A 410390-nucleotide genomic window follows, 5' to 3' on the forward strand; every position below is an offset into this window, starting at 1 on the left:
GGCCGGTCCATGGGGGCAGCGGCCCCACCCGGTGACAGGGAATAGCCAGGCGGGGAGGACTAGGCTGGCTGCACCCCTCGCAGTGCGTGTAAGGGGCTGTGGGACTTTGCCCCCCCCCCAATACAGGGGTGTCCCCCCCCAGGGCTGCCCCCTCTCCCATCAGCCCCTCTCCTAGCGCTGTGGGGAGGCCTAGGCCTGGAGCAGCGCCTGGCACCCTCTCTCCACAGGGGGGCGCCTCCTCCACTGTGTCCCGATTCAAGCAACGCGCCCCGCCTCCGAGGAAGGGCCCCGCCCGCCCTGAAGCCTCGCTCCGCTTTCGCGGGTAGTTTGGGACGCTGCGCTGGCCGTAGCCAGAGGGAGGCTTTTTTCCCGTGGGCGCGCGAGCGCATGCGCTGGGGGACGCGTCGCGGGCGCCGCCATGGCCGCCGTCTGCGGGAGGTTCTTAGAGCCGGCGGTTGTGAGGGGCCTCGCTCAGGCGTCCGCCGCCCGGCCCGGAGCGCGCTGCCGTAAGGAGCCGGGGGGAGAGCGGGCCTCTCTGGGTCCCCGCCGCCCCCCATCGCGGGGACGCGCCTGGGTCCTGCCCCCTTCGCAGGGAGGAGCCGGGGTCCTGCTCCCGCATCCGGGTCCCCCTTTATGGCGGGGCCGCCTGCCCAGCCCGCTGCGCCCTTCGCAGCCGCCTTCGCGGGCGGGGATCCTCCCGTCAGGAAGGGGAGCTTCCAGCCCCTCCCCCTTCCGAACGCGTCTCGCGCCTGTCGCGCTTGCTGCGCCCCCCCTCCCCCCCCGTGGTCGCGGGCTCCTTTGTCCCGCGTGCAAAGTCCCGCGCGCTTCTTTCCTCCTTGACAGCTGCGCGCGTCGCCCTGCTTCTCTGCTGGCAGAAAGCGGCTCCGGGTGGGGGGCGGGGGCAGGTTTTGTTCTGGCTCGGGCCTGGGCGTGGGGGGAGCCCTTATTTTTATTCCTCGCTCTGCTGTGGGCTGTACAGCCATGGGCCGGTTATGTAGTCCTGGCTGCTTCACTGGTGCGATGAACATGCTGCTATCAGAGACGCATCGCTCGCGTACCTTGCAACCAGATTTTAGATGCAATCGCTCTGTAGAAATGTAAGGGATTTACTAGGTGCTGAGCTGATACGTATATTATACGCTCTGTGGACAGGCATTGCTGCAGCGGGGTAGCCTCTGTCGTAGGGAGTCTGGGCCTGCTGTGGACAGAGGCTGCTTTGCAGCAGCTTCCCCTGCACACCTCTATTCCTCCCCTCCCCCCACCCCGCACTGTTGCCTCTGATAGAGGCAGCAGTATGGGAGGGGGGCAGCTTTTAAGCTAGCTCCTCTGAGTCCAAGGAGCTGGCACACACGGAGAGCTGCCTTAAAAGCTGGCTTCTTGCATATATCGGCTTCTTCCCCACAACATGCTGCTGCCTCTTAAAAGCATGCTCCTCACAAGCATTAGCTTCCGTGGAGCTGTCTTCCCACCCCCTCTGTATAACCACTGAAAATTTCAGCAGTTACAAGTAACCCAAACTTTAACATTCCTACTTTTGACTCATCTAAAACTTGTATTAGTGTCTCACAGTTTCCTTCTGTCAAATGAGCCTCTAACAAAGAATGTCATGATGTTTTACTATTTATTTAATATGGTACTGGAGGAACAGAGGAAGCACTCTGTGAGTATTCATACACATAGGCTGTGTCTAGACTGGCCAGTTTTTCCGGAAAATCAGCCGCTTTTCCGGAAAAACTTGCCAGCTGTCTACACTGGCCGCTTGAATTTCCACAAAAGCACTGACGATCTTATGTAAGATTGTCAGTGTTCTTGTGGAAATACTATGCTGCTCCCGTTTGGGCAAAAGTCCTTTTGCGCAAAACTTTTGAGCAAAAGGGCCAGTGTAGACAGCTCAGATTTGTTTTCTGCAAAAAAGCCCCGATTGCGAAAATGGCGATCAGGGCTTTTTTGCGGAAAAGCGCGTCTAGATTGGCACAGATGCTTTTCCGCAAAAAATGCTTTTGTGGAAAAGCATCTGTGCCAATCTAGACGCTCTGTTCCGAAAACTTTTCCATTAAAAGCATTTCCGGAAAATCATGCCAGTCTAGACGTAGCCATATTGTATTTTGAAGGGTTGAGAGTTATGGGGTTTGCTTTTACTTCTGGTTGAAATTCGTTTCTTTTCAACACCATCTTATTTTTTTCCCTTTCAAGGATATTTTTCTTCTTCTGCGCTTCTGAGGGCTAACAGTGGAGAACCTCCCAAATTTCAGCCACCTCCAAAGCCAGTTATTATTGACAAAAGCAAAGTGGTGGTAGAGAGAAGGTAGGGCACTATGTTGTTTAGCACGTTGCTTAATTTCTTGAAAGTTGCTGCTCCCTATCTTGGTCTTCAGTCAAGTTATTAATGATATGAGCATTTTCTAAAATCCACTGAGCACCATTATGCAAGGTATCGTAAATACTGCTAACTTTTGGCAGAGATAATGTCAAAATATGTGCTTAAATATTTTTCTCTGAGATTTGTATCTGCAAAAATAGTGATTCATGGGTAAGTGTGTGTAGTGGTAAACATACATGTAAATCTAGGCTGTGCTTTTTTTGAGATTGATTATATTAAATGCACGTGTGCCTTCACACAACAGTCTAAAAGTATACATGACTGGAAGTTGAGACCCCTGGTTTATCTGCTGCTGACCTTCTCCTTGGGCAAGTCACTCTTTGTAAAATGTTGCTGCCACTGGTGCTTGCGGGGAGACTACTTAAAAGAACATTAGTGTAGAAAGGGCACAGATGTTTGTATCACCAATCTGCTCCGGGCAACATTAGGTGACAGTGATTAAAATGTTCCTACACTGTTAGTGATAGTGCCACACTGTGAGATTTCCCAAAGAAGTCTGGGGTATAATCAGTCTAGGAATGGGGAAAGTTTCTTAGAATCAAAACTTTGACATCTGTGGGCATCCAGTCCATCTCCCCTTTCCATATCTGTTCAGATCTTGGCCAGTCATCTTGGACTGATAAGAGTTTTCATCACTTGAAACTGTCAAAAGGGGTAAGATTCTGTGCTGCATTTCTTAGAATCATAGAATCATAGGACTGGAAGGGACCTCGAGAGGTCATCGAGTCCAGCCCCCCGCCCTCAAGGCAGGACCAAGCTCCGTCTACACCATCCCTGACAGATGTCTATCTAACCTGTTCTTAAATATCTCCAGAGAGGGAGATTCCACCACCTCCCATGGCAATTTATTCCAATATTTGACCACCCTGACAGGAATTTTTTCCTAATGTCCAATCTAAACCTCCCCTGCTGCACTTTAAGCCCATTACTCCTTGTCCTGTCCTCAGAAACCAAGAGGAACAAATTTTCTCCTTCCTCCTTGTGACACCCTTTTAGATATTTGAAAACCGCTATCATGTCCCCCCTTAATCTTCTTTTTTCCAAACTAAACAAGCCCAGTTCATGAAGCCTGGCTTCATAAGTCATGTTCTCTAAACCTTTAATCATTCTTGTCGCTCTTCTCTGTACCCTTTCCAATTTCTCCACATCTTTCTTGAAATGTGGCGCCCAGAACTGGACACAGTACTCCAGCTGAGGCCTAACTAGTGCAGAGTAGAGCGTCAGAATGACTTCACGAGTTTTGCTTACAACACACCTGTTGATACAACCTAGAATCATATTTGCTTTTTTTGCAACAGCATCACACTGTTGACTCATATTCAACTTGTGGTCCACTATGACCGCTAGATCACTTTCCGCCATGCTCCTTCCTAGACAGTCGCTTCCCATCTTGTATGTATGGAACTGATTGTTCCTTCCTAAGTGGAGCACTTTGCATTTCTCTTTATTAAACCTCATCCTGTTTACCTCTGACCATTTCTCTAACTTGCTAAGGTCATTTTGAATTATGTCCCTATCCTCCAAAGAAGTTGCAACCCCACCCAGTTTGGTATCATCTGCAAACTTAAAAAGTGTACTCTCTATCCCAATATCTACATCATTGATGAAGATATTGAACAGTACGGGTCCCAAAACAGACCCTTGCGGAACTCCACTTGTTATCCCTTTCCAGCAGGATTTAGCACCGTTAACAACAACTCTCTGACTACGGTTATCCAGCCAATTATGCACCCACCTTATCGTGGCCCTCTCTAAGTTATATTTGCCTAGTTTATCAATAAGAATATCATGCGAGACCGTATCAAATGCCTTACTAAAGTCTAGGTATATGACATCCACCGCTTCTCCCTTATCCACAAGGCTCGTTATCCTATCAAAGAAAGCTATCAGATTAGTTTGGCATGACTTGTTCTTCACAAACCCATGCTGGCTATTCCCTATCACTTTATTACCTTCCAAGTGTTTGCATATGATTTCCTTAATTACCTGCTCCATTATCTTCCCTGGGACAGACGTTAAACTGACCGGTCTGTAGTTTCCTGGGTTATTCTTATTCCCCTTTTTATAGATGGGAACAATATTTGCCCTTTTCCAGTCTTCTGGAATCTCCCCTGTCTTCCATGATTTTTCAAAGATCATAGCTAAAGGCTCAGATACCTCCTCTATCAGCTCCTTGAGTATCCTGGGATGCATTTCATCAGGACCTGGTGACTTGCTGACATCTCACTTTCCTAAGTGATTTTTAACTTGTTCTTTGTGTATCCTATCTTCTAAACTTACCCTCTCTCTGCTTGTATTCACTACGTTAGGCACACTTCCCGACTTCTCAGTGAAGACCGAAACACAGAAGTCATTGAGCATCCACGCCATTTCCAAGTTTCCTGTTACTGCTTCTCCCTCCTCACTGAGCAGTGGGTCTACCCTGTCCTTGGTCTTCCTCTTGCTTCTAATGTATTTATAAAAGGTCTTCTTGTTTCCCTTTATGCCTGTAGCTAGTTTGATCTCATTTTGTGCCTTTGCCTTTCTAATCTTGCCCCTGCATTCCCGTGTTGCTTGCCTATATTCATCCTTTGTTGTTTGTCCTAGTTTCCATTTTTTATATGACTCCTTTTTTATTTTGAGATCATGCAAGATCTCCTTGTTAAGCCAAGCTGGTCTTTTGCCATATTTTCTATCTTTCCTACACAGCGGAATTGTTTGCTTTTGGGCCCTTAACAACGTCCCTTTGAAATACTTCCAACTCCCCTCAGTTGTTTTTCCCTTCAGTCTTGCTTCCCATGGGACCTTACCTACAAGTTCTCTGAGCTTATCAAAATCTGCCTTCCTGAAATCCATTACCTCAATTATGCTGGTCTCCCTTCTACCTTTCCTTAAGATCATGAACTCTATTATTTCATGATCACTGTCCCCTATACTGTCTTCCACTTTCAAGTTCTCAGCTAGTTCCTCCCTATTTGTTTAAAATCAAATCCAGAACAGCTTCTCCTCTGGTAGCTTTTTCAACCTTCTGAAACAGAAAGTTGTCTCCAATGCAGTCCAGAAACTTATTGGATAGCCTGTGCCCCGCTGTGTTAGTTTCCCAACATATGTCTGGATAGTTGAAGTCCCCCCATCACCACCAAATCTTGGGCTTTGGATAGTTTTGTTAATTGTTTAAAAGAACACGTAGCCAAAAGAGATTTGGTGCCTTCCCTAAGGGTAAACCACCTTTTCAGCCCTCCGTGGTTGACAGCAGCCCTGTGTGGCCAAGTTATGGTACCTCACTGAGCTACCAGATTGACAGGAGCTCTGGCCAGAATCTCTGCTGTTGTAGGGGCATTGCTAGGCACAGCACACAACAGGGTTTCTGAAGCAGTCCTCAGAGGACCACTTCCATCTGTCGTCTTAATTTTCTCTGTCAGGCAATTCCAGTCAGACCCAGGAATTTTATAGTCCCTCTATGCATTTCTGGTCCAATTAGCCCATGTAAATGAGTGAGGGTGAAAATCTCATCTGTGGTGTGTCTTGTGGGCTCCCATCTGCAAGAAGCAAAAGACATCTTACAGCTGGTTTCATGTACAGTACTATTCAGCCATGAGCCATGCAGTGTTAAGTACTCACTATTAGTACTATTAATTACTTTAGTACTACGGTGAATTATAGGTTATTTCTGTCTTGTATTCAGAAAGGTTTTGACTTCTTCACAGGTTCCTGAGTCCTGAATTTATTCCACGCAGAGGGAGAAAAGATCCTTTAAAATACTATATTGAAAGAATTGACATGATACGGAGGCGAAAAGTTCTCAACATTCCAGAGTTCTATGTTGGTCAGTAGCGTCATTAAGATTTTTAATAACTTTTCCAGTTTTGATCATTGGTATAGTAAAAAGGAAAAAATACATTAATGGCATATCTTTATACCAGCCGTGCCCAACCCGCAGCTTGCAAAAGCCGCCTGTGGTTCTTTCCCCCCAAATGTGCGGCTCATGAAGCCACTCCTGTGCCCTTCCCCCCAACAGCACCCGCCTCCTGCTGTGCTCCCCCCCAACCCCCTCCCCTCCCCCGGCGGGCTGGCTTCCCTGTGCTTACTTGGTTGGAGTTGCAGGGTTTTAAAATTGCACCAAAGATAGCAGCAGTCTTAAAGGGACAGCCTCCTTTTTAAAAAAAAAAATTTTTTTCCTTGACAATTCTGTTCTGGGTTCGTTGGGGTTTTTTTTGCTTGCTTGACAATTCTGGTGCAGCTCTTTGCATTTTTTCCATCGCTGTTTTGGTTCTCTTTGTTAAATGGGTTGGCCACCCCTGCTTTATACAAATGTTACTGTTTTTGTTGTAATTGAATGGCAGTGTAGGATCAATTAATAGAATGCATGATTGATACAGGTTGGACCTCTTTGGTCTGGCATCATCAGGTCTTGACTGGTCGCAAAAGAGGGATTTTACCGAACCAGGGGAGAAGCCCTGCTACTGGCCCCTCAGCCCACTGCTCCTCCCTTGCTGACTGCCCCAGCCACCTGCTGCCAGGCTACCATGACCAAGCTCTCCTGTCGGGCTCTTATGTCCCCAGTTCATGTGGCAGGCTACCAGGGCAGCCCTGGCCCCTCCTGCCACTGGCTGGGAGCCCAGGACTCCCTGGTCCAGGAACATGGGAGATCCAACCTGTAGCAGTATGGCCATGTGAATTCAGTGAAAACACAGGTTATTGTTCTGGATACAGAGATCCTCTATGCATTGCTTACAACTTTACTGCAGGGCTCAGGTGGTCCAAGAAACTTTTGACTAGAACGATCCCCTTTGTAGACAAAAGCAAATAGCTTTAATTATGCGAACTAAATCTTTAAAGGCAAATAAATGTTATGTGCTTAGGTAAATATTTAACCCTACACTTTATAAATTCAGTCTGGTCGGAAGATTAATTTAGTTGAGTGTCTTTTAATAGCTGTGCTTAAAATTTGACCCCTTTTTCCATGTTCCAGGATGATTTACTGACTAGTCTCTCCTTTGGACAGGAAGCATCCTTTCTGTTACCACTGCAGATCCATATGCAAGTGACAAAACCAGCCGTTTTGTAGGAATTTGCATTCAAAGGGGAGGAAAGGGACTTGGTGCCACCTTTGTGCTTCGGAATGTTATAGAAGGACAGGGTACGTCTTCATACAGCTTTCATTCTTCCATTGATTATTGAATGGAGGAGCTATATATAGTATTTAAGCTATATATGAAATATGGTGTAGTATTGAAATCTAGTTTGCGGTTGGGATGGTATTAGAGTATTAAAGGAAAATCATTCTCTTGCATTCTGCTGTTAGGTTTAAAACAAGATGCAGTGAGACCCTGGTATACAGCATATCTCAGCTGCTTTAAAATCTGGCCCAACTGGACTAATCTCATGTTTCAATTCCGGTCAAAAGTAATACCACTACTAACTTCATTTGTGAACTGACTTTGTAGTAGATGGATTTTTAATATTATCCTTACAAAAAACACTTTGTTTTGTAGCATCAGCCAGGGCCCAGCTGAGAGTGAGGGCCATTGTACTAAGCACCATGCAGAGTAATGCAATCTAGGCGTCATAGAGTTTAATCTTGATTCTCTCTTGTCTCGTATTCGCCCTACATCACCTCATTTGTAATCTAAGTTACATTTGACCCTGCGTTTCCATAACAGAAGATCAGTGTGGCAGCTCACTGCATCATCCCTCTCTGTTCTGGTGCACTTTTAATACTGCAGGGCAATTCAGGCATTTCTTTGTCTGCATTACTATAAGTATAAGCAGGAATTAGACTTTCCTTATTTTACCCAAAATACAGGAACTGCAAATCCATGTTTGTGGCTCCCTCTTAAATTCCATACTTTAATTGCCTCATCCTCTTAGGCGAGTCTAGACCACAGACTTTAATTTTTGTGAACAAGAAATGTATAAATACTGTACCTAAAAATGGACCCAATATATAACAAATCACTGTCCTTGAGTAATAAAAGGATCTGAAACACTGAACAGCAATATGTCAAACCCAGATTAATTTTTAGGGCCTCCTGCTTCTCACCTACAAGTTAAGTTATTGTTTTCTTAAGGTGTTGAGTTTTGCTATGAAATATACAATCCTCGAATCCAGGAGATCAAGGTCCTGAAACTGGAGAAGAGACTAGATGACAATCTGATGTATTTACGGGACGCTCTTCCTGAATATAGTACATTTGATGTTAACATGAAACCTGTGCCCTATTCACCTAATGATGAAATTCCTGTAAACCAGGTACGAGTCAGGGATTATAAAAGTTTGGTGGAAAAATGAGCAGGTGATTCAAGTGGTTGCAATAAAACAAACACTTCATGTCTGATATGTTAGCTTGAATCCAGCCCTTTAAAGCCATTGGACAGTTACCAGTATCACATATGAAACAATTTTAGTTTTACTGTTTTTATAATGAATTAACGACAATGCAGTTGAACTATATGGCATCTTTTATTTTAACAAAGAACATGGACTGATGGGCATGGAAAATACACAAAACTTCTACAGATAGTCTCTCTAGGCATATGCAGGGTGTTATGTGCAGAAGTTTTCTCCCTGTTGTATGTGTTCTGTAGATGCATCTTAGATGTGTGCCTGACATCCATGGGATTACTTGAATATTCAGGTTCCCCCCCACCCCCATAAAATAACATGATGGAGAAATGCTGACAATGTTTGTCATGCTGAGGGTAGAAACTTAGTGGATGTAAAGTAGATTGTCTCTTTCCAAGAGACTTAAAGAAAACGGATACATCTGCTATCCTCTTCACTAGCTTAGGAATACTAGAAGAAGGCAGAGGATACATAACCACATGCCAGATCAAGTATGCAATGTCCATCATGACAAATTCTGTATTCTGCCATACATGATACCATCTATTAGAGGATTCACCATCTTCTGAGTTTAATACTTATCTACTTTAAGTTCTTGTATAAGCTTTATCTCTGTGCTAAAAGCAGCATGACCTGTATTTGTCTGTGTAGTGGATTGTGCAGTGATAAGGACTACTCAGTACATAAAGGCATTGACAGACTACACAGGGAAGCCAAACTAGAGCGTATCAGGCAAAAAAAAAAAAAAAGTTTGACTTTAAGCATGAACATGGGCATCTTGAGGATGATGAAGTGTGGATGATTTAACTGTCCAGTAACAATAGTTCCAAGTGGGAGGAAATATTTTAAGTGATTATGATAAAGTAAGGAATAACAGTCCTTCTGAAAAGGCAAAATAAGTCACCTTTGGTCAGAAATAGTATTCAAAACTAGATTGAAGATAGATGAGCCTTGTTTATAGAACAGTTGTGTACATAGGCATGAAATGACTAAGTTTTGGCAGGAATACATTCCAGTTATCCAAACTGAACTGATTAGTAGCTCTTCAGAGCTGATCTTACAATCAGACTTGGCTTCACTTTTTCAGAGCAAAAACACTCATGCCAAGTTGAAAATGCATCCTAATGCAAAAAAGTCAAACTTCAATGAAGACTGTATCATATATATTCTTTACTTTGTTTCCAATCCTAGCTCAAGGTCAAAATGAAACCTAAACCCTGGTCAAAACGTTGGGAACGACCCTACTTTAATATTCAAGGAATCCACTTTGAACTCCCTGAAGAAATTATGGAAGAAGCACAAAAGTTGAGCCAGCCGTGGATAAAGTTTGATATGCTGCGAGAATACAATACTTCAGAATTAGAGAAGAAAATATGGAACGAAGTGAATGAAAAGCTAAAAAAGTGATGCTGCTTTTATACAATAGACTACTGAGGGAGGCTACTTCTGAATTTAATATATATTTCCTCAATTGTTTAAGACTTATGTATATATCATCAGAATGTACAATAAAGTTAATCTTTAAAAAAAATGCTATCTTTGTGTAGACTGTATATAATATACTTTCCCACTTTGGAGTGGGGGGCAGTGAGTCCCATTGTGTTCAGTAAAATCTTCAGAAAATAGCTTACCAGAGTACTATGTTTCTCCCCTTTTTCCAGCATGCTCAATTTTCACAACAACAAAACAGGCCTTCACTATTAGTTTTCATATAGCAGCAGCCCATAAACACCCTCAGGTGGGTAGTGGTGTGGTTGCCCTACTGGGGTCAGGGAGTGGTTGAAACCAGGTCTGAGGATGTCTTCACAAACTCCTTCCAATCAGAGAGAATTTTATAGGTAGCCAGTCAAAGGATGGCTTGCTGAGGCAGCCCTGTTGTAAGGAGCAGCTGAGCAGAGGACAGTTCATCCTGTCTAGTTAAGGGGGAAGGACTGGTTCCCTCGGAGGAGCAGCAGCATGGACGAAGCAATGCTGGGCAGGCTCAGAAGAACTGGAGAAAAGTTCCTGCCTGATACCTCCCGGGTTGTAGGCCTTGACAGGTGTGCCAAGAAGGTGCAAGGGTCACAGGAAAGTGGTCCAGGGAACAGGAAAAGACAAGGGGACAGAAAGGCAGATGGCTGCTGCCAGAATCCCTGGGTTGGAACTCAAAGTAGCAGGGAAGCCTGAATCTCCTCCTCACCATTCTTCCTTGTATTGCACCTAGCCACATTGGAGAATGGCCTTTACAGACTAGCTTGCTGCTAGGCATGGGGCTAGACTTTGGGATTGCAGTTGACCAGAGTGGCATTTGTACCAAGAGAGGATGCTGCCAGAGGGCAGTGTCCTGAAGAAGGTGACATGACTATTGGGGAATAGAACAGATAATGAGCAAGAAACCCACTCTGGTCAATTGACCCAAACCACTAAGGTGGTATATGTTCTTTCAACTAACCTCCCTCCATCATGAAATTGTTTTAAATCTATTTGGCTGCCTAAACTAACTTTCCAACAATTGCTGCTTTAGTAAACTGTCTTGACTTTTTCAAAATTCTCTCAAGATATATTCCTGTCCTTTGATAGCCAACTGCCTGTGTGATGGTGTTGCTGTGTTGTCTTCAATCCTAAAACACATGCACACTTTCATACCTCCTACTGTAGTTAGAAATGTCTGACAAGTTGATGTTCATAGAACACTAGAAAAGGAAAAGACCTTGAGAGGTGATAGTCCAGTCCCCTGCCCTCACAGCAGCACTGAGTACCATCTAGACCATCCCTGATAGATGTCTATCCAACCTGCTCTTAAATATATCCAGATTTGGAGATTCCACAACCTCCCTAGGCAACTTATTCTAGTCTTTAGCCAGCGTGACAGGAAGTTTTTTCTAATGTCAAACCTAAACCTCCCTTGCTGCAGCTTAAGCCCCTTGCTTCTTGTCTTATCCTTAGAGGCTAAGGAGAATAATTTTTCTCTTTCTTCCTTATGACCCCCTTTGAGAGAGTGGTTTTCAGGTGGTATATCCCCTCTGTCTTCTTTCCAAACTAAACAAGACCAATTATTTCAGTCTTTACTCTAGACCTTTAATCATTCTTGTTGCTCTTTTCTGGACCTTTTCCAGTTTCTCCACATCTTCCTTTAAATGTGGTGCCCAGAATTGGACACAATACTCCAATTGAGGCCTAAATAGTGCAGAGTAGAGCAGAAGAATGACTTGCTCACAACACTCCTGTTAATGCTTACCAGAATCTTTTTTTTTTTTTTTTTTTTTGCAACAGTGTCACACTGTTGGCTCATATTTAGATTGTGGTTCACTATAACCCTTAGGTCCCTTTCTGCAGTACTCCTTCCTAGCCAGTCCCTTCCCATTCTGTATGGGTGAAAGTGATTGTTTTCTCCTACATGGAGTACTTTGTATTTGTCCTTATTGAACTTCATCGGATTTACCTCAGACTATTTCTCCAGATCGTTTTGAATTGACCCTATCCTCCAAAGCAATTGCAACCCCTCCCAGCTTTGTATCATCTGCAAACTTAAGTGTACTCTATGCCAATATCTAAATCATTGAAGATATTGAACAGAACCAGTCCCAAAACAGACCCCTGTGGAACCCCACTTGTTATGCCCTTCCAGCAGGATTGTGAACTGTTAGCCACTCTGAGACCAGTTATCCTGCCAGTTATGCACCCACCTTATCATAGCCCCATCCAAGTTGTATATACCTTGTTTATTGATATCATATGAGACCATATCAACTGCCTTACTAAAATCTAGGTAAATCCTGTTCACCGCTTCTCACTTATCCACAAGACTCATCCTATCAAAGAAAGCTATCAAATTGGTTTGACATGATTTATTCTTTACAAATCCATGCTGGCTGTTACCTATCACCTTATTATCTTCCAGATGTTTGCAGATGAATTCCTTAATTACTTGCTCCATTATCTTTCCTGGCACAAAAGGTAAACTGACTGGTTTATAGTTGCCAGGGTTGGTCTTATTTCCCTTTTTATAGATGGGCATTAGATTTGCCCCTTTCCAGTCTTTTGGAATCTCTCATCCAAGTAATGTCTTCTCCTTCCTCGAAAGATGAACCTCATCCCTGCTTAGCAGTCTTTGGAATAGCATCCCGTAGTAGAGTAAACCAACCCCCTACCAACACCATCTTCGCAGCCAAGCATTCACCTCCAGTATGCACTTCTCTTGCCTGGGCCCCTACCTCTTCAGTCTTTCCTGTCAAAGAATACTACCTGCACTCCAAACCCCCTCATCCATACTCTGAGCAGATCAAGAGTGACTACAGGGCTCAATGTCACACCTTGCAGTATCATTAGTGCCCACATGGATGAGTAGCATGGGGTAGTAGTCAGAGGGCTGAATAATCCTGGACAATGACTCTAACATCTCAGATACAGGCCCTTGGCAGGCAGCATACCTGCCCCTCAGAAGAGAGCCCCTCAGAAGAGAGTCTGTGACCACCATTACCCTGCGTTTCCTTGCAGTGGTGGCAGCAGACCTCCCAGTCTTGCGGGTACAAGGCTTCTCTTCTGCTGTAGAAGGTGATTCCTTATCTCCCATAACCAGAAGAGTGAAAAGGTTCTTCAGTACCATGGTGGGAGGGCTGGGAGCAAGGGTGGAGCACTGCCTGCTACCAGAAGTGACCAATTGCCAGCTGTCCCCTGATCCATCTCTTCTCCCAGCAGTGGTATGCCAGCAGTCTTTTGTAGTGGGACAGCTATCTCCACATGAATACGCTCCAGGAATTGCTTGTGAATTCGGATACACCTCAGCCTAGCTATCTCCTCTTGTAGCTCTCCCACCTGCTTCCTGAGAGATTCCACCAGGAGGCATCTTTCACATTGAATGGTTCCTCCAGCCTGGATTTCAGTAAGGGAATTGCAATCCACAGTCCCTGCAAAACCACACCAGGATCTGGGTAGAGACATCTATGGTCAGGTCATCTATCTAGCTACAGGCATAGCAGACAGGAGCAGTGCTGGTACAGGTGTCGCAAGTCTTCCTAACCATAGTAGGCCTCCTTCTTAAGCTTTTCGGTTGCTCTGCCTCTGACTTTTAAAAACTGCTCACTAGGTCAGGCCTAGCCACACGGGAAGGCTGATCAAAGGCAATCAAGGGAAGGATCAAACACTGCCAGACACACAATCCCAACTGCCATAGTAACTAAAATTACCTGAAATCAGAATCAAAATTCAAACAGTCAAGCAAACTCACACACACCAAATTCTATTACCCTCACGTGGCAGCCTGTTCAGTGGCAGGATCTCTTGCTCTCCCTCTTAAACTCCCCTGTCTGCTTGCTGAACAGGAAGGCAGGATTACATCTCAAAGCTAAAAGTTCAAGTAAGCCTTGAGTGAAAACATTAGGTATTTGCAATGAGTCCAGCTGTGGTAAATGCATCATCAGTAAACCTGGTAGGAGCATTCCAAACCAGGGCAGTCCCTGCCTCAGGAGCATATGGACCAAGATACAAGGACAGAACACTTCACAAAATCAGAGTTGGCTGCTCCAACTTTCTAGTTGTTTAAACACTCAAAAGCCAGGTTCAGGCCCTCATGCTTGGATTCTAAAACATGCACATGACCTGGTAAGCCCTACTTACTTCTGCTTTAACACTGCTTCACAAACTGTAAGATGATTTGATTCTCCTCTTCTCCCACTGAAAGAGATAGGCCTGTGCTCTCAACAAGGCTGATACATAAAATACTAATTGGTATTAGGCATGGGTTGAAAGCACATTCTAGAGAAATGGGAACACCCCCATGTTAAGCACATTGGTGTCCCCATGCTCCTCACTTGATAAGGATATTCTGACCCAGGTTTAGGCCAGAATCTAAAATGCCAGCATTGATGCATAGCAATGTTTGATTGAACCACCAGATGCAAGGTGATGGCTGGTATCTAAGTAACATCAGTGGGTAGCAACCCAACACATCGGAGTGATGTGTAATTTGTGTCTGAACGTGTACAAAGTTGTGCCTTAGAGGGGCTGGGTTTGTCCAACCAAGAGGGCAGCGAACCCTGCCACTGACTGAGGTGGTCCATTGTCAGGGGGTACATATGCAGAATGGTTCATCCGAGTTTGATAACACTTACTGTACTTCATTTGACAATAAAGCCTGGCACCTTTGATTCTTATCTGATTGTGTGGTCTTTGGGGGCTTTCTTGGAGTCCGATTACACACAATACACAGGAAAAGCTCTCATGAGCAGCCAAACTTATCACTGGAGAGAGCAAGACCTCTTGGGATACCACACTGGTTACTTCTGACACCCACAAAAACAAGGAGCTGTTACAAACTGTTTGGGTGAAGGAGGCAGTTGTGACTTGGGGCAGGAGACGGGGGTGCAGAGTTTTGGAATGTGACCTAGGGCAGGAGGAGGTTGTGATCTACAGCAGGGTACTGTGGTGCAGGAGTTTGGTTTGTAACCTAGGGCAAAAGGGGATTGTGATCTGGGCAGGGGATTTGGATGCAGGAGGGGGGTAGAGGGTTTTTGTGTATGTGGAGTGGGGTGGGGGGAGAGCAGAAGGCTGGGGAAGAGGGGCTTGGCTGCCAGAGGCAGGCTCTGGCCACTTACCAACCAGCACCCCAAGCTGCCTGCCTGCAAAGCTAAATTCTTGAAGAGCTTGAAAAGTTTCTCAGCCAACCTGCCTGCCCCACACCTCCACAGCCACGTACTTGTGTGAAAAACTGAGTCAGAACAGAGGGAGCTAGTGCTTCGTGGCTGCCAGAAACCGGCCAATGGCATTGTGCTGGGGGCGGGAGTCACGCCTGAAGCCTTCTCCCCCCTCACAGTTTTTAAAGAGAAATGGCTCCCCATAGCATCCGTGGGCTGGATCCAGTGGTTTGGCGGGCCGGATGCCGCCCGTGGGCCGTCTTTTGCCCAACTTGGAAAACAGAAAGCACATTACATAGACCACTTGAAACTTCAGAACAAAGTGAAACATGCAGCTATCAGTTACACAAATTGGAATTTATCCTGGCTATCACCATGAGCAAGTACCCCTTACTCATACACATGTGATGAACTCTTTCTTGATCCCCAAAGACCATCTTTTATATCATCCAAAATAGCATGTCGAACACAATCCAGGATCCTAAAGTCAATGACAACTTAGAAGGAATGTTACATCTAGAGCAACAGCATCGACATTATCAAGTGTCTGTTGTGTTGGATGCTGTAGAAATACACAGGTGGATACTGCTCATTCCCTGAAGAACTCAATCTAATTTGAGACAATACACCAACAAATATGGAGGGAAGGCAGGGAGGACAAAGACAGTGAAAGCACATTTATATGGTTTAGTTACTGCCTAATGTCATAGTTCCTGCTGGTAAAAATAAGGGCTGCCAAGCAATTTAAAAATGAATTGATTTAAATATTTTTGAATGTTTTCTACATTTTCTAGCCCGCTGGGGGGGTAACGAGCCAGTCTGGCAGACACTGGGTCAGGTAGCAAGGTCAGCCACACTCCCCTTCCCACCCCGAAAGACCACAGAGGTTGGCAACAGAGGAGCCAGAACTGATCTCCCCTGGTTTGGCAACTCCTTCCTTCAGGACCTATTAGGCCCCAAGGATGCTGGACCAGGGAGGTCCAACCTCTGTACTGCTTTGTAGAATCCTACACATTCCAGAGAGATGCTGCTTAAATCCTGTTAGTATGGCAAATACAGTGAACACCCAGAATTGAAATTACTTGTTTAAATAAATGTGAAACTAAAGGCAAGACTAACAATTTTATTTTACAAAGTAACCCCATTTGAATGGGAGTTAAACATAAATCAAGATTAAAAATAGTATCAAGTCATTTAAAGATGATATTTATTTTACAAAAATAAATATCCAGTTTTTAAAAAATGTAAAAGCATGTCTACAAGGAAAAAAAAAAATCAAAAAGGGCTGGTTCCTATGGGAAAAAACACCCCCCCACAAATATGACATTAAATACCATTTGAGGAAATATAGATACAAATGACTGTACATCAGAATTCTAGATTTCTATAACCAATTTTTTCAATTCTATGGTGGAATGACTTGTTATGTACATTCAAAACTCACTACAAGACAGATTATTTTGAAATAGACTGGTATGATAAACAGGACTGTATGTACATTGGGGGGGAAGCAAAAATAGGAATCAGCAAGATTCTTACACACCACTCATTTCTGAAAACTATGTGAAAAATTCACATTGAAATAATTTCTGAAGTTGCTACAATAAATGACTCGTGCATCTCCCTGCCACTAATTAAAGTCTGTATGATCCTAAAAAAGAAACTTTGAAGAAAAATAAGACAAGAAGTAAGCCTAGGGCCGTGCACATTTACTTGAATACAATCTACATTATCATCTGAATTATAAAATATGGTATACAATGGATGCCATCCTTCCACTATGATGTTACAAGTGTTATATTTGCATACAAGGTATAATACAGATAGGTGCCTGCTATCCTTAACCTTCTCTTCCAGCTGTCTCTGTTATTCTATTGCTATTATTCAGTTAAATCCCTCCTACAGATCTCCATGATGGTCGTTGAGATCTCACCTGAGAAGGGGCCTGGTATCCTCCTTGAGACAGAGGGGTATTATACAACACTGCCCTCACAGTTCAAGACTGGAAATTCTACACACGACCGTTTACTTACAGTTTACTGATTCTGAGACAGATTTTTCAGATCCTTTCACTAGTCTTTAAAGTGACACACAAGAGAAATCAAGCATTATCATCCCTGTGGCAGGAACTAAAACTGCTCTATTTTGAATTAAATCCAGAAAAAGCAAGGTCATTCAGAAATTAAAATTACCATTTCATCTTCAACTAATTTGATGCCAACCAGTGCAACATGCATTGGACCACATTTGCATTTCTGCTGCACCAAGTATACTCACTAATCACAGTGGAAATTTTGGATACACAAGAAATATGGAGGGGGGAAAGCCTATTACTTTCAGGGCCTTTTAGTTTCTTAAAACATCTAGGCTCATCAAGGCAGAATAAAGTTAAAAGGCAGTCCTAATTTGTTAGTTGAATTGTTCAAGTGAAACCTTTAACAATATTTTAACTTGATCTTTATCTTGCTTCAAAGAAAACCCCAAATGGCTACCACATTTTTAAGTTTTGTATTCTATTCCTTTTACTGGAATTCTACTTTTCTGATAACAGATTTCAGGTGTTCCAGTTTATATTCTTCAATGAAGTCCTCTGCAATATGCAAGGCATTGACTTTCACCAACAGAAGAATCAGGTCTCTTGTTTCATCACTAAAAAAATTAAAAAAGGGTTTTATATTGAAGTATATCTCTCACACACACACACACACACACACACACACTATTGATTTTTCAAAATCCAGATAAAAAACTACACTGGAAACTAATGACATTTATCCTAGGCTATTGGTTATATTGCCACATATAATTACACTGTCCAAAGGCTAGGCAGGAACAGCTAACAAATGTGTATCTTCAATTTCTATTAGATCACATGTTTTTTAAATTAAACTAATCTGATTAGATAGTCCATATTTTAATAACTGCATTCCTTAGCAAATCACACACTAATAAAGACACCTCAGGGTGTGCAAGATACAGAGAATCTCAGCAGATATCATAATGCCTCCTTTAGCAACAAAATTATGACTATTTCCCCAATTCTCTAGAAATAGATGGACCAGTGTTAAGAACAATGTAATATAGGTCTTTACATGCCACACTATTACCAGTAAGTGCTACACATAATCCTTTCCCATTATTCTGTGTTCATTAAATCTTTTGTAAATTTGCTTTTGATTTACAATTCTTCCACACTTCACAATAATGCATACTCATTTGAGAAAAGATCAAAATATATACCACTACAAGGCCCCTTTTAAAGTGTACCATTTAAATGTACAGACATACAAAAGTTAATAAAACAGACATACACATTATATAGAAATAATTCTGAAAAAAAGGTAGAATACCTGCAGTTAGTCTTATACAGTATGTGTGCACTTTGCAACAAATGTTGGCTAAAGTTTGCCAACTGAGGGAGAGTTGATCCATTTTTAAGCTCTCTGAACCATCTTTCTGGGAGACATGCAACTACCTGTTTAGCCAAAACATAATTTGGAAAAAAGATCAGACAATCCTTAAATGCATTAATTCACACTATTTTAACTCACGATTGTTTCGCCTATAATTGGCTTCATTGTTGTAATTATTCAAATGTTTTGTCATATGTACAGCCAGATATTTAAATTAGGGATGTAAAATCTTGGTTATCAGTTAACTGGTTAACCAATTAAGCGGGCTCCTGTTCCTGGCTCCCTCCTTCCACCAAGCATGGGATTGTCGATTCCTGACACCCTCTTCTCCCTCCCCTGGTGCACAGAGTGGCCAGCTCCTGATCCCTGCAGGACAGCTGCTCCCAGGTACCAGTTAACCAGTACCCTGTAAGTATCACTTGCTAACCAGTAACCCATTCACATCCTTAATTTTAATGGAGTATTGTTATTCCTGGCTCAACAACTTCAAGAATTTATAGGCTGAAGTTTCTTCTAAAACATTTTATGTATCTCAGTATGGAACATCAACAAATGACTGAGAAAATGCCGAACAGAAACCTTTCCATTTTGCTTTTGATACTTGTTTGTGGGCATATATTAAAAAACTGCCTAGACACATGGCAATTATATCTAGCCAACATAATACATTATTAATTATTTTAATATCAATTAAACAGCTAACTTTTAGAGCACATTAAGCTTGAATTAAACTTTCTGTTCAAGAAATGGGAATCTGCCCAATTCAAAGAAGCCATCGCCTTCTTCAAAAGGTTCATTCAGAAATCATTTTGTAGCTAGAGATATACAACTCCAGTTATTAAACTTTCATTAACAATCAGCATCATGAAAATACTTATTCTGGAGCCAAGGGATTAAATCCTTAATTGCTAATATATTTTTGGAGATGGTTTATTTTATACTTCCTGCTTTGTAACACTTGGAAGCAAAAAACAAACAAACCCAAAACCAAAACACAACCCTCCCCTCCCCACACCGGACACACACACCAATTTCTATCCCCTCAATAGTGCTTTAGAGTCAGACGCCAAAAACAAACCAGATGGACTTTTGTTTGGCCAAATCTCTCTATTCATTAGCATAAATCTATTGCACCAAGAAACCATACAACTTGCTGAGTAGAAGGCCTGAACCAGACTCAAAGGAATTCAACAGAGGTCTTTCAATTTCTTCAGTGGGCTTTGAAACATCACTAGCATGCTATAGGTTACATAACTAATAATAGCTGGTTCTATAGGGAAACACAAAAAAGCTCTCATACTTAAGTAACAGTATTATTTTATTTTGAATTGATAGATTTTTGGAAAAGATACTTGGAAGGAGATCTTGGCTCCTATAAAAATCAATGGCTAAACTCTCACTGATTTCAATGGGACCGCGATTTCACCCTTAAGATCCAAAAATGTTTTTTATTGGATCACAACAGTTTTCAGATTTTGGGCATGAATATTTTGACTGTCTTTCTAAAGTCATCAAGAATTTAGAAAGCAACCTTAAAAAAAAAAAAAAAAAAAAAAAAAGACACTGAATGGTCTGTTGCTTATTTTATCTTCAGACACCGATCTTTTTATCATGAAAACTTTATTCAATAAAAGTCTTTTCCTGTATATAATTTTTACCTTGTTGCATTTTTCCACATTATCTGGCCCAGGTGTGGCATTAAGGAGTATTAGAAGGAGATAACGATTCAGCAGCTTGCCTAATCCTAACTCACGTAGTGTATCTTCTGGTATGATTCCATCCCAAAGAAGAATATTAGAAAGCAGCTGAAATTATCGAAAAGCTTAGAATAAGAACACTTGGTAATAAGAGGTAAATTGAAGTATAAGACTATAAAGAAATACTTTGGTTATACATTTACATGGGACCACATGTGGGCCCAAATTCCCAGTTAGAATTTCTCTCAACTCAATCTTTTTAGATTAAGAAAATAGGTTGATGTGTTTGAGCATGAGATCACTGGACTGCACACTCACATCAGAATGTGCGCTAGATTTATCGAGCTCCAGAAGTGCATGTACTCAGCAAAGGGCAAGGACTTGGAAACTGACATGACGCACAGTCCCAAGGTCACTAATCTTGTTCACCTTCTCAAATGGACTTTTGAAGTAAGTGATGGAGAGGAAATATTCAGGGCAAGAATGATTGGCTGAGGTCTGGGGTGAGATTGGGAAGATCTGACATGTGTGTAAATGGATGGATAAGTAGATTCAAATGGCAGGGCATTCATTTATAACCATTATTTCACAACTACTTATCCTTGAACAGCACACATTCCTGAAACTAAAACAAGAGGCATACAGAAAGTGGAAACTAGATCAAACTATAAAAGATTAATATTAAGAAAACCCAAACACAAGCATGTTCAAAGGGTCAAGGCAACATGAGATTACACTAGGTAGGGGCATAAATTAAGGTAACCAAAAAATATTTTACAAATACATCAGAAGAAAGAGGAAGACCAAGGATAGGGTAAGTCCATTACTAAATGAGGAAAGAAAGACAAGTGCAAAAAATGCAGCAAAAACTAATGTATTAATGCAGGGGTGGGCAAAAGGATCTCCACGGGTCATATCCGGCCCATGGAGGCCCTGCTGCTCCCCCGCCCCAGGCCAATTAGGGCCTGGGGAGTAGGTGAAACCTCCTCTCCATCCCTGCCAGGAGCACATGGTGCTTTGAAACACTGCACACTGCTTGCAGGGCAGGAGAAGAGCAGAGAAGGCTTTGCCCTAATAGGTCTAGGGGAAGGGGAGCACAGGAAGTCTCCTCCCATGCCAGGGGCATGTGCACCTAGGGAGAACGTGGGGGGGGAGAGGAAGGCACTCCTTCACCCCCCAGACCAATCATTGTCTGGGGGTGGGGAGCCCAGGAGTATCTTGGCCCCGCCCCTTCTACTTGATACCCCACCGCTTTCTGTGCAGCCTAGAGCCACTTCAAAAATTTCCAAAGTGGCCCCCGGCAAAAAATTATTGCCCACCACCCCTGTATTTCAGTTTGCCTTTGTGTTTCAGTTTTCCTAGAAAGATTAGTGGTGATCAGATAACTAAGATAGTGAACATCAGTGTAAAGGGAGTAGAATCTGAGGATGAAAACAGGGAAAGAACAAGTTAAGATGTATTCAGACAAGTTAGAGGTCTTCAACTCAGCAGGGCCTGACAAAATACATCCCAGTATACTTAAGGACTGCACTGAGGAAATCTGAGCCATCTTTGGGAACTTGTGAAGAACAGGAGAGATCCCAGAGGACTGGGAAATGTACTATATTTGCCCTAGCTAGAACAAGGAGATTGAGGACAATCCAGGAAATTATAGACCAGCCATCTTAACTTCAATACCAGGAAAAATAATGGACCTAGAAGATAATATGGCGATAAGTAAAACAGTCAACATGGATTTGTTAAGGACAAACCATGTCATACAAACCTAATATTCTTTTTTAACAGGATAACAAGCCTTGTGGATAGAGTGAAGCAGTAGATCAAATTTAATAAGGTTTTTGATACTGTCTAGGGATGCTAAAAAAAAAAAATCGTTAACCAGTCAAACAATAGCACTTAACCAGTTAACTGTTTTAACCTATGACCTGCCACAGCCATGAGGTCCCACCAAGGCTGCTCCGACCTCCCATTGGAGTTAACTGACAAGGGCTGGTGATTGGTAAGCACACCAGTAAGCCCCAGGTTTGCTATTATGCTTACTGGTTAACAAGTTAACATCTCTAATATAGTCTTAAATGACGCTCTGATAAACAAAGTAGAGAAATATAGCCTAGATCAGGACTGGACAAAATATGGCCTGCGGAACAGATCCAGCCTATTAAGCCACCAGATCCGGCCCACAGACACTGTGGGGAACCCCTGCTCCCCTGCTTGTCCCACAGTCCTGCACACCGCTCACAAAAGTGGCTGCAGGGCCATTTCTCTTTAAAAACTGGGGGCGGGAATGCTTCAGGCCTAACTCCCACCCCCAGCACAATGCCATTGGCTAGATTCTGACCAGAAAGTGGCCAATGGGAGCTGCCTGTTTGAACAACAGGCAGCCATGAAGCACTAGCTCCCTCCCTTCCAGCTCAGTTATTCACAGAAGCACATGGCTGGACAGCCTGTGCAGGTGTGGGGCAGGCAGGCAGGCTGAGAAACTTTTCAAGTTCTTCAAGCATTTAGCTCTGCAAGAAGGCAGGTTGGGGGGCTGGCTGGCAAGTCTGGCCAGAGCCTGCCTCTGGCACCCTACCCCATCTTCCCCAGCCCTGGAATTCAAAATGACCTTGACAAAAATAGTCTCAAATAAATAGAATGAAATTCAATAGAGACAAATACAAAGTACTCCACTTAAGAAGGAATAATCAATTGCACATATACAAAATGGGAAATGACTGCCTAGGAAAAGGATGTGATCCACTATAACCCTCACAAACACCATATGACTCAGCAATGAAATATTGCTGCTAAAAAGCAAACATTATTCTAGGACTTATTGGCAGGAGTCCTGAAGCCAAGACATGAGAAGTAATTCTTCTACTGTCCTCAGCACTGTTGAAGCCTCAACTAGTGTACTGTGTCCAGTTCTGGACACCACACTTTGGGAAAGATGTGGACAAACTGGAGAAAGTCCAGAAGAGAGGACCAAAAATGGCAGAAGGTCTAAAAAACATGACCTATGAAGAAATTATAAAAAATTGGATTTGTTTAGTCAGGAGAACTGAAGACCAAAGGGAGACATGTTAGCAGTCTTCAAGTATGTAAAAGGTTGTTATAAAGAGAAGGGTGGTAAATTGCTTTCCTTAACTACTCAGGACAAAACCAGAAGTTGTGGGATTATGTTTGACATTAAGAAGAACTTCCTAAGTGTAAGTATAGTTAAGCACTGAAACTAGTTATCTTGTGGAATCTCTGTCACTGGAGTCTTAACAGTTAGACAAACATCTCTCAAGGATGGTCTGGTGTAGAAATAGTACTTAGTCCTGTCTCAGTGCAGAGAACTGAAGTAGACAACCTAGAAAGTCCCTTTCAGTCCCACAGTTCTATGATTTCTATTATTTCTTATTGAGATCTACATATATCCTTCCCAATACAAAGCCCAGGATATCAGACTTCTCTGAATACTTATTTCTTGGTTAAGCACAAGCATGAAATCTCTTAGCGCAAATGATTTTTCAGGGATAAATTAGGTAATTTTTGTTTACCTTTACAGCTGACCAAAACCGTCTTTCTTGGAACTTTGATTGTGGAGACAGTCTGTCTTCCACAGCACTGGTCATGGAAAGGATGACAGGAAATTGGTAAAACAACAGATTAATGTTTTTTATTTAGAAAAAATATCCAGCCAATTGATCTGTTCTGAATACCGACGGGTGTTAACTTTAATTCTCAATCTAAGCGAGCCTCCACAACGAGAAGACAGGCCTCAGCTCTGTAACAGAACTTTAACATTTGGAACCCATCACTAGTCTACTAACATTAGAAACTGGAAACACTTCACCACACCTGATATTAGACTGACATCTCTGTACAGAGTCAAACAGTGGAGGGCAGATATTCTGCGAACTTCCTAGACCAGCTTTTGCAATGCATTTCCCCTAGTTTCCAATTCTCTGTGTCTCCTAATAAGAGGGATTTCCATTAACTCCAGGTTGTGAAATACCCAGAATATGGTGATAAATCTAATAAAGCAAACAGGATTAAAGCAAATTCTAAAACCAGCTAGGTATTTTTCTTTGCTGAGAAAAGACTTAAGGAAAACAGTAACAATTCATGAATGTGAGGAAGATATGTGCCTCACCAACATAAGGAAGGGCCCCACAACCTGACTCAATGACGTGGTGCACACTGGAAATTGTAGCTATTTCAGGAAGCTTTCTATTTCATTTGTTTCTTATTCATGTTGACTGTATATTAAACTAGCCCCTCAATTCCAATGAAGTGCTGGTAGTTACAGAATTAGCCTTACCTTTTAGGATACAGAGGAATAAAAACATCTTCCTCTATAGACTTCTTCATTCTTGAAACAACTGAGTTTACCATAACCTATTAAAAAATTGAATTACCACTGAAATACCAATGCTTCCACACACAAACTTTTAAATGATAGCTGGTATATTGTACAATATAATTTCAAAGACAGCATTTCCCTTTATATGAATGATATATCTATTATAGACAAATATAGTTGCCCCCTATTTTATTTTTTTTAAGCTATAGCCATCAACTGGCTACAATTTTAACTGACAGTACCACACTCTTTGACCATTTGTCATTGTGGTGTTCTGAAAGATAATTTAATTTTCCATTTGCTTCATGTTATTTTACTATGATAGCAAGATGATTATACATAGACTATAAACAGGAGCAGAAGACAGTGGTACATCATTCCATAATTGCCCTATTCAGCACACACAAACACACACCCTGAAGTTTTGGTATTGGTCACTATCAGAGACAAGATACTGGGCAAGATGGATGATGGTCTGAGCCAATATGGACATTCTTATGTTCTTATAATTACAAAATGAAACTGGTGATTAAGCAATAAACTCATCACATAGAAGAACTGAAAAACATTTACATAACTGTGTCATGAGCAATACCACAGAGAGTTACTTTTTTCACAAAAGGTCTAACAGCTTCATAGTATTTCTACACTTAAATTTAAATGTGGGTAATTTTTAAGTTTTATTTTTTCCTTACTTTATTCAAGACATCAACATTTTCAGAAAAGAAACTACTATGTCTCAAAGCAGTGATCTGGTACACAGCAACACACATGGGTTTTCATATTCAAGATCTGATTTTCTATTTAAATTCACCAATTTTATGATGGTGTAATTCTTTGCACCATAGGAATGAAACTAGCATAATGAAGTAGAGAATCATGAACTCAGAGTACACAGTTATAAAAGAGTACACAGTTATAAAATAGTTAACATTAGAGATCTTTTTCACTGGTGGAATTATCCTTTTCTTTAAATAAAATAATATCCTTCCAGAAAGGAAGCCACTTTGTGAAATTTTAACAGGCTTTTAAAAAAAGCGTTTCTATAGCTCTAGTGTAGTTCTACAGAGTGAAAAAGATTTGAGCTCTGAAGCATCCTTAAGATTTTAAACAGTTAAAAGTGTTTAACTTTCATTGTATTTTTTTAAATCAAATGCAAAGTTAGGTTCTTGAAAAGCTTCACAACACAGTAAAAATATTACAATTATGATTAGCTTCTTCCTAATCGTAGTCACATTTTTTCCGGTAGCAGAAGTAAATTTCTGCCCTAAGATTCATACCTCTCCTAAAAGGGAACAGCATTTGCACATTTGAGAGCAGAACAATTCTGGCTTTACATTTTTGCTTATTACAGGTGACCTGCAAAGGTTAAATCAAATCCCAGCTACATTAGAATTACATGATGAATGCCCGCAACAAGGGGTAGTAAGAATAATCAATTATTTTTACATATACCATTTTCTTCTGGTCTCTTACAGCACAGTGCTTTTTACCTGTTTTGCTTTACTGGATTCATTTTTGGAAAGGGAAAGTTCTTCAAATATATTTTTGCAGAGTTGAACTAGGCTGACTGTTTGTGAAGTCGACAAAGGATCCCACACATGCTCTACAAAGCCTGAAAAAACATGCACCATTTCAGAAATTATGCACAAGGGTGGTTACTTGCTTGTTTTAAAATGTAATTCTAAACAGGCAGTAAACTTAATTTGCATATAATTGTCCACCATGCAAAAGATAATGTTACTTCATTCTTTCCAATAAGCATAAATAGATTGGTTTCATTAGATGCTCTTATGCCTTGTGATACATAAGCAAACCCAGTCTTTCCACCTGTCTATCCAATGCAGGGGTGGCCAACCTAAACCTGAGGAGCCAGAATTTACCAATGCACATTGCCCAAGAGCAACAGTTATGTCACCAGCCCTGATCATCTCCCCGCCACCACTCTCAGCACATCCCGCCCATTGGAAGCCCCTTCTCCTTTCCTCCCGCCCACTGTGATCAGCTCTCAGTGGGAGACACTGGAGGGGGGGAAGCATGGGTGTGACAGGCTTAGGGGGGAAGGTAGGAAGTAGCAGGATCCTAGGGGGAAAGAGTGGAGGGGGACAGCACCTAGGTCAGAGCTGGGGGTTGAACAGTGAGCACCCTTCAGCACAGCAGAAAGCTGGCACCTGTAGCTCCAGCCCTGTATTTGATGCCTATGCAAGGAGCCGCATATTCACTTCTGAAGACCCGCATGTGGCTCAGGTGCCACAGATTGGCCACCCCGATCTAATGCCACATTTTACCCTCTTTTATAGTCTGTTTCCTTGACAGCCACATATTTCTAAGGGTTTTCTCAGAAGTCATTTGTTGTCCTCTTTTTCCTGTCTTCCATTAGGTAGTATCCTATCAAGGGCTCATCTAGGAACACAGTTTTTTGACATCCAAACACCACACTCAAATCAGCCTTCTCAAATCATTGTCTCTATAGTCTGCTGAGCACTCTTCTGTAATACATTGGCATTGGTCAGTTTCATCTCATTGGCAGACCTGAATATTCCTTGCAAGTATCTCTCAAAGAATATATTACGTTTCCAGTTGTTGTTTCTAGCATTTGCCGTTACAAAAGCATATAACTGTGGATATTACAACAGCTTTGTATGACCTGGTTCTTGTTTGAAACTCCTTATTTTTCCAAATACTTGCCAATCTTGCCCTTCCAATTCTTGCTTCCACCTCCTTCTAGAGCTGGCCATCAGCAATCACTGCACTTCCAATATAGACAAATTAGTTCACCATGCTTTTATCTTCACTACTGATCTCATATGTACTATCATTGCTATCAGTGATCATTACATTTATGTTCTTTCAGCTGATTCTTAATCCTACTTGGCAGCTTCACACTGGACTTTGGTGGGGATCGTTTTCAGAGCATCACCATCTGTGTCCAACAGAACCATGTAATCTACACAGTCAAGATCTTGAAGTTTTCCTTTACTTCAATGTAATTCCTGTATCTCCCTTCGCTGTTGCTTTTCACATCATTTAATCTATCATGATGCAGAAGAGGAGAGGTGATAAATGCACCCCTACTGCATTCCAATGACGATGTCAAACCAGTTGATTTTTTCCACTTTCTGTCCTTACAGCATTTTGAATCATCATGCAGCATCTCATCCAGGAACACTATCTTTCCATGAAGCGTGTTGCCACAAGATCGTCCAAACATTTCTGTACGACTGCAGTCAAAAGCAATGGCAAAATCTAAAGACGTTCACGGCTAATCCCTGATGTTTGTTTTTATATGGAAATGCTCTTTTCCTTTCCACTCTTCTCTAAGAAATCTACTGTTTGAATGACAACCTCCATACTTATAATATGCTTGACACTACCGCCCCTTAGCCTCATCCTAAAGAGTTATATAACATTTTATGTGCTGCAACAAAGACTCTAGCTTTACCATTATTATTAGCTACATATTACTGGTTAAATTAAGCAAGAAAGCTAAACATTTAATTTTCTAGTTATAGTTAACATTATTGAGGTCGTCTTAATATACCTGTAATTTTAGGAAGAATAATTTTCTCAGTGATTGTAGGCAAAATTGTTTGATCGGGGTCATCATTTCTCTTTGGTTGTGAGATAACTTTGGCATCACTAAATTCTTCTATAGCTCTGAACCAGGGCATCTCATTCAGAGAGATGAAATTCTGGGTAAGAAAAACAAACAGTGAGAGATAGCAGGCCCCGGAAGACTCACAAAGCATTTTGTCAAAGTATTTTCACCGATGGTTTCTCAGTGAAAATTCTTTCCCATGACAAGAAGGGCAAATACAAAAGTGATTTCACTTTATAAAGAAAATAGTGAAGAATTACCTGAACTGAGAAAGACCAAAAAGGTATATTAAAAAGATGCTGGCTGCAAAGGCAGATGAGATGGTACAATAACTAAGCAAGAAGGCTAGGAAGCAAATGAGATTAAAAACTTCGAAATTTTTGTAGATTCCAATGCCTGTGACCATCTCTTTCTGGCTTTCTATATCCCATGCTGCATTGAACTCTTCCAAAAATAATTCCTAGAGCATCTCTTTTAGGAAAACATCCCATCTCGATTCTAAAATTGCTATGGTTGAAGAATCCTACTACCTTTAGTAAATTGTTCCAGCGGTTAGCCATTACTGTTAAAAATGATCTCATCTGAATTTGTCTAGCTTCAGTTTCTAGCCATTGGATTGTGCTGTAACTTCCTCTGCTAGACTGAAGAGCCCATTATCAAATATTTGTTTCCCACAGTTATTTACAGACTGATCAACTCAACCCTGAACCTTTTCTTTGTTAAGCTAAATACATTGAGGTTCTTAAGCATCTGTCTATAAGCCATGTCTTGAACCCTCTCCTGTTCACCAATGAACTTGATGAACTGTGGAAACCAGAACTGGATATGGTATTCTAGCAATGGTCACACCAGTGCCAAATACAGAGGTAAAATAACCACTCTACTCCTACTCAAGATTCCCCTTTATACACTTAGGTATTGCATTAGCGCTTTTGGCCTCAACATTGTGCTGGAAGTTCACGTTCAGCTGATTATTCACCATGACCCCAAATCTTTTTCAGGGGGTCTGTTTCCCACAATATAGTCCCCCATCTTGTAAGTATGACCTACATTCTTTGTTCCCAGATGTATGACTTCACTTCTAGACATATTAAAACACACATTGTGTGTGTGTGTCCAGTTTCTTAAGTCATCCAGCTTTCTCTTATGTCTGTGACCTATTCTCTTATTTGCCACTCCTCCATCTTTGCATTATCTGAAAAATTTATTGGTGACCATTTTTTAATTTTTGGATTACTGATAAAAATGTCAAATAGCGTAGAGCTAAGAAGTGATCCCTACTGCACTGCACTCACACACAACAATGTCCCATTTGCAATTACATTTTGAGATCCATTAGTTTTTATATCAATGTTATATGTGCAATCTCAGTTTTGTACTGTTCCTGTTTTATAGTCAAATGTCACGTGGCACCAACTCAAATACTTTACTGAAGTCTGTATGTTACAACAATACTATTACCCTTATCAATCAAGTCTGTGAGCTCATAAAATATCAATTTAGTTTGATAGGACAAAATGGGTCTCAAGGACGTCTGTCTATAGGAGTTAGATCTTTTGTGAAAATCCCTGCCAGACTTTTCAAATACATGGGTAACACAATGCATCTTTACTGATTTTTAAAATAGACATTGGAAGGCATCTTCTGGGGGCATGACATGCCAAAGCATTACAGTACCATTCTACATCTTTACCTCTATTCTATCACACAAAATACCAAAATGATTCACACAAACCACATCTGGCCTAAAATTTGCACTGTTTATTGAAACCTGTTAACTCATGCTCTGGCAGACACACAGACACAGAAAATTACAGTTGTAAACCCTCACCATAAACACTCAGATTCCAGTCCCCATGTACAAGTCTGTTGAACAGCTATTAGATGCACTCCAATACTCCTGGAGGAATTCTGCATTTCTGCATACATACATAATTAATGAGCCATATATATTTTAATATTTTTCCCCCCCACAGAAAAAAGTTTCTGCTGAAAAGTTGCCGCAATTCTACTTTTTGCCCACCAGAGCGCGCTGTGGTGCTAGAACACAGCAGTTGCTTCCAGCTAGTTAGGGTACAGAGTCTTCTTCACCATACCTTTTGGAGGAGGGTCAAGAGACAGGGCCTATAGGAGACACACAGCATGGGGCTGCTGGAGGATCAGAGAGGGGCTGGTAAGGGGTGATGGATTTGGACAGGGCTGAGTGGGGCTAGGTCTACACTGTAGCTTTTTCCACTCCCTTTTCTGCCATTTGGCTCCATCTAGATGAGGCTATTTAGCCTCCTCTTTTGGAGGAGCCCTTATTCCTCGTAGAATGAGGTATACAGGGCTCCCTGAAAGAGTGCATTAGCTCTTCCACAAAAAAAGTGTAAGAACAAACGCATTCCTTGGACACGGCAAAGTTTTTCCGGGATACCTTTTGGTATCCCGGAAAAACTCCACACTGTACACATACCCTGGGAGTGGAAGCACATAGCCACAGAAGGGACAGAAGCCAAGAGCTACAGGGGAAACGGAGATGACTAAGTGGGAATGCAGGAACATGTGGGCAAGAGAAGGGAGGTTCACTGCTCCAAGTGGAAGAAGTGGCTGAAGGAGAGCAAAGAGCTATGGGAAGGAAGTACAGGGACACAGTGTAGAAGGAGTGGGTGTCTGAATGTGGGTGTACAGACTTGTGGCAGGAGGTGTGGGAAATACAGTTTTGTATTGTAGCTTCAATTAATTATTAGTCAAAATTTGTATTAATATGCCTAGTAAGGAATTCGTTTGTCAACTTTTTTTTTTAAATCTTTTTAGTTGTCTGTATTGTTTTGTTTTTGTTTTTAATTTTTACGGGGGACAAATAATGACGAAAGGATCAAGGTGTGCGGGTCACAAGTTTAAAATAAGGGAACCAAATGGGGACACCGAGCAGAGAATCCCGGACAGCGCCCACTGCTCCTCAAAGCTGTCTGTATTGGTAGACATACTTTCCAACAAGTATTTTGAAATAAGTTACCAAAAATAATTGAAACAGGTATGATTATATTATGTTATTATGCAGAAATTGAAAATATTGTGCATATCATTTTTAATTTTTTGGAACAAAAATTCCTCGGGAGTAATTCCATAGGTAACAGCTATTAGAAGTGATGCCAAGAGATGAAGGCAGGTCCCTACAGTAGTGAGGCCCCATATAACAGGGCTTTACAGATTAGAACTAACACCCTGAAATGCTCCCCAACACAAGTGGAATGTTAGTGAAATATATGTATAAGAAAATACACCATACCAATTGATAAGTGATAAAATTTATTGGTAAACATACCTCAAGAGGATTCCAGCCTATTAACTGAATTCTGATTAATGGGTTTAAGAGTTTAGGTAGGCATAAACTAATGTAAGCATCATAATAAGAATCAGGAAACTTCTGTCTCCACTGCTGGAATTTCAACAAGATATTTCTGATGTTGCAAAAATCTGCATGCACATCTTCACAGATCTTCTTACTCTCTTGTAAAATATGATCTGTGGATAAAATACATTTGTATATAGAGAAATATTACTAAAATATTTATGGATGCACAAAGTAAAACAGAATACACATCGACACCACACTTGGACAATGTATCCATGTGATAAACTGCTTTTGTCATGAACCTTTGACACTTCTAATTAGGGCTGTTGAGAAATCCCAGTGAACTCACATGATTAACAAAAAAATTTAAAAACATTATGATTAGCCACACTGAAACAACAGAATGCCAATTGAAAAGATATTTTGGATGTTTTTCTTCATTTTCAAATATTTTGATTTCTACTACAACAGAATACAAAGTGTACAGCGCTTAAGGATGTTAACAGGTAACTGGTTATCTTAGCCCTGTGCAGGGCTTGAAGCAGCTGGGCTGGAGTAGGCCCCCTCCACCAGTTACCCCAGTTAATTAAATGGGATTTTACATCCCTAACAGTGCTCACTTAATATTTTGCATTATAAATATTTGCACTGAAAAAAATCATAAAAAATAAATAGTATCTTTCAGTCTACTTCATACAAGTACTGTAGTGCAAACTCTACTGTGAAAGCACAATTTAAAGATATAGACTTTGTTACATAACTGCATTCAAAAAAAAAATGTAAAACGTTAGAGCTTATAAGTCCACTTGGTCCTCCTCCTTTGTAGGAAACATTTGAAAATATTTAAATAAATGCTTTTTTTATTATTGTTTTTAATTGCACGATTAATGTTTTTAATCTCTTTAGTGCCCTACTAATAAATTCCAGGTCCCTGAGAAATGTCTGTTTCTCTATTTTTTCAATAATTTCCCCAAAAGATGTGGTCCTCCCGCAGCACTCAAAAAAAAATTATGTGGCACAAAACTCAGAACAGACAAGGTTTAGTTTTGAACTAGCAGCAGATTTAAGTGATTAGTACCTTGAAAAGCTCTATACCAAAAAGCAAAGGGGAAATAGATTCACAGTTATTCTGTGCAGAACTTGCTTCTAACCTTAGGACGCAAAATTTCAGTCTTTGAAACCACATTGTGATTATCCATTGGAATAAACTATTTTAGAAGTGCTGTTAGTTATATTTTTCCTCTCCCTCTGAACCTTGCATTACTATGCTTAAGGTGATTAGAGAAGTCTTTTTGACTACAGAAAACAAAGTTTCTACATTTCTTTAAAAATAAGCAGCACACAACATACATGGTAGTTTGACATCACATTTTGTCAGAACACTTTTGGGATAACCTGTATGGCTATCATTTAAATATAGGCTTCACTATATGCAAACAACGTGGCCATCCCAAACTCATACGACACAACCAATGTACCACACCATATTCTAACTAACAAACAAAACTTTTAACTTAAGATTCAAAATTATTTCAGGGTATTTCCTCACTATAATTGCATGACTCAAGAGTTTTCAATTCAGGTGTAGTAAAAAAAAAAAAAAAACACACCAACATCCTTTTTCAAAAGCAACTTATATTTCTCTTAGAGACATGAAGGAACTTTGCTCAATTACAAGGCAGTCACTGACCTTTGTTTTTCTGAAAATCAGTCATCTCTGCTGGAGATACCTCATCATCACTGGACATGCCCTCATGGTGATCAGATTTTCCAAAACTCTCTCTTGCTTGCCTTCTGCATGTCCTATATTTTGCAATGAACTCACATTAGATATAGATATGCTGAAGGGTCTCTAAGGGTGTGTCTAGACTACATGCCTCCTTCGACGGAGGCATGTAGATTAGCCAGATCGGAAGAGGGAAATGAAGCCGCGATTAAAATAATCGCGGCTTCATTTAAATTTAAATGGCTGCCCCAATCTGCCGATCAGCTGTTTGTCGGCAGATCGGGGGAGTCTGGACGCGATGCGCCGACAAAGAAGCCTTTCTTCATCGGCACAGGTAAGCCTCGTGAAACCAGGTTTACCTGTGCCGATGAAGAAAGGCTTCTTTGTCGGCGCATCGCGTCCAGACTCCCCCGATCTGCCGACAAACAGCTGATCGGCAGATCGGGGCAGCCATTTAAATTTAAATGAAGCCGCGATTATTTTAATCGCGGCTTCATTTCCCTCTTCCGATCTGGCTAATCTACATGCCTCCGTCGAAGGAGGCATGTAGTCTAGACACACCCAAAGAGAGAACACTTTTTATGAAGGCGGATTATTTTACAATACAAATGAAGAGGGGAAAAATTCAAAAGGAAACAGAATCAATACTGAATATTACAAAATATCTGTTTTTACTGTTAAAGCAGAACTAAAAAGTGGAAAGCATGCACAAACTGGTTTTGGAAATTGGGATTAATATCAGGACACTTGCCACTGGCAATGTGTGCACTCAGTAGGATCTTCTAACCCTTCCTCCTTTAGCCTTCTATCCCCACTTCACCCCCAGCTTTTCCAACATCTTCTACCACAACCCCACTCCTTAAATACTGAACTTCAGGTTCAGCTGTATCTATGCTGGACTGTAGTATAGCATTTCTTCTAATAACTGTAGTGCAAAATAGGATATGACACCATACGTCACAAAGACCATAAAACCTAGAACTGGGGCACTCAAGACTCAGCCCATGTAAAAATTCAGAGGTGTAGTTGAGTTCCAATGTAGCTATCAACACAGAAAGGGGTTATATCAGGCCTCAGATTCCAGAACCCATGTATCTTTTTCTGGAAAATGCTCACTTGTTTAAATGAAATTTTTCACATCAATGTAATACTTTCATTTATCACTTAATTGTAGGGATGTAAAAAACTAGTCGACAAACATGTTGACTAGTCGCTTCCCACCTCCCCTTGCTGCCTCTATCAGAAAAAGGCAGCAATGTAGGGGGAAGAGAAGGGGTTCTTCAAAGCACCAGCACCATGTGGAGCCCAGGTTCTGCCACTTTGAAATTCTGGGTGCAGCCCGGGCCAGCTGGGGACCCCACGGCTGCACACGATGTTTCAAAGCAGCAGAGCCCAGGCTTCATGTGGCGCTGCCACGGGCCCCATGCTCCTCACAGTGCTTTCACCTTTGAAGTGTAGCAACAGCTGTAAGGTTGTTGCTACACTTCAGAGTCGGAGGTGCCCTTATCGACTAATCGAATAGTCGATGCAAAGTGCATCAACTATTCTATTAGCCAATTAATTGAAATTTTACATCCCTACTTAACTGTTCTACATATTTACCTAAAATGAAGCTGCTTTTTGTATTTTCATATATTTTAATTCTAATGACAATGCTTCTTCAATGTGCACTGGTAGCCCCAACTCATCATCTTATTTCAGGTTAAAAAAAAGTTTATTTCAAAGCTTTCAAATACTTGTTAATTTGTTTTTTTAACAGTAAAGTTCATCTACAGTGATAGTGATCTAGGATCTAACATTAGATCAAGAAAATTTCTCATGAGCTGAGGGGAAAAATCTACTGATTGGGCAAGATGACTTAACTAGTTATTAGCATCTTCAGTTTGTGCAATTCCATTATCTTCAACCTACTGATATCATGGTGCTTTTTGACAGCATTTTGGTTTCCCAACACAATGATCTAAAGTTTGTTTCTACACAAGTTCACAACACCGATATTCAATAACTGCTTTTCCCATCTCTCATAAGAAAGTACATTAGGTTCTGTGGGGACAACAAAACCATAGATGCTTAGATCCCAAGCAAATTGAGAGTGAAGATTATTATGAAGTAACATGTAAAAGTGTATTCCAAATAGTCCCGCTTCTAAGATTTGGGAAGCCAACTAGTTAGTATTCCTTTTGGTAATTAATTAGACAGAATCCAAGAAAAATATTAAATAAAAGTTTCAGGGTTAGAAATTCTGCATATTTACATTCACCACTATATGAAAAATAAGAGTTACTCTAACCATGTGTGATCAAAGTTATATGAATTTATGTTTTATAATTACCTTCGAGACTCACACTCTTCCAGGAGTAGTTGAGTCTTTTCATCATGTTCCAAGCAGTCATCATTTGACTTGCCATTCTTTCCTATGAATAGGAACAGTTGCATTACAACCCGGACTGGTTTGCTATTTCCATTTTCTTAAATACAAAATATTTTTGTCCATACTATTATTTTCCCTTTATATAGTTTCTTATTTTAGAAATGACATGGAAAAAAAATTTCATCAGTAACCTCTGAAATGTTAAAGCAGAACATCATTACACATAGGTTTGCTGACTATAACAATCTGATATGCCAGCTCCTAGATGTAACACAGTATGGGGGCAGAGTATGAGTGATAAAGTTATAATGCATATTGTTGTATAGCAGTGGTCCTCAACGCGGTGCCTGCGGGCACCATGGCACCTGCCGGGCCATTTACATGCGCCCGCGGAGCAATCTGGGCTGGCCCCACCCCCGGGCATGCAGCAGGTGCCAGCCCCGGACGCATGGGCGGCCCCTGCCCCGGGGTCGCGGCGCATGCCAGTGCTGGCCCCGTGCATGCAGCGCCTGGGCGGCCTCTGCCCCGGGGTTGTGGCGCATGCTGGTGCCGGTGGCCTGCGCGGCCTCTGCCCGGGGTCGCAGCACATGCTGGTGCCGGCCCTGTGCATGCGGCGCCTGGGCGGCCCCTGCCCGAGGTCGCAGCACATGCCAGTGCTGGCCCCTGCCCAGGGTCGCGGCACATGCCGGTGCTGGCCCCGGGCGTGCAGCACATGCCTGGCCCCGCCCCCGTACGCACGGCGCCCAGCAGCCCCGAAACGTTGGGAATCACTGTTGCATAGTATCTGTTGAAGATAAAATGAGTGTCTTATTGAATGTGCTGTATACCTTCAGCACTGTCAACAACAGGGGTGGGCAATAATTTTTTCCCAGAAGGGGCAAGGCCAGGATGCTTCGTGCTTCCCTACCCACAGACCATGATTGGTCTGGGGGTAGGGGAGTCCCTTTGCCCCCCTTTCCCAATAAGCACCCATGCCCCTGGTGGTAGCAAGAGACTTCCTTTGCTCCCCCACCCCCTGGTCAATCAGGGCCTGGGGTGGGAGAGCACACAGAGTTTTTCCTCCTGCCTTGCCAGGAGCCGTGTGCTTCAAGTGACGCATGCTCCTGGCAGGGGAAAGGAAACTTCATGCGCTTCCACCCGTCCCATATGCCCCAATTGGCCTGGGGGTGGAGGAGCAGCAGGGGCCTCCATGGGCTGGATCCAGCCCATGGAGACCCTTTTGCCCACCCCGGTATACAATGAATGCTAGAGACTTCTCCCAGTCAGTCAAAACTGAAACTTTGCAACAATTTTATTCCAATTCTAGTCGTTAATCATTATTCATAATACTTACGGTTAGAATATTTGGGTTGGAACCTAGATCTAGTTATAAAAAAAAAAAAAAACAGCACTAGTCTAGTCCTACACTAAAACTGCCTTCTGTTGCTGTTGAGTGCTCACTGTGATCGAGTCCACCAATTGTTTCTAGTCTGATCTCCTCTTAAGCCAGTAGAGAATAGCCTGATTAAGCTGGAAACATTTGATACTTGGGCTACTCACTTGTCACCATCTGTGTGCTCTCACCCCCCAACTCCTCAATTTCTACTCAAGAAATACAAAAGCTATAGTTGCTGAAATTTTTTTTTTAAATGTCATACAGGTTTAAATGTCCCAGGTCCAGCACCCCTGGGACCAAACCAGTCCTGGATGAGGGATTTTGCCAGACCAGGGAAAGTCATATCTAGGCCTCCACCACCACCATGGTCTCGCTGCCAGCCTCTCCGCCAGCTTTCCCTTGTTGCCAGCTCCCTCGCTGCTGAGCTCCCGGCCCCACGGGGCAGCCCCTTGCTAGGGTGTAGCTGCACCCCTGGGGAGCAGCCTCACTTGGCAGCCTGGCTGCCTACCAGCCTCACTGGGCAGCTCCACCGGGCAGCAGTGGGGCTGCTGGTCTCTTTGCTGCACTGCTGATAGCCCCACTTCCCAGTTCCTCACACCACTGCCAGGCAGCCCCGCTGTCAGGATCCTGGCCCCACGGGGAAGCTCTGCTGCCTCCTAGTCCCAATGCACGGCTATGCTGCTAGCCTGTCAGGCTCCTGGTTGTGCTTACAGGCAGCCCTGCTGCTGGATTCCCAGCCCTACTGTTGGGCAACCCCACTGTCCTGATGGGTAGTTTTGCCGCCAGGCAGCAGCCCCGCTACTGAGCTCCAGCCACTCTGCCTCCTGGCCCCCTTCCAGCGTCCCTCCACAGTGTTACCACTGGGTGGCAGCCCTGCTGCTGGGCTCCAGACCCACTGCAGGGCTCTTAGCCACCAGCTCTCCACTGGACTCTCTGGTCCTGGAACATCCCTGGTCCTTCTAGACCAGGGATGTTGCCAGACAAGAGTGTCCCGGTTAAGAGAGGCTGAACCTGTACTAACTTGATAGCAGCTGGATACAAGTAGATTCATTTTTCAGATCCTCTTGCCTACGTTTCAAGAGAATTATGGCTTGTTGTTGAAGTAGCATCTGCATAGCTGCCTCCAGTTCATCAATATGAAGTAGCTGAAATATATTCAAATGAGATTATATTTTTAGTTAATTAATAGAATTACAAAAGAAAAGATGAAAGTGTGCAAAAGCAGAAGTAGTTTCCCCCAATTATTTTTATACGTAACAGTGATGAAAAACCAGATTAAGAAGTTTCTGTTCCTTTTGATTAGACCTTTCAGGCTCAGTTCATGCTAAGCTAAGAAGTACTATCTACTGAGAGGTCTAAAGAAATAAACAGAATACTTAGGTAATGTGTTCGGTTTTTCTTCTAACCGCTGCTCTTACAAGCTCAAAAAAGTTTCTGGGAATCAAGCTGCTGTCTTCCATCCATTTTACACACGACCAGTAAAACTTCAGTAGGCCAAAATTTCACCTTACGTTATATTTGTATTCAAATTAGGCAGTCAGATACCCTTGCAACCTCAAAGCCTCCTGCAGGCTTACATAGAAGTAACTGCCTGGAACCTAGGAAGCAATTTGGTTCATGATGCAGAAGATGGAATAGATACCAAATTAACCTTAGCTATGCTGGGCTTTGCAAGGACAGAAGGAATAAAAATCTTATTCTATCAGAACATCCATCCACAAGAGACTGTGAAATCTACTAGTGGTCACAAATCCATCCTAGCATGTTTAAAAAAATATGGCCCACCTGGTTCATTTCAGATGAGCGTTATAGGCCCAAGTTACACTCTGAGCTAATTAAAAATAATCAGTTGTCAACACTCACTCAGCTGTTCCAGTACTAGGAAAATAGAGAATTATCTTCCTGTCAAGAGGAATTAAGAGTATTCTCTCATCCAAAACAAAATTTCAGCTACACCAGACTAACACGGCTACATTTTTATCACTACTCTCACCCAAAAGGTTTCAACAAGACTGCTGTTAAAGCTTTAATTTTAAAGTATGGTCTCATTTCCTTTCACCATTTAATCATTTGAAATAAAGTTATGAAATGGGCAATTTTGTTTTACATTTAAGATTTTTGTAATGAATACCTTGCTCATTTTGCAGTTATTCTCTCCCTTTCTGATATTTAAATTGAGGTCTCACAGGGAGCACCTAAATTCTATATACAGTAATGCAGACTACACAGCAGTAGCCACCCAGTAAATAATGGTAGTGTGTTCTTTCCCGCACCCAGATTGTAAGCAGCTTTGTTTGTCCTCTCTCTCTCCTTTAAACACACATGGCAGTTATGATAGGAAGGCTACGGCACACAGGTGTGCTTCAGCTAGTTAAATATAGTACACACAGGTGGTGTAAAAGAACCCTCTCCCTGCCCTGCTAATACATCTTGATCTAAACTTGAAACATTAACTCCATCCATTCTGTAATACTGAACACTTTCCTTTGAAAGTTTTGAGACACACGTAGCTGAGGACTTAGGTGAGACCTTCAATTTAATTTTAAATGTTACTGAAAATAGCATAATTTACTAACTCTGTGTGTGTTGACATATCCTTGTTCTAGCCAATTATTTTTATTTTGGGAAAAAAAAACCTTGTATTGCTCTGCCTACAACCAGTTCTAAAATTAATCCTCAAGCCATCTGTCAAATGACAGAGCTGCTGAATAAAGTGATGACAGGAAGAGGATATTGAGAAGGGATTTTTTAAAGTTATTTTACGTTAACAGCAAAAACCCTATGACAATAATTAAACTGTACAATCGCCACCTTAAGTTTTACTATCCCTCCCCCCCCAAAAAAAAGACAAATTGAAAAAAAAAAAAGTATTTTCCTTAGTCTTTTTTTATAACAATTGTAAGCACTATTCACAGATGTTTTTCTAAATTGATTGAATCCCTTTAATATTGTTTCTCTATACTTAGTGCCAATAAAACGCTAACTTCTAGAGGAAAGTGACTATTCTATTGGCTGAATAGATCATAAATCTCATTCCATCTCCTTAAAAAGTAGGTACCTTTTCATTCAAACAGTCTACAAGATTTTCCATGTAAGTTTTCATAGATCTATAGAATTTGTAATTCAGAGCTGCATTTGAAGCTCCCTCTAACTCCTGGATGGTATTCTTTGAGCTTTCAATGTTCTGTGAATATTTTTCATACTCTCTCTGGTGAGCACGATGAAGGTCCTGTAATGATGTTATTCTGAAAAAAAGAAAAACACTCAAACATTTGTAAACAACTTAACAAAAACTGTTTGCAAACAAGTTAAGCCAGTTTCTCCCTCAAACATTTTTATATAGCAAACCTAATTCTAGGTTATTAATAATAGTGCTTACTTCCATTAGCCTCACTCAAAAAATCACTAAGAATTAATCATGACAACATTTCCCAATGTGTTCAACTGTTTTCATGTACATAGGTGGTAGCTTAGATGTCAATGACAATACCTCATTGTCAACACTCTTGACTATTTCACTGTTCATATAAAACAGGAAACACCTGATATTCTGAAGATCCGCACTCCAGCGTCTGCTCATTTTGGGCAGACCTTTAGCAATGCAATGCAGGACTGAATGTGGGCTGCCATTTGTCTCATTTTCCTGAAGTGGTATTCAGCTTCCAAGTTTGAAAAACTAAACAATGTGTCAAAAAAAGTAGTCATTATGATTAACTATCTAGTCAAATAATACTAAAAGGAAACAATTCTATCACAGTTAAAAAAAAAATCATGTTCAGCCTTTCTGAAATTATGCATATTTTAAAACACATTATGATTGAATTAAATTATTTTCTTATCCCTGCTGGCTTGCAAGAAGATTATCTAATTTTTTACATTCCTTAATATCTTCATTCTCTTTTCTGAATTTTATATTTAAGTGAATCAAGAATTGAACTGATCTTCTCCAGGAAAGCAGGCAAAAAACATTACCTGCTACATGATTCTTTAAGCCAGTTTAACCACAATTCTTAAAACTGATGTCACTGGGGCTCTGCATGGGTGCACAGGTTTCTCCATGCATAACTCTTCACAGGAAAAGGACCTAAAATTGGTGTTAAGATTTCAACTTTGTGTAATTTGTGTATTTGCTTAATCTCCCACAAATTGCATTACCAACAGTGTCAGCAACTGTGGGGATGGTGCTGGCAGAGAAGAGCTGAAAGCATTTTAATCAACATCTCATCAAGCCCTTCTCACAGCATGCTCGCGTGGCTTTGGGGTAGGGGTGGGCGATAATTTTCTCAGTTGGGCTACTTCATGAATTTTGATACATGCTCAAGGGCCAGCTCCCCAGAAGGAGCAGAGCCTCAGGCGGATGAGATAGGCAAAAATCAGGTCAGGGGCCGAAGCCCGCTCAGCAACGCTAGCAGGAGAAACCTGGGAGCCTCTCAGCTGCAGGATGGAGCAAGGTGGGGGAAGGGGCAGCCGAACACATGCTGTTGGCTGTTAAGTATGTGCTCTGTTAAACAGCTGGGCAGGCCAGAGAGAAATACTTGGCAAGCCAGATTTGACCCCTGGGCCTGATTTTGCTCACCTCTGCTTTGGGGTGAACACCATTAATTAGCATACATTAGTACACCATCACATGACTCTGCACTGGTACTAGTATAATGGAAGAGAGTTTTAACAAAATACTGCACATAGACACTGCCACAGTATTACTACCAAGCAAACCAAAAAATCTTAATACTGGTCTGGGTATTGCAACAAGTTCATTACACACAAAATAATAATACTAAGATTCTCTAGTATGGGGAAGAGGGAATCGAACAGACGTGACAGTGAGATACACTGGTTCATAAAAAAAGACATTAATGCAGCACTGTATGTAACACAGGATGCTCAAAATTTACATTTCACACTAGCAATATTTACCTTGTAGTCAGGTGCTTCTTCACAACTTCCAGGGACACAGGTGGCAGTGAAACAGAGGGATCAAACTTTATTTTCACAGGCTGAGATTTATGTAGAGAAGTGTCAACATTTACTCCCTGTGAGAATCAGCATTGTTAATTTTTATGAACTTGTTTTTCTCTGGAACTGTAAGCTTTAGCAGGTCCAGTGATTAGAATATAATGCAAGTTGTTACTCTGTTCATAGTATAATACCACATTTCAGTGCTGAACACAAAATTAGATTTTTCTGTGCAAAAGGTATACTTAGATAAAGCTGACTATCCAGACATTTCTTCAGTTTGAACTACATGATTTTCCTCTTTCCATGAGCTGATAATCCCTGTAATTTCCAGCACTGTACAAAACACTTCCCTCCTGAAACCTAGTAGGTTGGCCGCATTTTTTAAAGATGTTTCAATATCATCTTTACAGCCAACAGTAAATACATTTGTGTTTTTTCTTTATATTTTGTTTTAGAAGAGAAAGTTGTTCATGGTGTACCATTCTTTGATAGGATAACAAGTCTTGTGGATAAGGGAGAAGCAGTGGATGTGGTATACCTAGACTTTAGTAAGGCGTTTGATACAGTCTTGCATGATATTCTTTATTCTTATCAATAAACTAGACAAATACAACTTACCGTATTTTCCGGCGTATAAGACGACTTTTGATGCTAAAAAACATCCCCCAAAAAACGGGGGTCGTCTTATACGCCGGGTATACGCCGGATGTCCCGCCGCCAGCTTCCCCCGAGGCTTTGCAAAGCCACGGAGGGGCTCCGGCGGCGGGGCAGCCCAGGCGGGCCGGGGCTGTCCCGCTGCCGGGGTGTCCTCAGAGGCTTTGCTCCCGGTGTCCCTGGTCTGCTGGAGACGGTCCCCAGCAGACCAGAGGCACCGGGAGCAAAGCCAAAGCAACAGCGGGGTGCCGCGCTTCTGAGGCTTTGCTCTGGCAAAGCCTCAGAGGCGCGGGACCCCGCCGCTGCTGCGGCTTTGCTCCCGGTGCCTCTGGTCTGCTGGGGACCGTCTCCAGCAGACCAGGGACACCGGGAGCAAAGCCAGGGAGGCGGAGGGGCGCTGGGGTATAAGACGAAAAATCTTTTAACTAAAAAATTAGGGGGTCGTCTTATACGCCCAGTAGCCTTATACGCCAGAAAATACGGTAGATGGGGCTTCTATAAGGTGGGTGCATAACTGGCTGGATAACCACACGGAGTTATTAATGTTATACCTTTCCAGCAGGATTGTGAACCAAGTAGGGTTCTGCAGGGGTCTGTTTTGGGACCGGCTCTGTTCAATATCTTCATCAACGATTTAGATAGATATTGGCATAGAAAGTACGCTTATTAAGTTTGCAGAAGCTACCAAGCTGGGAGGGGTTGTGACTGCTCTGGAGGATAGGGTCATAATTCAAAATGATCTGGACAAATTGGAGAAATGGTCTGAGGTAAACAGGATGAAGTTTAATAAAGACAAATATAAAGTGTTCCACTTGGGAAGGAACAATCAGTTTCACACATACAGAATGGGAAGCGACGGCCTAGGAAGGGGCACGGCAGAAAGGGATCTATGGATTATAGTTGACCACAAGCTGAATGAGAGTCAGCAGTGTGATGCTGTTGCAAAAAAAAGCAAACACGATTCTGGATTGCATTAACAGGTGTGTTGTGAGTAAGATACGAGAAGTCATTCTTCTGCTCTACTCTGCATTGGTTAGGCCTCAGTTGTGTCCAGTTCTGGGCACCGCATTTCAAGAAGGATGTGGAGAAATTGGAGAGGGTCCAGAGAAGAGCAACAAGAATGATTAAAGGTCTAGAGCAGGCATGTCCAAAGTCCGGCCCCCGGGCCAATTGCAGCCCGTGTTCCGGTTTAATACGGCCCCCCAGGTAATTTGGCAATATCTATCTTTTATGGCCCCCAACGAATCCATATGTATTGAGATGAATACATTGTAAAATCTCAGTTAATGTCAGTTGGTCTAAATCAGTTATAAATATATTTGGACACAACATGTATACTTGGTGTTATGTTCCTGTTCATATTTTTTGAACTTAAAAGTTGACAGACAACCTTTATTACCAATAATATGTAATGTACTTTACAATGTTCCTGACATATATTTCAGCTTCCTGGATTTTTTTTTCATCTGGCCTTCAGATATGAAAGGCAGAGTGATTTAACACCTGTTTAGATTTGTGATCCATGTGACGAAATGAAAAGTATTCCATTTGCAATAAACTTTGCATAAAATAGTTAATTTGCATTTAATTTTAATGGTTCAAAGAATGTCAGGCAAAATGGTCAGCCCTCACGCATGCTCACTTCATCAAATCTGGCCCTCTTTGAAAAAAGTTTGGACACCCCTGGTCTAGAGAATATGACCTATGAGGGAAGGCTGAAAGAATTGGGTTTGTTTAGTTTATAAAAGAGAAGAATGGGGGGGGGACATGATAGCCGTTTTCAGATATTTAAAAGGGTATCACAAAGAGGAGGGAGAAAACTTGTTCATCTTGGCCTCTGAGGATAGAACAAGAATCAATGGGCTTAAACTGCAGCAAGGGAGGTTTAGGTTGGACATTAGAAAAAAGTTCCTGTCAGGGTAGTCAAACACTGGAATAAACAGCCCAGGGAGGTTGTGGAATCCCCATCTCTGGAGATATTTAAGAGTAGGTTAGATAAATGTCTATCAGGGATGGTCTAGACAGTATTTGGTCCTGCCATGAGGGCGGAGGACTGGACTCGATGACCTCTCGAGGTCCCTTCCAGTCCTAGTATTCTATGATTCTATAACGATGGTTCCTTGAGATGTGTGTCCCTATGGACGCTCCATTTCAGGTGCTGAGGGTACTACCTACAGGACTCGTGCTTGGTCCCGACCGATCTTTTGGATCACCCGGGAAATGAGTTGCAATGATTGGAAAGATGTAAGGGAGTGGAGCTTCCCATTTCAAAAGGAAAGCATCACCAAGGGATCCCTTGCCAAGGCCTGCCCTGGAGCAAAACAGGTGACATTTGCGGGTGTGATGGGTCGCAAAGAGATTGATGTCAGGGTGGTCCCACTTGAACACCTCATGGAGGAAGACTGTTGTTTCAACTCCCATTCTCATCAATCTGAGAACACATGACTAAGGTTGTCCGTAGCTTCGGTGCATAAGGAGTTGTATCATGCTCCACCTTAATAGTTGATGTAGTACATGCACATCATGTTGTCCGTAAAAGTACAGATCATCTTGTTCTGAATATGTGCTAGGAAGTGTCGGCATGCATATCGCACTGCCCTTAATTCGAGAAGTTTGATATGTAACTTGGTCTTTTGGAGGGGCCATTTACCTTGCACAATGTGGAAATCTAGATAAGCTCCATAACCCACGAGGGAGGTGTTTGTAGTTATAGTGACTGTCAGAGCTGGCTGTAGCATGTTGCGTGATTGTGTCCACCATTGCAGGGACACAAGAACATCATGGGGAATGGAAGCTGTCTTGTTTTGAGTTCCCCGAAGGGAACCTAGACTGTGGCCAGCCCATGCTTGGAGACACCTCATGTGAAGCCTGGTGAATTGTACTACATACATCGTAGCTGCCATATGACCCAGTTTTTGGAGACCGTTCTGTATGGACAGGCCCGTACTGTATTGATGAGAGCGATGATTAGGTCTACTGTTGTGTGTGGACAGGCCCGTACTGTATTGATGAGAGCTATGATTAGCGAAGAGTTGCTCTGGGTATGCTGGAGTCTAATTGAGCCCCTATTAACTCTAGGATTTGTGAGAGCTCTAATGTGGATTTCTGGTAGTTAATGAGAAAGCCCAGGTTGCGCAGCAGAGTAATAATGGTGTGGAGCATGTGTCTTATGTCATGATAGCATGTCCCTTTGATAAAGAAGTCCTGTAGGTAGGGGAATATTATCACCCCTATGTGATGGAGGTATGCTGCTATGACTGCTAATATTTTAGAGAAAATCCATGGCACTGTTGATAGGCCAAATGGGAGGACCAAGTAAAGATCATAATTGATGCCCGCTGGGAATCGAAGAAAGTATCTGAGCCACATGGATAGTTATAGGAAAACAGGTTTTCTGGAGGTCAAGGGCTAAGAACCAGTCTCCACTGTCTAATGCTGGTATGATGGTTGCTAAGGTTACCATTTTGAAACTTCAGTTTGACATATTTGTTGAGTTATCTGAGATGAGGATGGGCCTCCATCACCCCTCTCCCTCCCCATCTTTTTCTGGGTTAGGAAGTACTTGGAATAGAATCTTCTTCCCTGGAAAGGTAATTAAACTGTCTCTATTGCTCTGATTTGGAGCAGATGTTGAACTTTTGTCTGTTATGGACTCTTGTGGGAAGGTTCCATGAAGCAGGACGGGAAAGGAGGGCGAATAGGAGGGACAGAAGTAAAAGGAATGGAGTAGCCCAGATGGACAATCTCTAGCACCAATCGGTTGGATGCAAGCTGGGCCCAAAGATAGTAGAAGGGCCGAAGCCGATGGTTGAACGGAAGGTTGTTTGACACAGATGGTATTACCATGGAGATTTTGTTAGACCCCTGACCAAACCTTCAAAACTGTTTGGAGGTAGAAGGTTGGTTTGTTGAGGATTGGTGTTAACACTAGGTCTGTGCCTCTGTTAACTTTGTCTCTGTCTGTAGTTGAAGGACCTTTGTGTCTGCCTGTAAACATCTCTAGATCAAGGGTAGGGGTTATACCTCTGACACTTTTTGGGTGGAGTGTACATGCCTCGAGTCCTGAGAGTTGTACGAGAGTCCATCATATGTAGGACTGAATCAGTTTTGCTGGCAAAGAGGTGGGACCTGTCAATGAGGAGGTCCTCTACCTTCAAGTGGTGTTCTTTTGGTATGCCCAAAGCTTGAAGTCAAGAGGCCCTACATATTACTATGGCTATTGCCATGCTTCGGACTGCCGAATCTGCTGCATCAAAAGCCACTTGAAGCATCGTGCAGGCTACTGTATGTCCTTTTGTGATGGCTTGAAGCGGTGGGAATTTCTGATCTGGAAGGAACTCCAGAAGGTCTTGTAGCTTTGAGAAGATTGTGCGGTCATAATCTGCTAGGAGGGAAGAATAGTTGGCTACAAGGAGTTACAGGGTCACCGATGAATATACGTTCCTACCAATTACATCTACGCACTTATGGTCCTTATCTTGCAGGGTGGTCAGAAACAATGGGCATTTTGACCTGTGGTGCACCACATCTACCACCAAAGAAATAGGAAATCCACATCTTTCACTGGCACAAAATATTTCCTGTCCACTCTTATTCGTGGGGGTATCGGGCAGGGTTTAATATTGCCTTATCAGAAGCATGATCTTGGATGATGTAGATGGTTGCAGCATTATCAGTAGTCTGTGTTGTTTTTCTTGGACCTCCTGGAAGTCTATTTCCTGAGCGCTAGCAACCCACTTAAACAGCTCTTGGAACTGCTTAAGACCATCCACAGGAGCAGGAGTGATGGTTATGACTGCCTCATCCCGAGAAGAGGAGGAATTGTGAGGATGGGACCTCTGCTCCTCTTCTGCCACGTCCTCATCCTTGTCCAACAGTGGTTGTTTAGAAAGAGAGGGATTGGTATCCTGACTGGAGGGGGGGGGGGGGGGAAATCTAGTAGGTCTCCTCACCAATGTAGAAGGAGCTCTATAATGGCTCCTGTGCAAGGAACATATGTGCCACAGTGGCCATTGTGGTCACATGCATGTGACAAGGCCAATACTGCCCATACAAATTGGGCGAAGGCAGTACACGTGTGGATCTGGTGTAGCGTGGATTTCATGGGGGACGTCTTTGGGTGGGATAGGAGCATTGGGATGAAAATCTACTGCCCCATGGTCCCGTGTCCAGATCACTATACGATTTTGATGGTGCAGGTGATCCAGAAGAGTCGGTTAATTGGGAAGGGGAGGCGGGAGAGTGTGGCACTGAGAAAACCTCAGTGTCTGCATATGCTGACGGAGTTGAAGCCGAGGCACATTTGGAGGTTTCGTGCAGTGAAAGCAGTAAAACAATTGGTGCCGAGGATGGTGTCAGCATTGGTGCTCATGGTGGCGGCACGTTAGCACAGGATGGCATGGTCTCAGTCCCATCTTCAAGGCCGCTTTCAGTGGCACAGTTGGTGCCATATCTGGCGTCACTGTGGTCGGTGTCTTATGTCTTGGTTCCGACTGGGCATCCTTATGTGTCATGCCGTCTTTCATTGGAGTGGTGCCAGAGGTGCTGGGCTTGTCGGATGTACTTACTCTAGCCATGCTAGGCACCAAAGGCAAAGATCTGGCTGGAGATATCCTGACCCTTGATGTCAACTTTTCCAACACAGAGGAGGGACGTATCTTTGCTAAGGCAGAAGATTTGTCCCTGTCTGGGGCCTTTCCTGGGAATGGTTGCCCCCATGGGATGGTTGAAGAGACTTATATAGAAAGGTCTTGAGATGATTTTCTGTCTGTCTCACCTTTCCTGTACTGCAAGCATGGGCACTTCTGAGAGAGATGGCCTTCTCCCAGGCATTTTATACACGATGAATGTCCGTCAGAGACCAGCACTGGGTCTTGATAGGACTTGCACTTCTCAAAGATTGGGCAACCAGGCATATTAGAGAGGGTGGCAACAATGGCAGGAAAAACTTTTTGGGGGGAGAAGAGAAGAAGAAACAGGGTTGAAAAGACTTCAGTGGTAAGGAAAACTAACTAATCAACTACTTTGTTATTGTAGATCGAAAAAAGGTGACTGCTTAGAGCTCCATCTACTGCTGAGGAAAGTAGAGAAAGAACTGAGGCATCGCACTGTGCATGCAGTAAACAGACACCAATCATATGAGAGGGAACTACTGCGCATATGTGGTGCAGCAGGGCACTCTCTGCTCACTGGTGCAAAGATACACCAGACACCTGAAGTGGCACACCTACAGGGATAGTAGTTGAATTATATTGTTATATGCAAAATTTCTGGGAATAATTCATGATCTCCTCTTGCACTTTAAAGAGTTAATATTGACGGACTAATACATGTAAGCATTATGCAAGAGACTGAATATGTAATTTACTTTTATCCTAAAGTACTGCCTAAATTGTGACAATAGGCAAATACTTCCAAATTGTGTCATGTAAATTGCATATAATTGTGACAAAAGGATTTAAGCCAATCACAGCTCAGAAAAGATGTTCTACATTCTAGATCAGCTTCACTTTCCAAATGGATTATGGTCTAGCCCAGCGGTTCCCAACTGCTGGTCTGCAGACTGGTGGCGGTCTGCAGCAACCTGCCAGGCCACACCCCCGGCAGCGCACAAAACATTTTAGGCCCTCCACCTAGAGGGTTCAGGCAGGCCACGTGGCTGTCCTGCCCTCATTATGCTCCAGCCAGAGCTAGAACAGGGTGAGGCTATTCCTGCTGGGGCAGACTTGGCAGGCTGAATGCGGAGCAAAGGGGGGCAGCTGCCTGCCACCATGTGGCCCGGCCAGCCAGCCAGCCACAGTGTTTCCCCACCAAGGCTGCCCTAGCAGGGGCAGCCTCACTGTACTCCGGAAAGATGAAGAGAGGTAGGTTTGGTTCTTTTTAATTTTTGGTTCTTTGATTTGATCTTTTATGGCAGTTTTGGCTTCTGCAAAAAGGGGAGAATAGAGTTTTTAAAATTATAATTGATAATACAAGTGCTGAAGGAATCGACCGGGCCACGCGCAGTTTAACCTGCTGCTCACAAACAGGAAGGAACTAATAGGGGAAGTAGATGTGTGTGGCAACCTGGGAAGCATTGATCATGAGATTGTCAAGTTCAGGATCCTGACCAAAGGAAGAAAGCAGCAACACACACACCCTGGACTTAAGAAAAGCAGACTTGGATTCCTTCAGAGAACTGATGGGCAGGATCCCCTGGGATGCTAACATGAACAGGAAAGGAGTCCACGAGAGCTAGCAGCCTTGTTGAAGGCACAGGAACAAACCAGCCTGATGAGCAGTAAGAAAAGCAAATATTGTAGGCAACCAGATTAGCTTACCGGGGAAATCCTTGGCAAGTTTAAACACAAAAAGGAAGCTTATAAGAAGTGGAAACTTGGACAAATGACAAGGGAGGAGTATAAATATATTGCTCAGGAATGCAGGGGAGCAATCAAGGCGGCAAAAGCACAACTGGAATTGCAGCTAGCAAGGGATGTGAAGAGTAACAAGAAAGGTTTCTACACCCTTATTGCTAACATGATCAGAGAAGGTGAGGGGCCCTTACTGGATGAGGGAGGTAACCTAGTGACAGATGAGTACTTCAGCTTTTCCCACATCAATGCTTTTTTTGCTTGTCTTCACAGACAAGCTCAGCTCCCAGATTACTACACTGCGTTACCTAGTGCGGGAAAGAAGGTGGGCAGCCCTCGGTGGAGAAAGAACAGGATAAGAACTATTTAGAAAAATCTAGACACACACAGATCCATGGGTCCAGACTTAATGCATCCTAGGGTACCGAGGGAGCTGGTAAAATGTCATTGCAGAGCCTTTGGCCATTATCTTTGAAAACTCGTGGAGATCGGGAAAGGCACCAGATGATTGGAAAAAGGCAAATGTAGCACCCATCTTTAAAAAAACAAACAAACAAACAAACAAACGAACAATCCAGGGAACTAAAGACTGGTCAGCCTTACTTCGGTCCCCAGAAAAATCATGGAGGGAATCCTCAAGGAATCCATCTTGAAGCACTTGGAAGAGGGGAAAGTGATCAGGAACAGTCAAAAATGGATTCACAAAGGGCAAGTCATGCCTGACCAACCTGATTAGCTTCTACGATGAGGTAACTGTCTCGGTGGACATGGGGAAGTCAATGGATGTGATATATCTTGACTTTAGCAAAGCTTTTGATACCGGTCTCCCACAACATTCTTGCCAAGAAGTTAAGGGAGTATGGATTGGATAAATAGACTGTAAGGTGGACAGAAAGCTGGCTAGATTGGTAGACCCAACGGATAGTGATCAACAGCTCAATGTCTGGTTGGCGGTCGGTTTCCCCAACCGAGTGGAGTGCCCCAAGGATCGGTTCTAGGGCTGGTTTCATTCAACATTTTTATTAAGGACCTGGATGAGAAGATGGATTGCAGCCTCAGCAAGTTTGCAGATGACACGAAGCTAGGGAGAGAGGTAGATATGTTGGAGGGTAGGGATAGGGTGCAGAGTGACCTAGACAAATTGGAGGATTGGGCCAAAAGAAATCTGATGCGGTTTAACAAGAACAAGTGCAGAGTACTGCACTTGAGACGGAAGAATCCCAAGCACTGTTACAGGCTGGGGACCAACTTACGAAGTAGCAGTTCAGCAGAAAAAGACATGGGGATTACAGTGGATGAGAAGCTGTATACGAGTGAACCATGTGCCCTTGTAGCAAAGAAGGCTAGTGACATATTAGAGTGCATTAGGAAGAGCATTTCCAGCAGATGTAGACAACTTATTATTCTCTTTTATCCAGCACTGGTGAGGCCACATCTGGAGTATTGCGTCCAGTTTTGGGCCCACCAATATAGAAAGGATGTGGACACATTGGAGAGGGTCCAGCGGAGAGCAACTAAAATGATAAGGGAGCTGGAGCACATGACCTATGAAGAGAGGCTGAGGGATTTGGGCTTATTTAGTCTGCAGAAGAGAAGAGTGAGGGGGGATTTGATAGCAGCCTTGAACTTCCTAAAGGGAAGTTCCAAAGAGGATGGAGAGAGGCTGTTCTCAGTAATGACAGATGACAGAACAAGGAGCAATGGTCTCAAGTTACAGTGGGGGAGGCCTAGGTTGGCTTTTAGGAAAAACTATTTCACTAGGAGGGTGGTGAAGCACTGGAATGGGTTACCTAGGGAGGTGGTGTAATCTCCATCCCTAAAGGTTTTTAAGTCCCAGCTTGACAAAGCCAGGCTGGGATGATTAAGTTACGATTGGTTCTGCTTTGGGCAGGGGACTGGATTTGATGACCTCCTGAGGTCTCTTCCAGCCCTAGGATTCTATGATTCTATAATTGGCCAAGAAAACTTGAACCTTTCACAGTATATGACGTTTCAGAGGTAATGCTGGAATTTTAAAGGATGGAGATGCCACAACCTCCATAGTCAATTTATTCCAATGCTTCACCACCCTGACAGGAAGTTTTTCCCAAATGTCCAACCTAAACCTCCTTTGTTGCAATTAAAACCCATTGTTTGAAAACTTATCATACCCCCCTGAATCGTCTCTTTTCCAGACTAAACAAACCCAATTATTTCAAATCTTCCGTCACAGGTCATTATTTCTAAACCTTTAATATTTTTTGTTGCTCTTCTCTGGACTTTCCATCATTTATTTCTCTACATCTTTCCTGAAATGTGGCCCCTGGAACTGGGCACAATACTCTAGTTAAGGCCTAAACTGTGCAGAGTAGAGCAGAAGAATTACTTCTCATATCTTGCTTACGACACTCCAGTTAATGCATCCAAGAATGTTTGCTTTATTTTCCCACTGTTGATTTATATTTAGCTTGTACTACTAGTTCCCTTTCTGCAATACTCCTTCTTAGGCAATTCCTTCCCATTTTGTATGAGTGAAACTGATTGTTCATTCTTAAGTGGAATACTTTGAATTTGTCCTTATTGAACTTCATCCTATTTACCTCAGACCATTTCTCTAATTTGTCCAGATCATTTTGAATTAAGACCCTATCCTCCAAAGCACTTGCAACCCCTCCAAGCTTGGTATCCTCCAAACGTTTCGAGCATACTCTCTATGCCTTTATCTAAATCATTGATTAAGATACTTAACAGAACCAAAACCAATCCCTGCAGAACCCTACTCATGTCCTTCCAACATGACTGTGAATCATTGAGAACTACAGCTTGAGCTTCTCTAGTACCGCACTCTCAAAACTGGCAACATCCATGGTCTGGCATGCTTTAAGTTATCCAGATGTCCATTTCTCATGGGTGTGGTCAACTATTCTGCAGTACCAGAAAGTATGTTTATAGCCACCAGTCCTGGCTCTCAGTGTTTTGTGCTATTATTTAGCTTTAATTTATCCCCAAATGCCTTTTAAGTAAGCAGTGGAAGCATCAGTGATGCTGCTAGACAATACTAACTTCCTGTGCTTTGGCCAATTCTCTGGTTCAGCACTGGTCAGGTCCTGAAAGTGCACTGTAGCCACAGAAAATGGCCTTTTAACATTCTGCCTGTACATCAAAGCCAATACTTTAACTCAGAGTTTCATTCTCAGACATTTAGCTGACTCAGATTTTTTGCCTTTCCAAAAGGTTTCCCTTTGCACATAATACTGTGGATAAAATACCTTTCATTTGAGGCTAATGACAACACTGTTCCTCTGATTAGCTAGCAAAGAGAAACTGCTGATTTGCAGTACTGCAATCTGTGTATTTCTATTTTCCTCCTACCTAATTAATTAGGATGCCCAATGACCAAAGGAGCTCAGTTTGCTTTGGGAGCAATATTAATCTTGCATAGCAGCAAAGAGCAATAGCAGTGACAGAAAAAGCATGTCACCTGTGGGAGTTTGACTGCTTTCTTTAGTTGCTGTTCTTCCCACATGTTTTGTGTTTCATCATCTTCACTTGCTTCATCACTCTTGGATCCTGGAAATAAAAGAGTCATATGACTAGAAGCAATTTTTCTCTCCAGCTTTCCTTTCTATGCTCTCTCCACAATCCCCCATAATATTTACTGCTTTTCCTACAAGTATTACTGGGGAAATCAGACAGGCAGAAGATCACATGAGGGATTTTCAAAGTGGGACTTACAGTCTAAAGCAGGAATAGACTTGTACTGAAAATTAAATCCCTGAGAATACAGTTTGTTAACAGTTGCTACAGAACCAATGCAAGCATAAAATCCTGTGGTGTACAAACAGTTTTATTTGTAAAATAGCCCCGTGTATCTATTGTATATTTGAAAGGGTCAGTCTGTCTGTTCAAAAACTCCTCCTAAATGGTAAGAACTAGGACCACCAAATTCAGTATATAGCTTCTCTTGTATCTTAAAACAAAGTAAGTGTTTGATTGTGCCAGGAAAATAGGATGTACCTGGAATGGGATTGCTTCTACTAAAGCCATACAGGAGAGAGACAGAATGACCAGACAGGTGAAACATCCCCTCCCAGCTGGAAGTGCTGCAGCTCCTAGCCTCCCACTACCTAGGCACCCTTTTAGGGAGTAAAGAGGGCTCACACACCTCTCCAATTCCTAGAAGAACATTGCTAGCTGTTCCCCTTTGTGAGAGAGCAAGGAGAAAGTGCACAGTTTTCTGCATTCCTCACTCTGGCTGGGGAGTACAGGGGCGGATGAACCTGGACCTGCTCCAGCCAGGGGATCTGCAACCCTCCCCAACTGTGGCCACTGGAGCTACAGAGACTATGGAGAGGCACTTATGGCCTCAAGCTACTGCAGAGAGAGCACTAGGGAAGTCCTCTCTCCCCTGGGCATCCTGCATACTGAACCCCTCATCCCAAAGCAATGATTTAAATGAAGAGAAACAAACATTTTGAGTTAAGGATCCAAGGTAAATCTTCTAGTAATAATAATTTTTATATATATTAATTAGCAGCAGATTTAAGACAGAATGAAATATTTCTTCACACAACAGTCAAGCTGTGGAACTCCTTGCCAAAGGAAGTTGTGAAAGCCAAGACTATGACATAGTTCAAAGAAAGAACAAAAAGTTCATGAAGAATACATCCATCAGTGGGTTCAGGATGGGCAGGAATGGTTCCTAGCTTCCATTTGCCAGAGTGGCCAGGTAAGGAACACATGATACGGGACTGTTGGAACAACAGACCGACCGAGGCGCCTGAAGCTGGTGAGGAGTCATACAAACTAGGGATCAAAAGGCTAATTGGTGGGTCAAATTTCAAGGCACAAGAACTAGTGAGGTGACAACATAAAGACAGTGGCTGAATGGAAGTGGGGATGCAGGGGGATGAGAGGATGCAGGGAAATGAGAACAGAGGAGATAGCGGCTAGTTGAGTTGCAGTGCAGGGATACATGGAGACAGGGGCAGCTATGCCTGGCTGAATGGAAGGGCAGGGGAGCATGAGCGGGGAATGTGAGTGTAGTGATCTATGGAGACAGGGCAGAGCTGCAAATCTGAATGGGAGAGGCTAGGGGCCAGCCATAGTCTTCATTGGGAAGACTCCCAAATTCCATAACTATCCCATCCCTTTCCCCCCATAAAAAGGGTTCCATACTTTCCCCACCCTTATCTGACAATCCTCTAGGCTCACTCCCAGACTTCTTCCCAGCAATTACTTCCCTCTCCCTCAGCTCCTCCATTACCCCCTGAAGGCCCCAAGTCTTTGCACGCTTCTCAAGAGTGCAGAAAATAAATTTCTGGATTTTTTTGTTCTGTGTTGTTACAGTCATACTTGCTAGCAGGTATTTTAAAATAAAATTACCATAATACTTGTAACTGACATCATATTGTTATTTTGACAAAAAAAATTCAGAAATTACTACTACCACCACCACCAAAATAGATAACTTGAGGATGTTTGTAAAAATTACTACACATAAATTTCCTTATTCTCCACAGTTAAACACAGCACTCCCTTTTGGCATTTTAAAAGTGTCACTCTTTCAAGTACAACCACACTTTTTACAAAGCTTACATTTTGGTCTTAAACTACTTGACTAACTCCTTCAAAAAGGTATGGTTTCTCCAAAAGCAGACATTTAAGAAATCTGATCTTTTGAAGGCTGAAAACGAGCTGAAGAAAAATGAAGAGGAGCTATGGATACAAATTACCTGAATTAACAAAAGTGTGACAGTACAGCATAAAACTGATGTATAAGGTCATTAACATGGTCCAAGGAATGTACATTTAAATAATGTAACTAATTTGAATCTCTAAAGCTAACAATACATGTAGACAGGAAAGGCTTAAGCTGGAGAGAAGTGACTAGAAAAAATATCACATTAAGCAACACTGAAAATGATTTTAACAAGTCTAAATGACCAAGAATAAATAAAACGTAAAACATGAAAGTATAAAACTAAGACAGAGAAGGAAGGCAAACTAATCCAAAGGAGAAAGACAACAAAGCACAAAATCATTTGATGAAGCTATGATAATGGTTAGGAAAATTTATTCAGCAGATTTTTTTTTTTTTTTTTTTTTAAACACACTATGCTCTTGATGAACACTCATCCACTACAAGAGTTCTACAGACATTAAAAACCAATTGTATAAGGTTAATCTGGATTACTACTGTATACATTGAACAGGGCACAAGAACTAGAACAGTAAAATCTTTATAAATATCTTATTTGTAACAGTGTTGATTAGTCAAAATATAAAGTGCTATATCAACCATATTACCCTGAAACTTAGCAGTCAAATAAGACACTATTCCTGAATGCATAAAAAGTCATATTGAATAAAAATAAGTCAGTAACTGTGATCTACTATATATTGAGAGGTGGTCTGTTCAAGAACTCCTGAACAGGAAGAGATAGGACCACCCAATTCAGTATACAGCTTCCTCTTATCACAACTTAAAACAGGGGCGGGGAACCACAGGCCCATGGGCCAGATGCAGCCTCCAGCTTGCCTGGATCCAGCCCTGAGGCTAAGCATTAGGGAGCTCACACCAGTGTTACAGCCCCCACCACCCACCCACAGGGCTGGAGTGCACAAAATCTACTAGCCTGGGCCCCCCAGGGTGTGGTGTGCAAAGGGAATATGGGGAGTGTCTTCCTTCTTCTCAGTCAGGGACTTCTCACTTTGCTTTTCACTTGTGTGCAGCCCCCGACTGATTTTTCTGTGGGTCAGCAGCCCCCAACCCAAAAAAAGTTTCCCACTCCTGACTTAAAACATAAGGTGCCAGGAAAATGGGTTGTGCCTGGAATGGAATTATTTCTCATAAAAACATATGAGAGCAGGGAATCGATAGGACTCAAGGGGCAGATTTATGGAGGATGTTTCACCAGCTCAGTTTGTTGCGCTATGTGCTGTGACTTAACTTTACCAAATTGAAGGGTGCCACACTACTTCACTATCACAACTTTCCTTGTTAAAAATAATTGTACCCACACAACTCCATACTTGAATTAACCACTCAGCATTGTGGGCAAATATCCCATGAATCAACGTTCCATCATTCAGTCCTAAATTCAGATTATTCCATGGTGCCAGCACTATGCCTACCAGAAAGAAACTATAAGAATGCTACACTTCAGGTTTGAATTAACAGACTGCCATGCTTAACAGACTGCTATCCATTAATTTTGGCAGAACAATTTTCAAGTATAATGGACAGAAAACTGAGCACTGTAATCATGACAGAAAAACACACACACACGAACGTGATGCTAACGTAACACCACTGGAACGGAGGCATGGTCAGACTAAAATGCACTAACTCCTGTAAGTGGTGCACTCAAAGAACTCTCCTTCTCCGTGTCCAAGGACTGATTGTTGCAGGTTTTTTGAAATAACAGTCCCCCTATGGTGTGTTCTCAATAGTCTGCAGAATACTGGAAGGTCAGATACAATGCTTGACCTTTATAATAAAAGGTATTCCATCACAGCTGTCTACCTCGTGTCCCTTTCTAGAGACATTCTATCCATTCTGATCCTTTGAGAATGCTCCAAGAAAGTATTCCTCCACAACTGTGCCTTTGTGGCTTTCTTCGCGGCTCTCTGCTGGAATGAGTTCAATAGCTCCTGGAAAGAATCTTCTCTTGACATTTGTCCCTACTCCCCCTTGAAGATTTTTTCAACCATTCTGCAGATGATAGCTCCCTTCTTCACGTGGGTCAGGAAATTACAGGTGCTAAGGAAAATAAGAAAAAGCACAAGTACTTACTGTCCCCACTCTAATCACCATGCCAAAAATGATTCTCTCTACAATTTCAAAATGCTATCCCAATCTTCTCTTCCCAAACTAAGGTTCACTTCTAGACAGTAAGTTTCCCCTCATATAAGCCCCTTGTAATAAAAACTAAGTGTTTGGCTGGCTGCACTGGTTTGGAGGGAAGCTGTATGATTCGGTAGGTTATTAACTGCACGTGCACCCGTTCAAGGTACCCTTTCAGTGGAGGATGTTACCCTTAGATGGAGTCCCAATAAGAACAAGAAAGGGGTCTGTCCAAAAAAGGCAACAAGCAAACCAGTGTTTACTAAGATACTGTCCCTGCGCCAGTGTAGGAGCTGAACAGAAACAATAGCTATAAGAGCAATCTCTGGAGTTAGTTTTCTCTAAACCATGCAACAGCTGATCAGGAGCCACACAGGCAGTCAGGGATGTGACAGGGAGAGGCAACTCCCCTGACCCAAGTGCTGCTGGAGGCAAAGGGAAGTCCTCTCTCCCTCCCAGGGCATCTGCACCTCAAACCCCTTATCCCTAGCCCCACTCCTGAGTCCACATCTATAGCCACAACTCTCACCTCCATCCCACACTCCAAACTCCTCAGCTCCACCCCTGTCACACATCTCCATACTGGAACACAATTAATTCTGTGCATTCGTTAGGAGTGGTGCTTTGCCTTACACGGTGCATGCCAAAATGAAGCACTACTAAAATGAAGCACTACCTTTGCCTTATATTCGCTTTTATAATGCCTATAGATAACCATAAGGTATACCTTTCAAAATAAAATTTTACAGTAACTACTGTAAACCCATTTTCAAACTACACTGTTCAAATGACTGCAGCCTGATTTGGGCCATTTACCACATGAATCCTCAACCTTATTAACAACTGAGTGTATTAATGAAACTGTTATAATAAAACACATCTGCCATCCAGTGCATTTTTAGTTCCCACAGTGCAGACATCTAGAGCAATATATGAGGGAGTGCAGATTGTGGGAGGGAGAACAAACAGGACACAGCTTAGGAAAGGGGTTATGGAGCCAGAAGGGCGGCCAATGGCTGTGCATCTTGACACCACAAATAAATAAAATCCCTGATGCACACACCATTTTGAACATGCTATGGACAATGTGTTAAATGCCAAGTGGTGGAGAAAGGTTCCTAGCTTCAACCCAGCATGGCAGCAGACAGCTGGTCTGTGGAAAACAAAAATAGTATTATTCCCCCCCTATAATCTCCTGATGTAATTCAGGTCGTATTGCTTATGGGCAGAGCTCGACAAATTATATATTACTCGCCACAGGCGAGTAGATTGTAACTCGGAAGAGCCGGGTTCGGGCAATCTGCACATGCGCAGAGCGATCTGCGCATGCGCAGATTGCCGGACAGCATGGCTCGCCGAGCCCTACTTATGGGCACCACTCTACTCACGAGCATTTTCAGGCTGGCAGATCTCTCATCCAAAGGGCTTTTAATACATTCTTGTGTAGTGTCCAAATCTGTTGTGTCATACATTTCTTGGGTGCTCTGAAGAGTCCTCTTCCTGGTTAGACCCCAAGGCATGCATGAAGCCGAGGTTGCTTACAGTGGCTTTCTGGGTGCCGAACATCCTGTCTCGGGTGCTTTGTGGAAACCTATCCACCACGTAAGTTTTGGTGTCAGTGGTGATTTCACTTGCAAAAATGTGGTCGAGTTCCTCAGAGTATAGGCAGGTGATGGGAGCATTACCAGAAGTTCTGTTCTGTTCCCTTGTTCTCAGGTACTTCCTTCCGCTGGAGCTCCTTTGCTTTGATTTAACACTAGGACCATTTCTAGGAGTGCCGCCTTGCCTTCATTTGCTGTGTCTTGTATGTGGCTGAATTCCAGCGATTCTCCTCCGGATGGGATTGAAAATGTAGCTCTCCAAAGAGGGCACTCAAGTCCAGGATTCTGCACATATCCACACAGAAACTTGGCAGAGAAGACACTACTTTAAAGGAGTATTATGTGAACTCACTATTACCTGATATAGAAACAGGGGCATCCTTGGTTGCATGCCACCATTTAAAGTGAGAGAGGACATCTGGTTAAAATGATCCCAGAGGAGTGGAGGGCACAAAGGTACAAGAGAAACTAGTCCAGGAGTAAAGCAATGTAGTGGGATAGTAGTTAAAGGACTGACAAAAAGACAATAGTTAAGAGTATATCCATCCAAACTTAAAGAAGGCAAAACTCCCTGCAAAGTGCAGTTACTCCAGTTCCAAGGATGATTATTACTGTGATCTAAAATGCCAAGTAATTCACTTTAAAAAAAATGATGTTTGTGGACATAAAGTACTGTAAAGTGAACTAACAAAAGTTATTTAAACTTACTCATATAGACAAGCCCTAAATGGGCTGTGAGGGTCTGCATCACCCTTTTGCAAATGGAGCCTAAAACTGCACTCTTTTAGTGCATTTCATATTCTTCAAGCACTTGAAAGTTTTGCTATTTTTATGTTTTGGTAAACAGGTTTAAACTTACCTATATATTCAGTCATTCTCTGCCTAAGAGTTTTTGTTTTGGGAGCAAAGTGGAGAATCTTGTCACGATCAGAGTCATCTTCACTCTCTGTATCACTGCATTCGTTTCTTTGTGAAACTGTCACAGGATTTGATGTGTCCAGTGGAATGTAGTCACCTTGAGTCCTGGCCAACTGACGTTTCCTACGAGCAACCTGGATATAAGCTGCATCAGGCATATTACCTGCAATGAAACAGAAAGAAACTGAAGGCAAGTGACTATGAAAAATTCAATGCTACTCCTCATGACAAAGTTAGTTACAGAATGCTTTTTCTACAAAGTATAGTAAAATTTCAGGAGTTTGGGCCTTTTTTCTACAATAATTTATGTTAATAGTAAATTGAAATAATTGCCCATGTTATTTCTACAATGTAAGAGGCACAACTTGAAAGACTACAAATACTAAGGACCATTTCCACATCCCTACCTCCCACATTAACTTTCCAGTAGTTTTCAAAGCCTCAAAACAAAAGGTCAAAGTAGACTTAAGTTGGAACAACTTAAATAAAAGTTTTAAGTTGTGCCATAAATGGAGCAGTACAAGCATAAACTCTTTGCTTGTCCTAAGTTTCAAAAATATAATCAAGGCAAAATTATTGAAGTGTGCTTAAAGGCTGCAAATTTAATTTCTGTATTGCTCATATTTTAACTAGTAATCTAGATCATATATGAAATTTTAAAAAGGATTATTAATTCAGAATTAAAAAAATAAAGTATTAATCTTCTGAACATGCATCCTTACTGTCCCATTTATTAAAACTAAAAATACAAGGTCAGAAAGGGCCATAATCTTGAGCCCATTATTTCTCCTCTATCCAAATATCTAGTCATGAATGATGTATAGTTGAGGGGTTTTGATTTGTTTAAACACGTGGTTATAAAATTAAAATTTTATATTTTTTATTTCATTACTATAAATATTATGGGATTGTCTAGCATATCATCATGTTGAAGTTTTATCCCAAAAGACAAGACTGACAACAGACCATACAAATCTTAAAAGTCTGAGGGCAAATTGATAGCACAATCACACCAATGTAACTCTGCAATAAAATGTCCTCAATACTGTGATTTCAGTTAATGTAAATAGACATTCGTGTATCAGCACCCAGTGTTTTAACAGCACTTTGAATATTCTTCAATAACTAAGACTATCTACAGTACATAGTCACAAACCTGCTGATAAACTCTTCCTTTTCAGTGAAGCATTAGATTGCGTTTCAGAGGCTGAACTATTGTAATCCTCACTGTCTGATGAGAAGTGTTCATCCTCTTCTTCTGTCTCATATGTATCCGCAATCTTGATTACTCTAGACTCTGATTGGAAGAGGTCTGCATTCAAGGAGAAAAAACAAAAACTAGGATTATCATCTCAGCTGCTAGAAATGTTGATAGCCAATTTTAAAAACGACAAACAGTCAAGCACTGACCATGCAAAGACTTATGTGCTTAATTTTACACAGAATAATCCCACTGACTTCAAAGATATAAGGTAATATTTTCCTTACAGCATAGAATTTAAGTACTTTTTAGGATACCTTTTATTACTGCATCATGAAAAATTCATGTATTTTTCATTTCACCTGAATTTAGGACAAATTGTTGATTTTAGGATATTCTTAACATGCTTTATATCTATCAAAAGGCCATTGCAGTATACAGGTTAGACCTCATTGGTCTGGCACTCTCATGACCTGACTGGTCCAGAATGAGGGATTTTGCCAGACACGGGGAGGTCAATTCCAGCCTCCCTTGTCAACTCCACTCCTGGCCCCAGCTGTTGACTCCTGGACTGGCCTCTGTTGTCTTGTCAGGCTTCTGGCCAATGGCCCATTTGGGCAGCTATCCCCGCAGCTGCAGCCATGCCCAGCCCAGGCTACCCAGAGCTAGGGCTACCCCACAGTTGCCGCTGGATCTGTCCAGGCTTCCCAAACCCAGAGCTGCCCCATGGCTAACCACCACCAGCCCCACTTCTAGCCAGTCCTTTCTGCTGCCTGAATCCTTGTTACTGGGACTCTCTGGTCAGGAACATGCTAGATCAAGGAGTCCCAGTTTTTAAAGTTCCTATCTATGGTACAAATAGCCTGTCAGTATTTGACATTTGTTACCACATCTTCATTATAATTCCATAAAATATATATTCAATAATAGTAATTTACTGAAGAAATTAGGGCTGTTAAGCAATTTAAAAAATTAATCACAATTAATCACTCAATCGCATGCACCTCCCATTTGAAACGCTGCCGTGGAGTTTCAACGGGGCAGCACTGCATGGAGCCTGGGATCAGGTAGAGTCCCCAGCTGACCCCAGACTCCATGCAGCGCTGCCCCTCTGAAGCACCGGGGTGGAGTTTCCAAGGGGCAGTGCAAGGCAGAGCTCAGGATCAGCTGGAGTGCCCAGCTGTCCCTGGGGTCTGCTGCCACAGGTAGCCCAGGATCAGCTGGGAGTCTCCTTTAAAATGCCACCTATTTAAAAATAACACATCACTGATAGGGAGTAATTTAAGGATGCAATCCTGAGAATACTATGCAGTTATAATCTCCATTTACAATGGGAGTTTCAGGCTGTCATCTCTCAAGGCCACCCTAAGTGATCAATCCTACTCCTACCAAGTCACTGGGAGTTTGGCAGATGGCTTAAATAGATACAGAGTCAGACCTATGCTCGTTATGTGTTTAGGGCTGTATATTTAAAATTCAATGTTTTTCAGCCATAAACTCATTCTTGTAATGTATTAATACAAGAAAATGCATCTGATAACACTTCTGTATCACCTTTCCTTTATGAAACAAAAAACAGGACTGTGTTGCACTTTAAAGACTAACAAGATGGTTTAATAGGTGATGAGCTTTCGTGGGCCAGACCCACTTCCTCAGATCAAATCGTGGAAGAAAATGGTCACAAGCAATTTAAAAAAATGAACACATATGAAAAGGACAAATCAAATTTTAGTCTCAAAATGTTTTACAAAGAACTAATTTAAATACCATACGTAGCTAAATATTTACCTTTGCTTCTTTCAGCTTCTCTGCCTGTGGAATGTGGGTTTTCCTTCTTTTGCAATCTAAACGTTATTGTGTTAAGTGATGGCTTCTTTATTTTAAAGAGTTCCTCATCCTCTATATGACAAAAAAATGAAAGTAAGTTGTAAACAAAACAAAAATATATTTACAAAGTCACATAACCACATTTGAAACGGGGATATAAAAATCCAGCCTGCCAGGCTGCTGGTTAACCACTTACCACTAAACATTCCCACTCAACCCCTGAATAGGGACTCAGGTAGCTATCCTGAGTTGCCATCCTATTATGACCACATTGCCGTTTTTAGAGCACTCATTTGAGCAGAGGTAGTGCATGTCAGTATACCTGCACTGGCTGTATATACAACCCATATACAGGGGCAAGTCCCAGCAGAGACACCAGAATTACTAAAGCGAAAACAGGTCCGAGTACCTGAGACTGTCTGAATGATTAAAGCCGAGGACTGGGCACTAGTCCTCCTGGAGAGCTCATCCAAGCCCTAACACTTCGGTTTGTCCACCCTGGAACGTTAAGGAGGATGAAGGCAAGGTGTAAATTCAAGTGCAATAGCTGGCCTTAGCCATTATTAGGTCAAAGCAAGAGGACCCAGGGACTCAATTATGATGACCAGCAATCCTGATTTTACAAGAGCCATCCTGATAGATTTCTGTCTAAGAAAAAGCCCTAACACCTCCCATCCCATCCTGATTTTGCAAACTTGGTATCTTTAGAAATCAACGAGGAGTCCTGTGGCACCTCAAAGGCTAACAGATTTATTTGGGCATACATTTGCATGGGTCAGAAAACTGTCAGATACATGGATGAAGTGGATTTGACCCACAAAAGCTTATGCCCCAATTCATCTGTTAAGCCACATCTCCATTTGCCAGAGGATCCACTCTCTGGCGAGCAATCCTCCAGGGACTGATTTAGTAGGTCTACTAAAGACTGCTAAATCAGAAATGGTGGGTGCCCTGTCTGCGCCAGTACAGGGGGAGAAACATCAACTCCAACTCCACAACTCACAAAGCTGGAGTTGTGTATCTTGCATCCATTTTCTCCGCCAGCGTAGACCTGGGCTTAGTCTTTAAGGTGCCACAGCAGCGAGGACGTGCCCTCAGTGTTTGATTTAGCAGGTCTAGCGAAGGACTGCCAGAGCGTGGCTCCTCCTGCAAGTGAGGACATGGCCTGACCGGCTACCCCTCTGAAACGTGGTATCTAGTCACAAAGGTGCGGGGGCCAACCTGGAGCCCATTCCCCCAGCGGTAATGTAACACAGGGATCCCTCCCTCAGCCCGCGGCGCACTTTACCGTCCCGCTCCTCCTCAGCACGGAAGCTCAGCAGCGTTTGCCCCCCTCTGGGGCTTGCCCCCCGTGACCGGCCTCGGGGCACTCCGCCATCCGCCTCCTCCACCTGATCCCTGATGTCCCCTACTGGCCCCTCTGCGGGGGGCTGCTGCTCAGCGGCGGGAGAGGCGGGCTCGGCAGGGCCCCGCTCCTCATCCTCTTCGCCCCGGTCCCCTCCAGGCTCCGGCTCCGCCTCGGGCTCCCCTTCGCTGCTGCTGGACTCGGCTCGTTGGCGACGCCGGAAGTTCCGCGGGGGCCTCCTGAACATTCTATCCGGTAACGGGCACAGCGCGCGACAAGGCGCTCACCACCGATGGCGCGAGACTACTCCAGAAACCTACTTTCCTCCCCTCCCCCCCCCCTTCCGCTCCAATGCGCACGCGCAGCATCACTCGTCGGTAAAGAGCGACGAAGAAATAGCGCTTGGGAAAAAAAAAATATGACCACGCCCCCTGGAGGATCGGGTGGGCGGAGCAGAGTAGGCCGCTCTCCAGTCAGCCAGGGGGAGGTGGATCCTCATGTGTTGGGGTGGCGGATTGGGCCGGGGGTTGCACCTGTGCGGAGGGGAGGCCTCCCGCGCGGGATGAAGCGAGGCGGGGCCTGGCGTGGGAGGGGTTTGGGGCGGAATGGTGTGCGGGGAATGAGTCAGGGCTCATTTTCTCAGAGGGTGGCACAAAGAGGTTACATTTGTGAAGAATTTGCTACAGTGAAAATACCATAAAATAATGAGAACGTTACCAGATAATAAATCAATCCTGTATTCAGTGCAGAGCTACTCATTCAGCACTGTATGAAGCAGCTGTACAATGGAAAATAATCAAATGAAGTAATTTGACTAAAGACTATTATAATACATCCACATAAGGGGGCTGAATTAAGGGCTTGTCCATTCTTGAAAGTTAATTCTGATGTGTTTCTGTTTCAGAAATAACTTTTTCTAAAGCTGTACAGGATTGTTTAGCTGTCCCAGCTTACACTGCTTTCCTTTTGCATCATGTCTACACAGTGTGATGGCAGTGTTTCTTAAGCACAAAAATATGTACAGACAACCCTTATCTTAGTGCAATGTTTCACCACTATGTTATATGCATTCTGCTAGCTTAACAGTGCATTGTGTTAGGACTACCATACATCCGGTTTTTCCAGGATATTGTTTCTTTTTGAGCCTCTGACTAGAGGGATTTTTCAGACAACAGGAAATGGCTGGGGGGGTTGTACAGCCCAGGCTGCCACTCATAAAGATCCATGGTTGGTCCCCTTCCCAATTGGTCTTTTCCCTGCACTGGCAGCTGATTAACCCATTCCACTGCAGTCACATCTGCCAGATGCTGCTGGCCTTGGCTCTCATCCCTGCTCACAGGGACTTAGGGCTATTACTTCATCCAGGGCTTGCACCAGTCACCTGAAACTATGATGGAGAATGACACTGCTCCCTACCCCCAGTGAGTACCTGTGCTGCAGGTACCTGCTCCAGTTTCCCCAACTGGACCACCTCCTTTCAGCTTACCCCTACAGTATCCTCTTTTTTGGAACCTCAAATATGGTAACCCTATGCCAATGGTCCCCAACCTTTTGGGGCGGCCGGGTGCCCGGAGGTGGGGCCACGCATGCACCGTGCGCCTGGGGCGGCACCGCACATGCGCCCGGGGTGGGGGCTGTGCATGCGCTGCGCGCCTGGCACCGCGCGCCCAGCACTGCACATGCAGTGTGCGCTCGGGGCGGGGGCCACATATACACCAGACAGTAAGGGCGCAAGAATGGCTCGGGCCAGCCATGGTCACTAGGTGGGCGCACATTAATGCCCCGGCTGGTGCCATGGCGCCCGCAGGCACCGCGTTGGGGACCACTGCCCTATGCTATAAGGTTCCTACTCAGGCTCTGAATCCAGGGGGGAACTAATAAATTCCTGGGATTCCTCTCCTTTCATCCCATCATACCACTAGCTTTTGTAAGACAGCTCCATTGTCAAACAATGGCTGTCAGGGAACATAGAAAAAATATATTGTGTGAAACACATGGAATTCTGGTAACTGCTGTTCAGATAGCCAAAAATATTTTGGCCTTGGAAAGGGTTCAGAAAAGGGCCACTAAAATGATTAGGGGTTTGGAATGGGTCACATATGAGGAGAGGTTAAAACGACTGAGACTTTTCAGTTTAGAAAAGAGGAGACTGAGGGGGGATATGATAGAGGTCTATAAAATCATGAGAGGTGTAGAGAGGGCCGATAAAGAAAAGTTATTTATTAGTTCCCTAAATAGAAGAACTAGAGGACATCAAATGAAATTAATGGGTAGCAGGTTTAAAACTAATAAAAAGGAAGTTCTTCACACAGCGTGTAGTTAACCTGTAGAACTCCTTGCCAGAGGAGGCTGTGAAGGCTAGGACTATAGTAGAGTTTAAAGAGAAGCTAGATAATTTCATGGAGGTTAGGTCCATAAAAGGCTATTAGCCAGGGGATAAAATGGTTTCCTTGGCATCTGTTTGTCAGAGGCTGGAGAGAGATAGCAGGAGACAAATTGCTTGATCATTGTCTTCGGTCCACCCTCTCTGGGGCACCTGGTGCTGGCCACTGTCGGCAGAAAGGATACTGGGCTAGAAGGACCTTTGGTCTGACCCAGTACGGCCGTTCTTATGTTCTTATGGGACTGGGCCATCTCCTCTCCCCAAAGGTGGTTCTTATTTCACCCTGGATTGATTCAATAATTAATGAGTTATTTCAGAGAGTATTATGAAGACAACAATTCTGATGAGGAATTTCATAAGATCTTCTCAGTAACAGTAATCACACTTCTTTAAAGTTCAGTCATGAAATATGTAGCCACCAACTTTCAGTGCAATTGAAATAAAAATGTAGCCCTAAAATATATTATGGTTTTGTTCAAACTATTTTGCACACCTTTATACATCAGATTTATACTTAATAGAATTGTCAGCATGTAGCTGCGAACAGTCATTCTCAATCAGTAGTACATCAGCTCTGCATGCCTCCAAGGGTACATGTACTACTGACTGTTGTAAAACTAGGCAAATATCTCTAGATATCTCTTTAACGGCTGGATATTTGCCTAGTTTTACAACAGGCTACAAAAAGCACTAGCAAAGTCAGTAGAAACTAAAATTTCATACCTATAATGACGTGTTTATACAGCTCTCTATATACTATGTACTGAAATGTACACATAATATTTATATTCCAGTTGGTTTATTTTATTAATTTATTTTATTAATTATATGGAAAGTCATTAACAGTGTACTAACACTTTTGCATTTTTATGCCTAATTTTGTAAGCAAGTAAGGGAGGTGAAACTTGAAGTATGCAAAACAAAACAGACTCCTGAAAGTCTGGGAAGGTTGAGAGCCATTAGTCTAAAATGTTGTGAGGGGTGTACCTAAAGTAGTGCAGTACAGGAATAAGTAAGACCCACCAGGATTGGGCTGTAGTCTTCAGGAATTAATCTTTATTTACATATTAAGATTTATGATGTGTGAGAGATCTCCAGGAATACATCCAACCCAAACTGGCAACCCTAGAAGGCTACTATGTTAGATTCATGGGGGGATGGATAGGCAAAATTCTCTAGTTACTATAAACATAACTGTAACAACAGGTCAAGACTCACTGCCATGGCACCTCCTGCAGATCACACTGGGAATTAGTTCTGTCCTCAGCAGGGCACTCCATTCTGGCCAGTGTCTCTCTCCATGCTCTCCCTGCGCTCTGCTTTCGACCCACTTCACTCCCAGGACCATAGGACACTGCCCACCACACTGGTTTCTCAACCCCTTTTTCCCCTAGGTATTATCAGCAGTCCTTAGTCTCACATCTGCCATCATGGCCAACTACAGTCTCACTTTAGTCCCTCAGCTCAGGGGCAAGCCACAGTCCATAAAGGTCACTTCTCAGTGTGACTAGGTGCAGTGTAAGGACCCCAGACCCACCCACTACTCTAGGTCCCAGATCAGGGACCCTCTGGCAGCAGTCTTGTCCTGCTTTCCTCCTCTCTCCCACTCTACTGCCTTCTGTTCCCTGGGCTACTTCCCCTGTGACCCTTGCACCTTCCTGGCCCCTGTATCAAGGCCTGCAGCCTGGCAGATATCAGTCTGGAACTTTTCTCCTGCTCCCCTAAGCCTGCCTACCACTACTTCCTCTATCTAAGATGTATCCTACGGAACAAGTGCTGCATCCTCCCTAGTCATCTTCCAGCTGCTTACTGTGCTCCTGAGCCCTTATTCCTCAAAAAATGAGGTATACAGGCTCTTGAACAAAAGGGTTTTTTTTCCCAACAAATGGCCCCGTCTACACAGGGCTTTTTATCACAAAAACCTCTTCCCCAAAAAGGACTGGAAGATATGCAAATGAGAGCATGATATAGGCAAATAAGCACTCAATTTGCATTTCCTCTTCCACAAAAAACCTGCAGTGTAAACATAACCTGAGTCTCAGGCATTGGTTCTATATTCAGGGGCATTTTTTGCCTTTATGCCTTGGCTCTGCACCTTAGGGCCTTGTTAGTCACTATGCTGTGGCACCCCACCCAGAGGCACCGTGAGCCTGTATAACCTATGATACTTTATGGGGAGTACCCAGTTACTGCCTCCCCTTAGCATGTTTATGCCTCCTGGAGTCGCTCCCCAACTTCACTGGTCTAGGTACATCCCATTGTCTCTTTACAAGTTAACAACAGATACACTCTAACCCCCTTTCCTCCTCTCCGCCCCCCCCCCCCATCTTTACGGAGTATTCAGACCCTACTCAACTGGATACTCACAGTATTCACTACTCCCACAGGAGCGGTACAGTTTATCAGTGTATCAGTTATACCTTAGATCACAGTTTCATGTAGCACACTGTGATTATATAAGTTGATAGTTAAAAAAAAAGTTTATTTAACAAAGCATAGAGATTTTAATAAGAGAAAGGAGACATATTGGAAGTAGATGGCTTCATATAAAATAAAATCATAATACACATTCCAGAACATAAACTTATTTATCTAGACGCTTTAAGCTGTTTTACAACAATATTCATCCGAATTCCTCCTAGCATTATAAAGCCAGGCTTGACTGTGATTTTTCCTTTAGGAGATAAGTCATGCTATTGGCTTGCCTCTTTGGTGGAAGATATTATGTATCTCCCCGTATTACCTAATATACCATCCTGATGTTTTGGTTTTAGTCATGAACAGGGCACACCCCTGTGGATTTATTTCCTTATAGATATTCTCTCTTGTAGATTTTGCAATCTTACATCAGGTATCTGGCTTGCTGTGCAAACAGACATCCATTGCAAGATATACAGTGCACAATACACACGTGACCAGAGACGACAGCCCTCTGCTACTTGGCTGTCTGAAAGAAATATGTCCAAGGTATATCCCTAGTGACATGTCTTACTTAACTCCTTTAAGAACATACTTTTCAGTTTAGATATATAATTCCTGAAATATTACCTTTACATGCAACAGTGACTGTTGGTAGGGATCTCCCATGTCACCATTTGGTGAATTATTAAGGCTACAATTTAGTCACAGTATTCAAAGATTCTGTGACTTTACTGGACCTCCCTGACTTCTGCTCCAGCTGTCAGCAAATGAAGTCAGGCCTAGAGGTGGGGACTGTATGCCCCTACCCTGTTGCAATTAGATGGATGGCTGGAACCAGGATCCTGGAGCCCCTGCCCTGTAGTTTGCTGGGGACTGCAGCCAAACTGGGCTCTCCTCTCCCGCAGCTGCTGCCAGCTCTGGAGTGGGAGCTGTGCAACCCCTGTGGCTGTGCTCCCTCTACCCCTGCTGTGACCCAACCCATGTCTTTTGTTGGGGACTGCATTGTGGGCCGCATGTCCCCCTCGTGCGTCCCATGGCTGTACCCCACCCTTGGCTGCAGCTGTGCCCAGCTCCAGAGGAGAGGTTGGGCACCCTCTATGGTTGCAACGCACCACAACCTACAGCTTTTTTTGGGAGGCTGCGCTATAGCCTGGGCCGTACAACCCATTCCTGAGGGCTGATGTGACAAAATCTTAGCCTTAATTATGATGCATATTTCCTACCTGAGAGATCCCCGTGAAACTCTACGCCCCCGTCCTGTGCCGTTTGCCAACTGGCACCAAGTTCCTGGGGTACGTACCTTGGCTTGGCACCCAGGGCCCTGTAAGCCCATATCTCAGGCCTTGGTCCCACACCTGCCCCTATCTTGAGCCTGGGACATACACCCTGGGGTGCTGTTAGGCCCTTCTATGCCTTGGTCCCACACCCAGCTGCTGTCGGCCTGATTCAGGGCTGGCCCCGAGCCCAGAGGGGCTGCTCTCACTTAGTCCCTGGGCCCCCTCTGGGCTCATCCCTAGGGCCCCGGTCGCACACCTAGGAGCCCCGCTGCTGGCCCGTGTCCGCGGGCAGCTCCTGCTCCCTCCCCCTCCTGCCGCAGCTCGCCTTCTTCCTGCGGGCCAGGCCCCCGCCTCCGCCGCCATGTTGTCGGGCTGAAGCCGCCGCAGGAGGCAGAGGGAGCGAGCGAGCGCCGAGCAGAGCAACAGGTACCGCGCTGCCCGGCTGCGGCCTGAGCCGTAAGGGGCCGAGGGAGCAGAGCCGGCTGGGTGAGCGGCCTCGGCCCCCGCGGGGGGACGGCGGGGTCTGTGCGGAGGGTGGGAATGGGGCGCTCTTGGTGGGGGGCCGAGGAAGCAAGGTCCGGGGGCACCGGGTCGTGAGTGTGTTGGGGGTCTGGGGAGAGAGGATTTGGGGGGGAGACTTGCAGGGAGAGAGGATTTGGGGGGAGACTTGCAGGGAGAGAGGATTTGGGGGGGTTCGTTCGGGGGCCACGAAGAGGGAGCCGATAGGGGTTGCTGTGGGTTGGGGTAGGCGGCCCAGGGCGGGAGCAGGTAGGAGAGGTAACATGTCCTTGTTTGGGGGGGGGACCCAGGGAGGGAGCAGGTAGGAGAGGTAACATGTCCTTGTTTGGGGGGGGACCCAGGGAGGGAGCAGGTAGGAGAGGTAACATGTCCTTGTTTGGGGGGGGGGACCCAGGGAGGGAGCAGGTAGGAGAGGTAACATGTCCTTGTTTGGGGGGGGGGGGACCCAGGGCGGGAGCAGGTAGGAGAGGTAACATGTCCTTGTTGGGGGGGGGGACCCAGGGAGGGAGCAGGTAGGAGAGGTAACATGTCCTTGTTGGGGGGGGGGGGACCCAGGGCGGGAGCAGGTAGGAGAGGTAACATGTCCTTGTTGGGGGGGGGGGACCCAGGGAGGGAGCAGGTAGGAGAGGTAACATGTCCTTGTTGGGGGGGGGGGGACCCAGGGAGGGAGCAGGTAGGAGAGGTAACATGTCCTTGTTGGGGACACACACCCAGGGCGGGAGCAGGTAGGAGAGGTAACATGTCCTTGTTGGGGGGGGGGCCCAGGGAGGGAGCAGGTAGGAGAGGTAACATGTCCTTGTTTGGGGGGGGACCCAGGGAGGGAGCAGGTGGGGCGCCCTTGCTTGGGAGGAACCCAGGAAGGGAGCAGGCGGAGGGGGCGTTGGTTGGGGGGAGCGCTGCTAGGGGGTGCCCTTGATTGGGGGGAGTGCAGGAAGGGAGCAGGGAAAAGATGTGATATGTCCTTGGGGAGGGAGAGGGAGTCTAAGGGGGAAACATAGGGGGTGCCTCTGATGGCGGGGTGGGGGAGCTCTCAGGGAAGGAGCAGGTAAGGGTGTGCCCTTGATTGAGAGAGTCCTGGGGAGGAACTCTAGGGAGCAGTTTTGGGGCTTTTGTGAGCAGTAACCTGAGGGGAATGGCCTGGGGAACACATGACTGGGATTTGAAGTGTTTAGTGAGGTAATGTTTGTGGCTGCTTGTGAGTGATTTAAAGGGCAGAATGTGACCGTATGAGACCATGATGCAGCCCATCAGTTCCACCTCTAGTCTGTTTCATTTGTCAACTTGGAAACCTTACCTGAGAGATTTTTCCCCCTCTTCTTTGAAGTTTTCTCTGGGGAATGGGGTTGGGATTTAGTCTTCTCCAGTGTAAGCACCTCTTGCATAGTATAGCAGGGGAGACAATCTTTGATTTTGTTCATTTTATTTAGCTCACATCACAGTGAGCAGCTGGGTGCTGCAAAAAAGTTTCAAACCACAGTAACTGAAAATAGAACCTTAGCAACAGAAGGGGCAGTGGATGGGGAAATGTTTCAGGTTTGTGGTTTTTATTAGGATGAACAGACACTTCTTTTGCATTAGAAGTTCTTCCTCTCTAAAAATAATAAAGTACTTATCTCTTTTATGAAAAGTAATTTTTTTTAACAATCAAAGCTCTTGTGAAGATCTTGCATTTTACCCCAAGGCTCCTTTTGAATACAGCTGATAAGTGCTGTGTTCAGTTTCTATAGGTTTTACACTTACATTTTAAAGGCTGCCAGAAATGAGTGAGGATTGTTTACAAATTTCCCCCACACATGTTCTCTCTGATTTGGAAGATGGAGGAGTAAATTACTGATGCTAGAACACTTTGATGTGTTTCTATGGGAACTAATTTTCTTCTCCTAAGAGTTGGTTTCATTGTTTCACTAGTAAAGTGTGGATGGCAAATTTTATAATCTGTGTATATGTGTTATAATCTGTTGAGAAATAAAGATGGTTAATAGGTTCAGAATTAAGTAAGAATCAAAATACAGAATATCTGTGCCTTGAGAGTTTACAGTCTATAAGAAGATAAAACATTGGGAATGGATGAATAGATGAATTGTACTGGGAACCTCAGAGAATGGAATAATGAAGATTATTATAATTATTGGCTTACTTCTTAGGCTCCTGTGAAAACCTATAATTAGAAGAAATTAAGAACTGATGAAAACTAAATTCCATGGTTAGTGCCTTAGTAAATGGTGTCCTTTTTTTCTGTCTGTTTATGACATTGTCATTTTATCTCAGGAAATTAAATGTTGCTACCATCTAGGGAATCTGGTTGTGCTTTTTAAGCATTAATATAATGTGAATAATAAATTTAAAATATATGATTTGCAGATAGTGTCATACCACTCACAGGTAGCAAAATTTGAAAGTAGATTTTACTTTTAATAATACTTAGGACTTCATCTAAAAAGCGCTTTTGCAAATATTATTCAGCTCTTATGAAATCTATGTTAAGGCAGTATGCGGTGTTACTCTGATTTTATATAGGGTGGAAAGTAAGGCACAAAGAATAATTTAGCTAAATCTATGTAGAGTCAGTGACAGAACTGGGATTGAAATGCAAAGAGTTCTTGGCTCTTTTTTTCTGTTTTCAGAACACTAGATCATGCTTGTCTTTGTAGAGCAGTGGTTACCAACCGGTAGATCTTGGAGCCTCTGACAGGTGATCCCGACTGGTTTGGCGGGGAAGCTATCAAGCACTGGTACTTCAGTTGCCCCTCTACTCAGTGTCATGCTGCACCTGCTCTCTGCTTTGGAGCTGCCCTCCCAGCCCCCAAGCCTCCTGCTTGCTGTTCTGGGTGTGGGCAGGAGAAGAGGGAGGGCTCTGATGTCAGAGTGTCCCACTTCCTCCCACTTTTATACCCTATCTACACAGAGAGAAGGGGATGGAGAGAGCTTGGCAATGCAAATTTCTGTTACTCTCACACACTGTGTGTGTCTGTCATTCTTACAAACACACACTGTCTTTCACTCTCATCTCCTGACCCAACACATACGTGGGGGGTTGTTGTTATTTCATTTACTGCTTGCAAAATGTATTGTGTTTGGTTTAAAAATTGGTCTGTGCATTTCATAATTTTCATTTCTCTTACGCTTAAATGTAATTCTTTGAGTAGTGAGTTCTGAAATGCCTAACCTGTTGTGGCTGGAGTAGTTATCCCTGTGGAAATTGCTGCTCCTGGAAGTCACTGGCGTGTCCCTGCTGCCCCTGAAAAATCAAAGCAGGGGGTCTTCACATGCTGCTGTTGCCTACAGACATCACTCCTGCAGCTCCCATGATCACTAATGGGGAACCGTAGCCAGTGGAAGCTGTGGGCTCAGAGCCTGTAGATGAGGGGCATCGAATGGAGCCATTACTGTACATGCCAGCAGCTTTCAGGAGTGGTGCAGGGCCAGGGCAGGAGTAAGCCTGCCTTCACTCCACTATTCCACCACCAGGAAGCTGTCTCAGTTAAATGGTGCTGAGCTAGATCGTGCATCCTGAACCCCTGTCCCAGCCCTGAATCTTCTGCACTCAACCTCCTGCCCAAGACATGAGTCCCTCTACACCCAAACTCCTTCTCAGAGCTTGCATCAGAGCCTGCACCCCAGCCCCCTGCCCCAGCCTGGTGAAAGTGAGTAAGGCGGGGGGATGGAGTGAGCAGGGTGAGGCCATGGAGAAGGGACGGAGCAGGGACAGGGCTACAAAGAAGGGTTGGGAAGGAAGTGCGGCAAGGGTATCTGGGTTTGGGGTAGATCTTACATTGCACTTAAATTGAAAAAGTGATCTTGTGGTTAAAATGGTTGGAGACCACTGCTCTAGAGCCTTTTGTGTGACTGCTTCCCCAAAATTAAAGACAGACTCCAAGACTGCATCTGCACATGCAATGTTTGGATCCTTAATTCTTCATTGGTGTTGCTGTGATACCTACATAAATTGCCATCTGGCACTGGTTAGGAAAGTGGCAAGCTGAGACTTCATTTTTTTCTACTCCTGCATCCTGTTTGTCTGGTTAGTTCACCTGACTGACATGGAGGCTATGTCTGTGCCGGCAGTTGAACAACAAAACTTCTGTTGTTCAGAGATGCTAAACCTCCTCCCCCTCTCCTGGAAAACAAAAGTTTTCCCATGATAAATGCCAGTGTGACTAGTGCATTATCATCAGGAGTGCTTCTGCCTTAGGTTGTAACCTCTCTGGGTCAGTGTCTATACTTGCATTCAGGACAGAGAGGTCTTGATGCTTTATAAGGGTTCCTAGATGCTACTGTAATACAAATACATAATAGGTTATAGTGATAGCATGAATGAAAGCTGTACTGTATATAAGGTTTATGAATATTCAACACCATTTAATTTAATCTGCCCCCAGAGGAGTGCACCAGTGATGCACTGGGAACTGATTATTTTTCTCCTTAATGACAAGGTCAAATAAACCAAATTAGAAGAGGACTGTTACTAATTTTGAACACTGTTAGTAAGAAGGCTTTTGTGAGTTTGGGATATTACCCTAACAAAGCCCATGTAAATATCTACCTAGCTTAGTTTTCAAATATTATTTTTTTTATATTTCCATCACATTACTATTATATGAACTAAGTTCATTTTCATAGTAAGATATGAACTACTGAATATGAAATTTTAGTCCTGTTTGCCATAATAATTTTACTTGGCTATTTAACTTGCATTATTATTTATGTATTATAAAACTAAGTGCTCAGAAGTATACTGGGTGTCATTCGGCCAAATGGAAAAAAATAAGGAACACTTTCGGTGTTCAACTTGTGACTGGGTGCTGATTATGAGCACCCAGTCTCTTTAAAATTAGATTCCTTTAAGTAAGTGAAGTTTAATACCCCAGAATTTATTTATTTATTTATTTAGAATTATTTGGTTTTGCAAATCTTGAGCATGAGCTCTGCCTTGAAGAGCTGATGTTTTAATTGTCAATTTAGAGACAAGAGCCCTCATCTTGCTGATGGATGTTCTCATTTAGATCACTTTGCAGAATAGGGGCAAAAGGGATGAGAAAAGGGCACAATATTAGACTTTTAAAAATATAATTTGACTCAGCACTAGTCCCAACTTTTTGTTTCACTCCATGCCCTAAGTGTCTCCAAGGTAGTTAGTTCTATCTTATTTGTCTTGTAAGGAATTTTACTTTTTCCTATTTCAGTCTCATTGTCACTGTAGCCATTTCTTCATTTTACTTTTAATGAAAAAATTAATACTTTATATAGTATTATTTGTTCAAATCTTGCCTTTTCTATTGTTGTTTCTGCTTAGCCTCAGCATTTTCTTTTTAATTATTTTCTGTTTTCAGATTATTTCTTTTAACTCTTTAAAACCACTTTTGAATTCAGCACACAGCATCTGTCTCCATAGTTCCTAGATCAGGCCTAGGTAAAATACCCTCTGCGGGCTGGATGCAGCCCGTTGTTGGGATTTTGTGGTTCCCAGAGAGTGAGGTGCTGGGCAGAATCAAGGGTCTTCAATTCAATTCAATACTTTATTCAGTGTGCACAAAGGGAGAGCCCCTGGTACTAAAATCAGCCAGAGCCCCTCGAGCAAGGAGCCCCTCCCCTTGCTGTTTTATAGCACATGGCAGTTACAGGTTACATAACACAGACTTCTAAACCAATCAGATTCAACCTTTCCATATATGGCTTTGTTTGTCACATGCTTGTACTTCTCCACTCCACATGTTGAGTTCACCCTCCTCCCCTTGGCCTTTTCTAGGCTGTTGCTAGGGTGGTGAGCCACAGCATGCTTCTTTATGCATACCTACTTTCCAAACCACATTTTGTTTAAAATGAACACATGCATACCCTTCAGCTCCCCCATTTGGTTTTGGGGCTAAGAACAATTCTTAGACCCCACTAACACCACTTCCTTGTATTTATTAGGAGCTATAAGTGACCTTATCAACACTTAACTGCAGTTTTGGTAACAGAATTAAACAGTACATTCAACCTTTAATACATAATGATATCTACACTAAAAGTAATAATAAGTTCCCATATCCATTGTGAAAACACAACTGAAATCCATCCCCAGGGAATCTCTGTTCCCACAATAGCAAACTCTTCTATCCACTGAATCACTGTAATTGCCTTAGCACTTCTTTCATAATATCTTCCACAATAGGAAGAATGAGATGTTCAAGCCAGGCTTACCTTCCAAAGCTAAATACCCAAATCCACACCAGATAGTGGAGTCTTTCTTCACTGTTATATCATCCATTAAATTAAACATTACATGCACCATTAAGTCAGGTCCCAACATTTGAGATAAGGCTTGTCCTGACTCCATGTTTCTTATATGCAAAACCCATCCTCCCAGGATGGAACATTGGTCCCATGGGAAAGCTATATAGTTATCTCCAGTCATTATTACATACTCAGCTATACAGGTGTCTATGACATGAGAATGGGAGTGAGTGGAAGGGCTGAGCCTCCAATCCAGGAGACCTACCCACAGGAATTAACACCTCTCCAAAGATGGAATGATCATTCCAAAATGCCCGTTATCAATAGAGACCACTCCCCTGCCATCATCCAAGGTGAAGACATTCAGTCTTTGAGAACTGCGGCTCTCACCCAACAGGGCACCTGTGACACGAGCAAGTCTCCTTTCAGGGCTGCAACTTTCATGTTAACACCATGCCAGTATGATAACACCATTCCAGACCAATGCTTGCTCAGACATTTTAGTAGTTTTTAATAGATGGCTGAGTACAACAGTGAGGACCTAACCAACTATGTTGCTGAGTTAAGGTGATATCTAATTAATTAGACATGAGCCCTATTCTCACCACAATAAACTGTCATCCCTGCTACTAACAAATTTTCAACCCAGTCCCTATTATGAGATTTGATAGCTTGAGTAATGGCATTTACAACTGATCCAGTGGCTCCTCCCCAGGTGACTACATCAATAAAACACTTAACAATACTGAGAATGGCCCTCAAGGAGTCCATAAGGTAAACAGAGATTATTGTGCCCTATGTTGAGTGTCACCCTTGTATACTTAGACTCGTGACAGGTGCACCCAAACTGGAATTCCAGTGACCCGGGCCGCTGAAGGAGTTACCAGGAAAACCATGTGAGGTCCAGTCAAGGCTGGTTCAAAGGTTCGTTTTCTATAGGCTTTCACCAGTACCTGATCATCGGGCTGCACCTCACATGTGTCTTCTTCGCTAGCCTTTGGGTCTGGTTCAGTTCAGGGGTCCTGTGAGACACACTGAGATAACAATTAGCAATATTCAGCAAGCTGGTCACCCATGACATACAACTCCCCCGCTCCAATGCACAGATTTCCTGGTGTCCTCATCGCCCGCCCTGTCAGCATTTCAAAAGGAGATAAGGAATGTGGATTAGTAGGACTGGATCTCATATACATGAGAACCACTGGTAAATTGGTGACCCAGTCTTTCCCTGTAGCAGAAAACATCTGTTTGGTTAGTTTGTTTGTAATGGTTCGATTAGCTCTTTCTACTAATCCCGAACTCTGGGGATGGTAGGGACAGTGGAATTTCTGTTTGATCCCCAGTGACATGCATACTGTTTTCATCACCTTCCCTGTAAAGTGGGTACCTTGGTCACTATCAATGAAGCATGGAAATCCCCATCGGGGAATTATTTCGGTCATCAATATTTTAGCTACATCAGACGCAGTGGCCTTGGCCACTGGGAAAGCTTCTACCCGCTTAGTAAAGTGATCCATGATCACCAGAACATATTCTTTCCCTCTGCACCTTGGCAGGGGTCCAATGAAATCTACTTGTAACTGTGTGAAGGGCTGTGTTGGTCTTGGCTGATGTTGCATTTTCATTTTCACTGTGGGAGCAGAATTACATTGAGCACATGTTACACACCTCCTCACATAATCATGCACATTTGTATTAAGCTTAGGATGCCACCAGGTGTCCGACATCCGGTGGATCACCCTCCATGCTCCATCATGTCCCAACATGTGATATATTTGTATCATAGTTCCCATCAGCACATTTGGTAACACTAATGTGTTCCCTGGGCCTCTCCAAGTGTTATCATCACACAGTTTTCCCCCGTTATCCATCCATAACCACTTCTCTGCCCTTGGTGCAGCGTGTTGGATGTCCTGTAATTCAAAAAAGTTTGGGGTTTTTATGAGAGGCTGTGTTGCAGCAATCAATTGCATCTCTTTACCTTCCACTGCTGCTCGTTTAGCTAGTTCGTCTGCCCTTCGGTTCCCCTATGAGGGTCTGTCCCTTTTGTGTGGGCCCTCACTTTTATCACTGCTAATTCAGTAGGTTTCTGCATGGCTTCATGAAGTTTCTCCACTATTCCCCCATTTTGTATTGGGGATCCTGCACTCGTCAGGAATCCCCGATTTACCCACAAGTTAATATAATCATGTACAACCCCAAACGCATATCTAGAATCAGTAAATATTTTTACAGCATGACCTTTTGCAGCTTCACATGCTGCAACTAATGCCTGCAGTTCTGCTACTTGTGCAGATGCCACAAGCAAACTGCCGTGTGCCACCAGCTGTCCATCTTGAGTACAAACGGCCCATCCTGTGTGTCGCTTGCCATCCACATGGAAGAACCATCCACGTATAGGCAAGGGGCACCAGGTATTTCAGTTCTTTTACCAATGGAAGGTCCATGGGCTCTTCCTCAGGGCAACAATGATGTGGGTGTCCCTCATCTGGGGTAGGCATGAGGGTGGCAGGGTTTAACGATGATGCTCTTTGCAGATGTACCGAAGGCATTAGCAAGCTCGTTTCCCATCGAGTCCATCTTGCCACATGGACTGCTGAAGATTTCTTCCCTGATAAAATAGCAAGGACAGCGTGAGGTACAACAATATTTACATCCTGTGAACCAATAAGTGGTGTGGCCTGATTTAGGGCCATAGAAGCTCCTTCCACTGCCTGAAGGCATGGTGGCATTGCTTGAGCGACAGCATCTAGTTTAGAAGAGTAGTATGCTACTGGGCGCTGTTTGTCCCCATGTTTTTGCGTTAACACTGCTGCCATATGTCCCTCACTGACATGGATTGTACAATGTAAAAGGCATTAATGGATGAGGAAGTCTCAACCCTGGGGCAGTACTTAGCCTTTGTTTCAATATGGTAAATGCCTGTTCACAGTCAAGTGTCCATTCAGTTGCCTCATGTGGTCCACCAGCACCCTTCAGGAGATGATTGAGAGGCTGGACAATCCTTGAATAATTGGGGATTTGAGTTCGGCAGAAATTGAATAGCCCCAACACTTTCCTAACTCCCCTGACCGTAGTTGGTCGTGGGCATGCATTAATAGCCTCAGTGCGGTCAACAGTTAAACGCCTGTACCCTTTGGATATTAGGTACCCCAGATATGATACTTCCTCCTTTGCAATCTGAGCCTTTCTAGCATTACCGTATTTTCCGGCGTATAAGGCAACTGGGCGTATAAGACGACCCCCTAATTTTCTAGTTAAAACATAGGTTTTCGTCTTATACTCGCCATATAAGACTACCCCCCCTTAAGAGGCCAACCGGCAGCACCCCAGCGCCCCTCCGACTCCCAGGCTTTGCTCCCTGTGTCCCTGGTCTGCTGGAGACGGTCCCCAGCAGACCAGGGGCACCGGGAGCAAAGCCAAAGCGGCGGCGGGGTCCCGCGCCTCTGAGGCTTTGCCAGAGCAAAGCCTCAGAAGCGCGGCACCCCGCCGCCACTTCGGCTTTGCTCCCGGTGCCTCTGGTCTGCTGGGGACCGTCTCCAGCAGACCAGGGACACCGGGAGCAAAGCCTCTGAGGACGCCGGCAGTGGGAGAGCCGCAGCGCGTCTGGGCTGCCCCGCTGCCGGCTTCCCCTGAGGCTTTGCAAAGCCACGGAGGGGCTCGGGCAGCGGGGCAGCCCAGGCGCGTCTGGGCTGCCCCGCTGCCGGCTTCTCCCGAGGCTTTGCTCCGCGTCTTCCTGGTCTGCAGACCAGGGAGATGTGGAGCAGCTTTTCTCGCCCCGGAGTACATGGGCGGCGGGACCACGAGGTCCCGCAGTCCGTGTCCTCCGGGGCAAGAAAAGCCCCGTTCGTACCTGCAAGTCGGGGACTGCCTGTATACCCGGCGTATAAGACGACCCCCGATTTTTGGGGGATGTTTTTAGCATAAAAAGTCGTCTTATACGCCGGAAAATACGGTACATTTTACCGCACTGTCTGCCAAGTGCTGCAGGATCACTTCTAAATCTTTCATGTGCGTTTGGCGATCTGGTGAGGAGATAAGAAGATCATCAACATACTGTACAACACAAGAAGCCATGTCTGGCAGCTTTGCCAGCACATCAGCTAATGCTCTATGAAACAAAGTAGGTGAGTTATGAAAACCCTGGCTTAGGCGAGTAAAAGTATATTGCTTCCCTTTAACAGTAAATGCAAACCAAAATTGACTGTCAGGGTGCACAGGACATTTTGCTTTTACCATGGTGAAAACATCAAAAGCACGTAGGCCTCCCACTACCATCCACTCCTGCACCTTTTCCCAGAAGGGTAGGTTTGGGTTATTAAGCTGCAAAGATGGCAATTCTTTTAACATGCTCCGCAAGTCAGATGGACTCATAGGAGTGTGCTCTAGGCGACTAACAGTAGCAGGGTCCCCTTCCCCTTGATTAGGATTAGGGACAGTGTGCACTCTCACTGGAGCCATAAAACCAGACTGATATCCCCACATTCCACATGTAGGGTCCAAAGGTGCTGAGGGACAAGATCTCTTTTCCTGAAAGGCTGTTTCTTTATAGTTTTTTGCTTCTGTTTGCAGTTTTTCTACCTCTGCTTCTAACTCTCGTACCCTTCCTTTTAGCATATCACACTTTCTAACCAGCTGTTCATAATCAACAATTAAACACATACCAGCCATTTTGTCCTTTGATAAATATTGTGGTTTATGCACAAAATCAGTGTTGCCCACTTGTAATGGGGGTTGGTCATCCTTCTTTCTTTCAGTCATACAGCCAAGATATCTCAACAAGAAAACTAATAAACTTACTACTACAATAGTTATAAAAGCACTAATTAAACGCTCTTCATATTGTGGATCACTAAATCCCTTCATCTTTCCCTTTTTTTTTAACCTAAATATCCTCCAATCTCAAAATCTTTAAATACAATTCTGTTTACAAACTAATAACAATTTGCAATTAGGAGATCTGGGCCAGCCAACACATTAACTAGAGGTACTTATGGCTATACCTGCCCCTACACTAACTGTTGGTCCTTATGGCCTCTTTGATTTCCCACTTCAACAATACTTAGAGGAACTTACAGCTTAACCCGCCCCCACACTAAGTACAGTGTCTTAAGACTGCAACCAAAATGTTACAAAACTGCAACAAACTCCTTAAATTCTCCAACACCCAGTTTCACTTACTACAAAAGGTGTGAGTCACCAGTCAGGTCAGGGACACACAACCAAATGAAAAATGAACAAAATCACCCTCTAACTTGATTGTAGGTCTTGATCCTGAAGGATATTTCTCACCCTGCTTGCTGCGCCAAGAAACTGTTGGGATTTTGTGGTTCCCAGAGAGTGAGGTGCTGGGCAGAATCAAGGGTCTTCAATTCAATACTTTATTCAGTGTGCACAAAGGGAGAGCCCCTGGTACTAAAATCAGCCAGAGCCCCTCGAGCAAGGAGCCCCTCCCCTTGCTGTTTTATAGCACATGGCAGTTACAGGTTACATAACACAAACTTCTAAACCAATCAGATTCAACCTTTCCACATATGGCTTTGTTTGTCACATGCTTGTACTTCTCCACTCCACATGTTGAGTTCACCCTCCTCCCCTTGGCCTTTTCTAGGCTGTTGCTAGGGTGGTGAGCCACAGCATGCTTCTTTATGCATACCTACTTTCCAAACCACATTTTGTTTAAAATGAACACATGCATACCCTTCACCGTCAAGCCACCAGATCCGTCCCATGGATGCAGAAGAGAGCATCAGGCAGACTCCCTGCCTGCCCCTATGCTCTGCTGAGAAACAGCTATGAGTCCTGGGAGAGTGAGGAGAGGCTTCATACGCTGTCCCTGCCCCCAGCACAATCCTATTGGCTAGTTTCTTCCTCCCTCTCCTCTCAGGTTCCTAGCTGTTGGAAAAACCATCTGGTCCCTGCATCCAGTTTTAGGGTGGGGCAAAGGCTGCTAGATGGAAGTCAGGCAGTCAAGTGCCCCAGCCAGAGCTTGCCTCTGGCACCCCAATCCTTTGTCCCCCTAACCCACATAACTCAAACCCTCTGCTCTCCCTCCTGTCACCATATCTCCTCCCAGATCCTGCCTCCTAATCCCTGCCCCAGGTCACAACCCAAACCTTCTGCTCTCCCTCCTGCATCCATATCTCCTCCCAGATCCTGCATCCCAGTCCTCTGACCCAGGTCACAACTCAAACCCCTTCCCCAAGTCACAACCCCCTCTTGCCTTGGATCACAATCCAAACCCCCTCCACTGCCTCATGCAACCTAGCCCCCTTCCTCAGGTCACAACCCAAACCCCTGCATCCTAGTCCCCTAACCCAGGTCACAACTGCCTCCTTCACCCAAACTCCCTCCTAGACACCACACCCTCTCCTGCACCCCAATCCCTTATTGCAAGCTCCCTTCTGCACCCAACCTCCACCCCAAACCCTAAACCCCATTAATATACAAAAGTTCAGCCCTTGACCGCTTTCCAAATTCTTGGAGTGGCCCACCATAAAAAAGTACTGCCCACCCCTGTCCTAGGTAATGGTCCTTTCCATTTCTCTCCATTCTGTTTTAACAGGAATTAGTGGTGATGAGCATAGTGTCTAATTTGGAAATACCCTAATGATGTTGTGTGGCTGAGCAAGTGAAGGACCTTTTTAAAAGCTACATCTATACTACAGAAAGATGATTTAAGCTGTGCAGCTCCAACTAAGTGAATAACGTGGCTAGTCACAGTATCTTGAGTTGACTTACCGGGACTCTACACTGAGGGGGGAAGAGGGATCGATGGGAGAAACTATACCTCCCTAAGGCCATAGATGCTACAGTTTTACAAATAATAACAACAATGCTCTCTTATTTGTTGCTAATTATTTTTGTAGATGTTTATTCCGCAGGTGGTGAATACAGATATATAGGATTAAACCTAGTGCTCAGGAATGTCAGTGGAAAGGTATATAAATTGCTCTGTTAAAAAGCGGATTCAGAAACATTTTCAGTTAGTAAAATAGTACATTATGGTGTATTTTTCTTGAGACTGGGGATTCCTTTATTTTAATTCCGGCTGTAATACTGAACAAGTTACTTAACCTCTTTTATTTTCTTTATCTGAAAAATTAGGATAGAGAAGTGTTTTGAGGTGTAGTTAGTCAGTGTTTGTTAAAACACTTTGGAGATGAAAAGTGCTGTCTGGATGATAATTTTTATTTATGCTTCAGATTTTAAGGATAAAATTAGGGCATTTTTGTGCAATTACCTCTATTGTGTTACTTTTCTCTGTGTACTGTTTTGTTCAAAACACAAACAACATTGTTGATTTTGTTTTCGTTGTGACTATTTGATTATTTCTATAAAAACAGATGTTTTACTGTATTTTCAAGTTTAGTAGTTATGTAGAATATCATTCTGTTAGTGCTGTGGGGCGAGCAGTTTTTACAAGATTAAAAGGCTTGAGGAGTCCATCAATAGCTCTATGTTGCTCAGACCAAGAGTGCAATAAAAGATAGATCAGAAATATAGTATCTAGTTTGCATATTGTAAAAATTGTTATGTCTTCGAAGTACCTAAAACCATCCCCAGTAATGATAATACAATTTATCATGGATAAGCTAAATATCTCCTATAAATGAATGAAGAAATAATGGATTAAACTCGTTTATTAGTGTATAGCTCGGAACAGCTTTGTACATGCTTTTTAGAGTACTATATGGAAGTCAAATGAAGCAAGATGGTGAAAGTAGCAGCACAATACATTGGGGTTATGTAATGGCAAAATGAAAAAATAATGTTTATTAGCAAATTGACTTTTTATTTTGTGCAACTTTAAATAGGTTTCAAAACATTGCTGCTGTAATTAGTGATGTGAACGGTTAACTGATAAACATCACCCTTACCGGTTATGATTAACTGGCAACCCGACTGGGCTGGAGCAGCCCAGACAGGCCTGCTGCACTGTGAATAGGGGGCACTCCAGCACAGCAGGGCTGGTGCAGGTCCCCACCCACTCATGGTGTGATGCAGTGGGCTCCGACCAGAGCAGTCTCCACCTGGCTGGGCCCGCCACGAGGCAGGTAGGGGGTATTCAGTCTGTCTGGAGCAGCTTCTGCCCATGGCAGGGGACTGCTTCAGCCCTGCCAGCCCATCACACCATGGATGGGGCCCACTCCAGCCCAGGCAGGCTGGGACAGCTCTGTGCCCACCCCTGTTCAAGTGGTTAACTGATTAAACGGGATTTTATATCCCTAGCTGTATGTGAGTGCAACTTCATTGAAGTGATGATGGCCTACCTACCATAGCAGTGGATATTAGTAATATTTTAGCTATTAGAAATAGTAATTAAATTATATTAGTTGGTAATTCTATTTATATTGTCACCCACTCACCTGCAAATAAAGCTTGTGAGGTATTTGGCATTAATCGTGACTCATGTTATTTATATGTAGTTAAGTAATTCAGCAACATGTAAACTTATGAAGTGAATAGTGGCCGACAGCAGGAGATGAGTGTCATTCTCTTGTGAAACATCCCCATCAATTCTAAAAATATGACTATTGCAATGCAAAATATTTTCCATTATGACTCTCAGCATATAATGACATTACAAACCGCCTGTTTCTTTTTTTTTTTTTTTTTTTTTTTTTTTTAAATATACTGCCTTTAGCACAATTTGTTTTGGAAGCCAAGAATCCTGATACAGGTTGAACCTCCATAGTCTGGCACCCTGAGGACCTGAGTAGTGCTGAACCAGAGAATTTGCTGATCCACAGGAGGTCAATATTGTCTAGCAGAATTACCAACACTTCCACTGCTTACTGGGATCTTAGAAGACATTTACAGGTAAATTAGAGCTAAATAGCAGCACAGAACACAGAGCTAGGATTGGTGGCTGTAAATAAACTATGGGACTGTGGGAAACTTGGCCACACTCATGCTAAATGGACGTCTGGCTAATTTAAATCATGTTGGATCATGGATGTTGCTGGACCAGAGTGTGCCAGACTAGAGGGGTTCAATGTGTAGTTTAAAATAATTTATTTAGAGATTTTCAAACTACCCCTTTTAAAACACACACACAGAATCGTTTAGTGTAGTCATATTGTTACGAATTAAGGTCAAAAGTTTACCATTCTGCTGGATGTGTGCTCTTGGTGCCAGGACAAGCAAGGTATCAGGTAATGTACTTAAGACTGCAGTACAAGATAAAGTGGTACCTAATCAATTACATAATCTTAAACATATTTGCTGTTGTTTTTAATGGTTTAAGTCTTTTATACTGGGGTGGGCAATAACTGGCATGTGAGCCGGTCTTGGTTTGCTAGAGTTAGCCGCTGGCAGGCCACCAGATGTTTTGGTTTTTTACCTGAGCGTCCGCAGGTACTGCTGTTCACAGCTCGCAGTGGCCGTGGTTCGCTGTTCCCAGCCAATGGGAGCTGCTTTATTAAGAAAACATCATCAGTTCTTCTAATTTTAGGTATGAATCCAGATTTAAATAATTTTTCCCTAAAAAATGCTTCAAGAATTTTATAAACAGCACATTAAGATTATCCTTTTGAAATGGTGTGCATAGAAGACAATCCTCCATATATTTTTCATGTGTCATATCTTTTTTCTGTTTAACTGAACCAAATTCCTTTGATCCACAAATTATATTTTTTGAACTCTTTTCTGGGACAAATGTTGGAATAACAAATTGGAGAGCAGATCTGTTGCATCTTGAAAAGAAAATAGTGTTGTGATGTGCTTCATGGTATTTGCTTCCCTTTCAGGAAAGACAGATATCATTGTTGCTTTACAGCTTTCCAGTGTTAATTTCTGCTTGTGAGAGAGTAGAAGGAGAGACAAGAATAGTTAAGCTAGTAAAAAAATGCAATCACTGTACCTACTGGTAGGCAAACTGATGGTATTACTTCATGTGTTTTTATTGTGTGTATGTAATTGGTTCCTGTTGCTTGGCTTATGTTTTGGCTCATATTTGATCCAAATAATTAACTTGTTTGTTGATTTATTAACAATTCCTTGTTTGTCCAGGCCTCATCTTTGACAAGTATAAATGGATATTTCCTTAAAGAAAGTAAAACCACTTTTCGTCCTGTTCTTGAGCTAGCCATTAATTCTGAGTAGCTTATTTTTCCCCACTTTTTTTGTCCAACTACACTGTCCCAATTGGGATAGCTCCAAATATTTAAGAAAATGAAGAGAGATGTAAAGGCCTTTGTTCAAAAAATCAACGTTTAATGTAGGTTGGTTTCTTATTCTCACTGTGTGCCAGTTAAAATCATTACAACTCTGTGACTCAACATAATAGCAGGAAACAGACTAGCTGGTTTAAAAGTGATACTGCTAAAGAATCCACCCCCTTATTTTTTTAAAATTATTTAGAATGTTTAGCATCCATGCTAGGCTCAGATACTTCAGCTACTTAATACTGTAGTTCATATCAAGGATGTTAAATATTGGTTCATTGAATAGTTGATTAACCACATGAATTCTTATTGGTTACTTGACTATTCTATAGTCCCTGGGGGCGAAGCTGGCAGCCAGTGCTCTCCAGCCTTACTCCCGAGGAGCTCCCCGCCACTCCTCAACGCTACTTCTGTATCAGAGGCAGCAGTGTGGGGTGCCAGGTGGGAACTGGTCCACAAGGGGAGCCAGTTTAAAAACCAGCTCCCCTTGCAGTCCAACTGCCTGTTGCCCTGTGCTGCTGCCTCTGATAAAGAGGCAGCAGCGTGAGGTGGCAGTAGCCCCGGTCTAGGGCAGGGTCTGAGCTCCCAGGCCCAGTGTGAGCCGGTCTTCCTGCCGGCCTAGCAGTATCCCCTCTTAGATTTTCCAACTGTATGTGGAGTGAGTTTTGGCTTATGCACCAATATTGAGGTCATGTGACTGGTTTGGATGTGTGCCACTGTGGCACCCAGTTTATTAACATACACATGTTCCCAGCCACCAGAACAGAATCCCCCTTCCCTCCTCCCGCAGTGCAGCATGTCTCATTCCCAGCCCCTTTCCCGCCACGTGTCCGCAGCAGGTCCCGGTCCCCTGCCTCACGACGCTGTCTGTTGGCCCGCCCTCTGGAGCAGCCACCTGCCACACAAGTGATACTACGCAGCTCTCCAGAGGAGGTGGATGGGGGAAAAGCAGGAGCTATGCCACCCAGTTCCTAATACCCCTGCTGCAGCTCTGCACTGAAAGTGTAAGTCCCGGACCCAGCATGAGCCATGAGCTGGGCTGCATGCCCTCCCAGTTTCTAATACAGTTACATTCAGAGCCACAGCACGGGTAGTCCTGGGCCTGTTGCAAGCCAGGACTGAGCCGGGCTGCAGGCCAGCCTGATAAAAAATTTACTGGCAGGGATGGAGAGGGAAATGCGTATAGTCTATAGCATTAACCTATAAGCTTTTGCTTGTCAGTTAATTGGCTAATTGAGTACACTATTATATCCCCAGTTCATATCAACATTTACAATCTATAGCACACTTAGTGGACTACCAATGAAAATTTAAAAAACTGGCCTCCCCAGCAATAAGCCACTACTTCCACATCCCATCAAGCCACATCACAAAAAATGAGCTTTTCAGCATGTATAGAAGTAAATTAGAGCCATGCTCTGGTTGAAATTGGAGACCAAATTTCAGTGCCAAGGAATCTTCATGTAAAGCACACTGTCAGTAGCTCTCTGTTTCCCTGCACACATTTTACTAAAAAACAAAGTTAATTGAGACTCTAGCTAGAACTGTTCCACTACCTGTAACCGTATGTCTTGATTGTATTGCTAGAAATGCATAGAGCAGCGGTTCTCAAACTTTTTGGGCTCCGGAGCCCTTTACATGCGTGTAAATTTATGCAGAGCCCCAGCGGTCCACTGATTGTATATGCTGTACCTATCGACCTTGGCCGCATTAGAGTTCCAAATTTTGTGTGTGTGTGTGTGTGTGTGTGTGTGTGTGTGTGTGTGTGTGTGTGTGTGTGTGTGTGTATATCTATATATCTATATAAAAACTCATGTGTGTTTTATTCATAAATAATAACCAAATCATTTACTTGGTTGAGAAACCATTTCTTCTAATGTCCCTTTTTTAAGCCACTGATCCATCCTTAATATAAATAAAATAATATTGTGTGTTAATTGAGTCAGTTCAAGGCGATTCTCAATTATGATTTTGAAGGCTTTCCAGTTTGTCAATCTCACAGAGCCCTTGGAGATGTCTTGCGGAGCCCTGGGGCTCCTCGGAGCACAGTTTGAGAAACACTGGCATAGAGGGTCTAGTAAAAATGAATGAAGAATTGTAACCAACTATGAACATGTCAGCACTAGGGATGTAATAGTATATTCGATTTAACCAATAAGCAAAAGCTTATAAGTTAATGCTATAGACTATACACATTTTCCTCCCACCCCTTGCCAGTAAATTTTTTAGCAGGCTGGTCAGCAGCCTGGCTCAGTCCTGGCTTGCAACAGGCCCAGGACTACCTGTGCTGTGACTCTGCATTTAAGTGTATTAGGCGCTGGGAGGGCAGGCAGCCTAGCTCAGTCCTGGCTCATGCTGGGTCTGGGAGCTCAGACCACTTCCCCTGGGACAGGGGCTGCCCAGGGACTATAGAGTAGTCGACTAACCGATAAGAATTCATGAGGTTAATCGACTATTCAGTTAACTGATATTTAACATCTCTAGTCAACACCTTAGAGACTAACAAAAAATGTATGTGGTATCAAGAGCTTTTGATATCAGAGGTATCCCGAAATAGTGCTGCAGTATAAACGTAGCCTGAGAGTGCTTTATAAAGTCTGCAATCCACGGAAGCAGGAATTTTAAATTTTGAGAAGACATTATACAAGCTGGAGAAGAACAGACTTGTATGAGTGATGACAATTGTACTAGCTTTTTCTTTTTTACATCATACCTTGCTTTCATGAGCTAAGGCTAGTGGGTTTATATAAGTAAACACACTAGATCTGTTTTTACTCAATCACACTAAGAACCTAAGGCCCAGGGGCCAGTTGTGGCCCCCCCCCCCCCCCCCCCCCCCCCCCCCCCCCACTTGCCTGAATTCAGAGCTCGAGGCTCTCCCCAGCATTGGGATGCCTATGCTTGTGCTCCAGCCTTCCTCTCCCCCTTCCCCTATCTGCCCGCAGAGCTGGGGCACATAAAATCTTGGGGGCCAGGGCCCCCAATGCTCTGGTGTACAAGTTGAATACGGAGAATGTCTTTTTCCTTCTCAGTCGGGGGCCACCTCAGTGAAGGGGTTTTTTTTGTTTGTTTGTTTCTCATTTGTATGCAGCCCATAAATGATTTTTTTCCTGTGGGTAGCGCTCCCTGACCCAGAAAAGGTTCCCCACCATTAGTGTAGACCAGTGTTTCCCAACCAGGGTTCCATGGAACCCTGGGGTTCCGCAAACCATCGTCAGGGGTTCCATGAGAAATCGTGGAATAAATTGAATAAAAAATGTTTTTCTTACAATGTAAGCTGATATATCCCAAATAAATTTTCTTGACAATAATTTAGCAATAGTTGAATTGTGCTCCCCGCTGTCAACTTTTTCTGGCCAAGCAAACGTTTTCATAGGTAAGGGTTCCTTGGGATATGAAAATTTATTTTTGGGGTTCCTCCACGGGGAAAAAGGTTGGGAATCCCTCGTGTAGACATACTCATAATGGCTCTTGGAGTCTTAGGTCTGGTACATGGGGACACTTAGGAAAGTTAAAGCAATTCAACTAAAAGTGAGAAGTCAGTGCCTGTAAATATAAGTGTGATTAAATCCTTACATGGATGCTCTTCTTCAGGGGTAAAGTGCTCTTAGTTCTCTGTAAACCTTCTTTCAACTTCCCCAGTAAAATAAACCCTAATATCACTTTTGCTGTTATAATATTGTAACTGTGTCTACACTCTGACTGGACAGAGCTCTGGCAGAAGTATGTAGTGTAGACATAGGCTTAATAACAGCAGCATTCTTCGTAAGATTATTTTATCCTTGAATTAATGATATATAGTCTAAAAACCCTTGTTAACAAAATAACCATAACATTTATAATAACCAAGAGTCCTGTGGCACCTTAACAATTGATTTGTTTCTGTGATTTAAATCTATCTCGTTCACAAAGACAAAAAGAGTCACATGCATAACTAGCTTTGTGCACTGTTGTAGCAATGTTGGTCTTAGACACATGGGGGAAAGGCATTAGGTTTTTTAGCCAACTTCTGTTGGTGAAAGAAACAAGTTTTTGAACTTATACAGAACTTAGCCTACACCGTTTATTATTCCAGGTCAGTATGTTGCTAGTACGTATTGGCTGCATCTAGGCTGGCAAGTTTTTCCGCAAAAGCAGTTGCTTTTGTGGAAAAACTTGCCAGCTGTCTACACTGGCCACTGTGAATTTGTGCAAGAACACTGACTAACTAATGTAAGGCAAACTAAAATGCTTTTGCGTAGGACGGCCAGTGTAGACAGCTGAGAACCGTTTTGCGCAAAAAAGCCCCGATGGCGAAAATGGTGATCAGGGCTTTCTTGTGCAAAACCGCCTCTAGATTGGCACGGACGCTTTTCCACAAAAAGTGCTTTTGCGCAAAAGCGTCCGTGCCAATCTAGACGCTCTTTTCCACAAATGCTTTTAACGGAAAAACTTTTCCATTAAAAGCATTTGCGGAAAATCATTCCAGTCTAGACATAGCCATTGTGTTTCCTATGTAAATCAGTTAAATGGCAGCCCCTGGGGTTTGTGTTCTTGCTGATTGATACTGCACTGTCCATTTTCCCCCTTCAGTTATGTTGTTCTTTTAGGAGCTGGGTGTCTGAACACATGGCTTCTAGAATATTTATCAACCTGATTAGAAATGAACTGATGTGACCTAACTCTATTCCTGCTTAATAGCAGGTATTATGCTATTTTTTTCTTGAAAATATTTGTATATGAGTCAATAGAAATTAAATATTAGAAAAGCCTATGCTATGTAAGTTTCACATAGCATAAGAACAAGTAAAAATATTTTGAGTGTAAAAAGTACTTTTTTTTTCTTATTTTAATTCTAGCTTTTTTTCTTACCTCTTTTCTCCTTCACTTTCCTCTTCATTTTCTCATTTCAAAACTTCAGTAAGTGTTGGGAAAGAGTGGAGAAACTGCAGTTGGGTAGATTAGACTGAGAAAACAGAATTGCTACTGTAAACTTTATGGTTGGTCAGGTGGTCTATTTACAAGAATGAGTTCTGTTAACTACTAACTTCAGCTTCCTGTTTTCATTATGTGTGATGCCTTATGTCAAAGACATTAAACTTCTAATCAAAAGGTGCGTAAGTTGGATTACAGTTATTGTAAGCTTCAAACTTTGGTTTGATGGCAGTCTTCACTCTTTACTGGTGTGAGAGAGTTCATGACTTTGTTTGTCAAGACATGTCCTTTAACCAGCTGCTCCATATTTTATACTCCATGCTTAGAGCACTTAAGAGTTAATGTTCGCCAAACAAAATTCCTTCTTCCAAAACACTTAAAGCAAACCTGACTTTGTGTGGAATATTCCAGTTGTGAAGGTCATTTTCTCTTCTGTTTGTTATAACTTGCTTGTGATTTGATTATAATCTCTTCTGATTAGGGATTCTTGTGTTTGTTTGGCATATTTTATTACAGATCCGTCTGTGATATTCTGTAAAGTGTTCTTTGGAAATTTCCAAGTTTTGTTATAATTTAACAGTTATCTAGAGTAATTTTTAATTGAGAAAATCCTGTGTATTTTTAGTATATTTCACTGGAATTCACCATCAACTGAGAAGAAGAGGAACTGCTGTATTGTGAAGGATGCTAGGATGTAGTTAATGGTGACAGATGGATTACCAGACTCAGAATTTGTGAAAGATCCACTTTGATTTCTGGAGTAATATCCACATTTTAGGGACACTGCCTGCATATAGTGGGAGGTTTTTTGGGGGGTTTTTTGGATGGCAAGCACATTCTTTGTATCTGAGGAATTTGGCTCTGTGAGTGGTCTCTTTGGAAATGTGGGGGTGGTAGAACTATTTGGGCTGCAGTGAATTATCCCTGTCCCCTTCAGATTCCTGAGGAACACTGAGGCCTCAGCAATAATTCAGGCAAATAAATAAAATGAAGAACAAACGTTGATAAAGACCAAAGATAAATGTGTATTGCACTTAGAAGCATTTATGTCAGACAACCCCTTGGCAGCCTGGCTGTAATGGAGCTATTATACACAAGAAGTAAGGATGTAAGAACTAGCTCGACTAGTCACCCTCCCCCCACAACTCTCCGTCCCACTCCCTCTTCTCTCCACCTCCTGACAATGCCACTTGTAGCAGTAGGGCTTGCTGTGCCACTTTGCTGAAGCTCACAACTGCACCGCCTAGAGAAGGGGTAGGCAAAAGGGCTTCCACGGGCCGAATCCAGCCCACCAAGCAGGTTTATCTAGCCCACAGACATCCTGCTTTTCCCCCCGCCCAGGCCAATCAGGGCCTGGGGACAGGGGAGTGCACAAAGTCTCCTGCCTTGCCAGGGGCACACGACACTTAGAGTCAACCCTGTAAGCATGGTGCTCCTTTGCAGAGCCGGAGCAGGGATCAAGAGACTTCCCATGCTCTTGCTTGCCCCCAGACTTTGATTGACCTATGAGCCAGGAAGCATGCAAAGTCTCCTCATGCAGGCACCTAGAGGGATTCGCCAGCCGTTCAGAACAGCTGGCAGTTCTCCTGGGGCGGGGGACAACAAAGACTTCATCACTCCTCCACCCCAGGCCAGTCAGGGCCTGTGGGTGGGGAAGCACGGAAGTGTCCCGGCCCTACCCCCTCTGGGACAGCCTGGGGCCATTTAAAAAATTCTGAAGCACCCCCACCCTTCACCCCTGGCGTTGTGGTGAGCTCAGGCTATGGGATAAGAGGAACAGAAGGGGAGGAGTCAGGGACTAGCCATCCTGGGCAGGAGCTTGGGGGCCAGATAGAAGGGTCTTGCAGACTGGATATGAACCTCGGGTTTTAGTTTGCCCCCTTCTGATAAAGACTGATCCTTCTGCCCTTGCAGATCCCTATTGTATTTTACCCCATTAATTCCAGGTGGGCTCTTCACACACTCATTCCATTGCAGCCTATCTCACCTTACAGTTCTTTTCTAGAGTTCTTAAAAGTGTAGCTTGTTTTATAGAACTTCATGTTCTGTAGGTGCTTAAGAACACTATAATTTTCCAGCTGAACATTTGCAAACAGGGAGCAAGTGTCCTTTGTTATTTCATTTTTAGGACAAAGAGACGTTGGAGGCAAACTAAAAATATACAAATTCATTTTATTTTTTTTATCCTCTTGGAAAAGTTTTCACTTTTCTTTTGTCTTCTGGTGGTTTTTCTTCACCTGATCCCTGCTAGCACACTTTGTGTTAAAAACAGAATATAAAGTATCTTGTGATACTACTGTTAAAAGGGTTATATAACAACTAGTTGTACTGTGCAGTTCTTTACTCACTGGGCAGTTATATAAGCAGTATATAATGGATTAACGTTAGATTGAAGCATTGGTTTTCACTCATTTAGGGATGGATGATCTATAATAGTATAAATATGGCTATGCAGTGCACAAACCAACCAATGAGGGTAAATTCTTTATCTAAATTCATTATGTAGCTTATATTGTAAATATTGTATAAGAATATACTTGTAGAGTACTGGTACAGAATGATTCCTAACATTTTCTATTTAGTGTATAAGTGTAGTGTAAATGCTCTACACTCTGCAAGGAAATTGTTTGAATGCTTCTGGTTTCTTGTAATCAATAAAAGAGTCAACCATGCTAAAGTAAGCAATGCTATTTAGAAAAAAATGTTTCTGTACCTTTCATATTTTTTAAAATGTATTTAAACAGGTATTTTTTATCACTGAAGGGGGGAGCGCGCATAATAGTTATCAGAAATGTGATACAGAAATTAGAATGTTAAAAGCATTAGAACCCTGGGGTGATGAGTAACTATACTGCAGGACTCTGCTATTCTTGGCTGGTGTTGTTTCATGAGTTTCCCTGCTGCCCCCCTGCAACCACTCCATTCTCAAATTTGTGATTGTATTATTTCATATTAAAAAAGCCACTTTGTTATGAAGAATTTCACATCATATGTACAACTGCTACAAAATATTTCCAGGTTTAGATTTTTTCTGGCTCTTTAGTGAATGGTAGTTTCTGCCTTTAAAATTATATTGTGGGGTGTTATGATCTATGTCATTTTCCATATCAAAATGAATTGTATCTGAAGCAATGCCCTGTGTATGTTGTCTTAATCCTTTGAATGTTACCGATCTATAAAATAGAGACAATGCTTTCATTTGCAGAATGTTTTGAGTATTAGTTACTGTTTTGAAAATATAAAGATAAAAACATAATAAATAAAATGTTAAATACTCTTGCAATCTGAGACACAGCATTTTAACATTTCTTATTCTGAAAGTATGCTATAGTAAGAACCCCTCTGATACCACTTTTTGTTCTTGATACCATAACAAAAATAATTGATGTTATAATAATATGTAGTTTCATATGCTGGACAATAGACTGCTGCATGGTTTGATTAGAAAGGGGTAGGGAACATTTTTTGGGTCATGGGCCGCTGACCCATAGAAAAACCAACCAGGGGCTGCACACAAGTGAGAAGCAAAAAAACAATAACAAACCCTCACTGATGTGCCTCCCCCCAACTAAGTAGAAGAAAGACATTCCCCATATTTCCCTCACACACCAGAGTCTAGGGGGGCTCAAGCTAGTAGATTTTGTGTGCTCCAGCCCCATGAAGGTCTGGGGAGGAGGAGCTGGAGTGCCAGTGCAGGCTCCCCAATGCTGGGGGGAGGGGAAGCCCTAAGCCTTGTAGGCCAGATCCAGGCAAACTGGAGGCCACATTCAATCCCCGGGCATTAGGTTTCCCATCCCTGGTGAGAGCTAGTTATTTTACAGACTACAGTATGCAAGGTCATTTCCAATAATTATGCTTTTGTAAGTTCTGTGGAAAGTTATTTATCCAGTATTTGAACTATTGAATTTCATTATTATTCTTTTTAACAGCAGTATTATTTTCAAGTATGACAACTATCATTTTAATTTTGATAAATATTAATGTAAATCATAGAAGTTCAAGTTGCAAAAAATCTTTTAGGTTGTTTCTCCTTCCAGTAAAGGATTATTCTGAACAGTATATGTTTCAGTGTAGTGGTGGTAATTTGTGTGTTTTATGCAGTACGATGAATACCATTTATCTTTTAAAATGTGCTTCTAGGTTCCAGACTGCAATGCATAACAAACAAAAAAAATCACCCATCTACAGAAATCTCACACCTACTTCGAAATGTAAATTCAGTTTGTTCTGTATCAGGAACCAAGAAGGACACACATTCCCTCTGCTCAGCAGGAGTACTAAGCTGCATTCTGCCCTTGTTGCATTATTAATGAGACAATGTTTTTATGTTGTAGATGGCTGAAAGCTAGCAAGGCGTATTCGGGACCATGATGGCTCAGTTTCCCGCAGCCATGAATGGTAAGTAGTTTGATCTTGGTTAAATAATGTGTTGGGGTTGGAGAGTGGTTTTTTTTGTCTTTATATTAAATCTCAGCATTATTAGTAATTAACTGATTGTAACATACATCAATATTTTGGTCAACTTGCTGTAGTACATCTATTGTTGCTTACAGCATTTGATTTATAGTCTATATACTCTAGGAATTCAGCACGTTTCTACTGCATTATAATTAAGAGTTAGATATTCCTGAAGCATCTAGTTACTTAGGTGACTTAAGGGGTAATTACCCACCAATATGTGACTGTATTTTGAATACTGAATAATTTCAGATGAGTAATAAACTAACTAGCCATTAATTAAGATAATAAGTATTTGAGTTTATATAATATGACATAAGATTTTGACATGTTTTAATTTAGATGTGGTAAATATTTGGTTTAAACTAAAATATTTCAATTAATTGATTGTTCATAATCAGTGCAGAATGTACTTAAAATATTCAGATAAGCCCAAATATTTTCCCTCTTGATTTTATAGTCTGTTATCGTGCCAGATAATGCAGAAGCTCATGGGTTTTTTTAAGTTTCTTTAAAGAAACTTTAAAAGATGATATGCAACTTCTGACTATGTGATCGTTAACTAGATCTTTCTGTTTCTATGCTGTATTACTTGGTAACTAACTTCATTGCTATAATTAAAGTAACCCAAAAATGAAAAAAAAATGGTTGGAGGCTAGGAATGGAATAGTGTAATCGAATAAACAATTAACCAAAAAGCGGGAGCTTATCAGTTAACGTTATCGGCTACATGCATTCCTCCCCCTCCTCCCTGTGGCTCTGCAAATATATATATTTTTTAACAGACTGGCCAACAGGCTAGCTCAATCCTGGGCTTCCTGCTGCAGCTCTGCATTATTAGTGGACTGGAGAGGCAGTGTGCAGGCAGGCTGGCTCAGTCCCGGCTCATGCTGGGTCCCCAGTCCTATAATAATGCAGAGCTGCAGCAGGGATTTATGCTGGGACCTGGCGTGATGCAGGACTGAGCCAGCCTGCCTGTATGCGGGCTTCCCAGTCTACTAATAATACAGAGCTGCAGCGGGGTGAGTGCTGGGACCCAGCACGAGCCAGGAGTGAGTGCTTTCACTGCTAACCCTTATCGATTTATCGTGTAGTCGACAAAATTTTTGTTGAGTACATGATTAACAAATTACTTAACATCCCTATTAGAGACAAGACATACTATCTGCCAAGTGGGTGGAAATCTGACCGTCGGGTACAAGTGTTCAGTTTGTTGTTTGAGGAGATAAATAAAGACTCGGGGTATGTCAAGAATGCAAGCTTCTTTTGAAAGAGAGCATCCACACCTCAAAACTGGATCAAAAAATCGAAAGAAAGCCCTGATTGCTATTCACAGAATGGCCACCAGGGCACCTGTGCTTTTTTCGATTGGCTCGTCTTTTGAAAAACGTTCCTGTTATGCGTCCACACACGCCTTTTTTTGAAAAAGCTCTTTCGAAAAAGGCGTTCTTCCGTGTAACTTGAGGATTACCAATGTCGAAAATACCCCTGCATTCTTTCAATTTAGTTTTGTAAGAATGCGATTGCAGTGTGGACGTAGTTGACGTTTTTTTTTAAAAAGGGCAGTTTTTTCGAAAAAACAATGTAGTCTAGACATACACTAAGAGTTTTTGGTAGCGAATTTAGAAGTTCACAACTATCAAGATGAAGTAGGGTAATTAGGATATGGTGTTTTACATGGAAAATATTTTGAGTCTTAACTAGAGGACAAAAATTTAGTTATACAAACATTATAAATATTTTCAATAAAATGTTTAAAACCATTAGTATAGCACTAGCTGGCGTTATCCCGTATTGCTTGGTCCCGCTCCCTGACGGTCAATTCGCTCCCTCCCCCTCTCCCTCTCTCCTCCCCCCCCCCCACCAGCCCTGCTTCCGGCTGGCCGCTTCCCCCCCCCCCCCCCCCGATCTCTCCTGGCCAGCCCCGCTGCCCCCTCCCCTCCCCCCGACCAGCTCTGCTTCCCGCCGGCCGCCCTTCTCTGGCCAGCCCCGCTTCCCTCTACAACCTCCCCACCCCCCCGCGACCAGCTCTGCTTCCTGCCGGCTGCCTCTCTCCTGATATCCCCCAGCCAACCCTGCTGCCCCTGCACTCTCCCACCAGCTCTGCTTCTCAGGCCCTCTTCCCCCCTTCCCCCCCCAGCCAGCCTTGCTTCCCTCCCGGCCAGTTCCTCCCCTCCACCCCGATCATCAAGTGTGTCTGTTTTGGTTTTTTTTTGTTTTGGTTTTTTAAGACTACCTGATAATCGTAGCCGCAGGGGGCAGGGCAGGTGCCCGAGCCATTGTGTGCGTGGGCATGGGGAAAGTCCCGGATGGCGCTGGGGGCTGCAGGCAGCGAGCACGTGGGGGTGGGCGGGACTGCAGCGCAGCGGGTTATTTTTTTATCTTTACGGGTTGAGATTGGGCCTGATTGGGTCCAAAAGTACCTTAAAACCTTCTCTTGGAGGAAAGGTTATCCCATGCAAAATTTCGTTGCGATAGCTCTTATAGTGTCCAAGTTACTAGAGCACAAACTTACAAACATTCTACTTTATATAGTAGATTAAGCAATACATTGTTATACTGTACATGGCAATTATCGCTACATCAAAAATAGTGTTCCAGTTGTGGTTTAGAATTAATATAACAGTAGACGTTAGAACAAAAGAAATCCACGTCTTGTGAATTCTTAGGCAAAACAAGAGGGCTGCCAGATTGTCTTCACACTTCCTTGGAGAGATGGGACAGAGTCCTGGGTTAGTTTTCCTATTGTTGGACTTCTGTTGTTGTGGTTTTTTTGGGGGGGTGGTTTTTTGGTTTTTTTTTAATTTTGAATTTCTGGTTCTTTGGCAGTATTCCCCATCCCAGTTCTTATTGAAACCATTACCATGATTCAGAGCTAGTTTACCTCCAGTCAGTGTCTCCTTGCTATCCCAGTGGTGAATTTGTGCTTAAAGTTAATGCAGTCCTATGCTTTGTCTACTCACATCATGCTCCTCTCCTCCTTTTACTACACTTAGGCATTGGGAGAAGGCTACAGGGGGCAGGGAAGCAGCACAGAGTCTGTAGATGTCAAAAACTTGCTGGTTTGAGGAGCTGAACTGCTTCTCAGTCTATAGTGGAGCAAGATTTGGTCCTCCTTCTCTGTTCTCAAGGGAGGAACAATGGCAAGTAAACTTAAGGAGATTTCTCTTAAGAGTTTGCTGTCTGCTTTATGAAATCTGTGTTATTAGGTAAACCACTTCCTTGTGCAGCACATCTGAGTGTGTGTAGCTGTTTGTTCATACTGTTTAATCAGAATTAAGTTCAGTTGAAACAAGTTAGGTGGAGAGAAGTTTAAAGTCTTACTGAAATTTCATGGTAAACATTGAATAGCCTTTTCTGAAGAAACAGTTCTGTTTTTGTAGTCTGTATTCATATTATTTGTCATTTGGAGAAATGGGTTGTGCCCACGAAAGCTCATGATACTGTCTATATATTTTTGGTTGGTCTCTAAGGTACTACAGGACCATTGTTGTTTTTTAAGTTTAATTATTAATGGTGTTTTCTTAAAAAAGCTGCTTCTACCATTTATTCAACTGAAGTAATTTGAATTATGCAGTTAATCCCAGTGCCAATAAAATCTCATACCGCATAAAAGTGGCTGCTAAATTAAAATAATTCAGAAGTTTTTATATTGTTACAAGTAGTCTTGGTAGAAATAGATTAGAGGGAGAAGTGCAGGTGAGCTGGTTAAAGATGTATGACATAAGTTACTGTAGTGGTTGTGATTTATATACCACAGGGATCACTTCGGAGTGGTGAGCGTCTGTTCTGGGGAAACAGTGTGGTCCAGGAGATAAGCTCTTGGACTGTGAGATGTAAACCAATATCACTGAAGTGACACGCACCATGAAGTGAAGTGTGTATGCTGATTGTACACATTAACTGTGAGAACCATGCACTCCTTATATATCCAATTAGTTGTCACACCCAAGAAATTCTAGGTATGCGAATGCAGTTAGCAAAACTACCCTATACTGGGAGACCATCATCTTTACGACAATCTTGCAGCCCACTGAAATGGAGGGCCATTCACGCAGCCCCCTTACTAGCCTAGATTGCCTATTGCTGGTGTAGGTTGATGGGAGAATTTTCCTGTTGATCCAGCTACTGCTCAAGTGAGTGCAGTACCTATACCAAGGGAAACACCCTCTCTCTCGGCATAAGTGATTACTTCATTGGAGTTCTAGAGGCATAGCTGTGCAGTAGTACCACTGTACTTGTTCTTTTGTAGACAAGCCCTTAAAAGCATTCAGAGTTTCTAGCACTAAGTCCTTTATGTCTCCTTGTCAAACTGCATAAGTCTTATGCAGATTGTCCAGGTGGATCTTGAATGTGTTCCAGGACTTTGAAATAGACAAGCTTCCTTTGCTTATCTATATGTTTCTTCCTTCCCACATCATCCCACCTCTTTAGTCTAAAGCCTCTAAGGAAGGAGTAAGATTGAGGATTTTGGATTCTTAGTCCAGGCTTCCTTTGTCTAACCTCAAGAATCCTTGCAAGTATCAAGAAGCTTTAATATTATGCAGCGGTGGTCTTCTCAGAAAGTACAAGTCTTTCTAGAAAAGAGCTGTTCAACACTTTTTTTTTTAAAGCTGTCAATGAAATTAAACAAGACAAATCTGTTTGACAAAAATAATAAGAAAGTTAAGGTAGTCTTGGTAGAAATAGATTAGAGGGAGAAGTGCAGGTGAGCTGGTTAAAGATTATTTTAATTTTGCTTAATATAAAACAGCATTGTTTACCTTTGAAGGATTCTGTGTGAAAGAATGTTTGTCTGAATGAGATACGGTGTGAAGGTCATCATTATAGCCAGATGGTCAAAAGAGAAGGGGGAGAATGTGGGGGAAGACAAACTGTAAAAGACAGACATTCCTTTCCCACAAATAAGCAAAATGGGGGCTTTTGTGGAGTAAATTGTAAAATTCAGCTTCTTTCCAGTTTTGATTACTAGAAATATTATGTAACTCAACTTGAGGCCTTTGAATAGGAGGGGCTTTGTAGAATTGCCATTATCAATTTCATATGGGCTAGTGTGCCATTTTTCATGCATAATATTTTTAAAGAATTAGAACAAAACCAGTGCTTCATACATCTTAAAACAGCTTGGATTTCTAAAACCTTATAATTGAATTTTGATAACATATTTGCCTTTCATGAGCTATCTGCTTAAACGAAGCACGTGAGATCTTTTATAGGGGAAAAGGCAGTGCATCGCATTTATTGAGAATACAACAGTTGCATATGCTTTTCAATCACACACACATCAAAACATTATACATACACAGTCTTGCCAGATATCATAGTTACCAGTCCGGAGTCTGTGTCAATCCAGTGGCCAGCTAGATCGAACACATGGTGGGAGCAGGGCTTTTGTCAGTCGCGATCTGATGCTTCTCTGGTGATGGTGGCAGACGAACCCAAAGTTCCATAGCAAAGCATCCTGCTTTTATAATCCTTTTCTCTGTGTAAAATCAATGGATTCCACTCTGTCAGCCTGTGACCGGAATGTTATCTTGTTGATGTCAGCTGTTCCCAAACATCTCTTGAAGGCTTATCCTGTCCTGGATTGTTAATCAGTTGTTTTTAGGGGTGCCCGCCCTTCACCTTTAGAGCTGTCAATTCTGCCAGTATGATCCATTCTTGACCATGGGTATGCACTGACGATTTCTCAGCTCTTCGCAGTCTGTCTTTTACAGTTTGTCTTCCCCCACATTCTCCCCCTTCTCTTTTGACCATCTGGCTATAATGATGACCTTCACACCGTATCTCATTCAGACAAACATTCTTTCACACAGAATCCTTCAAAGGTAAACAATGCTGTTTTATATTAAGCAAAATTAAAATCAAAACAATTCACATTGAAGGCCCGGGCCTTCAATATTTTTAATCTCATTAACAATATACACAATATGAGATCCTGTCTCTTTACTTATTAAAACTTTAGAGCAAGGAACTATAGAAGATAGGGTATGTCTACACTACCAAGCTAGTTCGAACTAGGGTGGTTAATGTAGACAACCGGAGTTGCAAATGAAGCCCGGGATTTGAATTTCCCGGGCTTCATTTGCATATTGCCGGGCGCCACCATTTTTAAATGTCCGCTAGTTCGGACTCCGTGACCGCGGCTACACGCGGCACGAACTAAGTAGTTCGGATTAGGTTTCCTATTCTGAACTACCGTTATTCCTCGTGGAACGAGGTGTACCGGTAGTTCGGAATAAGAAGCCTAATCCGAACTACCTAGTTCGTGTCGCGTGTAGCTGCGGGCACGGAGTCCGAACTAGCGGACATTTAAAAATGGCGGCGCCCGGCAATATGCAAATGAAGCCCGGGAAATTCAATTCCCGGACTTCATTTGCAACTCCGGTTGCCTACATTAACCACCCTAGTTTGAACTAGGGTGGTAGTGTAGACATACCCATATATACTTAACTAAAAATTTGACTTACTACAATATTAAATATGATTGTATATATTACCTTACATTACTAAACCTAAGATAAGAAATATAAAAAGAATAAAACTTTCAATCCTAACAAATAGTTAAAATTTTGTGTGAATGGAAGAGAATTTATGAAAAATCCAGATATTAATCAGAGTGGTGTGACTGTTCAAGCTGTGATATGTTATAACCTGCCAGTATTAGAAGTGCTTTCATAGACCAGAACTTATTCTTTGTGAATTAGTAAATGGTTCAAACTAGGGATGTTTGTGTATAGTTGTGTAAACAATTAACTGATAAGCCTGGGTTTATTGGTTAATCCTAACGACTACACGTGCTTCCCCCCCACCCCTTGCTGCCTTTATATCAGAGGCAGCAGGGAGAGGGGAGAGTCGGTGTCAGTAGGGAGTTGACTTTTGAGATGGCTCCCACAAGCACCAGATCCTGTGGAGTTGCATGCCTCTCCAACCCCGTGCTGCTGCCTCTGATAGAGAGGCAGCAGGCGGAGAGGGTGAGGGGGACAAGGGCGCTGGTACACATGGGAAGCCGCTCTCCCCACCCCCACACTGCTGCCTCTCTTAAAAGCTGGCTCCCCGTGAGCACCAGCTTTGTAGAGCCTCCTACCCTTTCTTCCCGCCGCCTCTATATCAGAGGCAGCAGCGTGGGGCAGCAGGCAGCATTTTTTTGTAATAACCTTTGGTTATGTGTTTGACTTTTTCCTTGGGAATTTTGGCTAAGTTTAGTTTTGTTGAATGAAAATTGAGAGCTGGTGATAAATTCCCCCAAATGAAAGTTTGTCTCACAGTTGGCCATGTTTTAAAAATAAAATTTAATTTTAATATTTTCATACTATGTAGTAATATCTAACCATTGTTTATCCCTCCCATATGCATATCTCTTCCTCTTTTGGTGTAATTAGGTACTTTGAAAATCCACCCCTTGGTTTTGATCTGCATAGCACAACAAAAAGAACAGATGTTATAATTATGGCAAATGTATAGACTAACAGAAGAGGTGTAATTGTCAGTTTAGGATGGTGGTGTTTTATATATTTTTTTTCAAGGCTATATGAAACTGTATGCTGTCAGGAATAAAAGGTTTCACAGAAGTGATTTTTGTTTTTTGTTTTGTTTTAAAGCAACAATTTTGATTTTACAGCGTTAGGGAGAAGTAGTACAAGTCCTGCAGTTGACTGTCCTGCGCATTAACCTTTCAAGGCTTTCCTGCCTGAGAGCCTTTAAACAACATTATTTGTTTACCAGTGTACCAAGGAAATATTTGGTTCACACAAAGTAGTATGAACAACATGTTTCCTGGCTAAATTATGAACAATCAGCAGTGGAAGGAAGCTGCTGTGCACCAGCTTTCAAAAAACAGCACAGATTGTTTCAAAGCAGAGTATAATACAAGCCAGATGGTGAACTGATTCACCTAAGACTTATACGTTTGGGAAGAAAGTTTCAGTGTTTCAGCAGCATTCTTACCAAAGAGAACAGCATGTGTCATTGAAGCTCTTGAGCTAATTTTATCTCATAAAAACAAGGTTTAATTTCCCATTTGACAGATTTTTTTTATTTTTGAAATAATATTTCCGATATATTTTTTAGGAGGACCAAACATGTGGGCTATCACTTCTGAAGAGCGAGCAAAGCATGACAAGCAGTTTGATAGCCTTAAACCCATAGGAGGATATATTACAGGTTAGTACGTGTTATACATTCATTTGTATGTGCACTAAAGTACCTATGTAAAAAAGACTGAAAATGTGCATTCTTGTTCAGCCATGCTGTATGACTGATAACCATGCTGCCTGATCCTAAATCACAGGTTTTTATTATAAAATCTTTCAGTCGTAAGCTTGAAAAAAATGTTTTGGCTGAAATCTGACACAGGTCTCTGCAAAGGGGACATGCTTATTAACCTCTCTACTAAGGTAGCCTTTTGCTGTCAACCCATTCAGTTTCATAAGCTAAGTAGAGTCCAGCCAGCTCAGGGCATGGATGGAAGGATGTCAAGGAAAATGTATTGAAGTTTCTGCAGCTTATGACATTGCTACTTCCTCAATCACCATCTTTCCCTTGAATGGTGTTGACGGGCACTGTGTTGCTGGAGTTTTAATTCTTTGATATGAAATATAAAATTAAGGCCCTGACAACTTGTGTTCATAAAGTAGTCTATGGAATTTATCACAACTGAGTATTAACCTCTCTGTCTTCCCCAAATTCCAGTGTGAATAATTGCATTCTACCTTCCAGTACTACCTTCCTATACTCTCCATTGTACTGAACATTTCTTACCTTACAATGTAAAAATCTACTGTGTTCCATGCCAGAAAATGCTGGAATTAAATAGTGAATACTTTGGTGTTTGTAACATACTTTGAAATGAAGAATTATTTTTTCCTGAATAAACATGAATGCTAAATCTTGAAAACTGACTAATGTTCATACACAAAAACTTCTGAATATCTATGCATGTATTCAGCAGCGTGCGCCATACTGATAGGTCTGAAACTTGATGTGGATTAACATGCAGATCATATCCCTTCCTGGAAATACTGAGTAATAAAAGTCTATCTGATGGAATTGTGTGTTATACACAGAACTGGGTTTATTTTTGAAGTTTTCTCCTGTAGATGGAACAGATTGAAATACAAAATATTTACTATTCTTCCCCTTGTTCCCACTGCCACCAACAATAAAAAAAGGAGTCAACAAGGCTGAGCCTGAGTACTCCATCCTTTACATTGTGCCATTATAAGCTCTTGGCTTTTGTTTGTGATACATAAAACAACTATTTATAGCTATTTAACCCATTTCTTGGTGCCAAGAGTACAAAGTACATTAGTATATGAAAATTGCCATTACGAAGAGCGTGTTACGCAGGTCTTACACTTTCAAAGGATCTCAGCACCCATCATGCTGAACTCTTTTGAAAGTTCTGGCTTTAATATCTGTGATTTTATTGTAATGTATTACTGTAAAGCTTGTTTTCCCCCTCTTTTGTCACAGGTGATCAGGCACGTACCTTTTTCTTGCAGTCAGGTCTACCGTCATCAGTTTTAGCTGAAATATGGTAAGGTGCAGTCTCTCTCTCTCTCTCTCTCTCTCTCTCTCTCTGTGTGTGTTCTCTCTCTCTCTCTCTCTCTCTGTGTGTGTGTGTGCGTGTGTGTATATATATATGTGTGTGTGTATAAATACACTGAATTGGATTGAAGGGTTGATGCTTGGCTCACATGTACTGATTTTGGTTTTTATGGTGCTAAAAAAAAGACCATTTTCCAACTACATTATATAAAGAGTCAAACAAGAATGGTGCCAGAGCTCATTTATTTAAATATATAATTGTCATTATATTTAACTCGCAATCTCTGTTAAAATAGTGGAAGACGTGAAACGGAAATGGAACTGAAAGTAAAAAGGAATGTGATTATATAAATTATAAATAACAAATAATGACATACAGCTTTGATCACATTTCTTATATAATGAGGGTTTAAGGAAATACAGTACGTGTACACTTTTACGTCCTGGTCCGGCAGTTTAAGACCCAGTATGACTCTGCTTGAGGGAATAGATCTGCTTGAGCAGATCTGGTCACAGAATTGTGGCCACTCTTGCCTCTTAATCAAGCATTTGATCTTACAGAATACTACACACAAAATTAATGCAAAATGGTTGTCCACAAGCACTGTCACATGGATTAAAAACTGGCTTTACTATCACAAAAGATAATGATAAACAGCAGGATATCAAATTAGAGGAGCTATCTAGTGGAATGCCACAAAATTCATTTTTAGGCCTTACATAATACAGTAAACTTCCGATAATCCGGCACCTATAGGACCCAGGGGGTGCTGGATTATCAGATATGCCGGACTATCGGAAGGGGGGGGGCTATGAGGGGATCTGGGGTGGGGTGGGGGGGAAGCCACCCCAGACCTCTCATAGCCCCCCCTTCCAATAGTCCGGCTCTGCCCCAGGTGTCCCTGATTCAGCCGCTGCTGGTCAGTTTCAGCAGCGGCTGAATCGGGGACACCTGCAGCAGAGCAGCTGGAGTGCTGCCTGGTTGGTCTGGTAGCACCGACCCTGGGCATGGCGAGACCAGCCCGGCAGCACCCCATCTGCTCTTGGGGATGCCTGGGGCAGAGCAGCTGGGGTGCTGCTGGGTTGAGCCCGCAGCGCCGCTCCTTGGTGCTACTGGACCAACCCGGCAGCACCCCAGCTGCTCTACCCCAGCTGCTCTGCCCCAGGTGTCCCCAAGTCAGCCGCTGCTGATACTGACCAGTGACTGACTCCAGGAAGCCTGAGTCAGAGCTGCTGGCCCGGACTTCCCGGAGTCAGCCGCTGGTCAGTTTCAGCAGCTGCTTAATCAGGAAGCCTGGGGCAGAGCAGCTGGGGGGCTGCCGGGTTGGTCCCACAGCGCCAAGGAGCGGCGCTACTGGACCAACCCGGCAGCACCCCAGCTGCTCTACCCCAGGTGTCCCTAAGTCAGCCACTGCTGATACTGATCAGGGGCTGATTCCAGGAAGCCGGAGCAGAGCAGCTCTGCCTCAGGCTTCCTGGAGTCAGCCACTGGTCAGTTTCAGCAGCGGCTGTATCGGGGACAGCTAGGGTGCTGCCGGGTTGGTCCCGCAGCTCCGAGGGGCAGCGCTACAGGACCTACCCGGCGGCACTCCTGCTGCTCTGCCCCCGGCTTCCCCGATTCAGCCGCTGGTCAGTTTCAGCAGCAGCTGAATCGGGGAAGCTGGGAGCAGAGCAGCTCCGATGGTCCGGGTGCCCGGAGCACTTCTGGGTTCCTGATAGTGCCGGACCATCAGATGCCAGACCATCGGAGTTTTACTGTATTATAAATAATATGGAAAAAGAAAGAATAGGTTAATGATTTTGTGGTTGATACAAAATTAAATAGTATTTGAAAGACAAGTAGAGACAGAGGAATCAGAAGTTACTAGAGAGATTTAAATATGAATAAGAAATAATAAAATGAGATTCAGTTTGGTGGGGAGGGGGAAATGCATGTGAATAAATTGAAAGTGGAAAATAGCCCAAACACAGGGAAAAACCAACAAAGACAAAACCTAAAGTTCTCCTTTGTGTGTTGTCCTTGTGGATGCTCCTCTCAGGTGTCAGTGCGTCCTTGCGCTGGTGATCATATTTTTACCCTAACAGTTCCTTTCTGCGCCACGCATACACAAATTTGGCATTTTGTGATTTTGTGTCCATTAGCTGTGTGCACAACGTGAGTCCCCAGTTCCTTTTCTACCATCCTCAGCAGAAGATGGAGTTCCTCAGCCATGCAACCTCCTCCTTAAAAGAAAGATTTTTTTGTGTGAAAAATTTCAGTTTTTAACTATGGTTAGTCACCCTTAGTCATTTTTTTCTTAGCTTAACCTGTTCCCGCAAAAAAAAAACCTCAACCCACAACAAAGTCCCCCACCCCTTTTCTTATCTCTCTCTCTCCACCCCCAAATTGTTTAAAATGTTGGGCTCTCCCAGGTTCAAGAAATGCGACTCCTGCAGGGATCGCAGGCCCATTTCTGATGGGCATGCTTCCTACGTAAGATGTCTGGACGAAGGCCATGTTGCATAGAAATGCCAACACTGCCAGAGAAAATTGTGAGAGCCAGATAGGACAGGGAGATGAGGCTCAAGAAGATTCTGTGGGAGTAGTCCCTCCAGCCATCAGACCCTCAGAAACCATCACCCGTTGGAACCATCAACTCTGAGGAAGAGAGCCCATTTATCTCCGCCCCGGAATGCCCATAAGTCCAGGATGTCACCAGCATGGTTAATCCCTGTGGTACTGACAATATCCCATGCTGCCCATTTGCTGGTTTCAGCAGTGCCAGAGATAGATGGAAAGTGCAAGGCAGAACCATCTGAGAGAGTGGATTTGGAGACAAAAGTAAAAATGAGCTCCTCCGCACCAACCGGCATGAGCTCCCGCCTGGCACTGAAGACCAAGTCGGGCATGCCTCCTCCCCCAGCACCAGTGGAGACGATGACATTGACTCAGGCCATTCCTTCACAGCAGACTCTGGCACCTAAACTATCTTTGGCACTAGAGACTATGACAAGCAAGACCTATAAGAGGTCTAAATCTCAGCACCAAGCAGCACATGTGCTGGCAACTTCACTACTGGAACACACAAGCAAGTTGCCACTACGCTTTCCGATTCTTAGGGAGGATAGTCCACAGTGGCACTGAACTGAGGACATTTCCTTTTTGCCTACACCGTCCTCCCTTTGCACCAACCTTGGCACTGAAGATGGGAGTAGGTTCTCATCCTCACATTACTCTCACTTATGTAGTGCTACCTTAGCATTCAGGCAGGAAAAAGACCAGCTAACAACGACCTCAGTAACCCTGGTTTACCCATCCGTGGCAATTCAACCTCAATTCTACCCTCCACAGTGGCTTTCATTGGATGCGTAGGCTCAATGCTGCTCACCGCCACCACAGCACCACTATCAACAGGATATAGCTCCTTCCACTCCAGCTCACCTAGCAATCCACTCACCACCAACTCATCCACCACAGTCACCTTCTGCAGTGACACAGACAGACCCGATGGAGGAGAAGGATGACATACTGATATGGAGGATCCATCCCCGGTGGCCCAGTCTTCTTCATTCTCTGATTAGGTGGTCTTTTCCCTCCTCCTCTTCACTGGTGGATGACCTGAAACAATTCCACGAATTGTACAAGAAGGTTGTGAACTTGCAGGACATTGTGTTGCAGGAAGTGCAAGAAAAACAGCACAAGCTGCTACAAATATTACAACTGGCATCTTCCTCAAAAATCGCTCTGTCTATCGATGAGGCTATAATGGAGCCCTCTGAGACCATATGGCAAACACCTGCTTCCATTTCCTCCCTACTAATACCAGGGTAGATAGGACATATTTCATGCCTGCTAAAGACATGGATTTCCTTTTTTACCATCCCCAGCCCAATTCACTAGTTGTGGATGTGGTCCATCACCTGTCAAGACAGCCCTAATTCAGATCCACTCTCCAAGACAAGGAGCATAAGCGGTTCTTCTTCGAGTGGCCCCGTGGGTGCTCCACTCTAGGTGTCGGGTCCTGTCCCTACGCTGCAAATCGGAGAGCTATCAGAGCCATGGTCTGCCGGACTGCGCATGCGTGGCTGCCTGATGGGTAGGAAAGATTTCAGCCCTGATGGCAGATCCACCTTACAGAGTTTTCTCCAGACCCAGAATTCCTACCAAAGGTAGTCTCCTCTTTCCCTATTAAAGGACCCATTTAATTACTCGCGTTTTATCCAAAGCCTCATAACTCCATCAGGGATGCAATCCTGCACACCCCGTATGTACGCCAAGCTGTGGCATTCTGTTTGGACAGAACAAGACAATTCTGAACATCTACTAGATTTTTTATACCTTCCTCTGAATCCTCTAAGAGATCAGCCATGTCAGCACAACTAATATGTAAGTGAATATCGTCTTGTATCCACACCGGTTACAAGCTTTGCACCAAGTGTCCTTGCTCCCAGAGGATCGCTGCTCATTCAGCCTGAGCAATGGTGACATCTGCTTCCATTCTTCACAGTGTGCCCCTTGTTGACATCAGCAGGGTGGCTACTTGGTCATCCCATAATACTTTTGCACAGCATTATGCATTACAGCAGGGCCAAATTCCAACTGCCTCTGTGGGCCTCGTTGTCCATGCTACCACTCAGATGTGACTCCAAAGTCCTCCACCACCTAACGCGGATACTGTTCTATATTCACCTGAGTGGAGCACCGAGAGGGACACCACTCGAAGGAGAAGAAGTTGTTACTCCCCTTGTGCAGTAACAATAGTTCTTTGAGATGTGTCTCCCGTGGGTGCTCCACAATCCTCCCTTCCCCCTTTCTACTTTGGAGTCTGTTTAGCAATTCTTTGGCAGAGAAGGAACTAGGCATTTGCACCACACACGCAGCAAATGAACACTGTCACGGGATGGCGACACTGCATGCGTGGTGCGGGAAGGCACTGCTGGGGTAAAAATCTCTGATTGCCACCATGAGGACGCACCAATGCCTGAGTGGACACCCACAGGGACTCACCTCTTGAAAAACCATCATTACTGCCCCCAACCCTATAGTTGGGTTATAGATATTTAATTGTATTTAATATTATAAGATCATTTTCCTTGCATTAATCCCTTCGGGTAGGGCCTGTTCTCCAAGTCCTCTCCCTCCAAAGTAGGGATGTAAAATCATTAAAAAATGTAGCTGTGTAACTGCTAAAAATCCTAGGAGTTGCACGTACTGTGGCCTCTTTATACTGCAGAGCCCACAGTGAAGCCTCCTCAGGAGTGGGGTCGGTAAAGGTTGCTGGGCCTTGCTCCTGAGGAGGCTTCGCTGCCTCTGCAAATGGAGCCGTATGTAATCTGAAGTGGGGGGTGGGCGGGATCTGCCATGGACAGGGGCTGCTAGGAGCAGTCCATGTCTGCAATGGGCCTTGTGGGGCTGGAGCAGCCCCCTACTCCATCCCTACTCCAAAGTGTTTTGTTATGTACCATGTATTATATTACATGTTAACATGTCTTTCTTTTTAACATCCACCACTTCTTGAGTTGGCATCTGTTTAATCTTGATCTGTTAGAGTCTAGACTTTCTTACCTACATAGCTGTCAGGCCAGTGATTGGCATGAAAAATAATCTGAATCTGCGCTCTGTCATTTTCATTTAAGGAGTCATAGTCTTTGTTTATGGGAAATTTTTATGATCGGCTTTGAACCTGAGACCAACACTTCTCCTTTTTTAACGAGACTTGTGATTGGCTGTGGCAGAGTACTATAATTTAAGATAGCAGCTGAAAAAAGCCATGGTGGTTTTCAAGATCTACGATTTTCTAGGGGTTTGCATATTGTGGAAGGTCATTCAGAATTTTTTGTAAAATCAATAGCAGGTCAAACTGAAAAAGATAGCAAACAAGTAGAATAATAAGGGAATAAATTAAATCATATAGACAGTTTTGAGTGAGGAGTTTTAATGTTTCATTTTCCTCTGTTTTTTAAAGGGCTCTCGCAGATCTAAACAAAGATGGGAAAATGGATCAGCAGGAATTCTCCATAGCTATGAAACTCATCAAACTAAAATTACAAGGTCTACAGTTGCCTATGGTCCTCCCACCTATCATGAAGCAACCTCCAGTGTTCTCTCCATTAATTTCTGCTCGCTTTGGTACATATGAATATTTAATACATTTTCTGATGTTGAGAGAGAGTCACCAAAAACAGAAACAAAAAATTATTGAGGTACATTCATATTTATATCTAACAGATGAGATCATTGCAGATTAGTGATTGAATTTGACTGTCCCCTCACTTGACTAAAGCAACAATGATTGCAAAAAGGATACCCTGTTCTAAGGAGCTTTGGAAAAAAAGGTTTCTCTGAACATATTGAAGAATTATCCTTTAATTTTGGATATTTAATTGCTTATTAACTGCCTGCAATGTAATTTTCACAAGAGTATTCAGTGAAGTCATTACCCTTTTGGCTTATAAGATGCATAAAATCTGTTTTTACATGTGACTTACAGGCTGTCCTCTTGACTTAGAATTATTTCCCCTTCTCCAGGATGCTAAATTCTGCTCTTCTACAATTATGCTTGAAAGCTAGAGCTAGACAAATATTTAAAATCTTTTAAGGAATAGTTTTATTTGAAACATTTTTGAAGTTAATCAGATGATTTAATTAATAGTACTCAATCTGTTTCAACATTAGCTGATGATTTACTCTCTCAGTGTATTCTGGGCTTCTGTGTGTGCATGGCACTGTATATTGTGAAGCATTTATAAACCAAGTAATGTCTGCTATACTACAAAATATATCCTATGCATCAAGGTGTGTATACATATTATAAAAGTGTATGTGTGTCTGTGTGTGTACGCGTGTGGATGTGTACATAAGTATTTTTAAATTAGCTAATTAGTCCTAAAGTATGTGGTTACATATCTTTACACAAATAATGACACTTGTAATTATGTTTCATTTACAACCATGTGATAAATTGCAGAGCCATGCAAAAATTAATTTATCACACATTGTTCACTACTTCATATAACAGCCATAGTGGATCACCCCAAAGATCCATCTAGTCCAATATCCTGTCTTCTGAAAATGGCCAATGCCAGATGCCCCAGAGGCAGTGAAAAGAACAGGCAGTTATCAAGTGATTCCTCTCCTATCGCCCATTTCCAGCCTCTGACATACAGAGGCTAGGGACACCATTCCTACCGCATCCTGGCTAATAAAGTCATTGTTGAGAGATCAACCAATACTTATCTAGTTCTTTTTTTAATCCTGTTAAAGTCCTGGTCTTCACAACATCCTCTGGCAAGAGTTCCACTGGTTGAATGTGCACTGTATGCAGCCAGCATTTTACCCATTGACCCATCTTCCTTAGTACTCAGTGCCCTGAGTAGCCAGAGTGGGTAGGATTGGTGTCCCTAGCCTCTCTTTGTCAGTGGCTAGAAATGGATGAGGGGAGAGGGATCACTAGATGATTGCCTGTTTCTGTTCACTCCCTCTGGGGCATTAGATGGACCTTTGGCTTGACTCAGTATGACCATTATTGTGCTCCAAAAGCTTCTTTTGGAGAAAGAAATCCATTAGCTAGAGACATTAATTTTTTTCACCAAATGTGATATTCTTCTCCAAGAATATTGTAGATAAAGGTTCAGGGCAAGCAGAATTCAGTCCTGCAACAGTGACAGCTTTTCTATTCATAAATTGTCACAACTTTAAAGTCCATTATTTTATTTCCCTGATGGGTTAGAAGTAAGAGGCTTATAGGGAAGTCATTATAGGGTGAATATTGGAAACATTAGCTAAGTATATTTTGAGCATATGTTGCTTTTTTCTTAATTTGTGCTTCTTTCTACATGCAGCATACTCTGTGCTTAGAAAGCTTGAATTAGAGCTGTTCAAAGTGTGGAGAAAAAAGATCTTACCATTGAATGTAAATGTACATTTTAGAGAATAGGCAAATCTGCACACAAGACTGTCTCCTACGTTTTGTTTGTATAGCATTTACCTCGCACCAGGAACCCGTTCTTAGTTGATGCCTCTGGATGATGATGCAGAATTAAATGCTTACTAATCGTTATTTAATTTTTCCTTCAGGAATGGGTAGTATGCCAAATCTGTCCATCCCACCATCTGTACCTACAATAGCACCTTTAGCTCCCATGTCATCATTGACCTCAGTGACTTCGATTCCTCCCTTGGTTATCTCTGCTCCCCTGATTCCTTCTGTCAGTACATCATCGTTGCCAAATGGAACATCCAGTCTCCTTCAGCCTTTACCTATGTCCTTCTCTTCAAGTAAGTACAGTTCAGTAATATACTCAGTTTTGGGCACAGAAATCTAATTCTGAGTTTAGATTATTTTTAGATTGGATAAACAGTTCTTATCTTTTTGTACCGAGAAAATCTACATTGTACTTAACATTCAAATTGTGTAAAGCAGATTGTAACTCATTATTAGTATAAAAATTTGACATAATTTAGTTGTGCTTCCCTCCAGCAAATCTAAGGCCTTTTCTATCAAATGATTAACAACTTCTAGCTATTTATTTTTCTTTTTTGTTTCAGCATTGCCTCATACTGGTTCTTTCAGTCCCATGGCAGGAGGGTTCGGTGGTACTAATATGCAGAAGGCACAGTCTCTGATCGATTTAGGATCTAGTAGGTATGAAACTTAAGACTTAAAATGTCATATATTAGACTTTAATAACAAATGCCTTTTTATAAAAATTACAATATAACAATTCATATTTATAAATAGAAAAATCAGGAGATATGTGAACTGCATAGATATGTATAGATATGATATTTTTGAACTGATTCAGATATAAGAGATAACTGCAGTGAGAGATTAATTTGAGTTTGGGTACAAACAGTTGAATAACATGAGCAGTAAATGTATTAAAAGTACTCAGAGTGGGATGGGATTTTTCAATTTTTTTTTTTTTTTTTTTTTTTTTAATGGAGATTGCCTATCTCCTAGAACTGGAAGGGACCTTGAAAGATCATTGAATCCAGTCCCCTGCCTACACAGCAGGACCAAGTACCACCCTGATGAATTTTTGCCCCAAATGGTCTCTACAAGGATTGAACTCACAGCACTGGGTTTAGCAGGCTAATGCTCAAACCACTGAGCTATCCCTCCTCCCCAATTTGAAGAAGCACTGTCAAAAAGAATGAAATGGAGCAGTGTTAAAAAAACAAAAGCAAAACAGACAGTCCAGGAATTAGGTGTTAAGAAAATTATGTCAATATTGCAACATGCTCTTTTATGAGGAAGTTATGTCTAGAAGATTATCTATTGCAAACATTTATCTTTTAGGACATTTTGCAAGTGATGGAGATCATAAGTCTTTGTTATTGGGTTCCTTATTTGTTTGTGTCAAAAGCTTTTAAAATAAAAGTTTGGTCTCTAGGGCTGAGTCTTTATTATCTTTACCCCCCTAGAGTTCCTCACTCTTACAGATAGCAGATAGCTCCACTGGAATACTTGTGAAGAATGGGCTCCACACATCTCATGATATGTCTAACTCTATTCAGAGGAGGTTTATGCAATATAGTGGTTGAAAGGTTGAGAGTAAATCAACACTCTCACAATTGTTCTCTTCAATGACTCGGATCCTATGGTAGCAGCACTGCAAAACTTTAGGGGGGAAAAGTGTAGTTCAGCTGAGGCCATTTGGTTTAGGGTACTGATTGCAGTAACTTTGGAAATGCAGATGTTTCCTTTTGGGGATGAGTCAGTTCATTGTTTGAATTTTATCATACATTCATGGTTTTATTTTTGGATTTAATTTATGTCCTCACTTAAATTTGCTTCTTAGTCATTGTCCTTAGTTCTCAAACTACTGCTGGGAGCTTTTACGGGACTAAGGGTATGTTCACCCTGTTTGCCATAACTATTGGATTTTATGTCCTCATATTTTTTTAAATACTGCTCCATACAGTTTCTTAATATGTTATTTGTAGATATATTACTTGAATGTAATGTTTTCAGTATGCTAAACTTTTCATTTCAAATAAACATTGCTCTAAATAAAAATTCAGAGCTGCATGTAATAAGTATGATTACTCTGTTTTCATTGCATAGTAGAAATGAAAACCAGGGTTTTTAAATTATATAATATTTCTGCTATAGAGGGCAGAGACAGGATTGGAGCTTTTCTGTGTTAAGTGCTGAACAAACTAATGGGAGACAGCCCTGTTCCAGGGAGAATACCATCTAAAGCCTGATTATTAAATAATAGAATTTAGAATTTTGTATTTTTGTCTTTTTAACATCTATATTGCAGTTCAAATTCTTCCTCCACCACTTCACTAACTGGGAGTTCACCTAAGATTGGATCCTCAGACTGGGCAGTTCCTCAGGCTTCCAGATTAAAATACAGGCAGAAATTTAACAGTCTTGATAAAGGCATGAGTGGATATCTATCAGGTTAGTATAGTATTTGGAGTTGAAAAATATACCCGTGTTTTCTAATTATTAAACCATAAAAGCTTAATGGGTAAAATCCTATGAAGTTAATCTGAATCTTACAATTGACTTCAATTGATCCTGAATTTCGTTGTAAGTAACCGTATGTTTTCCTAATGTAAACTTTTGGCCTGAATCTCACTGAGACACAAAACTTCCTTATAAAAGTGTCACTAGATGAATAACTTCCTGTTTAGCTTTTATGTGTGTGTTAAATTCTAAGAGTTCTTATAGTGTATAAGTCAAGACAGTTTCACTTTACTAATCTGTAAATGGAAGTTTGGGAATGTCTCATAGGCCTGCATTACATTTGAACTTTGCTGGTTTCAGAGTTTGTGCTTCAGGTTCTCATAACCAGTTGGCCTTATCTTTGCTCCGCTCAGTCATTTGGAGATATTTTTCAAAACTTGCCGCGTCAACTAAAACATTTTTAACAACATTTAAGATGACACCAAGACCATCAGATATAGTGTTGCAAACCTAATCTTGTTCTTGAAGGCAATTTCATACAATTACCCAAGAGCAACATCCCTTTGACCCGAAAGGCTGTGGTTTTTTGTTTTTTGTTGTTTTTGCAGTTGGTGAGTGGTTGGGTAAGTATATCTGTTGGAGAGAATGAATAAATAGTATTCTTTTTGAGTTTAGCAGTCCTCCCTAAAAGTTTGAGAACATGCTACAGATTATATACTGTGGTTTAGATAGCTTTTAAACATCTTAATGGTACAGAAAAGATGTAACCTGTCGTTTAACCAAAAGCTCTTCTATATAGCAATTTTCAGTCTGATTCAGTTTTTGCTTCACCTTGCATTTGTGCCTCTGTTAATCAAGAATGAAAGCTATGCTACAGTCTTTGTTGTAAGGAAGAATACCCCTAACAAAGAAGAAAAAAGGCTGAAACTGTTTCTAGTAATGTACTAATTATCTTGCTCAATTGCGTTTTGTAGAGAGAGCTCAGTCTGTAAACATTTAGGTGAGACACAAGTTGAGTGCGATACCTCTTCTATTCAATCAGCTTTTACTGAAAGACACAAGCTTTTGAACTCTACAGGTCATCAACAGAAGTTGGTCAAATACAAGAAATTATCTCATCCATCTTCTCTCTTTCATATCCTGGACCAACATATCTACAGGGCTATGTTTCACTGGTCCATTTTGGCATTTTAAAAAGAAAGGGTGTGTGGGTCAATGCTACTACAAACTTCACTTGAAGTGCTTTAATTAAACCACTATTTTACATGTGTGCTGTGCTCCTTATGTTGGCAGAGTGTATCCACACTAACAGGTCTTGTGTGGACACAGAGAGCAGTGCACTGTGGTAGTTACCACAGTGCAACTGACTGCAGGGTTGATTGGAAAGAGTTTAATAATATATGGAGATATACCTGTCTCAGAGAACTGGAAGGGACCTTGAGAGGTCATGAAGTCCAGTCCCCTGCCCTCACAGCAGGATCAAGTACTATCGCTGATGGATTTGCCCTAGATCCCTAAATGGCCCCCTCAAGGATTGAACTCACAACCTTGGATTTAGCAGGCCAGTGCTCAAACCACTGAACAATCTCCTCCCCCTTCACCCCATGTTTTTAATGTGGCAGGTACAGTGTCACATGATGCCAGCCACTTCTCAACTGAAGTAAGGATGTTAAAAGGTAGGTAGTTGACTAACTGTGTAGTCAGTACAACTTGTATCGACTACATGATTAGTTACTGCAGTTTAAATGTAATAGGAACCGGATGCACAGGCAGCCCGGCTCCTACTACATTTAAACTGGAGAGCCACAGCGGCCCTAGACCCAGAGTGAGCCGAAACTGCTCAGTCCCAGCTTGCACTGGGACCGGGAGCTACTCCCACTGTGGTGCTGCATTTTAAATGTAATAAGAGCCACCTGACTCTTACTGCATTTAAAATGCAGAGCTACAGCAGAGGTAGCTTCTGGACCCCCTGCAGACAGAGCCTCAGCAAGGATAGATCCCGGACCCTGCGCGGGATGTGGAGCAGCCTCTTTTGCCTACGGCAAGCCTCTTTTGCCCGTGGTGAGCCTGGGCCGGTCACAGGCAGAGATTGCTTTGTGGCAGCCTTCTCCCCTCCCCAGTTGCTGCCTCTAGGCAGCAGCACGGTGAAGGGACGGGGGGGGAAGATAGCATTGTGGAGACAGTGCTGGGGGGAATCAGCTTTTAAGCTGGCTTCTCCCAGCACCAGCTCCTGTTCCCTCCCCTGCTGCCTCTCATACAGATCCAGCAAGGGGGGAGGGGAGAGGGGCGAAATGCGAGTAGTTGACTCGACTACCTGATAAGTTTAGGCTTATCAGGTAGTCAACTATTTGACTAGTAACTTACATCCCTAAACTGAAGTGTGAGAGGGGTAGGGAACAGTGTGCGACAGGGAGTGTGTGTTGGGGGGGAGACAGAACCTGTCTTGAGTGTTAAGAAAGTGTGCGAGTGATTGTGAGGGGGTGAATATAAATGTGAAATAACATGCATTAGGTAAGTGTGTCTCTTTAAAGTCCAATAGTAGCCTGAGCAACAATCCTGGGGGATGGGAGCACTCCATCCCCCATCAGCCCCAGGCTTTGCACAGCTCAGCAGTCTTCCTGCCCACACAGCAGCACCCACAGCCTGTCCTGCCTGCTTGCTGATTACACAGTAATGTGTCTGTGGTTCCTTGGAGTTCTCCCACCACCTCTTCAGCTATCACAAGTAGCATCTACAACAGTTGTGTGATCTGTCTGTGCTGAGGAATGTCAGTGTTTCCCAGAGCTTTGAAAGGGGAGGGTCATATGCCTACAGGGTAGCATTCAAAACAGTGAGTGAGCAGTGGTCACACTGAGCATTGTGGGATACTGGGAGAGGTCAGTTATGTCAACATAATGAATGGCAACATTTACACTGATGCTTTGTCACTTCAGCTTTGCTACAAAAAGTTTTAGCCTCTCATCAGGGTGGTTTTATTTTGTTGCCAAAAGTAGCTCTGTAGTGCATCCACTTGCACTGTTTTGTCAGCAAAAGCTGCCTTTTGCCGACAAAACTGTGTACTATAAACAAGGCCTTAGTCTTCACACTGGATTATGGAAAAACAAGCAGTTCTTATTTCCGTAACACCTTCATTACATCACATTACTGAGCAATATAGAAGAGGGAGAAGGGTCCTAAAAAAGAATCAAACAGCTCAAGAAACTTACATTGGCTTTGGCAAGACTCAGTTTGGGCGTAAGGGTCTGCCTACTTGGAACACAGGTTTATGACCTAAATTTGCAGCTGTGGGTAACATTCACTTTAGGATTTTGAAAGACCAAAAGACAGAATTAACTGAATAACAAAAATATGCTACTTATTATTAGAGCCACTCTTTTGATTACCTACAGGTCAGTCAGTGTTGTGGGATGGTTAAGGAATAATCCCAGTATTTATATTTATATATCATTTAGCATGCCATCCTTCCTGGACAAAAGCAAGGGGGCTCAGACCTTACAAAGTTTGAGGTTTTACAAATCTTTCACAGTGCTTGGGTTCTACAGACTAGCTTGTTTTCTCACTTTTCCCCCCCACTGTAATTTAAAACAGTGTGCCCAGAGAGGTAGCCCTGTTCTCCCCATTCTTTTTGCAGATACAGGATTTCTTAGAGACTAACAAAACATGTAGATGGTATCAGAGCTTTCATGGGGACAACCCACTTCTTCAGATGAATGGAGTTATTAAAGGTCCAGTTTCTAAATAAAAAGAATGAGTAGTTCTGTGGCATCTTAAAGACTAACAGATTTATTTGGCATAAGATGAATCTGACAAAGTGGTTTTTACCCACAAACACTTATGAGCAAATACATCTGTTAGTCTTCAAGGTGCCACAGGACTCCTTGTTCGTTTTGTATATGTTTATGACATAACACACTGTGGGTTTGAAAATTTGAGCTAAGTGTTACACTTATGGGAAAGGAGGACTAAAGGCAGGGAGAAAAGAGAGAGTAGTGAAAACATGCAGTGAATTATTGTATGATGCTCAATTCATTCATTCATTTCAGCTATCATGGTAATAGCAGTGGTTCTGCAGGCATCCAAATATATTTAAAATAACTTCTCACAGGGTGGGGGATTTTAAGCACCTGTGGACAACAACTTTTGTCAAGTAAATGCAAGTGTAGACACAGCCTTCCTCTCCACTCTTTGTAAGGGACTTGGATCTAAAAGTGAAAAGTTCTAAGTGTTTTTTTCCTGTAGATTGAGGGTTTCTGCTCAGCAATCTATATAGTTCATTAGTAGAGGAAGGAAAATAGCCTCCCCACATTAACAGCGGTAAATGTTTGCAATTAGCTACATTCTATATATAGCTGTGAAGTTCACCATAAAATATTACAACTTAAAAAACAACACATTGTCTTGCAGCACCTTAGAGACTAACAAAACATGTAGATGGTATCATGAGCTTTTGTGGGCACAACCCACTTCTTCAGATGAATGGAGTTATTAAAGATCCAATTTCTAAATAAATAGGGCATGGCAGGGGTAGAAGGAAAAAGAAGGAAAAAAAGAAAGAAAGAAAATGTTACATTTGTGCTAGTTCATCTGTGGTGGGATTTACTGAATGAGAAATATTGGCTCAGGACACACAATATTTCTTTACACCATTTGTAATCATTATGACTGTGGTTTGTGGGTTTAAAAGTTAACAGAAGTAATGCAGTATACAAGCTACCAGCATTAATAAATCATCAACACAAACTGATGAAGTAAAAGTAAGAATAAATGTGGGTTGTCCCAATTTACAACATGTCATATAATATCCGTCTTTTGTTCAAAATAGATTTATATATGAAGATTCTTAATAGTTTAATTTCCTATTTTATTAAGGATTTCAAGCACGGAATGCCCTTCTGCAGTCAAATCTTTCTCAGACTCAGCTGGCTACCATTTGGTAAGTTTGCTCATTTTGATTGATAAGAGGCTTACATTGTTGTGGTAGGGAGTGTTACCTGTTCTCTGCCATCAAGAAGTGTTAAAGGAACAAGGTTCATTTAAAAACCATAGACTGTAAAACTCAGTAAAATGTATTTTCCTATTTTGCTAATATTTTATTACAAATTTACTATTTTAAAAGTTCAGTTTACTTTTCATTGTATTTATTATTTACAATATTTAAATCAGCAGACAGCCATGGCCAAAGAGCTCGGACCCCAGCGGCAGCCAGGGAGCTCAGGACCAGCCCTGGCCGCGGAGCTCGGGCCCTAGCCACAGAGCCAAGCAGCTGTGGAACACTGCACCAGTTGTGCAGCTGTGGCCGTGGTGCTCCAGCCTCAGCAGCATTGGGGCCAGTGGCATCAAGAGAGCACTGAGGGGCTGGGGCGGCAGCAGGGGCAGGCTGGAGCCTAGCCTGGTGGCAGCACGGGCCATGTGGGGAGGGACCTTCTCTGCTCTGGCAAATCCCCTTATCCGAGACCAGTCAGGTCCTGCATGTTCTGGACCTGCAAGGTCTAATTTAGTTCTTTTTTTGAACTCTATTGCTGTCTTGGCCTTCACAACATCCCTTGGCAAAGAGTTAGCGGACCCCCTCCCAAGGGGAGACAGGGCTCATACGCCCAGAGGGGTCCACCAGCCTTATCTGCCCCGGGATAGGAACCCCTGGGGGGAAACTTGTGGGGAAACCTGACTGTCTGCCGCCAGTGGAGTCGCGTTGTATATCAAAGATGAGGTAGATTGTAAAGAAATAAAAAGTGATGGAATGGAGAAGACAGAGTCTGTCTGGGCAAAAATCACATTGGGGAAGAAAACTATCAGATCCTCCCCTGGGATAGTGCTTGGGGTGTGTTATAGACCACCAGGATCCAATTTGGACATGGATAGAGACCTCTTTAATGTTTTTAATGAAGTAAATATTCATGGAAACTGCGTAATCATGGGAGATTTCAACTTTCCAGATATAGACTGGAGAACAAGTGCTAGTAATAATAACAGGGCTCAGATTTTTCTAGATGTGATAGCTGATGAATTCCTTCATCAAGTAGTTGCTGAACCAACAAGGGGGGATGCTATTTTAGATTTGGTTTTGGTGAGTAGCGAGGACCTAGTAGATGAAATGGTTGTAGGAGACAACCTTGGCTTGAGTGATCATGAGCTAATTCAGTTTAAATTTAAATGGAAGGATAAACAAAAATAAATCTGAGACTAGGGTTTTTGATTTCAAAAGAGCTAACTTTAGTAAATTAAGGAAATTCGTTAGGGAAGTTGATTGGACTGAAGAAATTATGGATCTTAAAGTGGAGGAGGCCTGGAATTATTTTAAGTTAAAGTTGCAGAAGCTGTCAGAAGCCTGTATCCCTAGAAAAGGGAAAAAATTTATAGGCAGGTGTGTTAGACCAAGCTGGATGAGCAAGCACCTCAGAGAGGTGATTAAGAAAAAGCAGAAAGCATATAAGGAGTGGAAAATGGGAGGGATCAGTAAAGAAAGCTACCTTAATGAGGTTAGAGCATGTAGGGATAAAGTGAGAGAGGCTAAAAGTCAGGTAGAGTTGGACCTTGCAAAGGGAATTAAAACCGATAGTAAAAGGTTTTATAGCCATATAAATAGGAAAAAAACAAAAAAAGAAGAAGTAGGACCGCTAATTACTAAGGATGGAGTGGAGGTTAAGGATAATCTAGGAATGGCCCAATATTTGAACAAATACTTTGCTTCAGTCTTTAATGAGGCTAATGAAGAGCTTAGGGATAATGGTAAGTTAACAAATGGGACTAAAGATAAGGAGGTAGGGACTAAAGATAAGGAGGTAGATATTACCATATCCGAGGTAAAAGCCAAACTTGAACAGCTTAATGGGAGTAAATCGGGGGGCCCAGATAATCTTCATCCAAGAATACTAAAGGAACTGGCACATGAACTTGCAAGTCCATTAGCAAAATTTTTTAATAAATCTCTAAACTCAGGGGTTGTACCATTTGACTGGAGAATTGCTAATATAGTTCCGATTTTTAAGAAAGGGAAAAAAGTGACCCGGGTAACTATAGGCCTGTTAGTTTGACATCTGTAGTATGTAAGATCCTGGAAAAAATTTTGAAGGAGAAAGTAGTTAGAGACATTGAGGCAATTGGGACAAATTACAACATCGTTTTACAAAAGGTAGATCGTGCCAAACCAACCTGATCTCCTTTTTTGAGAAAGTAACAGATTTTTTAGATAAAGGAAATGCAGTGGATCTAATCTACCTCGATTTTAGTAAGGCATTTGATACAGTACCACATGGGGAATTATTGGTTAAATTGGAAAAGATAGGGATTAATATGAAAGTTGAGAGGTGGATAAGCAACTGGTTAAAGGGGAGACTACAGCGGGTCATATTGAAATGTGAACTGTCAGGTTGGAGAAAGGTTACTAGCGGAGTTCCTCAGGGATCAGTTTTGGGGCCAATTTTATTTAATCTTTTTATTGCTGATCTTGGCACCAAAAGTGGAAGTGTTCTAATAAAATTTGTGGATGACACAAAGTTGGGAGCTATTGCCAATTCAGAAAAGGATCGGGATATCATACAGGAAGATCTGGATGATCTTGTACATTGGAGTCATAGCAATAGGATGAAATTTAATAGTGAGAAGTGTAAGGTTATGCATTTAGGGATTAATAACAAGAATTTTAGTTATAAGCTGGGGACACATCAGTTGGAAGTAATGGAGGAGGAGAAGGACCTCGGAGTCCTGGTTGATTATAGAATGACTATGAGCCGCCATTGTGACATGGCCATGAAAAAGGCTAATACGATTTTGGGATGTATTAGGCGAGGTATTTCCAGTAGGGATAAGGAGGTGTTAGTGCCATTATACAAGGTATTGGTGAGACCCCATTTGGAATATTGTGTGCAGTTCTGGTCTCCCATGTATAAGAAGGATGAATTCAAACTGGAACAGGTACAAAGAAGGGCCACTAGGATGATCCGAAGAATGGAAAACCTGTCTTATGAAAGGAGACTCAAGGAGCTTGGCTTGTTTACTTTAACCAAAAGAAGGCTGAGGGGGGACATGATTGCACTTTTAAAATATATTAGAGGGATAAATACCAGGGAGGGAGAGGAATTATTTAAGTTTAATACCAATGTGGACACAAGAACAAATGAATATAAGCTGGCTAGTAGGAAGTTTAGACTTGAGATTAGACGAAGGTTTCTAACCATTTGAGGAGTGAGGTTCTGGAACGGCCTTCCAAGGGAAGTAGTGGGGGCAAAAGATCTATCTGGTTTCAAGATTAAACTAGATGGGTTTATGAAGGGGATGGTTTGATGAGATAACATGATCTTGGTAGCTAATTGACCATTCATTATCAGTGGGAAATAGGTTAATGGAGGGATGATAGGAGTTACTATAGAGAACTTTCTGGGTGTCTGGCTGATGAGTCTTGCCCACATGCTCAGAGTTTAGCTGATCGCCATGTTTGGGGTCGGGAAGGAATTTTCCTCCAGGGTAGATTGGCAGAGGCCCTGGAGGTTTTTCGCCTTCCTCTGTAGCGTGGGGTACAGATCACAGCTGGAGGATTCTCTGCATCTTGGGGTCTTCAAAGTATTTGAAGGCTTCAATATCTGAGATATAGGTGAGAGGATTATTCTAGGAGGGATGGGTGAGATTTTGTGGCCTGCACTGTGCAGGGGGTCAGACTAGATGATCATACTGGTCCCTTCTGACCTTAAAGTCTATGAGTCTATGAGAAGCCACCTGGCTGCAGGAAGCGCTCCCAGAATCCGACCACTGGCTCGAGTTTCGGCAGGGGCAGGATGAGCTTGTGCAGACTCAGCTCCTGGGCCTTGAACCAGAGGCACCACAGGGTGCATGGCTGCTGCAGTCATAGCTTCTCATCGGGTGTACAGGACACACATTTTAGTATGAGCCCTGATCTATACAGCCCCCCCGATCCTCATCTGCTCTGCATTGTAGGCCTGCGCTGAAAGTTCATGCTGTAAAAGGTCTAAAACATTTGTTGCTTAAATATTAAAAAGTTCGAAGCTGTTACAGAAAATAAGCTGCAGTTTGGTGTTAGCTGTGTCAGGCCAGGCCTTGAAAATCACATGTTGTCACCTGCTCCACCAGGGGCTGGACCAGCAGTTCTTCTTCCAGTCCCTCGGCCATACTGAGAATGCAGTGCAGCGGCCATCCCACCATGTAGCCTGCCCTGCTGAGCCCCTTTCCCGGCTCCGCCCTGTTCTCTCCCCCCCTTCTCTCCCCTGAGTCTTGTGCCCCTCACTGCGCTCAGCAGCCACTTCAGGAAGCACAGCAGATTGAAGGTGCTGCCAGCCTTGGCTGCTCCCTAGGCACCGCCGCTCTTATGCTGCTGTCGCCCGGCCTGGCTGCCCTGCTTGAACTCCTGCACCGCTCAGCCCCTGGGTCTGCCAGGCCGCTGTGGGGGAAAAGCTAGGCCTGGGTAAATGCTTCCTGGCCACACCAGGGGCTTCGGTCAGAGGCCCCCAGTCCATGGCAAAGGGCCAGTGGACTCTGCTGGGCTGGGGCACAGGCTGAAACACAGCACCCAGTGGTAGCCAGGGAGCTCTGGCCCATCCCTCTGCTCTAGCCCTGATCACGGAGCTCCATCCTGTCCCTCCGCTCCAGCTCCGGCCACAGAGCTCAGTCCCGGCCACTGAGCTCCAGTCCCAGCACTCTCTGGTGGCATCACCACCACACACACTGCCTGCTGTTCAGGAGTCATGCACAGCACCATCACCTGAAGCAGCCTCTCACTACTTCCGTTATCTTGTCAAGGAAAGGGAGGGGGGACAGCAGCACATAGGCGCTTCTGGCTGCATTTTGAGCCCCGGGGCTTTCTGGGATATTTCACAGCTTTATGGGGACATTGGGACAGGAGATTCAAATTGGGGACTGCCCAAGACTTATGGTTGGCGTAATTATGGGCTGGAGCTTGCCTTTCAGCACTGCTGTGAATAAACTTCACCTTCCCGGAGGAATCCACAGAAACGTGGTGGATTACATTAGCATTAGACAAACTGCTTAGGCACTGTTCCCTCCCTGTTTCCCCTTTGTTCAGGAGGAAGTTATTTGCATCTTGTCTGCACTAGCAGCAGATAACACAGTGTCTCACAGTTGTGTGGTGCAATATGAGGGAGCTGTGAAATCTCCTCTTCGGTGTGAAGAATTAAGAGCTATAGCCCAGGTAGCATCTAAGTAGGTCCGTTAATCCTTTTCACAGGTAAATGCTCCAAATCACAATTTGTCCCAAAGTCAATAATTATTAGGGCTGTTGATTAATCACAGTTAACTCATGCAATTAACTAAAAAAACATCATTCACAATTAATCAGTTTTAATCACACTGTTAAACAGTAGAATACCAATGGAAATTTATTTAATATTTTTTATGTTTTCTACATTTTCAAGTGTACTAATTTAAATTACAATACAGTGCAAAGGGTACAGTGCTCACTTAATATTACTTTTATTACAAATATTTGCACTGTAAAATGATGAACAGAAGAAATAATATTTTTCAGTTAATCTCATTCAAAGTGCAATCTCTTTATTATGGAAGTGTTACATAACAGCACATGAAAAACAAAATAATGTAAAACTTTAAAGCCTTCAAGTCCACTCAGTTCTTCTTGATCTGCCAGTCCCTAAGACAAGCAAGCTTGCTTATGGAAGATAATGCTGTCTGCTTCTTATTTACAATGTCATCTGAAAGTGAGAACAGGCATTCTCATGGCACTTTTGTAGCAGGTCTTGCAAGTTATTTATTTTTAGCCAGATATACTAAACCAGGACCACTTAACTTTGGAAGTCCCGGAGGCCACAATAATACTTACAGCATGTGTCGAGGACTGCAACTTAAATGCGGTTGCATATACATGCAAATATATATGCAAATAGCTTCTTTCACACTGATGGGCATGAATACAAAGATTAAGCCTTAAGCCACAACGCTGGACCCAGACATGGCCAATGTAAGCCAGTCAGCACCTCTCAGGCTCTGCCCACAAGGCTAAGCAGCTAGAACTTCCCACAATGCCCTGGCACTCCCGGCACCTCCTCCCTGGTGGCTAGAAATGCTGACACCCTGTACCCATCTGTTCCAGCCAACCCATCTGGTTGTGTCATTCAGTGCTCACTCCACCTGGGAGACGCCTCACCGTTGTGGAGTGTGTTTCCCAGCGGAGACCATGTTCAAAGGATCCCACCCATGGACCATGTGTTGAGCCCCACATAAACCAAAACTGTACTGTGGGCTGCAAACAAAGAGGCTGTGGGCCGCATGCAGCCTGCAGGCCGCATGTTGAGTAGCCCTGTGCTAAACATTCGTATGCCCCTTCATGTTTTGGCCACTATTCTAGAGGAAATACTTCTAAGCCAAAGACACTCATTAAAAATAATAATGTGTTCATTCAATTTGTGGCCGAACTTCTCAGGGGAGTATTGTATGTCTTCTGCTCTGTTTTACCTGCATTCTGCCATATATTTCACATTATACTGGTCTCAGATGGTGCCCCAGCACACGTCTTTCATTTTGAGAACACTTTCACTGCAGATTTGACAAAACTCAAAGAAGGTACAAAATGTAAGATTTCTAAAGATAGCTACGGCTCTCAACATAAGGTTTAAGAATCTGGGGTACCTTCCAAAATCTGAGAGGGACTAGCAGGTGAGCATGCTTTCAGAAGTCTCAAAAGAGCAACACTCTGATATGGAAACTACAGAACTCAAACAACCAAAAAATAAAATCCACTTTCTGCTGGTGACTTCTGACTCAGATGATGAAAATGAACATGTGTCAGTCCGCACTGCTGTGGATTCTTTTTTAGAAGAACCCGTCATCAATATGGATGCATGTCCTCTGGAATGGGGATTGAAGCGTGAAGGGACATATGAATTTTTAGCACATCTGGCACATAAATACCTTGATGCTGGCTTCAGTAGTGCCATAGGACTAGTGCCATTCTCACAGGTGACACTATAAGCAAGAAACAGGAAGCATTAACTCCTGCAAATGTAAATTTGTTTGAGAAATTGGTTGAACAAAAAGTAGGAATAATTGAACTTACAGGCTCTAAAGAAGGGGTGGCCAACCCATTACAACAGACGAAGAGCCAAAATAGTGGTGGATACAGCACAATGAGCAGAGGGAAAAGTTGAGCCCCTCCCCCCCCAAAAAAGAGGGGGAGGGAGGTCAGCTGCGGCCCTTTTAAGAACAGAGTAGCCATTTGAAGGTGGCCATTTTGAAGTCTGCACCGGCATCCCGTGCAGACAGAAATATGCTGCCTCTTGAAGAGCCGAAGAGTGTGGGTGCGGGAGCCACAATTTTTTCTTTGAAGAGCCGTGGGTTGGCCACCCCTGCTCTAAAGTTTTACATTGTTTTATTTTGAATGCATTTTTGTACATAATTCTACATTTGTAAGTTCAACTTTAATGAAAAATAGATTTTACTACAGTGCTTATATCAGGTGAACTGAAAAATTCTATTTTTCTTTACAGTGCAAATATTTGTAATCAAAATAAATATAAAGTAAGCACTGTATACTTTGTATTCTGTTATAATTGAAATCAATATTTTTGAAAATGCAGAAAACATCCAAAAATAGTACTGCATTATTATTTAACAGTGTGATGAATAACAATTTTTTAATTGTGATTAATTTTTTAATCACTTAACATCCCTGGTATTAGGGAGAGAGCCATTTGTAACATTGCTCATAGGGGGAGCTGGTTAGTAACCAGAAAAAAAATCACCTTTTTATTAACTTCGTTTCTGACTTTTTGTTGGATTCACATTCTCCATTTCCTCATTAACACTTTGTGGCCAGCTCTGCAGGACTGGTTTTGTCTGCTCCATCACACATTTCTTTAAGGGGAGGTCTTGGCTTGCATCTCTGAGGGTAGCTACTTGTTCCTTTCCTTCACTCCTCAGCAGTGTTTTATTTAGGAGAATGGCAACGAGACTAGTGTATATGCTGCATATACCCTTAAAGCAGGATTTGGAGATTAGGAGTACTTGATCCTGTACCTGCCAGTTGCATGGAGTGCTGGAGCAGCTTGCTCTTGCTCCACAGCATTATCAGCTGAATTGTCTGCTCTTGAGAGAGAATCCTACACGAGGGGTCAGAAGGAAAGAAGGAGCTTGGTATGAAGTTTCCTTTTCTAGTATCAGGGCATAAATCTGGATAATGCTTTGTATTCTGAGAAAGGAACAGTTGAAATAAAATGGATGCTGTGATCCTGAGGGTAGAATAGCTTGAGCATGATACAGGGTTCTGTTTCCAGTTCTGCTGTTCATTTGCCATGTCATCTTGTGCAAGTCACTTAGCCTTTTTTATCCCCATTTTCCCCACTTATTTACCTATTGTGTTGTGATGTCAACCTAATTAATGTTTGTGAAGTGTCTTTGCAATCATTTGACAAAATAAGCTGCATAAAAGCCGATTTTTATTACAACTGTAAAATAAAATAATAAAGTTTTCTTTTATCCAGTGTTGCTTTTATTAAAATGAGGGATTGAATACCACCAGTTCCACCTACAAGATGTATGCTTAAGAAATTGTTCTATAATAACTAATATCAGTTATCTCTTCCAAATTATTTTCAATCAAACAACACCATTCTCTTATTTTATTTAGGTCACTAGCTGACATTGACAGAGATGGACAGCTGAAAGCTGATGAGTTTGTGTTAGCCATGCATCTAACTGATATGGCCAAAGCTGGACAGCCTCTGCCATTGACCCTGCCTCCTGAATTAGTACCTCCTTCTTTCAGGTAGTACCCAAGACAAGGATACATGCTCTTAATGCAGAGTAAATGTAAAACATATAGAATAGTCTGCATTTAACTCACCCCCAAAATAACTTCTCCCCTAGAGCTGGAAAATATGCCGAAAATGTTAACGGAACTCTGCCATCTTACCAGCAAATGCAAGAAGAGGAGCCCCAGAAAAAACAGCCAGGTAAGAAAGATTTTGCGCTTACATTTAGAACATACGACTCTTCTTAGAGGAATGCTACATCTTTTTGAAAGTAATAGGGGGATAAGGAACTACAGCATAACTATTTCAGGAGATGCATAGAGGGAAGGTTGTCTTGATGCTGTCAGTTAAAGGCATTTAAGAAACATCTTGAATGTACAGGTGAGGGGCTGTATTTCACGTATAGGAAATATCAGACACATAAGTATTAATTAAAAGCTTCACAGGGGTAGCCAAGTTAGTCTGTAAATAGAAAAACTTTAAAAAACAATAAATAGTCTAGCAGCACCATAAAAACTAACAAACGTGTAGATGGTATCATGAGCTTTCGTGGACATAACCCACTATTTCAGATTTTTGTTTCATCTAATACCATGATGCCATCTACATGTTCTGTTAGTCTTTAAGGTGCTGCAAGACTATTCATTGTTTAAGTTTTTCCATTATTAGTAATGAAAGTCTTGCAAAGCCTTCTGGCTGAAACATTGGAACGCCACTGCAAAATTCCGTGTAATTGAAAGTTACTGGTACTTGCCTTATCTCCATATTAGCTCAAGATTTTGAACCTAAGAGAGCTTGATTTTGCCACAGTATCTTCAAGCAACAGGTAGCTTACTGTGAGCCATAGTATCAGACTACACTCCTGCCTGACTGCTACTGCCAGGAGGGAGTAGTAGAGGCTCCCTCTTGGTGGCAGGGAATATGAAAGGCTTATTTCCATTTTGGGAGGAAACCCTAAATTATTCCACCCTATCACACTAGGGATGTGAAGGTTTAACCAGTGGGGCTGGATCAGCTCCCCGCCTACCCTGGACAGGGGGCTTCTCCAGTCCTGTGGGGGCCCACCCTAGGCAGGGACTGCTCCAGCACACTCCATAGAAGTTTCTGACCACCACAGGCCTGTGTGCTCCTCAGGCAGGGGTTGCTCTGGTGTCCCAGCTGGTGCAGCTCCTACCTGTGAAAAGGGAGTGGGGGGGGACAGTCCAGCCAAGCTGTGGGCAGGTGGGGGATCTCTGCAGCTCACCCACTTGCCCCCCTTTAATTGGTTAACCAATTATATGGGATTTTATATCCCTGCTCCACACTTTAAAAAAAAATCCATATTGCAGTTATTGACAATGATTTTTAACAGTTTGGGTCTGAGAAAAATTAAAGGTAATCTCCCCTGTGTGCTAACACATGTTCTATACAGTGAAGAACTGTTTAAAAAGATGAGTTGTGCAACTGTGTCATTTTCCTATTCCGTGTCGGTATCCAAGAAAGGAGCCCCTCAATTAGTATGTAAAAAGTCTTTATAGCTATTAGTATTAAATTGTATTCTGCTTTAAAACAACCAGTCCTACTGAGCCTCTTGTTGTTGTTGTTGTTATGGAAGGTCAATAAGTTTTACCACAGAACATTTCTTTTTGCTGTCAAAAGTTATGAAATTTGTTGTGATGCCAAGCTGTGAAAATGGTAAAAATGTCTATGTTGTGAAAGGAAGATTGATACTTTAACACTGCTCAGTTTAAGGTGCTTAAATTATCCATGGTGCAATGTTCTCATCTAACCAATAAGAAAACATGCTAGTCATTGGCATTGTAAGAGAGGACCAGACTTTAGATTATTGTTCTATGTAAAATAATGCTAACTGCTGTCCCTTATTTTAGTAACATTTGAGGACAAGAGGAAAGCAAACTATGAGAAAGGAAACATGGAACTGGAGAAACGGCGTCAAGTCCTACTGGAGCAGCAGCAGAGAGAGGCGGAACGTAAGGCTCAGAAAGAAAGAGAAGAACAGGAGCGAAGAGAGAGGGAGCTGCAGGAGCAAGAGCGGAAAAAGCAGCTTGAACTGGAAAGGCAATTGGAGAAACAACGAGAGCTGGAAAGATATAGGGAAGAAGAGAAGAGAAAAGAAATAGAAAGACGGGAGGTTGTTTTCTTAATTTTATTTACTTTTAATACTTAAAGTAGTACACATCCACACTCAGTGAACACAGTTAGTAAAGCTATTTGCTTGTCCACTTGGGAACTTGTGCTACCACTAGACAGACAGGCTTGATTTAGTTGTTTGAGCATAGGATTAAGAGCCAGGCCTTTACTGAATCTAGGCTTGGGCAATGATCCTTGTGTGATCATTGCAAGTCATTTTGGAGTCACTGTCTGAAATGTTGTTCCTACTGTTGTTGCACATAACCCCTAACGTTGCTAAAACTCAGGTTCTCCATCGAGTGGTGTTCCAGTGGTTGCTCCACTCAGGTCTTGGTGCATCCTCATGCTGCTGATTGGAGATTTTTGCTCACCAGTGCCCCTTGTTTCGCATCTGAGAACTCTGTGTCTCATGCTGCTGCTGTTCATTAGGTGTGCGTGCGGCATGAGCCTCCTTCCAGTTCCTTTTCTCCTGTCCTCGCAGTCAGAACAGTGCTCTCCTTTTCTGACAGGAAACAAATAGCATAGTTAGTTTAGTAATAGTTCATAGTTTTCAACGTTTACTTAAAAAAAAAAAAAAAAAAAGCTGCCACGTGGCTTTTTTCCCCTTCTCTACATGCTGGACTCTCCCAGCTTTGAGAAATGTGACTCATGCTAGGACTCCATGCCTATTTCGGGTGGACACATGTCCTGCATTAAATGTCTTGGAGAAACTCATGCAGCACGTAAGTGCCCACATTGCCTAAATATGACAGCAAGAACCAGAAAAGACTGCGAAATGTGGCTCAAAAACCTCCTCTGAGAGAAATCCCTACAATAATTGGGAGATAAGTCTGAGGAGACACGGGGACAGCAAAAGTCTGTTTACGGGGTGGTGAGCCAGCCCTGTTGAGGCTCTCAAGTTTTGCAGGCTTGCCTGACACACTCACTGCCTGCACTGCCCCAAGCCTCCCATTCTCTGGTGCTGTCAGTCTCTGGCTCCACAGAGAAATGCAAGACCACATCAACCAGGAGAACTGAGTCAAAACCACTTGACACCCGCCAGTGCTGTTAATGCAACGGTGCCAACAAAGCCTCATATGCCACCACCGCCAACTCCCTCAGGCACCTCTGCACTTCCTGAACAAACTGTCTCTGGGCAGCCCGAACCTAAATGCTCCCCAGTACTGGAGCATAAGAAAATGTCATAAAAGACACATCACTTACAAAAATTCCTCACAGCCAGGTACGCCACTGATACAAGGAGCCTATTCACCACGTTCCCTGGTGTTGTCTCTTGCCAACTTGCACAGGCACATGGCAGAAAGGGTTCCCCACTCTCCTATGCTGCTGTCTCCATGAACTGACCACGGTAATGGGCAGCGAAGCAGATTCTCATCATGCCATTCATCCCCATTAGGATCAGTGGCTTCCTGGCATTCATATCGAGATCATTCTCTACAACAACCACTACACTTTCTGTGGCTTAACCAACCGTGAATGTATCCTCCACAACACTTTCAGCCTCATAGTGGCCTCCTTGGGAACCATGGCATGGGTATCGAGTACGTTCTTCCCATACCTACTGCACAAGGGATGCATCCCCTGCATTGCCACAACACATGGTTACATGCTCCCCAGCTACATCCGTGCATTTGTCGCCGTCTCACCCACCCTCAGTGATAACACTGAGTGACTCAAATGACAATAACATCTTACTCGGATTCGGAGAGCTCCTCGACTGTTCCCAGATTCACCAGATCAGATGAGGCAGTTTTCCAGGTATCACCCTCTCCTCCAGCAGATGACCTAAAACAATTCCAGGAATTATTTAAACAAGTGGATCAGTCACAGGACATTACACTCCAAGAGGTACAAAACAAACAATACAATTTACTCATGCTACTGCAACCAGCAGCATCCTCAAAGATAGCCTTACCTATTAATGAAGCTAGCTTGGACTTCTCAGAGGTGCTTTGGCAAACTCCAGCCTCTATCCACCCAATCTATCACAGGGCAGATAGAAAATATTTCATCCCAGTAAAAGGCATGGACTTCCTCTTCTCACATCCCCTAACCAAATTCACTAGTTGTAGACTTGGTTAATCTCAAGTCCAAACACCCACAATTTAAGTCTACACCTCGGGACAAGGAACATAAACAGCTAGATATCTTTGGCCGCAAAGTATACTCTTCCGCCACCCTCCAATTTAGGATATTGAATTACATAGCACTCCTGGCTAACTAGGATCATGCCAACTACACTAGACTGCAGGATCTGGTACGGCATCTTCCTGAGAATAAGAGACCATTATCAAGAAGGGCCTATCCATAGGAAAAACTGCCCTCCAGACCACAATGGATGTGGAGGACACAGCAGCTAGGGCCACAGCTACAGCAACAGTAATGCGTAGAACAGTGTTTCTTAAACTGTGTTCCGTGGCACACCCCGTTGGAGGTGTGCCACGGAGAACAACAGAATTCAAAATGGCCATCTTTAAAGGGTCAGGCGACTTTTTTGGGGGGAGGGGGGATTCAATAACTCCCCCCCCCCCGACTCTTTTTTTCCAATAACTCTTTCCCTTTCACCCCAACCTTTTTTTTTCCCCCTCAACAAAAAATCCTTGGTGTTCCTCATAAAAATATATATATATTGTTTGGTGTTCCTTGGTCTTAAAAAGTTTGAGACACTGGCATAGATCCTCATGGCTACAGTCATCAGGAGTCCCAAAAGAATTACAATCTAAGGTGGAGGACCTCCCCTTTGTTAGAAACCAACTGTTTGCCACAAAGACAGATGAAGTGCTACCCTCAATGAAGGACTCTTGTACCACATTCCACACTCGGGGGGTGTACACTCCACCTAACAAGAGATGCAAATACATCCCCTGCAAAGGGTCTATAACTACTATAGACAACTGCAGAGGCCATACAAAAAAAGGCCCAAGCAATGCTCCAATAGGAGGAAGACTCAGCATAATCAGTCCTCTAATGCTCAATCGACTTCACACAAGAGCAGATTTGAAGTCTTTGTCAGGGGTCTGAGCAACCACCCCGTAGTTCCAGTGCATCCAAATGTCACCTTCCATCACTGCCTGAGACCATTCTACCAAGAATGGGCCAACATTACTACAGACAATGTGGTCCTAGAGATTATCAAATCAGGCTACACAATCCCCTTTACATCTATACCCTCTACCCAACCCCCTACCCTGTCCCTCTTTAGGGACCCATCTCACAAGCCCCTGCTTCAAGCCAACTGGCAGATGTGGTCAGTCCTCCTTCTTCTACATAAATGACTCCAATTCCCACCACCGTCTGGTGGGTACTGCTACTCAGTCACCTGAGTGGAGCACCCACAGGGACACCACTTGATAGAGAAGAAGTAGTTACTCACCTTGTGCAGTAACTATGGTTCCTTGAGATTGGTGTCCATGTGGGTGCTCCACTACCCTCCCTTCTTCCCCTCTGCTTGGAGTCCTTTAATGGATTTCAGGTAGAAAAAACAGAGGGAGGCTCACGCCACACGCGCACCCAACAAACAGCAGCAGCACAAGACGCAGAGTGCGCAGGTGCGGCGCGAGGGGCACTGCTGAGCAAAAATCTCCAGTCAGTGGCACAAGGGCGCATTGAGACCTGAGTGGGGCCCCCAAAGGAGGACATATTTGTAAGAACTATCGTTACTGCACAGGGTGAGTAACTACTTCTTCTCAAGACTATTTTATTTTTGTGGGCCTCATTTTCTTTTACAATTTTCTTTTTAAAACCAACCAACCAACCAACCAATCAACCAAAAAGTAACCCAGAACTAGGCTCGACTGAAGCTTAAAGCTGACATTACTTTGCTTCAGTCCTATAGCAACTCTGGGCTTATTTGGTTTGTCCACAATTCCACTGCATCCACTTTGTGACCAATTATGTTAAGGGCCTCCTGGGTCATGCTGAGCATTATCAGTTCCCTGCACTATTCTGTTAGTCAAGACCATTAAAGTGAAACCCAATTTGTATCTGAATTATACATTATATTGTACACAATTATCTTTCTCCAGTTGATTATTCTGGCAATTTCTCCTCCAGGGGGAATTGAGATAATCAAGATTGTAGGATCGGGTCTTCCATTCTTACGATTATGTTTGATATTTGAAATATATAAGATTGTGCTTTTCGAGCAGAATTCTTATGCTTTATTACTTGCTACTCATAAATAGAGCAGAATGGCAGATTACTTTGCACATAGTGTAAGCAAACCTGAATGTATAAGGTCTAGATCTAATTTAAAACCAGCCAGCCTTTGTACTGTTCCTTTTAAGGATATTGTAGGGGGCCACCCTCGTCCGTGTCCCCTGTTTCCCAGTCAACACACCCCTTTTGACGTATTTGGGGTCTTCAGGTTTATTAAATTTTTTCGTCTTACAAATCCCTTAACACGATTTGATCACCCTCTACCTGCTAGGGAACAGGGTTAGGGCCCGCCCTCGCTCCGAACCCCAACCCAGGGCCCTAAGGTCAGGACTCTCGTCCTTACTTAGTGGAGGGGGTAGAAACCCCTAAACTCCCCCGCTCTCGGGGTCCACGCCCCTGCCCTGGGCCGCTTCTTCCCCAGCCGTTGTCCAACACTAGCCAGGGGACCCCAAGTTAGAACTCACCCAGGGCCTCCAGAGTCCTGACCCACCTGGCCGCCGCTGCGGGGCTCCAACTCCCCTGGGATCCATTCTCCCCCCCTCCGGCATGGAGTCTGCTTTTAAATTCCCCGCCGGACACGGGGGGGAGTGCCCCCCCGACGTCATCACTCCGCACCACCCCTGGGCCTCGTGCAGATGATGTCACTGCGGACATCATCACGACCGGCCCCCAAACCCCATGAATGTGCTCCCCCGCGTCACCGCTCATTCGGGGCGCTGCCACTCCCCGCCTAGGACTCCCCCCGGCGCAGCGCAGACCCCGCTTCCCCATCTCCGCGGACACGGGGGAGTTTCAGGGAGGGGCGGGGCCGCCCCGCCACAGATATCATTTAGGATTAAAGATGTTTTAATGTGAGCACTGACCTGTGGAGCCCCCAGCACACTGTTATAAAGGACAACAACCTCCACAATCCAACAGGTAGCTCCAGATCACCTCTTTTCCCAACCTCTTTCTGTATCTAGGAACAGAAAAATGTGACAAACCCCCTACTTACACACACACACACTCCCTGCTGCTGCCTGCCCCTTCTGTGCACAACCCTGTCTCCTCCTTAATCATCTTCTGCTCCCTCTCCCCTCTGTCCTCCAGATTTCTTGTGTGGATACAAATAAAATCTGGATTAAGGATGTTAAGAAGCAGGTAACTGGCTAATTGTGTGGTCAATACAGAGGGAGCAAGGGTGGGAGAAGCGAGTAATCACGTAGTCACTCGACTGTCCAATAAGCCTAGCCTTATCGGGTAGTTGACTTTTTGACTAGTCGCTTACATCCCTAATCTTCATTGCGGATTACAGATCAAATAGGGAGTTGAGCCTGGCAGATGTGGATCCACATTTTGTGTATGTATAGATATCAGCAATTTGAGATTCTAGTCATGTAACTTGTTATCTATAGGCAGCAAAGCAGGAACTTGAGCGCCAGCGACGGCTGGAATGGGAGAGAATTCGACGCCAAGATCTTCTTAATCAGAGAAACAGGGAACAAGAAGAAATTGTCAAGTTGACCTCTAAAAAGAAGAGCCTTAGTCTTGAATTGGAAGCCCTGGTGAGGAATGCAGTGTATTAAACATATTTGAGTTATGTGCAGTATTTTTAAAATATGCTAAGGAAACCTTTTTCAAGAAATTTTTAGTGTAGGCTCAGCAATCAAAGCACTTGTTTTCTAATAATTTTTCTTAAGGTACCTTTAGGTAGAAATTATCTTTTCACAGAAATTCGTTAAACTTTTTTGTCATTTTGTTTTGGTTTTTACAATATGTGATTTAAATCTTTTTTGTTTTTCTGTAGAGTGGCAAACATCAGCAGATCACAGGCAGACTGAAAGATGTTCGAAACAGAAAACAAATTCAGAAAAGTGAGCTGGAAGTTCTAGATAAAAAATGTGATTTGGGAATTATAGAAATCAAAGAGCTACAACAAGAACTTCAAGTATGTGATTTCGTGTTAGACCTAGACATCGCTTTCATTTCTCTGTTGATTTCTCTTTAATAGTTGTGGTATCAGTAATGTGTAGGAGCATCAAGGAATTGAATGATTAGGGTGCAGAAAAGAAAACTAAGTAGAAATGGCCAGTGAATGTGGTTGCATAGTGCTCACTAAAAATATTTATAGCATTAGAGAAATCACTATAAACATTCACGATCATTGAAATTAATTTTACAGGGCTAGAAGTGAGGTTTTGACTGTATTTGCAGTAGTGTGTGCTAGTTTACCCGTGATCATACAGGAAGATATTTTTGCAGTGTTCAATAAGATTCTTACCTGGTTTCTCCCTCTTCATCTACATTTGACATTTCTAAAAAGAAGTAAAACTCCCAAGGATGTTTTATTGCTCTCACTTTTCCTGTGAAGGTGGTAGACCTGTGCAGCGCTCTTTCTACAATATCTCAGTTATTTCCAGATCACTAAATTAAGCAACTTAGTGGACCATCTATGGAAGATGCAGCAGCTGATGTTCCTCAAGTCATTCCAATGGACGTAATTCAAAAACCAACCCCATTTTTCTCCATGATTAAAAAATTAGGTTGGGTGTTAATTTTAAAATCTAGGGTTTGACTTCTAATATTGTGCATTATTTCATTTAGCTAAAGCTCACTTGTTCTCAAAACACATAGTTCAAGTGAGAAGTAACTGGTACTTTTTCATTGTGAATTGAGCCTTCTGTTGACTATACATGGGGTTAGTATTGATGTTTTTTACACTAATTGCTAGCAGTTGACTGCTGTGGCATACCCCTCACAAGGGGTACGTCTAGACTACATGCCTCTGGCGACAGAGGCATGTAGATTAGACTACCCGGCATAGGAAAATGAAGCGGCGATTTAAATAATCGCCGCTTCATTTAAATTTACATGGCTGCCGCGCTGAGCCGATCAGCCGTTTGTCGGCTCAGCGCGGTAGTCTGGACGCTCCGCCGTCGACATCAAAGACATTTGTCGACCTCCCAGGTATGCCTCATCCCAGGAGGTATACCTGGGAGGTCGACAGATGCCTTTGATGTCGACGGCGGAACGTCCAGACTACCGTGCTGAGCCGACAAACGGCTGATCAGCTCAGCGCGGCAGCCATGTAAATTTAAATGAAGCGGCGATTATTTAAATCGCCGCTTCATTTTCCTATGCCGGGTAGTCTAATCTACATGCCTCTGTCGCCAGAAGTCTAGACGTACCCAAGGTGTTAACATTGAATTCTATATGCTAAACTAAAGCACACAGTGTAACTTGGTTTTGTTTTATTTCTCAGACACTGAAAACCTATTAGTTAATGACCAGTTAGAAAGAATGCTTGGAATTTTTTTCTAAATTCTTATTCAGCCATAATACACCAATGTTATGCTAATATACTTTAAATTTGTTCATTCCAACTGTTTTAAATTTGCATCAAATAATACTTAGTGTTTTGCGTGAGAGAGAGAATGAATGTATCAATGCACCATGGTTCAGTTTACTTACTTCATGTGATGTTGAAAAAGTGTTTGTGGTTGGTGCCATGTAAACAGATATTAACCTTTCTTAAAAATACATTGCACCTCTTTCTTATATATTTATAGGAATATCAGAGTAAACTAGTCCATTTAGTTCCTGAAAAGCAGTTATTAAATGAGAGAATAAAACACATGCAGATGGACAACACTCCTAGTAAGTGTCTTCAAATGAACTCTTTACTCTGTATACCAGCTTTTCTTTATTCACTGGGAAGGCTACCGACTGTGTTGTTGTTAACCTTCCCTTCATAGTTACCATAGCTTCAGCAAGTCCCAACCAATACTCAGAACTGTTTGTTGGCCCTGCTTTCCATCATTTCCTACATCTAACAAACAAGGGGACAAATATCTTTTGATAAGAAAAGAAGGCTACAACTTTAAACATAGACAATACACACTATAGTACAGGCAGGAATTATGTTTATTGTTGTCCAGATTTTCCTTTTGCTTAAAATAGTGTAAAATCCCAGTTTTACACTCCTGTTAAATGAGTATCAAATGAGTGCCTGCCCTCAGGAGTTGCATCTAATCAGACTAATACAATATAAAGAGCAGATATCCTACAAATATTAATATTAGAGTTATCTTAGTGCCTCTAAGTCTCAATGCGGGATTAAGGTCCAATTGTACTGGAAGTTATTTGAGAATATTCTAGTGCAACAAACAAGCGATATTAGCAAATGGCTTCTGAAGTGGGAGTGAAAGTAAATTAAAAAAGAAATATAAATGGTTATTGAAAAGTATGGTAACACGTATAGAATGATTGTAAAACTACTTGATCTTTTCTACTCAGATGCAGGAATCAGTTCAGTGAACAAGAAGTTCTTAGAAAAGGAAGAATTATGCCAAAGACTTCGGGAGCAATTAAATGCTCTAGAAAAGGAAACTTCTTCTAGACTCTCTGAAATGGATGAATTTAACAATCAGCTCAAGGTACATGAATTCTGCAACTATATTATCTTTATTAAGAAGCAATATTTCACCTCATCCTAGTCACCAGACTTTGATTTGCTATTCCCCATGCTATGCCTTCTCTGAACCTCTTTTCCAATTTTATATCAAAATAAGCATTGCTAAGTATCTTCTAGCAAATCCACAATTAGAAACTAATTCAAAATGGTATTTTGTGTAATTAGATAGTAACATGCCCCCTCCTCCCCGCCCTCTGCTTACTCCTGCTCTGCATGCATCTTGTTTCAAAGGCACACATTGCTCATACTTATTTCAAAACAGGTCCTAAAGTACAGAAAAGTTGAGCTTGCTGAGTACCTTGCAGGTTCTGTCCCTATGGCAGAAAGGTTTAATGGCTACCATTTTGCAGACGATAAATGAAGTGTTCTCATTGTTTAACTTTTATTGGAAGAAAATACTAAATTTGCTAGCACCACACATGGGATATTCACTTTTGGCAGCACACACAGATGCTTTTATTTCTTTAACTAGGAGAGACAATGTGCAGAGCGTAATTGAAGGAGGACATGTAATTTATATGTTGTCAGCTATGCAACAAATGTGTGCAACTTTCTGACAGAGGTGTTGCCACTCTGCTTTATTTGCTGGCTTATTCATAGTAGCATTGATGTAAATTTTAGAATAAATTGTCTGATTTCCCTTCTGGCTAGACGAAGGACACCACTGCATCTGTTGAAGAGAACTGAAGAGGAAACTTTCAGACCTTTTTTTTTTTTTTTTTTTTTTTTTTTTTTTTTTTTTTTTTTTTAAATCTAGAAATGATATCCACAATATCAGTGCTTGCATTTGGTATCTCATGTGTGCTGCATGGTTTGCTGGTTAATGAGAGCAATTCTGTTATGATCAGTGACTGCATCAACAATATAGTCTTCCCTAAAATATATTTTTAAAATCATTACAAAGTTTAATTGGCTTTTTATCTGCCTTATCTTACAGTGTGAGAATATGGATGATTCTGTTCTTCAGTGCCTTTTGTCTCTGCTAAGCTGTCTCAACAACCTCTTCCTCTTACTTAAGGTTATTTTCTAATCTTTGGCTCTTTTGCTTTTAATTATTTCACAGTTTTTCTCTGTTTGCCCTTTCTTTTGGGGTATAGTTTCTCTTTAGCATTCAGCTGAAAATCTTTGTTTAAACATAAAACTTTTCTAAATCAGAATGAATTCTTTTCTGCTTGTTTTAAAATCCTTCTGCTATCTAACAGCTTAAACTTACTTGTTTTATAAAGCAAAGCCAGAAAATACTGATGTGTATCTTGCTTAACAGATTCAGTTAGCTTTATTACCCACATACTGTTTTTTTCTTTTCAGATAAAGTAATATCCACCAAAAAAGTAATTTTCCTTTTTAATAGAAGCACAATTTCTTCCTTTGCATATTCCCCTCTTGCTGTCTCTTTCATGCACAGAGAATGTCTGCTATGAATCATTTCTGTCATTCATTTGGTCTGGGTTCAGAAGAGTCCTGAAATTGCATCAATGCCCAGGTTAACTATGGTTGCCAACTTTCTAATTGCAGGAAACAGAACATTTTTACACCACCCTCTGCTGCCCTGCCCCTTCTGAGGCCCCACCCTCTCTCTGTCCATCCACTCTCCTTTCTGTTCATCCTCCCTTCTGAGGCCCCACCCTCTCTGTCCATCTACTCTCTCCTTTCTGTTCATCCTCCCTTCTGAGGCCCCACCCTCACTCATTTTCAGTGTCCTGGCTGGGATAGAGGGTTCAGGTGCAGGAGGGGCTGAGGACTGCGGGAGGGGTGAGATCTCTGGGGTGGGGCTGGGATGAGAGGTTTGGAGTGTGGGGTGTGGAGGGGATTTAAAGCTTGTATAGGGAGGGATGAGAGCTCCATCTCTGGGATAGGCCTGAGAATGAGGGGCTGGGGTGCAGGAGGAGGCATCAGGCTGGGCGGTGGAGCTGAAGAGTTTGGAGCATGGGAGGAGGTTCCGGGCTGGGGCATGAAGCTGTGGGATTCAAAGTGTAGATGGGAGTTCCAGGCTGGGGCAGAGAATTGGGATGTGGGCAGGATGAGGGCTCCAACCGGGGGTGTGGGATCTGTCGTGGGGCCAGAAGTGAGGGATTTGGTGCACAGGAAGGGGTTCCAGGCTGGGGCCAAGGAGTTTGGAGTGTGTGAGGAGGCTCAGGGTTGGTGAGGGGTTAGGATGAGAGCTCCAGCTGGGGTTCAGGTTCTGAGATGGGGCTGGGAATGATGGGTTTGGAGTGCAGAAGGGGCTCAGAGCTGGGGTGTTGGATTGGGATGCAGGGGGGATAAGGAGTGTGGCTGGAATTAGATGTTTGGGGTGTAGGCAGGGGCTTTGGGCTGGGGTGGAGCAGAAGAGTTCAGAATATGAAAGGGAGTTCTGTTGGTATGCTGGGAGTGTGGGATCTGGTATGGGTCGGGAATAGGAATTAGGGTGAAGGAGGGGACTTTGGGCTTGGGGTCAAACTGAGGTGTTTGGAGTGTGTATGGTGGGAGGTATATGGCTGGGCTGTGGAGCCAAGGGGTTTGGAATGTGGACGTGAGTTCCCTGCTGGAGCCAGGGGATTGAGGTGTGGGCTCCAGCTGGGGATGTGGAATCTGGTGTGGAGCCAGAGGGTTTGTAGCATAGGATATGACTCTCAAATGGGTTGAGGGGATTGGAGCGTGGGAGGGATGCCCTGTGGGTCAGGAGGTTGGAGTGAGGGTCCCAGTTGGCGGTCCAGGTTCTGAGGGGTTGGGGATGAGGAGTTTGGAATGTGGCAGGGGGCTCAGAGCTGGGGCGGGGGTTGGGATGCAGGGAGTGGGACAGGAACTGTGGCTGGAATGAGAGGTTCTTCTTCGAGTGCTTGCTCATGTCCATTCCAATTAAGTGTGCGCACGCAGCGTGCATGGATTCCAGAGCTTTTTTCCCTTAGCAGTACCCGTTGAGCCAGACAGGGAGCCACCTGGAGTGGTGCATATATACCCCTGCTGGCCCTCCACCCCACGGCGGTTCCTTCTTACCACCCGTGACGGTAGCTAGAGCATTGACTAAATAGCTAGTCTCAACCCTTAGCTGGTGTACATAGTTTTTTCTTTAGTTGTTTGAGTTGTTTTAGTGTAGCTAGTGTTAATAGTTTTAGATAAGTGAGAGGAGAGTGCAGTGGCTCCAGGAACTCCTGTATGTTTTCCTCCCCCCCCCCCCCCTTTTCCATTGATCCACAAGGTCATTCTTAGGATCAGGAGTTTCAAGGCCTCGGTCATCATGCTAATGCCGGCAAGGGCCTGCCAGCACTGGTTTACCACTTTCCTAGACTTAGCAGTGGAAGAATCGATGCTGCTGCCAATAGTTCCATATCTGATCACACAAGACCTCGGGGAACGGAGGCTATGCCACCCAATCCTGTTATCCCTCCATCTCCTGGCCTGAAACCTTCATGATTGCTGGGGCCTGAGGCAGCTTTGCTCGGAGAAGGTGCAGAGGGTCGTTTTGGAAAGCAGAAAGCCCTCCACCTGGGCCGCGTATGTGGCCAAGTGAAAACACTTCTCCTTATGGACCACACAGGCAGGCATAGACCTGAGGGGTGCCCCAGTCCCCCTCATTTTAGACTACCTTCTTACCTCAGGCACTAGGGAGTTCACCTGGCTGCCATTGTGTCCTTTCTCTCGGGGGAAGGGGGCAGGACGGTGTTCACAAATGAGATGGTGAAATGCTTCTTTAACGGGATTGACAGGTGGTTTCTCTATGTGCGCTGGCCCGTACACCCACCTGAATTTAGTCCTGGTGAGACTCATGAGCCTCCCCAGTTGAGCCCTTTGCCACCTGCTCTTTAAAGCACTTATCATGAATGGTGACTTTCTTAGTGACGATCACTGCCAGGAGGGCATTAGAGTTGAGAGTCCTCACATCGGAGCCCCCATACACAGTTTTCTTTAAGGACACCCTACAGTCCTCACTCTACATTCCTTCCTAAGGTAATTTCCCATTTTCGCATGATCCAGGATATCTATTTGCCTGTTTTCTTCTTGAAACCTCACTCTACGCCCTGGGAGCAGGCGCTGCATTCTTTGGACATCAGAAGGGCCATCACATTCTACATAGAAAGGACAACAGAGTTTCGAAGGTCTCCACAACTCTTGATTTCCATAGCTGAGGGGATGTGGGGCTTACCAGTATTAGCACAGTGCTTATCCTCTTGGATCACTTCCTGCATTAGAATCTGGCCAGCGCCTCCTCCCCTCTTATGGCCCATTCCACAAGGGCTCAGGCGTTGTCAATGATGTTTGGTGCACAGGTGCGCCTATTCTTGACATCTGCAGAGCAGCCACATGGTCCTCGACTCATACATTCTCAAGCCACTACGCTTTTGCGCACAGCAGGCCAGGGATGATGCGGCCTTTGGGAGGGCTGTGTTACAGTCCATTTCAGTCTAGTCTCCAACCCCACTTCCTAGGATACTGCTAGGGAGTCATCTAATTGGAATGGACATGAGCAAGCACTTGAAGAAGAAAAAACGGTTACTTACCTTGTAACTGTTGTTCTTCGAGTTGTGTTGCTTGTCTCCATTCCAAATCCCCTCCAGCACTACTTTGTCAGAGGACTCCAGTAAGAAGAAACTGAGGGGGAGAAGGGCCAGCAGGGGTATATATGCACCGATATAGCATATACCTCCAGACCAGTGGCACTGCTATGGGCACCCGCATGGCCCCACAATACGCCAACATTTTTATGGCTGACCTGGAACAACGCTTCCTCAGCTCTCGTCCACTTACACCCCTTCTCTACCTATGCTACATCGATGACATCTTCATCATCTGGACCCATGGGAAGGAGACTCTGGAAGAATTTCACCATGATTTCAACAGCTTCCACCCCACCATCAACCTCAACATGGACCAATCTACACAGGAGGTCCATTTCCTGGACACCACGATACAAATAAGTGACGGTCATATCAATACCACCCTATACCGAAAACCTACCGACCGCTATACTTACCTGCATGCCTCCAGTTTCCATCCCAGACACACCACAAGATCCATTGTTTACAGCCAAGCACTGAGGTACAACCGCATATGCTCCAACCCCTCAGACAGAGACCTACACCTACAAGATCTTCAACAAGCATTCTGTAAACTGCGATACCCACACGAGGAAGTTAGGAGACAGATTGACAGAGCCAGACGTGTACCCAGAAGCCTCCTGCTACGGGACAAGCCCAAGAAAGAAACCAACAGAACACCACTGGCCATCACCTACAGTCCCCAGCTAAAACCTCTCCAACGCATCATTAGTGATCTTCAACCCATCCTGGACAATGATCCCTCGCTTTCACAGGCCTTGGGAGGTAGGCCGGTCCTTGCCCACAGACAACCTGCCAACCTGAAGCATATTCTCACCAGCAACTACACACCGCACCATAATAACTCGAACTCAGGAACCAATCCTTGCAACAAACATCGGTGCCAACTCTGCCCACATATATACACCAGCAACACCATCACAGGACCTAACCAGATCAGCCATACTGTCACTGGTACATTCTCCTGCACATCCACCAACGTAATATATGCCATCATGTGCCAACAATGCCCCACTGCTATATACATCGGCCAAACAAGACAGTCCCTACGTAAAAGAATCAATGGACACAAATCTGATATTAGGAATGGCAACATACAAAAACCTGTAGGGGAACACTTCAGTCTTCCTGGACACACAATTGCAGATCTAAAAGTAGCCATCCTGCAGCAAAAAAACTTCAGGACCAGACTTCAAAGAGAAACTGCTGAGCTACAGTTCATCTTGAAGTTTGACACAATCAACTGTGGATTAAACAAAGACTGTGAATGGCTTACTAACTACAAAAGCAACTTCTGCTCTCTTGGAATTCACACCTCCAGATCAGCTGCTAGAAGTGGGCCTCATCCTCCTTGATTGGATCCACCTCGTCATCTCCAGCCTGGTCCTGGCCTGCATATTTATTCCTGCCTCTGGAAATTTCCACTACATGCATCTGACGAAGTGGGTCTTTGCCCACGAAAGCTTATGCTCCTACACTTCAGTTAGTCTATAGGGTGCCACAGGACTCCTCGTCGCTTTTGCAGATTCAGACTAACACGGCTACCCCTCTGATACTCGATATAGCAGTGCCACTCCAGGGGGCTCCTGGTCTGGCCCAATGGGTACTTCTCAGAGAAAAAAGCTCTGGAATCCATGCACGTGGTGCGCGCACACCTAATCGGAATGGACATGAACAACACATCTTGAAGAACATCAGTTACGAGGTAAGTAACCGTTTTTTCAGGTGCAGGAGGAAACTTCTGAGTTGAGGCCTGGAGCCAAGGTGTTCAGAGTGTGTGGGGGAAGACTCCGGGCTTGGGAAGGGGGCTATGTGCGGAAGGTGTCTCAGGAATGAGTCAGTGGGATAGACTCTGGAAAGGGGTTCAGGGTGGAAGATTGGGATGCAGGAGGGGTTAGGGCTCTGGCTGGGGATGGAGGATCTGGTGTGGGGCCAGGGATGAGGGGTTTGGGGTGCAGAAGAGGGCTCCAGCCTGAGGCAGGGGTTTTGGGCATGAGAGGGAGTTGAGGTTTCAGGCTCCAGCCAGGTGGCTCCTAGAAGCGGCCAACATCTCCAGTTCCTAGGTGGAGGCGCTAGAGGGTTTTGCATGCTGTAGGCTCTGCCCCTGCAGCACCCATTAGCCAATGGCAGCTGCTGTGCCAGCATTCAGGGAGGGATAACTCATGGAGCCTGCTTTTGATGGCCCCCGTGTTTGGGAGCTACAGGGACATATCAGCCACTTCTGGGAGCCACCCAGAGCCAGGTGGCTGACCGGTGCTGCCGGGGTACTTTTTCATCGAAAACCAGATGCCTGGCAGCCTTAAGGTTAATATGCATAATTCTGTAGTAAGATGCTTCCAAACCACCTTGTTTAACCTAGTAATGAAGCTTTTGTACCTATTCTCCTTTACACAAGGGAAATTCATGCTGTGGTCACAGTACTCATTTGCTTACTGTATTTTATCCAGCTGTCCATTTTGAATATCATATCCTCTCCTTTCCTTGTAAATTGCTCTGTGACTTCTTTAATGGACCATTTGGTTTTGGAACAAAATTATACTATTTTTCACAGTGAACCTCAAACTGTTTAAAATGAGAAGAGAAATTGTTCCCCACCTTTGTCAATGCAATTCTGTATTATAATTTGCCTGTTGCAGGTAATGAGAATTAGTTTGTTGCTGCAGAAACTCACTGTGCAACGAAGGTTATCTTTTTCATATTAATTACGTTATTTTGACAGTTGAACTTAGGAAATGTCAGATTTTGCAGTGAGAATGCAGTATTCCTAATTACTCTCTTTTGATAAATGTCTGATAGGAAAGGCCATTATCTACCTATTCATCAGTATGTGTATTTAATGTACTGTAATGTGATTCTTAAAAATTAATTGTAGCGACATACAAATATATTAACAACCCATTAACGTGTATCCTAGATAATTGCTAATATGTTCCTTTTGTATATTTAATTACTGGTAGTTTTAAATGATTTGGTGTGAAAAAGTTCATTATAAAAAGACACAGGGGAATGTTAAAGTGGGGGCAATGGGAGTGTTGTTACTTTAAAAAAAATACTGTTAAAAGCATTAAAAGGCATAGGACCATATATAGGCAGAAGCTAGTAACTATGTGTTTATATTTTCCAATATTAATAAAACTATTGCATTTTTTCACTAGTGCACCAGATTCCAATTTGGACCTGTTATCCAAAGCTCTTCCCTTTATTTCAGTCTTTGGTCTGAGCCTATTTATAGGAAATATTGTAGTCTGAACTTTTCTTTGCACGTGACTGTATTTGTCTTAGTTTTTAGATTGTATTGTTATTTTAAACAAAAGTTCTTTGAGTCATAATTATAGAAAAGATTATATAGTTCACCCATAATTAGTACATTTTTATCTGTATTTTTCTTCTTTTTGTAGCACTCTTCTGTTACACTAAAGCAGTGCATAGTAAAATAAATACTAAAGCATAGTGAAGGGAAGCCTACACTTTCATCTTCATCCGGGGGGAGGGGTAGCTCAGTGGTTTGAGCATTGGCCTGCTAAACCCAGCATTGTGAGTTCAGTCCTTGAGGAGACCATGTAGGGATCTTGGGCAAATCTGTCAGGGATGGCACTTGGTCCTGCTATGAGGGCAGAGGACTGGACTTGATGAACATTCAAGGTTCCTTTCCAGTTCTATGAGATGGTATATCTCCATATATTATCTTAAGGGATGTACACCAAAATTTTCTAGTGTTGTTTGTAGTTTAAACAGTGTGTCCACCAGGTAACTATACAGAGATAATTTGAAGACAATTTGCTGTACTTCTGGTCTTAGATGGCCCAGTATTTAAGTACTTAATTTAAAATTCCCACTCATTTTTCCTGCATCATATTTGCGGTTTCCAGCAAATGCACGACTAAAAGATGGACTTCACAAGCAATGTTCCCTCTAATCTTTTCCATCCATGTGTGGATTTTTTCCATCCGTGTTTAGAATATTTTTTTTAATATGTGCTGAGGTATGTGCAAACGTGCACCCCCAATAGAAACACAAAATCTAGTTGTGGGCACTCAACTAATCAACTGGGCGGCATTTGAATTTCTCCAGTGTGGACGCACAAGTGCATAGCTCACAGGGAATGCTGTTCGCAAGTATAAGCAGCATAAAATAGTTTGCAGATCTGCCAGCTATTTTACATCCTCCTGTTTGTTTAACTTGCTTTCTAATGAGATTCAACATCCACTTTTAACTTTAGATTATCCTATTTGTATTAGAATTTGGATCACAAAGCATTAAAGTGTCTAGTTACTTTCCTAGAAAAATGGACTTCATTGTCAGTCCTTTGATGTGCTTTATTATGTTTCCTTATTAGGAACTGAGAGAAAGCTACAGCACACAGCATTTAGCCCTTGAGCAACTTCACAGAATCAAAGAAGAGAAAATAAGAGCTATAGAAAGAAAAAGAGCTGAACTTGCACAGAAAAAGCGGCTGGAGGATGAGGCTGCAAGGTAATGTGGTTTAAAAACATAAAAAAACCTGACAATCTAGTTTTAAAACAAGATAATGCTTTGGTGGGCTTAAGATGTTGATAGCAGCAGTAGCCATAAAATTGAACTGATTAAAATATACATCCTGATTAAGAAAGCAGAGTTGTTTGTACTAAGTTTTTGAGTTCCTTTCCTCATCTATTTGCTGAGAAATGTTATTCTCAAAGATTGATGTATCAAATAACTAGAGATTCCATTTTTGTAATGGGGCTTTTTAATCTCTTCTCCACTTAAGCTGCCATACACTTAAGATTATTTAATCACATTTTATACCTTGTTTTGTTGTCATTTGTACATCAGCTTACTCTCCTTTAAAAGCACTTCCTACTTAAATGAACAAATTTAGTTGCTTGTCATTCATACCCTGACATAGGGATGTTAAGTTTAGATTTATTAACTAATCGAATAGTCAGTGGGATTTCCATCGACTATTCTATTAGTCTATAAGGGCGCCTCCGCCTGTGAACTGTAGCAAGAGCCCTGCAGGGAGCTTTTTAAATGTACAAGAGCTCCGGCAGGACTCCTCCACTGGCCCCATGCTCCCTGCTTGCCTGAGCCTCTGCGGAGTTTCTGCTTTTGAAATGTACAAGAGCCTCGCTGGGGCTCTTGCACATTCAAAAGCAGAAGCTCTGCAGGGAGCACGGGGCCAGTGGAGGGACTTCCAGTGAGGCTCTTGTACTCCCATTTAGGCTCTTGTACATTTCAAAAGCAGAATCACTACTGTAGAAACGGAAAAACAACAAATGGTCTGGTAGCACTTTATAGACTAACGAAACATGTAGACGGTATCATGAGTTTTCGTGGGCAGAGCCCCACCTCTTCAGTAGAAACGGCGTGAGCAGAGACTGCTTCAGTCCCCGCTCACACTGTTTCCTGCTGTGCCTCTACCTCCCCTATCCTCCACAGACCTGCTGCTGAGGGTAACCAGCTTTTAAGCTAGCTCCCACCAGCTCCTGCTCCCCCCACTTGCTGCCTCTCTCCAGCAATGGGGGTGGGGAGCAACTGGTTGCATCACTAGTCAACTATATGATAAACTTATGCTTATCAGATAGTCAACTAGTCACTTACATCCCTACTCTGACAGTATAATATTCTTAGTCCCTGATTATTTATGGAAATTGGAGGGACATTATGACAGTCTAATGTCAATATGATGATCTTGGAAACTTTGTGAATGTCAGCAAGTTTCTAGTTTAAAGGGTAAAAGACTCAATTAATCCTCTTTGCAATTCCCTTCCCTACCCTTGGCCTAATTGATTCAGTAATCTCAAGTAGCAATGTTGCCCAAAAGTTTTTTCAGTTGTCTGGTTAGCTGGCTGCTCTCACATGACTCTGATCTGAATATTGCCATAATCGTGATGGCAAGATTATGATTAGTTTTTGGTCTGCAGTGAAGGGACAATAGAAACTGAAGGGGAAACCAAAGAGGGGATGAAGAGATCCTGATGGGGATGTTGGTAGGTGGGATAGGGAGATTGGGGAACAGGGAGCAAAAGAGAATACTAGAGCAGGAACAAGAAAAGATAGAAAGGGATTGCTATGTCAATTGTCATTTCTTCTCTGCATTCTGAGTTTGGGGAGTGAGCAGGGATCTGCTCTTTCCCCTTTTGAGGTTGGGACCTTGAGTTTATTAACATATTGATATTATCAGGTTCATCAATCAGCATTTCTCCACCGTACTCCAGAGAGAAGGAAAGCCAACACTTCATGTGTTAGAGCCACCCTGTCTAAATTCTAGTCATGGCTGTGCCTTGCTTGTGGTTTTAGTGGCTCCAAAGTCACTAACTGTAGTTAGTCCCATAAGCACGTTGTCACTTATCTATACATTTATTTTATCCTTTTCATTAAGGAAAGCAAAACTGGAGAAGGAGAATCTATGGCAGGAAAATGTCCGAAGGGAAGAAGAGGAGAAAAAAAAGCGATTACAGGAAGAGCGAATTCAGGAAAAAATTCAGGAAGAAAAGCAAAAAGCTGAGGAGGCAGCTGCCCAGGTGAGACAGGAGTCCCAGCAGCAAAAACTGTCTGAGGAAAAACATGAGGAAGAGAGGAACAAGTTAGCAGAGATTCAGAGAGAAGCAGAACAAAAAAGGCAGAGACAACTGGAAGAAGACATAAGGAAGCGAGAACAGATTGCAAAAGAAGCCGAGGAGAGGCGTAAACAACATGAAGAAGAGAAGAAAAGAAAAGATGCAGTCAACTTGCAAGAGTCAGAGAAACACATTTCAAAATTGAACTTAAATGAGAAATTTGCAGACTTATTGAAACAGACTGAGGGTAGAAATCTTAAACCAACATGGAAAAGTGAAGGTAAACTTCATTTATTGATTTATTTTTTGTTACAAATGTTCTTTGTTGTCTTGAATGAACATTGTTACTTCATATTTTAGACATTTTAATGTAGGATAATGACAGTATTGTAGGTTATGAATTTAAAAATTGTCAGATGACCAACAACCATATCTACAGCTGGGGTAAATCTGTTGATGTCAGTTGAGTTATACTGAGTTACACCAATTTACACCGACAAAGGGTCTGACCACAAATCTTTCAGTGCTTTCAGTCAATAAATCCTGGACATTTAGAGCAGTAACATTTTAGCTTTCTTCCACTTGGTGTTTGCAACAGAAAACTCAGCTATTATGAGCTGAGATGCTCATAATATCTTATAAAACAGTTTTGATAGTTGTCATAACCAGAAGGGCTGACCAGCAGCCTGGGAACTAAGGGGTTAACCTAGCCAGGTATCTGGTCAGGCAATAGTAATGCAGGTAGGGGACTCAAACTGGGACAAAGGAATTTTTAACTTTTCCCTCCTTTGCCTGGGTCAGAGCAGTTTTCTTCCAGGTTACAGGGAGATGGGAAGCCGTTAACTAACTTTACTCTACTTACATATTGTGAAAAGACTTTTCTTGTAGAGAGAGAGAGAGATGGTCTCAATCCTTCCCCCTCTTCAGTCAGAGGGTGTGTCTAGACTACAGGGTTTTGTCGACAAAAGTGGACTTTTGTCGACAAAACTAAACCTGCGTCTACACTACCGCTGAGTTCTGTCGACATAATGTCGACAGAACTCAGCAGTTTTGTCGACGCTGGTAAACCTCATTTTACGAGGAATAACGCCTTTTGTCGACAGAGTTCTGTCGACAGAAGGCGTTAGTGCATCTAAACTGTTCTTTGAATCTACACTGCCATGTCGACAAAGCAGCTTGCTTTGTCGACAGAACTGAATGTAGTCTAGACGCTCTTTGTCAACAGAAGCTTTGTTGACAGTATCTGTCAACAAAACTTCTGTCGACAAAAGCCTGTAGTCTAGACGTACCCTTAGATGTTTCCAGCAGGTATCTTAGGTGGTAAGTGGTGGTCTCCTGGACTCTGGAAACTCCTGCAGTTGTTTAGTTTTCCCTCTTTATATTCCTTTTATCCAGGACAGGAATTATTTGTGTTCAGTTCAGATTTTTCTCACCTTGAGTGGCAAAGTAGCAGACCAAAATGGGTTCCAGAATCAGGTGGCCTGACCGCATGTCTTCGTAGATTTATAGTTTGGGCTTATAGGAAAAACAAAGCCATTTAAAGGTTGTTGACTTGATCATCCTAAATTATCATTAATAGCTTTTACTAGAATACCTGGACTAATAAAACAGGTTTCCACTTTATCATTCTTGTATGTGAAATTAGAAATATTCAAGCACAAAAATAGATTATACAGAATCAGGGGATCACAAACTCTTGAATGACCTGTTTTGCATAGAGCATCTTTGAGTTATGCATTTTCATATTCATATGCTAATTTTTGTAAAGCATGGAAGCCTTATGAAAATATTGTGCATCATTCAACTGTTATTTTTCACCATATGCTTAGACTATAAGGTCTTTCGGTCAGGGACCATCCTTTTGTAAAGTGTCTAGCACAATGGGCCCTGAACCAGCTTGGTGCCTCACTATTGAAATTCCAAAATAATAAATACGAGTAATACTTTTTCTTCTATCAGGTAACATAGTCAGTGCCTCAGAATCTAGGAATTCAGTTGCCTTGGTGAATTACAGAGCTTTATACTCATTTGAAGCAAGGAATCATGACGAGATGAGTTTTAATTGTGGGGATGTAATTCAGGTAAGACTGACAGTTCATGTTAAACTAACTGCAAAAATCCTTGACACATGCCTTCATAGAAAGTTATGGTTCTTACACATTATAGATCTGTTTGAATTTACACTATGTGCTTCTTTTTAGGAGGTGGTAGTAGGATTGATTTAAGCAATATGTACCTTTAGAACTGACATATTATAGAGGAGTTAAGGACCAAGGACTGGTATGGACTACTATGAAATGCCCAGCTTTGAAATAATTATTGCTGTTATAAATTTTGTGAAAGGAATAATAGGAAAAATATAATTAATCACTGCTCTCCTATTTCTAGTATGACATTTTGCAGGTATGCATATAAGGTGGCAAAGAAAATTTGCCTACAGCAATGCAAAAATAGTAAGCATTGCCATAGATAGAAGTGTATAAAACATTATTATTCTTGATGCTAGAATTATTAAATACCTGACCTGCCTGATTTGAATAGGTTTGAGGGTTTCTCCTAAAGAATTAAATATCTGAATAGTTTTCTTGGTTACGTTATCTGACTGGTGGTGGTTCAAGGAGATGCAGATGTGGTATGTACACATCCAGTGCACCAGAGCGAGGGACTTTCACCTAACAGTACTCATAGAGGGGGCAGATCTCACACTTTGTGGCTGTTGCCCCAACCCCTCTCAGTTTCTTCTCACTGCCTGTGGCTGGAGTCAGAGTTCAGTGTGGTTGTAGTCTCACAACCTCACATTTAGTTTTAGCCTAATTTAAACAGTGTCCTTCCTGTGGAGGGGTGATCCCCAACATTGACCTCTCTTTGCCCACATTCAAGAGCATTGTTCAATGTGTACATTGTACGAAAAAGGACTCAGGTGCAATGTGCCCTTTAATTTTTTCCATCTGTGTTCAGAATACATTTTATGTGCACTGAGGCACATACAAATATGCACCACCAGTAGAAACATACACTGCCAGCTGTGGGTGCTCTGCTAATCAGCTGGGTGGCATTTGAATCACTCCTGAGAAGCAATCCAAGCACTCAGCTTACAGATGACACTGTTCGGGTGGTGCACGCTCTTCATCTTAAGTAGAACCTGCTTGAATAGGCCATACAGCCTGATCCAGTGTCAAAACCCACCTCAGGTCAAAGATTGCTGTTGGGCTTGGAGAGTAGTGCTTTGTTGAAGGAGAACAGTTCCTCCTCCTCATTGTCCACACTGAGGAAGAGGTCTCATAAGACCAACTGAGACTGCTTCAGGTCACAGAGTGTATAAGAAACCTTATACCTTTTACTCTGGTTCCAGCCTTCGGGTGTCCAATGAGTCTGGTACAGACTGTGTCCATGTCATCAGGAATCTACCTACCTCCTTTGCCTTTTGCTCCCAACTTCATTGTGGTCAGGACTTTTCCCAAACCATGCCATCTCTGGCTCCTATGTTGGAATAAGCCATTGAACTTTCATGTCTGTTGGTACTGTGTCCAGACACTATTCTCAAGCCAATACTGGAAATGGTGCTAGGGACGTTGGCACCTAGGGACGTTGGCACACTGCATTTGATGCTGCAGCTGTTGACATTGACACATTTGGGCACTCTGAGACCACTGTTTTCACCAGGACCAACGCTGCCTGTGGCACCACTATGCTCAATGCAGATGGAACCAAATTCATCAGGGCAGTGCTCTGTAAATTGTGCACTTCGTATATGTATCCCTAGCCAGAGGAGACTTAATTTATGTAAAAAATTGTTGCCTTATTCTGTGTTTCTATCATGCATAGCACAATGAAATCCTTATGTTGTTTAGGTCTGAAGTGTTACTGTAACACAAATAATGCTGCTAGTAATCATAGTAACTTTCTGACAAACTCAGTCAATTTCAGATGCATGTTATGTCCTCTCTTTATCCTTTTAAATAAAACAACTATAAATATGTCCCCAAAGGTTTGTTATAATACAGAACCAGCAGTTTATCCCTTTTCCCATTTAAAAAGTACTTCTGGGCTTTATAGGAGCAAATAGTCTTGTTATACAGTTTGGGATAGTGTTACTAGGCAGTGGGATTCTTAGCTTTTTAAAAAGGCTAAATTCTAAATGGGATGATAATCCAGATGATAAAGTCTAATCCTTATGTCCAAAACTTTTTCAGTTAAATCTGTAGAATTGTAGATTGTGCTAACAAAATAAATGTTTTGTGTGTCTCATATTATTGGTTTGCTTTTTTCCTAGGTTGATGAGAAAACCATAGGAGAGCCTGGTTGGCTATATGGGAGCTTTCAAGGTCATTTTGGCTGGTTTCCAAACAACTATGTAGAGAAAATACCAGAAAGTGAAAAAGCTTTATCTCCTAAAAAGGCCTTACTTCCTCCTACAGTATTTTTGTCTACTACCTCAGCTTCTCCAGAGTAAGTTTATGTACAGGTTGAACCTCTCTGGTCTGGCAGCATCCTTGGTCCGGCAGGCTGGTGGCAGAAGAGCCAGTAGTGCAACTAGAGGATAGGGAGGCGGTGGCTGGGAGCCTGCCCAAGGAGTGGAGCTGGCTGGTAACTAGGGGGCTGATGGCCAGGCCTGGGCTGGGAGCGGGGCTAGGCCAGAAGTGGAGTCTTGCTAATGTACTTTCTAAGAAAAATTATGTACTTGTGCTAAATTTGCAGACCACTTTCACCAAGTAAATCAGCAGAAGACACGGATTACCATAACATACCTTTCTCAAGCCTAAATGTCAACACAACATGGCAGAAAAAATCCGCTTTTACTCGTACTGTGTCCCCAGGATCTGTTTCTCCTGTTCATGGACAGGTATATTGCTGAGACTTTTACGTATTTTAGGTTCATGTTACAATACTGATATACTTTTGCTTAGAAGAGTCACACTTTTTCAACAATTCATTTCAGTAAATAAGCCAAATTCCTAGTTGGTGTGAATTGACATACCTCTGCTGAAGTCTGTGGAGCTATCTTAATTCATTCTACCTGAGGAGGATCTGGTTGTTAAGCTAACTCTGTCTTCATTTTTTTTCCAGACCATTTGGGGATTACTATTTGTATATACATTTCCTTTCTTTTTCTACCAAAACGTATATTTTTACCCTAGCCACAATGCTACCAATGTGTGGGCCCTTCCAGAGCTACTTCCAAAGGCATTATATTTCTTTGCAAGCACTGGAGCCAACATTGTTTCGTAGAACCAGATATTCATCTAAGATATTTCTAGCTTAATTGGTCAAGTCCAGAAACAACTCCTGAGTCCACATGTCACATAACCACAAAACGTTGCAGTCAAGACAGCATGACGTTGAGCTAGCATTTAGGAATAAACACACCTAGAGAACAAAAGATGATTTTTGAAAATTGCACAAAAATTGTTGATTAACATTTGTATCTTTATTTGAACAGGGACAAGCTGTGGAGAATTTAAAAGCACAGGCACTTTGCTCCTGGACTGCAAAAAAAGATAACCACTTGAACTTTTCAAAAAATGATATAATTACTATCCTGGAGCAGCAGGAAAACTGGTGGTTTGGAGAGGTGCATGGAGGAAGAGGATGGTTTCCTAAATCCTATGTCAAGATCTTGCCGGGAAATGAAAACAAACGAGAGGAGTAAGTGAGACTGTTGGTAATTTTGTATTCAACAACTTCAAATAGAGTGAAAAACATGGGGACACTTTAAATTATGGGAACGGAATAGCATGCATGACCCACACCATGCCATTGTGGGCTGTAATTTAGCTAGCTTTTACAAGCTAAGTAATGTTGGGTCTGCTCAGTAAATGAGAGATCTTTCAAGCTGAATGCTAGAAAACAGTGATGCCTGGTTATTCTACAAGGGACATGCTTCTTCCTCTTGATTCAGTATCTCAGCCTGATGGTATCAACTGCTGCTGAGGGTATCAACTTTTAGTTGATACACCAAATTAAGAGGCCTTTGCCATTAATCACTATAAACTCCCATGGCACGTCTTGAAAAAACAGTGGTGCCTTTCCTAGATGGCAAAAGTAGTGAAATTTATCCGAGTATTCAAGTCAACAATTCAGTTAAGTGCTGAAAAATTTTAACTGCAGATTGATAGTTGAAGTGATCTTAAAGTTCTTTGTGATCTTCTAGAGTAAGGCAAATTTTAAATAAGTGTTAAGTTGTTATACAAAACTTTATTTTAGGTGTATGTCTGGAATATCACAATTTGTGACTGAATTCTCTAAATCTTGTAGCTTAAATATGTAAGTCATCTCTATGATTAATTGAAGTCATATTTTTTTGCTCTAATGGTAAACCTAATTACTTTTAATTGAAATTTACCTTTTGCTAATAATATTATTGCACTGTTTCTGAGATTCCCTAGATATGACCTATGTAATATTTAGGAGATATTGAAATAACATTAGTAACTACTTGCAACAGCTAATTAAAAATGTGATGGACACACCATTAGTAATATATGCCAATTGAGAATGAAATAATGCTTGGCTGTAATTATTTGTGTCTCAAAGAATCTGAAAATTACACTGTACAAAATCTTTATTACTAATTGAAAAATATTTTGTTAAACTAGCCAGACTAAATCACTTCAATCTTTGTCTGCAGATCTGAAACCATTTATGCAGCTGTAAACAAGAAGCCTAGTACATCATCTTATACAATTGGAGAGGGTAAGACTGCAGCTGTAACGTCAGTTATGAACTTATAAAACTAACTTGTTTAGTAGCATGTCAATTAATAGTGGATATGCACAGAATTAGACTTTGATAAAGTCTGTGATTGTTATAGAGTTCAAATACAGTTCTGATACAGTTATGTATGTTTTTTATATTAGTAAGTTATCCATTTTTATCTTTGTATGCAAGTGGAGAAAGTATAAGTTCAAATGGGTAAAGTAATTTGTGAACTTTTTAATTTGATCTGTATAAATTTTCCCACTCTTTAAGACTATACAGAATATGTAGTCAAATATCAGAGGGGTAGCCATTTTAGTCTGAATCTGCAAAAGCAGCGAGGAGTCCTGTGGCACCTTGTAGACTAACTGAAGTGTTGGAGCATAAGCTTTCGTGGGCTTATGCTCCAACACTACAGAATATGTAGACTCTGCTTAGAAAAGTTAGTCAGGCTTTTGATCTCTATCATGATTATCCGATATTATGGGGTCCCCCGGGTGTATAGAGGGTTTCCTTTTATAGCTTTTCTGAATATAAATGATGGTGCTGAAGTGTGGTCCATGCTGAAATCTCTCACATATAACACTTCTTGAACCGTGATCTGTGACCACTGATGATCCACAGAGAGCTCACTGTTCACATGATACTAACTCTTCTCATTTCCATCTGCTTAATTACATTCAGACACTAAAAAAATTACTATTCCACGTAAGCAGTTGGCTGTGATTGCTACATTTGTCACAGAAATGTTATGTGTAGAAACAATTGCAAATAGAAGGTGAGATGATAGATGCAAACTACTCGCATTTTCCCCCCACCTTGCTGCCTCTATATCTTAAAAGCCAGTTCCCCCAAGCACCATCTCCATAGTACCACCTGCCCTCCCCCCCACACTGCTGCCTCTATCCACGAAACAGCCTCTGCCCATGGTGAGCCCAGGCTTGCCGCGAGCAGAGGCTGCTCTGCATCCTGTGGAGCAGCCCCTGTCCATGTGGGGGAGGGAGGTCCCATTGAGGAGCTGACACACACACACTCCCGTGGACAGGAGCTGCCTTGAAGCAGCCTCTGTCTGCAGCGGCCCAGGCTGGCTGTGAACACAGGCTGCTCCACCAGCAGCCCCTGTCTGCGCAGAGTCTCAGCTCCCTGCTGGGACCCTTCATGGACAGGGCTGCTGAATCTGGGACTGAGCAAGCCTGGCTCAGTCCTGGCTTGCACCGGGTCTAGGAGCTATCCCCACTGCAGCTCTGCAGTTTAAATGTAATAGGAGCTGGGCTACCTGCGCCCCTGGCTCTTACTACATTTAAATTGCAGAGCTGCAGCGGGGTAGTTACTGAACCTAGCACAAGCCAGGACTGAGCACCTTCCCTTATCAACTAATCGTGTAGTTGATACAAATTGTCTCTCAACATCCTTAATGCATACCTGCCTCTCAACATCCTTAATGCATACTATGAAGTTGCTTGAGAAAACGTCATGTGAGAGATTTTAAAAAAGTGACTACTATGCCTCTTGTTATGTTTACTGTAATAGAGTTTTGATAAAATTCAGTTTAGTTTGGCTGAAACTTGATTACAGCTGAAACACTAACATAGTTTCTCTCTCTCTCTCTCTTTGCACAGAGTATGTAGCACTGTATTCCTATGCAAGCTCTGAACCTGGTGATTTGACTTTCACTGAAGGAGAAGAAATACTGGTCACTCAGAAAGATGGAGAATGGTGGACAGGAAGCATTGCTGACAGAACTGGAATCTTTCCATCCAACTATGTCAAACCTAAGGATCAAGATGTGAGTGTTTCTTTTGGGTTTAATAGCTAAAGCAAGAAGGTTTTATTTTGTCTATGTACATTCACTGTATTTTCCTAGAATTTGGACTTTGAAAAACAGGCTGTGCCAGGGCTGGGCAATAACTTTTGATGGGGGTGCCACTCCAAGAATTTGGAAAGTGTCTAGGGCTGGACTTTTCCATGATACTAATGGAAGAGGTGCAGGGTCTAAGATAGAGGGGTGCAGAGCGGAGCTTATGGTAAGGGAGTTTGGATGAAGGAGGGGGTTGTGACCTGGAGCAGGGGCTGGGGTACAGGAGGGGATGTGGGGGTTTGGGCTGTGTCCTGGGGCAAGGGATGGGGGTGCAGGGATTTTTGGTTGAGAGCTGGGGCAAGGAGTTGGGGTACAGAGTCTGGGAAGGGACATGGATGCTTTTCGGTTAAAAAAGCATTTGCCATTTTTTAAATTAGTATGCTTAGTAAAGGGGAAGAATTCAGAAAAAAGTTATTTGTGGCAAAAGAAGAATATTAAGAAAGAAAGAGCAATTTGCAGTAAATTCTGCTGCTAACACTGCAAATTAAAAATCTTGTGCCTTTTGATTGTAGGTTTCTGGTACTGCTGGCAGAACTGGAACACAAAATAAGAAACCTGGTGAGCCTGATGTAACTTAGAAACTTTTAGCTTATGGTATTTTTTCCTTCTTCACTAGTCTTTTTCTTTCTTCAGAGATTGCCCAGGTGACTACAGCTTATGTTGCATCAGGGACAGAACAGCTAAGTCTAGCTCCAGGACAGCTGATACTTATTCTGAAGAAAAATGCTAGTGGATGGTGGCAAGGAGAGTTACAGGTAAGAAAGGAAAAATAATCTTCACACAGTGAATAACAACAAGTACAATCTTTGTGATTTTAGTAATTAAAAGTGAGAAGCTCTTAAATCCTTTTTCTCACATATAACTACACTTGAACATCTCACTGCAAGTTAAAACCTGTAATGTTGGGCCTGTTTGTGTCATGGAAAATCAGTATTTGTAAACCTGGCAGAAGGGTCCAGTATTGGCAGTTAATAAAATGTAAAAATTAGAGTCAGAATAACTCTTTAATCAAGCAATACTAACTTTGTTAAAATATTAAATAATCCTCTGATGAAACAGTGGGAACTCTTAAAAGCGGGGTGAAAGTAGTGCAGTATATTATAATTCCTTGAATTCACAGAACACTTTTCTCCCAGAAAGCACTGAAAGATGTCATAAACTATCCTCAAAGAGCACAATATCATTTAATATCATTAAAATGTTACACGCCTTTGGGAATAAATTGGCAATGCAAAAGTTAATGTATAATCTATGCAAGGAAATATATAAAAATTAGTGTACTTGAACCTTTTTAATCCAGCTACCCTGAGAAACAGTATATGCCAGTTTAAAGAATTTGGCAGGCCAGGGAGGGCGCTGTGATGTCTGTGCATAAGGGTGTTGGGAGTTGGGTGCTTACTGGCACCCTGCTCCCAGGGACATGTGACTTTGCGCCCCACGCTGCTCCCCGGCACTGAGCTCTGCTGCATGGGAGTGGCGGGGAAAAGCCTTAGTGGAAAAACATCACTGCACTGCCGTTCCCCCAGCTGAGGGGCGGGGAGCAAAAGTGCACAGAGCCATTAAATCGAACGTTTAAGGTGTCCCCATTGCTGTGATAAGGAGTAAAGGAAGTTGATGGGAACATTTCTCCCCTCAACCTCCCACTGTAGGAACGGTGCCGAAGTTTGACCTAAGGTACATTGTCTACAGCTACAATATTTATGTAGCCGGAATTGTATACCTTAAGCCGAGATTCCCCTGTAGTGTAGACCTGACCTAAGTTGAGAAGCTGTGAGACTAGAGTGTTCATTACAATTCACTGGTCAGTTGCTTATTTAATTTGCAAACATTTTTTATAGGCAAGAGGGAAAAAGCGGCAGAAAGGCTGGTTTCCTGCAAACCATGTTAAGTTGTTGGGTCCAAGCAGTGAAAGAACTACTCCTGCTGCTCTCTCAAGTAGGAAAATAATCTCATTTATATTTAACTTTTAATAATTTTATTTAACTCTTTCATTTACAGTAAATAACAGTCTGGCTGTGTCTAGACTGCTTTTGCGGAAAAACTTGCCAGCTGTCTACACTGGCCGCTTGAACACTGACTTCCTACTGTCTGAAATCAGTGCTTCTTGCAGAAATACTATGCTGCTCCCGTTTGGGCAAAAGTCCTTTTGCGCAAAGCTTTTGCGCAAAAGGGCCAGTGTAGACAGCTCAAGATTTGTTTTCTGCGAAAATGGCGATCGGGGCTTTTTTGCGGAAAAGCACGTCTAGATTGGCACGGACGTTTTTCTGCAAAAAGTGCTTTTGCGGAAAAGCATCCGTGTCAATCTAGATGCTCTTTTCCGCAAATGCTTTTAACAGAAAACTTTTCCGTTAAAAGGATTTGCGGAAAATCATGCCAGTCTAGACATAGCTTCTGTGTATAACGTACTGTGTATAGTGTAATAGCCTGATTAATTGCTGCCTGTTATCCTTGTGGGGTTGGTTGTGATGCAGTCAGTATTGGGGACCATTGTAACTGGCTCTGAACAAACACAGAAGAGAACATGCTTTGTCCCAAGGAACGTACAGTCTAACAGACAGCTTCTTCAACCAAACAGTACTATCTCTGGCGCCTGTCCTGGGCTGTGCTATCTTACTTTATAGCTTATTGTACTGGGCAGATACCCTTTGTTTCTGTCCTACAGAGGAAAGACTGTGTCCAAAAGTACAGGCAGTCCCCGGATTACGTACAAGATAGGGACTGTAGGTTCGCTCTTAAGTTGAATTTGTATGTAAGTCGGAACTGGTACATACTGTAGGGGAAACTCTAGCCAAACATTTCTCCAGAGCTCAGTTTTATTCTCCCACACCTCACTTCCCTCAGTCCTTTATTCTCAAGCTGAGGTGTCTGCTGAGAAAAGCTGCTCCGCGTCTCCCTGGTCTGCTGGGGGGGGCGCTAGCTTCGCGTCTCCCTGGTCTGCTGGGGGGAAGCAGCTAGTGCGGGGTTGCCTCACCCTGTTTGTAAGTAGGGATCCAATGTAAGTCGGATCCATGTATCCCGGGGACTGCCTGTATGTAAGATTCATCTAATGCTGTGAGATTTTCAGCCTTGCTAACTAGTGAAAGTAGACTGCAACCTTGCACATCCTGGTGTATGCTAAAAGTTCATATCCTACTCTTTGGGGATGCTGCTTCCACACACTAACAAGACTTCTGGGAACTTTTACTGCTATTGACAATACAGCTACAACTGTGCGTTATTCTTCTTCTAAGGATGGGCAGACAAATTTTCACTCCTCATGGATTTTTGATTTGCTACGTAGGTCTTGATAAGAATATTTTTCTCTGGTTCCACTTCCTCAAAGTCTGCAGATTCTGTAGCATCTTCTGTGTTTGTACAAGAACTCCACAGGCATCCATGATCAAAACCTCTCTCTCAGTACGTCTACACTGCACAGCTGTTTCAGGATACCAGAGGTATCCCGAATTAGCTATCCCATGTCTACACAAGCCCTGCGTCTACACAGATATTTTTCGAAATAATGGACACGCTGTTTCGTCATCCCGGTAATGCATGAGGGATAAGAGATGGCTCAAACTAGCATGTTATTTTGAAATTTGGTGCTGTGTGGATGCGCCAGATTTCAAAATAAGCTATTTCAAAATAGATTTGAAATAAGATATGCAATTTGCGTAGCACAAATTGCGTATCTAATTTCGAGTTTAGGATGCTGTATAGACGTACCCTCTGAGATTTAGCTTTTAATACATTTTGAGTACACAAATTATTTTATAATTCACCATGGTACAGGAGGCCCCCACTTTACGACGGCCCGATTTAGAACCTCCCACTCCCTGCACTTACGACTTTTTCCGTAAGTGCAGAAGGGGCCGAAATACCCCGACTTACGTCCTCAACCCTGCATTTACCATGGCTTACGACGCCTGTCAGAAATGCAGGCTCAAGTTACGATGCCCCCAACTTACGACACTATCCTCGGAGCCGATGGCATCACAAGTCGGGAGCAGCCTGTATTATTAAAAAGGGAAGATAAGGCAGTCCAACTGCCCCTCCAAATGGAGATGATAATCTTCTGTGTTTTTTTTTTTTTTGTCTGTCTTTGAAAATTGTTTTAGTCTCATTGATATTTTCTATGGGCTTTATGTTATCTTAACATTGACTTACCTTATACTAGAAGTTCTGCTAACCCCTGTTGTGAATATTTTTTTCTTCCTAGCATGTCAAGTGATAGCAATGTATGATTATGTGGCAAACAATGAAGATGAACTCAGTTTCTCCAAAGGGCAGCTCATTAATGTACTGAGCAAAGATGATGCAGACTGGTGGCAAGGGGAAATCAGTGGAGTGACTGGTCTCTTTCCTTCGAACTATGTGAAGATGACCACAGACTCTGATCCAAGTCAACAGTGTAAGAAATATTTTTTGAAAGCATTTTATCATTTGCATTTCTAAGATTTAACATTGAATTATTGTGTTTAGAACTATTTTATGATTAGAATTAGGAGCCCTATGACTTCTAACATATGTGTAAGTACATCAGAACTTCACTCTTCCACTTGACAGGTCTATACAAAAATATTGCCACTCCATTTCTCAACCAAGGTTCAGTAGCAGCAGTTTTGCTGTGAAGTCCCTAAATAAGCATTACACATGTGATTCATTAACCTTGCTTTTAAATTGTTCACAGTATTTGGTAATTTACAACGAATTTCTCAGTGCTCATGTTCCTCTTCTACTGTATTTGATTTTTTTTGTCTTTGGATTTCTACAAAATATGAAAAATACGTCTGATAAGACTGTAGGTATCTTTGGAATATATTAAAAGTACATACCAACTTAAAAAATAAACATAAGAATAGCAGCTTTCCCAAACCATAAAAAAAGAAGAAAAAGATTCAGAGCCTAGCCGTGAATCCCAGCCTACAGTGTATCCCTCAAATTATCCCTGCTTCTTTAAAATCTTGAGATAAAAATGGGCTTTGCAAAATGTCCTCAAGATCAACAAATGTGGATTATTTGGGGGCAAGCTGTGTAGCACAAATTTTCTAGCACAAATTTCTGTCGTTAATGTAAAGGACACATTATGTTCTCTTTCTAACCTACAACCACTGTAAAAGTTCTGTCTTTGACTTCTCATTCTAGTACTTGGTCACTAGAATTTTCACTTTCATCCTGAGTCAGGGACAGCATGATTAAATCAGTTTTGTCATCTGGACCCAAGGCATTAGTAGCTCGGAACAAATCTTGATGGCTTTGTGATGCTTCACAGGACCAGGACTGCCAACAAAGTAGGAGGAAAGCTGCCCCACGGCCCGACGATTTATAAAGGCCCAGGGTCCTGGCTGCCTCTGCCAAGGTAGCGGTGTCCAGAAGCCCCAGGCCTTTTAAATTGCCACTGGAACCCCCGGTGGTGCTGAAGAGCTAGCAGGGGCACGCTAGCCCCTAGCCCCATCTCTTCTGGCAGGCCTGAAGCTGGCTTCCCAGAGGGTCTTGTGAAGACTCTCCTCAGCCCTGCCTAGAGGTGCCTTACTACCACAGTCTCTAGTGTGAGCAAGTCTTGTCTGTGTCTGTGTCTGTTGGAGGGGGTCAGCTCACTAACTCCCCTAGCCATAGCCAGCACAAGTACTGCATCCATGTCTTGCAGGCTCTGCCGTTTCGCTGCCAGTTAGATGTCATAGTACTCCCAACCATTGAGCCCTCCCAAGTAGGGATGTTAGCGTGTAGTCATTTACACGGTTAACCAACAAGCCTGGGCTTATTGGTTAATACTAATGACTACACACACACCTTACTGCCTCTGTATAAGAGGCAGAAATGGGAGGAGCCAGAAGATAGAGACAGATGGTAGAGAGGCAGCAGCGCGAGAGGCAAGGGGAGCAGGCGGGAGCTGGAACACACAGGAAGTGGCTTTCAGGATGGCTCCCTGCATGTACCGGTTCAGCTCCTACAGAACTGCCTCCTTCCCCTCTCATCCTCCCTGCTGCCTCCCAAAAAGGCAACAATGTGGGGGAGAGGCAGGCGGGAGCTGGTGCTCTGGGGGAGCCAGCTTCAGCTCCTATGTGCTCCCCCTTCCCCCGGCATGTAAATGTGTAACAGCTAAAAAATCCAGTGGTTACACATTTACACAAATACACATTAGTTAACACCCCTACTCCAGAGTAGCTCTCTGGAATGTGTCGCTCCTTGCTCATTAGACACTCACAGTGTTCACAAATTCATGTCTTCTAAGGAAACAACAAACTCCAACTCACTAGTTTCACCTGAGATCACCATTCCACTGAACACACAGCACATCTACTTGATCTCACTGTCAACATATCCAAGTCTGTTTAACAAAGCATAAAGATTCAGATAATATCAACTAGAAATATTGAGACTAAATGGTTACATGTAAAATAATCATAACACACATAAGTTTGGACTTTTTAATTAACTAAATATGCTCACTTTTTGTAGAGTACTGCTCGTGCAAAATCCTTGCCACACTTACAGCTAGGGTTCGCTGTGGTTCTTCTTTCATGGCAAAGCATGCCTCCTAGGCAAAGGACCTTTTGTGTTTTCTTGTGCAGTCAGATGTATTCTAACAATCTCTTGTCTTTAGTCATTACCAGGACATCCCATGCTGTTTGTTTCATGCTGTGGATCTCTTTGCTTATTGATTTTGTAGTTTCTTATTTTTCCTTTGGGTCACTATGTATTTAGACCTGCAGTGTGAGGCATACAATATACAAATGACAAGACAGCAAGACAGGTATCTGCTGCTTCTTGCCTGAAAGGAATATTTCTGAGGTATGCCACCTCCTGGTGACCTGCCTTAATTCTAATACCTTAAGAACATAATTTCCCTTATACATACATAGCTGCTTAAATATTATCTGTACATATTCTTTGGAATGATTATGATGACTAGTATAGAGATGTTAAATTTAGATTAATCAGCTAATCGAATAGTCGATGCAATTTGCATTGACTATTTGATTAGTCAATAAGGACGCCTCCATCCCAGCAACCCCTGGGGCTGTTGCAACACTTCAAAGGCAAAAGCACTGCAGAGAGCACAGGGCCAGAGTTCCCCACTGGCCTTGTGCTTCCTGCAGCATTTCAAAGCGGCAGTGCCGCATGGAGCCCAGGGTCACTCCCCAGCTTGCCCTGGGCTGCATGCGGCATTTCAAAGTGGCAACACTGTGTGGAGCCCAGGGCTCCACGCAGAACTGCCTCTTTGAAGCACCCTCTCTTCTCTCCCCCCCTCCCCCGCCACTTGCTGCCTCTTTCTGATAGAGGCAGCAAGGGGGGAGGGGAAGTGACTAGTCGACTAGTTGTTCACATCCCTAGACCAGTGGGCTGTTGGCTCTTGAGAATGACTGTTCATGCCACTCTTTGGAGAACTCTTATGCAGATATCTGACCAAGAGGATCTCTTTAAAATATTATGCACCCTCTAGGCCACTATTTCTTAAACTTTTTAAGACCTAGGAACACCAATTAATAATTTTTTTTAATGAGGAATATCAAGGATTTTTGGTTGAGCCCCCCCCCCCAAAAGTCGGGGGGTGAGGGGAAGGGTCAGGGGAACGTTATTGAGGGAAAAAAGTCACCTGCCCCTTTAAGGGCAGCCATTTTGAATTCTGTTGTTCTATGCAGCACATCTCCAACTGCCTCGCAGCACATCGGTGTGCCACGGAACACAGTTTAAGAAACACTGCTCTAGGCCACCTGCTAATTGGCACCACAAGTTCCCTGCATCATAGGTTTTAATATCTCTTTTACATACCTTACCCTGTCTCTTCAGTTATTTCTGTTCTTCTCTTGATTGGGCAGTGGCTGGTGCTGCAGAATATCAAAAGTAAAATAAATCATTCACTTCTGGTGTTGCATATGCTACCATTTGTAGTTGTCCTACCATAGAAAAATCATCCATAGTTCAGAGTTGATCTATATCTAAATAGCACAGAGTATAAACTTATGTGAATAGACACAGGTTCAGCATTAACATAGTGTTTTGTGTTTTGTTTGGATGAAGTGAGAATCTCAACTACTTGCCGCACTACTTTAGGGCAGGTAAAACCACCTGTGACCATTAAAAATTAAAAGGAATTTTCCAAAAGTATGAAGATGTTACCCCAACTGTCCTGATTGTTTCAGTTTAGATTAATGTGTTTGACCTACCTATTTTCCATGCCCCTTTCAGCTAGATATAAACTGATCTTCGCTTCCTGTTCTCTGTAATGTGTTTTTGTGTTGGTATGTGTTGTTCAACAGTGCCTATATTTCATCCAATGGAGGCTGTGGGGCATATGGATTTGAGAGACAGGAGTGTGTTTAAAGTAATGTGGATGAAATACAATAAGTAGGTGTTGAGATCTTTATGCATATTGTTAATTTCAACAAAAATAGTCCTGAAATTGGGTCATAATTAGACATTTTATATGATGACTAAGTCATTGCCAAGCTGCTAAATTGGTTTCCTCCCAAATGTTGGTCTTGAGTAACAGCATCCCACACAGAAACAATTGCCAGTCATGGACAACATTTCTTTTGGAATTGGGTAAATGAGAGAAGGCCAGTGGCAGTCAGCAATCATCAAGAAGTAATCCTGTTGATGCTTTGAGGTTTAAAGGAACTTAATCCTGTACAAGAATTAAGTGCATGTTCAGAAATTACAGTTGAAGTCTTTTAGCAATTTCCTGTGTTTAAGCTGAGTGGAACCACACATCTCCTGGACATTATATACCACACAACATAGCCAACCTTGAAAGGGAAAATGCATGACATTTTTCAGTGGAATTTGTGATGCAAGTAAAACTTAAATGGGATTTTTAGTAGGAAAAGTGAAGGGGCAAATTTAACAAGTAATATTAATGTTATAGCATCGTATTTATAAAAGCTTACACTTTTGTGAAAATAAGTGTAGTTGTACTGTGTCATCCATAATCCATATTCTCCCATGACTAGTAGGGAATGTAAAATCCCATTTAATTGGATAACTGGTTAAACATATTGTTTAATTGGTTAACCAATTAAAGGAGGGTAAATGGTGGCAGAGTCTGCTCCAGCCCATCCAGAGCAATAATCAGAAGAGCAATCCCTGTTCTGAAAGCATAAGGAAATAGACCTGACAGTGTGTTAATGTCTAAAAAAAGAACCAGGTGACATGCAAAAGGAAAGGGGATCAGGAAGTGGTCCTGGGGGAGAGGTGACACTTCTAAATTCCTGCTTAGAATGTGCTCTTTAAAAAAAAAAAAAAATTGTTATCTTGAGTAATTGTCTGCAAAGACCCAGATTTCAATACCCAGTGTCAAGAATCATGTATCTAAATTTAAGCATACACATTCCTAATGTGATCGTACAAATCATGTGTTTACAAACAGGATTGGCCCGAGACATTCGCATGCCTCGGGCCCCAGGAGCATGGCCCCGCCCCCAGGAGCGCGATGCATGCGCAGCCCCGCCCCTGGGCACCCGGCGTATGCGTGGTGCTACTCCAGGTGCGCAGCGTATGCATGGTGCCGCCCCTGCCCGGCGAAGCAGCCCCACGCGGCCCCCCCTACAATGGGGCACCTCAGGCGGTAGCCCGGCTGGCCTGTACCTTGGGCCGGCTCTGTTTACAAACATGGTCAGCTAAGCCTCTAACTTGCTATGTGTGCACCTACCAAATGTGTCTGTATACAGCAGGTATTTGCATGGTTAGGTGCACACAAAGGCAGGCATCTGTGCAAACCTCATTCTGAAAATCCAGCTATTTTTTCACTTTAGTGTTATATTTCATCTATATAAAATTTTGTAGAGCTGTACAAAGAAATTTCTCAAGTCTCTGATGTCTACAGCATGTGATTCAAAGAAGAACATGGAGGAAGAGTTGAAAATCACAACAAAAATTTTAAATATATATAATTTTCTAACTACAGAATTGCATTTTTTTTTAAATAAGCTTCTTTTGCTTATTTAAATCTGCTGCAGAAACTAGCATAAGTGTGCTGTAGAACTCAGTGAGGATTCTTCCCACAGAATTTGTTTGTTGCAGTGTGTTCAGATCTTGTTTGGAGATGAAAACCTCAAAGTGAATATAGCATGAGAAGACTAGTGTATATTTTAAAAACAAATGTAGGAATTGAATTGTTAGCCTAAGTCTTGTAGCCTGCAAATTTTCTTTCATTTTTCTCTTGGCACCTGTTATAATCAGTGAAAAGTGATGGTATTTGAAAGCGGATAAGCAAATCTTACAGATAATGCATGGCATTTTGGAGCAGCAGGTGAATAGAATAGAATCTCTCTGATTTTTCAAACAGTTGTCCATGGGTAACCAGATGTGTTCTTAGTGACCTGCAGAATTAAATATTTGAGAACCAAGCTGAATGCGATTGTGGTGGTATTGGAGTTCCTTGTGTTGCGATGACCTTTTAATAGCCCACACCCTAATATTTGAACAAAGTTGACCTAAATTAGATATAGAAAATGAAGCTGTAATTTCTTGCTGTTAATCCCATAGGTGAAATCTTGGCTCACTTGATGTCAGTGGAAGCTTTGTCATTGATTTCATTGAAGCCCAGATTTCCCTCACTATGTTTTATATCCACATAACTTAATTAGCAATGCACCAGGAGATCTTTCATGAGATGGTATTTTTTAATGAATGGGTTGCAGCATATTGATGAGCATCTGTTATTGCTGGTTGATGTTAAAATTATTATTAGGTATAAATAATTATTGACGTATGCTTACAAAATATGGAATTGAAAGTATAGAAAGGCATGATGTTTTATCCTAGGAAAGTTTAAATGTTAGTCATTCCTTTCTAACCTTTGAGTGTTATTCTGTTGTCTTTTGTCCTTAGTACTTTTGTTTCACTCTTTAAATTTGTTTTTGTGTTCATTTTATCCTTCATTTTTTTTTTTTTTAGGACCCAATGTTGTCTTCCAGTGTGAAAGCACCTCAGAGACCCACTATCCAAGTTTGACTATAGCGTGGAGGCAGGGTGGACAGCCCTGATCAGATATCTGACACAATCCTTTTGCTTCGGTTGAAAGATAGATCCACACAAGAATTAGTTTTTTGTATTTTATAATCTGCTGTTACAATTAATTTGTAAAACCAGAAAGGATAGTGGGTCTTTGTGTGGCTTTCACTACTGTCTGCTCTAGTTTTCTCTGGTGTTATTTCCTTTTCTGATTGATAATCATAGATCATTAGCATGCATATCAAAGTATCCCTTGCGTGGTGGGATTTCAGACACACAAAGACCCACTATTTGCACAAGTTAGCTGAGCTGTTTTATACAGGCAGATGTCTTCTTGTAATGCTGTAACATGCATACTTTGCAGAATTAAAATGTTTGTGGATTACTGCTTTGACAGACTTTAGTTTAATCCTGGACACAGTGAGTTTTTTAAATTGGCAGCATATATGATTCACCAAAAAAATAAAAATAAAACCTTGGCCTACCTTTCTACACTACAGAGTGCCACTGTGATTATAAGTATGCCATGTGGTTTAGGTTTTAGATCATAGAACTGTTTTGTCAGATTCAGTCCAGCCTTTCAAGTGGCCTTTTTGTGAGGAAAGGAGTTTAGAGGTTGAACAGAGGGTATGTCTAGACTACATGCCTCTGGCGACAGAGGCATGTAGATTAGACTACCCAGCATAGGAAAATGAAGCGGCGATTTAAATAATCGCTGCTTTGTTTAAATTTACATGGCTGCCGCGCTGAACCGATCAGCTGTTTGTCCGCTCAGCGCGGTAGTCTGGACGTTCCGCCGTCGACATCAAAGGCATTTGTCGACCTCCCAGGTATGTCTCATCCCAGGAGGCTGATCGGTTCAGCGCGGCAGCCATGTAAATTTAAACAAAGCGGCGATTATTTAAATCGCCGCTTCATTTTCCTATGCCGGGTAGTCTAATCTACATGCCTCTGTCGCCAGAGGCATGTAGTCTAGATGTACCCAGAGAATGTTTTCATTTTGTTTTCTTCTCTCACCTCATCACAGTGGCACTATGGGGCATTTTCTCTCAAGATAAGGGGAAGCTAAGATAATATAATTTGTGGGCTGGCCTCAAAGTTGCTTTGGGTGGATGTGTCCTATCCTTTGACAACCACCTTCCTTCAAACACTTTACCATTGTAACACACTTGTTGTTATTAGTTTTAGTGAACAGCATCCCCTGGTCTTACCACAGTTGTACCATGCTGCCGCTGTGCTGTCAGGTTCACTAACTTACCTTCATGTTTTATTTTGTTTTTGTTTTTTTAATTAAGAGCTCTGGTACAGAACTGAATGTCTCTGAAGACTGGTAATTGGATACAGAACTTTCATCTCTAGGACACTTGTTCATATCTAGCCCAGGTCAATAGAGAATTAAAGTTTTTATGATATGATAGATGTTCTTGTTCCAATTATAAAATGAATGGTCTCGGTCAAGTTCCTCCTATACAAGTGTCCATGAGAAAAGACGCTAGTAGACACACTAGTCAGCTTAAAGAGGAAGGCCAAGAATTTGAATGGGCTAGGAAATTGTACCATCCTCTCTCCTGTTCCAGAGGTAGCTTGTCCAGGTCAGGATTGAGAAGCATAAGTAGCAGAATGTTGTAGGAACACTTTTACTGCCCATGCTGTCTCTTCTATGTGGATAAAATAAGGAGGTCTGTCTCCAGGGCTGTAAGACTTACATCTTTTAGCAGCACTAAATTACTTTCAAAGGGAAAAATAAGTTAGCAAATAAGATTTCCTTTAGTTGTGTTTTTAAAATGAAAGGGTCTATTTAATGGAAGACCATTCATCTAATAAAACAGTTCTATGATCCATACCACACAAAGAGAATTTCTAGTATATATAGTATTAAATTCAGTTTGCTTCCTGAATTTGGGATTGAAATAACAAACATAGATTATGCAATCTGAAATTGTTTACAAACTACCGTAAGTTTACAATATATATGAATGTTGTGAGGTACTATCAGGAAAAAGTGTTAATACAATTGCAGAGATTTAAAAGCCTTCTTCCAAAAGTTCTATAAAAGGATGAAATATGTATTTACTATACTTTATCAAGGAATGTATACGTGTCCTTTAGGTCAGAGAGATATATTTTGTGCAATACAAATTACAGTAAGGTGCCTACATCAAACTATAAATGGATTTTTATTCCAGTTGTATTTTGTCTCAGTATTTTGTTATTGAATTAATTAACTTTAATTAGAGGCAAAGAATCTGCTAATTAATTGCTCAAATAGCAGTGTTCTAGCTGACGTAATGTCTTTTTCATGTTGAAATTAGATGTTTAGGCTGTTTCTGTTAAAATGTGCCAGTTGCTTTGTTGCCTTCTCTTAATTTTCTGAATTTGCAGATCTGTTTAATATAGGCAGAGTTGTGCTGTTATATAAAAATGGTATCAGAATGTCACTTATAGTATGCTAATATCTGGGTGCCTTTGTGACTATCCATTTTTTAAAATTCACAATTCAAGGTGTTATTAACCAGAATGGTTAGGTCAGGTCTAATGCCCTAGTAAGTAATAACATTGTTTCTTTCATAGCCAAGTTTGAGAGTTAAATGGGTGAGGTAATATCTTTTATTGGACCAGCTTCTGTTGGTGAGAGAAACAAGCTGTTGAGCCCCACGGTGCTCAAAAGATTATCTCTGTCACAAACAGAAGTTGGTCCAATAAAATATATTACCTTGTCCTCTTTATCTCTCTAACATCCCGGGATTGACACTGCTACAACTGCACTGCATAGAGCAGAGTTTTTTGAGCATCATCAGTGAGCACTACACTATAAAATATGGAAAAGGCCGCAGTCCCTTCCTCACAGTATTTATCTTCTACATCAGACAGATTTGTCAGGTTAAACGTGGCGCACAAGATAACTGTGTGCTTTGGTCAGATAATGGTGCAAAAGGCTTTTTTAAATACACGTTTTAAATTACTGGTAAGAAGAGGCTATGCAGAATACTTATTTTAAGGCAAGATTTAAAAGAACCCTGCTGTATCAGCATAGGTGTATCGAGGAGAACAGCTTAGTTTAAACAGATTTTAGCTTTAAAAGTGAATTTCCTTGTTCTTGTGGGTTTAATTTTGATGCTTAAAACTGTTACCATTTCCATGGTTACAGTGTGATACAGTCTTTCTCAGGCACAAGCCTGGAGAGACATACAGGTTCAGCCACCATTCCAGCCATTTAAGAAAATTAGTTGTAACAGGTCCAATCCCTCCTGACACAGAGGATGGATGGCATGACTGGAGCCCTACAAGGATGGCATCAGGGAGATTCCTCTACTAGTGGAACTGGGAGGAACAAAAATGTTACTGTATCTGCACAGTGTTTTCAAAATCTTTAGGCATCTAGTTTGCAAATGTTACTTTCAAAGCCAAATTTCCTATCTTTAAGTCAGACCCAGACAGGTTGATTCCCTGCACTCAGACACAGCCCAGGATCCAGTTGCAGGGACTGATGTCTGAATAGTTAATGTTTGTGAGGCATTTTGAAGACTTACATAGTGCTATAAAAATGCTAGGTATTAATAATTTTTATTACCTCTGGGATCATAAAAAGGTAGAAGTTCCATTTGTAGAAAATTCTGCGTTCTAATAATAATTGAAATTGCCCCAGCAATGAGTGAATATTTACTCTGAACCCAAGGCTTTTTTCACCAAAGTGGATCCATGAATGATTTATTTTCATGAGATTATAAACTCTTGTAAATAGAAGTCTGTTATAGGAATGCTAACAGATCCTTGCCCATAGTGGTGCTGACTGCTGCTATAGCATAATGACACTTTAATGCAACAGAACTATTAAACTGTTACATAATGGTGTGTGTTGCCTTGAAATATCTTTTGTTCTTTTCAAGCTGTAGTATTAACAGTTGGGGATAAATGTGAAGACCATGCAAACGCAGGCTATGCTTGGCATGAGAAAATTGTTCATCTTTGTTTTTAAAAATCCATAACTATGCAAATGTATTTTATTAAAAGGACACATAAAAGATGTAGCTTGTGTGTTTTGTGTTTTGTTTAAATAGCGTAGTGAAAAAAAAATTCTGTCTGTTAGCTGGCATGGTTTAGCAATTTTTTTCCCTGTATGGAAAACTAAATCCTATTCTACTTACGTTTAAAGTGCAGGGAAGTGTATTGAAAGGTTTGATCCAAGAGGGATAGATTTAAAATTGCCACAGAGATTTTTCCTAGGGCCTGGTTCCTTCTCCCCCCACTATTCAAATTTTTTCATGTTAGTAAACTTTACTCATTGCAAATATTTGACTCACATTACTCAAATGATTAACTCCATCATGATGATGGATGATTGAGTTTATTTGACATTTACATAGCAAAAGCTAGCAAGGATTGAAAAATGAAAAAAAATAAAATGTCTGATGTGGTGGTTCTGGCTGATGTGCTATATTAATGTTAAAGCTCATCCTTAACCCTTAAAATGACAATTGTAATGGTTTACTATCTTAGCAAATCAAAGATGAGGAAAAGTCAGAGCAGCTGCGCAAATCAGTAGGAGCTCTTTCTTTGAGTTAGCATTAGTGATATTGAAATGCAAGTAGGTATCCAACAGTGCAACTCACCACTGTCCAGCACGCTGTCTCAGAGGAAGTTTTGGCAGTGCACAGCGTGACAGCAACTGGGGTGTCAGGTTCCCATCATGCCACTTTCTGCACCCCATAATGCCAAATGCATCCCGTAATTTTCATCATGAACCTGCTTGGAACTTGTCACCATCCACCATCTCTGATGGAAGCCTGGAGCGTGCACAGCTTTGCACCCTTATCAGGAGCATTGCAAGCGTAGGGCACACAATCCTCTAGCATTTGCAGAACCTCAGGAAGAGCCATGGAGACTATGGCAGTTTTCTGGACAGCAGATTTTTGTGGCATATAACAAGAACCAATTCAAGATTGTTACTGACAAATGGTGAAGTTCTGCTTCTGGACTCCACCAGACAGTGCTCGTTTCTGGGATCACATTGTGAAGTAGTCTTGGGATGACAAGCAGTGACTACAGAACTTTCAGACGGGCAAGACTACATCCCTGAATCTGTGTGCAGAGCTCATCTCAGCCCTCTAGTGCAGAAACACCAAAAATGAGAACTGCACTGACAGTGGAGAAGCCAGTGCTGTTTGCATGGTAGAAACAGGCAGCCCTGGATTGGGAAATAGTTTTGGAACTGGAAAATACACTTTGGATGGTATTGCCAAGCAAGTGTGCAGGGGCTAGTCATTGTCTTCTGCTTGACTCTTAGCAGTGTTCAGGACACAATGAAGAATAGTGATAGAAATGTAGCCGTGTTAGTCTGGGGTAGTTGAAGCAAAATGCAGGACAATGTAGCACTTTAAAGACTAACAAGATGGTTTATTAGATGATGAGCTTTCGTGGGCCAGACCCACTTCCTCAGATCAAATAGTGGAAGAAAGTAGTCACAACCATATATACCAAAGGATACAATTAAAAAAATGAACAAATATGAAAAGGACAAATCACATTGCAGAACAGAAGGGGGATGCGGGGGGGGTAGGAAGGGGGAGGAAGGAAGGTAAGTGTCTGTGAATTGCTGATATTAAAGGTAGGGAGAGTGGGATGTTTGTGAGTTAATGGTATTACAGGTGATAATTGGGGAAACTGTCTTGGTAATGGGTGAGAAAGTTCAAAGACTTGTTAAGTCCTTGTTGGCAAGTGTCGAATTTTAACATGAATGACAGTTCAGAGGATTCCCTTTCAAGTGCAGATGTAAAAGGTCTTTGTAGCAGAATGCAGGTGGCTAAGTCATTTAGAGAGTGTCCTTTCTGGTTAAAGTGGCAAGAAACTGTTTTCTCTTTGTGATCTTGTCTGATATCTGTTTTGTGGGCATTAATCCTTTGGCGAAGTGTCTGAGATGTCTGTCCAATGTACATAGCAGACGGACACTTTCGGCACATGATAGCATAGATTATATTTCTGGATGCGCAGGAATATGTGTTCTTGATCTTATAACTCACTTGGTTAGGTCCAATAATGGTATCAGCAGAATGAATATGTGGACAAAGCTGGCAACGGATATTCAGTAATGGGGTTCGTGAACTCTGGTGGAGTGATTGCTTGCATATCCCTATCTTTTTCCCAACAGACCACCTCGCCACAGAATACATCAGTAGAAAGGGCTATTTCTGTAGCTTTGCAAGCACTGATAGATCCCTGAGGATGCTTCACCAACATCAGTCTTTGCTTCTCAGGGAAGGTCTATGAAGCTCATGCCTTTAAGATCTCAGGACTTTTTGGAAAGGTACAACCAGGAGCTTTCATTCCCAATCGGAGTTAGCATTGGTGATATTGAAATGCGAGTAGTGATCTTGGAGGATCCAATCTACCTTTTGCTCCTCTGGTTCATGAAGCCATGCAATGGTCTCCTCGACAGCAGCAGCACCTCTACCAGCTCCCCAACTCAGAATGCTGGCTGAATGTGGGACGCCGATGTTGTTTACTTACAAGTTTGAATCTCTGTGAAAAAAAAATACCCCAATGGTTATAGCTGCCTGCTGCATTTTGCATAATACATGTGAAGCAGAGGGGGGAAGATTACCACCAGGATTGGCGTGGAGCGGCTGTCTGAGTGTGACCAGCAAAGTACAAGGGCTTTCAGAAGAGTTCAGTGCAGGGCTATATGGCTAAGGGAGGCTTTGAAAGAGCTCTTTAACAGCAAGACACAGTAATGCATTATATTGTAAGGTGCTCTAGCAGTTTCTGAAGTGTAGGGCCTCATTAGGAATTGTGCTTGGTGTACATCTATGAATATATATCACTGATATTCTACCTAATCATTTTATGGTGCTTGCTTTACATTTATGGTTAATATACAGTGGTTATCACTGATCATATGAGTTGTGTCACAGTGTACAGTAAAAACTAAGTGGGTGCTTTCAGTACCATCAGACATTCTGCAACATATGCTGGGAACTAGTAAAGGTGAAATATTTCCCAAACAGTAGAGTTTATATTAAGTAATAAAAATAGTTCAAAAATGTGCAAGTTAAAAGCAAATACATTTAATCCTTAATGAATGTATGGCACACATCTTAAAGAAGAAGGAACAGTCATATGCATTTTGGATACACACACATCAACAGTTGTTCTTACAGGTAAGTGTATGCGAAGTTGTGATTGCCCTTAATGTCTCCTACTGTAGAGTGGAGGGAAGAAGTTTTGCTGATGATATATGGAATGTTGAAGGGAGTTCTCCACTGAATGCAAAGGGAGGGAGGCAAGCCCATGATGATTGAACTTGTAGATCCACTACAGTCTGTTTGCTGCAGGAGATGCCGCTTAGTGTCCTGGTGAATCTCTCCTGTTCTTGCACTTTTCTCCTTCTCATTCTTTCAATCTTCATACCATCTGCAGTATTCATCCCCCAGGTGTTCTCAGTTTGTTGTCTGATGTAGCAGTTTCTCCTTCTTCCCAGTTTCAAGTGTTCTGCGGGTGTGGAGGGGGAACCCTTCAAAGCAGTAACAGCTACAGATAAAACACACAGACCATTGTCAGTACAGTCACAACGTTAAGATTCAGAACTCCCATCCCTTCCTACCCTAAGGTTTTAAACAAGACATGCTGCTTAGTACTTCTGCTTTAGAGTGCTGGTGCACATTACCACTGATGGCACCAGCTGTGGTGAGAATAGTTTTCTAGGGGGCAAGAGATATGAGGAGGGAATTGCTCAGTTGTGTGAAACTTGAATATAAGGCCAGTGGCACTGAATGCTGACATCATTTTCCACAGGCTGTGGTGATTTTAGTTGCTGTCTCACTCCTGAGGGTAACAAAGGCACAGAGAGCACAGCTGCTGCTGGCATCCTGGAGCCACCCAGGCCTGTTTGCTGCTAGCTCATTTATTGCAATGATGCCTGCCAAAGTCCTCGCAGACTGGTGTGAGAATGAGTTCTAGAACATGAGAACCGCCATATGGGTCAGACCAAGGGTCCAGTATCCTGTCTTCCAACAGTGGTCAGTGCAGGGTGCCCCATAGGGAATGAACAGAACAAGTCAACATCAAGCAATCCCTCTCCTGTCATCCATTTCTAGCTTCCAAGAACCAGAGGCTAGCGACACCATTCCTACCATCCTGGTGAATAGCCATTGATGACACTATTCTCCATGAACTTACCTAGTTCTTTTTTGAGCCCCATTAAAATCCTGGCCTTCACAACATCCTCTGGCAAGAATTCCACGGGTTAACTCTGCATTGTATGAAGAAATGCTTCCTTTTATTGTCAGTTGTTCCAGGGACCTGCTACCTGTTTTCATTTGGGGACCCCTAGTTCTTGTGTTATGGGAACATGTAAGTAACTTTTCGTATTTACTTTCTCCACCCCAGTCATAATTTTATAATTTTCTAGCGTGGAGGAAGAAATAAGGCTGCCCCTCCCAGAACCCTTTGGGAAAAGATTATTAGTGTGCTGCTGTGAAAGTTTTATTGAGGTTTCTCAGGAGGATTGAGGGAACATGCCTGTGTACATAAACCAACTGCTCTGCATCCCTCTTCCCCCTCTTACTAACTCTACAGGGCAATAAGAAGCAGATAACAATGCTGCCTCTCTTTGTTATACTGCTACCTCTTCTCATATGAGTACATTAATGAAAAGTTAATAGCATCCCAACTTAGCAGGACACAGCTATCACTGAAATAAAAATACAATTACACTCTTATCTGAGGTTCCATCCCCTGCATCAGTTTTGTCTGTGTTTAACTGTAAGGACTGGCTGGACTGCAGCATACTTGCCAACAGGTCCCAGCTCATGGAATCGCTAGATTGCCAGTCACATGCTCCCTTTCCCCCACTGCCCCCGCATCTTCCTCTTCCTCCCCCTCCTCATCGCTGCTGCAGGGGCTTACGATTCTGGCTCCGTGGAGGTATACACAGTGGTGTGTAGGGTGCTGGAGTTGCCCCCAAGTGTGGCATGCAACTCTTTGTAAAAGAGGCAAATCTGTAGCTTGGCACCAAATCAACTGTTGGCTTCCCTGGCTTTCTGGTATGCCAGCTACAGTTCCTTTGCTTTCACTCAGCACTGCTGCTGACCCTTGTTGTATCTCCTCTGCTACATCCCTCCAGGCAGATGTAGATGGCCACATTTCTACAGCTGGTCTGTAACTAAGCTTGCATTGCCTCTTCAAGCCCAGGTGATCAAATATCTCCCTTCTACTCCAGACAGGAGCACATCTGGAGCATGTTGTCAGTATGGTCATCTGGGCAGTCGCACATGACATTGAAGTTTCTTGGTGTTCTTACCAAGATGGTCAGTCAAAACAAGGCATTTCAGAAATTTGCAGGGTTGTAAAAGGGTGAGGGACTTCTGGTTCCCATGAGCCTTAAGCAGTAGCATTCACAATTGTGACCAGAGGAGTCAGTGTTGGGCATTGTGGGGCAGCTGCTGGAGGACTGTTCAGGTCCACAAAGGTAACTATTTACATTCACACTGATTGACCATGTCTCATTGCCCTTTGAGGAGGTGATATTACTGTGTTGGTGTAATAGAAAGCTCACATGGGCAGGAAACAGATTTAAGCATAGACATGCGCAGCTGGGCTGACGAAAGTGTACTTTGTAGCATAGAGCAAGCTTTAGTAAATCCTGACAAATGGCAGAAAAGCACTGTCAATGTGACTACCCTTTGACTTCCCTAAGGTCTGTATGTTGTGACCCATCAGAGCTGGAACTGAATGTCACAAACATCAGGAAAGAGTTGAAAACTCAGACTGACAGACTTCAGTCACTTAAAGCCTTGGTAGGTTATGAAACATCAGTCCTTTTAAAACTCACTTTGATCTGATAAGTGATTTGATTTCTCTTCCCCTTTAATTCTGGCTTGATTGTAACCTTGACAAACAGCTAAAACCAAACCAAATCATATACACTTTTATGCACCTGCTTACTTTACTTTATTACCATGAGTAGGTCCAATTGATTTAATGAGAAATAAAAAGTAAAACTAAGCATGTGCTTGTTTGCAGGACCAGAACCTAATAGAGTATTGCCAACCAGAAGCATTTAAAAATCACAAGTTAGGCTCCCCCAAAATCATTAAGTTGTCTTTAAAAACACAAGTTACTTAGGAAAAAATATTTTTGGATGCTTATTACTGGCCTTAGGTCATTAAGTGTTTAGGGCAGGAGTGGAGAACCCTCACTGACGTGGTCCCTGACTGATAAGGAGAAAGACACTCCTCACATTCCCCTTACACACCAGGCGAGGCCCAGGCTACTAGATTTTGTGTTCCAGCCCTGCAGGAGGTGGGGGAGGAGGGGATGGAATGCCAGTGCAGGTTGCACAATGCTGGGGAGCCCTGAGCCTCAGGGACCAGATTTAGGCAAGACGGGGGCTGCATCCGGTCCCCAGGCCTTTGGTTCCCCACGCCTGGTTTGGGGTTCTTGTTCTGTATCTTCTTTTCTGCAACCACAAGGGCTAGAAGTTTTTAAAGAAAATTGCGATTCTTCTCCTGATTCCAGAAGCTGAGTCTCTACAAAAATACTGTCAAGAGTTGGCAATATTGCTAGTAATAATAATCCTATATCTTATATAGCTTTGCTAATTGAATTGTTGAAGCCGAGAAAAATGTATAAAGAGCACCAGTGGGAAATTAATCAGTTATCAAACTGAGGTCCATGGAGCACTTCCTGGTGATCAGCACAGAACTGGCTAGTGATATAGTCCTCTCCTGTCCCCATTCCTCTTCTCATAGTTCTTATGTATTACACTGCATTGAAGGCAGCTAAAAATGTATTGTTTTTTTAGTACTAAATTTTCATTTAAGTAACTGTTCTAATTGTCATGAGGATGTTGCATGATAGTGGTGGGTCTCTGAGACAATCTCTTTGTAATAATGGAATCCACAATATGAAAAAGATTTAAAATACTCCAAGTTAAAATGTTTGTGATATAAATACCAGCCTTTTAAAATGGGTTTTTAAACATGATCTTGTCTCTTTATGTAGAAAATAGATCACATTTGTCCATTTTCCCCTAAGTCTTTTATTTTCTTCACAAGCCCAGTGACAACAGGGAAGAGTAGGATTTCTTGAACATGGAAATAAGTACAGCTTACATTGCCAGAAATTAATATTCCACTTGCAGGACTTCTCTCTCTTTGTTGGGTGGGGAACCACAGTAGAAGAAAAAAAACTTTAACACAAGTTCCATGTAACTGTTCAGAAGTCACAGTGCCTGGAATAGCATAGTGGATAAATACAGTATTAGCATTATTAAAATCTGTCTTGCTTGGTTATGTTGAAACTGAGGTTTGTCAATTCAAAATTATTCTATCCTCAAGAACTGGAAGATGATTTTAGGGCACTCAGTAAATGAAGACTCATCTCATGCTTCCAATATTCTTGATCTTATAGACATTAGTGGCTTTTGGCTTATTCAGAATGGTATTAGTTCTCTCTTACGCTGATGCCCTACCGCACCCCCAAACATATACTATAGAATAACTCTACTGAACTTAGTTTCAATGGAGAAGTTTTTGTAGATATCTGGATTTTTGTCCTAAGTGACTGAACAATGCTTTGTCTTTCCAAACTTTTTGTTCATCTAACAACTGATGGATTTTTCAAGTTAATTGGGAAGTTGTTTGCTTTTTTCTTGTATTTTTGGTGCATATATTAGACCTCAAGTCTATTTTATATGATTATTTTCCAAAACCACTGTCACTATATTTATTAAATTTGTAAAGAAAAGGAAAATTAAAGGTTGGGATAGTTTTGATGTTGGATGGACTCTAGTAATACAGAAAGTTTGGACTAACAGTTATTTGCCTAGAATTAAATGTTCATGTGTTCTATTTATACGTCTCTCAGATTCAGCCATTCATAGTATAAAATCTCTACTCTCTGCTTTCAGTTTATAAATTAGTTTTAACCATCCAAGGCATGTGGCTGCAGTAATATGCAGTAGAACTTTGCAAATTTGTACCAGTAAATCAGGCATCCCATTGTAGATTGATGATTTCAGTAAACAAATAATTAAGGGCCCAATTCCACAAATTACTTAGCACAGAGACTGGAGAGAGAAAATATTATAATTACATTGTATTATTCTAGAATACTGTATTCAGTACTGGTCACACAATCTCTGGGTTTGTCTACATGGCAATTAGTGTATGGAAAGCCAGGCTATCTGCAGCCCACTAGCTTGTGGTGCACTTTCTGACTATCTGGACTCTATTAGTGTGCAATAAAACTTCCACAGTGCACTCTGACATGTTCTCATGTGGACAAACCATCTGAAAGAACGTTGCAGAGTTCATTAGGGTTCAAAGAAGGACAACAAGAATTATTAGGCATGTGGAAACCTATCTTTATAAAGATTAAAAAGATTGGGGTGGTTTACATTTAGAAAGAGTCGATTAAGAGGAGCTATGATAAAAGTATGTAAGATAAAGGATGGTTGAGAGACAGGAGATCATAGAATCATAGGGTTGGAAGAGACCTCAGGAGGTCATGGAGGCCAACTAAATCATCCCAGCCAGGGTTTTGTCAAGCCAGGACTTAAAAACCTTTAGGGATGGAGATTCCATCACCTCCTTAGGCAACATATTCCACTGCTTCACCACCCTTCTAGTAAAGCAGTTTTTCCTAATAGACAACCTAGACCTCCCACATTGCAACTTGAGACCATTCTCCTTGTTCTGTCATCTGTCACCACTGAGAACAGTCTTTCTCCATCCTCTTTGGGACATTCCTTCAGGAAGTTGAAGACTGCTATCAAATCCCCCTCACTCTTCTCTTCTGCAGACTAAATAAGCTTAGCCTCTCCTTGTAAGTCACGTGCTTCAGCCCCCCCAATCATTTTGGTTGCCCTCTGCTGGATCTTCTCCAGTGCATCCACATCTTTTCTGTAATGAGGGTCCCAGAATTGGATGCAATACTCCAGATGTGGCCTCACCAGCGCCGAGATCAGGAGCTGTCTCACGTAATCAGAACAGTTCAACATTCAATTAAATTGAAATGCAGCTAATTCAGAACTGATAAGGAAAGCTTTTTCACTCAAGCCTTAATTAGAGTGTGGAACTCATTGCCACAGGAAGTTGTTTTGGAAAGGAATTTAGCAAGATTCAAAGAGGGATTGGATGCTTTTATGGGTAACAAGACTATTCAGAGAATTATGATAGTTAATGCTAAAGAATAGTTTTGTTGGGGATAAAAAAAATCTCATGCTTCTGTATTTAAATCAGTTTTTAATTATTAGCGATTAGGATGAGATTTTATAGGGTCACCAATTATTGCACATTTGCCTGCTATGGAGTTCTTGCTGCGTCTCTGAAGTGTCTGATTCAGTATAGTTGTTCCAGTCTACGCTTGTGCTCAAATCGAGCTCCGTTGAGTGAAGTGCTTAAACACATGCTCATCTGCTTTCCTGAATTAGGGACCCATTGAATAAACTTGATCATTTGTTGTTGTTTTTGTAACTTAAGGCTACGTGGCCATGTTAGTCTGTATCTGCACAAACAATGAGGAGTCCTGTGGCACCTTAGAGACTAACAGATTTATTAGGGTGTAAACTTTCGTAGGTAAAATCCACTTCATCAGATAAATTGGGCTACAATGTATTGTTAATGTTAATTAATAAGTGCAGTTGAGTTCTCATTATTGAATGCTTTATCTATACTAACAAATGGTTTAATGTAATGTAATGAAAATAAAATATCGGTATTTTCTAAACCATGGAAAACCTGAGATTTCAGTTACCAAAGAGCAGTAACTATTTTGGTGCTGCCATTTTAAAGCCTGATTTTTCAGAGTTTCTGATCACTGGCAGTTCCTATTGACTTGAACTGGAGTTCTGGGAGGAACTCAATGCTTTTGAAAAATCAAGGAATAAGTGACTACTGTGTATGTTATAAAAATAACGAAGAACAAGTAATATGAGACTGTAGCACACATATCTATTACATATTCTTAAGACAAAGAGTGAGGCCACTCTTTTGTGAGAATTACCAGATTTTCATGATTTGGCAAAGTAAGCATTACTGACTGCATTTTCTATGTATTATGGGTGAGTATGATTATAGCTTCATTGAAATACATGATGCTGTTGCCATTTATATAAGCTGAGCATCAAGCCTTATAGATTTAATTGGACCTAAATGATTTGAAATATTTTATTTTTCCAGGGTGTGCTGATCTCCACACTCTTGATACTATGCAACCAATGGAAAGGAAAAGACAGGGCTACATTCATGAGTTGATCCAGACTGAAGAGAGATACATGGATGATCTCCAGCTTGTCTTAGAGGTGAGAGCTACTTGAAAACAAAAGGTATTTTAAGCAACTGTCAAAGCAAAGTCTTTTATCTTCAGTGCTTCTTCCTTATTAGACAGTCTTTATGACACTTAATTCATAGCTGAATTGCGTAATCTTTGCAGTCATAGATGTGAAGGCTTTGATGTTTTAACAACACACAACATTGTAGAATATGTTTTCTCATATCAACTCTTCAGGTATCAAAAATTGCTGTGTTTTCTAAAAGAAAGCTGCTAAGTTTACATTGTAAGAACAATGCATTTAATTGCTTCTGTCTGTCATTTAGCGCATGTCTATGCCATGCCAGCAAAATGCTCTAGAAGGGCATAATTTTTAGAGTTTTCTATTATACTGTGTTCCAGCTACCCCATAGACTCAGCTGATGTGGTGCAAAACATCCTACTTTACATTAACATAGTCCTGTGGCCTACGTTAATGTAACCTAGTTAGGTTCTACATGGGGTAGTTAGTGTTCTTAATATAACACACCCTTTCTGGCACAATGTGCTGCACAGACAAGCCCTTAGGGAGGAATTGCCTGTGGCTTAAATAACCCTGCAAGTTCTCCTTTGCTACTGTCTTCAGAATATTTGGAGGAAACCAGTGTATCGCCAATACCTCACCAAATTTCATTCAAGCAGGTTAATGAATTGCTTGCTCGGAGATTACATTGCTGCTTCAGTATTTATGTTCCTCCCCTAGAAAAACATCCCTTTCTGTCTGGCATTACCCTCAGTTCTGGGCCCTCAAGCAAAAAGCAATTTAAATACTTTTCCAAATACTGTACTGTGTTTTCTTTCACATGAGTAACTCTTTTCTCCTAATGGCCCGTCTGACTTAATATTTAGTTTTTATGTTTTACTCTTTACCTTCGACATTGATCTGAAGCACTCAGTTGTTATGAATTATTCGGTTTTGGAATGGACATGAGCAACACATCTCAAACACCACTTATGTCTTTTCTTCTTTGAATGACTACTCGTGCATTCCAAGTTAGGTGATTCTCAAGCTGCTGTCCAGCAGAGGGGTCAGAGATGGCTGGTCTGCTGTCTGCTACACAGCTCTTCCAAATGTAGCATCCTCTCTAGCCTGCTGTTGGATGGCATAGTGGGATGTAAACATGTATACTGAGGACAATGTGGCTACTCGACAAACAACTTGGACAGGAACATGAGCAAGATAGGCCGTTGACAACGCCTGCACTCGAGTTAAATAGTCAGACAACTAAGGGGCTGGATCTTTTGCACAGTCATAACAAGTGCAGATACAGACCGTGATCCAGGAGGAGAACCTCTGGGTGGTGACGGGGAGACCCTTCATCCTAGCCACTACAGTAATAAACGGAAAATAGCAGGAATAAAACCCCTGCCTTTGAACTACATAGGAACCTCCTCTACCTCGAGGAGCGTCTGCACCTCCTGTCATAGTAGCTGCTGGTAAGAGGGATAGAGTAGGGAAATGAGAAGGAGAGGGGGATAAACAAGAGCTGGGTAGAATATCCCACTCTTACCTTGTCTATAACCCATCTGTCTGATATGATGTGTCTAGGCATGGTAAAAGTGGGACAAGCGGCCCCCAAACATAGAGACAGGGCCTGGAAGAGGGAGAGGTACATTGTCCTTGGGTACATCTCTAAAAGTTCTTCCCAAGCCCCGCTGACTGTCTGGAAGACTGGACCTGGTTATTAGTGCCCCTATTCTCACTAATACTGGCACTTGGGGGGCGATCATGACTACTTCTACTACCCCTTCTATTCGGCTCTTGCGTCTGATGAGGAGGGTAGTTGTGTGGCAGCGATGTCTGTTTGAAATACCTACGCTGGGTTGTAGGACGTTAACTTAGCCCTTGTATCTTTTCAACTATGGAGCCTGGAATCAGTTGGCTCTGCAAAGAGGATAGAACCTTCACACGGAAGGTCCTGTATCATATTTTTTACTTCTGGAAGGATCCCAGACACCTGCAGCCATGAGTTCAGCCTCAAAACAATGCCCTTTGACATTGTACAGGAGGTGGAGTCTTCCGCATTGAGGGCTGCCTGAAGAGAAGTCCAGGAAATCACCTTCCCTTCCTTAACATGGGCAGTAAACGTGGACCTGGAGTCTGAGGGCAGGCGCTCCTTAAATTTGTCCATGGTTGCCCATGTATTTCAATTATAGTGACCCAACACCGCTCGTTGATTAGTTATCTTCAATTTAAGGCTACCTGACAAGTAAACCTTCCTCACCAGAAGGTCTAGCTTCTTGGAATCTTTCGACTTAGGAGTTGGGCCCTGTTGACCTTGGCATTGTATGGCATTAGCTGCGTCCACCACCAGAGTACCTGGTTGCGAATGTGTATATATAAGTAATCGTACCCCTTGGAAGGGGTAAAGTATCCCTACGGTGGGATCTCTTCCTATGGCCATTGACAGGGTACCCCTGCTGACAGAGGCCATGGACACCGACCTGGAATTGACCATCTGTGTCTGGTGATAGGCCCAGTGGGTCCAGAAAAACCACTGTGGAGGTACCTCCCAGTGAGGAGGCCATTGCACCACCAACTCTTGCCTTCTCTCTGGTTGGCGATGGATTGAGGTGTGCCGCCGCTTCAACTGGCTAGTCTCTGGTTCCGACTCTGACGTAGATGTGGCACCTGGAGACCACAGGGGAGCAGTACCATGATGCACTGGTGGTCTCTGAGAAGAGATGAGATCACCAGGAGGACTGTGCCTTGTACAGGAGCCATACCGGGATCAGTGCCGAGGTGAATGTTCTCCACTGAGAGAACAGTGCCATCTGGGAGGACTCGGTCTTGTTCAGGAGCCCTCACCAGATGGTGCCAAGGTGAATGGTCTCGAATTGGCAAACGATGCCAATGGTGAAAGTGACCTCCTTAACGTAGGGGGTTTTCTCTTTCAATGCACCGGGTCCGGTATTGGCGATGGTGCTGGAGAAGCAGGTGGGGACTCTCTAGGTGACACTGATCATCCCAACGTTAGCTCAGTGAGGTCCCGTGCTCATTTAGAAATGGGTTTTCCACTCTTTTGTAACTAAGTTTTGGCCTGTGGGAGTCCCCCATGAGTATATTAAATGGTGACTTTTCCATCTTGTCATTATGCTTGAAACAGGAGTATTGTTTTGATAATAAAAGTTCTTTCTCTTTTATTAACCTGGTATTGGTTCAGTTCTGTGTCCTGGAAAATCTCTCTCAGGATATCTGCAGGCCTCTGACTAGAGGGCAGCAACCACAGACTGCAGTTTATATTTTCTCTCTTTTTCAAGCTCTTTGGAGAAAAGAGCTTGGGGTGCCCTAGGGTTGGTTTCAAGTGTCCACCCCTGTTTGTGGGTTCAAAAGCACTTGATGGTGGCAGCGGATTTTTTATTAATCCCCAAAATCTAGATTTTTAGGATTTTGTGGGGAAGTTTTATACCAAAGCCTGGAGAGAGAAGGTTTTGGGGTACTTTTGTGTGCCTCCACTTCTGCATTTATCTTGCCAGAGTGGGGAATCAGCCTTGACAGGGGTACTTCAAAGCAGCAGCGCCACACGGAGCCCGGGATACAGGCTCCATGTGGCGCTGCTGCTTTGAAATGCTGCGGCAGCGTTTCAAAGGGGCAGCGCCACACAGCAGATCCCAGGTTCAGTGTGATGCTGCCCCTTTGAAATGCCGCTGCAGCGTTTTAAAGCGGCAGTGCCACGTGGAGCCCGGGGTCAGCTGGTGACTCCCTAGCTGATCCTGAGCTCTGTGCGGCATTTCCACAGAACCTGGAGTCAGCTGGGGAGTCCCCCGCTGACCCCAGGCTCCATGCAGGCACTTCCACTTTGAAATGCACAAGAGCCCTTGCTAGGAACTCTTGTGTATTTCAAAGATGGCATGGGAAGTCCCACTGACTCCAGCTCCATGTGGGTGCTTCCGCTTTGAAATGCACAAGAGCCTGGGAAATTCCATCCACTACTCAACTAGTAAATTAATCGATATCTAACATCCTTTAACATGCAAAGTTCTGAGCAAAGATGGTGGTTCTTGGACAGGAGCTGTGCAAGCACTAGGAGAGTATGCTGTCTTCCTTGGACTCTGATTTGACTAAATTTTTGAAGCAAGTATGGTCAGTGGTTAGGGCACTAGCCTAGGAACTGGAAGAGCTGGGCTCAGTACCCAGCTCCCCCATAAACCTCTTATGTGACCAAATGGACCCATAGAAGTACCTGAGAGAGAGATCTAGATGGACAGAGTTTGCCTTTCGGAACCAAGCGTTGGTGTTGGGCTGAGATTCCTGAAAGAAGGGGTTAACCAGCATGCTAGTTAACTGTCACTCTTCCAGGGCTGTCTGTCTATGTGTAAATAAAATGAGTAACATTTAAATATATCCAGACTCTGCCAATGTGAAGCCCACATGGAAGATTTTGCCACCCGCCACCACTTAGCAAAGAGGTGATTCCGGTGTCAGAGTAAGACACTGGTGTTTGAAGAAGGGGCAAAAGTAGGAACACACAGGAAGCATCTCTAGCAAGTGATCTGGAAAATGTTCCATTAAAGAGCTTATTTGTCTGCAGTGGTTCTCAGGAGAAATTAATGGGTGGGTACCACAAAGTTGTGAATGAATCAGTGCATTATGTTTCAAACCACTTGAAGAAAAAACAACTGGCCGTGTTCTGCTTTCTCTGTGCTTGAAGTTGCTCACTTGTCTGTTCTTTGTAGGTTTTCCAGAAACGAATGGCTGAATCAGGCTGCCTCACAGAAGGAGAAATGGGACTGATCTTTGTTAACTGGAAGGAGCTCATAATGTCTAATACAAAGTTACTTAAGTGAGTACAGCTAGCATTTGTGCCTCCTAAATGAGAGCCCACTACTGTTCAGTCTCTCATCAACGTAATTATATCTTTTCTCACTCCACTCCCTAGGAAACTGGTTTTATTGTAAAGTCTGGTGAACGCTAGAAAATGAGGTTGTCATAACTACATCACTCAGAGGTGTGAAAAAATTCACAACCCTGAGCAGCAGAGTTATGTTGACCTAAGCTCCTGGGTAGACGGTGGTAGGAATACTTGGTAAGAATTCTTCCATCAACTTAACTATCGCCTCTCAGGGAGATGAATTGCCTACTGATGGAAGAATACCTGCTGTCAACATAGGTAGTGTCTACTCTGAAATACTGTTGCATCACAGCTATGCTACTGTACCATTGTAAGTGTACACACAAGCCCCTAGTGTTTCTGCTCTTGCTATTTATTTCCGACTTGATAATCCTGCAATGTCAATTCAAAGCATTTAAGTATAATGTCACAAAGTGCGAGTTATGAGAGGAAAAGGAACAAACAGAAGGAGATGCATTTTTTTAACAGAGATCCTTAGAAATAGAGGATGTATGTGAGAAATGTATAAAATATGTTTTCAGTGTTTTCTGGAGTGAATTTTTGCAATGATAAATTTGTTCATTATTTACTGTAAGGTGGGATGATATGCATGTATGGGGTTAAATCGGACTAGATCAATGCCTCTCAAATTGGAGATCTGACCTAAAAGGTGATTGCAAGACTACTGTAGAGGAGTCTTGAGAGTGGTGGCTGCTGGCCAGGTGCCCAGCTCTGAAGGCAGCAGCACAGAAGCAGAGATAGCATGCTATGCTGTGGGTCAACACTTTCTTGGGGGGCGGGCATCCCAGCCAAAAATATCTTCAAAGGGGGCCAGCAAAAAAGGTTGAGAGCCCCTGGATTGATGATCGTGATGGCCCCTTCTGATCTTAAAGTCTCTGAGTCTGTGGAGGCCAGTGGCTGCACTGTTTGTCCAAAAAATCCTTGAAGAGGAGGGAGAAGCATTCCTGTTTCAGATATCACTTCCTCGTCACACTGCATGCATTAAGCAAGTCTCTCAGTACAGCATGTAGTGCCGGCACTTGGATTTAATACGTTCCAGGGCCTAATGGCGCTGGAGGTTTTTTCTGTAGGAACTCAATGACAGATGGAAATTCTGAGGCTCCAGGACTTCTGAAATACAGAGTCAAACTGTGGAATTTTCTCCCCTGCAGAGCCTTGCGAGTGCGGAAGAAGATGGGAGGAGAAAAAATGCCCGTGCAGATGATTGGGGACATCCTGGCTGCAGAGCTCTTGCACATGCAAGCCTACATCAGATTCTGCAGTTGCCAGCTCAATGGAGCTTCCTTGCTGCAACAAAAAACAGATGAGGAAACAGAATTCAAAGACTTCTTAAAGGTATTCTGTTCATTCGCTTCCATTTCACATCCCTATGGCCTTTCTTCTGATGGCAGGGCACGTTCAGAAGCCTGTTCAACCAAAGGTTGACTTGTCCAGAAAAAAACCCATGACTTCAGAATCCTTCATGCAGAGATGCAATCCTCTGCTTTTCTATGGATCTGATATGCTAGCCCTGTTCGCATTCAGTGTACCTCAGTGTTGGGCCACATGCAGCTGGGCACCAGCGGGCCACATGCAGCTGGGGTTCCACCTGCAGCCTGTACACCCCCAGTTTGCCCTGCCCCACACATGCCTCTCTCACACTGGGGCACAGGAGCCCCACACTTCCTCCTCTTCACCCTCCCTCCCAGCACTTTTAGAGCATCATGAATCTGCTCATTCATGCTCTGTCCCCGCTCCTCCCTCCCAGAGCTGGAACACCATTGAGACGGAGGGCCACTCATGCAGCCCATTCACTAGTCTTGGTTGCCCTTCGCTGGTGTACATGGTTTACAGTAGCTGTAGAACATGTCCTTCAGTCTTGCTTCCTTGTCAATATTTTATTCCCTTTTCCATTCCACTGCTTCATATTAATTCAGCATAGTTGCTGCACCCACAAAGTTAGTGCTTGTGTCTGCCTTACTTTCAAGGGTCATGCTACAAAAGAGGTTGGAGTTGATTGATTTGCACTGCAAGGCTTGCTGTTTTAAACACCCTGCATAACTTAACAAAATCAATGTGCTGTTTTGGACTGTGGTTGCTGTCCATGTAAGAACATTAGCGCCAGAAGGCTAACTAAGCACAACATTACATAAAATAAATAAGAGTAAGGAACTGCTGCTGCAGTTCATCTGATGAGCTATCTTTGATGCAGGGCAATAAGCAGTGAAGGAAAAGCCATTTGACACTGTGTCTGTGTGTGACGTAGTGGGGGTACCTGGCTGGTTTCTATGCTGCTGGCTCTGGGGGAACCCCCACTGGCTGCCGTGGGTACCACGACCCAGCAAAACAGGATGAGTCACTATGCAAACCAGTGGCCAGACACCCCCCATGGAGAGGAACAAAGGAAGGTGGAATGCTGGCTTGGCTGGGGGGCAGGGCTGGAAGTTAGTGAGTGGGTTGCTGGCTGTCGGAGGGCATGGAGGAGAGCCTAGGAGAAGGGGCTGGGGTTTAGGGGCCAGTCTCCCCCATCTCAAGGGGGCCTGAGGCATCCTAGCCCAGTTCCTGTACCAGATTACATCTGTGCTGCGCTGTGCTGGAGGAGCAATAAACCACCCTCAATTCCACTGGCTGGTGCAGTCTGTTTGTGCCATTTCGGGGTGCAGGAGACGGGGAACCCCCAACGCGCCGTCACACTGTGTTAGCTTTTAAACAAGCTTTCCAGGATCCTTACAATAAAATTATAATTTACAGCTGACTTAGGGCTTTGATGACTACAGGAACTGCACTTTTCTGGCTTATTTAGGGTTTGTCTGCACTGCAGTTAGCCACCCACAGCTGGAGTGTGCCAGCTAACTTGGGCTCATGGGGCTGAGGCAAAGCAACTGCTTAACTCAAGTGTAGACATCAGGCTCAGGCTGCAGCCCAACCTCTGGGACCCTCCCACCTCATAAGGTTCTAGAACCTGGGTTCCAGCCCAAGCCCAGACATTTACACCACAATTAGAGAACCCCGTAGTCCAAGCCTTGGGATCCTGAGTCAATTGGCATGGGCCAGCCACGGGTTTGTAACTGCAGTCTAGACTGTAATTGCAGTCTCAGTAGAATGACAGTTCTACAACGTGCCATTAGTTCTGAATGTAAATGGACTGTGATGTTTCACCTAGGTGAGTTCTAGGATTTCTTGCAGAAACTAGGAAGCTGCGTTCCATCAGGCACTGTTCAGTGCAGTGATGCAAATAGTTATTTTTATGCCTTGATCAATAATGCAATGTTTGTTAAATGTCTGGATTTCACCATAGAAACTGGCCTCTGACCCACGCTGTAAAGGAATGCCGCTCTCCAGTTTCCTGCTGAAACCTATGCAGAGAATTACACGCTACCCTCTGCTCATGAAGAGTGTGAGTATCCCGGGCTTGTAAAATTCTGAGTCCTGAAGTATTTTAAATTTGATTTCAAGAGCAGGATAACTGGAGTTGCAAAAAACAGAGACAACATTGCTAGGTAACAAGGACTTCTTTATAAGCGTATCTATCTGGACCCTCTGCCCCTTGTGCGTGTGCTTTGTTGGGGAGGGGCAGCTTGCATGTTCTTATGATCCCAGGAGTTATGCCAGCGGGAGCTTAGTGCTCCTGGTAGATTCAACCAAGCCGGAAAGGTCAAGGGGAGAGGAACCAGACTAAGCATGCACACCGGTTCTCTAGGATTGGGGATTTGGCTCAGGGCTAATAGCCCTGACCTAGAAACTTCTCAACTGTGTGTGATGGCTTTCCAGAGTCACTGACAGTGACTTGTACGATTGCCAGTGGTGAAAGCAGAAATGAAGCTATTGACATGAAGATGAAAGTCCTGAGTGCCAAGATTAGGACAATATGGCGCTGGACCATTGAAGTAGAAATGAAGAGCATGGATTACGGTTGGGGCACTATTGAGAGGCTGGCCGGAGGCAGACAGAAGTGGAGGGCCTTTGTTGCTGTCCTATACGCCAGTGGGCATGAAGGGCGATGATGATGATATCTGGCCCCTAGTCTTACCTCGGCACTATCTCTGTTTCTGTTTCCTCCCTTCTGATCCTAACCAGATTCTGGAGAATACACCAGAAGACCACCCGGACCACAGTAATCTCAAGCTTGCCTTGGAACGCGCAGAGGAGCTGTGTTCTCAAGTTAATGAAGGAGTGCGTGAGAAAGAGAACTCAGACAGGCTGGAGTGGATACAGTCACATGTCCAATGTGAAGGACTTGCTGAGGTAACTGGCTAGTACTTGGGTAGCTGGCATATATAGGACTATATTGCACCTCCTTGTGACGTTAATTTACACAGAAACTTGGTAGGAAAAAATAAGTGCTAGTGGTACATTCTGCCACCTCTGATGTCTTCCCACTTGTGATCTCAAAGGGAGATGCCACTCCGTAGATTACATGGCTAGCCATAATATGATTATCCCTCACCTTTCTTGCATGCTTTGAGTGGCCATGCAATTGCTGACATTTTAAACTGGTCCCAGTAAGCTTCAGTTAATACTAATTGAAGCAATTTCCCACCTTTCAGATTTCGTTCAACCTGCCAGCAGAGTGGGGCAGATGTTCTTACATGGTATTATTCCTTGTCAACATTTTTGAAGTTTTTCTTCAAAACAATAAGAATCTAGAATCTATTTTTAAACCTAATTCTGGAGCACAAGATGGCAGCCACTAGGGAAATGTTGCTCACTGGCCCCGTCAGACCTTGGCATTTGTGCCCTTAAAGCCTTACACCAATGTTTTTTATTGAGAATAAGGATGAAACCGTTACAGATTATAAGGCAAGCCACTTCTATTCAGACTTGCTAGGATTCTTTCACATGAAAGGTAAACTATGGGGGAAATATACAATAGTTCTACGTGTATTAAACAAAACAAGTAGGATTTTAAGGGTCAGAGGAACCAACAATCTGTTGACAATCAGGAAGTGATGCACATCATACCCAGCTGTTTCTGCTACTCACATATTGATTATATCTTTCTTAGCAACCAGTTTTCAACTCCATTACAAACTGCCTGGGTCCCCGAAAGCTCCTGCACAGTGGAAAGCTCTACAAAATGAAGAGCAATAAGGAACTCTATGGCTTCCTCTTCAATGACTTCCTGCTCCTTACCTACATGGTCAAGCAGTTTGTTTCTTCAGGGTCAGATAAACTGTTCAGCCCCAAGTCCAACACGCAGTACAAAATGTATAAAATGGTGAGTGAATTAACAAGCAAATCAGTAGTTCTTGAAAAATGGGGCCTGATCTCAGGAATCCTGCTCTCTTTCTATGGTGATAAGTTACCTAGTGCTGCTTGATTATTCATGATTGCAGTGAGTATTGCAAAGTCTTGGTTGTTTTGGGTGTAATCAGGTCTAGTGACAGGCTTCACGGGGCCCTTGTTCTTAAAAATGTGGGCCTCTGTGTCCCACCTCCATATACATCTCAGGAAGTGCTCCCGAGGAGGGAAGGGAAATACCCATTTTCTGATGAGGAAACATATGATGTTGAGATGATTCCGTGTTTTGCCCAAACCCACACATTAAGTCTGTGATAAAGATGGAAGTAAAAAGCAGGAACTCCTGGTTGCCAGTCTTGCTGTGTCACTGCTTACACAGCTCTTTCCTTTTCATAAAGCAATTTTCTTACATAGCAAAGTGAGTTTTAGGCCTGTATTCGCTGGTTTATCTCTTAGTCCTAGACAGACTTTCTAAAATCCTTTAATATAGTTCTCTCTGTTTTTCTGGTGTCCTCAGAGAGGTGTTCACTTCCTTTAGCAGAAGGAGATGTATTTAAATGTCATAGTTTTGTGTCTGCGTATCAAAGTGAGTTTGCCACAGTGAGGTTTGCCTTTCATGCATGTCTTTCAGCCTGTTTTCCTTAATGAAGTCTTAGTGAAATTGCCAACCGACCCTTCCAGTGATGAGCCAGTTTTCCATATCTCCCACATCGACAGAGTCTACACATTAAAAACAGACAATATTAATGAGAGGTGAGTACTGGAAATGCTGAGACTTTGGGGGCCTTGGTGTGCCCTGTGCAACAAAAGAGTGTTTAAGCCAGACTCACCAGTGGCGCGCTCTGCAGCTTATGGGCAGCAGTACATCTACCACGTTACTCCTCTGTATGTTAGTGTGGCAGTCCTTACATCAGGGGTCTCAAACTCATGGCCCATAGGCCATCTACAGCCTAAGCATTTTCACAGTCCAGTCCAGGAGTCCCTGCCGCCCAGAGAGACGGTGTCTGTACTGGTCCCTTAAGCTCTGCCCTCTCCCCTACTAGGGATGTGAACGACTAGTCATCTATCTGATAAGCAAACGCCTCTATCAGAAAGAGGCAGCAGGGTGGGGGAAGAGCAGGGGATGCTTCAAAACGGCAGACACATGGAGCCTGGAGCCAGACTCTGGGCTCTATGCGGTACTCCTGCTTTGAAACACCCCCTGCAGCCCTGGGCCAGCTAGGTACTCCCCCGCTGACCCTGGGCTCCATGCGGCACTGCTGCTTTGAAATGCCGCAGGAAGCATAGGAGCAGCGGGGGACTGCTTTCACCTTTGAAGTATAGTGACAGCCCCTGAGGCTGTTGCTACACTTCAAAGGCAGAGGCGCCCTTATCGACTAATTGATCTAAATTTAACATCCTACCCCCCACATTGCAGCACTTTTTCCAAGAGATGTGGCCTTGGGGATAACTGGGGGAGCCTGACGCAGGGCGGCAGCAGAAGTTGAACCCCCTGAAGTGGAGGACACTCAGCACATTGCTCTGCTTCCCCATGGCTCCCACCACTGTGTGTGGGGGGAGATGTAATAAGTTGCAAGCGGAGACTGCAGTAGGAGTCAGCCAGGAAAGTGGACGGTGAGAGCTGCCAGACACCAGGGTACTGAGAGGACCCTGAAAGAAGCTGTAAGTGGTTCCTGGGAGCAGGCTGAAGGCAGGAGAGCAGGAAGTAGGGTTCACTTACAGACTTCCCCAAGCCAGAGAGCCAGATCCAGAGGACTGGAGGGAATGAAAGTCACAGCTCCTGAGTGAGGTGCCTGCTGATGTCTAAGCTGAAGCCGAGGGCCAGAAAGTGCTGAAGGCAGGGGAGCAGCCAAGGCTCTTATTTACTAGCATCTCCATCCTGGAGAGCTGGAGCTGGGGGAACAGAGAGCCAGGGGGAGAAGAGGGAAAGGGATTCTTCCCTGGAGAGAATGATCGCCCATAAGTAAGTCTGTGGGGTTTGCTCTGGGAAGAGGGGGGTTTGCATTCCAGTTGGAAGGACAGGGTGGCTGTCCTGACAAAGGGACAGAAAAGGGCTGATGGATTCCGGGGGTGGCAGAAGACACCGGCATGTGCTATTTACTAGCTCAGTGGATGAGATGTATTGGGATTTGACACACCACTGGCACTGCGGTGCTACATGGGCTGTGTTTTGGGACTTACATTTTGGACTCTACACAATCAATGTTTTGTTATAAACTCAGCCCAAGGAGGGGCATTCTTGAGACAGAAGAGCCTGGTAGGGAGTTACTGGGGTCTTTGAAGAAGGGAAAGGAAGGTGGTCTGCGACAGGAGCGTGCTGCAGGCTGGGGTTGCCCTCTCACAAACAGGTTTGAGGGGGCATGGAGCAGAAGGCATCAAGCTACAGCAAGTAGGCAGAAGAATCTGCGCTCACAAGAGCACACTCCCTCCGAGACCCTGGAATGGAACCCAGAATCCCTGAGCCTCACCATTCCTTGTCTATCAGCAAGTATCTGTGCAACCCATTGGCAGTGTGTGTCCAATGCCCTCTAGTGCTGTTCCATACAGAGGATGATAACTCATTATTGCTATCCATAACTCCATTAGTGGAAGAGACCTGTGTGTTGAATCGAAAGCAGTGTTTCTCAAAGTGGTCCACAAACCTATTCTGAGAATGCTGCCTCCGGGCCACTCTGGTTTCTTTACTTTCCAGCTCCACTGCTAGGGAGTCTCACAGCTTCCCTTGGCTGCAGTTTATAGCCTAGGGGAGCCGTGGGAAGCAGCAGCCCAGGTCATGCTGCTTCCCGCAGCTCCCCTTGGCTGCAAATGGCAAACGGTGGCTGCAGAGCTGGTAAGTAAACACACTGGAGCAGCCCGGTAGCAGCTTTCTCAGAGTAGATCCACAGGCCACTTTGAGAGACACTGATCTAAAGGGTTCAACCCTGCTGCTGACGTGTGTCAATATAATGCCAATTAGTGGGATTACTTCTTTTAATTTGCTTTTTTCCAAACATATGAAATAATACACAAGCAGTCACGTTAAAAGAACATGAAGGATGCAATTTCAAGCACTCAAAAGTTAGCGATCCTGTGGAAGAAGTAGTAGGTGATCACATAATTAAAAGCTATATCAAATGCAGATAATTCTAATTTTGGCATTTCCAAATTCTCGAGTGCTTGACTTTGCAATCTGAATAATGCTGTTCTTCAAGTGCTTGCTAATGTCAGTTCCCAACAAATACGTGTGTGCTGCATGCCACAGCAGCTGGAAGGTTTGTCCCCTAGCAGTATCACTTGACACTGAATATAGGTCGCTGTCAACCCACCACCCCCTCGGTTCCTTTTTACCGCCTGTGACAGCTAGTTGGAACTCTTGTGCTTACTGCTTTGCAAACACAACTTCCCTAGTTCTTGATATTTTGTTTACATAGATTTAGGCAGTTTCATTATTAGTTTAATTAGTTTTAGGTTTCCATTGGGCGTGCACCATTAGCCCCCTGCCCTTTTCCTCAGTACTGGTGTATGCCTCTGTCACTAGGGTTTGAACCCTGTAGAAGCTGTTGGAATCTCATGCTAACGACTGACCCGCACACTTCTTGCTTGAAGTGTCTGGGGGAAGGCCACCTCAAAGAGCACTGCAAAATCAGCCAAGAATCCAAAAGGAGAGGGATCGGTGCCTCAAGTTGTTACTAATGGAGGCAGCGTTGCTCCCACATTCGGACCCAGCACAGCAGAGCTGTCACCAAGCACATGAGGTGCAAGGCAATGGTCAGCACCCCGCTCACACTCCCCAGACACCCTTGCAAGAAGACAAGGGCCAAGCAGGGGGGCTCTGCCACGCCTAGATCAGTGCCTAAAGATCCTGCCACCATGAGATCCGCTTCAGGCCTTGGGAGTTCAGCCTGGACTACAATAAGGTTCTTGTCCACTCCTGCCCCTTCTAGGGACCAGCTGAGTCCAGATGCTCAGCTCTTCCAGGTCTGGAAGAGCTGGGACGTAGAGATGCCATCTACACCAGAGGTGTTTGAGGTTTCTAAAGACTTAATTGCCATTATGGCACTGCCTTCTTCCTCAAGACCAGACAGGTGCCTGCATCCATCTCAGCAGCAGCTACAAGACCTGCAGTGCCTTCCGGGGTGGGTGATGATGTCATGCCAGTCACCTTCACCTGAGCGCCGGTCTTCAAAGTCTTTGCCAACACTGTGGTCAGTCATTTCCTGAAAGGCCTCAACAGGCTATACGTGCATGGCTGACAGCTGATCCTGGCATGGGACCTCATCCTGGTTCTTCCAGACTAATGGGGCCACCTTTTGAATGGCTGGCAATATGTGCTCTGCTGTACCTCTCATACAAGGTGGGTTTTCAGGTAGCAATCACACCAGCAAGAAGAGTGTCAGAGTTAAAGGCCTTGATATCAGATCCTTCTTACGTCATGTTCTTTAAAGACAAGGTTCAGCTAAGGCCACACCCAGCTCCTTTTTCTAAGGTTGTTTCCCATTTTCATGTCAACCAGGACTTTTTTCTTCCAGTTATTTTCTCCAAGCTGTGCTCAGTCAGCAGAAAGCAAAAATTTCACTCGTTGGATGTTCGCCAGACTTTAGCCTTTTACGTTGTGAACCAGACGGTTCTGGAAGTCTGTTCAACTGTTTGTCACTGTAGCAGACAAGATGAAAGGGCTTCCAGTCTCATCACAAAGGATTTTGTCATGGATCACATCTTGGATCACGTTATGACCACAGTACCTGCCCCTCCGGTAACAGTGGATTCCACCAGCAAAAACTTTGGCAGTGGCCTTCCTGGGTCTTGTTCCAACACAGGAAATATGCAGAGTGGTAACATGGTCCTCCATTCATACTTTCACTGCACATTATGCAATTACCCAGCAGGCCAAAAAGAAATGCAGCCTTTGGTAAAGCAGTGCTGCAGTGGGAAATATTTCAGCTCTAACCCTAGTAGTCACCTGCTTGGAATTGACATCAGCAAGCACTCAAAAAGAAAATTCAGTTACTCATCTCATAACTGTTGTAGACGGAGCTTGATCCTGCCTTGAGGGCGGGGGGCTGGACTCGATGACCTCTCGAGGTCCCTTCCAGTCCTATTATTCTATGATTCTATGATTCTTCGAGTGATTGCTCATGTCCATTCTGTGTCAGTGTGCACACACTGCATGAATGCATTGTCGGATGTTTTTTGCCTTAGCAATACCCATTGGGCCAGCAGCCCCCTGGAGTGGCATTGCTATATCAGTGAATATATACCCCTGCTGGCCCTCCACCCCTTCAGTTCCTTCGTACCACTCGTGATGGTCATTGGAACATGCTTTGCTCTTGCTCTGCAAGAGCCTCTTAGCAGTTCTCACCTGTTGTTTCATATTTAGTGTGTTAAGAACAAATAAACTTATAATCTCATTCTAAATAGTTATAAATAGTTGTTAAGCGTTAGTACTTAGCTGGTAGTTACTTTGGCGTGGGGCTCGCTTTGAGTCCCCAGTGTGTGCGGCAGGGCAGTGAAGTGCCAGAAGCCTATGCCCTGCGGGGATCCCCATGAAGCCTGCCTCAAGTGCCTCAGAGAAGCTCATCTGTCCCAGGCGTGTAAGATCTGCAGGAGGTTCAAGCCACACACCAAAAGGGAAAGTCTCACCTGAAGATCATCCTGATAGAGGTGGCTCTTCATCTGGCACTGACGTCGGATCCAGCACTGGTGACCCATAGCGCACTGGCTGCGGTGCGTCAGCGCCCAGCCACTCACGTGCCTCTCCAGTGTCCTGTAGGCCTCGGCACCATCCCAGTCGCTGGTGCCTCAGAAGAGGCAAAGGCATTGCAGGGGCAGGTCTCCACTGAGACATGTACCAACCGTGCACCCCCGGCGGGGCACCTAGCACCAGCGAGCACGGCACCTGGACCATCGCATCTGGTTGGCACCATTCTAGCCCACGTTGGGACTCCAGCCCTGCAGTGTATACCTCCCAGAGCCCTCTACACCGGACACCTTCAAAGCTGTGAGGGATCTCAGGAAACTTACCTTGGCACTGAGCCCAGCAAGGCGCATGACACCAGACGGCACTGTGCCATAGCCGTAGCACCAAGTGCTCCAGCACTGGGCACAAGAGGACATTGTGCAACTGCAGTGCTGACCTCTCTGATGCCAGTACTGGGCCCCACACTGTCTCCAGTAGCGGCACTGACCCCTGCTCCAGGCACCAGAGCCAGCACTGACACAGGAGCTCCAGGTGGCACCAACCCTGTCACTGGGCCGTCTGGCTGCTGGCACCTCAGTGGTGGGAGGGCTGGCACCAACCCGTTATTCCGCTGCCTTCCCCTCAGCATCACAGTTGGCCAGGACCGTTATCAGCTTACGGCCCTTCCCTTTGGCCTTTTTATGGCCCCTCGACTTTTACAGAATGTACGGCCGTAGTCGCCGCTGCCCTGAGAAAGTGTGGTGTCCGGTGTTTCCTCAGACCAGGTGCTGGCCCGTATTGCCTTGGAGTGGAACCTTTTCCTGGAACTGGGCCTCCTCCTGAAAGTAGCCAAGTCTACCCTGGCCTCCACCCAGGTTATAGAGTTCGTGGGCACCCATCTGGATTCTATGTCAGCCACAGCTTCCTTACCCACATACCATTTTCTGATTATCAGAGAAGCCATCATGGTCAGGCAGGCGTTTCCGAAGACCACAGCCAGCAACTACAAGCGCCTCCTGGGGTTTATGGCCATCTGTATTTATGTGATTCAGCATGCTAGGCTTTGCATGCGCCCACTGCAGTTGTGGTTGGCATAGGCCTACACCCAGTCCTTCCACTCATGGGATAAGGTGGTGACAGTTCCCCCGTTGTCCTTCTCTCCCTGGACTGGTGGACCCAGGAGGAGGTGGTCTGCGCCAGAGTCCTGTTCTCCAGGCCACTTCCAGTCCTTCGGTTGGTGACAGATGTATCCAACAATGGATGCACACAGTGCATGCACACCTACATGGAATGGACACGAGTAGCACATCTCGAAGAACAACAGTAACAAAGGTAAGTAACCATTTTTTCTTTAAAATGGTTTGTGCATATCCAGCCCAATACCCACTCTCCAACCCCTCTGTCAGAGTGTCCAGCAACAAGGACCTGGGGAGAGGATTTTAGACTTGGCCCTTTATTCAGTGTCGTGAAGGCATGCCCCAGCAGTGCCTGAATCAACCCAATGAATACTGCTAGAGGAAAACATTTTTGGCTGCTGTACACCCGATGCAGCACACCTCATTGGAATTAACCTGAGCAACACATCTTGAAGAACAACAGTTGCAAGAAGGAGAGTAATGGTTTTCTTTTAACCTAGTGGTTTTGGGTGTAATATCCTACGTATTGGCTACTCACATGTGCCAGCCTAATTTTTAGGTCATATATTTTTCCTGATACATAATTAGCACAGGCTTCTCTTTGTCTAGACCAACATACTGTATTAAACTGAGTCACCCTCTGGAAAAGGTTTAAATTACACTACAAATGTTTTTCTCTCTAAAACTGATTGCAAAAATTTCAATCTCCGTAAGGTTCACCCCACTGATCTCTATTCGTCCCACATACCAGCTAAGAAGGAGGCTGGTATGGCTGCTCTGGACTGGGTCAGGTAGACAAGAGACCATTTTTCTGATGATTTCCCATGATGGGGGCAATGGGCCAAGCTTTTGATAGGTTCTCACACTACAGAGATGGCCACAAAGGCACCTTCACAAAGCCCATAAGGTGGGGGCTTATCTTAACCTTCACTTGGATAGACTCCAAGAGCTCAGCTGAATTGATATATCACTATAAAGCAGGTTTCCCAGTCCCTAATCATTCTCATGGCTCTTCTCTAAACCCTCTCCGGTTTATCAATATCTTTCTTGAATTGTTAGTACCACTATTCCAGCAGCAGCATTTCTTCTTTCTACTTCTGCTTGACTGTCCCCTATTTATGCATCCCAGAATCACATTAGATTTTTTGGCTATAGTGTCACAGTAGGGTATCATGTTCAGTTGATTATCCACTATAACTCCCATGTCATTTTCAGAGTTGCTGCTTCCCAGGATAGAGCAGCAACTCTAAGTATAGGCTACAGTCTTTGTTCCTGGGTGTATACCTTTACAGTGATCCATAATTTTACATCAAATGAATAGATGATGTTGGGACCCTCCTGATCAAGGATACCTAAGATCAGGTTAACTCAAAAGAAGGGAACAAAAAATGTAACTTCAGTTAGAGGCAGTAAGTTTTATTAAGTGTTCCTGGAATAACGGAAAGATTCATGGCTCTAAAGTGACTCTGAAGGGATTAATTTTCACAGGACGGCCTGGGTCCAAAAGATCAAAGGAGCATCAGAGCAGTATATCGAAACCGAGAAGAAGAAACGGGAAAAAGCTTATCAAGGTACAAAATGTGGGTGTTGACCTGAAAGGATGCAGGGCTTGCATGTTCCTAGAGGGATTTCAGAGTGTTCTCTTGAGGAAGCAGCTTCCAAGATGGTTGAGCTAATCTCCCTCTTCTAAATGATTAACATTCCACTGAGAGTGTAGGTGCTATTGCACGGTTGAGTGTGTAACTTGTGTATTAATCAGGGTGTCTACATATTAACTGTTCCAAATGGGGCAAACTAAGGTAATATTGTTGCCAGTTTTATTTGTATCATCTAGTTGTTTGTTAATTCTGATTTTCTTTTCCAGCACGCTCACAGAAGAGCTCAGGAATAGGACGCTTGATGGTACATGTGATTGAAGCCACAGAGCTGAAAGCTTGTAGACCTAATGGTAATAATTTAGGGATGGAAGGCTAGTACATTCAAAGAGGGTTAAGAGTTCACCGAGTCAGGAAAAAGTGCAGATTTCAGTGACAGCCTCTGAAGGAATTAACCTGCAGGTGGCCCTCAGGGATGCAGTGAGGTAATGTCTCTCGGCTGTACTAGTGAATAGATGTTGCCTAGCCCAAGTTTTTGGGATGGGAGTCCTGTATGCACCTTCAAACAGTAGTCACAATAGGAGAGAGGTTTTTGTATTGGGCTGTACATTTAGTAAATCCAGCCTCTGAGGAAGACTTACTTTGAAGAATAAGATGAACAAGTGACACCTGAGCAGAGCCTTGGCTGTGGTCTGGCTCTTTTGTGTATTCCTATTAATAAAGACTCTTCAGTGCTAGATCTGCTTAGGGAAAAGCATTTCACCGTTTGTTCTGTGCTTAGGGAAAAGCATTTCACCGTTTGTTCTGTGCTTAGGGAAAAGCAATCCGTATTGTGAAATCAGCATGGGGTCACAGAGCTATACAACCAGGACACTGCAGGACACTTTGAACCCGAAGTGGAACTTCAACTGTCAGTTCTTCATTAAGGACCTTTATCAGGATGTGCTGTGTATCACCATGTTTGACCGGGATCAGTTCTCACCTGATGGTAGGTATAAACATTTTTTCCAGACATGGAGAATTTTTTGATCATTTTGATTGTGCTGCATGTTTTCCTCCCAAATTGCCAGAAGGGCTTAAAGTGTGGTTCCACTCTGAGAAAAAGACACAATTTACTCAACAGATATATTAGCCCTGCAGAGCTAACAGTTCTGGGCAATCAAGCTAGATTCTATTCAATCTCCTCCATCAGCAACAGAACTGGGTTTTTTTTTTTCCACCTGTCTAACCCCTGCAAGAAAAGGTGTCACTTGAGCACAGAATGTGTTCCATTCATTGCTGGTTGGATGCGTGAGAGAGAATCCAGTTTAAGTCTCAAATCCCAGGTTCCACAGGCAAGGCTGGCAGTGGGTTATATAAGCTGAGCACGTTATGAAAACCATTAACTCACAATAAACGGGGGACCTCCCAATGCCATTTTTAGTTATTTTTTTTTAGGTAGAACCATACTTTTATACACACTGTACAACTGTGTACTCTGTTGGTAGGCAAAAGATTCCTACATTGAACACTGTATCCTTTTAAACGCTCGAGTAGGACTGTTATTTGGAACTATTATTCGTGCTGGAGAGAATAAAATATATAAATCTAATTAAAAGTGGCTGAGTTCAGACAGTTAAACTCCTTGGTTTTCTTCCTGGCACCTTTCTGTGTGTCTCCATGTATAAGATGAGAATATTTTGTTTTGGAAAGGGATGATATCAGATATGAAATTAGAGAAATGGTCAGAGGTAAACAGGATGAAGTTTAATAAAGACAAATGTAAAGTGCTCCACTTAGGAAGGAACAATCAATTTCACACTTACAGAATGGGAAGCGACTGTCTAAGAACGGTTACAGCAGAAAGTGATCTAGGGGTTATAGTGCACCACAAGCTGAATATGAGTCAGCAGTGAGATGCTGGTGCAAAAAAAAGTAAACATGATTCTGGGATGTATTAACACGTGTGTTGTGAGCAAGACACAAGAAGTCATTCTTCCGCTCTACTCTGCACTGGTTAGGCCTCAGTTGGAGTACTGTGTCCAGTTCTGGGTACCGCATTTCAAGAAAGATGTGGAGAAATTGGAGAGGGTCCAGAGAAGAGCAACAAGAATGATTAAAGGTCTAGAGAACATGACCTATGAAGGAAGGCTGAAAGAATTGGGTTTGTTTAGTTTAGAAAAGAGAAGACTGAGGGGGGACATGATAGCCATTTTCAGGTATCTAAAAGGGTGTCATAAGGAGGAGGGAGAAAACTTGTTCATCTTGGCCTCTGAGGATAGAACAAGAAGCAATGGGCTTAAACTGCAGCAAGGAAGGTTTAGGTTGGACATTAGGAAAAAGTTCCTAACTGTTAGAGTGGTCAAACACTGGAATAAATTGCCCAGGGAGGTTGTGGAATCCCCATCTCTGGAGATATTTAAGAGTAGGTTACATAAATGTCTATCAGAGATGGTCTAGACTGTATTTGGTCCTGCCATGAGGGCAGGGGACTGGACTCGATGACCTCTCGAGGTCCCTTCCAGTCCTAGTATTCTATGATTCTGTGAACTGATGTTTGTGAAGCATTTGAGATCCTTGGATCAAAGATATAAGAGCAAAGTATTATTGACATTTTTAATGCTGTACTTTTAGAACTTTATCTATCAACAAGGCCCTTTGGTCTTCTAAGTTGTGCAGGATGAATATAGCCTGCTGACTTGTCCAGGAGGAAGGCCAGGACAGGTCTGAATCAGGGAGTAAAGAAGTAAAGATTGGAGAAGGAGCACTCATGCTTGCTACGGTGTTATTGTTTAGAATGATTCTCTCACTTCTTGTTACTGGAAGTTACTACACCTATACAAATTCCAGATGTACATTACAAACAAATGAACAGCAATGGGAACAACTGAATTGCCTAACATGAGAATGTCTGAATGGCCATACTGGGTCCAGCTAGCCCAATATCCTGTCTCCTACAGTGGTCAGTGCCAGATACATCAAAGGGAATGAACAGAAGGAATGAACAGAACAGGCCAATTATCAAGTGATTCATGCTCTGTTGGCTAGTCCCAACTTCTGGAAGTCACAGGCTTAGGGACTCCCAGAACACAGGGTAATCTAAACTAACCTAGTCTGCTACGGGAAGTAGTCATGGCTAAGGAATTCCAAAGAAAGTCCACTAATACTTTGAGAAACTCTTGCAGATCTTGAACATCAGGTGATGATCCAAAAGGTCCTTCTCAGTTCTGACATCTGTGATAGGTGTCCATTTCTCCTCATATTACATAGATCTTTTGAACCATTCTAAATGCTAGTGCTTTGTCTTGTTTGCTCAGGTTTTCTAATCTAAGATGTATAGCTAATGCTGTTCACTTACGTTTGTTCAACAGATTTCTTGGGTCGCACTGAAGTTCCAGTAGCAAAAATCAGAACAGAGCAGGAGAGTAAGGGACCAACAACTAAACGTTTACTGCTGCATGAAGTTCCAACTGGTGAGATTTGGGTCCGCTTTGATCTGCAGCTCTTTGACCAGAAAACACTCCTCTAAGAAAACATTTTTATTTTACAAAGGACAGACAAAGCTGACAGCTTGGCCACCTTCACCAGAGCTGAAAGCATTTTATAGACTACATCGTTCCACACCACTTACTGAGCAAGAATTCTTATTGCATGGTCACTCCTAATTGTACGTTACATATGATTTCTTTGCTGCATCCTAAGTTGCTGGTGATCTATGCAAATGCAAAATTTACTGTATGTAATATACTGTAGTTCAGTGCCTTTTTATTGATTAATATTAAATTGTTGAGTTCAGATGCCAATGTTTCCGTTTTCAGGGCCATTAAAAGTATTATATATTTTGGCATCAAAATGTATGTATGTATAATGTTACCACTTAGTCTAATCTATATATTGAAGAATGGTTTAGTTCAATGCTAAAATCATTCCATATGAAAAGTGATATACACTGGAATAGTCCCTTCTCAGGGTGTTAATTATAGGAAGTAAATGCTGAAGCTTTTGCACTTGAGGAGGCTCTAAAATGCTGTATGTTCCCTTTTTAAAAATATAATCAAGTGTGGTTCTTTACTTGACACAGTTCTGCACTGAATAAGAAATTGCAACTTGATTTTTGTTTCTGGTTTGGTTGTATTAATCATTTCTGGCAGAGACAATGTGGTTAAAAAGAGTATCAAAATGATTTATTTTCAATACTGTGATCTACAATAGCATGGAAGAATATTTTTTAACTTTTAATTTTCCTAAATTATTTGTGTAAAATTACTTGGTTTTGCAGATCTCCGTGGGATGTGCATCTTTATGCTTTGTCATTGCCAACATGTATATACAGAGTGAAAAATATAAGTTTATTAATGTAATTTGTCTACATATATTTAGAGATGCATATTGATTTTTTTAAATATATTTTATTGTACAGGTGAATGGGAAATAATGGGAAGTAACTTACAAGGACTAAATTTAAGGAAAGGCTATTAAAATTTAAATTTTGTGTGATATGGGAACTGCTCATCCAGTAGGGTTTGGTAGAACTGAAATTTGTTGAAAGCAAAATATTCTTCCTCATATGAAAACCAGGAATGGTAAAAGCACGTTTGTCTTTCAGTGTTTGACAAATAGTAAACATGTTATTGCATCCTTAATTTGCCTTGTGGACATTTAAGCATTGCATTCAGTTCCAGACAATGAGTGAATTTGTATCCCACAGGTGCTACAATACCTAATAATGCCTAACAAAGTTTCAAACTGATGACCAGCCTGAATGCCCTTTCTTTAATGGGCTTAACGCAGATCCTCTGTTACTTTTAACAGTTTTCTGTGGTTCAATATTTCTAGTCTGAAATAAAAAAATAATCTTGGCACTTTTGAGAGATTGTCTAACTGCTTGACAAGAATCATATTTGTTTTATACATCTTCGGGGGCAGCATTTTGCTATGAGAAAATAAGGTGTGACTGCTAAAGCTTTGCACTTTGTGTTTAATAGCAGCCTAACACTTGTGAGTCAGAGATAATGGCCAAATATTTTAAAGGTATTGAAACTATTTAATTTGTAGAAATGTGGCAGAAGTTTGAATGGAGAGAATGGTAAGTATTGGTCTTCCAGGAATGTGGGCCTTCTGTTTCCATTCCAAGTGGGGGTAACTCAGTCTTTCTATGACCATTTGTTGCTAAACAGCATCTCTGTTTGTGCACCTTGTAAGTCTCCAGCAAGCTTTCAACTATGTCATGATATTACTGAGCAAACTTTATTTTATACTAACAGAGGCCTGTACCTTTATTTTAATTTACAAAGTTTTAACAGTGAAGTAAATACCAGCTCCAACTGTTGTTTGAGAACGCTGTTGAATTACTACAGAAGCAACACTTACCTATCCCTCACCAAACTGGCCAGAGCAAATTATTCAGATATTGACGATTTGTTTTTGAGATTCTCAATGTGCATCATTCTACTAAAAAACAAAATCCAGAACTAGTAAGTGAATGTTGGTCTCCTTCAGGCTTATGAAAAGGACATCCCAGGGGGCTGCTTTCCCTAATACCTTGTCACTGCATTTTTTGATATGAGGTAAATCAGACCAGGAGTCATGACAGAGCACCATATGTAGTAATGTACTGATTCTAGACATGTCCTTTCCTGTCTTGCTTGTTTGTCTAGTTAGGCAGTCTCTGGGATTGTTAAAAAGACTGTATTATGGCAGGGAAGATGTTGGTGTTTTATTTCTGTTTTCAGTTACAAGCAGTTCACAGCATTGCAATAAACTTCAGTGTTTAGTATTAGCATCTATTTCTGTGCAGAGACCATTTAAAATGAAGCCCCTACTATTTTGCCTTTCTCAGCTTTTTAGTCTGTATGGGTACTGGCACTGAAAATCCATATACAGCAAAATAGTTTACATTTCTTTGGGTTTTGTACTGTTATGCAATAGGGACTTCAGAAAGGAATGGTTAGCAAGACAGTTTTATTGCACTTTGTCAAGATGACTGGCAAGTGATCAGTTGCTTTGGCAGAAGGTCCTGGGCACACATCCCAAATCTAATTTTCTAGTAGATGTACATCTCCTCTTTCCACGGGGTGGGAGGACACATGCTGTTAGCCCAGGCCTTGAAGTCCAGGGTGCCAGTATTGTGGTTTCTGTTCACTCTTTGCCTTTAACAGAAATCAGATTGGTAACAGCCATTAACATTTTGCCACAGATGAATGATTGCTCCAAGTCAAAAATACTTCTGCTCTAGCTATTTACTGCACTAAGTCATTCTGGTAAATGTTCTCTTAACAGGAAAATGGATACCGTGAGTGGAACCTGCCACTAGCTACAAATTCTCTCTGAACAGGATGCTGGAATAAAACTTAGGTACAGAAACAGCCCATAGGACTGACAATGTGAATTGATGGGAGAAATGTTGCCCAGTAACAGTCCCTATGGCCAGAGGCAGGTGACACTGTCCCTAGAGCCAAGGGAGTGGGGACACAGCAATCAGGAAGGTGGCAGAGAATTGGAGACAAGTGAGAAGGTTTTCTAAGAGCCTTTAGGCACATGCAGGTGAAATCCTCATCTGACTCTGCATCCTTTAGCAAGAGGCTAAATCATTGGGTTGGCCTCTAGGCCTGGTCCAGAGCAATGCAGGAAATGACTCAGCACAGCCCATCTCTAGTTCAAAGCTCCCCTGCTCTTGAGACACTAGAATAGGAATTCCAGGTGGGGCTATGAGGAGAGCCAAACAGATCCCATCCCACACTTATGTACACTGACACACCCCTTTCTTCTCCAGGAGACAATCCAGCCCCTTTCACCAACACTAAATTCACTAAATGTATAGAAATAAACAGACTTCACCAGTAAAACCACCTGAATTTGCTCCTCCAAGCACTTAGATTTATGACCGGGCAGGACTGAGGGTCTCTCCTTTTGGAGGTCTATTGCCACTCAGCAGATTTGTTAGACTTTACCTCTTCCTCTGGCGAATCTCACTTTCTATGTATCCTAGGGGTATTTTCAGCCACTCAGCCGCATCCATATTTTGCCGGCCCAAAGGAAGCAATGGCAACTTTGCCTTACATAGCTCGTTCATTTCTTTGGCAGAGTATATTCTTCCTGTGGGGAGTTGAACAGTAACTAATGTGAACAGCAGTAGGCTGGCTAGCCAGAATGGCTCTCACTGGGATGTGAAACACTTCAGCTATTATTAAATACCTGTCTCACATTGCTGGATAATCCCGCCCTCCAGAAACTTTCCTTGTATCTCTTTTAACAGTGGATCATGTAAAGGTGGAGTTGAAACCTATAACAAATGCAGTATATCATAAGCTTGTGCCAAGAAATGCACTGTCGTGTGTGGGGTTCAGAATGGCACACACGAAAGTTACATCTCAAAACACCCTGTGTCATTAGCTCTTCTTTATGGATGCGAAACTAAGGCACAAACCAGTTAATAATCTGCTTTTCATAGGGATTAAGCAGCCCCCTAATGCTGTGGCAAATTGAGAATACAGCTCAAGTCCCAGTTCCCTGTGCTAAGCACCCTCTCGTTGTGTCTCCCATGTTCCAGGATCTGTACAACTATGACAGTGTTTACAGGTTGCTAAAGCATTAGAAATGGGGATGTAACAGTGCTCCAGATGTTGTTGATGATAGCCCACAGCTGGATTGTCAAGCTCTTTGTAGGAAACTAAATTCCCATAAATAATAAGCTCCATGAAAAGTAAGATTATTCATCTAGCAAGTCAGGCAAGCAAGCATGATTCAGTATTATATAGAAAACACGGCCAATCTACTGAGACACAACAAGCCACGGTCAAAGGATTTCCGCCTAGGTGATCCTGTAAATTGGAGTATTGTAAAACAGAAACACTTCTGAAATATTTAAACTCACCCAGCTGACTGACATCAGCTGTCAAATTCTCCTTGACTTCAATGGCAGCAGAATTGGGACCCAGTTTTGTAAATGCAAATAGAAAAGCCCAGAGCCAAACTGAACAACCATCGTGAGTACTGCCAACCATAAGCAACAACTTAAACAACAAAGTTCTGCAACACCTTAGAGACTAACAAAAATGTAGATGGTATCATGAGCTTTTGTAGGCATAACTTATTTTTCAAGAACAGGCAGTGGTTTCCACATTAGCCATTCAACTTACCCCTGATCAGAGAATACATCTCAAATCCAAACTGTACCTTCAGATAGGTGGCATGTGTATTCAGGAAGAGAGGGTCATACTCCGCAGGATCGTAATCATCTAAGACCACCTTGCCCTGTGTGGGAAGCAAGCATTAGGTCAGGTCACGGATGATGTTGCAGTGATGGCAGCATAGCAGTGTGGAGTCCCAGCTAGCACAGATAACATGTACATTTACAGAGCATGGTGGAGATGGAGGAGTCTGGTATTTATGCAGCTCCAACTTCCTGTCCTCAATTGCATGCACTATTTAATGCCATCTTTTGCTTGTATTTTTTTATTACTATTTATAGCACAGTGACGCACGGAGGCCTCATCTCAACATGTGCTAGGTGCTGTACAAACACATACCCAGTTACCTCTCTGCCCTGGAGAGCTTACAGGCTTTCCTGGCTGATCCTACATAGAAGTGTGGATGGATGCACAAGCATAAGTATGGCATCTATGCTACTCTCTAAAGCATTGGTGCACACTCCCCTCCCTGTCCTGGCTAGTGCTTGCCAAACTGTTGTGAAGTGCAGTGGAGCTCCCTTCCTCCCCAGGCCATAGCTCAGCAGTTCAGCGGGAGATGGAGGTGACATCGACTGCTGCTGGAAGAGCGGAGAGGTTTGAAAAGATAGGCCCTGATACCAGCCTGGTGCAGGTGAGCAGACCCTTCTCTTCTGCCAACTGGCCTGAGGGAAGCAGAGCCGCTTCTATCTTCAGGCCATGAGTGGCCATGTCACCATTCATCTGCTGCCCATGGGCTTGGCTGTGGAACTGGCGGGGAGGGGAGAGGTGAGCGAGTGGGAAGAATGGAAGTCAAGGAAAGGCTGTCTGGAAGACGGGATGGGGGGAAGGAGAGGAGGAGCTTGGAAGGCCAATGGAGGAACAAGGAGAGGAGGGAGGGAGGAGCAAAGCTGTGGGGACAGAACTGGAAGAGACCTGAGGAGAGTGAAAGACTGAGTTGGTGGCACTTGGGAAGCCAGGGAGGGAAGAGACCGGAGGATAAGAGAGGGAGGCTGGAGGAAAGGGGGGAAGGGAGGGAGCGACTGAAAGAAGTGAGGGAGAACAGAGGGATGAAATAGGTAAGAGCAGGGAACAGGTGGTGGGGGTGAGGAGGAGACTGACAGAAGAGTAAAAGGGAAGGGAGGAAGCATGAGGGAAGTGGAAGAGGATGGGGGAATCTGGAGAAAGAAGCCGGAGGATGGAGGGTGAAGGAAGGCACTAGAGAGGGGCATTGGATTGATGAGCGAGTGACAAGGAGATGGGGATGCAGGGGGGGCAGGAGAAGGAGAAGGCTAATGGCAGGGAGAGGAAGGCAGGAAGAAGGAAACAGACAAAAAGGGAGAAAACATCAGAACAACAAAGCCTTAAGGTGAGCCAGCGTCAGGGATTTTATCTACACCACAGAAATGTCTCAGTCCCTCAAAAAGATTCACAAATGGACACAATGAATGCAAATATATGCAAATTAACACCCCACTGCTATAAAGGGCCATGCACTCAGGTAACCAAGAATAGGGGATTTTAGAGGGTTCCCAGCCACAAGTTGTAGGGTAGCACCGAAGCCCCCAAATTCATGGTACAAGAGGTGACCTGGGCTATTTATTTACATCATCTTAACCAGAGCCATGTCTCAGGGGCCTCAGTTTTTCCATCATGTGTGATATTTTCCTTCCAAGGGTCTCTGTTTTACATTACTCATACCCTGACAAGGTAAAGCAGGTTATATAAGCATCACTCCACCTACCCCTGCCAGGCAGCCACCTCTATGGCACAGTTTATAGACATGGAGGCTGTGTGTAGGCTGGCATGATTTTGCGGAAATACTTTTAACGGAAAAGTTTTTCCGGTAAAAGTATTTCTGCAAAAGCGCGGCTAGATTGGCATGGATGCTTTTGTGCAAAAACATCTGTGGCCAGTCTAGACGCGATTTTGCGCAAGAAAGTCCCGATCGCCATTTTAGCATCGGGGCTTTTTTGTGCAAAAACAGTTCTTCCCTGTCTACACTGGCCCTCTTGCGCAAGTATTCTTGTGCAAGAGGGCTTTTTCCCGAGTGGGAGCATGAAAGTATTTGCGCAAGAAGCACTGATTTTGTACATTACAAAGTCAGTGCTCTTTTGCAAATTCAAGCGGCCAGTGTAGACAGCTGGCAAGTTTTTACGCAAAAGCACCTGCTTTTGCACAAAATCTTGCCAGTCTAGACGCACCCGGAGAATACTGTACACAGCTGAAAGTGCAGGGTAGAGACAAAGTCGGCAGGCTGGAATTGCCTCAATTGGGATTGGGTGAGGCACTCTAGTATTTATGAAGAAGGCTCTGGTATCTTTAACAATCACAAGTGACCAGCGCCTCACTCAGCAGCATGGGGCACGGCACCTGGATCATAAAGTCCAGTATCCTGCTGTGCAAGCAACCCAATCAGTTAATGTTCATAAACTTCTCAAACTGCGTCTTAATATCCATTATAGTAGCTATCCCTACTGGGAGGCTGCACCAGAATCTTCCTCCTCTGATGGTTAGAAACCTTCTTTTAATTTCCAGACTAAATTTACTCATGATCAGTTTATAGCCATTTGTTCTTGTGTCAACATTGTCCTATAGCTTAAATAGCTCTTTACCTCTTGGATGTATTGATAAAGAATAATTATATCCCCTCCAATCTATTTTAGCCTCCTCATAAAATATGCTCCTCATTCACCTGACCATCCTAGTACTCCTCTGGACCTATTTAAATTATCTCCCTTGAACATGAGTGAAGAGACCTATTCACATTATTCCAGATGAGCTCTCACCAGTGCCTTGTACAATGCCATTAGTACATCTCTACTAGATTGCATTTTCCTTTTTTATGGACACATTACATTGGTGACTCGTAGTCATCCTGTAATTGTCCTTCTCCGCCTCTGTTGCTTCTAACTGATGAGGCCCTGTTTACAGCAGGAATTCTTATTTAGTCCTTAAATGTATTATTTCACACTCTGTACTTTTTAATTTCAACCCAATTCTATTACTCTGGTGATATAGGTCATCCAATTCTTCCTGTATAATAACTACTTTGTATTGACAATGCCTCCCAACTTTGTGTCATCATCAAATGTTATTAGCATATTCTCATTTCTTGTGCCAAGGTCATTAAAGCAAATATTATATAAAATCAGTCTCAAGGCTCATTGATGCTTGAGGAACTCCACTAGTAACCTCCTTCCAGCCCATAGTTCTCCTTTCAGCACAACCCATTGTCATCTTGTTTTAATCAGTTCCTTATCCATCTTCTCTATTAAAACTAATAATTTCTCATATAGCATGCAGCAAATGCTTTACTGAAGTCCAAACAGATTAGATCTGCTGCAAGTCCTTGCTCTTTCAATGTATCTCACACAAGACAGATATCTGGTTATGTGGCACATCTTACCTTTGGTAAAATTATGTTGAATTTTATTCCATTTTCCCTTTACCTCCATATCTTTATTTACTCTTTCCTTCGCAATTTGTTCTAAAGCCTTACATACATACTGAGGTCAGATTAACTGATCTATAGTTGACAATGTGTCTCGTTTTTCCTTTACTTAAATATAAGTTATGCTATTCTCCAATTATATGATACCACCCAGATTTGATAGATTTATTAAAAATTCTTGCTATCAAACTAGCAATCTCATATGCCAGTTTTGCTTTCATCTCTCATATGGTAATTTCTATTTCTATATACTTCATATTAATGTTCTATATTATCACTTTGTGCCATATGTATATTATCCTTAATCTTCACACTAGCTTCACTGCACAGATGCCCAATTTCTTCCTTTCTTGTTTTCTTTTCATTTATGTGGCAGAAAAATCTTTCAATGTTTTTATTAATTCATTTTGCAAAATCTAACTCAGCTTAGTTTTTGGCTATCCTCATTTTCTCCCTCTACTTTTTGACCACTAAGACATAAGTTTCTTTTTTGATCAATCATTATTTTTAGGGTCTTTGCTTACTCCTAATAACCTTTTTGAGGTGATTATTCAACCAGTTACGTCTGGAGTGCTGCCCTACAAGTTTTTTCCCCTTGTTTGGGACTCAAATTCTAAATTATTTTTTCACCTTTGACCTTAAGAAAATTCAATCCTACTCCACATTTAAATCCCTGAGCTCTTCAGAGACGTTGATTTCACTAATTATATTTCTTAAAGTTTCTTGAGAAACCTTAGTTACTGAATTCTGACCTGTTTTTGACAATCCTTCTTTTTAATTTAAACTGACAATTTGTGATCACTTGATCCAAAGTTATTTTCTACAACCAACTCTATGATGTCTTCAAATCAAGTCTAAAATAGCATTATTTCTTGTTGGATCAGTGGATATTTTGTGAAGATATCTGTCATTTATTACATCCAGTTCATGAACCAGAGAATGAAGTAAGCTATTCTCTATTGAGAGATACTCAAGTGTTAACTCCAGCAGCAGCTGCCATGTGTGTTCAAAGCACCCACTAGCACAAAAGATTTACAGTTTCTACCCTGTGCATAATTGGTTTTGAACATTAAACCATTAGAAACAATGCACCAAGTCACTGAGGGTTTTTTCACCCTTGTGCAACATAAAGTAATTGGTATGACACTATACTTTGAAAATTCAGTTACAATACTACATTGAGGCCACCTCTGCCTATCATCCTACTGTTTCACAGGACAGGCGAAGCACAGCAAGTGAGTGCTTCCCCATACTGCTCTGTCAAATGTGCTGCAAAACCCATCCTAGAAGAACTCTTCAGGGTGAGAGAATAGTTCAGTCTCTGTTGACCCATTCAGTCCTTGGCCTCTTCTGGGGAGGACTGTTTAGCACATGGTTTTCATGTTAACTTTTCACAGACCACTAAGTAAAAACTATCATTTTCTCACTACAGCAAATCCAGTTTGAAACCATTTCTTATGTACTTGATACATTGGAGAACCCAACCGTTCAGATATATTTGGTAACACCGTAAAAATATAGCAGTCACTTTTAACCATAATTATGTTGATATCACAAAAAAGATTAATTACAAACAGGACGAATGCAAATCTCCCAAGTGTGCCACAGTGCATCACACCTTTTGGTCATCAATGTGTAGTTTTACCAGCAACCCTCAATGTGCAAGCCTTCCAACGATAAAATCATAACTGATACCTTCTTATTACGGTAGTAGTTTAAATATAGAGTGAGCTGCTTTCGTTTCCTTTCCTCTATATCTTCGCTTGACTGGCTGTCAACTTTGTCCTCAATTTTCTGCAGCAGTGGCTGTGAAACATGTTCAAACCATTTCTTGTACTGAATTTCCTTCCTTCTCAGCTCTAAGAAATCTCTATGTCTCAAATACTTGTCCACCTCCTACATGACAGAGAGACAGAGAATATTAATACATTTAGGTAACTTATTAGGAATTAATCTTTCAGAGATATCAGAAGTCTACACAGAAAACAGAGTCCACAGGAACAAACCACCAGCAACAAAATGCAGATGCAGTGGGGAAAACTGAAGGGCAGGTGGAAATGGGCAGTTAAGTGACCAAACAGAAAGATTCAATATAAAATGTTGATCTTATAAGGCAGGGACTGGTTACAAGCCGATATTTAGGGTCCCATCTTCAGTGTATACTTCTTTCAGAGGCATTTGTGGTGACCTAGCAGAAGGGGGAAAGGGCACCAGTAATTTACCATACAGTGATTTATCATTTAAACGAACTTCTGTACCTAATGACTGGAAGATAGCTAATGTGATGCCAATATTTAAAAAGGGCTCTAGAGGTGTTCTTGGCAATTACAGACTAGTAAATCTATTGTCAGTACCCAGAAAATTAGTTGAAACTATAGTAAAGAATAAAACTGTCAGACGTATAGATGAACATAATTTGTTGGGGAAAAGTCAACATGGAGGAAACGTCAACACGGTTTCTGCAAAGGGAAATCATGCCTTACTGATCTACTGAAGTTCTTTGAGGGGGTCAACAAGCATGTGGACAAGGGGGATCTAGTGGGTATAGTGTACTTAGATTTCCAAAAAGCCTTTGATACAGTCTCTCGCCAAAGGCTCTTAAGTAAAGTAAGTTGTCGTGGGATGAAAGGGAAGGTCCTCTCATGGATTAATAACTGGTTAAACGATAGGAATCAAAGGGTAGGAATAAATGGTCAGTTTTCAGAATGGAGAGAGGTAACTAGTGGGGTCCCCCAAGGGTCAGTACTGGGACCAGTCCTATTCATTCTAAATGATCTGGAGAAAGGGATAAACAGTGAGGTGGCAAAATCTGGAGATGATACCAAACTGCTCAAGATAGTTAAGACCAAAGCAGACTGTGAAGAGCTTCAAAAAGATCTCCCAAACTAAGTGATTGGGCAACAAAATGGCAAATAAAATTTAATATTGATCAATGTAAAGTGATGCACATTAGAAAAAATAATCCCAACTAAATGTACAATATGATAGGGTATGTCTACACTACAGCGCTAATTCGAACTAACTTAGTTCGAATTAGTTAATTCGAACTAAGCTAATTCAAACTAATGCATCCAGACTAAAAAACTAGTTCGAATTAGCGTTTTGCTAATTCGAACTAGCATGTCCACATTAAGTGGACCCTGAACCGGGCTTAAGGATGGCCGGAAGCAGTGCCGGCAGGGCATCAGATGAGGACTTAGAGCGTGGAGCTGCTGCCTCAGGCTAGCCGAGGGCTGTGCTTAAAGGGACCCGACCCCCACCCCAGACAGACAGTTCTCAGGAGTACCCCGCTTGCAAAGCAGTCCTGTTTTGGAGTGCACTGAGTGCCCACACAGGGCACATCACAGCACTCGGCCATCAGACCAGCTGCATTTACCGCAGGCTGCCATCTGGGGAGAGGGGGCAATTGGGGGGCTGCAGGAGAGCTTCCACCCCCAGAAGCCCGCAGAGCCAGCCCAGTCCTCCCCATCGGGGGCTCATACCCCATTCCTCCCTCACCTCCTTCCACTTACCCTTCCCTAGCCCCCCTTCCTGATGTACAAAATAAAGAAAACGTGTAGTCAAAAACAGAATCTCTCTTTATTGAACAAAATTTGGGGAGACTGGGAAAAGGAGGTGGGAGAGGGGAAGAGAGAGGGTGGGAGAGGGGAGGGCAACTACAATGATGAGAGGTTTGGAACAGGTCCCATATGAAAAGAAGCTAAAGAGACTGGGACTTTTCAGCTTAGAAAAGAGGAGATGGAGGGGGGATATGATAGAGGTCTATAAAAGCACGAGTGGGGTGGAGAGGGTGCATACAGAAAAGTTCTTCATTGGTTCCCATAATAGAAGGACTAGAGGACACCAAAGGAAAGGAATGGGTAGCAGGCTTCAAACTAGTAACAGAAAGTTCTTCTTCACAAAGCAAAGAGTCAGCCTGTGGAACTCCTTGCTGCAGGAGGCTGTGAAGGCTAGAACTAGAACAGAGTTTAAAGGGAAGTGAGATCAAGTCATGGAGGTTGGGTCCATGGAGTGGTATTAGCCAGGGGGTAGGAGTGGTGTCCCTGCCTGAAGTTTGTGGAAGGCTGGAGAGGGATGGCACGAGACAAGTGGCTTGGTCACTGTCTTCGGTCCATCCCCTCCAGGGTCCCTAGGGTTGGCCGCTGTTGGCAGACAGGCTACTGGGCTAGATGGACCTTTGGTCTGACCCAGGACGGCCATTGTAAGCTCAGGGCTCAGGGTTGGGGGTCTCAGTGGACCACCTTGATTTTCATGCACACCTGTTCCTGGGTGGCCAGGCTGGCAGCTCTCCTGCCCTAGACGGCCACTTTCCTGTGCCTAGTGTGGAGGTCGTGGACGAGGTCCACGATGTCTGCACTAGACCAGGCGGGTGCCCACCTCTTGCAGTCCCGGGCAAGCTCCCGGGAGCCGCCAGCCTAGTCCCGGGAAGAGGAGGAGGGCTGGGGGGCATCGGGTGGCTGGCTCGAGCTGTGCCATGTGCAGGGTCTGCTGGCTGGGTGCTGGCAGGCTTGCACCTGGCACGGGCACCGTAGCCAGCCCGTGCCCCTTTAAGGGGCTCGGGGCCGGGACAGGGGCATACGAGTTTCCCTGGTGTTGGCCAGAGTGGCCACCAGGGAAAGCTGGGGAGGGCTAGCCTCCCACTAGTTCGAATTAAGGGGCTACACACCCCTTAATTCGAACTAGTAAATTCGAACTAGGCTTAGTCCTCGTAGAATAAGGTTTACCTAGTTCGCACTAAGCGCTCCGCTAGTTCGAATTAAGTTCGAACTAACAGAGCGCTAGTGTAGCACCTATCAAAGTTAATTCGAACTAACATCCGTTAGTTCAAATTAACTTTGTAGTGTAGACATACTCATAGAGACTAATGTAATTACTACTCAAGAGAGAGATCTTGGAGTCATTGTGGATAGTTCTCTGAAAACATCCACTCAATGTGCAGTGGCAGTCAAAAACGGGAATAGAATGTTGGGAATCATTAAATAAGGAATAGAAAATAAGACAGATAATATCTTATTGCCTCTATATAAAACCACGGTACACCCACATCTTGAATACTGCATACAGATGTGGCAGCCTCATCTCAAAAAAGATATATTGGCTTTGGAAAAAGTTCAGAAAAGGGCAACAAATATTATTAGGGCTTGGAACTGGTCCCATATGAATGAGTGTATGCCAGCAGGGCTGGGCCAGGTAGAGGAGCAGCAGCACGCAAGCGGGGGCAGGACCTCAATCCCACGGCTCTGTGTGGGATCTCTGTGCTACCTGATGGAAGCGGGCAGGACTCCCCCACCTCATTGTTTCTTTCTCCCACAAGCCCCTCGCATTCTGTCGAGGCCGGGGTGGGTGGAGCAGCAGCAGTGCATGTGTTGGGGGCAGAGTGGCTTGTTCCCACTCTCTCCCCGCCTGCACGTCCCCACATACAGGCATTGACTGGACAGGTGGGAGCAGCATCGACATGCACTCGGGGTGGGGCCTCAATACCACATGGTTGTATGTGTGTCCCGGCTCTGCTCGAGATCCCTGTGCCACTTGGTGAAGACAGGTGGGGAGCAGGGGCAGACATGAGTGGGGAGAGTAAAAAGAGTGAGAGCATATTATTCTGATCAGGAAGCTATATACCAAGAATGGGAAACCTGCGGCCTGCGGGCCAGATTTGGCCCACAGCTTGCCTAGATTCAGCCCATGACAGTCCCTACTCAACAGGGTGAGCCCAACTTGCTCTCCAGCAGCCCCCTTCTACACATTAAACCCCTCATTTTGGCCCCACATCAGAGCCTATGAAGCCCCACAAAATCTACTAGCCCTGGACCCCCAGAAGAGTTAATATGGAAGCCTGAGCCTTGGCACCCCACCCTCTCATAGGGCTGGAGTGCCAACCCTAGTGCCCTTAGTTTCATGAACGAGGTGAATGTCTTTCTTTTCTGCTTACCAGTTAGGGGTCACGTCCATGAGGAGGGTTTTTTTGTTGTTGTTGCACTCTCATTTGTGTGAGGCCCTCAACTGATTTTAATGTAGATCAGTGGTTCCTTACCCTGCTATCTACCCTCCCCAGGTGTACAGCCTGGACTGGTGTGAACCCTTACCACCTGTTCAATTAATAGTTAAACAGGCTTCATTTAAAGTCTGTTTCTTGTTAACTGTGGTAGAGCTGTGTTTCTTCCACTCCTGCTAAGAGTTCAAATCACTGAGAGCTGAAATCACTTTGAGATTGATGTGCAGAGGTCACAACCAAGAGGGGATGGCAGCCAGCAGGTGATGGCAGTGAGGTGCCATGAGCAGCCAGCAAGGTGGTGAAAGAGAGGCCTGTGCAGTGAATAAGATGCCTCTTTATCTCCCCTCACCCAGGATGGGAGGAGTACTCTACAGATGCACCTCTGAACTCTGGGTCTGCACTGACCAAGAGTAGCAACTGTGAGTGGGGGGCAGAGAAGGTTTGGGCATGTGAAAGGAACATTTAGGTTCCGGGACTTAAGAACCTGAGAGTAAAAGGATACAGCCCAGCCTGCTAGGAGTGGGCTTTTACTCATGTTTATGAACCATGTTTATAGTGTTTTCCCAAATTAATGCCAAGTTACTTCCCTCCCTTTTATTAAAAACTTATTTGCTAAACTCAGACTCTGTGCTTGTGAGTGGGGAACAATTGCCTCTTTGAGGTGCCCAGTGGTGGTGTGTGAATTTCCCAGTTTACTGGGTGGGGGACTCGAGCTGGTGTTGGATGGATGAAGAAGAGCCCTTAGATATTGAACCCAGCCCTGGCTGCTGTTGGCTCCACCTGGCAGAAAAGTTACACAAGGACTTAAAGATATGGGGTCTAAATTATAGTGATGAGAATACATTTACTCTAATTCATACTACAATATTTGGCTCAAAGGTCACATAACTTGTCTTAAGATACTATCAACAACAGACATTTTACAATCACCTGTTGATGGGCAGGGAGATTCTGACATCCATATGTTTCTTGTGTAGTTATCAGGATATAGTGAAAAGGACAAATATATATTTCTTACCTTCACAAAATAATTCTCTCTGTCCAAGATGGACTGGGTGGCAGCAATAATATCTTGGCCTTCATTAGATACTGCCTAACAAAATACCAGCAAAACTAGGAAGTAAAAATACTAAATAAAAATAGTAATTAGGGTTAACTCTGAATTCAAAATATTAATAAGTACAGTAAATTAAGTTCTATGCTCAGGAAAGATGGAAGTACTGATTGCACTGTGTTTAGATGCTCAGATGAGCATGGGAAGGAAATGCAGATAATAAGATAAAAAAGGACCGATAACATCAGTTCAAATATGAGAAAGAATATGGGAGAACACTCTCCTGAGAAGGAAATCTCCTAGAAAGATTTAATCTTATGGTGCATTTCCTTTTTCCTGTCCCAGATTATTAACCCATCTGTATTTAAACCCCATATATTTTATTTACGCAAAGTTCTTTCCATGACTCCCAACTAAATACCCCCATCTCTAAGATCAATCCACAGCCATGAAAATAAGAACAGAGAGGCGGTGTTATCACCACATTGTCAATTACAGCACAGATCAAACTAAAACTAAAGTCTAAATTTATAACTCTTCAATTGAACTGAAGTTCTTAATCTAATTTTTAAATGAAAAGTTCCTAAGGCCTAATCTAGTTGCAAGTACCCTTATTAGCAGTCTCAGCATAGAAGCCAAGGAAGAACACACAACAGAGACTGAACAAATCTCTCACTCTTAGGGTACGTCTAGACAGCACCCTTCTATTGGAATAAGATACACAATTTTACTATGCAAATTGTGTAGCTTATTCCGAGTCTAGGTCGAAAGAGCTTATTTTGAAATTTTGTGCTGTGTAGATCGTACCAAATTTCAAAATAAGGCACTATTCCAACAAATCCCTTAACCCTCATGGAACAAGGGTTAAAGGGATGCCGGAATAGTGTGCCTGCTATTTTGGGAAATAACGGGAGCATTTAAAGATGAAGCGTTGCTATTTCGGGATACTTCCAGTATCCCGAAATAGCGCCGCAGTCTAGACATACCTTAGAGTTGGTCCCTCAAGAGCATGTTTGAGGCACACAGACAAGGAAGCGATAGACTAGAAAGAGGACTCTGATCTACAGGACTATCAATTCATCACCTTTTACAAATACTAAATTTAAAAAAGATTAAAAAAATCTACTTTTTACATCAGAGATTCTAACCACAAACATTAAACTTCATTTTTAAAAATCTACGATAAATGTTTCACATTTCAATGAATTTGTCAGTTTCAGACACACACTGCTCAGGGTACTCTGTATAGGGATCATAGCTCTGGTAAGGAGCTAAAGACTACACTTTACAAGTTACCACAGTGTAATTAACTTAAAATCAATTCAATTTCATTGATGCAAATTGCTAGTGTAAACACATGCAAACTGACTGAAACCTCACTTACATTGGCTTAGTTTAATCAACCTACTTAAGGCTTACATTAACCTGCTATATGCAAGGTTTAAGCCAGTTTAAGTGTATTTACATTAAGGATTTGCATTGATATAACTGATCAATTATAAACCATTGTAATTACACCAGGACAACATTTGGAGTATAGACCAAAATCACAGAGAAACTGAAATGCTATTTTTCCTTCATCTTGCTGCTTTTCATGGCTACTGCAGATAATTTCACAAGACAGCTCTATTGCAATTCCCAAGCTTGACAGCACCACTTAAGAATGAAGTTTTAGTCTTAATTTAGAATTTCCTGGGTTCTGTTTCCTAGGGTATGTCTAGACTACAAGGCTCTGTCGCCAGAGCCATACAGATTAGTTTACTAGACATACCCAAATGAAGCGGCGATTTAAATAATCGCCACTTCATTTAAATTAAAATGGCTACCGAGCTGAGCCGATCAGCTATTTGTCGGCTCAACGTGCTAGTCCGGACGCTCCACGGTCGACATCAAAGGCATTTAACCACCCCGGTAAACCTCATCCCACGAGGTATAATGGGGCGGTTGACAAATGCCTTTGATGTCGACCGCGGCTCAGCGCAGCAACCATTTTAATTTAAATGAAGCAGTGATTATTTAAATTGCCGCTTCATTTGGATATGTCTAGTAAACTAATCTACATGGCTCTGGCGACAGAGCCACGTAGTCTAGACATACTCCTAATGTGCCAATGGTAACACATTAGTGATGGAACACAGCTGGTGTTTGGAGCTGGCCACTCATCTTCCATGATTTGTCAGAGTTCTATACTATTGTACATCCCAATGTTTGTATAAATCAGTTTCTTTTTTTTCCATGCTGCAAAACCACACAATGTAGTTTAAAAAGGCATCTGCCTCACCCTTGTAGACTGGCTTCATGCTTACTGATGGGAGAGCAACAGAACAATGCATGGAGCAGGAGCCAGAGCCAGGGAGCATCAACTACAGACAACCAAAGGAAGTAGAACTCCATATTCCTTAATAAAATGAGTGCCCCTTATTTGGGGCATTCAGTATGTAACACTAAACCTGACAGACCTGTATTATATATGGGTCCACCAATGCACAGTAGGGGGAAGGCAAAAAGGGCAATTGCCCTGGGGTCCAGTGATTCAAAGGGGCCTGGGGCTCCTGGCTGATACCACTGTTACTGCAGTAACCAGAACCCTGAGCCCTTCAAACCCTATGAGCCGCCATTGTGACATGGCCGTGAAAAAGGCTAATACGATCTTGGGATGTATTAGGCGAGGTATTTCCAGTAGGGATAAGGAGGTGTTAGTGCCATTATACAAGGCATTGGTGAGACCCCATTTGGAATACTGTGTGCAGTTCTGGTCTCCCATGTTTAAGAAGGATGAATTAAAACTGGAACAGGTACAAAGAAGGGCCACTAGGATGATCCAAGGAATGGAAAACCTGTCTTATGAAAGGAGACTCAAGGAGCTTGGCTTGTTTACTTTAACCAAAAGAAGGCTGAGGGGGGACATGATTGCACTGTTTAAATATATTAGAGGGATAAATACCAGGGAGGGAGAGGAATTATTTAAGTTTAATACCAATGTGGACACAAGAACAAATGGATATAAGCTGGCTAGTAGGAAGTTTAGACTTGAGATTAGACGAAGGTTTCTAACCATTAGAGGAGTGAAGTTCTGGAACGGCCTTCCAAGGGAAGTAGTGGGGGCAAAAGATCTATCTGGCTTCAAGATTAAACTAGATGGGTTTATGAAGGGGATGGTTTGATGAGATAACAGGATCTTGGTATCTAGTTGACCATTCATTATCAGTGGGAAATAGGTTAATGGAGGGATGATAGGAGTTACTATAGAGAACTTTCTGGGTGTCTGGCTGATGAGTCTTGCCCACATGCTCAGGGTTTAGCTGATCGCCATATTTGGGGTCGGGAAGGAATTTTCCTCCAAGGTAGATTGGCAGAGGCCCTGGAGGTTTTTCGCCTTCCTCTGTAGCATGGGGTACAGATCACAGCTAGAGGATCTCTGCATCTTGGGGTCTTCAAAGTATTTGAAGGCTTCAATATCTGAGTTATAGGTGAGAGGATTATTCTAGGAGGGGTGGGTGAGATTTTGTGGCCTGCACTGTGCAGGGGGTCAGACTAGATGATCATAATGGTCCCTTCTGACCTTGGAGTCTATGAGTCTATGAGTCTATAAATCGCTGCCGGAGCGCAGCACAGTGCATTCTGGGCAGCACTGAGCTGCTGGGGGGAAGAGAGCCGCACTCTGGAAAACACTGAGAACTGTCTGCCCCTGACTCTGCCCCTTATGCCCAAGGCATACACCTTGCTCAGTGGCTTGTGGGGGCTGTCAGCACCCCTGATTACATAACTGCAGGCCACCTTTAGTAATACTTTATAGAACTCTTTTCAATTCAAACACTAATTATATCTATATAGCATCACTGAAATGCAGCTACATCTGGTGTGGAGGGTAGCAACTAACCCTGACGTACAACAGTGAATGGATGGAAAATGTTGCCTGGGGATGACAGACTCCTCTTACAAAAACTCTTGTCTCTTACAAAAATGCCTAAAAAAGCAGATAAGACCCCTACTGCTAAGGTCTTATCCCAAACACCCACACACAAGAAACTGCATGGAACTGAATGAAGCGATCACAGGATGATGATGGGACCAGGCGAATCCTGCTGACCCTCAGGCTGCAGCAAACCATTTCAAACTAGAGATGCTTAGACCATGTAAATTACCTTTCCACCCCAAAATAATTCTAACTTGGTAATTTTTTGTTCCTCTTTGCAGAGTGGCAAACCATTAGACATTGTCCATTTGGCAGAAATTTTACAAGACATCGCAGTTAATTACTTTTTCCTCATTTCTGCCAAAATACAGCTTCAGTCTTACCTGCACTTGAGAAAAACGCTTCTGCGTTAGCCAATGTTTGCAAGATTTTTTCCTCTCAGACGCGCTGCTGCCAAAAGTGCTTGGTGGTGTGCTCCTAGCCGGGGATGAGATGGCTCCCTGAAGAGATTTAACAGAAGGAAAAAATCTGCATAATAAGAAGTTTTGGTTTATGAACTTCACGCTGCCCATCTTTCCACCTAAGTAATAAACTCAAATTCCTTTATAATGGGGGTCTCAAACTCACAGCCTGCAGACCATCTAAAGGCCACAGCATATTTGCAATCTGGCCCAGGAGTCCTGGCAGCCTGGGGGCTGTGTCCGTCCCTGTCCCCAAAGGCCGGTCTCTTCCTGTCACCACCCCACCCTCTTTTCCCCATTGTCTCCCAACTCCCTGAGGGACATGGCCTTGGGGGCTATCGGAGGGGGGCCTGGCGCAGGACAGCAGCAGTGCCTGGCCCTTACCCAGAAGCTGCAGGGAAGCAGAATGAGTGTGCTTGCCAAGAGTGTTTCCCTACCCCTTCCCCTTTTGTCCTGAGTGAAAGGGTTTAGAGCAGCACAAGGGAGCTCTGGAGTAGGGGCTTTCCTGGAGATAAGAGAGGTGTGTCAGAGCAACGTTCGAGGCAGAAGGGACATATTAAGGCTGGGGCTGCAAGCCAGAGCACTGCAGAGATGCCAAGAAGGGCTGCCACTCATAGGCAGCTACAGAGTGGTTGGCATAACTCAAACAGACCCTGGAGCAGCCTGCTACATCAAGGACAGTTTCTGCTCATGGAAGAGCTTAGGACTGAAGGACACAATGGTGTCCTAAAACTCCCTTTGTTCCTTCTCCCTCTGGATTACAAAGTTCTGTGCTGGCCCTTTACAAGTCTGTACCTGTTAGAATCTCAACTTTTATGTTTATATTCTTCAAAGCTGGATAAATGTAGAAACTCCTGGAGTACCCCATTAGATGTTGGTTTCATATGTCCCACTCTAGGGTTTCACAGGGTAAAGAAATGAATTGTTACCTACCTGTTCCGGACTCTGCAGGTCATACTCTGCCTGGGACCTGGGACATTTCAGATTTAATAACCAGTGGTTCTTTGAACCATCCATGTTAGACACTCCTGAGCAGGGCTAGAAACAGTATTAAAACAAGTAAAAAGATGTTACAAGTCATAGCACACACTAAAAGGTTATTTCTTGCAATGCAGCTAACCAAGTTACCCAGGAGTTTCTAAATGCTGCCAGAACATTTGCCTATATGTGCATATCAAAGCAAGTCAAATTGAAGAAGATAAAAAATGTCGGTTTTACAGTCAGATGCACCCTCTCACACTGTCTACTGTAATCTTCCGAACAAACAAGTTGGTTGATTTTGTACTCTCAGACAAAGTTGTTTCAGTAGGACACAACAGTGTTTGTCACAACATCATCTCTGAAGATTTTTTTTACTATTAAATTCTATCATCTTACATTTACAGATGCACAGTGTTCCTAGGCACTTTGAAACCTCTACTGTGCTTCATCTTGGGGGTGACCACATTTTTACGGGCTGGTGAAGTGATTTCTGAATGCAAAAAACTAATATTAAAGCAACACTGATGCTATGAGATCAAGCTAGGAAATTCCAAGCTATAGCCTAGCCACTTTGTGTATCTTGTCTATTTTATATATAGCCAAGACATCAGGGGCTCATACAACTGCACATCCTCTAGAGCCAGCAATGCCCCTCTGCCATGTATATTGACCAAACTAGACAGTCTCTGCAACAAAGGATAAACAGACACAAATCAGACATCAGGAATGGTAACACACATAAACCTGTAGGGAAACATTTTAACCTATCTAGACATGTAATAATGGATTTAAAAGTAGCCATTCTTCTACAAAGGAATGTTACCACCCAATTACAGAGAGAGACTTCTGAACTAGAATTCATTTACAAATCTGACACTGTCAACCTAGGCTTGAATAACTACATTAACTGGAACAAAAGACAGGACTATGCAGCACTTTAAAGACTAACAAGATGGTTTATTAGGTGATGACTTCCTCAAATCAAATTGTGGAAGACAATCAGAGGAAGTGGGTCTGGCCCACAAAAGCGCATCACCTAATAAACCATCTTGTTAGTCTTTAAAGTGCTGCATAGCCCTGTTTTTTGTTTCAACAAGACCAGACTAACATGGCTACATCTCTATTACTATTCTACATTAACTGGTTAATGCACTACAAAGCCAATTTCCCCTGCCTCTGACATTATCATTTCACATAAAAAACCATAAATGGGACACATCCAGCCTACTTAATTAGCTTAATTAACAAAGTCCTACAATTGACAGGTAACTGCTTTTGCTGAAATATATATCAGTGGTTCCCAAACTTTTCAAGCATATGGACCCCTTTTCAATCGGTTAAAATTTTATGGACTCCCCAAGGAGAGCAGTGGGAAGCGGCAGCCAGCCTGTCCTTTGGCCCATGCTGCTTCCTCAGCTCCTGCCCCTTTCATCACCTACCCATACACAGAGGATATGGCGCGGGAACTCTCCTGGCCAAAGGCAGCTCCTGCCGTGGCACTCTGCCTTAGCTGGGCATGGAGCCCTGGGGGAGAAAGAAAAAGAAAAAGAAAAAGAAGGATTGTGCCCACCGCAGGACTGAGAGAGGGCAGATAGCTGGAGCATAAACAGCAGCACAGATGGCAGCAGAAGGACAGATGGTGCCTCCTGGTAAATCAAGATCCCATCCCAAGGTGGAAGGTGGAGCGCATGCAGCCAGTAGTGAGTGGCGAACCCCAGGAGAGAATCGACTAGAAAGTCCCAGTCCTGCACTTGGCCTGAGCCTTGCCTTGCTATGCTTTTCCTAAACTTTCTGAGGACCCTCTACATTACCATCGCAGACCACACGTTGGAAAGCACAAATTGTATATCTCGGATTCTGTTATTTCCATTCCAACTCATCTGATGAAGTGGGTTTTACCCATGAAAGCTCATGATCCTATATATTTGTTAGTCTCTAAAGACATGTCTACACTGGGGAGTTATTTTGAAATAACAAGAAGAGTATCCACACTACCAAGCCTATTATTTTGAAATAATGGGCTTGTTATTTCGAAATAATAACTCCTGTTTGTGAAGAGGAAAAAGCTTATTTCAAAATAGTTATTTTGGGAGTTATTATTTCAAAATAACTTATTTTGAAATATGTGTAGACATAGCCTAAGGTGCCACAGGACTACTCGTTTTCTGTTTTATAGCATACATTACTAAGAAAAAGTAATATATTAAGGTTTATACATAGCGGCTGTGTCTTTTCCATAAAAGGGATGCAAATTAGACATATCGCAATTGCAAATGAAGCGGGGATTTAAATCCCCCCCGCTTCATTAGCATAAAAATCGCTGCCGCTTTTTTCCAGCTCGGAGCTTTGCCAGAAAAAAGCACCAGTCTAGACGCGGATCTTTCGGAAAATAAAGCCTTTTCCGAAAGATCCCTTATCCCTCTTAAAATGAAAAAGAAAATGAGGGATGAGGGATCTTTCGGAAAAGGCTTTATTTTCCGAAAGATCCGCGTCTAGACTGGCACTTTTTTCCGCCAAAGCTCCGAGCCGGAAAAAAGCAGCATCCATTTTTATGCTAATGAAGCGGGGGGGATTTAAATCCCTGCTTCATTTGCAATTGCGATATGTCTAATTTGCATCCCTTTTACGGAAAAGGGATGCAGTCTAGACACAGCCAGCAAGTAAATAGGATGTCCACCACAGTACAGAACATCTCCCATTGGCATACTTGAACAAGGCCAATAGTAGCAGGGGAGACTTGAAGACAAAGGTGGAAGCTAAGGGTGTCATCATTGTCTCGCCCAGCACTTCAGCTACATCACCCCCATTTTGGGTGACTTCACAATATATTAGGTTCAGATATTTGCTTGCTTTCAAGCTCCAGCCTAAATTTCTAGCCTTGCTCTCCTTTCACACTCCCTGCTATCATCTTTCCAACAGTGGAACCTGCCTTGATATCCTTTGGTCTCATTTCACAACTGCTTTTTTGCTTCTTCCATTCTGCCCTATATATTTGGGACACCCTCCTCAAACTAGTTTGCCCAGTCACCTCTCTCCCGTCATTCAAATGCCTTTGGCTGTTGAGGAGAACGGAAACCTTAGAAAAAGAGAACATGAATCTGGAGCAGTGAAATGATTCCACAGATGGCACCCTCTTTCCAGATGATGTCATGGTACTCTCTTGCAGTAAGGATGCTCCTCTGAGGGAGAGGATCCCAGTTGTTAGGAACGGGCATCTAATAATAATTGGGAATAAATAAATCATACATAGTGGGGTTTGTGATGACAGAGAACTGAATCATGAAGTCTACCAGGTGTGAAGCTTGCACATCTTTGAGGCATCTAGATAAACCTATTTATAATGCTGGGGAGGAGCCAGTGGCTGTGATACTCACAGAGGTACCAATGACATATGGAAAGTAGAAGAGAAGTCTTGAAGGGCAAATTTAGACAGCTAGACAAGAGATGAAAGTCCAGGACCTCCATGATAGCATTCTCTGAAATGCTTCCAGTTCAATACACAGGGTCCATTAGAAAGGCAGAACTGTAATGTTTCAATGAGTGGATGACATTTAGAGGGGAGATTTAGGCTTATAAGGAATTAGGAAACCCTTTGAAAAAAGAGGAGCTTGTACATAGAGTGGGCTCCTCCTAAACTAAAAGAGAAGCAGACTGCTGGCATATAAAATTAAAAAGGTCATAGAGGAGTTTTAAAACTAAGGCCTGAGGAAAAGCAGACAGGTATGAAGGAACACACAGTTCAGACTGTTTCACGAGACATAAAGGATCTGACAACAAAGGGTTCTGGGGTTGGCTGATCCCCGTCCAGACTACCACGCTGTGCCGACAATCAGCTGATCGGCACAGCGCGGCAGCCATTTTCATGTAAACGAAGCGGCAATTATTTAAGTCGCCGCTTCATTTTGCTATGTCTAGTAAACTCATCTACATGGCTCCGTCGACGGAGCCATGTAGTCTAGATACACCCTAAAGTTTTACACTGTTTTGTTTCTGATTGCAGTTATGTAACAAAAAATATCTGCACTTTCACGATAAAGAACTTTCACTACAGTAATTTTGTGAAGTGAAAAATATGATTTCACTTGTCATTTTTACAGTGCAAATATTTGCAAAAAACATATAAAGTGAGCACACTGTACACTTTGTATTCTGTAATTGAAATCAATATATTTGAAAACAGATAAACATTCAAAATATTTAATAAATTTCAATAGGTATTCTATTGCTTAAAAGTAATTAGAACTGTGATTAATCATTAATCATTTTTAAAATGAGATTAATTTTGAGTTAATCATGTGAGATGACTGTGATTAACAGACAACTCTACAAAACAGTAAAGACTGCTGAATGATTAATATGCAGAATCATTAATATGTACTTAACTACTTCTGAAAGAGACACTATATCCTCTGTACCTGCAAAGGAGTTGAGGGTGCCCAGGTTAGCCAATCTTTTGAAGATTTTCTTTTGCACAGAGTTCTTATTGTTCTGATCTTCTTGGACACTGATGGTGAGATTCCCTGGACAGGCTTAAAATAAGAAAAACACATTAATATTATACTGTCCAAACTTAAAAAACTAATCATGCTGACCTCCCTTCAGCCTAGTTACCTAAAGCAATTTTGCTTACAACAATGGCATAATAACAATCACGTAAGACTCTACCCAGTGTTTGACAGGGAAAGGATGTTTGAGCATGGAAGAGAAGAAATGTCTGTCCTTGTTCCATGGCTGGGTTCTTCTGTAAGAAACACAGAAGGGGTCCAGTTGGAGATAATTCTCCATGAGAAGGGAGGATATATGAAGTAGCTTTAGGAAGTCATCCTCCTGTAGATATCTGCCTGTTACAAGGACCAGGAGAGAAGGATAGATTCTGGCTTCACAAGCTTTTCTAAATCTTAAAGACTCAGGTTGAGATGAAGTCTTAGTCCTCTCTTATACTGGTCTGTTTTTGTTTTGTTTTGTTTTTTTACTCTGGCTATGAGAAGCCAAATTTTCATGTTTAATATTAGCCATGGGCCTAGTTACCTGAGATACTCACAGGTTTTTTAATTTAGCAGATTCTGGACTGAGAGTATGATGCTGAACAAAGAGCTAGATGAGGGTCTGTAAGGGTAGGCTGGAAAGAGACAGATCTGGAGGTATGTGTTTACTTGACACTAAGAGATAGTTTTCAATTTAAAAAAAAAAAATAAACATTTAACATCCACTTTAATTTTACATAGTACAGAGAATAGTTTCACCCTAAAGAATGGTAAATGCTGTTTCTGTGAGGCTTTACCAATATAAAGGCTGAGTATAACACTGGGGGTACGTCTAAACTACATGGCTCCGTCAACGGAGCCATATAGATTTGTTTTTTTGGCAAAGGCAAATGAAGCCGCGATTTAAATGATCGTGGCTTCATTTAAATTCACATGGCTGCCGCGCTGAGCCGACAAACAGCTGATCAGCTGTTTGTTGGCTCAGCGCGGCAGCCATGTAAATTTAAATGAAGCCACAATCATTTAAATCGCGGCTTCATTTGCCTTTGCCTATCTGTCTAATCTACATGGCTCCATCGATAGAGCTATGTAGTCTAGACACAGCCAGAGGCTACGTCTACACTGGCCCCTCTTCCGGAAGGGGCATGTACATTTCACGAGTCGTCATAGGGAAATCCGCGGGGGATTTAAATATCCCCCGCGGCATTTAAATAAAAATGTCCGCCGCTTTTTTCCGGCTTTTAAAAAAGCCGGAAAAGAGCGCCTAGACTGGCCCCGATCCTCCGGAAAAAGTGCCCTTTTCCGGAGGCTCTTATTCTTACTTCAAAGTAAGAATAAGAGCCTCCGGAAAAGGGCGCTTTTTCCGGAGGATCGGGGCCAGTCTAGACGCTCTTTTCCGGCTTTTTTAAAAGCCGGAAAAAAGCGGCGGACATTTTTATTTAAATGCCGCGGGGGATATTTAAATCCCCCGCGGATTTCCCTACGACGACTCGTGAAATTTACATGCCCCTTCCGGAAGAGGGGCCAGTGTAGACGTAGCCTGAGTGTCTAGTCTACTCTGCTTAGCACAAGAAGTGCTAGGGGGACATAGACCACTGATTCAAGCAAGATAGACATCAGCTGGCTGTTCTTCCTGACAGGTAAAGACAAGAGCAGAATGGGCTGACCATAATTACAGTCACCATAATACTGTAAGTGATTTTAACCACATTGTTCTAGCCATAGGGGAAAGAAGTTGGATTTTCAACCTCACCCTGCTCAAGCACAAGAGAGCAGGAGCAGGAGTGAACTAAACATCCCCCAAGAAGTCAGGGCTCCTAGAGCTCTTCTCCTTTCACATGGAGGCCTAACAAATACTACACAGAAACTGGAGGGAATCTTGAGCTAGTAATTTCAGATATTAAGTATGGTCTCCTATTGTCCCACACTTAGCTCTGACCCTGTCTAGCCCTATGGATGCAGAAACCAATTTCTTGCATTGCTCACCTGTTCTAGCACTTGCACATCATGCTTGTTTTGAGATCCTGGACAATAAACCCTTATGAGCCAGTCTTCATACAAACTTTTCCTCCTTGTCTCTATAGATGTTACTGAGTCAGGCTGGAAACAACAAGAAAATGACCATGAGCAAATGAAAACTAGAGCGCAGGCAATAAGTGGTTAGTTTTCAAACACTGGACAAATCAAATTTGTTGTGATGGAAATGACTAAAGCATTTCTAAATTCTGAAAGAAAGAGAATTACTGTCAACATGAATGAGATTTAAACAAATGTCAGTTTTACAATGAGTTGCTATCTCTGCAACCTCAAAATCAAGTGGGTTGCAATCATGATGTTTCTCAGATCATTTTTTCAGCCCTGGAAATAATTTTGCCTAACTAAAAATTCCTGTAGTTACAGTTGGTGTAAGCCTCCTATTTTACTATTTGTCCTAAACTGTTGTTTGTTCTAGTGCTTTTCTAAACTGTTCTGCCAAAAGCTATATATTTAAGGATGTATTCCTACACCTGCTAAGTTTCTCTCTTCAGTAAATCCACAACTTTCTGCTACAAAGGTCTTGTAAGTTAAAAAATTCACCTCTGGTCAAAACTGAATTGTCTTGGACTCTTCGAAGAAAAATGGTTTAATAACTGCAGTGACTAAGTACAGGCAGTCCCCGAGTTACGCGGATCTGACTTATGTCGGATCCGCAGTTACGAACGGGGCCCTTCCTCTCCCTGGTCTCCAGCAGACCAGGGAGAGGAAGCAAAGCGGCGGAACACGTGGCCAGCTGACAGCCATGACGCGTCTGGGCTGTCAGCTGGCCGCGTGTTCCGCCGCTCTGCTCTGCTCCCCCTCTCCCTGGTCTGCAGACCAGGGGGACGGGGAGCAAAGCAGAGCAAAGCCACGGAGCCCGAGGGCAGCAGGATAGCCACGGCGCGTCTGGGCTGTCCCGCTGCCCCCGTGCTCTGCGGCTTTGCTCCGGACGCCTGTGGTACAGCAGCTGGGGCGGTGCCGGTTGGTCCCGTAGCGCCGCTCTGGGCGCCACTGGACCAACCCAGCAGCACCCCAGCTGCTCTGCCCCAGGTGTCCCCAAGTCAGCAGCTGCTGAAAATGACCAGTGGCTGACTACAGGAAGCCCCTGCCCCGGGCTTCCTGGAATCAGCCGCTGATCAGTTTCAGCAGCAGCTGACTTGGGGATGCCTGGGGTTCTTAAGTTGAATCTGTAGGTAAGTCAGAACTGGCGTCCAAATTCAGCCACTGTTGAAACTGATCAGTTTCAGCAGCGGCTGAATCTGGACGCCAGTTCCGACTTACATACAGATTCAACTTAAGAACAAACCTACAGTCCCTATCTTGTACATAACCCGAGGACTGCCTGTATCAGAAGACTAGTATCCTTACCCACATACCTGGAAGTAACACCTGCCCTGAATATTCATGCCATGGTGATTAACAAACCAGGGCTCTGCTTTAACCCGCAAGGACACTGTTTCCATAGTTACTGCAGGCTGTTTTCAAACACCTCAGATGTTTTCCGACTTGCAACTGAACATAAGAGCTAATTTCTACTGTAGATAGGATCCAACACTACGAACTGCCTCTGGAAAGGGTGCAGACAAACGGCATACTGTTTTCCCTTCAGGAAACAGACACAAGCAGGCAGCCAGGCATTACACTAATTGGTATTTCAGAAAGGTCTTTAGCCTTGTGGAGTGCAGTGAAGGATGGAATGACAACAGTCACATGGATCACATTAGCGAGTCCACGGACACTCTCTCAATGACTTAACCACCTGCATTCTGCTACAAAGACCTTTTACATCTGCACTTGAAAGGGAATCCTCTGAACTGTCATTCATGTTAAAATTCGACACTTTCCAAAAAGGACTCAACAAACATTTGAACTATCTCACCCATTACCAAGATAGTTTCCCCAATTATCACCTCTAATACCATTAACTCACAAACATCCCACTCTCCCTACCTCTAATATCATCAATTCACAGACACTTACCTTCCTTCCTTCCCCCCCCCCTCTGCATCCCCCTCCTGTTCTGCAATGTGATTTGTCCTTTTCATATGTGTTCATTTTTTTTTAATTGTTTCCTTTGGTATATATGGCTGTGACTATTTTCTTCCACTATTTGATCTGAGGAAGTGGGTCTGGCCCACGAAAGCTCATCATCTAATAAACCATCTTGTTAGTCTTTAAAGTGCTACATTGTCCTGCATTTTGCTTCAGCTACCCCAGACTAACACGGCTACATCTCTATCACTATTCCCCAAGTGAAGTGACTGCAAAGTGCCCCAAGAGTGCGATCCATGTACCCTGCCTCAGGACTGTCTTTATGTGGTGGAGAAGGACATCACTGACCAGGAAGGAACAGCTGCCTGCTCTCTGGGCAATGATCCCCCTCCCTCCCATTAAAGAGAGCCAGTGCCAGCAAGTGGTTAGAGCAGAGTACAGGATGCCTGAGATCTACGCCCAGCTCTGATGCTGGCTGTGGGCAAAGCGATTCTGTCTTCGGTGCCTCAGTTTCCCCCCCTGGGTAATGCTGCGCTGGGTGCCCACGCTCCGAGCCCGACTTACACGGGCGGGGTCCTGCGGGTCCAGGGATGGGCTGGGCACAGATGGGACTCGCCCCTGCTGTGCAGCTGTGCTGCCTGTAGCCTCCATGGAGCCTGCGCAAGACTCCCCCGCCCGCCTGAGGGGAAGGTGTTACCCGCTCTGGGTGCCCGGCAACCCCTGCCCCTGGGCGCAGCTAGGGCCGCCTCACCCACACCGGTGGCACTGAATCCCTCCGCCGGGAAAAATAGTCTCAAACGTCTCCTTTTAATCACCTGCAGGGCGGGAACGAATCCTCTGGCCCCACCGACCCTGAAAGAGGTGAAACAACCTCTCCGAGCTCGAGCTGCGGGGCGGCGAGAGGCAGCGGCCACAGCTCGTATCCCTCCGCCTTTGTGGTGACGCGTCCCTCGCTCCCATGGCAACTCCAGCCCGAGACGCTCCAGAGTGAGGGACAGGGCACTCCACCAATCAGGAAAGAAGATGGTCCGACCCAGCGAATCAAGGTACGGACACAAAAACGCCCGCCCTCCAGTGGAGTAACTTGTTGCGGTGCTGCTACTAGGTAAGGAGCCGGGTCGCCGTCCGCAGCGGGTCGGACGGTGGTTGGAAGAGCGGGGAAGGTGACGTGCGGGCGGGCCCTTATCACAGAGACGTTTAAAAACTAGCCCGCCCGCTTCTCTGCAGCGCGGGCTCGCAGCTGGTTGGGCCGCGCAGCGCTGTTGTCACCCGCACTTATCCTCCCCCTGGCCTCGCTCCTAGCCTGTCGGGTTGCCAGGTGTCCGGTTTTCAACCGGACCGTCCAGTATTGGAGTTCTCTGTTCAGGAAACAAATTGAGAAAATAGAAATGTCGGGTAGTTTCTACATTAACTGTCATGTCGATTGTGATGTCATGTCGAGTGTGTCCGGTATTTTTTGAACCCCTCTGGCAACCCTATTCCTAGGGCACCTGCTCGCTCAAGCTGCAAGCCCCACGGACCCCCAAGCCAAATCACTGGAGTTATACCTAGAGGCTACGTCTACGCTACAGGCTTCTTGCGCAAGAAGCCTTTTGCCCTAGATTTTTTGCACAAAAACTTCTTGCGCAAGAGCACACCCACACCTCAAAACACATCCGTTACGGCTCCTTCCCCACTCTTGCAGGATAAATGCAGAAGTGGGGGCCAGTACGTGTACCCCAAAACCTTATGTACCAGGTTTTGGTATAAAACTTCCCCCCCCAAAATCTTAAAACCCTAGATTTTGGGAATAAAACTTCCGCTGCCACCACCCAAATATTAATAAAGAAATCAGGGGAGAGACCATTTGGGGAAATCTCACCCCTAAAGTAAAAAGCAGGACACCACCATTAATCAATACCAGGTTAATAAAAAGAAAAGAGAAAACTTTTATTATCACCACAATATTCCTGTTGCAAGCATAATGACTAGATGGAAAGGTAACAAAATATACTCATGGGATACGTCTACACTGGCCCCTTCTCCGGAAGAGGCATGCAAGTAGGAATAAGAGATCCTCCGGAAAAGGGCTTTATTCCGGAGGATCGCGCCAGTCTAGACGCTTTTTTCCAGCTTTTCCCCAAGCCGGAAAAAAAGCGGCGGCCATGTTTATTTAAATCCCGCAGGGGATATTTAAATCCCCCGCGGATTTCCCTATTCCAAAGTTCTAAATTAGCATGCCTCTTCCGGAGAAGGGGCCAGTGTAGACGTAGCCTTGGAGAAACTCCACGGGCCTAGAACTTAGTTACAAAGAAAAGCCATACATCTTTTAAAAAGTGCACAGACATCAGATCCCATACCCAAACCATAAAACAATACAACCTAACAGATTTATCTAAACTTTATCCTACTTACAGAAAGTGAAGAAAGAGTCTTTGCTTGGAAGGGGAAATAGTGTCTGTCCCCCTCAATAGCTGGAGAGAGCTGCCCAGAACAAAGGAGGGAAAAACCAAAAATTCCTTTGTCCCGTTTTGAAATTCCTACCTACATTCCTATTGGCCACTCCACCTGGCTAGGTAAGGGACATAATTAACCCCTTAGTCTGCTGACTAACCCTCATGATCGTGACAACATTGCTTTTGAGCAAGAGAGCGTCCACACTGCTGGATGCTCTTTCGCAAGAAAGCTCCGATGGCCTTTCACAGAATGGCCATCAGAGCACCTGTGTTTTTTTCCATCCACACTTGCCTTCTTGCGAAATAGCTATAGCACTAGAAGCAGTTATGCCTCAGAAAAAGGAGATTTACCTACGGCAGAAAAATCCCTCTGTTCTGCTGTTTAACTGCACATTTAATTGCTCCAGAGCTCATTTGAGGTGTGGATGCTCCCCAGGTTTTTACGCAAAAATCTTGTACTGTAGACATAGCCTGAGCTAACTGCACTCTCAACAGCCAGTTGTCCTGCAGCACCGTCCTTAGGGTACGTCTACACAGCAACATTATTTCAGAATAACCAACGTTATTTCAAAATACCTTAGTCTGTGTCTACATAGCAGGCAGTTACTTCGAAATAGTATCAAAATCCTGTCAAGCTGGAGGACTTCTTACTTTGACTCCTGTGACCCTCCATTGTACAAGGAGTAAGGGAAGTTGGAGGAAGAGTGCTCTATTTTGAAATAAGTGCTGGGTAGATGCTCCCAATTTCTAAATAAGCTCTTTTGAAATAAACAACCAATTGATGTAGCTCAATTTGCGTAGTTATTTCAAGTTAAGCCCTGCTGGATAGCTGCATCCCTAAGGGACTAACAAAAATATATACATAGGATGTGGCTACACTGCAAGGCTTAACTCGAAATAAGCTACACAAATTGAGCTACGTCAGTTGTGTAGTTTATTTTGAAATAGGGAGTGTCCACATAGCACTTATTTTGAAATAGAGCACTTTTCGTCCGACTTCCCTTATTCCTCATACAATGAGAGTTACAGGAGTCAAAGAAGTCCTCCAGCTTGACAGGATTTTGACACTATTGAAATAACTGCCTGCTGGGTAGATGTGGACTAAGTTATTTCGGAATAGTGCTAGTTATTTCAAAATAGTGTAGCAGTGTAGGTGTGCCCATAGTATCATGAGCTTTCGTGAGCACAACCCACTTCCTGAGAAGAGATCCAGACACACTGGAACAGGCTCCCATGTCTGGCTAGTGGACCTCTGTAGCCCTTGTCTGTGCCAGTTGGAAGGGCACAAAGGTGGTTTAGTTCCTCTTCCCTGGGCTCCAAGTTGTGTGCTGTGCCAGAGGCACAATGACATGGAGTTCAGCAGGCCAAAGCCTGTTAGATTTCACATACTCACTGGACTCCTGACTAAGCAGAACACTTTTTCAGTAAAATGTTTCTTTTAACATAAAAATAAATCTACACTGGATAATTCATAAAGCTAGAAAGGATCGTTAATTATCCCCAGGGAGCAGATAAGAGAACAAACAGCACCTAACATTTGTGTAGGCCCTCATATTGCTTAATGCACTACTGGAAAGTGCTCAGATGCTACAATGACAAATGGGATATAAAAACCTACACAGAATAGAATAATACAGTGGTTTTCAAACTTTTTCCCCAGTTAAAGTAAATTTTTGATGCCTGGGACCCAACATAATTTGAATAGTGTGTGGACTCTGGGGTGGGGCTGAAGATGAGAGCTTTAGGGAAGACGTAGGAATGGGCTCCGGCTTCGAGGGGAGTCAGAACTGGGCAGAAAAGGCTTACCTTGAGCAGCTCCCAGTCAGCAGTGCAGTGGTGGTGCCACGGCAGACTTTTTGCTTTTTCTGGCACTGCAGACTGTGCTGCACCACAGAAGCAGTCTGCAGCAGGTTCCTGGCCAATGGAGGTGTGGAGCTGGTGCTTGGGGTAGAGGCAGCCCTGTTCGCTCCCCCGCCCACTCCTAAGAGATGGGCCTGCTGCTGGCTGCTTCTGGGGAGCAGTGCAATCTGCGGTGCCAGGAGAGGCAGGAAGCCTGCCTTAGCACCCACACTGATCACCTAACCCCTTTCAAGCATCAAGACCTAATGTCTGACATTCATAGAATCACAGAATCCTAGGGCTGGAAGAGACCTCAGGAGATCATCAAGTCTAGCCCCCTGCCCAAAGCAAGACCAACCCCAACTAAATCATCCCAGCCAGGGCTTTGTCAAGTCGGGACTTAAAAACCTCTTAGGGATGGAAATTCCACCACCTCCCTAGGTAACCCATTCCAGTGCTTCATCACCCTCCTAGTGAAATAGTTTTTCCTAATATGCAACCTAGACCTCCCCCACTGCAACTTGAAACCTTTACTCCTCATCTGTCACTACAGAGAACAGCCTTTTTCCATCCTCCTTGGAACCTCCCTTCAGGTAGTTGAAAGCTGTTATCAAATACCCCCTCACTCTTCTCTTTTGTAGACTAAAGAAATCTAAATCCCTCAGCCTGTCCTTATAAGTTATGTGCTCCAGCCCCCTAATTATTTTGGTTGCCCTCTGCTGGACTTTCTCCAATGCATCCACATACTTTCTATAACGGGGGGCCCAGAACTGGATGCAATGCTCCAGATGTGGCCTCATCAGGGAATAATCATTTCTCTAGATCTGCTGGCAATGCTCCTTCTAATGCACCCTAATATGCCATTAGCCTTCTTGGCTATAAGGGCACACTGTTGACGAGTATCCAGCTTCTCATCCATTGTAATCCCCAGGACTTTTTCTGCCAAACTACTGCTTAGCCAGTCAGTCCTCAGCCTGTAATAGTGCTTGGGATTCTTCTGTCTCAAGTGCTGGACTCTGCACTTGTCCTTGTTGAATCTTATCAGATTTCTTTTGGCCCAAACCTCTACTTTGTCTAGGATGATCTAGACCCTATCTCTACCCTTCAATGTATCTACCTCTCCCCCTAGTTTAGTGTTATCTGCGAATTTGCTGAGGGTGCAGTCCAGCCCCTCATCAAGTCATTAAGAAAGATATTGGACAAAATCAGCTCCAGTACCGACCCTTGGGGCACTCTGCTTGATACTGATTCCCAGCCAGACATTGGTATTGGTTTATCACTACCTGTTGAGCCCAACAATCTAGCCAGCTTTCTATCCATCTTACAGTCCATTTCTCTAATGCATATTTCCTTAATTTGCTGGCAAGAATACTGTGGGAGACCATATCGAAAGCTTTGCTAATGTCAAGGTATATCACATCCGCCACCTTCCCCACGTAGAAGACAATTAGGTTTGTCAGGCATGTCTTGCCCTTGGTGAATCCATGTTGATTATTCCTGATCATTGTCCTCTCTTCCAAGTGCTTTAAAATGGATTCCTTGAGGATTCCCTCCATGATTTTTCTGGGAACTGAGGTAAGGCTGTCCAGTCTATAGTTCCCTGGATTGTCCTTCTTCCCTTTTTTTAAAGATGGGCACTACATTTGCCTTTTTCCAAATGTTCGGCACCTCCCACAATTGCCATGAGTTTTCAAAGATAATGGCCAATGGCTCTGTAATCAATCATCCAGCTCCCTCTGCACCCTTGGATGCATTAGATCTAGCTCCATGTGTTTGTGTATGTCCCACTTTTCAAAGTAGTTTTTAACTTGTTCTTTCTCCACTGAGAGCTGCCCACCTCCTTCCCATACAGCCTGGTACTGTAGTCTGGGAGCTGACATTGTCTGTGAAGACTCAAAAAAAGCATTGAGTACTTCAGCTTTTCCCACATCATCTCTCAGTAAGTTACTTCTCTCATCCAGAGTCCCACAACTTCCCTGACCACCCTCTTACTGACCATGCCTGTAAAAACCCTTTTTGTTATCCTTCACATCCCTTGCTAGCTGCAATTCCAATTGTGCTTTCACCTTCCTGATTATATCCCTGCATGCTTGAGCAATATGTTTATACTCCTCCCCAGCCATCTATCCATCTTGTAAGCTTCCTTTTTGTGTTTAAGCTTGCCAAGGATTTCATTGTTAAGCCAAGCTGGTTGCCTACCATATTTGCTTTTCTTACTTTGCATCGGGATGGTTTCACGACCCAGTACTGGGTCATTACCCTAAGTTTCTAAACCACTGGAATAGTATTTAGAGTTAGACCATCATACATGAGAGATTGATCCCATGTATTACACTACGTTAAATTTCACACACTTATCCTTGTATTGAGCCCAGTATCTCCTGTATATTTGAGAGAATTTGTCTATCTGTGAGTCCGTTGGTTCAAGAACTCCTCCTAAACAGTAAGAGCTAGGACCACCAAATACGATATACAGCTTCCTCTGATCATAACTTAAAGCAAGATAAGGGTTTGGTTTTGCCAGGAAAATGGGTTGTGCCTGGAATGGGATTGCTTCTCATAAAACCATACAGAAAAGAAACAGAATCATCAGACAGGTGAAAGTGGCTGGTTGGGGGTGTGCCCCATTCAGGACTGCCCAAGCCTGCCATCCTCAGGTGACCCCTTCATTAGGGACCAAGGGGAAATTGCACAGTTTGCTGCATTTGTCACTCTGTCTGGGAAGCGCAAGGGGCAGATGAATCTGGACCTGCCCCTGACAGGGGACATGCACCCAACCCTCCCTTAGCTGTGCCTACTGGAGCTGCAACAGCCATGGAGAGAAGCTTCTGACCTGCCCCCAAGCTGCTGCAGTGAAAAAGGGTTGAAATAGTCCTCTCTCTCTCTCCCTCTCTCTCTCTCTCTGTGGCAGCCTGCATATGAAACTTCTCATCCTCAGCCCCAAACCAAACCAATGATTTAAATGAAGAACAAAAATTATTTGAGTTAAGGACCTGAGCAACGCCAGGGAAATCTCCTAGGAAGAACACAAGAACAGCCAAAGGTCCAGTAGGAGGAAGATCAGGCCTCTGAAGCACATCTGGAAAGAACTGAACACCCATCTATGTCTGATTTCTTTCACAGAACTGAAGGAAAATGAACCAAGTTATTTCCTTGCTCGATGATTGCCTCATCAAAACAAAACATGTAGAGCATGCAGCCATCATCAAAATAAAGGATGGAAGTGTGTGGGCATCAACCCTTGGCTTTAATGTAAGAAAATGGAAAATGTCTTAGCAAATGATACTGAAAGTAAAAAAAAATTTAAATGTACCCTATTTTGTTACGGGTGAGAAAATGAGTTAAGGATAAGAGAGGGGACTGTTTATCAGGACTGCTGTGTTTGATTAAGTATTCTTAAGTCTTCCACTGGCTGCGTGACCTTAGGCAGTTTTCATACCTGCTGAGCCAAATGGACACATTTCTACAGTATTTACCAAGAAGTGGCATGTGAGGTCAAATTTGTTGTAAGAATCTTATATTAGATCTTTGGAGGAAGAGTGTTTTATTGTTAGAACTCCATTTCTTTAGTGCTTTGGACTGGGTCAGTCACCTTTGATTCTGCTAGAGATGCAGACATGTTAGTCTGGTCTAGCTGAAACAAAGGACAGGACTATGAGACACTTTAAAGACTAACAAGATGGTTTATTATTGTTGTTGTTTCTGCTGATTTTATTTTAGGATCAACAAGGTAGCAAAGAAGACAGCAGAATAGAGCAGTACAGTACTATATCCTATGATGAAATTAATGCTTCCCCTGTCTACTTTGATTTAATATTGTGTTACATTTGAACAGAGGGGGTCAAGTCTGCTTATTTACTTATATGGTCACATCACCATAGTGTCTGTGCACTGAAGTGTCATCCATAGGACAGTAGCAGTCAGTGAGGGTCGAAAATGCTAAAATTCATTTTCACTCTAGAAGTGTGGTTGGTGGAGGGAGACTGGGGCAGATTCTTGCTAGTGTAGATTCTCATTGTTCTATTGATCTCAATGGATTTATGGCATTTCACACCAGGGAAAGATTTATTCTCAGGTTGTAGCATGCAATGCTCCATCTTGATTTGAAAAGCTCACTTGCTGGAGTTTCTCAAAGCTACATCTATATATTAAAGTAGAGATAATTATTATTTACATGTGGGATCTGTGTGCCCAGTATTGTGCAACCACAGAGTCCTCTAATCCAGAGAGTTTTTAAAGTAAGAGGCCAATCCAGTAAACACTAGTGGGCATATTGCTTACCATGAGTAGTGCCACTCTAATCAATGGGACTACTCATGGGGGTAAGTGCAAACATTTGTGAATCAGATTCTAAATCAGAGCCTGAAAATACAATTCATTCATACATGGACTAAAGCCCAGTTTCAAAGTTCTTCAGCCATTTTCCTTTGTTGTGTCATAATCTATTTATGAAACCATCTTTGATTAATTATCAACATCGCAGAAGAGGTGTGTTGATTGCAAAAGTGTGTTCTTTTTATCAATTTAGCTGCAGCCACAGACTGTCCATGTCATCATCCATGCTTTCTTCAAGAACTTACTGCAAGTCAGAAAGGAAGGACTTTACTTCAAGGAGAAGCATTATAAATGCGTCCGAGCAGATGACTGCTCCATGTATCTTAAAAATGTAAGTTGGTAACATTTATGGCAAATAGGCCTAAGCACTGAAGAAAGTATTTAAAAGTTTTCCACTTTTGTTCCTATGTATGTTAACGCGCAGAGTCAATTAGAGGTTAAACAAAATGTTTGCCACCTTTCTATCCACAGCACCTTCACAATATATGGAGCAAACAAATAAAAGCATAGCACAGCATCTCTACAAGGAAAATGGTAATGATATAACCTAGATTAAACAGAAATTAGTGCTGTTAATCACAGTTCACTCGTGATTGAGACAAAAATTAATTGCAATTTAAAAAATCAGTTTTAATCACACTGTTAAAATAGAATATCAGTTGGTATTTATTAAGTATTTTGGATGTTTTTCTACTTTTTCAAATATATTAATTTAAAATACAACAGAGAATACAAAAGGTACAGAGATCACTTTTATTATTTAATTACAAATATTTGCACTGAAAAATGATAAACAAAAGAAATAGGATTTTTCAGTTCATCTCACAAGTACTGTAGTGCAATCTCTTATCACAAAAGTGCAATTTACAAATGCAGATTTTTTTGTTACATAACTGTATTGAAAAACAAAACAATATAAAACATTAGACTGAGCTTAAAAATCCACTCAATCTTAGTTCTTGTTCAGGCAGTCATGTAGACTATGTCTACATGGTAATATTATTTCAAAATAACTAGTGTTACTTTGAAATAACATAGTCCACGATTACACAGCTGGCAGCTATTTTGACATGTCAAAATACTGTCAAGCTGGAGGACTCCTTACTCATTTTATGAGGAGTAAGGGAAGTCGGAGGAAGAGTGCTCTATTTTGAATACCGAAGCACCAAAACTCGAAATAAGCTACACAAGATATAGCTCAATTTGCATAGCTTATTTCAAGTTAAACCCTGCTACGTAGACATGCCCTCATAGAATCAAGGTTATTTATATTATGTATGCTTCCATACATTATTTTCACTATCACCTGAAAGTGAGAACAGATGTTCTCATGGAACTTCTGTAGCCAGCATGGCAAGGCATTTATGTGCCAGATATGCTAAATATTTGTATGTCCCTTCATGCTTTGCCATTCCAGAGGACATACTTCAATGCTGATGCTTGTTGTTTTTTTTAAAGCATTATTTAAATTTGTGACTGAACTCCCAGGGGGAGAATTCTATGTTTCCTGCTCTGTTTTACCTTTGTGCTGCCATATATTTCATGTTACAGAAGTCTCTGATGATGAGCCAGCACATGTTTGTTTTAAGAACACGTTCCCTGCAGATTTGACAAAACACAAAGAAGGTACCAATGTGAGATTTCTGAAGGTAGCTACAGTACTTGATCCAAGGTTTAAGCATCTGACATGCCTTCCGAAATTTTAGAGCAGGGATGGGAAACGTATGGCTTCTTGCTGCAGGCAGAGGAGAGCCCCAGGTCTCGCAAGCTGAATCAAGGCAAGCCACCAGCAGCATCTGGCCAGTGGGCTCTACCAGGCGGCGGGAGAAAGCAGCTGTGTGAGTTGCTGTTCTCCTTCCCCTGGCTTGCAGACTCCACACTTCACTCCCACTGGTCAGGAATCACTGCCAATGGGAGCAGTGCGGGGGGTACCTGCAAGTGTAGGGTGGTGCAGAGCCACCTGTGTATCCCTGGAGATGCAGTTAATGCACCAATCCCCTGCTCCCTCCTGCACCCCACCACAGCCCCCTTCCACATGCCTACACTGCTCCTGCACCCTACCTCCTGTCCAGACCCCACATCTCCACTCCATTCCTGGACCATTCCTCCTGCCCAGGCCCCCCACCACACTCCTGCACCCTTTCTCCCATCCAGATCCCACAACCAGGCTGTGTCTACACTGGGCCACTTATTCCGGAAAATCAGCCGCTTTTCCGGAATAAGCTGCGAGCTGTCTACACTGGCCCTTGAATTTCCGGAAAAGCAACGATGCTCTCCTGTACAAAATCAGCTGCTATTCCGGAAAAACTATTCTGCTCCCGCTCGGGCATAAGTCCTTATTCCGGAACACTGTTCCGGAAAAGGGCCAGTGTAGACAGCCCAGTAGTCTTTTCCGGAAAAGCGCGTCTACATTGGCCACAGACGCTTTTCCGGAAAAAGGGCTTTTCCGGAAAAGCAGCATGCCAATGTAGACGCTCCTTTTCCGGAAAAACTGAAAACAGAATAGTATTCCGTTTTAAGCATTTCCGGAAATTCGTGCCAGTGTAGACACAGCCCCAGTGTTGCCTCTAAGCTATGCAGCAGCTTCATCCTATGTATCTCTGACCATTTTTCTAGTTTGTCCAGATCATTTTGAATTTTGACCTTATCCTCCAAAGCAGTCGCAACCCTTCCCAGCTTGGTATCATCTGCAAATTTAATAAGTGTACTCTCTATGCCAATACAGGCAGTCCCCGGGTTACGTACAAGATAGGGCCTGTAGGTTTGTTCTTAAGTTGAATTTGTACATAAGTCAGGTACCCCATGTGTCCCCGATTCAGCCGCTGCTGAAACTGACCAGCAGCTGACTACAGGAAGCCCGAGGCAGAGCTGCTTTGCCCCCGGCTTCCTGGAATCAGCTGCTGATCAGTTTCAGCAGCAGCTGGGGTAGAGCAGCTAGGGGACCAACCCGGCAGCGCCCCAGCTGCTCTGTCCCAGGCGTCCAGATTCAGCTGCTGTTGAAACTGACCAGCAGCGGCTGAATCCAACACGCCTGGGGCAGAGCAGCTGGAGTGCTGCTGGGTTGGTCCAGTAGCGCCGCACCTCGGCGCTGTGGGACCAACACGGCAGCCCCCCAGCTGCTCTACCCCAGGCATCAGTGAGAAAAGCCTGGTCTGCTGGGGTGGGTGCACTAACTGTGCCTCCCCCCCAGCAGACCAGGGAGACGCGGAGCGGCTTTTCTCGCCACGGAAGACGCGGGCGGCAGGACCGCGGCGCATCTCGGCGGTCCCACCGCCCACGTCCTCCGCGGCGAGAAAAGCCTGGTCTGCTGGGGGGGCGCAATAGCCTGGTCTGCTGGGGGGGGCGCACTCCCCAGCAGACCAGGGAGACGCGGGCGGCAGGACTGCCGAGATGTGCTGCGGTCCCGCTGCCCGCATCCTCCGCGGCTTTGCTCCGTGTCTCCCTGGTCTGCTGGGGGGGGGGGGGGGGGTCCCCCAGCAGACCAGGGAGACGCGGAGCAGCTTTTCTCACTGCGGAGGACACGGGCGGCGGGACCTCCCAGACGTGCCGCGGTCCCACTGCCCGCGTCCTCCGCGGCTTTGCGCCGCGTCTCCCTGGTCTGCTGGGGGGCCCCCCGCAGCAGACCAGAGAGATGTGGAGCAGCTTTTCTCGCCGTGGAGGACGTGGGCGGCAGGACCGCGGCGCGTCTGGGCGGTCCCGCCGCCCGCGTCCTCCGTGGCGAGAAAAGCCCCGTTCGTAAGTAGGGATCCGACATAAGTCGGATCCACGTAACCCGGGGACTGCCTGTATATAAATCGTTGATGAAGATATTGAACAGAACCGGTTCCAAAACAGACCCCTGCAGAACCCTACTTGTTATGCCCTTCCAGCAGGATTGTGAACCTTTAATAACTACTCTCTGGCTGTGTCTAGTCTGCATCCCTTTTCCATAAAAGGGATGCAAATTAGACATATCGCAATTGCAAATGAAGCGGGGAATTCATCACATTGGATGAAAGTGACCATGAAATCATAGAGTTCATGACTTTATGGAATGGTAGTAGGGAAAACAGCAAAATAGAGATAATGGATTTCAGGAAGGTAGATTTTAGTAAACTCAGAGAGCTAGTAGGTAATGTCTCATGGAAAGCAAGACTAAGAGGAAAAATAACTGAAGAGAGTCGGCAGTTTTTTTAGAGAGACATTAGTAAGGGCCCAAAAGCGAACTATTCCACTATGCAGAAAAGATAGAAAGTATGACAGGAGACCAGCTTAGATCAACCAGGACATCTTATATGATCTAAAAATCAAAAAGGAGTTGTATAAAAAGTGGAAACTAGGTCAAATTACAAAGGATGAATATAAGCAAACAACACAGGTATGTGGGGGCAAAATTAGAAAGGCAAAGGCACAAGATGAGCTTAATCCTAGCTAGAGGCATTAAGTGTAACAAAAAGATGTTCTACAAGTATATTAGGAGCAAGAGGAAGATGAAGGACAGGATAGGCCCATTGCTCAGTGAAGAGGGAGAAAAAAAATAACAGGAAACTTGGAAATGGCAGAGGTACTTAATGACTTCTTTGTTTCAGTCTTCACCAAGAAGTTTGATGAAGGAATGCCTAGCAGCGAATGCTAGTGGCAATGGGGGTAGGTTTAGAAGATAAAATTAAAAAAGAACAACTTAAAAATTCCTTAGAAAAGTTAGATGTCTGCAAGTGTGGCAAGGGCCCCTCTTACCCAGGCCACCACTGGGCTGGTCTCTCGCTCCTAACCACAGAGGTTGGGATTCACAGCAGGTCTCTGTGGTAGGGAGCCAAGCCACACCTCCTCAGACTCCCACCCTAACTGCCTCCACTTACTGCTGTTGTGGGTTTGGTCTCTGAAACATCTCTTTCTCCTCCACCTCCCTTCCATCCTCTCCCCTCACCGTCCAACTGCTGAGGCTTTTAAAGGCCCTCAGTCAGTCAGCAGAGGAGTCAGCTGGCCCCAGTCAGACTGAGCCAGCTCCGTCTCAGCTGCATCTAATTGGCCTGCAGCTCTCTGCTTCTACTTACAGGGGTAGAGATACAGCCGTGTTAGTCTGGTGTAGCTAAAACAAAAGACAGAACTATGTAGCACTTTAAAGACTAACAGGATGGTTTATTAGGTGATGAGCTTTCGTGGGCCAGACCCACTTCCTCAGATCAATTTGTGGAAGAAAATTGGCACGACCATATATACCAAACTGATACAATACAATATATATATATGTGTTCACTTTTTTTGATTGTATCACTTTGGTGTATATGGTCGTGCCAATTTTTTTCCACAAATTGAGCTTTTTGCGAAAAAAAGCGTCCGTGCCAATCTAGACGCTCTGTTCTGAAAATGCTTTTAACGGAAAACTTTTCCGTTAAAAGCATTTCCGGAAAATCATGCCAATCTAGACACAGCCTTATTGGTTAGGAGAAGTTCTTGAACAAACAGACAGACACACAAACACGATAGACAAATTCTCAAATATATAGTAGATTCCATAATATAAAGTGTAATGTAACAGGAAGTTTGGGAGCACTGCTGTGAGGGTCCAATCAGGACGAACTGCTTAGATCCAGGGCTGCTCACAGCCAAAGACTGGGGTCCTCTTCTGTAAGGCACCAAACCAGTCTCACAGAGCACTTCAGCTGCTACTCTGGCCAGCAAGAAGTCTCACCAACTCCAAACAGGTTTTAAAGATTGCAAACGACCAGTCACATTCCCAGGTCAATTTATACCTCAGATCTTACCCACTGTGCCAGTTCTTTAGAATCTAAAATCTAAAGGTTTATTAATAAACAGAAAGAAAAGGTTGAGAGTAGAATTGTTAAAGGACGCACATTACATACAATAATCACCAAGTTTTTGATGCAGGATCATAGCAGAGATGTAACAAACTGCTGGCTTAAAAGTCTCTGGAGTACATCCTATGTTAGGATGTGTCAATAGATCCTTCCGGGCCCTTTGTCTATAGTTGCTTCTGGAGAGGAGGGCAGGAATGAAGACAAAGATGGAGAAACCCTCAGGAACCTTTTATAATCTTGCCCATATGGAGGGAAATCCATTGTTCTCCTGAGTGATGGTACCTATCAAAATAGAGCTGATCACATGATCACCAAGTCTTTTTCAGTCAAGGAGCCACAGGGGACCTAGGTATGTCCTTCTTAGGCAAGAGGCCATTGTGTGCTTGTAAAGGACTCATATTACTCCCGCCACAAGTGAGTTCTCAGAATATATATTTATGCTGCCCCCACCAGTTATTCTGTCTCCTCTCCCCACTGTAAATCCGGGCCTCAGCCCCTTGATCACAAATCGCTATAGTTCCGATTATAATCTAGACTGCCACCACCACGAAAGCGCCTCACCCTGCCGGGCGGAGTAGGGGGATTTGGGCCTGCCCTCCCTCCAAACCCTGGCCCAGGGCCCTGAAGGCAGGGACAGCCTGTCCCCGCCTAGCGGATGGGGGAAGTGCCCCTAAACACACCCGTTCACGGGCTCCACGACCCTGCCCTGGGCCACTTCCTACTCAGTCCCTTCCCCACTGCCAGTCCTGGCCGAAGGTCCTTTGCTCACTCTCAGCCTTTGTGCCCAGCGTCGGCCAGTCTGCCACTCCTCCCCCCCCCCCCCGGCTGGATCAGGCGCGGTTTTAAACTCCGCGCCAGTTTGGCTTCCCGACGTCATTGCGCCCACGACGCCGGAACGCCCCTCTCCCGCCATGACGTCATCCAGCCACACCGCCCAAGTCCCGCCCTCCGGGACATTCTCCGGCGGCATCCCGTGCTCCCCGCGTCCCCTGGCGCCTGCTGCTGGGTCCGCGGTCATCCCTGGTCATCCCACAGTATGCTGACTGCCCGCCACCCCACGGACCTTCCAGCTCACTCCCCGGGCCTCCCGAGTGCGGGGCGGGAGCGCCCTGTCACAGTGCTCCTCATGTGTCAGTTGGCAACACCAAAGAGCCATTGTCCATGCAGCATTCACTGGTCCACCATCCCTCATAATAGGTGGGCAATGCCACTGCTGTCTCCCAGACAGAAAGCATTTAAAATAAAAGTACAGAGACCATATTTATAACTTTACATGAAAAAATCATACAAGTATATGAATAGGAGAGACAGAATCAGCACAGCATAAGTTTTCATTAGACTCTTCACATAGCCCATCTTACAAGAATTTAGGGCAAACACACAACAGTGGATGGAGCAGTGATCTGCATTTTTCTACTAAAATCCAATAACATGACATGAAGTAATATTTGAGAGGTATTACTCTGACTGTAAAATTACCAGATAGGGGAGAGACATTAACTAGTGTTCAGTGTCAGTCTGCAGCTGCCCAACAGGAAAGGGCCATTGACAGCAGATGGATTATTATGGAATGCCAAAAGGGACAAAAGACTTCGTATCCCTTCTTCCTTCCTTCCTCTTGCTACCCATGAAAATAAGTCATGCAAGTGGATTTCTCCTATCAGCTGAGTTTGCAGCTCAGAGCACATATCAGAGAGGGATAAAAATCCCACACAGAAGAAACTGATTGGCTGTGTCTAGACTGGCAAGTATTTCCGCAAAATCATCTGCTTTTGTGAAAAAACTTGCCAGCTGTCTACACTGGCTGCTTGAATTTCCGCAAGAACACTGACGATCTCATGTAAGATCATCAGTGTTCTTGCGGAAATACTGTGCTTCTCCCGTTCAGGCAAAATCCCTCTTGCACAAATCATTTGCGCAAGAGGGCAGTGTAGACAGCACAGTGCTGTTTTCCGCAAAAAAGCCCTGATGGCTAAAATGGCGATCGGGGCTTTTTTGCGGAAAAGCGCGTCTATATTGGCCACGGACGCTTTTCCGCAAAAAGTGCTTTTGCGGAAAAGCATCCTGCCAATCTAGACGCGCTTTTCCAAAAATGCTTTTAACGGAAAACTTATGCCAGTGTAGACGTAGCCATTATGTTTATGTTGCTTAGACTCTGGTGGACAAGGTTGGCATAAGCAAGAGAACCCCAGGGCTTAGCCTGGGTTAGCACTATTGGATATATAGACCTTGCTTATTACAGAAGCTTCCATAACTGTTTGAAACTTAAGATAGTAGCTCATTTGTGACTATATGTTTAACTGCTTTAACCTTGTAAATAAGTAAGCCCACTAAATTAAACCCCAGAAGACTGATCATCAAAGTGTCGCTCCTCTGGTAAGTGGAGATGTGGCCTCAAGATGTACTTGGCGGGTAAGTGAAAGGTTCCTTGGGACTGGGAGTAACCAGAGTATTGCTGTGATTCTTGGTATAAGAGACCCTCTGTCACAAAAGTATGCTCACTGAGGTGGCGAGACAATCGGAATACTCAAGGGGACTGTGACTCCATGTTAAAGTTAGTATAATGCTTGAGGAGTTTATATTTGTTACTTGGTTGATGCAATCTAAGTGTAGAACTCACAGCCAGTTCGGGGGTAGTATCCTGATTCCTTACAGTCTGCCCTGAGGTTGAGTCAGTGCAGGCAGCTTTACACTGTTTTTTTTAACTTGTGAAACTGCACACATGTTCCGCCCCAGAGGTAGCTGAGAGGTCCTCGGCACATGCATACACACTTGCTAATCCTCACATCCTGAGAGTCAAATGCTCAACTCACATTAATTGACATCATGTAATTCAATTGTGAAAAGTGCTCCCAGACATTTGCATTTGACTTCTGAAAATCAAGAAATTTCTAATGGGATTTGTATTCATTATTGCAAATTAATGAGATTCAGAGATGTGTAGTTTGCAAAGCCTTTTTGGATTCTTTCAAATTATACACAGCACATACACTTATTTTATTAACATTTTAATAGCATTTTGGGGTGCTCTTAGCACCTACATTGCACTTTGTCACTTCAAAGTGCTTTGTAAACATTAATTTATGAATAAACCTGGGAAAGTGCAGTATAATAGAAAACCAGCATACCTCTCACTTAGCTTGATTAAAATACACAATTATATATAAGCCCCATAATCTTAAATGAATTTATATCTGCTATCAATATCAAAATATGTCTTGATTTAAGTTATATAATAGTATTGTCTCTTCCTGAAGGTGATACACAACTTAAATGTCCAACATAAATTGATAAATAGTATGTATATATTTAAAAGAAACCTGCAACTTTTAACCAGTTTTCTCCTTTATCTAGGTGGATGGAGGTTTGATAGCTGTGAAGACCGAGTCGTGCATCCTGCTTGCTACTTACTTAGAGGGCATGTATCCCAGTGTATGTGTGGAAGCCATAGAGAAACTGGGTAATTACTTCATGTGCATGTCTGTCTGAATGTAACTTGTAGAGATATGTTACAAGTGAGAGGCAGCATTTCATTCCAGCAAACTGAATGGAATATTTGAGAAAAAAATCTTGAAAGCCCATGAAAAGGAAATATAAAATGGATCTTATATTACTGAGTCAGAAACATGCCATCAATCTCTTTCAGCTTCCACTGAATAAACACATGAAGGTATCTATCAACTCTTAAAAAGAAAAGCTTTTACTGTTCATAATTCTATAATTATAGTTAATTTGTAAAGGGGACACTGAACAGCCCATTTGAAAATATTATAGTTAATATTATTGGCCTGATTCTTAGGGCAGGTCTACACTAAACAAGAAGGTCAGCTTAAGATACGCAACTCCAGCTACATAGATAACGTAGCTGGAGTTGACTTACCTTAAGCCAAATTTCTCTGGCGTCCCCACAGAGGGAGTTTGATGGTAGAAACTCTCCCATCAACTTCAGTTACTCCTCACAACTACGAGGAGTACCGGAGTTGAGAGGGGCACCCTCAGCGTTCAATGTAGTGGGTGCTTACTAGATCCACTAAGTCAAATCCTGGAAGATCGACCTCCACATTGTCAATCTGTGTGGAAGTGAAGACATGTCCTTAGTTACTCTGTTCCTATACATGGAGTAGGGAGCAAATGTTACTTTAAACCTCTTGTATATTTCCTGGGCCTGAATCTCTATTGCCCTGCATTTTATATAGTCATTTAAACCAGTCATTTAGGGCAAAGATGCACATGGTGCCGGACAATGGAGAATTAGGCCTTTTGTCTTTTGGGGCTAATTAAGAGACAGTTTAGTTCCAAGTATTAGGTAGAGCAGCCTTGGAGCCGCTATATGTTAAATTCTGTTTTCTCTGGCCATCAGACATGTCCTTGATGGGCCCCCTTTGTCAATTTTTGGGAATGGGAGTAGATATATCAAGTGGCAACAATGTGTGCTTCAGGATGGGCTGTACAAACTTGCCCAGAACCATGGATAACTACTCGCAGACTTCTGTGCTGAAACCTGAATTGCTACAGCTTCACTTCTAGCTAAATTAAAGCTAGTACATCCAGGTGTGTCCCCTCAAGCTATAGTCACATCTGAGATTGCAGTGTAGACTTAGCTTGTGTTTGCTAGGTCAGATTCTTAGGCTATGTCTACACAGCAACATTATTTCAAAATAACTAACATTATTTCGAAATAACATAGTCTGCGTCTACACAGCTAGAAGTTATTTCAATATAATGTCAAAATACTGTCAAGCTGGAGGACTTCTTACTCCAACTCCTGTAACCCTCATTTTATAAGGAGTAAGAGAAGTCAGAGGAAGAATGCTCTATTTTGAAATAAGTGCTTATAGACAGTACCAGAACTTGAAATAAGCTATTTTGAAATAAGCTATGCAATTGATGTCACTCATTTTGTGTATCTTATTTCAAATTAAACCCTGCTGTGTAGACACACCCTTAGGGATTTGGCGGCCGAGGGTGGGGGTTGGCCTGCCCTTTTGTTATTATGTTTAATCTTTTCCTCCAGAGAAAACAAAGTAGCATTATGTAATTCCAGGAGAGATTTCTGCATATGATTATCTTTAAAGTTTTTGCAGTTCGCTGATCTGAAGGAGCAGTATTTAGGGTTCTTAAGGCCACAAACTTATATAATAAAGATTCTGTTTATTTCAAATGACACACTGAAGCTATATTTGGAGTTGCTAATACTCAATAACTATAGGTATTCCAATATTTTATGTATTCAGATGCAAATGCTAATATGTGAGCTAGATTATGATGCCTTTCATTCAATTATAGTACATTCCAGTATTGTATTCTGGAAAGAACGAACTCTGAAAAGGATGTGGAGGTTATAGTAAACAAGTAACTTAACATCAGCTCCCAGTGTCATGCTGGGGCAAAAAAGGGCTAATGTGATTCTTGTGGCAATTGTATGTCTTTAAACTGGAGCATTTCCATTATTGTAAATATTTTAAAAGAAAATGTTTTGTTTTTCCCCCCATAGCGGAATATTTCAGAGATAAGGAAAACTGAATCTGAAAACAACTTAAAATTGATCAAGCTTATGAAGACTGGTGCGTTAGAAGACCAGTTTGTAATGAAGTACATCTAAGCAAGCAAAACAATATCCATTATTCTGCAATATTCTAAGCTTTTTTGATTTCTCTAAAAGCTTTACTGTTGCCTTTCATTAAATATTCCATTTCTTCTAATGCCTGCTCAGGGTATTCAGTGCCCCTGTACATGTAAAAATGAAATAATTTATACCTGCAAGACAGAGGGAATGGTACCTTGGCACCCCTGAGTCTTTTGGCTTCTTCCCTTCTTTGACCATCTGTACTCTGAAACTGTTACCTCTTAGATAGTCCCGGAGGGAGGGACTTCCAACACTCCAGTCATCTGAAGAAGTGGGTTGTGCCCATGAAAGGTCATGATACTATGTACATGTTTTGTTAATCTTTAAGTTGCTACTAGACTATTTGTTTGTTTGTTTTAATTTTTCCTGTTACAGACTAACTTGGCTACCCCTCTGAAGCTTTAGGATGCATAAGGATCTTGTGCAAAATGGGGGGGTTTGTGCCAAAAAAAACCCCATCCACACTTGCTTCTTTTTGTGCAAAAAGCCCTTGTGCAAAAAGAAAGGGCAGAAAATATGCTAATGAGATTGTGACTTATGCTAATGAGTCCCTCATTAGCACATTTTCTGCCGGAAGAACTCACAGTGAAGACGTAGCCATCAAGTAAGCTCCCTTTATCAATGAAAGAGAGATAAGCACAGTGGTTGTTCTCTCCAGGTAACAATTATATACACTGGGCCAGATAGTAAACAAAAGTTGTTTATTAAGTATAAAGAGTAGGATTTAAATGGTGCAAGTGAAAACAGCCAGATCAAAGTAAGGTACTACATTTAAATGAAAAGATATAGCTAGTTCTAATTCACCAAGAAACTTATTGCACGTACACTCTTACCCTAAAGAGATGCTCTTATTTTAGGCATAATCTTCAAGTCAATGACAAATTCTTTTTCTCATACTTGGGTCCCCAGCCCTTTTTTGGGGAGTGCCAGGCAGTAGACAAAAGGGAATTGCTTCCCATTTCTTAAATTGACTTTTCCTCAGGGTATCCACTCTTCCCATGGAAAAAATCCAGGTTCAGAATGGATTTCCAGTACCAGGTGTCAAGGTTACAGGTCTTTCTAGTCCAACCGCCTTTGCACTTACAGGACAAGCCAGGCTTTTTACAAACCATTGAGTTGATCACTAGTCATTAGGCTTCCAGGGCACTAGAAACAGCTCTCATTAGCACATATAAAACTATAAATAGACTCACACTTCATATTTCTAAGTTCACATACAAGAATGATGCGTGTACCAATTTAGGATATACAGATCCAGCAGAGTATAACATTAAAATTGATAGATTAAATGATGTATTTTGTGGAGAGTAATGGCAGCAAGCGGCAGCACTGAGAAGAAAATCCTGGAGGGGAGGGAAGTGTATAAATCAAGAGGAGTTTAGTTTCCTTGATGTCAATCAACAACAGCAGCTAGGACAAAACTTCTAACCCAGTTCAGAAAGGGTTGAATGTTGGGAAGTTAGTTAGAAGTGAACTGAAGTAAGATACACATTTCTCTAGTCTCAGACTGGCATGTATGGTTCTTTATGCTGTTTTGAACAGTGCTGTGGTAAGAACTGATGGGTTATCATACTTACACAAAACCTAAGATGGATTAAACAAAAGACAGAACTATGTAGCACTTTAAAGACTAACAAGATGGTTTATTAGGTGATGAGCTTTCGTGGGCCAAACCCACTTCCTCAGATCAATATGTGGAAGAAAATCGGCACAACCATATATACCAAAGTGATACAATCAAAAAAATGAACGCATGTGAAATTGACAAATCAAATTTTAGAACAGAGTGAGGGTGAGGGGGGAAGGTTAGTTTCTGTGAGGTAATGACATAAGGGTGATAATTGGGGAAGCTATCTTTGTAATGGGTGAGATAATTAGAGTCTTTGTTTAAACCCATACATAAAGTGTCAACTTTAAGCATGAAAGACTGAAGCTTCTCATTGAAGTCTGGAGTTAAAGTCTCTTTGAAGCACTATGCATGTTTTAAGATCATTAAGGGAATGATCAGTCTGGCTGAAATGGCAAGCAACAGCTTTCTCTCTGTGAGAGAGTCTTACGTCTGTTTTGTGTGCATTGATTCTTTGGCGAAGTGTCTGAGCCGTCTGTCCAATGTACATAGCAGACAGACACTTTAGGCACATGATGGCATAAATTATATTTCTGAATGAACAGGAATATGTGTTCTTGATCTTGTAACTGGCATGGTTAGGCATGATCTTGTAACTGGCATGCCCTAAGTGCAATGTGCGATCAACGCCCCTGGCTGCACGGCCGTCAATGGAGTGATATCATCGGGCACCCCGTTGAAGGGGGCGCCCTAGGTGACGGCCGAGTCGGCCTATAATCACGGGTCACCCCTGGGGAGGAACCATGGGGTGGAATGGCACGAGTGGGTCAGGTGTTGGGGGGGAGGAGCACTGGAGGAGGGTACGATGGGGAGGGGGGCACTAGTGAGCTGGGTAGGAGCAGTGAGGGGAAGCCAGGAGGAGTGGGCCGCACGTCTCCAGGCTAGGGCGCTGTTGCTAAGGGCGCTTGCAGGCCGAGCCAGCACAGGCAGTGCCGAGCGAACTAGCAGCGCTTAGCGCGGCTGCAGAGGGAGCACGCGGCTCCCCCCTCGCGTGGCCTGGCTTTGCGCGGGGTCACTTCAGTAACGCCCGGAGGAAAAAACTGCCCGGGCCGCATCGGCCTCCCTGCGCGTGGACGCGGGAAACACGCGCGGACCCCGCCCCCGCAGGTTGCCCCGCCCCCGTTCTAACTAACGGCACCGCCACTGGGGGAGCGGCCTCTGCAGGAGGCAGTTATCATCGCCCCGCAAACGGCAAAGTCACATGACTCCCCTCGTCACTTCCCGCCCCCAACTGTGAGGTTTGTTTCCTCTCATCCGGTTAGCACTCGTCACTTCCTGCGCGCGGGTTGGGCCCGCGGTGCAGGCTGGGATAGCACCCGGGCCTGCCCCCCTGTTGGAGACGGACGCGTCCGTTGTTTCCCGGCTAGGCGAAGGCCCCCGACCCGCCCGGCACCATGGCGATGCAAGCGGCCAAGCGCGCCAACGTGAGTGGGGGGCGGGGGGAGGAAGTGTCGCTGACCTGTCCGGCGCCCAGACCGTCTCCCTCCGCGGTTCGGCCCCGCGCGGATCAGCTCCGACCGGGGGCGGCGGAGGGGCCGGGTTCGTGGCGCCGCGGCGGGGCGATTTGTTCCGGGCGTGACTCGCCCGTGCAGCGCCTCGTGCCGCCTAACCCGGGGCCGCCACAGCACTTCCGCCGCCTGCGGGGCCCTTCGACCTAGTCCGACTTGCCCGTCACGGCCCTTCGGGTCTCCCCCCGTTACCCTCCTATCGCGACACTGCGGGGGAGAGCACAGCACTAGCTAGCGGAGAGGTGCTGCTCGGACACAGAGGCAGAGACTTTAAATGACCCCTCGAAAGCCCCAAGTCAGAGCCTCCCGACTGGACATTTTGCCAGAGAAATTTTGGAGCAGGTCAGTGGAAATGAGCAAAGGGTCGAAAAAGATCCCAAATGGTGCTCAAGTCAAGGAGCGCAATCTGTTTAGCCTTAATAAAGACAAAGTGAAGGGGTGATTTAAGCCACAGAGTGTAAGCACCCCGAAGGGGAACAAATATTTGATACTAGGCTCTTTAGTGTAACAAGCAAAGGGAAACCAACTATACAACCATTGGCTCTTAAACTTGCCAAATTTGGGACTGTGCTGCCCTAGAAGCGTTATAGTGGTGCAGCTGCACAAAAGCAGCATTTTTAGTGAATAGGCTCTGTGCGACTAGGAGAGAGCTTTCCCATTGACATCATTACCCCACCTTCTTGAAAAGTAAGTAGCTGTGTTGGTGGGAGGGCACTTCTTGCCAACAGTGCTGTGTTGGTGTAATTGGTCTATCTTGGGGGTGGCTTTTTCACTCCCCTGAACAACATAAAAATATATCAACACAAGCAGTAGTGTAGACCTGCCCTCAGACTTGAATGCTGGAATAGTGTAACACAGATTGTGATGGCTTCTCCATGGGTACATCTATCCTGCAGGGCTTAATTTGAAATAAGCTATGCAAATTGAGCAATTTATTTCAAAATAGGGAGCATCTACACAGCACTTATTTCAAAATAGAGCACACTTCCTCCAATTTCCCTTATTCCTCTTACAAGGAGGGTTACTGGAGTTGGAGTAAGAAGTCCTCCTCCAGCTTGACAGTATTTTGACACTATTTTGAAATTATTTTGGAATAGAGCTAGTTATTTCAAAATAGTGTTGCAGTGTAGACGTACCCCATCAGTAGCCATTTTAAAATTACCATATTTTCCGGCGTATAGGGCGACTGGGCGTATAAGACGACCCCCTATCTCTTTACTTAAAAGATAGGGTTTCATCTTATACCCCAGCGCCCCTCCGCCTCCTTTGCTCCCGGTGTCCCTGGTCTGCTGGAGATGGTCCCCAGCAGACCAGAGGCACCGGGAGCAAAGCCGCCAGGAGCGCCTGGGCTTCCCCCCCCTCCCCCCCGCCGGAGCCCCTCCGCGGCTTTGAAAGCCTCGGGGGAAGCCGGCGGGGGGGGGCATCCCAGGCGCGCATGGGCTGCCCCCCCACCGGAGCCCCTCCGCGGCTTTGAAAGCCTCAGGGGAAGCCGGCGGCGGGGCATCCGGCGTACAAGACAACCCCCGATTTTTGGGGGATGTTTTTTAACTTCAGAGGTCGTCTTGTACGCCGGAATATACGGTAAGACTGGATAGTTTCCTAAAAGGTATGCTCTAGTTCAGATAGGACTTAATGGGGACATTCTATGAGCTGTGTTTTGTGGGAGGTCAGATTAGATTATCATAGTAGTCCCTTGTGACTCCAGTCTCTGTTAATCTACGTATACTTCTAGACCATAGGGTCTCAAAGTGTAGTCTGTGATCAGAGGCACCAACTTCCCCAGTTTCCATGATGTGCTCAATCACCACTGTGCCCCAATCCTCCTCCCCCACTCCACCTCTTCCTGCAAGTCCCCAGCTCTTCCTGCCCCATCCCTCCTCTGAGTGCTCCCCTCCTGCTCCTCACCCCCCTCCCGAGCACCTCATACACACCACTGAACAGATTTTGGAGGATGGGAAGGGGAGGAACACCCACTTTTTTCTTGAGTGGGTGATCTGGGGGCTGGGATTGGTGCCTATGTCTGTAGTCCACAAAGAGCTGGCTGGTCACCATGTGCTACTCTCCTGGTTTCCAGCTATTAAATTACATTAAAATAGAACTACAGGTACAGGCAGTCCCCGGGTTATGTACAAGATAGGGACTGTAGGTTTGTTCTTAAGTTGAATCTGTATGTAAGTCGGAACTGGCGTCCAGATTCAGCCGCTGCTGAAACTGATCAGTTTCAACAGTGGCTGAATCTGGACGCCAGTTCTGACTTACATACAGATTCAACTTAAGAACCCCAGGCATCCCCAAGTCAGCTGCTGCTGAAACTGATCAGCAGCTGATTCCTGTAGTCAGCCACTGGTCAGTTTCAGCAGCGGCTGACTTGGGGACGCCTGGGGCAGAGCAGTAGCGCCGCGGCTGGACCAACCAAGCAGCACCCAAGCTGCTCTGCCCCAGGAGTCCTGATTCAGCCACTGCTGAAACTGACCAGCAGTGTCTGAATCAGGACGCCTGGGGCAGAGCAGCTGGGGTGCTGCCGGGTTGGTCCCGTAGCGCCCAGAGCGGCGCTACGGGACCAACCGGCAGCACCCCAGCTGCTGTACCACAGGCGTCCGGAGCAAAGCCGCGGAGCACGGGGGCAGCGGGACAGCCCAGACGCGCCGTGGCTGTCCTGCTGCCCTCGGGCTCTGCGGCTTTGCTCTGCTTTGCTCCTCTCCCTGGTCGGATCCGCGTAACTCGGGGACTGCCTGTACTTCATATTCTTTCCTAATTTTTTTCCATGCAATCAAGTGCTCTAGTTGTTACTTGAATGTTGTGTTACAAAAGGATCTGTGAGACAGAAGGTGAATGGTACTGGTATGTATTAGTTCTGGAAGTGAGCATTCTAAATGTAGCTGTGGTCTCTATTTTAGATTCGGCTGCCTCCTGAAGTGAATCGGATTTTATATATCAGAAACTTGCCATACAAAATTACAGCTGAGGAAATGTATGATATTTTTGGAAAATATGGACCTATTCGACAAATTAGAGTGTAAGTCTTTTGATTACAAAAATGTGGAGTGTTCCAAATATCCATGAGTTATGAGCAGCAGAAAATTGTTTTTGGAAGAAAGATGGTGCCAAACTCTGTTTTGATTCAGCTGTAAGCATATTAGAACCTCTTTAAATAGCATTCATAGTAGGCAAAAGTTGACAAGTAAGGAAAATGATACAAGACTGCCCAGTGGATGAACGTGTGTGAAAAAAACCATATGTCTTTCTACTAGACAAACCAGCAGTCAAGGAAGAACTCCTTCATAGTGAATCAAAATCAGTATAAAAATATTGACTGAATATCATCTGTCATTTTTCCTAGTGACTTATGAAGAAATTTGGTTCACCATTTAAGTGTACCAAAGAAAGAAGTCACTATGAACAAAAGTTCATGGCTAGTGTGCACTTAACAATATTTAAAATAGGGAAGTAAAAATGCATTTGAAAATGTAACTGCTAAAAATCATAGTGGCTACATAGTTACATGCGCTGCGGGCTCTGCATGTAAATAAGCTTTATACTGCAGAACTTGCAGCGAAGCCTCCCTGGGAGCAGGCATCACAAAAGGCTGCTGCTAGCTCTGCTCCCAGGGAGGCTTCATTGCAGGCTCTGCAACTGGCTTCCATTGGGAGCGGCGGGGTGCTGGTGCCTGCAGGGAGCACTTCCCTGCAGCACTCAGCTGCTCAGAGCCACCTGTTTCCCCTTGGCAGTTGTGCCTGGTAGGTGCCCCAATGCACTGCTCCCTCTTGCATCCCCCCTGCCAAGACTCCGCACTCCCACCCTGCTCTTGCAGGGATGGTTACCTAGAGAGGTGATGGAATCTCTATCCTTAGAGGTTTTTAAGCACCGGCTTGACAAAGCCTTGGCTGGGATGATTTAGTTGGGGTTGGTCCTGCTGCGAGCAGGGGGTTGGACTAGATTACCTCCTGAGGTCTCTTCCGACCTGTGTTTTGGGATATAGCCAAACAGTGTAAATGTTGGCACTTTTTGCTGATGAAATACCTACATCCCTTGGGAGCAGGGGGTTTAACTATGAGCCATTCATGCTGCCACTTTCCAGGGCAAAACATTTGTCTTTTGGGGAGGGATGGTTCTAAGCACTTGCGAATGACAAACATTTTCTTCCAATTGGCATTGCAGAAAAATACTAAAAAGCAAGCAGCATTATCACCTGTAAATGTCAACAAACTTGTTTGTCTTAGCAATTGATTAAACAAGAAGTAAGGTCTAAAGTTTTATATTTTGTTTGAGTTCATTCACCTAACCAAAAAACGTTTATAAGTTGCACTTTCATGATAAAGAGATTGCACTATAGTACTTGTATGAGGTGAATTAACAAATACTATTTATTTTATCATTTTACAGTGCAAATATTTGTAGTAAATGAGCACTGTACACCATGTATTCTGTGTTGGAAATGAGATCAATATATTTGAAAATGTAGATAAACAGCCCAAAAAAATAATAACTTTTGATTTAACAGTATGATTAATTTTTTAAGTTAAAAACATGATAAGCCTAGGCTTATCAGGTAGTTGACTACTTGACTAGTCACTTATATCCCTAGTCCAGCACAATCGGGGACCTGACTGGTGCCAAACCAGACAATTTGCTGAACCACAGGAGGTCAAGATTGTAACAAGTGTGGATGTGTCTATTTTTATTTCACCAAGGCAAATAAACAGAACAGTGCTGGCAATGCTGCTTAGCAATGTATGACTGTATGGATACACCCTATGCTTAGCCAAGGTTTATCAGCTCTCTATATAACAAAGTGTTAGTGTTGTTACACAATTTTTACTGTTATTGGCGCAAGGAAATAAGTAGATAAAGCATAAGCTTATGCTTGGAAGCATTACCAACACTTCTGCTGCTTACTGGGCTCTTAGAAGACCTTCAAGGGGTAAATTTGAGCTAAATAACAGCACAGAACACTGAGAGCCAGGACTGGCAGCTGTAAAACTTTATGGGACTATGGGAACCTTGGCCACACCGTGATAAGTGGATATCTGGCTAACTAAAAACATGGCAGACCACAGATGGTGTTATACTAGTGAGGTTCAGTCTGTAGTGTAGACATACTCTATGTCTGTGTGTGTTATGCTGAAATAGCAATCCATATATCGCCCCAAGGAACCAAGGACCTATAATACAATATGTCAGCTTTAAACATTTTATTTGACAACTTAAGTAATTTACTGATGTAACACTTTTCAGGCTTTCCCAGAATAACACCACCATAATGCACAGCAAAGGCTTTTAGGATCATCCTTTGGAGAAGAATTGATCTTGAAACTTCATATTGTGCATTCTGTTTATGTTGCCACACTTGACATAGTTAGAGCCAGAAGTAATAATAAACAATTGGCGTAGAAAGCAAAACTGTATCTCCAAGTCTATAAAAGGACGTGAGAAATCTTGATTTTTATTAAAATTTTATTTAACATAATCTGTGTGGTCATTGCTGATGGTTAATGGAGTTATTGAAACAATAAGAATGTAAAATATTAAAACTGATCTTGCATTCCAGTGGAAACACTCCCGAGACTAGAGGAACAGCATATGTGGTTTATGAAGACATCTTCGATGCCAAGAATGCTTGTGATCATCTGTCAGGATTCAACGTATGCAACAGATACCTTGTTGTCTTGTACTACAATGCAAACAGGGCAAGTACACTAGTTTTTCTAAAATAACTATTAAATGTATGTTATACTGTCAACTTCATTCCAGTCTAAACAGAACATTATTTTGATTTATTGTAGCTATCAATTTGAATATTCTAGGGAACAATGCTGAATTTGGAGGGAAGTAGTCTAGATGAGCTAATGGTGTAATCTTTAGTTTTTTATTTTTGTGTGTATGTTTGTGTTCAAAGAACACGCTTGTTGGACTAGACTAGGGGAAGCAAAGTGGGCTGCAGAGAGCAGATTGCAGCATTGCTTTCCACAAGCTTAGTTTTGGGAGAGTCCTTTCCATAGGAGACAAGATGTTTAAAAGAAGTGATATCTGAGTTCTTAACCTTCTGTTTCTCTGCCCAATGACAAGCATGTAGCTTGGAGGCCATATGGCGGCACATTGTCCAGTATTGGGGAATTATGGTGTAAAATGTATTGACAAGAATTACTTGCAGTTACAGAAAAATATTATTTTAGGGTAATTTAATTGGGGACTGTGGTAATTACATGGTAACTTGTATTAACTGTAGTAACATCTTATTAAAAACTCAATAAGAGATAAATTGTAAAGAATATTCTTCTCTAATGTACTTTGTTGATTTTGTTACAGGCATTCCAGAAGATGGACACAAAGAAGAAAGAGGAGCAGCTGAAACTTCTCAAGGAGAAATATGGAATAAACACAGACCCACCAAAATAAGATTATTTTTACAAAAATTATTTTAACTCTTACAACGGTGTTTTGGACTGAACCTCATAAAGACTATTAATCAAGCTTGATTATTTCATTTGACCCTTTTACTTCTATGCCTCATGCATTGACTACTCATTTTGAAGCTTTGATATTTTAAGTTTGGAATTTACTAAATAAATGTAGTTCACTTTTGGATTTTGTCTAAATTACTTAACATTTTTCTAATTCTATTAAATGGACACACTTTTTTCTAGATATCAAGGAGACCATGTTATTCTTGCATAACTGGTCTGTTTCAAATAACGTGTCCAAGTATTTCATTCAGTCCTGGCAAAATTCATCACCCAAGATTGCTTGCACTAGACTCTATGCACCATTTAGATCCCATGTTTTAGGTTTAGTGACCTTGTGTGGATTCTCTGCACAAGAGTGAATTTCATTTCATATATGTGTAAATTAAATAAAACACATTGACCACAATATTTGTATAGAATATGGTCTAGTATGTTTTTAACACTACCACGCATTTGTGGTATTGTATCTAAGTTACCATTTTTCTCCCTATGGGAATGTTTGACTCAATCTGTCCTTTTTGTTATAGGGAACTTGTGTTTGTTATAAGACTGCTTCTTATATTAAACAAAAATGTCTGTCCTGTGTAGCTCTTACCTGAAATTGGTGATAATAAATTGAGGTCTGGATTAAAAGTCATAAACACAAATTGCCTCTAAATATATCCTTGGTTTTCTAAGAACTGGTTTTGTTGCCAGTGACTGATCTGCTATATTGAAATTGATTTTGCTGTGATAGTGAATGACTGTAATATTACTCAGGGCAAAGTAAAGAGCTGAGGATCAAATAACTTTAAACTTTTTGGCATATAGATGCAAACACACTTAAAGACATGTTATGCCAAATGTAAATGTTAATGAGATATATCCATTTGGTTAGTGAATCACCATAACTGAGTATTTAAACTAGTTACTAGCTCATGCTCAAAATTCGTTTCCTTGCTTTCAGCTTGATTGATAATGGAAAAATAACACTTGTGTACCCAAAATGCCTATATACGAGTTTTGCAAACCTTGTTATATTCCACGTTAATTTACTACTGTAATACCTTTTTTCTTTGAAATGTTGGGGGGATTAAAAGAGCACAATAAACTTAATCAGACTAATGATTACAACTTCGGTAAGATCTTGTATAGCACTGATCAAGATGCTATCTGTACGCCTACCTCTTATACTACTTTAAATGGTGACTGCTGTGTGTAATTGTGTATGTTACAAACACACACACTTCAGTGCTCAGGGAAGAGACTAGATTGACAGAAGTAGTCTCCAGAGTTGATCTACTGAGTCATAGAACAGCCTTCCATAGAGTAGTTGTTTGCTAGGATTGTTCCATCTTTGTTGCCTCAGCTTTGATTACCACAGATGATAATTATGATACTTTGATGTGATCGCTTAACTGTCAGATGAATTTTATCTAGACCAGTGAAGCAGCCTTCACATAGCAACTTTTTGTCATGCCTTCCCAGAATTTGAACCACCAATGTAGAGCTGAAAGCATCCTATTTCTAATTCATTGATCTATAGGAGAATCTGGCACTGCTTCTTTGCCCTCTTCATCTGAGGTCTTAGATTAGACCTCTTTTGAGTTTCTCTAGCTAGACCAGGAGAGGAACATGTTAAATAGATGTATTGGCAGAAAGGTGTCTCTTCCTTATAGTCTGAAACCTGCTCTACCTCCCCCAAATATATCTGCCTGACTTTGAACGGGGAGAGAACATAAGAACGGCTGTACTGGATCAGACCAAAGGTCCATCTAACCCAGTAGCCTGTCTGCCGATAGTGGCCAACGCCAGGTGCCCCAGAGAGGGTGGACCAAAGACAATGATCAAGCGATTTGTCTCCTGCCATCCCTCTCCAGCCTCTGACAAAATGGCCACCGGCACTTTCTTGCACAAGAGAGCGTCTACACTGGCACGGATGCTTATGCGCAAAAGCAAATCTTTTGCGCAAAGGCACATGCCAGTCTAGATGCTCGCTTGTGCAAATACTTTTAACAGAAAAACTTTTCCGTTAAAAGTATTTGCGCAAAATCATGCCAGTCTAGACGCAGCCTAAGTATACTATATCTACTGGATCCCCCTTGTCCACATGTTTGTTAACCTCTTCAAAGAACTCATATCTTACTAATCTATTAAGATATCCCTTTACAGAAACCATGTTGACTTTTGTCCAACAAATTATGTTCTTCTACGTGCCTCATAATTTTATTCTTTACTATTGTTTCGACTAATTTTCCCGGTACTGAAGTTAGACTTACCAGTCTGTAGTTGCCAGGATCGCCTCTAGAGCCCTTTTTAAATATTGGTGTCATGTTAGCTACCTTCCAGTAATTAGGTACAGAAGCTGATTTAAAGGATAGCTTACAAACCACAGATAACAGTTCAGCAATTTTCCATTTGAGTTCTTTTAAAACCCTTGGATGAATGCCATCCGGACCCGGAGATTTATTGACATTAAGTTTTTCTATTTGTTCCAAAATCTCCTCTAGTGACACTTCAATCCAGGACAGTTCCTCAGATTCATCACCCACAAAGGACGGTGCAGATTTGGGAATCTCTCTAACGTCCTCAGTCGTGAAGACTGAAGCAAAGAAATCATTTAGTTTCTCTGCAATGGCTTTATCGTCCTTGATTGCTCCTTTTGTATCTTGATCATCTAGGGGACCCTCAGGTTTTTAGCAGGTTCCTGCTTCTAATGTACTTAAAAAACATTGTTATTTCTTTTTGAGTTTTTGGGTAGCTGTTCCTCAAAATCTTTTTTTGCTTTTCTTATTATATCTTTACACTTGATTTGACAGTGTTTATGTTCCTTTCTATTTATCTCACTAGGATTGGACTTCCACTTCTTGAAAGATGCCTTTTTGTCCCTCACTGCTTCTTTTACATGGTGGTTAAGCCACACTGGCTCTTTTTTAGGTCTCTTGCTATGTTTTTTAATTTGGGGTATACATTTAAGTTGGGCCTCTATTATGGTGTCTTTAAAAAGTTTCCATACAGCTTTCAGGGATTTGGCTCTAGTCACTGTGCCTTTTAATTTCTGTTTAACTAACCTCCTCATTTTTGTGTAATTCCCCTTTCTGAAATTAAATGCCAGAGTGCTGGACTGCTGGGCTGTGTCTACACTGGCATGAATTTCCGGAAATGCTTAAAATGGAATACTATTCCGTTTTCAGTTTTTCCGGAAAAGGAGCATCTACATTGGCAGGCTGCTTTTCCGGAAAAGCGTCTGTGGCCAATGTAGACGCGCTTTTCCGGAAAAGAGCCCCGATCGCCATTTTTGTGATCGGGGCTTTTTTCCGGAAAAGACTACTGGGCTGTCTATACTGGCCCTTTTCCGGAACAGTGTTCTGGAATAAGGACTTATGCCCGAGTGGGAGCAGAATAGTTTTTCCGGAATAGCGGCTGATTTTGTACAGTAGAGCATCGTTGCTTTTCCGGAAATTCAAGGGCCAGTGTAGACAGCTCGCAGCTTATTCCGGAAAAGCGGCTGATTTTCTGGAATAAGTGGCCCAGTGTAGACACAGCCCTGAGGTGTTCTTCCTACCACAGGAATGTTAAATGTTATTATATTATGGTCACTACAGGCAGTCCCCAGGTTACGTACAAGATAGGGACTGTAGGTTTGTTCTTAAGTTGAATTTGTATGTAAGTCGGAACTGGTACATATTTAGGGAAAACTCTAGCTAAACATTTCTCCAGAGCTCAGTTTTATTCTCCCACACCTTACTTCCCTCAGTCCTTTATTCTCAAACTGAGGTGTCAGCTGAGAAAAGCCGCTCCATGTCTCCCTGGTCTGCTGGGGCAGGGCGCTAGCTTCGCGTCTCCCTGGTCTGCTGGGGGGAAGCAGCTAGTGCGGGGTTGCCTCACCCCGTTTGTAAGTAGGGATCCGATGTAAGTCAGATTCATGTAACCCGGGGACTGCCTGTATTCCCAAGTGCTCCTGTAACAGTTATCTCCTGGACCTGCTCCTGCGCTCCACTCAGGACTAAATCGAGAATTGCCTCTCCCCTTGTGGGTTCCTGTACCAGCTGCTCCAAGCAGCATTCATTTAAGCCATTGAGGAATTTTATCTCTGCTTCTCTTCCTGAGGTGACATGAATCCAGTCAATATGGGGATAATTAAAATCCCCCATTAGTATAGAGTTCTTTATTTTGGTAGCCTCTCTAATCTCCCTCAGCATTTCAATGTCAGTATCGCTGTCCTGGTCATGTAATATATCCCCACTGCTAATTTCTTATTATTGGAGCATGGAATTATTATCCATAGCGATTCTATTGAAAATGTTGATTCATTTAATATTTTTATTATTAAAATAATATTTTAATTATTGAGATTTTATAATAATTTAATATTGAGAGAGACAATTAATCACTGTGGCACCTGTATATTTCACTTAAGCCTCCCCTGTGCTAAATACATCTGTTAATTAGCGTGGTATTTCCTGCCCCAAATAATTGTTTAGGGTTATGACTAGGTACCCCAGTTGAATAAGCAAAGGGGAGGGATGATTGGAGGCAAAATAAAAGCAAAGGTAAGCATGTTTCCATAATCTCAGTAGTGTCACTAGTCAGCCTATTCAGCTGTTACCATTGTGCAAACTTTTTTTTATTATGCCAGCTATCTGTTGTCTTGCCAACTGTGTAGCTTTCTCTTTCCTACCTCCATCACTGCCTTGTGCACCAAGGCCATGCACAACTTAATGTGTTCTATGTTAAATAATTCTGTTCTAAATCTACTCAAGGGCCAAGTGCCTTTATGAAGCCTGAAAGGTTAAAATAAATTGGGTCTTAGGCCAACTCCTTTTGTGATTTAGAAGACATTTCAGAAGTGGGTTCCTCTTCTTTTCCAACTTCAATACCTTAGGGGTGCATCTAGACTGGCCACTTGAATTTACGCAAGAGCACTGACTTTGTAATGTACAAAATCAGTGCTTCTTGCGCAAATACTTTCACACTCCCGCTCGGGAAAAAGCCCTCTTGTGGAAGAATACTTGCTCAAGAGGGCCAGTGTAGACAGGGAAGAATTGTTTTGTGCAAAAAAGCTCCGATGGCTAAAATGGCGATTGGGGCTTTCTTGCACAAAATCGCTTCTGGACTGGCCACGGATGCTTTTGCGCAAAAGCATCCGTGCCAATCTAGACACGCTTTTGCGGAAATACTTTTAACGAAAAACCTTTTCTGTTAAAAGTATTTCCGCAAAATCATGCCAGTCTAGATGCAGCCTAGGAAACAATGAGTAGTCCTGTGGAACCAATACATTAGGGTTATCTTCTTTTCCGTGGAAATCCTATGCTATACTGTGTGAAATTTCAGATGGAGTAATTTAGGCTGAAAATGAGTTGGTAGGAGGGACAAACTTAGCACCTTTAGCTGTCCTTGAACTTCAACAAAATTGTCTAGAACCTAACTGCAACTTGAGTCTCCTCAGCAATGTTCCCTGTAAGCTGTGCGCTTTTGCGGCCACTCAGGAGAGATTCAGATGACTAGCAGAGTGCCCACAGCTAGGTTTGTGTTTCTCGTGGTGGTGTACATTTGCATATGACCCAGTGCACATAAAAATGTATTCTGTACATGGATGCAAAAGATTAGAGGGAACTTTGGTCTTCAGCCCTTTTGGCTGTAAGTAAGGCTACAAGTCTGCCATGGAGGTTAGTTTCTGTGACTTGCAGGGACTTCTATGACCCATGAGGGAAGGCTGAAAAAATTGGGTTCGTTTAGTTTAGAAAAGAGAAGATTGAGAGGGGACATGATAGCAGTTTTAAGGTATCTAAAAGGGTGTCATAAGGAGGAGGGAGAAAACTTGTTCATCTTGGCCTCTGAGGATAGAACAAGAAGCAATGGGCTTAAACTGCAGCAAGGGAGGTTTAAGGTTGGACATTAGGAAAAAGTTCCTAACTGTCAGGGTAGTCAAACACTGGAATAAATTGCCCAGAGAGGTTGTGGAATCTCCATCTGTGGAGATATTTAAGAGTAGGTTAGATAAATGTCTATCAGGGATGGTCTAGACAGTACTGGGTCCTGCCATGAGGGCAGGGGACTGGACTCAATGACCTCTCGAGGTCCCTTCCAGTCCTAGTATTTTATGATTCTGCAGCTGTGATATGGCTGGCCCCAGCCTTCCTCAGGGGCCAGCTACACTGACTACTGCTCGGGCAGCGGTAAGCAGCTTGGCTCAGGATGCTGGAGCAGCCACGATGCTCCTGTCTGCACCCCTTCCTTTGCAATAGCCCTGCGCCTTCCCTGCTTTGAGCAGCAGTGGGGCCTTAGGTTGTTCCCCCACTACTTCTGAGTAGCAGCAACATCCTTCCCTAGAATACCTAAGATTTAGTCAGAAGTATTTATAGTACTAGACAGGCAGGTCCCAGGCTATGAATTTTTGTTTAATGCTTGTTCTGTCCATGACGTTTAGTAAAAATACCCGCAACTAAAATATAGCATGAGCTACCAGGTGCTGTCTTCTGCCCTTACTAATGTGAAGTACTGGCATTTGCAGCCACTTCATCTTTCAGGTTTCCTTATTTTGAATAGTTTGCAAATATCACATTTCCTCGGCCAATAAGAGGCAATTCTTTTACATGCATTGCAGAGTCTGAGTTCGATGAAAGCTTGGTGCTAAGAAAAAAAATAAAGAAATTCTGTAGGATAATAAAATTAATACAAATTCTTTCAGTGAGCTCTAAGACCAGCAGCTTTTTTGATTTCTCTAAAAGCTTTACTGCTGCCTTTCATTAAATATTCCATTTCATACTACTATTTCTTTTAGTGCCTGCTCAGGGTTTTCAGTGTCCCTGTACATGTAAAAATGAAATCATTTGTACCTGCAAGATAGAGGGAATGGAAATCAAATGCCGGGAGGATTTTTTTTATGAGGTCTGCTAAGATTTTGTTTGAAATGTAATATCAAAGGACAGGAAAATGAGTTTGGTTATAGGAACAGCAGAGGGAATAACTCATAAGGCAGTTATCAGCTTTGCAGTCTACAATGGTGTTCTCTGCATTTCCTTTCTGCTTAATTTTCAGAAAGTAGGACATGAAATTATGCCTGCAAGGTTGTTTTTTCCATTTCTAAAGTGGTTAGAAATAAGTAATACAAGAGCATGTTTGATTACCCAGGCAATCATGGTATGTCTTTCCAATCCATTTTATCGTAGTAGTAATTATGGTCTGTGTTGATAAATAACACAATTAAGTAAATTAACACATTTTTCAGTTGAATAAAGAGCCACCAGGCAAAGATTAGAATGATGGATTATGTGTTGTTAAAGACTTAGTTCCCCTAAGTATCCCAAAGCACAGTTAGTCTTAGCTTCAGATATTTTTTAATCAAATTGTTATGAAAAAAAATCTGTGCTTCCACTGAAAAGAGAAAGGGTGGTTCTTAGGAAAGCTTCATCAATCAACAACTGTAATGAGAGACCTAAGCAAATTCTTTGAAGACTCAGTAGTGGAAGGTGCTGAACAACCTCCACTCTTAATGCTTGCAGTAGAAATTGCAGGTTTGAGGAGCTGCTCAACGAGTCAGAGAGAAAATACTCAGCTCATGAAGCCTGACAGCAAAACCTACAAGGTGCTAGGTCATGGATCCACAAAAAGAATTTAGGCATTGCAACACCTGGAAGTTCACTAGCACAGTAAGATCCACAAAGCCTGAGTTAGGTGTCCACTTCCCTCTTCTGCTGGAGAAGTGCTGGACACCTAAGCGGGTTTCACAAGAAGCAGATTGTTAGGAAGGCAGCTAAACTAGCCCATGGGAGATGTTGATAAGAGGAGTGGATGAGAGGCGCTGAAATCTGGGCTACAAGGAGACACTTATATCTGCTGCTGATGGATATTTGGGAACCCTTTCCAGCAGTAAAGTGGCTGAAGGGTGAACAAGCAAAAGGATTGTTTGGACTCCAACTTGCAGGAGGCACTCTACTGCTGTGACACTAAGTTGCGGGGGCTTGGGGCTTGGCCATGTGTATATGGGGTGAGAAGTGGCACTGGAAATGTTTTCCACCCTTGTGGGCCTAAACCACTTTCAAAAGAAATGCTAGAGGAGGAGGAGGAGGAGCCTTTCTTATAGGCTACGTCTACATTGGCAAGATTTTGTGCAAATACTTTTAACGCAAGAGTTTTTGCATTAAAGTATTTGCACAAGAGAGCATGTACACTGGCATGTGCTTTTGTGCCAGAGATGTGCTTTTGTGCAAAAGCATCCGTGCCAGTGTAGATGCTGTCTTGCGCAAGAAAGCTCTGATGGCCATTTTAGCCATCGGGCTTTCTTGCGCAAGAAATTCATGTTGTCTGTCTACACTGGCTTCTTGCGCAAGAACACTTGCGCAAGAAGGCTTATTCCTGAGTGGGAGCGTCATAGTTCTTGCGCAAGAAGCACTGATTTCTTACATTAGAACATCAGTGTTCTTGTGCAAGAACTTGCGGCTAGTGTAGACAGGCGGCAAGTTTTTACGCAAAAGCAGGTGCTTTTGCACAAAATCTTGCCCATGTAGACGTAGCCATAATGTTTAGCCCAGCAGCCGGGAGACCCAGATTCAATTCCTCCATCCAACCTGATGGAAGGGATTTGAACAGGAATCTTCCACCTCTTAGGATAGGTGCCTTCGCCTATGGCCATAGTGCCCTATATTCTGGTGCGGTGGGGGGAACCTCCCTCACTTTCTTCTGTCAAAACTGTTCCAAAATAATGGACTAGTCACAGAAGTGCAAGGGCTTGGTCCTGGTGCAAACTTACACACTGACAACCATTATACCCCTTATGCAACTGTCCTTAGAAGTATGGCACCAGGTTTAATAACCATAGCAAACAAAAACAGCATGGGAGATGGCTAAGATCTGGCACTCCCATGTGCGTGTTTTACCCACCATGCCAAGAGTCATTCTTACCCCACCACCCCATCCACTCTGGCCCAATGATGAGGTAAGTATGCACAGTGGGCCAGTTTCTGCAGGAGGAGAGACTGAGGGACTCTGACATCAGAATACTCCATAGTTCAGGGGTTTAAGCGCTTTCATGGCAGATCCCCAGTTCAAAGCCTGGGGACAGGGTTTGAACCGGGGTCTCCAAAGCGCTGAGTGCACTAATAACTGGTCTGAAAGATACCGCCATATTTCAAGGGATTAGCAAAGGTAAAGTAATTCATTAGCACTCCTCCAGCCAGAGAGGGGATTGTTAAAGGGTTAGATTCTTTTAATAAGCCACTCCATTTAGTCAATGATAGTTAGAGATACTAATATTTTCCTCACCCGGCTCTCCCCTGCCTCCTTTCCTCCCTATGGCTAGAGAAGTGTTAATGGTCCCTTGAAATGTGTGTTTGCTTAGCTAATCTGTTCCACCCTGGGAGCTCAGAGGTGCCAGGACTATGAAGTGCGAGCCTAGAGGAGTTAAACTATTATACCATTAGCCAGACTTCCTTGGAAGACCCTGCAGATTTCAAAAGCACTCAGCATTGGTCTAAGCCAGCTACTACTGACACTCCCACAGACAGCACCGTAACTAGATATTTTTGTGCCCCCTCTCCTTAGGTTAGCATGCATCACTCTCTTTACTTTTGCAGCTTATTATTTTTATTTACTGTGCCTTTATGCCCCTGCTTATGATGCACCCCGGCGGGGAAAGCAGGGTGCTTGTCTTGCCCTTGTGGTGGCCCTGCCCACTGATTTCAATTGAAGAAAAATTAGGATGACACTGAAGGCCCACTCCTGAAAGGCTCTGGAGCTGCGTGTTTTGAAAATCCAGTCAATGGTCAGCACTGCAGTCTCTTCTCTGGCCAAATCTAGGCAGGACTGAGGGGCACTAAGTAGCACAGACTCTGTTTGATTAGTCTGGGTGCTGGAGAGCCAGAACAGGCAGAAAGACTGTCCAGCGGCCTCATAGAACCCTTTATACTCAATATAATCTGGACTTGTTTCTGCTTGAGCCCATAGCGACACCAATTTGTAATTTAACAGAATTGGAACATGGCTTATGCATATTTTATACAAGAAATTAACAACAAACTACAGATCAGAGATTCCTAGAAGAAATTTTAGATTAGAAAAAAATATCCATCTACATTCAAAGGGAAGGACAAGAAACAGCACAGAAACTGTAAAGTATCAAGATTTTATTGTTTCCATACATATTTTTTTTCAATTTTCAAATGCAACATTGGTTTAAAACAGCAGCGAGCAAGCACATACAAGTTGAGAAAAAAGTGGCAGCGCAGGTAACTCTGTTTGGCTAATGCCCCTTCATGTACAAAATGTACATTTGAATTCTGAGCACCTTTCGTTTGTCTTGGTTTAAGTGACAGTAAGGCAGTGGTTTTTCCATAAGGAATATATATATATATATGTATATATATAATTATCGTCATGAATTTTAATCACATGCAAATTAAATTAAATGTACAACTAAAAAATGTTACAACTGTGGAAGGTTTTCTCAGAGCAAAGAAGCTTCTAATAAAAGACAAATCTGGACACAGCAACTTTAAAAAAAGAGGGAAAGGAATAAACAACCGAAGGGCATGTACTACTGGCATGACCGCTCAAGCAGGGAAGATTGCGATTCCAGTGAGGCCTCCTTCTACATTAGAGAAGGGGGAGAGGGGAAATGGATGATTATCAGCAGTTGTCTTCACCTGACTCCCATGAAAAGCTTTACTCTAGCCTGAGCAGCTCCACGTCGAAGATGAGAGTAGCATTGGGAGGGATGACTCCAGGATGGCCCGTGGCTCCGTATGCCATGTCAGGCGTACAGGTCAGCTTTGCTCTTTGTCCTAAGCTCATCTAGTGTTTGGGTGTTGGAGGGAGAAGGGAAAGAATGTGTTAGGAGAAATACCATAGGTAAGAAGTCACTAAGAAGGGGAAGATTTACAAAGTCAGTGGGAGCTTGGCCCATCAACTTGGTTACTTTTGTAAATCTCACTAAATGCCTGTCTGCATGTTTACACGCCCAATTCCTGTGTAAATCTGGTCCCCACCTGTTAGCTCCTGACTCCCCAGTTCTGATCCTTTACCACTGGGTAACGGCCTCTCTCTGACAATATGTAATAATCCTCTAGTGCCAGTTTGGTAACTGCAGAATACTCTGGCATTGGGGGCTCGTCAACTTTGCTTCATTATTAAGGGCCCCCGCAAAGTACAAGGGCCTCTGTGAGCTGCAGCACTCTCACAAAACCCACCAACTTCAACGGGACCTACAGACACCAGACAAGTCACAAGAGGCTCTCAGCACCTAACAGGGTCAAGGCTCCGGATTCAGAAAGGCCCTACTCTGTAAGACCCATCAATGGCTGGGGCGCATGTGGAGAAGTGCTTTGCTGAAGCCACCATGTGATCTCCAGAGTGTGTGCATCTCCCTTTTTCGTTGACTTCATTGTCTCCAGTGTCAGCGCGTCAACCTCTCTCCGCCTGCTTCCTCATCCAGCCAATAGGGATAATGCGCTCAAGCTCCCTCACAAATAGGTTCATATTCCCAAGCAATGTTGCCCACTTTCTAATCACACAAAACTGAACACTCCTGACCCACCCCCAAGGCTCCACCCCACCCTGCCTGTCTCTGAGGCCCTGCCCCCACTCTCTCCATCCTCCGTCCCTCTGTTACATGCTGTGCCCCACCCTCACTCACTTTCACCAGGCTGGGGAAGGAGGCTGTGTTGAGGGGGGGAGAGGACCTAGCTGGGGTGCCAGTTCTGGGTCAGGCCAAAAACAATGGGTTCAGGGTGTGAGAGAGGGCCCTCAGATGGGGCAGGGGGTCAGGGAAAGAGTGGGGAGGCTCCATCTTGGGGTGTGGGTTCTGGAGGGGGGCCGGGGTTAAAGGTTTTGGGATGCAAGAGGGGACTCGGGTCTGGGACAGAGGGTTGGAGCGGGGGGTGCACGCTGGGGATGGACTTTGAGTGCAAGAGGGGTCTCCAGGCTGGGGCTGGAGGTTGGTGTGTGGGCAGGGATACAGGGTCCCGGCAACACTTTTCGCAGCTTCCTGGAAACAGCTGTCAGCTCCCTGAAGTCCCAAAGTACACTTGAGGCCAGGGAGGCTCCGCGAGTGGCTATTGTGCCTGCAGGCACCACCCCCACAGCTCCCATTGGTGTCAGTTCTCAGCCAGTGGGAGATGTGGAGCCGGCACTTGGGATAGGAGCAGCATGCAGAGCATCCCTGCACCTAGGGGCTTCAGGGGCCTAGCAGCCACTTATGGGAGCCACAATAAGTGCCACCAGAACCCCACACTCCAAACCCCTGTCCCAGATAGAGAATCTGCCTTCGCCTTGGAATCGCCACTGTGCCACTGACTGGACTTTTACCAGAGCCACCAGGGTCCATCTTCAACCGGGCATTCCAGTTGAAAACCAGACACCTGGGAACCCTGTTCCGAAGGCACTTAGAGACCCTGAGTTGGAAGGTACTATCAACATGTTCAGTAATTATTACTAATTCCTCTTGTAACAATCCACTAGGTGGAGTTAAAGGGTAATTTGCTGCTGGGCAGCTTATTGAAAAGGAATTAGGCTACATAATTAATTTAGGGAAGGTAGTCAGAGTGATTGGGGAGGTTATAAAATTGATTTATGTGGAGTCACTGCTACAGCTTTAGCTGAGTCGGCTTCTACCAAGGATAAATCTGTTCCCTTTTTTTACCTTGACTTTCGGAGTCATGCTATTTTGGGGACCCCATCACGGGTTTTCATTCCCCCAGTGGTGAGTGAGAGGGGCATCGGGTGGGTGGCTCGATCCGTGCCAGGTGCAGGGTCTGCTGGCTGGGTGCTGGCAGGCTTGCACCTGGCACGGGCACCGTAGCCAGCCCGTGCCCCTTTAAGGAGTCCGGGGCCGGGAGGGGGGCAGAAGAGTTTCCCTGGTGTTGGCCAGAGTGGCCACCAGGGAAAGCTGGGGAAGGCTAGCCTCCCACTAGTTCGAATTAAGGGGCTACACACCCCTTAATTCGAACTAGCTAATTCGAACTAGGCTTAATCCTCGTAAAATGAGGTTTTCCTAGTTCGAACTAAGCGCTCCATTAAATTCGAACTAACGGAGCGCTAGTGTAACGCCTATGAAATACGAACTAACTTTGTAGTGTAGACATACCCTTATATATATATATATATAAATGCATACAACTCCTTGCATGCTGCTCCATGATGCACTATCATGCTGGATCATTGCTGGGGCTGTGTGGGTGGCACTGTCTATAAGCTAACCCTCTGCTCACCTTGTAGAGGGGACACTCTGGGGGGTTTGGATGCTGAGTAATTTATAGCCAGGTAAGGATTCCACCCTCCACAGCCCACATTGAGAAGCATGCGAAAGCCTACCCATCATGATCTACCCCTGAGTTCTGACCACCATAATTAGCATAGTCAATGAAGGGCTAAGAAATATTATATTAGTATGCATCTCACCATCAGAAAAACCATCCAGGGCTACAGACTGTGATTTTGACTTGCCTACCCTGATGTTAACTCATCCTTATTGTACTGATCATGCCTGCGCACACTCCAGCTAATCTGCAATTCAGCCAGAATCATCCCGTACCTGTGCAGCTCCTTCCTCAAACCCTTTAATGACTTCTTGTCGGCCGATCTTGAACCTGAAAGGCTTGTTTCGGTCTCTGGAGGAATCAAACTTCTTTCCATTCTGCAGCATTCCTGCAAATACAAGGCAAATGATTTCAGTGCTAGCTAAGCTTGAAGTTAAGTGCTGAGGGGGTGGAGTGAAGACTGATGTCTTGGTCAGATCAATCCTATATTTCCTTTAAAAAAAAGGCTAATGCAAGATTTATAAGGGAAGGTTTTAATGGGAAGTAACTGACTGCAGAATTATATTGTAATGATTGTATTGAGTAGCAGCTAGAAACCACCACAACTGAAGCCTCTGTAGTGCTAGGCGCTGTACAAACATACCTGCTTATAAGCCTAACAGCGAAGGGGACAAAGAGTGAGCAGAAAACAGAGGCACAGACTAGTGGGGGAGCCATTTGCTCACTGTCACAGTGTTGGTACATGGCAGATCCATGGTAAGAGCCTAAATCTTCTGTCGCCTGGTCCAATGGCTCATCCCTAAAGCAGAGGTTTTCAAATTTTGTCATAGCACATCTCTCTTAGCTAAGAAACAAAAGCAACTGGGCCTCCACATAGTTTCCAAAGGCAACACAAGGAACTGAACAGCCTAGACTCGGCAGAACGCGAGTAATAAAGCAGAAGCAATAGTTTTGAGCAATAGTTATAATAAGGTCTTAAAGCACCTCCCATCTCAGCTCACAATGCTGTTCAATAACACTGCGCAGGCCTGATGGGAATCCAGAGCACCAAACAATTTTCAGTTGTGCCAGTAACCTTATCGGGGAGGAGTGAGCTTGCTTCTACAAAAAGTAGTGGCATTCGACACCTCATCCCCTTTCCCAGTTCTCATAGACCTTGGGATGGAATGATGGGTTTATGGGTGTTGGGCTCACAGGAAAAGAGTGGGGCCCTCCTTTAATGCAGGTGCCTAGCCAGCATGGTCAGTGGGGTTCCCAGGCAAAGGCCAAAACAGGGAAGTCAGAGCATGGCAATCACCGGTCCACCAGCACTGTGAGCTCCCTGTAGGTTAAGTGCAGCAGGATGTTGTGTAAAGCCCCTGCCCAACACAGAATAATGTAAATGTAAGTTTCAGTATAAGGTTGTGAAGGCTGTTCCCCACTCTGGCACAACGAATGCAGAAGTGGGAGCCTGCAAGAGCACTCTAAAGCCTTGCCTTTACAGGCTCTGGTACAAAAACTTCCCCCCAAAATCCTAAGACCTGGATTTTGGGGGATCCACTGCCATCACCCAAGTAATTCGAAGAAAACTAGGGAAGAGATCACTTGGGAAATCTCCTCCCTAAGGTAAAACTCTCCCCCTGCCCCAACCTCCATTTTACTTGGAGTTGAGAAAAACAGAGGGAATTCACAGACAACAATGGACTCTTCCCTTGTAAGTAGGCACTGAGTCAAAGGACACAACAATCAACCAATGCCAGTTAATTGGAAAAGAAAACAATCCTTTCTTATCAAAACAAAACTACAGTTGCAAGCATAGTAAAGTGGCTAGATGGAAAGAGCCACCAATTGATATAGATATTCAGAGAAACCCACGGGCTAAAACTTAGTTACAAAGAAAAAAACAACACAATTAACAGCTCAGACGTTATTTCCAAATCCCCAAAAGGAAAACAACAAATCCTGACGGACTAGCTAAACTTTTCCCTACTTACACATTTTAAGAAGTCCATCCTTGGAGAGAGAAGTGTCTCCCACCTCCCTCAGTCTTGGAAGAAACTGTTCTACCTCTCAAACAAAGAAGAGAGAGATAAAACCCCTTTTCCCGTTTGAAATTCCTACCTGAATTGTTATTAGCTGACCACCCGATACCTTGCTAGGTACAGAATTAACCCCTTAGTCACTCGAAGACAAAGGCCAGATGGACACAGAAGCCCATTGATGTCTGATAGAATCTGCCTATGCATGAGAAAAGCAAATGCAGAGGTGCCATGAAAACGAAGGAAGAACTTGATATATCTGAGAGAAACTAAACTTCTAAGGAAGAACTTGATATATCTGAGAGGGGACTAAGGGGCGGGCTTCTTGGTGACGGGCATGGAAAAGGAACACTGTGTACCTGACTGGAGCCACCTGGACAGTGCAATAAAAGAAGGGAGCACACAGACAACAGGCTGTACGATCAGCTCGCCGGTCCGCATCGCTGACTACAGGCAGACACTACCAGTGTGTCTCAGACACACTGGACTCACCATGCCTTGACTTCTTTTGCCGTCTCTGTGCAACTCATCTCTTGCATAAGTGTGTGAGTATATGAGTTTATGGATGTATGTGTGAGAGAGGGTTCAATCCCTTTTCCGTTTAATTCAACAGTGGCATTTAATAAAAGCAATAGAAATGTAACTCTTGGTTGGTCTTTAGTGAAAATAAGGTAACAGATGTGGGTGCTGAGCCAGTAGCCAGGGCTGGCCACTGCTGTCCTGTTGACTTTTTACTGCCTATCTGCACCACAGTAACTGACAAAAAATTGCCCTTTGACTTCTACAGTTTCTTTCTTTATCAGGATTAAGGCTGCAAATATAAAAGTTTAGATATACACAAATGTGTCCATTCAACATGAAGCAGTAAAACCTTTATGCAATATTACAACAAAATGTATTCCCTCTCTTTTATACAGGTAACCTTCATAAAAAGAATGACAAGGGCACAGCATTAAACATGACAAAAATCACCAAGTAAGGACATTTATATGAATACTCTATTAACCTTACAGTTTATGCTTCCACATAGCAAAAACAAAATTCCACCATGCACATTCTTACTGACAACAGTAACTCTCTCCTACAAAACATATTTATTAAGTCTTTCAACACATATATATTATGAATACACACAAAGCTTCTACTGGGAAAGGCTGTTCAATAAAACCTTTATACAACATTACATCATCATGTACCGTATATTCCGGTGTACAAGACGACCTCTGAAGTTAAAAAACATCCCCCAAAAATCGGGGGTCGTCTTGTACGCCGGATGCCCCGCCGCCGGAGCCCCTCCGCGGCTTTGAAAGCCTCGGGGGAAGCCGGTGGCGGGGCATCCCAGGCGCGCATGGGCTGCTCCCCCTCCGGTGCCCCTCCGCGCCGCGCGGAGGGGCTCCGGAGGGGGGGGCAGCCCATGCGCGCCTGGGATGCCCCGCCGCCGGCTTCCCCCGAGGCTTTCAAAGCCGCGGAGGGGCTCCGGCGGGCGGGCAGCCCATGCGCGCCTGGGATGCCCCCCCCGCCGGCTTCCCCCGAGGCTTTCAAAGCCGCGGAGGGGCTCCGGCGGGGGGGGGGGGGGGCGAGCCCAGGCGCTCCTGGCGGCTTTGCTCCCGGTGCCTCTGGTCTGCTGGGGACCATCTCCAGCAGACCAGGGACACCGGGAGCAAAGGAGGCGGAGGGGCGCTGGGGTATAAGATGAAACCCTATCTTTTAATTAAAAAGATAGGGGGTCGTCTTATACGCCCAGTCGCCCTATACGCCGGAAAATACGGTAATTTCAACTGTCTTTTGTATAAGGGTAACTTACTGTAGCAGGCTTCCAGTTAAAGAAGTTGCAAATGCCCCCTCATAAAAATGATACAGCATTGTGCAACAATAGTCCAAAACACAACAGCTTACACTACTGTAGTGTTGGGGCCATTACTGCAGAACACAAGTATTTCTTTGTAACACGGACAAGCAAAGACCTGAGAAAGTTTCTAGTTGATGACAACTTTATCAAGTGAAAAGGAAAGTCACAGAAAGATATATTAGGGAAAGATGACTTTATGACTCAACTTGGGAAAATATACTGTTCCGGTACGTCTACAGAGCAGTGTTATTTCAGAGTAACTGATGTTATTTAGAAATAGCAAAATGCGCTTTTACGCAGCAAGCCACTATTTCAAAATAACGGTGAGCTGGAAGGCTTCTTACTCCAACTCCTATAACCCTCATTTCATGAGGAGTAAGAGAAGTCAAAGGAAAAGTGTTCTTCCTTCGACTTCCTGCTGTGTAGACAGAGCAAGCAACCAAATTAAGCTATTTCGACTTCAGCTACGCAATTGATATAACTGAAGTTTCGTAGCTTAATTTGACTTTTGCCCTGCAGTGTAGCATGCCCTTAGTGATAAGGCTTCAATAACTGATCCACTACATGATCAATCGAGTTTTATCTCCTGGGCTGTGTCCAGACTCCATGCCTCCGTCGACGGAGGCATGTAGATTAGCCAGCTCGGAAGAGGGAAATGAAGCCGCGATTAAAATAATCGCGGCTTCATTTAAATTTAAATGGCTGCCCCGATCTGCCGATCAGCTGTTTGTCGGCAGATCGGGAGAGTCTGGACGCGATGCCCCGACAAAGAAGCCTTTCTTCATCGACACAGGTAAACCTGGTTTCACGAGGCTTACCTGTGTCGATGAAGAAAGGCTTCTTTGTCGGGGCATCGCGTCCAGACTCTCCCGATCTGCCGACAAACAGCTGATCGGCAGATCGGGGCAGCCATTTAAATTTAAATGAAGCCGCGATTATTTTAATCGCGGCTTCATTTCCCTCTTCCGAGCTGGCTAATCTACATGCCTCCGTCGACGGAGGCATGGAGTCTGGACACAGCCCTGGTGAAAGGCGTCAGCTGTAACTGTCCCAATGAAAACAGTTACAAATCTCTTTTCCTTAGGACAAATATTATTTATCAAATGCCAGGGAGAAAGAAAAGAATGAAAAGTCTCCATGTTAATTAGTGGGGATGAAGCTCTAGACTTCAGGGCAATATTAGCTTATTCCAATGATGGTCACACCTTTGGATGTTTAAATGTAAACCAATTTTATGATGATAGGAATTGTCCTACTAAATCCAACTTGGTGACTATCCACTTTAGTCTCTGTGATGCCATGTAAAGGGGTCTGTTATCACCTGCCTGCAATCCTGGGTGCTTCTGTGCTGTGCAGCTTTAGCTCATAGTGCTGGCATCAGCAGCCTGCTCACAGCACATGGTCTCATCTTGACTTCCACCAGCCACTCTTTGCTGAGTGACACCAACAGTTTTCCAGTCCCAGGTTTCCCCATGCCATCTCCCCTACGGTGTCCATCCCTCTGACTGGATAGTCACAGAAGTTTTAAGTTCCCACTGTCTCCAAAGAGACCGAGCACATCCGAGCTGGTTAGTTTAGTTGAGGGCTTCACCCTTCAGTTTAACACAGAGCACTGAGTTAGTTCTGTAATAAAAGCAGAGTAAGTTTATCAACAAAAACAGATGTTAAAGAGTAGAAGACACAGATATGATTACAAACACAACACAACAACACATGTTTTTCCAGTGACTAAAGCTTAACTTCAGCAAGTTACAATCTTTGTCTAAGCAGGTTTCTCACCTACGGTCAGTTCTAGCTGCTCTGGCTTTGAAGCAAGAGGATCCACTTTTGATGAGCCCCCACTTTGTGCCCTACGTGATGAATGCCAAAATGGCTTTCAGCCTCTGTTTACATTTCCCAAAGTGTCTCTGTTTCATGGGACAGGAAGGTTTGCTGGGGGAAGGAGGTGCAGGCTCCATTACCCACTTATTTAGCTTGGTAGTTTTGTTACCTTATAGGTAAATATACTTTTCATTATCAGAGGGGTAGCCGTGTTAGTCTGAATCTGCAAAAGCGACGAGGAGTCCTGTAGCACCTTATAGACTAACTGAGGTGTAGGAGCATAAGCTTTCGTGGGCAAAGACCCACTTCGTCAGATGCATCTGACGAAGTGGGTCTTTGCCCACGAAAGCTTATGCTCCTACACTTCAGTTAGTCTATAAGGTGCCACAGGACTCCTCGTCGCTTATACTTTTCATTGTCCTCTGAGATATTACCTGGTTCAATTTACAGTGGAGACATGGGGAAACAGGAAAAACAACACTCCTTTATGCAGGACAGGCTGGGCATACGCACCTTTAAAGAACATATTTCCATCGCTTATCTATAATGTCTCTGTGTATCTTTGTCACACATTGATTCTGTCCTATATTTGGCCTTTGGCACTTGGAAAGCACCACTTGGGAGATAGCGAGGGGAGAATGCTTGTGAGAAGGACAGGCACCACACCTGAAAGTGTAGTCTGGGCATGAAATCCCACCCAAGAAGCCTTCTATTTCCTTCCCTGCGTAGGTTAATGTTTTTACCCCCAGTAATAAACATGATCTTTTGTGGGAAAAGGATTTGCTGGCTGTGACTATTCTTCACCACTGAGTTGTTCCGCCAGTTTATAGTCACCTAAGAAAAATTCTTAAGTATTTTTTAGAGAAGTTTGTGCAAGGGGAGGCAACATGCTATGCCCTAAGGGCCTGCTGATGGAGACCAATCCTGTGCCAGGAACTCTGTCTTGTTTTACAAAGGTATCATTATTGTATTGGCATTTGGTGCCGTGACAGACAATTACTAACTCACTTTACAGGAGTGGTAAAGACTAATGGTTACTTTTGAGCTCCTGCTGCCACTATATATTTCAATCAGGGTTGATATTTAAAAGGCAAGTGCAGGCAGCTTCACCGCTTTGCTTTCCTTCCTGTATTATATATACTGAATGTCGAGGGAGAGCAACACAATCAATTATTTAATACGCAGTTGACATTAGCCAACAGAGATTCAATAGACAACTATTCAATAATGCATTACAGTGCGCCATATATCAGTGTTGTGCACCACCACAAGACAAAATGTCTGAGCCTGGCATGCTGGTTGGCTTCCCAGTCAAGGGAATGACATGCAAATGTTTAGTTCATTTCATAGGAAGTCATTATTCTGTCTTAACTGCTTTATAGAGTACATTTTCAAAAGGAAAGAAAGCGTAGACTTAGCTTCAAGGCCAAAATGAGTTTCACGGGATTTCAATATCAACTGTAAGGACAGCTACAGATCCTTTATGCTACTGCACCCTGGCATAAAATTAAGACATTGTTTTAGGGTTTAATTCTGCTACCCTTACTCATACTGAGGAGTGCATTACTATATGAATAGTCCCATTGCAATCAGTGGGATGACCTGCAGAGCAATGTGTTACTTTATGGGAGTAAGGGTATTTTAACTGGGACATTATTGGACATGCAAAGAAACTGTGCAATACATTTTATATCCATATTTTACAGATATGGGTTAAATGGCAGAAGAGAGGGCTTTTGCTGATGTAGGTAAACCTCCTTTTACGAGGCATAACTCCTTTTTGCACTACAACTATTGCGCAAAAAGGCAAGTGTGGACACTCCAGAGGGGTTTCATGGGGGGGAAGGGAGGGAAGAAGAGAGAGATAGCTCAGTGGTTTGAGCATTGGTCTGCTAAACCCAGGGTTGTGAGCTCAATCCTTGTGGAGGCTATTTGGGGCACAAATTTGTCAGGGATAGTATTTGGTCCTGCTGCGAAGGCAAGGGACTGGACTCAATGACCTTTCAAGGTCCCTTCCAGTCCTAGGAGATAGGCAATCTCCATAAATTAATTAGAGCATGTACAGCCATGGAAATGTTTGCAACTACTGAATAACCATCAAATATGCAGATGATACAGTAATATTACTACATTATATTGTGTTGGGCTCTGTGTTCAGATCCTTGCAGTGGCTGAAGAATACAAAGAGCAGCTGAGGAGTGTGGCAAGGATTCAAGTTGGGGCTATCTAAGGAGTGAGGTACTGCATCATGTGAGTGAGTGGCAGAACCTGGCCCAGAGAGAGGAAACACCTCTAGGCTCCGTCTACACTACATGCTTCTTGGGCAAGAAGCCTTTGGTGCAAGAGTTTTTCTGCAAAAACTTCTTGCAGAAGAGTACATTCACACCTGATGTGCTTTTGCTCAAGAGCACATCCACACTGCATGGACGCTCTTGTGCAAGAAAGCTCTGGTGGCCATTCACAGAATGGCCATCAGAGCACTTGTGCTTTTTCCCATAGGGGTTTCTTGTGCAAGAAACCCCTCTGGAGTGTCCACACTTGCCTTTTTGCACAATAGTTGTAGTGCAAAAAGGAGTTATGCCTCGTAAAAGGAAGTTTACCTACATCAGCAAAAGCCCTCTCTTCTGCCGTTTAATTGTTGATTTACTTGAGCAAAAGCGCATTTGAGGTGTGAATGCTCCACAGGTTTTCGCGCAAAAACAGCTGGTTTTGTGCAAAAACCTTGCAGTGTAGACGTAGCCCTAACGTCTAATCAAAGAAGATAAAATAACAATATAAACAAGCACACACCCCACCCCACCCCCGTTCCTTCTCAGTCTCCATATCTCACTGTCTTGCACACATTAATCCCCCTGATCTTCCTCTTCTCCTTAGATGCACATGCCCACAGTTGAGGAATCTTCCCATTGCGGTACATGTGTGTGCATACATCTGAACACGTGTGAGCTTCTCCAGTTACTAGTCATGATGGATATGCTTTTAGTACAAATTGACAATGATTCTATTACATCTTCTTTTCATGACAGTGTTCCAAAAAGTCATATAACCTCGGTGGCACCTGGGCAGAAAGAGTTATGCATCCTGCGGGATAAATGACCCAAATTCAAACTTTAGGGACGACATGGTAGATAATGTCTATGGATTTGTGTGTTTACATACATATTACTAGAGGTAAACCATGTAACCAAATGGTTCCTGCCTATACTGTACTCATCCCTCTTAAGGGAGCTTGGCTTATGGGTAATCAGTAAGGTATCACAGAGACAGTTTTGGCTCCCCTGGGAACCACAGTCACCTTATTGTTCTGGGTGGGATTGGTAACACTTTGATTCACCACATTTCCTCCTCACACTGTTCGCAATCCCTTCTGAATATAAGCTCTGCTGAAAGCTCCATTCCGCAACTTTGCACACTCAATTCCTTTGGCCAAAGCTACAGGTGGGACCTCCCTGCTCTGGCACCCTCAGGACCTAAGCGGTCCCGAACCATGGAATTTGCTGGATCAGGGGAGGTCAAAGCTCACCTCCTGGCTGTCAGCCCTGTTTCTCCTCCAGGCCTCCTTCCCCCCCTCCCCCGCCCCCGCCCTGCCAGGGGCTGTGCTCCCTACTACAATGGGGATGCCAGGCCCCTCTGACTCAGGCCTGGCCGGGGTTGGACTCCCAGCTGTGCCAACCTGGTTGGGGCTGCACTCCAGGACACTAGCCCTGCTGCTGCAACCTGGGTGGGGCTGTGCTTTCGGCCAGGGCTGTGCTCCCTGCCACCATCCCCAACCGAGACTGTGCTCTTCACTGAGCAGGCCTGCTGCTGCCGGGGCTGTGCTTCCTAGTAGGGGTGTAATAGTGTAGTCGATTAACTGATAAACAAAAGCTTAGAGGTTATTGCTATAGATTACATGCATTTCCCTCCCCCTACCCTTGCCAGTAATTTTTTGCAGGCTGGCCAGCAGCCCGGCTCAATTCTGGCTCCAGCTGGATTCAGAACCTAACCCTGCTGTGCTCTACATTTAAAGTATATTAGGAGCCAGGTGGGCAGGCCGCCTGGCTGACTTCCATCTCAAGCTGGGTCCAGGAGCTTAGACCCCCCCCTTAGACAGGGGCTGTTGCCACCCCATGCTGATGCCTCTTTATCAGAGGTAGCAGCACTGGGCGACAGGCAGCTGGTCCAGAAGGGGAGCTGTTTTTTAAACTGGCTCCCCTATTGGACCAGCTTCTGCCTGGCACCCTGCATTGCTGCCTCTGATACAGTGGCTGTGGGCTCCGCCCCTGGGGACTATTGACTAGTCGATTAACCAATAAAAATTCATGAGGTTACTCGACTATTAAATTAACCGATATTTAACATCCCTACTCCCCACCGTCAGCCCAGCCCCTGAACCTAGCCAGCCAGGGCGCTTTGATCCAGCAATATCCATGGTCCTGCTGGACCACAGATGTTGCCAGACCAGAGAGTCCCAAGATTTTAGAGGTTTAACCTGTAGTGATAAGCTTCCCAAAGATTGTCAATGTCTATGAATGAGGGTACTGGATTTAGAGGCTGTCTGCATTCAGGGACAATAAATTTGACCATGAAAAGAAATATTATTAATAAATTACCCTTTAGTGTCAACCTGATAACATGTATTTTGGCCTTGGGGAGCATTTTTTTTAAATCGCTCTCCCCCACATGAATGTCTTAAGAATACTCTCCTTCGTATAGCTCCCTTGCTGACAAGTTCTTTGTCACATTCAGTTTACTTTATGCACAACACAGTTAAGCTTCTAATATGAAAGAAGCCTTGTTTCTAACAAACAGCAACCTTCTAACACCTTGCAAATGATTTAGCAACCACTGAGCCATTAAGTATTTGGGCTCAACAGGGAGATACTCTTTACAAAGCGAAAAACAAACACATGGAAAGAAAAGGGAGGAAAATGTTAGAAAGAAACTATTACAATTTACAAAAAAAGTTGCTGATTGCCCACACCTGAAAAGAAGACACAGTTAGTACACCACGCTCACTAATAACCTAAATAAGTCAGACAGACGATGCAGTTCAAACATGATCTCATACATACATAAAACACGCACAGTGCAGAAGTCAAACACTAGCACTGAGCATACAGCACTTTGATCTGTATTGGGAAGTTACCTCAGAACTGTTTTTTAGTCTGGGACACTGAATGATAGTAGTAGAAGGTGTTCTGCAATATCCTCTCCCCTGCAAATGTCCTGAAAGTTAATAACATGCCATTTCCTCTGTAACAGATGCATGTTGGAAAATAAAATATGACATCACTGGCATCAGTGGGATAAGAGCACACAGGACTTCATGCTGCCTCAGGGTTGCCAACCCTCCACAAGCAGCTGGGCGTTTCCAGGAATTAAAGATTAATAATTAATAATTAATTGAAGATTATGTCACGTGACGAAATCTCCAGGAATACATCCAAACAAAATCAGGAACCCTCGCCTCACTTCTGCAAAAATATATACAGTTTCCAGTGAAGAAGGATGAAATAGGTCACTACTTTTATGTAAGGTCCTAACAGACCAGTCAAGGGTGGACAGACACCTCAAGGGGATATCTACACGGCATCATGAGCCCAAGTCGATGGGACTCGGGCTTGTGGACTCAGTGTTTCCAAACCTGGAATTGAGTATCCACCCTGCTTTGTAAACCTGGACTTAGAATTGCTGGACCCAGGTCTCTCAGTCATGTTGGCACATCCATATTGCACTGTGCAGATCTTCTGACTTGGGTCTGCGGCTTGAGCTGCAATCATATTGTAAAATAAGAGGGTCTAGACCTAAGTTACAGCAGGACTCAGGCTCTGGCCACTCCCCTAGCAGGTTCCTAGGACCCAGGCCATGCGTGCTTGCTGATCTGAGTCAGACTGATTTGTGTATGGATGGAAGGTGGGCCCGGGCTCAGTCCTGAGCCAATGGGCTTAGTGTAAAATGGAAACGTATGCCGTGGGTATGTCTATACCGCAATAAAAAACCCAGAGCACTGAGTCTCAGAGCCCAGGTCAGACATAAAATTCCAGTGTAGATATTCTGGCTCAGGCTGGAGCCTGGGCTCTGAAACCCCCCTCGTGGTCCCCCCTGCAGGGTCTTGGCGCTTGGGCTCCAGCTAGGATTGCCATTGTGCAACTGAGGAGGTCTCTGAGTTCATTCCTCTGTTGCAAATGTCTGCATTGTATTCCTACTGATATAGCTTGCCCCAGGTCAGAGATGCCTTCTGTTTTCTGTAGGTATCTCAACAGCGGCAGATTTAGGGCAGGGCGGCTGCCCCAGGCCCCACGCTTCCCGAGGCCCCGCACATGCACCGTGTCAAAGGAGGGGCCCTGTGAAATTTCGCTGCCCGGGGCCCCGCAGCGCTGCCCTGGGCCCTGCAGCACTCTCATCCGCCCCGTATCTCAACATGGTATGAATGACTTAAAAAACAACAAATAGTCTAGTAGCACCTTAAAGACTAACAAAACATTTAGATGGTATCATGAGCTTTTGTGGGCACAACCCACTTCTTCAGATGACTGGAGTATTAGAAGTCCAGATCCAAGAATGGTATGAATGGGGCTCTTTACCTATTTATCTACTATTTTTCCTCGTTGCCAGCTAAACAGGTTTCTATGCAGACTCTTCTCTCTGAGCTGGAAAACAGGTAGGAGTATGGCTGTCTGCTCACTGTGCTTTTTCTAACTTTTTTGCAAAGGCTCCAGTCAGACATGAGCTTTCTTTGGTGTGCTGGGATAGCAACAGACAGGATGAGGGAAGATTTAGTCTCAGCAACAGCAGTTTTGCTCAGGAGCACTCCATTCCTGTTAAGTTCCACCCCCAAAATAGAGCAGAGTGAGGCACTTTACTTCATGCTGTCATTCTCTTAAACACTGATTCCTTTATTCAATGGTTCTCTCTGCCATGCCATGCCAGCATCCTGGAGTGGAGTGTAAGTGCAAATGTCCAAGATCTTCCAGTGTTGCCCATTTCTTTGCTTACAAATGGAATGATAAATGAGATCATTCACTAATTCCTTGGGATACCTGGAGTTATAAATATGCTAATTGCTGCATCTGCTACATCATTAATGTTACCCCAAATGTTTGCTGAAAGCAAAGATATCTGAGCACTGGTGTATTAGGAATCTACTGAGGCCATAATGATTTTGATTGGCTGCCATGTGTTCTTAACATATGCTGCATACTTCTGTAAGTAGTGCTGGGCCACTCGAGGCCAATGCATGATGTCTGGTTTTATCTGTCTGGTTTGTGAATTTGTTCCTTTCATGCCTTGCCCTGCTATGCCTCATCTAAATGCTACTGCCTCCTGTTTTTGAGGAATACTATTCTGTCCCCTGCTATTAATAGCCCTGACTGTGAGGCAATCATGTGTTCCAAAGCCCAATATGGCTTCAGTTTAGGATTGCTTGTCTTCTCCATTGCAGATAGGTTTTTGCAAGTCTTGCAGATGAGTGTCTTTTAATGTGTCCTCTTGTGATCTATGTAGCAGCCCAAGACTTAATACCAAGGCAGCTGTGGTATCATAAACAACCTTCTCTTCAAAGAGGTCAGCATATGGTTCTGTGGATTTCGGTGCTACAGTCTTAGACTGCGTGTTTTGAAATCAGTGTTTCTTTAATATTCATGGGTATAACTTTTTCACTTCTCTGTGGTTGAAGTAGCAAGTGCAGGAGTTTCAAGGGGCTTCCCAAGAGGTTTAAAGCAGTGGTTTCCAACCACTAGTCTGCAGACTGGTGTCAGGCTGCGAACCGTTGGCTGGCGGGCCACAGCAAAATGCCAGGCAATGCCCATGCCTTGATGATTGGCTTGGTGAGAATGTCCTCACTTAGCCAATGATTGTGCTATTAGCTCTTTAAATTGGACAGTGGTAACGGTCTCTAGTCACTTCCATCAAATACAACGGCTAAAAGATGATCAAGCAAATTTCCATGGATTTCTTTTTTGGAAAGAGTGCTTCTGCGAAAAAAGACATTGACGTTCCGAAAAATAAAAGAGGAAATCATTCTAGACTCTATGTCTAATATAGATGATATACAATGCCAAGAAAATGCTAAAAAAACCCTGAAAAAGCGCAATGATCAATCGCAAGTATGACTCTTTGTATTTAAAGTGTGGTTTTACTGCCTGTGGCGATTCACAGGATCCAAAAGCACTGTGTGTTATATGTGCTGAAACGCTGTCCAATGAAGCAATGAAACCTTCAAAGCTAATTTGGAACTTAGAGTATAAACATCCTGCTCTCAAAGAAAAAACAGGGATTTTTTTGTAATGGAAAAAAACAAATTTGAGGGACAAAAACAATTAACTCGCAATACCACATGGCTACGTCTACACTGGCCCCTTTTCCGGAAGGGGCATGTTAATTTCAGCTATCGTAGTAGGGAAATCCGCGGGGGATTTAAATATCCCCCGCGGCATTTAAATAAAAATGTCCGCCGCTTTTTTCCGGCTTTTAGAAAAGCCGGAAAAGAGCGTCTACACTGGCCCCGATCCTCCGGAAAAAGCGCCCTTTTCCGGAGGCTCTTATTCCTACTTCGAAGTAGGAATAAGAGCCTCCGGAAAAGGGCGCTTTTTCCGGAGGATCGGGGCCAGTGTAGACGCTCTTTTCCGGCTTTTCTAAAAGCCGGAAAAAAGCGGCGGACATTTTTATTTAAATGCCGCGGGGGATATTTAAATCCCCCGCGGATTTCCCTACTACGATAGCTGAAATTAACATGCCCTTTCCGGAAAAGGGGCCAGTGTAGACGAGCCCCATGTGTATCTTCAAATGTGGCTACATTGAAGGAATCGTTTCTAGTAGCTCACCAAATTGCCAAAGCTAAAAAGCCTTTTACAACTGCTGAAGAGCTAATTCTTCCTGCTGCCAAAGATATCTGCCATGAGCTGTTTGGGGAGAAGCTGTTGGACTTTCCAATTTAGCAAGTGAACACTTGGAAGTCACTCTCAGATGCATTTGAGCAGTATTTCCCAAATTCAAAAGACCTGAGAGTCAGGAAAGAATGGATCTGCGATCCATTTCTTCTTGCCAACAAAGAGTCATCCTTGCCACTGCTGCAAGAGGATCAGCTGATTAAGCTGACGTGACAGAAGACTTCAAACTTTGTTTAATGCATCCTCATAAATGCTGTCCTTCTGGATTAAAAAAAAGAGTGAATATCCAGAACTCAGCACCCTAGCTCTGAATACCTTTTACTGTTTCCATCTACACAACTAGGTGAAATAGTTTTCTCTACAATGATGGCTACCAAGACCAGACATTGGAATAGGCACTGCGAGTCTCGCTGTCAAGAGTAATGCCTCGATATAATTTGCTTGCGTTGGGCAAACCAGCCCAATGATCCCATGATGTGATCTCATCAGTAAGTCGTATATTTTCACGTTATTTAACTAGACTAGCTAGTGATATCTTCTGTATGATTTTTAACACTGGTTGGAAATAAAATACTTTGGGTAGCTGGCAATGTGTTATGTATGATTTTTAAGGTGGAAAGCAAATACTTTGGGGGGGATAATCTTAAAAAAATCCATTACAATGACATGTATTGTGTGCATACAGATACAATGTAAAACAACATGTGACCTCTTACAATTAATTACCATAATGAATATGCAAATTAAATGTTTCTACAATGGTCTGCCAAAAGATTTTGAAAGAGTGTGCCAGTCCGCAGTATAAAAAAGGTTGGGAACCACTGGCTTAAAGAATTTAGTCTCAGGTGATTTATAATCAGATTGCTCTTGGATTTCAGCACTGTCACAGGGTGACACTGGCCCTTTAAGAAGGAACAAGGCCAGTGCGGCTGTCACTGATCAGCTGATCCCAGCTGAGCTTTAAAAGAGGACACCTGGGCTCAGAGCAGGACAAATCAGGTAAGGGAGAGCTTGGGTGATTCAGGAAGACATAGTGAGAACAGACATGGAGCTCTTATTACCTGCTCCCTGAAGAGTGAGGACTGCCTGAATCCCTTGAAGCCTGAAAAATGAAGGGGGGAAACCCCTGAGAGTTGTAGACCAGGGTGAATTGTGGAACTGTGGTTCTTGTGCTTTAGAACCTGAGGAAAAGGACCTTGGTATAAACTTGTTAGGTACAGGATGGCATTTTTGGTAGAAAATGCAAGAGTTCTTTTTCAGTTAGATCTACAGTTTTCCGCCTCTGTTATGTAATATAGGCCTGAAACCTGCATCTTGCAATGAGCAGGATCCAAAACTTGTCTTTCAATGTGTCTGTCTGGGTGCTTACTTGCCAGATTATGTCATCCTGTAGCAACTTTCTCAGGGGATCTGCCTAAGCAGCTTCACTTGGGATGTACTAATTAGAAATCCAGTCATCCCTAAAATACCTGAAGGGCTGTTTTAGCTGGTGGGGGTTCATAAGAGAGAGAGTGATGGCATGGCATTATGGAGCTTCCTTCTGGAAATGGAGAGTAATGACAAATGATCACAGGGCTCAAACTCCAAAGAACAGTGAGAGTATAGTTCCATACTGGATGGATCACACCTTCCTATGATTTTATTATATATATATATATGCTTTTGCCTGTTCTTGTCCTTTGGTAACACTAGTTCTTTGATGGTATGTGCACAGATGTGTGCAGTTCAAGTTCTCTGAATTAGGCTGAGATCAGTGCCAACTTCTTTATCCACTACTTGTTAGCCAATTCGATAGTAAAAAAACCCGGTCCTTAGCAGCTGTTGTTGTGAAGGTGATTTCTCTTTCAGACTCTGTCTTACAGACACCACATGCTACTAGCATAAAATTAGGCTAGCATATGCAGACTAGACCTGGAATCTGGGTTAAAATATGTGCTGGGATAATATTAGTCTCAGCCTCAGTATCGTGCCTGAATTTTATAGGAAACTTCCTTATATGCAGAGTCAAATACCAAGCTTTGCTGGATCAGATCTGGGACTTTTGTTATGTCGCCACCATCCTTACAAAGAATGCAGACTGACAGTCTAGTCCAGCCACAGACTTATGTCTCATCTCTGAAGCAGATCTGTTGCGTTGCACCTCTGAGAAGAGTCAAGTACATTTCCAAGTGTGACCACATCACAGCCCATTTTTAACCACACCATAGGCTTTGAGTCTGAGACATACTCAATTTGCTTGTACAGATTCTCATGAAAGCTTAGTATCCTGAGCTCTAATCTGTTTAATATCCCGTACTTGCAATTCAGTGTTTTGCCTAGTTATCATCTTTGTCTCCTTTGGTTACAATGCTACCAAACTCCCAGTCTTGAGCTTGCCCTCTCAATGCTGTTGCTTACTTATCAAACCCATGTGCTTCCAGGCAGGAATGATGCCAGAATCTATGTCGTTTGCATTGTTAGGGTTATATGTGTAAGCAGGGTCTGAATCATGCTTCCATTTCAGCCAGCTGGAATAGGAAAGAAATACTGGGTGTGGTTATGTAAACACAGTTCACTCCATTTTCTTAGGCCTGCTAGATATTCAGCTGTTACAATGCTGCATTGCTCATTGTAACCAGTTTGGCTGTTGTGGGGTCACAAACTGTGTTAACCCTAAATGCAGGAAATGTAAAATATGAGCACCAATGCTTGCAGTTATTGGGGGAATACAGAAAAGTCAGACTGTGTTTAACTCAGCTCAAAGGCGAGACCCTGTCAGAGTAAATACACTTGGATGGACAGAGACTCGTCTTCCAGAGCCCTATAAATTAAGCTAGGGAGAGCGGTAAGTCAGCAGCTGTGAGCTGTAAGACTAGTTCAACTTGTTTCTTCTTCCCACTGTTTCAATGACAGAGTTAAAGAAGGGCTTCATAAGGAGTCTCTTTTGTATGTAAATGTACTCCAGTGGATGCTGGAATCTCTTGTGGCTGGACTGTGCTTTGGACTGAGAACTGAAATCACTAGGTTTATCCCAGAGCCAAATCCACCAAAAGCCAGTGAAAGATTAGATGAGTGGTGGCAGGCAGAGAGGGGCAACTGATGGAGAGGCGTGAGGAGCAGCCAGGAGAGTAGCACTAGACAGCAAGTGGATGGAGTGGGTAAGATGCTTCCTACCTGCCCCCCCATCAGGATGGGAAGTGAACTCTGCAGATCACCTCTGAATTCTGGTCTGCCCTGTCCAAGAGCAGTGACTCTGAGTGGGGTGCAGAGAAGAGTTGGGCATGTAAAGGGGACATTTACATTGCTGAGCTTGAGAGGAAAAGGACATTGCCCAACCTACATGTGATGTTTACTTGTGGTTTTGGTTATGAACTTTGTTTGTGGTGTTTTCACAAATTAAGGCCATGCTACTTCTTTCCCCTTTTATTCAAAGTTTCTTTTCCACACTCGGACTCTGTGTATGCAAGTGGGGAAGCATTGCCTCCCAGAGGTGCCCAGGAGTTACTAGGTGGGAGCTCTAGCTGGTTCTATGTTGGATATATGGAGAGGAAACACAGATATCGAATCCACCCTTGGCTGCTGCTACCTCACAGAAAGGTTACACAAGAATTCCAAAACACTGTTCAGATCTCATTCAGTGTAGATTCATTGTCCCCTGCTTGCTCTGCTCATGCGTTAAAACACTTTGAAACAGGACTGCTGCTTTTAAAACCTCTCCTTTTTATCTACTTAAGAAGCACGTCATAAAGATTAGGAAGTGCTGCTCCAATCTGTCTCCCACATTACCATCTGAAAAGAACAGGCCAGATTCTCAGCTGCAGAAACTAGTGCAGCTATGCTAAAGTCAACAGAGAATATGGCCCAATGCTGGGGGAAATTTGCACTGATTCATGTAACTGTGACCACCTCAACTGTGACTCTTAGGACATAGACTTTAATTTTCCCCTTTAATGCTGACACCCCAGTTACACGTCTCTTACATATTTAGCCTCCCTGTGTGAGGCAAACCCACTGCCAAACCAGGGCTGCTCACTCAGCTACTCACCCCTCCAGCCAAGTATGAAGCAACTAATCTCTCAGGCATGCTGCAACAATCTATCCCTGGGCAGAACCCAGGTCAGATGACCTACATGCACAGGTATGTCAGGGTGTGTGTAGACTACTGGATTTTTTCAAAAAAAAGTAGCCTTTTTACGAAAAAACTTCACCTGTGTCTAGACTGCAGCCGTGTTCTTTTGAAAATAAATCGAAAGAACGTGGCAGTTTTTTTGATCGCGGTAAACCTCATTCTATGAGGAATAACACCTTCTTTCGAAAGTATTCTTTCAAAAAAAGGCGTTATTGAATGCAGACTGTGCTTTTTCAAAAGAGAGCATCTAGGCTCTCTTTCGAAAAAGCGGCTTGCTTTTTTGAAAAATCTGCTTGTAGTCTAGACGCTCTCTTCAGAAGAGGCTTTTTTGAAAGCCTCTTTCGAAAGAGGCTTGTAGTCTAGACGTAGCCTCACTTTTAACACCCAAGCTACAAGTTAGTCTGTGCAACAGCACCACTCAGCTAGGAACCTGGCTGCTGCCTCAGTGACAGCTGACTCTATAGACTTCCAAACTGCCTTGGATCCTGATCTTACCCCAGTGTTACCTGAGCCTTGTTCCATCTTACTTCAGCTTTCTCCGTGAAGTATTTTAACCCTCTTTCAGTCCTGTTCCTTACCCATTCCAGCCTTGCATTGATTTAGCATGTACAGACTCTGACCCAAGGCCTGTCCCCAGACTCCAGTTTCTGCAATGCCCTTGGCCCAGTTCAGACTCTGTCTGGCTTTCATCCTTGGAATCTGTTCTCACCCACTGCTCTGACCACTAGGCCTAGAAACCAGAGCATGAGATACCCTGACTCCCTACACCTGCTCTTTGGTTCCTTGCTATTTCTGCAATTGCCAAATTAAAAGAAAACCTACCCTTCTTGCATCATACAACATAGCCCACCTCTCACACCATGGCACGTTCTCTAATGTGGCTATGGGCTGCAATCTGTGAGGCTGTGTCTAGACTGGCCAGTTTTTCCGGAAAATCAGCCGCTTTTCCGGAAAAACTTGCCAGCTGTCTACACTGGCTACTTGAATTTCCACAAAAGCACTGACTTCCTACTGTAAGAAATCAGTGCTTTTTGCGGAAATACTATGCTGCTCCTGTTCGGGCAAAAGTCCCTTTTGCGCAAAACTTTTGCACAAAATGGCCAGTGTAGACAGCTTAGATTTGTTTTGTGCAAAAAAGCCCCGATCGCGAAAATGGCGATCGGGGCTTTTTTGCGCAAAAGCGCATCTAGATTGGCCACGGACACTTTTCCACAAAAAGTGCTTTTGCAGAAAAGCGTCCGTGCCAATCTAGACGCTCTTTTCCGAAAATGCTTTTAACGGAAAACTTTTCCGTTAAAAGCATTTCCGAAAAATCATGCCAGTCTAGACGTAGCCTGAGTGTTCAGCAGAACATGGAGCTCAGGAATCCTAGAAAGTCTTTAAGGAAGGACACAGCAAAGTATATTCTAAACAATAACACTGAATTAATAACAGAAGCAAACAACATGTATGCTCTGTGGGTCAGCTGGGTCCATAATCTTCCTTCATTTGGTCTGACATCAACAGCCTACTGAAAAGGGAGGGAGAAGACATGACACATCTCCAGGCTCTTCCATAAAACATTTCGAAGACAGAATATTCAGTACTGTATACTATATGGCTACGTCTACACTGGCCCCTTTTCCGGAAGGGGCATGTAAATTTCACGAGTCGTCGTAGGGAAATCCGCGGGGGATTTAAATATCCCCCGCGGCATTTAAATAAAAATGTCCGCCGCTTTTTTCCGGCTTTTAAAAAAGCCGGAAAAGAGCGTCTAGACTGGCCCCGATCCTCCGGAAAAAGTGCCCTTTTCCGGAGGCTCTTATTCTTACTTCAAAGTAAGAATAAGAGCCTCCGGAAAAGGGCACTTTTTCCGGAGGATCGGGGCCAGTCTAGACGCTCTTTTCCGGCTTTTTTAAAAGCCGGAAAAAAGCGGCGGACATTTTTATTTAAATGCCGCGGGGGATATTTAAATCCCCCGCGGATTTCCCTACGACGACTCGTGAAATTTACATGCCCCTTCCGGAAAAGGGGCCAGTGTAGACGTAGCCTATCTGTGTGAGTGGATGTTTGTTAAAGAGACAAGAGCCGTACATGAAGGATTAAAATAGTGATGTTTCATCAGTTGGGGTTACCAAAGTGATACCCCAGATACAAGACACTACGGACACTACGGATTTCCTGAGAAAACTACAATGCATAGGTGATCTTCCAGAAAACACCATCCTAGCCACCATGGATGTAGAGGCTCTCTACACAAACATCCCACATGCAGATGGAGTATAAGCTGTCAGGAACAGTATCCCTGATGATGCCACAGCACAACTGGTGGCTGAACTCTGTGAATTTATCCTCACACACAACTATTTCAGATTTGGTGACAACATATACCTCCAGACCAGGGGCACTGCTATGGGCACCCGCATGGCCCTACAATATGCCAACATTTTTATGGCTGACCTGGAACAACGCTTCCTCAGCTCTCGTCCACTTCCACCCCTTCTCTACCTACGCTACATCGATGACATCTTCATCATCTGGACCCATGGGAAGGAGACTCTGGAAGAATTTCACCATGATTTCAACAGCTTCCACCCCACCGTCAACCTCAGCATGGACCAATCTACACGGGAGGTCCATTTCCTGGACACCACTGTGCAAATAAGTGACGGTCACATCAATATACCGAAAGCCTACCGACCGCTATGCTTACCTGCATGCCTCCAGCTTCCATCCCGGACACACCACACGATCCATTGTTTACAGCCAAGCACTGAGGTACAACCGCATATGCTCCAACGCCTCTGACAGAGACCTACACCTACAAGATCTTCAACAAGCATTCTGTAAACTGCGATACCCACATGAGGAAGTGAGGAGACAGATTGACAGAGCCAGACATGTACCCAGAAGCCTCCTGCTATGGGACAAGCCCAAGAAAGAAACCAACAGAACACCACTGGCCATCACCTACAGCCCTCAGCTAAAACCTCTCCAACGCATCATTAGTGATCTTCAACCCATCCTGGACAATGATCCCTCGCTTTCACAGGCCTTGGGAGGTAGGCCAGTCCTTGCCCACAGACAACCCGCCAACCTGAAGCATATTCTCACCAGCAACTACACACCACACCATAATAACTCGAACTCAGGAACCAATCCTTGCAACAAACCTCGGTGCCAACTCTGCCCACATATATACACCAGCAACACCATCACAGGACCTAAGCAGATCAGCCATACTGTCACTGGTACATTCTCCTACACATCTACTAATGTAATATATGCCATCATGTGCCAACAATGCCCCACTGCTATATACATCGGCCAAACTGGACAGTCCCTACGTAAAAGAATCAATGGACACAAATCTGATATTAGGAATGGCAACATACAAAAACCTGTAGGGGAACACTTCAATCTTCCTGGACACACAATTGCATATCTCAAGGTAGCCATCCTGCAGCAAAAAAACTTCAGGACCAGACTTCAAAGAGAAACTGCTGAGCTACAATTCATCTTCAAGTTTGACACAATTAACTCTGGATTAAACAAAGACTGTGAATGGCTCGCTAACTACAAAAGCAGCTTCTGCTCTCTTGGAATTCACACCTCCAGATCAGCTACTAGAAGTGGGCCTCATCCTCCTTGATTGGATCCACCTCGTCCTCTCCAGCCTGATTCTGGCCTGCATATTTATACCTGCCTCTGGATATTTCCACTACATGCATCTGACGAAGTGGGTCTTTGCCCACGAAAGCTTATGCTCCTACACTTCAGTTAGTCTATAAGGTGCCACAGGACTCCTCACTGCTTTTGCAGATACAAGATGGTCCTCTTGCATAGACTTCAAGTGCAGGAAGTGGCTTGTAGGACACTAGACACCCCATTGTAGGCCCATAAAGATTCGTATGGTGGGAAAGGAGGTGGAGGTCTATTGAGCACAGTTAGGGCTAGGGATGTTAACTGACTGAGCAGGGGCTAGAGCGGTCCCCTCACTCACTACGGCCAGGATGGAGTGGCCTGCCTGCTATGGCTGCGGGCTGCTCCAGCTGGGCTAGAGCACCTTTGCCTGTGGCACGGCGGACCCCGCAGATCTGGAGCAGCCTCCTGCTTGCAGTGGGAGGGGGGTTGCTCTAGCCCCCACTGCATAACCATTAACAACCTTAGTCAGGGCAATTAATCTTGCTGGCTTCATTATGATAATGAATTATTTTATGGGTTTGTATAAACCCTCAGGTAGTGCTTAGTTTAGGTTGCTGCGTTGGGGTTAGCTCACCAAGCCTGAGCACCACCCACGTGTGAGTCTGTATGGATAGAAATGCTCATCCATGGTCCTGAGACACTCCCTCAGGAAACCGTCTGAGGCACAGCGACCTCCTCAGCACATCAATGTCATACACAAGGGAGCTGGGGGAGCCGACGGCTTCCCCAGGCTCCTGGGCAAGGAGGAGGGTCTGGCTCTGCTTCCAGAAGAGGTGGGGCCTTGGGTGGAAGGAACAGGGGCAACCAGACCTCAGTGCCACCAGACCATGGCATGCCCCCACCCAGCCCTCAGAGTCACCTGGAGTGTGCCACACGGCTTTCCAGCGGCGATTTAAAGGGCCAGGGCTCCAGGCACCGCCACTGCCTAGTGTCCTTTTGAATCACTGGCCACAGAGCAGTTGCCCCTTCTCCCTCCCACACCCCCGTGATTGGCAGGCATGGTTATGCAGCTTCATATTATTTAAGCTTGTAAATAATACTCACAGAGATATGCATTTCAAGTGGGCAGCGACAGGGAAGCTTCGAGACACTACGTGCTAATTGCCTAGTAGGCCAGTAGGGGACATTCACATCAACTCCTTCCTATTGGGAAATTTGGCATGTCCACTACAGACAGCAATGAGGAGGCCCTGACTCACATGCCAAATGGATTAACTGTAGACACATATGCCCCCGAGCCCTTACTTGCCAGAGGAAAAGTACTGAGATGCTAACAGGATCATGTGTGCAAAAGGGAGACAAAATTCTGTGCTAGTGCTTACTGTGTTGGCACGTGCTATTAAACTAGTATGACAGAAAGTTGCCCTCGGGAAGTGCCAACCTGCCCTCAGGAAATTCCTGACTTGAAGACAGACATTTATTACCGAAAAAAGAATCAGCTGGGTCAGTGAGATGCTGACATGTTTCATTGGCACACAGCCAACTATGCAGAGAAAGGCTTAACAGAACTTTCTTCTGGTGCCTCTGTGCCAACAATAGATGCGGACAGTGCAAATATTTACAGACCCAAAGTGGGGAGAGACAAAAGGGAGAAAGCTGGGAGACTGCCCTCAGTGCTTAATATAATGCTGGCTCGTGCTGGCTTACATCACTGAAGTGACTGGGGTCCGCAGTGCATCAGACAGGATGGAATGACACGGTCCCAAAGTCACGATACCACAAGTACAAGATGTCTTTTCACACATACTATACTGCCCAGTTCTCCCCTTCCCAGGGGGGATATTAATAGCTGCGCACTCATACTGTACATACTATAGGACCAGCATTTCCACAGCAAGGGAATGTGCAGGGCTGCTAGAGGAAAGCCAGATTTTCAAAGCAAACCCAGGACAAAATTATTTTCTCTGAGACACACAGCAATTCTTCATTCCAAAGTTATGTGCACTAAATGCTCTCTCTCTCTCTCTCTCAGCTTGTTAGCTCAATTCCCTCTCTTTCAAATTCCTCTTTAAGATCCACCTCAGCCATGATACCTACATGACTAGGTTTGGAGGCAGATGGGGCTAGTTGGCTCTCACTTTATTTAGTGAAGATAATATTTTTTAAAACAAATGTATATTAATATTTCCATATATTTAACTGCATCCCTCTTCCCTCCATTCTTCTCCACTCTCTATGACCATGACTTTTTCTTAATATTTATTTATTCAGAGTTTCACACAACGAGGCCCTGGGATACTATTGTGATACAAATATAATAATATTTCCCTTTCCTTACCGAAGAGACAACGAAGTTGCTATGAATAAATTAAATACAGAATAATGCATGAACATAGTGCTTAGGCATTACTGTCTGAGAGCAGAATTTTGCCTTAAATCTACTCTAAATGGAAACTAGCAAGTGACCATGTATAATTTGTTTTATTGTTATTAAAAATTGCTAATTCTTATACTCTTACCAGGGATTACTCTGTTACAATATCCACAAAACCAGAAAGAAACAATTCTGATACAGACAACTAAAGGAGAAGTGTTGGGAAGGATCTTCACAGCCAGTGGCTTTGCTAAGATATTTTTTTATCTAAAGTCTATGGACGGACATTCTGTGATCACTGCAACAGCATCTCTTTAGGAATAAGGACCCTCAAATGAATAGCTGTCCTTAAGTGGCATCAAATCAAAGGCAAATGATTTTTCCTGGAAGCTTTCAATCACTTAAAACAAAACAAAACAACCCACCTACAAAAACAGTTCAAGATAGGGTCAGATAAATAGAACATTACAGGAATTCTCAGCAAAACACTTTTATATAAGAGGCCATGATAAAATAAAAAGTCTATTACCAGGAAGCTAAATAATGAGTCTTTAATGTCTCAGATAAAGTTATCCTGTGCTTTAATGAAGTTACCCTGAACTCTGATCAAGCTCACTGTGTACAAATGAGTAGTTTTGTATTCATCTTTCCATTAAAAAAATCAATAAAATGTTTTAGCAAAAAGTTACTTTATATAGCAGTATTATTCAACCTTGGAAAGCTGTTGGTCTTGTGTGACTCACACAACATTGCATTCCAAAGCAGCCTCAGGGTCTGATTATTTTATGGTGCCATATAACTCCATGTCTTCTCTCCTCACTCGATTCTGGCTGTATTGAGGAAAGAAGAGGAATCCTGGCGGTCTAGTTGCTAAACACTATTTCACACCGCCTGGGCAGTATATGTGGGGTACTCCTGTGTGATCAGCGCTCCATTCTGCCCCAGTGCAGGCCAAACACAAGAAACCGCAATCTGATCAGTGGTCTCCATGACAGCTGTGCGGTGGGCTAGATGGACCCGTCTATTTTCTGTATTCTAATGTATATTCCAATATGCCGATCTGCTTCCTATTAAACGACAAGTCTGAACTGTGCTCCATGCTGTGGGAACATTACATTTGATGAGCCAAACGGATTTTCTCCCATTTTAACTCTAAGGTGAGCATTTCATTCACTTAATTGCATTCAATGGTTTTGTTCCCCGGTGAAATGTTTTCAGTCTTTGGTTGAGCAGCCTGAGCCCAGACAGGGTATGACCCAGTGGGGATGATTTCCAATGAAGATTGTAGCTGGTGCTAGTATAGGTCATGGAGCTTTTCTCACTCCCTTGACTTGTTCATCATTTTACTCACTGAATTCCCCTTCCATCTCCCTGGTCACATAAAACAAACAACTGATCTGATAGGTTAGAGGGCTCACTCTGTGCTTTGAAAATACAACACCACTTTAGGCACTAGAATGTGCTTGTATCTTATCAATGTTCCCCCTAATTTTTTCCATCTATGTGAGAAATACATTTTGGGAATGTCTACACTGCTACCCTAGTTCGAACTACGGTGGCTAATGTAGGCATTCGAACTTGCAAATTGAAATATCACGGGCTTCATTTGCAAGTTCGATTGCCTACATTAGCCACCCTAGTTCGAACTAGGGTGGCAGTATAGACATACCCTTTGTTATGTAGACTGAAGCATGTATAAATGTGCACCACCAGGAGAAACACAAACCTAGCTGTGGGCACTCTGCTACTCAGCTGGGTGGCACTGGAATCTCTTTGGAGGAGCTGCACAAGCACACGGCTTACAGGAAATATTGTGTCTCTCATTCAAGCCTGTGTGTAACACACAACTTTATTTACACAGAGGCTGTTCCTTCTACATTACACACACACACACGCAAACACACTCAGTCATACAAAAAATAAAAAATCCTCCATACATTCAATACAATTTGCAGACAAAGCTGTGTTTTTACATATGGGTTCTGCAGATAAGCATATACTGTACAAATCCAATGATTTTCAGTGTTATGGTTTACAATTACATTAATGAGAGTGTGGGAAACACATGACAAATACCCAGATGCTGGCTATAAAGCTCCATGTGTTCTTACATACATGGGACTAAAACTGCAGAGGTGCTAAGGTGCTCAGGACCTATTTTTCCCACTGAGGATTTGGCCCCAAGTACTTTCCCACATTACCAGTTATTTAAATCCTGAATGATGATTGATTTTAGTGGCTGTCATGTTTTTCAGTGTGACCATGTACTTTCATAACTCTGGTGAGTTTCTGAGTATTCTATCCATAACATAGATCAGCGGCAAAGCCATGGGTACACGCATGGCCCCACAGTATGCTAACATCTTTATGGCTGACCTAGAACAACGTTTCCTCAACTCCCGTCCCCTTTCACCCCTTCTCTACTTACGCTACATCAATGACATCTTTATGATCTGGACGCATGGCCAAGAAACACTGGAGATATTCCACAGAGATTTCAACAACCTACACCCCACCATCAACCTCAGCCTGGACCATTCTACATGAGAGGTCCACTTCTTGGACACCACAGTACAAATCAACAATGGAAAATTAGACACCACTCTCTACAGAAAACCCACTGACACTCATACAGTTACCTACATGCTTCCAGCTCCCATCCAGAACACACCATACGATCCATCGTCTATAGCCAAGCCCTTCGATACAACCGCATCTGCTCTAATCCCACTGACAGAGACCAGAAGCTTCAGGATCTCTACCAAGCATTTATAAATCTCAACTACCCACCCGGAGAAATAAAAAAGCAAATTGAAAGAGCCAGACGAATACCTAGAAACCATCTACTTCAAGACAGACCCAGGAAAACCAACAATAGAACACCACTTGTCATCACCTACAACCCCCAACTTAAACCTGTCCAACACATTATCAATAAACTACAGCCTATACTGGAACAGGATGCCATACTCCAAGAGGCTTTGGGAGACAGACCCATAGTCTCCTATAGATAACCACCTAACCTCAAGATGATTCTTACCAACAACCACAGGACATACCACACTAATACCAACCCTGGTACCTTCCCTTGCAACAAACCCCGTTGCCAGCTTTGTCCACATATTCATTCTGCTGATACCGTTATTGGACCTAACCAAGTGAGTTATAAGATCAAGAACACATATTCCTGCGCATCCAGAAATATAATTTATGCTATCATGTGCCGAAAGTGTCCGTCTGCTATGTACACTGGACAAAAGTCTCAGACACTTTGCCAAAGGATTAATGCCCACAAAACAGATATCAGACAAGATCACAAAGAAAAAACTATTTCTTGCCATTTCAACCAGAAAGGACACTGTCTCAACGACTTAACCACCTGCATTCTACTACAAAGACCTTTTACATCTGCACTTGAAAGGGAATCCTCTGAACTGTCATTCATGTTAAAATTCGACACTCTCCGGGGGGGACTGAACAAAGACCCCAACTATCTTACCCATTACCAAGATAGCTTCCCCAATTATCACTTCTATACCATTAGCTCACAGACATCTAACTTTCCCCACCTCTAATATCATTAACTCACAGACACTTACCTTCCTTCCTCCCCCCCTGCATCCCTCTTCTGTTCTGAAATGTGATTTGTCCTTTTCATATGTGTTCATTTTTTTAAATTGTATCCTTTGGTATATATGGTTGTGACTATTTTCTTCCACTATTTGATCTGCGGAAGTGCGTCTGGCCCACGAAAGCTCATCATCTAACAAACCATCTTGTTAGTCTTTAAAGTGCTACATAGTCCTGCATTTTGCTTCAGCTACACCAAACTAACACGGCTACATTTCTATTACTATCCATAACAGGCATTTTCCCTGTTAATATACACAACTGTCCCTGAATCAAAATAAATTATTGAGGCTGTTTACAATGTATGATTTTCCTGTAACATGGCAGGGCACTGATGTATGTGTAATATGCAAACCATATAAACAAGCACACTCCATCTGGAAGTACCCAACATAGTGCATATTAAGCAACATCACTGCAAAGGTAAGGCACTGCTTCCATCGGCTAAAATTAGCTACTGAAAATAGCAACTGCTACAGAAACATTAGAAGTCACTGTGTCTGCACTAAACTGATGATGCAGAGCCATCCAGAAAATTATTTTGAACTTCTTCTTTTTTTAAAGTCTTCCAGAAAAATAGGCCAGTGAAACCAAGTCAGATACCATGTATGTGAGGGGATTTTTGTCCAGGAGGTTGTGAGACGGAGTATACAAACTGCTTTCCTTACTGTAAATGGCAAGTGCACTTGAACCCACATTCTTTGTTAGCTATAAACATTCCGATGCTCTACTAATGATCCGAGACAATCTCTCCAATCAGCACTGACATCTCTTATTCAGGATCTCTACTACTTTCATAGACTCATTGATTTTAAAGGCAGAAATGTCCAGTTTGACCATGTAATCTGACCTCTTGCATAGCACCGACCAAATAATTCACCCAGTAACTCCTGCATCAAGTCCATAAATTGTAGCTGAAGTTCGAACTAGAGTATATTGTTTGTAAGGGTACAGCTTGCTCAGGAAAGCTTGGTAGGGAAAAAAGGATGGTGTTTTGAAGTGCCACGGGCTCCTCGCAGGGCCGGGCAGGGAGAAGGAAGCTTCACGCAGCTCTCCCGCACCACCAGGCCCTGACTGGACTGGGGGCGGGGGAGTGCGCAAAGCCTCCTACGCTCTCCCCCGCACCCTGCGAGCAGTGCATGGTGCTTGAAAGCGCCACATGCTCCTGGCAGGGCAGGAGGCGGCTTTGCATGCTCCCCTGCCCCCAGACCAATTAAGGCCTGGGGGTGGGGGAGCACATGAAGTCTTCTCTGCTCTACCCCTGACCTGTGAGCAGTGCGCGGTGCTTTGAAGTGAGGGGGCAGAGCAGAGAAGGCTTCGGGCGCTCCCCCGCCCCCAGGTCTTAATTGGCCTGGTGGCGGGGGAACAGCAGGGCCTCCACAGGCCAGCATCCACCCGCTTGGCGGGCAGGATTGGCCCATGGAGGCTCTTTTGCCCACCCCTGGTTTAAGACCTGTAAAGTTAGCCCATTTGTAAATATCTTGATCAAGTGCCCATGTTTTGTTACTGTTTGGATATAGTAAATTGCTTATTATTTAGGCTTTTAGGCACCATTAAAACAACTGTATAAACACCATTTGGCCACAGGATTTAATAAAGGAGTTTATGGTTGCATTAGCACTGTGCTAATACCCTACATAAATAATCATATTTCTGACATTGTATAAAACTCTCTAAAGCAATGATGAGGCAGGAGACATAGGAAAGAAATCCCAGGAAACTGAAGCAAATCGCAAAAGCAACACGAAAAACAGTCACTATTTTTATTTTAAAATGCAAAATAAGCATCATTCAATAAAATCACATCAGCCAAGAAATGTAAGAAACATAATTAGAACCCCTGGGCTTTTGCATGGAAAATGACTTCAATACAAAATGTGATACCGCTTTGCGGAGCTAGCCATTCTGGGTATTACATTAGTTGCATTTTAAATCATGCCCTAATTACTTCTTAAAAGAAGAGGTGACCAATTCAGATGTAAGTTGGGCAACAAACTGCAAGGCTGTGTCTAGATTGGCATGATTTTCCGGAAATGCTTTTAACGGAAAAGTTTTCCTTTAAAAGCATTTTTGGAACATAGCGTCTAGATTGGCACGGACGCTTTTCCGCAAAAAGCACTTTTTGCGGAAAAGCGTCCGTGCCAATCTAGACGCACTTTTCCGCAAAAAAGCCCCGACTGCCATTTTCGTGATCAGGGCTTTTTTGCGGAAAACAAATCGGAGCTGTCTACACTGGCCCTTTTGCACAAAAGCTTTGCATAAAAGGGACTTTTGCCTGAACGGGAGCAGAATAGTATTTCTGCAAGAAGCACTGATTTCCTACAGTAGGAAGTCAGTGCTTTTGCGGAAATTCAAGCAGCCAGTGTAGATAGCTGACAAGTTTTTCCAGAAAAGTGGCTGATTTTCCGGAAAAACTGGCCAGTCTAGACACAGCCCAAGTGAATATAAATGGTACTAGTGCTTTTTATGACCCAATCCATCCTGGTTTGGTTCACTTTCTGCACAACGCTGAGGGCCTTTAGACTCCAGATTCCAGCCAATGGGAGCAGCAGGGAAAGCCTCCAGGAAGCATGTCCCTGTGCTGCTGTTCCCCAGCCGTGGAAGGGGGCAGGGAAGCAGCAGCGCGCGCAGCCTTTTCTGGGTCTGCTTCTTCCCTGAAAGCCAGATCTGGTGGGGAGCCTCGGGGCTTTCTGACCCTCTTTCCCCCCGCAGGAAGTCAGCAATCTTGTGTGGGAGCCATAGGTTGCCGACCCCTATGCTAGGGCCAGGAGGTTGTTTATTTATTGACAAATAATATTTGCAGCATTTTGTATAATTTTAAAATATTGTGCACAGACGTCTTTAATTTTTGGGTTCAGAATTGCCTGAGGAGTAAACTTGGAATAAAAACTGATGAGCGTCTCTCTATGTAATAGCAACAGCTGATGACTCCCGCCACAACAACATAAAATATTGAAAAGGAGCTCACAAAGGAAACACTTTTCTTGGTATTTACCACAACAAATGGATTAGAACCCACTATGGCATGAGCCCCAGGGTGTCTCATTCCCATGAGATATCAGAGGGTAGGAAGGTGAGAAGGAGATATTTATCTCAAATCAAACGTATTCTACCTCTTTTGTCTACTTCTTGGTTCTACTGTCCCAGCAACCATATGCGTGACAGCTGCACCTGTTAAATACAGTATGACTCTAATAATGCAGGGAGGAAAATAAGTTGCTTCCCCACTAGGTATTTAATCTCATGAGTAATTATTCACATGTCTGCACTTTCGGAACCTAATTTTGGCATGGCACAGATACATTTCGCACTGTGATGTGTTTTCATGTATGGGCCATTCCTGTGGAAAGGGATTGGGGGGGGAGCAGTTGGTAGAAATATGTATCAGCTTCACAGTACCCTCAAAAATATCCCAAACCTGATGTCAACACTAGAGCCAATTGCTCAACAATTTATCTCCTATGTACTATGTCCAATACATTTTCTAGGAATATGGCAAGTCTAAAATAGAACTGGGACCTTGCTGCATTAGCTAACCATCAGTGAGTGAAATAAGAATCTTGAGCCATGATACCACCTGCAGACAGAGCAGCTCTTCCTTTTATGTTTCTATCAAGTCAAGTAGCCCAGTTCTGCTCTGAAGGCAAAAGACTCCTGTGTGTAACTCATGCAAGGACTACTAATGGTAGTGGGGGCTATACAGATTGTGTTCCGGCCCAGTTAGTGTCCTGACACTTCCTACTAGAACAAGGATGGGCATTAATTTTTGATGAGGGGCCACTCGAAGAATTTAGTAAATGGTCAAGGGCTGCACTTTTCTATTATATGAATGGAGGGGGTGTGGGGGTCTGAGGTTGGATGTAGAAAGGAGCTTGGGGTAGGGAACTGGGATGCAAAAGGGGTATGGGAGGGAGTTTGGGTGAAGGAAGGGGTTGTGACGTGAATTTTGGTTTTACATCCCCATTCCACTCAAAGTAGCCAGCTGCTGGGGCCATGTGTGTCTCTGCATGGCACATACCCTTTGGAGGGAGGGGGGGGTCTCTGCATGCTGCCCCCCTCTCCAGCACAATCATCACAGCTCCCACTGGCCAGAAACTGGCTAACAGGAGCTCTCTGGTGTATGCTTGCAGGCGCAGGAAGCTCACAGATCCCCCTGTCCATGGTGCGCACCGTGCAGAGACACACATGCTGGCCCCAGCAGCTGGCAGCTTTGAGTGGCATATGGGGGTGTGGCAGGCAGAGATTCTGCCCGAGGGTCCTGCTGTGCCACAGCATATTGGTGGTCCAGAGGATCATGGCAAGCCAGATGCAGCTCACAGTCTGTATTTTGTCCTAGAAACCTTTTTCTTAGGAAAATGTCAACCTACCGTTGAAAACAAATCGGTGGAAAGTTTGAAGCCATCATTCTCCTTCCATGAAGTTGCTAGTGATTAATCTACTTAAAAACAGGCAACCCTTCCCCCCCCCTTTTTTTTTTTTTTTTTTTGCTCAAGTCTTCTTACAGAGGATTTGAATTCAAACAAGGCAAAAATCAGAGGGAGAGAACAGAAGAAACTTCACACACTTTCCGTACCAAAGCATGAATCAAACCTCTAGCAGAGAGCTAAAATAGCTGAGTTTGGGACAATTCAAATAAACATGCTTCAGAATACATTCTCCTCCAATAGCAATTCCCAAGTCTGTTGCAAGATGTTAGTGAAGGTCTGTAAGTTATTTTCTCCTTCAGACTTAAAGAAACAACCCTCAGACCTTTCTACAGTTGCTTATCTAAACATCATTTCTATCTTGATATAAATAATATTCACGTTGGTTTCAAATGTAATGTTGAGTCCTGTCTGGTTGAATCTATCCTTTCTATACAACTTACAATTTTATAATTTAATAGTAATTCATTTCTGAGTTAGCTAAATTTTGAGTAACTCCAGTAATCTCAAAACATCTATAAATATTTACATATACAGGCACATCTCTTATGTCCATGTTTATGTACAGAAATAAATAAGCTTACAAAGAATATTATTTCTCTTTGCTTTGTCTTTCTCCATCCAATAGGAGTATACATCCTTTCCCGTATCACAACTTAGCGAATTCTTTGTACTTAATGCCTGCTATCGAAGGCACTCAAAAGCCACTACAAATATTAATGGAGCTTTACAAACAGTTCTGTGAAGCATCAAAAGATTATCACACTCATTTTGCAAATGCAAAGCCTTAGGAAGGCTAAGTGACTGGGTTAAGGGTACATGGTGAATGAGTAATAGTGTATTATAGAACTCATGTGTCTTTATTCACAGAACACTATGCTATCCTGACTAGATTATGTTGCCTCTCATTTTCTCTCTATTTTTCATTTCAGTTTCTTCAGTACTAGTGAGTTACAGATGGGATCCACCCACAAAATTCATAACTAGATGAGAACTTTTCCAAAAGTAGCAGCGATCAGCCTTGCAGGTGAGTTTCATTCCATTATAGGCATTGGTGCTATGCTCAGAAGTCAAATTCATCACCCCACTACCTCAAAATTTGGAAATGTTCAGATCTACCTCAGTAACCAACAGACATCTCCAAAATAGCAGATAGTAACCTAAGTGCCCTGGAATGGGGGTGGAAAAGGGAACATGCTCCTGGTACAGTATGAGAACCTAGAGAGACAGATCAATGGAAGAATCCATGTCAGAGATATTCAGTCAATCACTGGGCTTCAGGATAATGTCTGACTTCACTTGCCCAGCCAGCTAGGTGACACCAAATCCAAAAATCACTTCACAGGAAACATCTGCTCAGCTTTTATCAGCTGACACCCTGCTAGGCTGCATTGAACATTGGTTGCTCAAGGGAAAAGGAAAGGCTCAGATAGCAGTTACCCTACTATCCTTGTTCTTTCAACACAGCTACTTGTCTGCAAAGTGTACAGAGGTGCCCAAACTTTAAAATAAATTTGGCATGTGTTGAAGAGCTGTTACTATTCCTATCTGACTGTCCTCTTCAAACATGATGGGTTGGCAATGTCCTTTACTCACTAAAAACGTCAGGCAACATTTAAATGCTTTGTAGTCTACAAATAGGCTGGCCTAACAGTGGCAAAATGAATGAGAAGGATTCCCAGTCAGGAGGAATCGGATAAGACCTCCCTTCCTGTACTGTGCAGTTTTGTAATTATCTAAAACTAGCTGGAGTTACCCGGCATTGCTTGGGGCGGGCGGGAGGGGGCGAGCATGGGTGGAGTGGGTGGGCGGGGCGGCTCAGCTCACGCCCGTGGCTGCAGGTGCCACAGGGGGCAACGACCCCACCACCCTCCCCGAAACGTTCGCCCCGCTACCTGCCGCACCATGGGGCCGCACCAGAGACTCCCCTCTTCCACGAGCCGCAGAGATCATGTACCGGGCTCACTGCCACATGACCAGGAAGCTGCGCGGGACCCCAGGCCGCTCCCAGCACCGCTGCCGCCGCCTCCCTACTGGGCTTGCCCCACTGCTCCCGCAACTGCCCCGTAGCGGCAGCCGCGAGCTCCAGCCTGCTGCTTGGTAACCCTCGGTCGCCACCAGAGAGGAGGGGCCTGGGCCAAGTGACATCACAGGAGGGAGGGAGGAGGGGGCTCCCCTGCCCCGGACACACCTGCACAGTGGAACAGCCTGGTAGAGGTGAGTGGAGCAGCTGCCGCTCAGAGCGCCGCCCCTCCCCTCGTGCCTCTAGCCTTAGTGAGTGACTGTCCCCGCAGCTTCTCCCGGGAAGCCACTTCTCCCTGTACTGCCAAAAGTACCTTAAAACCTTCTCCTGGAGGAAAGGTTACCCCATGCAAAGTTTGGTTGCCCAAGTTATTAGCACACAAACATACAAACATTCTCCTTTATATATTAGATTTCTTCTTAGACCCTTAGAAACTATCATTTTTCTGCCGCCTGTAAGATCTAAAGCAGTGATAGGCAACCAAGAATGGTGGGTTGGTCGCATAAGTGGCCCTCCTTCACCTCAGTAGTCTGACACAGCCAGCAGCTCACTGGGCTTCCCCCTGTGGCCCTGTAGCCCCCGTGTGCTCCAACGCACCTCCCATGCACTGCGGCAGTGAAGCCCCACACTTACTTGCTTTTCCCACTCCCTCCCAGAGCTAGAATGCCGTGAACAGCTGATTTGTGGCTTTCCAGCTCTGGGAGGGAGAGGCAGGGTGGGGACAGAGTGCGAATCAGGGGATTCGTGGCTTCCCCAAAAGTGCTGGGAGGGAGGGGCAGGAGCAGGAAGTGCGAGGCTCCAGTGCCCCAGTGCACAAGAGGCACGTGGGGGAGGAGGACATTCAGGGAGTCTAAGGGCTACAGGTAGAGCCCCAGTGGGAGCATGCAACTTGCGGGCCACAGGTCGCCTGCCACTGATCTAAAGTCTTCAACTATTTTCCATCTCTCTATTATCCCTGGCTCTACACTGATATTTTCTAACTTCCCAAAAATCAATAGCACCTTTGAGTGTGCAGCGATGGTGACCTTATTATAAACACTGCAATGTTCTTCCATAATGGCCCAGTAATGTAATGTGAAGTAAAGTAATGGCGTTAGCTATGCTTTTGTAGTGTTTTGAACCATTACTGAAGATGACTTCATTATCCTTTTTAAACAAGAAAGTATTGGGCCCTTCATCTATTTACAAGTTTTACAAAAACAATTTCAAATTCAATTTGATCCCAAAATTAGATTAGGCTAAAACCCCTCACAAAAACTAATAAAAATAAAAATGCAATTTTCCCACCAACCCGTTTCAATTTAAATAACTTGTTCCGAAGCACGATCCATTCACTGCAGGATCAGAAAGACACAAACGAATTACTTGAGAGGCAATGTAGCCCAGTGAGGAGAACACTGCATTGGGACACATGGATTCTGTTCCCAGCTTTGATACTCTAACCTGTTGAGAAGTATTGTGCAAGTTGCTTTACTTCTATTTGTGCCTTAGTTTAATAATTTATACAGTGAGGACCGGAATACTGAATTCCTCTCTAGAGTGCTCTGAGATCTACAGATAAAAAGCACCATGTAAGAGCTAAATACTATTCATTGTTGTTATTGTTATTATTATTAAGAAATACTACTACTACTACTAATAATAATAATAATTATTATTATTATTATTAAAGACCCAGGAAAAGAATGTGAACAGTTTAAAGAAATGTGAAATGTAAACATAATCAGAATTGGGTTTGATACAGACTCTAAGGCTATGTCTAGACTGCAAGCCTCTTTCGAAAGATACTTTCGAAAGAGCCTCTTTTGAAAGAGAGCGTCTAGACTGCACGCTGAACTTTCAAAAAAGCGGCTTGCTTTTTCGAAAGAAAGCATCCAGTGAGTCTGGATGCTCTCTTTCAAAGAAGCCCTATTTACATTGAAGAACGCCTTCTTTCGAAAGAGGAACTTTCGAAAGAAGGCGTTCTTCCTCGTGAAATGAGGTTTACCGCCATCGAAAGAAAAGCCGCGTTCTTTCGATTTAATTTCGAAAGAACGCGGCTGCAGTCTAGACGCAGGTGAGGTTTTTTCGAAAAAAGGCTACTTTTTTCGAAAAAAACCCTGAGTCTGGACACAGCCTAAGATATGGATGAGAGCTTCATATCACAGGTTCTGAGATACTGCTGTGCTGGGAATGGTAAAAGAACCTAGGTACATAGAAGCAATGAGATCCGTATTGTGATGGAACTAACCAAAATGCCAGATCCGCACAGTTTTGAATTTGGGGGGGTTGAAATCCATGTCTGAATTTTAGGTTGCTATTGCAAAGGCCAAATTCATTGCTGGCAAAGAAAGCATAACTCTATTGTCCTCCATGGACTTGTGCTCACTTACCTCAGTGGAGAATTTGGTCTTGTGTCTGGATTTAACCTACCGATGTTTGATCTCTGTTTGGATTTAGAAATTTGAATCAAAAGCATAAATGCGGTAAAGGGAAATTAGATAGTTAAAGGCTTTCACTTCAAACAATCTAAGGGGTTATTAGTAAGCCAGCTAAGAATATTTTTTAACATATGCTTTTCATTTTGACATGCTGACTCCTTTACTGCCTCTCCTTATAGGAACTAGAAGCACTGACTCAGGAAATCAAGGTTCAGAAGGAGGATCATATCTCTGGGTTCAGGCCAGGAAGCGTATAGGACCCTCTGAAAAAGGGAATCACTTAGATAATGCAGACGATAGCACTCAGCTGTGTGCTGTGGAAGCATTGCAGACTGTCTCAGGGAGTAGGGTAGGAATTGTGCACCTGCCTTGCTGCTCACTTGATTGGAGGTAAGGTGCAAGTGACACCACTGAAAAATCAGGGAAGGGCATAAACCTGAAGGTGCAAGCTATCCATGCCACTTTCTGCCCACTCCAGAAATTCCTCTGGCAAAAAAAAGGAAGGAAGCAGCTGTAGCCTTTCCAGAGCCACCCACTACACCCCTTCCAAAGAAAACAAGAATCATTTTAGAATGAGAAAAGATTAATGAGATCATAAAAGTAGAATTAGATATATAACATGAGTGACTAATGCTCAGAGTACTGAAGTACTGCAAACATTAGAGCTTGATCTTTCCATTGCAGCTACAAGACCAGGAGACTGAAGGGGATTCGTGACCATATTCACCTATAAAATGGACATGATAAATAATATATAAAACACCTTTATGTGGTGATTGTGGGGATGAGAGAGAGGGAAAATGAATGGGGAGGTAAAATAATGAAAGGCTAGTGGGGCTGCCACCATTTCATGTAACTTTTACGCAATACAAACATGAAAGGATTAAACTGGTGAGGCAAATGGGATCATTGCTGAATAAGAAAAAATCATTTCTCCCTATGATGAACAGACACTGAAGTGGGAACAATGTAAGATTAATCTGGGTTGCAATTAGCGATGACACTGAATTGCAAAATGCAGATCCAAGTCTCTAAATAAAAATCTGGTAGTGGTGGGGTTCTCAGATACAGGATTTTAACTCTGACAATTACAAAGAGAGCATCCAACTACAGTATTTTAGACCTGGGACTGTTGACCTGCACCTAGAGTTTGTCAGGAAGTGGAGAGTTTTTTTACAAAAAAAAAAAGTTGATTTTTCAGAGAAAAAAAACTGGGCAAAAACATTTAGCTGAAAACCAAATATTTCAAATTGGAAATGCTACAGTGGTGTCTCACAGGAGTTGAAGTCTGAGGATTCCACTCTCCATTCTCCTCTTTGAGCCAAGCTGCTTGGCCAGACTACCTATATTGTGATGTACCAATCTCTCATCTTTCTGAGCTACTGCGGCATGTTATGCAAGTCCCAATCTATGGTGCATCATGGGAGATGTGGTCTGGTTAAGAAATCCAGCCTATACTCAAGAATGGAGACATGAGGCAATCATTCTGATAAATGTCTATCAGGGATGGTCTAGAAGTATTTGGTCCTGCCATGAGGGCAGAGGACTGGACTTGATCTCTCAAGGTCCCTTCCAGTCCTAGTATTCTATGATGCTACAACTCCTGTGAGGCATGGCTAAAGCATTTCCAAATAAAATTTATTTGGGGGGGTTGGCCAATAACTAAAACTTGTCCATTTTCAAACCAAAGTAAAAGTGTTCTACAGAAAACTGATCTTTTTCATTAAAAGATTTTAGTCAAGAACCCAATGTTCCACTAAAAACAATTCTGAGAGAACATTTTCAACCATCCCTTCTTCAAAGTTCAGGGCTGTTCAGATCCAGAGTTTTAGTTTTGGCTGCTCTCTGGCTGCAAGATCTGTTGTCAAATTTTCTTGTCCATGGAGGAGTAAGACTGCATTTTTCACTGTGGTCAGTGTCCATTGCTTTCAGTCACAAGTCTTGTGGGTGTGAGTTGATTTTCCTCATGATTTCATCATCTCCAGAAAATGATGCATCAGCGCCAACTTTAATGGGTTTGGAAGTAGCATAAGTAGCTATCGGTTGAGAGAATTAAAACTAGCCAGTACAAAGCACTAGCAAAGAACAATGTTTGCTAGCAAACAGGCTTCTCCGTTGTATATTAAACAAACAAAACAAAACAAGGCTGTCAAATCAAAACATTACACTGTACACACAGAATTCTCTCTAGAGAGAGGATGAGAGAAAGAACCCACACGGGACAGAAGTTAGGCATATCACTAAATGCATTCCTGGAAAAGGCTCAAATTCCATGGTGATGAGGACAGTATAAGTAGAGCCCTGCGAAAGATACAACATTTGTATCTGCATCCCTATCTGCATCCACAAAAATGAGCCGCTGATATCCGCACTGACATCCGTGGATGCAGATGCCCATGGATATAAAGCAAATTTGCAAGGTTCTAGATACAAAATTTATATTTGTATCTGCATCCATATCCACAAAAATGAGCTGCGGATACCTGTGGCTATAAAGTGGATATCTGCAGATTTGCAAGGCTCTAAGTATAAGATCCCATATCCTATAAGACTAATGATCCAAGATAGGAAGGGAGAACAAGGGCTAGACTAAAAAGGTAGGCACAAATCAAGGGAGATAGAATACTCCCACCTAGATCACAATGTGGAATCAAAGATGGTTCACAGATGCTGTGGTCTGCAGGCTTCGGTAGTCCCTGCAGATGATGGATACGGTTGTTGGTCACTACATGGACTCACTGGCTCTCTGATTACATATGTCCACTGGCATAGCAACCCCATGCATGCGGTATCATAAGGATTTTCTGTGCCATGTGATGTGCAGGGAGCACAGATTTTGAGGCCAACATGCTTATGAAACAGTAATGCAGGATTTATAAAGTCCTCAAATACTCAGACTAAGTTTTAAATTTTCTTTAAAAGATGGTGCTTTCAATATAAAGCTCCTGAATATTATGCTGGCACTGGTTCAGTACTGACTTGGAAATATGAATAATTGTGGAACCCTTTGTATAGAAACCCATTAAAAATCTGTTTAATTTTTGGTGGAGATCTGAATCTGGAATTCTAATTGGCATCAATTATTACAGAGCTTTCAGATCTTGCCATTAAAGTTACATGAGTCAGAAATGTGCAGCATGAACATAATTGTGGTCACTGTAAACATGTGCAAATGGGAGCCAGCAACCTTCAGTCTGAAAGAACAGTCAATTATTCTGCAAGAGTGTATTGCCACAGATTAGTATTGAGCTCAAATAGTCTGGTAAACAGAAGCTATTACTTCTTTGTTACCTTATATTAGCTCCTTTGCAACTTTTCATGACTTAATATCAACTTCTTATAGCTTTTTCACGGAATAGACTGCAGGAGGCTTAATTATTTTCTAGCAATTTAATTTCAATGCACACAGGGAGGCAGTTTGATGCACAAATTCTCCGTGAAAGGATCTCCTACTGAGCTCAATGGGTGCTCTGTCAGCAAAGAAAGGCTGGTGGCCTCCAAGCCATGGAAGATATCTTCCAAGGAGAGTAAAGTCCCTCGCAAAGCAGAAAATGCTTTTTTTGTTATCTTAAGTGGGTTTTGCCCACAACAGCTCATGATACTATATATATTTGTTAGTCTCTAAGATGCCACAGGACTACTCGTTTTTAAAGAAATATTTCTTTCATTGTCTTAAAACTGCATAAAAGAAACTAGGTCCTTTGCTTTTCTCAAATGACTTTTATGGCTGATGGGTTTATTGAACATTCCTGGCTACTAAAGTCTTCTACTTCTCCGTACAATGGGCAGTAGTTAAAGCTGGATGAGAAACAGCCTTCCCACCCTCCAGTTATTTTTTAAGATTTCATGAGTTTTGCTGTTCTGTGCTGGGATGACACTGAGACACTGATTAGGGTACTTATCCAAAAGGTGGGAGAGCTATATTCAAGTATCTGTACCCCCTTTGACTCACATAATCTCTTGCTTTCTTAACTTTCACTGAGAAAACTTTCCTGTCAAAAAATTATAGAAACCAACCTTTGCCCATGAAAAATGTTGGCTTTGGCAAACTGGCATTTTCTTACAAAATGGTATTTTGTCAGAAAATTCCCAACCAGCTCTAGCAGCGGTGCTAGCTTCTTCTCAGCATGCAGACCATGCGTCAAAACACTGACTTGCAGGGATCATCTTTAAGGGAACACAATGACAAAGAAGTCAACATACCTAGTCAGTCCTTATCTCTCAGCTGAGATTGACAGCAAGGTTGCTGTCTACTTCGAGTTCTGGGTCTAATTCTGTTACCTTATTCACGTTAAGTAGCACCTAACTCTGAAAGTAAATTCACTTCAAGCAATAGGACTACTACATAGTAAGGTACTGATCAGTGTTAGTCCAGGTGGAAGAACTGGGCAATTGGAGGCTCTATGTTATGATGATATGGACCCTTTTCCACTAGGAAATGAATTGAGATTTCCAACTCACTCATTCATAATTGTTGAAGCAACTATCTTTTGCTTACAAGGTCTGTGTATTCTCTCCACTAGCTCAATCTTTTCCCCACTTCTATACTCTCTTTTAACATAAGAATCTCAAAACATTTTGTGACCATTAACTAGATTTCCTGACAAGTTTTGCCTTGCTATGCTTCAAGGCTCAGTTATATTGTCTGCTATACTGCAGTTTATACTAACTCTAATTTCTATGTTCAATATCTGTTCCAAAATCAGAGAGACAGCTAATTAAATTCCTTACTGAGGGTTCAAGTCTTTCCTCAGATACGAGTACAACACTCAGGCCACGTCTAAACTGCAGAGCTTTCCCAGGATACCAGAGGTATCCTGAAAAAGCAACGCCACATCCAAGGAACGCATCTGCTTTTCCGAATTTTTTTTTCCAAAAAAACAAATGTGCTCTTTCACTGTCCCTGTAAACCTTGTTCTACGAGGACTAAGGGATGTATCGAAAGAGCATTTTTTCCAAAATTTGGCACCGTGTAGATGCGCCAGAGTTCAGAAAAGCCTCTTTCTAAAGTAAATCGGAAAAAGATACGCAATTTGCATACCACAAATTGCGTATCTTTTTCTGATTTATCACTGCAGTCTAGACGCAGCCTCACTGAAGTCAATGGGTGTTCATGAGTGTGTGTTTGAGAGTAGGACCGGGCTAACAGCAGACTTTTGCACTGATGCTCACACAGAGCACTTCCAAACTTGATGAAAGTATAGCAAGCCATGCAAACATTAAGCTATATGGGCTAGATTCTCATCTAGAAAGACTGTTGTAATTCCATTCCATTCGGTGGTGTCTCACTGAGACAGGAATCTGGCCATATGCCCATAGATCTCCAACCTTTACGATGAGAATACTTTTTAAAGGCTCGATTGATTTTGGCCCAAAGAACATATACAGAAAATTATACTCTTTTTGGCAGAGCCATATAATCAAATTCCACAGAAATCTGTGTTGTGTTAAATGGATTGCTATTCTTTTTTCATCATGATAAATCAAGCATATTCCATAAACTCACAATAATCTGCACATTATGCGCTCAATTTGTGCAATAAAAAGATACAAAACAGCTCGCAGCTTTCTGGAGCATCTTCAAGTATCCACAGTTGCAACCAGGACTTTCACCCGACATCAGAAACAACAATTACAAAGCATTTAGTAATCTATCTATCTATCTATCTATTTAGCTAGCTAGCTATTAGAGGTTTCTGTCTCTCTATGAGTCCATTTGTTCAAGAACTCCTCCTAAACCAGGATGGAGAAATACCGTCCCATGGGCCAGATCTGCTCCACCAAGGTTAGCCCTAGTGAGTCCCAACACCACTATATTTACCTGTGCTTCCACAGGTACGAGGGATCACTGCTCTCTTTGGCTACAGATCGCCATTCCCAGCCAATGGGACTGTGATCACCTGTACTTACAGAGGCAAAGATAAATATAGCGGCGGAGGCCCACCAGGGGCTTGCCCTGGTGAACCACCTCTGGTATTTTGCCCACATCTGTCCTAAATGGTAAGAGCTAGGACCATCAAATTTGGTATGCAGCTTCCTCTTCTCCTAACTTCAAGCAAGAGAATGGTTTGGCGGTGCTGGGACAACCGGAAGCTCCAGGAAAGGGATTGTTTTCCATAACATGCAAAGGGAGGGGCTGCTGTTTGGGGGGGACACAATACTGAGAGTGGCCACTGGGGACAGTGAGCCGGTGGCCAGTAGGGCTGGGGCTTCCCCATCTTGCCTGCCACCAGACCAGGTAAGTAGCCACCCCTGCTCTAGATCCTATCCCCCCTCTCAGCCCTTGGCCACAGCACCAGAGGGTTAGGGGGAGAAAAAAGGCCTTTGGTGGCTGTGGGGCTAGGTTAAGTGAAAGGGCCCCTGGCAGCCGGGGTTGGTGGCTGAGGAGAGAGCAAAGGCACCTGGCAGCCTGAGGGGGGAGAAAATGCCCCTCGTGGGCAGGGGGAGGCCTGGATGGAGAGAAAAGCCCCCTGGTGGCCAGAACTGTGGTTGGTGGCTGGGGAGAGAGCAATGGCACCTGGAAGGAGGAAAACAGGGGGAGGAGAGAAAATGCCCCCAGTGGCCAGGGGGAGGCGTGGGGAGAGAGAAAAGGCCCCTGGTAGCTAGGAGGCTGGGGGAAAGAAAAGCCCCCTGGCAGCCTGGTGGAGCTGAGGGGGAGGGGGAGAGAGAAAAGACCCCTGGTGGCTGCGGGGGGGGGACGGGGGGACTAGGGAGAGAGAAAAAGCCCACGCCTGATGGAACCCACCCACCCTAAGTCCCTCCTCATCCGCCAACCCTCACTCATGCACTGCCTGCCATCCCCAGCCTCCTGCACAGCCTCCCCATCCGTAAGGCCCTGCCCTGACTCCAGCACCCCAACACCAGAGCAGGGAGCTACCCCAGGATGAAGGACCCAGGCAACGCTGGGTAAGTCGGCCAGTGTATAGATATATACAAAATGATTGGTAACACATGGCAAAAGGAAGGACATCAGTGTGCTGCCTGATGTGCATCACTAGTGCAAGTGTTTAAAAAAAAAGACAAGAGCATAATTTATTAATTCTGCTGTAAATACAGGGCCAAATCCTAAATTTGAGTGAATGTGGATAATAGCTCCACTGAAGTTAATAGCCAATGGAGCACTACTGATTTACTCCAGCAGAAGATCTATCTGATCTTAAGTGTTTTAAAAAGAAACTGATTTCCCAGTGGACATTAATTAGGTCTAAGGCCATCAGCAAAGTGCTGCTCTGAAAGATGTTTGATAAATAAATAATAATACAATGTGCACTGCTATAGCAACTTTCAAACAAAACCCTCACAGCACTTCACAAACGTTAATGAATTGAGTGAGGCTTGTAATATTCTTCCACAGTGAATAACTCTCAATATTAGATGAGTAAACAGGGTACAGAGAGATTAAGGGCTCAATTTTAAGCCTCAGATACAATGACCCTAAGAGCTGAATTTGGGCCTAAGTATTTAAGAGTTGTTTGAGGTTACAGAGCAATTCAACAGAAGTGCCAGGAACAGTGTTCCCTCTAATTTTTCCCACCACTGAGCAGAATGAATTTTCTTACGAGCACAATGTGGATGTGATGTGTGACACAGCTGTGATGTGTGACACATCGCCTTCATATTGGTGCACATAACAAAATTCACATGGTGGATGTGGGGCCAAGAGGTTCGAAATGTGGGAGAAGGCTCAAGCCTGGGGCAGAGGGAGGGGGTGCAGGAGTGTGAGGACTCTGGTTGGGGATGTGGACCTTGGGGTAGGGTGGGGGATGAGGAACTCAGGGCTGTGACAAGAGGACTGGGGTGAAAGAGCTCTGGGGATGGAGGGTTTGGGGTGCAGAAGGGGGCTCCAGACTGGGGGGGGGGTTAGGGCTGAGGAATTCAGAATACAGGAGTGGGATGTGGGTTGAGGCTGGGGATTGGGTGCAGGAGGGCATAGGCCTGGTGAGGAGGGGTTTGGTATGCAAGGCTCTGGGTTTGGAGATGGGCTTAGGACTGAGGGTTGAGGTGGTATGGGCTCTGGTCTGGGGGTATGGGCTTTGGGGTGGGGTTGGGGATGAAGGGCTTGGGGTGCAGGAAGCAGCTCTGGGATAGGGGGGCTCAGGGTGGGGCAGGAGGTTGGGTGATCCCTTATTGTTACAATATGACCTAGCAAATTCAGTTGAAACCAGGGCCTCAATGTGCTAGATGTTTACATACACACAGTAAGAGATGGTCCCTGTTTCAAACTGCATATAATCTAAGTACATAAGCACAACAGTCATTGGAGCAGGGGGATGAAACGAGGTGGGTGCCCTAGCCACTAGGTTAAGAGTTATACCCACTTTCCCTAGCTCAATGACTCTTTAATATTTACAAATAATGAAAAAAGCATCAACAGTCAACACTGAGACCCATTTAAGTCCTCAAAGTAGGATTTATGTGATAGACTGCCTTGGTATTGGTCCCTTTGTACAGGGGTGCATTCACCCCTCATATGGGAAACATGTTTTTGCCTTATATAAAGTCAAAAGCAATAAGGAATATCATTGCATATCAATTAACGACCTCAGGGTTCGAGATGATGGACTAGAGGCCCTGATCCTCCATTGTGTAATATGTGTTTTCCACTTGCCTTCAATGGCTAGTGTAAGGGAGCGGAGAATCAGGTCCATTGTGTCCTTTGTTAACCATATGCTATTAAACATTAAACATTAGCAAACACATAGGTACGGTAGTTGGAGCTGCCCGGTCAAGCGTCATGCCTTCAGGAGACTGATCAGAAAAATTTTAAAAGGTGAAGAAGGGACAGAGGAACAGGAACAAATATGATCATGAATTCTGAAATGACAAATGGTTCTGGAAGTGCAAAGCTGTCCAGACAGAACATTCAGAACATGCCTCACCTGTATAGTGCACCACACACGTCTGACCCTTCTTTGGAAATGTTCGTCCTGTTAAAAATAAAAAAGTCTTAGATTAACCATCCTATGTGGGAAACTTTAGCTTTTAGTAGAGGTGGGCTCAGGAAGCTAGACTGGGGTTCATAGAGTTTGGGCATCATTAGGCCCCAATATACAGGGTGGGGTGAAATGGTTTAGGATAAAAGGTCCCCTATTTAGATTGGGAAGACATTTTCTTATATTAATGTGATTTTTCTCCTTTCTGTCAAATCTAATATATTTTCTTAGTAGTTTTAACAACTGATTTGTCGTCCTCTGACAGCAAATTACATCCTATAATTGCAGGGGGGTGGCCTCTGGAACAACATAAAGAATTATCATTAAAGCTGTGATTCTTTCACAGAAATTACAGATTCCGTCACTTCCTCAGCATCTGCTGTGACGGATTTCAGGGCCACCCAAGCAGCTGGCCCCAGGGTCAATTGCTTCAGTGACCACAGCCACCTGCACCAGCCAATGCTAGAGCTACCCCAGGCCAGCTGCTCTGGAACCCCACAGCCGCTCACCTCAGCTGCCACTGAGCAACCTGGAGCCAGTTGTTCCAGTGGTCCCCAAAGCAGCCAGTGTTCAGGAGGCAGCTGGCTCTGGGAACCATGTGAGCAGCAGCTCATGCAGCTGGACTGGGCACTGCCCAACGAGCAGTCACGGGGGCGGCACCAGGGAGCACCTGCGCAGTGGTCCCAGTGGCCACCCTGGGGCCAGCCACACCAGGCTGCTGTTTGGGTGGCCCCAGAAAGCCGGCTGTGGGGACTACCAGAACAATGGCTGGTGTAGTTGACTCAGGGGCACGTCCATGCAGCAGTCCTGGGGTATCCTAAGGACTGCCTGAGCAGCAGCAGTTCCGGGACAGCTGGAGCAGTGACCTCAGGGGTGCCCCACAGCTATCTGGAAAGCAATCTCCAGAAGAGCAGCCAGGGGACAGTCATCCCTCAGCACTGGAGCAGGGATCCACCCAGCAGGGACCCTCTCGAGCAGTGGGGCTCCCGAAGTAGAGATTGAATCAGGTGTATTTTGGGGTAAAAATCTGGAACTGGTCATGGCCTGGGAATTTGTATTTATTGCCCATGGCCTGTCCATGGCTTTTACCAAAAATAGCTGTGACTAATCTTAGCCTTAATTATAATCAGCTTTAACTTCGCTGAACCTTCTCCTCTGTCCCAGAGGGGTAGTCATGTTAGTCTGTAATTTTAAGAACAACTTTTAAAAAACAACGGGTAGTCCTGTGGCCCTTAAGGGTACATCTACACAGCAGGACTAAAGTCAAATTAAGCTATGCAACTTCAGCTATGTCAATTGCACAGTATAAGACCAAATAACTTATTTTGGCTTTTGGCGCTGTCTAAACCGCAGGAAGTCCTAGGAAGAGCCTCTTCCTCCAACTTCCCTTACTCCTCATAAAATGAGGGTTACAGGAGTAGGAGTAAGAAGTCCTCCAGCTCAACATTATTTTGAAATAATGGCTTGCTGTGTAGATGCACACTTTGTTATTTCGGAATAACGTCAAGTTATTGTGAAATAAAGCTGCTGTATAGATGTCCCCTCCGAGACTAACAAAATATATAGTATCATGAGTTTTCATGGGCAAAACCCACTTCTTCAGATGAGATGATCTTGAGACTCAAGATAGCACTCCTGTCCTGAAGACCAGGGCTGTGTCTACACTGGCATCCCTTCCGGAAAAGGGATGCTAATGTAGCATATCGGAATAGCAAAATCCGCGGGGGATTTAAATATCCCCCGCGGCATTTGCATTAACATGGCTGCCGCTTTTTTCCGGCTTGGGGATAAGCCGGAGAAAAGTGCCAATCTAGACGGGATTCTCCGGAAAATAAACCCTTTTCCGGAGGATCTCTTATTCCTACTTGAAAGTAGGAATAAGAGATCCTCCGGAAAAGGGCTTATTTTCCGGAGAATCCCGTCTAGACTGGCACTTTTCTCCGGCTTATCCCCAAGCCGGAAAAAAGCGGCAGCCATGGTAATGCAAATGCTGCGGGGGATATTTAAATCCCCCGCGGATTTGCCTATTCCAAAGTGTCTAATCTGCATCCCTTTTCCGGAAAAGGGGTGCAGTGTAGACACAGCCCAGCAGTCAGTAGCTATGAGAAAGCAGACTCCAGGCAGACCCTAATGAAGCATCCTGATGATCCCCACAAATTCTGCCCCAATCTCAGGTGCTGACAGCTGCAAACTTTCCCCATAGCAGACACTCCAGATAAGCAGTTATATTTTCAAGAATTATGTATTTTCCAGGGTCACCTCGGTAGCTGGCCAGCCACTCCACTCAGAGATGTGCTGTTGAGTCACCAAAGTTTGCATACTTCAGTGGTATACATGCTCCAGACAGAATTGCAGCATAGGAGCAAACATTTGCAGGAACAGGAACATCAGCTGAAGAAGGATGACAGAGCACAGCAGAAAAACCTGTTTGAGTGGCTGCTTTCACCAACAGCCACAAGATTGCAGGCGCCCATACCAAGGCCTGAGTCCAGTCCACAGTACCATGAACTGCATACAATGAGTGCTTGGACAATTCCATGATTGTGCAGCCCACACACCTGGGACTTAACAGCAGCTAGACAGAGCAAATCTATAACCCTAAAATGAAACCCTTCCCCTTGCAGTCTGCCATACCTTGCAGGCCTCCACAGCCATGCACCGGTGAAAAGTGCAAGCTAAATGCACAAGAAAGGGAAAGAACATGCCAGTTAACTCGCAAAATTAGGGAATTTTTTGATGGTCCTGTTTGCACTGTTCAGTGTTTGGTGGATGCACTTGTTTTATTACTTGGTTGTGGTGTTGATTTATTACTGTTGTTTTGGTATACAGGCCTGCCTGGCAATGTTCTAATACTGCTATTTGTATCTTACAAATAAGGGCTTGTATTTTATTAGGAAAGTTTATAGCGCTTATCCATCACATCTTCTAATGTGTATTTTGAATAATAAAGATAAACACAGGGTAGGGCAAAAGTTGTAGCCAAACATAGTTTCTCCATATCGTTATGTACAGCAATGAATAGTAAATGCACGCTCTCTCACCACACATTACATTAACAGTCACATCATCCAAGATAAATGTTCATGATCATCAATACTACTCCTGTTTACTGTGTACAGTTACAGTGCACCCCCATTTCTTTTCCCTGATGTGACAGTACCTCATTTACTGTAAACATTGCTGTACAAAAACAATCATAAATGTCCTGTTCTCCCTCTTCCATTGGTCCAGCCAAGTCTTTATGCGGGAGCACAGAGCATCTATGGATTTCAGTGACCTTGTTCCAGGTGTGAGATCAGGCACTTTCTGGTGATGTGTACCAGTTCAGCAGTACATTCCAGTCAGCAGGGGCAAATGGCTCCCCTTTGGCTTCACAAAGACTGTGAAGAGCCTAGCAAGGCACAATGATGAAGACCAGTGCAGCCCATGAGCATATTTTTTTCTACCAGTATGATTAAAGTGACACGCATGTAAAGAAAGGGCATGTGAAGTAAGGTGCGTGTGGATTGCACACAACATTGACTATAAGAGCCGTGTGTTCCCTCTACATCCAATCAAAGCGCTGCTATGATTCAATTGTCACACGCTGCAAAATCTAGGTATGCAAGTGCAGTTAGCAAAACTACCCTATCCCGGGAAACCATCTTGGTTACGACAGCCTTGTGTGGCTGAGATGGAGGGCCACTCATGCAATCCACTCACTAGCCTAGGTTGCCCATTGCTGATGTAGACACTGGAATTTTTAGACAAGGCCAGCAGGATTTCAATTAGCCAAATATACATTCAACCACCATTGTTTGTATATCTGCTGAGAGCGTTATGAAACTTACTTTTGACAGGCCCTCAAGTCAGTATCTGGTTTCACAGATCAGGGTGAAGATGGGGTACGCAGATTTTCCCCAGAATAGCAACAGTAATTCCATTTATGACAATACCATTTGGTGGGAATTGTGTCACAGCCTGTCCATGAAGGTAGAATACCAACCAGTGGAAAACCCTTTGCATCACATGGGAAGATTGATGCATTAAAGCCAGCATGCTCACTGAAACCTTGTCACCTGCATTGAAGGAATGATCCTTATACACCAGTTCTGCTGGGCTGGATATTGTATGTGCATGCCACATTCTCGCCTCCCAAAACAAGCCCTCTATTCTCACCTGATGTATAATCAGAAATCCTGCATTGGTCAGAGGAAATCCTACAAAGACATACTAAAAGCATATTTAAAAAAAAACTGACGCGGATGGAGGAAGGAAGGAAGGAAGGAAAATGAAAGAACTTTCTCCCAGCAGGCAACTGACTCACCAGGAAATGGTGCGGGATTCCACAAGGGTCAGTTTTGGGACCAGTTCAGTTCAATATCTTCATCAACCATTTAGATGACGGCATAGAGAGTACACTTATAAAGTCTGCAGATAATACCAAGCTGGAAGCAGTTGCAAGTACTTTGGACGATAGGATTATAATTCAAAATGATCTGGACAAATTGGAGAAATGGTCTGAGGTAAATAGGATAACGTTTAATAAGGACAAATGCAAAGTATTCCACATAGGAAAGAACAATCAGTTTCATATGCACAAAATGGGAAATGATTGTCTAGGAAGAAGTACTGCAGAAAGAGATATGGGGGCATAGTGAGACTCAAGCTAAATATGAATCAACAGCGTGTCAACTATTGCAAAAAAGCAAACATCATTCTGGGATGCATTAACAGAAGTGTTGTGAGCAAGACAAGTCATTCTTCCCCTCTGCTCTGTGGGCATGTCTACACAGCACGCATAAAGCCGAAATAAGATTCGTCAACTGTGTAGCTTAAGTCGAAATAGCTAATTTCAGTTTTTGGCACTGTCTACACAGCAGGAAGTCCAGGAAAGAGTACTCTTCCTCTGCCTTCCCTTATTCCTCGTAAAATTAGGGTTACAGGAGTCGGAGTAAGAAGTCCTCCAGCTCGACATTATGTCAAAAATAATAGCTTGCTGTGTGGATGCGGACTATGATGTTATTCCAAAATAACACTGCTGTGTAGACACAGCCTATGCTGATTAGGCCTTAACTGGAGTATTGTGTCCAGTTTTGGGTACCACATTTCTGGAAAGATGTGGAGAAACTGGAGAGGGTCCAGAGAAGTGCAACAAAAATTATTAAAGGTCTAGAAAACATGATGTATAATGGAAGACTGAAATAAATGGGTTTCTTCAGTCTGGAAAAGAGAAGACTGAGAGGAAACATGATAGCAGCTTTCAAGAATCTACAAGGATGTTGTAAGGAGGAGGGAGAAAAATTATTCTCCTGAATCACTGATCATAGGACATGAAGCAATGGGCTTAAATTGCAGCAAGTGAGGTTTAGGTTGAACATTAGGAAAAGCTTCCTAACTGTCAGGGTGGTTAAACACTGGAATAAGCTGCTTAAGGAGGTAGTGGAATCTCCATCTCTGGAGATATTTAAGAGCACGTTAGATAGACATCTATCAAGGATGGTCACTAATCTAGACAGTGCTTGGTCCTGCCATGAGGACAAGGGACTGGATTCGAGGACTTCGCAAGGTCCCTTCTAGTTCTATGATTCAAAGTTGCATGACAATGTGATCCTATCAGTCTGTGCTTGTGGTCCTGCTCCAGAATTACTGGTCTATGCAGAGGGCACGAGCAGAAATACTAAAAGTCATGAGGTGCATCAGCTAGTTTGAGTTTTCCATGTCTATATCATCCTCCTCTTCCATCATTAGCTCTGTCAGGTGACTTCAGTGGATCAGAAAATGCCACCAAAATGTCCCCCGGCATCTCATGAAAGCTCTCCCCAGTTCCTGAAACAGGAGCAAAAGCAAGCAAGAGAAGTTCTTCCAATGATGACTCCATGTTCCTGGTTCCGATTGTTGGGAGCATGTAGACCAAACAGATGGATCAGCAGAATGAGTTGGTGGGCTGCAACAACTTCCTGTGATAAGTCGGATGGACAGTCAAGTTTTCCCATGATGTGCCACAGACAGCCAGAGAGTGGACACATTTGAGGAGTGTGCTAGGTAGCCTGGGATATGATTGGTTCCACTTGGAGGTTTAGGTTGTCTTGGTGGTACTGGAGCCCTGGTGTGGGGCCCAGGGTCAAAAATTTTTAAGTTAAAAGTCACGGATGAGTGTGGATGCTCAAACCCTGAGCTTTCAAAGCCAGGGTCTGTGAATTCAAATCCAACTACTCCTGGGCTTATGCTGATGCTGCAGTGTAAAAATACTCTGTGTGTCTGTAGAAAGCCTAGCACTGTGGGGCCCTGAGCTCAGTAAGCACTACTTTCACATCCCTACCGCCAAATATGATGCAAATACAATCCACATCATTCAATGTGGAAAGAGATAAAAAAGAGTATGATACAAGTCATCAGTGGCTCATATTCCACCCTGGCATAAATTGGTGTAATACCACCAAATCCATGGAGACACATTATCTTATACCAAGGCTGAATTAGGCCCAATGATGTTAAGACCTTCAACTAGTCACTATAACAAATCAACTTCTGAGTGGATTTGATGGCAATAGAACTTACTGGTTTTGGTTTTAATTACACTATTTAAATCTTTTGGATTGGATTAAGCTTTGCAACCAGGCCAAATCACATTTATAACTTTATTTTAAAGAGCATCTTTCTTATGCACCATATCCCAATACATTCTAGAGATAATTAAGAAAATGAGAAGGCTAAATTCTGCCCTCACTAACACTTACGATAGAATAACAGTGGAGTTACTCTGAATTTACAGCACTACAAGTGAGAGCAGAATCTGACCCACAGAGCTAAACAACAGTAGAGGGAGAAGACAGTTAAGAGACTTAGGCAAGGGGTGGGAAATGATGTTGGTCCAACAGAGTTAAGCCAAGGATGAATTTGGGCCATAACATAGATACGTATGGCTCTATATTAGTAATGATCAAAGATCCCAGAAATCTGTTTGCCACAGAACAATGTGAGAAAATGCAACATTTGTGTTTCTACAGAGAATATATAGTTTTTACATTTTGTGAAAAAAAATAAAAACATGTCTAGTGGAACCCCAGGGGAAACTCAAGCTCAGCATTTTATTTTAATCACAGAGAAAAAAAAATCACAAGGATTGTAATGGGGTTTTTTTTAAATCAGGAACTTCTGGGAGTTTTATCACAGAAAACTATGATCCCTGGTAATGACATCTGTCTTCAAGAGTTAGGGGAAGATGCTCTAACACCAAAGCAGAGTAGCTATTATTTTGATTTGAAAAAACCAAGCCCATAAAAATCAAAGATTAATACACTCACTAATCTGGAGCCATTACAAGTGTTACAGGTGCAATAACAACATTTAAAATGGGGGAGAAAATAGCTGATCCGGTCAAAATGCTGCTTCCGTGTGAAATGATTCTTGACATAAATGGCCTACTGTTCATGAAACGATTTGGCAATACATCTGTGAAACTTTGTTACCGTGCGTGTTAAATGCCAGCTTTTGCCACAGCCACACACACTAATCAGCAATCATTTATTATGTTGATTTCCACCCTCTCTCTACAGAAATTAACTGTCTTGCTGCTACTGCTCCAATAATGTCTGGTCCAGAATGCGCTTCGGAAGTGAACTTGCTTTAGCTGCTGAGTGCTAAGGCTCACATTTTAAGGGGGTGTGCCCTGGACTATCATTTGCTCTCATTACCAAATTACTTCCCTGCACTTGGATTTATGCAGCTGTCAGCAAATGCCATTTAAATGTCCCAAACCATTCGCTACCTCTGCTGCTGCCACCAAAGGAGCAGCAGACACTGCAGCCTATGAATCCCAGAGAACCTGGTCCCCTTTCCTCGTGTGCTTCTGATCCAGGAGACTTTCCCCACCAGACCCTCAGGCTTCCCCCCCCCCCATCCTAGGAATGTCACCCCCACACACACCCTTCTTTCCCTGCAGTCTTTGATTTCTTCTTCAGCTGCTGGACCCTAGGTTCCCCTTCATCTGGTCTCTGATTATCTTTGGAGTCCAGAGCTCCTGGGGCTGCAGGACCCCAGACTCCTTCCTCTTCTGGTGCCCAGAAAAACCGGACTCCCTCCTCTCACATTTCTCTCAGGCGGCGGCACCCGCGCTCCCCTTGACTCCCCTCCCCGCCCCCCGACGCCCTGGGTCTGCATTGTCTCCGGCTCGCGCCGCGTGCCGCGGCGAGCACCCCGGTCAGCACCCCTCACGAGAGCGAGCAGGTCCCTACCGTCTCCAGGGGAGATGGTCTCAATTTCCACTCCCATTATTGCACGGCTGGTCTGCGGCAGAGACCGAGCAATTCTCGCGGCTGCTTGGGCCACCCTCTGTGCTCAGCTGGGCACTACCCCACGCCACGGACCCTCTGCTGCATGCATTCCCCTGCCGAGCTGACTGACAAGGAGCACCGCAGCTGCCCGTCACACGCTGCCAGCCAATGCAAAAGCTGGGACGGGGGGGAGCTCCCTACTCTGTCACCCAATCCCCCTTCTCTGCTGCACAGGAAAGGCCGGTCCCTCCCAGGGCTGGGAGTTGGGGGAGGAGGGGCAGGCCTCTCAGGCTGTAGTTCGCTGGGATTTGCTGCTGCTGCTGCATGAAACATTTAAGGATTTGGCACTTCAGTGCTATTCCCTCCCAGCAAGGGCTTGCTGCTTCCTCACACCGCATATGCTCCTTCAATAGCTTTGCAGAAATTGCATCCCTATGTGCTGGGGAGTAAGCTATGCGGGCTGTCCAGAAGGATGCATTGCTTCCTTCAAGGCAGCTGATACCAGCTCAGTAGTCCCCAGTCCAGTGGTACCAGACCCAGTTTTGGTGTGTGGTGCAACAAGCGCCAGCTCTCTTCCTGCTAATGAGCGTCTGTGTCACCATTGTGTCCCCACTGCCCACTGCTTCTAATTCACTTCTGTGTCCTCTCACGGGCGGTGGAGTTTGAGCTGCTCCCAACTCCATCAGTTATGCTTGTGAGATGTGCCACATGTGCCCAGGGGCTTCTGGAGACAGGGGGAGCGACAGGGAGAGCAAGGCCTGGAATCCTTACTGCACAAAGGCTAGATTGGAATGATGCTTCCCACATCTCTAGGCTGCATGCCGTAGAAGTGTTTACACTTCCTTGTTGGGGGTGGGGGGGGGGAATATGCACTACAATATCTATTTATTAATTAATTAAAGAAAAGCTGCTTTTAATGGTTAATTGTTCCCATCATGTTGGATTAAAAGTTGTAATACAGTGTAAGACACACATATTTCAGATACTTGTGTCTCAAAACGTCTTTCCTCCTACGAGAATCTGTATGAATCTATTTCCATCAACTCTTAGGCTATGTCTACACTGCGAGGTTTTTGTGCAAAAATGGCTGGTTTTGCACAAAAACCTGCAGAGTGTCCACACCTCAAATGCATTTTTGCTCAAGTAAATCAGCAGTAAAATGGCAGAACAGAGGACTTTTGCCGGTGTAGGTAAACCTCCTTCTACAAGGCATAACTCCCTTTTGTGCTATGGCTATTGCGCAAAATAACTTGCGCAAGAAACCCCTATGGGAAAAAGCACAGGTGCGCTGATGGCCATTCTCTGAGTGGCCATCAGAGCTTTCTTGCACAAGAGTGTCCATGGAGCATCCATCACTTTTGTGATGAGCTTTGAGGTGTGGACGTGCTCTTGCGCAAGAAGTCTGCTGTGCAGACATAGCCTTAGGGAATAATTTTGCTGACAATTCTCTTTGGTTGTGGGAAATGGTCTGATCTTTTTTGTTTTTTAATAGGAAGAAGTGTGTCCCTCTGCGTCCAGTCTGTACAGGTCTGACATTTGACATCTGTCTTTGTAGTTTATCTTAATCAGTATATTTTTATTATACTTAAACAGTCCCCAAGAGTCAAAACAGTCCCCAAGGGTCAATAATATTTCCATAGGGGTTCTGATGTTGCCTATCGGTATTACAAGGAGCCTTCGCTATTTGAGGATTCAGTATTCATGGTTTCTGTAGCCCGGTGGGGTACGCCCCGGAGAATGAGGGGTGTCCCCCTCAGGGTCAGTGGGTGGCTACTCCAACCCACTACCCACAGTTCCAGTCTGAGCCCCAGTTCTAAGCGGAGCTACTGCACTTGCAGTTTATGGGCAGGGCAAGGCAGAGCAAGGCAGGGCAAGGCAGGGCTGCAGCAATCTAGTAGTCTGTAGCCCGGTCCTGGTCCAGGGCGACACTGCTATAGCCAAGCAGTCTCTGGCCCTGGTGCAGGGCGGGGCTACAGTCATTAAACAGTTAGGAAGCCAGCCCAAACACAGGGGAGGCTAGCACAGTTAAACAGGCAACAATTAAATGGCTAGAGGCCCAGCCCTTGGGCAGGGCAAGGGCTTCACACAAAGCAATCCCACCAGTTCACAACCAGTAGGTGCTGGCCTGTTATGTCGGGATCAGCGGGGGTCCACGCCGCAGCCTGCTGACCTTCAGCCAGACCACGGTTGGCTATCCCTGGGCCGGCTCTGTTTGTCCCCTCCCCCATATGGTATCTTTAGTTGGGGCAGGTCTTCAGGACAGCACGGGTTGGAGTCCTCCAGCCAGATACGCAGGCCCTCCAGGTAATCCTCCAGGAGGGCGCCCGGTGGCCCTGGCCAGCCATATGCTTTCCCCAGGTCCGGTTCCTTGCTGGGTTGGGTTGAGCTAAGCAGGCTTCTGGCTCCCCAGCTGTCTGGGATGAGCAGGCCTCTGGCTTCCTTGCTGGCTGGAGAGAGAAGGCTTCTGACTCCCTCGCTGGCAGGTCCCCAACTGGCCTTGCGGGAAGGCCTTTTATATCCCTGGCCCCAACCTCGGCTTCCTCCCAGGTGAGTCATCCAAGTGAGCCCACCATGGCTCAGGGAGGGGCGTTTTCTCCCTTCGGGTCAGTGGGTGGCCACTCCAACCCACTACAGTTTCGCATATCCATTGTGCACTGCGCCGCACCAGCCCAAGTACATGATGCAGTGTGATGATGCTTTTTCAGTGTGCTCTACTAAAAAAAATTATGTGCACTAACTTACAGCAGTATTTCAGTATTAATAGTATGATCCCTCTGTGGAACGGAGCCTGAAAGTTAAAAGGGAAAATGAATGATATCCACATTTCCCAAAGTCACAGTCCTATGCAGCAAAATATAGTCAGAATGTATCTATACTGAGATTTATCTGAAAAATCTCTTACTATTGCTGTATCAGTGGGATGATGGCTCTATCAATGGCTCTATCGATGACAGCAGAAGTATGAGAATAGATTGGCCATTTTTAATATCATTTGCCATGCATGGAGCAAGTCTAAATGGAATAATGGCAAAAATACAGGCATCCAGGCTACATGATTACTCCCACTATTGCTAACACCAGAGAGAAAATACCCATACAGTGGTGGAAGATTTCCCTAAAACTGTACACAGAATCTCAGGTTTGGTCATCACTTGCTACAGAAACCAAAGCATATTTTAAACACCCTTCTCTTCTATTCACTACACTGGGAAAATGACTGGTTGAAAATGGATCCTGGATTCCTCAGACAGTTCTCAGCCAGTATTGAATATGGTTTAACTGCTAGAACAGACAGAGACAAAACATCTTCTTCATTCCTGATGGAACTTGCCATCTTCCTCAATTTCTATAATGGGTTTTGTCCTATCTGCACTATCAGCCAAACTGTTTTCAACACCTACTTGGTCATGTCCCAGTGTCTGACACGCCTTGCCAACAATTAGGTGTGCAGAAGGGGGACAAGCAGGAGTGTGGATCCTCTAATAATCAGTGGGAGCACAGAACTTTTCTGGCCCCAGGGCCATGGTGGGGAGAGCAAGATCATATGGCCCCATAGCCAAAGTGGGACCTGATAGCTCCTCCAGCCCTGGGATTGCCAAGGGGCCACAAAATGTGCCCTCCAAAAGCAGTAAAATTTAAATTTGTGCATGCACCCTGCTAACAGTAAATAATTTTCCAAATGTAAATGGTTACAGTGAAGACAAGGTTGTCTAAGTGATGTTTAGAAAGTTCAGTAACTGTTTGTCATCAAAACGGTATAATTATTCTGCTAGAAATGTCATTAACCTCTTCTCTCTTTTACAAGTCACAATGGATTTTCAAATGAGAGTGATCTAACTGAGCGTGAAAACTGTAACAAAGAACACTTAGCAATGCAAAATGCCTCTAATTATTTGATAATGTGGTGTGTTCAATGACTTCACAGTAAGTAAATTTCCATTCTTACTCAAAGCCAACAAAAAGTTAGAATTTTTTTTTTATTAATAACAACCTAAGTGAGAGTCAATCACTAAAATCAGGAATAATTTGGCCAATGAATGATGAGTCAGAGAAGGAGAAGATCCATTAGATCATTCAAACCTCTTTCTTTGCCAAAACAGGATTCTTCCCAAAATATGTTTCCTAGTAGCCCTCTGCCCAGTCCAATTTTAACTGTTCCAAGCAGTAGAATCCCACCATATGCCTTAAGAGACTATTCCACGTCTGAATACAGATCACCCTCAGCAAATGTTCCTTCCTGTGATGGGTGGAGAAGTTTTATTGTCAAAGGAAAGTATGGAGTACTCATTGGACAATTTGCTTGGTGTTTCCAAGAGGGAGGGCTGGGGAATGATATATGGTGAGGGAGGAAATGAATGGGGGTCTGTTAGGCTATGTCTAGACTACAATGATCTATCAGAAAAAGGTACACACAGTTTTTCAGAAGAGGCTTTTTTGAAATATGACCCATCTACACTCCTCTTTTGGAAAAGCTCTTCTTCCTCGTGGAAGGAGGAAGACAGGGCCTCCAAAAAAGCACATCTGCTCTTCCAAAAAAAAAAAAAGAGCAGATGCGTTCCCTGTATGCAGCAGAGTAGTCTAGACATAGCTTTAGTTGGGAGAGTGATTGGATAGGGCAATCCCTGGTTGGGAAGAAGTTAGTAAAGGGGGAACCATGCTTTGTAGACATAGCCAGAGAGTCTGAGCCCAGGTTCACTGCTGGGTGTGGGAAAAGAAGTACCTTCTCTATGGCTTAGTCCCCTTCTCCCCAGTCCTGTGGAGATCCCTTCAGGTACTCCATGATGTTCTGCCTCTACAGGTTGGCTATGGAGAGTGTAGGTGGACTGGCAGGTTCTTGCACAGTTGTGGAATTGTCCTACTATAACTTGTGCAGAATTTCCCTCCATACACAGAACCGCACCCAATAGGAATGGCCCAGGGAGCTGCTGACAGCCTGTTTCCTGCCAGAGCCATACTGTCTTTGTGTAGCAAAGAGCAAGAGGTGTGACGGAAAAACCTCTGTGCTGACATTCTTTATTGCTGGTGGCTTTCCTGAGATTGCAGGGAAGTAAAGGTTGGGAAATGGGTTGAAGCCACTACTCTAAAAAATTTCCAGGAAGAAACATATTGCATCTCCTATCTGAGAAAAAAGCTGGAAGGGAACTGAGTTTTAACTTGGAGTATATGCTCCTTCAGATAGATATAACCTAGACAGGGAAACCCCACAGTTATGTAACATTTGAAAGTAAGAGAAAACAAAAGAAACACTTTCATTTTTTAAAATGGCAATAAGTTTCACTCTAATTTGCTCTCCACACACAAAATCTTCCTGTCAGCAAGGTGGGTGAGGTCTAGTCAAGAGAGCAATAATTGCAAAGAGAAATAACCCTTAAAGGGATATGATGTACATATTGTTACCAGTAGATCTGCTCTGACAGGTTACTTATTATGTATCTTTATTAATTGTGCATCACTTTCACACTCTGTTTCAGTGAGATTATGACAGCCAGGCTATTTTTAAAGATAGACACTTTCTGAAAGGCATAGAAATGCAAGCATTAAAGAAAGCTACTCAAGATTCTTAACTTTATTTCAATAAATGACACATCAACTACAATTATTTAAAATGAAGTGGGTTGCTTTCAAAAGTAGTATATTTGGAAATTAAAAATATCACATTGTATTAGCCATTTTATACATTTAGGTTAACATTGGAGAATCTGTTATTGTTAAGCTTATATTCCAGATGGGACTGGTTCCTGCTCCTGTTGAAGTCAATGGGAGATTTATTCTTCATTTAATAAGTTTGGAGCAGGATTTGGCCAACAAAGATTTATTGCTTTATTCTCTGTTTCACCATGAGTAAATAAAGAAATGAAGTCTAATCCTATGAGATACTGTCATTGAATGGGTAAGGTACTCGGTATTTCATAAGGGTGGGTTTACAGTGCACAGCATTGTATGAGATAATAAACCTGCTGAGTTAGTGGAATTCAAAACATGTTCTAAATAAGGGGTTATGTTCTGATCTCAGTTACACCAATGTAAATGAGAAGTTACAATGGTATTAATGAGACCAGAATCTGGCTCGATATTCATGCAAGAGCTGGACAGTCGTCTTCACATTTTGTATTACACTAGAGTGGCCTTAACTTAGCAACTGCTTATTAAGGTTGCTGCTGCAAGAATGCAGAATTTAAAGAAAATCTATGGTGCTACCATGACCATTCCAAATTACAAGTCTATGTTGTATGTGTCCTGTAGAGATCAATGCATGCCATATTCACATAAAAAAAAATTAAACACTTGTTCTAGTTATAGAAATGTACACAGAATAAATTAGGAGAAATTGTCTCTTTACTTCTGCTTTTTATTTTCCTTGCTGAAAAAGGAAACTAGGATGGGTTGCACTGCACTGTGTCATACTTTCAGTTATACACTGCATGAATATAGAACTTGGCATAAACTAAGAAATGCATTTGCTTTAAACTCTGTTGCCTTTTCAATTATTTGTCCTTTATCATTTTCAATTCTACTGTATGCACACAGCTGTTCAGGCACCTTCTAGAGCAGGGGTGGGCAATAATTTGTGAAGGGGGGGGATGCTTCAAAAATGTTGAAGCAGTTGCAGCTGCCCTGGAATGGGCGGGGCTTTGGGTGCAAGGGGCGGGGCCTTTAAATAGCAGGAGTTGAAAGGGCTTGAACCTCCCCTGCGGCTCCCAGGCATCACTTTAGCGGGGGCAGGAGCTGTGAGCCCTTTTAATTCCTGCTATTTAAAGAGCTTGCTGCTCCCAGCCCCTTGCTGCTAGCACGTTGCCTGGTAGCTGCGGACATGAGAGCCATTTCGACTGCTACTATGTAAAGGGCTCACTCCTTCCCTGCGACTGTTGCCTGACAACTGCGGGGAAGGCGTGAGCCCTTTAAATAGATGCAGTTGAAAGAGCTAGCATGACCCGGCTCCCAGGCAACACGCTAGAGGCATGGGAGCTGTGAACCCTTTCAACTGCTTCTATTTCCTGGCAGCCGCGGGGAAGGCAAGAGCCCTTGAAATAGAAGCAGTTGAAAGTGCTGGAGCATCCCGGCTCCCAGGAAGCGTGTTAGGGGCTGGGCCAGGAACTGCTGCACTGGCTGGATGAAAGAGCTACACAGGCCGGATCCGGCCTGCTGACAGGCTTTTGCCTATCCCTGCTCTAGTGTCCAATTTAACCTCTGAAAACCCATGCAAACCTCATGCAGTCAAAGATACTGCACATTAAATGGGTATTACCTTAGGCACAGACACTTTTTTACCCATATTACTCCTTCCCACAGAAACACTTGTGGGAGGGTCACTGCAAAAGGATTTTGTATTAGTTCAGTGTAGAGATGTGACTTTAATAAATTCAACTTGATCTTTCAGAGTAGACAAGGCCCAAATAGACCAGGTGTCCTTGCTTCTAGTTTATGTTGGTTATATTTTGCCTCCCTGTCTTGTACATTACATATAACCATTGAATAGGATTTCTCTCTCCTACTTCCCCTGCTATAGCCCCTCAGGAATCTTTGAAATTGGACTGGAATCTGAGATTGGAATCTGGCCCTTACTCTTTCCTTCAAAGTCTGTAAAGAAATATCAGGCAATTATTTCATACTGTAGCTTACTGCCAAGGCTTAACAGTGTAGAATCTGTTTCCTCCATTCATTGAAGGAGATCTTCGTTCACAGAAGGTCAAGGTATTAGAGTGTTATTTTTAAATATACACCCAGCATCTAAGAGTTAAAAATAGGCTCCTGAGAAAATGTGAGTGAAGCATACAGTAATTAGCTAAACCTTCTTAGACATCACATGACGAGTATAACTCCTCCCAGGAAAAAGCATAGTAAAAGCAGCTTTTCACATGGATTTATACTTAGAAGAGCAGCTGGAGAATCACAGTGTGAAGAAGTTGGCATTTCAAGCTCCTTGCTCATTAGGGAAAAAATCAGCTTGATTCACCTACAGAGAAACAAGTCAATTACGAGGGACTCATTTTCCTTATCAAGATGCTCAAATGAATCCTGTGGATTTTTTATTTTGGCACTATCATCTCTAGGCAGGAAGTTTAAAAAGATGGAACTGGGAAAAGCAAAACTTCTGAGAACTGGCCTTAATGCCTTGTATCAGGCCATACATCCTGTGCATGGGATTGCCTGGACAGATGGGAAGCAAGTAGCACTGACTGCTTTACATTTTTATCATGGAGAACTCAAGTTTGGTGACTCGAGTGTAATTGGTCAGTTTGAACATGTTCGTGGGCTTTGCTGGGGCCCATGTTGTGCTGTAGACACACCAGCTCTGCTTGCTATCCAGCATAAAAAACATGTCACTGTTTGGCAGCTCAGCTGTAATATTTCAGAAAAGAAAAAGCTCCTGGTTTCCCAGACCTGTGAAATTGGTGAGCCGTTTCCAATGCTTCCCCAGGGCTGCGTGTGGCATCCAAAGAAGGATATTTTGGCTGTGCTTACTAAACGCGATGCCTCAGTTTTACATGCTGTTCGTTCTGATCACTCCAGGGTTAAGGCGGATATCAAAAGCAGTGGTCTCATCCATTGTGCTTGCTGGACTAAGGATGGTAATCGCTTAGTGGTTGCTATAGGCAGTGCCCTTCATTCCTACATATGGGATGATGCTCAGAAAACTTTAAATGCTTGCTTCTTTTGCCCAGTTTTTGATGTGGGAGGTTATATCTGTGCTATAGAAGCTACTTTAGATTTCCAAATTGCTGTAGCCACAGAGCTTCCCTTAGATAAGATCTGTGGTTTAAATGCAGGTATTACATTTGATGTTCCATCTGGTACTGAAACAGGTTCTTTAACTTCACAGTCTACTCTGGTGCTTGGGGATGAGGAATATTCCATGGATTTAAGAAGAAAATCGATAGATTCAGAAAAATCAGTGGCTGTTGATTCAGTTGCTTCTTCTTCATCAGGTCCCATGGATTTAACCCATATCCTTGCAAACCATCGGAGATCTGATCCTATTCCTCTCATTCCTCTGAGACGCAAAGACTACGTCCCAGGAAATAATCAAGACTCTTCATACCTGATCTTGGTGACTTTTGAGAGAAAAGTAACCACCACCAGAAAAGTCAGCATCCCAGGCATTCTCGTCCCTGATATAATAGCTTTTGACCCTAGAGCTCAAATTGTGGCAGTAGCCTCCAATACTTGTAACATTGTTTTGGTTTATTCAGTAACCTCTTCCTGCATGCCCAATATTCAACAAATCCAACTGGAGAAAAGTGAAAGACCAAAAGGATTGTGTTTCTTCACAGATAAACTTTTGTTGATTTTGATTGGAAAGCAGAAATTCACTGACCCTTCTCTCATTCCATCTTCAAGTTCAGAAAGATACATTATTCGTTTAATGATCAAAGAATTAATATTTGAAGATTTTTCAGCACCATCTGATGCCAACCAGAATCTACTTTCTAATTTTGAATCCTCTGTGAATACCTTTGGAAAACGGAAGCTCTTTGAAAATCTTGCTATGGAAGACCAACCCTTGAGCAGGGAGCTGTTAATACCAGGTAGCACTATCATTCAATCCCCTACTGGTAGGAGAAGACTCATGGAAGAAGTGAAGAGTCCTAGTTATGAACGAAGCTCATCATCAAGTGTGAGTGACCTTGATGAAAAAAGGGTCTCAGGTGACCCATCCATTGCATTGGAAACATTGGATGCTGAGCCAATTAATCGGTCAGTGGCCCTCTTTGGACTTGGGACACCAACTAAGTTTTCCAACAGACCAGCTTCTCCCAAAGTGCAGCTGGATGTGATTCAAGAAACTTCTATTTCTCATAAAAATAATAACTTGCCAAGTGAAAAAGGAGCAAGTCACATATCCAGGAATCTAGAAAGATTGTGTGGCAGCTTTGCTGAGTTACAGCTGCACCTTTCTGAATTAACAGACTTCACTAGAAATGGAAAGAGGTTATCTCTAGAATACCCATCTTTTCTGGAGCCACCTTTTGTCCACATCACTTACCAGGTAATTTTTTTTATTAATTTAACATTCTTATCAGGTTGCTTTTTAAAAACTCTCTTTTTAAACTTGTTATTTTAAAACAATAGGATGTATTTTAATTTTCACAATCCAAATCGCAGGTTTTATTTGAGTTTGACACTTGATTCAGACTATTGAAACAATTTGTCAATGAAACAACCAACTGCAATTCTGCAACCAGCTGGATGAATTTTATAGGAGATTCTCCATAAGAAATCAAGGCCTTTTCTTCTTTCATTGCTCAGATGTATCTACCACTGAGGCTAATTGTAGTTATGTGCGTATATAAAAAAGGAGCACAGAACATTATCACTGTAAAAAAGGATTTTGTATTAGTTCAGTGTAGAGATGGGGCCACAAACATTCCCACTGAATGTGACACCCATTCCCATCAACAAGTCTGTGAAATTCAGATATGTGTAGAACCACATTTTGTAGCAGAAAGGAGCTCTGATGTGCTGAAACAAGGCTTTGGATCTACACTTTTGCAAAGTTCCAGTAGGAAAGATCTGAATTTCACATCTTAGAATCATAGAATCACCTTGGTCCATCTCTAGTTTAGTTTTTCACTGACAATCTTCACACAGCTGGACAGTTTCACTTTTTTAACAAAAATTTCCATTTTAACATGATTTATTTAAAAAATATATGTGCACCACCTGCTAATTATTTAATTAACTAATAAGTAATATACTAAATCATCATCCTTATCTAGCCCTTATTCAGACAAAACTTCCATTAATTTCAGAGACAGGTTTAACTAAGTAAGGACTTTAATATTTGGCCCATTATTTTTATTATTATTTCAGTGATACCCTTCAGATTAGTATAATTGGAAAATAGAGCATTTATTTGTATATATTGTAGCTTTTGAAAATACTTAGGATCCTTTAGTATGAAAGGCATTATGGAACTATACATTATTAATATTTTATTATTTAGTGGTATTAAAATTATACATCTCTAGATAAAATTTGATTTCACAGTGCTTTCCTGTTACATTAATGAGAACCATGTGCACAACCAAGGAAATAATCTCCCTTTACACATCCTGTAAGGAAATTATTACTGATTCAAACATCAGTCATCACATTTCAGAAATTATTTATTTGCCCGTTTTGGAGTATTCCAGTGTGTTAGCTTAACTATTGTAATGTTATATTCACCAAAAAATAAGCTCCTGTGTCTTACAGTGAAATTGAAGTTCTTTTGGCTTCTGAACATTTAGTATCTCATTGAGTTCCAAGAAGCCCCCTCTTTTAGGTTAGAGTTAGTGGTGCAAATTCTTTACCAAATAGAAATTTAGGCTATGGACTCTAGCATCCGCTTAAGATTTGAATGACAAAATAAATGCTTGATTGAACATACCTGTGCTTGCACAAGTAGTATAAATATGTTAGATTGTTTTTTCATATCCAAGTGAATTTGGTGTTGATAAAACACCATGAGACTAATCTGATTGGAGAATTTCTTTGTGTACAAAAAGAACAGGTTGGTTTCGTAGATCATCCAAAAGACAGCACAATATTAACTTAATTCAGAAAAGTGACATTTAATGAATATTTGCAGTGCTATAGCCATTTTAGTCCCCGGATACAAGAGACACAAAAGTGGGTGAGAATGAGATAATACTTTTTCTCGGAAGTTGGGCTAACAAAAAATAGCACCTCACCTACCTTGTCTCTACCACTGTATGAATAGGTTTCGTCCACATTTAGGTGCCCTTTAAATATTTCCTGTGTAAGTACTGACCTAGTCTAACCCTTTTTAGCATTTGAGGTCCAGCAAGACCACAGTATGAGGCCAAAGATAACAAAAAAAACCAGACTGATGGTAAGTCCAGACAGACAGAGATATATTTTGCCTCATAGGCAGCTAATAATTTTCTCAGAAAATAAATGTTTTGATTGGTTTGGATTCAGGCATCTGAGTCTTGTTCATGCTTCACAGGCTGATTAGCACGCTCTGCGCTCACAGACCATGTCAGCCATGGACTTACAGCCACACTCTGTATTCACAGAGCAAAAGGTTCAGGAAATGGCATTACTGCCTTTTGTATAAAACCTCTCTGTGGCAAACATTCTAAATATAGGTAACACTGCAATACTGTAGTACTGTAGCACAGCATTTATATGTAGGGTCTTCATTGCAAGATCTTTGTACAACACTCACCACAATGTAAGCCATAATGTAGGCCTGAGTGAGCAGTACTGGACAGTACTGTGCTATGAAATACATAAAATAATATCTCCAACATACTATAACCATAGGTCTACTTAAAACATAAAAGTAAGATTTAAATCACAAGGAAAAAACTGCAGTAACTAATGACCAATTATGAATTTTATTATTTGACAATGTTAATATACTCCAAACTTTCAGTATCCCAGAGCTAATATCCTATGTGAACTGGCTCTAGGAAGAGCCATGATCACCAGGGATCCCTGAAATGTGTTTGCCATGAACAAATGCAGAATTTGCATTTTAACAGACACTCTTTAATTTTTACATTTTGTGAAAAAGAAAACCATATACAGTGGAACCCCAATTATCCAAGCTAATTAGGACTGGTGCCTGATTAGATAATTAAAAAAATTAGATTGGGAGGAGGGGAACCTCAGACTGTCATCCCGGGCAGAGGAGCTTTGGTTGCCAATTTAAAATTGTAAATATAACTTATTGTGGGTATCTACTTATAGGGTGGCTAGGAAACTAAAGTTCAGCAATTTCATTTTAATCCCAGAAAAATGTGGATTTTTATGTTTTTTATCACAGAAGTTTTTATTTTTGTGATCCTGCAAAATAGTAGGATCCCTGATGACAACTCATACTTTGGAGCTGTCCCTATTTGGAGCGTGGTTATTAGTAGTGAGTCATAGAGATGATGTAATCATTTGCCTTATTCAGCATAAATGTATGTTTGGAACTATAAAATTTTTATCATAGATGCTGGTAAATGTTAATTTCACTGTACACGTATAGACAAAAATATTACCATTAAAAATAATCAAAATTTACAGAGTAAAAATGCAGCTTGTGAACTTACTAGAGTTTGATTTAAGAATATTTACATTATATATCTTGAGATGCTGTTGACAATTTGTGTTTTAACTTTTCAAATGTCATCATCTACTGTCATTAAATAATTACAGCCTGAGTATCTACTGTCTTCTCGGACCCACATTATGGGAGGGCAAACAGAAAGACTCAGTTAACAGGCTATTATTAAATAAGTAAAAATAGTTGAATTATGTATTATAGATTTGTTTCTGTGAGTGCTTTTTGCAACAAGTTTTTTAATCATTAAGTTTCTCTCTAGAAAATGCAGAGCAATTTAGACTCATTCAGAAACTAATCACAGTACGAAATTGAACCATCAGGTCCATAACTAGCTGATTAACCATTCACAAAGAGGAGTTATTGGTGGTTTACAGTCATGCTGGAAGGGTGTAACGAGTGGGTTCCAGGGGGACCAGTTTTGGGATTGGTTCTGTTCAATATCTTCATCAATTATTTAGATAATGGAATAGAGAGTACACTTATAAAGTTCGTGGCTATTATCCAGCTTCGAGGGATCGCAATTACTTTGGAGGATAGGATTATAATTCAAAATGATCTGGACAAACTGGAGAAATGATCTGAGGTAAATAGGATTAAATTCAGTAAGGAGAAATGCAAAGTACTCCACTTAGGAAGGGAAATTATTGCCTAGAAAGGAGCACTGTGGAAAGAGAACTGGGGGTCATAGTGGACCACAAGGTAACAATGAGTCAACAGTGTGATGCTGTTGCAAAAAAAGCAAACATGATCCTGGGATGCATTAACAGGAGTGTTTTAGCAAAGACATGAGAAGTAAATCTTCCATTCTACTCTGCGCTGATTAGGCCTCAGTTGGAGTATTGTGTTCTGTTCTGGGTGGCACATTTCAGGAGATATGTGGACTAATTGGAAATAGTCCATAAAAGAGCAACAAAAATTATAGAAAACACAATCTATGAAGGAAGACTGAAATAACTGATTTGTTTAGTCTGGAAAAGAGAAGACTGAGAGGGGATATGATAACAGCTTTCAAGTACCTAAAAGGTTGTTACAAGGAGAAGGGAGAAAAATTATTCTCTTTAACCTCTGGTGATAGGACAAGAAGTTTAAATTGCAGCAAGGGAGGCTTACGTTGGACATTAGGAAAAGCTTTCTGTCAGGGTGGTTAAATGTAAGAATTAATTGACATGGGAGGTTTATGGAATCTCCATCACTGGAGATTTTTAAGAGTAGCAGGAGCAACTGCTGAGAAAGGACACAGGGGAGGCACTGGACATGTGACTGCCCCCTCCACTAAGGATGTTAAGAAGCAGATACTATTTGCATCGAGTACAGAATGAGTCAATAAGGATATGTCTACACTAGCTCGTTAGTTCGAGCTAGTTAGGGTAATGAGGGCAAGCGGAGTTGCAAATGAAGCCCGGGATTTAAATATCTCGGGCATCATTTGCATGTTCCCTGGCACCGCCATTTTTAAATCCCCCTTAGTCCGAACTCCGTGCCCGCGGCTACACGCAGCACAGACTAGGTAGTTCGAATTAAAGATCCTAATTCGAACTATCGTTACTCCTCATTCCGCGGGCATGGAGTTCGGACTAAAGGGGATTTAAAAATGGCGGCACCCGAGAACATGCAAATGATGCCCGGGATATTTAAATCCCGAGCTTTATTTGCAACTCCGCTTGCCCTCATTACCCTACCTAGCTCGAACTAATGAGCTAGTGTAGCCCTGCCAAAAGGGACCCCGCTGCAGCTCCGCAGTTTAAATGTGGTAGAAGTCAAGCATGCAGGCAGCCCAGCTTCTATTATATTTAAACTGCAGAGCCATAGCGGGGGTAGGTCCAGGACCCAGAGTGAGCTGGGACTCAGCGGGGGATCTGGCGTGAGCCAGGACTCAGCAGTCCCAGCTCGTGCTGGGTCCCACACCTACCCCCACTGCAGCTCTGCAGTTTAAATGTAGTTGGAGTGAGGTGACTCTTACTACATTTAAAAAGCAGAGGTGCAGCAATCCAATTCCCTGCTGCAGCTCTGCCTTTTAAATGCAGTAAAAGCAGGGCAGGAGGAGGTCCGGGTCCCAGTGTGAGCCGGGATTAAGCAATCCCAGGTTGAGCCAGGCCCTGAACCGCTATGCCTCTGCCTCCCTGTCTCCCTCCCCTGCCTCTTCCCTGTCTCTGCTCTGCCCCAACCCATTCCTGTTCTACTCCTGCCTCTTCCCTGCCCTGCCCTAGCTTTTCCCCCAAGACTCCTCCCCAGGTAACATGGGGACTGGTAGAGATGGGCCTGGTGCTGGCAGTAGAGCTCATGCCCCCCCACACTCACCAACTCAGTGGCGGGGCAAGCAGATCGATGCAGCCCCAATCCACTTTGCTCCCCTGGCTCCCATATGCGTTGCTCTGTTTCCCGTCAGTCAATGCAGAAAACCCCTTTCCCCAAGCAACATGGCCAGGCTTGAGCCACATTACTCTTCTTCCTCCCGGCACTGCTGGTTACTGTGGTGGACCCTGGTCCCTGCTGTGGTGCCAGGCCACCGCTAGTCCCTCAGGTACCTTGCTCCTCCCATCCATGGTAGTTGGGGATGCATGCCCCTACAAGTTGCCCCCAAAGAGCAATTTAGACAAACACCTGTCAGGGGGTGGTCTAGAACTGTGTGTCCACAGAACTATAATGGCTACTGCTATGGTGAACTAGCCACATTCAACTGGCCAAATAGCCACATGTGGCTAGTGGCTAGCGTGTTGGACACCACGGCTCTAGATGGCATGCAGGAGTTGGACTTGATGACTCTCAAGATCCTTCCAGTTCTGTGATTAAGGTGACTGCCATTTATGGAAATCTCACCAATTAATAAGATTCATCAGCTGTAAATCGAAGAACACTTTTTATTATGTCAAACATCTGTATCATTGACTGAGTATATCACAAAATTAAACAATAAAACAAATGTATTCGGGAAGATTAGCCATCATGATGTCCCATTTACCAGTCACTGATAGTGTACAGAATTCAATTGACACTTGAATCCTTCAGACATTGTTCACCAGTGAGAGGGAACCTAAATTTGTGAGTGGCCCTCCTTCATCTCAGCAGAGCCACAAGATTGTCGTAACCAGGACAGTCTCCCGGGTACGGGTAGTTTTGCTAACAGCACTTGCATACCTAGAATTTGCAGGGCATGCCCACTGAACCGTAGTAGCACTTTGATTGAATGCAGAAGGGGTGCATGGCTCTTACCATCAATGTTGTGTGCAATCAGCACACACCTCAATTCACGAGCCCTTGCCTTACGTGTGTGTCACTTTTGTATCATTGGTAGGAAAAAAAAACCCTACATGGATGAAAACCAGCGGAATCTGGCAACTCTGTGCATGAGCAATGGTAAACAAAATATCTTATGGGTCACACATAGAACCCCAATGGACCATATGCAGCCCTTGGGCCCCAGGTTGCCCATCATTGTTGTACACTGACCAGATCAATCAGGGGAGCTGGAACAATTTGTGGGAGAGCTGAGTCACTGAACCAAACTGTAAACCCTGTATATGATGGAAATCACCTTAAGCCAGGGGTGCAGCACCCCTAGCTCTGGCACCTAAGCAATCAATTATTGAATAACGAGAAAAGCAAGATTTTACAGTGAGTTAGAAGTATAAAGGGCATTCTAGGAAGATGGGAACAACGGAAACAAAATCTGGGACACAAACATATATAAAAATGGGTAGGCAAGGGCAGAGCACAGACAGGAGACCAAGGCTAGAGGAGTAAAGTGAATGAACTAAGGACTAGTCTCAGAGGGGGAGCTGTGTTAGTCTGAAACTGAAAAAACGTAAACAACAAATGATCTTGCAGAATCTTACAGACTAGACACAGTGGTCCCCAACCTTTTTGGGTGGCGGGCGCCGTGTGGGGCTGCTGGGCCACCCGGGGCCGGGGCCAGGGCCGGGGCCGGGGCCGGGGCCGGGGCCGGGGCCAGGGCTGCGCATACGCTACACGCCCGGGGGTGGGGCTGTACATGCGCTGTACTCCCGGGGCAGGGGCTGCTCATGCACCACACTCCCGGGGGTGGCGTTAGGCGGGCACACATAAATGCCCTGGTGGGTGCCATGGCACCCACGGGCACCACGTTGGGAACCACTGATACTATCTACATTTTTGTTAGTCTCTGAGCTCAGGAATAAGTATATTAGGCCATACTGACTGGCTGTAGTAAATCAATCTATTTATTGCTAATAAAGCCTCAAGGCTTTTGTACATGACACCTGCATTTCCATCTCCATCAACTCATCCTGACAGAGGTTCAGGTTGGAAAGGTTATGTGAGGTGCTGAATACCATCAATGCCTAATGCAGTCAGTGCATATATCTCCATAGACGAGCTCAGCACCTTGGCATATAGGACACCAAGCTATCTATATTCCTGTCTGGACAGTCAAAGCTGTGCTATACAATAATAATGAATGGATCAGAATCTCAAGGCTCTCTTCTGGGTAAGACGTCCCTCTTTTGCCCCCGTGTTTCTGACTTGGCTATCATTTTCCTTAACTTTGCTTGCAAAGCAAGAAATCTCAGAGTCATCTCTAACCTCCAACATTACTTTATTTTCCACATTTCTCTTGTCTGTATATCTGCTTATCATCAGTTTCAGAACATTATCGGAATTTATCCTTACCATGTCCCCCTTGCTTTTACTTGCATCCTTTCCATACATTAATCAGTGCCTAGCTTGACTACTGCCTTTCCTTTTTTTATGGCTTTCCTAAATCTCTGCTCTCTAAACTTTAGGCTTCCTGACCAGTCTATCACTTCAGGAAGCAGTCAGATCACCTTTATCTTCCATCACTTTCATGGCTTCCTTTCCATTCCTCAATCCAGTTCAAAATGTTCCATCTTCATTACCAAAATGGTTCATGGATTTACTACAACTAAACAAAATGGAGGAAGGTACTAGGCTGTAAGTAGATCAGGGAGAATGAAGCACTTTTTTGTTGTTTGTTTAAAAAAGACATTTTCTGCATTACATAAAGTACTTCTGTAACACACACACCTAGGCTATGTCTGCACTCGCAGCTTCTTGCGCAAGAACATCTTGCGCAAGGGTTCTTGTGCAAGAAGTCTTGCTCAAGAAAACGTCCACACTGCCATGTGCGAGCTGTGCTTTTGCGCAAGAGCTCCCATGGCAGTGTGGACGCTCTCTTGCGCAAAAAAGCTCTGGTGGCCATTTTAGCCATAGGGCTCTCTTGCGCAAGAAATCCTTGCCGAGCGTCCACACTGCCCGCTTGTACAAGAGCTCCTGTGCAAGAGGGCTTACACCTTTTAAAAAAGAGTGTAGCTCTTGCACAAGGAGCCCTCTCTTACCACGCCATACTGTAAATTTCCTTGCACAAGAGAGGGCAGACAGTGTGGACGATCTGCAGATTCTTGTGCAAGAATGGCCATACTTGTGCAGGAAGCCGTGAGTGTAGACATAGCCCTTGTGTGGTTACCATGCGGTGGCACCAAGACCACAGCAACAGTTAAGACCAAAAGACCTCTACAGCATGGGCTGGGAGCCATCTGGCTTTTAGCTCAGAGGTTAAAGGCTCCTATACTCAGCTTCAGCCGTCCCAGGTTCAAATCTACCTGGTGGTGGTTACACTTCCATAGAAACAGATTCTGCCATTTCCTTAGTGATGCTAAGGAGTATGTACACACGAGATGCCTCATGGAACATAAGGGGATCCTTGATGGAACATGGCACTATTGATGGTGAGTGAGAGTATTAGAATCTGATTCATAGATAATAAGCTGGGCTACCCACATCACTAAGGCTGTGTCTAGACTGCAGGGTTTTTTCGAAAAAACTTCACCTGCGTCTAGACTACAGCCGTGTTCTTTCGAAATTAAATCGAAAGAACGCGGCTTTTCTTTCGATGGCGGTACTCCTCTTTTCACGAGGAATAATGCCTTTTTTCGAAAGTGCTCTTTCGAAAAAAGGCGCTATGTAATGCAAACTGTGCTTTTTCGAAAGACCATCCAGACTGCCTGGGTGCTCTCTTTCGAAAAAGCAACTTGCTTTTTCGAAAGTACTGATTGCAGTCTAGATGCTCTTTTTCGAAAGAAGCTTTTTTGAAAGTATCTTTTGAAAAAGCCTCTTTCGAAAGAGGCTTGCAGTCTAGACGTAGCCTAAGTGGACAGGGTATGCTGATATTTGCCACTGTGTCATGAGTAGCTGTACTTAAATTCATAGAGATGATCTTTGTTCCAAGGTGAATGAGGGCAGTACTGGAGAATGTACAAGATTAAAATGAAGCAAAAGGATCAAGAAGAGGAAAGATGGAGTTGAAGATATCGTCAGGCTAACAGATGGGGAGAAAATATGTTGTTTATTTATAGTATAAACTGATTGCATAAACTTGCATCTATCCAAGGGCTTTTGAAAACATATTTGCTTTTTGCTTTAGTAAACAATTTTCCTCCTATAAATATACTGGCTCACATATTACAAATAGATAATATGGACTTGACCTCTGTGGCCTCCCAGCCATGTGCTGGAAAATAATTACTGCTAGTGCATTTCAAACCCTCATCTGGAAACAAATTAGAATCTTCATAGATTTAGCACACCACTCTTCTTCAATTTTCTTACAAGATTTCTTGAGGTTTGATTGTTTTCATGCTTCGATGGCTTGTTGTGTTCTCTCACTTTTGTTTGCACTTTTGAATAATATTATCTTTTGAATAATAAATAACCTTCACTTTTTGAAACAAGAAAGCATTTGAAGTAGTATTTTCCCTCAAGAGCCCATTAGGTTTGGCAAAAAACTCATGAATGGAAGAAACTAATATGACTCAGAAAATAATCTAGTGTGACACGACCATGCCTTGTCACTGAATGGGGGGACAGTAACAAAGAATGATGATTAATGACCGAACTGTAGGACTGGATGAGCCCTTGACAAATCAGCTAGTCCAGACCCCTGTACTCATGGCAGGACCAAGTATAATCTAGTCCGTCCTTAACAGGTGTTTGACTAACCTACTCTTAAAAATCTCCGATGATGGAGATTCCACAACCTCCCCAGGCAATTTATTGCAGTGCATAACCACCCAGACAATGAGGAAGCTTTTCCTAATGGCCAGTTTGTGAATTATCCTTGCTACAATTTAAGAACATTGTTTCTTGTTTTATCATCAGAGATTAAGAATAACATTTTTTCTCACTCATCCTTTTAACAACCTTTTATGTACTTACAAGTACATATCATATCCCCTCTCAGTCTTCTTTTTTTCAGACTAAACAAAACCTGTTTTTTCAATCTTCCCTTATAGGTCATGTTTTCTAGACCTTTAATCAATTTTGTTGCTCTTCTATGGACTTTTTCCATTTTGTCCAAATCTTTCTTGAAATGCAGTGCCCAGAACTGGACACAATACTCCAACTGAGGCCTAATCCTTGTGGAGCAGAACAGAAGAATTACTTTTCATGTCTTGCTTACAACACTCCTGCTAATACATGCCAGAATGATATTCACTTTTTTCTGCCACAGTGACTCATATTTTGCTTATGATCCAGTATAATCCTAGATCCCTTTCTCCAGTACTCCTTCCTAGGCAGTCATTTCCCATTTTATATGGGTGGAACTGACTGTTACTTCTTAATTAGCATTCTTTACATTTGTCTTTACTGAATTTCATTCTATTTATATCAGACTATTTCTCTAGTTTGTCCAGATCATTTTGAATTATAATCCTATGCTCCAAAGCACTTACAACCCCCTCAACTTCGTATCATCTGCAAACTTTATAATTGTACTCTCAATGCCAATATCTAAATCACTGATGAAGATATTGAATAGAACCAGACCTAGAACTGATCCTTGTGGGACCCCACTCTATGCCTTCTAGCTGGACTGTGAACCACTGATAGCTAATCTCTGGGAATGATTTTCCATCCAGTTATGCACCCATTTTTTAGTAGCTATATCTAGGTTGTATTTCTCTAGTTTGTTTGAGATGGCCATGTGAGACAGTATCAAAAACATTACTAAAGTCAAGATATATCAATCTATCAAAGTATGAATGTACTATTTCAACTTGTTCTTATCATTTACATTACAAATTTACCTGTTCTGAAAGGCTCAGTGAAGCAGCCTAAGGACTGCAAAAGAAAAAAATCTTAGCTGCTGGTTTCTGGAAAGCTGCCAAGAAAGGGAGAAGAATAAGGAAGAATAACAATAGCTCTTTAGGGGGCAGGCAATATCAGTTCTGCCAGCTCTTGCCATTGTATTGTGAGTTTTCCACAAAAACTCGCAGTGCGTCCACACCACGTTTTTGTGCAAGTAAATTGAAAGATCAGAGGGGGTTTTACGCAATTGGTAATCCTCATTCTATGAGGAAGAACGCCTTTTTGCACAAGAGCTCTTGTGCAAAAAGGCGTGTGTGGATAGGGAAAAGGGGTTTTTTTGCACAAGAAGATGGAAGAGGAAAAAGCACAGATGCCCTGTTGGCCATTCTGCCCATAGCAATCACTGCTTACTCGCAAGAGAGCATCCAGGCAGTCTGGACGCTCTCTTTCGCAAAAGCGCATCACTTTTTAAATGAGCTTTTGCAGTGTGTTCATTGTGCAACATGTTTTTTCGAAAGATCTCTTGCAACAAAAGCTTCTTGCACAAAAAGCCTGAAGTCTAGATGTAGCCTAAGATATGTGGTTACATGAGCCAGGGGTGCCACTTTGGATTTTGGTCGGGGGGGGCAACTTTAACTGTGATTCCAGTGGTTACTGAGAAATTAGGTGACAGAACATTGTGTCTTACTCCTCAGACATTACAAAAAAAGAATTACAGGAGAACCTCACAATTCATGGAATCACCATTCACAGTTCCACATATTCATAGGCTATGTCTAGACTGGCATGATTTTCCGCAAATGCTTTTAACGGAAAAGTTTTCTGTTAAAAGCATTTGCGGAAAAGAGCGTCTAGATTGGCACGGACGCTTTTCCGCAAAAGCTCTTTTTGCGGAAAAGCGTCCGTGCCAATCTAGATGCGCTTTTGTGCAAAAAAAGCCCCGATCGCCATTTTCGCCATCGGGGCTTTTTTGCGCAAAACAAATCTGAGCTGTCTACACTGGCCCTTTTGCGCAAAAGCTTTTGTGCTAAAGGACTTTTGCCCGAACGGGAGCAGCATAGTATTTCCGCAAGAAGCACTGATTTCTTACATGAGATGGTCAGTGTTCTTGCGGAAATTCAAGCAGCCAGTGTAGACACAGCCATAGAGTCTCCTACCTGGGCATGGGGGAGGGCAGCGGGTGCCAAGAGCTGCAGGAAATTCACTGCAGTTGCCAGGAGCCACAGTGAGTTCCCAGTATTTCCGAGCAGCTGCAGTGAGTTCCCTACCCAGACCTGTGGTGAGTTCCCTGTGGCTCCCACCCCCCACCTCACTGTGGGAGCCATGAGCTGTAGCTTCCACTATTCGTGAATTTCACCATTTGCAATAGATGCAGGAAAGCATCCACCACAAATGGAGAGGGTTTTCTAAAAATAAATATTAGACCTACTCAGCTGTAATAGGAACATTTTCTCACATCTTGTGTCAACCCACTTAAGGGACACTGATTAGGTTCAAAATGTTATGCATAATCTGACTTTGTTACTAATTCTTAAATACAACAATTGAAACCACTGTAGGAAAAAAAATCTAGATTACTGTCTATCACTTTTTTGCAGTTCACTAAGCATGGAACAGGTCATTTACCTTTCGGCAACAATTTTTCAGGGCAAGGCTTTGTGAGTTTACACTTCACCTGCATCAGGTTCTCAGGTGGTGCCCCATTGCTAATAAAATAAATTAGAAACTGACCTTAAAAAGCAATGCAGCTGACACTTTTACAGTATTGCCAACCCCAGCTGTTCAGAAATTATGAGCTTGGTTCTGAAAGCATGAGATCATGTAAAAATAACAGCATGGGTGTTCTTTATATTTGCTTTCAGCTTCTCGTTGAGGTAGAGGTGGAACCACATACATTAAAGGAAGTTGGCTAAAAGAAGCCTTGGCAGATAATATCCACTTGAGTATCTGGATATATTTGTCACTTCTGTGTACATAGCCCTCTTAGTCCTCCAATAGTCCTTGTTTGTTCACAATAATGATATTTACACTGAGAACCACAAGCCCACTAGAGACAGTAATACATTCGAATCAGAGATGCAGCTTTTAGAAACAGACAGTTAAACTTGATGGCGATGGAGGAAGGATGATCTTGGGGTTAATGCACAACAATAGGAGGCTTGGGATCTTGGTTCTTTTCCCTGTACTACCACAAATTACTTGTATGGGCTTCAGTATATCACCTAATTTCTTTGTGCCGTGGTTTCATCTTTTATAAAATGGGAATAATAATCAACTGCCTCTCAAGAATGTTATAAGGTTGCGCAAATTACTGTATGTAAACCATTATGTGGTCCTCAAAGAAAAGGTGCATTATTGTTACTTAAACTAAATGGTAAATTAAAAGAGGCTGAAATAACTTGGAGCAATTAAAAACAGAGGTAGACAGAATTCTGGGCAACAGACACAAAATGTAACAGATTAATTTCTCTTTATAAACAGAAAGGTCTGATCACTGGAGACTAACGTGACACTAATGTTTAAAAGCAATGTAAAGAAAAGAACTGTGAACCTAAAGATCTGAATTTCTGAAGTCTGTACCAGGAAAAAAATATAAAATTATGGGTAAGAATCATCTAAAGGATATTAGACAGGAACAGACTGATCTAAGGCAGTCGCTGTGGCTTTATAAAGGGTAGGTTGTACTATAAAACTTATGACACCATCTATATTTTTTGTTGGTCTCTAAGGTGCTACAGGACTATTTGTTGCTTTTTAAGTTTTTTCTATTACAGACTAACACGGCTACCCCTCTGATAATATAAAATTGTGATTCACTTTTTGAGAGAGGTTAAAATAAGATCTGGCAGTGTTAAGGAAAAAACATAATGCACCAAAATCATCGCTAGTATAACTGTACTAATTACAATCAACTGATTTGTAGTCAATTGAGATGGAGCTGAGATGAATTTGTCACAATCCTTTTTGACTTGACAAAAATAAATTGCTATGAAGAAATGAACCTACACTACATCCATACTCCCTCAAATTCTATGAAGGCTTACCTTTCAGTCAGAATTTTCAACTCAGGTTCATTATTGTTTATAAATTATTGATGCAAGACCAAATCAGACAAAGTTTTGTTGTTTCCACCTGTATCCGGGCAAAATGTGGCAGTGGGTCATATAAGCTCATAAGAAGAAAATCACTTTGCTTTTATGCACAAATATCTGATCCGCATCTGCAAATATCAATTTTTGAGTGCAAATGCAAAGGTCTAATGGGCACTCATTACAATCATTGCTGAAAATTAAGTTCCTTGAACCTTGTGTATAAATTGAACTAAAAAGAAAAGGAGGAACTTGAGGGGAACTAAGATGACCCGGGAGGTCTCAAAAATTATGGCTACAAACAAACGATTACTGAAATTACCAGTGGTTTAATGTCAGAAAGGAAAAGACTGAAAGGAGATTTATGTGAAGCATTTAAAAGTACTCAGATTTACTAATTATTTACTTTATTTGGAGACAAGAATACAGATATCTGTGGGGGGAGGGGTTACAATTTAGAGAGATTTTTACAGTGCCTACCCTATAAGGTCTTATCCTAATAGGATATCTTAGAGCAACCATAAAAATTAAATAAAATTAAGCTACTCGTCTGCATGAATAATTTAAAATAAAATGGGATCATGGTAATTTCACATAAGTTCAGAGGTACTGTGATGGCATTTATAACCCAGTGTGTTTACGTGAAAACCAGGAGGATTTAATGTGCTTTCATGAAAGAAGAGACCACTTGATTTAGGAGGGATGTAAAATGCTGCAAGATAAAGAACACATTGGTGCAGCATAAGATACTGCCTGGTATAGAACACGTGGCTGCAGCAAAACTCTTTGAGATGTGTACAGAGTCAAAAGCAGCATGAGAGCTTGCATTGAACTGAGCACTAAAGGAGATTAGAAGACATTTATTTAAGCCAAAGATTAATTAACATGTGGAACAGCTTACTAAGTACAGAAATAGAAGCTGCAGCTGTGAACTGATTTAAGAAGAAGTTTGCATACTTTGATATTCTTGATGTCAAAAGTGTAAACACTAACTAGAGCAGAACCCAAATTAGATTTAGGGTAGATGGTGTTTTTTCTTTCAGTCCTAAAATGTCACAGAGCTGCAGTTGGCTTCATGTTGAATATACAAAAGGAAAAGTTGGAGGAAGAGGGGATCAACTGCATACTAATTAAATTAGAAGGTTATGTTAAATTGCGAGGAGTTACAAACACAAGTGATGCCAGAGGGAAAAAATTGGTTGTAAAGAAATAGAAAATAAGGGCAGGAAATAAAGTGAGATTCAAAGTAGAGCGTAAATATCTCTGTGGATCTGGACCCAAATATGGGATCATCAGTAGGAACAGAACTTAGTGGCCTCAGTCCTTAGTCCCGCTAAATTCCACTCAGCACAGCACCAAAGAGGACAAGCTTGGCTGTATGCCATCTTTATACACCCCATTCCCTGGTTTGGCTGGTTTGTCTCCCAATACAAGTTAGCCCCCTCCCTCTTTAGAAAGCTATACTAAATTTCCCAAGATTCCTCAGCTGCCTGATTAGGGTAGCTTTACAGTCCCTTTGTTCTGCCAGTGCTGTGCAAATGGGTTGTATTGGGGCTAAATGTGTGACCAAAGAACCTCTGTTTGATAAACACACATCTGTACAACTGGAATTAAGGTGACTGCTTATTAGTTGTAGTAGCATTAGGCTTTTAAGCACAAACTTGCCACGCTCAACCAGCCAAACAGCCACAAGTGGTTAGCATGTTGGACACCATGGCTCTAGTAGATGATGTGATCATATTCACTTAAACTGGACTGATATTCACTCAGAAAAAAACAATAGACTTACATTACATTTGCAAGTCAATATGGCATCAAAAAAGCTGGAGCAGTTTTGAACTGTGCATGCAGACATGACTCTAAGAAGCTGGGATCCAAATGAATCCGCTCTTTAATTGGCCCTAGTGAGACAATACCTAGAATATCACAGTTAGATATTGGCACCATAGTACCTGAAATATACAGATACATTGTTGGGAGTAGAGAGAAGACGAAACCCCAAAGTGACAAAGGAGCCTGATTCTTGAGGTACAAGGTGGCTAGTATTCTAACCCAACCTTTTCTTTTACCGGTGTGTATCTGAAGAAGTATTTCTCAAATGGAGCTGTTGCTGAAGAAACAAGAACTGTTCTACTTTGTGACAGCAAGATCCACCTGAATTTAGTCCAGCAGCTTTTTGATCTACCCATTATTGAAATGAAACATGGTATGTTCTGTTTATTTTTGGTGGCCGGGTTACAGACGGTATTTTTAATGTGAAAGCTGTATTTGAAAACATCTATGTGGATTCTGACGTTTTCCCAGCAAGCCCTTGTTTTTCTTGTCTGAAACAAGGCAGAATGTAATAGTCCCAGAAGTAGGGGTGCTGAGTGTGCAGCTGTGCCCCCTAGCTTGAAGTAGTAACAGCAAATACCAAATACAGGGTATCCATCATCAGCATTCTCACTTTAAAAATTGTTCCAGCGCCCATGGCAAAATGTCTCCTGAAATTACTTAAATGTTAGGGATGATTGCACAGCTGTCTGTGGCAGAATGCTGGGCAACAGTACCTGAGGCTGTGTCTAGACTGCAGGCTTCTTTCAGAAGAAGCTTTTCCAGAAGAGATCTTCCAAGAAAACTTCTTCCGAAAGAGAGTGTCCACACAGCAAAAGCGCATCGAAAAAGCGATCTGCTTTTTGTCCACAATGAATGGACATTATCTCACATTTAAGCTGAGATTACTATGGACGGCGTGGCCACCAGGGCATTTGTGTTTTTTCCTCTTTCCTCTTCTTTCGAAAGAACTCCGTCTTCCCCGTACATACACGCCTTTTTCCGAAAGAACTCTTTCGGAGAAAGGCTTCTTCCTCGTAGAAAAAGGTTTACCAATATCAGAAAAACCCCTCTGTTCTTTCCGTTTTTTTTTTTTTTTTTTTTTTTTTTTTTGAAAGAACACGATTGCAGTGTGGAGGTGACATTTTTTCAGAAAAACAGCCATTTTTCCGAAAAAAACTGCAGTGTAGACATACCCTGAGCTAGCATTCTGATCACTGACTAAGTAATTACTCCATAGCAGATGTCATTAGAAATAGCTGTGCCTAACTGATAGGTTAGAACAAAGAGACTAATTAGGCAGCGAGGCAGGTGATACAGAAGGAAGTGGAATGGAAGGAAACAGATAATGAGGGAGAGATTGCTCTTCCCTGATTACAGCTGGAGCTGATGACTCCCTCCAGCAGTAAGTGTAAGGCTGTACAAAGTATAAGGGTGGTGGAAACCAGAATTGTAAATAATAAATATTGTAAACTGAATGGCCGTGTCTACACTGGCCAGTTATTCCGGAAAATCAGCCACTTTTCCGGAATAACTTGTCAGCTGTCTACCCTAGCCCCTTGAATTTCCAGAAAAGCACTGACGATCTAATGTAAAATCATCAGTGCTTTTCCGGAAAAACTATGCTGCTCCCGTTCGGGCAAAAGTCCTTTTCCGGAAAACTGTTCCGGAAAAGGGCCAGTGTAGACAGCAGAGATTTCTTTTTTGCAGAAAAGCGCGTCTAGATTGGCACAGACGCTTTTCTGCAAAAAGTGCTTTTCCGGAAAAGCATCCTGCCAATCTAGACGCGCTTTTTCCGAAAATACTTTTAACGGAAAACTTTTCCGTTAAAAGCATTTCCGGAAAATCATGCCAGTATAGACGTAGCCAATGGGGTGTGATACCAGCAAAAATGTCTTTGAGCTATTTGTGGAGTTGAGCAGAGACAAAAGTGATCATATGCCCTGGCCCAAACCAGAGCAATCAGGTAGATTCTCATGTGGAGGGAGACAGAGAAAATAATCAGGACACCAAGCTCTTTGGAAACAAGGATGCTTCCTTTTGGCATCTTTACAGACCCTTTACACTCTTTCACATCTACACTACATTCCTCTTTCGAGAGAGGAATGCAAATGCAGACAAATGAAATTGCAAATGAAGTGCAGATTTGAATTTTCCACGCTTCATTTGCATAATCACGGCTGGACGCTTTTTCGAAATACCCTATTTCGAGATAAAAACGCTGTTTAGACGCGGTTATTTTGAGGAAAAAACCCTTCTTTTGAAATAACTCTTACTCCAGGTTTAAGGGTTATTTCGAAAGAAGGGGTTTTTCTCGAAATAACCACATCTAAACAGCATTTTTTATCTCGAAATAGGAAATTTTGAAAAAGCAGCCAGCCGCGATTATGCAAATGAAGCATGGAAAATTCAAATCCGTGCTTCATTTGCAATTTTGTTTGTCTGCATTTGCATTCCTCTCTCGAAAGAGGAATGCAGTGTAGACATACCCAAACATATCACATATCTGATGCTACAGAGGGAGAAATAATGGCTTCTAGGATATTAAACTTTTGTGTCTGGAAGTTCTCGGGGTTAGTGTTATCTAAACTAAGCACAGGAGAGCAGTGTTCTAATCTGCCGAACTCCTCTCTTTACCTCTCACCAGTGATATATTTGTAAAGATGGAGAGGAGCCAAGAAAATCATCGCCTTGGTCCCAGAACTATCTAATCCTTTGTCAGCTTCTCAGCTACTGCAGGGAATATATTTCTCCCCTGCTCCGATAGGTGCCAAATCTGGGGATGCTGCTGCACATCTTGGTTTAAAGTAGTTTCCATTATATCCAGGATTTAGAGTATGGTTCAGTGGATGTCAGCACCCCTTCCCTTTCCTCTGTAATGGTTTCTGTAGCTTGTCTTAATATATGCTCTACATATTATATTACAAAGATTTGCCTTGGTCTATAGCTGGGATCTCTTTGAGTAGCTTCCCTCCTACCGGGGCACAGAACAGTAACTTCCTACCTCCCCACCCAGCTGCTACCAACAAATAAAAATGTTCAATTAGAGAAGAGTGTAGAAGATGATTTTTCCTGTCCCATGAAAATTAGAAACATTTCTAAAATGCAAAAGTGCAAAATGCAGGAGTGCAAAAGCAATCCTGGCCCCTGCAGCAGAATGGTTAGGGCACTCCGCTGTGATAAGGGAAACTTAGGTTTAAATCCTAGGTTAAAAACCTTAGTTTTTGTGGGTACCCATGAAAGCTCATGATACCATCGACATGTTTTGTTAGTCTTTAAGGTGCTGCTAGACTATTTGTTGGTTTTTAAGTTTTTCCAGTTACAGACAAACTTGGCTACCCCTCTGAAATTCATGTAGGGAGTCAGTTTGTAAAGAGAAAAAGGAATTGTTAATTAAGAATCCCTCTCATGCCATGCAAAATTTGCCAGCTTCAGAGCAGAGGGATTTATGTGATTCATTCATCAATCAATTGAAGAACTTACTAGCGTGAGATTTGTACTCCCCAAGTTTTCCTTTAAATTTGAGATTCAGATGAGCTGCAAAGCTCAAAGTATAATCTGTCAAAATTGCTGAGTTTCACCTAAATGTGCATTGAAACTCTGAGAGACAGTGGATTCAGGGGGCATGAGACAAAGTAATTTCGGGGGCCCCTTCCATAAAAAAAAGTTGCAATACTATAGACTTCAGACATTCTCATTGGGGCCCCTGCGGGGCCCGGGGCCTGGGACAAATTGCCCCACTTGCCCCTCCCCCCGGGCAGCTCTGTTGTGAGTCCAAACATTTTGCATACTTTTGACACAAAACCATGAGATGCACTGGGCACAAGTGACCTGTGTGTGAACCTGAGCAGACTGTACCACAAATGTGGGTGATTTTCAGTTTGCAACAAAATACAAAAAATACACCAAAGAGTTGACAAAAATGTTACTCAGACCCATCCATCCTCTAATGCAGGGAGGGGCAATAATTTTAGAAGGGGGGCCACTTCACAAATTTTTGAAGTGGCCCCAGTGGCCCCAGAAGGGGAGGGGTCTCAGGCAGAAGGGGCGGGGCCATGACACTTCTTTGCTCCTTCACCCACAGACCCTGATTGGCCTGGGGTTGGAAAGCACGTGAAGTCTTTGCCCCTTCCCCCGAGAGGTGCCCCCCTCTACGCACCTGCGCCCCTACTGGCAGGAGACTTCACAATCATCAATCAGAGCCTGGGGCCAGGTGAGTGCGCCAAGTCTCTCGCTCCCTGCTCTCGCCCTGCAAGGGGTGCAATGTGCTTCTGTAACCCACACACCTAAGCTGCGTCTACACTGTAGCCTTCTTCCAGAAAAGCTTACGCAAATGAAGCACGGAGTGGAATATTGTCACGCTGCATTTGCATAATTAATTAGCAGCCATTTTTGCGCAAGAGGCTTTTGCGCAAAAAGGAGCTGTGTAGACGGCTCCTTTTTGCACCAAAACCCCCTCTTGCCCAAGAGCCATTCTTCCTCATTTTTTCAGGAAGAACAGCTCTTGCTCAAGAGGGGGTTTTTTGTGCAAAAAGGAGCCGTCTACACAGTTCTTTTCGGGACAAAAGCCTCTTGCGCAAAAACAGCTGCTAATTAATTATGCAAATGAAGCGCAGTGATATTCCACTCCGCACTTCATTTGCATAAGCTTTTCCGGAAGAAGGCTACAGTATAGGGGTTCATCTAGACTGGCAAGATTTTGCGCAAAAGCAGTTGCTTTTGCACAAAAACTTGGCAGCTGTCTACACTGGCCGCTTGAATTTGCGCAAGAGCACTAACTTTGTAATGTACAAAATCAGTGCTTCTTGCACAAATACTTTCACGCTCCCGCTTGGGAAAAAGCCCTCTTGCGCAAGAATACTTGTGCAAGAGGGCCAGTGTAGACAGGGAAGAACTGTTTTGCACAAAAAAGCCCTGATGGCTAAAATGGCAATCGGGGCTTTCTTGCGCAAAATCGCATCTAGACTGGCCACAGATGCTTTAGTGCAAAAGCACTTTTTGTGCAAAAGCATCCGTGCCAATCTAGACGCGCTTTTGCGGAAATACTTTTAACGGAAAAACTTTCCGCAAAATCATGCCAGTCTAGACACAGCGTAGGTGTAGCCCTAGTGTGGGTCACTGTCCCCCACAGTGGCACATAGACCACAGCAACAGGGGCTGAAAGTCAGCTGGCTTTTAGCTCAAAGGGTAGAGGCTCCTATACTGAGGTTCCAGGTTCAAATCCACCTGCCGGTGGTTACACTTTGGCTTCGTATACACTGCAAGGTTTTTGAGGAAGAAGCCTTTTGCGGAAGAGTTCTTCCGCAAAAATGTCTTGTGCAAAAGCGCGTCCAGACCTCAAAGCACATCGCAAAAGCAATGTGCTTTTGCACAAGAGAGCATCAACACTGCATGGATGCTCTTGCGCAAGAAAGCTCTGATGGCCATTCACCTGTGCTTTTTCCCATAGGGGTTTCTTGCACAAGAAACTCCCTGCGGAGCATGCACACCTGCCTTTCTGCGCAAGAGCTGTAACGCAAAAAGGAGTTATTCCTCGTGGGGAGAGGAGTAACTCTACCAGCAAAAACCTCTGTTCTGTCAATCTTCTTGCGCAAAAACGCGCTTGAGGTATGGCTACTCCACCGGTTTTTGCGCAAAAACAGCTGATTTTGTACAAAAACCTTGTAGTGTAGACGTAGCCTTAGAGCACAGCTGGCAGTTCACTCTAAGTGCTGCACACCCCTTGGTGGGGGAGGAGACTTTGTGCACTCCCCTGTCCCCACGCCTGTTTGGCTTGGGGGCGGGGGAGTGGCAGGGCATCTGTGGGCCACATCAACCTGCTTGGCAGGCCGAATCCAGCCCAGGGAGGCTCTCTTGCCTAACCCTGCTCTAATGCTACATAATTAGATGGACAACTTTGACAACCGTCCTTAGTTTGCAGCAGTAGTTTCCATATTTCTGTTCTTTAGAATGAACATTTAAAAATGCTAATCTGCAACAATGAGCCAAATTCATACCTGATGCAAACCCACTGGAATGAATGGAATTACATGAGGGATGAACTTAGTCTTGCCCTGAATTCTTTAAGACCCGGCACATAATGCCATTACCCTCACTAAATATAGACTGTCAAATACAGCATTGGAAATAGCACATATTTGGCAGTCTCAGTCTTTTGCAGGTCATCTGTGGTAATTATGCAGTGTTAAAAAGTATTTTATCACTACTTTTTGCAGCACTCTGTCACTAACAAACCATTTTGTTGGATATAATATAATGCGAGTATTACTTATTTCAATTGTGATTTTTCAAACTTTCAAAAGAACGGGGATAAAAATTCACAAAATTTAATAAAGCAGGTTGTGTCAGTTTGCATGGCACCATTTCCATTTACAGTCCTCTAGCTTATGGACTCCAATGTCTATCCAGAATTAGAAAGAAGGTTTTCACAGAAAAAGATTAAAGGTTCATGGTTGGTAATGACAATCTTCTTATGATGTTATAGGTGACATGACAACATGAAATAGTGTAGCAGCTTGTGAAAGTGCTTATATAATAGCATAAGGAAAGGAGATTTCCCTTTGTTAAACACATAATATTGCAAGTGGGAAAAAAAAACCAAGCACAGGGTTTTAGGATTCTTACATATCCTTTTTCGATATTTTTTTAAATTTTGCATAGAAAAGTAAAATGTATAAGAATGACCAAAATACACAATAAAACATAGCCCATCTTCCTATATATTAAATGATGTTATTCAAGATCCTTTTATTCCATAATTACAGAACTTAGTAGACATTATCAATAATATGGCATACAGAGGATCCCAGGGTGGTACTGATGTCAGTGAATGCTCTTTCTTCTTAAATGTCCACCTGAATATAACAAAGGATATACAGATTGTTATATATGTATAGGTTATGTCCCAGGATAACCTATTAGGTAGCCCATTTGGGAAAAGGCCCACTAGAAGTAAATATACATAATAAATATTGCTTTATTTTAAAGGGTGACTTACAAAATAAAGAAAATGGTTATGTATTTTTTCTGCTTCTATCTACTGCATGAAGCAAGTCTCAATGGTATTTTTTTATTTCTTTTTTTCCCCCTTTTTCTTTTTCTGCTATTTTTTAAACATTAGAAATTCAGAATTTCTCATGTTTAAAAAAAATAGAAAAAAAAAGTAAAAAAAGTATCATAAATCCAGTAGAAAAATTAGTAGTTTTATTAAATCAGAAATAATTTTATGATCAAACATAATTAATTGAGAGGGAAGTGATTTTTATCCAGTCTGTTTAAAAATCTTGTTCTTGTTATTACCTATTTAATACAAATACCCAAAAAATACTTGGGAGAAAAGACATCCTCGTCAGAGACTCAAAAGCTCAAAATCCACACTTCTGAGACCTCTAACAAGTCATCTCACAAACCCACTAAGAACAAGACTTGACAGTCCTGATATTTCTAAGATAAAAATCAAGCAATAATAAAAACCAGACATACAAAAATGGAATCCTTTTAAGACCTCTTTACATCATAATTAGGAGTGGGGAAGGTACAAATTCATTTTTTAATTTTGCATATCACCTGAATTTACAGCTGCTGACCAGTGCTGGACTGAAAGACCTGGAGATGGAAGTTTCTATGTATTCCCAAAACAAGATAGCATGGAAGTTTCTTAGTACTTTATTTTACATTTTGTCATTCCTTCATTATTTGGGAGGAGGGAATGAACAAATGGCCAACTACAAGTAGGTGGCATTGGAATACAGGTTAGCTGATAAAAAAGTTTTGAGGAAAGTGGGGGTGCTTAAAGGTCATTAACACATACACATGCATATGACATAACATACACATTATGCATTAACAAAAACCGAATTTGTTTTTCACTATTGCTGAGTGGGGTTAGTAAAAAATGCCTGAGTCCTTTGTATAGTTGGGCTTCTATTAATGTTACAATTGAGGAAGCTTCACATAGGGTGGATTGCCAGATATGAATGTTTCTAGTACAAATACAGTTTTAATTAGAAGGAAAAGGAAGGCTAATGTTTTGGATTACATATTTCAAAGTGTATATTGCGTGACATTAGTACATTCGGTTTCTTTAATGCTCACTTTCTTTATAGGTTCCTCTTGGATTGTTCTCACTGCAGACAGCGAAGGTTTTGTTCCGCTAACGTTCAAAGCAAAGCAAGAGATAATCATAAGGGATGGAAGTGACAGTTCAGAAGTCTGTGGAAGTCACTCCTGCAAAAAAAGCATTACTATGCAACCACCAAGCAGTGTGACATAATTTCTGGCTGAAGAATGTGTATGCCCTTCTATTATGAGACAATAAAAAGACGTTCTGCAGTATCAGAAACTGCATGACTAGAAAACTGTCTCTTATACATTCAATGCACTGAATCTGTAATACATGTGACACAGATTCACTGCAGTTAGATCCTGTCTGGGCATCAGTGGTCCTGTCTGCAGGATCAAATCTAGATTCACGTCTGTTTCATCTGACACTAATAAGGTTTGTGGCAAGATTTGAGCAGTGTGTGGGGAAAGACTCTCTCTCTAGCTGGCACTTTAATTATGTTCAGGAAGTTCTTGGAGAATCAAATTAAAACCATGGGATGACAATAATGGACACATATCAAGAGTGAGTGGAGCAACTCAGCAGTAACAGGTACACATTTTGCACTAAAAGCTGATGTTATTGAAGGATGTTTTCTCAAGTTCAATTCTGTTTATTAACATGCACAGAAAGCAACCTTCCCCCCCACACACTTAGCTAGAGATTGCTGCTCCAATGGATCCTAGGGAAACTTGCAGCATTTTGGAAAATATGTATTTTTATATGAGGAAGCATGGCTGTTTAAAAGAGCTATATCAGGGTCTCATTTGGCATGAGGATTTCTATAGCAGAACCTAGGAAAACGACTATTTAGCATGCAACAAAGAAAACAACTGAGATAAAGCAAGGATAAACAACTTTTGGAGACACTAGGGAATACAGGCATATCCTGGGAGCAGATGGACATTTTCGTGGGAGTGCAAATTATGATGATTTTAAGGATGAGAGAAGGAACAACAAAGAAATTGAATCAACTCTCAGTTTTACCAGAAAGTAGAGGGGATGAAGTGTTAGTCTGTCCTGTGTGTGGACTAGCTGCTTGTCCTACTAGGTATGCACAGACAGAAAGGATGGAGGGAGAGGCTTGCCTGTTTCACACACTGAGTTCAAGGAATTAAGGATGAATTTTATGTAATCCTTTTCCTAGAAGTTTTAGTCCTTAGGTTTGTGGTAAGCATTTATTTTTGTGAATGTTTGTCTTTGTGACTATCTCTGGGAAGTATTTTCCTCTGTACCCTGGGAATCATAATGTTGTTTATGTGGCAAACATATGGTAAAAATCAATATTTTTAAAAACTGCACGTATCATACAACTCATTTCAATTGCACTCTTCCCACAAATGAATCTCCTCATGGGACTTATTCTAACGTTCCCCTGTTCTGAGCAATAAAAGATGTTTCCATTCCCCCAAAGTGTGGGATTTCTCTTCTAAAATTACATAGGCTCACAGCGCAAGATGGGCAATAATCAGTCTTCTACTAGTGATAGACTTAAGGTTCAAAATCACATTTTTAAAATGTGGCCTCTCCAAGTCCAATACTGTTGGACTCTTGACACTAAGACAGCCTCTGTCTCTTAATACTGTTTAAAAGGGCCAAAGCAGCATGTAGGGCTCTAAAAAATCTCTAATCCACCTGGGGGCCAATTCCTTGAGATGCTTTCTAAAAATTCTTTGCAAGCCCTGGTGTAGGAGACATGTTGGCTGTGTCTACACTGGCATGAATTTCCAGAACTGCTTAAAACGGAATACAGTTTTTCCGGAAAAGTGTCTGTGGCCAATGTAGACGAGCTTTTCCGGAAAAGACTACTGGGCTGTCTACACTGGCCCTTTTCCGGAACAGTGTTCCGGAATAAGGACTTATGCCCGAGCGGGAGCAGAATAGTTTTTCCGGAATAGCGGCTGATTTTGTACAGTAGAGCATCGTTGCTTTTCCGGAAATTCAAGGGCCAGTGTAGACAGCTCGCAGCTTATTCCGGAAAAGCGGCTGATTTTCCGGAATAAGTGGCCCAGTGTAGACACAGCCATTGGGTATGGGGCTGGAAGCAGGAAATGTGCACCAAGGGCAGGGCTGTAGCTTACAACACTGTTAGGGTTGCCAGGTGTCCAGTTTTGAACCGGACAATCCAGTATTTGAGCTTTCTGTTCAGGGAACAAATTGAGAAAATATAACTGAGAAAATATAAATGTCCAGTATTTTCTAAATAACATGTAATGTAGATTGTGATGTCATGTCAAGTGTGTCCAGTATTTTTGTTAAAACCATCTGGCAGCCCTAAACACTGTGGAGATTCCAGGCAGCAGTGCAATCCACAAGGCAGGCCAGGGAGGCTGTTATAACTTAATACAGGTCCCTAATTTATGTCAGGGGCCACTCCATCTCCTACAACAGCCCTGGGTCAAGAAAGCACAAAGATGGTTTAAAGCTACCTTAGCACCACTCGTTCCCCTGGGTTGCGAGTTCTGCACTGCATTCCTTAGAACAGGGCTGCTCAACTTTGGAAGCCCCAGGGGCCACAATGATACAGCACATGCCAAGGGCCTCCACTTAAGTGTGGTTACATATACATGCAAAAATATATGCAAATAGCTTCTTTCACACTGACAGGCATGAATACAAAGATTAAGAGAATACTACAGAACACACAGGCCCCATTTAAGTCAGTTCTGCTGATATTAATAAAATGCAATATTTACGCCGATTTCTATCCACATGACAGCACTTTTCATGAGCAATGACAGTCCAGGAATCCAACTACTAAATGCATATCAGCAGAATACCATTATATTGACTACTTTTTTGTTTTGGCTCCTACCTGTTGAGTGCCACGTAAACCCAAACCGCACCGTGGGCCGCAAACAAATGGGCCACATGTTGAGTAGCCCTATCTTAGAATATCAGGATCATTGTAGAAAAGGGTGATCTTACTCTGTACATGCACTGGAGAGATACTGTGCTGCTATCAATGCAGGGGAAAGTACTGGCTCTGTTATGCTGAATAGAATGAATAAGGCAGTGGATAAAACATTACAAGAAGAAAAAGCTAGGTTCCATCCATTAGATCATGTTGAGAACAGCAATTCACTCTTCAATAAATCATCAGCAAAGTTATTTTTTGGCAAAAAACCTATCTTAATAAACTTTAAGAAACCATGGCATAATGTCTACAGGGAGACCCTGTTGATTATTGCTAGCAGTTAGGGGATAACTGCTGATTAACATAAGGGCTACGTCTAGAGTGGCATGATTTTCCGCAAATGCTTTTAACAGAAAAGATTTCCATTAAAAGCATTTGCGGAAAAGAGCGTCTAGATTGGCACGGATGCTCTTCCACAAAAGCACTTTTTGCAGAAAAGCGTCCATGCCAATCTAGACATGTTTTTGCACAAAAAAGCCCTGATCGCCATTTTCGCGATTGGGGCTTTTTTGCGCAAAACAAATCTGAGCTGTCTACACTGGCCCTTTTGCGCAAAAGCTTTGCGCAAAAGGACTTTTGCCCGAATGGGAGCAGCATAGTATTTCCGCAAGAAGCACTGATTTCAGACAGTAGGAAGTCAGTGTTCTTGCATAAATTCAAGCGGCCGGTGTAGACAGGTGGCAAGTTTTTCCTCAAAAGCACTTGCTTTTGCAGAAAAACTTGCCAGTCTAGACACAGCCAAAGAGTTGATATGATGGAAGATGGGCTGGGTGAGTAGTTCAATATTATGACTGTAGTTAGACAAGAGTATGTGTTATCACCAATCCTTCTGGCATTAGCAATAGACTGGGTGAAGAAATGAGCAACAAAAGGTATAAAATGGGAGAGTGGAGATGAGTGACATGATCTCAGCTTTGCTGCAAACATTGCTTTACTAAGGGCATGTCTATGCAGCTTCTGCAACAAGGCTGTGTTGGAAAAGTCAGTGTGTATGAACACTGTCTGCCAGCACTTTTGTCAACAAAATACTTCTACCTACAATGAGGAGGAAAAGAAATCAAATGGGTACAAGAGTAATGCAGCTGGGGAGTGTGATGACATCTGAAGGTGAGTAGGAATGCTGTTCATGAGATTAGGAAAAGCAAACACCACTTTTGACATAATGAAAAACACCTGGTCAAACAGAGGTCTCCACACCAAACCAAGGTGAGATTATACTGAACATCCTAAAGAACAGAGCAGAGACATGGCCACTGACTGTGGCCAACAAAAAAAGAATGGAGGCTGGTTGCAATGGGAGCCCTCACCACTGAAGAGTCCCCTGGCAGCCCAGGGCAGCACCATCATTGCATCCCTGCCTCAGTTTCCCCTAAATTAGGACTTTAATAAGTTCTATAAGGCTTGAACAACAGGATCTAGTTTATCCAACCCCAAAGGTAGAACATCACACAATTAGGCCTCCCTCTCAGTATTTCTATCTGCAGGGAAGATGGGCTGAGTAATCCTTAGTAAACCTAAAATGTAGCCTTAGCATAGTGCAGTGCTCTAGTGTAGGTAAACCTTAACAGATGTTACTCAAATATACGAGCTTCTTTTCCATTACCTCAGGCTCTCACAAAAGAGCACTGTACACACACCCTCCTGTAGGTTAGTCATTTTGTGCCTTTGATCTTTACTAACTTGAGGTCATTACACAATGTCCATGTTAAATCCAAATTCACTTTGCTCAGCTTTACTTTTCCCTCTTATCTTATTATCTATTAGAGAATTGTCCTGTTATTGACATTTGAATGCACTTACTGCAATACCTCTTTTAGCAAGCACCCAAAATTGCCCTTGAATTTTGTCTCCACTATTATTTGACAAATATTTGTCAACATCCAGGTGTGATCAAATGTTTGATGGCATGTGATGCCAATACTTTAGTACTGGCGCAGAAAGACTTCCTGTAGAGAAGATGACATTTGCAGAGTTATTCAGGCTTGCCACTGAAAACCATGAGTGCCTGACAACCTATGTACTTTGGCCAGGATCCATTCAAATTGTCAGCAGACACCATGCTATCTTAACAGTTGAGAGTGTATGCAGCCAAGAAAAGAATAGATCTCTGTATAATACTAGACACAAAACTGTTCCAGAAAAAAAGAAAAACCGGAATTTCACATTAGAGACACCAATCGTTTCCTTTCAATCAAATTAATACTTGCACATTTACAAATAGAAAAAACATTAATGGTTTGGAAGAAGGCAGCATACTAAGAGAGATGTAACATTCTACGAATATATTTGTGATAATTTTGTTAACTTTCAGAAGAAAAGAAATGAAAATTTGAACATGATAAAAGGCTCTAGCCATGTAATTGAATATTAGTCTTCTGCCATGGTTACTTTTCACAATAGAAACATCATTTTGTTACAAACTGTTCATGTTTTATTTCATATATTTCTCAGTTTGGAGCAAGTGGCTTGTATGTTCTTGTACAGTTGCTCTGAAACACAAAAGAATCCCCTTAGTATTCTATGATCCTCCTGCTGAAATAAAAGTGTTTAAGTATTGGCTGATGCCTAATCATCATCACGTGTTCTTAAGTTACATACATGTATTGTTTTGCTATGAGGTACTGTTGACTACATCAGCATCTTTGAGATTGAAGGGTATGCTCACACCCGGTTAAGATAACTATGAAAAGAATCACAAACCCTCAGCTGAGAAAAAAAAGGGGTTGTGAAAATATGAATCTACCTGGAAGTTTTAGACTCACTGGCTGGAGGTGTTTTGTTGAGTATCTTTTGGACAAAGGTCAGCAGGATATACGCAAAACAAGAGAGACTCAGGGCCTGAGCAAGAAAGCCAAGCAAACAGCCTGTAAACATGGTCAGATTCTGGATAAGCCTACAGCAGGGCTGGGTAATTAGTGACCGACAAGCCAGACGTGGTTCACCAGAGTTAGCCCCAAGCAGACCACCAGATGCATTAATTACCTGAGCATCTGCAAGCACAACCACTCACAGCTCTCTCTGGCTTCAGTTTGCTGTTTCCAGCCAATGGGACTGCAGGAAGTAGAGTGGGCCAGACCACCACTTTCTGCATTTCCCGATGGCCAGGAACAGTGAACTGCAGCCAACAGGAGCTGTGAGCAGTCGTATCTACAGACACTCAGGCCATGTTTACACTATGAGATGAGGTCTAATTTATTAAGGTCAGCTTTTTACCACTTGATTTGAAGGTGCATGTCTCCACTGTGCATAAGAGTTTAACTTAATGTGTCTCCAATAGGATGGCTACCCTAGACTTCGATAGCAATGCACTGTGGGTAGCTAGCCCATGATTCCTGATACCCTTGCATTCCAGTGCCTGGTGGTACAAAAAACAGTGCAGTGGGTGATTATGGGTACATGTTGTCGGCCTCCGATGGTGCAATCCTCCCTCTCCCCCGCTTGAAAGAAAAAGCAAACAATCTTTTTGCATCCTTTTTTCCCTGGTCATTCATGCAGATGCCATAGGAGGGCAAGCATGGACCCCATTCAGCTGCAAAGTGCTATGGTAAGCATTGCAAACACCTTGCGCCGTATGCTGTGGTACATCCAGCCGTATGCTGTGGTACATCCGGAGCCTAGCCAGAAGCCTCCGGAGAAAGGAAGAATGAGAGGAGCGCATGAACAGACATGTATAAAACACTGGAGTGGAGCTACTTGGAAGATGCTGGAGGTTGTCACTTCTGTAGATAGAGAGGAATGTTGGTTCTGGTCCCGTGAGACAAGCACAGAAAGGTGGGACCACGTACTTATGCAGCTATGGGATGATAAGCAAGGGCTGCAAAACTTTTACATAAGGCCACTTTCATGGAATTTTGCAAATTGCTTTTCCCTGCTCTGAAGCTCAGCAATACCAATGATATCTGCTCTGACAGTTCAGAAGCAAGTGGCAATAGCCCTCTGGATGCTTGCAATGCCAGACAGCCACCAGTCAGTTGGGAATCAGTTTGGAGTGGGCAAATCTACAGTGGGGACCGCTCTAATCTAAATAGCCAAGGCAATTAGTACTACAAAGGATAATGACTCTGGGAAATGCACAGAACATAGTGGAGGGTTTTGCCAAGATGGGGTTCCCTACGTGTGGTGAGGCAACACAGCGAATTTTTAAACTCCTGCAGATAGTGAAGATCAAAGTAGACTATGAAGAGCTTTCAAAGGATCTCACAAAACTAGGTGATTGGACAACAAAATGGCAAATGAATTTTACTGTTGAGAAATGCAAAGTAATTCATATTGGAAAACATAATCCCAACTATACCTACAAAATGATGAGGACTAAATGAACTATTATCACTCAAGAGAGAGATCTTGGAATCATTCTGGATAGTTCTATGAAAACATCCACTCAATATGCAGCAGCAGTCAAAAAAGCAAACAGCATGTTAGGAAACATTTAAAAAGAATAGAGAATAAGACAGAGAATCTAACATTTTTGTCTTTCCTTCCCCTCTATTAACACTGCATTTTACCTTTCCTCTCCCTCAGGGTCTCTGGTCTATAACTTCTTTTTTTCTGGAACCTTTTGTCTTCCCTACAAGTCAGCATGGTTTTTCTCCCCCAAACTGCTGTATATTTTTATTTATATTGGTGATTCAAAACTGACTGAAATGAGAAGCTGTAAACCAAACAACATAGGTAATTTAAATAATGAAAACACAATTTTATGATCGTTATTGTGAGAACCAGAACTGTGTTAATTTACAGGTATTGAAGGATGGGTGGAAGATTAGAGTCAATGTCAATATTCCCATTGATTGAATTTGAGAGATTATTATTATTTATCAAAGACAAAAGATGTGCTAGGACTGAGCCTGAATATGGGAAATTATTTCCACTGTTCTTGAGTTGTAAATAATTCTCCCTTTCAGTATTTTAAATGAGCCATTTTTCCTTCTCTTTCATGTAAATCATGGGGGGGAAGCGGGAATTCAGCATCAGCTGAAAGTCAGAAGAAACTGAAGCATTATCTATGTTGTTGGCAAGCAGATTAAAAATGTTAAAGGGAAAGAGCCAAGGGGAGAGGACATATTTGCTTATTTGCAGTATAATTATTAAGAAATAATCATAGTGACTATGCAAATCGCTGCTGTTGAACTAACAATGGCTGCCAGCCAATCAGAATACAGGGATTCACATACTGCATGTGAGTGTGAAATAACCATTTAGTAGTTATGAAAATAATACACACATAACCAGAATCTTGGGAACTGCATAACTGAAAAACAATGTTGTCATTAACTATATTGCATCTCAATACTCCGGTAGGCTAAGAAAATTCCATTTCAATTTATTGATGTTATATCTGATGTAAATTTCAGTTGTAAATAGATTAAAATGTTTGTTATGACAGATTATAATGTTTATACCACTGTAAATATTTTGTTTGGTTTGTGGAATTATCGATTCATCTATGTATGGCATTTGTTATATATTTCTGCTTATATTTCACATTAAGAAAATAAAAATATTGTAAACTATATACTCATATAATTATAGATATAGGAAGAAAAAAAAGAAAAACCTAATACGAAGACATTTACTAGCACAGTTAGAATGAGGTCTCCCAGCCTGAAGAAACAAAATGTTTTAAAACCTTAATTTCTGAATATTATCATTAACATTCAAGGATGCATCAAACCTATGTTTGGGAGAATACAGGTACGTAAATTATCTAAGTATAATTCCCTGTAAGATTACAGAAATATGATTGTACTCCTAAATTAGTTTCTCAACAAATTGATATTGATCAATAAAGCCCCCTAGTGGTTAAATGTAAGAAAAAAAACAGTACAGTAAAAATATCTTAAATGTCTATTGCTAAAAAACTTTCTAGGATATCTACATTTACTGTTTAAACAAGTTGGAAAAAGTTTTCTTATTAATCAATGGCTTGAAATCACCCATTAGTCCTCAAACTACATCAGCATCTCTTTCACAAAACCATAAATACTACACATTCTAATTTTTTCAGGTTCTTATTACACTGTGGTAGAAAGTGACTAGCATTTCTCATCTGAGTGATATCTCCCTTCCTCTTGTTCTAAGGAGAAATGAAAGAAAAAACTGTATCTATTTAATTTCTTTTTCATCTCTGTGACAGTGCAGAATAGTTCTCTATTGTTCATATAAAATGTTTTGTACTCTTTACTTTTAATGGTGACCTGAAAACAGGAAAATAATATGGTGTTTGTGTCCTTTTCGATGGTTTATGATAACCTGAAAAGTTGGGGGGGGGGGGGGGGGGGGGAGTATCGTGTTTGTGAAGAGGCAAGGCATGAAGGATATTTTACATTTTTTTAACATTAGAAATTTATTTACTTATCTCAAGACTGGTTTATTGTAGCTTATAGTATCTAATAAGGATGTAAAATCCCATTTCATTGGTTAACTGGTTAAACAATGTATTTTTTGTTTTTCTTCATATAAATCATTGCTTTGGGGTGGGGCTGAGGATGGGGGGTGGTTCAGTATGCAGGCTGCCCTGAAGACAGAGGACTACCCCAACCCTCTCTCTCTCTCTGAAGCATCTTAGGGAGGAAAATTCCTTCCTGACCCCAAATATGGCAATCAGCTGAATCTTGAGCATGTGGGCAAGACTCACCAACCAGACACCCAGAAAAAGTTCTCTATAGTAATGCCTATCTTCCCACCATTGGCCTATTTACCACTGATAGTGAAAGGTCAATTATTTGCTAAGATCATGTTATCTCATCAAACCATCCCCTTCATAAACCCATCTAGCTTAATCTTGAAGCCAGATAGGTCTTTTGCCCCCACTACTTCCCTTGGAAGGCTGTTCCAGAACTTCATTCCTCTGATGATTAGAAACCTTCACCTAATTTCGAGTCTAAACTTCCTAATAGCCAGCTTATATCCATTTGTTATTGTGTCCACATTGGTATTGAGCTTAAATAATTCCTCTCCCTCCCTGGCATTTATCCCTCTAATATATTTAAAGAGAGCAATCATATCTCCCCTCAGCCTTCTTTTGGTTAAGGTAAACAAGCCAAGTTCCTCGAGTCTCCTTTCATAAGACAGGTTTTCCATTCCTCGGATCATCCTACTGGCCCTTCTTTGTAACTGTTCAAGTTTGAATTCATCCTTCTTAAACATAGGAGACCAGAACTGCACACAGTATTCCAAATGGGGTCTCATCAATGCCTTATATAATGGCACTAACACCTCATTATGTCTACTGTAAATACCTCGCTTATGGCATCCCAAAACTGTATTAGCCTTTTTCACGGCCATGTCACATTGGCGGCTCATAGTCATCCTGTGATCAACCAGGACTCCGAGGTCCTTCTCCTCTTCCATTACTTCCAACTGATGTGTCCCCAGCTTATAACTAAAATTCTTATTATTAATCCCTAAATGCATAACCTTACACTTCTCACTATTAAATTTCATCCTATTACTATTACTCCAAATTACAAAATCATTCAGATCTTCCTGTATGATATCCCAATCCTTTTCTGAATTGGCAATACCTCCCAGCTTTGTCTCATCCGCAAACTTTATTAGCACACTCCCACTTTTAGTGCCGAGGTCAGTAATAAAAAGATTAAATAACAATGGTCCCAGAAATGATCCCTGAGGAACTCCGCTAGTAACCTCTCTCCAGCCTGACAGTTCACCTTTCAGTATGACTCGCTGTAGTCTCCCCTTTAACCAGTTCCTTATCCACCTCTCAATTTTCATATTGATCCCCATCTTTTCCAATTTAACCAATAATTCCCTATGTGGTACTATATCAAATTCCTTACTGAAATCAAGGTAGATTAGATCCACTGCATTTCCTTTATCTAAAAAATCTGTTACTTTCTCAAAGAAGGAGATCAGGTTGGTTTGGCACGATCTACCTTTTGTAAAACCATGTTGCAATTTGTCCCAATTGTCATTAATCTCAATGTCCCTAACTACTTTCTTCTTCAAAATTTTTTCCAAGACCTTGCATAGTACAGATGTCAAACTAACAGGCCTGTAGTTACCCGAGTCACATTTTTTCCCTTTTTTAAAAATAGGAACTATATTAGCAATTCTACAGTCAAATGGTACAACCCATGAGTTTAGAGATTCATTAAAAAAATTTGCTAGTGGATTTGCAATTTCATGTGCCAGTTCCTTTAATATTCTTGGATGAAGATTAGCTGGGCCCCCTGATTTACTCCCATTAAGATGTTCGAGTTTGGCTTCTACCTCGGATTTGGTAATATCTACCTCCATATCCTTATTCCCACTTGTTATGTTGCCATTATCCCTAAGCTCTTCATTAACCTCATTAAAGACTGAAGCAAAGTATTTGTTTAGATATCGGGCCATGCCTAGATTATCCTTAACCTCCACTCCGTCCTCAGTGATTAGCGGTCCCACTTCCTCTTTTTTTGTTTTTTCCCTATTTATATGGCTATAAAACATTTTACTATTGGTTTTAATTCCCTTTTCAAGGTCCAACTCTACATGATTTTTAGCCTCTCTCACTTTGTCCCTACATGCTCTAACCTCAATAAGGTAGCTTTCTTTGCTGATCCCTCTCATCTTCCACTCCTTATATGCTTTCTGCTTTTTCTTAATCACCTCCCTGAGATGCTTGCTCATCCAACTTGGTCTAAAACACCTACCCATACATTTTTTCCTCTTTCTTGGAATACAGGCTTCCGATAGCTTCTGCAACTTTAACGTAAAATAATCCCAGGCCTCCTCCATTTATAGATCCATAAATTCTTTAGTCCAATCCACTTCCCTAACTAATTTCCTTAATTTATTAAAGTTAGCCCTTTTGAAATAAAAAACCCTAGTCTCAGATTAATTTTTGTTTATCCTTCCATTTAGTTTGAACTGAATTAGCTCATGACCTATTTCTTCTATGAGGTCCTCACTACTCACCAAAACCAAATCTCATATGGCTTCCCCCCTTGTTGGTTCAACAACTACTTGATGAAGGAATTCATCAGCTATCACATCTAGGAAAATCTGAGCCCTATTATTATTACCAGTATTTGTTCTCCAGTCTATATCTGGAAAGTTTAAGTCTCCCATGATTACACAATTTCCATTAGTATTTACTTCTTTTAAAACATTGAAGAGGTCTCTATCCATATCCAAATTAGATCCCGGTGGTCTATAGCAGACCCCAAGCACTATCCCAGGGGAGGATCTAATAGTTTTCTTCCCCAATGTGATTTTTGCCCAGACAGACTCTGTCTTCTCCATTCCTTCACTTTTTAATTCTTTGCAATCTACCTAATCATTGATATACAATGCTATTCCACCACCTTTTCCTTTATTTCTGTCTTTCCTAAACAGCACATACCCTTCAATACCTGTACTCCAGTCATGTCTAATATTCCTGCAATGAGGAGTAATGGTAGTTCAAATTAAGAGTGTTAATTTGAACTACCTAGCCCGTGCCGCGTGTAGCCGCGGGCAGGTAGTTCGAGCTACTGGGCATTTAAAAATGGCGGCTCCCGGGAACATGCAAATGAAGCTCAGGATATTTAAATCCCGGGCTTCATTTGCAAGTTCAAATGACCACATTAGCCACCCTAGTTTGAACTAGGGTGGCTAGTGTAGCCATACCCTACATTCTTTGCCATGTTGTTTCACTTTGTTCTCAATATACTGAGTTCGTATCACCTTTGCCTTCCTAACACATTCCTATTCTATTGCAAAATGAAGATCTTTCTTGTGTCTGCCAGAAAGGATCCCAAAGCATAGGTGTAACATGCTTGTGATAAATTACTTAGCAATCAAACCACCGTATTTTGGATTTGCTTCAGATTTCAAAAGGCTTTAAAGTGTATTCCCTAGACAGCACTGAAGCAGTACAGTCTAGAGATAACAAAGTTGCAAGATCTACAACTGCAGGAAGTGTGGGTAATGATGTCTTTGTAAAGACCTTAGATGGAACACAGAAGGCTCTAGGTAAGTATTATATAATTATTACTATTATCAGGACCAAAGATGCTGCATTCCCTATCTTCCCCACTTTGGGTCAAAAATGATCCAAAAAGGGGGAGAAATAAATCAGGTGTGTGTCCTTTTTTCCACTTAATCTTGTGCAAAATGGAATAACAGAGTCCTGATGTTGTATTCAATTCCCAGTACCACCCCACCAGGCTCTTTGTGCAGGAACATTAGCACTCTCCTCTTGATGCAGCTCATGAAGTTTGGCAAAGTCAGGCAACTCAGTAGGGTTGCCATCTTTCTACTCACACAAAACTGAACACCCTTGCTCCAATTCCTGTCCCTTCTATGAGGCTCCACCTCTGCCCCTTCTCCAAGGCCACACCCCCTGCTCACTCCATGCCTCTCCCAGCCCCATAAGTAGGTATTTTTGCACCCAGGGCAAAATATTAATTATGTGCCCCCCCTCCTTAGGTTAGCACATGTTGCATTCTTTATTTTTGCAGCTTATTAATTTTACTTATTGCATCTTTGTGCCCCATATCATGATGTGCCCATGGGGAACACTCCACTTGCCCTGCCCTTGTTGTGGCTTTGGCCTCTCCCTCTGTTGTTCGCTCTTTCCACCCCCACTTAATCACACATTTTCATCAGCCTGGCTCAGGGGGTTAGGGTGCAGCAGGAGGGGGGGTGAAGGCTCACGCTCTGGGGTGGGGCCAGAAATAAGGAGCTCAGGGTGTACGAGGGGGCTTTTGGCTGAGGCAGTGAGTTGGAATGCAAGAGGGACGATGGCTCCACCTGGCAGTGTGGGTTCTGGGGCAGGACCAGGGATGAGGGGCTTGGGTGCACGAGGGGGGGGGAGTCTGGGATGGGACTAAAGGGTTTGGAGGTCATGAGGGGGGATCAGGCCTGGGACAGCGGACTGGTGAGGGGGACAGGCTCAGGTGTAGGCTTCTGGCAACACTTCAAGCAGCTCCTGGAATCAGTATCTCCTCTACCCTCCGGGTCCCACATGGGGGCATAGCCAGGCGTCTCTGGCGCCGGCCCCTGCACCAGCACCGCTCCTGCAACTCCATTGGCTGCACTTTGCAGCCAATGGGATCTGCTGCGCTGGCAACTGGGGTGGAGCAGCCTGAGGAGCCCCCTGCTGCCCACACGGGTAGGAGCCACAGGCAGCTCCCGGGGTGGCAGGCGGGGAGCCTGCCTGAGCCCTGCTGCCACAGGGACTGGACTTGTACCAGCCCAGGCAGCCAGGCTCCCTGTCCCCAGGCAGGCCGGGACACCTGACACCCCCCAGGACTTGGGGAGGGTGAGCGGGGGCGGGGCTACCAGGCCTGGTCAGCACACATTGGGCCTGCTACCCCTGGCCACAAGAGGCCCCGCCCCTCCTCTCACACCCACCGCCAGGGGCGGGCAGGCAGGGCCCTTGGGAGGGAGCTTCAGGAGAGGGGCGTGGCCTAGTCCGGCCCCACCCACTTGCGGCGCCGGGGGCGGGTTACTGACTCCGGCCCCGCCCCTCTGCGTTACGGGAGGGGGGGCACGCGCGGATCCCGCCCCAAGTGCATGCTGGGCGCTGTAGTTTCCCACGCCGAGCCGTCCGTTGCTAGGTCACAGAGCTCAGGCGGGCGGATAGAGCGCCGCTAGGGAGCGCGGAGCGAAGAGCCCTGAGGCTGCAGCCGGGGCGGGGAGCGCGGTTTGCGGGAGCCAGCGCCGCAGCCTCCCGGGTAAGAGGAGCAGCTGGCGGACAGGTGCCCCGGGGCCCGACCAGTTCGGAGGGCGGGGATCAGAGGGGGAGGGGCAGCAGCGCGAGCGAAGGGGCTGGGGAGAAAAAACCGGGGCAGGCGGAAAAAGTAGCGAGGGCGGGCCCGCGAAGGCGCTGGGGAGAGAGAACCGGGCGGCGGCAAAAGTAGTGAGGGCGGGCCCGCGAAGGAGCTGCGGAGTGGGCTCTGGGGAGGACGGAGAAAGGAGTGCGGGCGGGCTAGTGCTGGGAGGCTGTAGTTCTGTGTTGGGTGCCAGGCAGGAGTTGGTGCGGGAGGGGAGCCAGTTTACAAACCAGCTCTCCTCTCGGACTGGCTGCTGGGGGCAGACCTGCGCGGGGCTGCCTGGCTCTTAATACCCGTGGTGCAGGACCCAACATGAGCCAGGCTGCTAAAATTAACAAGGGGCGGGGGGACATGCGGGGAGTCTCCATAGCATTAACCCGGTGATCTCCTACCCTTTGCAAGCACAAGGCCACTTTCTGCATTTTAGTGCAAGATCTACCTCAAATCCAAACACCCTGGCCCTGCCCCCTTGTGCCCCTTCTCCAAAGCCCTGCCCTGCTCACTCTATCCTCCCTCCCTCACTTCCACCAGGCAGGGGCAATGGTTTTGGGGTGCAGGCTCTGGTCTTGGATTAAGGAATTTGGAGTGTGAGGGGCTCTGAGCTGAGCGTGGGGCAGGCAGTTGGGGGGGCAGAGGGGGTTCTAGGTGCAGGCTCTGGGAGGGTGTTTGGATGCAAAGGTGCTCAGGGCTATGGCGGGGTTTGGGGTGCAGGAGGGGGTTCATGAGTGGGGTAGGGCTTCAGGATGTGGACTCTGATTGGTCACTGCTGGCTCCTGTGTAGTGGTGCGGGGGCTAAGGCAGGCTTACTCCTGTCCTGGCCCTGCACCACTCCCAAAAGCAGACAGCAAACTCCATCCCAAGTCATGCTGTGCCCCCTCTCTACTCTGTGGAGATAGGATACAGGGTGGGAGAGGGGGCACCTTGACATCAGCATCCCCTCCTTTGCCTCCTCTTCCCTGCACAGAAAGCAGAGGATTCTAAGGAGACAGCTCCAAGTCAAAGGGTAGGAGATACGCAGCAGTCTGGGGCAGCTGATGTGCTAGGCTTGATACACTCTTGGCCAAACCAGTTAGGATCGCCTGCCAAAGACTCCAAGATCCCGATCTACTGGTTGGTGACCACTGCATTAACCTACACACTTTTCTTATTTGTTAATCAACTATGCTATTACAAGCCTACCTTAAACTGTATTTAGGTGCCTAAATTAAACGCCCTGAATGCCAGGCTCCCTGCAGCATTCAAAGTGGCAGTGCTGCACATGCTGCTGCTTTTAAGAACCCTTCTCTTTCCCCCACCCTTTGCTGCCTCTATCTGATAGAGGCAGCAGAGTGGGGGCAACTAGTTGACTAGTCCTTTATATCCCTAGTTGGTTTAACTACTTTGGAAGGTGGTGTGAAAAATGTATACCGCTGAGCTGTGTAGTTAAGCCAGCCAAAGTTCTTGTGTCACAGCGCTAGGTTGACGGAGGAATTCTTCTGTTGCCTTAGCTACTACCTTTTTGGGAGCTTGAGTTCCTGTTCCGATGGGAGAATCCTTCCTATGGATCTATATAGCATCTACATTGAAGCACCACAGTGGCATAGCTATGCTGCTGTAGTGTATTAAATGTAAACAAGCCTTAAGAATATTGTATAAGAGATCATTTAAGGGCCCAGTGTTCTCTCCAGCAACACAAGCGAACAAGACTAACATTGTGTGGTGCTAAGTAATAGGGGAGAACACCAGCAACGTGGTATATTGTCCTAAAGCTACACTGTTCCATGGTGGTACTGTAGATTTTCTGGTAGTCTTTGGGAATTTTCTAGTAACATGGCTTTAAAACTCTTCTTGTTTCTACTTAGTAAATATACCATCAAATTATAGATAAAATGTTTCCTAATATTAGTTTTACATGTAAGCAGTTGCAGTAGTTGCTGCATGGATGTTACATGATCACAAGTGAGAGAAGAGCAATTGTGAATAAGAGAGGTGAGCCATGAAACGTTTTCACTTTTACAGAGAAGTGCTGTTCAAACAAGCTGTCTTGTTTGAATTGGTCTCTATAGATAAATTTTAAAAAAGAGGTAGTACCTTGTAGAAAAAGCTGCAAGACAGTACACTGAATAATGCATTTTTATCACACAACTCATAATGATTTTAATATACACTATCAAACGGTCACATTTGTAAACATTTCTTGTGACACTAGTGTATTAAAACTGAATTAATTGAACCCCCGCTCATGGTGTTTTATTAGGGTTTTTTTTTATTCAGCTCAGCTTGCACGAGACATAGACTAACTTTTGTTTTTGTTTTTTTTAATATATTTAAAACATGGTGTTTCATTGGTCATGTGCACAGCTGTATGTTGAATGAGAATATTTTTGCCAATACCCCAGTATTTTTCTTTCCTACGTTCCTTATGCAGTTGGCCTGTTAATAGGAATAACCATATTGTGAGTGTTGTCCTCAAATAGTAGCCAATCAGAGTCAGCAATGACTAATTCAAAATTATGCTGAGATACTAAGTCAGGGGAAGAGCTCCCTGGACCAAAAAGCCCAGTCAGGAATCTCTGTTGCCCCCCCTCCAGATACTTGGGGAGCAGCATAAGAGAGACACTGACTTCTTCCCTAACAAAGGAAAGGGGAGGGGTTGCCAAACTTTCTTTACATGCTGGAATGGAGACAGGCAGAGAATGGAGCTCCAAGTTGGCTAGAAGTGCAGTGACTTAACTAGCTGTTTAAGGGTACGTCTACACTGCACGCTTATTTTGAAATAAGCTATCCCGGAATACTTATTCTGAAATAGCACGTCTACACTGCAGGGAAGCTCAAAATTAGTCTGAGGCAGGCTTTCCTAATGTAGATGTGCTATCTCCATTTAGAGCTCCAGGAGGCACCGGGGAGGAATAACTTAGAATGGCCCTCGTGGGGGGCTATTTTGAAATAGCAGCAGTGGAGCATCTACACACACCTTATTTCAAAATAACTATTTCAGAATAGGCGTTATTCCTTGTAGAATGAGGTTTAGAGATTTCAGAATAAGATGTCCATTATTTTGAAATAACAGAATGGCTGTGTAGACGCTCACATTATTTTGAAATAATGCTAGTTATCTCGAAATAACGGTGCAGTGTAGATGCACCCTAAAAGTGTTAGTGCCTGGCCTACAATCATGCATAGAGCTGACCTCAGGCTGGGGGAAAGTGGACCATAGTGACAAGAATGAGTTCAGCCTTCCAGCTCTTATGTTGGAATTCAAACACAGGCAATTGGCTGACCTCGTTCTAGTTAAACTATGGGCAATTATTCTATTTTCAATCTCTGAAGAAGAAAAACAGACCTCCTTTGGCCATCTGACTGACAGGGGAACACTCAGTGTAGGAAGAGAAATGTGCAGTCTAGAAAAACCCTTGTCAGGAGAGAGATGAAAGTCTCCACCCAAGAGAGGTGAAGGCTGTGAGCTGGAAGCCTGAGATCAAGTGGCCTTTCTGGATACACAGAGGGAGAATCCAGAGGGAGAATCCAGGTGAAGTTGCTCTGAACCGTGACTATAATGCATTTAACTGTAGATTTGTGATCAAAGTCTCGAGAATAATGTATCACTTGTTTTTAATAATTACAGATGCCTCTAACTAGAAATAATGGAGCTGGGAAAAGGAAAACTTTTGAGAACTGGCCTTAATGCCTTATATCAGGCAATCCACCCTGTGCATGGTATTGCCTGGACGGATGGGAAGCAAGTGATACTGACTGCTTTACATCTTCACAATGGAGAGCCAAAGTTTGGTGACTCACGTGTTATTGGTCAGTTTGAACATGTTCATGGACTTTACTGGGGCCCTTGTGCTACAGACACCACAACTCTGCTTGCTGTTCAGCATAAAAAGCACATAACTATTTGGCAGCTGAGCTATAACCTTTCAGAAAGGAATAAGCTCTTGGTTTCTCAGATTTGTGAAACTGGTGAGCCATTTCCAGTGCTTCCCCAGGGCTGTGTGTGGCATCCAAAGAAAGAGATCTTGGCTGTGCTTACTACACGGGATGCCTCAGTCTTACACACTGTTCGTCTCAACAACTCAAGAATTAAAGCTGATATCAAAGGTAGTGGTCTCATTCACTGCGCTTGTTGGACTAAGGAAGGCAATCGCTTAGTAATTGCTATAGGCAGCGCACTTCATTCCTACATATGGGATGATGCTCAGAAAACTTTAAATGCTTGCTTCTTTTGCCCAATTTTTGATGTGGGAGGTTATATATGTGCTGTAGAAGCTACTTTGGATTCCCAAGTTGCTGTTGCCACTGAGCTTCCATTAGATAAGATCTGCGGTTTAAATTCAGGTATTGCTTTTGAAGTCCCAGCTGGTGGTGAAACAAATTCTTTTCCTTCACAGTCTACCTTAGTATGTGGTGATGAAGAGTTCTCCATGGATGTGAGGAAAAAGTCATTGGACTCAGAAAAATCTGTACCCATTGTTTCAGTACCTTCTCCTTCCACAGTTCCTGTGGATCTAACCCATATTCTTTCCAGCAAACAAAGACCTTGCTCCAGTCCTCTTATTCATCTTAGGCACAAGGATTATCTAACAGGAAGTGGCCAAGACTCTTCACACCTGATCTTGGTAACTTTTGAAAGAAAGGTTACCACTACCAGAAAAGTCAGCATCCCAGGCATTCTGGTTCCTGATATAATGGCTTTTGACCATAAAACTCGTACTGTGTCAGTAGCCTCCAATACTTGTAACATTATTTTGGTCTATTCTTTGACTTCATCCTGTTTACCCAATATTCAACAAATTCAGCTTGAGAAAAGTGAAAGACCAAAGGGCTTGTGCTTCCTGACTGAAAAATTGTTATTGATTTTAGTTGGAAAGCAGAAATTCACTGACCCTGCATTTCTGCCATCATCTAAGTCAGACAAGTATGTCATCCGTTTGATGATCAAAGAAATACTTTTTGAAGAGAGTTCTTCAGCAGCTGCAGGAACTAGTGGTAACTCCAGCTTGAATGCCTTTTTGAACATACCTGTGAAAAAAGTGTCACCAGAAAATCTGTCTGTGGAAGTTCATCCTCTAAGCAATGGTCTCCTGATACCAAGCCATCCTATTCAATCTCCTGTTAACAGAAAAAAACTTATTGAAGAAATTAAAAGCCCAACCTATGAGCAACATCTGTTGTCATGTGTGAGGGACATCACAGAAAGAAAGATTTCTATGGATTTTCCCTCGGCTCTGGAAACTTTGGATGTTGAACCAACCAATCGGTCATTGGCCTTGCATGGGCTTAGAACACCTGCTGCATTTTCTAACAGACCAGCATCTCCAAAAAGGCAGGTGGATGTAGATCCAGAAATTTCAAATGCTCCTAAAAATAATATTCTGCTTAGTGAAAAAGAAGCAAGGAATTTATCTCAGAATATGGAAAGATTATGTGACAGTTTTACAGAAGTACAGCATCACCTTTCTGAGCTAACAGAACTTCTAAAATCCAGGAAGACATTTCTTTCAGTATATCCATCTTCTCAGGAGCCATCTTTTATTAACATCATTTATCAGGTAACTTTTAATGCTGAAAGCTCTGTGTAAAATCTGTTTGTGTGCATGTATTTTAAGATTATAGATGTCTTTAAAATGTATAGCTTTGTAAGAATATCATTCTAGATTATGCCCAATAAGGCTCCAGTCCTGCAAATAGTTATTCATGTGCTTAAGTTTATACATGTGAGTAATTATATTGCATTAAGTTGGGTTTAATTAGGGCCTTAATTTGTATTTAGTATAATAAGGATTGAGGCTTTAATTTCTATGTAGAAGAGATGTTTTTTGCCATCTTGTATACCAATCCTATGTATGTTCATGGTGCTAACAGAATTGTCTGTCAGATTTCTCTAATGTCAAATTATTTTTTATTTCATATCACCTGAGATTTTAAACTAAAAATATTGCCATTTTACAAAGTATACTACTGCTTCAGTGGTTTTTGTACATACTTTATTTTCATCACTGGTGCATGTAGTGCAGATAGGGCCATGTTTTTAAAAAAACAAGTAAAGATCATGTTATAGTTTACCTATTAGTAGGGTTCAGTTTATCAACAATGATTCCATTATTCTGCAGATTTAAAAAAAATGCAAATAATATGATTTCCCTGTTCATTAGTGTCTGCTATTCAGTACCCCCACCTTCTCTCCTTATGCTCATATCCTATAGCCAGATCCATGTCCATGCCCCTTTGTGGACTCCCATTTATTTCAGTGCATAGGTCCACATTTTCAGATTCAGTTATAGTATCAGAGCCTTTGGATGAAGTTCTGTTAAGTTCTAGTGCTTTTTCCATATTTTTTTAAATATGTTTCATATCTAAAAATTCTAGACAATTAAAATTACTCCCATGGATGGCAACAACTTTTAGTTGCTAGTAGCATCATTGTTTTAAGAGTTTAAACAATTGTTATCCAAAACAATTGGCTCTATCTGAAATTGAAATGTAGTTGGTTGAATTGTACCTATGCAAAAGAGGTGTCATGTGGATCCTTCTTCTCCTATAATTTGAGAAAAAAAAACTTTCAAATTACAGGTTTAGTGTGAAACCTGATAGTTAGAAAATATAATTTTTTACCAGTAAACTGGTTATATTTACTATGGAAATCATTGATATTAGGGCTGTCAATTGACCTGCATTAACACCTGCGATTAATGCAGGACTGGATTAACACGTTAACTTTTTAACACATTAATTGCAGGTGTTAATGCTGCACTGCCCCTTTGAAGTGCTGCTTTGGCATTTCAGAGGGGCAGCACAAGTGGAGCCAGGGATCAGCTGGGGACTGCTGTTGCAAAGCCCGTTTGAAACACCAGAGCAGCACTTCAAAGGGGCTTTGCAATGCACAGCTGGGGATCAGCTGGAGTGCCCAGCTGATCCCCGGCTCTGCCTGTACTGCCCCTTTGAAGTGCCGTTTTGGCACTTTAAGGGGCAGCGCATTAAGTGTCTGGGATCAACTGGAGACTGCAGCTGATTCTCCTCCCCCACCCCACCACACACATTGCAAAGCCCCTTTGAAGTGCTGCTCTGGCGTTTCAAAGGAGCTTTGCAACAGCCAGGGCCGGCTCTAGGCACCAGCAAGATGCTTGGGGTGGCACATTGCCAAGGGTGGCACATTGCCAAGGGTGGCATTCCGGCCTGAGGAGGAGCAGGCGGGGAGCCCTTGGGAGGTCGCTCCGAGCTGGGAGCCCCGTGCCTGGCTGCTCATAGACTGCGCTTGGCCCCGGGGCGCTGGGAGGGCAGGGTAAGGTGGGGTGCTAGGAGGGCACTGGAGCGGAGTTCAGAGGCTCTGCAGGTGCTGGGGCTCAGCCCCACGGAGGCTGCCCTGAGGTAGGATCTCCGCGCCCAGCTGCTCGGAGCCTGTGCCTGGCCCCGGGGCGCTGGGAGCTCTGGGTGGGCAGCCCCAAGGCGCGGCCCCTGCTGGGGTGCTTCCTGGAGGGCAGCGTGGGGTAGCCGCGGCTGGGGAGGCTTAGCCCGGTGGCCTCTTCTTTGCCTTCATGATTGCGGGACCCCTCCCATTGTACTCTCTCCCCCAGCCGGCCACCCCCCCTCCTGTGCACTCTCCCCGCAACTTCTCCTCCCCTAGTTCCTTCGCCTGTGTTCTCTCCCCCGCAACTCCCCTGCCTGTGAATCCCTCCCCCCCTCACCTCCCTCTCTTCTCCTCCCTTGGCTTGGCCTCTGCCCAGCAACCCCACCTCCTGGCCCACTGCAACCCAGCTGGGACCCCATCTCCTCTTCTCCCCCACTCCCTGCCTTGCACCTGGACCCCATCTCTTGTCTGGCTCTCTAAACAATCCCCCCTCCCACTACTCTCTGAGCCCTGAACCCTCGCCACACACACACCTGCCAAGGAACCCAGCCCCCTTGTGCTGTGTCCTGACAACCTCTCCCCTGCCTGGGACCCAGGTGATTCTCCCTCTCTCTTTGTCTGAGGAAGGGGAACTCTGATGTTCCCAGTGCCCATGTCCCCAAGTTCCTTCCAGTCTGGGGCAGGAGAGCTGTATTAAAGTTGGAATTGTGATCCCATTTAAATAGGCTTTGTTACAAATAATACACCTTTAAAATTAAATTAAAAATTGTTATGGCCTAAATTTATCATAACCTATTTAAATAACTTATTAATTAAATTTAAAAATTAAATAGAACATGTCTGTCAACTTTTAAAGAAATTCTACCAATTCATTAGTGTAAGAACCCAGAACCAGTATTTACATCAGCAGTAGCTGATTTATTTCAGTTCAATGATTAGTTCATTCACTGTTGCAAAATCAGGAGTTGACGAAGGAGAAAAACATATTTTCCTCTTCTCTCAGTAAAAAACTGGTTATGAGAGCGTTCTAACATCTTGAAGAACATGACTAGATTTGATCTGTTAAATTCACTATGGGTATTTCCTTTGTTTAATAAATGAATTTTAGATGCATAATGTGTTTGGATACTTTTTTGTTGTGTCCTTCACATTGAAGGCAGTTTTATTTCATACAAAAATTAAATGCTGGTTTTGTTTATTTTAAATAGAATTTCCGTCCAAACAGAAGTAGATACAAATCATATGTTTTAAAAAAAGTAGCCACCACTTAGCAAATAATAAATGGGGTAAAACCTCTCTCTTAAGTATTCCTATTACATACCATTTTGTAATAGAATAAAAATGTAAAAATTAAGAATCTGATTACATGTAAGTTACACAATTATTTGGGCATTTATTTAGTTGGAAGCTATACTGAGTGTATTCTCCTGGTTAGTAAATAGAAGCACCAAATTTGGCATAAAGGTTATATTTAATTGTAAATCAACATGTTTTAAAGGTTGCTAATCAGTAAGACTCAACCATCCTTTAGGAAAGTATAATTTAAATGATTAATTGCTCATTTAAACCTAGGTTTTCTGCTTGCTAGTTTAAATCATGATTAAAATTAGAGATTTAAATCAAAGCTATTTAAATCAATCCACCTTGCTTCAGAGGCTGTTTGGTCCCTCCCAGAAGGAGAAAGCACAGGGATGCGCTCATGGAATAGGTCCTAGGCTAAGTGTCGTTTTGTTGTCTGATGCCTGTCTTGTTCTGGACAGTTGAGCTGGGGAGTTGAAACAAAAGTTCTCTTAATCCCTTTGAACTGTCTCATTGTATAGTCAGACAGATTCTTGTCCATGGACACCAAGGGTTGGACAGCTTATGTGTTGGGGTTGGAGTCTGAGTGATTAGAAGGTTTCTAATAATAAAATCCCTTTGCAGAGTGAGGAGTGAGACCGGGACTCCAGCACTAGGTGATGTGAACAGCTGCATGCTTTGGAAGTCTTTAACTGACTTGCTGTGGATGAACCTGCTTCCCATTGACCTCACGTGGGGAGTCCCTGGTGCTCTCCTAGGAGATGAAAATGCCCTGAGGTTTGGGTTCCCCCAGAAGTGTGCGCCCCACCCCCAGGAAGCCGCACAAGCTGCATTTGTGCGCACATCCCCAGCAAGCTGTGCAAGCTGCATTTGTGTGTGCACCCTCCCCGGACAAAAAAGTGTGTGTGTGTGGGGGGGAGTGACCAAAATTTTTTTTGTTTGGGGCGGCAAAAAACCTAGAGCTGGCCCTGGCAACAGCGGAGCCGGGGATCAGCCGAAGTCCCCAGCTGATCCCCAGCTCCACTTGCACTGCCCCATTGAAGCGCTGGAGCAGCACTTCAGAAGGGCAGCGCAGCATTAACTCCTGCAATTAACGCATTAATTCTGTCCTGTGTTAATCACAGGCGTTAATGCAGGTCAATTGACAGCCCTACTTATTTTTTCCGTTTCCCCAGCCCCAGGCAATAATGTGGCTTTGTGGGGGCAGTGGTAGCTTAATCACCACGAGGAATAAACAACTCCTTTGCACCTCCAAGATCTCCCATTAAATGTTACTGAATTGTTTTTTTCATTATGAGTTCTTCTACACAGCACAGAAGAGGGAACAGGATTTGCTTCATAATCCTCACAGAGACGTTAAGGGTTCTCAAAGAATTCTTATGAGTGTTCTGGTTATTTTATGTAGGACAAAATTACGGTCTCTCACAGTATCTAGTCTTTGTAAAGATTTATCTTTGGGGTAGGTTTAAAAACCTATTCATCAGTCATTGTGGGAGACATGTTCTGAAGGTTGTATTTGGGCAGTGGTAATTCTAAGTAATCTAGATGACATTCAGTGTAAAGAGTGGTAGGGAGGAAGCAATTACAAACTCCACTGAAAACAAACTAAATTTGTGAGATTTTTAAAAAGTTAGTAAAAACAAACTTTTTGGTTTTAAATGTTTTTTTTCCTACACTATGTGCTACATCAGTGATTCCCAAACTTGTAGTGTATATATATACTTCTTAGGGTACAGAATATTTATTTTATTTATTGCAGTTTTATAATAGGCTGTTCAGAAAAGCTTTAAAAGTATGAGAATTTGTTATATAAAATATGATAGTTAATTTACTTCAAGATACATGATCTGTGAGAATACAGAAATAGAGAGATGCTGGAGTCTAGAGCCCTAACTTCCAATCACCACTGTGCAGCATGGGTTCAGGTGCCCAGCAACTGTCCAGCCTAGCTGAGCACAGAACTTGGGATTTTTTGTTTTTTCTAGTTGCATATGTCACATAACAGTGAAATACAGAGAGATGATTAAAGATGGGCATTATTAAGAAGAACACAAAAAGTATATTTGATGAGAAGGGTATGGCTATTCAGCCAGCTGGTACATCTGAAAGAGGGTACACAAGAAAAGTTTGGGAAACTCTGCCTCACAAATCTTGGAACATTCAAAGAAAGAGAAACAGACTCTAAATGAAGTCAGTTTTAATTACAAAAAGGCATAAATTGAAAGTTGCCAATAAACAAATACTAACAAAAACAAACAAAAAGTGGGCTAAATGAAGATGATTTCCAAACCCACTAATTCTATGTCAGCCATGTGGCATTATTTCTTTCATCCTCTATCCACTTGAACACTAACCTTATAATGTAGTTTACTTTACTACCTTTGCTCACTGATATTTTCATCATAAGCAAAGGGATTTCAGGCCATAACCTTGCAAACTAGTTGGTCCAAACAAATGTTGTATTTTATTTTTGCAAGTGGCACTATTGTTGAAAACAAATTTGTGAGACAGTGTTTTGATGATGATGTCATTTCAATATCACTGTAACTAGAACACACACAGCTTTGCCTAATGGTTTCTTCCTTGTATCTACAGAAGGAGCTTTCTGAACCTGGGGAAGATAAAAGGCGAGCTGTTATTCTCTGCAATGGTAAACTCCGTCTAAGTGTAGTGCAGCAGATTTTCAGCCTCTCTCTCATTGAAATGCAACATGGTAAGCTCTGATCATTCAGTACAATGAAGTTTAGATATGTGAAAACAAGGTGTAAAATAATGAAAGGATATTAAAAACATAATATGGTACAAGAATCTTATTTTCTTGTATTAAAATTAGTTCCTTTTTATCTAAAACCTAGATTTATTGGGCAAAGCAGTGTTGCCTTTGTTTAGCTAACAGAGGTGCAGATGAATCATATTTTAATCCCATTTTTGTATTCATCCTTCTTAGTTCTTTTACAAAAGAGCATTCTGACAGATCTGGATGTCTGAATTGATAATTTCTTTGAAACCCTGTTCAAAATTTTAACCTGTCAACTTCATTATCTATTCTCACAACCACATTTTATAATTTTTTAACACTGCAAAGGCAGCTTTGGGAATTTTGTTGTGCTGCTTTTTCAGTGTGACAGTAACTATAGAAATCAATCTTACTATTTTTTCTTCTCGGCCTTTATCCACATACCCCACATCCAACCTGATGTTTTGTTTGTGGCAAAGAGATAAAACATACATCCTTGGAATATGAAATATTTCTCTACTGGAAATGTTCTGTACAGTATACTCTAATAATTAGAGTTTAACACCTATCAGTATATTGCTGTGCACAGCTGTTAAAAGAAGCTATTGCTTCATACTTACAGGAGTACTGTTTTTTCAGTACATGATGGTTAAAGTTCAGATACTTTTTATATTCCTATTAGAAGATTTATCCAGTGTAGCTTGGGTACTTCAGGGTTGAGGGTGTGGGGGGGTACGGGAGTCAGGGAAGGGACTTAAGGATTTTGGGGACTCAGAGCAGGAGGCTGTGGATGTAATCTAATCTATAGTTGTGTTAATATATATGTATTGTAGCAGTCGCTGCTGGTGGGAAAGTTGGTCTAAGAGAACTGACTTTTGCACAGCTGTTGTCCGATTCTTAGCCAATAGCATAGTACACAACAGTACATTAATTTTCTTTCAGATAAAATCCAATTTACATCACTTCTAGGCTTAATTAGAAAAAACAGTAAAAAATCATTTCTTGTAAAATTCAATTTTCAGATTTTGTGTTGCATCAGAAGGTCGGTATTTGGCAATATTATTTATGCCTGAAAAAGTGGGTTGCAAAAAGAAAAAGTATTGTTAATAAATAAATGGATATTTTTCTTACAGGTTCAACTTGGATTGTTCTCACAGCTGACAGCGAAGGCTTTGTTCCATTAATATTCGGATCCATGCAGGAGATAATCATAAGAGATGCCAATTCAAAAGGCTATAGCACCCATTCTTCCAAAACTTTGGATATCATCAGTTCTACAGAAGGGTATAGACCCATGTCTTCAGAAAGTCTGGATATCACCAGTTCTTTGGAAGTCCTTAGGGAACATTCTTCCAAAAGTCTAGATACCAGCAGCTCTTCAGAACAGTCAACCAGTAAAACATAATTTTTAATTACATTTATAGTAGCTTTTGCAGTCGGACAGTTTTTAAATAATTGTCACACAGGACAGAAGCCTTTCCATAACTGTCTGCATATTATAATTGATACATCTGTTGAGTTTGTCTTGTAACTAGATCTTATACAATTTTGTTGGCTTCATTCACGATAAATATTGTCTTATTTGTTTGGCCCTCACTACATGGAATTTGGAAACTAGCATTCTTCTACTGAGCAAATATCTTTTACCTGTTGGCAGGCAGGTAGATGGCCATGTCAGAGGGGCTGGGTCCTGCGTGATGGCTTGGCACAGCTGGGGCCTCCAGCACTGCTGGGACTGAGATCCTGCTGGTCTTTGCCAACGTGGCCGGAATGGTCCCACCTGCCTGCCTTGGGCCACTGCAGCATGGCGGGTGGTGAGGTCCCACTGGTGTGGCTGGGGTCCCCCTGGCTGCTCCTGCGCGTCTGGGGCTGGGGCCCTGCCCCAGTACAACTGGAGTCAGGGGTGGGAGAGCTGACACAGGCGCAGTCCTGTCTGCTACCCCCACATGGCTGAAGGGACTCAGATAGGGCTGTCACAGCCTGGCACGGTTGGTTGTCTATTCAGTTACTCAATAAGCATTCCGATAAGCCTAATGCTTACTGAGTAATTGATTAAATGGTTAGCATTTTACATCTCAGTTCCTTCTCATTTTGCCTCTGATTTGTTTATGCTTTTAGATTACAGCAGAGATCTCAATAAAAAATAAGATGACAATTCTGCACTTTTTTTCTTTGAGGCAACTTCCCCCCAACTGCTAGTCAGATCCTGAAGTCCTCACAGCTTTTATTCATAAATTCCCAAGACAAGTTGTCTTATCCTCAGAAGAAAATTGGAAAACTTTTCCATCAGTGCTGGTAATGGTATAAGTACCAGCATAACAGGGGTTAGGCATATTTAGCACATCATGAAAACTTGAGCTCTTTTCCTGCTACATTGCATCTGTAGTAGCACTAATAATTATACTGTTTCTTGAAAGCTGATACAAATGTTTCTAGTGTTGGCATGTAAATGGTGGGTCTGAGACATCAACTATTTTACTCCTATCCCAAAACCAGCCCTTTGAGTCATATGGGACACTCTATTGTACTGCCATGACAGTGTTAACAGATGGTAACCCAATATGTTGAGAAGCAATTTTTAAGTCACGTATGGCAGAATTATGTGGTTTGGGTTGTTTTATTGCTCCTAAACAGCAAATATTCACGTACAAAATTTGGAAACTTTTCTTAGTTTTCGAATTAGCATGGAGCACAAAATTTTTTCTTGTTCTCTTAAGCCTTGTGCCTGCTGACATGACCTTGGAAATCTGACCAATGCAGCTATGTCTTCCTGTACTAGCAGGGATCCTATTAGACTTTCTCCTTCAAATAGGGACTGGCTCTTTGTTCACTTGCAAACGATACAACAATTTAAAATACATTGACTTTTAGTAATCATAGACAAGGCATATATATTGTGGAAGTCTAAATACAATCCCATTACTACACCATTTTTAGTTTAAAAGTGACAGTGTAAAGAAAATATGTAAGAACATGTCCCTGTGGGCTATGATTGATTGTTGCATATGAACACTGGATACAGGTGGAGGTTTTATGTGTCATCTCAGCTGGATTAGGGATGGGCTATGGAAGGGGTGGGCAAATTCCGGCACATAGGGTGGATTTGGTCTGCAGGGTTAGTTCCTGGCGGGTCCCCATCTCGATGTTTACTTGTGCTCCACAGGTATCGGAGGATTGCAGCTCAATGTGAGTGACGGGAAGTGGCATCCCTGTCGATGATGCTTCCTGTTGCTCGGAATGACCACAAACGGCCAACAAGAGCTGCGATCCTCAGATACCTGTAGAGGTGCAGGGAAACATAGTGATGGCAGCCCACCAGAGATTAACCCTGTGGGCTGCCATTTTTTATTGCCCATCCCAGGTTACACTAATGAGATGTTTATAAAGAAGCCTGCAATCAAGGTTCCAGGATTTCTACCTATAAAATGAAATACTTTAATATAGTAAAACAACATACTGCTCTTTCAGAGGAATGCTGCTGTACAAGGAGGAATCAAAATGCACTGGTAAACACCAATTCCTTGGCCATCTCAAATTATTTAATGAAAAAGATGAATTATTCATCTAATGTGTAACAAATGTGTGCCATACATAATCTCACCAGTGGGTGCATATTAGAAGTGCCCTATAGTGAGATACCATACCTTATAAAAGTTGTCAGTAGTGGTCCTAAGCCATGAGGTTCTGAGGTAGATCCAAACATCTCAGAAGCTTTGAGATCTTATAAGGGAGGGTTGACTGATGCAAGAAATATCCTCTGCACTGGGGAAGGATGTTTCAGATCACTTGCATGTTTTATACCACTGATAGGATTTGTTTTTGTGGCTAAACATGTCATACCAATTAGCTATATACTTCATTGAATGATGTTATTCACATTTATGTGTGAGTGATACAGTTTGGTTGGTGCTTTCAGATATAGAAATTATAGTTTGTTTCATTTTAAGAGTTTTCAGTCTTAACAGCTCAAACCTCCTAGACATTGCGGCTATGTCTATACTGCCGGCTTTTGCTGGCAGAGAGTATGCAAATGAAGTGCTGATTAGTATTTGTTGTGCTTCATTTTCATAATCTATTCAAGCTGTTTGTGCTCAAAAATAAGCAGTGTGGACGTTTCCTTTTTGCGCAAAAGCCTCTTTTTGTGCAAGATCCTTCTCTGGAGTAAGGATCTTGCACAAAAAGGGGGTTTTGCACAAAAATGGCTCAAAGATTATGCTAATGAAGCTGCTAATCAGCACTTCATTTGCATAGTCTCTGCTGGAAAAAGCCAGCAGTGCAGACAAAGCCTGCATGAGCGGATCCCTTGAAGTCCATGGGGCTCTGAATAGGCACTGGGATCTATCTGTATGCAACATATTTCAGGAGCAGAGCCTTAAGTCAGTCAGACTCAATAAAATTCAGCTATTAACAGGACAATCAGGGCATTATGGCCAAAAAAAGTACCTTAGTGTATTTAGAGAGAGAGATTTGACATGTGGAATAAATTCACTGGAAATCTCTACAGTATTAAATCCTTGGATTTATAGGATTGGTGATTAATTGTCCTGAATGCAGGAAATCATATAAATCCATAATCCTCTTCTCAACTAAGATTGAATGTAACATAGGTCCAAACATCTGAAACGTAAAACTTTATAAATTAGGAATTGCAGCCAGGAGCCCTTAAATATGAGCACTGAAGACAATTTTAAAAGGATATTGTCTTGTTCCTTCTTTGACATCTATTATAAATTGTTTCAGCTTTTACAGAGCAGAGCTGCAAATGTACTTTGTACAAATAGTACCCAAAATAAATACAGCTGTAGTAGAAACTGCTGCAGCTATTGCACTAGAAAGACAAAAGTTATTTGTCATTCTAGGCATCATCTAGCACTGCAGCCCACATGAAAAACAAAAGGCACTGTTGTCTAATGGCTCAAAACTTGGGACTGGTCAGGAGTTCCAGAGCTGTCACTGACTCACTGTTTCACTTTGGATAAAGCATTTAAATTTTTTGTACTTCAGTTTAACTAAAATGGTATAATACCTGCCCTTAGCACATGAATTTAGTTAGGCTTAAGAATGGTTGTGATGTGCTAAAGAAGTGAAAAGCAGTAGTGTTATATTAATAAGCAGCAAAATACCCCAATAGATATATAATCAAAATGTTTAAAAATAATTTCATTGTAAACAAGAACACATTTTCCCCCATAAGCATTCTTTTGAAGTTCTTATACCTTCTAGACAAGGGTATTAACCTTTTTGCTTTCTAAGCCACCCTCTCCTCCACCTGCTATAAAAACTCCACAGCCCCAACAACTGTTTTTCTGTATATAAAAGGCCAGGGCTGGCACTGGAAAGGGACAATTTCTTGGGGCTTCATGCCACGAGGGGCCAGTAAAGCTAAGTTGCTCAGGTTTCAGCTTCAGCTGCAGGATTCAGGGCCCTGAGCTTCAGCCCTGCACAGCAGAGCTTCAGCTTTTTGCTGGGGTACCTGAGTGAGCCTCATTTTGGTCTTGCTTGACAGACCTGAAAGCTGCTTGCAGCACCTCAGGTGGCCCTGGTTGAGATCTGTTCTAGATCTAGACCCTCCCTCATGTGGAAAGAGACATGTAAAATTTACTGGCAACATGTTGCCTCACAATGCTCTGGAATTCATTTTCCCTGCTGGCTTTTACCCAGTCGGTGTTGGTTATCTTTCAGGGCATGTTTTAAATCCTGTTCTAGTGGGAGTTTGCTTGAATTGGTGGCTCTAAATTTAAATTCTCATTGATATTCGGGATTTTTTATCCTTTTATGATCTCTCTTCTATTCATTTCTAACATGTACACCCCTCTAGGTAGCCTGAGTTCATACTGTGAGTTGTATTTTATGTGCAACGTACAGATGCCCAGAAGTGATGATGCATATAGTTTATATAAGAAAATAAGTAAAGCATTGAGATTACTGTAATTTTACTAGATCTTCATGGCAGAAGTATTGTTACTGTTGGGAACAATCCTGTTCATGTCAAGAAATACACAGATGATTGGGTGCCAGACTCTCATTGGTGAAATTGTATTAAGACTTATGTTTTAACTCCTCCTCTCTCTCACTCCTAATCAAGCCAGCACCGTTTCCATTAATCTGGATGGGTAGAGGAAGGGAGCAGACAGGCAGAGGCAGCTCTACTCCACAAAAATATGATTTCATCCTCTTGCTAGTGATTCATGAAAACTCTGCTTCACTCTAAGAATGAAGAGCAGAGAGGTAGGTTCATTCTGGAAGCTGCAAGCCTGTAACAATTGGAATGCTGGGGCTGTGTTTAAGCCATGATGGGTCCTGGTAAACACTGGCAGAACTGTTCCCAAAGAACTGGCAGCCATAGCCACCTCAGTTTATTTCTGTAAAGCAGAAGCACTGATGTACAAATTTGCACACTGCCATCATGCAGGCCAGCCACACTTCAGAGGAAAGCCAATTCAAATGTTGGGCTAACGTGCCAGTCAGAGATTCTGCACAAATGGCAACTTGTGCTGAATTATGCAGTTTTGACAAACGGACAGTGGCGCATGTGGAACAAACAAGATTAATGAAGCATCTTTCCTTTTAGGCCTGGCATCAAGTTTAAGCTGGAGGTTTTGAGAGACAAAAGCCCTGACTTGGCTGTTTGCAGATTGTCTTAATTTAGTCTTTCTAGATGTCAACATGAAGCATGCTGCAATGTCCTTAATGTTGGTGATGTTAAAGCTTGTTGAAGTGTCACTGGGTCAGACAGGGACAGAGTGAAAGAAGGCAGGAATTGTAATGTTTATTAACCGTTCACTTTTTTTCCAAGTTAGCAGTGGCAGGAGCTCTGTATAAGCCTACAGTCCCGGAAGGAGAAGACTGTGGCTGTGACAGAGGAGACTGTTCAGTGGTTACTGTTTGTTAAAGTACTCACTCATGCTGGATTTTTCAGTCACTATGAGCAATGTGTATGACTAGGTGCCTGTTGTTTCAGGGACAAAGGTGGAACTAAAATGAAGACTAAGGCTGGGAGTCAGAGGCATAAGGGAGTTGGGATCCTCAATCATTACCTTGTAACCAGGTGCCTAAAGCTTTTGGGGCCTACTGGAAATTCCAGCTAGAGTGCTTAGCATTTAAAATCTCCAGAAAGTCATGTTTCTCTTATCTTGTGGCTGGGTTCCCACATGTGCAGCACTGGAGCCACATGTTTAGTTTCACTCAATTGGGCCGTTTGTTTTTTAAAAAATCATTTTTCAGACTCCCCTGTGCCCTTGCCTTTCCCACACAAACTGGCAAACAGCTTGTGGTCCAGGGCCAAAAATGTACAGACACGTGGCTCCTTTAGCAGTCGCATCAGGAACTGCGCTGTGAAGCACCTGGCAGGGTTTGAGATCTCACGCTCCTTCATGTAAGTTTCCAAGATGCCAGGATTTCTTTTTATCCTGGTTCTGATTCAAATTATATTCATCTTGAGCACAAGCCTGCAACAGAAGATGCCGACTCTTTCATCAATAACAGCAGCACACATGCATGCTGTACAAATCACTCATGACAGCTCTAGAAACCAGGTTTCAGTATGACTGTTTTGCTACTCTGCTCAGTTCATCTTATGTCACTTCATCCAGTTTTTTATTTGGAGCATTGTATTTTTACAAGCCCCATAACCCTTGCCTAATTATGCTAGAACAGGAAAAGATGTGCAAATGGCTTATTGAGTCATAATCCATATGTAGGATTGTTCCTATTGGATGGTTTATGCAAACTTTCTGCAGTCTAGTTTTAAATGTGTCAAGCAACAGGCCTTCCATCGTTTAGGATACATAGGAATTGCTTAACTAGAGGTCCATCTAGTCCAGTTTCCTGTCTCGGTTGCTTGTATTAGATACTTCAGAGGAAGATGCAGATACCCATTAGGCAGAGATGAGTATGACAGGATTCACTCTCAAGTGAGCACCCTCGATAACCCTTGTTAATCAATGCATGTGCTTGTACACACACACTCTCTCTCTCTGTCTTACTGCTCCAGGACACAGCAGTGTTCCAGACCTCCTTGAATAATGTTCTTGCCCTCTTGTTACAACTCTTTAGCCAGGCCACTATGCTTCAGTTTCCTCCTCTAGGGTGCCTCAGGCTACATCTACACTGCAGGGTTTTTGCACAAGAAGTCTCGCAGAAGAGTTCTTGGGCAAAAGCGCGTCCACACCTCAGAATGCATCACTTTTGCGCAAGAGAGCATCCACACTGCATGGACATTCTTGTGCAAGAAAGCTCTAATTGCCATTCACAGAATGGCTATCAGAGCACCTGTGCTTTTTTGGATAGGCTCTTTTTGCGCAAGAAACCCCTGCAGAGCGTCCACGCGTGCCTTTTTGTGCAAGAGTTGTAGCGCAAAAAGGAGTTATGCCTCATAGGAGGAGGTATACCTACACCGCAAAAAGTGGTTCTGTTCTGTCAATTGAATAGTGTTTCTTGCTCAAAAATGCACTTGAGGTGTGGACGCTCTGCGGGTTTTTGCTCAAAAATAGCCATTTTTGCGCAAAAACTTTGTAGTGTAGATGTAGCCTCAGTGTCCATACCTCTTCTCCCTGCAGTGGTTAATGGGAGATTGGAGGGGCACCCAGGCCTCCCCATATATACTTTGGGTTCCAGTATAGGGGCCCTGTAGTTTGGAGCTGTCTGCTGTGTCCATTCAGTCAAGTTCCACTGCTGTTCTGATTCCCTCAGACAGTTTTCTGTGGCCCTATGCCACCTTCACCCCTTACATAGAATCATAGGGCTAGAAGAGACCTCAAGAGATCGTCAAGTCCAGCCTCTTGCCCAAAGTAGGACCAACCCCAACTAAATCATCCCAGCCAGGGCTTTGTCAAACCAGGACTTACCTCAGGCTTTGTCCAAGACATACAACTCAAGCCTCCTTGTTCTCTCTGTCTCCTGGCAATGCCATCCTATCCAGGGTTCTGCAGCTCTGCCAGCCAGCCACATTGCCCAAGCTCCTACAGTTCCAGCAGGAACTACCTGGCTCTGGCCCAACAGCTCTCTTTCTGGTAGCTTGCTGGGCCCTGATTGGCTGCTTCTCACAGCCACTCCAGGGAGCTTAGAGAACCTGACTGCTCTTTTTTGGGGTGAAGTTTGTCTGGGCCACAAAGCTTCCAGCAGGGGACCTTGGGGCCTTGTTCACCCTGTCACAATGGGATAACCCACCCTCCACATTACAGCTCATAACTCCCAGTAATTAGAGAATGTCTTAATGGTTGAAGCATGAGATTTAGTATCTTCCAAAAATTGTTAGTATCAACTAGTATAACTGGCTATTCTTATTCTCTACGGGGAGGTCTAAGTTCTTTTTGAATCTTGCTAAGGTTTTGGCCTAGGTGATAGACTGTGGCAAAGAGTTCCATAGTTTAGTTACATGTTGTGGAACCCTTTCCTTGTATCTGTTTTGAATTTTTCACCTTTTAGTTTAATTGAATGTGGTCTTTTATTTACATTATGAAGCCGGGAGAACAGAGAACTGCCACTGTGAGAGTATTCCACAACTGAGTACATCTAGCATCTGGTAGCTTTTCTGGGTACAGGGCATCTCCACTATAGGTCACCTAGATATACATCCGTTCCACATTAAAGTTGTTGATGTTTGTAGGAACTGATGAGTTATAAGTTGTCCCATTCCATGCTATAAGTTGTGCGAAACACTCCCCCTAATTTACTTAAATGGAAGTCAGCCACGGGAAAAAAATTCCCCGCTTTAACTTGTTTCGCTATAAGTCCAAGTTTTTTGGAACATATCTTGGACTTATAGCAAGGACGGCCTATAGTCAGCCTTACTTTCCATATCTATTTCATTTCATGACCTTGGTTTAGACAGACAACTTTTATTTTACTAAAAATTCCTCTTCTTCCTGAGTGTTTAGATCAAATATTTAAAACAGTTCAAATATTTTATATGGTTACGTCCCCTCCATGTCAAATGATACATGTATAACTCTCTTTAATCTGTCCTAATAAATCCATCCATCCATCTCCCTTTGGGAGACCCATAAACAGAGAATGAGATAAACTGAATCACTGAAAGGACTCAGGATTAAGTGTTAATCTTACTGCCTTGTACAAAAGTACGTTCAAAAGAAATGAGAAATAGTGTTCCTTCCCAGCAGCCACATTTAATTTTTCATATGTAATTCCTAGGCAGACTGAAAATAGCAGCCTCTTCTCAATGGCTGTTGTAGGAATCACCAATGAAGGCTCCAGAAACAAGGAGGCCATTTAAATGACTTCTTTGTTGCTCTGCCTCACTATTATGCTGCTTAATCCAGATATTTATTTGCAGTGTGCTGTGACCAATGAAATCTAGGTGCTGCCAAAGGGTGCTCAAAGGATAACAAACAATTTTAAAGGGGCATGCTCTCTCTTTAACAGTCACATTTTAAAAAGAAATTTGTCAGCTGTATTACAGACACTTTAGAGTATTTTAAAAAGAGGTTTTTTTGAAAACTGATCTGACTTACTTTTTACACATTTGTTTACTCTTTGCCAATTTGCATAATGAAAAGGAGACCTGAAGAAGAGCTCTGTGAATCTTGAAAGCCTGTCTCTCTCATCAACAGTCTAGTGAAAGATATTCCCTCACCCATCCCGTGTCTCTAATATCTGGACTCAACACTGGCTTGAACACAGCAAATAAAAATAAACTTGACAGTTTCACTTCTCAATTTTCTTGCATTCGCAAGATAAAGCTAATTGAGCTTAGATTTGAACATAAGATTGAAATTGTGCTGGATGAAAAATGGGAGAAGGAAATTACCACTTCTTAAAAATGTGAGTTCTTGTCTTTCTACAGTTTTCAAAAAGGAACACTTTTTAATCTAAATTTTTCAATTTTTAATTTGTTTTACTTTTGATCCCCATCCATCCCTCTGTTTTCCTCCTTTGCCCCATTTTTTCCATTAAAGGCAAAAGGGAATAGAAAAAACAGAATCACTCCTCCACCACTATCACTGAATTTTTTTTCTTTTGAATGTGATTGGGAGAAAAAAAATGTGTGGGTAGGGAGGGGAGGAATACCTAAAAAAAACAAAAAACATTTCTGACAGAGCAAAACATTGTTTGAGAAATTGTCCAGCTGTAGTTGGTAGGTGGATGGAGGTGATGAAATAATGTTTTATATAAAAATAGATCCCATAAGATTTTTTTAAAATCATGGAAATATTTTACCGATTTTAAATATTTTTAAAGCATTTCCCTTTAAATCAAACTTTGGATCAAACTTGACTTGGCACTGTCCTTTTATATGGGCAGAATCATAATTGACCAATTCAGAGATTCTTTAGCTTCTGCATTCTATAAAATAATGTGAATCCTCACATGCATCCACCTACCTTTCTGTTTTGATTTTCAACATATTTAATTCTATGAACCAATGGGAAAGGTTTTGGAGGATTAGACCAGGGTGGCCAACCCACAGCTCTCGAGCCAGATGCGGCTCTTTGCCTAAAGAAATGTGGCTTTTGCTAGTTGAGCCATGTGCCTGGACTGCTACGCCCAGCTGCTCTGTGCACATGCCCCAGTGCCTGGAGGGAGAAGTGCATGGTGGCAGCGGCTGCGGTACCCAGGCATTGGGTTAGAGAGGGGGGAGAGAGCTGGGGGTGCCTGGCTCTGGGGGAGGAGGAGGGCATTGGATTAGAGCAGGAGGATGAGGGTGCCTGGCTCTAGGGAAGGACGGGGGATTGGGTTAGAGCAGAGGGACTGGGGATGCCTGGCTCTGCAGGAGGGGTGGTTCACTGGGTTACAGCACAGTGGCTGAAGCACTTTAAACTCAAAGTCTTCATGGATGCAGAATGAGGCAGCCAACACAGATGTCATATTTAAATTACAGGGCAAAAAAATAATCAGCATGTACCTGGTTTACACTGTTTAAAGAAAATTCAAAGGCTATTGTTTGCCAGGCTGAAGGAATTATTCTGAGATATGAGTCTCTCCCTTATTGTTTTTGAACCTCTCATATTTGCAGTCTGGGACAGACCTAAATTTTTATAACTACAAAAAAGCCATAATCTTCATAAGTTTAAAAAAAAAAAAAAAAAAAAGAGGAAACCACACCAGAGATCAACAAGCTGGCGTGAAACAGGCACTTCAAATTGTGCTAATTTACTTCTCAGTTCAGTTTAATTTAAAAAAACACAGGACATAATAGGGCAGTAGTGTTAAAATTAAAATACATTATGGGGATGCTTTTTTTGTTTGTGTGAGAATATTACTGTATTTTTAAAGTGTTTTTTTTTTTTAATTTGATGGTTGTTCCTTGTCAAGTTCTCTGAAGATCAATGGACTGGCCATGAATTTAAGTGACTTGAGACTTTTTTTATTGGTTTTTGTCTGAAATGTCCTGTAATGTTATTTTGATCACTACATTTTGTGTACTATATCTATCTATTTATAGATAAATACAAATAAATATATAATACATGACTCTTTGCACTCTGTCCACAGCTATTTGGCTCTTCGTCTCTAACTGGTTGGCCATCCCTGGATTAGACTATCGCTTGCGTTTTGCTGCTCTAGCCCAAACAATGTTTACAGCATGGTTAGTCTGTTTTCCACCTAGGGTAGAAAGAGATTAGCCAGTGCTTACAATCCAGCTGCTTGCTAACATAACTCCTGGTGTCATAAGTCAGACACAAAATAAATGACTTATCACAATCCAATTTCAAAGAAAATTAAAAAAGTAACACCTCCTACAGCCAGAATCCTTGAGTGTCAATAAGAGGCAGACAATCAAGAAAATGAGGGAGTGATGTCTCAGGCTTGATAGTGACAGTAAGTTATTATCCAATGGTTGCTCAATGGCCTACACAAAATCAGTTTGTTGGCCTCAGTCCAGTTACTAGGGAATTGGTGGGTCTACTTCACCAGGCCCGCTGACAGGAGGAGGCAAAGGGGCAACTGCAGTAGGGCCTGCTGATTCAAAGAGGCTTGTGGCTCTGGCTGCTGCTGCGGCAGTAGCAGCACCCAGAGCCCTGAGCCCTTTAAATTGCCGCTGCAGCACTGCACAGTGCGCTCCAGGAGACTCTTAGGTCTGCCTGGGGAGGCAGGGGCACTGAATAGTGCACTTCAGGCAGAGCTGAGAGGAGACATGATGGCCCGGGTGGCACTGGGGGCTGGCTGCCCTCGTCCCAAAGCCATCCGCCTGAGCCTCTGCCCTTTGTGGGAGTGCATAACCAGGCCCTCCCATACATCTTGCCCAGGAGCCCCACGAGCAGGGTTGCCAGATGATTTAACCAAAATTACCGAACACCCCCACTTTCCCCTCCCCCCCCCCACGCACACACCCCAAAAACACTCCACCGGGGAAAAAATGCTTTGGAGGAAAAAAGGGGAGGGAAAAAAAAAGGACCCCAAGAGTTGAGCAAAAAAAAAAAAAGAAAAGAAAAGAAAAGATACACTTTTGAGGCTTTTTTTGGCCCTACCAGACTGCTGGCCGCCATCTTGTCTTCCTGCTCTGAGGCAGACAGCTCCCCTGTGGAACCAGGTAAGCACCTGGGATTTTCGCCTGCTTGCCAGGAAAAAAAAAATCAGAAAATACCGGACATTTTAGGTGTCCGGTATTTGCTGGCTTTTTTTTACCGGACAGGAGGCAAAAATATCGGACTGTCTGGGACAGTACCGGACACCTGGCAACCTTACTCACGAGGTTGTCGGCTCCCCTGTATTTCACAAAACCACCGTCTCCTTAGTACCTGCCTTTCTCCTAGTTCTACCCCCTAAAAACAAGCCTCCAACCTTCCACACCCACTCTATGGCATAAACAACCTCCCAGCTCCTTTCTTAGACACTGCTAACTCGTTGCTAGTTTTATTCTGCCCTGGCTTCTAATGTTCTTTGCATGACTTATTTTTATACATTTGTTTCCATTACAAACCATCTTAGCTCAATGCTTGATATTCGTACATAAATAAAAGTAATTGTTCCTTTCACTTGTGCATGCGCCTTTTCTGAATATGATCAACATGATAGAGCCCAGGGGCTTGGGATGGGGTGTCAGAATTCACAGCACAAGACTGACTTCTTAGAAGGCTGGTGCCATGTAAATGCAAGCAAGTTCTTCTCTCCCACAACTCCTTTCTCCACCCCGGTCTCTGCCAATGAATTTTCTAATTAACTATGTCTTTAAAAATAAAAATACCATTCACGAAAATGAGGTAAGCTGTGAAATAACTGTCACTGTTTTATCTTACCAGAATAACACACAGAAAATAATTAGCAGAAATGTCTTCATGGCTTTAACAATTTAAGTGAAAACACAGTCAAGGGAAACAAAACTAAACTGACACAGAAGATTCCTGCAATGCTTTCACTCCCCTCCTCCTCTATCCCCAGAAAACAGTCACCCTTGGAAGCCATGTATTCATGCCAGAAGAGTTATCGTGCACGGCTTGAAGTCCCTCCCAAAACCTTACAGAACTTTTTAAAAATTCCTTTCACAATGTTTAAGGGTACCTGCAACAGGGTTCGTGCTCCACTCTGGCACCTCCTGCTGGCTGCAATGGGAATTAGCTCTGCTCACCCAGCTGCTTTTCTCTGGTCACTCCCTCAATGGCAACGTCTATCCATTGTCCCAGGGCTGTTGCCCATGCAGCTCCAGCACCCTCTTCTGCTCTTACCTCAGGTCCTCAGCCTACAGGCCCTAACAGCCAGCCAGGAGTGCGCTCTGGCTCCTGCAGTCCTTCTTGCAGCACTGCTATCCCAGTTGTTGGTGTTCCTTCCTCCTTCTAAGGAGCCTGGTCTTCTCCCCTTAAGCTCCAGTTAGCTACTGAACTCTGCTCTACTCTGCAGCTCTTCTTATATGAGCCTGCTGGGCCATGACTGGCTGCTCCTCTCAGCCCCTTTATAATTGGCTGCTTCTGTCACAGCCTCCCTTAGGCTGCTTTTAATCCCTTTTCTGCTAGTGATGTGCCGCTGTCCCACCACAGTGCCTCAAAAAGCAATTTGAAACACAGCAGATAATATATAAACAAAAACATGCTCAAGGATGCCCCAAAATGCGTTAAAACTTTCCTCAGCACAATACCATGGCCAAAGGTATTAACCTTGACAGCCTTCCCCCAATTGTCTGCTTTTCCAGCAGTACATTAATGTTGGCTACAGGGGATTGAAACCCACCAAGGTGCTGCGCTCACAACAGAAGTGTCTTTCACCACAGTCCCCAGTCACATTCCTTCTCCCTCCTGTTCCATAAGATACGAAGAGCCAGCACCGCAAATTTCCATCCTCTGTGTGGACACGGGTGGGATTTGGCTGCCTCCAAACACTGTGAGAAACAGATTTGCCTGTGACCACTCAGGCTATGTCTAGACTGCAGGTTTCTTTCAGAAGAATCTTTTTTTGGGAGTGATCTTCCTAAAAAACTTCTTCTGAAAGAGCACGTCCACACACGAAAGCGCATCGAAAAAACAATCTGCTTTTTTGAAAGACAGCATCCACACTGAATGGATGCTCTCTCATATGTAAGTTGTGATTACTATGAGCAGAATGGCTACCAAGGCAGCTGTGCTTTTTCCTCTTTCCTCTTCTTG

At 43.2% G+C, this 410390-nt stretch overlaps 9 protein-coding genes and 3 long non-coding RNA genes across 28 annotated transcripts; 6 read left to right on the forward strand and 6 right to left on the reverse strand.

Annotated features, from left to right (window-relative positions):
* The first annotated feature begins 357 nt into the window (after positions 1–357).
* Positions 358–10241, forward strand: MRPL19 (mitochondrial ribosomal protein L19). The gene is made up of 6 exons (XM_075923405.2): positions 358–506; positions 2194–2305; positions 6067–6185; positions 7365–7499; positions 8431–8612; positions 9897–10241. Exons 1-6 carry the CDS (start codon positions 419–421, stop codon positions 10110–10112), a joined length of 852 nt encoding a protein of 283 aa, XP_075779520.2. The 5' UTR covers positions 358–418; the 3' UTR covers positions 10113–10241.
* A 6184-nt stretch (positions 10242–16425) lies between these two features.
* GCFC2 (GC-rich sequence DNA-binding factor 2) lies at positions 16426–67395 on the reverse strand. Its single transcript, XM_014571236.4, has 18 exons — positions 64792–67395; positions 63465–63575; positions 61632–61787; positions 60417–60638; positions 53589–53677; positions 42081–42196; positions 40222–40408; positions 38185–38308; positions 35750–35831; positions 33382–33494; positions 31662–31861; positions 28298–28448; positions 26250–26371; positions 24715–24791; positions 23951–24017; positions 20388–20534; positions 18667–18791; positions 16426–17965 (listed from the first exon to the last, which is right to left on the reverse strand). The coding sequence occupies exons 1-18, from the start codon at positions 65093–65095 to the stop codon at positions 17839–17841; spliced, it is 2520 nt and encodes an 839-aa protein (XP_014426722.2). The 5' UTR covers positions 65096–67395; the 3' UTR covers positions 16426–17838.
* Positions 56167–60410, reverse strand: LOC142827754 (uncharacterized). Its single transcript, XR_012902481.2, has 2 exons — positions 59345–60410; positions 56167–57872 (listed from the first exon to the last, which is right to left on the reverse strand). It is a non-coding gene; the product is annotated as an uncharacterized LOC142827754 (long non-coding RNA).
* A 3616-nt stretch (positions 67396–71011) lies between the features above and the next one.
* ITSN2 (intersectin 2) lies at positions 71012–209796 on the forward strand. 5 transcript variants are annotated; one of them, XM_089777028.1, is made up of 40 exons: positions 71012–71355; positions 86312–86487; positions 97082–97145; positions 105276–105368; positions 106680–106743; positions 112700–112863; positions 114811–115011; positions 115282–115378; positions 117006–117148; positions 122027–122090; positions 130764–130901; positions 131003–131088; positions 132756–133018; positions 138570–138719; positions 138962–139102; positions 140724–140811; positions 141451–141590; positions 150500–150636; positions 152525–152982; positions 154662–154783; positions 156976–157151; positions 157401–157545; positions 158143–158348; positions 159331–159395; positions 161018–161184; positions 161769–161814; positions 161890–162011; positions 163095–163191; positions 165452–165643; positions 186366–186487; positions 191173–191279; positions 192500–192683; positions 194626–194724; positions 195405–195572; positions 196333–196545; positions 197200–197321; positions 204849–204931; positions 205225–205308; positions 205770–205943; positions 208306–209796. In XM_089777028.1, the coding sequence occupies exons 3-40, from the start codon at positions 97115–97117 to the stop codon at positions 208461–208463; spliced, it is 5310 nt and encodes a 1769-aa protein (XP_089633154.1). In that variant the 5' UTR covers positions 71012–71355; positions 86312–86487; positions 97082–97114; the 3' UTR covers positions 208464–209796. The 5 variants fall into 5 exon arrangements, with proteins under 5 accessions (XP_089633154.1, XP_089633156.1, XP_089633157.1 ...); XM_089777029.1 differs by lacking the exon at positions 71012–71355 and adding an exon at positions 71392–71415; XM_089777030.1 differs by lacking the exon at positions 86312–86487.
* On the reverse strand, positions 167647–169202 carry LOC142827755 (uncharacterized). Its single transcript, XR_012902482.2, has 2 exons — positions 169006–169202; positions 167647–167939 (listed from the first exon to the last, which is right to left on the reverse strand). It is a non-coding gene; the product is annotated as an uncharacterized LOC142827755 (long non-coding RNA).
* Positions 179228–180597, reverse strand: LOC149524625 (uncharacterized). Its single transcript, XR_016349107.1, has 2 exons — positions 180361–180597; positions 179228–179712 (listed from the first exon to the last, which is right to left on the reverse strand). It is a non-coding gene; the product is annotated as an uncharacterized LOC149524625 (long non-coding RNA).
* Positions 209797–210876: 1080 nt separating the features above from the next.
* Positions 210877–238207, reverse strand: FAM228B (family with sequence similarity 228 member B). Of its 7 annotated transcripts, XM_025182350.3 has the most exons (11): positions 238014–238199; positions 235428–235541; positions 233373–233486; positions 228910–229014; positions 227899–228015; positions 223564–223638; positions 218249–218449; positions 213110–213187; positions 212129–212216; positions 211885–212029; positions 210877–211083 (listed from the first exon to the last, which is right to left on the reverse strand). In XM_025182350.3, the coding sequence occupies exons 1-11, from the start codon at positions 238098–238100 to the stop codon at positions 210978–210980; spliced, it is 1230 nt and encodes a 409-aa protein (XP_025038135.2). In that variant the 5' UTR covers positions 238101–238199; the 3' UTR covers positions 210877–210977. The 7 variants fall into 7 exon arrangements, 1 of the variants encoding a protein (XP_025038135.2); XR_016349106.1 differs by lacking the exon at positions 210877–211083 and having other exon boundaries at positions 211894–212029; positions 213073–213187; positions 238014–238202; XR_012902479.2 differs by lacking the exons at positions 210877–211083; positions 211885–212029 and adding an exon at positions 213746–214391 and having other exon boundaries at positions 212159–212216; positions 238014–238206.
* Positions 238208–238346: 139 nt separating this feature from the next.
* PFN4 (profilin family member 4) lies at positions 238347–257570 on the forward strand. Of its 4 annotated transcripts, XM_075923407.2 has the most exons (6): positions 238347–238554; positions 244635–244766; positions 244847–244975; positions 246252–246389; positions 255211–255316; positions 257351–257570. In XM_075923407.2, the coding sequence occupies exons 3-6, from the start codon at positions 244859–244861 to the stop codon at positions 257377–257379; spliced, it is 390 nt and encodes a 129-aa protein (XP_075779522.1). In that variant the 5' UTR covers positions 238347–238554; positions 244635–244766; positions 244847–244858; the 3' UTR covers positions 257380–257570. The 4 variants fall into 4 exon arrangements, with proteins under 4 accessions (XP_075779522.1, XP_089633159.1, XP_006118602.1 ...); XM_089777033.1 differs by having other exon boundaries at positions 238348–238554; positions 244635–244975; XM_006118540.4 differs by lacking the exon at positions 244635–244766 and having other exon boundaries at positions 238349–238554.
* Positions 257571–260372: 2802 nt separating this feature from the next.
* SF3B6 (splicing factor 3b subunit 6) lies at positions 260373–267731 on the forward strand. Its single transcript, XM_075923408.2, has 4 exons — positions 260373–260533; positions 263515–263633; positions 266166–266304; positions 266924–267731. Exons 1-4 carry the CDS (start codon positions 260504–260506, stop codon positions 267011–267013), a joined length of 378 nt encoding a protein of 125 aa, XP_075779523.1. The 5' UTR covers positions 260373–260503; the 3' UTR covers positions 267014–267731.
* A 9433-nt stretch (positions 267732–277164) lies between these two features.
* FKBP1B (FKBP prolyl isomerase 1B) lies at positions 277165–334855 on the reverse strand. Its single transcript, XM_075923409.2, has 4 exons — positions 334624–334855; positions 326354–326401; positions 280589–280701; positions 277165–277851 (listed from the first exon to the last, which is right to left on the reverse strand). Exons 1-4 carry the CDS (start codon positions 334658–334660, stop codon positions 277723–277725), a joined length of 327 nt encoding a protein of 108 aa, XP_075779524.1. The 5' UTR covers positions 334661–334855; the 3' UTR covers positions 277165–277722.
* A 7872-nt stretch (positions 334856–342727) lies between these two features.
* WDCP (WD repeat and coiled coil containing) lies at positions 342728–369798 on the forward strand. The gene is made up of 3 exons (XM_006118547.3): positions 342728–344650; positions 360979–361099; positions 368811–369798. The coding sequence occupies exons 1-3, from the start codon at positions 342731–342733 to the stop codon at positions 368975–368977; spliced, it is 2208 nt and encodes a 735-aa protein (XP_006118609.3). The 5' UTR covers positions 342728–342730; the 3' UTR covers positions 368978–369798.
* A 7112-nt stretch (positions 369799–376910) lies between these two features.
* LOC102450856 (WD repeat and coiled-coil-containing protein-like) lies at positions 376911–407286 on the forward strand. 4 transcript variants are annotated; one of them, XM_025182345.3, is made up of 5 exons: positions 376911–377020; positions 377256–377417; positions 387093–389022; positions 394713–394830; positions 395988–407286. In XM_025182345.3, exons 3-5 carry the CDS (start codon positions 387112–387114, stop codon positions 396257–396259), a joined length of 2301 nt encoding a protein of 766 aa, XP_025038130.2. In that variant the 5' UTR covers positions 376911–377020; positions 377256–377417; positions 387093–387111; the 3' UTR covers positions 396260–407286. The 4 variants fall into 4 exon arrangements, with proteins under 4 accessions (XP_025038130.2, XP_006118595.2, XP_075779528.2 ...); XM_006118533.5 differs by lacking the exons at positions 376911–377020; positions 377256–377417 and adding an exon at positions 383216–383389; XM_075923413.2 differs by lacking the exons at positions 376911–377020; positions 377256–377417 and adding an exon at positions 385368–385456.
* Positions 407287–410390: the final 3104 nt, after the last annotated feature.

Source organism: Pelodiscus sinensis, chromosome 3 (assembly GCF_052426305.1).
Source record: "Pelodiscus sinensis isolate ZL-2025 chromosome 3, ASM5242630v1, whole genome shotgun sequence".
Lineage (NCBI taxonomy): Eukaryota > Metazoa > Chordata > Testudines > Trionychidae > Pelodiscus > Pelodiscus sinensis.

Coding starts and splice junctions, on each gene's coding strand:
- MRPL19 (XM_075923405.2), top strand. CDS start 419: ATGGCCGCCGTCTGCGGGAGGTTCTTAGAGCCGGCGGTTGTGAGGGGC. Junction 2,306..6,066: donor AAAGTGGTGGTAGAGAGAAG/GTAGGGCACTAT, acceptor ACTTCTTCACAG/GTTCCTGAGTCCTGAATTTA. Junction 7,500..8,430: donor GAATGTTATAGAAGGACAGG/GTACGTCTTCAT, acceptor TGTTTTCTTAAG/GTGTTGAGTTTTGCTATGAA.
- GCFC2 (XM_014571236.4), bottom strand. CDS start 65,095: ATGTTCAGGAGGCCCCCGCGGAACTTCCGGCGTCGCCAACGAGCCGAG. Junction 40,409..42,080: donor AAGAAGCACCTGACTACAAG/GTAAATATTGCT, acceptor TCTTTTTTTCAG/AATAACATCATTACAGGACC. Junction 17,966..18,666: donor CTGTATAAGACTAACTGCAG/GTATTCTACCTT, acceptor TAATTTTTTTAG/TGATGAAACAAGAGACCTGA.
- ITSN2 (XM_089777032.1), top strand. CDS start 97,115: ATGATGGCTCAGTTTCCCGCAGCCATGAATG. Junction 106,744..112,699: donor TCAGTTTTAGCTGAAATATG/GTAAGGTGCAGT, acceptor TGTTTTTTAAAG/GGCTCTCGCAGATCTAAACA. Junction 157,546..158,142: donor TTTCTCCTGTTCATGGACAG/GTATATTGCTGA, acceptor TTATTTGAACAG/GGACAAGCTGTGGAGAATTT.
- FAM228B (XM_025182350.3), bottom strand. CDS start 238,100: ATGGAGGCTACAGGCAGCACAGCTGCACAGCAGGGGCGAGTCCCATCT. Junction 233,487..235,427: donor ATGTGCAAGTGCTAGAACAG/GTGAGCAATGCA, acceptor TCTTATTTTAAG/CCTGTCCAGGGAATCTCACC. Junction 229,015..233,372: donor CACCCTCAACTCCTTTGCAG/GTACAGAGGATA, acceptor TACTGTTTCTAG/CCCTGCTCAGGAGTGTCTAA.
- PFN4 (XM_075923407.2), top strand. CDS start 244,859: ATGAACCAAGTTATTTCCTTGCTCGATGATTGCCTCATCAAAACAAAA. Junction 244,976..246,251: donor CATCAACCCTTGGCTTTAAT/GTAAGAAAATGG, acceptor TTATCAATTTAG/CTGCAGCCACAGACTGTCCA. Junction 255,317..257,350: donor GGAAGCCATAGAGAAACTGG/GTAATTACTTCA, acceptor TTCCCCCCATAG/CGGAATATTTCAGAGATAAG.
- SF3B6 (XM_075923408.2), top strand. CDS start 260,504: ATGGCGATGCAAGCGGCCAAGCGCGCCAAC. Junction 260,534..263,514: donor AAGCGGCCAAGCGCGCCAAC/GTGAGTGGGGGG, acceptor TCTCTATTTTAG/ATTCGGCTGCCTCCTGAAGT. Junction 266,305..266,923: donor TGTACTACAATGCAAACAGG/GCAAGTACACTA, acceptor ATTTTGTTACAG/GCATTCCAGAAGATGGACAC.
- FKBP1B (XM_075923409.2), bottom strand. CDS start 334,660: ATGGGAGTGGAAATTGAGACCATCTCCCCTGGAGACG. Junction 326,402..334,623: donor GACCATCTCCCCTGGAGACG/GTAGGGACCTGC, acceptor TATTTTTAACAG/GACGAACATTTCCAAAGAAG. Junction 277,852..280,588: donor TTGAGGAAGGAGCTGCACAG/GTACGGGATGAT, acceptor CCCAAACACTAG/ATGAGCTTAGGACAAAGAGC.
- WDCP (XM_006118547.3), top strand. CDS start 342,731: ATGGAACTGGGAAAAGCAAAACTTCTGAGAACTGGCCTTAATGCCTTG. Junction 344,651..360,978: donor TTGTCCACATCACTTACCAG/GTAATTTTTTTT, acceptor GTGTATCTGAAG/AAGTATTTCTCAAATGGAGC. Junction 361,100..368,810: donor CATTATTGAAATGAAACATG/GTATGTTCTGTT, acceptor CTTTCTTTATAG/GTTCCTCTTGGATTGTTCTC.
- LOC102450856 (XM_025182345.3), top strand. CDS start 387,112: ATGGAGCTGGGAAAAGGAAAACTTTTGAGAACTGGCCTTAATGCCTTA. Junction 389,023..394,712: donor TTATTAACATCATTTATCAG/GTAACTTTTAAT, acceptor TTGTATCTACAG/AAGGAGCTTTCTGAACCTGG. Junction 394,831..395,987: donor TCTCATTGAAATGCAACATG/GTAAGCTCTGAT, acceptor TTTTTCTTACAG/GTTCAACTTGGATTGTTCTC.